Here is a 567435-nt window from a genome sequence, read left to right as displayed (position 1 = left end):
GGGGGGGGCACAGTGTGGAGGGGGGCATAAGGGCAGGACTCTTGTCATATTTAGATTTGTCTTTGTACCTTGAGGTGATGCTCTGATTACTTTACATAAGGCTTGCTTTATTTTTAATGGATTTGGGGATATGGTTGCCCCTGAGATCTGTGAAATGGGTACAAGTAGGGTCAGCGTCTCTGTCCACACACGGAGAGTGGGCATAATGTGGAACAAGTGCCCTGGAGCAGTGTACAGCTGTACAGAGGGCAAAATCAAAGCCATCCACAGAACAGCCTTCCCTCCACGCACAGCTCTCACTCCTCATCCTCCAGTTCAAACCCTGCCCCCTCCAGAAAGAACACAAAGTTGGGCGATAGCTAGAGAAACTAGCGATTAAGAGAACTACGTTTGAGGAATCTCCTGCATCTTACCTTTTCCTATTGTTAATCCTTCTCTGATCATTTTCTCCTTACAAAAACAAAACCAAGCAAACTTAAAAATCATTTGTCAGCCTCTCACTGGTGTCCCAAGTATCCATTTTACTTTCCTTTTTACTTTCTATTAAACTTATTAGAAAATCTCAATTTCAGGGTATTGCCTGACTGTGATTCGACCCCATGGTATCTCCTGTGCTTTACTAGGGACTCAAACTCCTTTAAAGAAGCTAGGTTTTCCTGTAGGTAAACTCCAGTAGGTAAAGAATGAAGGAAACAAGTCTTTCTATTTGTTTTATCTCCTTCAGAGAAAGCAGAAACAGGGCTGTCAGCATAATTGCAATCATCATTATAGGCATGGGAGAAAATCTATCATGGGTAAGAGATTGAGGGCACTGTTAGGAAATTGAAGAAACTTATTTAACAGGTCACACATTTTCATGATTTTTATTGTCATATTAAATACAGTAAGTGCTTAACCCTGTTTTGAATTATTTATTTATATTTCTATTTTGACTGGTTATTTGGTTTTTCTATATTGAAATGACAGCTAATATGCATTGAATTTTTAGTGTATGCTAAGCATTGTGCCAAGTACTCTTAAAATGAGTCTCATTTAATCCTATAGTAAACCTGTAGTAAACAGAATTATTACAATTCCTATTTTATAATTGAGGAAACTTAAGTAAATTTTTTCATTCTTAAATCACTTGCCCAAGATCCCAAAGGAATAATGGGAGAGTCAAACAGAGTTGTTCACAGCCGCTAGGATTGGCTAGATTTCTGTAAGCCTCATAAGAAGAACCACATGTCTTTTGAACAAGATTATAATCATTAAAATCAGCCTGAGATCAAACACATAGGAGGTGATCAGTAATAATTTACAAAATAAACCAATGTATAAACAAGTTAAAATCTCCCCGAACTATAATGAAATAGACAAATCAAATAATGAATTGTGCCATTATTTCACTTTGTTTTAATAACACACTCTCTTTGTTCTTTTCAAATTATAATAATGATGTTTTCCCCATGCTCTGCTATTACCTTTATACTCCTTAAGTGTTCAATTGTATGAACCCATATAAACCCCCAAAAATGTTTTTGAAAAATTTTTAAGAAAACAGAAACTCTTGTAAGGACAGTACTTTGAATGGTACAATTTATGTAATAGCTTAAATTCAGGATGGATACTTATTGCTCATATATCATTTTAAATCTTTCATAAGTTTAAGTTATCTGATATTCCATGTAAACTAGATTGATTGAACAGGAAAATGTACGTTATTGTAGTTTTTAAAAAACTTGCACTTGGGTCCAGAAAAAAAAAATCCTTATCTTCAAAAGCCCCATGTTTCTCAAGTACAAACGATGTGTCTGTCTGTCTGTCTGTCTGTCTATCTATCTATCTATCTATCTATCTGAGTACGTATAAACGCTGATAGGACTTTGTGCTCTGTGGACCGTTAATAAGTTCTGTGCTCTTGGACTAGTCATTCCATTTATTGAGTGACTGGCACATATACGGTGTCATTCTGTTTGCTGCTACTACTCCTGTAGACTCAGTTCAGTCATATGCTTGGTTTCAAAACCCAGTCACTAATTGAGAAAATTCATTAATCTCCCTAAACCTCACTTTCCCTACCGCTACAGTGAGACACTATGTGCCAGGTACTTTGCTAAACATTTCAAAAGTATTATCTCACTTACCCACCCACCCTGAAAAAAAGTTATACATGTATAAAAGGTATGTATTATTATTGTCTCCGATTTGCAGATGAGGAAAGTAAGATTTAGGGATGATAAGTAACTCAGTTTAGTTAAGCTGCTAATAATGTGTGATTCTAAGCCACAGCTGTCCAGGTATCAAGTCACTGCTATCAAATACTATCCCACATTGCCAGAGATCTAGATTGAGAGATTTCCAACAGTCTTTCTAGTTCTAAATTTTGATTATTCTACTTATTCTGAATTCTTAAGTGGTCACTATATTTCTATACAATTCTTACCTGCCACAGCTAAGAAAGAAGCACCTGTGCAATCTGTGATGTGGCTTACCTTTCCCATGCAACCATATCTTATTCTTTTCTCCTTATCAGTTCCACCCTCTAAATGGTAATTTTTCATCTATAGGCCTCACCACTAAATACTTGTATTGACTTTAATGTAGGAAATACGGCAAAATTCATTACAATTTGTATTCATTTCCTTTTGGCACTACAGTTCTTCTCGGAGCATTTCCATAAAATGTTGGTCAACCCATTAGTTTGCCTAGAATTATACCCAAAGTGCTATCATCTGAATATTTGTGTCTCCCTCAGAATTCAAATAGTGGAATCTTAACCCCCAAAGATGATAGTATTAGAAGCTCAGGTGTTTGGGAGGTATTTTGAGAATGGGATTAGTGCCTTTATAAAAGAAGAGGCTCCAAAGAGATTCTTTGCCTCTTCCACCATGTGAGGACACAGCAAGAAGTATATCTTCTGGTATCATCTAGACCAGAAAGCAGGTCTTCACTAGACACTGAATCTGCTGATGCCTTGATCTTGAACTTCCACTCTCCAGAATTGTGGGAAATAAGTTTCTGCTCTTTATCAGCCACCCACTCTGTGGTATTTTTTTGTGGCAGCCCAAACAGACTGAAACACAGTTGTCTTTAAGAGGAGTTCCTAATGAAGAAAGAATATATGTTCCAGGGCTAAAAAAAAATCGTTATTGGGTAATAGCTTTTCAGAAAACAAAATTTAAAAGTATGTCTCACATCTAACACTTAGTTGTAGTTCAACTAAAACTTTGGATCAGATAGAAAACATTTTTAAATAAGTGAAGCAGAATCATAAAGTAAGATAAAAGCAGACATGATGCCACACTTGCTTCAAAAATTCTTCAGGACGGGGTAAAATCGCCCTGTTAAAACCTTGCCGTGTGCTGTCAGTGTGGTAGCACAAGCCACTTGTGGCTATGTAAATACAAACTTAAGTAAAATTAAAACCAAACATTCAAAGTTGCACTAGCCATGTTTCAAACACTTAACAGTAAAATGTATGTGGCTAGTGGCTCACATGGTGGACAGTGCAGGTATAGAATATTTTCATCACTGCTGGAAGTTCTGTTAGATAATGTTGATCTAGTCTAAGGTGATTGGCATAAATATTTTTTAAATGTGATCAGAGGCTCAAGTAGAGAGAGAGAGCAAGACGGTGACTGCTAAAGACGTAAGAAAAAGAGGCTACTAAAAATCTGTACATTGGTGACATTTACTCTCAAATCCCCCCACTTTCTTTCTATTAGTATTTTACATAGCCTGAACAAGGGTAACAGGACCCCAATTACTTTGGCCCTTGAACATAAAGTAACTGACAGAAGACAACTCATTGTTTAGAGGGTATTTCAGGCACACACGACAGACACAAGCACCAAGAAGTTCGTCATGAGGAAAAGTTTTCTCAATAGATTTTTTTTTTAACAAAACACCTGTCTACTAAGAAGTGTGATGCAGTCCATACATTCAAGTATAAGGTCTCTGGAAGTGTAGCAAGCCCTTGTCTATAACATTTTTTTAAAAAGACCTAATTGAAAACAACTAGCAGGACTTTAGAATACATTATAGATGTAAAGTTGTTTTAAAAAGTAATTCAACATTGATTAACCACTAAAAAGAGTAATGTTAACTCAGTCAAATCATGGAGTCAACCTTCACCCCTGACTTTGCCACACTCCCAGGAAATTGCAGAATTTCTGGTGAGATCACAAGGCAACATCCAGGTAAAAGACAGTAACAGTTAAAGGACGTCTTCGCAAGCTAGGAATTGTCACGTGTGTAAAAGAGCAGGGTTATTTTTTCTCTAGAAATGTACCATATAAACTTAAGGAGAAATCATTTTCCTTCATGCAGTTCATTAGTGTCTATAAAGCAATAGCATAGTGCATTAAAAAAAAATCTTTTAAAACCGAAAGGACGGTCATGACTAGAGCTGTTCCTTGCCTTTGGGGAGTAAAGAGAAGATAGGCATTGAGAACAGGAAATCTGAGCTAAAACAACTCTGTGATGCTGCATTTTCAGTTTTCTTTCCTGAGCCACAAGGGGCCATTCTCTCAATCCAGGGGGCCTAGTTAACTAACACGCATCACCTTGCACTTAGAGGCCAGCTTTTATGTATTTACAGGTGTTGGCTGCTTTGTTAAATCTGGAGTGCCCCAAACTTATAAAGCCTAAGCATTCCACACCTGGTAAGTTGGACACTGGCATATTAGTAAAATGTATGAATTTGGGGAATCCACGTCTTTTCTCTGAGTTTAGAATCCAAGGATGATAAAATCATTAGTGTAAGAAAACTGAAATATTCGCAGTAAGGTGCTTTTCAAAGCGCCTGTTTAATCCATTTACATCTTAAAAGCTACGTAATAAAATTGAGGTTTCCCTTTTATTATATGTACATGTTGTATGTTTATTGTGGTCTTGGGGATATCTGAGGGCAACTCCGTTTACCAGATGGCACTCAGTGCCAGGAATTACCTTTCAAACTTGAGAGAAAAAGGCTTCCCCTGGTGGAGCGCTGCTTTTGTGTGGTTGTGTATGTGTGTGGGGTGGTGCGGGGTGGTGGTATTTGTGTCCTTATAATGTGCTGTGCTGTACACGGCTCATCTGGTCTATGGGCCCTTCTTCTGGATTCCTTAAAGAGCTCTTTAACTAATGCTATGACAGCACATCCCCATATAATGTAGTAACCTTGGTAACCTTTTTTAATGACTGAAGTTGTATCTAGTTTGTTCATGAGGCAATATGGGTCAGGTTGGTCAAGAAGTGTGCCCTCGAGCTCCTGCTCCGGGGACCTGGGATGCCCTACTCTCAGGGGTGGCTGAGTCCCGGCCGGCTTCCCGCCCCTCTCAGGTTGGGGAGTGTTGGCACTCACTGGCCCCTTGGAGACTTTATAGAGCCGTGGGACCTCAGAAACATCTCTTTTCCCTGACCATGTGGTGCTGAATCTGAGGACGCAGATTCATGGTTCCTGAAACTGTCTATATTCATCAATTGTTTAATCTTGCTAAATTTATATACTTTTACAATTCATAATAATGTTAGGGGGAAATAGCAAAATTGTGTAAAATGCCAAGCTAAAGGACAGATTAAGTTTGCTGCTGAATGTTTTAATCTAACCTTGAATGGAGAAAATAACTCTGGAAGGAGCCAATTGTTGTCGCCCTGAAACTCTAAAGCAGAATTTTACCTCATACACTGAACAGGTGGTAACATGTAGCAGAACACCCACAATGGAGAAGAGCAGATTGCAGCTATCTTAAACGTTTATGGTTTATTATTTTTATGAATGAGAGGTTACAACCTCCTATTTTAAAAGTAAATTTTTTTAGCCATTCTATTACCCCTAAATCAATATATTGATCCTAACATTTCTTATGTTTAAAGATGTACTAATATTTTTACTAGTTTTTTTTTTCTTTCTTTCTCTCTTTTTGCTCAGAAACAACTTCCTAACTCTCCAAAGTGCTATTTCAAATTATGGTTATTTTGCAACAGCCAATTTTATTTATCAGAAGAAAACATTATGTCTTGCTTAATTTGTAATTCAGGATTTCTGTACAATATATAGTTTTAATCCCTATGAATTAACATTTCTTGTTATGCATTTATTTAATTCTTTCTTAATGTATGCAAAGAGTGCAAAGTCAAGACCAACTAGGTCATGTCCTAATTATACCACTTACTAATTGGGAGAACCCAGACAAATTAATTCACTTAACTCATTGGCAAAGTGATTATAATAAGGGTTGTAATAATTATTTATAATTATATGTATTTTATACTTATTTGTCATAGTCATGGTTAGAGGACAGTCATACAAAGCACATGGGATATATGTAGGAGTGCAGTATAGTTTTAGGTATTATTGTCTTTGTTGGTACTGAAACATTTAAGATGCTCTTTGTCATTTAATATCTCAAACAGAAAATACCTGAATTAAAATGCAGAGTAAAGATATGCTCTTGGTAGATGATATTAGGGAACCCCCTAGTATTTAACAGTTATTTAATTCAAAGTGTCTATTAATATTTTGCAATAAATTTTAAGTGGTACTAAAATATGAATTTAAGTTTTTCATACACATCCATGTGTATTAACTAATCTAGGGAAACTGAAAAAAAAACACAGAGTTCCATATTATAAAATAATGTAACTGAAAGTTAAGTATAAGTAAAATAATTTGTTAATTTTAAATGTAAACAGTTTTGGACATCCTCAACTTTGCATTGACATCTTGCTTGGATAGATGTCATTAAAGTAATTTTCTTGAGCTTCCTTAAAGGAAATACAGCATCAAAGAACTAACAGTATGTGTGTTCTGTTTCACTAAATCAGTGAAAAAGATACTAAAACCAGCATGCTGTATCCAAAGTATTCTTATTGACACCATTTCTCAATGCTGCAAGATTAACTGCTTTTTTCCTATGTTCAAGTAATTCAAGCTACCCACTCATTGTATATTCAAGTCTATAGAGCAAATGATTGAATAGACATTGTCCACCTTCCCAGTTAGAGCCTACAGCAGTGTGTAGAATATCTTAGTCACTACCAGGATCTATTTAGACTCCACATAGGGCTGTATGAATTTTCACCTTAGATATACAAAATGTGTGATGTTTGTCTTCAAACAGCATGACAAAATAGTAATAAATTCACCATTTACCTTTATGCACACGGGCACCCATATGCACAGACACACATAACAGTACGTGAATAAATCTGTTGGTCAAAACTACCATAAACTCCTCTAAGGAAAGTCAGTTTACCATTTACTAGACCACTAGATTTTTAAGTGACCCCAGAGTCTGACCATTTACAAAAAAAGAAATTTAATGTGAAAGCAAAGTTTTACTTTTGTAGAACTCTCCAATGTCCCATATTATCTGATACAAATCTTTAGACACTTATTTAAGACAAAACCCAAGATCTATGTCCACTGATGCTCTGTTGAGGTTAATTTCACCTCTAATAAATATCATCTTAATAATACATGATTTGTAATAGTAAAACTTAGGAAATATTTATGTGCATCAACATTAGAATTTACTTTTGGTAATTTAACAACATCTAATGATATAAGCACATACTTTTAATAATCCCTAAATTAATATAATTGAATCTTTTGACATGAAATCTTTTGCCTTCAAATAATTAGATACTTCTTTAGCCATAGCCAGGCCCTATATTTATATACAAGTGCTTTCTATTTGCAGAAGCTGAAACATACTTTCCTTATATCTTTAATATATTGCTTTATGTATCTTCCTATTCATTCATTGATTCAAAACGTTTATGGAGCAGTCTGCTAGATGCTAAAGATACCATGGTGATTTTATATGTTGTAGTAGGCAGAAGAGTTGCTCTCAAAAATGTTTGTTTCCTCATCCCTCAATCCAATGAAAATACATAGCAAAAGGGACATTGCATATGTGATTAAGTTTTAAGGATTATCCTGGGTTATCAAAGTAGACCCTGTCTCATGACCAGCTCTTTCAAAAAGAGACACCCATGATGACTGATGAAGGGTCAGGGAAATGCAAATTGCTGACTTTGAAGGTAAAGGAAAGGGGACACAAGCTAAGGAATGAGGGCAGTGTCTTGAAGCTGAAAAAGGCAAGGAAACAGATTCGTAGAGCCTCCAGAAGGAACACTGCCCTGCTGTCATCTTGATTTTAACCTGGTGAAACCCATGTCAAACTTTTGACCTACACTAACAAAGATAATAAATGTGTATTGTTTAAGCCACCAATTGTAATTGGTTACAACAGTAAAAACCAATACATATGTGTATGTCTTACCTCCCTGAGGAGTTTGTAAACTCTTTAAAGGTAGGAGTTAAGCCTTACATTTCCTTATCTTTCCAAATTAGGTTTGAGACGGTAATTTGGAAAGATACTTTCACTTAGTAAGTATTCATTTAGTAAGGATTTAAGAAATCTTGATTTAGTGATATAATAAGAAAGGTAAAGAAAAAAAAAAAGAAAAGAAACATTTGTACTGACTAGTCTGTGAGGGCAATCTTAAACTCATAGTGGTTTCTGCCTTGCCCTGTGCGACAATGCGGTAACTGCTGTCTGAGAGAACGATTTTGCAACGTGCTGTTTATTCAAGTAATCAGGAGAAAGCACAGAAATCACACTTGACGTTGCAGGAAGATTAGCAAACAATAGTGCTGTTTTGAAAGACAGAGATCTGTATCTTTGAAAGGGGAAGTTGCAAAACTGTCTTTTCCTTTATCTGTTCAGATTCCTAAGGAAGGAGGATTTTACAGCTAGTGTTATCCTTGTTGGAGACTCTTGTGTGTGTCTGGCATTCCTCCAGTCTAAGTTTATCTGATACGCTAAGATTTCCCGGAGCCTCCTCTGGGAAGTAAATCCAAAGTTCTTGTGCAGAATGTAACTGAAAAATTGATGTAGCAGTGCAAAGAAAAAGGCAAATAATTTATTTAAAAGGCGCAGAAAAATAGTTATAGGAATTATACAAAGTCTGTCAAACGCAGATGGGTTTTGCTAAAAATCCTGGCTACATCCTCTAGGACCTGTGGGTGTAAAGTGGGTAATCGTGAGTATTTTTATCCCCCCCCCAACCTCATTGGCCCATTTACTGTTTCTTGGATGACTGGTATTTACACATCTTATTACAAACATAAATCATACGGTAAAACCTACTCCAATTCTTGCACCTGCTAGGAAATGACATTAATAATCTTTGAGTGCCCAATGTACTAATAGATATGAGGTCATACAAAGGAATAGGAGACATGATCCCCATCCAAAGGACAAATTATCTTCTACCAATAAGCCTAACAATGATAACCTGAGAGCACCACTAGTGATAAATTACATTATGTCATGAATTTTTATATTTAATTTTATGTTTCCATTCTTTGTATTATATATAATACAATTTCCTGTGATTTTTAAACTGTTGAGTAAGCAAGTAGAACTGGGTTTATTCTCTTCCTTTCTTCCTAACCTGTCCTAGTTTTTGGATGATGATGGCTTGTCAGTGATATTCATCCATTTCCAGTTTCTGCATCCTTATTATTTTCACTATATTTTCTAATTTAAAAATAACTAGAAATACTACTTTCATTAATGTAAGAAATGTGCATGGGAAATCACCAGGTTATCTCTCTCATTATTTTGCAGTAAATAATTTAAATGCATTAACTCCAGATCAATAATAATAATAGACATTTATTGGCATGCTATTCAAAACACATACCATATTTCATACTTTTAAAATATTTTTTAAATCATCACAACAGAAATATTATCTCCCATCTTGAAGATGAAGTTCTGAGTTTTATGGCTAGTATATAGCAAATACAGGATTGATACCCAAACATTCTGCTGCTGAAGCCTGCACTACTAGCCCCTCTCAGAAAAAGGGGGGCATAGTAAATACTGCACAGTAGTATAAGGACAAAGGAGACAGGGTTTCCTCTAATTTGAACTTGATTTAAAAGTGGAAAAGGGAGAAATCTGTCCATTAATAATGTAACTGATGTCTCCATCTGATAGGTGGCAGTGTGGATTAGTTACTTTTCTTAATCATTACTCACGACTGCCCCATCCCTGTGTACATTTATTAGCTTCCGATTTTTTCTGAACCCTACTAGTGGTTATAAGTTTCTCGGATATTGAAATAAAATATTAATTCCAAAACCCTATTTACCCATTGCTCCAAGTGACACTTTCAATTCCTAATCATTCATCCTCTCTTATTTCTTCAAAGAAAAGAAATCCACCATCATTTTTAGGTAACTCTCTCTGTTGTTGAGTATTTGTACTGTTGGACAGTTCTCCTTTATATTGATCTGAAGTCTATCACGTTATCCCTTTCATGTATTTGGTCCTGACTCTGCCTCCTGGAGCCAAAGGATGTTAAGACTACTGCCATTCAAACACATAAAGATGTATAATGCTTCTTTAAGTGGTGCATCTCTTTCCAGTGCTTTCACACAATTACTTCAGCTTTTACTTAAGTTCATATCACCAAGTCCAGAGGTGAAGGGAACACCGTAAACATGATCCAGTTCATACAGTGAAACTCAGATTAACTTTATTCATGAGTTCTTAAAAACTAAAGAGATGTCAATTGGATTTAATTCTTATAATGCAGAATCTGCCACCTATTGACAGTCTATTTTATGTCCAGAACTGGGAAAGAATTTTATGTAACACTGTATCGTTTAATCCTCATAACAACCCACCAAGATGTGTGCTATGAGGACCGAAGCATACCGTTTCTATCCATATGCAAACTTTCCTTGTCCACGTTTTCTTCACGGTGGTCTCTCAGTGCCCACTTGGTATCCCTTCTTTAAGCAGCTTGTGAATATCCACATACTTCGTGGATATTTAGGAACAGTAGAATATAAAATGAACATAAATATATTTTATAGCAGTATTAAAACAATGTAGTAAAACTATTCCCACATAATAAATCCTCATAAATGCAGTAATTTTATAGTGTTATTTTCCCATGTAATCCATTCTTTAACTCATACTTATAAGGTCATATCAGCTCATATATTTACATATGATTTGATTATGTAATATTTACAGATAAATCTTTGGTCACAGAATTTTTATATTTTTTAAAATTGAAATCCACCATAATTAGGAAAAATGCATATCATTTAGCAAAAGTTGTTTGGAACATAAAAATAAAAACTATACAAAAAGTATCCATAAATCACAAAGAAAAGCCTTTGAAATATTTAGTTACATTTAAAACTAAAAATCTTGTTTTTTAACTGAAATTAAATTTAATTATGATACCATTAGGATCAAGAATAACTGTCCAATAATGTGTTTTAAATTAACCAAATGACACTTTACACTCTTTCACATCTACTCCAGGAACCCCTGATCTTCATAGTTCACAAAAATATAAACAGGCTTGTCAGACCTCACTAAATTTATTAAGGTTTGGCAGAATGCCTGCAGGAGAAAAAAATCCTATTTCAGAATAAAGTATAAAATGAGTAAGAAAAATAACCTCTTGAAAGTCAAGCAGCCGAGCAAAGCAGGTTGCAACTAACTGGTGAAATAATGAGTTCCTTTGGTATTTATCTGTCATACGCTTACATTCCTTTTTTTTTTTTTTTTTTTTTTTTTTTTTTGCTTCTTTCGAAACAAAGTTCTAAAACAGATTTATTGCAGCCTGAGTTATGGTCATTCTGGCAGATGTAATCAAAATCTTAGAGAAGTAAATGTGTCATGAAAATGAGGGAGAAAGATGAAGATAGGCATATTAAGTAGATAATCCTGTCATATACGCTGATTCCTTACATTTGTTTTCATCTATATCTTGAATGTATACAGAATTTGGTAAATTGCCCCTGTATTAGTGGACTTCGGGCATAGAACATTAGACTGGATATTTCAAAATAAACAATAAAACAATGGATAAGAAGTCTTTCATAATATTTATAGAAATAAATTTTAAAATTCTTAATTTTGTATTAATAAATTAAGAAAATATTAATGAAAAATGAATGCACATGTATAAACATACATTCACTTATTCAAAATGCATACAGAGAGATTACTCTTTGCTTTTGTTTACAAAGATTTTGATAACTATTCAGTAAGGATTTCTGGAAGTGTAAGATTTTTCAAAGTCAAATCCATTTGAAAATTTAATGAGTCAAGAATGGAAAAATATTTAAGAATGAAAAATAATTTTAATGGGGTAAAAATTCCCCAGGGCCTTACTAATGTGATACATTATCTGTATTCATAATGAACCTAATTTTCTGCTCCTATGGTTAAAAATGTGTATAGGATCTAATCATGTAAATAGAGAGTATGAATTTTCTGGATGGATCTGTAACTTAAAGTGATTGTTGTTGATGACAGAAAGGAAAATGACTTCTTAAAAAGACATAACTGTTTTAAATTCTTTATTTTACTTTAATTCCTGAAATAAAAACAAAGAGAAGTCAATTTTTTTAACCTCTCATTGAATATATAACAACAAAGACATTCAAGATAAAAATAGTCAAAACTCAAACAAATTTGGAGACTAAACTATTAAGTACACAGTTACCCTACCCCATGAGTTACAGACTGAGTATAAATTTCACTAAAATAAAATTTAAGTGGTAATAATTAAAATGTAATTTTAATTTTCTGCCAAGAGAAATATTGTTTTCATTCTTGCTAATCTTTTCCAGCTATTGAACTACCAGTAATGTTACATTCCAAATAGGGCCACTGATTTCAGAGGAAAATGATAATATGTAACAGGCCAAATAATGTGTTTTGAGATAGAGAAGGATAATTCCACCTAATTGTTCAGATGTAGCATGTAGTATTATATTTTTGGATTGTTATTATATATTTATTATACTATATAAATATGATTCAAAAAGCACATGCAAATTTGTATGTGAAACATCACCAAAGAAACATTTCAGGAATGTTTGGGGCCGAAAGCAAAAATACTGTAAATTTTTAACATATTACTTAACTTTGAATAGGGCTGAAAAACTCAAAGTAGAGTTAATAAGTTATCTAAGTAGGTCCCACCTGTTTTTTATTATCTCTGAACTTAATCAGTAAATACAATTAATGTTTTATCCTATATCCCAAATGTTCACTACAACACGTTTCTCACTTGGGTTCCATGACGTTATAGTATCATACTCTTACTATGTTTTCTTTTTCACTCCATCAGTTTTGTCCCACACACCATATCTTTGGCTGCTATGCAGTGTTTAGTCCTTCATTCTGTTCTTATTCCTAAACGTCTTCTCTTAGAAAACTGCTTTATTGTCATGGCATAACTCTTTAATGACAAGTAATATACATCAGTAAAATAGGAAACCTCAATATTTAACTCAGAGATTGACATACATTTCGTTTCAGCTGTCTACATATAGTCTTTCTTTCTTTGCCTTTTTTTTTTTCTTATAAAAATTTACTGACTGCCAACTGTCTGCCAATAATAGTTCTAGGCTCTGTAGATACAATGGTGAACAAGATAAGCAAAGATCCCTGGCCACCTGGAAATGATACTTTAGTGGGAAAAGACAGCAAACAAGTAAATAATGACCAAGAGTATTTCAGACAATAATAACTGCTAGGAGAACATAAAACACGGTGATGTGTAAGAGCGGTAGGGCAGGTAGGAATGGAAAATTTAGACTGATCTAGGGAAGGCTGAGTGGGAGAGGCGACAAGAGAATTAAGACCAGAGTATGAAAAGGAAATAGTTCTGGAAAATCTGGGACAGGGAATTCCAGGCAGAGGGAACAGCAGGTATAATTTTAAAGCTGTAGTTCCAGAATAGGCCTGTCACCAGGCCTACCCTCTCAATTATCTTAATTACCTTCTGGTCATTTCAATAAATATTTGTCTATCAACTCCAAGTCAGTTTAACAAACCACCACATTAACTTCTTCTGTAAACTTGCTAGCCCTTTTACCTTTAAAGTTTTTGGTAATCAGGTTCAGAATCCTGAATTAGCTGACACTCATGTCCTTTCTTTTCAGGAAGCATCAGCCAATATTCTTTTGCCATGCTCTCCTGTCCGCTTCTTACTTCCCTGGATATGTCAGCCTAGACTAGTTTCCTGACTTACTTGAAGCAGAATTTCTCATCTGTAAGATAGAGATAGTAATTATGTACTCATCTAGAAGAATTAACCTGGGTTTTGGAAAGAGGCAAACAAATTTAAAATGTGAGTCACCACTTATTAGCTATGGCCTCAGAAATGGGACAACTTACTTTAATCTCAGTTTCTTCATTTTATGAAAAGAAAATTCACAAAATAAAAATGGTATACTTACTTCACAAAAATTTTGTAGAGAGTTAAGATAAGTTATCACACCAGAAAACCTGAAAAATATTTAATAAGGGTTAAGTAACGTTGTCCCTTTTGAGTATGGAACTGACAGAATTAATTTAGAAACTACCGAGGAAAATATTTTGTCTTTTTTTTTTTTTTTTGCTTTTTTTCTCTTATCTTCCCAATGTCACCAACTGATTCAAATCCACAACTCTCCCTACTAAAATTTTTCTCTAATCTTTGGCTGCTAAATGAAAAATTCAGAGTTCTTCTGCTTTCAGCTCTCTCATCAAGTAAATGGAAATTAGGACTTTGGGATATGCAGCCTGTAGATGTTGTCTAGAATTGGTTATAGGAGTCAGAAACTGTCATTGAAAACAGCGTTTTAGCAGTTCAAGTATCATTTGATTCTTGCTCCACCAGAAATAGTCCCTTGGGAATGAAGGCCTGAGCCCAGTGCAAGGTAGAAGGAGGATTCTAATCCCCATCAGGAGAAATTTCTCCATTAAACTGTGGTCTCTTGTAGGTAAAGCCAGATCTCATTCAACTCAGTATCACTAGTGCCTAGCCCAGTTCCTAGAACATGGTAGGTACTTAATCAAATGTGTTTATTTTCAAGTGATCTGATACAGTCTTGAGTAAGTTTTCAAATAGGAGGATATAGTACTGAATCTGAAGTTCATCACACTTCTCCTGATTGAGTTTCTAAGGATACGGAGTTTCACATGGGGAAATCTGTGACCTCTGGCACCGTGTGGTTTGAGGGACTGGTTGTTCCAAAAGGATTGCAATCACTGAGCTGATTGGGAAGGGAGTCCTTGCCTAGTCCTACAAACCCCACACCACCCCTCAAGATCAGGAGCCTGCCAGCTTCCTCTGCAGAGTTTGCCAAGAGACCGACTATAATATCATGGAGCAGATCGTAGTCCTCAAAGATCAAGAGAGAATCTTCTTTTCAAGCTATCATTCTCTGCACTGGGAGGTCCAGCAAAGAGGATCTTTTGCTGTGGTTGCTTTATTTGTTTTTGGTTTTGCTTTGTTTTGTTTTTGCTTTTTTTTTTTTAACCAAGTTCAAGGCCAGAGAAGTGTATCGCCCATAAAGTAACCCCAGAACCTCATGCCAGAGGAATTTCTGACAAAATGAACGGTTTCAAATGCAACAGCCTGCTACCAAGTTCCCAGCTTGCGATCTCCCTGGAATCTGCAGTTTCAGATTAACCCTCAGGAAAAAGCCCCTCATTCTGATGCTTCTGTCATCCTAATTGTCTGCTCCAATCCTAGGGACCCTCCAGGCTGAATAAGCTAATTTGGACAACTAGATGTGTGGTCATACTTAAAAGCCATTTTGTTCTGTTTCTTCCAAATATACCTTTTAAAGAATGTAAGGAAAAAGAAGCAAAGTCTCTTTAAATACCCAAATTCAAAACACAGAAGAAGGAACACAGGACGTTTCACTGAGTAACTGAAGTGATTACATGCAAAGCACTTGCCCGTAATCAAGGAGTTTCAAAGGAGGTTAGAGGGTGATTGACAGTGTGGGCCACCCTTTAAACTACATCCTGATTGGAGGAAATAATTACAGGCAGGGAGAAAGAAACTCCCAGTACATTTCTTTATTTTCAGATCTAATCTGGGGGAAGAAGGACAATAATGGGAAATAAAATTTTGAAAGTTTAGCAATCTTATTCTTGGGGAACAAGAAAGCAGGAGTCTCTGCTGTTACCTACTATAGGTTTCCTTTCGGTTTTCTTTTTCTTTTTTCTTTTTTTAAATTTATTTACTGAACAGCTATTATGCTCCAGATTGTAAGAAAGATGAAAGGATATGATGCCATGGAAGCCATTCATGTGAACTGTAAATCTAGAAAAGATATAAATTGTCACTGTGGGTATTAACTTTTCAAGAAAAAGGATTTAGGGCAAAGAGACAAGCTGTGAGGCCAGATTAAGCTTGCTGTCTGTCTGCCAGAATGTACATCCATATACACATATGTGCAGATAAATGCAGAGCTGTTCAGTTGAAGCAGGCATGGGGCCACTGGACTCCAAGAATCGGAGAGTCCAGGAGGGCACTCGAAAGCCGCTGGGCTAGAAGAAAGTGTTCATGCATCTCTCTCTACTGTGGGTACTTCAGCCCCTCAGAAGGGGCCAGGGTGTTTTCTTGATGTCTTTGAAATGCTTCCTCCTTTTTTCCTCTGACTTGTTCTTCCATTCCAATGCTTCTACCTTCAATTCTCAATTTTCTTCTTTTCTTCTTATTTTTTTTTCTAAAAATGTAAAAGCCTGACCATCTTCCCTGAAGATTTATATTTTGATTTCCCCTGCTTGTCTGTGATAACTACTGAAAATACAGACTCACATTTCTATTTTGATTTTCCCTGCTTGTCTGTGATAACTACTAAAAATACAGAATTTAATTGTATAATTTTTGTTTATTACTTACTCATTGCATGATTTTCTCATAAATCCCAAGAAGCTCATAAGATGATTATCTACATCTTTTAAGAAACTAATCACGAGTGCCCATTCTTTGGAGTCAGTTTTAGAAGACTAGAATCCTGGCTCTACCACTTAGTTGCCATGGCCTGTAAGCAAGCTACTTAACATCTCTATGCTTCATTCTATTCTTCTATAAAATGGTAGTAATACTAGTATTTACCTTTAATGGTTGTTTTAAGTGTGAAATAAAATAATAAATGTACAATGTTTAGCACAGTGACTGGCATATATTAAATACTCAATACAGCCACTACCATTATTATTATCAGTATTATAATTATTTCCCAGGAAAATAATACTGAATGGAATTCTGTTGAATAAAAATTAGAATAGGTCTATGTTCCACATTCTTTCCCAAAGAGAAAAATGGAAACTTTTCAGAATGTCACCCATTCACAAGAATGCATTGCTGCAGCCAAATGGGAGGGAACTAGAAAATCCTGAATGGAACTGGCTAAGCAGAAAGTATATTAGACTGAACAGTGAGCCAGGAATGTAGGGAAATAAGGCACTAATGAAAAGAACATTGGCTTTGAAATCCCTGGTCACCCATGGTCAAGTTGGATGAGCAGAAGGTGATGCAATCCAGCTGCCTTTCCCGCCATGGCTCCTTCCTTGTTGCAAGCATTTTCTTATGATAGACCTAATATCAACACTATTTCATCCTGCCTTTAGCTGTTCTGTTCTGTTTTATGAATAAAGTATTGTCCAAGGTCCTAGGGGATTTTGTAAAGTATTTATAGGTGGCAGAATTTAATTGGTCTAGAAACAAATGTATAACTTGAATGCTTTCAGAGACATACACAACCAACTACTCTCAGTGTAGGAACCGGACCACCAGTTCTGCTGTGTGCTTTATTACTGTAGTCCAGTGAACCAGGAAATGCTAAGCAAAACCTTATCTCCTACCAAGCAGGAAACATTATGACATTTACAAAATGTCATAAATAACATACAATTGATGTGTCTTAAAAGGACTTCTCCTTTTAATCATGTTTAAGTAAATTTTTAAATCTTGTACATTTTTCTAATTTGGTTGACATTCTTACAGAAACCTTGTTAGCTAAATATGTTGGCTATTGGTCTAACATCATCTTATGCATTAAAAAAAGTGACTTTATTAGTAACTGAAATGTTAACTATTTCATCCCATATGTGACATGCGAGATAAAAGCAAATTATTAAACCCTCTTTTAAAGGAAATAAGCTGTATAAATAGTTTGCACCATTGAATGCATTTGCAGGCACAAAAGTAAGTAAATTTCCCCAGGGTCAATATATAGTGTGCAGTATTGCAGGCAGAATAGAAGAGAGAAAACTTTTAATTCTTCAGTTATTCTCCCGTTTTTTAGAAGCCAAAGAATCATAGGACAGAGTTAAGCCACTCATTTAACATATGTTTATTGGACCCCTTCTATGGTCCTAAACAGTTGTAATCCTCTAGTATGCAAAAAAATTATATATATTTTATTATATATATCTATATGTGTGTATATATATGCAAGTATGAGCTATGTGATATGGCATGCATATGCATATGTGTGTATACATGTATGCATATATACACACATATGTATATGTCAGCCAGCAACTACAGAGCTCTTTTTATGTGCTAGAAATTGCTCAAAGCATTTTTCCCATGTAATATTTCACACAACCAATGAAATACATATTACCTCCCATTTTGTAGATGAGTAAACTGTGACACAGAGATGTTAAATAGTGTTCTAAAGTCATACTATTAGTGGCTATAAATCTAGATATTGCCCATCCATAAAAGATGGATGAACAGAATTGAAACTGTGAAAAGAACTTTTAACCATGAAAAGAATAATAGAATGCTGCCTTTGTTTTCGCGATGTTCTTAGCTGTTTGATGGCAGAAATTTCCTTTCTTCTGAATTTGAACAATTGGAGTTAACGTTCCAGAGAAACATTTTAATCACTGCTGATAAAGCTGATTTCTCCCCAGTCCGTAAATCACTCTTGCATTGTTGGTATATATTAGGGAGAAGTCTTGATCGTAAAACTTAGCGTTTATATAGTTTATTAAAGATTATTTTTTTAGAGTCATAACATTCCAAAAAATGAACTTCAGGAAAAGATTCTTCAGCTTAGGTTTATTTTATTTTTTTTCACTACACCAAATTACTTTCCAAGTAGCAAGGCCAATGTTATTTTGTCGATTTAAGAGATTAGGAAACTATAGTGTAAAGAGAGCAAGGAACTTGCCACATCGCATTGCATTGGGCTAAGATGAGACTAAAAGCCGAGTCTTGTCATTCCTACTCCAGTTTTTCGACCACTTCATGCTGCCTCCCTACATGAAATAGTGCGTGATATTCTAGAAACGAATTCTAATGAACCACCGGGTTTCCACAGTGGTAGACGATGTTGCCGTCCTACCCAGTGTGCACCCTTCCTGTGCACCCATCCACTGTGTGATTTCACTTTCAACATCCAACCCTTGTGACTCTTCTTCTGCAGATGACTGCAAGGACTTGGGGATGTTTTTCGCTGGAACGGTAAGCAGTCCTGAAGAGTCCCAAACTCCTTCGCCTGGGGGAACAATCCCGAGGCACATCCCAGACTTCAGAGTCCATCTGCAGCATCGGGCAGATGCCACTCTCTGCAAGGCTTTTGCCTGAGCTGCTCTTTGTTTGGCTAATTCTCCTTCCCTGTCCTGCTTCTCCCTTTTTTTTTTTTTTTTCTTCACTCTCTCTGGAGTGCCTCCTTAATAAATCACTCATACCTGTATTCTTGTCTCAGAATCTGCCTCTGTGGAACTTATCTGAGACAGATGGTTTTGTTTATTATTATTAACACATGATTATTGTCATAAGAATTAAATTTTTGTTTCCTGTATAATCCTCATTAGCTACAGTACTTTATGTCACATCCCTACCTCTTCCGGAGACCTAGATTTGAGTTGACACCTACTGAGCACCATCTATGTAGATATTTTGAAAGTCCTCCTAATGTCCAAACAAGACTGCATTATCTTCTCCACCCACCCTAACTGCCTCCCCTTCTTATCTCTGTTAGTGGGAATTTCTTAAGGAAGAAACAGCCATCATTTTAACTTTTTATTCTTTTTTTACTTTCTTCTCTTGAATCAGTCCCCAATACCTACCTGTTTATGCATTTTTTTCAAATAATCTTTATTACTTTTCTTTTCTTTACTACTTAGTTTACATTCTCATCATTTCTTTCATATACTTCTCTAATAATGTTCTGCATTTCTCCATTGTCTCCATTATCTATCCTCAAATTTATCCTACACCAGAATAGTCTCAAAAGATGATCTTGTTATTTCTTTGCCTGAGGAATTGTTGTGAATGTTGATATTTTAGCTTTAGTAGGTAAAACCTGATTGGGTTCAGGCCACAAGCTCTGATCAGCCTTCAGTGTCAGTTCCTTTTTCAAAGTCTTTGTGGGGATATTTGTATCAACTCCATGTGTGTATCACTCAGTGGCCGGTCTGGGATCTAGATGGTGGTCTCTCTGTTAATTCAGTTCTCGTAAGTCTAGTCTGCTATTAGATCTGTGTGTGCACAGCTTGGTGGGGAACCCAACCCAGCTCTAATCAAAATATCCAGTTTCATTTCATGGCAAATTTCTCCACCCAGAGAAATGACAGCAGAACTACTGGCAAGCTTTATAAATGTACCTTGTGCTTTACCCAGAAGTGTCCAGGGAGTGTCCCCTCTGCCTGGAACATACTTTCCCCAGTTTCCTACCTCGTGCTCATTCTGCATCATCCTGTCTTACAACCCAGCACCTGCACTGCATTATCTTCTCTGTTTTTACCGACAGCAGCTCTTCCCCCCTCATTTGTACAACGAGCTGGTTACCATACTTGTCACATGGCTCTCTCACTATAGGCTCTTAGCTCCTTGATGGCGAGGACATTATTAATCAGTCGTGTATTGTCAGTTGGAAGCACATACTAGATTAACACAACATTTTCAAAATAAAAAACAAATGCGAAGTGTTTTGGAAATAAAGAAGAGTATATTTTTGTAGGTTTTCTGCTAATTCTGAGGTGTAGATCTGTAGAACTGCTGAGTTACTGTCTCGAATTCAGAAGTTTGTTCAACCCACATCTCAATTCCAGGAAGCCTAATGTGTGTGTGATTCATCCACAATCTGCTTGGACACAGTATTTTGAGTTTTATCTCCTTGTCTGCAAATTGGGATAATTATTGTCTGTGTCACTGATAATATGTGAAACAAACAACAACAACAGAAACTCAGGGCATTAATCAACTTTTACAAATTCAGATATTACTATTTCACTAAGGACCAACAGCAAGAGAAGCAATAACCATTGAGAGAGTGCCCACTGGAAGGCCGTTCTTAGGAGGAAAGATGTGCCAATTATATTTGAACAAACCCATTCTTTTTTGGGAAAGCTTTAAGTCCACATTTCAGTGAACAGTGCTGATCCGCTTAAAATGTTAACGAAGGTGCCATATGGTACTCTTTCAAAGGAGGAGAAGGAATACTTATACTTGCAGAACCTTTAGTGGCAAATAATTGTATCAGATGAAATCATTCAAGATATTCTGTTAGGTGACAAACAGAGTTACTGTAGATTTGGCTGTTTCTAGAGTTATTGTAAACAATTCTGGATTAAATATCTCATCTTCTGAAACAGTAATTTTTATATTAAGAAACATAGTTAAGTATTGTAGATTATGTGTTCTGAAATGTGATTTACGTCTAAGAGAATATCATTTGCTTCCAAATATTCTGTGGCTTCGTATAAGTCTTTCATTCCATATAAGATAGAGATAGATGTATAAAGTGATCTATAAATATTGATTGCAAGTATATGTATGCTTTGCTAAATCAAAAATCATGAGAATCTTTAAAATTTCCAGATTTAAATGCTAACATTTTAACCATGCCTATGAAATTCATTCTAGAACCTCTGCTTCTGATTTTTAAAAGTTTTAAAATATATGTATTAAGAAATAGATAGATACTTTAATAAAATTCCCCAATTGATCTTGATCACCGTAAATAATATTTTAAGGAACTTTATTTCTTTATTTCATAAAAATGCAAATATTTTCAAGTTAATTGTATAATGCACATTGTTCAGTGAAGCACATGAGATAGTACAAATGATAAGAAATTTAAATTACTCTCAATGGAAATATAGATGTAGATTAGAAAATAGTCAAATCTCAGTAGGAAATATGTTTACCTTAAAATGTAGTGTGTATATTTCTCTATGTTTGGGAAAAATATGTGGTAGTTTTTTACGTCATTGTGTTATAGCCTTATGTTGAAAAGTTTAATTGCATAATGGCTAAAAAGAATCTTTGTATGGAATTTTAAATCCATTAAAACAGTGCTGGTTAGAAAATCTCCACCACCAGCACCAATACATGAAATCCAAATGTAAATAAAGATCAAAGGCTTTGCACAGCTGGCGACGGTGGCCATTCAGTTCACACCAGGCCTCATTGAGCAGTTAACAAAGTCATGTTTAATAGCTATGCTGAGTGTCAGTGTCACCGTGAAAGGAGAGTATAGTTGGAGATCAGGAACCAAAAATGGAAAAGGGGTTATAAGTGAAGCTGAAAGTTATCAGCAAAATCCCCAGGAAAACCTTACCTGTAGAGAAGCAAAATGATTTGGGCTTTAAAGTTTACTTCATCTTTATTAAGCAGATTTATTTTGTACACGTTTGTTCTAAACTGTTTCTTGAATTAGTAAACATTTTTATTTTGAAACAAAACTACGGGACACTACCAAGTAACCTCAAGTAAAATTTGACACACTGTACATCATCAATTCCTCTCTGTAAATCAGGCATGCAAATTCCAAGTCACGTCCCAGGAATCAAGAGTGAATTATGTCTTGCTTATATGAGGTTGCTTTACACACAGAGTCTTCATTCATGGAATCATTTCAAAGATGGTGATGAATATGAATTGAATTCTTCTACAATGAGATTATTATGTTGATCAAAAATGGGTGGATCCCACAATTTGAGACATAGACCACCCCCCTACCCCTTCTCTTTGTAATGCCCTTTAAATAATACATCTGGTGTTTGTTCTCCTAGTCTGAAAATAACTAGTAGACCACCAGTAATTTAAATTGTACCCTGTTCCAAGGATATTTGACATGTGGTCCCTTTGGAAGAACTAATGCAAAAAACTGGCTCTAACCCTGGAAATAAGGTTACCATAGATTCACAGAAGGTTGCAATTAACTAATATCAAGAAGGTTAACCTGCAAATTTCTCTTTCAAATACATACTAATCTCATTTGTAAACCATTTTATGCAGTTGCAGAGAATTAAATAATAAGGGCTATAATGCTTAATTTCGAATTTTAATTCTTTTCTCTGAAAAGAAAAATAAGAAGGAAATGTCACATTAACTTAATAGTTACCAGTCTACCAAAGAACACACACACAGTGAATTTATTCAATGCCTAAAGTTTATAGATAGAACTCTCTCTCTCTCTCTCTCTCTCTCTCTCTCTCTCTCTCTCTCTCTCTCTCTCGAAGAGAGACTGGAAGAGAGAGAGAGAGAAGAGGAGAGGAGAGGAATTTCTTCTGAAGATCGTGGTATCTGTCTTATTTGTATTTAAACTTGTTTAAAGGAGATAAATATACCTTTATAGTTTAAGGTGTTTCTCCATCATTCCTCATCACTGTGATTCCCTAGTGAGGTGGGGGGAAAAAAAGAATAGACTCATTAGAATATTAAAGCATGAAGAGTTAGAAATTATGTAATTTCACCACTGCACTCCATTGTTTAGGATCCTGAAGCCCAGATGACTGAATGACTTGCTGCAGTGTGCACAGCCAGTTACTGCCAAACATGAGCTAGAAATCTGTTGTCCTGATTCAAAGTCCAGAACACTTTTTTACAATTCCATTGTGTCTCTCATAAAATATTCTGCATATATCTCTGTAATTGATAAAATGTGGGCATACTTAACTAGAAGGTAAAATAGAAGCATATAAAATTTGGTGACAAATTTAAATAAATTCTTGTATAGAAATTTTCCATTTTAGAATTTTTTTAATGGAAATGGGGCAACAAGTGAGTTTTCTGATAAAAGGAAGCAATCTATGCATTTGATTTTTTTTTAAATAAAAGAGTCTGTTCATGAACCATTTAAGACTTACCTATAGCATAAAGAATTATTTTAGTTTCATGTTGACTATTTGGAGCAAAGTACATAAACTGAAATAGGGAGGAACATATTACTGTGTGTCCTGTGAATTATGATGCTTTCCATCCATGCATAAGATCAGTAGAAATCCCTGGGATATTTTCTTTTGTACCTCTGTTATTTAAGAAAGCATGTTACAGAACCATACAATAAGCAAAAAAAAAAAAAAGCAAAATAAAATAAAAATTTAAATGGACATAGAATATTAATTTATATGACAATAAAATGAATTTGTCTACAAAGTAATAGAACTAACCGTATAATCATCCCAAGGGTAAGGAACTTACTGATCATTTTAGTCATGTCCATTTTCCCTGTAGCCCTGCAGCATCCTCTCCCCAGTGACCACCCTCTTTGTCATACCCTCCAGTTCTCTCTTTCCATGGTTCATCTGTCTTGTGGTAAAGTGGATCATTCATTTAATTCCCCCATGTAAATGGTAAATACTGAAACATAACTCAAACAGCACTAAGTCATAAAACTAAATAGTGTTGCACTAAAATCATTCTTGGTTGTTTTTTTACAACATATTCAAAATAAACAAAACTGAACAAATTTGACCCTAAAAGTGAGAACAATTTGGCTGAAGTGCAGATCTTCAACATGGGGAAGGAAATGAGTATTTGAAGGGCTTGAAACAATGTCACTGGTAATAAAGTTAATAATCCTCATAAATAAACTCAGTAATATCCCCACTTGAGATTTTTGCAGAGTAAAATAGAGAAAGTAAACATTATTTTACAAAGTGAAAGTATTGGAAAATGTTACTTTTTGATCATGAAATTCTGACATATTCTTGACAAAATTTTACTCCTGGATATTTGATCTTGAAAAGTATCACAAATCAGGAAAGATATCAAATACAAGTAAAAACAATATTCAGTAACTCCACCATATATGATCAAATTAATTAAAAAATAGGTCTAGGCTACTTTTATTGTTGGTACAAAGTCACCATAATGGGAATATATCAAATTTTATCTTGAGTTTCCCTTCAAAAACTGTAAAGAAGGTCTTCTAGAAGATGAAGTGATAAAGTAGATATGATACCATAGAGATTATCAGTGTGACTCACTTCAGTTTCCTGAACCACACTTTTCTCATCTGAAAAATATGGGAAAGTAATAAATGTCTTGCAGAGTTGTGTTGAGTTTCACAAATAACTTGTGTAAAGTGCCTGGTGCAGAAGAAGAGTTTAATAAATGATAGCTCGTGTTACTGATGTGACTGGAGGACGCAGGCTCAGCAAAGCATGGGAGAAACTTCAGACAGAGGAAAGGAATAGAAAACGCCAGTTTTGCTAGGTTTGGCTCTATTAAACATCATCTTGGCAGGAGCACATAATGTGTACAATGCAGCATTTTTTATGCAGGTGCAAATGTATGATTTATGCACTTATAAATAAATCTGGCTTTACACATAGTTGACTATGTAAAATGGGGCTTTTTTTTCCAGGGAACTTGTGATCATGGTATTCATGTAAAAAAGAACATGAAATTATTGAGAACTTGTAACAATAGGAATTGTAGAAATGATGATGTCAGGAAAAGCTTGAAATAGTTGACAATTATTTTTTAAATGCCATTATACCCAAGCCCAGCGTCATGGTTTACTTTTTAGAAAGTAATAGCAAGAAGAAGTTTAAAAGTAAATCATAAGCAACTGTCCATAAAGATCTATATGGAGGAGATCCTTAAATAAGAAGTAGAATGTCAATTACTCACTTGCTATCTGTGGCACTATAGACAAAACACAGAACATGTTGTTTTATTAACAATACTCTAGATCAGTGTGTCATTGGATTTTTATTATTTTACTGTATTCTATTTATTTTAAATGTTTCTTTGTTTAGTCATGAAATCCCTGCTTCAAAAGATAGCTTATTCATATGCCTGCTATTTAAGACAGGTACAACTCCACCTTCTCTGACTGAAGCAGCAATGGTACCCTGGCATTCTTCCAGCTTCCAGAGCAGCCTATGTACCCTTGTCCCAACTATCCTACCATCTTAGAGCACCACAGAACCCAGTGTGAAACAATGTTTTCAGGAATCTTTTGACAGTAAAAAATGTTTGGTCCAACAGTTAATTAAGAACAAGCACTACACTTTCCTTAAGAATATATCTGCACGTTTTTGAAGTGCAGAACAATTACCTCTTCCATTTATTTATAAAAATATTTGACATGAGTCATCCACAGTTCTCCTAAAAAGACATATGGTGTGAAGTGAACAACAGTGTGTTTGGAGCAACAGAAATCTAGTTGGGTTCCATTTGCGTCCATTTTCAACCTTGGTGACCTTAGCCAAATCTAACTTCTCTGAGCCTCTGTGTCTTCGAATATCTAACATGCACCATGATCTCTACTTATCTCAAAGGATTGTTGTGAGCTTCCAATAAGGTAGGTACGTTTAAGTGCTTATAATATTTGTAACATTCACATTCTGTACTATAACGCTAATTTCCATAGGTTTAGGTTATGAATTTTTGTTCAATAATCACAATGCTGATTTACTTTTCACTTTTAACTCTTTGAAAATAGCTACTTTTTTCATAAAAATACAAATGTATAGAGTCATCATTAAATATTAGAAAATTTTACACGTGTAGTAATAAATCTATATTTATGTTTCAGTTACTAATAGAGTTCAGCATATGAAACACACAAGAATCTTTCACTTCAAGAGAAGTAAATATTCAGATATGAAAAAGAAATCTGAATAGCATAGCCTGTTTCTTTCACTGGCTCTGATTTGTCAATTAGAGTTCATAGGAACCCAATTACTTATCATATAGAAGCTCAAAAATGTCAAAAATGACATGGAGGTATTCACCTTTTTGGCTTTCCAAAGGCCAACACTGAAGCCAAGGCCAATTAGCAGACTTGGGCCAGATGTAAAGGCTGCAGGAGAACTTTGGTGCATCTTTTCACGTATTTAAACTTCATGAGTTGTTTCATGTTTTCTATTTGTTCTTTTCTTTGTTTTGTCTTATTCTTGGATTGCGGAAGTTTCTCTGAGAGTAACCCGTAAAGATTTATTCAAAGTTGCTTTTGTTTCCTAAACATGGAGAGCCTGCTTCGTGGGTATGCAGTTAGTTGTGCAGTCTTGCAGGGCCCTGTGCGTAGAAGGTCTTTCTTGGCTTCACGCTCTGCTCTAGCCTTCTTGAAATCTTTAATAACTTTTGAACAAGGGGACTCAGCTTTTCCCTGGGTCCCCTAAATTTGTGTTCCTGGTCCTAAGTCCACTTTTTCTTCTTGGGTCAACTTCATTCTTCTCATTGATTGCCTTTTTCTATTCCTTTTCTGCAACTGTAGTCATCTGTGGTTGCTTATGCATTTTTTTTTTAAGGTGAGGCGATTAAAAGTGCTCTTGGTATGCCTTTGTATGTGGGAAGGACTTGGCCTTTAAATGCTCAAGCAAGGAGCCTTCCTCTTCCTGCAGGGACTTAAAGCATGTTCTTGGGATATTCAATTTCTCCACAGAACAAATTTCTAATTAAATGTAATACTGATCCAATCACCTTTCAAGTTAGGATCACTCCAGGGTACAGACTGCTCTTTATCCTCCCCACATGTAGCAAACTACATCTATATAAAATATTTTCCTAGAAAAATGTATTTTCTATGATGACAGATAATTTTATCATCAAATACCTAACAAGTGATTCATTTTATGAGTTAAGCAATAGAAAATATTAAGAGTGATTTAATGGAAGAAATACTGTTTAAATAGCTCAAGGAAAGCCATTTTGTAGGTAAGGTGGTTCAGGCATAGAAAATATTGAGGGAATTGAGATAAGATTCTTTACTGTTTATTGTGGACATGAGAAAATGTTAACCCCTGTGTGTTCACACACATACCTATGTGGGTACTTCATCCTGCATATTTTTAACCATAGGAAGAACTGATGCATTGAGGAGAGGTGGGAATGTGCAGAAAAGGCTGGGAATGCTGAGAAAGGTTAGTAAAATGGAGTCTCATTTTAATCTCTTACTCTTACCCATTTCATATTCAAGGTATTAATTTTTAGTATTGTAAAATTTGAAAAATACCACAGAAGTGCAATTTTCAAGTAGTCAGTAATTTTTCTCAAAGGGTACTCAGAATAATAGAAATTCCCCTCAACATGTGGCAGAAATACAATTTAAATATGTAGCAAAATAATCTATAATTTTGTATTCTTATTTATGTCATATATTATTTCATGGTATATAAAATCTATTACATATTATATTAGGAAATCGTTTCATGTAAAAGTCGTATTTCTTTGTTTAACCTCTCAGTACACATTTCCCTAATTAAATGACAAAATGCTAAAGTAAAATGAGAGATCTTACCATAAAACTGTTGCCACTTAAATGGCTTTATTGTGCAGTGAACCTTCCCGAATCATTTACAGACAGACTTGTGGGCAGCTCATAGTCTGTGCAGGTATGTGTATATATATATATACCTGAAAGGAGGAGGTAAAGAAGATTCAATTATTATCAAATTCTACCAGGAATCTTAAGCTTCACAAAGTTAAAAAAAAAATCACTCTTTTTATGAAACTAAGAATACAGAGCAGTGACAGAAATTGGGATATAATAGAAGGATATTTCTTCAATTTCTTGTCTTTTCCACTCAAATAATTTGATTATCATTGTCTTGGAGAAAATAGTAAAAGACATTGAAGATTTGATTGTATAAAAGTTCAATAAGTTAATAGCTTTCTCTATTACTGGCTCTAATTCTGAGCTAGAAATGTCCCACAACCATTAGAGTGTCTGCTTGTTCTTTGTGAGTAAAAATGTATTTTAAAAATGACACCTCAAACTATTTTCATCTAGGAAATGGGACTGGCAGAGGATTTGGGCATCAGTGACAAAGAATTTTTTCCTTTAAATTGGGGAATATCTGAATTTTTGTAAAGTTATTGGCATCATATTTCTTACTATTTTGTTGTGTAAAATATATAAATAGTGAAAAAATCCAAGTACTCTAGATTAGATAGATACATTTATCAAAACATACAGCAAAAGCAATTTTAAACTCTCTACTGTAAAAAACCTTTTTTTTCTAAAATGATATTGACCTTCATCTACAACTTCCATTATTCAGCCTTATTTTGGTATGAATATACTAAAGGTTTTTATAAAAATAATATATTTAACATGTATTTTCAGAATATATTGGGTTGAACACTCAGTGTATTCAAGGAGCTCTGATTTGGCATTTGTTTTCGTGAGAAGCAGCTGTATGAAGGTAGTGTCTGCATTGTCTTTAAAACAGCTATTGAAGGTGTCTGTAGGGATTAAGAACATGAGCCCTAAACTCAAGTTTGACTCCTAGTGCCATCCCTGGCCATCTGGGTATCTTCGGCCACTTCTTTTTTAGAATTACAATTATAAATCAGTGTCATCTTCACAGGGGGATTATGAGGATGAACAAATGTAAAGCACTTCCAGCAGCGCCTGGCAGAAGATAAGCCCTGACTGAACGTCAGGCGAGGTGCTGCCGCCGCCACTGCACTGGCCAGTGATCCATTTGGACTGACTGACCAGCATCCCATTCCCCTCTTCTAAGAGAACACTGATTTCTTGTTGGGGAAGTGCCATCCCCTGCTTGGTGTCCTCTTGGGAGGACTGTAAAGCCAGATGCCTCCTTTCCCACTAAGAAAGCTAGCGAGGAGCCCGAAGACGCCATCCGTGGAGCCCTGCTCACACGCCCTGAACGGCAGCTGTATGGGCTTGTGTCACCAAGCTCAGCCAGCCACTCTCCCATGTGCTGTATCTTGAGACTTTTCAGATATAAAGCTGCTTTTTGAAATATCTGATAGGATTTTGCGTTTTCAGAGGGTGTCTCTGTATATCTCTCCTTCCCTGAAGGCGATAGGTTCCTCCTTCTCCCTTCTCCTTACTCCTGCGGTCTGGCCTGGAGGTAGGGGTGAGGAGGAGCAAAGGCTGAGATTCTCACTCAAAGTGTTTCATTTTACCCTGAAAAATTCTGTCTCTGGGTGCAAGGATCTGAAGTCTTACCAGATTATTAAATTTCACTCTTATTTCAGTTCAATATTCCCTCTCCTCTCAAAATAATTTGCTTGAGCATGTTTACCTTGACCTGAAAGGGGCTACTAGCCACTGGCACAGTGGGGAGCTGTGGGGTTGACAGGATGGCAAGAGAAGGAAAGCAGTTCCAGACCTCAAGTGGCTGCCTCAAGTAGATACTTGTTATGGAGGCCAGGGCGATGGAGCAGGTGGCCTCATGCATTAGAGTGATAGTGCCTGGGAGCAACTGTCAAACTCTGTCTGCTACTGAGACATGAGTCACCTTGTTCTAGTAACAGACACAGAGTCAGCAGGAAAGTGGGACTGACTGAAATGCTGTTGCCTGCGAGAGGCTGTCAGCCCATTCCAGCTGTTGAGCCACTAAAAACCTTACTTCCTCTTGGGTACAGGCCTGGTTTTTTCAACCATCCCTTTGATTCTAGGAACTCCCTCTTATCTTTTCACCAAATTTCCTCAAGTTACACAGAGGTGATTTCTGCTTTTTGAAACAGAAAACTCACTGAATCAGTGCTGTACAGTGTCACTCATGAGATAAACTCCTGAAATTAGTGCTAGAAGAAAATTTGTTTTCCTGGCATTCTACTATGCTTCTCATGAGATAATTTATTCTTTTCCTCTTTTTGCTTAGCTGCTAGGAAGTTTAGGGCAAGAAACAGTTTATGACTACAGTAGCTGTCTTTAAGCTAGGATTTGGGGGAAAATATAATGCCTGCTTTTTCTGCTATTAGTGCCTCTTTACTTTATTTTTAAGTATTTTACCGTATTTTAATTTTTAACAAAGATGTGACTTGTGTTCCAAGTTGCTCCCGTTATGTTTAAAAGGAGCAATAAATACAAACCAGAACTTAAAAAGAAGTAACCAAATCGAAAAGAGATGGTGTATTTTTATTTCATTAGGTAAAAGTACTTAATTTAAATTATTTAACTATTAAAGTACTGCCTCATTTTCCTCTACTCTGCTACTCACCTATAAATATCCCCAAAGAATCAACTACAGAGACATAAATTTTTATTCAACGTAATAAGTTAGTCTTTAAGTTTATTTTCGTAGATTTCTTTTAAATCTGTTCTTTGTGTATATATATAGGTATGAAACTTTAGTGTCAATAAGCCAGAGTGTCATGAAAACTTGCACGATTCTTTTTTCCTCTGATATTTAATGTCATTGGACCCTTTTCTTTATATTTAAAGTCTTCAGTGGCACTCACTAATGATTAATGACCCACTGGCTCGTGCTGCCTTATAACATGAAAGTCACCGAAATGCCTTTTCCCCAGAGAGCAATTATGCTATGGAACAATATCCCCTACCTGGTGCACTGAAGTCCCAAAGGCTGGCTGTTAAACTTGCAGTTGTAATTCGTGAAAAAGTCCAGAAAGCCAAGGTTTGAACTGCTGGGGATTTTATGCACAGTTTCGTTTTACTTGAACCACTTGTTTCTTTTCTACCTTTCCTTACAAAGATTTTGAGTAAGTAGCAGGAACGGCAAAGACTTGAACTAGGTGTTTTCCTATTGAAGTCCACGGATACCTAACTGGGAGTTATGTATCTTCCAGCATTTTGGTTTGTGACATTATACTGCTGACATGAAAATAATGCAGATATTCAGGCCAAGTGTATGTGTACAGATGCTCACCTATTTTGATGTTTCAATAGGGTAAGACAGGTAAGACAATTAGAAAAGGATGCAGCTCAGGCATCAGAGTTACATTTTGAAATAGTAAGAATGTCAGTATATAATTACGCATGTAAATCTCTGGTCCATGAAGTAAAGGATGCTTCTTATTCTTCCCTTTTCAGCAGAATATTCAGAATAATTGGCTCAGGATAAGTATGTAAATAAAGCCAAAATTATTAGACTTGTAAAAGCTAAAGAAGTCACTAACTTCCTTGAGATATTTGATAGTGAGGAATACCTTGCCAACTTTTCCTATCTGCTTATAAAAAATAATAATGCATGTTTATTGAATCAAACAATTAGAAAAATTTCACTTTTATGTGACTTCAACTGTTTTGATGCTATGAAAAGTGCAAATAATCTTAGTTCTACACAATAAATATTTGTAGTTTCTTTGGTAAAACAAACACAGCATATCCGTTACAGCACAGTGAAGGACCAGAGCATATGATACTGCTGAGAACCATGTGAATTCAGAAAATGGAGACATCATTATGAACTTCCTTAATCATAGAAGGTGGAAGACAATGATTTTGAGCTGAGCCCCCAAGTACCATTACAGTGTGAATAAAAAGAAGGGAGGAAGAGAAAAGTATTCAGAACAGAGTTTTGAAGCAGAAATAAGGTGAGTTTTTGTAGGAGAGTGGATGGAAAGTGGCTTCCCTTGAGCTGAGAGTCAAGGTTAGACTGTCCTAGAAAACAGACTCAGCTTAGAAAGACTCAGAATCCCAGAAGTGTTTGGACCGGCTAGTGGCTGTGAATTTTGATGGGCCACTGATCTGAGGCCAGAGTGGCAGATGATGGAGTGTAGGCAAGGGAGTCATCCCGAAGCCTCTTTTAGTAATTTAAGTCCGAGGTGATGAAAGTCCCGGGTAGTGATGTAGCTGTGGGAGTGCAGCAGGGGAGGCAAAGATGAAGGGATGATAACTCTTAGGGACAGATTGTAATTAGATGATGAAGGAGCAGAATGAGTAAAAGATGACTCCAACATTTCTAGTCTCATTCAGATAGCTAGAAGAATAATAGTATCTGTGAGAGATATGATGCAGTTAGTACATGATAAATTGAATGTAGGAGCAAGACAGTACAGTGGCAACACCCTACAAGTAGTTGGAAATATGAGTCAGGAGAACTGCTGAAAGATCTGATATGTATCTCTTGAGATATAAGTATTTATGTATCTTTCGAGATACGCATATTTCTATGACACTATGACACGTGGGTGCATGCCATAGAAAGTAGTAAACAGGAGACTGGGAAACCTAATTTCAATTTTGATATAAGTAAAACTGAAATGCCATATTAAGAAATAATAATTTATTCAGACTTAATATCTGATGACCCAAATACGCACCCCAGCCACTGTGCACATCAGTCTCCTTATCTGTAAGCTAGAGATAATAACCTTGATCTGCACAACTCAGAAGGAAACATCTAAACTTTTTCATCCTAATTATGCTTTCATTTTTTAAATCTCTGGTTAGTCAGTTAGCCATTAAATAAAAATATTTTTCTGTATTTGAATGTTGTTATTATCTGTTAGTAATCTAGAGATATATGTAAGATGTAAACTATATTGCAATTTCTGACTACTTTGCACATCTGCATTTGTTACTTGTTGACAGCTTCCTCAACTAGCCAGCCAAGGGGCTTACCCTCTGGGTTAGAGTAAAGTACATTACTTACCTTACCCAATGGATAAGGGTCATGGTCCAACTGGTGTCTAACAAGTCTACTGCAACCCACCACATCTGCCTGACGCCCTCTCCCCCTGCTTGTCCTCTTTTCAAGGCGCACGGGGAGCAGTGGAACGTGGCTGTATGGACAGCTGAGGGAGGAGGGGAGAGCACTCTGAAGAGTGCTCTGTTCCCCGGACACCATCAGGCTATTAGCAACCAGAGTCGTCCTACTGCAGGAGAGAGGAAGTGGAAAGGAAAGAGAAGGAAGAAGCAGAGTAAAGCTGAAGAGAATAAATCATAGGGAAAGTAGGGAACAGAGTGAAGTCCTTTGCAATCACCAGCGTGTGTTCTAGAGCTCCTTTTCCTTTATCACTTTACTACCTCACTCCTGTATCTCAGCCCCTAACCTCCGATAACTTGAATTCTGCTGTGTCTCCTCCATCCTCTCTCTGGAGTCCCTGCTTTTCAGAATCGTTAGGTCCAGAGTATTGAAGACAGTGCCACTAGTCCGGAGTAGGGGTCCATCCTGTTTATCATCATCTGTCAACATCTGGCGGGATGTAAAGGGGGGAACAGTAAGAAGCAGTGTTTTCTGCCTTTGCATTTTTGTGCCATCAAAATAGTGACCTTCTTGACCTCGAAGGTCACTGTTACAAAAGAAATCGATGTCACTGAAAATGTAAAGATGTTGTTGTCCCTTTTCTTTCCTCTCACTACACATAGTGCATTTTCAAAGATTTTAGTGAAAAATAATTCAGTACTAGAAATAGTAAAGATTTACAACGTACACATTACATTTACGTCTCTTTTCTTTCACTGCATATTAATGCATTTGGGCACTGAGTTTGTTTTCCCCAGAGAAATTATAAACTGTATCTTATTCAACTAAAGTATAAGTAAATATGTTAATAATGGAGCAACATGATATATATAGTTTTCCATTTTAAGAAATTCTGCCTCAATTTTGCTAAACCTATGACCTTCCTCTGTGCATTTCCAATCAATGAAATGTACAATTGTATGTTTATTCTTCTGAAAATTAGTAATATTTTTCTCTATTCATTCACATTCTGAGGGAAGGAGTTGTGTTTTGTTCTGTGATTCCTATCATAAAGATATTGTGCAAACTGTTTGCAAACATCCTGCTATGTTCCCTGGCACCAGCAGCCTTGAACAGAAAAGATTAGATTTACTCTATTCTGGAGTCTGGCACATAGAATTCTTTTTGTAAAGTATTTATTAATTTCAGAGGCTTGGTCTTTACCATGTTTGAAGATAACCTGGAAAGTATATAAACAATGGAATAAGGCAGAGTTGGTCAATTTTATGTCAGCTTGGCTTCCAGGGCAAGTCATTTCAGTTCCCTTTGCCTCATCTGTGAAACAGGACTAGTAAGGACTGTCTCGCCAGGTTGTTAGGAGCCATCAATGAGGCAGCCTGTGCGAAGACAACACATGAGCCAGTGAAACTGTTAAGTACCCCCTCCATGCTCGACATTGGCCTTGGAACAGGAGATTAAGGGCGTGAGTATGTGTGCACACAACACACACACTCCCCTCCCCACTCTTTCCCTCTTAGGGCCGAAAGATAGTGTGACACTGTTCTGACAAGCCTCTATTTTCTTCTAATGAATCCGCAGTTTATAAATACAAACTGGGTGCACACTAACTAACACAAATTGCAATAGAGTTGTTATTTTTCAATTTGGACCTTGGCTACGTTACTCTATAATCACAGTTTTAACTGTGGACGCTCGAGACAGTGCAAGGGGAACAAGGTTTACTCTCCACCTGGATGGCACAGCTGGGAAGAGGCATGGTCTCAGTCTCCCATCAGCTGGTTTATAACAGTCTCCACTCAGGTCTCACTTAGGAGAGTGCAGAGCCAAGGGAAAGTCATTCTTTTGGGACATTTCCCAAAACATATTAAACTGGACGTTAGAGCAAGTTTTAAAGGGAAAAGAAACCTTAGAAGCCCATCGTGAATGTATCTTTGCTGTGCTGCTTCGGGAGTATTGGCAGCCTGCCCGTAGGCACCTTACATGCTCATGAGAGAGCATCCTTAGACTTTTTAGAAATAGGTTCATCTGTTACTGGAATGGGAGAGTACAGATGTGACACTAGATCCCCTTCAGAGATAAGCACCGGGTTGGGGAAGTTTAGCTTCATCTGTGGTCACACCAGAAATACCAAAGTTAATTTAGGGAACTTAGCAAGGGTGTCCGGCAGAAATATATTTACAATGGTATAATCTGTACATTTTGATACTTTGTGGAGTTGGTTTTGCCATGCTGAAAATAGTCTGGTTTTAATTAAACACCAGAGCAGTGGTCCTTTACAGACGAAAAGAGAAGCAAGTGATACTGTCTTCAGAAGAAACCTTAGTCTCCTGGGGATTCAGGGATGAAGATGTACTACGCGCCTCGATTCCAGTGGTCAGTGCAAGACTCTGAACCAAGCCCGCCGGTCTGTGCAGTCATGTGGTCCAGCGGAGCTTTGTGCTGACAGCATGGGAATGGCTTGCTGAGGAAGCAGTTTTATTTTTAAGTATTATTTAATGGTCTTGAGTTTGTTATTGAAAAAGAAAAAGAAGCAAATGAGAAGAAGAATTCCTCTTTTTTTCCCCTAAGTAAGGCAATACAGATCTGGAGGCTCTGACCAGATGACCAAGACCTGAAGCAGCAAACTTAACCCCATGGAATGAAGTTCCACTTCTGAGCTGGCTGCTTCTGCACCATACAAAGGCTGCTGTAGGGACCAAGGGAAGACAGCAAATTCTGCGTTATCCATCCAGGAGCCCTCGTGTCTGCAATCCCTGTGCGATACTTCGTGAAGGGTGTCAGTCTGATGAATGGTCAGCCCAGGAGGCTCTAACATTCAGTGACTACTAGCAGCACCGACTAATAGTGCAACGTGTGCGTAGAATACAAACTGGTGATTGCCGGGGGCGGGGTGGGAAGGGGCATACTGGGAGTTCAACATTTGTAGATGCTGACAGGCATATGCAGAATAGATACACAAGATTATACTGTATAGCACAGGGAAATGTATGCAAGATCTTGTGGTAGCGCACAGTGAAAAAGAATGCAGCAATGAATACATGTGTGTTCACGTATAACTGAAAAATTGTGCTCTACACTGGAAATTGACAAAACATTGTACACTGACTGTAACTCAATTTAAAAAATACAAAAAATAAAATAAAAGTACAACATGTGTATGTAAACAGAGGATATGGCCAGCACTGCTGATCTTTGAAAAGAAGGCAGCGATGATGAGACCGGCTTCTGCTAGCTATGTGACTTTCTGAGAGACTTCACAATTTGACAGTTCCTTAAGGGAGTTATCTAATCTCCATCATTGAGAAGTGTAGAAACTTTATTTAGTCAATACTCCAGAAGTTGTCTAAAGCAAATATATTAATCTGGTTCACAGTAAACTCTGAATAAGCGGGGATGACAGTGATCAATTTCCAGCAGGAAATGCAGTTGTATTGGAAATTGAAAACGTGACCCGTGTGACCAGCTGGTTGTCTTTCTTTCTGAGACTACCATGGGAATCTAAGGCAAAACCTGAAGTGATAAGCACAAAATCGGAGCTGAGAGTATTACTCATATCACGTAAATTAGGCTGTATATCTGGATCATAAGCTCAGGAGCTTGCTAAAAATATAGATTACTTAGTCATACTCTGGAGATTATGAGGGGCATGGGACTTGTACCTCAAAAGCGCCTCAGCCAATTCTGTTGGCACTACTCTGCATGTGGGAATGACGGAGAAATCATCCAATGTGTGCCGGAATCGCTCTAGGACAATGAAATGTGTTGACCTCTACATCAAACATACCCCAGCCTCCTGACTAAACAGTTCATATCCTTATCTCCTGTCCCCTGGACACAGGTAAGTGAACACTGCCAGTGAAGTTCCTTCTCAAAATATCTATGGCTGATTAACTGCGTTTTTAACCAACACCTTCTTTGTTTACGTACATTGTTACCTTCATTTGATTTTGTTATAACCTAGAGTCTGTTCTATTTCCCCAAAGGTGACTTCTCAAATAATACGTATATTCATGAGCACCAGTTTATTATATACAAGACCTAATGCACAGGTAACATATGTTTTGTCATTGAACTTTCACAATTGCCCTGATAACTTATTCCTATTTTACTGAGAAAGAAATGAATTTCAGCGAAGATAACCGATTTGCCCAAAATAAAACTAGTAAAAAAAATGGTGAAACTGAAAATCAAACATATGTGGGGTTCATTTAAATCCCAGTTCCATAACCACTAGGTGTATTGCCTTGTACATTGGCTTTAGTACTTCAGCTCACAAAGGGCATAGTTAATTCCACCCACTATGGTGTAGTCTCTCACTGTTTTCTTTCTCTTCCTGTATTGCCTACCTAGAGGCATGAGATACCTGATTGTCTAACAATGCATTTGCCTGGTGCAGACAGGATTCTGGAATTTTATTTGCTTATTTATTCTGTCAGTTTCTTCATTCTGCTCATAGGCTCATTGAGAAAATATTTCGGTTATATTAACAAGTGCACATTATTTAATAGAATATTGGGGAAATGTCTAATATGAGGGGAGAGCTTTTAAATAATTTGCTTTTAGAATGGAGGTTAAATAATAATGTTTTTTACTAGAAGAATATAGACTTACATATAATGGAATAGGAAATGACTAGTAATGAATATTGAAGAAAATATGTTTGCAGTTAACCACAGGGGTCTTTAAAAACAATATAAATTTCTTAATCTTGAAAATCAAGGGTACGGGCTAACTCCCTCCTCATTTTCGTTCCTTCTCCTCCTCATCCATGGTGGTAAGATAAGACTAGAGCAAGGGATGTCTTTAGTAAGAGGAGGACAATACTAGCGAAGGCAAAGTTTATTTAGCTTTTGTGACTCTCCAGTGGGAAATATATGAAATATTTAAAATCTCTTCCATCAGTGAAAAGTAAGGCACTTCCACCTGCCTTCAGGAAGCATAGCCTAGAGTCTCTATTATTTAAAACCAGTTCTCCTTAGTCATGAACTAGCGGACTTGACAGAGGATTGCAAAAATTTGAGAAGATGACGGGGAGAAGAGAGGAGACAGTATGAGACTGTAGTCATAAGACTGTGGAACAATGGGAAAATTGTAAGTGGCTAAAAATCAACTCAATAGGACAAGGAAATAAGTGTTTGGCACCATTGGACAGCCTCTGGACTTCACTGGTATTCTGTGTCACCTAACATGATTGTTTTCTTTCGAGCAAAAGAATTGTACCTACCTGTCCTGCTGGATGATGAAGATATAATGGAAAGATTAGCATATGGTATTCGTATTTTCTTCTAGTAACTTGTCCAGCAATGAAGGTAATGTCGCTAAATTTTAAATTCTGCCATTCACCTTTGGCTTATAAGCAAAAAGCAAAAAAAGCATCAAATTGGTAAATGCCTAAAAGGGAAAAACGTTTCATTCTTCCTCCTCCCTAATTTCACACTTTATTCTTCTTCCCAATTTGATTTGAGAATTGTCCAACTAAAAGTTAATGCAATTCACTCAGCAAACTTTTATTGATTGACTACTATGCTCTGGTGATCAATCTGCCTGTGAATTAAAGCTTTACCACTTGATGAGTTCATAACAAATAATTTCCCAGGCTGTTTAATGTCTCAATACTGTTACTCAAGGATCCTCTTCTTGCTATCATGTCTTACTACGTTGGTAGAAAATTAAACATCTTTATATTTTGAAACTCAGGCCAAAGGTCATCTACTCTCTTAAGCCTCCCTTGACCCTTCCCATCCCTATAGAATACTGGACACCAATTCCTTTGTGTTCTGATTAAGCTCTTCTCTATTTCTGTAATAATACCCATGTTATAGAATATATCTTTAAAAATATTCATAATGTACATCATATTTTAGTTTCCTAGCTATTTTTCAGAAAGTTATGTATCCCCATTTTAGTCTGCATGGTTCAGTCTGAACTGACTTCACCTTCCTGCTTTTAAGATAAACACATGAGCCAATCATAATGTTAAATTCCTCTGGCCACAGTGAATGACCGAGGAAGAGCAAATGACCCAAGTGATAAAAGTCAGATTTTACTTTAAAATTGCTATTGACACTTGAAAAGAAAGGGTCTCTTTTCTAAGCCTGCAATTGCTAAGTGTCATGTAAATTTTTGGGTCATAGTTGCCACCATTTATTGGAAGCATGCCTGACAGTGAAGTTATTAAAAAGTAAAGAACAATCAAGAAATCAAGAGGAAGAGTGTGAATAGTGAAGTATTATTTAAGCGCCTGATTTAGCTTTGGCTGAAGCCATTTATACCCCCTGGATATTCCAGCTATTCTTGCTAATGGACATTACTTTCAGCTAGTTTAGGCTGAGTTTTCATCATTTGCAATCAGAAGAGTCTGAATTATTACATCATGTCTGTGTCTGTCTCTACACTGCTGTAGAAATTGCCTCTTCTATGACAGGACTTGGAGCAAAGTGGGTACTCTGTTTACTGACTAAAAAAACAAATGAATGAATGAAAATAAATAAATAAGTGAAGTATAGCCAAGGAAGACTAGGAAAAATACGTCTTGCTGTCGTCCCAGAACGCCAGCAATTTGGTGACATTCTACGAAAGAAACAAACAGACTAAAAATTCCCCAGTGAAAATTAATTAGTTTCAAATGATTGTACTGCTAGGTCATAGAGGTTTATGGATCCTAAAAAAATCCTTAAGGTGGCTTACATGGATTGGATGGGTTTAGTAAGTATCTTAGGGTAATCAAGTGCTTTATTTACTTCTTAACACCAAATGATATCCTCCAGGTCCTAAAGTTATTTTAAATGGCACATGAGATGGCGTCTCTGTCATTCCCCTTGGGATTGAGTTTCATGGTCTAATCAGACTCACCATTAACAATCTTCCCTGGACAGGAATGGAGCTAATATAGTGTGATGAGAGAGTGTTGGCCGGTGGCTCAACCAGCTCTGCAAGTCTGCACATGTGGATTCTATTTTCAAACCTATGATTGATTTACTTTCTGACTATGGCAAACCACTCCATTCTCCCATATGATGCTTATCAACAAATGGTGTCTGCTCAACTCATTTATTGAGAAAATATAACCGTGCTTCAAAAATTGGAAATTATTTCCCATAAACAATTTTTGCTTTTTTACCATAGTGCTGTTCTACATATGTGATTTACTACCTGATCAAAATGAAGTTACTTTGGGACAGTGATTTAAAATTTTGGAAATTCGTGATTCCTCTTAATAAAAATATTGACCTCTTTTGATAATTTGATATTTCTCTTTATCTCAATTCGTAGGTTACTTATAATCTCTACTGTAAAAAATACCTTTTGAAGGTGCATTGTTTTTAAATGTTCTGCAGTTGGTTCCCTACCGATTATAAACTACACAGACAGGGAGGGATGAGTATTGAAACATACTTGATGATTTGACTCATTGACTTTTGAATTTGATGCAGTAACCATCAGTTTCATATATTCATATACAATGATGTGTGTGTGTGTGTGTCTGTGCATGTGTGTAATCTCCAAATGCAAACCACTAGATGGAAGGAGTACTCACTTGGGATTCATTTTTCTTTTAGTGTTATACAAATTTAACCTAGCTTGTGATGGAAAGAAATGGCATGGGCTGTGAAAAATAAGTAGAGCCTCTGAACTGCTGCTGTACCTTAGAGTCAAGAGCTAGGATAGATGACTTTAAGGGATATTTTAGAATTGATTTTGTTATTTGAAAACTGATATTGGACAATAGGAGAAATTATATGACATTGTCATACATAAATTTTCTTTAAAAAATTGATGTTTGTATATAGATTTATGGTCAGATTTCTGCTGACACACTTGTCTCCGTGTTATAGAACACACTAAATAAGATCAATGTTATCTGTGTCTTCAAGGATTGAAAAAGAAAAGTTACCTGGGACATTTTCTAAGCCAGACACTGGAAAGAGTATTAACTTCTGTGACAGTTTGCTTCCATGGCTAGTGGTTTATTCAGTGTTTTTCTCTTTTCTAGGATCACTCTGTTGTTATTTTGGTTTTTTAGTTGTTTATGTACTTTAGTTTTTATGGTAGGAAATCTTCCTTGTCTTCTAGGTTTTTGCATTTATTTACTTGTACTTTTGCAAAATAGGGGACTAAAAGTTGTTTAAGTTAATTCAGTGTCTTTGCCTAGTTACTCTTTTCCTATGCTTGTGTAATTATGTTTTCTCATTTCATTTCTTTATTTAAAATTATTCTATCTAAACAAATTGGCTCTTTAATTTTTTTTTGCTATTTGTTGATTCATTTATTATAACTTGGAATTCTATTTGTACCCATGATTATTCTTTTCTTAGGTTTATTTTGTGGATTTTTTTCTATCTTGCTATATTACATGCTTGATTTAATCTTTTGTGTAATTTTATATCAAATTAAGTAGCACTAAGTATAACACTGAATTTTTTATCTCAGCTTAAGTTTAAGCTCCATTTTATATGTTTTACATGTGGCAGTTTTATTTTGGGTATTTTATATCTATTCTAAGTATTAAATATGTTTACACATACATACATTTTAAACTTTGTCTACCTGATTTTTCTGGGAAGATAAGATTTTTTTAGTCAGCCTCATATTTCTACTATTTCTATAGATTTATCTTTGAAAGTTTGCCACTCTTATCAATGTACAGTTGACCCTTGAACAATGCAGGTGTTAGGGGAACCAACCGTCTGAAAAGCCGAAAATCTGTGAATAAGTTAGTTGGCGCTCCGTATCCACTGTCCCACAGCCACCGATTCAGCCAACTGCAGATTGTGTAGTACTGTAGTGTTCACTATTGAACAAAAATGCATGAATAAGTGGACCTGTGCAATTCAAACCCGTGTTGTCAAGGATCAACTGTATTTGATGATTTACTGCTTGCTCCATAATGAGTCGGTTTCTGATTCAGGAACAGTAAGAAAATTTTCTAGAAGTTTAGTGTTAATTTAGTACCCAGTGTAAATCATCTTTTCTCTAACTACTTTTCTATGTCTTTTTTCTGCCAGTGTTTTAGTTTTTAGATATGCATGTTTATTCTTTCATAGTAGTCACTTATTTGTTAATTCTGTAATGATACGGTTTTGATTCTCAATGTGTCTCCTTGGTTCCACAGTCTGTAATTTATATCACTCTGTTGTTTCATTATCTCATCCTTTATTTGTTTGTTGTTTCATTGATGTCATCTTTCTTATCATTTCTTCTAGATTTGAAAGTATTATTTTAAGGAAAATGTTTTCTGTATTGTGTAAATTCCAAAAAAGAGGGTTTTTAAGCCCGTATTGAATTTTTTGTTCTAAAATCGTGGTGGTGGCAGGGGGAGGCTACAGCTCTAGTGGTAGACTTCATGCTTAATATGCAGGAGGTCCTGGGCTCGATCCCCAGTACCTCCTCTAAAAATAAATAAAACCTAATTACTTACCCCTTCGCCAAAATAAAATAATTAAACAATACAGTAAATAAAATCATGGTAGCATTTTTTTCCATAGTTGTCGGGGTTTTCTTTTCATCTTTCTCATATGTAATATAGGTGGTTGTGTCTGAGTATTTTCCCCAGATACAGTTTGTATGAGTTTCGCATGATTCTTTTACTCTCTTATCTGAATTCTTTAGGTGTTCACTGCAGACTGTCATGAACTGTGAGGGCCAGTTATGGCTGGTTTATGTTCTGTCTGTATTTTTGTGGCTCTTTTTTTAGATAAGAAGCATGAGTTTGTCAGTAAAGGCTGTGTGTTGACATGACTGGTGGATTTGGTCTCTTCTGATCTTTTTTTATTAAAGGTTTTATACCTCCTAGTTACAGGTCTCACCTAATCCAGTAGGAGATACATTTGAATTTAATATCAAAGTCAAATCATGAAGGCTTCATCTCTCATGGAGTCACTCAGAGGGGTTGAGTTCCATGACTTTGCCAGCCTTTCTCCAGCAGCTCTCTGCCTCCTCTCTTAGCCAGAGAAGAGAAAACTGGACAAATTTTGTAGAGGTCAAACAGAGCTTTCTGTAAGTTCCTTTCCTTGGAAACTTACACAACCTCAGAGGTTCTGTGTAAGTCACTTTCTCTTGGGGGTTTCTCTCTGGGCAAGTCCATCTTTATTGATGTTGTCTCCCTGCCCTTCTATGTGCAGGAAGACAAACTTACTCCTTTTCAGTAAATAAGTCTTATGATGATAATGATGACATTTGCCTTTTTCTTATTTTAGCTGTCTGTCCACAGATAAAATTAATTACTCTGGAAATGAGGGTTGCCAATTATTTAACCTGTAGTAATCCCATTTTCCACAGCTCAATCAAAATTCTGGGAGGTAGGTAAAAACTTCTGAAACAAAAGTGCTTCATATCTGCAATGACCAATCCACCAGAATACCCATTTTCTTCTGCAAATATTTGTTTTACTGTTCTTAGTTCCATAATGATGATGGATATGTAAGTCATAAAAATTTTTAAGTTTTTTAAATTTTAAATTTTCTATAGGCTGTGATTTCTGCAAGGCTAAAAACAAGGCTATTTCTTTAGCTTTGCCACACTAATTTGTCCTGGTCAAGCCAAAATATCATTTTAGTTCATGTGGTATTTAATTGTGAACAGCAATGGCTGGAGAATTTTAAGGGTCAGTAGGTCCAGATGTTTGGTCATTAGTCACCACCATATACCCCACCTTCAATATAATAAATATGGATAAAATAAGGAAACACTTCAGCCGTCAACAAGATTAGTGTTCAAGACTAATAGGAGCCTGATTTCTGCTTTTTAACTTTGGTAACATTTAACCCTTTGAGGGCAGAGGATTTCACTTGAAGTAAATCTCTCCTCACACACTCTGCTCTTATTTACTGAAGTTTATATACCTTCATTAATGGCACGTCTATTCACCAAAGAAGTGCAGGCACGCTTTTAAGTATTTTAATACCTAACATCACACTTCATATCTTTTTCTTAACAACATATTGGAATGTTTAAGAAGGTGGTTTTGTTGGACAGTCAGGTAATTGTCTAATAGAGTGACCTATGTCTGTGGCTATGAGCAGCCTATTTAAAAGAATGTATTGGATATATTGGGCTGATCTGACTCCCCCAAACAATAATGATTCTTTCTAAACCTTCTTTGTATCTTTACCTCTCTTTTTTTTTTTGTATTTGTATAGAATGAAAAGCAAATATCTGAAATCTTTTACCTCTAACAGAGTATTTCTCACCTGCTGCAATGGAAGTAAAAATGTGCAACCATAAAGTGCAGGCCTTGGAATCCAGCTACAATGGAAGCCATTTTTGTAGGTTCCTCTGCAGAAAAATGGGATTAACAAAACTAACCAGGTAAGAGTTCTTGTTAGGATTTAATTTTACCTAAGTAGGCATTCGATTAATGTTAATTTTTTTTGCCTAGATTTTGTACAATATTCTGACTCATATGTGTGTTTGCAAATCAAGTATCTACTTTAAAAAGTGGATGAAATTATTGACTACGAAGTGCAAAATATGCAGTACTTTCTTTTGCTGATATTCTGCTGTTATTTTGGCATTATTTAGTGCCTATAATGTCTGTTGTTTTACATCTAGCCCTTTTATGAAAATTCTTAAATGTTGTATTGTTGGATTAGATATCATCTTGATTCCATATTCGGGGAACTTTTTCTTCTTGTCAAAGCAGTCCTCATTTTGTACTGTTAATAAGTTGATTAAAATCTAGTTTAATATTGAAAAATTCTTAATTAAAAAGAATACAAAGGAAAATATATATATTTGGCTAATTGATTCAGTTTATTAGGATGTATTTTTAATAAAGACAAGATGACAATCATGACCCCTTTGAGCATAAATTATTTTTGCTCCATTTCATTGCTCCAGAACCCTACGGCTGGTTCTGTTAAAATCATAGCTTGCCTCCTCCAGGCCTTTGAATTCCTCCTTGACCTGTCATACGAGCCAGGTGGCAATGATCCAGGTAGAAATAATTGTTCAACTGAAGGCAAGCAGTAGGAAAACAAAGGATCTCCCAGTCCAACCAAGAAGTGGCAGTCCACTGGTTAAATCCCAGAGCAGACTCAGAAATCCTTCCTCTTTTTACAACTTGTATAATTTTCTTCTGTTTCTTCCTCTCCCTACTCTTGCTTCCTCTTCTCTCTCTCTTTGTATAATTTATTGTTTCCTCAGCTCCATGGCACAATGCATTTTTATGAGAAGAAAAAAGCAAGCAATGTATTTCTATGTCAATTTTATTATCATAAAAATGCAAAGTTTTATAACCATCTATATAATAATTAGCTGCATTGTTCATTTTCTATTGAAAAATTTCTCAGTCAGCTTTTGATTTTATTTAAATACTGAACGAAACTGTTGTCTGTTTACTTACCCATAGCCATTATTTTTCAAGACCGTATCTCAATCAAAACATGTAAAATGGTTACATTTAGTATGTGTGTGTAACATGTACATGGATAAGTGTATGTTGTTCATACCAGTGTATACGTATATGTATATGATCATGCAAATTAATATCCATTTGTATTCATTTGCTTCTATTAAATCTAGAAATAAACTTTCCAATGCTTACATGTACCCGTATTGAATCTGGGAGCGTTGTCACAATTTATGTTATACACTGCTATGAGGCTAAGGAGAAAATCCCCAATTTATTTTTCAGATGTTGAGTGAACTTTATAGATCTGTTTCTCCATCCACTCCTGTAACCCGTTTAGTTAAATTAGTACAGCTGTTTGAAAAATCAGATTCAAAGTCTTGAAATAGTTCCTTGGTCTTAGAAGAGATGCCTCAGGAGACTTTCCAGTAGAAAAGTACTGGATTAGCACAGCCTGTTTTCCTACTACATTCTTTGAAGAGAACTGACTGCCCCCAAATAAGGAGGATAACTTATTTATTAAGACATGTATGGAATTTAAAGAGAGGGCACACTTTCACCACACCAGTATGAAGGAGACCAGAATAGGTTGTTTAAGAAACAACTTCCTACCATTTCAGTGAACAGTAGGAGCTCAAATAAACAACTTAAAATGTGGCAGGCTTCTGTTAATGAAATGGATGCTTGCAAAATGAGAAGAGCGTTTAATGGTGAAGAAAATTCATGTATCAGCTTAGTAAAGCTATCACTCCAGGCACAATTCTATACTGAAGATACTTGACAGACGATAGCAATCTTGAGTGCACACACTGTGATCTGGTTTTATTGGAACACACACATCAGTAAGAGCCACATTTATTGATTAGGCAGAAATGAGGCTTCATGAGACCTGAGACAGAATCTGCAACCCCTCAAGAGAAGAATGGGTTTAGCCAAGAATGCAGCACCTGCTGCTTTTCGCCAAGTGAGATTGAAGGATTTCTTTTTTCTTTTAACTCTGAACTAAGAAAGTAGACTTTGGATAATACTTCAGAATTAGAAAACACAACTCCAAGATGAAAGGTAAAGGTCTGTCACAAATTATAGAGCTGACTCACGAAAAATAAGTAGGAAATATAAACAAAGCACAAAAGATTTCATTGCACTCCTCCAGTTGTGTGAGGGGAGAAATGTGTCTGAGTATAAACTTGGGTTTTGGGCTACAAAGCTCTTCCTGTTTGCCAAAGGAATTTTCCATAATGAAACAATAGCTTTTGTATACTGGGTTCTAGCTTCTGACTGACTTAATTTAAGCAGGCACTGGTTGTGCCAAGGGTGTTTTTTCAAATAATGAGACACCTTCCCATGCAGTGAAGATCAGAAATCCCCAAACAACAACCTGTATATGCATTTTTACTCTACTGGTGTAATAACAAAATACACAGTTTAATACATGTGGGGCAAAAATGCATCCAGTTATGACTTGTTAAGCATATCTAATTTTTTTTGTTTTTACAAAGCTGTACCAAAGAGAAGAATTTTATCTAAAGCAACAAAAGGCTAGACAACAAAATAACTATATATGATAAAGGTAAAAAGAAAACAAATTATAAAGTAAAGGAGAAGAGACACAATATTTGTTGAGTATTTAATAAGGGCCAGTTGACTTCTGATTTCTGACCCAACATGTAAAGAACCGGGAAGTCATCACTCCCATTCAGACGTGAGAAATGCTGAACAAATTGATTATCAAGAAATCTTCTTAGCTACATCAGAGAATTGAGGTCACAGGTTTAATTGCTTCCCTGAAAACTAGAAAGACAGACAGGCAGATATAGAGAATCACTACTTACCTAAAGTGGAAGCACAGAAGCAGAACTCTGCAATGGAGCCAGCATCAGTAGAAAGACTTTAAATTGTAATTAATGAGTTGCTGGAGGCAAGTGAGAGTGGAAAACTCAGAGGTGGCCCATTCTTGTTGGGAGGGGCAAATTTTCAAGAGTTTTACTTCCATTTGCTTTATCAGATTCTATGAAAGTGTGAGAAAATTACATCAGTATTCCAGCAGGGGGAGGAAAAAAGTAATCCTTCTGATACATTTTCAGAGCTCTCTGTTCCTGGCCTCAGAGAAACCATTTTACAAAAAGCTACCCGATTAAGGGTTTTACCAGACAGAGCGTATCCAATCTGGAAAAGGGGAATATCCAGCTCAAGCCTCCTCTAGCCTTTGACACTGGGGAAGGGAAATACGCAACTCAGACTACTGGAAAAAATGAGACCTAATCATGGTACTAGAGATCACTTTCCCTCTCCTACACCTTATCACCATATGAGTCTATTTCCTGTATAATAACAAGAGTATAACTAAAAGAACGTCAAATCTCAGACCCTACTAAGGAGTCTCTAGGAAAGCCCAAAATCACAAGAGAGGCAAAAGCATGGAACTCTAAACAAATGTTAGCCTCTGAAACTATAGCTACAGTGAACATACATAAGGATTAAACCCTGGACAGAAAGATATAAAACCTCACGCTAAAGGTCTATCCACATCATTCCTTTTACCTATAGTCATGCCTGGATTTCAACAAGATAATTGTAAGGCCTGGGAAAGAGAAAAAAATACACACCGAGAGGCAAAGTAAGCATCAGAACCAAAGCCAGATACAGCAGAGATTTTGAAATTATCACAGTAGCAATTGAAAGTAACCATGATTAATATGCTAAGGGTTCTACTGCAAAAAGTGGACAACATGCAAGTCTGGATAGATAATGTAGCCAGAGATAAAAATGCTAAGAAAGAAAAGGAAATGGTAGTAATCAAAAGACTGTAACAGAAATGAAGAATGCCTTTGATGAGCTCATCAGTAGACTCGATGCAGCTGTGGAAAGAATCAGTGAGCTTGAAGACATGTCAACATAAACCTACAAAACCGACATGCAAAGAAAAAATAAAGAAAAAAAGATTGAACAGAATATCCAATAACTGAAAGATGATTACAAAAGGGGTAACATATGTAATGAAAGTATCCAAAGAAGAGAGGAAAAAGTAGAAGAAATTTTTGAAAAAGTAGTAGCTGAGAATTTTCTAAAATTAATGACAGATTACCAAATCACAGAGATAAGATGGTCAGAAAACACTAAGCAAGGTAAATGCCAAAAATTCTATACCTAAGCTCATCTTATTCAAATTTAAAAAAATTAAAGACCAAGAGTAAATCTTGAAAGAAGCCAAAGAGTAAGAAAACTACATTAACTACAGAGAAACAAGGATAAGAATTCCATTGGACTTTTCAGAAACAGAGAAATTATGCAAGCAAGGAGAGAGAATGGAGTGAAATATTTAAGGTGTTAGGAGGAGAAAAATGGGAACTTAAAATTCTGTATCTAACAAAATTATTCTTCAGAGTAAAGGAGAGTACTTTGGTGATTATGATGTGTCAATGTAGGCTCACCAATGGTAACAAATGTGCCACCCTGGTGGGAGATGCTGATAATTGGGGAGAAGGGTAGGCATGTGTGGGGACAGGGGGTATTTGGGAAATCTGTATCATTGCTTCAGTTTTGCTGTGAACCTAAAACTGCTTTTAAAAATTGTCTTTTAAAAAACTGCATTTTTAAATTTTAAAAAAGTGAAGCAGAAATACTTTCTCAAAACAGATAAAAATTCAGCAAATTTGTTACCAGTAGATTTGCCTTGCAGGAAATACTGAAAGATGTTCTTCAAAGAGAAGGCAAAGTATGCAGATCACAAACTCAAATCTACATGAAGAAAGGAAGAGTATTAGAGAAGGAGTAACTGAAGGTAAAACAAAATATTTTATTTTTCTATTCCTAATTGATCTAATAGGACAATTTGTTCACGTAATAACAACAGTGCATTTGGTGATTACAACTTGTGGATAAGTGCAATGAATGACAGCCATGGTGTAAGGGAAGGGAGGAAGGAAACGGGAGTGCTCTAAGCACTTGTATTCCCCATTAAGCAATGTAGTATTATGTGCATGTGAATTTGGATTAGTTGTAAATGTATGTCACAAACTCTAAGGCAGATGTGGGCCAGTCAATTTATAGGATGTAACTCCCATAGTTTTCAACCCTGTAGCAAGTACTTATGTTCTATTACAGATGTGAAAGCTAAGCATAGTTGAGGAAAACAATTTTTTTGTAGATGAGGAAAACTAATGCTCATAGAAATTAGTTAAATCACATAAGAAGACTCAGAATTTTAACCCATTTCCACCAAATTTCTAGCAAATTTCATGATGCTTCTTGTTTGTGAGCCATCTTGAAAAGATCAAGGAGGAAACTCGTAAGTAAATGAGCAAAAAGCAAAGGAAAAAGGAAAAAAAGATAATCATTTTTTTCAAAAATGATGGAAGTAGCAAATCTGTTTGCCACATCTACGTTAAATGAAGGTAATTGATGGAGAATACGTTTCCACAGAAGCCCAGCTCTTTGCATTCCTGGGATAGTACTGTTATCAACCAACTTAAAGGTATACGTTGTCAAAAGATGGAAAACTGATGTCCTCCAGTGTCCTGAAGGGGCATCCAAATCTTACCTCCCAACCCAATTCGAAGGTTCATTCATTCCTTCAGTAAATGTTTATCCACCAAGTACAGCATGCCCTGAAGGAGCAGATGCTCTGGTATTTCTGTGACAAAGCAGCTCTAATCATTAGAAAGTCTGTAATTACATTGTACTAAAAGCTGTCCTCGTTAGTCCTAACTCTGCTTTGCAAATAAAAGCCAGTACATTCCCCACGCGGTAATCTTGGACATACTTGAAGTATGTCTCATGACTTGTCTGGACTAAACATTCCTATACTCATCCTTTGTGGGTAGGAAAGTCACGACTTGCATTTTTCTAGATTGGGGGCCCAATGTTTGCAGAATATTTTTCTTGGCCCATACATAGTTTTAAAACAGCAATTGCCAAGATGAAAAATCAGAAGACATCTCATAATAATAAGTGTATCTCACGTTTTGCTAAATATTTGAAGGTCCCGAGATCAAAGGCCCCTGGAAAGTGGGCCCTTAACCAGGTCGTGCGCTACCCGATCCACCCCCCCACCATCTGCTCGTATTGCCTGAGGGAGCCCCCATGGTAGTTGCCGTGTAACATCTTGCTCTTTCTATCTCTTTGTTTCTCTCTTTCTCCCTGCTCTCTTCTTCCCTCCTCCTTCCCTCCTGGTGTCCTTCCGTCCTGCATGCCATTCTTCTTTCCTTCTTTCAGTTCGGAGTCGGCCTCACTTCTTTACAGTCCATGTCTGGTACCGCAAGCAATTAAAGGTATTCCTAAACTGTATGTCACTACCCCTCACAAAACTTTACATGCAGAACTAAGCACAATACAGCACTGTTTATACCACTCTCTTTGATCATGACGCCATCCTCCTACAGAAAGATAACAACCGCATTACATCCTTAGGTGTCCAAAATAAGCTTACGCTGAATTCATAGTCATGTAAAATTCTCCAGGCTGAAGCACCACTCTCTACGCAGCTGAAATTCCTGGAGAACCACTTGCAGACTCGGCACTTCTTTACATCGTAGAGGGATACTTAGAGCTCCAGCTAACTGTGAGAGTAAACATAAGTCATCCCTGCAGTGACCTGTAGCTGTGTTCTGATAACTCAGCTTTTACCTTCTCCTCACTTGAATCTGTATTCTGATGACTGGGCCGCTGCTTATTTACCTGTGTTGAAGCTCCTGCGAGGAGCCCTGCCATTTTAGAACGTGTGCCTGGTCCCTAAACCCCAGCACAGCACCAACTTTGACAAATGGTAAGTTGCCTGGATCTCAAAATGAATGATTTCCCTGTTACCCTAGCATCCTCATTTGTCAGACTTCCTGTTCTACCTGCTGAGTTGCTATACCAGGCTCTGCATAGGCTCTGGTCCTGTCAGTGTCAACGCTATGAGCAGACAGGACCAGATCCAGGTCCCAGGTACTGCTAGTGATGTACATGATCTGCTAAGTAAATCATACCTACTTTTATCTTTCTAAATGTAAATAGTAGTTAAGTGAGTCTGTGGTATAACGGTTTGACCTTTTTAGTCTTAATTAATAACAATCTTTACCAGCAGTATAATGAATAAGTATAGAAATTTTTTTACATTAACATATAGTTACAGTCCGAAAATATTCACAGAGGGCCTGTACTGTGTCCATGTTTTCCAACTGTTCTTTCCTTTCAGTTATCATCAACCTCCGTGTTCCTTGCTTTAGCAATAAACTGTAAGTTATAGTTCAAGTTTCTAGGTATAGAACTTTATAAATATCCCTACTCCATTTACCTACTTAGATACAGCCTTTCGCTTTGTTTTAAAACATTTTTCAACCTTAAGTCACACAATATATTACATGTGCTTTCTAGTTTTAAAGGTTGTGGAAAAATGTTAACTATCCCCTTCTTATCTACAAAGTAACTAAAGCAAACTACGAACAGGCCAAATACAGAAATCTGCAGCTCCTTTCTATAGCTAATTCTCTGAGTTAACCTACTTCTTATTTTACTATGTCATTAGGCCTTGAGGTTTAGCCTTTTTTCTTCAACATAAACATTGCTGTTTTTAGTAGGTGGAGAATATTCAATAAATAAATATGGATTCTGGCATTTCAAATTCATAGGTGAAATATTTCTCACCAGTAAAATACAAACATTCCAAGCAGAACTGATAGGTATCCGCTATAAGAGATATAAGTAAATACTTGTGTGTAGAATGTACGGAACTGGGGCTTATTCAAAGTGAGGTTCAAAAAAAAAAAGCAGACTCGTCAGTCGGTGATGGGTGTGAGGTGTGATGGAGTGATGGAGTACCGCAGCTAATAGAGGATGGGACTTAGGAAGAGACAAGGCAGTAAACTATATTGTAGATGTGTGGTGGGTCAGGGTCCCATTGGATATGCAGGCAGAGATGTGTAAAACACAGATAGACATATTAATCCAGAAGTCCAGAAGGTCTACACAGGAGAAAAAGATCTGGAATTCATTAGTAAACAGGCATGGTGTGAAACCATAAGAAATAATGAGCTTGTTCAAGAAAAACAGGAAGATCAGAAGGGGAAAGTGCAGAGGCAGGAACACTGGGGGACATCACAGGACTTGGTTAAATTGTAACATTAAGTACCCCACGAGATAAATATTATCCTGAAAAATTGGATAGCCTGCCCAAAGGTCCATACTACTCCACATAAGGCACCGAGTCCAAATGGTTTTATAGGGAAGTTTCGCAAATATTAAACTTTTCCAAAGCATACACCAGTGGATTTCAACCGGGAAGAATTTTTTGTTTGCCAGGGGACATTCATCAATGTCTGGAGAGATTTTTGATTCACAAGTAGAAAAAGGTGGTGGTGGTAATGGGGAGGGTGGTCTTTTGGCCCCTAGTAGGAATAGGCCAGCATGCTGCTAAACATCCTGTAATGCACAGGACAGCCCCCACAGCAAAAAACTATTGGCCCCAAATGTCAAGAATGCCAAAGTTGAGAAATTCTGGCATAGAAGGAAAACTTGTAAAGCAAACAAACGAAAAGCTTGTTCTTAATTTACACTTGAAGGCAAATGAAATTCTAATACTAAAAACTATTAAAGATTGCTATGATAAACTTATGAATAAAGCATACTTACAATTGTTCATGCAGATATGCCAATAAAATATGAGCAAGTCTAATGTTATTAAAGTAATACACCATGACAGAGAAGGTGTTATTTCAAGCGTGCATGAATGATTCAACAAAAGCAAATCTGAGAATGTCTAATATGAAAGATAATGTAGAAAATCTGCATCTCAACGTATCCTAAACAGTGTTCATAAATTCAGTATCCAATCCTAATTGAAAATTGTAATCATAGCCAAGTGAAGCAATCTTTCTTAACATGATAAAAGAAACATATTAAAATTTAAAAAATCATCCTGAACAGTGAACTGCTAGAGGTATTTCTATTAGAATTAAGAAGAAGAATAGTGTGACAATCATCACTGTTGGGTTATACTCTATAATATAGTAAGACAAGAAAAGAACTGATAATATAAATTTTAGAATGAAAGGGACATAATCATTATCTACCTATATTTTTATGCTTAGAGAATTCAAGAAAAAAGAAAAATATTTAAATTACTGAAAGAATATAGAAAATTTTATTAAAAGCAAAATAAAACTAATAATAATAGTGTTTAATACCAGAAATGATGAGCTAATTATTGAGTTAAAATCATCATTCTACTGACTTTAATAATAATGATAATAAGTTTTAAATAGAGGTTATCTTTTGTTTTTTGGCTACCCACTGTCTCTTCGTCCTCTTTTATAGAGCAACCTCCTAGTTGTGTGGTGGGGTGCTGGAGATGTCCGTTACACGCTGCTGTCTGGATCCCCAGAGCTACTCTGGCTGTCTCTTCTTTCTGAACCCATTTTTCTGTTTTTGAAGGGATACCCTATTAAGGTTCAATGGATTTGAAATTGTTTGTTAAAGTAGTTTTATTGCCTTCAACTAAAGAACTAAAAAATTGACCTATGGATGACCAAAAGAAAAGTTTAATCACAAAAGCAAAAGAACACATGACCAATTAGTCTTACATTGTTCCTGGATGGAGAGACCCAATCAGTAAAGATGTAAGTTTTCTCCCAAAATAACGATTATAATTCTGTGCAATCACAATTCCATTATCGGTGTGACCCTTAAGTAATTAATACCACATTTTACTTGAAAAAGAAATGCAAGAAAATAGGCTAATTTTTGCAAGTATAGTGCAGTGGATCTTCCCATCAGATAATAAAAACAGAACAAATAAGCTCTGTTTATTGTAGGAAGGAACAAGCATAAACACATACATAAACAGACATAAAAGAAATTCTAGCAATAATTTCACATATGATAAAATTCTAATTGAAACCTAGTAAAAATTATTCATACAAGTTATACCCTCCCCCCATATTACACACACACACACACACACACACCAATTGATTAAAAGTTTATATTTAACCTGTAGAATTATAAAAATTTAACGAAAATTTAGGAGAATATTTTCATCAGCTTGTTGTAGACAGGGTCTATGTTTGGAAAAAAGAAACCTTGGCCAAACATCAGAAAGGAAAGAACAGATATATTTGTTCACATAAAATATAAAACCAAAAGTCCCTACACAGTAAAAGTCACCAGAAACAAAGTATAAAAACACATTTGACAAGTGAGAACATATTTTACCTCATGAGTAATCCAAGAATTGTGATTTTTAACAACAATCAAATTGGGAATGATTGAAAGACCTAGTAAGAAGGGGATTCCAAACACTGTGAATGGAGATCAATACATTCCTGAAGGGCAATTTGGCAAAAAGATTTTAAATTCTCAGTGAACAGCAATTTCTACTCAGCAAATTTACTTCTAGGAATATATTAAAAGGAAATAGTTTGACAAGTACAAAAAGCAGCTGTATGTTTGGTTTCTTGAACATAATAGTAATAATTTGGAAACAAACTAAATGACCATCAGTGATGGATTATCCATGAGAACAAAGTATAGTACAACCATGCAGGAAAATGTTTATGATACAGTCATTAAATAGTCTGACCTATGACTATCAGTAATAAACAGATGGTCACTAGACATCAAGTAAAATAAAGCAGATTGTGTATTCAGATAGTCTCTATGGAGTATAATCCCAAATTATTAAAGCAAAGTCTGAAAGAATATACATCAAATTATTAGAGTCACTACTGGGGGATAGAAAATTAAAATTTTTACCTTTTTTTTACTTCATACATTTTTGTACTGCTAGAATTTTTCACACAGGTTAAATATTACTTTTATAATTGTACCACAGTAATATCTGTTCAATTTTGAAGGAAAAGTTGGATCAGAAAATAAAAATCATATATTTGGACCAATAATTTCACTTATTATAGTTGATTCCAAAAAAAAAACTCAAAATAAGAAAAATCTACAGAACTATTTTATTGGATCATGATTTATAATTGTAAAATAGTAAAACCAGCAAATATGTACAACAATAAGAGAACAGGCCATTTGATATAATATTTTATATCCGTTAAAATGTAATTATGAAGATTTATGGGAACTTGACACAACATATTTGACAGAAACAAGTGAAAAAGCAGAATATAAATTTTAAGTGTTTAGGGAACATCTGACTGTGTGCATATGGATGACAGATTTAAATGGGATTTACTAAATTTGATGGGATTCTTCTTAGCATGTTCATATGTTTAAATTTTAACCTCTTGGTAACATTATTTAATTTTATTTCATGAAAATACTTTAAAAAAATGAGGCATCCTTTGTTTCGGTCCATAAAGTCTCGTTGGCTGTTTGGTGAGCTCCTAGGAGGCAAGCAAGTCGTCTGACCTATGGGTCTTCACTGCCATTTCATAACCCAGTTTCTGATTGTTTATTTGTGTATTTACTGGCTTATAGTCTTTTAAAGCTTAATCATACATTAATAAGTTCTCTTTTTTTCCCATTTTCTTCACTGAATTCTGAACAACATGAGGGCAATAACCACAGTGTTCACTTACATTCTTTTCTAGTAAAATTATTATAATAGTTCCACATTTACACCGAAGTCATAATAATCTCTCAGAAAATGAAAACTGCCCAGATAAGAGGAACATATTTATAAAAAGAGAGGGGTCAGGAAACACAACACATATACAGTCCTTTATTAGATACTAGGCACTGTTGCACACATTTTACAAACAGTAACTCCTTCAGTCCTTATAATGAGCCTATGAAGTAGATACTGGTGATAAACTATTTTATGGATGAGAAAAGCTGAATTATAAAAAGTTAAGGAGTAGATAAACGCTAGATATGTACCCAGGTGGTCTGGGTGGAATGGCTCCAGACTGCCATTCTTTACCAGTGGTGTTATCTAATATGGCTCCTTGGTATTGTTATTAAACAAGTGTATCAATTAATATTAGGTGATATATACATCAAGTAATCCATTTAAAGAAAACTGTAGAATATATGCATATATATTGAACATAGGGCTGAAATTTTAGGGGGATTTTTGAGGATTTCATGTACTTTCAGGAGTTAGTCTCAGAGAACCCATTAAAATCTACCCGAACTGCATTTTCAGCTTAATTAGTGAAGAGTTCTCTCTGAGAAACTATGAGATAACATTCCTTTTCTCTAATTCCAAAGTGTCATTTAAAATTAAGAAATGAAATTACAGATATTTAACTTACACAGAATCTAGACTATTGGAGAAGTTCATCTGTCTCCATTGCTTTATTGAGAGAGACCAAGTAAGGAAGTGCAGCAATTGTAAAATATGGTTGGTCACGTTTCCATCTTAATGGAATGCTGGCAGTGGAGCAGGAATTTCCATTGTATAGAAAGGAGCAGCCTCTGATTCTAGTTAAGTCAATCAACCGAAAGATTTTGGTCAAAAATGTTGTAAACTCATATGCAATGCAGTGCTAAAAGTATTTGCAGGGTGACGAAATGATTATTTTTAACATGTCGGGTCTTCCACATAGTAATAAATGTGTTCTTCACTTATACTTCCTATGGTCTTGGTAAATTGTGAACCTCACAGATTAACGTTTCACCTACCATCAATGCAATACAAAGTCAAGCTATTAAGCTATGTAAACTTCACAAATGATTAAATTGTACACTTTAGAGAGAATGCTTTACAAACGCCATCATAAATTCATAGTACTTTCAGTACTTTTTTCCTCCACTTCAAATGGGCTACTGATGGCTATAGATGGGATAGTCCTATCTAGTCCAATGTTATTTTACTGTTTTGGTACATTTGACAATAAGGAATGTATCTTTTCAGCAGACTTAGCAATGGTACCTTGAGACATTAGCAATCAACAAAAGCGAAATACTTAAAATTTTCATACCTCTTTTAGGTCAATCAAAAGGACAGTAATGCTCTACTGTTTTGTGATACATGGCATTTTTTTTTCTTATTCTGAAGTGCCTTATGTCCTTTACAGACTGAATCTTACTCCTCAGAAAGACTGAGTGTAAAACAAGATAGTATATGTAAAAGCACTATAGTGAGTATAAACTAAGCAAGGTATTCTTCATCATTCTTACGTCTTAATTTTCATGTCTTTTTAAAATTATATTACACATCTCTCTCCCTTTCCTTCAGCCTAAATAGCCAGCTTTCCTCCTATCATGCACATAGGGCAGAGTCCCCACTAGTCAGTAATCAGTGAAGCCATTCAGTGTCTGTGAGGTATGGTCAGGAAACTTGCCTCATTAAAATCAAAATTTTAATTAACAAGTTTAAACAGTGGGAAAAGATGAGCTGTCAACTCACCAGACTGTCATTTTAAAACTCCAGCATTTCTATTTAAAGCACTTGTGTTTTGAGACATCCTTTTTGGTCTTTAAATTCTTATCTCCACCCCCTCAAACAGAAACTAGGTAGAATCACAGTAGGAAACATCAGGTGAAATAAAACCTGTGAACTTTGGAATCAGACAGAACGGGGTCCCCATCCTTATTTTGTTATTTCACGTCTGTGGTTTTACCACTGAATTACGTAATCTCTCTCAACATCAGCGTCCACAGCTGTCAAGTGAGCACAGTAGTGAAGCCTCTAACGTTGTTAGTTGTTCTAAAGCTTCATACACAGCCTGTGGCGTTTAGTAAACTCTCTATGTGTGATATTTAGTGTATTTTCTTCTCTCTATACCAGTTTGAAAAGAAGTCAACTCCTCTTTGGAGAAACAGTCTTCTTTAATGGTACCTATACGATAGGGAATATAAACTCTTTGCCTCGCTGTCTTTAACAGTGGTGACCAAAGTATGTGTAAACCAAATGTTCTAAAAAGTTCAGAATGATACAGTGTTAGTTTGAAAATTAGATGTATCTTACAGACTAATTTGGATTCTTGGTGTGTAGCTTCCTCTTTCATTCTGCTTGCAGCCCAGATGATAACTGAAAAGAGATATATGAAATGTTTACAGCTTATTTTATCCTCTTGTGTTCTTCATTAACTTACTGTGGGTGTTGTTCTTTTAAAAGGCCAAGGTTCATGGTTCTGTTTTTTAATTGCAATTCACTCTTTCCTACTTCTTCCAGGAGCTTCAGCTTTATCATTGCTGTGAGATTTACAGCGCTTCCTTCCATCGTCAGCTTGCTAATAGGCAGTGGTTGAACTCCCCAGAGTCTAAACTAGGAAATATGAGCAGTACGTAATTGCTATAGCTGGAATCGCATTCCACTTCAGAAGCTTCTTAACAGCATTCTCAGATGTGTGAATATCCATTAGCGACCCAAGGGGATTACGCCCTGGCACCGAGTTTACCTTTATGAGGGGCCTGGATGATGAGACCTTCTCTGCCAAAAGCAGAAGGTGAGGAAAGGCAGGGGGCTCAAAGGCTGATGAATTCAAAAGGAAAATGTGTGGGAAAAGACCATGCTTTTAAAAGACAGGAATTCAAAAAGAAAACTATAAAATTTGGCCTTGGGGGTTCGTAAGTTTACTATTTATATTGAGTAAATAGCTAACAATTATCAAAACATCCAAGGGCAATAAGGCTAAGAAACATGACTTGGTCTTCCTGTGTCTGTTTATGTGGATGGTAATTGACAGTAAGCAACACTGAACTTTCACTTCCTGTTCCCTGTATCTAGGACAGACAATGCTGGGAGGATGAGTCAGTTGCTCCAGCAGCAGTTGCCCTTTGAGGAGAAAGCTTCCTGATTTCCCCATGTCTCTGTTTAAACATTGCTGCCCTTCCTGCCCACCCCCAACAGCTCTTCAGCTTCTCTTTCTGTAGCACCCCTAACTGCTGTCCCCTAGATGTTACAGCAGTCAGAAAGGCTCCACAGTTCTTAGATCAAAGGAGTAGTTTTACATGGACGTGCCCATTTTGCAGAAGGGGTTCATGAGTTTTCTTGCATAAACAATGTCTGCATTATCACATTTGTGCAATTACTTTGAAAGTCTACCATGTGTTCATGTAATATGTACAGTGAGAGGATAAGCAAAGAGAAATTCTAGAGTTAAATTTATGATTTCAACTCATAGTAGCAAAGTGAGGGAAGAGTTCATTCAAAATATCAGAATCTGGAAAGTATCTAGCCACATTGAACAGTCTTTCACAACTCCTTGTAGAAATCTTTGCTTCTAGTAATAAATAAATATTAGTGCAAATAAATATAAAATTTAATAACATTGTTTAAGATTGTAAGTTTTGAATACGTGTATGAATAAATGAGTGAATGAATATAAGTGTCATTTAATTAGAATTAGAAATTTCCTAGCCGGAAAACCATGGCTTGTATGGTTCAAGAGCAGATGGGTATTCAGATTTCATCCATTAGAGTATGTTTCCCAACTCTGGCTACACATTAGAATCACCTAGGGAGCTTTAAAAAAAAAATGCTGCCTGAGACCCCACCTCCTGAAATGCTGATTTAATTGGTCTGTGGTGGGCCTAAGCATGGGTATTTGTTGAAAGCTCCCCAGAGGATTCTCATATGCAGCCATACTACATTACAACCTTGTAGGCAGGTCTTAGAATGACTTGCAGGTTATAGGAATGAACATCTCTCACTGATGTATTTAGGGGGAGGGAATTTTGAAAGAGTTAGAGAGGGAAGGATGTGAAGGAGGAAGAGAGAGGGAGGGCGGAAGGGAGAGAGAGAGACAGAAAGAAAGAGAGAAAGGGGGAAGAAGGAGAGAGGGAACAAAGTAATTTCTGGTTAGTCTACATAAACATTGAGTTTTTACTGCATATCTGTTAAATATTGACACTGTAATAGTGAATATAAACAGACTTGTGTGGAGCCTATAGTCTATTGAGAGGAAACAGACATTAATCAAATAAAACAGAAATGTCTACGAAATTCTAACTGACAAAAGCCATGAAACAAAACAAAACAAAACAAAACAAAACAAAAAACCGCATAGTGCTATAGGAAAGAAGTTCTTCTGTACTCTTTGGGAGGCAGGGGTTTCCCAGTGAAGTGATTATGAACCGAGACCCTATTTATAGAAAGAGATGAGGGAGTGAAGTGATACAAGACAGAGAGGACTGCATGTACAAAGGCCCTGAGCCTCCAGGGACTGTTTATTGAAAGGAAGCCAGTAAGATTCCCGATAGAGACCAAGGAGAAGATTGGTTTGATGTGTGCCTGGACGAGAGTCAGTTCATGCTGGCTGGCCCTGTAATGCTGGTTCAGGAGACACTTTTGATTATTAACCTGAAAATAAAGGAAGTCAGTGAAGGATTTTAAGAAGAAGTAAAGTATTATCAGACTTAGGTTTGTAATGACAATCCAGTGAGGGAAATGTATTGGAAGGAGATAAGAGTGGAGAAGGGAGATTAACTAGCAGGTCAGTCCAGGTAAGAAGCGATAGAAGTTTGGCTTAAGGAAATAGTTCAGATGGAGACAAGCAGGAGGGTTTCAAAGGACATTTTAAATATGAAATGTAGTGAGCCGGTAAAATGTTGAGGAAGAGAACCATGTTTGGGAAGAAGACCATGAATGTTTTTGAGTATACTGAAGTAGCGTTACTTTTATATCATCCAAATGGAAATATCAAGCAGGTTGTGGATTTGTGAGTCCGAAGCTCAATGAAGTGGTGTTTTTTTTTTTTTTTCCTATAGAAAATACATATTTTGGAGTCATTTTCAAATTGGGCTAATGAATACCATTAGATGAAATTTCCTTTAGAGAAGGTATAAAGGGAAGTTTGAAAAGAGTCTAGGGCCTAATCTGTAAAAACATTCTGTCCAGAAGAACACTGGGAAAATGTGGCCTACATTTATTTCAGATTGTCTTTCTTTTATTTTGCTGCATTTATGCATCATAATATGAAAGTTTCCATGAAGTTGGAATCATTTTAAACTGAATATGGTCATTAATGCTTTTGCTCCCAGCTAAATGACTTCTCAAAGTCCTAGTTCATAATAATTTTTATAATATAGTCTGAGAAATATCAATCTGATGCTCAGAGGAAAGTAGATAATTCAAAAGGGAGTGAGAGGTTTCAAAACTATTATAACATCCAAAATCATATGAAAATTAATATGGATCTAATAATGATGTGCTGGTAATTATTTCACAACTGGGTCTCCAAAATTAAAGGAAAAAAAACTGGTTTGGAACAGTTGTCCATTCTACTGGTGTAAATGCTCCCATTGGGCTTCAATAATGTCAGTGAACCCAGGGTTTAAAACAGATTGACAAAGATGATCCTTGCCAGCCAGTTTGAGCTAGCTCAAGATGAAAACGTGAACTCTCAAGAGATGACCCAACTTCCATAACCTCATAGTTCTAGCAAATGGAACATCTGGAAGAGGACACAGAATGTCTCAGAAGCCTAGTGCTTTTTCTGCTCACCGTGCTAGTAACAGTGATGCAGACTAGTAGTTCTCCAGATGTGATCCTAGGTCCAGCAGCCTAAGTTGTGTGTATGAAATTGTTAAACATGCAAATTCACAGGCCGCTTCCCAGACCTACTGAACCAGAAAATCTACGACCCAGCAATGTGGGTTTTGACAAGTCCTCCAGGTGATTCTGATACATCCCAAAGTTTGAGAGCCACAGTCTTATATGATAATAATACCTTGATTTTTAAGTACTCGATGCTTTCCAAAGAATGACTATCCTGTTGCACGTTTCCCATAACCCTAAGTCTAATAACAGTAACAGTGTAAAACTGCTCTTTGGCAAAGTCAATCTGGAAGCCTTGTTAGATTCAACAAAGAGAAACGGAAAATTTAGAAATGAGCTAAGTTTCTGATTTATTGTGGTGATTGTGAACAGAGAAGAAAACAGTCCTAAGTGTAGAAGTCGTATCAACAACGTCTTGTTGGAAGTAAAGGCTAACATACAGAGAGAAGTTGAAAATGCCTGTGAGGTTTTTAGCTTGGTTACCTGGAGGAACAAGGCTTTCACACAAAAATTAATTTTAAAAAACCTGTCACAACATAGCCTGGTTTCTCCCCAGTTTGTTGCTATGGCTTTCTGTTGAGCACACTCAGAACTTTATAAATATATCTCATATTGACACTTAGCCTCCTGGTGGTAGAAAGCATGTTCAGCACCCAAGAGGTCCTGGGTTCAATCCCCTGTACCTCCTCCAAGCAGAAATCAATGAATTAACTGAATTACCTCTCCCTCATTAAAAAAAAAATGCAAACACTTAACCTCCTGAATAGTATTGTATTTTCCATCTCTCTACTGGAGGACATAGAGCTTTATTCATCCTTACGCATTGCACAGCTTGGCAGAATGTCTTCCGCATTGTAGATTACTCTAATAACTGACATAAGGCATCTATGTGAAGGAATGATTTCACAGTCTTCTCCAAACTTTACGTTGATGCCTCAGGACAACGGGAAGCAGGAGGTGAATATGAAAAAGAGCAATTGGAATCAACTTTCCTGGAGCACTCACAACCACAAACCAACCTTCAAACAAGGTACAGTCACAGCTTAGTTCAAATCAATACATTTTTAAGTGAGTATCCTTTTGATGCAGCCAGCCCCCGTTCCGTACATGTCAAGTCCCTGATTTTAGTGATTTCCCTGATTTGTGTATAGTTCCTATAGTTTTGGGGTCCTGATACTGTTAAGCCTTTCATTTTATATTCACATTGAAGTCAACCTCCATTGTAGAACATATTTGTAAACTGAAATTGTAGAATTACATATCAAAGTATATTTTATGTATTAATTCTCTAATACTCTTGCTGTCTGAAATATTTTAGCGAGATGGAAAAAAACATCTATGTTTGTATGTGTGTGTCAAGGCATGCATGAACTATTTTATGGAAAATAAAATAGAAGCTCCTAGTAAACTTTTATTACTAGTATAGAATATTATTATAGAATATAGAATGGGCATTTCTGAGTTTATGAGCAATATCTAAGTATGTTTACTATCAGCAGGAAAGGAAAAAAGGAAGAAAAAGAGAAATGTATTTGTAGATTTCGAGAAAGAAAAGTATGTTTTTGTATATATTCAGATACACGTGAAACTTTAGAAAAAAGTGGTACATTTATTTGGGTGTAATACCACTCCTTATATTTTTCTGCTCTGAAATAAAATAAATTATATGGATCTGGGTAAGAAAGAGTACAGGTACTGGAGCAAGATGCCAAGAATAGAACCTGTGCTGCCTCTGTGACCTTGGGCAATGCATTTCATGTGAATCTCAGTCTGAATAACTAGATAATAATAATACCTAATGCAAGGTGCTGTTCAGATGACTAAAATTCGGTTTCAAATGGAGAAATTAGCATAGCACCTGAATCAATATTAGCCCAAGTATCTAAAACCTGGCTAAGAATATTCTACTGGGTAAGAATTTAATTATTTGGAAGTTAATCAGATGAGGGAATTAGCATTCATTTTTAGTTGTCATAATCATGTTGTGGTTATGGTTTTGTTTAAAGAGTTATTTGTCTTGTAGAGATTTACTGAAGTAGTGAAGATGAAATAATATAATGTCTTAGATTTGCATGAAAATCAAGAGGGAAGCAGTAGAGGAAACAATTAGACATATTGTTGAAATTTGAATATATATACATGGGTTTGATTTTATTATTCCAGTCACTGTTGCATACATTTGAAAAAATTCATAGTAAAAAGTAACGGGCAAGAATAGATGAATGAATCACAATTTTGTGTGCTTTAAATCTTTTGGCTAGTCTGAAAAGCCTGGCTGTCACGTGGGCAGCTGCCTTGCTTGTGTGCCCGTGGCATCCGAGACTGCCGACATGTACAAAGTTCACTGGAAAAGGAGGAAAATGTTTGCCTGTGGAGCTCCTTCCGGAGAGCAAATACGTGCATTCCTCCTTCCTACCCATGTTTATGAATAAAGGGGATTTTTTTCCCTGCAAATGGGGTATATTATTGTATATGAATGAGGTAATTTTTCAGTAAATATGAGTAAGAACAATACCTTTTTGTGGCTCAAAGACCTAGTATCCTAGTGGATTTAGAAAACTCTGTAGAATTGGATGAGTGATATCTATATATTGAGAAGACAGCAAGGAAGAAGGCCATTTCAGTATAACGTTATATCAGAGTAATGAAAATATGCTTAGTAGGGGCCATGTGACAAATTTGCCATGACTATATAAGTGTGAACACTTTTCCGAAGTTTTGCAAATCTGCCTTAGTGGAAACGCTTTCCAAGTAATGAGATATCCTTTATGACGATCAAAGGGAAAATGCATGGATAACATTCAACTTCATGGAACCTAACCAAATCCCACATGATCGATAGAAGGCAGTTTTCAAATCATCTCAAAATAAATAAATTTATCCCAAGATTAAAAAGATACATGTATTTTCCCATTTAAATCTAATTTTGGTTATCTCCCTTATTGTTTAGGTTTTCCTTATATTTATCAGAGTAAGATTGTTCTTAACCTTAGTAAACTTTTCATGTAATTCATTTTTTTAATAGACTTTATTCTTTTAGAGCAGTTTGAGGTTCACAACAGAATTGAACAGAAAATGCAGAGTTCACACATAGCCCTCCCCACCCACACATATATACTCCCCTACCCTCAGCATCTCTCATCAGTGTGGCATTTTTGGTACAATCAATGAACCAACATGGGCACGTTATTATCAGCCAAAGTCTATAGTTTGTGTTGGGGTTCACTCTTCTTGTACATTCTATGGGTTTTGACAAATGCATAAGGACATGTAGCCACCACTATAATATTGTACAGAATTATTTCATTGCCCTAAAAATCCCTTGTGCTCTATCTATTTGTCCCTCCCTCCCTCCGCGTGCCGAAATCCCTGGAAACCATGATCTTTTTATTGTTTCTGTAGCTGTGCTTCATGTAATTCATTGTTAGGTCATTGTCATGGTGAAGGCACATGTTTGACTCTCAGTGAATTTTTACGATAAGGAAGTATTGTACTTCAAAGTCACTTTTTAAAGTGCCTTTGGTAACTGATGTGTTTTAATCAGATCTACTCTTACAAATGTCCTAAAGGAGCCTAAAATTTTTGGTTTTATCCCTTACAAATATATGACTTTCTGACAACCAGATACTGGTAAGTAAGTATAGATCCAGTGTAAACATGAGAAACTATAAATTATAGTACCTTTTAAAAAGTAGTTTAGCGCACTGCTCATTTCAAAAAGCCTGGAGCATGTTAAGCTTACTCAAAACAAAACAAAGGCCCCTGTATTGCATTTGAGTTTTATCGTCACTGATGGTGGTGTTGCTTAGTGATTAAGAACAGCAACAAAGACAAGTGTCTAATTCATGAAAACTGGAAAAAGGAAAAAACCCTTCTGTTTAACCTCAGAAGAACTTGTTCTGACCTATCATCTAATCCTCATAATCACACTATTGAAAAGGAGTCACCTTTTGTAAAAAAGGAAAAGGTTAATCTGGACAATGTTGTTTTTATAAGTAATATTACAGAGCATGTGCTTTCAGCTGAATTTATCAATACTCATGGACAGAATTCATGGTGTTTCTCTACTTAAATTACTATTTGCATACAGTTTGATTTATATGCAAAGGATGAATTGAGAAAGCACAGAGGGTCATCATTTTTTTTAACCTTACATCCTTAGTTGGTGGCAAAGAATTTAACATCCACAGATATTGTCCTCTAATCTTAAGTAATGCTAATGATGTATGAAAGGAAATAAAATATGTTCAGATTAAGTCTCCAGAAGAAAATGCTTGGAGTGTTACAGTTTGGAGATACAGTTTCTTTTGTGAAACATAGAAAAGTCCCTCCTTAGCCCACATGGAATTATTACAGGGTGTTACTCCCCGTTAGTGATAACCTTTGACTTCTGTTGTGCTGTCAAGAGGTGGGCTGAAAAAACAAGTAGTCTTAGATTGTGATACGATCGCATGCTCATTGCAGCTGGATTTAGACAGTATTAGTGTTAAGTTACATTGCATTCATCATGATGACATGAATACGAGTGATGTACTATAGGAACAGACGCCTGACCCAAGCTTTTGAACTCAGTCATTCTCCTTTGCCTAACATGCTAATCAAACCCGTGCATACTATAAATCCATCAGATGTCTCAAACTGCACTCCAAACTTTCTGTACTTTGTATTTTGGATTGTGTTTTATGTTGTATTTTCATTAAGTTATGTGTTATTTTTTTCAGTGTTTTTTTCTTTGTGTGCAAATCTCCTGATATGAATCGTTGTTTGGATTAGCCTCTGAAATCAAAGCATGCCCTTAATAGAAGGAAGAGTTGACAAAGAGAAAAATATATATCCTGTACTTGTCATATGCATAGTTTAAAGGAAATGAGATCTAAATGGCTTTACTCTGTTAGACATAAACCATCTACATTTTGGAGGATTAGCCCAAGAAATGTTTGTTTCCCACTTGGAAGAAGACAATGTTAGCACATGTACAGCAATCAACAAGTCATGCATTCTGTGTATGCCCTCTAAGAAGAAGACTTAAGAAACAGAACACAATTTCTTACTCATATTCCTTCATGTCTCTCAGATGTCACACATACACACACATGTACACACATGTTCACTGCAGACTTTCTCATTGCGTTGGCTTTTCTATACATTTTGTGCCACAAAGACATTTAGGTCCATGTGAGTCTTGAAGAAAATGTGTTATCACTGATGTGAGACAAAATGTTATTACTCTTAGCTTTTCTTTTAGAATAGGTGAAGTATTTTGTCTGAAATTTATTCAGCTCTCAATACAGAAAGAAAATATGTAATATATTCTTAATGTTTTAAAAGTCAGATTTAGGAATAGTATTTTAAGGAAGTTATGCAAAGAAATTGAACAGAAGTACCATAAGGACTGTTCAGGCCTATGATTACTAGATTACATGAGCAGACAGAAGTCTGAAGGTGTGTGTTGAGTTAACCAACTGTCATCACTGCAGCCCAAAGGATTACTGTAGTTTTGCAAAATGAGTAGCATAAGTATTTAGTTTTAGCTTCTAAGTCAATGTGACAGAGGAATATATGTAATAGATATTAACAATATGAGTATGGTTACTGGTCAGAGGTTGGCTGTCTGTCTTTTACATTTTAACTCTATAGGTTTTTCTCACCATCTCTCCAAGGTATGAATAATTTTTGTTCTGATATCTAGCGTGGATTATAAAGGCAGTAAGTATATCAAATAGTCTTTTTCATAAACTGCAGAATACCTCTCCCATCTACAACATGGGTGTTTGGTAAGCCCTTTCCTTACAGGATATATTTTTAAGTCCAAACCCAGAATGACTCTCTAGTAGAGAATGACTCTCTAGAATGATGAATTTTTTATTTGGGGGTCAAAAGATCATGAAGTACTGTGAACCAAATTGAAAATAAAGCAAGGAACCATTTTCTTGCTGTAAACATTTAAAATTGTGCTGTTGGAAGAACTCCCATTTGCTCCTTAGGTATTTTTACCAACAAAGTAATATAAGGAGTCATGTAATTCTAATGAAAATATATTATCATTATCATTTCTATGTTGTGAATTATATATGAGAATTATAGTGGGTTAAGTCATGGCAGTCAAAAAGGTATGTCTGTATCCTAACCCTGGAACCACTGAAAGTGATGTTATTTGAAATAAACTGTTTGCAGATGTTGCTAAATTAAGGATTTCAGAAGGAGACAATCGTGCATAATCAGGATGTGTCCTAAATGCAGTGACAAGTGGTGTTAGAAGAGACACACAGGGGAAAGACATACTGAGAGAGGTAGGGAAGTCAAGTGAAGACAGAATCAGATATTGGAGTTGTGCAGCCACCACAAACCAAGGAATGGCAGCCACATCCAGAAGCTGGAAGAGCCGTGGAGAGATTGTCCCCCAGAGCCTCGAAGGGAACTTGGCTCTCCTGACACCTTAATGTCAGACTTCTGGCCTCCAAAAACATGAGAATGTAAAATCTGGTGTTAGAAGCCACCCACTTAATGGTAATTTCTTTTGGCAGCTAGGAAATTAATATGGTGTCCAAGAGTATAAATTAAAGAAAACACAGCCCTCAGTTGTCAATACAGACCATAAATAGTCACAGGCACCACCAAATGCAGGAAGCCAGGTGCATAGTACGTGCTCAATAAACGTGTGTTTTAAATGGCATGTATTTTTTTCTTTTAATACCAGAATTCACATACCGTGAGAAAATGTAAAAAATGTAAGGGACAGAAGGTAAAGCAAAGATTTCATATCTTGCGTTTCTTCTGAAATTTAATTAAATGTGATGGGGAAGCAAGTTTTCAGTGGTTCTAATGTTACTGTGGCATCAACAGGAATCAAAGAACCCTAATGAGAACCTTACTCCTGTCCTTTGTGAACATACACGCTGCAATATGTGCCTGTTTCATGAAGGGGAAGTGTTACTTGAAAATGTTGGTAGTTTACTATAACCTGCTTTTGCCACAAAAGCATGAATGAAACAGCACAAGAGTTTTACACCATTTCATGTAATGTGAGATACATGCAAGGAAAACAGGTATGAAATGCTTCATATGTGTTATGAAGCACAGTAGAAGAGCAAAAGTGACCCCCTTGTCCCCATTTACTTAAGAATTAGAACAGTAGGAGTAAGATAGTTTCTACCTTTGTATTTCTTCCTGAGTTTCATGACTCTGCCCCTTCCACCCACCCCATCTGTATTAGTTTTCTTTTGCTGTCAGAAAAAAATTTAACAAACTTAATGGCTGAAAACAACAGTTATTTATCATCTCAGAATTTGAATTATCTGCCTCATGAAAAGATTTGAGACACATGAAGCTGAGCTCATTAAATGTGTCATCATGTGAATGAAAAGCTCTGTCTCTCTATGTAATTAGACCCCAAATGCTAGTTCGTAAGTCTGTATCTCAAAGTTTCTGGCCCAGCAGGCCCAGTGTATTCAGAATCAATTGAGAAATAGATGGAAGGATCAGATGGAGTTCCAAATTGTCTCTTTATTTCCAGTACAGCTAGATTAGAAAATGAAATTCAATTACCAGAACGAACTCAGATGTCATATTGTTCCTTCTGCAACTGAATTTTCCCACCCAGGCAGAAGGAACGAATGATAAACTTCAGAGCCTATCAATATAGTTTATAAGTTTACCATGGAGAAGAGAAAGAAGAAAAGAAAGCACACAGCATGTGAAAGGCAACTTAGTGATTCACACAGGAGCATGGTCTTCTAACTTATTGACTCTCTTGAACAGTGGGCAGGTTCTTGCAAGGCTCTGTCTCCTTCCCACTGCCCATCCAGACACCGGTGTGTGCACCAGTTGGTGCCCTGTCTCAGCCTTCCCCTCCTTCAACCAAATTTGCTGTCATGGCACCGTCCTCCAGCACCTCGTCCACCCCGCAGGTCCTGTCCCTCAGATCAAAGAGAACTTCAGTAGAACGTTTGGATTCTGAGAGTATGGTTGGAGACTGGAAGCCACGTTGAAATGTGGGGAAAGGGTGATGGCCATAAGTGAAGGAGCACCTTCAGAAGTTCTTGTGAAGAAGGAAGAAGATACCGAACGATTCATTAGACACAGTTGTTAATATTTGATTGATTTTGTTCCTTGACAGATGATTAGCACATTGTTCAAATAGTCACTGTAGCAATTATAATGTGTTACGTATATATTTACCTACCTATTACTCTGACTAGGCTCTGCGTATCTCAAAATAAGACATCATTCTTATTGGTGTCTCTTTCTAGTATTCAGTGTTATTGTTGGCTCTATAGATACTCAAGGAGTTTGAGAGATGAAGATGTATTATGAGCTACTGAATATTATTTTATTTAGTATTTAAAGTTAAAGAAGGAAGGAAAAAATCTTAGCTAGAGTGATTAAGAAAAGATCATGCCAGTTTTGGTAGAAATTTGCATCAAAGGAATTTGGAGGACTGACCTAGAGAATCTCTTTGATCAATGCCCAGCTGACCCAGTTCATGATCAACGTAGGTCTGATTTTGACTGACTTCTGTATTGCAGAAGCCTGATTGGGTGGAGACAAACTCTGCAGCGGAAAACACCGGAGAATCACAGTACATTGTCTGTGGTGGGGGCAATGTTAGTGATCAGGATATCAGTTCATTTGAAAACAGTATCCAGTCAGCAAGTGAAAGGACAGAGAATAGAGAGTGTATGATTCATCACTACCAGAGAAGAAGTTAGATTTTCAATCCAGGTGTGGGCTCTGACTATAGCTTTAAATCGAACAAGGAAATTGCAGTGCTGATTAGGAACTGGAATAAGCTTAGTTGTAGGGAATGACTAAGAGGGTAAGAGAATACTCTGCCTTAGTGAGTTTTCCAGTGTCCACAGTGTAATCACAGAGACTTCTGTAAATAAATGTTTCAAGATTAAATATTGTAATGCATTTTAGTATAAAGCCAGTCTCGCCCAGGAAGCTGTGCTTTTGGGTTAAATGCAGGTGTGTATAAATTTGAAAGATACTTTAAAAGATTAGAACAGAATACAATGATAAAACCTTTAGAAGAATAAAAAAGGTCTGTAACTTGCAGCAATATAATATTTAGCTCTCTCGAGAAATGGAGATAGAGAATTGTACTAATCATCCATTGCTTTATAAATCTATATTACTGTAAGAGAATTATGATCTTTTTCTAGGATTTTAGGTTGTCTTTCAACAAGGCAGGATTCAAATGAGATTATATTTGGTGGTTGGTTTTTGTGAACATAGACCATTTGTGAACTCTTACTGTCTTGCTTTCCTCTTAGTGCACAGATTTAAGGAACTGTACTGCATTTGACAATCCGTCTCTTAGGGAAACTGTAAATATAATGACATAGATATTTTATTAGCATCTCCTGGGGGTATGCCACAGCTTGATCACTCTTCTCTTCCTACGAATCCAGGAAGACTACATTTCCAGGTTCCCTTCAGATTAAGTTGGGAGCATGTGACTGACTTCTCACTCTTGAGAGATGGCCTCTTTTAGGCCATCCTCACTCTGTTCTATTTCAGTGGTCATCCTGGAGGCCATATGTTCAAGACAACAAGGATGGAGGCGCCTGGGCGTCTGAGTCAGCACTTGCTCAACCTATCAGTTTTTTATGAGGTGAGTAAGAAATACACCTTTTTTGTTAAGCCATTGAAGGTGGATGGTTATACAGTTACAAATACATGCATTAGTGAATTTAACTAATACTTCTAGCCTGAGGTTAATGTCTTCCAGTTCACTACAGTAACACCTTATTTACATGTCTTGTAACTTTTGTCCAGGTAACTTTTTTAGCTTACTTCTTTCTCTCTCTCTTTGCTTGAGACATAAAACTAACTAACAGCATGAAGAAAGAATAACTATTATGTATATTTTTATTATCATAGCTGAACTTTAAAGGAAAAGAAACTTGAAGCTTCCAGAAGAAAACTTGAGGCTTCATTTCATTCCAGATGAAGACAGAATGTAAAGGCAAATGGGAAATTCACTAGCTCATGCATCAGGAGGAAGAATTAGGCCCTAAGATAGAATCTGCATTTAGAGAGCTGGAGTTTTAATAGCCAAGAGCAAAATAAAGCATGATGTTGGATCTGAAATCGATGGAGAGTTGGAAGTAAGATTTCTAAATAAAGCTGGGAATCACAAGATTTGTCCACTCAAGACAAAGAAGAGGGTCTAGAAAACTAGCTCTCTGTGTCCCAGTGTGACAAAAAGGAAATCTTGCCTATGTCAGGGCTTTGGAAAAAAAGCCTTCCATAGGACTTAAAAATTCCAAGCTTTCACACAGCTCTGTACACATGGTACTCTTTGGTGGGAGGTGAGGATCAGGGGAAGGAAACTTACAAGTGAAACTTAGAAAACCACAGTTAGGAAACACCACCTATAAGGAAGAACCAGTAAACAAGGGGTCTGCTGAAACAGCGTTGTTAGAACCTTGGAGCACTCTGTCAGAGCAGAGAAGCCAGACAACAGTTCCTCCACCACAAGCCTGAAAAGAAAGGCTTCTCCTCATGAGTATTGAAAGACATGCATTTTTTTTTTAATTGTAGTATAGTCAGTTATAATGTGTCAACCTCTGGTGTGCGGCACCATGTCCCAGTCATGCATATATTTACATGTATTCGTTTTTATTTATGTTTCATTAAAGTTGTTATAAGATATTGTATATAGTTCCCTGTGCTATGCAGAAGAATTTTGAGTTCTTCAATACATATTTTTACATATAGTTGGCTAACATTTGCAAATCTCAAACTCCCAAATTTATCCCTACCTACTTTCCCCCAGTAACTGTAAGATCGTTTGCTATGTCTGCGAACCTGATTTTGTTTTATAGATAAGTTCATTAGGGTCCTCTTTTTTTTTTTTTTCAGATTCCACATATGAGTGATATCATATGGTATTTTTCTTTCTCTTTCTGGCGTACTTCTCTTGGAATGACAATATCTAGGTCCATCCATGTTGCTGCAAATGGCATTATTTTATTCTTTTTTAATTACTGAGTAGTATTCCATGGTATAAATATACTATAACTTCTTTTTTTTTCCAGTCATCTGTTGATGGACATTTAGGTTGCTTCCATGTCTGGTCTACTGTGTATAGTGCTGCTATGAACACTGGGATCCCTGTATCCTTTCAAAATAGAGTTCCCTCTGGATATATGGCCAGGTGTGGGAATGCTGGATCATATGGCAAGTCTAGTTTAAGTTTTTTTCAGGATCTCCATACTGTTTTCCATAACAGCTGCACCAAAGTACATTCCCACCAGCAGTGTAGGAGGGTTCCCTGTTCTCCACAGCCTCTCCAGCATTTATCATTTGTGAACTTTTGAATGATGGCCATTCTGACTGGTGTGAGGTGATACCTCATTATAGTTTTGATTTGCATTCCTCTGATAATTAGCGATATTGAGCATTTTTTTTCATGTGCCTATTGGCCATTTTTATGTCTAATAACAACACACACAAAAAAGAACTCAATCCAAAAATGAGCAGATGACCTAAACAAGCAATTCTCCAGTGAAGACATACAAATGGCCAATAGGCATATGAAAGACATCTCTTTAAAAGCCTGTATAATGATTGTCTGGTGTTTTTGGCTATTGCATTGGTTTCGTAAGAGAGCCGTAACAAGTTACCACAAACTGGCTGTCTTAAAACAACAGAAATTTATTCTCTCACAGTTTTGGAGGCTAGAAGTCCAAAATCAAGTTGTTGGCAGGGCCATGCTCCCTTGAATGGCTCTAGGGGAGATTTCTCTCTTGCCTCTTTTGGTTTCTGGAGGCTCCCAGCATTCCTAGTATTCTTTAACAGCATAACTTCAGTCTATGCCTCTGTCTGCACAGGGCTGTATTCCCTGCGTCTCCTCTGTATCTCTGTATGTCCCCAAAGTCCTCTCTCCTTATTAAGGTACTAGTTATTGGATGCAGAGCTCATGTAATCCAGCATGACCTCAGCTTAAATTGATTGTATCAGCAAAGGCCGTATTTCCAAATAAGGTCACATTGACAGGTACCTGGGATTAAAACTTTATCATGTTGTTTTGGGAGACACAATTCAACTCATGACAGATATATAAATACTGGTCATGATTCAAAGAAACAGACATTCTCGTAATGTGCTGTCAAAGATCTGGCAGCTTTTCAGGAGAAAATTTAGCAGTAAATTATCAAGAGATATAAAATGTTGATAGTCTTTGGCATAATGATTTCACCTCGATTTTGTATTCTCTATAAACAATTGGAAATATGTACAAAATTAAGTGCAAAGCAATGAAACCTTCATTTATAATGGGAAACTTTTAAATGCATATTATTTATATAGTAATAAGGCCTTTAAATTATATAGTAAGTGTAATATATAGTAAAATGCTAATGAAATTGTTTAAAGTGAAAAAAATTATGTACAATAGTTTTTTGAGGTGAGTTTTTTTGAGGTACTCATGTGGTAAAAGATGTTTTTCTAGGCACCACAGTTTTTATTTTCTTTTTATATATTTATACAGTTTTTTCAAATTTTCTCTGATGATCATACACGTGTGTTTTTTATAAATCAGGAAAAAAAATAAAATAATGTTAGTTAAAAACCCACCTATGCTGTGGTCATTCCAGCTGCAGTGACCTCTCAGTCTCCAGTTACAATAGATTGTATCTGTTCATCTGCTTTTTTGTGTTTGTTTTCCTGAATTGTAATCATGTCTTTCCTCAGGCTCTTTCGATCAATGCTATTATTGTTTTTCATATCCTACTGAAATAATAATGTACTGTGTGTGATTACAGACCTGCTGAGGTAAATAGAAAATGATTTTTTAAAACTTAGAAAAATAAGAGTGCTACGAAAATCTCTCAGTACCCATGTAGCAAGTTACACAACACTGTAAAAATATGAGAAGTTATGCTGTTTCACAAATGTGGCAGAGAACCATCAGTAAAAGAGTAGCAAAGTAGTCACAGAAAGAAAGAAAAGGATCAAGGAAAATTATAATAATCCACAAATCAGAAACTGGAGAACTGAGTGGCTAAGATACACCTGGAATTTTTGGATTATTTCAATATAACAGAGGATATCCAAACTTGTTCTCTTTGTTTCAATAAAAGGTATATGTTAACAAGCAGACACCGGAATTCAGAAATGAGCACATGCTGATAATACCTTAATGTCCAATGTGTGTTGAGTTCTGTGGAAACCTAATCAGGCCATCCACTCCATTGGTCTGTGATGTAGGAATTTACAGTCTCATCACGAATAATAATCTGGCATTTAGAAGTCTGTGGAAAAAAAATGTCAGGTTAACTCTGAAAATAAGTTATCAGAATAGTAAATAAAACAAAGTGATGAACTGAGAAGAGCGAAGTTAGACCTGAGAGCATACATTTTAAATTGAATATTGGGGGCAAGAAGAGCACCATGAGAAACTGAGGAGATGGGGAAAGCTTGAAGGGAAGAATGAGCTGTGACTCAGTCATGGGCTGCAATAATGTCTCTGACGTGAATATGTGTCTTGATGGCTTCGAAGGAGGTAAGGCTTGGTTGTTAATGAACTTGACATATCAGTAATAATGGATTACTGAAACATCTTGGATTCCATTTGACTTTCAGTCTTCCTCTGAAAATGTCATGTATGGTAAACATCTTCAGATGTGTATATATAATGTTTTAGTAAACTGAATCTGGATGTGGATATTACAGAGATATGTGATTACACTGAGGTGTACGACCTCTTAATTTGGCACATTTCTTCTCACAGTAGATTTTTTTTTACCACAAGCAATTATCAATAAGAAATTATTTCAAAGAGCATGTCATGTGGTTTTTCTTGTATCAGATTATAAAACCGTAACAAAAATGACTGTGTTGAATATTGGCCAGTATGTGGAGAAATACGCAGTGTTGTGTGCTTTTTGTAGGGTGTGCAAGTTGGTACACAGCTTCTGGAGGGAAGTTGCTATCCCTGTTGATTAGGGCCACTTCAATTAAGGAATTTTGTTTCTGGGAATTCACCCCAAGGAAATATAGGGTGATTGTTCAGCAATATATGAATAAATATGTTCATTCTTTTCTTGTGTATAAAATTTCATAATAAGGGGGGTAAAGTCCAGTATGAAAAATAAGTGCTTATTAACTGTGAAAAAGTAAATATATATAAAATAATAATAATTTAAAACTATCTATAACGAGACCACCTTACAGAAAATAACTTTTAAAATCTAGGAACAGATTTATTGATATGGGAAAGTATCTCTGGTATGTAATTTACCAAAGTGAAAATAAAAAGTAGATTTTAACTAGTGAAGATTGTTAAGAATATGTATGGTATGGCCCTGTTTTAATGTAGAGTGTGTGACACCATACATTCTCACAAGTTGTCAGTCGTTGTGTGTGAACCATCAAGTGTAAGGATATTTTTTGCTTTTTGCTTCCTTACACTGTCTAAGATTACACAGTAGCCATGTGATAGTGGATAATAGCAAAATAAAATGAGGTAGTCTTCAACTATCTGACCTACTGATTTGGATGGTCCTGTATGGTCATAAGCTTTTTAGAAATCTTAAAGCACTAGCTTTTTAGTAAGTCTTAAAACTTACCAGAGTCCAAAAAATGGACAGAGAATTGTTCTAAATTATTTTAGTATATTGTGAAAACATTTTTCATTTAATATTAGGTTGTAAAATGGTCATTATAGGTACAGTGGAGAATATGTTCAGCGTCTTCTAAGCCTTTGGAAAATGTTTGAGTACTTGAACGGTTTAATTTGTGCCTGAAATAGAGTTTCATTCAACAAATATTTATGGGGTGCCTATTACATACTAGGCACTACTCTAGGCACTGAGAGTAGCAATGAGGAAAACAGGGAAATTCCTAGTTCACGAAGCTCTCATTCTAGTAGGAGAGACAGTAAACAAATTAAGTAAGTAAACTTATATAGTTTATTAAGGATGTTATGTGCTGTGGAGAAAAATTAAGCAGGGAATCCTAAATAGGCAGTGCCAGAGGAGGGAATGTTACAAAGTTTACTAGAGAAGTCAGAGGGTCAGAGAAGGGTGCTACTGTAATCCTGTCTGCCTACTCATATTTATTTTCCACACTTCTGTTTCGTGTCCTATGCCCCAGGAAAATGTCTGCATCATCTAGGCTCTCTGGTCCTCTGGATTCTAATTGAGTTTGGAAAAAGGAAGTTACTAGTAGGAGATGTGAAAGGAGAGAACTCTGATTATTTATGTCTTCCAACTACCCACTGTGGGTCATGGCTTTGGTCCACTACCCTAGCCACGGCTACTGTTGGGCAACTTGTATGCAATGGAGACAGCTAGCAAGTTTCTCTTTTTTTATTGAAGTATAGTTGATTTACAATGTTTTGTTAGTTTCCAGTGTACAGCAAAATGATCCAGTTATATATATAGAGAGAGAGAATCTTTTTATATACTCAGTATATTTTAGAGAGGATATTGAATATAGTTCCCTGTGATATACAGTAGGACCTTGTTGTTTATCCATTTTATTTGTAGCAGTGTTTAACTGCTAATCCCAAACCAATTTATTCCTCTTCTCCCCTTTGCCATTTGGTAACAATAAGTTTGGTTTTTGTCTGTGAATCAGTTTCTGTTTTGTAAGTTCATTTGTGTCTTTTTTTTAGGATTCATATATAAGTGATATCATATGATATTGTCTTCCTCTGTCTAATTTACTTCTCTTCGTATGATAATGTCTTGATCCATCCATGTTGCTGCAAATGGGACTATTCCATTCTTTTTTATGGCTAATACTCTACTGTAGATATATATGTATGTATGTGTAATAGAAAAGAACAAATCTGACTCCATACTAGATCTGTTCCTTTGGCTTTAACCCTGTACCCTGTTTTCTAGGCTTAGCCTTGCTAGCTCTGCACTCACGTGAAGATAACAAGTTGCAGAATAGAGAATAACACTCGTTTTGTTGGAGGTTTTGCAGGAGCGCGATGAGCTGGCCCACGTGGACAGCTGCAGGAACAAAGCGTTCCTATGCTGAGAAGTTTGCAACAACCAACCACACCCCCTTCCTTTTTTTTTGTATAAAAGGAGCCTGTGTTCTGACTTGGGGAGGATGGTTCTCCAAGACGTTAGTCTGTCATCCTCTCAATCTGCCAGCTTTCCGAATAAAGTCGCTGTTCCTTGCCCCAGCACGTCGTCTCCCTATTTATTGGCCTGTCGTGAGGCAAGCAGAACGAGTTTGGACTCAGATATATGTATGTATGTGTGTGTATATATATATATGTATATATACACATGCACATACACACACACGTGTGTGTGTATATATATATACGTGTGTATATATGTGTGTGTGTATGTGTGTGTGTGTATATATATATATATATATATATATATATATATATATATATATATCTCACAACTGCTTTATCCATTCAGCTGTTGATGGACTCTTAGGTGGCTTCCGTGTGTTGACTATTGTAAACAGTGCTGATATGAACATTGGGGTGCATGTATCTTTTTGAATTAGAGTTCCCTCCAGACATATGCCCAGGAGTGGGATTGCTGAGTCATAGGGTAAGTCTGTTTTTAGTTTTTTAAGGAATCTCCATACTGTTTTCCATAATAGCTGCACAGAACTACATTCCTACCAGCAGTGTAGGAGGGTTCCCTTTTCTCCACACCCTCCCCAGCCTTTTTTATCTGTAGACTTTTTGTTGATGGTCTGTCTGGTATGAGGTGATACCTCACTGTAGTTTTGATTTGCATTTCTCTAATAATTAGTGATGTGGAGCATCTTTTCATGTGTCTGTTGGCCATCTGTATGTCTTCTTTGAAGAAATGTCTGTTAAGGACTTGTGTTCATCTTTTGATTGGGTTCTTTTTTTATATTGAGTTATATGTGCTTTTTGTATATTGTGGAAATTAATCCCTTGTGGTCACATTGTTTGCAAATATTTGGTCCCATTCTGTAGGTTGTCTTTTCATTTTATTTAAGACTGCTTTGCTGTGCAAAAGGTTGTAGAAGTGGTTAAGAGTGGGATTTTTGCATTGTTCCAGATTTTAGCTGGAAGACTTTCAGCTTTTCACCATTGAGTATTATGCTGGCTGTGGATTTGTCATAAATAGCTTTTATCATAGTGAGATATGTTCCCTCTATATCCACTGTGGTGAGTGTTTTTATCATGAATGGATGTTGAATTTTATCAGATGGTTATTCTGCATCTATTGAGATTATCACGTGTGTTTTTCTTTTCTTTTGTTCATGTGGTGAATCACACGGATTGATTTGCATATGTTAAACCATCCTTGTGACTGTGGAGAGAATCCAACGTAATTGTGATAAATGATCCTTTTTATGTGTTGTTGTATTTGGTTTGCTAATGTTTTGCTGAGAATTTTTGCATTTATATTCTTCAAAGATATTGGCTGTAATGTTCTTTTTTGGTAGTGTCTTTGTCTGTTTTTGGTATCAAGGTGATGGTGGCTTCATAGAATGACTTTGGGAGTGTTCCCTCCTCTTCAGTATTTTGGAGGAGTTTAAGAAGGATCAGTATAAGTACTTCTTGTTTGTTTGGTAGACTTACCCAGTGAAGCCAACTAGTCCTGGACTTTTTTTGGCAGGGAATTTTTTTCATTACACATTCCGTGTCACATCTATGCAAATTATTCAAATGTCTCTTAACAGTTTCCTACCTTTGTCTATGAAGCCTAGGGGTTTTAAGGGCGTCTCATCAATGATTGTTTCTGGGTGCTTTGCCATCCCCTATTGCTTCTTGTTATTTTGTTTACACCTACATAAATAGTTTCTACAGTAAACTATTGAAATATCCTTTTGATTCTGTTGACAATTTCTGTTTCTTTAGTTTTTAGCACATTTTGGCATCCTCCTCCATTAGATATGGAACCATAGCTCACGTATTTGAAAGATGCAAACTAAGAATCTCCTTCTTAGAATAAATGAGACACTGTTAATTTGTGGCCTGTGTTGGTACTAAGATTACTCAAATTATCACTCGTAGTGGCATGGGCTGGAATGCTGGTGGGGGGGAGTAAGGCATTTACAGATCTTGCAGTGGTGAAACCTTTAGTCACTATGGGAATGATGATGATTATAAAAACTGTGGGATGAACTAATTGTGTCTGGATAGCCTAAAAGCATGAAAAATGGGAGATACACTGAAAGCCGTGAATTCAGAACTCAAGGTATGGGTGGAAAGTGAAGTGGTTTTCAGGCAGTATGAAAGAATTATCTTATTGATTTGCAGAAAAGACATGGCTAAGGATTCAGCCCAAGGACTGAATGCTCAGAGTATAGAATTTCAATTCCAATTAAATAAGCAGCACCTGCAGTCTCTTCTCCTGCAAGGCAGATATAGGCCTAGTAGGAATAGTCGCTGAGATGCGGTATGGAGATGTTTGGGCAGACGGAGACAAAATGGAAAGCCATGAACATTCGAATTTTTCTCAGCGTTCCCTGGAAGAGAAAACTGTCTCTTCCCCTACTCTATTTCCTCAGTAAAGAAGTCTCCCCTCCTATAAAACCCTTTACGTAATGTCACTGATTACAAAGAGTTACAGAGTCTCTTTGTTGTCACTCACACCAATTCCTCTCGCCTCCAGGCTCATAACAACAAGATTTGTATCTCAGCATAGCCCAGATAGAAAAGTGAAAAATATGCTCCAAGGATGAGGCAGCTCAACAAAAGACCTTGCCTATCTGCATGGTTAGGAGTTTAGGAATATAGGTCGAAATTATTTACAAGAGTATAAAGAAAGAGAGGGGAAAATATGAGATTGATTTTAGGTAAACCTAGGAAAAATCACCTGGAATGAATTGAGCATGTTAGCTCAAACACTTGGGAGCAGTGTTAACAGTGGGTTGGTTCATTAACCGAATGAAAACTGAACTCAGTGGGGAAGTACTGTCTTTAAAGTTGCAATGACAACACTTCCAGCATGCCGAAGGAAAGAGTGTGAACGCCTAAGGAATGTCAGAGTGGATCTGCTTTGTGCAAGTTTGTCAGCCATCTCGTACCTTCCTGGAAAGGCCAGAAGGTGTGGTGAAAGCTCTGGGATGACCGTCTTCTGTAGGCTGCAGATAATGATGGGAGGCAGTGGATTTGAATTGAGATTTTCAAGTTTAATTTTAATAAGAAACTCCTCATCGTAGGTACAGAAACAGGCCAGAACTGTTAAAGACAATTGGCCGTAAGTATTTGAAAGAGAGCTGTTGTACTATGCCATGAATCTTTTTCTCAGTCTTCTCCAAATGGAGGGAGGAGTTGGTAGAACTCTGTACCAGAGATAAAAATACACAGACTTTCCAGAAGGTCATTAGACCTACACAGAAGCTCTTTACTGAGGCTAATCTCTGGAACCCCAAAATGTCACTAATGTCCCCAGCGTAGAGTGGAGGTTTATCAACGTACAATAATATATGGAGCCGTGATCTGAATCTGTCTCACAGTGGAACCAATGACCCATAGTGTGGTTATGTACACAGTCCAGTTATGCTTGGTATGAATGTATATACTACTTAGCAACTGGCAAGACTCCTCATGTTCATTACCTGACCGTGGAGTAAGGCTATCATGATGGAAAAATTCTAGTGGAAATCTCTATAAATGTTGCTCTCCATACAAAATAATACATGCAAGGCAACACTGTATCTATAGAAGAATTACAGAGATTAGCACTATCATTAGTGTCTCGTCAAATGCAGTTTATAATTCTTCACATCCCTGATTCGGTTGTCTCTGTAGCTATTACAAAACCAAATGTTTCTTGAATAATGACTGTATTTTCTTAAGGATGGTCAGTAGTTGGAACTAATCCCACCTGTTCTTCTTGTTTGCATCGCAGCAAATCAGGTCTTTGTACCTGATACACCGCCATTGAATGACATCATTTTTTTTTTCCAATTCCCATCAACAAAGAGGAGTAGAAGTAGTCGACTGGCACCTGGAAAAGCAGAGGGGTTTTGTTTGCTGGCTGTGACGTAGAGAAATAGGCAGGCATGTCAGATATACTGTAATAGTCTGGGATGATGTCCCTGTAATGGACCAAGGTGATTGTGGTTCCTCTGGAGTGTAACTAGGATACATAGCCGTGGGGTAAGGGAGGGAACATAGATGGCTGATTTTTTCCAGGTGTAAGCTAGTTACTACTGCCTATCTTGTTGATGGAAACTGACCTTTATAAAATGGTCAATTTCGTGGCATGTGAAATACTATGTCGGCACAGCTGTTATTTAAAAAAAAGAGTGGATACTGGGAGTTGGGACGGAATAAACACTTGTGAGTATTTGCCATTTTACCCATGAGATCTATTCTCTGACTTTTTGCCCCAACTCTGTATATGTGTTCTCTGACTTTTTGCTCCAACCTGGGCTCGCAGAGGCTTTCCTTTGTGGAGTGCATCTGTCAGACTTCCTCAGTCTGTATCCTCTATTCAAATAAAACCAACGTGAGGTCTCATCAGTCAATCATAGGATGAAAAAAGGAAGAGAAATCAGGGTATTTATTTCCCTTACTCTGAATCTGATGAAGTATAGTTTGTTAGTACCTCTGTTGATCTACAGATACAAGCTCTGTCGGGTAACTTTCCACGCAATATTACAGCTCTTATTACTCTCAAATACCAGTTTGTCTCCCAGGTGCTTTACTTCACTCTAGGGACGGTAATGGCGTTCACCTGTTGCTAAGCGCGAGCGCCTCACCCTCGCCTTGTGGTTTCCGGAAGCCTTCCCAGTAGTTGCAAATAGTCCCGGAAGGTCTCGCGAGGTTGGAGTCCTAACTGTCTTTCTGCGGGAGCTCCAGCCATCGCGGAAGGCCTGACTGGGACGCCAGGAGGTAAGAGTTGCAGAAGTATTTTAAGAGGGAGTAAACAGTATGAAAGTTCGGAAAAGAGTGCCCTATACTCAAGTAAGAGTAAACACTGAAGCCTCCAGGCAAGAGTGTGGCCATCTACTTTGCTCAGAAGCGGCAAAGAGGCAACTTTTGCTGAAGTGGAAAATGCGGCGGGGTTGGGGTGGGGGTGGCGAGCGGTGAAGAGCTGTAGGAACAGAGGTTGGAAAGAGAACAGGTTGGATGAGAACTCGTAGGAACTTGAAGGTTGTAGGAATTTGGAGTTTTACTCTGTGAAATGGGAAGCCCATGGGAGGTTCAAATGTAAAGTCAAAGTATGTGGTGGTATCACTCCGGCTGCTGTGCTGTAAGCAGAGTGTCGGGGCAAATGTGGCAGAGACAGTTGCAATAATCTTAAAGCAATTCAGGCCAGAGATGATGGTGGCTTGGATGAAGGTAGTAGCTGTGGAGGTAGTGAGAAGTAGTCATATCTCAATATATTTGAAAATAAAACCACCAATGGGTTTGAGAGAAATAAGAGAGTCACGAATGTCTGCCACGATTTTGTGTGACCGGTCGAGAGAACAGATTCGCAGTGAAGTGAAATGACCTTTGAATTGCTCAGAAGAAAAACAGAATACCCCTTTTTTATAATCAGTATACACCTTAATCCTTCTGGAGAAAGTCAGTATTTTGTTGTTCTGCTTTATCTTGCAAGATATGAAAATGTTGCTTTTCATTGACTCAGAGATGCTTTAAGTTCTGTAGTGCTTTACAATTTTCAGAAGTTTCACAGACATGATTTCGTTTAACCCCACAATAACCTTTTTTCCCCTATCCTAATAGTGCCCCTCCCGCTTCCCGTGTGCCACTGGTAACTACTAGTTCTCTGTGAGTCTGCTTCTGTTTTTGTTTTATTCACTAGTTCAGGTGGTTTTTTAATTTCACATATAAGGGGCATCATATAGTGTCTGTCTGACTTATTTTACTTAGCATAATGCCCTCCAAGTCCAACCATATTGCTGCAAATGGTAAAATATCATTTTTATGGTTCAGTAATATTCCATTGTATGTATACCACATCTTCTGTATCCATTTGTCTATTGGTGAACGCTTAGGTTGCTTGCACACCTTGGCAATTGTAAATAATGCTGCTATGAACGTTGGGGTGCATGTATCTTTATGAAGTAGTGTTTTTGGTTTTTTTGAATATACGTTACATATTGTTTGATTGTTATTTTGTTTTGTGAATACTCTCTAAATACCAAACCAGTTGAAATTTTTACAACTTTATTTTAAAGGTATACAGGAGTTTCATATGTTATTTTCATACAGCAGTGTCAGGGGATGTATAAACCAAAAATAATTCATTGATAATGGCTACTTAGTCTTTAGAATCATTCATCTTTTTCCCATGTAAATAATATATATGTATTACTAAAAATTATAGAAGAATTTCCTGAGAATGAGTAGGAACTTGAAGATCATAAAACATACTGTCAGTCAAACATTCTTTGTAAAAAAAACGTTCCAGAGAAAAATAGTATACGTGGTTAGACCACTGACGTCAAAGCAGTGATGTGTCTTAGGAGAACAGATGTAGCTTTTAAAATGTTTCATAAATTAAACACAGTGTTTTCTTAAAAGTGTTTCGGTTTGTAGTAGTTAGAATCTGATGTTTATTTCAAGGAATCTGAAGTTATTGCTGTACTGGTCCTACAAGTTGCATAAGATAAAAATGAGCAGTATCAATGAATTGTTGAGATATTCTTTAAGGCTTTATATTTTCAGATATTATTGATTTGACCCATGATTTCTCTTCTGTGTTCACCCTGCTTCTTCAGGCTGGGCTGAATAAACTTCGGTGGTAGGCTCTGAAAGAGATGGTAGGTTTTTAAGGCCTCAGTATGTTTTTCATCTTTTGCTGTTGATAAGTCTTTTTCATAGTAACTGTCAGATGGCAATACCCAAATGTTGAAATTTATCAATTATCAGTAGTTCTTTTTTCATGTCTCTCTCACTGATCTTTCTTCCTTATCTCCCCCATCCTCCCCAATTCTATCTCCTAAACTCCAAATCCCAAAAAGCAAACAGATAAACCAAAACCAAAACCAGTCTCTTTGCCCTGTCTCAGCCACACTAACTTCCCTCAACATATCCTGAATATACCACACACTCCCTCCCTTGCTTCCAGTCTTTGCACATGCTCTGCTCTCTGCCAATCTTTAACTTAAAAGTTATCTTTCAGTACGCTTTGTTAGTCCCTATGTTCCTTCTGTCATATCATAACATCCCAATGTATTAATCACTTTGTGTGTCCCCTATCAAATTGGAAGGTGCTTAAGTGTCTTTGTAATTTTTATTCCTAATGCTTAGTGGTTACCCCATCTAAAGCAAAATGGGTTTGATGCCATGAAATTTTAATGTCTTGCAGAGTGTTTATTTTATTTGAAGTCACCAAATGAAAGTTGCTAGCACAATAGAGGATGGACAAAATTAATATATTAATAATAAGAATTATTGGAGTCCCTCCACTTCACAGACCTGCTCTCCCCAAACCATAGACATCTAGTAGTCATAAAGATGATTTAAAACAAAAATCAGATTTTGTTACTTCATACATACCCTGTCAACGTTTACACAATGTAGCCCCATCTCCTACCGCTCTCAGGCCTCCTCAAGCCTCCATAGATGTCTTGCAGTTTTCTGAGTACTGGATTCTTTACTTAGGGTCTTTATATACATGGTAATTCTCTCTGCCAGAGTTATTTGCATGTCCCCCTCCCTGATTCAGGTCTTGCTCAAACAACAGTCAAATAGGACTAGCTGCCCTGGGAACCAAGTGTAAAATATCAGCTCCTGGTGCGCCATCACTCTCTTGCCTTATTGTCATCCCTGTGTTTTGTCTGAATAGCTTTTTTCAGTACCTGATACTGATTTGTATGTTTTCTGTATTTATTGACTTTCCTGATTAGAATATAAGCTCAATCGAACAGGAATTTGTATTATTAATAGCTATATTTCTAGTACCTGGACCAGGGCCTCACACTTAGTCTATGTTCGGTGAGTATTTCTGGGAGGAAGGAAGGAAGGAAGAATGGATGGATGGGTTAAAGATTTTAAGCCGTTAATTTAAAAAAGCAGTGTATTAAATGCTTTAAACCAATTGAATAGCTGACTTTGTCATACACTGAGTAAATTGAAGAAACTGTCATTGGTCTTTTAATTAATCTCAAATGACAGAGTGATTAAATGGGGATATGATGGTTATGCATGAATCTTGTAGAATCACATGTTAATATTTTGTGACTGTAGAGAAGATATACGTATAGTAGATGATAAAATTACATTAATAACTACAGACACAGGATCTTTGTTAAGTGCTTGGCTTTTTTCAATGTTCGTATTTTAACAGAGTTGTCTTTGGGATATTAATTCAATAAATGTTTTTTGAGGATTGTTCATTGCAAGGCATTGAGGACAGAGCAGGGATCCCAGCTGAGTCAAAAATATTCTGTTCCCTCAGCCATATTGATTGAAGTGTTGGCAAGTGCCGCAAATTGGCCCCTTTGAAAGGCAGAATTTTCTGAGAGGATTTTTTGTAAACAGTAGAGATAATGCCTTTTCTCTAGCTTCAGATGTGGGAGGTCGAGTATAGAGCTGCAGATGGCTGCTGTCCCCCCCGTCTAGTGGAGAAGCCCATGTATGGTTAAAGATAGTAAAGATGACTCACAGAGAGAAACAGAAACCAGTGAGACAAAGTCTTACAGGCATTTGTTGTGTGGTTTGAGCTGATCTGACTTTGGAGCTGTCTTTCCTGAAGTTTGGATGTTTATCTTGTCTTTCAGTTCTCTGTGCTACCGCAGTATATGTCCAATACATTGCTTATTATTGATTAAGCCATTGCACATGGATTTCTGTCCTGTATTAAGAGAGTTCTGACCAACATAATGATTCAGAATAGAATACTTGTTTTTAGAAAAGTAGTATATTTGAACCCTATGAAATTTTATGATGCTGTTAATGAAAGTGGGGATTAATTAGTAGTTTGAATTTCAGTAAATTTGTATATGATATAAACAAATTAAAAATAGCATATATCATAAAATATCCTGTGAGCTGGAGGCTGAGTGTTGGGTGGGAAAAGGGGAACTTTATACATTATATAGTGTAATTCTTGTTCGTTTGCAGTAGATACTCATTATGTGTATATTTTCAATAAAATAAGAAATGTGAAACTCTTTAAAAAGTAGAAAAAAGGAAGTAGGCAGTCATGAGTCTGTGTGCCAATTTAAGGCGATTCAGCCTAGATTGAGAATATTAGGTTGCATCTATACTACCAAACCATTTTAGGTGTATTTGTCAGCCAAAAATTTGTCTGTAAACTGGGAGTACAATGGAAATCTTTTTTAAAAAATATGTTTTTATTGAAGTATCATCAATTTATAATGTATCAATTTCTGGTGTACAGCAGTCATATAGGAACATACATGTATTCATTTTCATAATCTTTTTCACTTAAGGTTATGACAAGATATTGAATATAGTTCTCTGTCCTATACAGCAGAAACTGTTTTAAAATCTGTTTTTATATATAGTGGCTAAGATTTGTAAATCTCAAACTCTCAAATTTATCCCTTTCCCTCCCTTCCCCCCGGTAACCATAAATTTGGGTGTGTTTCTGTTTTGTAAATAAGTTTGTTTGTCTTTTTCTTTTCAGATTCCACATGTAAATGATATTATATGGTATTTCTTTCTCTTTCTGACTGACTTCACTTAAATTGACAGTCTCCAGGTCCATCCATGTTGCTGCAAATGGCATTATTTTATTTTTGTTTTATGGCTGAGTAGTATTCCATTGTATAGAGATACCACAACCTCTGTGTCCAGTCATCTGTCAGTGGACCTTTAGATTGCTTCCATGTCCTGGCTGTTGTAAATAGTGCTGCTATGAACATTGGGGTGCATGTATAGTTTTGAGTTAAGGTTCCCTTTGGATATATGCCCAGGAGAGGGATTGCTGAACCATATGGTAAGTGTATGTTTAGCCTTTTGAGGAATCTCCATACTGTTTTCCATGATGGCTGCACCAAACTACAGCCCCACCAGCAGTGTAGGAGGGTTCTCATTTCTGTACCCGTCTTTAGCATTTATTAATTTGTGGACTTTTGAATGATAGCCATTCTGACTGTGTGAGGTGATACCTCATTGTAGTTTTGATTTGCATTTCTCTGATAAGTAGTGATACTGAGCATTTTTTTCATGTGCCTGTTGATCATTTGTATGTCTTCCTTGGAGAATTGCTTGTTTAGGTCTTTTGCCCATTTTTAGATTGGGTTGTTTGGTTGTTTCTTATTAAGTCCTATGAGCTGCTTATATATTCTGGAGATCAAACCTTTGTTGGTTTCATTTGTGAAAATTGTCTCCCATTCCGTAGGTTGTCTTTTTGTTTTACTTATGGTTTCCTTTGCTGTGCAGAAGCTTGTAAGTTTTATTAGGTCCCATTTGTTTATTCTTGCTTTTATTTCTATTGCTTGAGTTGACTGTTTTAGGAGAACATTTTTTGAATTGTATGTCAGATAATGTTTTGCCTATGTTTTCCTCTAAGAGGTTTATTGTATCTTGTCTTATGTTTAAGTCTTTGATCCATTTTGAGTTGATTTTTGTGTATGGTGTAAGGGAGTGTTCTGGCTTCATTGCTGTACATGCTGCTGTCCAGTTTTCCAAACACCATTTGCTGAAGAGACTGTCTTTATTCCACTGTATATTCTTGCCTCCTTTGTTGAAGATGAGTTGACCGAAAGTTTGTGGGTTCATTTCTGGGCTCTCTATTCTGTTCCATTGGTCTATATGTCTGTTTTTGTACCAATACCATGCTGTCTTGATGACTGTAGCTCTATAGTAATGTCTGAAGTCTGGGAGAGTTATTCCTCCAGCCTCTTTCTTTCTCTTCAGTAATGCTTTGGCAATTGTAGGTCTTCGATAGTTCCATATAAATTTGATTATGATTTGTTCTAGTTCTGTGAAATATGTCCTGGGTAATTTAATAGGGATTGCATTAACTCTGTAGATTGCCTTGGGCAGCGTGACCATTTTAACAGTATTGATTCTTCCAATCCAAGAGCATGAGATATCTTTCCATTTTTTAAAGTCTTCTTTAATTTCCTTCATCAATGGTTTATAGTTTTCTGTGTGTAGTTCTTTCACCTCCTTGATTAGATTTATTCCTAGGTATTTTGTTACTTGGGGTGCTATTTTAAAGGGGATTGTTTCTTTACTTTCTTTTTCTGTTGATTCATCGTTAGTGTGAAGAAATACAAGTGATTTTTGAATGTTAATCTTGTAACCTGCTACCTTGCTGAATTCTTCGATCAACTCTAGTAGTTTTTGTGCGGACCTTTTAGGGTTTTCTGTATATAGTAACAGGTCGTCGGCATATAGTGACACTTACCTCTTTTTTTCCAATTTGGATCCCTTTTATTTCTCTCTCTTGCCTGATTGCTGTGGCTGGGACTTCCAAGACTATGTTGAATAGGAGTGATGATAGTGGGCATCCTTGTCCTAAATTTTAGTGGGAAGCTTTTGAGTTTTTCACCCTTGAGTACTATGCTGGCTGTAGGTCTGTCATATATAGCTTTTATTATGTTGAGATATGTTCCCTCTATACCCACTTTGGTGAGAGTTTGTATCACAAATGGGTGGTGAATGTTATCAAATGCATTTTCTGCATCTATTGAGATGATCATGTGGTTTTTGTCCTTTCTCTTGTTGATTTGATGTATTACATTGATTGATTTGCATATGTTGAACCACCCTTGTGTCCCTGGGATGAACCCCACTTGGTCATGATGTATAATCTTTTTTATGTGTTGTTAGATTCTATTTGCTAATATTTTGGTGAGGATTTTGGCATCTATGTTCATCAGTGATATTGGCCTATAGTTCTCTGTTTTGGTAGTGTCTTTGCCTGGTTTTGGTATCAGGGTGATGGTGGCTTCATAGAATGAGTTTGGGAGTATTCCCTCCTTTTCAGTCTTCTGAAAGAGTTTGAGAAGGACTGGTATGAGTTCTTCTTTGTATGTTTGGTAGAATTCCCTGGTGAAGCCGTCCAGTCCTGGACTTTTATGTATAGGGAGGTCTTATGTTGTTAATTAGATTTCATTTCTAGTGATCTGTTTGTTTTAGTGGTCAGTTTCTTCTTGATTCAGTCTTGGTGGACAGTATGTTTCCAGAAAGTTGTCCATCTCCTCTAGGTTATCTAGTTGGGTTCCATACAGTTTTTCATAGTATTCTCGTATGATATTCTGTATTTCTATTTTATTTGTTGTAATGTCTACATTTTCCTTTCTTATATTGCTAATTTGTACTCTTTTTTCTTCTTTGTGAGTGTGGCCAGAGGTTTGTCAATTTTATTTACTTTTTCAAAAAACCAGGTTTTGATTTGGTTGATTTTTCTATGGTTTTTTTTTTAATCTGTAGTTTATTTCCTCCCTAATGTTTATAATTTCCTTCCTTCTTCTGCCTTTTGGGGATTTTTGTTCTGCTTCTAGTTCATTCAGCTGGTGGGTTAAATTATGTATTTGAGATTGTTCTTCTTTTTTGAGGAAGGCCAGTATCGCTGTAAACTTCCCTCTAAGCACTGCCTTTGCTGTGTCGCGTAAATTTTGTGTGGTTGTGCTTTCATTTTTATTTGTCTCAAGGTATTTTTTAATTTCAGCTTTGATTTCCTCATTGACCCATTGGGTTTTTTTAATAGCGTATTGTTTAATCTCAAATGCTTTCCTTTTTTTCTCCTTTGTTTCTCTGTTGATTTCTAGTTTCATGGCATTGTGGTCAATGAAGATGCTTGAGATAGTTTCTATCGTCTTAAAATTGTTGAGGTTTTGTTTGTGCCCAAGTACATGATCAATCTTGGAAAATGTTCCATGTGTACTTGAAAGGAATGTATATCCTATTTTTGGGGGGTGTAATGCTCTGAAAATATCCACCAAATCTAGTTTTTCTATTGTATTAATTAATTTCTCTGTTGCCTTATTTATTTTCTGTCTGAAAGATCTGTCTAGTGATGTTAATGCAGTGTTAAAATCTCCAACTATGATTGTATTCTCATCAATGTCCCCTTTTATGTCTGTTAGTAATTGTTTTCTGTACTTAGGTGCTCCTATATTGGGTGCATATATGTTAACGAGTGTAATATCTTCATCTTGTATCACTCCTTTAATCATTATAAAATGTCCTTCTTTATCTTTCTTTATGGCCTTTGTTTTAAAGTCTATTTTGTCTGAAATCAGTACTGCAACACCTGCTTTTTTGGCTTTTACATTTGCATGGAATATCCTTTTCCACCCTTTCACTCTCAATCTATATGTGTCCTTCTCCCTAAAGTGGGTCTCTTGTATGCAGCATATTGAAGGTTCTTGCTTTATTATCCAGTCTGCCACTCTATGTCTTTTGGCTGGAGCATTTAGTCCAGTAACATTTATAGTAATTAATGATAGATGTGTGTTTATTGCCATTTTGAACTTATCTTTGCAGTTGATTTGGTATTTCCTGTGTGTTCCTTTCTTCTTCCTTTTGTAGTTTGGTAATTTTCCTTTGTATTATCATGGATTTTATGTAGTTTTTGTGACTCTGTTGTAAGTTTTTGGCTTGTGGTTACCCTTTTTTGTAAGTCTATTAGCCCATTACTATAGATGTTTTTATTAAATTGATAGTAACATGATCTCAAACCCATCCTACTGAGAACAAAAAAGTTTAAAAAGAAAGAAAAAAAATTCTATATTTTCCTGTCTCCCTCTGCCAGTCTCGTTGATTTGTATGTGTTCTTTTATAATTTCGTGCTTATTTTATTTGTAATTCATGAGTTATCACCTTTCCAGTTGTGAGTTTCTCATTTCTGTAGCCTGCTGCTTTTCTATTTAGAGTAGACCTTTCAATATTTCTTTTAGCCTGGGTTTAGTGTTGCTAAACTCTTGCAGCTTTTTGTTGTCTGTGAAATTCTTTATTTCTCCTTCTATGCTAAAGGATCACCTTGCTTGATAAAGTATCCTAGGCTGCATCTTTTTTTCATTCAGGAGTTTGAATATATCTTGCCACTGCCTTCTGGGCTGTAGTGTTTGTGTAGAGAAATCAGCTGAGAGCCTTATGGGGATTCCTTTGTAACTCACTCTTTGCTTTTCTCTTGCTACCTTTAGGATCATTTCTTTATCCTTGACTCTGACAATCTTGATTATGGTATGTCTTGGTGTTGGTCTTTTTGGGTTCTTCCTGTTTGGGACCCTCTTAGCTTTCTGTACTTGGATATCTGATTCCTTCTTTAAGTTTGGGAAGTTGTCAGTCATGATTTCTTCAAAAAACCTTTTCAATCCCCTTTGATCTTTCTTCCCCTTCTGGGACCCCTATTATGCGAAGATTGGCAGACTTTTTATTATCCCATAGGTCCCTTATGCTATTTTCATTTGGTTTTATTCGTTTATCTTGTAGCTGTTATGATTGGGTTCTTTCTATTGTCCTGTCTTCTAGGTCACTGATTCGTTCCTTTGCATTATCTAGTCTGCTTTGCACAGCCTTTAGATCCGTTCTCATCTCAGCCAATGAGTTTACCAATTCTACTTGGCTCTTCTTTATAGCTTCGATTTCATTTTTGACATATTTTATATCTCTAAACCCTATCTCTAGTTCCTTCAATACTTTGATCACTCCTTTTTTGAAATCTTGATCTAGTAGGCTATCGATGTCTATTTCATTGATCATTCTTTCAGAGGATTTCTCTTCTTTTAATTGGGAATGGTTTCTCTGCTTCTTCATCTTGCTCATATCTCTCTGGCACTTTGGCTTATAGAGTATCAGTTATCTATTGTGGTCCTTAAAGGAGTTTATTTATTTATGTGTCTAATGCCTATGTAGGAATAAAACTTGAAAAATAAAAAAAGGAGAGAGAGAGAAAGAGAATTTTAGAAGAAGGGAGAAAGAAAGGTTTGAAAACAGTGTATAATGAATAATTGAAGAGCAGGTTGAAGCAGAATAGCAGTTGGGTTGAGACGTCTCTTAAAAACCTTTAAAAAAGGAGAAAAGAGGAAAAAAATATATTTGAAACCTGTGTATAATCAATAACAGGAGATCAAAATCAAGAGAGATAAAAATGACATGACCTGGATTTTTTAAAATAATAATAATATTACTGTAAAAGAAAAAATTTTTAAGGGATTAAAACTGGGAGGATATATAATTTGAAAAGTAAAAATTAAAAAGGTAATAGAAAATACAACAGGTAAAAACAGATTAAAAAAAAAAAAGAGGAGAGGGTGTTCTCCTGGGAGACTGTGTGGTCTTAACGAGAAGTCTTTCTGTCTTCGCCCTGTTTCGTGAACTCAGCTTGCTGTTTCCAGAGGCTCTCTGTTGGCGCCCTCGTCTGTGCTGCTCCCAGTGCCTGTCCACAAGCAGATCGTGCCCCCTCCCAGCAAAGCGTTCCTGCTGGAAAGATGTGGGGACACCCGCCATCTCCTGGCGCCAGTTGCTCCGGCCTGGGTTGGCGCTCCTCAGGCGGGCCCGAGGGAGACCGCGGAACAGCCCTGCCCCTGCTCCGTGTCCAAACTGAGCTCCTTTTTGGTCCTGGCGGCGCAAACTTTGCGAGACACCAGGGCGGAAGGATCCTATTGACCCGAGCTGCAAACAAGTCACTGTCTGGCCTTTGAGGCTGCCAGGCCCCCAGGTACAGATGCAGATTTCGCCCCAATCCCCACCTGGGTGCCAAGCGCCAGAGGATGTGGCAGCCGCGCCTGAGCCCCACCTCTCCACGATGAAAACCTTCCCTGGGTTTTCAGAGATGGAGGTATGCACCGTTACCCCCAGGGCACAGCAGCGGTGCTGTTCTATGGAGGGCCCAGGTGGTTCTGCCCTGTGCACCCACTCATCCACGTTGTGCAGCACCCTGCAGTCCCCCGGGGCTGCCTCAGTGCAGGCGTCCCCATCCTCTGCTGGGCTCCGGCAGCCTGTCCCAGCCCCCAGCTCCCGGCTCAGGTTTCGAGCTGGTTGTTGCAGGGACCCTCTGTGCCCGTTTAACTTAGTTCTGTCGGTCAAGGGCTGCTCCATACAGATCCAAGCCTTGGAGGCTCCCCCTGCATCCCGCGGGCCTCTCCGTTGGAAGGGGGAGACCCAGTGAACGAGCGCGGGTCCTCATTTGCCGCTCCCTCCCCGTGGGACCAGTGCGTCACTGTTTTGCCTTTTCATCTTTCTTTTTTTCCTTTCTCCTATCAGATTTTTGGCGTCCTTGTCTTTTGAAGAGGACAATGTTCTGTCGGAGTTCCACAGGTGCTCTGGTTGGCTGAGTGGGTCCATGTATTTGAGTCTTGGTGTATCTGTGGGAGAGGGTGAGTTATGAGCGTCCTACTACTATGCCATGTTGGCGTCGTCTCAACAATTTTTTTTTTTAATTGACGTATAGTTAAGTATAATGTGTCAATTTCTGGTGTACAGTACAATGTCCCAGTCATGGGTATATATACATATATTTATTTGTGTTCATAGTCTTTTTCATTAAAGGTTATAACAAGGTACTGAATATAGTTCCCTGTGCTATACGGAAGAAATTCGGGGTTTTTTAATATACTTTTATATATAGTGGCTAACAGTTATAAATGTCAAACTCCCAAATTTATCTCTTCCCACCTCCTTTCCCCCAGTAGCCATAAGATTGTTTACTATGTCTCTGAGTCTGTTTCTGTTTTGTAGATGAGTTCATCGTGTCTTTTTTTTTTTGATTCCACATATGAGTGATATCATTGTTTTCTCTGGCTTACTTCACGTAGGATGGCAGTATCTAGGTCCATCCGTTTTGCTACAAATGGCATTATTAAAGTGTCCTATGTCAATTCTAGTAGCAATACCGTGAATTCATTATAACTACAGTAAAAATTAGCATGTATCCTAAATTCTGAGATGGTGTCTATGGTGAAATTATCAGGAACTGCACACACAAAAATTTGTTTGTGCTTTCTGAAATGGATCTGAAGTGAACTGCGCAAATTTTGCCCATACAAATTTATTAAAAGTGTATTCCAATATATGTTTTCTATATTAGGCGTCAGCATGCTTGAACAGATTGTCCAGATTTTCCAGAAATGAACTTTGCTTCCTCTAATAAATTTTAGAGGATTATTTCTACAAGAGTTTTTTGGATGCTAGGTATGAGCAAAGATACACATAGACTGTTCAGAATCCCAGTATCTTATGACAACGACACAGTAATATCTTACCTAAGGAGCATATTTGAAAAATGACTCGTATTTTATGATAATTTAAGAAAGTACAAGGTTAAGAGTGTCATCTCCTGCAAAATAATAATAGGAAAAGCAACACAATTTATATTTGTTCAAGATTTAGGTATAATAGAAATTATATAAACAAGCTAGAAGGAAATACAGTCACAGCCAATGTGCGTTCTAGCAGTTGACCGCACAGAAAGTAGAAGTATCAAAAGCCCTGGAAGTGAGCGTGGTGTAGGGCCCTGCAGTTTTGCTTCAGGGAGCTTATTATAAGTGAGTGAAGAATATATGGATATACAACTTTAGGTATAGAGATGTTCGTTACAAATAGTTTTACATTAGGAAAAATGAAAACAAAACTTTGAATTCCACTCTAACAATAGAAGAATGAGTAAAGTTTGTTATAGACATAACATAGATAGTACATTTCACCGAACTTTTAGGAGATGGGATAATGCCAGTTGTATAAGGTTAAGTGAATATGACACATTGTACAGTTCATTTGATGAAAAATAACAAAAGAATCAAATATTAATTATGATTATTTTGGAATGGTAGAATTAGGATGACTGTCCTCTTCTTTTTTTATATTGTCAGGCTTTTAAAAGGTCAGAGTTTAGTTTCGGATTTAAATCAAAATAATTATATCAAACTGAATGATAAACATAGGGCATATATAATATAAGAAAGAGTTTATATCTGGCTTCCTTCCATGTGGGTGAGGAAGAGAATCTACATTTTTGTCTTTTTTGTTCAGTTCATAGTATCTTTTTAAATCTAATCTATCTAAAAAGAGCTTACGTGTAATGAAACAAATCCAAAGAGAAACAAGTAAGAAAACTTGCAGAAAATGGCCATTAAATGAACAGTAAGAGTAGTGAGGTTTGTTCATGACAGCTGTCATTGAGGAAACTGGAATATACTGCACATATTTTTTCTTTGATTCTCACATATGATTATTTTCTAAAAATAAAGAATTCGATCATTTATGTTGCTAATAGTAGTGTACAGGAGATAGGTTTTGAATGTTTAAAAAGACATATCAGAATCTTGGGCAGGGCAATATTCCCTTTAATGGAAGTAGCAGAGAGGAACTTGCATGCTGTCTTTCTTATGAACATCTAATTGCCTTCCTAGGAAAAATGATGTTTGTTCTTCTAGCTTGAAGCAAGTTAGTATAACAGGTCACAGCACTATGATCATACAGCGAAAAGTTAAAATCTCTTCTGTGTAAAGTGTCTTCCCTTGCTCTGAATTCATTCTGCCCAATTGTATACACACTAACCAGATCTTCCATTCACAGTCTAATGACTGATTCGTGTTTATTCATTACAAACACATTGTACTGATAGTATATTTAAACCCTATGTATTTAGTTGAAGTAAAAGTGATATTGAATAAATTTAAAATTGAATTGATCACATTACATAAGTTTCTGATAAACAACATTATGATTTGACATCTGTGTTTGTTATAAAGTGATCATCACCAGAAATCTAGTTATTGTGCATCACCATACACTTGACCCCCTAAACTATTTCTAAAGAGAACTTTAAGACTAATACGTCTTTTGAAAATGTAATATATGCCGTAATGTATGATACAACATAAGTGATAGGCATAATGGAAGTTTTACCACTTAATGGACTACAGTAAAAATAGTACTACAGTAGGTTATTTCCAGGTGTGTGTGTGTGTGTGTTTCCTATTCTTATAGTAAACATGAGTTTATGCCGTTAGTATCTAATTTCCCTTAATCTGCTGACTTAAAGCAATTAAGGAATGAATGATTAATGAAATGATTAATGAAAACTATAACATCTGTAAGTGTAGGTTTAATTATGAAAGTAAGTAATGAATTATGGGGGGTGGGCTCAATAATATGGAAAAGTGAGGAAAATTAATTAGAATCAGGGATGGGAGTAAAATGAAAGAGGTGAAAGTGAGTCATCCATCCGGAAACTATTGAGATAATGCAATTGGCTTTCAGAAAGTCAAATAGAACAGGAGAAAAAAGAGCAGAGGCTGGATTCCACTTCGAACTCTAGCCCTTCCTAACAGGGTAGATGTGGGGAAAATAATGGCACCCCTTCAATGAGGAGTTACCTTCTCAGGTGCCAAGAATATTGTTTTCCTAATCATCAAAAATAGTTGAAAGAAATTATCTGTGTCTGGCATAGAGTAGGTACTTAATAAGTATTTGTTATTATTAGTGTTAAATATTTATGTAGGTTAGAATAGAATGTCTCATGTGACACATAAAGATACCAATTTCACCTGCCAAGTCAAACATGAGCAAACGTGTTTTGTACAAGTATGTTTAAAATAGGCAGTAACATTTTAAATGCTCTCTTCAGCTCTAAAAATTGCCCTGTCTTTCTTACTGAATTTTTTTGACTTAAACAGCTCTAATAACAGTATTAACAGTTGTTCTCACTTCGTTTTCTTTCCAAGTGGAGAGGAAATGATTACTGCGCTCTCTCAACTATAGATACTTCCTTTGCCTTTGGTCATTTTATAAATTCTGCATCCTCACAACTCTCATATTAGCTGTTTCTGACCATCTAGTTCGTATAGCACAGCTTAGAAATAGTAAAACATGATCAGGTACTCAGTGACCATGGAAACAACTTTCATTATAGAAAAGCCAAGATGTATTGGAAATTATGAGTGTTGCCAAACCTAGTCCCAGAGGTAGTTGTCGTATACTAGCACAAGCGTATTGAAAGAAGTGAGTGCTGCAGATTCTCATATGCATGGTCCACAGAAGCAGAAAAGTCCATATTTTATCTATAAAGCTATAGATAAGATATATATTTTCAACTGTTATCTGTAGGTTTATAGGGGGTAAAGTGTCCGTTTTGATGCCACCATTTAGTTTCACATGGTCAAAGCTGTTGACAGGAGAGCTCCCATTGTAGTGCATGTTATCCTGGTCTTGGCTTACCTATAGTCTTCCAAGTTTTCTCACTCAGACAGCAGTTTATTGGTCTTAGAGAAGTATTGGTTTTCCAGCACAAAATACAGTCACCATGGTCTCTGATAGGATAGATATGGCCATGGTGTCTCCAACCTGTTCTTGGGGGAACCTCTACTAAGCTAGCTTTATATGGCTCTTCAGATTTCTTACAAGCAGTATTTACAGTCACGTATAGTGATATTCCTCAGATGTTCCTTCCTGGTGACTCTTACTCAGTGTTCCTAGTTTTCTTGGTATGTTTGTTCATATCAACTGTTTCATAGCTTCCCTCCGATAACTATTCCACTGTCATATTTACGGGCTACCAAATCCAGCCTGAGGAAGAGGTCAGCCAGTGTGCTTCTGCAAAGTAAATCTAGGACTGTAGAGAAAGCACGGCTTATCTCATTAATATCTTCCCAGTAAATAACGTATAAGTGCTTGATCGATGAGGACATTGAGGTGCAGAAATACTAAGAAAGTAGTCCACACTTCACTCAAAAAGCAAATGTAGTGCCATGACCCACCGCCAGACCTTACTGACTTCAAAGGCACTTTTCCTCCTAATCAGCACATGCCACGAGCAACCACAGAGTCTCTCACTTTCCTGCACCTCATCCCACGTCTGGGGTGGATGTGCCTGGATCATGGCAGCCTTGCCAGCTGAGTCTGAACTGAACTTCTCAATCTTTCTCAGAAGAAATTTGCTCACGGGCACTAGCAATTGGCTAGAGTTGGCCCCCTGAAACAGAACTATTTTCTATCTCAAAGTTAGGATGCATTCTCTGTGAAATAATGTAGGTCTTTGTTCACTTATCTGCAAAATGAGAACTTTGGACTGGAACGTCTCTCAAAGTCTTTGCCACACTAAAAATTTGATGAAGATCACCAATCTGTATAAAATCAGAGAATACATAGTTGAAGAATTCCGAGGTATTTTCCACTGAATATGTATTTGAATTACAGTACGTTTAGAATAGAAAAGTAGTATTACCCATGAACTTAAATTCATTTTGCAACCTTCAAATATTTTTCCTAAGGCTGGAAATTTCTCATGCTTGATCTCAGCCCAAAGATAACTTGGTCCTGGAAAATACACACACCATATCTTTATTCATCTAGGAGTCCTATCCTGTATGTGAAGAGAAGGGAAAAAAATGAAGATGAGCCACACACAGTTGAAATATTCCATGTGTCTGGTCTTTACTAAGGCATATTCTCCTGAGAGTAACCATTTGAAATATGTTTTACAAATTGAATTTTTAATGGAATATATGTAGTATGAGGTCAGGAGAAATTCTTTGGTTGTTTCTTTGAAGTTTAATGTTTTAAAAATAATGCCAGTACAGATTTAGGAATCTTTCAAAATTACATAACTGTGGTTTAGTATTGCTTTTTAACCTGGAGGTATAATCTTTCTTCCTTTTGAAAGATAACAGCAAAGCACTGCTCTGAGAAATCTCTCCCTTTCCTACCCCCCTGGCCTTTTGGCCAAAGTTATGCTCACATCTGTCCTGAGCGGAGGAAGTCCCAGCCACCACATGCAAGTCTTTGTGCTTTCAGCCTGCAGCCCAGGAAATTGCTACCTGTGTGGGCAGATTGTCAGTGCATAACTGTGAGGTCCCGCAAAACCGAGGACTCAGCAAAAAGAAAGGAAGGCGGAGGACAGGGAGAGGGAGAGGGGAAAGGCAGAGGGAGAAAAAAAAAAAGAAAGAAAGAAAGAAAAGGAAAGAAAGAAATCTCTGCCTCGTCCACCAAAATACTGTCTTCTAGGGTTTCACAGCCAGAGTTACATACAAAGCAGAGAAGAGAGTCAGGAATGTGTCTTGCCTTGTAAGTGCAAAGAGAGCAACCAGGTAGAACACCCTTAATGACTTTTAAGACTATTGCTACAATAATACAAATAGTAATGTATTCATCAAATGAAAACTCTGTTTCAGAGTTTGCTCATTTACTCATTACATCAGCTCTGTGTACTGCAGATTATTATGTTCTGTAGATCGAGAAATTGAGGCACAAAGAAGTTGAATTAAGGGGCGAAAGTTCTGGGGCTCAAGTGGTGGTGTTGGGATTTGACTCACGGGTGTGTGATTCCCACAGACTTGGATCCTGGACGGTGCTGTCCCATCACGAGAATGGATTTGTGCAGGAGACCTGTGCATCTTTCTTAGAGCCCTCATAGCACCCCCAGATAATAGTGCGGCAATTATGTTTTAGGTCTTAGTAGGAAGAGAATATGGGGGGGTGGGATCTGCTGGTTTGAGGGCCCATTCCCTCCACAGTCTTTAGCCCTCAGACATGCTGTTTTAGGAATTCCCTATGTCATTCTCTCCTCCACAGCACGCCAAAACTCCCCCCTCTGTAACCCAAGGGGTGCCACGGGACTAAGTTAGCGTCCTGTGATCTGTCACTGTCTTACACCCAATCAGATGATTTACTGTAGTATGTGCAGGGCAATGATAGAGAATCTGGAAATTGTCTTTCTTAAGGGCCCTGCAGTGCCCAGCATTACATAGCGTCCTGGTGGGCTGTGTTCTGGGGGAATGAGAGCTACACGCAGGTGACACTTAATCACTGCCTGTCGTTAGTAGTGTTATGCCCGGAAAGCTCCCCTCCAATTTAGTATTGTGTTAGACATGATAGAAATTCTCTGAGAAATGTGAAAGCATTGTTGTTGGTGATCCAAGTTGGTATTAATATATTTAATATGTGGTCAACTTAAAGAGGCAGGATGTACAAATATGATGTTTTCCCGTTTTGGAAGTGCAGCATTAATATTTTAACTGTAGTTTAAATGTCTGAAGTCAGCAGTAAGCAGTAGCCTCAGTGGTGTGTAAGAACAAAGTTGTCCGTTTCAGTCATCTCTGAGCTCCTCGTCCTTCCTTGCCAGCACTGGAAGTGCTGCAGCAGAGGATGGTGGCGTGTCTTCCAGGGCAGTGACAGGACACTTACAGTAATGCAGTCTGAATGGGATGGCTCAGGAGCCCATCCTGCTATTAGCCTGTATGATTCTGGGATATTGTATAGTATTGCTATAGTAGGGATAAAGAAAAGCCTATAAATCTTAATTATGAGTTTCAAATTATTTAGAGTATAATTTAAACCTAAACCAATTTCCATGTGAGTGGTGGTAAATTGAATTAGGTTTGAAAAAAAAATTCTGGCTAGATTCCCTGCAGCTAATCTATATGGTTATGCCATGTGGTTGGGAACAGGAAACACCTGTCTCCCTGCGTGCTAGCACTCACTTAACATGATCCCTGGCAAAACAGTTTTTTCAGCCCCAGTCCAATTCAGCAGAGGTCATTTCAATATGGACTATTTCAACTTGTATTACAAACCATCAGCGTTTAACAATTTTCAAGCAGTTTCTGGATATGAATCATTACATAGTCACCAGAGGTTTTTAAACTATTGTCCTGAGATCCTCTGAAAGAAATCATTTGCAAATTTCAAATTCATTGGGATTTCAATACATAAAATACCTTATATTTACATTTTTATTGTCATAGGGAGACTCTATCTCACCTTGCAAAATGGAACATGTATTTCTAGTTCTTTGTTTTTAAAAAGTGTAATAAATAAAATCTATCGTAAGAGTTTCAAGTATCAGTGCAATGCATTTGCCTTAGGGCTTTTAGTTTCTTTGTCTGTTACTTTTTACAGTGGTTGAGAATAGAATCCTCATATTTAATATCCCCACTCAAGTTCTGGCTCTGAATTTTGCAATGCAAAGTTTGACAGTTACCACCAATACAGATGCTTTAGATATGTTAACAATTTCAGCTTTGGGCATCAGTATCTAGACCTCCCCCCCTCCCCCAACATTTCCCTGGCTTCATAATTGGCAGTGTGCCTAGGGTGACCAAAAAAACAATGAGTTTGGACAATTGCTTTACCATTCCCTCTGGCTGTGAGTATATTCATTGTCAAAAGAAGGGGATTAGAATAAAAAAAGACAACTTGTTTTTTCCCCAGCTTGGAAGGGTTAAGAGGCAAATGCTGATTTAAAAGTAGCAAATTGTAGAATACGTGTTATAAAGAACTCCACAGTTAGTGCAGTATTTAGTCGTCCTGGAGAACTATGTGGTTGCTTCAGAGAGCTGTTTCCCCAATGTAACCATTCATCTCTCTGTGCATTAGACAAAATTGGTTGGTATCCCCAGTAGACACTATGTAGCTCTGGCTGTGAGTTATTGTGATTCTGTGTACCTTACTCCTTAAATTATAATCTGCCATATGTCATGTTTTACAACTGGTTTGGTTAAAAAGTCAGTATGACAGTCGTCAACATGACAGCATGCATCTCAGTGGAAAGAGAAATAAATTTTAGTCATAGATCAAAATTTGGTAGCCTACCTGTGAATAGTTTATGGTCCATCAACTTGCCTTTGTATAAAGGTGAAGAACTGATTAAACCTAGATCGAGCAGTGAGGCAATAAGGTGAAAAAAGAAGACCAATCGTTGATTAGGTAGGTAGAACTGGTAATGCTGGCATGTAGCCACCCCTTTGCAACGGTTCCCAGCCCCAGCCACCCGCAACCCCCAGAACCTGGAGAAGTTTTTTTGAGGAGTCAGCTGTTCCAATAATCAGGTTGGTCCATGGAAAAAAGGGGAATTGGAGGGTGCAGCCACAAAGTGTAAAAAACAGTTGCCAGTCATGAGTTTCCTAGGCATAAAATTGTGGTTATAGATGTAGAAATAGGCAGCCGTATGTCACCTGGTTTTCAGGAATCTATGTCTCTCAATGGAGATGTCTCTCTAGACCTAGGGAATTCTCTGGCAGCTCTAAATTTATTGCAAAGTTTTAAGAAATACATTACAGTTTGGAAGTCGTATCATTACCAAGGGAACTGTAATTCAGACCAAAGGTAGCTCAGGAGAAGTAGATGGAAATATCTCAAAACTGAAATAAATTCTTAAACTACCCCATACTTTATTATTTCAACTTAGAGATTAAAACAGAAAGTAGAGGAAAATAATATAGTCCTTTTTTAAATAAAAATCAAAATGGAGGCCAGAGACGTAGCTGTTTCTCTGAGCCGGTGACCCACACCCATGGTAGGAAAACTCAAAAAAATCTATTTTCTGAAAAGCCTCCTAAGCTGTAAATGAAGTGTCCTTGCCAGGATGACTCAGCACATTGTAGCCAATCAGCAAGGACCTAAGAGACCTGCTGATGCTAACCAATGGGAATGAAGCTCTACAGCCTTCCTCTTTGATGCTCTGTAATCTATATTGTAACCTCCCTGAAACAAACTTCTCACCACTGTTGGTTTTGAAGCCTCCCTGCTCAAGAGCAGTTTGTTTCTCACCAAGTGAAGTATCCATATGAAGTGAAACTGTGAATTTTCGTTTAACACCCTGTACGTATGAAATCTTAACTTGAAGAAGGGAAAAGGGGAAAAGGAAGAAAGGAAGAGGACAGCACATTGTATAGGGCAATATGTATAAGATGAAAACAAAATTGTGACCCTGATTTGTCTCCAGTCATAGCCCAAGCAGCTGGGGCCATCTCTATAAGAGCAGAGATTTAGGGAGGTTGTTCTCCTGCTGAACAGGATCTAATTACAAGATAGTCAGGAAGACAGAGAAATAGCTTATAATTAGTATCCCTCCCAGAAGATGTTAGGAAGATGTTCTTAGGGATGTAGTGGTGTTGGGTTACCCACTTCCTAAGGAAAAAAAAAAAAAAAAACGCTGAAAAGAAGATTTGATGACAAAGATGCAATTAAAATTTCACTCCCCTGTCACCTGACTCCTGACCTCTTTTCTTTGCTTCTTCCACATCTCACCCTGAGTTCGCCGAAAGTAGAAACTCCTGTGAGAAAATAAATGTCCATGTTGATTTTCAGTTGACTAAGTGAATGTTTCTTAAGTTTTAGAAATCAATTCAAAATAGTCTGATTTTTCTTGTGGGAAAAAATAAGGCAGAACTCTTTCTCAGTGGTGATTTCTCTAAGCGAGTCTGGCAAGTTAAAATCTTAGTTACATATTATTAAAACAACGGGAAAAGATGCTTCATGTTATAATTTGATATCCAGAACAAAGTCTACCATGGCAGGAGGTTTGAGGGGCTTTGTTAAAAATAGTGAAATATTTTAATCTACTTCTTAAGACCTTTAGTAAAGGTCTTAAAAGGAAGAGACATCAAAGATACTTTACAGGCATAAAGGAAACTGTGTTTGAAAGAAACAAAGAAACAAAAACCCTTCTCGTGGATAGGTTTCCAAAATGGCGAATTCCAAGAAGAGTTCTTCAGAACTCTAATGGGGCAGTTCTCTACCACATTTTTTTTTCTCTCTACCACATTCTTAGGGTCGCATGGACAAAGGTGCAAAATTCGAGATAAAATTGGGTTGTGACAGGTAGAGATGGGAAGCATTTAGGCACCTGTGAAGTAGCACCTGCTCTGTCCTGTTTGCCCCCAAATAGTGACATTCTCACCTCCCTCCACTGCAATGTAAAATGGGATGTCGGAAATGCAACATGGGGCAGTGGGCATAGTAGATCTGCCTCACGTGTGACTTGCAGAGCTAAAAGCTGAGTTGGTTGCTTTAATTTGGGAGCAAGGTCTTTTATCAGAGGTGTTACCAGTAACATTTGCGAAATAACTGAGACACTGGAAGACACCAAGACTGGTAAACATAGTTACGTGATCCCATATAGAATATCCTAGAATCAGGAAGACTCAGGATCCCTGGTGGTTTCCATTTTCTATCTGTACTATAAGGTCTCCTAATGTACTTTGCAGAAAAATGGGGTGGTGCATAGTCCCCCATTAAATTACATAAGGTCAAGGACTATTAAGTGTCACCAAATTCAAAGGAAGGTCCACTTTCTGAACAGATGTACATCAGAGTTCCCTTAGCACAGCATTTTGGTGGATATTTTTGCCTTGGCCTTAGTAGGAGTCTCCTGAAGCCTTAATTTATTTAGGTAAGTTGCCGCTCTAGGAGGGATGAGAGACCAGCAACATGTGAATTTTCCAATGCTGGAACTAATTCTGCAGAATGCAACCGAGCGTCTGTCTATCAGTTTCCCTACAAGCAATAATCTGAAGACACCTGGGAACCCTGCAGTCTTCTTTTGAAGATAACTTCTGCTCAGACAACCGCAGAATTGAAATGTAGATTTCTTATTCATGTCTTCCCTGACAAAGACAACATCAATAAGGTATAGTTTGCCAAAGATGATGTCAGCCTTGAAGACAAAAGAAAAGAGTTGACATGATTTCAAAGAAATGTCTTAGAGAATTCTGGGTTTCCTCGACGTAAGCCACCCTTATCTGGAGAATTGGCTATGAGAATTCACTCTGTTTCTGGTTGCTAATGCATGCTTTTATGAGCATGGATTTTCTGCAGTCCGCTGTTAAATAGAAAATGGTCAGAAATAATTGCTTGTCAACAATAGCACGTGCATTGCCATGTGAAAGGCTACTCACCAACTCAAAGTATTACTCATATCCACATCTGCAGTCTTCATATTGAAAATTACTTGGAGCAGAATTAAAGTGATTTGTAAAAGTTGAACTTAGTTCCATTTTTAGAGGAAATGGTCGTAAGTGTTGCTGCAAAATTAGTCATGAAAGACACTTAATAGTTGATGTATAATGTTTTTTAGCTTTCATTGAGTGATGGAAATAAACTTAAAATATGAAACAATGCACTTTAAACTTCTGAATACCAGTGTTGATGTATATATTAGAATAAGCAGAGGTGAGTTTTACAGATTTCTTCAGTCCTACGAAGGTACATAGCTCCAGAAGAGTGAGTTACTGTATATGGTTTATTTCCTGTGTTGTTGTCTTTTTCAGTCATTGGCAATATGTACATTCTACTTGCATGTATTTAAAATTGTCTCCTTGATGATCAGTGATAAGTCTTCTGGGTTTCATGGAAAAAAAATAGTTTAGTATTTTATGAAACCTAAAATTGGAGCCCAACAGATGTCTGCTGTACTGAATGTAGTTTTCACTGTTAAATCCTGTGTATAGTCAGGTGCTATATGGTTTAATATCTGTATGATCTTTGAAGGATTATTTTTGTAGTTAGGCCACACTTGCCATTATGTTACTAAAAGTAATCAGAATATTATATGTTTAAATGCTGCAATATCTAACTGCTAGGCCTTTTCATTTTCTTGTTTTTCAATGTATATTTTCCTGTAATGAGAATGGTAAATGTTTCGGTGCCACTTTTGTATCTGAGAGAAACGTAGCATAGTTTGAAACATGGAAAATTCTAACTGCAGAGGAAAGTCTGACTTTATAACAGTGCACTTTTAAACTTCAGTGATTATATGATTTGATGTTCTCGAGAGGACATCCTTGTGTTGCTCCTGATCTTAGGGGGAAGGTACTTTGAATGTCACCAATGAGCATGATATTTGCTTTAGGTTTTTCAGAGGTACCTTCTATTGTGCAGATTTCATTGTTCAGAGGTGCCTTTTATCGTGCAAATTTCCGTCTTTTATTAATTTTCTGAGAGTTGCTATTATGAATGGTTGTTGCATATTTTTAAATGTTTTTTGCTTTACTTTGTAACTTTTGAATCAGCTTTACCCATTTTCCCCACACTCCATCCCCTGCTGTTGAGAGTCGTCAATCTGTTCTCTGTATGTATGAATTTGCTTTAAAAAAAAAAAAAAACTCATATAATGACGAGATACAGTATTTGTGTTCTCTGTCTAACGTATTTCCGTTGGCATAATGCCATCAAGTTTCATTCATATTTCATATGCCAAAATTGTCTTCTTTTTATGGTTAAATGGTATTCCATTGTCTGTATGTGTATCACATTTTCTTTGTCTAATATCCATTGATAGACACGTGCCTTGTTTCCATGTCTTGGTTATTGGAAATAATGCTGCAGGAAACATAGGCATGCAGTTGTCTTCTTGAGATAGTGATTTTGATTTCTTCAGATAAATACCCAGAAATGGAATTGAGGGATAATATGGTAGTTCTATTTGTTAATGTTTTGAGGACCCTCCAGACTTTTCCATAATCACTACCCCAATTTACATTCTTAACAGTATTGTGCCAGAGGTCCCTTTTGTCTATATCCTCCCCAGTCCTTGGTTTTTCTTGTGTTTCTGGTAATACCCAGTGGCACAATTATGAGGTGATATCTCATTTACCTGTTTGCCATTTGGATGTGTTCTCTGGAAAAATGTGTGTTCAGTTCTTCTGCCCATTTTTTAACCAAGTGTTGTTTTGGTATAAAATAATATGAGGCCTTTATATATTTTGGATATTAATCCTTTATCAGATGCCTGATCTGAAAACATGTTCTCCCATTCCATAGAGTAACTACATTTTGTTGATGATTTCCTTTACTGTACAAGCTTTTTACTTTGTTGTAGTCCTGCTTGTTTATTTTTGCTGAGTTTCGTTTGCTTCCAGTGTGAAATCCAAAAAAATCATTGCCTAGACCAATAGTAAGGAGATTAACCCCTATGTTTTCATCTTCGAGTTTTATAGTTGAGATCTTACATTCCACTTTGTAATCCATTTTGAGTTGATTTTTTGGTATAGTATAAGATAATAGTCTAGTTTTATTCTTTTGCATGTGGCTCTCCATTTTTTTGCAACACCATTTGGTGAAGAGAGTGTCCTTTCCCCATTGTATTTCCTTGCCTCCTTTCTTACAAATTAACTGACTATATATGTCTGGTTTTACTTCTGGGCTTTCTGTTCTATTCCATTGATCTGTGTGTTGGTTTTTTATGGCGATACCAGACTTTCTGAGTGCTATAGCTTTGTAGTACAGTTTGAAATCAGGAACTGTGGTGTGTCTGGCTTATTCTTTCTCTGGATTGCTTTGGTCATTTGTAATCTTTTGTGGTTCAATATAAATCAGAGGATTTTATTGCTATTTCCGTGGAAAATGTCACTGAATAAAGGTGGCAAGAGTAGGGATCCCTGTCTTGTTCCTGATCTTACATTGAGTATAAGCTGTGAGCTCATCGTGTATGTCCTTGATTATGTTGAGGTATACTCCATGTATATTCATTTTATTGTGAGTTTTTATCACAGATGGATATTGAATTTAGTCAAATGCTTTTTCTGTATCTATTGAGATGATTATGATTGTTAGCCTTCATTCCCTTAATGTTTTATATCACATTGATTGTTTGTGGGTAATAAATCATCGTTGCATGCATGGAATTAAATCTCCTTGATCATGATATATGATCTTTTTAATGTATTGTTAAATCTGATTTCTAATATTTTGCTGAAGATATTTGTATCTATGATCATTAGAGCTATGGACCTGTAATTTCCTTTTTTGTAGTGTCTGTGCCTGGTTTTGGTATCAAGGTCATGCTTGTGTTGTAAAATAAGTTTGAAAGTGTTCCTAGTCCTCCTTTGTTTTTTTTTTTTTGGAAGAGTTTGAGAAGGATGAGTATTTATTGAAAGAAATGTTTGGTAGAATTCACCCATGAAGCCATCAGATCTTGTACTCTTCCTGAGAAGATTTTTGATTACTTATGTGATTTTTTTTTTCCAAATATCTTCTGGCTGTATATTTCTTCCTGATTCAATTTTTGTTGGTTGTATGGGGTTGTAGGTATGCGTTCATTTTTTCTGGGATATCCAATTTGTTCGCGTAGAATAATGTGTAATTGTTTCTTACGTTTCTTTGTGTTTCTGAGGAAATCATTGTAATGTCTCCTCTTTCATTTCTGATTTTATTAAATCTTCTCTCCTTTTTCTTATTTAGAATCACTAAAAGGGTATCCATTTATCTGTTCAAAACCAACCCAATTTTATTGATTTCTTTTTCCTTTTTTCTTTGGTTCTGTATTTGATTTATGTCTGATGTAATGTTTATTGCCTTCCTTCTGCTAATGTTGGATTTAGTGTGTCCTTGTTATTCTAGTTTCTTGAGCTATAAAGTTGGGTTCCTTGTTAGAGATCTGTCTTGTAGTCAATGTAGGCATGTATCAGTATAAATTTCCCTCTTATTTTTGATTTTGCTGCATCCCACAAGTTTTAGTATGTGGTGGTTTTATTTTTGTCTGTCATGAGATATGTTTAAAATTTCCGTTGATGTCGTCTTTCAGCCAATGGCTCTTTAAGACTGTGTTTAATGTCCTTGTGTCTATGAATTTTCCTGTTTTCTTGCCATTACTGATTTGTAGTTTCATTCTATTATGGGTGAAGAAAATGCTTGAAAATATTGTGATATTCCTAAATTTGTTAAGACTTATATTTTGACAGAATGAGTGTTTTCTGCTGGGGAGTATTATATGTGCTTTTGGGAAAAGTGTGAACACTCTTAGGTGGAAAAATCTATTAGATCAGTTACATCAGGTAAATCTTGTGGTCTGTAGTGTTCAAGTCAGTCTGTTTTTAATTGAGGTTTTTTTTTTTTTTTTCGGTCAGGATGTTGTATCCATCGTTGTTAGTGGAGTACCAAAGTCCCCTGCTATTATTGTATTACTACCAATTTTTGCCTGCAGATCTGTCAGTGTTGGCTTCACATATGTAAGTGCTTTGATGCTCTTTTCATGTATATTTATAATTGTTATGTCTCCTTCCTATTGAATTGATCCTATAAGTATCAGTATGTAATGACCTTCTTTATTTTAAAGGCTGCTTTGTCTGATATAAGTAAAGCCACTCCTGCTTTCTTTGGATTACCATTTGTGTGTAACGTGTTTTTCCACCTCTTTACCTTCAGCTTGCATGTATCTTTAGTTCTAAAGTGAGTCTTTCATAGATGGCATATGACTGGATCTTTTTTTTTGTAAAGCAGTCAGCCACTGTATGTCTACTGGTCGGTGAGTTTAGTCCATTTAAGGTCACTATTGACCAGTGAAGAGTTAGTATTAGCACTTTGTTAATTGTTCTGTTTGTCGTGCATTTGTTTTTGTCCCACTCATCTTCTCTTACTCTGTTTCTTTGTTATTTGATAATTGTTTTGGTAGTAATTTGCTTTGTTTTTTCTCTGTGTTTTCTTTTTATCTTTTATATGTTTTCTCTTAGTGGTTCGCGTGAGGCCTAAATAAACTGTCTTGTTAGGAAGAGCTATTGTTAAGTTGGTAACTACATAACCATAATGACATTCAGTTTTACTGAACGTTATGTACGCTTGGTGTTCTTGTAGTCAGCGTGCTTCTTTTCATGTTGTGTATTCATTAACAAATTTTTGCCTGGCAACTGTTACAGTAGGGTTATATTTGTAGTAAAAAAAAAACTGTGCAGTAGTATATTGATCTGTATATGTATATTCATTTACCTGTACTTATGTGATGTGTGCTTTCATATGTTTGCGCAGTATGGTTTCATACTTTTTATTGCGGTCTGAAGAGCTCCCTGAAACATGTCTTCTAAGTCCAGTCTAGTAGTGGTGTATGTCCTCGGGTTTGGTTTGTCTGAGAAATACTCTGTTTCCCTAATTTTTTTTTTTTTAGGAATAGGAAGAAGTTTATTAGGGTACACTGTCATAGACAACAGTGGGCCACGCAGACAAGAGGTGTCTGTGTGAGCAATGAGGCAAAGGACAAGGGAAAAGTTGAATAGTTATGCTGCCATAGACAACTGCAGGCCACACAGAGGAGGTGTCTGTGTGACTGCTGAGGGCTGGTTATTGGCATCTTTTATAAGGTGCCTGATTGGCTTGTGCACAAGTCTCTTATTGGTTGTAGGTGATGTAAGAGGTTTAAGGTCCATGAAGGGCAGTGGGGTCTATGATTCTGATAAGGTAGGCATTACCTGGGGCTGTTAGTTTGTGTGGAAAAATACACCCAGCAAAGAGTGTCAGACCTGTGAGAGCTCGGGAATGGGGGTCGTTAGACTTTGAAGGATGTCAGTGGGCCCAGCATTGCCTGCTGACACGTTGGCAGTGACAAATCTTTGGAACAAGGGCGAAGGTGTCTTCCTCTGTATCTACTTCCAGCTGAACTGTAGGCGTCGCACTGTTCCTGCCTATCATGCCAAACTGTCCCAGGTTGTGGGGCCGCAACATCGCCGCAGCCTTAAAGGTGGCAGCGTAGGAAACCCCAGTGGTGTCCAAGGGCTGCATCAGAAGAGTGTTGGCTTGGTTTATGGTGGCAATCTTGGTTGGAAGAGTGTATGTGTTCCTAAGTTATTGGAGGTGAAAGAGAGACAGTCAGTTTTGTAAGAGTGGAATGCAACATAAAAGTGGGCGGATACAGAGAGAAATAGCTAGACGTAGTAGAAAGGAAGAGAAGAAATTTGAGAATGTCTGAAAAGACCGTATCCCTTTAGGTATCTAGGAAAAGGCATTTGAGAATCAGTCAGAGACCTCTTTAGGGACTAGTTTTCTGTCAGCATTGACATACCAGACATGTTGGGGATATAAGTACAGTACTCAGTAGGTGTAATCGTGAATGGGCCTCCTTGGTTGGCATGTTAATAGCCATGTGATTTCGTAAGGTAGCTTTCCCTAATGGCCAAAGTAGATGTCACCAGTAACGGTCTTAGTGCTTTTCTGGATATGAGGAGAGGCAAGAATTTGGGTTTATAAAATCGTTTCTTGAATATATGTAACTATCTGAAGGCCTGTGCGAGCAGTGTTGCCAGAGCACAGAGTGCCTCATTCCTGGTCTCTTCCCTGAGCTTTCAGGCTGCACTGAAGGTCAGTGACTGTACCTCATTCTTGTAGAGGCAGATGGAATGTGCCGTCATGATCATAAATTTGTCCATGGCTTGGAAGGCATTTCATGGCTAGGTCGTCCCACGGCGTTAGAAGTGTTCATTCCTAGGTCAGGTGAGGATCTCATTGACTGGCCACCCAATGTCCAATTACTGGAGTAGGTAGCAAGAGGTCTATTGATGACCACTTGTCTTACTAGTCTATTATGGTCCAGGAAAATACCGCCTTTTGTTGCTTCTTCCTGTATGCAGAGTTAACACTATTATAATTATAAATCTTCTATAGAGCTATAGATCTGGTTACTGTAGAGAAAAACTCATATTTCTGTCCAGGATTAGAGCAGATATGAATTGGCTAGGAGAGGGAATCCCTCCTAGTGATGTCACTAGGAGCTGGAACAGAGTAAAAATTTCCTAAAGGGCTACCAATTTGACCCTTTGAGGGGAGACAGTCCTCCAAGGTAACCCAGAAGTACTGGATATAGGTATGTTGCGGAGTGCAAACTTGTTCTGCTCGCTGCATGACAGTGCAGTAAAACGGGAGATGAAGTGTTGGGGCAAGGAAGAGCGAGTTTATTCGGAAAGCTGGCAGACCGAGAGGATGGCAGAGTAATGTCTGGGAGAACCGTTGTGCTCTGGTCAGAATACAGGCTCCTGTTATACAAAAAACAAGGAGGGGGTGTGGTTGGTTGTTGCAAACTTCTTGCTGCAGGCATTCTTTGTTCTTGCAGCTGGCGTGGGTCAGGTCGTGGTGTCCCTGTAAACTTCCAAGAAAACAAAATTATTTCTCTATTACAATTCCCCACTGTCAAGGTCCCTTCCAGAATCTTGTGGAAAAAGGGGCGATGAGCGCTCTGGCTACTTCCTGCTGAAGAGGGGTGATGGGGGGTTGATTATGGAATGGAGTTGATCGACCTTGGTCAGGGAACATTCCTGGGCATCTTTAGTCAGTAATATAATCTCTCTCTGTAGTTGCAACTATTTGATCCTGATAAAACTCCTTGGTACTTTGTTGAACTTGGAGTTTTAGGTCCAGTTCCCAATACATATCTATTAATGTTAATTTTTTTCCACTGTACCATAATGACACTAGATTCTTGTACTATTCAGTTAAATAGGATTAAACAAATGGGTTAACTTTTCCAGCTACATTTGAAATTACAATTTCAATACTTATCTTTTTTTAAAGAGTAACCCTAAGTCTTCTAAGGGTTCAGAAGACCATCGTTCCTAGGCCTCTTAGGAGTTGGGTTGTTTTCTGATTCTGATGATGATGGTTCTGCTTTAATCTGCGTGTGGATGAATCGATGGCTATATGCCAGCTAAACTGACAGAGTCGTGCGTAGTAAGTAATAACATATGTGGTCCTGTCCACCTTGCGGTCAGCTGATGCTCAGGACCTTGTTCCCTCCAGGGATTAAGCAGGATCTGGTCTCCCGGTTGGAAAGGATGTAAGGCTCCTTCTGCTGGATAGGCAGACCTGTTGCAGGCAGACTCATGAGCAGAGGTTAGTAGCGTGCCCAAAGTTCTAGCATAAGTGGCAACTTCCAGGGCTTTTAGAGCCTGTATAGATTCTCCTGCCTGGGGAGACACGGGAAACGGCCTACCGTATAGCGTTTCAAAGGGGCTAAGTGTAAGCCTGCTTCTGGGAGCCACTCTGATCCTTAGGAGAGCAATTGGCAAGGCCTCATCCCAAGGTGAGTCAGTCTCCTGACGTATTGCAGCAGTACTCCTTCTTAATGTATGATTCACTTTCTCGGTTTTTCCTGTTGATTGTGGTCCCCAGGATGAATGTAGTTTTCAGTTAATTTGCGATATTTCAGACACTTGTTGGGTTATACTGGAGACAAGCAGGCCCATTATCACTTTGAAGAGTCATAGGCAGTCCCAGTCAGGGGGTAATGGCTTTAAGCAGGGCTTTAACCGCCTCGGAGGCTTTTTGTGTCCAGGTGGGATATGCCTCCACCCATCCTGAAAAAGTGTCCACAAACACTAGCAGGTGTCTGAAGTTTCCTGTAGCTCAAGGCATTTGAGTAAAGTTTGTTTGCCAGTTGTCTCGGTGGGGCAGGTTCGTCTGTGCCTGCCGGTAGTCTTTGGGTTGTTTTTAGCACAAATCATACAGGTCCAAGTGACTCGCTGTATGGTCTTTTGTAGGTTAGGTCCCACGGTGAACTTTTGAATCCATTGTAAGGTGGCATCTCTCCCACAGTGGGTACTATGAAGTATGTGCTGCAGCAGAGCGTCCGAGTACCTCAGGGATCACGGCAGTGCCTTGTGCACTGCATTTCCAGCCAGGTGGAGTGTGATCAAGAGTGGAACCCCAGTCTTTGGGCCTCTCTGTCCTTTTCTGAGTACACCGGCTGGTATGTTGTCAGGTCAATCTGTGGGAGGAGTGGTCCTATCCTGCTTTGCTGCCCTGTTTGCAGCTTGAGTAGCTAAGTGGTTGCCTTTTATTATATGAGTTTCGCCCTTTTGGTGGCCTGGGCAGTGTATTATGGCCAGTTGTGAGGGCGTATGGACTGTGTCTAATAGTGACAGGATTTCAGAGCCATGTTTTATGTCTTTATTGTTTGAAGTGAGGAGTCCCCTTTCATTCCAGATTGCCCCGTGAGCATGCACCAGGAAAAATGCATAGCCAGAGTCCGTACATATTTACTCGCTTCCCTTCAGCGAGCAGTAGGGCCTTTGTGAGAGCAATGAAGTCTGCCTTCCGAGCTGAGCTCCCCGGGGGCAGGGCTTTTGCTTCCAGTGTCTTTAAGTGTTACTTCATACCCAGTGGATCAGCTGCTTTGGTGCACAGAGCTGCTTGCATCGGTGAACAGTTCCAAATGCAGCGCAGCCAGGGGTTGGTTCATCAATATGGTCCGCTAGAATGCACTAGCTTGATAATGTGTAGGCAGTCGTGTTCTGGGGACTGTGCAGCATCAGTCGGGAGCAATGTGGCTGGATTTAGGGCTGAAGTGAGCTGAAGTCTTACATTGGGATTATCTAAGAGAATAGCTTGGTACTTTCCCATTCTCCCAGAAGTCAGCCAGTAGCCCCCTTATTGTTCCAGTAAAGAAAGGACATGGTGGAGGACATACACAGGGGTGGGGTAAGCTTCTCAGCCTCTTGAAGCATGTCACAAGTAGCTGCTGCAGCCTGAAGGCAAGGGGGCCATCCCTTAACAGTCTGTTCTAGTTGTTTTGAGATGTAGGCAACAGGGCTAGCAATATTTCCGAGAGTTTGAATTAATACCCCGAGACGTATGCCTTGTCTGTCTTGGACATACAGTTTGAAAGGTGTTTTTTAAATCTGGTAGTCCCAAAGCAGGGGCTGAGACTGTATTTTTATAGTTTCAAAGGCTGTTTGGTATTCTGTAGTGCAAATAAGGGGCTCAAGATCATGCCCTTTTGAAGCGTCAAAGAGAGGTTTTACTATGAGCCCATAGTTTGGGATCCAAATCAGACAGAGCCCTGCGTTTCCCAGAAACCCCCTCAGTTGCCTCGGGTTTTGGGTGTACCCGAGCCTGCTATTGCCTGTTGTCGATCTGGCGAAAGATCGCCCTGTCCTTGGGGGAGGGCAAAGCCCAGATATCAAACTCGTTGTTTACATACCTGGGCCTTTGTTTTGGAGTCTTATGTCCACAATTGACCAAAGGAGTCAGGGTTCTGATGGTATTTTGTAGACATTTATCGTAGGAAGGGCTTGCTGTGAGCAAATCGTCCACATATTGGAGCAAGAGTCCTTCATCCAATATTAAATTTCTTAGGGCCTTAGTGAACATTTCCGCAAACAAAGTAGGGGAATTCTGAAATCTTTGAGGTAGGACTGTCCAAAAATATTGTCGGACTGCCTGTGTGTCTGGGTCCTGCCTTTCAAATGCGATTAGCTGCTGGGATTCTTCTGCAATGGGAATGCAGAAAAAAGCATCTTTTAAGTCCCAAACTGAGAAGCAGCCATTGTCTCCTGGGATGGATGTGAGCGGAGTGTGTGGATGGGGCCCTACAGGGTGCACGTGGTAGGACTACTTCATTGATAGCCTTAAGTGTTGTACAAAGGGATACTCTGCTGAGTTTGGCTTTTTGACTGGGAGAATAGGGGTGCTGTATGGGGACCTACAAGGTGTAATCAGTCCCAATGTCAGAAACTTCCCGAGCACTGGCTGAATTCCCTTTTAGGCCTCTTGTCTCAGAGGATGTTGTTTTAGATTAGGTGTCCCAGCATTGCCTTTTACTGAGATATATGTTGGCCATGCATTTTTGGCCCTCCCTGGGGTGCCATCAGCCCACACCTCTGGCTTTACCTTTTCATAGACCTCGGGGGGAAGGAGCTCTGTGTCCATTTCTGGGGTTTCCGTGAGTACCGTCTGCAGACTTAAAGCTGCTCCGGTGGGACCCTGATGTCAAGCTGTTCTGATGAAAAAGTTGCTTGAGCACTTGATTGACAAAGGAGATCTTGGCCCAAAAGAGGGATTGGACACTCTGGCAAATGCAGGAAGCTGTGTTTCAGGGTGAGGTCCCTTAGTTGGCATTCCAGGGGTTGTAAGAATGCACGCTTTTGTGCTTCTCCAGAAACTCCCATGACTGGGATGGATTGAGGAGCCTTCTGTGCCACCTTAGTGTTTACCACATAGTATGTTGCACCGGATCTATTAGGAGGTCAATCAGTTTGTCCCCCACTCTCAAAGTTACCCGAGGCTTCCGTGGGGAAGTTGGAATTGGGTGCCTCAAGTCTAAGGGAGTCCCTGGGCCTTTTCATTCCTTATCAAAGCAGTACTCTCTGTGTACCATATGAGAGGTTCCCATCCTTCTTTTATTATTGTCTGTCGTATTTTGTAACCAGGGGCAATCTTCTTTCAGGTGCATTTCCTCTTTGCAGTAGGTGCGTTGTTCCTTCCCCAGGGGTGCCTTATGTGTCTTCAGGTGACTCAGGTGACTTGCCTTTCAGGAATTCAACGCTGCTGCCGGAAAAGCTGTGTGCCGTTGTGCGTTTTCTCTCTTTTGTTGTTGTTCCCTGTTGTTGAACAATTTAAAAACAGCATCTACCAGTTGAGAAGGGTTCATTGCAGACGCACGAGCTAACTTCTGTAATTGTCCTCTTATATCTGGGGCGGTTTGGCCAGTGAAGTTCGTAGTCGGCATTCTCGGATTTTCAGGGGCCTCGGGGTCAGCATCAGTATAGCACTGTAAGCGAGATAAAATCTTTCTAGAAACTCTGATGGATCCTGACTGGGTTTTTGGTGTATCTCCTCAATGTTGTTTAAGCTCTTTTGCCTAGATACCCCCTTTCGAAGACTTGCCAAGATACACTTCCTGTAATGCTCTAGGAGTGGCATGTCTCCACCATTAGGATCCCAGTTAGGCTCAGCAGTAGGAACTGCCAGGTTTGTTTCTGGAGTTCCATCTGGATCCCCTAGATGAAGCTGGCGTGCTTCCTCTCTAGTTCTGTCAAGGACCATCCTCCTTTAATCCCTAGTGAGCATTCTATTCATAAGAGTGTATATGTCTGTCCAAGAGGCACAGTGAGTGACAAAGAGAGAGTTAAAAAGTTCAGTCATGCGGAGGGGGTCTTCTCTGTAAGAGGGGTTATGGTGTTTCCAGGTAAACAAATCTGAAGTTGAGAGTGGATTGTGCATGCATATCAACCCAGCTGGTTGGGGATTTGCTTTAAGGCCTCCTACAGAATATTGGCGCAAGGGAAATTGTACCGGTCTGGAAGTGGCTACCAGTGCAAATTGAGTGCCCTGTCGGGCCTTCGATGGTGATGGTGAACCAAGTCCCTGTTCCCCCGGGGGTTAACAGACTAACTTCTAATTGATTCCCAGAAAGAGGGGAAACAGGAGGCGGTGGGAGGGCTGAATTTGTTGGTGGCATGGGGGCAGTTGGAACAGCCGTTGGCACAGCCTGATCATCTGGTAGGAAAGCGGGATTGGCCTGAGGAGGGTTTAAGGTTTGAAGTAATGTGTCTTCATTCTCATCGTCTCCCCCTCTGTCTTGCAGAATGGTGTTTTCCTTTCAGGCTGCTGCACCGTAAGGCGGCCACCATCTGACTTCTTTTCCTCCTGATGTAATAGCAGAAATGCTTCTGGATATGGGGTCTCATCATTTTTCCCTGCTCTCTCAGAAAACAATTCTAACTGCCAGATTGTATAATAATTTGAGTGAGCATTCAGGGGCCATTGTTCCTCTGATCCTAGCATGTATCAGGGCTGCACACTGTTACACAAAAATAGCATCTATGTCTTAGTCACAGGCTCACAGCTACGTTTTCCCCATGTATGTAAGGCACACCCCAAAAGGCTTTCCTTAGGGACAGTGGAGTATTTCCCATATCTATAAATTTAAGAACAAAAAGACACAAAGGGGGAAAGAAAGTCCAATACCAGGAACACAAAGTATAAAATGACTGAACAGAAAACTGAAGCAAATGATCAGGGTCACAAAATGAGTGAAGTCCAACAACTATGTCCTCTTTCCACCAGGGTAGCCCAGTTAAAGTACAAAACAAATGGGCTTATTCTGGAGAAAAAGCCCCAAAGGGAGAGGAATAGAGTTCCTGGCTGTACACAGCAGACCGACCTACGCCACTATATGGAGCCCGGCGCCCCCAAATGTTGATGCCTTGCTCCAGCTGCCAAGCGCTGGGGCAGCCGGTGCTGCTTTGGCGAATTCTGAAGGGCAGATCCTCAGGACAAGTGGTCTTGGAGCTGCTAGGGCCTCACCTGAAACTTCTGCAAATGGGGCCGGTTGCCACGAGCAGCAAGGCTCTTGGCTAGCTTTGCCAACGTGGTGGCTGAGTTCAAAGTTGTTCTGCTCGCCACATGACAGGGCAATAAATTGGGAGGCGAGGTGTTGGGGCAAGGAGTAGGGGCCGTATTCCAAAAGCCGGCAGACTGAGAGGATGGCAGAGCAACGTGTTGGAGAACCATTGTGCTCTAGTGAGAATACAGGCTCCTGTTGCAGAAAAAACAAGGGTGGGGGTGTTGTTGGTTGTTGCAAACTTGTTGCTGCAGGCATTCTTTGTTCTTGCAGCCAGTGTGGGCCCGTCATGGTGTCCGTGTAAACTCCCAATGAAACAGAAGTTTTTCTGTATTATAGATAGTTGACCATAAACCTAACAATTGGATTTACCTAATTCGGTATGAAATCATGAAATGCATTCAGAGTACTAAGCTTTAGAAATAAACCTAGAGTGTTTTTGTAAGAGTTAAAGTATGCTTTGTAGCAATCCCCAGGAGCATGACAGGTTCTTGTTGTCTGTGCCTTGCCCCCGTCTCAATATTTGCATTTTAACAAGATGGCCAGAGAGGGGTTCCTGGAGACGACGAGATGGAACACTGGCATCTCAAAGGCAAGTTCCTCCTATAGTGACTGTATTGCCCTAGGATCAAAAAAGGTTTTGTGTGGTTTGGGTTGTCTTTTGTTTGTGTGTTTGTTTTAGATGGTTACAAGTCTGTGAAGGTAAGTAAGGGAGGTGTTGGAGGTGGTGGAAGGAGTGGTGGGCTGTGACCACACCCCTGGTCCTGGCACAGAATGAGCCCTGGCAGTGGCCATGTATCTGGCTTGCCTTTTGTCTGTTCTCTGTTTTCTCCTAGGTATGTTTTTGTTTTTTCAGGGTGAGAATTTTGGAAAGGTATCTAGTTTTCTTAATTGCATATATAAAAGGAACCAGTTTTGGAATTTTCAAAGAGCTTTACTTAACCAATTTTCTCTGGAGTCTAAAGAATGTTCTGAAAATACCATCTTTTTCTTAGTCATAGGCTAGTAAGTGAAATCTTTCCAGTCAGGTAGAATTGCCGCAAGAGGGCTCTGTGCTGGAACAGAACCAGCATTTCCCATTTCACAGGAGAGATCGTAAGGTTCAAAGCACACACATTCCTGACTGTCACAGAGTGACCAGTGCAAGTTCTAATCAGACAGGCCCATGTGGAACCTTATCTGAGTGTTGAGAGAGAACCAAAAAGGCTGGGACATACGGGACCTCGGACCATTTGCCCAAGCTGCGGCAAGAGATTGGGCTGCTAGATGGTGTTACAGTTCAGGGTTCCGTTAAGGGGCCAGGTCTCTTGATCTGGGAGGTGGTATTGTGGCCAGGTGGTGATGAAGAGAAATGCAAGGCAGTGTCTCTTTAGGTGTGGGGATTGAACTTGTCCCCACGTTGTAAAATGCAACCCAAAGGTGAGTCTCAGGGAATAAAGAAACAAAGAGAAGGACACCAGTGCAGAGTCTATTGCGAGGCATTTTACCCTAGAAGGAGGGAGGCTAACAGTGCAGAGCGTAATGTGGGGCATCCCCGGGAAACAAAGGCTAAACTTCTGGTGTCCTCTTAGTTGTGGTGTCCCCCAAGAAGGAAGCCAGCTTGCACAAGGATGGAAACTGGCACAAGGGGCGAAAAAGCAAAGGGAAAGTGGGGGGAACTCACCCACTGGAGACTTCTACCTGGCATGGTGACTGAAGGCAGGGGGCAGTGTTGCTGAAAGATTGGTTCCCGTCCCTCCTGAGGCAAAGTGAAACTCAGAGGCAGGGTCTTGGAGCTTAGAAGAAAAGAAATAGCTTTATTACTTTGCCAGGCAAAGGGGACCCACTGCAGGCTCGTGCCGTCAACACCCTGAACCCACCTTGGGGATGGGATGGGGTGATTATGTAGCCGTAGTTTAAACAGGAAACAATCAACAGAATCATTCTCTCATCGTAAGACTTACAGTGGTGTCTCGATGCCTCCAGGCAGCCAGTTCTGTAGAGGGTACCAGTTGTTGCTTTTTTGATCTGTCTATCTCATAAGCGCCCCAAGGTGTGGTGTTCTTGGTATTTAGCCTATTTTGTAATGTTACAGGTCCGTGACCTTTTCCCTGGAGAGCAAATCAGAAACCAAGTATGGTTATTACTTTTGATTACGGGAATAAAGCAGAAACAGTACAATTCATAGCTTTATTTTAACAGCAGGCCTGGAGCTGTGAGTAGCAATGGAGCAGTCTGGTCAGTTGACTGTTTGAAGGGCAAGCATAAGAGTAAGCAATCTGTTAGTCTGGTTGCGGGTAACCAGCAAGGCCAAGCTGGAGGTGTGATCCACAGAATGTAGAAAGCATAGAGGTGCACCACGTGGTTGGGCCCAAGAACCAAGGAGTGTCTTGAGGGCTAGAGTCAGAGCAAGGGAGAAAGAGAGGAATAGGGGGATGGAGAGAAGAGCATGTAGAAAAGAAGACACCTTTTCCGTGTGCATTCACCACTGCAGGCCGGGCCGGGGGTCATGTGTGTCTGTCAGGCTGAGTGTCAGAGGCTGCTAAGAGTAGGCCAGTCAGGGTTCCTCCTTCCTCGGCAGGACTTCAGGAAATTTCTGAACACTAGGGAGCGGCAGCAAGGTACGAGAGAGGAAAGGAAAGCAGAAGAGGGAAGTCTGCCCTGAGGATTCCGGGCTTCAGAACAGAGGTTCCGATCAAGCCAGGGGGAGACTTCTGGAGGGACAGGGAGAAAGAGAGAGTCGCCCTAAGGGCTCCGCTGCAGTCCTAGGCACGTGTGGGCCACCGAATGCTGTGTGACACCGTAGGGTGGGCCAGCAGCTCAGGCTGGTGAAAGAATTTTCCAGACGGTAAGTGTAAGAGTGGAAAGGAGTGTATTATGGTGCACTGTCATAGACAACGGCGGGCCGCACAGGCGAGGTGTCCGTGTGAGCCTCCTCCATTGGTAAAGGATAGTTTTGTGGTATATAGTGTTCTTGGCTAGCATGGGTTTGTTGGGTTGTTTTCTTTCAGTGCTTTGAATATAATATCCCACTCTATTCTGGCTTGCGAGGTTTCTGCTGAGAACATTTCGTGTAGTCTCATAGGGTTTCCTTGTTCCTTGTGTATGATGAGCTGGTTTTCTGATGATGCTTTCAGAAGTCTCTTGTCCTTGACTTTTACAATTTGATTATGAAATGTCTTGTTCAAGACTTTTTTGGGTTGTTCCTCTTTGAGAACCTTTAAGTTTCATGAATGTCTGTTTTCCTCCCAAGAGAGGGAAGTTTGCAGCCATTGTTTATTTAAATAAGCTGTCTACCTATGTGTCTGTTCTCCTTCTGGGAGTTATGTGATGTACATATCCATTCACGTGTTGGTGTGCTGTAAATTCTGTGGATTTCTTCACTCTTTTTCATTCTGGTTGTCTTTTCTGAGTGGATCATTTCAAAAGACCTCTAGTTCAGTTTGTGAATTCTGTCTTCTGCTGGATCAAACCGTCGAAGCTCTTAAAAGTGCTTTTGATGCTGTTGAAATTGCTGAGGAAGCTCTCCATTGCATTTACATGTAATTCACGGTACTCTGCAGATCCAGAGTTTGTTTGATTCTTCTATATGATTTCTACTTCTTTTTTGAACTTCTCATTTTGTTCTTGTATCACTGTGCTGATTTCATTCTCTTGTAGCTTCCATGGTTTCCCTAGAGCAATTATTTTGAATTCTTTGTCAGTTTGTGGATCTTCGTTTATTTAGGGTCAATGTCTGGAAAAGTATTGTGTGTCTTTGGTGATGTTATGTGTGTTAGATTTTCTGTAGTTTTTTTTTTTTTTAAAAATAACTTTGGACTGATGTCTGCTCATTTGAGGGAGCAAGTATATGTCGTAGACTGTATGGGTGTGCCTCAGTGGGGAAAGGCCTGCACCGGTGAGTGGATGTGATGATGCAGGATAGGTGAGGAGCAGCAGCCCTTACTGCAGGCGGTGCAGTGATAATGCTGGAATCAGGGAGGGCACAGCGGTGGAGTCTCCATGGAGCTTCATCAGTTGAGTTGAACCTTGGTGAAGACTGTAGGGGTCCTTGGGGCAAGACTATGTGTGTCCCTGATGGTAACCAGGGCTGTTGGCGTCTTTGGTAGCAAAGTCTGCTGGGAAATAAGAAGCATATTTCTTCTGGGGGGAATCGTGGAGGTGGTGTATCTTAGCAGTGAACCTGGTGCACAGCCACCAGTGTGACAGTAGCAGTGTTGGGATCTGGGGAGCGTGTGTACTTCTGGCAGCAGTGACAAGTGTGTCAGGTCTGTGCAGGTGCACCGTGTGGCTGGAGAGCTCGAGTCTAGGGCTCAGGGGCTTGCAGTGCAACTGTGGCAGCTGGCCCAGGGCGCAGGCTTACTTGCCGCCACGGCCCAGTGTCTGAGGTATCAGTATGCACTGAGTGGTACCGAGTCATGATCCGAGGCATGTCTGCAGTTGGAGGAGGAGGATGTCGGCTCCAGGGGTAGCGGTGGAGATGTAGGATGCAACCATGAAAGTGGCCCCAGAGATAGCAGGAAACAGTGAAGGCTCTGGCCCCAGGGCGTGGGATAGGCACAGCAGTGTGGAGTCCAAGGTCCGTGCATCAGCTGGAGTCAGGTTTAGTGAAGGCTGAAGGGACCCATGGTGGTGATAAGGGCTTCTGGGATCCTCTGCTCTCCTCTTCTCCCATGGAGGATGGTGACACCAAGAGAATTGCCGTGGCACGTAGCTGTGCCAGACCGGGGGATGGGGTGATGCAAGCACAATGCTTCCTCAGCTGTTCTGTGTACACGTCTTCAGTGTCTCAGCTCCAGGTGTTTCTGCACCTCCTTTATTGTACGTCAGAGCTCTCCCAGAGCTGTTTTAATTGCTGTGTAGTTATGTATTCATTATTTGGGGGGGGGTTGGGGAAAAGTATGGGGACCTGATAGTGTGCTTTCTTGCTCATGTCACCTATAAGGCGTTCCTTCTTAATTATCCGTGCTGTCCCTCTCTGACACTGAGAAACCTGTCTGCCACAATCCATTCATTACATTTGTTTATTTGTAAGTTCTTTTACCCCATACTTTCCAGGCAGACATGAGTTTCTAAGGTTAATTAGGGCATTTTCTCCCTACTTTCTCTGTAGTGCGGTTCTGTCACATTGGTAACATAGTGACCTTAAATTGTCACAGTCAGCGTTGCGTCATGGGATTCCGCCAGCATCCTGGTTGGTCCTTTTTTTTCTTTTTTTTTGTCAGAGTATAGAGTTATGTATCCAAGTCCCCTTGTGTGTCCTCCCTGTAGTTAACCTCCCACCCCACTTGAGCAACTACTAGCAACTACTAATCTGTTTTCCATCTTGATTGTATTGCTTTTTCCAGAAGGTCATATAAAGAGAGTCATTAAATGAGTAGCCTTTTCAGTCTGGCTTTTTCCACTTAGTGAAAGGCATTTAGGATTTATTCCTGTAGCATGAAATAATAGTTCATTTCTTTTTATTTCTTAATGGTATTACATTATTTGTGTCTGCATTCCTCTGTTGGGGGACAACTTGGTTGCTTGTAGTTTTACCTATTATGTTAAGGAAAACTGCTGTAAAATGGTTTTATGTGTGAATATAAGGTTTTAGATGAACTGAATGAATACCTAGAAGCATAATTTCTGGATAAAATGGTTAAGTCTATATGTAGCTTTATGAAAAGCAGCTGAACTGTGTTCTAAATTGCCTGAACCATTTTGAACTGTGTAAAGAAATGTTCCACATTCTTGCACACATTTGGTACTGTCATGTTTGGGGATTGTCATTACCTAATAGATATGTAGTGACGTCATTATTGTTTCAATTTGATTTTCCCTAATTTCAAATGATGTCGACCATCATTTGAAGTACTTACTTTTTATCAGTGTTGGTGAAGGGCTGTTCGGAACTTTTGTACATATCTTGTTCGGTTGTTTGTGTTCTTATGGTTGAATGTTGAGAATTTTTAATGTTTTTCCTGAAGCCATTTATCAGAGAGGTCATTTTGGAATAGTTGTTCACAGTCTGTGGGTTGTGTCACGTTCTTAACAATGTCTGTTGTGGAGAGATGGGAAGCATTCTGATAATGTCCAACTTACTGATATTTTGTTTGGATTTTGCTGTTGGTGTTGTCTCTAAGAAGTTGATGATGGATTTTATAGTTGCATGTCTTACATTTTGGTCAGCAATTCAAGTTTTTATAAGCTTATTTGAGCTGGGGCTTATTTTTAGTTAGAAATTTTTTTGTATATAGATGTCCAGTTTTTTCAGTGTCACTTGTTGAAAGGTGTGTTCATTAAATTGTTGTTTATTAAATTACCTTTAAGACTTTGTCAAAAATTGTTGACTCTGTTTGTGTGGATCTGTTCCTTTCTGTTTGATTTCCTCCTCTATGCATGTGTCCTTTCTCTAATGCTACACTGTCTTAGTTATTGTAGCATTGTTGTAAATCTTGAAATTGGGAAATGGGAGTTCTTCAGCTGTGTTCTTCCTTTATATATCGTTTTGCTAATCTGGTTCATTTGATTTGCAGGTGAATTTTAGAATCAGCTTGTCAGTATCTAACAAAATCTTGATGGATTCTGGATTGGGATTGTATCACATCTATTGATCAGATTGGAAAGAGCATGTTAACAATGTTGAGGTTTCGAATCCGTGAGTATGATCTCTCTCTCAAGTTGTTGAGATTTCTTTGATTTCTCTCATTGGCAATGTATAGTTTTCCATATTCATGTGATGAATGAAGTGGTTTGATTGATACCTACATAGTTCATTTTGGGGCTGTTAGTATACTTGGTATTTTTTACTTTTAATTCCAGTTATTAATTTCCATTATATCAGAATAAAAGGTATTGTAGTAAATGGACCGTGAATTTGCAATGTTGCTTAAACTCATTTATTATTTCTGGAGAAAAGGTTTATAGGTGCACTGGGATTTGCTGCATTGGAAGTCATAATATATGAATAAAGACAGTTGTATTTATTCCTTTCCAGTTTGAATGCTTTTATTTATTTTTCTTGCTGAATTGCACTAGTTAGAACTGTCATTGTGATATTGAAGGGAAGTGGTGAAAGAGGGCATCCTTGCTGTGGTACAGAAATTAGAGGGAGAACTTTCAATTTCTAAAGATTAGGTATAATATTAGCTGTAGACTTTTTATAGATACTCTTCATTAGGTTAAAGATTGTACCTTCTTTCACGGTGTTGGGGAAGTTTTCATTATTAGTGGGTGTTGCTTTTTGTCAAAATGCTTTTTCTACATCTATTGATACGGTTTCTCCTATTTAGCTTGTTAATAGGATCCAGTTCATTGGTTGCTTTTCCAATATTGAACCAGGCTTGCTTTCTGTGGATAAACCTCACTTGGGGTCATGATGTGTTACCTTTTAGGAATAGTGCAGGATTAGATTTGGTAATACTTTTAGGGATTTTGTGTCTGTATTCACAAGAGATTGATCAGTACTTTCTGTATGACATCTTTTTCTGGGTTTGACAGTGCAACGAATACATATATATATATATATATATATATATATATATATATATATATACAGTGTCATTATTATAAAGAACTGGTATTATTTGTTTTTAAATGTTTGGTAGAATCCACTGTTGAAATCATTTGGATCTGGAGTGAGTTAAAACCTGTAATTTTATTTGACTTATTGAGGTATAGTTGGTTTCCAAACACTATGATAGAAGGTACCGTCTTTAACCTGATGCAGAGTGTCTATAAAGAGAAAGATCCCAGCAACCAAGTCTATCTGGAGAGAGAGGAGGACTGCTGGAGGTGTCCTACTACCTGATTTCTGCACTGGGTGCCCTAATTTACAGTCCCAGAAACAGTGTGGATGAGATCTCCTCCCTCTTTTTCTTATGATTTTCAGCAGTATTTGGTTTTGTAGTCTTTTTGATAACGTGCATTCTGATAGGTGTGAAGTGATACTGCATTGGGGTTTTGATTTGTATTTGCCTGATGGTTAGTGATGTTGAGCATCGTATGTGCGTGTTGGCCTTTTGTATACAAAGTTTAGAATTATGTGTTCTAAGTTTGTGAAAAATGTTCTTGATATTTGATGGGGATGTTTTTAGAATCTGTAGATTTCCTTAGGTGATATGGTGATTTTAATAGTATTCTTGCAATCTATGAACACAGTATATCGTTTAATCTGTTTGTGTCTTCAGTTTCTTTCACATGCATGTAATAGTCTTTCAAGTACAGGTCTTTTAGCTCCTTAGCTAGCTTTATTTCTGCATTTCATTCTGTGGTTGGAATGGTAAATATAATTATTTTCTTTATTTGTGTTCTGATAGTTACTTGTTAGTACACAGAAATGCAACTGACTTCTGCATATTAATATTGTATCCTAAGGCTTAATCAAATTCGTTAGTGAACTCTATTAGTTTTAGGGAAGTATCTTTATTTTCTATGTTTAGTGTGGTGTCATGTGCAAACAGTGACAGTTTAATTTCTTCCTTTTATTTCTTTTTTCTTGTATGAGTGCTGTGGCTAGGAGTTCCAATAATACATTGAGGAAAAATCGTGACAGTAGGCAACGTTGTGATGTTTCTGATTGTAGAGGAAATGCTTTCAGCTTTTCACCATGGCCTATGGTGTTAGCTCTGGGATTATCATAGGTGGCAGTTATAATGTTCAAGTATGTTCCATCTGTACGAACTTTCTGTAAAGTTTTGTCATAAATGGATGGCGAATTTTGCCAAAAGGGTTTTCTGCATCTGTTGAGATGAGTGTGTAGCTTTTATTCCTCAGTGTGTTAATGTGAGTATCTAATTGATAGATTTGTGAATACTGAAGAATCCTTGCATTCCTGGGATGAATCAGACTTGATCCTGGTGTGGGATCCTGATAATGCAGTGTTGGATTGGTTTGCTCATGGTGTGTTGAGAATCTTTGCATCTGTCTTCATCAGGAATATTAGTCTGTAATTGTCATTGTCTGTGATGCATTTGTCTGGTTTTGGTATCAGGGTGATCACGGCCTCAGAGCAGGAATTCAGTAGCATTTCATCTTCTGCCATCTTTTGGAATAATGTGAGCAGGGTATGTGTTAAGTCTTGGTTAAGTGTTCAGTAGAATTCACCTGGAAAACTGTCTGGTCTTGGGCTTTTATTTGTCGGTAGTTTCTGTTTACTAGTGGTGCAGTTGCATTATTAGTAATTTGTCTGTACCCGGGTGACTGGCTGAGGGGAGCAAGATGTCTCAGAGCTGGTGTTGGACAGCTGGTAGGCAGGGCCAGGGCTCAGGGGAGCCTGGAGCTGGGGGCAGCCTGCTGGGATGAGGGCTGGATCCTGCCATGACAAGCTGTAGGACTGTGGTGGTTCTAGTATGTGTGACTGCTTGTGGGTGGGCAGGACCATGGTCCAGAGGTGTGCAAGCTGGTCCCTGCCCTCTGGGGTGTGAGGAGGGTGCCAGGGCTAGTGCCAGCTCTCTGGTGTGGTGCAGGGTCCTGGGCTCTCTGGTGGGAGAGGGCCATGTCCCACCGTGGGGAAGGGCTCAGGGTGTCCTGAGGTGGTCTGCCTGCTGGTGAGTATAGCTGTGCCCCTGCTCAGCTAGTTGTGTGGCCTGAGATTTCCGAGTAGTGAGGTCTGCAGGCTGATAGGTGGCGGTGGGTCTCAGTGCTAGAAAGCTAGAGGGAGGGTTCCAGAATGGCATCTGAGTGTGGCAGTGTCCATGTGGTAGAGTGAACTTCCAAAAATGGGCGCTGCTAGTGTCTGTGTCCTCAGGGTGAGCTCAGGGTGCCTGCTGCCTCTCCTGGAGATCCTCCACATTTAGAGAGTGGATCTGACCCAGGTTCCATTCAAATCATTGCTTCTGCTCTGGGTCCTGGAGCATGTGAGATTGTGTGTGTGCCCGTAAAGAGTAGAGCCTCTGTTTCCCACATCCCTCTAGGTCCCCGGAAAGGTAGCCCCAGTGACCCTCAAAGCCAGACATTCTGGGTCTTGTCTGTCCGATGCAGGACCCCCAGGCCAGGGAGGCCAGCGTGGTTCGCGGAACCGTGGGTCTCTGAGGAGGACCGCTGCAGTTGCAGTGATTCTTATGTGGGGGTCGTCTGCCCAGGTGGTGTGGCTGTTAAATATACCGCAGCTCTGTCTCTCCTCGTCTTGCTTTGTTTCCCTCTTTATATCCTTGTTTGTAGAAGATAATGTCTGTTATATTCCAGTGTTTCTTACTAACAGCTGCTTTGTAAATGCTTGTAGTATTGGTGGGCCTGTGGGAAGAGGTGAGCTTAGGGTCTTCCCTCTCCATTTTGGGCAGGCTGTCAAACGTACAGTGTAAACCGCAGTTTAACTTCTTCAGTTGGGTTAAAGTACAGTGCAATTTCTTCAGTAGACTGTTTGGTGTATGTGTTTCTGTGGTGAGTTTTGAGTGAGTGATGTGTGGGTAGGACAAATAATTCAGATAGGTACAATTGTCATGTTAAGACTATTGAGATAGAATAAAAGAGAACAGGTTTTATAGGTTTTATATTGCAAAATATCATAGTAAAGGATTGATGTCAATTTCATAATACAAAATAGTGATGAGAATATCCTCAGGTAAGTTTTCTCAGATTTGTTTGGGAAGTATTATTTTTTCAATTGCAGTATAGTCAGTTATAATGTCAATTTCTGATGCATAGCATAATGTGCTAAGGATATGTATATATACAGATATATTCAGTTTCACAGTCTTTTTCATTGAAGGTTATTACAAGGGATTGAAGCAATTTGGTTTTTTGTCTATTGCTGTATACAGTAGTTAATATTTGCAAATGTCAAACTCCCAAAGGTATCCCCTCCCATCCCCTCCTCCTCTGCCATAACCGTAAGATTGTTTTCTATGCCTGCAAGTCTGTGTCTGTTTTGTAAATGAGTTCATTAGTGTCTTTTTTTTTCTTTTTTGAGATTCTTTGGAGGCTAATGTAATTATACAAACTTGTTCAATTGAAATGCAAATTTGTGGAGAATATCACAATGCCTATGTGTTTGTAGAAATGAAAGTGGAAACCAGCCTTCCTCTGTAACTTTGTCCGTCTAGAATTTGTCTCCATCAGGCAGGCTCACTAGCAGCAGAACATGGTTTTAATGCGTTTATCTGAAATCTTGGTTAATTCATCAAGGGTAGTTACTTTATTTAACACGTAATTGCCATCACAGTCATTAGGTCAGCGGTTTGTTGCCTTATTACTACTGTGTTTAATTTCATAAGAGTATTATGTTAGCAGGTTACTGTTTTAGTCCCCCTCCCCTCCCACCTCTTCCTCCCCTTTCCCTTCGTTCCCTTCCTCCTTATCAGTGCAGGAGTTTGTGTCCTCCTCTTTTATGTGCATGATCCTGGGTGTGAAAGAAATTTGTAGTAAGAAAAGTGAAAAATAAGTAATTCATCCTCAGGCAGATTGTGTGTACAACTGTGGCAAAAATGTTCCGCAGGTGTGGGGAAGGAAAAAAAGCAAATTTTTCAGATGAGTTGAGTGAATGCCATTTGTAGAAGTTAGCTGAAACAATAGGCCTTTTCTGAAAGATATCGTAAGATGAACTTTAGTGATAAATTAACCATGCTGCTGAAAGGGTGTAAAATGAATGTATACAGTACAGGTGCTTTGTTAATGTAAACATTTTAAAAGTCATTTTTCAAACTGTTTCAGTGGCCTGGAGCCAAATTGTATGCTTCAGGTGAACAAAAATCTACCGTGTCTAAATGAACAGTATTCACTGGCAGTTTACTTAGAGGGAAGCAATGTGTAATGTAATGTCGCTGCCATAGGTATCAGTAATGATAGAGGTAAACTGTAAAATATAAAAAGAAACCCTTTGTGAAGAATACGCGTTGCCTCACTCCTGTGTTAAGACAAATGCAATTTGTACTCACAAGAAAGCAAAACGTTAAACTGAAATGAAGTACCACGTCACATCAGTCTGAAAACGATTACTTATGTCTCAACTATATGGATGAACATCAGAGAAAAATAATGTCAACTAGATATATGCATTCAGCAGAAAGGAAAATATATGGGGTTTTATTTTTTGACTTAAAATATTACTGTTCTAAATGTTTTTCCCCAAAGCTCGTGAATATCCCGTGTATGTAAAATAATGCAGTGAGTTATGAAACTGTGAGCTAGTCAGTGTTTGAATGAGTTAATAATGGATCTGAAAATACGGAGTCAATCCACATAGCATGCAGTATACACTTAACTCTTCACAGGCTGAAAAACTGTCAAAGTCTGAAATCAGTGTATTGTCCAATGAAGCGTGCCATAATTATTTTATACTTGCAATAAAGTTGTTAAGATCCCATAAATAGTGGCGTTATCACGGTGTTTACAGTCAATATGTAGACGAGGGACAGTGGTAACAGTTTTATTGCGGCTAAGATAAACATGCTTCGGAGTGTCAGTTACAGGTAAACAGAATGGATTCAAGCAGTATTGATTCTCTTGGAATCTACAGGAAGGGAATGTATTATTTGAGAAACTGGTGGATGAGAGAAATGAGGCTAAGGTAGGGGGTAAGCTTTGGGACGTAGAAGCGAGGCCTCCGAAAAGACTCAAACATGGAAAATGCGGGTCAGAGCAGCAGAAGGGTTCTAGTGTTATGCTGTGTTCTAGGAGAGTGTGATGTTACATCAGATTTAGAGAGAGGAATGGAGCTGGTTTACGGCATAAACGACCCCTCTGTGAAGATAACCTTGGAAGCCTAGGTTGTGTATGTGGGTTCCTAGGAACGAGGCGGAGAGGTGACGTCAGGGCCCAGGTGTCTGCCCGTGGGTTCGCTGTGACCGAGGCAGTGCTGGTCAGTGCCGTCATCCGGAGAATCATACCTGCCTGGACAGAATCCCATGTGTTTTCATAGTGTTTCGTTTTCCTTGATGTGGTTTTAGGCAAGCAAAATAGCATGGTTGAAGTCATTTTCACTTTTTGCTGTATGGAAAGTAACTATTACTACAGGGATCTTTTTCCATGTAAAGTGTATTAAGGTTTAATTTTGAGAATGAATTCGTAAGATTTCTTTTCACGTATTTTGTTTCTTAGTAGCATGTATTTTTTAAATGTAGTTTGACACATGTCCTATTAGCTTTTTCCCCGAGATAGTTAATCTTTTTACTGCTATGTTCTAATTTATTGGTTGTAGATAGGAATTGTCCTAATATTGTATATGAAGTTTGTGTCCTCCCCTGTGCTGTGTCAGCTAGTGTGTGTGAGAGTCTCTGGAGTTCCGCTGGTACCATCTCATCCGCAAATAATGACAATCTTACCTTCTCATTTCCAATGGTTTAACTCATTTATTTCGTCTTACATATGTAGTAGCATTCATGAAGACTGTTGAACTCAAGTGTCATAAGAACTTTGTTAAGTCTTTGTGCAGGTTTTTTGTGAAAGAGGTCTGTTTTAGAATGTTTTGAAATACTGAGAAACAGAATAAATGAAAGTGTGTCTGTTAGAGTGATGCCTGTGAGATGGTCCTGATGTGGAGCAGATGACTGATGTGGACACTGAGTACTGCAAGAAATGATTTGTCAACCTCAGTTTTCTGATAAAGTCACCAGATCAGAAGCTGCATCTTCCTTTTGCGTTTTCTCTTGTTTTGCCTAGCATCGTGTGGTTTGCTGTCTTTCTGATAACCAGTTTCTAATGCTGATTGAGGTCCTTAAGCTGCTGTGGCCATTGTCTGCTGCTACTGTGTGGCCTTTGTCTAGTAGTGAGGGTGAGGTGTGGTCATCTCCTCAAAGGAGCTTCCAGGTAGGTGCAGGCTTTACTGTCCTGCTTGTGTCGCTGGTCACCCAGGGTCATCGTGGAGTGATAGCTGTCCCCTCCCTTTGTGCCTTATTCCTGTTAGTGAAGCTTGGGTTCCCTGAGGGGGCTGAGCCGCAGTCCAGCAACTTGTGATGTCCTACCTCTGGAGCAAAGCTGTGAAGTAAGCATGTCACCCAGTAGTTCACAATCTTGACAGCATATTAAAATTGTCTGGGGAGCTGCGCAAAATTTATGCATGTCTGTGTTTCAGTCTTAGATGTGTGGCTTGCAATGCTAGATATCTGATTTCAGTAGTCTAGGCTGAGCACCACAGCTGCGTGGTGAGTGTGAGAACCACTGAGGGGACCTGACCGTGAAATACCGTCTGCCCCTGCTCTCTTTCTGGGTGACGTTCTTCCCACTGCATGGATGCCAGTGGGTGACTATGGCCTTAGAGTAGCCTGGGGTTGTGAATTTTCTGTGGCTGCTGTTCTCTGATTTCTCTCCCTGGTAGATGCTGTGCTGTCACCATGGCTCACCTCTCAGCCTTTCCCCGTCAGTAAACTGTTCTAGCTTTTTGTTACCTCGGCTTTAAGGAGCAAGTACAATGTACACTGTAGTCACAGGGTAGTTAGGAGCAAAGGCATTCCAGAAACCAGGTGTGCTGACCTGTAGACACCTGTTGTTTGCTTTATGCCTGAGTACCTTTAACTTAGTGCATTATTTACTTGGCCATGTTCTAGAGTGTCCCTGTCCTCCCACGTTTGGGCCTAGTGCACTCAATAAGCACAGAGTGGTGAGTATATTTTTTTTTACACATTTTTTCCCTTTGGACACATACCTCATTGTAGAACATGCTGAGAAGATCATGATTCATTATTCCGCATAGTGAATAGCAGCTGCAGTCAATTAAAGTGCGTCTGACTCATGGGCCACATGGTACAGAAGCTGGATGAAGTTTTTATTGAAGGTAGACATTGGTAATGTAATATGGAACATACATAGAGTATCGCATTTCATTCCACATGTCCTTGAGCTTAGGTGTCATAGGAAGGCGTGATCAGTTGATGGGAAAATATGATGTCTGAATGTTTCTGAAAGACATACCTGTCTCTTTCATCTAGGTCCCCAGAAGTCTATTTGAGTGTGAAATAGAAGGACCAATTATTTTTCACAGTCTAATACTTGAAAGAATCTGGAAATAAAATAACAAATGTGTGACTTAAAGCATTGTGTACTGTTGTTTCTTGTAAGAAGACTTACCTTGTTTCTCTGTGAAGGTTTTAAATTGTCATTGATACTGTGGTGTGAAGTCATTCCTAAACATGCCATTTGTGCAAATGGAGCTAGTGTAGAAGACAGGGAGATCTCAGTATATAATCTCATACTTTAAGCACTGAAAACGTACAGAGGTGTCGTGTATTTGGCCTCCAGCAAATAATAGTAAATGTTGTGGTTTTCAGTGTTGTATTATCAAATGCACGTGGACCAAAAAGGGAAAGAAGCATAAAATATTATATGCTATGTACTGGGGGTAACCATAGGAAACCGAAGTCAAATGGCATTCATTATATGTGAATGTCAGAAACATTTGTAGACTTTGAAGGTCAAAATGGAGCCTTACATCACATTCCCTGAGTGTCACATCGCATTAAGGACTGAATTGTTAATCTCTGCCAATCAGTGATGATGGTAGCTGTGTAAGTTGTGGAGAGTAAAATATTACCCACCACATGTGACTGAGCATCAGGATAGAGATCTTTGGGAAAGGGTGAGTGTAGAACAAAGGTGTCTTGGCAGCAGAAATACCTGAAGTGTAGGTTAGTGTAATTGTATTTGTTTATAATTGAAGCTGATTCTGTGTCTCCCAGAGATTCCCGTGACTGTGTGATACTGTAAGTAATGTCATCTCTGTGTCTAGGAAGGTTCGTCACACTGCAGTCACAGAATGTATTTACACACCCTGTAGTGTGTGCCTGGTGTGCAAAGGCATAGTTGTGTCTTAGTGCAAACAGATTCCTGGCATCGCCAACACAGAGAAGATTGGGGAATTTCTGAGTGTGATGCAAAATGGGGTTCGGCTTATGGAACCCGAGTGCCTGCTGAGGGTGTACAGTGAAATAGGGCAAGCAGAGGCTGTGGCTGAGCAGATAGGAAGGTAGTGTAAGCTGTACTGGGGGACGGTGGAGTTCATAGCAGCAGATGGCATGCAGCAAGGACCAGGGAGGAAGCCAGATTGACGGGAGGAGAACCGCCGAGCTCCACCTCAGGAAGAATACATCCCCTGTGAAAGAGGAGACTGTCAATTATTGCATGTGGGTCAGAGTGTTGCAGTGGAGACGGTGGCCCACATCCTAGTGCAGACGTAGGGGGCTGTCTTGGACAGACAGCAGCGCTTGCAGCAGACATAGCTCTCCTAGGGCCTGTGTGTTCCCACTCATTCCCTTTGTCAACAGGATAAGCAAGGGCAGAGTCCCAGGAGCCTACCGTTGACATTTTTAAGTATGTTAGTTACCTTGAAGTGGCCAGATAATTATTTGTACTACTGAAAACAAAACAGGATTCATGAGCTAAGAAGAAACTGTAATTAGGAAGAAGTGTGGACACTGTGCGAGGAGAGTAATTGTGTTCCGTTAGTAACCGCAGCCGTGGGAAGCATGCTGTAGACCGAGCGCAGCGGCCGGCTGTCCCGCGGGCAGGAGTGCTTGCGGCCAGGCTGAGGGTTATTGCAGTCAGCAGGTACTAGCAGCCTGTTAGAGCCAGCGAGGACTGTTGGAAGTGCTGCGCAGTGTTAGCAACCATGCAAGGCAGAAAGTAGGATTGTCTCCAGTTTAGAGTTGAAGTTACTGAAGCCCAGGGGAATAAATTGCGCAGATGGCATGGTTAGTAAACCGCAGGTCCTGACTCGAAGGTTCACGTGCGTAGCAGCTGCAGCACGTAGGTGAGCGTGACAGTGTCTCCACTGCTTCTGAGTGGTATGTTGAAGTACCTGTAGAAGCTTTAGCAGTGTCTTTCTTTGTAGGTGTGAAGTTTAATGTAAGTATGTGTAAGTGTGAACCTGTGGAAATGTACAGTGATGGGTATTTGGTGAGCTGTTTCAGTCTACAAATTGGGTGTCATGTCAAATCTGTTTCCTCCTCTCCTTCATCGTTTCTGTTTGTTTGTTGTGAATCTCCCAGTACTGGAATGACAAGGGCTGAAGTCTGGGGTACCAGTGTCCATACAGACAGGCTTGAATCTCCCCGTGTCCCCTCCAGGTCTTGGTTGGGAAGATAGGCAAAATAGGAGCAGGTTAGATTTTGCTAAGGTAAGCCAAAAGACAATGATTTTAACAGCAGTAGATTGTGGAATCTTTGTTCCACATCTCTGCACTCTGGATATAGGCTGATAAAGCAGCTAATATGTCAGACATGTTGCTGGTATGTTTGATGGAAAGAGAGTTCTAGAAAGGTAACAGTTACATGATGCTGCCTCGAAAAAGACACATATCCCTTTGTGTGACAGGTCATTGGTCATTGCTAGTTCTTTGCCGTCAGCAACGAATTTGCTTGGGAGTGAGTTTGGATTGAATGTAAATAGTGTGTGTAAGATGAGGAGAAGGGAAATGGATGTCTGAGGACAGCTCCTCCATACTTACACATCACTGAATGTCACTGCTGTTGTCTAATTCTATACTTTCGAGCAGCTCCTCACTGAGATAAGAGTTTCTCTTTGAGAACTTGCTCCTACCTCCTTTCCTTATGGCATATTCCGAGGTGAAGCTTCTCTGTCTCTTCAAGAAAATAGTTGATCTGTGTCGTTGGTCAGTGATGCTCACTCTGCAGCCCCTGTTTTTCTTGGTGTTACGCTTTTGTCTTCTGTATAATTCACTCTGTTTATTTCAGAGGAATCTTACGAAGAAGGCGGGCAAACTATATATGGTGTCAGACATCTGAATCTGAAGTCAGAATCCTTTTTTCTGTTTTCGGTGTCATAGTGTATTCTGTCATTGAGACACACAGACGTATAAGGGAAAGCATGCCAAGTAGTTTGAGATCAGCCCTTTTCATAAATCCTAAATGTGTTGCAGGTCTGTTTGTAGTAGATTTGCAGGACAAATGTAATATCAAAATTTTGATGTTACTGCTATTTTACTGCGATAAGTGGCCCTTGTTGTGAGGAAGCTTAGGATCTGTCCGGGTCGGGGGAGATCCATAACAGTGTAACGGTTTAAAATTATAAAACAAGTGTGGACTTACAGAACATGCACTGATGATTGTTACCGGTGAAATGCAAGGAAGTCTGCATAGGAGAAGTAATCTTTGGAGAGGAACTCTCATCGTCTTTTCCCAGCGTGTCCTTTACTTCTCTTTCCATATGTCAGGCTTTTTGCTCTGCTGGAAAGTTCATTGTAGCTCAGTGTGGTACAGAGTCGGTTATTTGCTCTGAATTCCAAAGAAGTGCTGCTCAATATTTAGGGTTTATTTCAAACATGACAGAAGACCTGAGATAGAAGTGTATCGTAACAGGACCTAAGCAGGAAGAAAGTATATGGGCATAACCGTGCAAAGTAACATTGTTGGTGGAAACAGTTGCTATAGCCTGTGAAAAATCTATCTCTGTGTGTGAGAAATTTGAGTCAATGAGATTGGTGCAAAAGGCAGTTCAGGAGTCAAAAGAACCATTAGACTAGATACGTGTTTGTTGCCTATATTCTATTTTCTTGGCCTACCACACGTAAGCCTTTGAGTTGAAGCTGTGTTTTTGGATTGGTCCCTATGTCTGTAGTTTCCCCGTGAAGTTTCCTGCTGACATGGACATTCACATGCGACAGTACTCTTGTAGCCTCGTATCCCATAGGCACAGGAAACTCAGTCTTGCCAGATGGACTCATTATGTCTCCTCCCATGGAGTGCTTCTCCTGATTACCATTACTTTGTGATCGTTCCACCACATGTCTGGAATCCTGGGTAAGTTTTAGATCAGTTTGCTTGCTGTTAGGGGTCTACTGATTCAGTAAGAAAGGCTGACTGAAATCTGCAGAATTCATGTTATCAGGATGTGCTCTCTTAATATCCTTCGTGTGCAACATAAAGCGGTGTTAATTATTTTGTCATGGTGCGCCTTACATCCATAGTACTTGGTTATTTGAAAAGTGGAAGTGTGTACGTTTTGATTGCCTTCTTCCAATTCCCAGCACACCCCCCAGCTTTTCTAGTAACCACAGATCTGGACTCTTTTTCTAGGAGTTTGTGTTGGAAGTATAATTGACCTCCACAGTGTATTAGTTCCTGATACACCACCGAGTGATTCCGGATTTCTACTCATTTTTAAATGATCACCACAGGAAGTCTAGTTATGATATGTCATCATGCAAAATAGAGTCATTGACTGTCATCCCAGTGCTGTACATTGCATACTCATCACTCGGTTGTTGTGCAACTGGAGCTTTGTAGTTTGTAATCTCATTTACCTATTTGTTTTGTCCCCCCAACCCCTTCTCCCCTCTTCACTATTTGTTTGTTTTTTGTGTCTGTGCGTCGGCTTCTGTTGTCTTATGTTTGTGCATTTGTTCTGTTGTTTTTAGATGACACATGTCGGTGAAATTGTGCACTCTTTGTCTTTATCTGTCCGACTTATTTTGCTTAGCATAATACCCTTTTGGTCTATCCGTGTTGTCGCAAATGGCAAGATTTCATTCGTCATGGCCGAGTGGGATTCCATTGTACATGTATACCACGTCAGTGTAACCATTCATTTTTTGATGGGCACTTATGTTCCTTCCGTTTCTGGGATATTGTAAGCAATACTGCAGGGAACATAAGGGTGCGTATATCTTTCCTAAGTGGTGGTTTTATTATCTGCACATATGTACCCAAGCATGGAATTGCTAAATCATGTATTTCCATTTTTAATTTTTTGAGGAGTCTCTATTGTGTTTTCCATAGCTGCTGCACCAATTTACATACCCGCTAATTGTCTAGTAGGAAGGTTCCCTGTTCTCCCTGTCCTCACCAACAGTTGTTGTTTGGTATCTTTTTGACAGTAGGTATTGTAGCAGATATGAGGTGATATCTCATGGTGGTCTTGAGTTGTATCATCCTGGTGATTAGTGATGTTGAAAATCTCTTCATTTGCCTGATGTTCATCTGTATAGCTGCCTTGGCAAAATGTGTATTCAGATCCTGTGCCCGTTGTTGAAAAATGTGCTAGGTCTTTAAGTGCTGAGTTGCGTGAGTTTTGGGATGTTTTGGATAGTAGCCCCTTATGAGTCATATGATTTACCAGTACCGTGTCAGAGTCAGTAGCTGATCTTTTCAGTTTGTTGATAGTTTATTTCACTTTGGAAAAGCTTTTAGGGTTGATGTAGTCTCATTTGTGTATGTTTGCTTGTATGTAGCTTGGGATAGAAGACAGATGTAGGAAAATACTATGGAGACTAATGTCAGAAAGTGTGTTGCCTATGTTTGCTTTCATAAGATTTATGATTTCAGGTCTTAGAGGTAAGTCTTCAATCCACGTTGAATTTGTTGTTGTGCATGGTATGAGAGCGTAGTTCATTGTGACTCTTTTCCAGGTAGCTGTCCAGGTTCCGCAGTCCTGTGTATTGAAGAGGCCATCTTGGCCCCATTGTGTTATTGCCTTCTTTGTCCTAGAGTAATGGTCCAGAGGAGGGTAGGTTCATTTCTGGCCTCTCTACGTTGCTCCATTAATGTATGTCTTTATTTTTGTGCCTGGACCATTAGTGTTGTGATTCCTGTGGCTGTGGCATGTAGTTTGTAATCAGGGAGTGTGGTATGTCCAGCTTTGTTCTGTGCTTTCAAAATTATTTTGGCTATTCAGGGTCTTTTGTGTTTCCAGACAAATTGTAGATGTATGTGTTATGGTCGTGTTAAAGATGCGTTAGTATTTTAATAGGAAGTGAAAGGAATGGGCAGGTAGTCTTGGGTAGTATGGGAGTGTTAAAATACTCATTCTTGGAATTCAGGAATGTGGTGTATATTTTCATGTGTGTCATGCTTAGTTTCTTTCGTTACTGTCTTATAGTGTGTGAAATAGAGGTCTGTTACCTCTGTGGTGAGTTACTCATAGGTATAGTAGTGTCTTGAATGTGATGGTAAAAGGATTGTTTTCCTAATGTCCCTGTGTTTTTAACGGTTTTTAATGTAACATGTCCATAGTATTGTAATGTGTTAAAAAGGAGCACTGGCTGAATACGGAGGACAGGAAAGTGTAGAGTTGCATGTGTGTAAAATGTAGGACATCATTTATAGTAGTGATGTAATGCAGAAGTCACAAAAATGCTTAGCAGAGTAGTATAAAATTGGATAGAGTAGCATTTGGTCAGAGTAGAGCGCATAGATGTTGAGGTTTCAGTCACCATCCGATTTGTTGAGTGGGTGCACAGTGTTGTCCAGGGCCCTTGTCATTGTAAGGTGGCGTCTATTACATCAGCAGTAATACTGTAAATAGTTGATGTATGTAAGGAAGTGAGTGAAGTGTATGTTGAAATTCTACAAATGTGCGGTAATTGTAGAGGTCACTTTTCCACAGTCTCTTATAATCTTATTTAGTGCCCTATGAGTTTTACATGTTAGGAAGTATGCAGTAAAGTTTGCATCCTTTTTCAGTTAAAATTGTAGCGTAAAGATTTTCCTGGTGCTACGTGATGTGCATCAGTATCCGTTTACCGACTGCAGAATGTCCTGGGAAGTTGTGAGGCCATTATGCATGTAGCCATTCTTCTCCTACTGTATCTGTAGGGCTTTTTTAAGTGAAGTAGAGTTGATTTACAGTGTTGTGATAGCTTTAGCTGTGCAGTGTGATGAGCCAGACGTTGTTGCAAATTAGACCCCATTGTATGTTAGAAGATCCTGTGTGTAATTCGCAGGCTATACAGTATTTTCTTGTTGCTTATCTATTTTATATAGATCTGTGTCTGTGAATCTCATAGTCGTAAGTAGTTCCTCCCCTTTCCAGTCTCTCGTTTCACAACCGCAAGTTTCTGTCTCTGTGAGTCTGTGTCTGTGTTGCACATACTGTCGTTTGTGTTTTTGTTTAGATTCCACAATAGGTGATACCATATAGCATTTGCCTGTCTGTGTCTGATTTATGTTACTGAGGATAATAATGTCTAGTTTCATCCAGATTGCTGCAAGGGCAGTATTTCATTATTGTTTATGAGTCGTGTTCCATTGCAGTTGTGTATATCTTAATCCAGTCAGCTGTTTGATAGGCAGTTGGGGTTTTTTGCATATGTTGAGTATTTTAAAATGTGCTGCTTATGAAGAGTGGGGTACGTGTGTGTTGTTGAATGAATGGTTTCCTGTTTTCTGGATAAATACTCAGGAGTGGGATTGCCGGATCATATGGTAGTTCTATGTGTAGGTCGTTTGAGGTCACTCCCTGCTGTTCGCCTCAGTGCTGCAGGTAGGTAGTTTCCCGTAAGGAGTGCGTTAGGGTTCCGTGTCTTCACAGTCTCACCCGCACTTGTTATTTGTGGTCTTCTTGATGATGGCTGTTTTGGCAGGTGCTATGTGATAGTTCATGGTGGGCTTGATTTTCATTTCTGTAATCATTAGTGATGTTGGGCAGCCTTTCATGTGCCTGTTAGCCATGTGGGTGATGTCTCTGGAGAAATGTCCCGTGTAGGGCTTGTGCCCATGTGCTAGAGTGGATAGTTTGTGGATTTGGTACTGAGCTGTATAAGCTGTTCATACATGGTGGATAGTACCCTATTGGAAGGCACATGGTTTGCAGGTATTTTCTCCAGTTCGGTAAGCTGTGTTTTCATTTTGTGTATGGTTGTATTTGCGGTGTAAAAATCTGTAACGTGTTTTAGGTGCAAATGATTTATTGTTGCTTTTATGTCTTTTGCTTTGGGAAAGTGGTCTAGAGAAGTACTGCTACAATGTATGTCAGAGAATATTTTGCGTCGGGTCTCCTCTAGGAGTTTTGCAGTGTCATCTGTTGTGTTGGAGTCTTAAGGGCAGTTTGTATGTGTTTGTGTGCCATGAGGGAGGGTCCTGACTGCCCTGATGGACATGTGGCTGTCAGGCTTTCTGCACAGCAGTTTGTGAAGAGACTGTGTTTGCTGCATTGTAGTCTTTTGTCGGCTGTGAAGATGAATTGCCTATAGGTGTGTGGGTTTATTTCTGGGCTTTGTATTCTTTTCCGTTGATGCCCATGGCTGTTTGTGTGCCAGCAGCAAACTGTTGTGATACTACTGTTCATAGGAGTGGTGCACATCTGGGAGGGTGACGCCTGCAGCTTTATTCCATTGCCTCAGAGTTGCTTTGGCAATGGTGAGTCTTCTGTGATTGCTTATAAATTTTCGGTTTGTTTGTTGTAGGTCTGTGGAAAATGTCCTGGGTAATTTCATAGGGATTGTAGGAAGTCTGTAGGTTGTCCTGGGCAGTATGGGCAGTTGAAGGGTATGGAGTGTTCCAATCCAAGAGCCGAAAAGCATGGGGGATCTTTCCATGTCTGTGAATCATCTGTACTTTCCTCTATGTTTTGAAGTTTCCCAAGTGTAAGTCTTACGGCTCCTTGGTCAGAGTGATTCCTAAGTATTGTTGTGGTATGTGCTGTGCATTGATGATATCACTTGGTTATCGTGGCAGTCCAGCAGTGTAGTTACCGTTATTGTGTTATGGATGAGGAAACTGAGGGTGGGAAGCAGTTTGTAATTTGCCAATGGTTCTGAAGGTGATACGTGGTAAATCCGAGTGTAAACAGCAGACTGCATGTATGTCTTGGCTGTATTGCCTTTCTGAAGTGCTAGGTGTATAGGTATCCGATTTAGGGATTTTTAGAGATGAGTATAATTTTGAGAGTAAAAAAGGAGGGTCATGGCAGCTAAGAGTAGGTTATTAAGAATTTCGCTATTTACAGTAAGTATTGTCAAGTGCCGCACAGTGTGACAAAGGAAAGGTCGTGTGTTTGGTGCGCCATTCAAGAGAAGCGAGTACGTGTGAAGAGAGGTCCCTCTCAATGTAGGAAGGTGGGAATGTGAGTCCAGCCTAGGCATGGTACAGTGTTCTGACGTGCATGAGAGTGGTCTGCGGTCACTGCTGAAGACATGGTGGTGGGGTCTTGAGAGTCTCAGAACCTGGTCCGATTAGGGTGAAGCGTTTTGGAAGAGAAAGCAAGCACCTGAGAAAACTCAGAGTGTGGGAAAAATTTTCATGAGTATGCCTTTTGGTGTATATTTTTAATGTATTAATTACAGTGTGTAGTCAGATGGTTGAGTGGAGGTTTATGGTGTAAAGTATTCACAGCAGAAATGGAAAAAATGCCCTGTTATTATAGTAACTGTGTTGAATATTTATTGTGATGTGTGGAACGCAGTATGTAAATACTAGGTTGAAGCTGGCACAGGTGGGTCTGGTATATGGTGACTGATTTTGTGCTTCATTGTTATAGTAGATATGACCCTGTGATATGACTGGGTAAGACAGCAAATTGTATGGGATTTCCACTTGTGGCAGAGATATCAGTGTGTGTCGGAAATGCGTGTATGAAAAAAATGGAGGCCATGTAAACGGTATTAAAATAAGTAGCATTGTTGCTGATATATCAACGTATGGAAAATTGTGTCGGAGCTTTGTGGATAACTCCGCTGTGAGATAGGAGGCATTTGAGAATCACGAAAGGCCCAAGAGGTTAAATGTGTTACGGCGTCACACCAGTTACTAGGAAGGTTCGGTGGTCGTGCGAAAATGGAGGTCAGAGATAATGTGCCGTTCAGATCAGAGAATCTGAGGCCTTGTGGAGCAGATTGCGAGAAGACACTGCCAGTAGGTGTCTGAGGTAGGAGAAAAAAATACTCTAAATCAAGGATTGTAACTCTTAGAAGTGTAGGGGCGAGTGGGCAGTGTTGCGTATGTGAGTACTGTGTGTTAAGTAGAGGTGTTCTGAGTGTGTTTGCAGGCAGAGGGAAGGAAGCTCACAGAGAGGGCAGACTGAGTATGTGTGAGGAAGGAGAAATGATCAGGCAAAGTTCGAAGGGAAGAGGTGCGGATAGGATTAAGATGATTGATAGAGGAAGTGAGCGTCTGGGGGAGTAGCAGGATCGATTAAGGAGATAATTAGGTACAGAGTGAAGCCAGATCTTCAAAAAGGCAATGTTATCCACCTTACCCTGTATAGTAGGATTGTCTTGTTAGCATGCCTTGGTCAGGAAGTAGGGGTCCCACTGTGCAGTAATCCCCGGCAGTGCTGCCTACGTAACGCAGCCCTCCCGTGTGGAGGTGTTTACTGTCTTATGGGCTCCTCAGAAGGAAAAGCAGGCCTACATTATATTGGATTCGACACAACATGGGACTCAGTACTTATCAGGGGAGCGTAGGAAGGCCCGCGGTAAGGTGGTGTCAAGGTCAGAGGGTCAGAGCAAGGTGGCTTTGTAACTGTTAATGCTGTACCTCATTGTTTAAGCTTGTGTTTGCTATGAAGACGCTCGGAGAGAGGTTTAAATATGAGACGTGAGAAAGGGTTGCAGCTTTCATGTGTTGTAGGTTCTGTCTTTCAAAGTAGGTTCCCCAGGTGGTCAGAAAACATGGAAGTGTTATTGTTTGGGTAGGGAAGAATTTTGTAACAGCCATCAGAAGTGTGGTTGAATGAGGTCCTCATTGCCTGGGTGACAGAAGCCCACGCGAGGAGGGTCAGAGTTACGCAAAGAAGTTGCAGTGACCTGTGTTTGTGGGTTGAGGTTTTTGTTGTGTAAGCACTTTCGTAATCCCAAAGTGCATGTCCATAATGTAGAATTGTCTCCCGAGCAAGGCCTGCTTTGTTGAGTAAAGAAGTAAAGAGTGTGTATGATAGAGACCGCTGCGTCTTATAACCGGATTTTAAGTAAGTACATAGTCCAGTCTGATGACTTTAAATGATAAACTTTTATTCTGAATATACTGTTTCTGCGCAAGATGTAAGAGAACATTTTCTGGGATTATAAATATTTTTATAACAGTATTATACAAATTTTTACAAAATGTTTGTATCAGGCTATTTAGTGTACACAAAAGTGTCAAGGGAACATAATAAAGGGGAAAGAAGAGCTTTTGTTCACAAGGCCACTCGGCCTTTTACGTGGATGCACATCGAGCATTTCCATAGAAGTACCCTAATGGCGGGACGGAGCAGTCACAGAGCACAGGAAAGACAGCTTTGTCAGGTCACACTGTAAGCTGGACTGGCATCTGTACAGGACAGTATCTGATTAGTCTCCGTGGAGTGTCAGTAATTTGGTGAACTATAAGTAAGGAAAGTAGAGGAAACTGTTGGTGAGGGTTGTGTTAGACTGTGGAAATCTGGGATTTTTTCAAGACATCTAGCAACCTCAGAGTTCTGCTTCAGTGGTCTGCTCTGTACAGAAACGCCCATGGGGTATTAGCAATGAGAGCAATCTGCTGTGGGGAAACAGGACAGAAGGTTGAGATAATCGTAAAATATGAGAAGGGGTGGGCCAGTGAAATAGTCATTGTCTTCTACACTGTAGGAAAGTAGTGAGAAGATGCATTGTGTTTCACTAGGTCCACCTCTGTACCGTGAGACACTGTCATGTCAACTAATACGATTCATGGAGTAGGTTAGAGTTGTAAAATAAGACACAGAATGTCAGCTTTGGGGGAGAGAAAGATGTAAAGGAGATGCAGAATACGGGAGAGCATCAAATATGCAAGTAACACTTGGGTTGCAAAGGTCACTTAAAAGGGAGACTGGCTGTGTGAACCCAGTAAGGCCAGTTTTAAAGTTAAGAAACAGAATAGTGTAGGAAAACTTAGAAATGGCAGCAACACTGTTTTCGTTTGTTCCAAGGTAGGCAATAACGCCTCAAGCAGTAGAAACATGAGAAAGGTCTTACTGAAATCGTATAGGCCCAGGACCTGAAAGTCTCTACAATCAAACCTGGCATGTCATGTTAAAAACCTGGTACAAATGTGGACCACGATTGGCGTTTGGCAGTAATGCTGGTTGTTTAAAGTAAGGAAATGTAAAGAAAGCGGTAATGCAACATTCATTCCTGTGACTTGACAGCAATGCACGAGTCACGTGGATTTTGGTTTGGTGACAAAGTGCAGTAAGCTGCTTGAGTGGAGGACAAAAGAAGTGAAAGAAGTGTGAAAGGTGTTTTGATTGATCTCGTGTCATGCTGAGTCTTTGAAAAGCAATATTTATAACAGGCTGTAGTGTAAGGTCTTGTCAACAATTGGAACTCATAGAAGAATCCTAATGTAAATTGAAGAGTTCGATGGGAACGACCTTTCAGAGAACTGTGAGGAGAGCGTGAAGCCGAGTAGTAGGCATGAGAGGAAGTTGCCGTCTGAGAGCATGGTGATAGTGTATTTAGTGCCAGGGAGGTCACTGTCATAATATGAATGTATTGTGTAACAGGAAATAAAAGGTCGCGGCAAGACTCGGGCATGTAAATAGCTTTTGACGGTGAAGGGAGCCAAACAGGGCCCTGCGAAGAGATGCCAAGTTCCACTGTGCTGAAGGCAGCAGCAGTGCAGGTGATGAAAACGTAGGTCACTGACAGCAGCCATGAGAGTAGATGCAGGAGATGTTAACGGGCACTGGAAGGTAGTCTTTTGTACGCTGGAAGGAATGCAGTTGTTTGGATGTGTGGCATTTATATAGAGAAACTCCCATGGGTAGATATTTTGATATCCCCTTCCCTGCAGTTTCGTGATGAAAATAAAATAGTCTTGCAAAAGGTAAGCGTAAGTGTTAGCTATTGAAGTAGCAAAGAAGAGGATGTAAACGTGTTTTCAGTAGAGTGAGGAGTTCCATCCTTTTGGAAATCACTGTGCTGTTTTCTGAGATGTCAATACCAGGTAGAAATGGGACTGCGAGATCACAGCAATGTGTTACAAGTGGTAACGGATGGCAATTCTGTGTGACAGTTGGCAAAGTGACTCTATTTCCCTATCCGCTCATTTTTAAAGGAAAAGTTAGTTAGGCAATTGGTTTTTTGAGGGGAGAGGCAAGAAGGTTTATGTTTATTTATGTTTTTATTGTAATGAAAGTCCTGGGGATTGAATCCAGCACCTTGTGCATATGGAAAAGTTATTTTAAATAAGGAAAGGTACAGGAACGGTGCCCAGGGTATATTGGTGGTGGAGGGAATTACAAATCCATGCAAAGGGGAAAACAAAAGGAATGCGTCTTTTAAACTATGGTGAAGAATGGATTATGTCTGTGATACAGGAAGTGGACTAAGGTGTGCTGGATCATGTGAAGAAAAGAACCAATGCATCCTACCGGTCAGAAAGCCTGCATGCTTCCAGCCTTCCGCGGAGCTAGTCACTGTGGTTAAGAGTTAGAGTCAGTGTTTTTACCGTGTCTTCAAATACGGGTTAGTCCTGAAAATGATGTTTGGATGAATCTAGTCTGGTCGCATATGACTATATAATGAAATATTAAGTGTAGTACGGTAAGCATTCGTGGTAAGGAGGCTGCATGAAAACAATTCAGATGAAGCACAATCAAATATTTATGTGCATACGGACAGAGTCCAGGTTTCCTATTTGTTCAGAGTAATTTTAAACCGTTATCAAAGTGGATGGAAGTATAGGGTCAAGTGGTGATACCGTTGAAAATGGAGGGGCAAAAGCAGCAGTAGCAGCGGGAAACGGTGGATTGTATATGCCGCAGTTCCAGCGAACGAAGAGGAAGCCTAGGATGAGTCTTCTTTGAGAACATATATGTACTCTTCCAAAAATAAATGTGTCAAATCTGAGTATGTACTTAAAATTTCTGTACACAGGTCTCTCAGGCAAAAGCAGGAGTCTGTATGAAGTCCATGAATTACCATGTCATCATTCAGCAAATCCGTCATTCACATCGCACAGTATATTCAGAGTAGTTTAACGACAGATGTAGAAGATGACTTCAGTGCGTTACACTGCAAGGGTCAGGGTCTTACACAGGAATCATGTCACGCAGGGAACCTTTCCACGGACTACAGTCTACAGTAAGAGGGACAGAAACCGAAAGGTGAAGTGGCAGCAGCGTCATGCAAAGTCCCCTTGGTTAGCCAGGGTCATGTATCGCAAGAGAAAAGGTTTCCCGTCCCCGCCACGAGCTGTTTCTGGAGCGTTGTCACATGTCAGGCCAGCACTGCAGAACGATCCGTCCTACGAACGGAAAGAACGTTAGATGGAAGGCGTTGGTAAGGGCATACATTTAAGGGGAGCTGTGTCGCAGATGGAAATGTTACCCTCAAGCACCTGTTGTGTAATAATTTCGTAGTCATTGTTTTCAAGCAACCAAGTCACTACCACTGCAAAATTCACTTGGTCAGCATTCGTGTTCCATTTTTGGCAGGGAAGCCATTCTTTGTAAGGCATTTTATTCATGGGAATTTTTTTGTAGAATAGTAGCCATGTCTCCTTTGATAGTTTACATCTATGTCAGTTCTCTCAGTGTCTGTGTGTTTTGTTTTCAGTAGTAGCTAGTCAAAGCAGGGAAGCATGTTTAACTGAAGAATAAGTGAGGGTGCAAGGAAGGTTTTTTTCACTTAGAGTTTTCTGGGAAAAGGAAAGGAACTGCAGTTGGTCAGAATGTCAGGGCAAAGTCCATAGAGTTTGTGTGATTCATACACAGCTGTCTGGGGAGCCCGTGTACATAGAATCACCAGCCAGGCAACAAGAAAGCCTCCCAGTGTCCGGTAGCGCAGGTAGAGAGTTCTGCCGTGATGGAGTTCGTGGGTGATGCGGCGCTGACTCGAGGGCAAGGGTCGACAGCCCGACGGCCGGCCAGTGGGCGCCGTCTGCGTCAGCGTCGTAGATGGATGCCATGGGAGGGGCCCAGCAAGTGTTCTGCTGGTTCCTCAGTCGACCGTATTTCCATGCAACTGAGGGCTGACGGCTTGGCAGGGTCCGGAGTGTAACATGTAGATCTGGTTGTACAAGGTCATAGCTGGCAGTGTGTGTTGCCAGAGAGAAGCCAAAGTAGTGCACACTGGACCCCGAAGATGGACCACAGGGAGGGAGTTAATCCAGAAACGCCACCGCAGTCGGTGTAGTCCTCCTGTGGGCAAGAGACGCAGAAAGGAAAACGCTGAAATAGAGTTGTTAGGATGCCTTTCCGAACTGCCCCGGTGTAGTCCACGTGGGAACTCACCGTAGGAAAAGGGTTTAATTGCAATCCCAGTAGATTGCCCTGTTGTGGGTTTTAGTGTGCAGCAGTGTTGGGTCAGGTGCTTTCCCTCGGACCATGTAAGGAATGCTTTATTAACTGTAGTTGTCGATTCCGAAGACTGTGAACTGTGTGGAGGGATACACAGAAGTGTGAAGTGGGAAACCACAACGGTCATAGTATCAGATAGTCTTACAGGTGTTTTAGAAAAGAAAAGAAGTGAAAATGGAGGTTAATAGTGTTCAGTAATTCGGAAGAATGTGTTAATTTGAGCAGGTATGGGGAAGGAGGCAAAGTTTGGGGCTGGTAAAGGAAAGCAGGTTGAGAAATGAAGTGCTCTTTGGCACAGCCCTTCCATCCAGCGTCACAGGTGAGTGTAGGCTGCTCCACATGTAGCGGCTCAACCTCATGTGGAACTGAAATGAAGTGATGAATGCAGCTGAATCACACACGGAAGGACACACTGGAAGTGGAAGTGTGGAATTAAGAGTGAAGCTAGCCAGAGAGGTATGCTGTGTGTGGAGAAGCATGAAATGGACGCTGAGAATAAGCTCAGGAGCTGCCCCACTGTCTAGTGGTGGACGGTCAGGTGCCCTGGTCAGAGACCAGTGTGAGCTGCCTTTTATTCCTGGGTCCTGTCATTTGTAACATTTTGTGCATCTGTAGAGTCCTGTGAACGTAATGCATTTAAGTGGAGAGCCCTAGTATCTAATTGGTTTCCTAGTGATTAGAATGTAGCCGTGTAAGAGTCGGCCTCCAGGGAGGAAAGTTGGTCATGTAAGTGAATGGAGGAGTAAAGGTTCGAGCCAGAATAATTGTATAAAGAAAGACTGCAGAATCTTAGGAAAGAGTGGCTGTTCTCTGCTCAGTGGGTTGAATGCAGTGCCTGCCACCAAGCGGACGAAATACGTGTTGTGAGGAATTCTAAGGCGGCGGAACTCGCTTGAAGACAAGTGTGAGGGAAAGGAATGTATTAAGGGAAATGTCCGTGTTCAGAGGTGTTTTGCTGAAATCGGAAGAGAATCCAAATGAAGGTCAATTCGTAGTCGTCTAGCTACATGAGTTTTCAGGAGCACCTGAGAACGTGGAGTAGTCTCTCCGTCCAATACTGTCTCAGTGTCTGTGTCTGATACTTGTTCCGGGTTCTGGGTTCCCCTCAAGGTTGCCTGCGTTTCATCCTCGGGGTCTCTGCTGGGGCCGTGTACGTGGGAGAGTTGTTTTCTCTGTTAGTTTCTTCTTGTTGTCTGCTTTCTCTCTGGGGGGTCCAGTCTTGTAGCTTTTAATTTCATTTGTTTGTTTGTTAGTTAGTAACTGAGAGTGGTATTCTGTTGAATGTGAGAACTGGATTGTTTTATGGTAGGTTTCCTGAAGGGTCAGTGAGTGATGAAATAGTAAGACAGGGGAAGGGTGCGTTGTGGTGATTCGAGAAAGTTACAGAGCGTGAAAGGAGTCTCCCAGCAAGCTAAGTCACCCGTGCCAAAGCGCACGTATGTATGTGTCCGCTCGGGGCAGTGCGTGAAGTCTGCTGTCGTAGAGAAGTGCAGTGTCACCGTGCGATCAGGTGCAGTCCGCACGCTGTAGGGGACCCTCTGACCTCAGTCCTGTGGCTGTGAGTGTGCAGCCTGGCACCAGCCTTTCCCTGTGCCTCCCTGCCCCTGGCAGCCAGCTCGTCTGTCTTTGAGTGTGGGGTGTTTGTTTTTTGTTTAGGATTCCCAGTGTAACTGATGCCGGCAGTATTTGTCTGTCTCTGGGCGAGTGTTTTCACTTAAGAGTATTGCCGTCAAGGTCCACGCGTGTTGTCAGAGGTGGCCGGAGGTCCTTCCTGTTCTTGGGCACAGTTGCCGGTGTAGATGTGCAGTGCAGCGTGTGTGTGCAGTGAGCCGTCAGTGACCACGCAGGTTGTGTCCGTGTCCTGGATGTGGCTGAGTAGTGGTGGGAGGAACACGGGAGTGCAGAAACGCGTCTGATAGCCTGTGTGTTCGTTTCCTCTGCGTAGCACTGCAAAAGTGGAGTTGCTGGATCACATGGCAATTGCAGTGGTAAGTGCGTGCCTGGAGGAACTGAACTGCAGTGTGGGTTCTCATAGTGGCTGTACGAGGTTTCAGTTGCAGTAGCCATGAGTCGGGAGTGCGTTGTCTCCACGTGTTTGCCAGCATTTGGTATGTCTTGTCTTACTGATTTTGCCCGTTATGAAAGGTATGAGGTGATCATCTACGGTGGATTTGATTTGTGTGTCTGTGACGAGTGGTTGAGTATCGTGGCATGTGTGCGTTGGCCGTGTGTATGTGATGTTTGTACAAATGTCTTTGGAGATCCTCTGCCCGTGGTGAAGTCAGATGGAGTGAGTGTTGGATACTGAGGAGGAGTGTCAGTTCTGTGTGCATGTTGGATACGGGCCCCGTCTGAGATGCGTGAGCAGGGAACGTTTCCTGTTCGTCTGTAGGCTGCCTCGTCACTTTGTTGGGTTCCGTAGCTGTGCGGAAGCGTTAAGTTGGATGTGGGCCGCAGGTGTTCCTTGTGGTTTGGTTGCTATTGCTTTTTATGGTGAGAAATGTGAAAAGGCATTCTCAGGACCAGTACCAAGGAGGAATCTCCCTATGTATGTGCTGAGGTGTACGGTTTCAGGTCTTCTGTTCAAGTCAGCCGTGAATGGTTAGTGGTGTTTGGTGTGTGGAGTGAGATAGCGTGTGCAGCGTCGTCCTGAGGCCTATGGCTGTTCTGGTTTCGTAGTAGCACTTACGGAGAAGACTGGCCTTTTCCCATCATGTACTGTTGGCTCGTTTGTCATAAAGTAATTTACCACGTATGCCAGGGGAGCGTCTGGACTCCCTGTATTCTGTTCCCGTGATGTGTGTGTCAGTTTCATGCCAGTGCCGTAGTGCTTTGAGGAGCGTAGGTATGTAATGTAGGGTCACATCCGGGCGTGCGGTGCGTTCCGCTGTGGGTTGGCTGAAGTGTGCCGTGGCTGTGGCGGTCAGTTGCGGTTTCACACGTAGTGCAGGATGACTGTAAGTGGGTGGAACGGGCCCTGGCACTGTTCGTGGGGAAGTCGCTGAATCGGTGGATTGCAGTCGGTGGTGTGGACATTTCAGCAGTGCAAGTGTTTTAATCTGTGAGCACTGAGTCACTTTCCATGGATGTGTGTTGTCCTCGATGTCTTGCAGTGATGTCAGTGTTCCGTGTGTAGATCTTTCACGTCCTTGGTTACGTGTATTGTTTGTTAGGTATTGCATTCATGCGGATGCCATTGCACATGTATGTCCTGTGGTAGTGTGTCTGATAGTGCGGTGTCAGTGCCGTGGCGTGCGACGCACGGCTGTATAGTGCTGTTGGATGGGAGTGTTCCTGATTGTGTTTGTTTCTGAAGTCTTGGCAGAGTGTCTTGGTGGAGTCCCCTGGGTGTTCTGTATGTCATGTAATCTGCAAATGGAGAGAACAGGCAGTCTTCCTTTCCAGTTTGGACGCGTTGTATGAATTTCTCTTGAGTGTCTGCTCGGTCTCAGACTTCCAGCCGCATGTTGAATAAAAGTGGTGAGAGTGGCCACCCTTGTCTGATTCCTGACGGTGCAGGGAAAGCTGTGAGGTGTGCCCAGTGCCTACGGCGGTAGGTAGGTAGGTGTGGGTGTGTCGTGTGTGAAGTCTATGATGCGGATGTGTGTTCCCTGTATGGAGGGTTTGCATGATGTGTGATGAATTGTGGTGAGTGGTTTTTTGGCATGTATAAGATGACGGTATGCATTGTAGCCAGTGTTTGGTGAATGTGTGTATCGTATCCGTTGACTTGTGGGTGGTGAAGCATCCTTTTGTCCCGGGGGTCCATTTCACTGGGTCCTGGTGCGTGACCCGTGTAATGTGCCGTGGAACGTGGTCTGCTGATACACTGGTGAGGATTTTACTATGTGTAGTGTGTGCATAATAAGTAAGAAAGGCTGTATTGCAGAGGTAACTGTCTGCATGTGTGTAGTGTACATGCACTGTCATAATCCCGTAAGGAACTGGAGAAGCTTGACCCTGCTGCAGGACGTGTAAGTAAGTGGCTGGTTTGAAGGAGGTGTGAAACATGCAAGTCAGGGCCCTGAGCACAGGGAAGGGAAATATGCCAAGGACGCTCACAGTTCAGGAGCACCCTGCTGCGGTTTGTCAGAACCCGGAAGCAATGTTTTGTCATTTGTTGTAATTAGGTTGAAGAGTAAGGCTGAACAGGCTGAATCAGGCTTCTCCAAGTTTTGGAAGGGTGGTGGTAGTGGAGCGCAAGCAACTCGTAGTGCACATCTGTGAGCAGTGACTCAGATGTTTGTGATGAAGTGAGCATTGTATTTGCCCAGTTCTGAAGTGGCTCTTAAAGCCTTGGAAGAGAGACACTTCTTTAGGCTCCTGTGTGAAAGCAGCACGGTGAGCAAAGAAAGGAACCCTGGCCGTTGTATCATGGGCACGTCACACCCGTTGTCGTGTAGGGGTGTGGCCTGTGTCTTACAGTGTCCTTGTGTGGCTGTGGTGGAAGGGGACGGAGGGCGGCCTAGGGAAATGTACTGGGGAGTGTTCGGTCCTCCTGTTTTTGGACAGGGGTCGGAAGGAGAGGTATTCAGTAGGCTTGGAATCTTTGGCAGAATGCAGCAGTGTAGTTGCCTGGTCATGGATGATTGGTGGGAAGTGTTTGATCAGTGATGCTTGTTAAGGATTCGGTGGTGGCGGGGGTGTTTCTAGGGTTTGTCCACGTCTCCGAGGTGGTTCAATGTTTTGCTGTAGGAAGTGTCACAGCGGTCTGCTGTGATCTGTGGTACTTCTGTGTCAACTGTAACAGCTCCTCTGTGGTTTTGGGTCTTATTTATTTGGGGTCACGGGTTTTTTCTTTGTTGGTGAGCGTCAGTAGCGGTCTTGTGTGTTGCCTGTGGTGGTAAAAAAGGAGCACCTAGATGTAGTGATCTGGTGTGCTGGTTGTCATGTGTCATGCATGGTACTGTGCTGTGATGTGTGTTTTCTGCCTTTCTCTAGCATTGGGCTGTGTGAAATCGATGAGATAGATAGATAGATAGGTATAAATGTAGCTGGTTCATCTGAGATGTTTGTGTGGTCATAATGGAGGTGGGTATGGCTGTGAAGTTGTCTTTTTCTCAGGATGACCTGTCCAGTGGTGAGAGTGGGGCAATGAGCTGCGACGGTACTGACGTGATGTTGTCTTGTCTGTCTGTCTCCCTGTGAGTCCTGTGTGTGTTGTATGTGTCTGTGTGGGTGCTGTGATGAATGCAGGTGCGCGTGTTGGATGGGGCATTTATCAGTTTGGAATGACCTGTGTGTGTTGTCATAGTGTTTGTACTGGAGTCTGCTTTGTCCGTGTGCGCGCCTGTGTGTCAGCGTTTTGTTCATTTCCATGTTCACGGAGTGTATGTGGCCATGACAGTGTGTGTGTGTCGTTAAGGCTGAAATGTAGATGGGATGTACTGGTACGTAGCATGTAGTGGTATCTTTCTTTTGTGTCAGTGGGGCTCTCTGTGCCGTGGGAATGGCAAGTGTAGTCCATAGGCTTGTGAATGAGTTACTGATGGATGGACAGACAGACAGACAGTAGGTGAGTTACTACTGGAGTTTAAAGTGTTTTCAAGTACTTTTGAAGTGTCTGTCTGTCTTTGTTCTGTGTGTTCCTGTTCTTTTCTTTGCATGTGTCGTGTGAGGACTGTCTGTGGTGGCGTGCACAGAGTCCTGTTGGTTCCCCGTGTGTGTGTGTGTGTTTGATGGAGACGGTGGCTCGGGGGCTGCTAGGTGGCCTGGGGAAAGCGGCTTGGCGTGTACAGGAGTTGGTTTTCTGTTGGGCACAGCCGAAGGTGAAATGCATGCTGAAGCTCTGCACTGTTGCTCTCCCCCTCTGTGGTTTACGGCTGTGAGGTCCTAGCTGACAGGTTTGTTTGTTTGTTTGTACTTTTGTACTCTGTACTCTGTGTGTGGTGAGTGTGGTTGGATAGATGGGTGGGTGGGTAGGTAGGTAGATAGATAGATGGATGGATAGTTTTGCTGCCTGTGTGCTTGAGCTGTCATACTGGATATAAAAGGGAGGAGTCTGCCGCCAGGACAGTAGTATGTGAGCTCATAGGAGTAGATGGAACTGTGGCAGTGAGAGGTATGCTGTTATGTTTGCCCATTAGTTGTTACTGCTATTGTGGTGTTGCCTAAAGGAGTGTCTTCAGCATTTCGTATAAGGCCAGGGAAGTAAGTAAGTAAGTGGCGCTCCGTGTTTCAGGTGTTTCCTGCCTGCAGAAGTGTGTCGTCATTCTCCTTGTGTCCTGAGGGACGGGTTTGGTGGGTATGGTCGGTGGGCAGGCCTGGGTGGCTGTCGTCTGGGAGTCATGTGAGTGTGTTGTGCAGCCTCGTGTGGGGCCGTGCAGGGCGCTGGAAGGATGCTGTGGACCCTGGAGGCTGCTGTCTGTGTAGGGCGTCGATAATGAAGTGCAGTTGCTGCTGTTGAGATTCTGTCCGTGTCTTTTGCACTGGTGGTCATGGGACTGACGTGCATGGTTGTGTGGGTCTGTGTGGTTGTTGGTGTGTCCCATGTGTATTGGGAGGGCAGGGACACGGTGTGGGAGGTGGGAGGATGGGAGCATGTGGGCGTAGTGCACGTGTGTGCCGCGCGACGAGGCGCAGCCTGGAACGGGTGGGCAGCAGTCTCATGTGTCCAAAGGCCGATGTGTGTGTGTTTGTTTGTTTGTTTTGTGGTGGGACCCTGTGCGATGTACTGTCGGAGCAAGTGTGCAGTGCCTGACGTGGTCGTTGTAAGTGCAGGAAGTGAGGTGTGGAGCTCTGGAACGTACGGCTCTTACTGCAGGAAGTGTGTGCCCGCTGCCCAGCCCGTCTGCCTCACACCCTCGGCAGTGCCCTGGTTGTCTGTCTGTCTGTGTGTCTGTGTCTGTGAGGTCGGCTCTGTTTGTTTGTTTGTTTGTTAGATGCCACAGAGAAGCGAGCTTGCAGGGAACCTGTGTGTGTGTAAGTAAGTAAGTAAGTAAGTTAGTTAGTTCTGCCCTGTGTGGGTGACTGACTGGAAGAGAGTGGAGAGGTCGCAGTGGGTAAACGGAAGGTGAACATGGTGAGGGGATACACTTATGTGTGATGATGCTGTGATCACGCAGGTAGTGGTCCTCAGAGGTTGTATGAGGAGTGTCTTTCTTTTGTGTTTGTTTGTTTAGTAGTTGGAGTGAGCAATGTGCAGTGTGCTGGCAAGCGGGAGCGTTGTGCAGCCATGTCGTCTGGGTTCAGTGGGCGGCGCGGCAGCTCTCCAGGGCCGGGTCGCTCGTTGCTGTGAGGGAGGGAGTCCCGTGGAGCCGCCTCGGCGCTGTCCGGTGCTCATCAGTGCCTTGTAAGTAAGTGCCATGTATTCTGGTTTCCTGAGCGAGTGTGGCTGTGTGGATTGCACACAGGGGGGATGTGGAGCCCGAGTGCTGTGTGTGAGGGCAGCTGCCTAGCCCCGTGCGGTCCAGGTGCGCCCACGGTGCAGCAATTCACACCGTGCTCTGTTTGTTTGTTTCCTGGTGGCCAGGTTTCGTCTGTGTGTGTGTGTGTGTGTGTAAAGTCACGTCGTGTTTGTGGTGCTTATCTGGTCGTTGGTTGAGGGACATGTCTGTCGGTTGCTTCTGTGTGCTGGCTGCTGAGAGCAGTGCTGCAATCAATCAATCATCAGTCGTCAATCAATCAATCAATCAATGTGGGCGTGCAGGAAAGTGTTCCAAATCTTGGTATGTCCTGTGAATGGGTTTTGTTGCTTTCAGTCTGTGTGTTTGCCCGTGGTTTGGAGGCGGCAGTCAGTCAGTGGCCTGGTGTTGAGCTGACAGATACTGGTTCCTGCGCCATGCAGTGTGCTGCAGGAACCTCTGTGTCTGTCAGTAGGATTTCTAAGCTGTGAGTGTGTCCTTTAGGTCTCTGAGGTCTGTGTGGTGCTGCTCTATGGTTCCTTGAGGAAGAAGTAGTCAGTCAGTCATGTAGTGTGTGCACGGCTCCCCTGAGCTGGGTGACCATGTTTGTTTGTTTGTGTATGAATGACCGCTGGTTAGGAATGGTGTTTGTTTGTTTGTTTGTTTTCTCCCTTTCAGGCAGTGTTGACTGACTGTCTTGTCTCGTTGAGGTCAGTGTGTGGAATGTGGCCTTCTCTTGTCAAGTCAAGTCAAGTCTTGGCCAGTCTTTTTTCCCTTGTCTTGCTTGTCGTTGACGCTAGGTGTTTGCTGGTTGCTGTGCAATAGGGAAAATAAACAATAGCTGCCGCCTCGCTTAGTGGAATGGAGGTTTCCGTTTTTGGTGTTTGTTTGTTTACTAGGTGAGGGGGTGGCAGCACCTGTCCGTGTGCCTATGACAGCGACCTCAGTCAGTCAGCACCTCAATGCAGGCTGATGGGAGGTTGGAGACGAGGGCAGGAGCCTTTAAAGGCAGCAGATAGATTAGATAGATAGATGATAGATTAGATAGATGAAGTAAAAAGTAAGTGAGTGCCTTTCCGGGAAGGAGTGAGAGAGAGAGATGAGATGATGGGTGCATGCGTGTCGTCCCTCTGTGCGGGGCCCTGAGGAGCCAGGTGGGTGAGAAATAATGGGTCCTGTGGTGCCGGTGAGGAGTGGCAGGCCTGCTGGGGTGTGCAGCGCTGCCGTGAAGGCTGTGGGTGTAGTGCGCCGCCCTGGAAGCTGGGATCCCGGAGGTGTGCAGAGGCTTCTCTGCAGGAGGCACCAGTACCCTGGAGTGAGTGAGTGAGTCGGAGGATGTCTGCCTGCCTGCCTGCCCCTTCTCCTGTCTGCAGGGTGAGTGGCCGGAAGGCCCTAAAAGTGTGGGGTAAGTAAGTAAGTAAGTGAAGAAGTCAAGTCGGAGGGCTGGCCTGCAGGCAGCCGCTGTGGAGAGCGGCATTTCCGTCGTCTGCTGTGTCCTCACTGAGCTGTGGGAGGCTTGGCTTGGCAGGGTGAGTGAGTGAGGAGTCTGTTCGTTGGAGTGGAGTGAGGAGTCAGTGTGTGAAGAGGTGGGTGCTTGTTTTGTTTGTGTGTTTATTTGTGTGTGTGTTTGTGTGTTTTTGGGTGTGGTTTTGTGGGCCCCGGTGGATGGCAAACCCAGTAGGCAGTCAGTCAGTGCTGAGGTCATCTTTGGGGTGAGAGAGAGAGAGGAGGAGTCTTGAAAGGTGGGTGCTTGGTGTTCAGTGCAAAGGGGTTTGTTTGTGTGTTGGTTGGTTGGTTGGTTTGTGGCTCAAGGGGGAACGTGGGCATGGTTAGTTCCCTCCGAAATGGATGGATGTTGTTGTGTGGGGTGAGTGGGTTAGTTAGGGTTATGGAGTGATGGGGCGTTGGCCCTTTTGTGTCCCGTGGGTCGGGGTTGTGCCGCTGCGTGTGTGTGTGTGTTTGTTAGGCAGTTAGTTAGTTAGTTTAGTTTAGTTAGTTAGTGACACTGTGCTGTTTGTGAAGGTCTGTCTGAGGGCAGCTGTGGCTTCCGCCGGTACTGAGCACTAACTAGGACGGCTCCCTCTGTAGGTGTTGTCTGTCGTCCGTCTGTCTGTCTGTGTGTGTGTGAATGAAAGAAAGAAAGGAAAAGATGATGATGTCAGGGTGGTGCGGACAGACAGACAGACATAGACATAGTTGTGTGAGCGTCCCTGCTGGGAGTAGTGGGTCTAGTCCAAGGGCAGGAGGCACATGGGACGTCTCCGTTTGTGTCAACTGAATGTAATCATCTGTAATGTGTCTGTCGTCTGTCGTTGTCTGTCTTGTCGGTTGGACGTGACATGTGTGTGATGAAGCTGTGCTCTGTCGTCTGTCGTTGTCTGTCTTGTCGGTTGGACGTGACATGTGTGTGATGAAGCTGTGCTCTGTCGTCTGCCGGTTGGTTCATGTGCCTTGGCATTAGTAGGGACAGAAGGCAGGTGGTAGGTGTCCTTTGTAAATGTATTTTTTATGTGTGTGTGTGTTTGTGTTTGTTTGTTTTTGTGTCTGTCGGAGGAGAAAGAAGGAAGGCGGCAGGCAGTGTCGTTGAACTTGTAGGGTGCCTGCCTGTGTGTGTGCGCGGTCCAGTGGACGAGCGGCGGGGGGAAGAGGGGAGATGATGAGGAGGCGGCATGAAGTATGAGGATGCTGGACGGCTGCACAGGGCTGTGCAGGGCGAGGGACCGCGGGCCCACCCCTCCGGGGCGCCGGCAGCACAGGGATGATTTTGCTGCCGCGCCGCCTCCTCCTCATCTCCCCTCTTCCCCCCGCCGCTCGTCCACTGGACCGCGCATCCGTCCACACTGCACTCACTCACCCATCATTTGTTTGTTTTCTCCTTTCCCTCCACTCCCTCTATCTCTGCCCTTGGCCTCTCCCACCTGCACGCCTTCACTCACTCAGGCCCCACAACAGCGACTCGCTCGCTTTCTCTCAGCGAGCAGAGCGCTCCAAACCTGCATACAAGGCTGCTGCTTCCTAGATTCCTACCTAGCCACTGCTCCTTGGGCCCTACACAACGCCTGACTGACTGACGGACGGACAGACACACACTCAGTCACTCACTGCACTTGCTTCCACACACACCACATGCCCCTGTCCCAACACACTATAGTGACGACAATACACTACACTGCCACCACTGGAGCAGCACTCGCAAACAAAAACAAAACAAAAACAAACATCCACACAGCTCTCCACACCATACTGGCTTCTTCCAACAACAACAACAACAAACACACACACCCCCCACCACTCACTCACTCACAGATCCTTGCTGCCAGTCCTCAACCTATCCATCCATCATCTACTAATCAATCAATCAGTCTATATCACCAACTATCTATCTGCCTATCTATCGATCTATCTGTCGCTCTGTCTATCCATCTACCTACATCCATCTACATCTGACTAAACAATCAATCATCTACCTATCTATCTAGCTAGCTAGCTATCAATCATCATCTCTCCATCCATGAATCATCTGTCTGCCTATCAATCAATCCACCAATCAATCATCCTTCTTTCTTTCTTTCCCTCCTTCTTACCTTACCTTACCTACCTTCCTTTACTCTCACTCACATACAACCCACAGTATACTTTACTTTACTTACTTACTTAACTTCACTTTACTTTACTTACTTTTCACTTTACTCTACTCTACTTTACTTACTTTTTACTTCCTTCCTTCTTTCTTTCTTTCTTTGACAGCCACTTGGACCCCAAAAACTTGGCTCACATGCTCTCTCTCTCACACACACCCCCCTACCTTCCTCGTGCCTTCATCCAGAGAACACACTCTCCTATGTTACAGACAGGCAGATGGCAGACGACACACAGACAGACATTTCGCTCCAACAACAAAAAACAAACACGAGACTTCTCCACATACTGCTGGAGTTCCATCACTCAATCACTCACTCACTCACTCAGAGGGCTTACTTCTTTCTTTTGCCTGTTTACTTGCTTGCTTCTTTCTTTCTTTCCTTCCTTCCCTCCCTCTGCTGGTTTGTTTGTTTCCCACTGGCGCACTACACTCTCTCTTTCTCTCTCTCTCTCTCTTTCTTTCCTTTCACTTCACTTCAGGACCCACACGACCCTCAGGCCCACGGACCTTTCTCCAGCAAACAAACACTTTCCCTTGGGCAGACCCCCCCCAAAGGTGCAGTCCATACCACAGGTGCTACTCCTCACACCTGGATTTCCCTTCCACATGCATACCTACCAACCAAACTGCACAATAACAGGAACAACAAAAACCCTGCCTACAACTCGACACTATTTATTTATTTATTTATTTACTTACTTACTTTACTTTCATTTATTTATTTCTTCACCCATGCCACAGACAGACAGACATACAAACAACAGACACACACACACGCCTGCCTGCCTGCCAGACTGACTGACTGACGACACTGACAACCTCTTCCTTCTTAAGCCCGCTTCCCCTCTGCTCCACCTCTCCCTTACACTCTCTACTTCTTTTTTTTACATCTCTCTATCTAATCTATCATCTATCTATCTCTCTATCGATTGATCTACCTACCTCTCTATCTAATCTAATCTATCTCTCTCACTCAATCAATCAATCAGTTATCACACAGTGTCTCCCGAAAACACACACCTTACTCCTCTTGAACACACATGGCTCCCCTGGCCACCTGACGACATCCATCGACAGCACAGACACACACCTGGGCCACCTGCACAGCGACCACCTCTGCACATACATACATACATATATACATACATCAATCATACATACACACACATTCACCACCACGCGCCCTGACCTGCTTTCTCTTCACAGCCGACTTCATGCAGATGAGCATTTAGAGAGAACGATTTCACTTGCAATGTCACTTCTCCTAACTAACTAACTAACTAACTTAACAACTTCTTAACTAACTAACGAAGGAGAACTATTCCTCCAGCCTCTAATTAATTAATTCAGAAAACACCACTTCTTTCTTTCTTTTCTTTTCTTTCTTTCTGTCTTTCTGTCTTACATAAGACAACAGTCTAAGAAACCCATGTCCGACCACTGCTTACCAGAGTAGAGTACGGCACCTCACCTCCAGGAAACCTGCCAGGCCTTTTCACACAACATACATACAAACATACATACATACATACATACATACATGACTCTCATGCTTTCTACACTTCTCACCACCTTCACCTTCTGCTACCAACTTGCTCCACTTCACTTCCCAACAAACACACAACAAACACACACACATTATGCACCTGATCACAGGCATCACACATCATACACACAGCTAACAAGAAGTGACTGACTGACTGACTTAATTAACTAATTAGAAATCGTGTACAAACCAAGCAAAACTGCCAAACTGCCGAACAGATACAGTGAAACCAGCTGTTTCTTTTTACCCTACCCTTCAGTGCATTCATTCACCACCTACCTTCTTTCTTTCTTACATCAACAACTACTCACATACTATACTACACTATACTATACTAACTATACTTTACTTTACTTTACTTTTTACTTTACTTTACTTTTTTTTTCTTTACTTTACTAAATAAAACGAACACATCGTCCACATTGCAATACACACACATGCACATGGGCAACTCAACTCACACACACAGCATCATCATTACTAACAAACAAACAAACAAACATCAACAACCAGTGACTGACTGACTGACTGACTATTGATTACAGACCCTGGAAAATCAACAGACTTGGGACCTAAACTAACTCACTCACTCACTCACTCAAACTGCTCGGAGTTGCTTGTTGTTGTGTGTGAATGACGACTGACTGACTGACAGCTAAAGTACAGTACAGTACAGTAAAGTAAAGTACACTGTCTGTCTGTCTCTGCTTGTTTGCTTGGTTCTTCTTCTCTCTCCTCTCTGTTTCTCTCTTCGTTTGTTTCTTAGGCCTGCACTACCCATGAAATGAAACAAACATACATACAGACAAAAAACATCCACCTACCTCCCTGCAACTACACCGTGTTACTGACAAACACACACACACACTATGCTTACCACATTATCTTCTCTTGCACTTGCACTTACTTACTTACTTACCGTTGCACACTCTCTCCTAACAAACAAACAAACAAACATTCCTCTACACAGCAACCACTGAGTGAGTGAGTGCCTTACTTTTTACTTCTTTACTTTACTTTACTTTAGTTACTTAGTTAATTACACCTTTTACTGCAGTACACATTCGGTCTGTCTGTCTTTCTTACCAAGACGTTATTATCAAAGCACACATCAGGCCCTTTTCGGTATCTGGGCTGCTTCACCATATCACAAGGATCAGGACCATCAGCTACAGACAGACAGACACTTGTTAAGGAACATGGAAGTCACGCTTCCCCCACACAGTGACTGACACACCCCAAGCCAGTGTACTCACTTCCCAAGGCAAAAAAAAAAAAAAAAAAAAAAAAAAAAAAAAAACACATCCCGAGGCCGTGACTCTCCCGTCTATCTAACACACACAACCAGTTCACATACTATCTACCTATCTATCTACCTATCTATCTATCTGATGTATCAATCAATCAATCAACCAACCAACCAACCAGATTTCCAGAACCCAGCCAGCAGCAGCACTCCCCCGAGAGACCAGGGGGCCTGTGTCACGAGAACGACCCCTCTTACCTTTACCAGGCTCAGCGTGCTCTCAGGCCCCAAGTCAGTCCACACTAACTAACTAACTAAACTAACTATTGATCTGATCTTATCTTATTTCATCTAATCTACCCATCAATCAATCAATCAATCAATCAATCATCTCCGCAATCCAAGTGGGTGAAACGTACCAATGACACAGAGAACAAGACCATGTCACTCGTACGGGCAGCAGCCTGAGGGAGGACCTCGGCGCCTCCTAGGAAGGAACACATAAGTACGTACCCATGTCTTCCTACGGACACCCCCCTGCATAAACACAGGTGATGACCGCTTTCCCTTCCAGCAACAACAAGGCTACACACCGAACAATAGGCAGCCCAGACACCCCTCTGCCCGCACTGCCCGCTCAGTCCTGGCACTGTCTGCCAGCACATTGACCATGGGACGCACTTTACCTGTTAAGCTGCGCCAACGCGACAAGAGCACCTTCACCTTCCACTTTGAGGGCTGCCTGATGGATGGATGGATGGATGGATGGATTGATTCATACTCCCTGGCAAGTCTATGCCACATTCAACTCCTCAACTCCATTTTGCACGAGGGGCTCTGCCACCTTCCAAGCCACACCACTCCCTTCTAGGCTGCACATGAGTGAGCTGACTGACGACAGAGAAGAGGGAGAGCTCCCTCCCTCGGCACGGCCTGTAAGATCCAGCCACGCACGCCCCCGGCATCACTGGCACAGGCCCAGCCCCGCTCCCCAATCGCCGGCACACCCAGGCCCAGGGCCCCTCCCAGCTGGCTCAGACCACTTCGCCAGCCACTTGCCCACCTGCATCATTTGGGCCACCGAGCCTCCCGAGGGGACACAGAAACCTCGCTCCTTCTCCCGAGGCCTGTGCAGCATCGTCCAACCTGACGTCCGAGACAAGCTTGCCGTCAGGGGGTCCACTCTACCTCTGTGAGGTGACCTCAGCCCACCTACACTCCTCTAAGGGATGAGCAGGACCGAGGTGGCAAGGTACAACGGCACAGCTTCTGGCCGCCTTTCTGGGCCACACCCCTCAGCGTCAAAGGATACAGGTCTGCTCCGCTTGTATGAGGAGCCGCGTGTCACAGGGACAGGTCCCCTTGCTCTCAACCATGATGAATATTAGGTTGGTATTCATCAGCTTCTCCACGTGAAAAATTCTGCAACACAAAATGTCTCTTTTTCAGAATCAATCAATCAATGACTGACTCAATCAATCAATGACTCAGTCAATCTATCAATCAATCATCAATCACAGACAATATGCTTGGTGAATAAACAAACACCTGCCCACGAATTTCACATATGGCACAGGAAAGAACATAGGACCTTTTAAGACAAACAAACACAGCAGCCTCATCCACACAAACAAACACTAAAATGCAATCAATCAATGAGAGTCACTCACCTCAGAGGACACAGATGCCCCCGCGTTCTTTACCACCATGGACATCTCGTCTCCTCGCTCTCACGTGCATACTACCGACATGGCAACATATCTTTTCAGTCTGCTCTTTCTTTCTTTCTTTCTTTCTTCACGGACAGTTCTCATGGCAACACAGGTACTCATGGCAACATAGGTATTATTTCGTGGTCCGCTTTCATCTTTACAACCTGTCTGTCTGTCTCCCTGACCACTGACCACGCGCCAAAGCTGCCTCCCTTTGCTGCGAAGACAGACAACCAGGCGCACACCCGTGGCTCCACACGGCCCAGAGAGGGCCACACCTGCGCCGCCTGCGCACTTCCTTTGCGCGCAGGGCCGCCGTCTGCTTTCGGCAACAAGCACGGCGAGCACAGTTCTCTGTCTCAGCCTGCTGAGCACCTGCAACGGCAGCTGGCGTGACTGAAGCACAGACCGTCTATGTCCCTGGTCACGACCACATGGGGACCACACAAAAGTGCACAGAATCGAGGGCCGCACGCTCCCTGCAGGGCTCACCCCATCTCGCGCTGCCTTCCACCTTCTCCCGCAACCGAGACAACAATGGAGACCTGTCACGGAGGGTTCATTTGTTTCCCAAAGAAAAAGAGGATACGCTCTCTTTCTGGCACTGACCCTTGGACACAACCGCACAGCGATTGATTGATTGATTGATTGATTCCCGGAACCTGCAGCCCCCCTCGGCATCTCACATGGAGCTTCACGTTACACTGCACCGCAGTCAGCCAGCGTGAAAAGCTCACACGGCTCTCCCGAGACCTCACTTAATGATTGATAACAGGCCAAAGGACGCTCAACTCTCCCTGAGGTAATTGTGACCTGTGCAACAACTCTTTCCTGAAGGCGACAGGCCGACACGCCAATCTCTACACAATACGAGCTGCTTCTCCTGACGACGTGCCAGACCTGTGCCCTCCCCGCCTTGCCTTGCACACGGAGGTCGACGGCACTCAGCCGTTCAGTCACACTGACCGGGTCTCCCAACCATTCATCCCAGCTTCTCTGCATCCCTCCCAGAAAAGATCTGCAGTTCACCCTGACGCTCCGTTTCCCCAGATCCCGAGCTGCCCACCACTCCAGTCCTTGGACTTACTCAAATCCCCTCACCTCCTCGCCTTTCCTCTGCTCTCGGACAACACAACACTTCCCCTAAAATACACTGTCCTCAGTTGCCACATACACACACACGGTCCCATGTCTGTGCCCTGTAAGCTGTGTCTTCCTGCTCAGCTCTCAGGGATCTCAGGACACAGAGAAGCCCTTTGCTCTCACAACTTCAAACACACATCTCCACCTTGCCTTTCGCCTCGCTCTCCTTACAACAAAATTAACTTCTCCATCTCTTCCAAACGATTCCTGAGATACCTGAAGGATACTCATGACTCACATTCACCAGGACAAAAGGAAGTTATTTCCTCCCAGTTCTTTCACCTTCCAGCCACACCTACGGTCAATTCCACATTCCAGGGAACACGACACATAAAACCACCTCCTACCCGAGACGATCATTTTCTTCACCTCTTTAGCAACTACATGTAAACAAATATCTATCAGTCATCTCTCTGGCTTCTAATTTAGCTTCAAAAAACAGTTTCAAACCTTACATGGAACATTCTATCCATCTCTACCTTAGATAAATCTTTCTTACACAGACAATACAATAGACTCTCCCACTGTTCTGCCTAAGACGGGGTGCACTGACCTCGATCCCATAATGAAGCACTACAGTGCACGGGAGTACAGCTTCCTGACTGGCTTCCACCTCAGCCTACTACAACAGGACCCATTTTCCTCGCCACACAGTCTAAACACAAACACAACTTCTGAGTCACACAAGAGGAGTCCAACGATGATGACGAAACAAACAACTTACCTGGAACAGTTGCCACAGTCTAATACGCCACTGAAGGATTTACTGTCATTATCGAAGAAATACTGCGTTTGCTCAGTAATGCAACTCTGCTTTGACAGAGAGGCCGTGAAGTCATCCTCTTCCATCTCAACTGTGGCGAAAACAAACACACACCACCGTCACGACGGCACCCTCTAGCCACTCTCCACAGCCCTCCCTTCTAGGGACGCACAACGACTGCAGGACAGAGGGCAGACGGGCACCTCCCATGGCTTCCTCCCCACAGTGTGAGCAGCAGCAACCCCTGAATGACTGATAGCTGCCCAACGACGACAACACAGAGGCCACTGTGACCTAGGATGCTTTCCAAAGCATTCAGACACACAGTTTTGACCAAAAGATTTAAACTTCCAAAACAGGCACATAGACGATCTCTCTCATGCACGCACGCACACACACACACACAATGACTCCTTCTGGGCATTGACTTCTACACACCCAATAAAAACATTTCCCCAGTTATAACACTACCTGAGCATAACATACCTGCCTCCAGAAGTCGTGGAAACGTCAGACTCAACAGAAACTGCTGTAGAATAGACCTAAATTTGACACATGAATACTTAATTATTGATAGCCATCTACATCTTGTCCCTTCTAAACTAACCAATACAAACCTGACTATTTTTGCATATCCACATACACACCTGTTTCATTTCCCTCCTTTTGAAAACAAACAACTGACACCTGGCAAACTATTTCCTACACTGTACAACACATTTCACATGCCTCCTTCTGTAAAACAAACCACGCAGGCAGACGTGCTTAACACCAGGTAAGGGACACATACGTGGCAAAGTGCCTACACTGCAATGAGAGCAAGGAGGACGGACAACTCTAACAGGAACAAGACTCCTCATCTCAGGGCCTAGCTTTCGTTCAGGATTTCCTCCTTACTTTACAACTCTGCAGTGTACGACAAACAAACAAAAAACACAAATGACTTCGTACCACGGGGTTGACTACTTACGATACAGACTCTCTCTATACATACATACACAATGCTGCTTTCATGACAGAATACATTACGCAGAGGACATAGGGGACATTGCTGCTCCACAGCCAATGACACTTGAGCCACATATTAGCACGGACTCCCTGGAACTGAATGTACTTGGAGGAAAAAAAAAAAAGGAGGCAGGGAGGACACTGGCGACGAGGGATACTGTGGCCAGAAAATGTGACAACAATCACATACTTCAGGAGGACTATGGGATACAGAAAACCTACATACAGTCACATATAAATCTCACCCTCACAACAGAAAGCACTATGTCTCACTGTTCTCCAGAAAATAACTGCATTCCTACTGTACACTCTTTGCTACTTTCATAACATTAAATAATCATTTACTTTCACCGGTAACAGCCTCAACGGCAAAGGACTGCTATGGGGGAATCTACCTGGAACAGAGCTTAGTCAGTACGGCGGGGCACCGCTCCCGGAGGGAGGGAGGGACGGCGGGATCCACACACAGCAGGAGAATGACTGATGCACTGAGTTAGTGGACTAACTAGAACCACACAACCACATATTTGATCTCCCAAACTTTCCACAGTACCTCAATACAAAGTTTCAACGCTGCATTTCCAGAGGTCGCAGGGCATAGGCAACAGGGGTAGGACTACTGAAAAGAAAGACTTTGATCCCTTTCGGGACCGTGATGCCTCTACATCACCACTGGCCTTTATATGACAAGTACGAAGGTACAGGGCTGAGTCCTCGGGTTGGGACTTTAATCGATGAAGACATCTACCTTGATGCCGAGGGCGATACATAGTAACTGCTCAAAAAATCTACATCCTTACTTAACATTTAAAATTCACCATAATTCAAAGAAACAAACAGAATGACAACAGTTTCAACAGGCTCACAGGAAACAGTCCCTGAAAAGGCTGAGGTTTGCATGAGTGTAACCTTGCTTTCCTGTAAACACCCACATACTGACAACAGGTGGACAGTGATCACTCGATCAGTCATTTCTCACATAAGGGAACCACTGTGAGCCATACGCAACGAATACAAGTCATTTCTGACCACTGATTTCCCTGTCACGAAATCCCTCGTTTCATCAGCCTCCTTACTGCACACCACCTTTCTATCAATCATTACCAACAAAAATACAATTTGACTTACCAGGCAGCAGCCGTGGCCCACCAGCCAATGTGTAAGATGTCTGCCACTGACGGCTATAAAACACAACAAGACAGTCATTATGCACATCTACACGACCTGTCCCTCTGAGACGCACGGCCCCGGGTCGGGGGCGGGGGGGGGGCCTCCTACTGACCACATATGCTGAGCGACGCCCTGCTCCTTGCTTCGGGGCGGCACCGGGCTCACACACTGACTGATAATCATAGGACTTGTTAAAAGCATACACGGATATATTCACCAGGTGTCTCATCAAACTTGGATCAATCTCTCCAAAAAATCTTCCAATCTAATGAAGGAAAAAAAAAGGAGATTAAGGTTCACATTTAGGCCACATATTAACACCTTCACCACTGCAATGAAAAGACATAACATGAACACACGGAAGGAAATCTGATCAGGAGCTTAAAACCAAGCTCGGCAATAAACCAGCGCTGCGCCCTCACAGAAGTCCACTGACACTCGGTGTTCCCCTGACTCATGGGCCCCACATGCCACCTGTGGAAGGGATGGACACTACACTAAGCAGTGAGTCACAACCCAAGGCCGCCTGAGGAATGCAGCAGTATCATCACAATGAGAGAAATGAGAGAACCTACGCAAAGACCCTTGGAGGCAGCGATCAGCTGCTGTGAGTCTCTGCCGCAGGGACCACCTCGAGTGGCTCCACTCCAACCCATAATCACTGTCAGTCACTTTGGAAACAGACCACTGTTGTTGAGAGACTTCTTTTCCTCTTTCAAGCACAAGCCAGACGTGCGGATTCAGAATGAAGTTTCCCGGTAAGTACTTCCACTTCGTGGACCATCCCGTGCGACCTACCTATCCTCTGTGCGGCCACTTTGACAATTTGGAGGCTGACACTTTGCTTCAAACCACCCACGTATTCACATACACACTATCAACTGATTACTGTCTGAACAATGTCTACATTTCTGGAAGATCCAAGCAACAATGCTCGCCCCCTTTTGCACTCCTCAGCCAACTGTATTACAGGTAACTGTTTGTTTCTTAGTACCAGGAAGTACATTCTAGTAACAAACACAAGGGAAAATACACTCTGAATGCTGCTCCTTATTTATGGCTTACATGACATTCAGCAATTACAGGATCAGTGTTCATAGTGGCAGTAAGGACTGTTGTACTATAGATCAGAGAAACACACTTTGGAAACCCTACTTCTTTCCTCTTTAGGTTCATACCTGGTTGGTATAATCGTCATGATTGGCCATCAAAAGAAACCCGCCATCATCCAGAATCACACAGTCCATGACCTGTTGAAACAAAACCAACAATGAACACATTTTCAGCAATGCTCTAGGAACTGTGCAGGATCGCTACTCCACCTACGTAGATGACTACAGCATTACAAACAGGAGACAGCTTTATTCATTCCATCTTCTCCAAACCCTACGTATCCTCAGCAGATTCTGAGGAAACACATTTCCGTCACTCAGATTCCTGTGAAACCTCAGCACCCCCATCCAGCCAGTGACAACGGTCACCTCAGTCTGCACCAGTCATAAAACCTGATCGGAAACCATCTGTCTGCTACTCTAAGCCCATCTCACTGATCCAGCACATTGGATACACCAAAACTATTGAATGATACACTACTAGTCTACTGTACTTTACTTTAAACATAGACTTAGGATTATGACCAAAACATTAAAAAAAAAGTCCATTTTGCCCACTGTCCATCACAGACTTTCCAAACACAGCAGCAGCACAACGGGACTCACAACTCTTTGTCTATCACAACCATAAGGTTGAATACTTTACTTTGAGATGTAAAAGCTGAAAGCAAAACAAAACATGCCACTGAGGAAACGCAGTATTTCATCCTGAAGTATAAGATTCATCCCTGCCCGACTTCACTCATGGTTACCCGTACAGGAATCAGGTTACTCCTTCTCATTGCACAGAATCACTATTAAAACCATTGTTCTCAGAGGCGGGGCCTGAGTGCTTTCTACTTTCCACATATGCAGTGAGCTTCTTAAAAGCCTCTGCTCTAAAACCAACACAGCATGCTCTCTGTAACACACATGCTACTAAAATAATACATGACTTCACATGATTACAAGTGATACAAAGATACGAAATTCCTGCTCCCTGTGGACATACACAGACACACACAGAAGGAGGGGAGGAAACCAGTGAAATACATCACTCTTATTCATTCTTGGCATAACTGATCGAAGCCCACTCCTAGAGCACCTTCACCTTTGCACAAAGTTCACATTTGCTCTCTCAACTTCTGGAAAAGAAATGGTAGGCACAGAACACAATGCAAAATCCAACCCAGGCAAGTCAAACTATAATTCCAAGTTTCAGTTGGAAGACTCCCTCACCGCTACAGACACAGGAGGAGCCAATTCAAATACGGCACAAACATGAGGGACGACTGCATCGATAACCGCGAAGCATGCTTCTGCCATAACCTCGACTCGGGTACCGAGCGACAGGTAAAGACGTACAAAAGACGCTAACACCATGGAGACTGAAGAGAATACAGTCCGTGCTGATACGGCTTTTTTACACCCTCTCATACTGCATCCGTACTTTTAAATACTCCTCTTATTACAATTACTAATTAGAAGCTAATCCCTCCACTTCCTGGCTATATTTCTTAGCACTCAGTTAACAGTTTCTGCATCATTGTTACAATTAAAGTCTCCCCAAGAGTAACACAAGGCACAGCTGCAGTTACAACTTCCATTTTTCAGAGTTTTCTTACATCACTGTTTCTTTTACAGTCACAAACGGGACCAGCGCACTGAAAGACAAAAAAATGGTTATTACCCCACTTTTTCTTTAGAATGGATTGCAACAATTTCGCTTACATCATTACCACATTACAGTCCATAATAAAAAAGGTAATAATACCTTTATGACGAATTAAAAAATGTCCACCAGTAGCATTTTATTCTAACATTTTAAAATAATCGCAATGACATATTTCTCTTTTAAGATTTATTACTTGACTACTTTAAACAAAAACCCTCCGAAAACCAGAAATTCATAGCTCTGCTTCAATACAGCAGCACCGACCATTTATTTTGCCACTGTGTAACACTGCCATGTTGAGATTAGTAACTGTAACATAAGCCTAACAAAAACCAAAATTATCTTACCGGATCCCTGATGGATGTTTTGGTGAAATTCTCTATCCAGGAATTTACGTCAATTTTAATTCCAACAACTGAAAAAAATGCACAGAAAACCGGACACATACATTTTTAAAATGTAGCAACATTTTTCGCTTATGTTTCCTCTCACATTTGAAAACTCCTGAGCTGGCAAATGCAACTTTCTTGAGACTACACAAACAGCAACACTATTCGCTCTCAGATATGCCTTGAAAAGTTGATTGCAACTCACGTTACAGGCCACAGTTTCACTTAGTACAACATAATTTTTGCTATATAATTTAGGGACTTCATTTAACAGCACTGCATTTGGGTCGAATATACTGTTCATTACAGAGATATCTTCCTTGGGGCTTCCGTAAGAAGTACTCCTGACAGCTCTCACACTATTAAACACACTTCCTTCATATGCACTTTCTTCCTTGGCTACAGCCTAGCCAATGACCTAACACAGTAAGCTGATGCAAAGACTGACACAGGAACCGAGCAGGACGCCGTGGAACCTTCCAGGGTCGTACCCGTCCCCCATATCCTCTGCTATTGCTCCCTCTGAGGTCCCCAAATAACAGTATCTCATGTACTTGCTCAATGTTTCTGCTGCGAAAAACCACCACCAAAAGGAGCACATTAACTACCTGACGATCAACGTCAATTAGCCCCTGGACCTTTCGGCGCCTAGGGGCTGATACCTTGCCGGTCCCTGCCAGAAACCTTTCTCTGCTCCAAACTCCAACATTCCACCTTCTATGGCCTCAGGGTGCCTCAGGGACTCGAAACGAACTTGCATTCGCCACCAACGGTGTCCAGAATAGACTTAGCAATATACAGTCATTCAAGCTGTGCCCCTTAAGAGGCTTCGCTACCCTGACCAGTGCTAGAGAAGTGTGGCTGAGGTGCAAATGACTGAGTACATGCAGAGGCAGGTGACGGGGTGGGAGGGCAGGCACCTAAATGAGCCACTGATACAACCACACTAACCGAGTAAATGTGCAACTGGGTCAAGGGAAGGAGGCTGGCAGACACTAAGTGAGACACTGAATGTACACAGCGAAACTGCTTTGAGGCAGAACCACCCCCACAAGCAGAGAGGCCATTTTACCCATGTTTCCAGTCTGCCCTCCCTAATCTGCTCTCTTTTACCATTCCCACAGTACTGCATTACACACTCCTTTCTCCACCTCTGCTCTGTCTGCTCACTCCAGCCCACCTCTAATTCCCATGGATCCTCAGTTACATGAGTTTCTCTGTGTGCTGCATTGCCTTTCCTTTGCCAAACAGCTCATTTTCAACACACTTCATTGTAACATTTAAAAACCAAAAAAGATCCCTACTGAATTCTTTTCTACTGATACACAGCATAGGTATGCCATAATACCTCTTTCCCACCAATGATGGACACTTCCCTTTCCACTTTTACTTTTTTTAGGCACACTGACATCTTTGGCCATACATACATCTGTGTATTAGAATTATTTTATAGGGCAGACTACCAGAGTGGCCTTGCCATATCAATCCAGCATTTAGGTTTTCGACATACAATACTAAGCTCACTCCATACACGTGTGTCAACAGTGGATACACATACACACTTCTTTGCAAATTGCTCGATTCTACATTAGTACTACTGTTTACTTTATCCCCAGTCTCATAGGTAACAAACTGTATTTCTTTGCATTTTCCAGTTTAGAATGTCTTTGACTTCTCTTTGGCTGAACCTTTCTGATGCCCTTCCTGATAAGCACTGTCAGCATATAATATAAACATTCGGTCACATTTCATTTGGGATGTGACTGTGCACAATACATATGCTTACCTGCAGGTTTGAGAAGTTTGCCTTGGATGTATATTTCTACAGCTTTGCTTACCATGATTCCTGATTCATAAGCGCCAGGTCCGCTTCCTAGAGAAAACAGACAACAGACCTATATAGATCACCACAACACCATTACATTTCTTCCCCTACCTACAGGTGCATAGAGTTCTACTTCAATATTCCAGCATAGCTCTGTAATCAAGGACTGTGTGCTCTCCTGCTCCCTTCTACTCCTTTATATGCCCGGCTGATTGGACTGTCCATGAATTGGTTCTCATTAATTGACTTTGGCATGAAAATGACTCACCTTAGCTGCATGTACTTGCCCAATAAAAAGGGTGCACGCCAGATCCCTGCTTCACGACATGTGCTACAATACTGGGGAGGCTACTGACGTGAAGTGGAAAGAGTGAGTTTCCTTTTACAACACTGCCTTTCCATCTCACCAGATATATGTCCCTGGACAAAACTGAAATTCTCTGACCTTCAGGTTCCCCATTTATGAAAATTATGATAAGTAAGACCAACCCCCAGAGAGGCTGAAGAATTAACTCAGAAAGTTTTGGGGAAAGAGCTCAATAGACTACTTAAACATTTAGACCGTTATGATTTTTCATAAACAGTATGTCCCTAACACTGACTGAAGGAGGGTAAACTGACTACTTTTCAAAAAACTCAGGACACAGTCTTAGACATATTTGCGGCTTGTGGAGTGCGGCCTTCTCTCCAGGTGCTTCTATGCACTACACGAGCCCGCAGACAGCCTGCCTCCACCGGACTGGATGGCCACTTCCTGCGTATGCATCTTCCCTCCTCCACTGAATGGGCGCTTCTGCCTTTCCGATGTCACGTGTATGGAATATGACTAATACTGAGTATCCTGAGCAATCACATACCTCACATTGCTTTCGTGGATGGCAGGTAATAGCAATAATTCATTCAAAAAACAGTCATTCAGATGGCTGAATTCTACAGTGGCACTTACTGTTAAAGTAGGGAGCAGTGAACACATAGTTATCATTATCTAAACTCCTCTTATAGAAGCTGTCCTCATATGTTTCCGGGTTCTCCTGCCAATTTTCTCCAGCCCTAGGGAGGAAACGGCTCATCATTTTCATGTTTTACTCTACGTGCTACCATACTTTTCCCTTCGTGCACATCACTGAACTTTACTGATACGTCTGCATCTCAGGTATGTCTAAAGAGCTCATACTAACGGATGGTGTAAATGACACGCGTGACTAAGTAGCAGATCGCCATACAATGAAACTCAGGATTGGAAAACGCGACTCCTGGCTTTACCCTGCCGTTTACTAGCCAGGTCATTATGAACAAGTCAGTTGACAAGTCAGGTAATATTGGTAAGCCTACACAGCCCACTACATGGGCTCTTCTGAAAGTAACCACCATTGAAAAACCAGTGAACACAATGCTGGGCCATGCAAATATCGCCAAAAGACAGTAACCACTATGTTTCTTTAACCAGGCGAGATTATGCTGGCAAAGACAAAAACCTCTTAAAATCTCTTACATTGTGTAATATGTATGACAAGCAAACACACCAACAGAAAAAACACTGAAGATTCACATAATCCCATTTTTGAAAGAAATGCAGTATTTTAAGAATGTAAGCACCTTCAACCCACTCCAATTTAATCTACTAACAATGCTCACTTTCTCTGAGGCGCAGCTTCCTGGCACAGCAACGTACATATCCTTGCAGTAGTCTGTTGTAATATGCTACTTTTTACAGACATTACTAGAACTTACTCTTTAGGATAAACTCTGGTAATCCCACCATCAGTCACAACAAACCGCGCCTTCACACCCTTGCTGGAACAGAAGACAGAAGGAGGAAACTTTCATTCACTTTACACTCTGTTAACGTATCACTTTAAGCTGTTGGCTATACAAACAGAAATAGAGTGAGTTCCTAGCATAAAGGAAGTCAACGGACATATGTCCATAGATGCAAACTATGTCTTAAAAGGTAAAATATTTCAGAAATAGTTACAGGGAGGATGCTTAAGGAAGATATTTCAGAGAAAACAGCAGTATGGTTGCATTTTGAGGCTCCAATAGGAGGTAAAAGAGACGACAGACCCAGCAGGAAGCCGTCCCGTGCAAGCGGAGTCCGTGTGCGGAGAGCTAGTGGAGAGAGCGTGCGTGGTGTAACAGAGCATAAGGCACGGGGTGATCCACAACAGGCAGGCAAGTCCCACGTATCGGCTTCTTCCGAATGGTCAGCCCACGGATGCTCCAGAAATCCACGCTGGGGAGCCTGCACCCCCTTGGTCCTGAACTTAGAACGTCATTTTAAACCTGACACTCCGGCCAGGTACGAGTTACATGGACAACAGACTGGCGGCTGCGTGCAGAGGGGTGATTTGCACTAAAGGCAGAAAAACCAGCTGCTGTGATTCCTGACAAGTGAAAACTCAGGACCTTGAGGAGGGAGATGAAAACAATTGGGGCCAAAAAACTTTCACCACTTGCTGACGGACTGGAAGTCGGGCGGAGAAGAGACTGCAAATGAGAACCACAGTCAGATTCCTCAGTCTCTCGCCTGTATGGGAGGCAGGGCTCCTAGCAGGCTGGGTGACCTACGTGACCTTTCACTAGAAACCCTACTTTACCACAAGCACCCCTTTGCTCATTCACACCGCACTCTAGACGTATGTGTTAGGCTCAGTCATGGCACATGTGAATCCGGACACACCCACCACTGAGGACTCAATCAGTCAACAACTGGAAGATGCCTTTTTTTGAGGAACTGTTATTACAGATGATCAACTGAAAATTTAACAGACCTACTTTCCAAACACTTCCCAGAATAAAGCTAAGCTGAAAGACGGAATGTTTCTTTTCTCTTAGTAAGAACAAATACTTACATGTTTTTCTGCTTACTCCAATAATTTTGCACAAGTTCATTTGTAAAGCCAGCATCCAGCAAGACTCTGTTAATCAAATCCGTGTTGCCTGCCACAAGAAAATGACAACCTCCATTACACCCACACTTTACCGAGGACAATCTCACCGCGTACATTCTCACTTCCAGAAGCGCTTCACGGTGAATACTGCTTCTGTGAAATACACCCTATTCATCTTCATCTTCCATAGTGTTCGTCTTGCTCACATTTTCAGGATATAGACACACTTCCCACTGGAAAACCCAATTCTACATGAGGCAACTTACTGTGCACACTTCATCAAAAAGATAAACTTGCCACATCGTCATCATTTCATAAGTAATTTTATATATACACATAAAACTATATAATATGACAGAGTTGATTCCTGCTTTCCAGACAAGGCACAGGATAACTTATCACAGACCAGCGCCACTCCAACATTGGCTTCTGGAATCCACTGCTACGGACGAGAGAGCACAGGCTTCAGGCGCCGTTTCTGGAATAACAGAAAGCTGTCCTCCTAGCCCAACGTCAAAGGTAATGGACGGAAAAGATACCGAAGACCAAGGGCCAATTAAGGTGCGTTCTTAACTTAAAAAACCTGGCTCTCTTCCCTTCCGCCTGGCTCCTCTGGTCTGAAATAACCCACAAGTACCCTCTGAGGCTTCACATTTATGTTACGCTTCCTTTCCATTCAGGTAAGAAATACATGGTCTACATGTTGTATTACTATAAGAGGTGGTGGTGGGATCGGCTGGAAAACATTTCACTTCCTTTCATTTAATCTTTCACCCAACATCAAAGAGTCATTTTAATCCACTTTTTACACTTCCTTTCCATCCGTTCTTTTACATTACATAGTGCGAGAGACAATCACTTTACCAATAGCCCATTTAGATAGTACCTCGAACATTTTAATTCCTAAGTCCTTTTGGGTAAAACAAAATAAAAGAGACCATTATTCTACTCTGTAATATAAAGCCATGCTTCACGTCATTCCATACTTTTATTGGTACTTTGATTACCCTCTAAACCTAAAATGTATCTTGGAATCTGTGCCCTGCAGCTGATTACACACACTAACTCGATTCCCATTTTACACATACACACTCTTGCTTGTTTTCACATGACTGCAAAAATCAAGGTGAACATGAAGAAGGCAGCAACTCTACAGCACACACATGTAGGAAGCGCAATACATTATTTCACACATCAGGTGTGACCTGCAACTTTACTTATAGATTAAGAACTTTTCTGAAGCAAACTTGAAAAATTTGCTGATTTGTTAGCTTTCAATCACTGATACCTACTTTTAGAGTTAGTTTTACAGATGATTGATAACATGAAGTCAGGTGTAACTGAGAGAAATCTACAGTATATAACGCTAACAGAGGAAAATATACATTCTTTTATAGCTATTAGCTCTTTCTCATAATTAAAAAATCCAGTAAGTTCTCAACCCTTTACAGTTATATAATCACTTCATCCAGTCTCCACAGATTTCTAGGGGAGGGAGAAAAAAGATAACTGACATGAAGGAAGAGACTGAGGAACGTAAATAACAGCACTGCTAAGTAGTGCCATAATGCTGAAAGTATTTTCTTTAAAACGTATTTATACTTCTCTGAGACAAGACACATCCAATTAAAGGAACAGTCAATCATCTTACTGTCTCAGATGTCTTGCAAATGCCCCTTCCTTACTCCTGGCAAATAAATGATCACACTGAAAGCTCCACTCAGACTGAGCTGACAGTGCGCAGGAAGTCCTGACAGCATGCGTGTTCATGCGTGATCAGGGCAGACTTCAGCGGCCCTTGACAGGCTTGCAGTGGCTCTTTAAAGCCACTACCTCATTCCTGTTAGAGGGACCAAGTAGTTATTTCTTCTTATGAGAGAAACACGCTTCACAGCCAGCTTTAAGACAGGATTTGCATTTTTTACAACCGAGGAACCACTGTATTTTCATACAGACCAGACAACACGGGGAGAAGGAGGACGGTGGGGGAAGGGGAAAAAAGGAAAAACAAGAGAGAGAGGACAAAAAAGTCACTTATATGTGTACTTTTTCCCTCCAAGTTAAATTTACTCAGGTAATTTCTCCCAGGCAATCGGTTTTCCTCTTATTTCCTATGTACACCGCATTTTCCCCGACAGTCCTTTTTAATACATTTCTCTCCCTTAAATTACCCTACTTAAGATTTTAAACTGTTTCAAAAACCAAGAATCATACGTCTCTATGAAGTTTCATAGTATGCACGATATGCATTTCTCTGTAAGACACATACAGTGGTTACACACCAATTACTACAATTTATCTATTCCAACTTGATGCACTTCATACAATGCGCTATCATACATACGTATTTTTAACATTTAAGTGAGATCAACATAGAATCTGAAAGAAAGATAACCCTTCAGTGATGTATCATTTCTATTTTCTTTTCATACTATCCATATTACAACTCTTTAAATACATTGGGTGATATAAGTAAACTGATAAAAATGTGTTTTCCTCTATGCAGAAAGAATAATGCCATGAAAATCTTTCAAAAGATCATTCCAAATTAAATTTCCAAAATTTGCGAGCAGCAGAGGGAACCATGTCCTACTTTCATCTAAACATCAGCAAGCATTTAATACCTGACTCAGAATATTTCATTTTACTTTATAATACAATCAAACTTCTTTAATGCAGAAAAAAAGAAGGGCCACTTGGTTACATTTCGCCACTAAAAATTCAAAACAGTAAATAACCCAGCACACCCACAAACTAGGCTGAACCCAGCTTTGACTGCTTTGGAAATAACCACAGTGAAGCGACTGTTGCAAATGACTGCGTACTTACATGATGGGTTGTTTGGAGTTTTCCTATCAATAAACTCATTAAAATTTAAAAGAAATTCGGTGTTATTCTCTGATATTTTAAGGTCATTGCAGTAATCCCTACAAAAAAAAATTTGTGACATTAGACATGAAAATCTAAACTTTAAAAATTGTACACAGTCATCACAGGAAATGAAAATACTTCTTTTCTTTTTAAATAGCTGGACGACTGCACGCTACTGACTTTCTGGTGATGTCCGTTTCCTCACCTCTGTAACAGAGCTATACTTTGACACCAAGTGCTAAGGATTATAGAATATGTATCTACGTCTGTATCTATATGTACATCTGTATATCTCAAGCATTGGACCTTTGCACAGCAGGTACTCAGTAACTGCTTCTGTTACTCCCACTATTATCACTGTATGCTGGAGTTTTGCTATGTTCATGTACAAATTAAGACTGAAACACTGAAATAATTTATTAAATATTGACAATAAACCGATACTGTTAACATTTTCATGAGAAGTTACTGTATTAAAAAACAACCCACTTTAGAAACAGCAGCATTGATTTCTCTATTCACTAATTTCTGTCACTCTTGACTTAACACAGGACAGGTGTGCCTCTACATTCCAACAACTGCACAACTCTGTTTTGGCACATTAAACACAGTAGTCATACAGATACGCAGTTGGAAAAGGGAAGAATCTTAATAGTCTTTTCAAACAATTGTATCTATTCCTTTTCTTTCCAGACTAACACACCACAGATTACTTATCTGACATTTCCTGATAGTTCTGATATGAAATCTTACACATTCCGAACTTTTTGTACTGTTATGTCAAAATCCAGTGCACCATCTTACATATACGTTGAATGAGGATTTCACCTGTCTGTGACTTTGCAATACCACACACTGGTCATTTGGAAAATATGCGTTACACAGACCTTCCGAGTGGTGACACATTTCACTGTTCAATACTGAAAATTCACCTTCCTTAAAAACATTACTGATTCCCCCACACAAGTCTACTTCTGAGAGGCTGCCTTGCTTACAGTAACAAATAGAATAATACATACACAGTACCACACAGTTACAAATATAACTTTCCTAAAACAGATTTTCTCATTGTGAACAAATACTTTCAGTTGTTTTCGTCAAAGTAAAACGCTCACTTAATTGATTTTTCAGAAAATGGCGGCCAAATACACAAGTTTCAATAATCAGTTATCTCTCATTCATTTTTCCCAGTACAATGACATTTCCTGGGAAAAAAAAGGGGGGGAGCTCCTCTTTCAGCTCTCTATTCAAACAATCACATGGGAGCTTTTTTTGAGAAACGGTCAAGTTACTCTCGTATGCAGGAAAACTTCCATTTTCTCATATGAGTCAAATGTCAATAAAACTATTACTTCTTTGCTTTTAATCAAGGATATTTTACAGTGAAACTGCCTTTTTCCCCGATGCGGGCGGCTGGCAATGAGGATTACAATGGCGACCAGTGCACTTCCGCGCCACTGCCTTGAAGCCGGATCAGGTCCCAGCTCCCCACTGCTTTTCTACTGTCACTGCAAACGGCAACATGATGAAAGAGACGAACGCCATTTACCACTGTTAGGAAAATAGCTTTGTCCTCGCGGACTCTCTGAAACACACTTTGCACAAACACTCCCTTCTCCTGCCTTTTACTACAAATTAGTAACTACTATTTATTTAGAGCTACTTTCTTATCAAGAGATTTGCCATATATTTTAAAGCTTACAACACCTCTATGAAAGAGGTATTACTGTTACCATCTTGCAAGTGAGGACACTAAGAAAGAAACGAGGGGATTTGAGTAACACAGCCAGGACAAGGAAGACCTGGGAAACAAACCCTTGCTCTATACTCTTCCTCTACACTTTCCGTTACTGTTTCCCATTAATAACAGTGATAAAAAAGACCCATGGCTGATGTCCCACCTAAATGTCTCCTCTAGCCAATTTTTCTTTTCTTTACTCCAACTTTCTATTTATCTTTTGCAACTCTTTCAAAACACGTTCAATGATTACTTTCCTAGAACACGTTTCCTATACAGACATTTTACTCTAAGGTACTGGATAGTCTTTTGAGGTTCCCCGAGCATGCCTGTACATAGTCAGTGTAGACACCTCTGTCTTACAGTGGCGAGGAAACGGATTCAAATCCCGTATTACTAAGCATCTCTAAACTGTTTCCTTATCTTTGAGAGGGAGTATTAATACTAACAGTTCTTCTGAGCGAAGACTATACTCATGCATGTAAAAGACTTAACACATGTTACCTGGACTGGGTACTCACTGGTCTGTCCTATAAGCTACAACACTTCTTCCCTTTTCTGGTATCTTCTCATTCCCTAAACACACAGGTGAACTCCAGTCCTCCAGCCCATCATACTGATACTGTCTGTGACTTAGGCCACAGACAGGGTCCACAGGCTACTCCTTACTGAAGTAAACTAAATCCATTGCCCGTGACTTGGAAAGTAGAATTGAGAAATACCTTTATCCTCTCTGGGAGTACCTGGACTTTTACTCTGCTTAATGGTGAGGCTGAGGCATCCAGTCTGCATGGTCTGTTATTTAATAACTGAGAGACATGAGTGAAGCAGTTGCCCAGAGAAAAAGACATCTCAGATGCAGGGAGAGTCTCAGCAAGAAAGCACCCCTGACATTTCCATCTCTTCTCACATCTGTGCTATGTGGATATTTTCCTTTCTGCTTCCAACTAGCTTTAGCAGTTACGTTGCTCAGTTATTTGTACTGGAAACACTGCTAGTAGCACTACAGGTCTTATTACTAGTGTGATTTCTAAGACATTCTTCAAATATCTCTAGATTCTCCACTCGCCAAATACTTATAAAACCCCTACTGAGCATCAGGCAACGGATTTGACTTGAGTATGAAATGGTAAGTCAAACTGATGCCATCATGTCTCTTCTGGAGAAAGTCAATAACATGAAATGTGCCGGTGCTCTAGTGCAGGAAATACAGCATTCCATGGTGCAGCAAGCAAGGGTGTCTAATCCAGTGATGATGGCAAAGAAATTCCCAGATGAAGGAGCTTTGAGGTTGGAGCTTGGGAGTAACTGGCGGTGTGTGCATTCACTCCAAAACAGAAAGGAAAATTAGCAGATGGAAAGGGTAAGTACAAAAAAACAATGCATTTAGGAAGTCAGACAAGTGTTCTATGGCTGGAATTAGGAGCAGAGGTTGGCAGGCTGTTGCTTACAGGCCCAGCGAGTACACGACTCAGGCTCTCTGGGCCACGAGGTCTAAGCTGCAACCACTCCACTCTGCCTCTGGAGGGAAGGCAGCCGCGGACATCAGCCAAGGTCCGCGGCCACGTGCCAGTACACCTTCCTGACTGCCACACGCAGCCACTCTCACGCTGCAGTTTGTCAGCCCCTGATCTAGAGGAGACGGGACCACAATGGAACCTGGGACTAGCGACAGAACATTTCAACGCCACAGTATACAGTACAGATTATCATGAGGACAACACTGAGCCATTGGTTAGGATTTAGCAGATGAGAAACTTGATTTTACTGAAGTTTAAAAACCTCTCCGGTGGCAGAAGGGAGACAAGAATTGGGAGGTAAGGGCACAACACGAGAGGCAGTGAGGTTTCTCAGGAGGCTGCCGGAGCAGTCAGGCTGTGAGAACGCCGTGGCTGGTACTAGGACGCAACAGAGTTTGATGATACACTTGATACTCATAAGATTCTTTCTACTTGGCAAGACCTGTGGATTGATCAGAAGTTACATGGATGTGGAAGACACCTATCAGGCTTCAAGACTGGGCATTTGGGGAGGATAATTTTCTCGTCACGGAAGCAACACAGACAGAAAAGTTCTCCAAAGAGGACACATGTTTAGGAGACACTGAAACTGAAGCACATTCATGAAAGATTCGTGTTACGTTCCACAAACATAGATGTCTCGTATTGAAATACATACATATATCTATATCTATATCTGTATCTACCTATCTAGTAGTCCCTATGTCTGGAAATATACTGTTTCATCTTATACACTAACATACAGTCTATAAACCACATTTTCTGTCTATCCTGTTACTTTCCTAATTGAGACATGTAGTCAGCTTACAGTGCTGTACTAATTTTGGGTGCACAGCATAGTGATTCACTTATACACACACACATACATATTCCTTTTCATATTCTTTTCCCTTACAGGCCATTACATGCTATTGAATATAGTTCCCTGTGCTATACAGGAGGACTCTGCTGTTTATCTGTTTTACATACAGGATTTAGTGGGGGGTGGAGGGATACATTCAGTTTGGGATCTGCAGATGTCCATTTTAACTTCTTAAATGCTACGACCATCCTGTAGATTTGGAAGCCATCACCTGAAACTGTGAGCACAGAAAAGGGGGCGTCCCTGGGATATCTGCAGCCTGGGAGTTGGAAGACCAGAGCGCCAAGGCCAGCAGCCTCATGTGAGTGATGCGCATAAGAAGGAGAGACTGAATATGCAGCCAGGGAGGGAGGAGGAAACAGACGACAGCCTGTCACCAGGTAAGACGAGGCAGAGAGCCCAAGGAGCCTGTGCTCGGCAGCGTCTCACACCCGGGAAATGCACGCGGCAGAGCTGCTCGAGGGCAGAGTCACTCACACGGCCAGGAACATGTCTGTAAGCAGCGATTTCTCCAACAGTTCTGTATACACATTCCCCATATACTCAAGATGAACCAACAATTCAGATATTCTTACACAGAAATAAACTGAAAGAGTAACTCAGACCAATTTCCATCACCCTTCTTTGAGTTCTTAGAGTCATGTAAGAAGGAAAAACTATGAGACTTAAAGACTACAAGATTCTGAATCTACTTCACTCCTTAATTTCACCTAGATTAATAGGATGTTATTCATTTGTATTATGATATGTGTCTGCTGGACATCGGAAGTCAACAACTAAGGGGAGAAACAGGAATAAAGAAACTCTCGGATTACAGAATGGAGTTTCGAATCATTACAAGACAACAGAGGCAGACATGAAGGTGTCTATCAGAGCTAGGTAAGGGGGATGACATGAGAGAGAAAACTGGGCATCAGGAAAAAATGTTAACCTTAAAACTCCCGTGAGACACTGTCACTGTATTAAAATACGTCTTCCCACAAACCTGTGTTAAGAGTCTTAAAAGACTACGACTGAAGCAGTCATTCTCTGAGGTACCCACATTCTCGTGTGTATATCTGCACAGAAGTATCTGTGTATCTACGCATATCTACCTCCGGGTGCATGTACATACACAGAGTCTGTACGTGAATACACAGTCACAAACGCAAATACACTCTTCATTTTTGTGGGATACACTGTTAGCGCCAACAAAATCACAACCGACATCTATCCTGTTCACTACATCTCCCCAGGCCAGCACATTGCTTAGCACATGGCAGCTGCTAAGTACCTGGATGACTAAATGTCAGTTTCAGTTATTGTTCCCTTTTGTCCTATGAGACGGCACGCGATAACCCACAGCAGTCTCGACCCGACCTCAGACCTAATACTGAAGGCCTGTGCATCCACATAAGCTATAAAACAGAAAGCAAAACAAAACAAGACCTACCTTGGTGCTAAGAACGTATAGCCAGATTCTTCAAAATTATCTGGCTTCAGTGTTTCTGAATCTACAAAGATAACGTTACAGGGTTAGACAAACAATCCAGAATATGCAACCAGAGATTCGATGACAAAGCATTTGGAAAAAAAAAATCCCTAATTAATAAGAAAAAAAAATAGACTTACATCCTCCGTTAAAACATATCAGGGACTATACAGTTCCCCAATACTTTCCAGTAATAAAATCAATTTCACTTTCATAAATGGACGAAATCACTTCCATCAGAGACAATGCTGTGTCTATACTTTTCCCATGTACTAACCCAACCAGAACCAAGATATTGTTTAAAAAGCGATTCACGTCCATGATACATCAGAGGGATTCATTTGAAAGATCATTATAAAAATGTTTACCAACATTATGATAAAGACAATGATGCCAATAAACCCCATGAATGCCCTTGGTGAGTTGATAACATTCTTCACACTAGTATGAATTAGTAACTGGAAGGAGCAAAACACATATTTCACTCTAAGAAAAAACTTGAAAGTGAAACCGGCTGCGTATGAAAACAAGCGTATTCTCCCCCCCTCCTTTTGCCACGACCGTCTGAGTGACCATGGAGAGGCACAGAGGGTAATACCCAGAAGGAACAGAAACATCACTGGAAATGTCAAAGTGTACTAAACAGAAAGAAATAGAGCAACAAGAAAATACTTGCCCTTCATTTTGCCCTTTTTTGCTGTGAAAATCCATCAGAAAGAGAAAGCAGGGAAACAAAAAAAAGAGGGTAAAGCAAAGGGGGTCACAAACAATATTTTATTCAATGCCTTTCTTGAATAAAAATATTGTGCACAGATCAAAGGTTTACTTATGTACAGCTGTAGTCTGGGAAAAAAAGACACATTTTTGAGGACTGGAAAGTATGTCCTGCCAATTACTACTAGAGCACCCTCTCTGCACTGTGCTTATTTCAACGGTCGATTTCAAGGGTCTATTTTGGAAAGTGGTTAATGCAAGTGCAATGCCAGTGATGCTAGCCTGGAACCAGAAGCACTTACCAATCATGACAGACCCACTAGGCCTCCCCTCATTTACCAAGTGAAGAACTAGCTCATGCAAAGGTGCTGCTTGTTAAAAGACCATCATATCTATCTAGCTAGTGAAAGTGGAACTATAAATGTATAAATTACCACAAGGGACAATGAGAACCAGGACTGCACAGAGCAAAAAAGAACTGACAGAGACACGCAAGAAACTACAGCTTATGTAAGGTCACATGTAAGAGGTATATACATATATATATATTCACTATACATATATATATTTTACCTTCTCGCAACGGAAAAAATTTAGGTTGTTAGGAATAATACAGTAATGTACAAAGGATATGATGGTCATTTTACTTCACTAAATCTAGTCACCCAAGACAAAGAATGACTTGAAATATGCACCTAGAGTTAATAATTACTCCACATTCCAACTGATGCTTTGAGAAAAGAAAAAAAAACCCACTCCATTTGAGTTATTGAAGACATTAATTTAGATTATTAGAAATTCATTGCCAAACCAAAGCCAAAGACCAGTGCAATTTACTTTATTCAAAGTCGAAGATGTGGAGCCCAATATTACTGCCAAATGTAAAAAGAAAAAAAAAAAGGAGGAGAAGAAGAAGAAAAGAAGAGAAAAGAAAAAACTTCACTAGCATAGTGCCATGAGTAGAGACTATGTGAAACATTCTGCGCCAGCTAGCAGACCCTCAAAACAACAGCAACACACAGGGCACAGCGCTGCAATGATTCTACAAGCACAAAGCGAGGCAGGGGAGGATGGTGGGGACCGCCAGTGACACTGGAGTACCTGCTCATATTCTATCTGTGTAGAATATTTCTTGTTCCTTGCATGTTTGGAATGGGTTAGAATCATCGCTGTTGATTTGGTAGTAGCACCTACTGAAAGCTATAAGCCTTGGGTATTCCAAAGTCTAGGCGGAGTCAAACCTCTGCTACTAGGAGATAACAAAGAGACCCTGCAGCCGCTTTCACAGTACTTACATCTGGCCTGAGTTATTGTCTCTTCTATTTTGGCTTTTATATAGTAAAAACTGTAGGTTGGTAATACCAAGGCCAAACTGCAATAGAAACAAGAGAAGCATAAACACAAACAAACAAACAAAAATGAAACATAACTTAAAAAGAGACACATCAAGATCATGGAAAATCCAAGTCTTCCTCGTGGGAAGCAAAAGCCCTATTACTTTGACAGGAAAATGCTTTCAGCAAATAGGGCACTTCATTCCGTCTTGCCATCCAGAGTTACCCAGTTCCTTACATTGCATAGAGTCAGAAGAGACACACGGAAAATAAGCTACTATATGCGCCCATCCATATATTAGCTGAAGAAGAAATGTCATGAGTACTACATTTGTAGAAAAGTATATTAAACTACTTTGTTGACAAAACCACAACACTAGGGGTAGGTTTACACAAAGTGAACATATCATACCACTTGGCTATCCTCTCCTGAATGAATCATATACAGTGTTATAGCGCATGCTAGCAGGTGTACACTCTTAAAACTTACACACGTAAAAAGTATTATTGTCATTACTGCCACACAATGCATACAATCATCCGAGGAATACTCTTTTGAGCAGGTAAATACCTACTACTGTAAACCTCATCTCTAGGCAAGTTCCTCAGCGTCTCTTGGAAATTCAGGTTCCCTTACAGGATGTGCTTATTCTGTTGGTTCTTGCTCAACACTGTGACTGCATTTATTTCAAGTTCATTGATTGTGGATATCCCTCACCATTTGAGAGAATGTAGTGGGGTACAACAGGAAAACCATCTTGAGCTCGATAGTTCACAAGACCCATGGGGCTACTGCAGTCTTATGGCAGATGTACCAACGGGGGAAGAGGTGCAGTGCAAATCTCAAGCCAAATTCAGAACACTGTTAGACACCAGGACTGTCAACCAAGCCTGCCAGCCAACTTTCTACGAAATAAGAAGCTGTCAGGCAGGTCACCGTACTCATCTTGAGGTTGCCAATTAATAAAACACATAATGTGTTAGAACTGTTGAAAGATGTCAGAATATTATGCAGTTTCCAACAACAACTGCATCTGTGTAATTCTGTTCCTCTCACAACAGCTGATGTGCATGTGGGGACATAATTAATTATTCCACAGCCACACTTACAGCTGCAAAGGACCTTGGAACTAATGAATGCCAAAAATGACGGTATCTCTTGATTCTCAATGCAACACTTTTCAAAAAATGTTTCATTACTGTGACCAACTGAGTTATTTCACATTCATTGAAAACCTGTAACCCAAACTTTAGCAGTGCACAGCAACTAGTGCGTCTCTCTAGCCTTCTGAGTATTTGTAAGCAGGGGCAGAAGGCCTTCTTTTAAATCACTCAAGCCTCATCTTCCCCACGCTTTTGGGATACATGTCCAAACTGCAGCCCCCTATTTTTTCCTTTACTGAACAATACAGAACAGGACAAAATATAAAATTCCAGGTCTTCCTTCTTACAAATATATGTTACCGATTCACTCTCTGAAGTGGAAAAAAGCAAGGGATTATTTGCTACAATTTCTTTCTGCAGTCACGACAGCAAACCAAGGGCATGCTTGTTACCTCCAATTCCCAAATCTGGCTCCATCATTAAGTAACTCATAGACTTTCCTTATAGGAAAAGGTCAGAGATATAAAATGTTACATAGACTCATGAAAATCTCTACATTCATTTTATAGGTAACTTCCTTTAAGTGGAGGCAGAGATTAAAATTAACATAAGCAGTGCAATTAGTCTGAAAGCAAGATGACCTTTCATGATTCACTTGCCACTTACAAAATGTTGAGCAGAATCACTGAGCATTTGAAAATTGTCTCCTACAAATCCCTCTCCAGGGAAAGTATGACATTTTTATTGCCCTATCAGCATTTACTCCTAAGAGAAACTTCAAATTAAAACCAGTAACGTTACATCATGTGGCTGCCACAATGTCACCCCGTAAGCTTGGGTTACGTCTCATGCACCATAAAAAATACTGTGGAAACCCATAAGGAACACAATACAAGTTTCACACTTGACATATCAAACATACATTTTACTGGCCTGTAAGTCTCCAGTTGTTATTAATAGCTACATGTTATTTTATTGAAAAATACAGTTACACTCAATCTACTGGTTTTATCTCTTGAGACAACAATTATTTCTTCAACCTACAGCAGCAGATAAGATCTCTACTCAACATTCTGAGCCAACGTTGCTGTCCTGTGCAGTGGCTGCTGTCTCTCTCCTTATAAAACCCACAGACCACGGCTGCTGTATTGTCTCCTAGGGATGAAAGTCTCACAACGCCAGTGGCCACCAGATGGATGGCACAGCCCCCGCAATATTTCTGTAACTCCCATAAACATGGTTAACTTAGTTACATGGAATATAACATACTTTTCCACCCCATCACTGAGACCACCAAAAATCCAACTTTTCACCAAAGAGCATTCTATTAAAATAATTACTATATTTCAAAATACATAATATCAAGTTATATCAAGGCTTAAGGAGACAGATATTACTAACTGATATTTGATACTCAGTGAAGACATCAGCTGAGAGAAAATGGACGGGCAAGAGACATGGGCTTGAGGAGAGAACACATGCTATCAAAGTGATTTATAAGCATCTTGCAGTCACGGGACTACTGACATCACCAGGCACCACTGACGTCCACTTCAGGTTAGAGGTCCTGAATTTCAGGTGATGTTACCAGTCAACGAATATTCTACTTCGATTTGTAGCCATGTGGTACAGCATGGGGCTGGTAGTAACTGACTTTCATTGGGATTGGGATTGGCTACACTGATGTTTGCCAAACCTGAGTAGGATGAAGGGAATTGACGGTGTGTGCAGGAGGGTGAACATACTAAGACCCAGGAATTCATCCTGAATAAAGAGAAGTTCAAGGACATGAAGGAGGCAAGGACAGTGAAAAGGTCCAAGGGATTGATGCGTTTCAGGTCTTAATTGAGTCAGAGGACTGTTGCAGTTGGGCTATCAGAGGGAGGAGATGGAAAGCTAAAATGTAGTGATCTTAGAATTGCACACACACATGATCAAATTCAGATTCTGATGAAGCTGCAGTCTTAGAGCAGCAAAACATGACTTTGGAGTAGGTAGCTAAGATAGCGGAACGGCAAGGTCAGTAGAGGAGAGGAGATGAAAAACACAGAGTCCACACACCAGAGGCATCCCCTGTGTCAGTGGTATGCACAGTGTGGTCCACGGACCTGGCCCACCTGCAAACCATCATCGGCTCAGGTGAGGTACAGACATTGAGAGTGAGTACTTAGAAATTCTTATAGCCATTTCATATACTACTTTAATGTCTATAGACTCTAATCAATTTTTTTTACCTTGAGTTCTCATCTCTTCTACAGTTTATTTCAGTAAACAGCATTTGCTTTATCTTATGTAAGTCTGGGTATGTCACAAACAGGCTTACAGACAGTGATCTAAGTGAACGTAGGAGAGGGTGGCGGTGAGGCAGGAACCGAAATCTCACAGGAAAGAGAGGAAGATGACTGCGAAAAGGGAGGACTGGGGGGTGCTGTGATCTGCTGATATAAGATCCAAAGATGGGGCTGTTCGCTAGGGAGGAGGAAAAGAGCATGAGTAACAAGAAGGACACAGTCACACTGGCCTCAGCTCTACGCGGATGCAGGACGCAGGACCACCGGGAAAGCTGTGACCTCAGAGGTAGTGCAAGTGAAGAAAATGCTCAGCAGCTATTGAAGAAGGGGGACTTTCCAAAAAATTACAGTATATTAGTCTGCCCAATTTTCCAATCAATTGAAGGGATCAGAATGCTTCCGAATTTCTATTCATGGGGTAACATCTCATCAGTTGAGCACTTTATATCACATTACACTACGCTGTTCTAAGTTTTATTTTTAAGTTGCTTTGAAACCTAACTGCAAGCACTGTAAATTAAACAACAATTTAAATGAGGAGGTCTGCGGCCATGATGACTACAACGTAAAGGGAATTTGTCAACACTTATTATTACGAACATCAATATACAAAATACCAAATATATGCATATCATGTAAGTTTCACTTCTACATTTTATATTCTTAGCTTTTCCCCATTTTTTACACTTAAAAAAAAAGAATCTATAAGCTTAATACATTTTAATGTTGGCAAGAATAACACTTCTATTGAATTACATTGAAAGTAGCTTATAAAATATGTAAAGACTTAATATTCATCCACTGGACAAATCTCTACTAAAAATAGGTTTAAGACACTGAACTGAATACTCTTATATAGCACACATATAAATGTAGTTTATTACCTGTAATCTGTGCCATTGACAGGAGTCCACGTGTACGTCCTGTTTCCTTTGTCAATATATCTCTAAAACGTAAGTTTGATATAGTCACTATCACTTTTTATTCTATGTGGCTTTACATAAAGAGCAGAACACTAGGATCTATTTATAAATTCAGTGGTCATTCAATGCCCCTCTTCATAAATGTCTGATCTAGTCAATTCTACAATTATTTCTTCTGTTATGGGAGTATGTGTGTGTGAAGCAAGATTTTAAGACCAAAATAATGCCCACATGACAAATTTAAGGATTTTTAAGTGCAAGATCTTAGTATTTTATGCCAAATAATTAACCTAAAAGTGGAAAAAGCAAAATTCCCTGAAGAATAAATTTTAATAATGAAATGGGACTTTGAAATATTACACGTTGCTCAGATATTTCCACAGTAGAATATCTGTTTAATAGAAACTGGTAATATCAGGAAATGAATGCAATCATTCAGTCTGGATCCAAGTCTATCCAAATGTTAATATCCAAATGTATTAGCAACTTACTCTTCTTATTAGGCCATTATTACAGTATTTATCTACCGTAAGAGACTAATTACTCAGTATCACTGAAGGTCAGACAAACAACTAAATCCACCAGGGAACATAAGCACAGAGCTGAGTAACTTCATGGATATTGAACACTCTTTCCTGTGTAGCTCCTGGACAGCAGTAAGACATGACGATTCCTTCTTCCATTTGGTGTGGCGATGTCCCACAGGCATTCTTTCACACTGTCAGTTATCTCCAGCTTCATCATCCTCGTCAGAACACTAACGTTTACTAGCACTTTCCAGGCATTGTCTCATTTAATCAACACACTGGGGTAAATGCAACGTGACTCTTCTCTACAACTGACTGATGACGACTCTTACAGAGGACTGTAAGTGGCAAGAAGGAAACTCTATGCTGCCAAGTTCCTTTTCTAACAACTACATCATGCTGCTTCTCTACATCACATATTCCCGTGGCTTTATTTCTCTGTGTGGAGTGTGTGGGAGGGAGCGCAGGAGATGCTCAGGAGGTTTTCAGACTTGGAAAATTCTTCAAATAACTAACAGATATAACATTTACCTGTTCGTTACTACTCGTAAAAAACCCTTGGCAAACTAGCATTGTTCAGCAAGTTATAAAAAATAATATCAAAACTATCACATTAGGCAAATAAATGTACCAGACAATGTTCTCTTCAATACTATTAACAGGAAAATTCTATAGGTGTATATTGGTCAAAAAGAAGACTTCATAGTAAACTGAAAGAGAGAAGTATCAAAGTGATTTGATAGAAACCAAAATTAATTGGTAAGTTGAAAAGAATATGCAGGTCAAGGAGTTCTTATTGGCCAATCGACAGGAAGACACTGGCCGAAATGCTGAGTGGTTTACATCTTTCTTCTAAAAAGTCAGGGGGTAAATAGCCTGGCTAAAAGGCTAAGTAAATAAAGTTGATGTTTTCACAAAGACTGACATTGATATATATGCCTCCCCGCCTTGCGCTCCGGTAATGTGGCCTCATGCTATTAGAATGAGGAAAGCTACGTGCTAAGGAAGCACTACATTGAGATCCCATCTCCTTCCTAGGGAGAGATCTGCTGAGGAATTCAGGAGAAACGTTACATTTAAAGTGGATGAGGGGGGAGGGTATAGCTCAAAATCCTGTGTTCAGTCCCCAGAACCAACATCAAGTAAATAAATAAATCAACCTAATGACCTCGCTCCTTAAAAAAAAAAAAAGGCTGAGATTGTAAAGGAAAAGACTTAAGTTTTACATAAAGGCTTAAATTAACCTTCCAAGCTCAAAAGCTTCTCAGTTCTATTTATTTGTCAAATATGCAAACAGATGAGGGTGTATTTACTCCACATGTAACTGATAACAGATGGACACCCTTCTCCTATTCAAGGAGTTTTCCATGTCAACATGAAACAATACAAGGGCTACACAGTGGTACCAGTAATTTATGGCGGTAGCTGTCTCACCACTGGATTTAATTTCAAATTTAAATGCAGGGCAATAGTGCATAAACAGTAAAAGAATTTAAATCAAGCCAGAAACAAGTAAACAAAGAAAAAACTAAAAACACTTTACTTAATATGTGGAACTCAACAATTAGCACATCTCCATACACAAGCCATATAAAACATATGGCTATTACATATTAACTTCAAATCTGCATGACTGAAATGGCCTCAAAGGAAACAGCACATCCTACTGTGTGCTCTTTTACTGTTAAAAAACATGGAGCCAAACTGTAATTTTCCAGAATATATTGTTAATCATACAAGAATCCATCAAGAAACCTAAAGCAACATGGCTGTGTAACAATTTCAAAGAGAGAAAAATCTCATTGAAAATATTCCTCCAGCAAAGAATGCTTTAAAAATTGTTTCCTAGAAACAGCCCTTTTTTTATGAATACAAATTATTTAACAGATTAGACAAACTAATATCAGTTATCATTATTAATATTTTTTTAAATTACAGAATAAACCCCACTTAATTCTTACCTCATCTTGAGATTTAACCAGAGTTCTGAATGTTTTCTCCCCACTTTCTCCATCTATCATTTTATTTCGGATCTAAGAGAAAATGAAACAATTCCTTTATTATTGCAGGTACTCAACTCACCTACTGAAGTGTGGGAATATTCCTTTAAAAACTGCCACATTATTGCTATTTTACATTAGTTACAAATAAGAGGAACAGCGTTAATGAAATCCATTTCAATCAATCATTAATTTGTGAAATGTAATTAATAGTGCTCGATTACTTTACAGGACTGATTAAGGGGGCACTTAGACTCAACAGAGGTTAAACAATAACTACTTAGTTAGTGGTTGAAGAATCTCAAAACCAAGCTTCTCACCATTACATGATCTACTTTATCCTGTCAGAACGCTTTACAACAAATATTCATTTACCACGTGAGACTTCCCGGCACGACGCCCCTGTCTAGGGTAATGATATCACATAGATTCTCCTGTTCTACACTGAGAGAGTAAATGTGTAAAATGTGTAAAGCAAGTACAAATTGAAACACACTGTGATGAGTTATAAAAGAAACACGGTGGCCTTTGAACACATAACAGAAGGAATCCATCTCTCTGAAACAACGCTACCAATCCCTGCTCTGGAGCACCAGAGCCTGCTTCAAATCCTGGTTCCACTACTTACTAGCTGAGTAACTGGAGATAAGCTGTTTAACCTTCTGTATCTCCAACACATCATCGGTACAACATATGTAATGATACTGACAATGATAATAATAAACCGATTTCAAAGGCGATAGGAATCCATGACTGACATGTATCATGGACTCACTAAATATTATTAATGATTATCTTTATTATCATGGAACGCCCTCTCAGAGGAAGCAGCATGCAATTTTGCCTTTGAAATAACATACAAATTTTCTGAGTGAAGACTACTAAGACAAACATGGCAGTTTCCTCAGGGTGCTCACTGGGTGGCTGGATACTTAAAACTCCCTCCAGCTTTTCTTGCAATTCTATGCCAATGTCCTCCTATGTTTCTTATTGAAATTTACAAGTTACATTTATACTGAAAGACTTAAAAATCTATCTGTGGAAGTAGAAGGAAGAAAATTAAAGTCACACCCGACTTTTTTTATTTATTCCTTTTCATATGCTCTTTTGGATAAGACAGCCCAGGATCTAGACATTTTTAAAGACAATAAAAATCATCTTTGTGTATATAGTGCCTGCCCATAGAGAACCAACACAATGAAGCTGCTCAACAGATACTTATGGACTGAATCCCAGCATCTCACCCAAGGGTATTATTGTTCAGGCCAACGGACTGCACTCACCTCCACTTTAATATCATTCTCTAATTCTGCATCGAGGAAATCCAAAGTTACTGGCTCCTGAGATTTGGGGTTCTACACAGGAAGATAATAATTAAGCACACATGGCATTATAAAATGATGCTGTACATAGATTAACATAATGGACATTTACATATGACATTCATGCCACAAAAGTTACCTACCTAAGATATATTAAAAAGCTGACTAAATAACTGTAAAAAGGTATATATTCTTTCATATACATTTTAAAATAATAATAAGTAGGCTAGAAAACTGAGATTTAAGAGCAGCAGACAAATTTTAATTAATCACCAACTGAAGGCAGTTTTGAATGCTGTGTTAGGTAGTACATTTTTAATCACGACCCACTTACACTTTTTTTCTTTAACTGGGATGTGAAAGGAGCAAAATACAGCTATATGGAGAACATATTTGACAATAAAACAAAGGCAACGTGTAACTAATACACATTCTTTACTTGTATTCCGTAAAAAGTGAGAAATTACACGAGGGACACTGTTTTAAAACTTTGCTAAGCAAAACAAACTCTTCTCAGTTTATTCTTCCTTCTTAAAATGCATACAGATGCACGTTTGCTTCATGTATCTGAATCTCAGGGATTTTGCATTATGCTTCAGTAAGTCAAATTAGGTCAACTTTACAAAATGAAACTTGTGGCCAACACTTAGAGATTTTTATAAAGACTAGCCACTGTAACTGACGTCTAACTAGACTAACAACCCGTAGCTTCACTAGACACTGTTTTCCTGCTTAAACATCTCCTACTACTGGTTCTTGCTCGTGTGTAATAAGTTAAAATTCACTATGGAACAAGCAAATTATTTATTTATATAAACACATCAAACGAAACTGTTAATCTGAGAAATTTACCTCATATGCCAATCATAAAATAAGGGCATCAAAATATCTGATAAACAAAAATACACTATTCTCTGATATCACTTACAAAATAACGTAAAATGCCACAGAATTTCAAAGTTCACTAGACTATAAAATTACACTAGCTGTCTACATTTTACAGTTGCAAAATTCCAGAAAGTGGATTTTTAATGCTTACTAAAATAAATGCCATCAAAAGATAACCAATTAGACAGAAGTAATAAATACAACTTATGCTACATTAGTGCAAAGTCAATGAAGTTTTACCAATTTCAGTCTCAGACTCTTCAAAAATATATTCAGATCATCATTATTTTAAGCACTATTGTAAGAGGGCTGATTACTCAAGTCAATACCAGTAATTAAACATGTATTACAATTAAACATATCTTACTTATCTCAAATGCTGAATGGCACAGTATATATGACATATATTGGTTTCATAATTATGACAAAAATGCCCTTGAAATTACCTGAAAATATGACTACCATGAGTTTAGATACATGGGCATTCTTAAAGGCAAATTGAAAACAATATCAACCATGCCTGGCACTTTAATTTAAAACATATTCACTGCTTATGACCTTGATATCTGGATTCCAAAGTTTCTTAAATATTGAAAATAAGTATTAGATTATTCAGTAGGTGAAAATACTGATCACTGTTAGACAGCATCTTACTGGCTCAGATGAAAATACTCTTCTGAAAAGTAACAAATTTCATAAGAAAATAAAAGCCAGTACTGACAATAATTCTAGTGCTCTCTTTAAAAAAACCACCCTGAGAAAGTCTTTATCAAAAAGACACTCTAAAGTTGACAGTATTATTCAGAATTGCTTACAGCCCCGTGAAATACATTATTTTCACACAAACAGCCTAATATCAGCATTAAAATTTTAACTCACTGCAAAACAAAGTCAAAATACTCAAAATGATAAAATAAAAGCATAAATAAGATTATTATCTTACATGCAAATGGATAATGCATAGCATGATCAGACCCAAACAGCATGCATGGAGGAGGCATTATCAGCAGCAATTGGCATATGAAGATCATGTCCCAATCCAACATAAAAAGACACAGAGAGGAAAAGGAAATCATAAAAGAAAAATGTCAATGCATAACTTGTACTTTTTAAATGGCAATCTGGCTGACCATTTCTTTGAAAGACCATCCTGGGTACAGTGGCTAAAAAATTTAAAAGCAAGACTTCTCATCAGAAAGCACCAAGAAAGGCTGGGGAACCAGAATGCACTCTCTGCACTCCTGATACTTTTGTTGCACGTACATATCTAACAATTCTCATTTGCAATATTTCAGTACCAACTGATATAATGACTAGACCATTTGTGCAACTAAAATAAAAGGCAGAATGCAATGTTTTCAACATTTAAATACAAATAATTAGCAGTTAGTAGTATCAAACATACTACATAGTTCAAAACGGTATTTTCCACATTCAGGAGTCTTGTGTGGTTGCTAGTTTGCCATTTGGAGTTTCCTTAGAAGGAAGACAAAAATAAACCATTTTTCAGGTTGTTTGCTCTTAAATTATATCACAATAGTTTACATGCAATATTGGAAAGTACTGCAAAACTAAACATTCACTAAAATGAACATGACTGCAATGAGTATAATTTGAGATGATACACAAAAAGAATCATGCAAGAGTAACATAAAACAATGCAATGAATCAAGAAAAGACATAAATATAATTTTAACCTCTACAAGAATGATAAAAGACATGAAGACTTGCAACAACATGAAATTCAGATGGATACAGAATTCTGCAGCTAGAAGGGAACTGAGGCTTCCACTGACCCACTGGCCCCGCACTGTAGAACCACCTGGGAAGCTTTAAACTATTCTGAAACCTGGGCCCCCTCCCTGGTCAAATTAAATCAGAATTTTCATGACATGCAGCTGGGGATCCATATACATATTTAATTTCCTAGGTGACTATACCATGGAGGGTAGAAAGCAATGATTGGTTCAACATTCCTGCTTTTCATAAAACGAAACTGAAGCACTATGGGGTGGAGTGACCTACTCAAGGATGTAGTGTTGCCTGGGAGTAAAACAAACTGGAATTCAGTTCCACTACTTCGTAACTTCATGATCTCTTCTTACTATACCACCTCTCCATTATAACATCATCAACTTCTTAACAGAAATGATACGCTTACATATAAAACCTCAGGTCATATTGAACTTTTTTCGAAATTCTGAAAAGCTCTTACTAAACTCTACTCAACCGTAGGAAGTAGCCGTTTATGCTGATTATTTTCATTGTACTTACAGAAATATGCATATGTAGGATAATGTTTACAGAATGCAGCAAATGAAGGGGAGATTTTATGATGAGCTTGCTGCAAAGGCAGTATTTATTTGCAATTTCGGACTTTCCAAATTAGCTAAAGGGAACTTTCTCCAACCTCTAATCCAAAGATGCACTCTTACAGATCTTGGCTTCAGTCGTGTGGCTTACAGGAACTATCACATCAGAATTCCATTTTATCCCCACCAAGAAGTTAATTTTACAGGCAGATTGTTAGGATTACATGGATTTGACACTAATCTCCAAGTATTTAATAACCAATTTATTTTCAGAAGCCATTTCTTTATGATTGCTCTGATTGTTAACATTATTACATAATAGGCCAGCAATCTTTAGTTAGCACAAGCGTACCCTCTGCCATCATTAATAACATTTTTGCTCTAGTTTGCTGAGAAATATGCTCATCTCCATCTCATGCTCTAGAAGCTCGGTATCAGGAAAAAGGTGGCATTAATCATATGCTTTTAGGAAGAGAAGCTTAATCTCAACTCTGATTGAGCAAATTTGAAGGCACCGCTAAGTTCACTCACAGTTACCTGAACATTGGGTCTCCTTTTTCTTAAATTAATTGTTGGTGCACCTACACCAATAGGCTGAAGCAACAAAGAGATGGTAATTCACCCTACTACATACCGACATAGGGAAGGGTTACAGCCTACCATCACTTTCCGTCAGGTATTCCCTTGAGTAGAAACAGGTATCATACAGTTCGCGATGAGTCAATACATAAAACAAAAGCTTAAAAATACTTTCCGTGAATAAACAAATGCAATGCTAGTAAAAATACTCAAAAATTTTTTAGCAAAATGACTAATATTTTCCTTTTATTGCTAGAAAAAAAAGTGACAAAGTAGGAAATGAGACAGATGATTTGTCTCAGACAACTTTTATGCTGATTTAAAAAACCACAAGATTTTTTAGAAGTTACATGATTTGAAACTGTAAAAAGATAAATATTATAGGAGATTGAAAAGTCTTGATCTTAAACCCTTAAAATTTATGCCTGTGTTAGTTATACCACATGTTGAATCTCTGAAACAAATGGAGAATTCAATCGTAACACTTTAGGTTTCTTTAAAATACTGACTTCTACAATGTAAACTGTGCATAATTTCCTATACAATAAATAGTTCTTAAGATTGATCAAAATGAGGTATCTAATAAAGATACTTAATCTAGTTATTTCTATGAAACAAAATGGAAGAAATCAAAAACGCATTTTGGAATGAAGGAGGCTACGTAATTTAGCATCTGTCAAAATGTGGTCATGGTGGAGACACTACACTTTGAGAAGATAAGTAATAACTATTTCCTTAGAAAATTCATATGCAAAAGGTTACATAGCTACTTTGTTTTCTGATATTCTTGGCTTTAGGACATTTGTTCTGCCTTCTATAACCTACAAAATTTTACTGAAATACTTTGAATTAAAATTACACTTTCAAGAAGAAACCACAAGACATTCAGCAAACATTGCTTGCATAACATTAGACTTTGACCTTATTAAATGATATCGGGGACTGTAGAACATAGCATTATTTTCCTTTAAGTCTATGGGTAAATCTTGGATGAAAAAATTATGATTACTCTTGTTAGTATACTACTATAACCACATTGGTCCTTTGTATTTGCCAATTTCTAAGGCAACTGTCTTACACTCTATCATCCTTTATCAGGTTCTTGTATCCATCTGCATAGCAGGCACCGTCACCCACAAAAACAAATTATAATATTTAATCTGTTAATAATGAGCATTAACAGGTATATTTATTTCATAAGCATGAGTTTCAGTAAAAAATCATACACTGATTGTTCAAACATTTTTTTTAATTTTCAGTGGTTTTCTAGAACAATATTTTAAAAGTTTTTCTATTATATACTTGCCTTTAATAATTTCCTATATATAAAACAAAGGGAAAGCTAACATAACCCTGAAGAAACTCAACTGGACTTTAATACAGATTTCTAAAGAATTTATATTTTCTTTGTAACTTTATGAATTTTACTGAATTGATTATTCCAAATAGGAACCAAATATATGCTAATACCATTCAAACAGTAATGAAATACTTTCTACATAAATATTTATTTGTACAAAATGTAGAAAAGAGGAAAACTTTTCCAAATAATTACCTCTAAATGATGGATTTATATATATATGTATACATACACATTCTACATGCATTATTCTTTTTTATTATTTTGTCTATGATGTATTTTCATTCCTTCTGGGGAAGGAGTTAAGACCTACAGTCATAAAATACCCAGCTACAAAAAGTAGGGGTCCTTTATACCCTTCAGCACATTACATTAGTATTGCTTTTAAATCACTTTACTTATGGGAATATACTTTAAAATCCACTGGACATGGACACAATAATATTGTACATTTTAAAACTCTTCAACAAACTTAAAAGAAAAAGCTGTTCTATTTTGGAAACATAGAATGATTAGTCAGTCATCAACAACTCTATTAAGAGGAACTTACCATGACATGTTTTTAAAGAGCTGTGATAGACTAATAATAATGTGAAAAAAGGCTTATACCACATTTATAACAAAATAACAACTTGAAACGTAATGCAGGGTGATCAGCAGCTACATACGACTAGCAAATATTTAGACCATGATGGATTTTATATGGACATAGCTTCCAAAGTGAAAATTGCAATACAGATACTAACTATAACCATTCAATATGTTTTTACATTCAGTCTCAATGGTTCTTAATTCTTATTTTTTTCAACAGTATTTACTGACTCAGCTTTGTGTGTCTCTGTGTATTTATGTGCACATACTTGTCTGTGTCCTAACATATCACTAACAGTAACTATCAGTGAGTGGGGAGAAGGAAATAGTGTGCATAAGTGCACATATGTTTCCCTCCAGCGTGGCATAAAGCATCCTTAATATTACCTCCAAAGTTAAACAATAACTCAAAGATACTTATAAATTACAATTATAACAGTTTATACTAATTTTCCCTCTAGATAAATAAGTTCCACCCTACCTTGAAGCAGTAATGAAAAGGGAAATGGGTTGCATGAGATGTTTACGAAAATATTTTATATCTGGGAAAACAGGCATAAAGATTAGGATTAAATGGTTCCTGTATCGAATTTTATCACCTCCATATACCCTACAGTTAACAAACTCTTCCCATTTCTGAAGCCCATCCCAATGAGTTTTACTTATTGAATTTCATGCGTATCTTTATAAGCTTGCTTGGAAATACAAAGAAAAACACTCTGGGAAATGGAAAGGAGAGAGAATTACCAGCAGAAATGGCCTATGCATAGAGGAACATTAATAACATTACCAGGTTCACACCTATCCAGGGAATCTCCTTCACGACCTTACAGCCTTAATCAAAGTACCAAATAGGATGCGTGAGACTCAGGCACAGGAGGTGATAATGGCTGCCTTTGAGATATGAATATTGGTTAGCTAAATTGGTAAGAGAAAATGAAAACTGCTTTCACACCCTTCATATATTATAAACTGTGGCCTTGTCATCTACGAACATTACAGACATAATGTTCCTTTATACACAGTGCTATATATTGAATTTCAAAATGATGACCCTATTAAGAACAGTAATCATTACTTTCACAGAACACTAATCACTCTAAACAAATTATATACATACCTTTGGCTGAAGATTTGGATGTAATAAAACATAACCATTAGGATCAATTGCAAAATAATAGCCATTGGGACACAGCTGAAAACCATAAGAAAAAAAAAAAAACTTTTAAGATTCCTGAGTGGTAATCACAAATACACACTCTTTTAAAGAAAAAAATTCTTAACTATGTATTTTAAGGCATAAAGAAGGATAACATGGTATCACTATATTCTTTACACATTCTTCTTAATATTTCATTCTTTTAATATTTACATAACTGCACATAACTTTCAAGAATAACTTAAGTGCTTTAGGGACAAGCTAAATTAGTACAGAGTTTTAAAACAGATAAAATACCAAAGGAATACATTGCATCTTACTGTAAAACGTGGTGTTAGTCTTTTAATATCTTCCAAAGACACATCAACTCCCATCACACCAAGAATCAGCTGGTTCTATAAGATAGAGAAAAGGTGGTGTATTTTATATTAAACATTTACATATTTCTGCACAATTATATAACGTTCATCCTTTTACTTAACAATGGTTGAATTCCACAGCAGCTTAAATATATGTATGACTGAGACACTTTTGGTATCAGTTTGCAATGATTCTCAGCTTTGATTATGTTCCCACAACTTGAGCATCATTATTTATCTTACAAAGTGAAATCTGGATGATTAAAGCTAAAATATAAAAGATATATGAAATTTTCAGTTTGATATTTTATATTCATTACCCCTAATATTTATTTTAATTGCTACTGTACAGGCAGCAGCTATAGGTGTGTGTTTGGGTATATGTGTGTGTATGTTGTGTGTGTGTGTATGTGACTGTAAACTGACTTTGTGGTGTCCTATGATTAAGAAATCACAAAAATGTCCATCTTATTTAGTCAGTATGAAATGAGCAAACAATGGAATTTTGCTGCTTATAATATCTGTGTATATGTAACTCTCCTGAGAAGTAAGTGACCTTACTGCTAATAAAATAGCAGAAATTCTCAAAACACTGTTTCTGGTTGCTGCTAACTTCTCAATATCAAACAATGAGTACCATAGTATTAGTTACAAATCAAAAGATCATGTGGTAAATTGCTATCATATCTCCTATGGGACACGAAGATGGAAATTATGTTAAACTTTGGAATCAAGAATTGTTGTCTTAATTGTATATATTATAAAACAAATCAGAAGTTATAAAAAACCATAATGGATTTGTCAACAGTTATTATAAGAACACTTTGAACACCATGGAGGTGTACAGAGAACCAGAAACTTTTGTCAACTATGCTGTTTTCCCATTAACCAACCCTCCTCTGAGCGCATCCCAGACTTAAGCAACACCTTAGACAGTCTATACGAGGAGTTGGAGACTTACTCTTCTATGAGTTATGGTACTTAGAATTGACATATTTAACAATGGCAATGGGCCCCCAAAAAGGAATAACCAAAGTTTTCTATGGCCACAGTATTAAAATAAGTTCAACTAATATTTATAATAAGTGAAAAAAGAATGCTTAAGTACAACACTTCATCATATCATAAACTGGAAATAAACTTCCCTCAACTCAGGAATATCAACCAAACTATAAAATGAGTACTTAGTATTAAAAAAAAAACTTAACTTCCACATTTTAAAATTCTTCCTAATGCAAGCTAAGAAATGGGAATGGAAGCCTACTTTTACATCAGAAGTATTTTTAAAAGTGAGGGAGTTAGTAAGTGCAGGATACATATTTTTCAAAATTTTCAAAAGTTTACCTTGGTAGCATCTTAATACATTAACAATATTACTGGTGCTACAGAAATCAAGACATTTTTATGAAACTCATTAGGTATTTTCCTTGAATCTTAAACAGCCGAAAAAAAATAAAGAGAACTATTCATTTAAATCGGATCCTTAAGTTACATGACAGTTAAGAAAACCACTGTTTACGAGTTAGAAGAGGAGCACTTGTATAAATGTCCCTCTATATACCTGATGCAAACATCACCATGGGTTTTTTTCCTTTAGATTTCTCTCTCTAAACTCCAGAATACCTCAGATGCATTTGAAAATGTACCCACAAAATACTGCCCATTTCTCATATAATTACTCCCAGAGTTTGACCTTCTGTTCTCATCAGGTCCCAGTTAAACAGAGTCAAGTTGAATCTTGGCTCTGGGGAACAGAGACCTTGACCTGCGTTTCCTTTTTCCCAGGTGGTTATCACATACGCAGCTGTTGCCTTTTAATTCTGTCCTCACGAGACAGTTTCATTGTATGTATTTCCTTATAGAAGTATCTTATCCACACTGAGCTTCAACGTCATACTTTATCATTATTAACTTTATCAATTAACTTTTAACCTTTAAGTTCGTCTTATTTTCATTTTGGCCCGTTATGTTGAAGACCGGAAGAGTTCCAGTAATGACAAGTCCCAGCTCCTAAAAATAGATTGGGAAAAAAGGCCCATCACAATTACTATTTCAACTCTGTCATTCTGCATTAGTCTTCAGTATCTGACAGCGCATTTTATGGTTACTTTATAAAGAGCCACAAAAATTAGTAATTAATGTTGAAAGCTTATTTTTTAAAAAATCAACAAAAGTATTTCACAAATAAGCTAGACCTAGTAGGCAGATCTTTAAGCATGGAACATCGAAAATACTCTTAGCAGAGCACTGCAAATCACTTTCAAAATCAAAGGACACTACACATTTCAGTAACCCTGCCCCTCCACTCTTTTTTTCACAGTGAGTGATAGTCCACCTAATATTAGCGGCATCCATGAGGAGAGGGTGATATTAAAATATTGTTTCAAACGATTGATTCACCCTTCTTTCTTGTAGCTTCATTCTTATTTTTTTTCCCCATGCCCTAGGCCACAGGCTTCTTGCTGAATCAAAGATGTGTAACAGAATAATGTTATAAACAGAAAAAAACATGCTATTGATATTACATTTCTGGGATATTCTAGGTAAGCACTATGATGCTCAAAAGAAGAACACTGTTCCCAAAAACTCTCCAAAATGAATAATACTTTTTGATGAAGTAAAATGATGCAGATAAGACAACTGCAAGCATCACATATGACAGTCTAGTCATGAAGCAGTTTAGTATAACAAATATGACATACTATTAATCAGCATATAAATAATTACGTATGTTACATGAATCCATGGAGAGTAGTTGGATAAACTGATTTTCAAGTCAGAGGTCGCTTTTTTATTACTGCCATCTGCAGCAATTATATTTCTTTTACTATCATTTCAGGTCAAAACAACATTTTTTACCAAAATCACTTTTTAAAATAATTTTTTTAATTACTGTTCAAAAATTTGATTTAGCTGAGAAAATATTAGTAATCTTTTTAGGAACAATGACCTCAAACCTCATGACGCCTATTCTAATTCTAAACACTGCATGGTCTCGTAAGAAAAATGTCCTATGCGGTGATTTATTATTAATGATACATGTGAGAAGCTCAAACACAATGGGAACAGAGTTAGTGCAGAAGGACCATCTTAGGCTATAAGCAGAACAAGGTATCAAATTGTTTGGGACCAAGGAAACTAAGGAAACGACTACGGTGATATACATGTTGGTTCTCTATTTAGTCCTAAGGGAGAACATGTGACCATGAAAACATCCTTAATGAATATGCAAATTAATATTCACAATGAAAAGTTTCCACCTCAATAAAGTCAGATTATAGATAATTCATATACCCAGTATCCAAGATCCCAAAATCCATGGATGCTCAAGTCCTCTCTACAAAATGGGTAGTATTTGCATGTAACCCATGCACATCCTCCTATGTACTTCAAATTATCTCTAGACTACTTATAAGACCTAATACAACGTGAAGGCTATGAAAATTATTGTAAATACAGTGTAAAACTTATATGAATAGTTGTCGGTTCCTGGCAAAGTAAAGCTTTGCTTTTTATAACTTTCCAAAAATTATTTTCCTGAATATTTTGAATCTGCAGTTGCTTGCACCTGCAGACATGGGACTCCTTGGATATGGAGGACCAACTGTATATCCACATGCAGTTTTAAAAATGGTAGCATTTAAAAAAGGTGTACATGGATGCAATAATTTTCTTTGCATCACTTTGACATTAATACCTAATGTCATAATTTGCTTCTACATATGGTAACGTGTGCCATAAAATGAGATACTAGGCTTCTAACAGACAGAATTATGGATGAACTCACTGGTGCCTAACTTTCATTTTCTTTCCTGTTCATTAAGCAGACCAAAAACCTTTACCCTATTCTTAAGAACTGAGCAAGTCTCTACAGATTTAAAAAGAGAAATAAAACAAGATATTTGATATTTATTTCCTAGAATGCAACTCTTTTCATCTTCATCTCTCTCTTTGTGTACAAAAAACCTTATTTCATCTCTCCAATAAAATGAACCCTCCAGCATACTGTCCAGTCTTGTTCTGCTCTTGTCTCCCACTATCTCCAAAAGTGATGGAGGTATCTGTCATTCTTTCCATAAAACCAGCACTTCTCCAATTTTCTTACTGCACCCTCTTTCTGCAATTTCATTACTCATCACCAACTGTACAAACCTTACCTAGACTCATATATTTAGCTAAAATAATACCATCTTTCTTTTTTTTTTTAAACCATCTTTTTAACCTGACTCTATTCCATTCCCACATATATGGGCTTCTTGTTTTTTTTTTTTTTTTTTAAATTCCAGAGCTCCTATCATCTTTCTCGTTATATTTATCACATTTTGTCTTGGGATATTTTTACTTTTTTCTTGTTAATATAACTTAATTTCACTAGTATATATTTTGATTCTGCTATGCACAGAGATTATAAACAAATACTGAGAATTAAAAGTTGGGTCACTTTTTATTCTCAAGTCAGTAAAAACACTGTTCTCTGTATTCACTGACTAGCCACTTCATGTGCCTCATTTGTTTTCTTTTTTTTTTTTTTAATTCGTTTCTGCTTGTAGAACAGCATATTTAGAACCAAAATCTTTTCCTACTGTCATCTGTGCTATCAGTAAGAACCTTAGCAACAATGCAGACATGCTGGTTAATGAACTTCTGGTCATAGGAAACACAGTAGGGCACAGTTATTGACTCGTCCTATCACACTGTCCTGTGATGGATTTGGATATGTGAAACATTTTGACCACAGCTTTGGATGACCATGTGACCTTAAATAAATATGTGATGTCAGGAAGGAACACTGCACAGTAATTTTAGTTAGGGCTTGAGGTAAGCAAGCTTCACTTTATCTTTCTTAGCATGCAAGGATGCTGCTAACAGTGCCTATTTTTCTTCTAACTTCCTGTATATGTTTGTTCTACAAGAACCAAATGATAAGTACTTCTAAATGGATTGCATTCTGCCCTTCGGGTTCATCACTGCATTCAGAAAAGGAGTATCAGCATATAATTGAACTCCAAGTAGGAAAAGGGGTTACTGAATCAGCATTTACTTTTCAGGACTTAGTATTTTAATTCTTCAGTAAAATTGTTAATATCTTCCCATCAAGTTAAGTATATGAATACATCTTAGGTATGGATAATTACTATTTATAACTTTATACGGTGTGTGTGTGTGTGTGTGTGTCTGTGTGTGTGTGTGTGTAGATTTGTGCATGGTGGGATGGGGAAGTTTAACAGCATCCCTGGTATCTGCTGATTAGATGCCAACAGCAACCCCTCCCCTTTACAGTCATGAAATCACTAATATCTACAGATATTCCCAAATGACCTGAGAGGAAAAAATCACCCTCAGCTGAGTACCGCTGCTTTACAATGTGATGGAATACCTATACTAAAGTTTCAGCTGTGCAGTGGACAACTTAACATGTTTTTGTTACTTCACACCAGATTCGATCACTTCAGTAGCCTGTTTCCATAAATATTTGGGGTTGAATTTTGAGCAAGAAATTATCTACCAAGAGGTGATTAGGTTTGGGATTGCTGTAGGGTAGGATAAGATATTTGTTTAGCTAATTGCACGTTATCTATGAGGTTTTTTGAGTCTGGTTTGAGTGACTGAGGCTACACATGCTTTTGCTAGCTGAACCCTACTTTAAAAATACTTCCTTCACAATTCTCATTCTAAATTTGCAGTAATAGGTACCAATTCATGTGAGTTTAGTATTTTTTACATAAAAATTCAAAAAGTTATCAAAATGCCCTTCAAATCTAGATTCAGGGTTTGAAATTCCACATTCTCAGCCGCAACTAGAAGATAACACTTTACATTTGTTGTTTCCTATTACACACAAGTCTAGGTTTTTATGTAAATGTCTAAATTCCAGCAAAGGAGGTTGTGATAGAAGAAATTTTGAGAAGGTTTAGCGAGAGGAAAAGAGAAATGTAACATAGAAAGAGGCAGAATTCAGTCATGTGCTTTTGTTATGAGTCTTTGGTTGAAGAGCCTCTTACCAGTGCATCCAGGTACACATTTGTCCACTGCACTTGCTTGGCTTTGTCTCCTGCTAAAACCATTGGTCTTCCCAGAACATCCAAATATTCCTATTTATAGATATATTAAACAAAGTTAAGTGGTTGAAAAGCAGGAATCCTATGTTAGAAAGTCTCCACGGAGAAAAAGTTATCTAAGTTAAAAGTGAAAAATGAAGATGGAATCTAAATTATTAAGAGAATAAGTATATAACCATTCAATTCCTACTTTGGATACTCTATAAATGGAATGTCTACATACTCAGAATCAACAATATTTGACTTATATTATTTACACAATGTATCTACTCCAGTTTTTTTCAAGTAACAAAACATTCTCTTTCTGAGCTATAGCCAACGATAAGTGAAATACATTCTTTGTGAATCGTTCTATGTTAATCTAAACTATTTAAGGCTCTGTGATTTACTGTATGGAATTGTACAAATTTGAAATAATAAAGCAATCACATACTTGTTTTCATATCCGAGACTGTTTGGCTGAAATTCAAAACTACATTTAAACATATCAAAAAATAAATGAAGTACTGTGCCAAATCTAGACATCAGACTCTAATGCAGCTGCTGTTTCATTTCAAAATTCAATGCATTCAGTACTCATTTCCACAAATGCCATGTTACTTGTGCTAGATTTAGACTTAGTCTACTTTGTAGGCCCTCAATGATGTTTGAAATTGAGTAATAATTTTAAATAGCAAATTATGAATATTTAAAAATAATATATTTGAATTAACTTAATTGTTTCAATCTACCTAGTTCTCTAAGAAGCATGTTTTCAACTGAATGACTGTAGGAAAAATCATCCCTTTGTTGTAAATTGTAATAATTATTGTTTACTTTTCTATGTTGTACTTACAACTTGCAGAAACTCATTTAACTGATTTGCAATAGAATCAAGTTCAAATTATATGATGACATTGTTACTAAACTGATTTTATTTATTTTCTATGATTTTTCTACCATCGAGAAGAAAAACATACTCATATTTCTTTAATCTGAGTTTTGACTGTCTAAAAACACTTGGAACCTTAATAAAATAAAAAATAATACATTACCATGATACTCATCATTTTATACAAAAGTAACTTTATGAATTACTTATTCATTTTCACCTGTTTTCTCCACATATTGAGCATATTTAAAGCATAAAAGAAATAGCCTGAAAAAATAATTTAAACAAATTTTAAATACCCATACCTGAGTATTGATTCTTATTGCTCCAATGGACGGAATTTCATAATAATAACCTGCAATATACATATATACAAATTTATACATACAAATATTATAATAAAATAAAGGGCCATAAAATTATTTTATGGCTTTGTAGGAAAAAAGAGCATTTTTTCACTTATTACTGAACAAACACTAAAATCTCAATACCACTGATAAATACGGAAAATGTTTGATTGCTTTATGAGAAATTTCACTACATTTCTTAGACTGTATAATTATTTTTCTACAAAGCAGTCGGAAATCTAGTATTATTACATTTTTTTTCCATTGCAGACATTACTAACAATGCACAACGATGAGTATCTAACAATAATTACTTTTATATAAAATATTTGCCTAAATGTAACTGTCGGAATAGATTCAGTTTCTTTTTACTACAATGTGTTCACAGTTCATTTTTTAAATAACACTGTTTTTTTCCTGAGTATAAAGGAAATATCGGTTCACTACACAAAATCTAACTTACCTAGGTAGCAATGTATACGACATTTAAAAAACCAATATTTTATCCACTCAGGGAAAAAATGTACATATAATGTCATACTTTTGGATATCTAAGTTCTACATAACTCAGATATTCTTTCATTCATAATCCTTCACATAAGTTACGTTTGATAAGCTCATTAGTATCATTCAATAAGATGTACCCTTTTATGAATGTACAATACTATGATTAGATGTCTGAATTTTTCTGTAACATTATTGTCAGAGTTTCCTGTATGTGTGAGTTTTCTCCATAGAAAATATCTTCAGCATCTTTTTCTTGCCTCAGATCCTATAAAAATTAGCTACAACTTCAGTATTATAAATGATATTACCTAGAACTAACAACTGGCAAATTCTTCTCCTTATAATAAAATGTGGTCAAGTAAACAGATCCGTTACCTTTATTTTCACAGGCCATCCACTGAATAGGTCCTCTGTCATAATTATGCTGACCAACTGAAAATGTGAACACACGTACCTGGTGAATTAAAAAATAGGTAACCGTTAGGCTGCATAAAACTGAATTAAGTGGCAAAGCAAAAGAGCTAAAATAAAACATAAATAAAAGCATGTTTTCAGTTAATTAATGTGACTAGAACAACTGAAGCAAGTAAATCACTCAGGAAGGCATCAGAGAGAAACCACCTAATCTACTCTAGAGACGTCAGTTACTAAACTGAAGTCAATACTTGGGTGCCCTGTACCATAGCCCAATCCTGTGGCAAGACTGTGATTAAGGTTTCATTAGTAGAAATGGCATCTTTCAGGTTGGCCCCAACTTCACCTGTCTCACCTGGTAAAAACATATTATTTATACATCTAGTCACTGCAAAAAAAAAAAAAAGGTCCTATTTCATAGGTATGAGGTATTACAAAAATATATACAGAAAGGAGGTCATTATACTTTCAGTTGCTTAGGGTAACTATACTTAATGATAGTTTCACTACTTTCACGCTAGGGAAGTATTTAGCATGCACATGTATGATTATGATGTTAGTCATATTACTTACTTTCTACAAAAGATGACTAGTAAATACAAATGAATATTTTAAGTTCCTAGGGTATTTTAAAAGAATCAAAATATTGACTATTTCTAATATACAAATATTTGAAACTTCACTGGAAATATTTTTTAATTATAGTGATTTAAACACTCATTAGAAGCCACTGAATTTAAATAATACTATAAGGGTTTGGAAGATAAATTCAATGATATCAAGAAATATTTAATAAAGTGGCTGTTTAACATATACTGATTTTTACCAGTTTAGTAATCTAAGTAAATCAATACTCTAAGCTCAACATTTTAGCTTTTTCTCAAGATAAACAAGCAGAAAAACACTTTTCCACGAATTCACATTCTGGTTTGAACTATGTTAAGAGCTTTTCCCTAATTCATGTCGATTGACTGTTTGAATTGACATTTTCTAACTGTTTCGTCTGCTCCATCTTTTGCACATGACTGCAGAACACAAATCTCAAAAGAGACTTCACATCTGTTCTCTGTTCTTTCGCTGGTCTTGGCCACACAGAGCTCACATCATAACAATCCCTGCCCCAGAATGTACACTGGGGATGCTGCTGCTTCACTTGTAAAGTTTTACGTGAATCGCCCGTAAGTCGTATGGGATTGCCTTCGTTACACACGAGGCCATTTGGTGAACACATCAGAGTTTTAATCACCTCAGATTGTCAGGACAAACGACTGGTTCTAGGTTAACAGAAACTGGTGACTCCTACCCCTCTCTCTCCTATCCATCAAAATGCAAAATGCACTTTCATTTTCTTAAAATCTTCAATTGGGTCATTGAGGGGGTTTGTCTACGTATTTCAATGTACTGTTACTGCTCACATAGTTACACTGACTCCTAAGTGGGAATATTTTTAGAAACAGGTTGGCCACCCTACTGATAATTCAAGTCAACTTCCCTACCTTAAACAATTGTCACATGAAGTCAGAGCAGGGAAAAAACCCAGATGCTCGAGAAAGCTCTTGGGATCTCCTTCATAATGAACATTTGAAAGCAAGTCTCCAACTTTCAATTTTAAGCGCTGCTTTGTCTAGTTGTTCCTCCTACCACCACAGTGTTCTAGTTAAATGTTTTCCCTAAAATACTTTTCAGCACAAAGAAATAAGTGAATAAGACTAAATGAATTACTGTAACTACATCCCTGGAAGCCAAGTATTTCTAATAACATACAGGCTACTCTTAGACACATACCATGTGATTATTTTGACTGATGTTATTCATCAAGTAGTCCAAATAAACATAACTCAGCCAAAACACATACCAGTTTAAAAGAAATGAAAAAAAAAATTGTTGCCTTATTTGTTTTACTACAAAAGTTTTGCCTGATCCCCATGGTTTGCCTACATGGAGACCTCAGAGGTTGTCTAAGTTAAGGAATTCAGATTCACAGCTGGGTGTCAAAAGTGCACATTCTGTCACAATTAATTATAATTTCATAAAATTTTAATGCACACTAGGATTTTTCCTTCTCTTTTTGCACATCTTTCATATAGGGCCTTGGCTTTTGAACATTAGGCTGCATCAACTGATTTAATTATTCCCTAACAGCAAATGTATAATTTATATCTTTCCTCACTTTCTATTTGCCTTGCCATAGATAATTTTAAAGACACTATTTTTCTAAAACTTTCCTCCCAGTGGTTATGAAAATTTTAAGAATTACAAGTTCAACCTTTCTGTACGTTCTCCAACTGCCTTCCCATTACAACAGTTACAAAATCTTTCTAATATATCTAAGATGCTTACTTTTCTCTTGGTGGATACACATACATACACGCATACACATAAAACACATGCAAGTCTATATTTAATGACTTATGGATTATTTTAGAATTTTCTGAAATGATTTCATTAGTATACATTTGGCTCAGAAAATTTATTAGAAATCAGTCAAACTTTTAAATTCTTTACATGACAGTGAAAACACTCGACATAAATCTGATTTCAATCCCAGGAGTCATATCCACGCTGAATATGGCTTCGCTTTACACATTTTAGCTAATTACAATAGTAAGGATTTTAACTTCACTGATTTTATAAGCGGGTGTGATGCACACTTCATAGTGCACATCCACAAGGAACTGGTGAAATTTGGAAGATGATTTTTGCACCTTAACTTTCCACTTGCAGTTTTGGATAGTTTGGTTTCTCCTAATCCAAACACTGTATTACTGCCACCCTGTGGAAGAGTTATTCAACTAACTGTAAAATCCCAGATGCCAAATCCACAGAGATGACTGCTAGCCTCTCATTATTCTAAAGCTTTCCACTTCTTTCAGTTCACCACTCTTGCTTAGCCATCATTAGGGGGAAAGGGGAAAGACTTCTTCAAATATGCACAACTTAGAAATTATGGTAAATTGCATTTTCAAAGATGTATATTTTTAAAGTTCTTTTCTTGTTTAGAGTTCTTGTTAGTGTATTTACAAAGTTTTACAAAAAACAAATAAAATGACATAAAATAACTCAAAATACTCGTTAGGCAGTCACACAAGCTAAATATTTCATTTAGAGTCTCCACTAAGCAAATTACTTACTTTAAATCATGCTGCCAATAAAGCAAACTCAACTTTTGTGGAGGAAAAACTCCTTTACTCATTCCTGATAGAACATTTATAATCACAGCACTACATTCATGTAACAGCTGCATACTGGAAACTTTCTGTTCTAAGGGAAATGTTCCTAGAACATGTGTTAAATGGTCCTCAACTAATCTAGGTGACTTTAGATAGGCTCATGGTTCAGACTGTTCACTTCAGTGAGGGTCCTATGTGAAACCCACACAGTCATAGACGGCTTGGAAAAATATTTTTCATAATGTTGGAGCCCAGGTCTTTAGCAGAAATAACATGGAGAGGTAGTATTGAATAAACACTGTATTGGGTTTAAACAGTTTCAAGACTGCACTACTGTATCTATTATGGTACTTTATACATAAATGGAAAATAAGTGTTTATTAAATGACAGAAAATTGAATAGCTAAATGAGTGGTCTCAACATTTTCCCAGAGACATCTAAGACAAACTTTGCTATCATCTGACACATAAGTCAGTTCATTACAAACACAGCAGAGACAAAACTAGACTCACAGTTGTCTTGCCTTTTATAACCTGAGCTGTTTCATTACACTTACATTATGCTAAATTCTTAATTGTTTTATTTTATGTTATGCAGGCTTACACAAAGGAATTGGGCAAACTTCTTCAGGCAAACTGAAGTATACTTTGTACACCTGTATCATTTATGTACTGTGTTATTCCTAGAGAATGACAACAATTCTCATACTTATTGACTCATGCTTAATTATATAAGAATATTCAGAAAAGAAATAGTACTTTGAAACCATATTTAATAAAATTAAACTTAGAACAATTAAAATCAGTCTTTACTGTCAGTTGCAAATTTACATAACTGTTTCTTCAGTTGTTTCAAAAAATCATTCTTTTCCTCTGAACAGAACACTCTAATTCCAAAAATGTGCAATTGATATGTGAAGTCTAGCCTGCCTATTCAGAGAAAAATTTACTAATAGCAAATTCTGGTTATTTAACATGCATTATTGATCTGTTACCACTGATTTACAACTTTAGCCTTCAGTTTTGGACTCCTGTTAATCTGTTTTTTATTTTGTTTTGTTTTGTTTTGTTTGTTGGAGACTAAAATACTTGTCTTCAATTAAGATTTTTCCAAAGCCACAGGGTCAACCTATTTTAAAAAACCATAGGAATTTCTTGTTTCCCAGCAGAACCCAGTTACTGGAAACTGTCACCTCAACAATTATCAGTTACCCAGAGTTCAAGTTTAATTTGCAATAGGCAAATCTCCAAAGAATAATGGAAATGAGACTATGAAGAAAGCCAATAAAACTAAAATAAAAATTTCAGCTATTGAATTATGTTAGAAAAATGATGTCAGAAATTTTATTAATTTACTATGTGTACTAAAATTTTTGGCATTAAGCCTATAAAAATATTAGACTGAACTGAGTATTTTAGGAGAAAATTCTACAGTGGTTTCCGTAATTCACAAGTGTACTAGAATCCAGAGTATTTAACCCACATCTCTAGTTTTATAGCATTATGAAATAAATAAAAGTGTCCAAATTCACCTTTCACACTTAATTCATTTCATAAAACCCAAAGATCTGAAAGGTTCTTGCAAGCCTGCAAAGATCTGATGGCTTAGTTTAATTCATCTTAGCCCCTCAAGGCTGTGAGAAGCATGTCCCTTAGCAGCAAAGCCTGGCTCTCTGACAAGAAGGAAAGATCCTGGGTGGGCAAATGATGACTGGCGTGGCTGCAAGGCTGTCCTGGAGAGAGAGACAGACGGCCAGCCAGGTGCATTCCACATGAGGTTATGAAATTGGGACTGTAGATCATTTCAATTATTGACTTTGACACTTAGTAGCGGTATGACTTTCAACAAGTTACTTAACTTCTCAAATTTTGGTTTTCTTATTTCCAAAATAGGGATGATGGTAACAATAAAAATCTTTTCCTCATACGATTATTCCAGTTGTGAATGAAGTGATACAGGAAAAGCTTTCCTATTACACGGAAAATTATAAGCACAATACACATTAGCTATGGTGATAGAGATGACCACGATGATGGTGATACAATGTCTTCTATCAGACAAACGATCGGAAATCAGTGAGGTAACATTTGCCATGAGTGGGATGTTAGCCTTTCAAGCCTCAAAAAGAACATAAAATAACTTGAAATAACACCTTCCCAGAGGAACACATTTGGCTTGCCTTATTACATTTAGCAATAAACTCTAAAGAAAGGAAACCAATATTGTCTAAATGCCATTGTGTCCACGTAAGGTATGACTGTATGGGATTTCCCAGGGTCTGACAAAGGCAAGAAGTTAATCAACGACTGTTGAAGTTGTTTAAGTAAAACACAACAACTTTACAAAAGGACACGAAAATGCAGTAGGTTTTGCCTAGATGGCCGTCAAAAGCCAAGATGGTATTTTTCTCCTCTCTCACATGTCTTGCATGTGGGTGCACAACACAGATGCAAGCTCTGGGATTACGCTGGTGTTTAACACCTTTAAGAACAATTATAATGAATCATCCTTGCATTATCAGATTATAAGGAAGCAATTTCAGGGTTGCCCTTCCATCTGCATACATTTTTAAGTACTTGATAAAGGAGAAATATGCAATGAGCACATTTTATTTCCAGGCAATTTATAGCTCTGCAAAGACTATCACCAGCAGAGAGGTCACAAAATAAACAATACACTCTTGTTTCGGGTGTTCTTCTTGGGTAATGCTAAATACTTCACTGACACTAATAATGAGAACACTCATGAAAAACCACATGTAGGACTGATAAGAGTGAATGAAGAGAAGCCATCAATGCAATCATTTTTTTGTATAAACTTGAGCCCCCTACTTACTTACAAGGTGACACATGCAAGCATAGAGCATTAATTTTACTCCACAAAAAAAACGGTTACTTTCAGTTATTTTCTTTGAGAACAAACCTTTTGAGTTTTTCTACCACTGATGAGTGTTTTATTGCTTCCCTTAGGAGCTTCTGTACTCCATGTTTATGTTTACTTACTTATGTTGGACATTATCAGTGAACAGTTAGCAACCACTGTACATCAAGCCCTTCCTAGCGTCTAAGGCTTCAGGGCTACATTTCACAACTAACACAACACTGACTTCATGGAACTTTCAATAGAGGAGAGTTCATGATAACAGATGTATAAATACACAATGAAATCAATGAAAAATGGTAATCTGGCAGAAAAAGAGCAAAGAGGAAAGATGGTGCTGAAATAGAGGATGATAAACATGGTGTGTGGGGGAAAGGGACTCTAGAAAGATGGAGCAGGGAGACCTCCCTGCAGAGCTACATGGAAGGCAGAGTTCTGAATCTGAGAAGAAGATGGCCACAGAAATAGCAGAACAGAGTGTCTTCTCTGGTAAAATGACTTAACACACAAAAAAGGCAATCCCAATTCTAAGTGGTAAAATTCTATCTAGACCTTATTTCAAGTGCATTTTCTCCACTCTATGGCTTCTGTCATGTGATATACTTTCTGCTTAATGTAATACTTAGTCTCGACTTTCATCACATTTGTTCTAGCTATTAAATTAAGGACTCTGTACAATGCATAGAAGTAATATTACTCAACCTTGAAGCAAACATACCTGATAATATTTTCCTAATTTTGGGGAAAGAATTATCAACAGTAATATTATTCGAAGAAAAACAAACATAAATAAATCTGTCAGAGAGAAGGACATATACATATATGCACATGCATGCATACAATGGGAATTTTACAGTGATAATTTATTGGCAGGGCCAATGTTACTTGCAATTAGTGTTTTCAGCTATACAGTAACTCTAGCATAAGTAATATATTTGGTTTTTATGAATGCAGGTAGACTTCCTATTCTAAAGCGAAAAAAGAAACTGTTGAAAGTACCAAAATACCTGCAATGAAACTTTTTAGAAGCAGTGCACTTCGTAAACAGTATTATACATTTTACAAGTCTGAATGCCCTTCATTATCGTATGTTTGACTAGTCCTTCCAAAGGCTTCACTGAAGGCAATGAATGATCTTCCCTACCAGCTGTTGAAAAAGCAACTGACAATTTTTACTCTTATTGTGTAAAACACACATGCAGATTCAGGCATCCGTGATTTGCTTTCGATTTCTGTAGGCTATGGACGATTTCTCTCTATTTTCAATCTGACAGAAAAATACGAGAGACTCTGCCTATCATTTTTTACAGAAGTTTAAAAGTAATGCATCTATTGTCAGAATCATACGTTTAGCTATGCATCCTTTAATTTGAAAATTATTCTGTATCTATATGTTTCTTCCCATTTGTTCTTATCATTCAGTATGCTAGTCACTTTGAAAATTTCATTTTATACATTTTGAATGCCTGTTTATCTTCAACTGGTTCTGAGCATTCAGCTCAGAATCCAAGAATGATTTTCCAGCCGGCTAGACACTCTTAAGTGACGATTGCTAACCAAGCCCTTTGCCATTCTACAGAAAATCAAATATCTTTACTTTTGCTAGGCCTGGGAATTATCTTTCAACTCTGTGTCTGGTTTTACTTTCTTTTATTCATTTGTTTGGACTCTAGTATGGAGCTCATTTTGATTTTGGCACCAGTTTTGAGGAAGTCTCGAACACACGGGTGAGCCCTAAGGAATGGCGTGGCTGCAGGTAAAGATTAGACAGTGAATGCGTGTTAATTTGGAACAGCTGTGTGAGGAGATGAACATGGACTCAGGTTTCAACTGTACCTATCTATAATCAGGTAGATTGATTCCCACGAGTAATACATTTCCAAAGAACCCAAACATTTTGTTCTAATTCTCAAACCTTTTGGCCTCATTAGCTTCTGCTGTGTATCTGCAGCCTCACTCATCAGCTCTCCGGATGTACTGTGTCACACCTACCTGGGTTGCTGTGAATGATTTCTGGTGTCATTCTGGATGAAAAATGAGTGTACATGCAGCATTCAGCAGCCACATTAATGCCAAGCAAGAGGCTTGGGGAAGAAGTAGGATTCAAATAGTTGCTTTCAGATTTTTTTCCTCTAAAAGCTCTCTAACCTTTGGGACTTTGTAATTTTCATATTTTTAAGCTACAAGTGATCTTTTTTTTTTTTACAAAGTATGCTTTAAAATACTGTCATAATCAAACAGAGAATTTTTAAGCATATGGAAAATTTGTAGCTTACTATTAAATTCCAGTTTCACACATTGGCTTTTGGAAAGATAAAGTGGCTATTGTGAAGCTCAGAGTTGATAAATTTACTATATAAGGAGTATGATTCTTGCAGGTAAACACTTGGTCTGTCATACACATTTTTAGATGACACAGATAGCTAATGATCTTCCATACCACTGCATGTGGGCTGCAAATCTCTCAGACTGCATGGGCAACTGCAGGGTAGGGAAGTCTGAATGAGGTGGGAAGTTAGAAACGGTTTGACAATTCATCCAAAACCATTTGAAGCCATACTTAAAGATTTGAAGCCATATTTAAAGAAAAAAACCTTTCTTGCACGTATACACACTATTTTTAGTAGGTACATATATACACTATCTGCACACATATGGCCTTGGCATAAACAACAAACTACGTAAATATTGTCTTGACAAAATACAAATACACTAAAAAATAAGTGAATTTAAAGTGATTGCCTGCTGTCATCTATTTTCACTGTTAGTAGACACAGAACATGAAAATACCAAGAGACAACTTTTGTGTTTGTTCGACAAAGTTTTCCCACATTAGAAAATTCGGGAAGCCGTTGAACTTGGAAGCAGAGTGCATATGAAATGCGATACAGCAATGGTTCCAGAAATAAAATTCCTACTTGTCCAATTCAGAAATTTGTGATCTGTATTTCTCTCAATCCCTCCTCTTTTAAGGATTTGCATCAATAATCCTTTCTCTGCTTTGCATCTATCAATTTTCTCTGTCTTGTATCCCTTTACCAACCTACAATATAGAATAATGACTCAGCTCTCCCATTTTTTAAAAAACAAAATAGACATGCACGTGTATATGTGCACAACTTGATCCAGAGTTATCTTTTTTCCCCTAATATTCCTTAGCATACTTGCAAAGATTTAAAAAACATTACTTTATATTCAGATTTCTACTTCCTTATCCCTCCATCACTTCTCAACACCTTTTGCAATTTACTCATATCACTTTACACAGGAGAGCTAAGCCCAAGTTACACAAACAGTCCCTCGTTTCTGGAGATACAATGGACAGAAGGAATATCCATTTATAAATATATGTGTATATATCTGTGTACATATGTACATCTATAGATCAGAGTATGTATCACAGAACTTTGCTATAGCCACTGACATTAGAAACACAGAAAAAATATAGTATTTAATTCCAAAAACATCTTAAATTTCCTTACACAACCGTAACATTTATTTTAACATCATAGACAGTAAGCACCATCTCCCTAATTTTCACAGTTGCTTTGGCACTTTCAGAAAATCTACGTCCTTGGAAGAGTGTGTCGTCTAAGCACAGCAGCTTTACTAGGCAAACAGCAGGACTGCTCAGTAAGACTAGATTCATCAATTTTGTAACAATGAACATGATATGAATCATTTATTACGTGGTTTCACATGTCACAAAATACCTTTGTTTAAAAAGTTGACTTTCTATAAAAGGTGAAAGGGATGAGAAGCAGTGTCTCAAAATGACAATATTTAGCTTGGACATTTTCAGGATGTATACATAGAAAAATGGCTTTAAACTAGTAAATCCTTCATTTATTCAGTCAACTGAACAATTTGTGAAAACACAGGGTAGAATACAATTGCTTTCCTTATGACATAAGATGTCTTCTATTTAAAAAACAGGAAAAAAATAAATTTATGACATGCCTCAACACATGTTATTGTGTTAATTCTGTATCCTATGTAGGATTGTATAGGTTCCAAGTATTTTATTAATAAATTAGTCATAAGGTACTTATGAATCTCATAAAAAATATTTAATATCTTTAGTTCAGCCATGGGCTTATATTCCATAATCTTCATGACTTTCTAATCAGCACAACAGTGTTTGAATCCAAAAATGTCCTCCCTTACCACCTGAGCCACTATCTCTTTAAAAACTACCTACATTAGGATTAAATTTAAAATATTATAAAAATTACACTCACTTTTTTGTCTTTGTTGTATTTGGCAAATATCTCCTGAGCTCTCTCTTCTCCTCCGTCCGTGAACAACATGATAATCTTATTGCAGTTGGCTCTGGAAACGTTATACTGTATTAAAAAAAAAAAAAGTATATCATTCACAGTAAGAGCAGGGGGTACATAAGCAGTATGGAAAGAGCACACACAGGCTGCAAGTAATGACCAGAGTATCTGCTCAGTAAGTATATTCTAAGAACCAGTTCCTGGATCAAGCCAGACCTACCTCTGCCACACACACAGGGGCTCTGCCTCATCTGCAACATCCACAGGTCTCCCTTCTTTCGGGTCTTTGATCCAGTATCACTCTCTCTACGAGGACTTTCCTGACAATTATGTTTTAAATTACAATCTCTCCTCGCAGATTGTATTTTGCTTCCCACCATTTCACCCTCATGTATGTGTAGCATATATTTTATCTGTTTTTTTTAATTACTGGCTTCCCCCAATAGAAGGTAATTGCCTTTAAGGCATAAAGTTTTGCCTTTTTGTTCAGGGTGGTTTCCTTGCCTTCATGAGTATCTCAGTGGTTGATTATTAAATGGGTTTTAAATTAATTAATGGCTATGATGTCAATTTAAGCCCAAATAATTTATACCAGAAACAAAGTAATATTAACAAAAATGTGCACACTGTCACATGTATTTTCAGTCCATTTACAAACATCTGTTCCTCTCTTCCCTCCTTCTACATTCTGCATTTATTCACTTTACATTCCTGAAATTGCAATGTTGATCCCTAACACCCAGCACTCTTTCATACCTTTTTAAATGTCAACAGCTATTTCCAGAATATTCTCCTATCTGTTCTCAACCTGCCACACATATACTCATACTGAATGACTCCATTCCCATGGTAAATCCTCTCTCAAACTTTAAGGTCCCAAAAGAGTTGGACTTAGGAAAATAAGATTAGCATCAAAGGGCCACTAAAATGCATAATTAATTTAGAAAGCTGAACTTCTTTGAGGTTTGAAATTATACTCTCAGTCTTTCTATTGTTATAAACTGTGTCTGATGCTGACGGAGCGGAGCCAGCAGCGCCGGGATGGTGCTGCTGGAGAGTGAGCAGTTCCTGACGGAGCTGACCAGGCTGTTCCAGAAATGCCGGTTGTCGGGCAGCGTGTTCATCAACTTGAAGAAGTATGATGGTCGGACTAAACCCATTCCAAGGAAAGGTTCTGTGGAGGGCTTTGAGCCCTCAGACAACAAGTGTCTGTTAAGAGCTACTGATGGGAAGAAGAAGATCAGCACCGTGGTGAGCTCCAAAGAAGTGAATAAGTTTCAGATGGCTTATTCAAAACTACTGAGAGCTAACATGGATGGGCTGAAGAAGAGGGACAGAAAGAGCAAGAGCAAGAAGAGCAAAGCAGCACAGTGAAGGGACCCAGACTTCCTGCTTTCACCAACTAACCACTTAAATGCTGTTCTTTTGGTTTTACTTTTGGCCACAAAGCTGGGTTTCTGATACCCATATAATAACTTGTCACGTGAGATTAGGGTCATCTTTGGATGGAAGAAGAGCTGCAGTGTTTACACAGTAGTTGTAAGAAACCAGTCTATTTTAGAGCTGGCTAAGTGGTCTGTGTTGCATGGTTGTATATTCTTGGATTATAGTTTAAAGTCTCTGTAGCCACCTATGAAGAGCACTATATCATTAAACCTGTATTTATCAGCACTGACCATCTTTTATTCCTTTTCCCTCCCCATAAAGTTTGTGGCAATAGTTACTAATTCTGGAATGATGTAATTACGAAGAGGCTCTAAGCCCTATCTCATGGGTTACTAGAATTGAAACCTGACAATTTTATAAAAAGTTGTGTTGTTTCATGGATATTTTCCTTAACTAGCTGTCTAATTGTATCATCATAGTTCCCTTAGAAAATTTGAATGAGTTCTCATAGCCAAATGAGTTTCCTTAACTAAACTTAAAATAAGCTTATGACAAAATCAAGAATAAAGATTCCAAGTTGTTAACAATAAAAAAAAAACTGTGTCTGTAAAAGTGTTGAGAATAAAAGATCACATTAATTTATGAATGTTCAGCTTCTTTGAAAATGTCATCACTCTAGTTCAGTGATATTCAAAGGAGATACCATGTGAGGCTACTCTGCACTTTTAACCCTCTAATTGTCCCATTAAAGAAAGTAAGAAAAAATATCTGAAATTCTAATAAATATTTTTCAGCCATTCAAAATATTATCAATTCAACATCAAACCAATATAAAAATCATTGACATAAAAACTATTTTTTTCTTTCATAGTAAGTACTAAAATTTTGGTGCGTCCTTCCAACACAATTCAGTTGAGACGAGGCACCTTTCAAGTGCTCCATACCCACATGGAATTATGATCATGGTTACCATACTCAGCAGCACAGCCCTGCCTGGCCTTTAAATAACTAATATATTCTTAAAAATCATTAATTCACCTGTAGTGTTTAAACTTATTGAAGGTTTCTATTCTCACTTCTCAAAGAAGATAAGTATCATTTCCTGTTGTAAAAGTTAATGAGGACAACATTTTGCTTTAGTGCCGGAAAGATCCTGTTTCACATAACCTTACCCCATTGACTAGGCCATTAGACTTCTGGCAGTTAAAACTTTTAACCAAGCATTGTGAAAACTCAAACACTGACTAACACAATGTTTACCACATTCAAGCACTCTTATCTTTGACGATAATTATCTCAAAATTTGACCATAAAAAAGCTACATATTTTACCCTCAAAATACTTCTGTGAAAGGTGCTGAAATCCCTTAACTAAAATTAATTTCTCTGACGACGCCTCTTCTATGTGCATACGTAAAATGGGTGAGCTAATGTACCCACAGGACTGCTTCAAGGTGACAGAGTACAGCCTTCACAACAGGACTTGGCTTCATTGTCTGAAGGAGTGGAGGTATTGTTATTATTATCACTAAATGCAAATACCAAAGCAAGTCAGCACGCTGGGTCATGTCGATCCTTTGCAGGATACCGACAGAAGGAAGAATACAGAAATGTTTTGTTTTCGACATCATTTTCCCTTGAAGTCGATGTCTCAGGACTTGGGGTACAGTGGAATATATCATAGCTAATTTTCAATGGGTTTGCAACTATCTAAAGCATCAAAAAGTCACAACCATTATACAGAACTGACTTGTAAGGAATTAAGCAAAGGAAAGTGCTTGCTTATGTCAATACAACACAATGAGTAGGGGTGCTAATTTACTTTAACATGGTATTTCACAACGCACTTTGTTATGTACCCCCATGTGGCCAGTCATAGCATAGCGTCTATCATACATGCACTCAATAACACTGCTTTTTGAAAAACTCATGTCAATATATTTGGCAATACTTCATGAAACACTAACTGACGACTATTTCAGATCTTAACGTCTAATTCTACTGACACCTGCTTCAGTGATGTTGTGAGGGTAAACCTTGGAAGGACATACAAAAAGCAAGGACTGGCACCGTGTAATAGGAGAAGACTAGAAGCGTTTGAAAGAGATAAGAAAACATGCTTCAACTCAATAAGGCAACCCCTGGCATGTGGGAAAATTATTTTAAAAGGAGGAATTGCAACACAAAAGGGACGTGTGGAAAGCATATGAGATTTACTACAGGAATAACTGAGAACGTATTAACAATCATTTACAACTTGGGTAAAAGCAGTAGGAGAGGCTAATAGGGGTTAAATCATATTTTATCAGCAACTAGTAATGAGTCTGGGACTTAACATGGCCCCGCTAGTGTGACTGTTTCTGAAATAGTACATTAGGCTTGAAATCCTTCATCATTTCACAATTGACACTTGAATGGGAGGCGATCAGTGAGGCCAATTAACAATACTACGAAAAATAATTACAATTAGCCAAGATCTAAAAAATTTGATTATTAACTCAAGAGAAAAATATTTATTATTTAAAAAACAAAACCCTCACATTCCTTTACCACAAAAAGCATATACCTTACTCTCATGATCAATGACAGACTCTGTGGACATTCCTTCCACAACCCTAGTGAGGAAACCAAGGTAGAGAGGGGCTAGGTCCGTACATTCAACCATGGCAGTAATACTGCTTCATGCGAGATACAAAACTGAATGATAGTGTCTGCTGTCAAATAGTTCAAAGTGACACAACACAGGCAGCATGGCCATCTGGAAGAACTAGTCCACAGCGTGAGACATGTTTTACTGTGGAGGCGAAGGAGGGGTGCGCAGCAGGTGTGCCAGGCTCTAGCAGCCTAACTAGAGACATCGATGGGTGATTCACTCAAGGGCATCTTAACTGCGGAAGGAATTCCTGCTCTGGGATTTATCTTTTGGACCACCTTGCTGGTTCACCATTTGGACCCTTCTGTACACTTAGGAACAACCTGAAGACTCAAACTAGGTAGTTAAAACTAAAATATCTCCACAAACCATTTGATGATTGAAAGTACAAGTTTCCAAGTAACATGGTATTAATTGAGGTAAGAAAAAAGAAATGATATTCTAATTGTGCCAGCTAATTTTCCAGTGCTTATTCCAATTTAAATTAAACAATTCCCTTACAAATATGTCTTTTAAACATAGTTGGACTTAAAAAAAAGGTGGGAAAAAAGATGTACAAGAAAATCTACATTTTGTATACCTTTTAAGTTTTGGATTTAAAAATAGAAATAATTCAAAGATTTCTACTGCCTGGACACATCTGCTTTCTAAATGGATACAAACAGCACTGTTATCTAACCCTGGAGAGCAGTAACTACCATGATATTGAAATTCAGATACTACAATTCATTAACAAAAGACAAAAGGGGACGGTATTGATACTTACATTAAGCAGCTGTTCAAAAGCAAAACTAAAGCCCTTCTTATAATCTGTGATTCCTTTTGCTGTAATATTATTCACCGCATCTTTCAGCACTTTCTTATTTCTTACATTTGCTTGGACAAGGTGCTGAAAACAGCTTACGTCCTGGGCATTGCTGTTAAACTGCAACAGATAAAAAGGTAAATACATAAGTCAACATTACAATCAATCCTGTAATTTTCACTGAATTTGCATTATACTTCTCCATCCCGTTGCAACATTTTCTCTTTCAAAAAGAAAAGTGATTAGATTGGAAACAAAAATGCACTAAACATCAAACAGTAATTGCCACCTAAGCCCCGAATTCCTACTGTCACCCTAGGCCTGTCACTCACCTTCCCAAACTACCTTGGTTTAACTGATTATAAACTCGGGATTTGAGGTATGTGAGGTCCCTTCCAGCTCTCAAATTTTATGAGTACTTTGATTATATAAAAAAAAAAACCCTCAACAATGAAATATATGCAGAATCCAGAAGTGTTATGTCACCTGCACTGAACAGAGGGAGAAACTGAGCATTTTACTTGCCTCGCATAAGGAAAAGTTACAGTGAGGAAATAGTACAATGAACTATGGGAAACAGAGGTTTAGTGAATTTGAAATTTGATGGTAGTCTCTCCTCGGGGTTAAACAGGAAAGCAGCCTGAGGGAATCAAGAACAACCAGTGGCCTTTTAGGGAAGTCACTCTAGAGCTTATGCACAGAACACAGCACAACCAGGGAGGCAGGGACAGGGCTGGCGGGTCCCTGCAGAGAGTCCTTATGCAAGTGATAAGGGCCTGAACAACAACAGAGGCCGTAGGAGGAGAAAACAAACTCCAGCAACACGTGCCCCAAACTGAAAATTCAAGAGTGATCACTAGAGTAATTTCAGCCACCGTATAAAAAATATTCACACAGTTCATGGGGTATGTCCCATAAGATAAGAACTGGAGTACTGCGCTAGCATCAGGGTGCTCACAGGAGAGGGACCAGCCTACCATGTAGGAACTCTGCTATCTGTACAAGTCCCTTAGTCCCTGGGGGCCTGGACTGTCACACCTGCAAAACCAGACAAATAATGGAAACATACTTCCTAAAAGGTAAGTGGCTGGCCAGACAAAATGCTGAAGATAGTCTCAGATCAAAAACATGTAATTAAACATCTTAACAGAGGAATCACAAGACAAAATATAAATTTTATATAAGTGATTACATAATCTTATAAATATAATGCATCATGCATATTCTCTGAAGATCCCTGAAGCCTAATTATAGGGTGCACTGTACGATTCATCATTCACTAAGCCAGTACTTACCAGCAGACTGCTGTATGTCTAGAGTTGTGGCAGGTGACAGCTCCGTAAATCACGCACACACGCACATATGTAAGCCCTTCTATGGTGTTTACTATGTGTTGCATTTATTATTTACAAATATCAATCATTTCCTCTTTGAAAATGGCCTACAACCAAGTATTACTATTATCCATGAGAAACCTTAAGCATAGCTAATGACTTGCCACAGTCACAAGTACAATAAGAATTCAGACCCACGCTGCAGCAGGAGTCTGGGGTTTTACCTATTCCCACACTGCCTCTTGATACAGTACAATCAACCATGACTAGTTCTGCAGAGCAATCTAACACTAATCTCTCTGGGGAATGGGTTCTACTTTGGACTGTGAGCAACTGGGGGAAAACTCCCCAAAGAAATGGCAGTTCCTGAGATTCCAGAGAAATGCTTCATAAAAGATTATTTCAGGCAAACGGAACAACACGTGAAAAGGCCCTGATGTGACAAAAAGCTCTGTCACACACGAGGACTAACGAAGTGAAATGAGTTCAGGCAGGGAGACCAGGGCTCCAAAGGAAGCACTGAAGAATGAGGACCTTACCCTCTGTCAGATGGCCAGTCACAAACAGTTTAAGGCCAAATGCAGAATAATTTCACCTGAAACTTTCAGAGACGCCTGAGCTGCTGTTTGGGAAATGGATTTAAGGTGAACGAAATTTAAAGGATGGAAAATAATCAGAAGGCCATTGCAGTAACCTAGCTGAACATACAAAGTGGCTTTGCTATTCACGAAGATGGTCAGGAAAGAGGAGCTCAAGACCCATCTGGGTCGTGGTGGTGGACTGGGTGGGGCTGAGGAAGAGTGGGGCCTTGACTGGCGGCCGGCTTTCTGACGGGGGCATCTGGAGGCCAGAGGACGGAAGGAGAGACGGGTCGGGGGCCCCAGAGCAACAGAAGAGAAGCAGAGTCTGAGTGAGGGAGACATTTCAGTGTATGTGAGCTATGCAGATGGACATGTCAGGAAATCATAACTTACAAATTGAGAGGCTCAAAAGAAGTCTTGATCACAGATTTAAAAAAATGGAAAGCTTCAGCACACAGCTATGGCTTAAAACTATGTGAGTACAAGTGATGCAGAGGAGGCGTCCCTGAGAAAACTGAGCAGGAGTAAGTTCCCACGGAGGCAGGAAGGAAATCAGGAGACAGGACTGCTTTGAATGATGAAAGACTAGAACAGTCTCAAGAAGAACACATTGCAGTTTAGAGGCAGTAAAGATGAGAATGTACAATGCCCACTGAACTCACCCACATTTACATGTGCAGCACCTGGACCGGGGGGTGGAACTGGCTGAACAGCAAGGGGCGTGCTGAGCTGTGCAGGGGCGCGTCTCAGAGCGCCTGGGCGGGAGGCCGGGAAGGAAAAGGGTGGGTCCTGCAGGTGTGGACTGGGGTCAAGGAAAAGGCTTCTTTAAAGTGAAGGGTCACTAATGTAAGAGAGCTGCTATTGAGAGAGAAGGAAGACAAAGATGCAGAAAACAGAAAAGAGGTGAAAACCAAAATTCTTGTGAAGATGAGGAAGGACAGGATACAGATGGCCGGGAGAGGAACGACCCATTAGGAAACCATATATCGACTGCACTGTTCTAGGAAAGCAGAGTAGGGGTGAGTTCAGGTGCTGGGGGCACAGAGATGCGGTGTGGGAAGAGGAGGTGACCGGCTGTGGCTTTTGTCTCCAATGGACAATGAAGCAAGTCATCAGGATAAAGCAGGATGGGGTGGGACATTTGGAGAGAGTATAGATAAAACAGGAAGGAAAATGTCCTACAGACAGAAGAGTTCTTTCTCATTTTCACTTTGAACACTACTTTGGGGTACATCATAGATATAAGACCAACACTCCAATGTATTTGTTTTCGGTTCTCAATATATTCAGACATTGAAAATTTACCATCTTCAGATCCAAATCCCACTGACTTTTTGCCCCATTATTTGATAAATCTGACACCATCTTACTGTACACATGCCGTTTTGAAAGCAAAAGAATGTGAGAATTTCTGAGTTAGAAAATAAAACAATAAAATAAAAATAAAAAATAGTCTGCTAATACATTAATAGTAACATGTCTAACCTTAAAGAACTATTTAAAACAGTTACAGGAAATGCTATTATGTGATTTGTTAAATCCTGAATCTTGATAAAATTACAAGTCATGCAGAAAATGAACACTGAATAATGCAATTGCCCTGGGTCTTTCCATTGCCCTAACCTGCTTCTAACACAGAAAAGTGAAGCATCTCATTTAAGTCACTTGAACACAAACTAATTAAATGTAAATTCAACTCATTAAATACAAATTCACTGATGTGTAACAGAAATCCTACAATTATACTCATAATAAAACTCATAAATAATGCAGACAAGGTGTAAGTCCCTATAGCAAATCTTATTCTCCTCAGAAATGGATGAGAAATTTGAAAAGTCCCAACTTAGATAAGTATACATTTCACAGACAACTTAAACTCACTTGCTTTTAGACTAGAAAAAAAAAGCAGTTTTACTTTCATGAACTGAAATTGTAGTCTTTGGTGACATGTGCCCAGATTTTAATTTATAAACCACATATTTAATACCTAAACCACATAGACAGTAAAAATTTTAGGGCAAAAGTTTAATAATAATGTAGCATTATAAAGCTTTGAAACACTATATGGTGACTGAAAATAGATTTAAGGAGTTCTGCCTTTGTCATGTATTAAGAAAATACTCCTTATGGTTACCAGGGGAAAGGGGGTGGGAAGGGGTAAGTTGGGAGTTCGAAATTTGCAGATACTAACCACTATATGTAAAACAGATAAACAAGTTTTCCCTGTATAGCACAGAGAAATATATGCAGTATCTTGCAGTAGCTTATGGTGAAAACAAATATGAAAATGAATATATGTATATCGGTGTATGACATTATGCTGTACACCAGAAATTGACAAAACACTGTAAACTAACTATACTTCAATAAAAAAAAGGTAATTAAGGCCCTTAAAAAATACTCATTTTAAAACGTATACTTACTTGACCCTACAGAGCCACATATCCAAAGTAGTATAACATTCCTTGCCTCCTCTCCTGATCCCAGAGAATTCAATCAAGTAGGTCCTCTATCGCAAGCGCTGAGACAACCCTCTGTCAGCATGCTGCGATGGGAAGGCATGTGGGTTAACCTGAGGACGGATGTGTATCTCCGCCCCAGCATTTGGACATTCTTTTCGTTTTCTCCTTCCACATACACTGCTCCCTGTGCCTACAACACTTCTCTCCTTCACCTGATTGTCCCGATTACCTCAGCATTCACTCCTGATAATAGGCTTTCATGATCTTCCCTGCCAGGATCAAATCATCCTTTTAAAATATCTCAGAGTTCTAGATATACCTTTTCTATGGAATTCATCACTGTCTTACTTTAATATTTCTCTGTATGGTATCTTTATAGACTCTTCGACTGGATTAGATGACATGGTCAAAGAATGGTCATCCCACCACTGTATCCTCAGTTCTTGACATGTAATAGGTATGTATATAATTTATATACAATAAATAAAAAAATTCCTTATTGAATGGATATACAGAGTTTAATAAAATTAGAAGACAGTGCACGAATGTTAGTCAATAATCAAGCTATAGACGTCTAAGTGCAGGAACTATTTTAGTTTTGCAATCCCTTGTTAAACTTGTACATTTATAAATACAACTATCCTGTCCAAATAAACACTATTAAAATATTCAAATGAAGATGCATATAGAACACCTAGCCTAGAGTCTGGTACATGGTAAATTTTAAATCAATTGCAACTCAATCCTTTAAAATATTATTTTAGTACAAACATTAGTATACTCTACAGTGAAATAAGAAAGGATTCCTAGATTCATGAGAAAGATTTATATACACAGTATCAGATTTAGTGAGCTTTAAATAAACTTTATTAGTGGGATGATACAAGTGTCTCTCAAATATTCATTCAGTCCTTGAAACGGTCTCTGAGATAACCATGGATACTAAATTTCACTGCTTCCAATGAACGTTCCTATACACATCACAGTCAAGTACACATATCAGATTAAAAGACACTTTAGGGCCAAAACCAATTGTTAATTTCTCAAATGAAATAATTTCAACTCTTGGTTTTGTAAAGGCAATGTCTTTTTTTGTTCTCATGTCCTCTGCTGAATAAGAAATCATTCCACAAAGTACTTGTGAGAGAGGGGCCTCTGCTGCTCACTGGGTTAGGCTGCGATACAAAGGATGAAATGCCGGCATTGCCTTGATACATGCGAGTCAAAGAAGCATCAGGTTCCTGGAAAGTAACCTTGTCTAGGAATGGCACCTAAAGCACACCTTCATGGGGCACAAAGGCTCCCCCCGGAAAAGGTTGGAGGCCTCAGGTAGTTTTTCTCTTAAAACATTAAGAATTAAAGGCAAAAATGAACCCAAAGGTGATATTCTTCTACTTGGAAATGCAGAGAAAAGATGGCCCATAATCTTTGACCACTAAGCAAGCCTTTAAATTTCCACCCTTTCACCTCATCCACGTATTTCAATCTCTTCAATGTTTGCTGTGAAAAAGAAATATAGTGTAAAACTGCAGGCTCAAACTGTGTAGATGATCAGCAAAAGCAACTCAAATTCAGACTGGCCTGCTTTGGAATATAGTTATTTTTTTAACTTACAAAATATAAATGAACTACTTTATATAAGTAACTATTGGAAAAATTTATATAACAAATTTATATCATGTAAAATAATTTAAATAGATTATCTAAGTTAAATACACTTCATACAAGTTTGCATTTCAGGCAGCACAGTTAACAAATTATAGTATCAGAAGCTATCCACATTTTGGACAGCAGGTGGCGATGTAGGAAAAATAAAAGGAAAGTGAAGAACAGAGGCAGTGATCTTAAAAATCTTGGTTGTTTTATTCCCATTAAAATACTTATCATTTATTTTGATTTTCCCATTTCCCACAGGAAATTTGGAAACTAGGAAATATTATAAAGAAACAAAATGGTTATCCTAAAATCCAGAGGAAACACCTAATAGATTTGTCCACATGCATATGTACATACTCTTAGTAAAGAATGATTTTAAAGTTCTTCTGCCAAATTACCTGCCAGATATTTTGGACCACTTTAAAATATATGTGTAAGGGTCTCACTTTACTCCCATAAACAAACATCTTCATTTGCTAAACTGTAATTTAAAAGAATACTTCAATATTCAATAATTGTTTGAGTTCCCTTGATGGCTAATGAAGTAAAACTTATTCTCATATATTTTCATATAAACTGATCAATTTTAGGTCTTATCTTTCCAGTTTGTTGCTTCCATTCTAGGCTGTGTCTGAGCAGAGCAAGGGAAACTGTGGGCAACCGAATAAGCAGCTCAACTGAGACAGATCTTTGTCTGCAGACAGCATGAGCCAAGAACTTGCACGGGCCCCCCCTTACTTCTGTACCCCCCACCTCTGGGGCAAGGGTCTCATAATGGGGAGAGTTAAACACACACTTAAAGAGAACAAAACCAGCTGGGGCCTGACCCTCAGGGGTTCTGTTTCAGCAACCTGGGACCAGACACTGTCCCCCAGTGTTGGCCCCACTGAGCAGAGGGGAACCTTTGCCTCACCCAGCTCCAGCTTTAGCCCCTTCATGTCCAGCCCCACCTCCGCCAAGGTGATAGCTCCAGCACATCCTGAGGGAAGACGTTACTTGTGTCCATGTCAAATCCAGCTTTCCCACTGGGCACACGCAGTCTGTACAGGGGCACTCCCACGTAAGAACACACATTCTACACTGCAACAGGTACCTGTTTCACCTAATTTTACAGAGGCAGAGAAATTTAAGCAAAATTAACAGGTAGAGGAACTGTTCTCAATTGAAAGAGCAAAAGAAAATCCCCCCAAAACAATGAAACAGAAACAATTTGTCAGATAAATAATACAGAACACTTGTAATAAAAATAACTGCATTAAGGAAAAGAAGACTACAGAGAAAATTTTAACAAGGAACTAGAAAATACTAAAAAGACCCCAAAAGGAATAAAGAATTCAATAACTTAAATACAAAACATGCTATAAAGAATGAGAAGCAAACTAGGGGATGCAGAATAACTCATAGTGATCTGGAAGGTAGAATAATGGAAATCACCCAATCAGAAGAGCAACAAATAAAGAAAGAAACGAAAAAAAAAAAAAAACCAGTTTAAGTGATCTCTGAGATAACATTTAGTACCCCAACATTTTCATAATGCGGATCTCAAAAGAAGAGAGAAAGAAGGGCATTGAAAATGTATTTGAAGAAATTAAGGCTGAAAACTACCCAAACCTGAAGAAAGAAATGGATATCCAGGTACAGGAAGCACAGAAGGTCGCAAACAAGATGAACTCAAATGGACCCACACAGAGACATATAACATAAATGGCAAAAACTAATGATAAAGAGAATTGTACAGGCAGCAAGAGAAATACAAGTGTCACATATAAGGGAATCCCCATAAGGTTTTCAGTTGATTTCTCTGCAGAACCTTTGCAGATCAGAAAAGAGTGATATGATATATTCAAAGTGCTGAAAGGGAAAAACCTGCATCCTAGGATACCCTACCCAACAAGATTATCACTTAGAATCCAAGGATACAGAAGGTGTCAGACAAGCAAAAACTAAAATTGTCCATCAACACTAATCCTACCCTAAAAAAACAGTTAAATGGTCTTTGCTAAGTGTAAAAGAAGTAAGAATCTATAAGAAAGGGAAAACGCCACTAGGAAAGGCAAATATATAGTTAGCAACTATAACTAAAATAAACAGGTAAGGGATAACAATGAAGATGTAAAATATGACATCAAAAACACAAAATGTCAGGGAGGGAAGTAAAAATGTTCATCTTTCAGAATGTGTTTGAACTTAAATGACTATCAGTTTAAAACAATTAGATTCAATTAGAGGTTGACATATATGAACCCCCTGGTGACCACAAATCAAAACCCAGAAATAGACACAAAAAAATAAAAATAAAAAGGAAGTAACATAAGCATACCACTAAAGAAAATCATCAAACCACAAGGGAAGAAACAAAAACAATTAACAGAGAAGAACTACAAAAACCACCAGAAAACAATTACTTAAATGGTAATAAATACATACCTATTAACAACTACTTTAAATGTAGGGACTAAATAAGGGACTAAAAGCTCCAAACGAAAGATACAGAGTGATTGATTGGATTGAAAAAAAAAAAGACCCTTCTATATGCTACGCACAAGAGGTTCATTTCAGATCTAAAGAAACACACAACCTGAAAGTAAGTGGATAAAAAAAGATACTTCATGCAAATGAAAATAACAAAAAAGCAAGGATACTGTTACTCCTATCAGACTGAATAGTCTTGAAAACAAAGACAATAACAAAAGACAGGCATTATATAAAGACAAAAGGATCAAAAGCAGAAGCAGGTAATACACTTGCTAACATATATGCACCCAATACAGGAGCACTCAAATATAGAAAGCAAATACTAATAGACATAAAGGGAGAAGTTGACAATAATACAATAATAGTACGGAACTTTAACATCCCACTTACATAAATGGACAGATCATCCAGACAGAAAGTCAATAAGGCAACAGTGGTCTTAAATGACACAACAGACCAGTTTGACTGACTAGATTATCTAGAGAGCATTACATCCAAAAACAGCAGGGTACATATTCTATTCAAGTGCAAATGGATGGTCTCTAGGATTGATCACACGCTAAGACACAAAACAAATCTCAACAGATTCAAGAAAACAGAAATTGTATCAAGCATTTTTTCCAACTACAACTGTATGAAATTAGAAATCATTTATAGAAAGAAAAATGGTAAAGAACAAACACGTAGAGACTGAACAACATGCTATTATAAAACCAACTGGTTAATGAAGAAATCAAAGAGGAAATCAGAAAACAACTTGAGACAAACATGGAAACACAACATTCCAAATTCTATGGGATACAGCAAAAGTAGTTTTAAGAGGGAAGTTCATAGCAAGCGACCTTCCTTCAGAAACAAGAAAAATCTCATATAAGCAACCTAAATACCACCTTAAAGAATTAGAAAAAGAAAAACAAAGGCCAAAGTAAGTGGAAGGGAGAAAATAATAAAGATTAGAGAGGAAATAAATAAAATAGAGATAAGAAACAATAGAAAAGATCAGTGAAACCAAAAGGTAGTTTTTTGAAAAGATAAACAAAGTGGATAAACTTTTAGCCAAGCTCATCCAGACTATACAAGAAAGGACCCAAATAAACAAAGTAAGAAATAAAGGAGGAGAAATAACAACTAATAACACAAAGAAAAAAATCATAAAAGAATACTATGGACAGATACACACCAACAAATTGGACAACCTAGAAGAAATTGACAAATTTCTACAAATATATTAAGGCTCTAAAACAGAACTAGGGAAATACAGACAATCTGAACAGATTGATCACCAGCAGTGAGATTGAATTTGTAAAAGATAAACAAACCAAAAACAAACAAACAAAAAAATCACAACTCCCAGCAAACAGAAGTCCCAGGCTAGATGGGTGCACAGGAGAATTCTATCAAAAATATAAAGAACATGTTTAATAACTAGTACCTATTGTTCTCAAACTATTGTAAAACCTGAAGGACGGAACCTTCCCAAATTTATTCTACAAGACCTCCATTACTGATTTAAAAAAAAAAGACACTATAAAAATGAAAATTACAGGCCAATTATCTTTGATGTATATAATGCAAAATCCTCAACAAAGTATTAGCAAACCAAACCCAGCAATAAACAGGATCATACACCACACTTAAGTTGGATTTACTCCTCACAAGAATGGTTCAACAAACTCAAATCAATGTGATACATCACATTAACAAAACGAAAGACAAAAACCACATGCTCATCTCGAAAGACACAGAAAAAGCTTCTGACAAAATTCAACATCAATGCATGATAAAAACTCCCATCAAACTGAGTACAGAGAACATTTCTCAACATAATAAAGGCCATTTATGACAAACCCACAGTCAACATAATATTCCATGGTGGGAATGTAAATTGGTATAGCAACTATGGAAAACAACACAGAAGTTCCTAAAAAAACTAAAAATAGAACTACGATATGACTCAGCAATTCCATTCCTGGGTATATATTCAGAAAACATAAAAAGACTAATTCAAATTGATATATATACCCCAATGTTCATAGCGGCACTATTTACAATAGTCAAGTATGTATGGGACTGGGAGATACATACTACAATATATAGAACAGATAAGCAACAGGGACATTTTGTACAGCACAGGGAATTGTAGCCATTATCTCATAACAACTTTTATTGGAGTATAATCTGTAAAAATGCTGAATCACTCTGCTGTATACCTCACACTGGTATCTTCTAAATTAACTATATTTCAATAAAAATAAACAAAATAAAGTAAAATAAAACAAAATGTAGGTCCTACATATATTATTAAGTGTACTGCTAGGTGATTCATGGCATTTGCTAATGTTATAAATGTGATTTCAGTTTCTATTATTAATCCTTGTCCAGGGAAAACCAGAATGTGTGGTCACCCTCCCGTAATTAGAGATGTCACGATTATCTTTGCTAACAGCACTCTGGGATTTGAACACGCCTGTCCTCAAATTGATGCTGCTGTCCACCAATTTCGGCTGCTGGTTTGTGGTTTCCTTAGGCCACAGAAAAGAATTTAATACAGAATTTATCATTTTTAAATTCCATTTAGGAAAACCAGGTCTGATCCAGGCCCTGCATCTAATAAGTACCCACTGCCACAACTGATTCAATTATCTCCCCGGAGCCTTAGGTTCCTCCTTTCTGAAATGAAAGGCTTTGCTACATTACATGCAAAGTCCTTCAAATTCTAAAATCGTATCTTTTAGATCTGTTACTTTTGACTACTATGGACAGAATTACATAAATGAGTAAGAATAATAAATTTTGTATATATCCAAAGAAAATGGCAACAATAAAAAGGGAAAATATTGATAACATTATTAAGATAAACTGTTTCCCTATTAATTATAAATCACTGCCAGTGAAAACTTTATAAAACATTTTAATTTTTAAACAAATATTCCAATTAACTTGAATCATGACATGCCCAAAATTTAGTCTGTGGACTTTTGTCAAAATGTTGAACGAATTTCTGAGTAAGTCCCAAGTATTTCTAATATAGTCTACTTACATTTTGGTACAGAAAACTTCTAAATCTAATTATAGGCATTTAGAAGAATTTCAGACAAATAAGTGTGTGTGACTTTTGCTTCAGAAGTAATTTGTATTTAGCTTCCTCACTCATCTCTAGTTGATATTCATATTTTCTCAACCATCTTTTAATCAACCAGTGTGCACTCTTGATCCCAGAGCACTTACCCAACTAGAAACATGGGTAGCATTCTCTTCATCATTCTTGAGATACAATAATCATTTCAGTATTATTCCTATTACAAATAGTGTCTCATAACCTTGTGGAAATTTGACTGCCAGCTCTCAAAGGTGAAACTGCATTACATAAACAAATGAACACGTACTCTTTGATCACTCCCTCTTCACTGCACTATGATCCAGAGATGACCAACATGTTTAATATTTTCATTTTACATGAAGTTGGTTACTTGGAACAACCTCCTTAGTTGGAAAAATAATATTTACAGTGATGGATGGATTTGCCAAAAGAACACAAAGAGAATGAAGTACTTATCTAATCTGTCTGCAGCATAGAGATACTGTAATACTGATATGTGTGAGTATGATTCAGGTCACTTAAAACACAGATATTTTATCACTGATTAAAATCCATTATAAAGTTCTGACAGCTATGTAGTGCCTTGTTTCCCAGCAAACTTCATTGCTGTCTTAGTTTAAGAAACTGCCACAGCCACTCCAATCTTCAGCAACCACCACCCTGATCAGTCAACTGTCAGCATCAAGGCAAGACCCTCTGCAAGCGTACAGATTAAGACTCACTGAACGCTCAGATGATTAGCATTTTTTTAGCAATAAAGTATTTTTCACTTACAGTATGACATTGGTTTTTTTGAAAAATAATACAATCATAACAATACAATAGCATTATTGCTATTGCACTTTAATAAACCACAGTATCGTGTAAATATAACTTTTACATGTACTAGGAAACTAAAAAATTCATGCAACGTGCTTTATTGAGGTGCCTGGAACTGAACCCGCAGTATCTCTGAGGTATGGCTGAACTCTGAAAAACTGTCCCTAATAAGTGCTAATACTCATTTGTGCTTACTGGGCATGAAGTCTTTTCCCAGTCCTTCTAGCCGTAGCAAATAAGTCAATAAATTTTACATTTTTAAAAACTATAGTAAAATTCAAAATACAGGAATCTCTCTGCCTTACCTTAAGAATTACTTTGCTATTTCTAGAACTGCAAACGCAATTAATTTCTAATTATCAAAAACTATCTTTAGTGCAGCATGTAATTAATGGAAAAAAATATTTATCATACTTGTCAACACTTTCTTATAAACTCTCCTTATACTTGCAAAGCAATTACATTATCTCCCAGCAATCTATCTCTCTTCTTAAAAAAGAAATAACCTTGATTAAGTAATAACTTGCTCTGTTACTAAAATTCCTAAATTTGTCCTTCATTTCAGAGTCTTTCCTTCAGTCTTCAGTTTTTTATGTGTCTTTTAAATGAAGACAGTTCTAAGAAGCACCCCCTTTTTTTTGTTTTTGCCTTAACAGTACCTTTTTAAAAATCAAAGTATACTTGATTAACCATGTTGTGTTACTTTCAGTATACAGCATAGTGATTCAGTTTTCTCCTTAAAAAAAAAAAGCACATATGAGAGAGAGAACTTTGGTTCTTAAAATAACCTTAATTCTACTCCTTCTGTTTGTTTTTTTTTATACCTCTCTCCAAAAAATGAATGGCTACAAAATAATATATTCATGAACTTCTACAGTACTAGTTATTCTACACATTACCCAGATCTTAAAATCTAAGTCAGTGATAAGTCTGATCAGTCATTACATGCTCCACTCAGATACCTGTTGGACTTCGTTAAATGTACCTCCCTAATGTACCCCGATTTACTCACTACTTAATAATTACCAGGGAGACCTGCTCAGTGCAGACTCTGGCTCCTCAGGTCTGGGGTGGAGCCTGAGATGCTGTGTTTGGAACCAGCTGTAGGAGCTGCTCACACTGCTTGGCCACAGGCCTTAACGTCAGAAGCAAGGGCATAAACTACAATACTCTTCTTTGTTGACACAAATGAGATATGAATCAACATAGAAGTTCTCCTGAAATCTAGATGGATGACTACTTTATAAGATATGAAATGAAATTACTCTCCTACATTTGTCACAAAACTGTATTGGTGTGTATAGAATATCTTTTATTTTACGTGAACTCTGGTAAAAAGGACCTATTTTGCAAAGGTGGAGAAATCACTTTTCAATTTAAATTGCACCACCACTTACAAATGAGCTCATTATCATATGCAGAGTAGGAAAGTTTCTAAGCTAAGAAAACCATGCTCTTTTCTTGGAACACATTAGAGATATTTTACAAAGAAAACTGAAATTTAAAGCACACAGGAAAAGAAACAATCCAAATCACGTCTTTCTGGAATATATAGTGTGATTCGATATTTAAACAAACCCCCACTGACGTTAGTTCGCATTGAACTGTCCAGCCAAGAACCGGGAAGTGTCTGAGATGTTATTCTATGTGCAAGCTAAAAAGCAATTCTCCTACAGTTTCATAGATACTGGCAGAAACATACAAGTCCTCTGGGTCAGAGAGAAAAGGTCACTTATTACTCACAGCAATACCAATAGCAGTAGCAATAGCCAGATACCACCTTTGCTTACACCAAAAACTCAGTTCCCAAAGAGGGACGGGAAGATGGCCAGGGGTCATCTGCACAGGCAGTATGTGTGTTTCAGGCACACATCCCCAGATGAGGACGCCCCTGATCTTATATAGGAGCTGCTGGCAGCTGGCCCATCCTCCCCTCCAGGGAGAGACAAAATCTTTACCCTGCATTGTAAATCTCTTCTGGGGAGGGAGAGATCTCCATCTTTACTTATCCTGCAATGTACAAAGATCCAAGCAAATTGGCTCTTAAGGCTCAGATTTAAAAAACCATGACCAATTCGTGAACTGTCCCCTAACAGTTGGTACAAAAGTGATGGAAGACGATAAAACAACAATAATAGCCATAATAATGATAATAAATCAGCACTTTACATGTGTTATTTCATTTGGTGCTCAGCAACATACTGGCAAGTTATTTATGATTCTGTCCACTTCAAAGAGGAAGAAACATATTTATAAGCCGTAAGTAACCTGTACAAGCTCTCGTAACTTGTAGTTTCAAAGAGTGTGTGTTACCCCTATGCACATCTACAAGCACATCTAAGAGGCAGGATTCTCTGAGAAGAGTAGGAAGGAAGGCACTTAATCAGAGGTGAGTCTTAACTAATGTCACTACATCATTTCATCATGATCATCCCTTCCCAGCCTCCTGTATGGCTATGGGTCCTTACTCCTCATTCTGCACTTGGATTTAGGGATTGTCACTTCTAGAACTGCTGTTTAGGGACCACAATTGTGGAAATGAGTAGTTAAAAAAAATTTTTTTTAAGTTATCTCCTAAAACCAACAGTGAAGATACAAGGAATTATATTTTGATTTTTCCTTTCTGATGACTAGTCAAAGATAGCATTTTATAATGACCACAAATTAGGAAAGCTTCCCATAAAACAACTGACTAAAAACTCATTAACAAACTCATAACATGTATATCTAATTCTTAAAGAAAAAGATATGTCATTTCATTCAAACACATGACCCAGATCTTCTTCAGTTGTGAGATTTTCACATATTGTCCATAATCAGCATACATTTTCCTTTCATCCTCCACTGGCTTGCAGAATTTTCCTCCTAAAATGTCAAACTTCCTCACTTTCACAAATAAATTCAATTCTTGGTGTCAACATGTGACATTCTGCCTGTAAATCAGAACATGCTGTGACTGAGGTGCTGCTCTTACCATCTACCACTCTTATCAAAGCGTATAACTGGATTACTGGGGAAAAGGCGACATTATCCCTGCATTTAAGCTTTGCCTCACAGCGAGTTTTCTTTCTGCAACAAAGAACAGCCCAGGAGACAACGGAAACACTAGGAAATAGTACAGCATTTGTTCTGACATCTTATACATGATTGACGAATAAACATTACCGTCCTTACAAAAAAGAAAGAAACTTAGATACATAAATATAAAAGTGAGAAAAGTGTTCCTAGAGATTGCACCATAACTCTGGATGACAGACATGATCTTAGGTATGAGGATGCAGAAGAATGCTTGAGGGCTTTGGGGGAAGATTACTGTCAGAGTTAATTACAGAATCACTACCAGGATTCCTCAGTGCTTTATTACTGTCTCCTCAAGTTACAAAAGCTAAAAGTTAAACTGTTTCTTTCCTAGACTTTCAAGCAGCAGTTTCAGAGAGAAAATAGAAAAAAAAATATATATATATATACGTGCACATGTATGTGCATATCCACACACACAAACTCCAGAAGATTATAACCATATTAGAAGGATTTTTTCTTTCTTAGAATCTCTGTATCATTAAATTGTTATGCTTCTATTTAATGAGAAAGGCCTGTTAGAGACAAAAATATAATTTTACTTTTCATTTACCAAAATGTTACACACGAATCAATTCTCTTTAAATGTATCGCTTTCAGGCATTTTATACACCTAAATAAAGCAAGGTAACTAATAATAAAAGGGTAAAAATTAGTTGATGTAGTTGACATTAAATATTATATAAATGTAAATAACAATGTATGAAGTTTGATAGGAGCAAAAGACAGATGATAAAGGAAGTAAATTAATTTATAAAAAGAAGATATACTACCTAGGCAAAACTTACAATCCAGATGTAACGTGTAAGTGTTTATTTTCAATTGTAAGAATTATCCAATTCATATTCACTTCACTTTCTCAAGCCAAAATACAGCAAATGCCTTAAAAGAATTCCTCCAACAAAACATAAATACCATTCTTCTTCGAAAATAATAAATTTAGATTTAAAAAGAATTTCTCTTTGCTTTCATAACATTATCATATTTTATCTTAGAATTTCTAAGAATTAGAATATTTTGGACTTATATTTAAATATATCAGATTTTACATAAAATTAGTAAACTTACATTTTCCTTCAGGATGCAGCTATGTAACTTTGTGGATAAATCTAGACTAATAAAGGAAGATGTCTATTCTCCAATCCTGGCTTCTCACTTAGAAAAAGTCACTGATCTTTCTGTTTCTCTACCTATAAAATTTAGGACAGTAGTATTATCTACCTCATAAGGTTGTTGTGAAGATTAAATGAGTTACTATGGAAAACATACAGAATGGTTCCTGCCACATGATCAATGTTTAAAAACTTAACTCTAGTAATCCCCACTGATGCAATTAAACTGAAGATTCATACACAAATTACATAAACAGTGAACACATGTCTACTCTATATCTTTGTATTGATTTCCTCAAGGACAAAAGTATGTCTGGCAGAATATGATCCTTTAAAATCATTTAGTGACTTTTCAATCATGTAAATGTACTAATGATTTGTCTCCAATAATAAAATTAAACAAAATATATATTTAATAATAAAATCAGAGTATAGTTGATGAAAATATCTCCTTCAGTAAATAAGGACCATAAACCACTAAAATTAAGTAAATTAAAGTCACTAACTTTAACTGAACAAGTCAATATACTAGGAACTGAGACCAGCAATAAATTTCTCTGGGAGTAGGGTGGGACATCACTATGACTTCAACTTTCAAATATCTTCCTGCAATATTTACCTTACAATTTGCATGAATTGTCTATCTTTTATATCACTCTTATTTCTGAATATGTAACTGAGATACTTTCATAATTTTTAACTTGAGACATTGAGATACATTTACTTCCAGATCCAATGCACCCCTAGTTCATTCTACAAGCAACATATTCCACTTACCTAAATGGTTTCAGCTCACATATTCAAGCTATATCAAATCAGGACGTTGCAGCACGGATTTACAAAGAGCTGAAAACGCCTCAATAAAGTCTCTTATCAATTAACCTGATTCATAGAAATTGCAAGGAAATACTTTGCAACTGTGTTTAAGAAGTTGGTTAACAGTTTTCTTCAAAGAAATATACATTTAACAACCATAATATACTAGGGAAAAGCAAAGGTCTTTAAAACTTGTCAGGCATTAAGAATCTCAATGTGAACCCCATCTAAGTTCTCTGCTTTAACAAGGAAAGAATCATTAGTTGCTGACTAAATGTTGAAAGCGTAAAATCCATTCAAAGTCATCTCTACTGCTTAGTCAGAAAATCTTTTAAAACATATTTTTATTAGCACTGTTCAGTTTTCCATATTTCCATACATGTCAGGCCAAATTTTACCGCCCAAGATGTCTGGGTGCCCTCTGCTCGTGCACATGGTGGCCTGGGAAAACTAGGGAATCAATGTCCCTTGGGAACAGTCATTAACTTTAAAATACTCCAGCACACTGTCCCCTTGGAAAGAATAATTCTGATTCACGCAGTCTATACTGGTTCTCAGAACTGCCCAGAGGATTAAGCTCTACTCATTAAGAGTGGTAATTTGTTTGAAAATCCACTGTTTATTAGTTCTCTTCTTTTTTTTAATTTTACTTCTCACATCTCTCTAAATCTTTCCTAGGATTACTTTCAAGCCATTTGTACTTGAATCCTTGTCTCATGAACTATTTCAGGGGAAAGCTAAAGTAAGTTGATACAAGCAGAGGTCTTAAGAAACACATTCTCAGGATGGGATTCCAGAATCAAATCATTTACCAGCCATGTGGCAACAAAGATTCCACTGGTAACTGGCAGTGTATCAGTGACAACTGGAGTAAAGAAAAAAAAAAAACCCTCAGAGGCTACAGTATCATAAATTCTAAGATTTTTCATTTTCAGTAACTAGAACATAATACAGAATAAAGGGGAGGCACCTAGCATTTGAAAAATATGGTAAATATAGTAACTGTAAGGACTTGGAGTAGGTTAGTTGATGTTAAAATCACTGAAAAGAGTGACAACCTCAGGTCAGCGAACTATCAACTAAGGACACAGTGTGAAAGCCAGAAGACTTACGCAGCAGTCAGTAAAGAGATCCTATCTCTTAACCTGAGAAGGTCAACGTGTGTTAGAAACAGGCACAGAATTGGCTCTTGAAAGTCATGTAGTTATAAAGGAGTATGCATTCACAGCCGTGACAGATTCCTATGCAATAGTCAGGGGACTGACAGTCAAAGGATGGGACCTCAAGAGTCGAATGGGGACATCTGGGTGGATGCGACTGACAACACTACACTTCCAGATTCCCCTATACCCTCTGGATAGACAGAAGTAACCTCTTCCCCTTAGAAGGTAATAGTTTCTCCATTACTAGAGACCATAACAGACGATGCTTGCTATCCTCAAGATACGACCTCATCTCCCCTCAAGGCTCTAGGCAGTAACAGATCAGGTCTCAACATGGCCCACGTGGAAAAAAAGTCTCTGAATATAAGAACATTCAACAAAAGAGATGCAAGATCTGTCTAATATGAACCAGGAGACACTAGGAGAACATGCGAGGCAATGGATATTGATGGACCTTGAGGCAAAAAAATACGTGGTCATCAGTTCTGGTTGACAAGCAATGATACCCAGTCCCTCTGTCTATTTTTTCCCAGAGGGTGCACTTCCAGTAAAGGGAGCAAAGTGTCCCTAGGCCAGCTGCTCTAACTTCTTCCTCCCATGTGGTTTGACAGACAGATTCATTCTCCTCGGCTCAACACAAAACGACTTCACCATAAATCATTCTTCCCTCACTTTCATCTCTGTGAATACAACCACTTCAAACGTGAAATGATAACCACTGGTAAACACCTGTGAAATTTTCTGCCGAAGTTCTATGAATTAAAATGAGACATGGTAACATTCATTCTGTCCCTTTTTATTTGCTTCAGAGTTCAATGTTCTCTAGCTAAGAGCAGGAAGGTCTAAAATGGTTCCCGGAAACAACACTTTTAAGAAGACGCATTCAAATATCTATTTGTTCTCATGTTAATAAAAAAAATACTTTAAAAACATAATACATTATGGATAGATGTTCAGTGTGAAAAATGAACATTTTAATGAACAAAAAATTGTCATATCATTATATTACCAAGTCATTATTTACTGGCTGTTATGATAATGCCATCAATGGGTATAGGGGTCTGTGTCAACTGTTCAAGAGAATATATATACTGATTTTCCTTCATGCTCATTACGACTTCATTCATGGGTAAGATCTCAGAAAGGACCTTGGTATGGAGCACAGGAGTAATGAGATAGAATAGCCTCAGTAAGATAGTCTTGTAATAGAACCAGAAACATCTCAGCCTGTCTATGACAAAGCACTTTCAAGTATTTAACACCAGAGGGAGATAGAAACTGCAAATTTAACTCAGCAAAAATGCAGTCATCATATACTTACTGACGCTACATTCACAAAATCGTCATCTGAGAGGGTTTCCAGCATTTCAGAGACAGATGTTCGGATCAGTTTAAGTGTCAATCCACTAACACTTCCACTCCTAAAAAAAAAAAAAGAAAAAGAAAAAAAAGGGTCCATGCATGTTAATGATCACGTATATAGTGAACATCAGATACCCTAAGGAAACGCATTTTGTGCACTGGCTGTAAATCATTTCTATACTATTCAAATAATAATTTTGCCTTTAAAAAAATCAGTATTAGAAACAGTCATATTTTTTGATAGCAACTACAAAATTAGTTTTATAATTTTATAATTTTAAAATTACAAGAAATCTTGTCTTTCTTTCCTACTAGCATCAGAATGCATTTACTTCTAACTACAATGATGAAAAGTACATGTCAAGTGACAGTTTTAAAAAACTATGGCTACTCGGCATATTCACTTAATCAGGAAATGTGAGCTGAACACCAGCTCTGTCAGCCCAGTCAGGAGTGAGGGCCAAGGAGGTTAACAGATACAGTCATTGCCCCAGGGAGCCCACTGTTTGACTTGATTAGGCCAGTAATTATGAAGCAGCATAACAGTTGTGATAATAGATAAATTTGTGGACAAACTGACTTGTTCTGTATCCCAAAGTAGATATTCTCTGGGGTTTAGTGTTCTTTTTTTTTTCTGTCTCTACGTATTCTATGATCCAGAACAACCTCATCTCTTCATGGGTCTCATCTCTAGGTAATTAAGTCCCACTTTTACTTCTCTAGCTCCCAACTTTGCCCCAGCTTTACACTCCTAGCAGCCTGTTAAACCACTGCAGGCTCAATGTCCAAAATGACAGATCAGTCTCAAACATATTTTTCCTTCCTACATATGTCCTTGGTATTAGCACACTAGATCTCAGTCATTCCATTTCCTTCTCCCTCTCAACTGCCCACCCATTCAGACAATCTCCCTTCTTCAGCCCACTGTACAGTGCCCCCAAAGCAGCAGCCTTCTTTCCATCCTCTCTCCCCTCTGGCTCAGGTCTTCAGTACCTCAAGACCCTGAGCTAGGGAAACACTCATGCCATCCATCCAAGCCCCTTCTCCTCCCCATGCTAACAGGTGAGAATTTCGGCAACATACCTTGACCCAACACTATTAACAGCTCACAGTGACCTACAAAATAGCCAACAATCTTAACAGCCTGGCATTCAAAACCTTTTGTAATCTTTTCTCTCTCTCCTTCTACCTCCTTGATATAGTTCCCCCAAAGGTTCTCACCTCTGCCACTTTGCTTCTGTCAATTCAACCACCTGAAATTCCACTCTCCTTCCTCTCCCTTCCTGTGCCTGCCTTGCTAAATCAGGTATAAGGATTCAATTCCAGTAGTATCTCCTTAATGAAGTCTTTCCTGACGCTTTAAATCGAAGTACACCCTCTCCCCTATGGACTCCTTTAGTGCTGTGCCCTATTTCCTATCTATCACCTTCTACAATTATTGTAGTTCATGAATGTGGTTTAATTTCACTACATATTTGAATCATCTTTGAGATCAAGGATCACGTCTTAATCATCTTTATATTATCACACTATACATAGAAAACCTTCAATACATTTCTGTTAGAATAATTTTTAATATTGACATTTCAACTTCATATATGTTTTTAATCTTGGAATCTGCACGTGGGATCCCAAATATTTTAATATGATAAATTATTTCTGAAAATTAGCATACATCCAATAGGATCATAACTTATTGCTTTACCATTTAGGTTTATACTTAAGATGAACATCAAGGATTAGCATATATACAAACTCTACGATAATTTAATTATAACCAGATGCAGTTTAAATGCATTTTAACAAACAAAATGAGAATTAATATTTAAGTTACATGTGTCGAATTCACTTATCTCCTCTTTCTCAGGCTAGGACATAAATTTAAAGTTTTTGCTTCAAGTCATAATGGAGAAATTCTCAAAGGCTGACATAAACTAAATCCTGTGATAGAGATTCAGTTGTCCACCAAATGGATTCTGTTTCTTCACTATGGCATTTCCTTTCAGGGAAAATAACTTAAGCATTTTGTAACTCAAGTTTTTAACTATTGGTATTTCTCTTAAAAACTAAATCTCCATAGCAGGATACATTCGTTTCCATGTCCTATAATTTCATCTTCAGTGTTATTATAGAAGATTACACACACACACACACACACAGAGAGAGATCTAACTTGAAGCCATGTGACAAACAAAATAAACAGTAATAAAAACTCATGAATTTTTTCTTATATATCAGCATTTCCCTTGACAAAGTCCCAGGATTTACATTACTTATTTAATATTTGTCTATTTTCTGGTCAAATTCCTAAAACATATTTAAATAATTAATGACTACATGCCAAGTAAACAATTCTACTTCTTTGGTAGCAAGAACTGATTAGTTTTAGCGCCGTGGATTTTAATATTGTTTAAAATATAAAGACAAAAACTGTAAGCAAATTAGTAATTTCTGAGAAAGCCCAAACTTTAAAACCATGCCATAATTTTCAGTCCTGACATAGACTCCCCTCATTTTCACTGAGAGAATTTTCATTTGTTTTGTGACTGTCTTAAGTTGATTTCTTTGTCTGGATATAAAAGTCATCATAATTATTCTTGGTCTTTCTTCTTCCAACCTATTTCTTAGTCCCAACCTATTACTGATATCTAAAACCCTCCCCATATTCTCAGTACATAAAAATATATAGTATTTAGCTACTCACACATCAACCAGAATAAGCATGTCTTTAGGAGATGCAGCTCCTTGAATGTACCTGAAACAAATAACATATGAACAGTTTTTCTCCTGCAAAATACCAAACACTGATATTTACTCAATTGCTATTTACTTGTCGCTGAAATATTTCCAAGCAAGGCCCTACTTCCACTCTATCTGGGTAGACAACATGCTTTTATTCACAATTCTGTAACATCAACTTTAAAAAGCTATATTTAATATGACAAATGTCAGAGGCATAATATCTAAAGTATGCTTTACAGATATTTCTGAAAAAGGAGTAAGAAATGTGTTTTTAATAATAGGAACAAAAGAAATTGACTTCTGGAAGACCATTTCCCTTAAAAAAAAGTTATCCTAAACTCCATTTTGCTGACCACAGGTTGTAAGACTCACTCTAAGGAATACTACTAAAAACAAACAATAAGATTATGTCATATATTTAAATGCAAAAAAAAAATCCCACAAAAGTAGATCAGTGGTCTAGGAGTGTGAAAAACTGGCATCAACAGAAAATAAATACAAAGGAACAATAAAGTACTTAAAAACAGAACGATATATAATGTTCTTTTCAAGACTTTCAAGTAGTGACTCTTAAGCTTTATAGTATCTAAAAATCACCTGGAGAGCCAGCTCAAAATGCTGATTCCCACAGCCACCCCCAGCACTACAGACTGAGACTCTCTGTATGTGAAAAGAGAGTCTAGGAGACTTTTATTTAGATAGTCCAGCCACTGTAGAGATAAACTTAACTGCAGGTGAATAATCCCAAAAGCCCATGTCGCCTGGTCACAGACTGATGGGGAACTGGCGGCCTGCCTCCCCCAACAGGCCTGCATCTGAACTCGACGTTCTATTTATTGCCCATGACTCCAAATCTTCCAGCTTCTCACAAGCCTGCCAGATGACTTGCCAGTAAGTTTTCAGACAACATCTAGCGTAACTACTCAGGACTACATGGTCCTGGAACAGAGTTCAGAACTTGTACTCCAGTTTGTTTCCCTATAAGAAGGTAAAAAAGGCAGGGTGGCTGGGACATTCCAATGGAAGACAAATCTAGTTCATGTCTTCTATCTTGATAAAGGGTCCTGGCATGCCTCTCCACGGGGAGCTGAGAGGACAGGGCACTGTCTGTCTCTTCTGCTTGGCACCTAGTTTCTAAGTTTCTACCAAAACAACTGGCTCCTGACCCCAAATCATGTGATGTCATAGTCTTTGCATCCACTCAATAACCCATGGCTCCAAAGCCACTGACTTTGAGAAATATTAACAAGGATAATATATTTTACTAATATCCGGTACTATTACACATGGTCGGTGTTCATGTAAATTGTTACTGGGATGTTTAACAAGACATTTTAAAAGCCTTAAATACATTTCTTTGTATCAACCATTATGCAATTCTATGTCTTAGAATTTGTCTGAACCCTAGCAAAAAGTAAGAAATAATCTAAATATCCAGTAACCGGGGATTTTTAAAGTAAGTTACCATACAGTCATTCTTTACAATGATGTTAAATGTTTTACGAAAAAGTACTCAAGGTTACTGATATGAAAGAGTAGGTGACAAAGCAGTATACTGTATAACATGTGAACTCATTAAAAAAGATAAACCTATATACTAAATACATTAAAAAATCAATTAAAACACATGAGTTTAATAATTCTTTATGAGTGAGTAGAATTATGAGTTCTTCGGTATTTTTCCATTTATGTGTTAGGAGAATGAGCTGCTTTAGTAGTGAGGAACAAATACCCTTTCTTTCTGGAAAAATAAAACCCAAGCTGTGTGACTACAACTAGGGGCAGCTCTTTCCTTGGGGCCAGTTCTCATTAGTTCACTGCCAGAGGCAAAGTGCCGTCCACTCTATCTAGATGCTTTGTGAGAGCCCTACCCCAAGCAAACTGGGAGCCTTTCAACAGAAATCCCCACCAGCCAAAAAAGATTCAGAGATGACATTGACTGTAAAACTGAAAACAGTCCATTTGAAATGCATTTTACAAATCATTTCAACAATATTCATTATCGCTGCCCACTGAACCCATCACCTTCATTTAGCTTTAATTGTTTTTAAAAGTATAAAAAATTCAAATGTATAATAGAGAAAAACCCCCACCAGAGCTCTTTAAATAATTAGAAAATATTCATCTTACAATGGAAAGATTCCCTCCAACTTTTAACAACAAGTAAAACCTCACTTTGTCCTTTTCATCTTTTCATGACCACCCCAACATTCTTACCAGGGTCTCCTGCGTACATCATACAGGTCAATCTTGTTCGGAGTTCTGCTGTTATCAACCCATGGAGAAGCTTAAAAGAGAGAGACAGAGAGGGAGAGAAAGCAAGAGAGACATTAAATTTAAAAGAGAGAAATAAAATCAAAGTCTTCCAGACATTAGCTAGGAAATTTTTTTTTTTAATCACAAACCACCACAGACATATTCCACTTATCCAGAGCAATGATAAAATGGGAGATCCTACTTTTCTGCCTTTAATCTTTTCCTTTTTTAAAATGGAAAACAATTCTGCAGTACAGAAGAAAGCTGCATAAGTCAGTATTTTAAAAAATTATTTCAGAAATAACTTGCAGACATAGGCATTTTCCAGGTGCCAAATAATACGTTTTACCAGGTGTCCGGAGGTTGTACCTTTTCTTTCTCCTTTACCAACAGAAAAATTGACCATAAAAGAAAATTTATTTGCCACTAATGGAAACTGCACTTTCAATTTTTCGCTCCTTCTATTTTCAGTCAATGCTATACTATCTTGGTCTATAAAATGATTGTTGTTTTTCTTGGACTGTTATCACATAATAGCATGATTTTTAACTTGATTATTCACACATTTGATAATGGCCAATCCATTTGAAATTGTAATTTAAAAGTTAAAGTATAATTAACTGCACAAAAATCTGTTTTCATTATATTTATTTGAATGATCTGAAATAATTCAAGTCAAGATTCCAGAATCTTCTGTTAGTTTCAGAGCCTTTATCATTTTTCAGTAATGAGGAAAAGTCTAACTGCATTGCTTTTTAAAGGCAATTAATTTACACTTATTCTCATTAAATCTATGCTTACTTTAATTAAAATCCTTCACGAAGCTTTACACACACACACACACACACACCTGTCAGACACAGCGGAGAACGATAAATGCTGATGAAATGGATGATAATCTTATGCTCAAGTCCTCCTCTCCTTGAACCTGTGTAGACATACGACTCTTGGCAAAATTCCTAATATTAATTTATATGACTTACACCCTCCAATTTATTTTGGCATTTGCTTTATTGAGAAATGATGCTTAACCGTGTAGAACCTTTTTGAGGATCATGTTTACTAACCAATTTAAGATCATTTGGCCAATTAGGACATGTCAAAAATATACACTACTGAGCCTGTCCCTGACTGTGAAATTTCTTTCTTATTACTGGCTATAATATAAAACGATTTATTCATTTTAAATGACTAATCAGACTTCTGAGAAACAGTTAAGTTTAAATATAGCACTCCCTCAACAACCACTTAAAGATACAGTCATTACAAGTGAAATAGCAAATTTACTTTAATTCTTTCAATTTGCATTTGCAGAAACCCAGAGCCAGTGAGCTAAATATGACATTTTTCCCCTTTTCTGTGGTAGCATTGGAATTAAGCAATATGCATGCAGGTTGACGTGTCAGCTCACTTTCAACTATTAATTAACTCAAGTTAGGGTCTTTAGAGTAACTAAAAATGTAAACAAATCATACCCTTCTTTCAGCACAATGTTGTTCTGGTTGTGTATTTATTGCCTCTCAGCTTCAAATTCACCCTTTTATCTTCATCTATGAAAAATGGCTCTGGGTCCTTTAAATGTTTTTCCTTTACCTACTAGCACAATTCTAAGCTTTGTCAGCGGATGATGACAGACACTGAATGAGAAGAGGGCTCTGCCTCTGGGCCTGATTGGTCTGCTCAGAGGCTCTGGCAGCACATGTGGCTGTCCTGGTGTAGGGCTCCTGTGGTGCGTGAATTTTTTCCAGAGCTCATGGGTGGCTTCTCCCCACCAAGGCTCCTGCGGCCTTCTCAGGTTCTCCAGCACCTAGTGGACAGCAGCACCCCTAAGGCAGTCTTCTGGTGGAATACCTCTGATGAGATACCTAGAGCCCTTTACAGGGTGAGCTTTCAGCAAATCCTTCCCGTGTGACACTAGAGTGCCTTCTCTGCCAACTGGCGGGCTGTGACTACGTCCTCTATAAGGAGATCTGGATCTCAATCCAGGGGCACTGAGGGACTGGTAAGTCTCTCCCTTGGGCTACCTACTTCTGTCCTAGGGGTGGCAGTTATGAAACATTAAACAACGTAATATTTTTTCTGGCATTTCTATATTACTTAGTTTTTTATACTTCTAGCCAATCCCTCATTACTCTAATTCCTGCTATTCTTAACAATTCTTTATTAGAAAAATGAACTTTCCCTATTCAAAACATTGTGTTCCCTTTCCCAACTGGACTCAGACTGATACCATTGTTTTGCTGCTTGAGAAGTGAGATTAGTTACCACTGTCAATACAACAGAGGCCTCCGTGAGTTGACAGTGGTCAACCAATGAATTTCAAAAATGGTTTAACAAAACTGGAATCTGAAAGTCACATTTAAATTAGATTTTGGAATTATTTGCAGAGCACATTTACCTAGGATTTCTGTTATCACTACAATTACTAACTGAAATTAACTGTGGTATGTATTACTATGTTCCATAACATTTATTTCTTTAAGACAGAACAAAAGGGCCATAATTTACAGCATGAGCCAAACCATTCTATTTTAATATAGTTTATCATCTCAGATGGTTTATATTTAAAAATACTAATGTCATCTTAGAAGTTGACTGAGATATTTACTATTAGGAAACATTCCTTGGTTACATTAAATTAAGATATTTATATTATGTTAAAATTAAATAATAGACTTTCTTCTGCAATATTACTAATTAGTTTCTCATAAAATCCCATTGTGGCACGTATGTGGCACATTATTTATATAGGCTCAGAAATATGGAAGGTCAAATGGTAAAAAGGATAATAACCATACAGTGCAATTCCCTGAAGTGATCAGTTTCCTTATGAGGTACAGTGAAAGCTACATGAAAGGAAATCAGAGCTTCCACAATCCCTGCAAAAAGTGAAATGATGCTCACTTCAGATGTCCCTTTTGCTTTTCAATGAGATTTAGGAATGATAAGAGAAAGGAGTGGAAATGACAGCCTATAATGTGAACATCCCACTTCCAAATGCCATCATTCATGGTGATCATGATCACTTTCGTTTTTTTCCTGATTCAAAAAAAAAAAAAAACAGTGGGTGTATCTTTGACTACATCTATTGGATGGGTGACATTTCTAATTCATGTGACATTTGGGATGTGCTAGGTCAGTTACTAATTACTGATTTTAAAGAGGTATGGACCCATACATTAATTCAGATTACTGCAATATTCTTGAGAAAATATGCAGACTGTAGGGCCATTTCTAGTTCACATGGTCTAAAAATAATACAGTATCAGTTTTCTTAAAATTTCTGCTAGGAAATAAAGTACAAAATGATGAATTGAGGGCTGAGTCTCTTGATACAAAGACTATTTCTAATGACATCTGATTGCATTTCCAATTAACAGCTTAAAATGCATTTTTCTAATTCTAAAAGACTTCACATGTTTAGTCTCATAGGAAGATTAAAAAAAAGTAAATTTCATATACTCAAAAATGCTTATAAAAGCCAAGCCTGGTTCTATTGTCCAGATCTAATTGATGTTATGTGAATTATTTTTGTAATCTCAGTCATCTCCTATGGCGTATTAGTCATGGTTCTGAACTGCAAGCCAAGATAATGAATTTGGATTTTTTTTAAGCCAACATTAATTCAATAAATGTGTACTGCAAAGCTCCCAAAATTTCCAGGAATCTGATCTGAGTGTTGCTGCCCAACACTACCATCCTAGCATGATTTCTACACAGACCCTAATTTGTGTCACAGCTCCCCCATCAAGGGCCAGGTAAGTCTCATCAACCGAGTGAGGACTATGTATCCATACCAAGGTGCCAGTACATCTAGAAGCAAGTACCCATCCTCTTCAGATTTTGAGGTAGTAAATGGGTTCTGCTCCCCAGCAAAGCTTTCAACCTGGCAAATACCCTAAATATGAACAGAGATTCTATATTAGCTATGGTAAAACAAAATGACTTAATGAGCAATCTCAGATTGTCTTTTTCTGCAGAGTAACGTGTATTTCTCTCTCATGTAACAGACTTAAGTTAGGTATTACCTGTCACAGGGGCATAAATCCAGCTCCAAACAGGTATTCAGAGACCTACAGCTGGAGCAGCTTTTGCATCCTTCAACAGTTGGTTTCTAAGGTCACCTAGGGCATTGACATGCATCTGCTAGAGGGAGGGAAGTTCCCAGGGGAAGGAACAACCAAGTTATAACAATCGCAAGTTTGAAGTGACACATACTACTTTCACTCACAACCTACCGGTAAGAACTAGTCGCATGGCTCTACACAGGTGCAAAAATGGTCCCTGGCTAGGCAGTCATGCCCAAAAGCAAGATGTCAGCTTGGAATGCAAGGACAGAACTTTGGTGGTGAGCCAGCAGCCTCTGCCACAGGTACAGACAGACAATGAAGAAATGAGCAATAGCCACTACCATTATAACATCAAATTTTCTATTCTCAGCAACGTCTTCAAGTCACTCACCTTTACAATGAGTGAGATGAGAATGGGCTAAATTCAGAATCCAGTAAATACAGAAGATGTTAGACTTAAGAGTGATCTCTAGACTAAATCTTAGGGCTGAGGTCGCTAGAACAAAAAGACTAGAAGCCAACTAAGTTGTCATCAATGTTGTTTGTACTACCGAAGAAAGCACAAGCCTAGTCTATGGGAATCTTACAATTGTTTAGAACTGTAGAGCAATTTTCAAGCTCTGAACCTGTATTAAAAACACAAGATATGAAAGCTGTTTAACTCCAAGTATGCCCCTTCACATGGGCTGGAAAGGGTTACAGACAACACTACCAGGAGCAGTCAGATAGGCTAATCAAGAAATTTACTTAACGTGGGAGGAAGAGGTCTTTGTATTTTCTTGTCTGACAGACTGTGATCTATGACATGGACCAAGGATTGCTTTGTATTTTTATCTTTTTCCAAATAGGGGTTTTATCCTCATTCAGAGTATACCACCATTGCATATTAGGTTTCTGAGCAGTCATGGGAATAGGGCAAAGAAAGGAACTGATACTCTGCTATATTATAAGTACCTAAATTATGGAAAGTCATGTCCATGTGATGGAAAGAACTGCATGTGAACCGGAGATCCTGAACTTTGAGCTGGAGGTACAAACTTGTTGGGATTTCGGATCATCTCCTACGGAAAGGAGGTAAGTGTGTCCTATGTGCGGGAAAAAGTGTGTGCACAGATATTTGCACTCCCAGAGGAGCAGACTGTGACAGGGCTTCAATACACACTTCTGATCTTCCTTCTACTAATAGTTCCCCTCAAGTTTCAGTTGACTGCCCACAAGAAAACTATACTTCTCGGTCTCTCTTGTCATGGTGGGCTAATGTGATAAAAGTTCAGGCAATAGCAAGCGAGCAGAAGTGATATATGTACATTTGGGGGTCTTGTTTCTTGCCTTTCACTGTTTTTCCCCTTTTCTTTTGGCCTCAGCCGTGGATGTAGTGGTGTTGATTCAATTTTGATCCTACAGATAAGGACAACAACCTAAAAATGGCAGACAGACAGAACCCTCAGTCACTGGAAACCTCATGGACCAGACTTACCCCAACCAACAGATTTACCTATTAGGCAGGACTTTTACCAGAGAAAAATATTTATAGTCTCTATTATGTTAGCCAGTGCTTAAGTAATTGAATCAATATTCTGATATAGGTCAGAACTTTTCCCAGTGACACAGATCTGACTCAAGTTTTAAAGCTTGGAGAATGTATAAGAGGCAAAAGCTCCATAGAATGTTTGAAATCTGCTTCACTAATTTTTCTTACATTCTTTTATATTCTTAAGAGAATATTATTTTGGCCCTAGGAAATTGCTTATTGCTATATAATATGTATATTGCTAGAATCTAGGCAGTTATGTTCTCTATCTTATCTTTCATGTATCAATGCTGAATTTGGGGGTAGATAAATGTTTCTGAAAAGTAACTGGTCCCAAATCAACAATCATTCCCAGATCAAGTTTTCAAATGCTGAATGACCGAAGCTTTATGTTACAGAACCACTTGTGGGACTCACAGGCTGAAGATAAGACTAGAAGACAGTCATCCCAACTGTGTAAATGCTAATAAGAGCCTATTCCTTTGTCTCTTCCTTAACATTTTCTTCTCTGATTGGAAACAGCCTAGTGAAGAATTTAGGAGATTACGTTTCGGAGCTAGTCTACCTAGATTTTCACTGGATAAATTACTTAACCATTTCCAGTAAAATGGGGGTAACGGTTCCCACTTCCAAGAGTTACAGCTAAAATTCAATAATTTATACACATAACACAGCACCAGAGTTGGCATATAATAAGACTCCATATGTGGATATTGGAAAACAGTATCATTGCGTCACTGGCATTACTTATTAGAGGTTGCAGATTTTTTCAAATAATAATTATAAGATGGGCTTAGATTTCAACTACTCAAAAGCATATTCTTATGACTAGGGCTTGGAACATCATACCATTTTCCCATTCTGCCCTCTCCCCATGATACAGGCTCGTGTTACACAGCCAACAAAACTTCCTGGCAATCTAAACACTGACTTCACAAGGCTACCCCAGAAACCCCATGGAGAACACTGGCAGAGGTAAGAGGGTAGGACGGGAAAGGTGTATAGCAGGCACACAGCTAAATGTCACTCTCCGTTTCCTGGTGTTTTCCATCTGTTTTTCCTTTGGTTTCATTTTATTTAGAAACCGAATTCTCTGAAGTTCTACTGTGATACTTGTTTTCAGCTCTAGTATGATCCTGACTTGCTTATCTAGCTTCATTTAGCAAAATACCTATTCTTCACTCTATGCAAAGTGCTGTTAGGTGCTATCGGGTGCACGCACATGCACACACACACACATAAATTTATATGTAGTCAACTTTATCTGCAGTTACTTATATTGCCATGCTTTTTGAAACAGACCATATGCAAATAAACTCTGAAGGAAGATAAAATTTGGTAACTGTTGTAATATAGACAAAAATCAAGTTCTCTGAGAGAACAAAATAAAGAAAGATTGCTTATGGGAAAGCTTTCACATGAAAGGCAGTGTCTGTATTCTATCTTGAATGATGGATAAGATGCACATGACCAGAAATGGGGCTCTGGGATTAAAGCATAAGGAGATATGAAAAAAGGGGAGCAGGTTGAAGAAAAAAGAATGAAATAAAAGTTTAAAAAGTTCAAAAAAGGCAATTTGGGGTAGATGGCAAAGGTTTAACTGTACAGGAAGAAGTGAAGTTCACGATATAGGTTGTGTTAGAGTCTCTGGATGGTCTGAAGGCCACAGTAAGTGAGCCAGATGAAACTAAATGAACAATTACAGACTTTAATTTTACTAGCAGTGATCATCTAAGTTGTGCTCCAGATAACTTTTTAATAAGTTTAACAGATGCTTCTTTAAAAAAATTTTAGAGGCCTGTTAATGTGTTTATATTTTTTTTTCCTTCATCTACCTTTGGGCTCCTCCAGAGCAAAATACTCTCTTACTGCAGTCTGAACCCTTAGGGTACGCCCCCATCCTTGGTTCCTTCAGAAACAGCAGTTTTGCTTGTTCTTATCAGTTTTCCTCCTTCCAACTCACACTTGACTATATTGACATAATTGGTCAATTTCTCTTTAGATTTTTAGAGTTGATGTCCAAATGATATTACTGCACTGGCTTGACAGTGCCTTTGATATCTTCACTGTAATGTATCCAGGACACTTCTCTAATTTATTGATAAATAAGCACTGGAAACTCACATACAGATACACAGTATTAGAGCCAAGGATAAATTACCACAGTTTAAAAAATTAAAGCACTTATTACAAAGTGATTTGCTGGTAATTCTGCATATGTTAGATAGCTCACGTAAAACACCTCCATGTAATGTGAAGGGACACTTGTCTGTCAGCAGGAGTAGCAGGTAACATGCACAAGTGTGGTTAAGTGGAATAATCAATAAAGCAAATAGTACACAAAGACTTAATCATTTAGATGGTCCACATGTAGTTACTTTCTGTGACTCAGAAATAAACCTAAACACCAAGTTTCATGAAGTAACAGATGAGGAACATTGATTGGAAAATAAGTTCAAGTATGTGCTACATAGAGAAAAATTTAGCAATAAAACAAAGAAAAAGGAACAGAATGAGAAGTACATTTTAGAAGTTAAAAAGAGCTAAAGCTTTTTAACCATACTTATTCATGTATTTGATATACAGTGTTATCCCCTGTCAAATTATGATTAACTTTCATTTTCATATTAGCATCCTACTTAACTGCTCTCACTTGTCAGCAATAAAAGAAATCATTTAATCACTTTAAGCATGACTGGATCATAACTTTAACAGGATCAAATTAACAACTATTGCAACCCTTGTATACGAAGAACAACAGATTCAGGTATGAGACGAGGTTATGCAAAAGGCAAAAAAAATGAGGCTACATAATTACCTCTGTAAATCGGAATCATTTGAGAATTTCAGAATAATATATTATTCTGTAGACACATCCGATGTGTCCCCCAGGCAACACAACTGATTGATGGTACATAGAAAAGCCAGTCATGTAATTCAGAATATAGAGCTTGTGTCTGGGTATAAACAGAACTACTTTGCACTCTCCTGTCAATACGTCAAATGTTATTGTTCTAAATCAATCTCATCCCTTTAGTCCCCCAATAAAAATACTTGTGATATTTTCTTTCAGTAAACATTCTCATATTCACTCAAATTAAATATTATAGTGGTCTTCAGTTATACCCTAGGCCTGCAGCTAAATTTATGTATTTATTTTTATACTTTCCTCATTTTATCTTTTTAAATTGAGCCATAATTCAGATATAACATTGCATAAGTTTAAGACATCGATTTGATACAATTATATGAGGGTGAAGTGAAATAAGCCAGAGAGAGAAAGAAGACAAATACTGTATGTTATCACTTACATATACAATCTAAAAACACCAAACTCGCAGAAACAGAGAGAATGGTGATTACTGGAGGCTGGAGAAATAGGGAGATGTTAGTCAAAGGGTACAAACTTCCAGTTAGAAGACAAATGAGTTCTGAGTATCTAATGTACAGCATTATATACAGTGAATAGTGATTATTGTTAATAATACTATATTATATACTTGAAAGTTGCCAAGAGAGTAGATCTTAAATGTTCTTACCACAAAAAAGAAATGGTAATTACCTCTAGTGACAAGTGTTAGCTAGCACTATGTTGTAATCATTTTGCAATATGTATCAGTTAGGTTTTTTTTTAAGTTTCTAATATTCTCATTTTTATATCCAAAGATTCTTCTTTTTCAATTCCTATTTGTGCCATGTTCAGATATTTAAAATTCCACATCTGATCATTATAATAGCATATCTTCTGGTCAAGGTTTCCTATGTGTTTCTCCTTCCAATCAAAATAAACACTGCTTTAACCAAAGTATTTCACTGTCCCCTAAAATGTGTATTTTCCAGCACATTGAATCCCAGACAAATCATATGACATTCAAGGCCACATAACCCACCACTAATAAACCTTGCGATTTGTTATCACTCTTCCTCTGTAACAACCTATTACATTAATGATGCTCACTAGCCTCCAGTAGCACTTGTTCACCTCCCCGTTTTTTTGCTTTATGCCTTTCTTGCCCCTAAAGAGGTTTTGCCTTTTCTACTTCATTGACTTGATTTTCAATCCAGTTTGTAAACCTCTCCCATGACTCTGGTGTATAATGACCCTGACTTTTTAAAAACTGTAGCAAATCCTATGACTACAGTCTGTCTAATTCCCTTGGCATTTAATTATTTAGTGATTTGTATTGTAATTTAAATTTCAAGATATATAAATTTTTGACTCCCTAATCTGGTTAAAATTTGCTGCAGAGCAGAAATAACTTGCTATTTTAAAGTACAGATCTGCACAGAGGGTAACCACAGCAGAGCTGTGTTTGTCCCCCAGTGTCTCTTCTTCTAGTCTTAATACAGATCCTGCTAGTTAGCTGTGTACGTGGCACCTTGAAGGTCACTGTGACCACAAGACCACTAAACTCTGGCCAATGCTGCATAAGTTTCAGGAAAGGCTTTGTAAGACTTCTAGAAAGTGACTTTAAAAAGGGAGGAATACCATTCTTCGTCCCTTAAGAAAAAACACAAGTAACAGTGGTAGACATTCAGGCTGACGACATACTCAGAGGATTACAGAGAAATAAAATAGAAGTGTGAACCCCTTTCATGTGACACTACCTTATCAGCCCTCGTCTCTGCTAATTTTTTGTTTCAGTGAGAAACAAACCTCTATAGTGTTGAAATCACCATTGTTTCAGATTCTCTGGTAGCAAATATTATTCTTAACAAGGCACTGGATTTTAATAATTATTAACATAAAAAAGCAACAAAGTAATCACTTCAATTTAAATTTAAAGTGTATTTATACAGCGATCACACCCATGTAATTAATCATATTTACAGTTAAACTTGGCATCCACTCACCAATATCAAAGTTTAAAAAAAAGGCATTTTTAAAGACAACTGATCTCTGAAAGCAGTTCTTTCATAATTAACAAAAATGTGGAGGCTGCACTGCTATCCCATTTTCTTCAAAGTGACCAGAACCTATCAAATGCTCCCTTTATAAATAATCAAAAAAGGATTCTTTGGACTACTCTGCCATCGCTATTTGATGTTGAAAACATTTTTGACGTATTTTTCAAGAAGAGTTAAGCAGCTCTAGAACAACTGGCTATTAGCGTAGCAAAAATGTACTTTGCGTGCACGTTCTTTTGCATTTTACTCTAGCAAAATCCTACCAGATACAAGAAGGAAAGGCCTCCCTATGGTATATTTAACACTAATTCAACATATACTAGCTTCCTTTATTGTAAACCCCTGTTTTTGAAATGTACAAATGAAGGAGGATGAAGAAAGAACATATGATTAATAAGACATTAAGAAAATGTCTTAAAGAAATGAAGCAGAGTTTTAGTTTCTGATTTTTTGAGGGGGGTAAATGCAGCTAATTATCTAAAAAGAATAAGTGCTGCTTACACTGGCATTTTGACGAGCCACTAAATCCTAATTACAATCCCAATTACTGCAGTAATTGGTACAATTTTCAGAGACAATAATAGATTAAATGTGTAGTCTGTACCTATAGTTTTTTATGGTGCATAAAAATTCACTAAGTTGATAGCTCGTGAAAGCAGATTTAATAGCATTAAGGTTAATTTATATGATTCAATTAAGGGCTTCTAAAGGAAAGCACTCATAAATTAAACTGATTTTCCAGTCAGTACATATTCACAGAAGATGCCAGCAGACATAGGTTCCAGCTTCAGCCCTGCCGGGAAAGGAGGGCTGCAAAAGTCCCTCTAGTCGTCTTACAAAACAGACTGCAGACTCAGCAAATGCGAAAGGTCCACATGCCCAAGCAGATAAAGACAGTGTCTGCCCTGGAAGTCACCTTCTTTGATCATCCCAAGTTACTGGTGAAGACATAGGTTCAGAGACATAACATGACTTAGACAAAGTACACATCTCTGCTGATGGCAATTGTAGTATGAATCAAGGACTCTTCTTCCTTCAGTATCATGTCTCTTTTTTAATCACACAGCCTTCCTACCTTCTCAGTTGGAAAGGAGTGAAGAAGAAGAAGAAGGGAGAGATGGGGGAGGAGGAGGAAATGTAGAAGGAGGAAGAAGGAGAGAAAAAGGGCATCTGGCAATCATTTTTATAGCTCATTTCCACACAGATTAACGAAGCTAGAAAACAGACAATTTATTGATATTCAGTCTAAGGACAGATGTTAGAGTTCAAATCCCCACCAATTACCAAACTGATATTCAGAATCAGGTCTCCAGAGGTGCCTTTAATATTATGCCCATTCTAGAAACCTCTAGAACCCTCCTTATTTGGAGGCAGTAGTGTCTCCCTGCAGTTTAAATAACCTAATAAAGGGAAATCACGATGGTGGCTACCCATCACTGACTTTCTCCTACACATCTTAGCAGATAATAAGTAGATTTAATTATTTTCTCCTCTTAACAATTTGACAACCATTTTATCCTCCTTCTTTCTCAGCTCAAGTTGGAGCATTTTTCGAAGGTTACCACTGGATCAAGTGATGGCAAGTGGGACTGATACCCTGGACACCAGGTTGAACACTTGCTTAACCCACTCACACCACGTAGACATGCTCTAAGGAGCCTCTTAACACTGAACAGGAATATTTTTTAGCCTTGGTAAGTCAGTGGATTCTCTTTCTACTAGACACTTCATTAACAATGACGTGGCACAATTTTTTTTAAAAAGGTAGTTTACCACAATTAAAAAAGGAAAACTACAAAATTCTACATTTGGATGAATGTATGAAACAGACTGATCCTTACAATGCTGTGAAGTAATAGGGAAGTTGATTTCCCACAGTTTCTCATCAACTCAGAGCCTGAGAGAACAAGTTGACAGACTGAGCAAAAAGAAATACAGAACACCAGCTAAATTTGATTATTGATTAAAAAACAAATACTTTTTTACTGTAAATATTTCCTAAATAGCACATACTTAGATTAAGAAATTCTTCATTAACTGAAATTGAAATTTAACTCACATCCTTTACTTTATCTGGCCACCCTACAGAGAAGTAACTTAAGTCATAGTCTAAAACCTCCATCTTCTGGCCACCTCAACCATGTGGTGTTACTGCTAGATATTATTATTTAGTCATCTGTTTAGAACTTCTTCCACGTTCCTATTTCAGCTCCCTTATCAACTGATTTTAACCTCAATTATATTCTTTAATTTCTCACACGAAGAGAAATCTGGATTTAGACAAAATTAATCTAGTTGATACTCTTGTAAAAATGCCTACTGCTTCATACTTTCGAAGTACTTTTCATTACATAATTTCACTGATCACAACAACTCTCAGGGGATAAACTGAGAAGTTAGTGTTTCTATTTTTCAGCTTTGAAGACTAACATTCAGAAAATTTAGAAGAACCACTAAGTTTCTCACAGCTAGTAGGGAGATCACTACCTGAAATCCAAATATTGTTATGTGTAAATTCAGTTAAGAAACAGTAACATCTATTCTATTTCCACTCATAATTAAGATAACTAACAAATTTTAAAGGCTATTTTCACCTTTGCTTTAACAGACAATAATCAGGGATGAGCTGTTTTACATAATTTTGGCCTGTATCAAAATGGTAAGGCTAAAATGAGAGAGGAAAGTATGGCTTACTGAGAAATTTTTTTAATCACTTCATTTAAAAAAGTTTTTAAACTTGAAAAAAGTGTGAAATGTGTTGAAAGCATGTCTTAGCATAAAGAGAAATATAGTGGTCCACTTTTAAATTATAATATTATCATAGTGTCTTTGCTAAAGAGACTTGGTTCTATAATAGCATTATTCTCATAAAAAACAACTCATTCAGCCTTAAAAAAGAAGAAAATCCTGCTCTTTGTGACATGAGGGCTGAATCTGGAGGATATTGTGTTAAGTCAAATAAGCTGACACAAAAGAGCCAGTACTATATGACACCACCAACACGAGAAATCTAAAACAGTCAAACTTAAAGAAGCAGAGTAGAATGGTGGCAGGCCGGGGAAAGTGGGAAATGGGGAAGCACTGCTCAAAGGGTACAAAGTTTCAGTTACACAAAATGAGTATGTTCTAGAGATCTTCTGTAGCATAGAGCCTACAGGTAACAATACTACACACTTAAAATTTTGCTAGGAGGCCGTGTTGGGCTGCACTCCGCATGCTTGCAAGCTTGTACTTGCTCACCCTCAAGACTGAAGGAAGTGCCCGGAGTCAGTGAGAGAGACATCAATGGTTCAATGGACAGGAGGATCTTACACGTCTGAAGCAAGGTTCTGGAGCAACAGCCTACCATGTGGGTCAGAGGGTGTGCAGGACATGGTGGCAGTCTTCGCTATGGGAGGTGGTTTAAAGTGATTTTGGTAGCTACAGAGCCATGTAAGGAGGAATACACTTTCTTTACAAAAGTAGGGTGATAACCACCTTTTTCTTACCATGCAGGAGAAGGTAGCAGTGTTATAAAGAAACACTAAACACTGTCCTTACAATTTTATTCAATACCTATTGAATCACGAGGCACTCACCTGGGTAATAGCGGGCCAGGCCTGTGGCACTGCCAAACACCTGCCATAACAACGAAGGATCTTCCTCTCGATTTTTCTTGAAAACTTCATCTAAGGCACTTGTCCAGTTGAGTTCATTTAACACAATTGTTGCTACCAAAAAGAACCCCAGAAAAATCAATTAATTCAAATTTATAATTAATATTTGAACCTGTCTTCATTTATCTGCAAAATAATATTATACATTTTCATTGCTTTACCTATAAAACCATTCTAATTCAGTGGTGATCCAAAAGTTTAGACATGGAATCATGTCTCCAAACAAATGTTTATACGATGGTGGCCTCACTGCCATTCTGGGCTGGGTGATTCTGGGTGTGGGAGCTGTTCTGTGCTTTATACACATGTAACAGCATCTCTGGCTTCTACCCACTAGATGCCAGGACCATCCGCCCAGAGGTGGCAAGCAAAACTAGCCCAAGACATTGTCACATAATCCTGGGGGGCGGGGGGCAAGACTGCTTCCTGTCGAGAAACACTGTGATAGATAAGACAAGAAACAGCAGAGCTCTCCCGGCTGCGAAGGAGCAGGAGGCACCCCTCCCACCGAGGCAGCTCTGAAGAAATCTACAGGACACCTCAGGACACAGTCTGTTCACTTCCTCCCACACTACTGATGGTTCTCTGTGATTTACTAACACAGTTAGGTCTGATACCTAAATTAAAAAAAAAAAGTAGATGTTTGTCACTAGCACAGTCTATTAACTGTTTACACAATAAAAAAGTATACATTTTGATAAAGACAGTCTAGACAGTGTGGGGGGTAATTTCAATTAACGCCTTTGTTTGGGTCTTTCCCCCTCCTAGAATGTCTAACAATAAAAATGGCTGTAAATCTGTCAAAAAAAAAAAAAAAAAGCTCATTCAGAGGCTTGACAATATCAGTATTAGAAATCAGAATTAATCAATATCATATTATTACCTTTATGAACAATAATTGTCACTTTTTCTAGTTGGTTCAACTAAATGCTAATAATAAAGGGCAGGTCATTGATTTCAAAACCTACTTATAATGACTGACTGACCTTGAATAGATATCACAAACATACGCTATTCATTACAGTGAAAGAGGAACAATTCTAATGTGGGATATAACAAGGGCTGAAATAGAATGCAATTTAATTGATAATGATGGGTCTCCATGATCATAGCATCCTATGTCTAACGTACTAAACATTTAACTGACTTAGAATATTATTTTCCCTTTACACAAAAAAGATGACAAGGTAATCTCATCTTTTTTGGAGGGGTCTTTATATGTAAAATGTATACAATGCTCCCAGCACATTAGCAGATTGGGACACTCTGCATTTGAGAATCTATGACCAAGGCAAAGCAATGGACGTGAGCTTGGAAGAGCAACTGGAGGTGCTGCTTCACTTTTTCTACTCTTTTTTGTGACCACAGCAAGTAAAAGAAACAAATGCAATCTCAATTAAATCATGCACAAGATCTTTTAAAGGTAAAAGAAAACACAGCTTCTATCAAGAAGGATGCACAGCATATGTGTTTATATTTTAAAGTTTCTTATTTACCAAAAAATGAAAACAAGTATATATGCTGTGAAATTGTTCTGGGACCAGAATCCTACTGCATTTCTCATTATTGAAAACAAACAAGATTTCCATCTCTATGGATGCGATTACTTTCAAAAAGATCAGTTGTGTGTGTGAATATTCATGAACTGGGTCAGATCCATAGTGCACCTGAGATACTAGTGAATTCAAATTCAAAAGCATGATCCAGTGAACACTGAGTGGCCAGTCATATGAAAATTTATATTCACATAGATAACCTGAACTGATACTCACTACTCATGAATATTTATTTTACTATGCAAAACAACATAGAAAAAGAGGGATGTCTTACTCTTCTTTACACATTCATGAATTTTATAGTAATATACTACTCAACAAATAATCATGTTTATTTATGCTCCAGATAGTTAGAATAGATTGGGGATTAATGAAGTCTATCTCTTCAATTTCCTTGACTCTAATTCACATTAAGCAACAACTGATATCTAATTATTTTTAATAGAGATATACTTGTTTCAGGGCTGCTAACTTTTCCCTTAGTTTTATTTGACAACAACCGCTACTTATCAGGCTCTGATACACTGATCATGAATTACACTTTTGTGTACTCAGGGAAAAAGTCAAGCTCTGAAATCTTATCATCATGGCGATACGTTTTGAAATTGCAATTTATACATTAAGAAATTCTTTTCCAGATAAGACACAGCAAAATGTTTTTCTCAAAACTTGTTCATCTGCAAATGAGCAAAGTATTTAAAGAATCTGCAGAACAGACACTTGAAGTGATTTTACATTTCACTCAGAAGGAAAGAAACGTGTTGTATACCTACCATATGAGCAAGGTTTATAAATTTGATGATTGTGTGTATCAAGGAGTGAGGATAAAGATACTTCCATTTGTCAGTATGTTTATAAAGACTATGAGTGCAATCATTATTCTAACAGCCACAATTTTTATTTAAATGTCCAGACCAAGAAATCCAAATTCAAAGGCTCTGTCACAGGAGTGCAAAATTAGTGTCCCTCTTTAGAGAAGAGTTTGACTGTTAGATAGATTTGTCTATCTAAATGCACAGTCTTTAATCTAACAATTCTACTTCAAGGGATATATACTATGGATAGCAGAGATCTCCAGTCCTGAAGCAGAGAATTTTACACCAAGAGTCAATTAGGCTGTTCAAATTTTTGACAATAGTAAAACTAGAAAGTAAAATAAACTGCTGCACTAGGAAATAATTTTTCTCAAATTATATTGAAAGCAGCCAAAAATGTAAAAGAACACATGTAAAACATCAAAGCAAACCACTACGAATATGATTTTAGACCCCTCTTGGCGTTTTGGCTATATTTTTTTGTTTCACATTATAAATTACATCTGATTAATGAACATATATTATTTTCATATCCTACAATAAGCAGATGTTTATCTTCTTAACCTTGTAAAAAATAAACAGCTTATCCAGAATTACTAAGGTGTCAAGCATTTCTCCACTTCTGTTATTAGCATAGCTCAGGAAAAATAACACTGAAATAACTAGGTCATTTGCAGATAATGGCATAAAAAACAAATGCAGAATACAGATCATGCTAAAACAAGTTTATGTCATTTCCTGAAACTACCTTCTTCCCCTACTACTTTCACTATATTTACACACACAATTTTTCTTCTGTCTTATTTAAATTTGTAAGTAGAGTTTATTTAGGAAGACGTTTTTAATTAACTGTTCTAGCTACAACTGGGTAAGAAGCCAGGTGCGCTAGCGAAGTTAATAGTTACGAGGAGCTCTTTGGCTTTTTTATTACAAAGAGTTTCTGTGGTTAGGCTGGTGCCTCTCTCTGGCTCTACCAAGTATTTTTAGTCCCTCCACTTTTCCCAACACCATGGTACTTAAAATAAAATGAAAGGTACAAAATGTGATCCCCTTCCATAATGGAACAAATAAGACCAGTTCCTCAGAAAATTATTTTCGGCAACTACTACTCTGGATTATGAAACTGTATTGCTTATCTGCATAACCTGTGGCACTCTGACTCACTAAAGCTCAAAGGTTATAGGTAAGTTTCCACTTGTCATGGTACATGACGAAGACTTTTAAAATTCAACTGTTTTTCTACAAAGCACAATCCTTATATGAAGGTCCAGAGCAAGAATTCAAAATTCAAAAGACTTTTATTTAATTGCAGACACATTGGTATAAACTAGTAGCCAAATACTGTTTCATATAATTCCAGAATAAATTATCTTTTTACAAGCACTCAAGATATTTCTTGGCCCCTGATAAAACCCTACCTTTCATTTGGACAGATATACTCAAGAACATGGACAATAGCTCTGACTGCTTCTCCATAAATTGTTTGGCAGTATTTTAAATTATACTGTATTTTATTTTCTCAATTATATATTGCCTATGTATTGCATTGTTTAATATACTGTATTCACCCGTCTCCTTCTTCTCTCCTACCTCTTAAAAATAGTAATGTTTTACATTCACACAAAATTCTAATTTCTTGCTTGCATGGAGACTAGAAGTACACGTGTGGCTTATATTCCTTTCACTGTACAAGACTAACAGGTCATGGATGATCTAGCCTTGAACCTACCGCCAGCTATTCAGGAACTTAGCTAAATGTCTTACAGCTTCTTTAAGAGTATGATTAGTCCTCACTTTCTGCTGACTTTTAAGGAATGAAGATTTTTATCTTTGTTAGAAAATCAGAGTTTGTGAAAAAAATTCCTTCCTAGTAGCCAAGGCTAAGCCTACTAAATGCAGTGACTGCTGGGACAGCAAACCTTGACTTGGGGCCTCTGTTCTCAACGGTATGACAGGATATCACTGGTAATTGATTCAGAACGCCAAGCCTACGTCTCTACTCTTCTCATGCTGAGTTTTCAAAAACATGGCCTTGGCATTCAACAATTCTCTTTTAGAGGATTCTTTTGTTCAATCTGGCTTCTCAAGGGAAGAAAGAAAAATCTAATTTGTAACAGCACAAAAGAAGCATCTTACATTTGCTGCTAATTCTTCTAAAATACACTTCTCTCTGTATCTCACTTATGACTTGGAAACAATTGTTGACAAGTTCAGAATCCAATTTTCTCCTGTAAATTTCAGCCCGGGATGTGTCGCGCTATTGCTCCCTTTTAAGTTCGAATACATTTTATTAATTTATTCAGGGTTGCAGGCCTCACCATGCATTGAAGGCACTATATAACTATTTGAAAAACCTTAAGGTTATTTATGATGTCAACTACAGATTTGAAATGAAGTGGAAATATGCTAGAAAAAAGAAGAAAAACATACTTCTTATGACTTACTTAAAATGTAAAATAACTTTGCTAAGATTGCATCAAAAGTATATTTTTTAAAACATAAAATAGTTTCAACATGTCTTTAATAATATCTGTACATACTAAAGCTATGTAAGGCACTGAAGGCTGGAAACTATTTTAAACAATACTAAATATGATACAATAATTAAAACAAAAGAACTGTGCAAAATGTTTACTACACTATTTCCTTTTAATAACACCATTCTATTATCATAGCCTTGCACTGAGATAAAATTAGCATATATTATTAAACTATTGCCATTGATAATAACAATATAGTCAGTGAAATTTATTAATGACTTACTGTGTGCCAGCAGGTATGTAAACCATTTTCTATGCATTACCTCATTTAACTAGAAATGACACTTTGAGTGAGATACTACTATTCCTTTAGATGATAAAAATAAAACCTAGAAAGGGCACGCAATTTGCCAAAAACCATATAGTGAGAATTGCAGAGACATCACTGAAGTTAAGTTAGAGTCCAAGATTCTTACTGTTATGAGCTATTTATCTCTTAGCTTTTGTTACATGCGTAGCTCTGATTTTGAATTTTAAATCTGAAAAAATAAAAAAATCACCTATGCCTTTGTAACAGTGTTTCTCAACTGAGAGAGCTGTTCCTTCCCAGGGGACAGTCAGCAGGATCTAGAGACATCGTTGATTGCCATGACTGGTGGAAGGCTATTGGCCTCCAGTAGGTAGAGGCCAGAAACCCTCTAAATACCCTTCAAGGCACAGGACAGCGTCCAAAACAAACAATCACCCGGCTCAAAATATCAACAGTGCCCAGGTTTAGAAACTTTGTTCAAATACAACTATAAATACAAGACAATTAATCCACTTTTAATATAAAAGCAACATTCCCAATGAATACTGTCAACAAAAAGCCACAATGAAACTTCTCCAAACTGAAACTTGATAGATTTTTAAAATATTATTACTTCATATTAAATTATGTCAGTATTTCAGGCTACATTTTGACACCCTTTGGGTTGAGCAAATTTGCCTTTTAGATTTTAGTCCAAGAAATTATAACACATTATTCTCATACCTGAAAAAGTAAGGATTTCAACACTACTTTTTAGCGCCATTAAGTGTTACCTCTCCCCACCTCCTGCTTTTTGACATTCATAGAATATTAGAGTTTTCCTTTTTTTTAAATGATTCAACACTATGTGATTCTAAACTACATTTTATCTTTATAGTAAATGTTCATTTTAACCCACAGTATATAGGGTAGTCATTAAGCCGATGAGCTGAGCCACATGTCACTAATTTTATTCATCAACCTTAATCTCTAAAAACAAAAATGCTAATAAGAAACCCACTGATCCAATTAAGTGCACAGACAAAAAGAATCTACTTTAAGGGCTAGACAGTGTGCATAAATATTAAAATGAACGAATCTTTTCAGTGGAATTGGTTACAGGAATCTCATCTAATCCCAGTGTAAATGAAAGATTAATAAGGTACAGGGAGGCGGGAAGACCAAATTTAATCTCTCTGATCACGTCTCAGACACCAGCATGCACCTCCCACTGTGGACGGGAGGACAGAAGGCTCCAGGGCACGCGTGGCCCCTGATGAAGAGACGAGCCTCATGCCTCCCGTTAATTCTGCACAAATATTAAGAGGCCCTTGTCCTTGTCAATCCTCTAACCTCCCGTATTAGTGAGATTTCTGGTCTTACTCCCAATGTCTTTAGTTTTCCATAGATTGAGCACCTGGCTAATACCCAGAACACAGCTGCTCTGCTAAATGAAATCTGCACATTGTGGAACGCAGAGAAGGAGCTCAGGAGAAACCACTTCATTATTAAAGAAAATAAGAACAATGCAAGGGGAATCGGAGACACCAGGATCCAATGTCATGTTTATTAACTGAAGGATTTTTAATGTCACTTTCAATAAAATAGTAATTACTTGTACGGTTGTTCCTGCAGGGATCAGAGGGTTTTGCATAAGAAATGTCATAAGATGAGGAGGCAAGAGAAAAAGTCTGTTTCATCTTCCAAGCATTCTGAGTTTTCTCTGTTCCTAATATTACAAAAAGTAAATAAACAAATGAATGATTAGTAACCGGCAGCCAGGAGACTCACTGGCACAACCTGCTACTTAAAACTAACCATTTCATGTCTTATACTTCTGTTGTTCTCTCATCTAAAAAAATAAACACGCTAAAGATGCTAGACGGGGTTCATGTGAATGTCAAATAAGCTTTATGAATAAAAGGACATCAGTGAACATGATTTTGTCACAGCCCTTTCCTTAGCTGGATTAAAACCCTGTAAGATGCACATCTCCTTTAGATGTCTTACATAGAAAACACCTTCGTTTTATATCCTGGCACATTATTTTAATTTTCTCAGTTATCTTCTTTTACTTGAACAATGACATATGTCTTTCCTATGCAGCAATTAGAATATAATTCTATTTGTTTTTCAATGAAACTACATTCCTTATGTCCAGCCCCTAATTGATTAAAAACCTCTCGCATCATGAGGTACTCTTCATTGGAATCACACAGTTGAAATACTGTAATTTAAAATTTGGGGAACTTTGTAAAATTTGTAAATATAGAGCAGGAACTTTACAGTAATTACTTGAAGAAGACAATACAATTTCTTCTATTGATACTACTTCAGAAAGTTATTTCCATCATAAATGTGACTATCTGTACTTAAAATTATAAAAAGACAAATTGTTCAGCGTCAATTTCTATACATTAGAGCAATACTTCAATAAACTCAGAGCCTGTTAAATTCTGAACAAATGAAAAATAGCCAAAAATGCCCTGGATGGTTCTTAATTGAAACTTTAAAAAGGAAAATAAAATACATGAGTTTAAAAAAGAAATCAGAAGCTATGAGAACACAGAAATGAAGTTGAAAGCCATGTAAGAATGAATATGCAGTTAAGACCAAATTTAAAGGACTCCAAATTCTTGGCGTTTTTTTTTTTAATGACTACTTATCTTGCTGCTGATGCCTTTTCCTTTAAATAATTGGCATTTAAGAATTCAGTATGTGTATGTATGCAGTATGAGCAGAGACAATTCTCACTTACTGCTCTCCCACTCAAAAGCTGAGTGTCTCTGTACCAGAAGTACCCGTTTGGCCTTTGGAAAGCGTTTTACCTTCTCTAAACCTCATTTGCCTTGCCTGCACAAGGGGGTTAATAAGAGTACCTGCCTCACAGACCTGTGTTGAAGATTATTCCTTAGAACACTGTTTGTCATTTAGTAATTGTACAGTAAATATTACCTGCCCCATCATTATCATTATTTTTTTTATTTACCTCTTAATACTCAGCATTTAAAAGATTTTCAAAAAATATCTTGATGGAGCAGTTCTGATCGAGCTGCTAAAATGAGTGATGAAAACCTAGTATCCTCTCTTTTCCTCAAGGAACCCGGCTCTTATCTCTAACCTAAATGTCTGACAACACTACTGAATTTTCTTCTTATAAATCTCATGAAGAAAATAGTATGTTAATGCTTTCAAGCCATCTACATTGTTACAAGAGAATGCAAAAATGAAAAAGAAACTTACAATAGCATTTACTGTACTGCATAATTTTAGTGGAGATAATTTTTACTATGGAATATTCCCAGTGCTCTTGAAATCAAACCACACCACTGACTGCTGCCATGAATACAGCAGAGACACACTAAAATTCTGGGAGAAGACATGAAATTATGTAAGACCTAATATACACACCAGACACAGCACAGGCAAAGGCACGTGCACACATAGAATCATGCACACGCAGTTCTGTCAAAGCAGAGAGGAGACTCTGGCTGAGAATTACAGACCAAATTAGTTGTGGGAAATCTCTGGCCTTTGCTCTGAGACTGCCTAACTGCATTGGGGATTTAGCGTCTACATATAAATCCGGGCTGCTGAATTCACAAAGAAGGATCACAAAGTATGGGAGCTGACTAATGAGACACTGCTGAAGAAGGATAACAAGGCGCCCAGGGGCGAAGGCGATACTGTCAATGAGGCACACACTGCTTAGTACTTAAGGGTTTGTCAACTAGTTTCAGTACAAAGAGCTGCCTGGTGATTTTAAGATGGAAAGATCAGACGCACTGAACACAGCACACACTAGATGGCTGTAATCAAGAAGAGTGATTGCTGGGTTTAAACACCATGCACTGCTTCAGGGTGAAACTAAATAAAACATAAATCTCAGAAACCGAATCACAGATTCTTACTTACAGAGTCATGTTACATAAAGGTACAGATGAAATCTAATACCGTTTCTCAGACGACGTGAGGTTAATACCCGTACATCTCTAGTTGCACATGAACTCAGTACTGCACAGCTGTACAACACTGGGCAAACTATACAGTTATAGAGGGTTCTAGTTTTTCAGGTAGAGGATGGAGAAAACAGAACCAATGATATCGAGGGTTGTTCTAAAAATTACAATATAATGCTACAACTTCATGCATAATAGTCATTTTGTGAACAGTAATGACTAACATTCTTAGTTACTCAAAATTTCAGTAAAAAGAGTAAATATATTAATTATGATTCTTATGTGTTGGGTCATCTTTTTTAGGTTGGAGGTGATTTTCAGTAGAAGGTCAAACATTTTCAGTTCTTTAATCAACCTTCGCTGGGCTATCTAAGCAGGTACAAATGATCCTAAAACACTGTTCCCTCCTCTCAGCCAAAAGTGACAGGTCAATGGTGGCTATCATCTGAACTGCAGGCACTGAATCAGCCTGGTCCTCCTTCTAGCTTCACTTCAAGTTCTGTGATAGATCAACCCTTTCTAATGCAGATGCTTTGAAGAGCCTGGTAGATACACCGAGGCCTAGTTTTTAGGAAGTCCTTTAACTCAACGAATAATTCTGTGAAGCTTTCCATTACGTATTTCCCAATTTGTGTGCTTTATTTCCTCATCACCTGATTTCTGTCATGTAGTCATCGAATACATATTTACTGAGCACCTATTATGTGCCAGGCACTGTTCTAAGCTCTAGAGTAGCAGTCGGCAAACATTTTCTTAAAGAGCCCGACGGGAAATATTTTAGATCTATGGTCTCTGTCACAACTACTCACTTCGCTGCTGGAGGACGAAAGCCGTAGGCAACATATAAACAGATGGATGTGACTGTGTCCCACTAAAACTTTATTTACAAAAAGGGGCGGGCCATAGTTTGCAGACTCCTCCAGAGCTGCAGGGCCATCAAGACAGGACTTCTAATATCCTACTGGAGAAGACACACAATAAATAGAGTAATAATAAGAATATATTAGAGCACCGTAGGTGCTCTTTAAAGAATTAAAGCTGAGGGTGCCACAGAGACTGACTAGGTGGTTACTTTAGATTGGGCTGTCAGGAATGTTCTCTCTGAAGAAATGTATTTTAAGCTGAAATCGGAAAGACAAAGAACTCCCCATGGAAAGACACACATAAAGCATTTTATTAAGATAATAGAAACTAATGAGTAACTGCATGGGCATCAGTAGAGTGGCTTCTGCACCTAGTGTGGTATTTCAAAGATACAATCTCACGGTTTTCCTGCAACACCAAAATATCTAAATAGAAATATATGGCACAAAAGGAATATTGTGCCCAATTAAAAATGGCTTGGGTCTTTTTACTAATAAATAGATGGAATTCTAGAGACGTGAAGGTCTAATTCCAGTACTATACTCAATCATTCAAAGCACAGTAATAACCCTTGACTAGGCTCTTGGAAATGAAATCAAATAAATTGTGATCATTCTTATCAACTTACTCTAAATTGAATGGAGAAAGAGATAAATCAGAGCATCTTACATCAAAATTTTTATTTGTATTGCAGACCCTTTTAACAACAGTACTGCCTATCACAAGCTAAGTAAATGTTCTGAGAGTCAGGGGAACAGGTGGTAGTCAAAGAGGACTTCCTGGAGGAGGTGGTACACACAGTTTTAAAGAAGAGTGGAGAAGCAGTAGGAGAGTTGGGTGATTGATTCAGTGACACAGGGGAGAAAAAAAGGCATACGGCATTTCAGGAGCTTGCCGTTTTTCAAAACGAGTGAATACAAGAGAAACATGGAACACGGCAGCAAGGATAAGATTAGAGACGTGCTGTTATGATGATCCAGAAGTACTAAACCACAAAATCATTTCATTCTGAGAACTGACAGAGCCATATACCCTAAAGTATGAAATAATCCTATATGTTCTTGAGACTTCACTCACAAGCCAGCATGGAAGAGGACAGAAAATAGACTGGAAACCAACCAGATGTGAAGGGGGAAGACAAGACAGAAAGCTAGTACGGTCTGGCTGGTGAGGAACAACAATAGTCTGAACTGAAAATGCAGTGGTGGACATGGGGAGCGGAAGCAGATTAAAAAGATGTAGGGAGCAAAGCATCTACAGACCTGGTGAAAGATGATGGGAAGGGGAAAAGAGGAGCCCTGGTTTTCTGGCTTGGACTTGGATAATATTGTTAATAAAGATATGAACAGTGGAGGAGGGACACACTATAAGACATCACTGTCATAATGTGAGGCGCCTGTGAGATATCCATTAAACAAGCCTATTCCAAAGGGCAATTAGAAAAATGAACCTGCAACTTAGCCATGAATCTGTACAGAAGAATCAGATTTGGAAGTCCCTGTTACAGTGACAGTTGGAACTATCTGACTGAGTGATGCTAACAGTTATTGGCATCAGTAAACGCCACAGATCTTCAATACTAAAGAGGCTTTACTTATGGACAGAGGTTGCCAAAAGGAAATAACATGGATCTAATGTAAACAAGAACACCTTTTCCCATGAAAAGTAATCAGCGCAAACTATGCTTTAATAGGTATCTTCTGTTTTCATTTAATAAAGACAGCAAAATGTGTCTTTCGAATATAATTTTTACATCTGCATTAAAATAAATGCACTGAATACAAATTCAGTGTATCTATGCCTAACTCATAGTCCATCAAGAAGAGATAGTATGAAAAGATATTGAAACCAATAAAAACCTATTATCTTCTAATGCACTGTTTTGAATTTTGCCTTTTAAAAGTAGTTACTGACTTAAATCAAGTACCCAGGGATACAATGCTTGAAACTCTCATATGTAGAGCACTTTACCTAATGCTTGCTGTGCACTTGGAGAATAAGCAATTTCCCTTCTGCCTTGGTTAGAATGAGGTAATCTATTGTGCCTTAACACTCACACACAGCCTCAGGAGACGGAAGCTCAATGATTACACGGTCTTTTAAGACCATAAAGCTCTACCACAGGAATCGTATATGTATTAAAAAGACACTTCAAATTGCCAAACATGCTCTTCTTACCATCACTGTGTGACTCTCTTCTGCACTTCACTTGCACCTTTGACTTTCAGAAATGATTTAAACCTGCATCAGTAACTCTGACTGCACAAATGCCAACCACTCCCATTCATCACAAGGCAAGAGTGACAAGATTTAATTACTTAGAAACATCTCAGGTATTTATTCCTCAAAAGGAAACATCAATTGACCTTTTTGGTAAAATGTAGTATCAGAAAGTAACAAACAGATGAAGATTTTATAAATCTTCTATTTCATAAACCAGAAAATTAGGCCCATGTTAAGAGGGAATAAAGTCAATTTAATTTTGAACACACAGTTACCATTCTTTGAAAAAACATCCACAGTTTATTGAAATGAATTTTACTGTTCTTCCCCAAATGTATCTTCTTTGGTATTAATCTTATTCAATTTGAAACAAGCCTTTACTTTCTTGTCACTTTGTGTTCCATATCAAACTGATAGAAGCCAGGCTCTTCCACATTATTTGTCAGTTTTTCTGGCCTTTCAAATAAATTTGAAGCAAAGCTTTTTCACTTCTTTTTCTACTGAAATTCTTTCACATTTATTCTACTGAAGTATCAGTCTTCCTTTTTCTTGCCTTTTCATCTATTCTTAAATGTGACATCTCAAATATTTTTTGTTTAAAACCAAAAGCCTGTGTATTTTATTATTTAACAATTTTTGTAGTTTTTCCTATTCTTTAAAATTACATACCCTTGAACAAGGTAGCAATACCTTCTTAAGACAAGAAAGTAGGGCTGTGTGTGGTCAGTCACTATGGGCACCAGATCGTATTACTGAATTCTCTATTTAAAGTGCTATATGATTATTATATGCATAATCAGTAACACAGAATTAATTTATTTAAAAACATTCAGTTATAACAGCTCTTTGAGACACTGCCAAAATTTCCCAAAATAACTTCTGTGAGGATGGACAGACAACTTCATATGCCTTTGGAAACTGCAAGAATAAGACTGAGAGTGAATTTAACATTTCTTTGTAATATTCTGAGGCTTCTCCTGAATGTACATTTATTTCCTTGCTTCCAAAAGTGTACCTAGTGATATTTTCTACTCTTGGAACTCATCTTACTAATCATTTCATAGGAAATTTACTTTAAAAAAAATCATTTAAAAATTTCACCTTACTGTCTAGAATTTAGCATCTCTTATTAAAGTTGATAAATCCTTCACAGGTATCAGGTTTTTTTTTTGAGCATATAAGATATGTTCATTAAAATGAAAACTTGTCTGAAACTCAATAACAGTGTTCATTATGTCCATTTCTACACAATTCCTTTCTTCCATTAGCTCAGAATAAGTTGACATTTAAGCTAGCAACATCAAAATATTGACTCTGGAAATATACCTTTTTCCTATCAAGCTATTTTTACCTGAAATCTGAGTCAATCAACAGCCTGCTGGAAAGAGCTCTCTACTTGAATAATATACAAATATGAAATGTGTACATATGTGCATTTACACAAAGTAAAGTGGGGATTAAGCAGAGATTTGTAATGGTATTCTAAATATTTGAATTTTTCAGAAAATTCCAAAGGTGCTTTTTTCTAACAAGTGTTTTTATTTTGGATCGAGACTGATGTCCTTAAACTTTTTACTTCTTTTCTGGCAAATGCTTTAACTTCACTTTCTAAGAAAAGCCCCTAATTATAAATTTTGAAATATATAAAATTTATAATTTTTGATATGTATAAATTATAGTCAAGACCACTGGTTTGTGAATAACTCTTTGAAGTAAAACAGAATTAAACTATTTGGCACTGTTTTACACTGAAATCTAGACCTCACTAATTATACTAAACAAAAATGTAGATGCAGACAAATAAATGTGTAAATGTAATATTCCTTTATAAACTCCTAACATGAAGGATTCTTATACATAAAAGATTACATAAATAGCTGACATTTGCAGAAACTATACTCTAACCCAACATGAAAATCTAAGGGAGAAAACAACTATGTACATGCATGACTGTACACTACCAAAAGAATTTGAAGTTGGAAATTAAGAATGTCTTGGTCAGAGCAGAATTATTCACTTTCACAGAAGCAAAATCTCCTGTACCTTTAGTACTATGGAAGGTCTGAACCAGGTGTGGTCAAAATCTTGGGGGGGAGGGGGCAGATGATGGGTCACAGCTTCTATATTATTTACCCAGAAATTCAACAAATGAACACCAGTAAAACGTCAAGTGAGAGCCTGAACTCCTAAGACAAACGAAAATCTAACAGTTCCAAAATAAAACTTCTGAACAATGCGCCTTATTGTTTAATTGAAAATCAGAAGACATATAATACTATTTGACTGAAAACCTATAATTTTTTAAACTTTCGTTAAAATTTTAAGTTTCATTGTAAGAATTAATGGAAAGTATTTAAATTAAGGTGACTATACCAATGCCATAATTACAGTAATATTATTATATGGCTCCCTGTAATGCAAAAATATATAAATTATCAATAAAATATATATTAAACATATAATACAATCTTTATAGCCTAGTAACCTAGGTTACATTCACATCTCTTCATTTGAATGTGTACTGTAGCCTACTGATTACAGAATCCATGTCAGGTCAATTATATTCCCTCATAAATTATAAGCAGTATAATTTTGTCAGTGGGAAGGTAGTTAACATAAATTGTGGATAACAGTTCACTTGTGAGTTTTATATAACAAACTAATAAGCTGGTGATGGTATCATTTCAGTATGTAAAATGTATGTATTTTCTTAAGACTGATTTGACTGTTGTCTTGGAAATGAGCAAAATGTACTTTCAAAATCGTTAAGAGTCTAAAATCAATCTATCATCCAATCTCCTAAGAGAGTAAACAGTAATTTTTCATTTTCCCTAAATTGTTATACTTTTTAAAATTTGGATTAAGGAGAAAAAGAATGAAAGATTGAGAATAAGAGAAAGAAAGTGACATTTATTTTGCAGCTCTAGGTACATCTGTTTGATAAGGGCTTTAAGACTTGGCAAAAACTCTTAAAATTTACTTTGGAAATGGAACTTTCAGACCAAAATTTTTTTTAAAAAACACTCTGGGAAAGAATCCTGAGAAACAGAATAAATCAGATTAACCATTTTTAAATAGAACGATGATCCAAAGGTAAGATGAACAATGATATTTTAGAACAATCAGTCAGGTAGAACTATTAGAATATATTTGTTGCGTGAGTAAAGGTGTATGTATACTTATATACATATTCTATGTATGCATATACATATGATTTCAGCACGTTAAACCCAGGGATGTAGAATGACGGAGACTCCTTCCGTCTGGGTCTAGCCACCTGATTGTGGGACAGGAAGAGAATTCCAGAGAGTCTAATTCTGACAAATTAAATCTATCAGCTTGAAAGTCACAAATATCACTTCTACCATAACCTATTGGGTAGAACTAGGCATGTATCACCCCCCCACACACACACCCTGTTACAGGTGAGAAAAGATGTGTGTCTAAAAGAGAGACTCAGACAGAGTTGAGCATTGCAGTCTGTACTAAGCCTTGTCATACAGCACAACACCCTGAGTAAAATGTACTGGTGGAATGATTATTTTAATTTCATTAACAATATAACCTATAAATTAGACAACAATGGCTTCTCATTTAATAATAATTTATGTAAAAGAACAAAAGAGGAGTAACCTAAAAAAAGACAGAAAGTCAGGAATACTTTGGAATGATCAGTGGAACAAGTTTCCCTGAAGAAGACTGTTCTAAATGGAGCAGAAGTCTGGTTTTCATCATGAGAGGAAAAAATGTTGGCCACATATTGAAATTCTTGAATGTAGAAAGAAAAATATTGAAATATTGTGATTATGCTGCTATGTGATATAGAGCCCTAACAGCTCTATATTTCTTGTACATAACTCTTTGTACATAATTCTTAATGTCTACTATATATAATTAATATTATATATAGTCTGTTACAATACTATACAATATCAAAATACACATGAGTTCCAATTACTCAACAGCCTCACACCATATACAAAAATAAACATTCTCTGACATAAATTGTAGCAATGTTTTCCTAGGTCAGTCTCCCAAGGCAATAGAAATAAAAGCAAAGATAAACAAATGGGACCTAATTAAACATACAAGCTTTTACATAGCAAAGGAAACCATAAACAAAACAAAAAGACAACCTACAGGCTGGGAGAAAGTATTTGCAAATGATGTAACTGACAAAGGCTTCATTTCCAAAGTATACTAACAGCTCATACAACTCAATAACACAGACACAAACAACCCAATCAAAAACTGGAAAGACCTAAATAGACAATTCTCCAAAGAAGACATACAGATAGCCAATAGGCATGTGAAAAAATGTTCAATATCGCTAATGATCAGAAAAATGCAAATCAAAACTACAAAGAGGTATCACCTCACACTAATAAGAATGGCTATCATTAAAAAGTCCACAAATAATAAATGCTAGAGAAGGTCTGGAGAAAAAGGGAACCCTCCTACACTGCTGGTGGGAATGTAATTTGATGCAGCCACTATGGAGAATCCTTAAAAAACTAAAAACAGACTTCCCACATGATTCAGCAATCTCACACCGGAGCATATATCCAAAGAAAACTCTAATTAGAAAAGATACATGCACCACAGTGCTCACAGCAGCCACTACTTACAATAGCCAAGACATGAAAGCAACCTAAATGTCCATTAACTGATGATTGGATAAAGAAGTAGTATATACATACATACACATACACACACACAATGGAATACTACTCAGCCATACAAAAGAATGGAATAATGCCATTTGCAGCAACATAGATGGACCTAAAGATTATCTTATTAAGTGAAGTAAGGCATACAAAGACATATATGATATCACTTATATGTGGAATCTAAAAAAATGATAGAAATGAACTTATTTACAAAATGGAAACAGACTCACAGACGTAGAAAACAAACCTATGGTTACCAAAGGGGAAAGTAGGGGAGGGATAAATTAGGAGTTTGAGATTAACAGATACAAACCACTATATATAAAATAGATAAACAACAAGATCCTACTGTATAGCACAGAGAACTATATTCAATATCTGGTAATAACACAATGAAAAAGAACATAAAAAAGAATACACACATACATAATATGTGTGTGTGTGTGTGTATCTGAATCACTGTGCTATATACACCAGAAACTAACACCACACAGTAAATCAAATACACTTCAATAAAATAAAACAAGTTGTGCTGTAAGTGAAATATAGACAGATATGATCACTGACTTTACTGAAACTAAAATAAATGAAAAGCATTCTGTCTTAAAATGATTATACACATAACACTTACATCATCTTTAGAATTATATATGGTCATCATTCAATTACATCAACTGCACACTTAAGGGAAGCTTCTTTTTCTCAAACAGTCTTAGAAATCTTGATTTTGAATTATTTTTTAAATTGATGACAAATATTTTGGCCTTTTCACGAATTGTTTTATTTTTGAAATAGTTATATAACTCCTTTAGAATTAAGTGTGATTAAAAAGTCTAGATGTTTTATTATTTACTCTTTTTTAACATATGGTAATTATTTAATTTTTTTCCTAGACTAGAACACTGTTATTGAAGGTAATTCCAAAAGGAGCTGTCAGGTCAAAATACCAAAAATAACTATTAAATATATATAAAACTACTGAATAAACCATGTTCACATTTAGAAGGAAAAAGGAAAACATTTTTCTGTTAAAAGGACATTTTTTAAAAATTGACACTATAGAAACTTCAAATCATAAATGACAAAATATCGGGGATAATTGACTTTTTCCATTAATCTTGCTATTAGAAATGGGAAAATATCAGGTACATATACTGAAAAACAATTGGAATCAGTTTTTCTCATCTTTTATTTGTGTCTCCCCATTCCCCCCCCTCCCCAGGTTTGAGGCAGAGCTGATAACTGAAGAGGATCAAAGAATTATATTATCCTGGAATGAGGATGTTCTTCTATGGGCCAAAAGAGCCCTGTGATTTACAAAATATGAAGACTAAGTAGAGAAGCCACTTGAAGTATAAGAGAGACCATCCTCATGCAGGCCAAGTTTCTTCAAAAATAAAGCCTTCCACTGACTATTTGTGTATCTCTCCTGGGGACATAGGCTCTGTAATTATTGCTGATGTATTTTTGTATGATGGGTGGTGATTACCAAGAAAGCAAAAAAATAACAACTGCTCTTCATAGCCCTGGAAGGGCAGTAAGAGGCCATTTCCTCGTCATGTTCCAGTCTGGGTGAATTTAAGACAATGAAGGGCCCCACTGTCCACGGGAGCCCACGGTGAACTTTCGCATAGTTTCTGGTTACTATCATTTGCAAGAAACGAGTAAAAACAAAATTAATTTTTATGTAAGACTGAAACAATGAGCAAGCCCTGCAGTATTTTTTAAAGTGTCATGTATTATTCATTAGTTTAAAATTACAGATGACTTGATTTGCTCAAATTACAAAAAATACTGATTTAATTCCATCTCAACACAACCGTAACTTACAGCCCCCTACTTTAAAGTCAGATCTCTGCATCTTGACACAAAATAGTTTTGAAATCTTTAGCTCATCTAAAATCTTTCTCTTTTTAATAATTGGATGTTGGAAATATCTTTTAAATGCCTCTTTATCTCTGGGGAGAGATCTGAGTGAGATTTTATCCATGAAGCAAAATGCCAGATGATTAAAAAATCCTCATCTCAAATTCCAGACCTCTATTTTCTCTCCAGTTGTCAATCCCTTTTTAATTTGCTGTGAACAGTACTGTCGTTCTGTTTTGGAAGCTATTCTAATTTAAGATTTCATTATCTCTCTTCTTCAACCTTTGAATGGCCTGTCACTTGCTATACCCATCATAAAAAGCTAGCCAAGTACACTTCTGCTTTCCAGCTATCAATTTATAGAGGCACTGAATTGTGCACACTTCTGTTTTCATGTCTTCCGTCTATGTTCCCTCTTTAGTTTCTTTTTAAAACCAAAGAAACAATGAATGTTTCTTGGTATTCCCCTCTAAACAATTTTTAAAAAGTATAGCAATAACTGGACCTTTGTCAAATCCCTGAATATTCTGGTTCAGTAACAGCCTAAAAATTGACAGAATATTGTTTCACAACTCTTAATAAAACATGAAAAATAGAAATTAAGAAAGTTTAATAATCATACTAAACAATATTTGATTCCTCTTAACAAAGAACACTGAGAAACAAATTTCAGCTTTGAGAAGTTATGGAAAGACCTATGATATTCCTTCGTGGTTATATATATATACTAGTCAGAGCGTTGGGATTTAGGTTACCTACAAATGGGCATCACCCTTATTAGATGAGAAACATACAATACCAAGACTAAACATATATGTTGACACAGATTCTTTACAAACCTTTCTAAGAACTCTTGACTCACTGAACATCCTTCATGGGACTCCTAAAACAAAAAAACTGTCCATTGGCTATTTCTTACATATTTGGCCAAATATGAAACAATATGGGATACATTTTGCAATGAAATACAGTGTGAGACATACAATAAAACATTACAAATCACATGACATGTGATGCCCAAATTCTGGCTGACTTGGTAGCATCTGCTAAGGCTGACATGAAGCATAAAGCATGTCACCATTCTCCTATGGTACTTTACACGCTCTGAGGAAGTAAATCCAAAATGCCATCCAGGGCCATGCAGGCCACTAGCAGAAGCCTTCAAATAGTCTAGAGACCTGTGTCTGCTGGGTCAAAGGAACTATAGATGACACAAGCCCAGTACAAAATCTCTAAATGACCTGTTAAATCTCTCCCCAAGAGAAAGAGTTAGTTTAAATTATCTGCAAGACTCATCAATCTACCCAGCCCTACCAAAGCCACCCAGCCAGGTACCGACCATTCTCTTCCCTCTCTTCCCCTCAGCACTTCTACCTGGTGCGGACGAAACACTCACAGCAGCTTGGAAGTGCCCCAGACCCTTTGCCTTTTCTCCACCGCAGGCTTCCGTTAGCCCTAATGTTGGGCAGTGGGTGAGAGTTAACATTAACTCAAATTCAGACTTTGACTATTACATGGGAACACACATTTTAATTTCTGAACTGAGAATATTTTTTAACAGACTTATTATCCAGCCATTCACTAAAAAAGTTTGAGTCTAACGAAATAAGTTTAGATCTTTACAATAAACTAAATGTCACGCTTCAATGAGGTGATTCACAGAGATAAAAAAGTGAGTTGTAAATTTTATCAAAAGTATTGAGCCCAGCTGCCTATAATATAAAAATTCCTAGAAAAAATTATGCGAGTTAAGTGAAATATATACCTGTAGTATGCTACTGTTACATACTCATAGAAATATGGAAAATATTGGGTAAAACAACTTAAATTTTATTTATTCCTAGCATAATTTCTCTGAGCTTTTAAAGGTTAATGATACTATGAATCTCCAAAGAGGGAGCTATAAAATACATTTTCCAAGTCTACTTGGCCAGCAAACCATTGCCCCACCTAAGAATCCTGGTAACATTTACTGCCTATAGCACAACTGACAACATGTGGCATGTTCTAATGAGCAGTTGTGAATAACGTGGCAGCTGATATGGAAGATGGATACAACCATCACAATAGATGTGTATACAGAAGAGCTGAGTGGATCTTGCAGTAGTAGTAACCTCAAGAGCTAACTTACAACTTTATTTTCAATGTGATCTATGGGTTTTTATAATCCTAAATATTACTGCAGGTTAAAATACCCCTCAGATTTCAAATAAGGGACTGGGATGCTGCACAAACTCAGCCAAGAGAGAATATTCTGAAAGTATCATCACTTTGTAACATGCACAGGACAATATTATCTGCCCAGACTAGTAAGAAACAACTTGTCAGCGTGACTCCAGCAACATCTTGGACGCAGGACATCATGCTCAAATGACTGGAGAATAATCAGTCAGGTTGTTAGAATATTCTTCTGCCTTCTCTTAAAAATAACAAAACAAAACCACATTTCAGCACCTAAAAATTTCAGCTCTACACCTGCCGAGAATACATACCCACTAACCTAGGGAACCATAACTTAGGGAATGTTCCAGGAAAACAATCAATCTAATTATTATCACTATACATGCCTAGAATTGTAAATTAACTGTCTTTCTACTTCAAGTCTATTTATCTACTGAGATTGGTGAGCACTGATTGATTTCCACAGCACAACCATTTAAAGAAGTACAGAAATTAAGATTCTGAGTTAAAATGCAAAAAAGGGCCTTGCAAACTGAAATTTAAACAGCCAAATATTTCTAAACCATAAATTTCACTACAAAGTGTGAAATATCCAACTTACCTTTTTCATAGCTCGTTTTATATTTATTCTTTTAAACATGAGTTTAAGCCTCTAACAGTTTTCCTCTGGAAACAAATTTGTATCTTAGCCAGCTCAGGCTGCTGTAACAAAACACCACAGACTAGGTATTTTCTCACAGTTCTAGAGGCTGGGAAGGCCAAGATAAAGGCATCTGCCAACTGGTTCCTGGTGAGAGGTCTCTTTCTGGCTTGTTGACAGCTGCGTTCCTGCTGTGTCCTCACGTGGCCTTTTGTGTGTGTGTGTGTGTGTGTGTGTGTGTACATTTCTAAAACCACAGATCCTACCCTATTAGGGGCCTACCCTAATGACCTCATTCAACCTTAATTGCCTCCTAAAAGCCCTATTCAAATACAGTCAGTCACATTGAGGGTTAGGGCTCTAACGTGAATCTGTGAGGGGCACAATTCACTCCCATAGCAATTTACAAAATCCATAAAACTGTTACTTCGAATTGGTCTGTTATTTTATACTTCTAAGTGAATTAAAGGACGAGTATTTACGAGATCAGAAAAATACAGGTTTACCTGTAGTCAACGTTTTCCTACGAGAAAACAAACACTATATTGCTATCTATGAAATGAATATATCACAGAAACATCATTAGAGAAGAGTAATAAAGGAAGGTACAAACTTTCCCTCAGAAGTGGAATCCCTTCTCTTTGTCTCATACTGATTAAACACGATCAAATCACCATATCCTCAAACTGTGTACCCCAGGCTTGTCCTCAGTGTCTTCTCATGATGTTCATTCACTGTTCTCCTAATGAGGAGTAATGCTAATTAGTCAAGCTAATCCTTTTTTTTTTTTTTTTGAACAAAGGATGATCATCTTGTTACAGAATCAACTCAACTTCTTAAGAGTGTCCTTTCTTAGCCCTTCATTACATTTCTGGTTTCATGATTTAGAATCAAGGCTTTGTAATTTAAACAGCATTTTAAAAGAAGAAAAGCTACTTTGTTAGTATTAGAACCATGATAACATTTTTAAAAAAGTCACTTTTTTAGTCATTAAACACACAACTCTACAGCATGAAATCCAGAATTGCAAGAATTTTTTTTGGTAAATTATCTGGTTAAATAAAAATTGACATATAACTTCAGAATGCACTAAGCTAAAACTATTTTCCACTATTGTATCCTGATCAAATTCATATTTTCTTTTTTTTTAATTGGGGTTGTGCATCCTGGCCCCCCAAAATTCAGAGTGGGCAGGGGGCCCAAGCCCCAGCCACGTTCTCTGTGGGCTGGAGTGGGACCCAAATTCAGATTTGTGATAAATACCAGTGAAGAAAACAAATGCCGGGAACAAAATATCAACAGGTTGGAAGTGGTGGGGATTTTCCACCTCTCCCAAATCATCAGAGTACATTTTTTGTTGTTGTTAGCAGTATTTTAACAAGATTTTAATTTTAAAAAGGGTGTAAAAATGTTATTTTGTTTCTTTAATGCTATGCTGTATGAGATGATGGGTATTCACTAAACCTACTGTGGCAATTATTTCATGATGTATGTGAGGTCAAACCATTACAGTGTGCACCTTAAGTTATACAGTGCTGGACGTCTCAATAAAATCGGGGAAAATGGGTGCAAGACTTAACTGAATGCTTACCGTGCATAAGTAGGTAGAAAATATAAAGACATTATGAAACATCTAAAATACTCAATTATTAAGTCAGTTATTTCGTTGTCATGCATTATCTTTTCATTGCTGCTTCACTTGGCAAATATTATTAATTTTTAATAATTATTCCTAGTGAGATTAGTCTATGGTTTCCTTTTTTTTTCCTTCTTTTTTGTGTTCCACCTATCTTTCTTGTACAGGAAGTTTTTTGAGTTATAAGCTTTACCTATTTTTATGTGTTCTAATAAAATCTTTTAAAACTTGAAAATAATTTATTTGAAAGTTTTATAGAAATTGAGTCACCATGAAGTATTATCTTAGCCCCCAAATTTGAATACGTCTCCAATTTATTCTATGATTAATGACCTATCACTGAGTCAAGTTGATTATTTATATTTTATAGTAAACCATCCATTCTTCCTATACATTGTAACACTTTATTTTCAAATTGTATAGAGTGCTATTTTATCATTTTAACCCCTACTTTATGGGGAGTTATACTTCTTACTTGTAATATTGTTCTCTCTCGTTTTTCTAACAGCCTTGACCATTTTTAAGGCTTGTGATTTTATTACTAAAGGATACTTTAAACACATTTTTCTATTTTGAAGTTTTTAAATCTGCATATTCATCAAAGTTCAATTAAACATAATCATTAAATTCAGGCTATTCTGGTAAAGGTGAAAACGCTACAATATACTTTTTGAGAGACCGAACATGCAGAAAATCAGGGTAATTTCTAAAGGAGTTTGTTACCATCCCCTCAAACTGCTGCACTTCTCATAGTGTCCTGGAGACAGCAATGGAATCCAGTGCAGAAAAAGAAACATATGACATTAAAGCTGGGAAAAACATCAGCAGTAAACTACCCCAACACACTATCAATATTCTACACAACAGATAAAACATTATTTAAAAGATAATCCTAGAGTTGACAAAGCTGGAGTAGGAAAGGCAGAAACTCACTGAAGGTCTAATCTAGATTGGTACTAACTTGCAAGATCAATGAAATTTATCAATAGCTTTGACCTTCTAATACCAGTTCTTGTATTTTATCATAAGGAAATAATGAGAAATGCAGAGATCTATTTATTCACCATGGTAAAACGGTAATGATCTAAATGCAAATCAGTTATGAAGCATATACTAAAATATTTTGAGAAAAGATTAAATATATGATAAAGCTTCCTGGTAAGTTAAAAGGTTAAGTATAGGGGGAGGATATAGCTCAAAGTGGTAGCACACATACTTAGCATGCATGAGGTCCTAGGTTCAATCCCCAGTACTTCCTCTAAAAAAAAAAAAGTAAATAAGTAAGTAACCTTAATTACCTCCCTTCCCATCTCAAAAAACAAAACCTTAAAAATAAAAGGTTAAGTATAAACTTAGTAGTGTATCAGTACTAGTGTATTGGTTCAGTTTACCATATATTTACTACTAGTATATTTAATGAAAACACACACAGTGTGTACATTATATATAATACAGCATCAGCATTGGTATAATTTTACAGTTTTTCCTTTATACTAGTTTGTATTTCATAAAATTATTATATGTTTCCCTTTATAGTGAGAAAAATAAGCATTTTAATGTTACATTTAAGTCAAAAGCAATTTTAAACATCATAAGATATTCAGCAGGAAAACATATGCTATTTCAATCAAGATTCTGGTAAGGGGAACAATCCAATTAACATTTTTCTTTCAGAGAAATAGAGCATGGCATTAATTCAAGATTATCTGTTTTGAACAAGAAAATAACAGCCAAAACATTAGTATGCACATATGTCTACATCAGTACTTTACAAAGTTCAAAACCTGCCCGTATTGAGATATGAATCCCAAACCAGAAGTCTGTCACAGGAAATATGCCAGGCAGCTCCCCAAAAGGAAAAGCAATGTGCACCAATGTGTAAGCAATGCGTACCAATTATGTAAATGGGAAAAATTAAGAAATTTCTCTGTATACCTTCCCACCATTTTCCTCCAGAATTTCTGTTATCAGTTCCTAACTTGTATCACTGAATGATCAGGAGGAAACTAACTTGCATCGAATCTATTTAACCTGAAAAAAAATTTACAGTTATGGACAATGACATAAAGGATATTTTGATATTCTACCAAACTGTAGTTTGAATGAATTCACTACTATTTTAAAGATCTCAGTAATTTTACTTTAGCTCTCTGGCTCTCAGTAATAAGTGCTTTTTTATACAGTTTATTTATGAGGATTAAATTTGTATGTCACACTACTTTCAGATCGTTAACTGAACAGAATTTCTCGATCATATAAAGTCCTTAATAATAAATATAAAATTAGAAGGAAGAGTGCAGACCTCAAAAACATAGTAGATTTACACATTTTAATAGGGATCCTTCCCTGGGCTACACCCTCAATTCAAGGCCCCACCATCCCTCCTCTATTCTTGCCTTTTATGTCTGTTCTCAACCAAGTATCCAGTATCTACTTTTTTATGAAGGTAAGGTAGATTATGTAATTCCGCATCCAAAAATCATCTCATAGCACTCCATCTGTTACAAACTTCATGTTTGTGTCTTCCTAAAATTCCTATGCTGAAGCTGTAATCCCAATGTGATAGTACAGAAGTGGGGCTTTTGAGAGGTGATTAGGTACTGGTAAGGTCATGAGGGTAGAGCCTCCAGAACAGGATTAGTGTCCTCACTTCATGATCAGATTGCTGTCCCAATAAAATGGGAAAATGCATCAGATATCACTCATATGTGTGTGTGTGTACAACCAGGAGGTCCTGTGACCACACAGCAAGATGGCGGCCATCAGCAAATCAGGAAGAGATCTCACTCAGAAATTCAAATCTGCCAGCACCTTAATCTTGGACTTCCCAGGGTCCACAACTGTAACAATAAATATTTGTTGTTTAAGCCACCCTGTCTATGGTACTTTGTTACAGCAGCCCAAATGACTAAGTCTCAAAATAAAAATCAGAGTTTTTGCACTTTATCCACAAGGCTGTGCACAACAAGGCCTCTGCTGCTTTACCTGCTCCCTCACCCCTCGAAATGTTTTCACTGGGACTATAATTTTTTGAAAAAATACAAATGATAAAACTGAGAGCACACATACCACTTCTGAATAACGTCTTTTGTCTAAGAAATGGTTGTTTTCAACTGTCTTTGTAATTATCAGAGTTGTGGAGTCAAAAATGCCTGATTTCTACTGAGCATTCGAATTAAGAGTATTAGCTTTCCTTATCTGTCAAACAGATAATACACGCCTTGTTACTTAGTGGAACAATAAAATGAAGCAAGTTTTTTTTTAAAACAGCAAATATAAACTACTACCACTCTCTAATTAAATAGTAGCCATAACTTGGAACAGATTATTTGCTAAAATTTAAGAAGATTATGAGGACTATCACACAATCATCAGCAAAGCCCGACCAGCTTTTCCCTCGATAATTTTTGCACTGACTTCATTGGAGGTATAGTACCTATATTTTTAGACACAACAAATGAACACCAGAGGGGCAAGATAGGAGTATGGAATTAAGAGATACAAATCACTATGTATCAAATACATAAGCCTCAAGGATATACTGTACCACACAGGGAATACAGTCAATATTTTATAACTATAAAGAAGTATAACCTTTAAAAATTGTGAATCACTATATTGTACACCTGAAACATACAATATTGTACATCTATACCTCAATAATAAAAAAATTTCAAGATAAATGACAACACAGTATTAGTGATTATACTTAGTTCAATTTATAAAAAGTAAGTATTTTTGTAAAAGTATATGAGACTTCCAAGGATAATAATACAACCCATGAAAATTCTTTTTTTTATCAAACTGAATGTATCTCTGTGATAAAAGTATGTTCATTTTTTAATTTCTAACAAAGATATAATAAATTGTCTTGCTTACAGTACAAGGTAAGTAACAGGTATCCTGAAAGTTAAGCAAGTTGGGGTTCCTTATAATTTTCTCTTATTACTGTATAGTCTTTTGTAACTATAATAAATCTATAAATAAATAGCATAAGTTTCTAATGTTAAATGACTATTCTATGAAGACAGTCCCGATACTCGAATCTAAAGTGATTAACAAATTAATACTGTTCTGTGACTAAAACAGATTAAGTCAGAATATTCAGTCCCTTTTTCTGAGCTCTATGAGTTTTTTTTTGTTTTAATAGCTTTAAACAGATACATTAGATCTGAAAATTAACCTCGATCTGGGTGTCCTCTAAAATAAAAGTACTAGTGAAATTCTCTAAACTAAAAACATTAAGATAGGATTTAATTAAATGTACTATTTGAAAGTTTAAATACATCATGGAGCAAAAATAATCGTATCTGAATTCAAGGGACTTTCAAAAGTAATCACCTTTTAATAAAAAATTAGAACATGAGCTGTCTTATGAGAATGCAGAGACACACACTGTCTTTAAGTGAAAGAAGAGGCTGTTTCCTTCAGTTAAGCCTTCAATCAAAGTGTTTTCCCATTTATTAAATTCAGAAACCTAGAACGATCCTGTACATCTGATATGTTCTGATGAACTGCATGAAAAATACCAGTAATTATTAAATTTTCAAGACCTTGTTGACATTTCTGATTTTATTCCCTTGTCATTTACTCAAACAGCCTACAACACCGGATATGAATTTTAAAGCAGCGCAGGCCAGGCAAGGCCAGAGTCTTACTGATGAGATTTCAGCAAAGAAGAAGCCAATATTAAGTAAGACAAATGGGACTAAATAAATAATCCAAAGACAGAGCTTCTTTTCCTTTTTTAAAAAAAAAAATGCCATATACCAAACTATCTTATGACTTCTGAAAACATCTATTTCAATATTTTATCTTACTGATTTTCAGAGTAATCAAAGTAATACATTTTTTCTCTGAGACTATTAAAAATCACCCTCTGTAAGTATTTATAAGGACTTTATTCTAAAATAGAAAAAAAATTCAAAATTCTTCTGTAGGATACTAAAAAAAAAAAGGTATGTGTACTATGTGACAATCTTTAAAAAGAAATGCTTGGATTAACTTTAAGTGTCATATTTTATATCTGTTTCAGCATTAAAAAAAAAAGAGCAAAAGAAATAAGAAAATGAAGATGCTCATGCAGAGTAAGTATCTTACTTCTGTGGACATCCTGGCTCCCAAGCAATATAACTGAGTCAAAATTAACTCAAAAGTACAATATCAGGAATTTTATCTATTGCAGTGGTTAAAAGTGTAAAATTTGGAATTAGATTTCATCTGAAATTTGAGCCCATTTCTTACCAATAATGTGGCATTGAAGATTCTACTTCAGGGTCCCCTCCAAAATTATCTAATGAAGTTATAGTAAATAAGTGAGATATTATAATTTACTAGACTAGTGAATTAGGTTCTAATTATTTTACGTTCTAATCAATCAGGGAAACTGTATTTTTCATTGAAAAATTAAGCAAAGTCATTTTCTTTGTCTGTAACCTACTCCTGAAAATATAACTTCCTCCTCTATTTTCAGCCTTTTAACAGTTCAATAATAACAAAAAAGACCTCTCTACTGTAAGTCAGAGGAAGGGGGAAGCAAACTGAAAAGCAATATGAAAATTACCACTTGAGTTAATTCATTAGTTAGTGTCTGCATTTAAAAACATACTTTATAAGAATATGTCCCAAACTGTTCATCATGATTAACATCAGGAGGTGTTTTTAGAGACTTTCATTTTCTATGTTAAATATGCATGCAATACTAACATTTCTGCTACTGTGGTGTATGGCCTTTAGAATAAGAAAGAAATTTGTTTCTAAAATGTGTGAGGTTGTTGGGGCCCTGGGCAGGCCACCCCCAAAATATACCTCAATGGTATATTAGACTATTCTGAACTACAACCAATGGAAAATAAATGATAATAAACAAAAAAAAACAACCATGTTGGTCCTCTTTCCCCCTAGAAGTGGGAACTCAGTCTCCCATGTGAAGGTGTTCTCCCTATTCAAGGAGTATAAAAAGCATCTTCATTCAGAGTTAGGGAATTCAAGGCTAAGCAAGCTGTACAAACAAACTTTCTTATTTCATTAGTCTGCAACCCCAGCACAAGCCTATCTGTTTTGTTACATCTTCTCAAATTATTGTCTCTTTGTCTAAAAATTATAAATGGCCTGCTTTGGACACTTCTGGGGTCCCATTTTTATGAGACTTACATGCATATACTTTTTTTTTTAGACTGATCTAATCTTTCTTATGTCTTAGACCAGCCAAAAAGAACTCAAGAAGGATTGGGGGGAAATTCCTCCTTCCTTACAAAGCTCTGACATCCTTCATTGAAAATTTAACAGAAAGCTTGAGGATTTTTGGATAATCACATTGGCAACAAACCAGAAACACAACCATAAAAGCTTCCTAACAAATTTAAAACACTCAAGCTGGCCTCAAGTTTGTTCAGCATAGCAATACAGGTAACAGTGATATAATATCCACAGAGTATTGACTGAAGAATGTTCTGACTCATAACTTCTGTATCAAGTCAGTTTGTTCTTCTAATGTAAATTCAAAAGAAAGACATTTTGAAAGTAGTACGATTATTATCACATAGATATATCTAACAAACAATAAGTAATAAAAATTTTTTAAAGAAATAAAGTAGATGAAATACTATTTTTTAACAAGTGAAAAACACAACCATGCAGCTCAGTATTATCTGATTAGCTGTTATAGTTACAAATTTTAATTGCAAGCATCAAAAATAATTATTAAAAAAAGAACACAACAAAGTAAAACACACACACACAACCAAAATTCCAGGTAATTCCTGAAAGAATTTGGAATTAATAGGGTGAGTTGTAAGAGTTCAAATTTATGTTTAATTCTTATGTAACATCAGAAACTACTTACATACACCCCTTTTGTTTCCATTAAATATAGAGAAAAATTGTATGTTTAATGTCTTTAAAGATAGTATGAAAACAACACATAAAATATTAAAAAGAGGAAACAAAAGGAATCAATAAAATAATTTGATGAAATTTGTTATGAACCAAATCAGACATGTACTTAAAAATTCCCTTTTATACAACCAATAATCTCACAGTGAATCTAAAAAATAAAAGCTTACATTAGTACTTGTATTTACACACAAAGGTGTGACTAAACAAACTTTAACTATAGTTAATAATCACAGCAAACATTTATATAGTGCTTACTACAGGCCTGGCATCATTATGCAGATTCAAATATATTAACTTACTTCACCCTCAAATGACATTTTGGGTTAGTAACCTTAATCCCATTTTACAGCTAAGAAAAATGCTTGCCCGGAAAGTTACTGGATTTGCCCAAGGACATATTGCTAACATTTAGATTTGAAATTTAAGTCAGCCTGGCTGAATCCAGAGCCCAGGCAGTTCTGGATATACTCTGGATACCCAACACACACTACAACCTTCCTAATTAAAGGGACTATAAGAAACATACCTTTTGAAATCTCAGGTGGTTCTTTCTCCTCACGTTTACTTATGTGAAAGGAAGGGTACAAAGGGGAAAGGTGGCAACAAGAACGGGTTAGAGAATGGTTAACGTCCAAGACCAGAGCTGTGACTGAGCAAAGACCCTGCTTTCCGGGTCACAGCTGTCCTCATAGATGATGAGGCTGTCCTAAGGCGAATTCCCAGTTACAATCGTCAGGCTCTGCCCTTATGAATACACACGCTGTCTCTGAGGAACAGCACTGGCACAAGCTTCCTCCTCTCCATCTCCCTGAACAACCTGTTCCTCTCTCTTCCTCACAGTGAAGTCTTCTCAATCAACTCTGTTTCTGTTTCTTTAGGCCTATTCTTTATTCCTTCCCCCAACACTTTTCATCTCGAGTCCGCAATATACTAAGAGGGAGGTATCTTCTACTTACATCCTAGGGTAGGGAAGAGATACACACAGAGTGGTAAGAACTGGAGAGTCTACAATGTGCATGTTTCTTCCTTTACCAGTTCATGTGTTTGTGGAAGAATATTTATATGTATGAGTACTAACACTACATAGTTTTGATTTTTAAAAATATATCTATTACGTCTTAAGGTATTCATATCAATTGCAAAGGCAGAATTATTTGCTAAACCCTACAGTAGAAGGACATCTCCATGGATACAGGCTCTCCTGCAAAGATTTCTATGAGCAACATATCGCTTATGAAAATCAATTTCTTCTTTTACAAAAATCAGAGTTTACCACAGACCCTTAAATGACCTATAAACAAAAAAGTATCACATTTGTTCCCTTTTTTTTTAAATATGAAATATATAAGTTGGAGTAGAACATGGTATTCCAAGAGTTGTTCACATTCTTTTACTTACAGCCCTCATAGATGTCGGTGGGAATATGGACTGCTGCATGCTGATACGATATTTGTCGTCCAAAATTAGCATCTTCAATGAAAACAGGTTTTATCCTCTGGCTGCCTGGCTCACTGTCATTTTTTTCAGACTACACAGAAGAGAGACAATAAACAGAACATTACAGGTTACGTTAATACAGATATTCTTACATTCACTTCTTCATTTGCTATAAGCATATTCTTCAAAAAAAATAGATCGAAAAGAATATTTTAAAATACACTACCATGATGACATCAGACACACAAATTTCCATTTCTGCTGTTAGCAATCAAATTGTATCTTCATGACGTCACTCACATTATAACCTAACTTCTCTCCTAACTGCCTCAATGTTGGAGTCACTCAGGATCATCTTGAGAGGACCAGACCTTTCCCACACTCATTACTTATTAAATTGCACATTTCAATGATAAGAGTAAGTGCCTTTAAATACAACTGAATTAAAAGTTTCTCCTTGAAATAAATTTCACTCTTTAAGTTTACATAATTCTTGGTTTGATAACTAAGGGTACACATGAGCACAAAAAATAGCCAGTGAAGGATTATTCTATGTCGTATTTCCTCGATTTTTACATGTTATAAATTTTTATTTTAAAAAAGAAAGTACAAATACCAGGAAAGAAAAGATCTATTGTAACTCTAAGTACAACTGAATCCTAACTTCAACCAATTTGTCTCCTGAGGTAGGAGCAAAGATCCAATCAATAACAATTCAAGAAAATCCCACAAGAGTTTAAGGTTGGAGATTAATTTTCTACCTATTTGAACTATGCTTTAGATACTAAATTACCTTAACAAGAAACTAAGAATCTCCTCATTTATCCAAAATGGATCTCTGTAACAGTTGTTTTGGCTACATTAAACTTTTTTTCAGTTCAAATATGGTTATTTTAACTCTTTCCTAACTAAACATTTTTGAATTCAATTCAGACCTTCATTATCAAATCCTTCATTTTAAAGACTGATATTTTCCATATTCTCAAGGTGTAAGAATAAAACAAAACTGAAGCCTCAAAACAAAACTGAAAAAAAAACCAGCCCATAAAATTTGACTACTTTCACAGCACAATGCAGTAATGCAAGTAATAAGCAATAGAAAAGACTTAAGTAGACAACCAGAAAATTTCCTCAGAAAGCTGGTAGACTGCAGCAACACAGGTCTACAAAAAGTGATAAGTGCCCAACTTACTAGATGACTTACTTGAAAATTTCTATAGCCAGATAACCCAATGGTATCCCAAGACATTTTAACACCTATATACACACATAGAGAGAGACAGTGAGTGTGTGTGTGTGTGTGCGCGTCCGTGTGTCCCCAGGAAACCGCAACACTAGAAAGATCAACACACAAATATTAGTTACAGGGATTTTTTTAATCAATGACTTCTAAAGCTGTAAATCCAACCCATCATTAGGTAATAACATCAATTTAATAGGTCAAGACCAAATTATTTTTCAAATAAAACAGTGTTGAAAGAAAATATGAAAATACAGTCGCTATAATAAGGGGAAGGACTATACTTGCAAGTGTGGTTTAGTTAGATGCAACTGCGTGTGTGTGTGCCCATATGGGTAATGTGTGATTGGATTGTAAAGTTTGGTATCAATAAAAATAGTTGAAGACAGACCACTATTTTTAATCCATGTGAAAGCCACAAAGATATAATTGCTCTCCCATTAACAAACTGAAAATACAAAAAAAAAGGAAACAGTAGTATTGAAAGCCAAAACTTTCGCAAAATCCCTATATGCAGGAATCACTAATTCGTTCTTTTCTAAAATGGAGGTTGTGTGCACCACGAAGGTTAAGAAAAGAAACACAGAAGATGACAAGGAAGAGACACCATCGAGCAAAAGAACACTTAACCTAACACATCTGCCATGTTTCCAATTGTCAGTAAAGAGAAGAATAAAAATGGTAAGTAGGATTCAGTCTTGGATACAATCATGAATTTTAATATATTTTAAAATTCATCCTCTATTCTATGGGTGTCTATTCCTGAACACAACTGACTTGAATAAGAGAAGGGAACTTTAAAACAGACTATTTTCATTAATAATATGAATGTAAAGAGGGTTCCAACTAATGAAAGATGTCATTATTCTCAGCTGCAAAACACTCTGAATGTGTGAAACACCTCAATATTTATTTTAAAGCAAAGGCTTCTCAAAGTGTGGTCCCTGGAGAAGCAGTACCAGCAACCACTGAAACTTCAGAATGCAAATTCTCAGGCCCTACCTCAAACCTAGTGAATCACAAACACCTGGGGAGAAGCTGAGCAATCCAGTAATTCAACAGAGCCTCCAGGTGATTCTGATACATAATAAAACTAGAAGTCCACTGTTTAAAAATACCAATGTTTAGATATACATGAAAAATAAGGATTATTAATAAGCATATTAATGGATGTCTAAATTTTTCTATCCATTGTAGGGTAGAAACATCGTTTTACTACTGAATAATACATGCCTGCACATGGTAATATGGCCAGTAATATCCGTCAAAGAATGTTTCAAAAGGCAATAGTCCCTTTTCCTTAAAATTCTTATTTTTTATTGAAGTGTAATTGATTTACAATGTTAGCTTCAGGTGTACAGCAAAGCAATAAAAAAGAAAAAGGCAATAGTCCCTAAATAAAAAGACAATAGTCCATCAAGATATTCTACGGGTTATTAACTCCAACCTGAAATAACTTGGGGAAATGCCGAATGTTGTATTCTTTTATCAAGAGAATAACAAACCACATTGGTACATGAAAAGCTCTGTGCTACAGTTTACAAAAGAAAACCGTGTTGAACCCAGCGTCCTCAAGTTTCTGTGACCCTGAATTTTTTTTTCCATTTAATATCTATTAGAAAGAACATACTTACAAAAAACTGTGGAAAGACATAGTGGAAAGTAAACATGTCAGGAGATTTGGTTCTACTCTGCTGCAGTAAATAACATCTCAGAATCGGGCCATCCTGTTCCTTGGGCTTCAGTTTTCTGACGTAAAATAAATGATGTTGGGCTACAGCTGTGGTCCTTATACCCTGAGGCATATCAGAATCACCTGCGGAGCCTGCTACCCCACCAATGAAGAAGCACATCACAATGCAGAGGACATCTTCTGAAACAATCTCTCAGTTGACTCTAATATCCTCTCCTACATTAAATAAAGAATACTCCAAAGGATCTATAAAGTCATTTTCAGTTATGAAGAAATTATAGATCCATTTATATAATTTTAGAAAATAATCACATTATTTTTTGTAAGCATATCTTTTCCAGAAATTCTATTTATATCTATCTCTAGCAAAATTTAGATATATGAAATGTAGAAGGATTAGATGATAGATAACAGTGAATTATACATACAAATTAGGTAGGAATAGTAGATATGTGCAGATATTTCATTCATTCACTCACTCAAGAAATATTTATTGGAGTGGAGAGAGGATTTAATGATCTTAACATTTATAAAAATGCCATTTAAATCTTGAAACAAATTAAATGTCCAACAATAGTAAAATGGTCACAACAATTATGACAAAAATAATTTTATACTGTTATTAAGTAATATAAGAGTGATTACATTTGGAATGAACATATACGTTGTATTTCTTTTAAAATGGTTTTAAGTTTAAAAATAGACTTTAAGCACAAAGAAAAGAAAAACAGCCTGTATTTTCAGAGGAAAGAGAAGTAAAGAGAAACGAAGGGATGAGTACATAGCAAACATCAGCACTGTCGCTGGTTTAGTAGTTATAATGGGATTCATCTTTGCCCTTTCTTCTTTCCAACATAACACAATGATCATGTGTTATACTTGCAACTAAAGATATTAATTTTTAAAAAAATCTTTTCTAGAGCTCTATGAAACATTATATGATTATCTTACTAAGGTGAAAGTTGCTTATATTTTTTCTGAGTCCTCTCACATTTACAAATTCTAAGTTTTAAATGTATTTTAATACAGATTCCTGCACTATCAAATCACTATATCAAGGGCTTTTCAGAATTTGAAATAATATACTTCTCAACTTGTATAATCGTGTATCAGGACTAGTTTTGTTTTTTTTTTTTTAAAGACACAAAGGAAACAGATCCATTCTTTAATTAGGTTCTCTGTAGTAAGTTTAGAACACCAATTTGTGAGGATAAATTCCATTTGTGAGAGCAAACACAGAGCGGAGGTAGCCCTGGAGCTGAGGGACAGCTTTGATTCTTCGCAGAATTTGTGAGTCCACAGCTTTCTGATCAGCCTTGCGCTGCTCTGTAATCTCGTATTTCTCTTTCTCTGTGTCGAAGATCTCGCCTTCCTGGTGTCTCGGCTTACGCAGCTTCTTCTTTTTGAAGTAAGTATCAGTGAGATGTTCTGGGATTTTTACACCACTGATGTCAATTTTGGTGGAGGTGGCAATAACAAATTTCTGGTGTGTTCTACGCAGAGGAACTCGATTGAGGGACAGAGGTCCAGTCACAAGAAGCAAACCACTGCTCAGCTGCTTTAGGAAAATGACCCTCTTGCCTCTGTGACACCCAGTGAGGATGATGAGAATGGTCCCCGGAGTGATGCTGGCACGCAGTTTCCTCACGTGCTTACTGAAGGGTTTCTTGCCATGGCTCAACAGCTTTCGAGGCACATCTTCAGTAGGATATATCTAGGCATTTTGCGAAGCTTGACCACTCGGGTACCACCATTCTTGTCACCACCAACTGGTTTTGTGACAGTAGCAAGAACCCTCACCTTCTTTTTCTTTTCAACCTTGGATTTAGCTGCTGAATACTTCCTCTTGTACAAGGCCTTTCTGGAATACATAGCCGATCGGGAATATCGGCCAATTCCTCTGACCAGGACAGGGTTGCGGCTGCAATGGGGCCTCCCCTTCTTTACCTTCTTTACCTTCTTAGCCCTTTTAACCTTGCTGCCAGCATCAGCCTTCTTGGCTTCAGGTTTTTTCTCCTTGGTGTCTGGCTTCTCTGTTTTTTCACCCGCCATCTTGCAAGATGGGAAAGCTATCAGGACTAGTTTTAATGTGCAGTTGCTAAATACATTAAGAAAAAAGAATATTGCTGCTCCTCATGGTCCCCACTTTATTATAATCTCCATAAATTGAAATAACTTCATAAAAATACCAGAATTTCTAAATGCAACTCACTTATTTCCTTAAACTTATGAAATTTTTGTTCCTAGTATAATCATAAACCATGTCTTCACCTTTCTTATTACGGCATTAAATAGTATAATTAAAATGATAATAATATTAATAGTAATAATACTAATAATACTAATAAAAATACTAGCTTAATAATACTAATATAAACATTAGTCCCAAAGGAATTGACTGAGAAAAGGAATGCGGAGAAAAGCTACTTAACATACATTGTTAATTATGTTAATTAAAAATTTCAAATAAATTCTCCCCCTGGAATTAAGTTTTCCTTGTTACCCAGATCACATGCAAGAAAAAAATAAGTTAGCATGTCTCTTTCCAACATTTTTCACCCAAAACTTCTCTTCGGAATTCTCCAGACTACCCACTATAAATGTGTACAGAGCAGGTTGATTCTAAAATGCGTGCAGATGCATTTGGTAAAACACATAAGGGAGACATGAGAAGCAAGTTTCTCCGAATATTCATCTCAATATACTTTCAGTTATTACATAATAGATTAGATCACTCAGAGACAGAGGTCCAAGCCAATGCTGGCTAGGTCATTCAATTTTACAAGTAGTACATATTAGCAAACTTAATTTGGAAAGTCACAGTAATAAGTCTCTGACAGACACAAATGACTTTTGCATATATATTTATCTCAAATGAAACTCTTAGAATTCATATTTATAATAAAACATTTGTTTTTGATATTGCATTATCCTTTTCATGATATTAAAACCTACTTTTTTAGTAACAGCAAAATGTTAAGAAATTAATAAAAGTTTATATATTTCCCCTAAATTTTAATAGCAAAACTAGCTTAATCACTTCACACAACTCAGACACAATGTGCTCATCAAGAAACTTTGTTCACAATCACATTATGGCTAGGTTTACCTCTCCCTGCACTCTATTTTTTATATCCCAGAAAACTGTGAGAAAATTAGTTGGTAGTAAGAGCTGAGACCCTGTATGGAAGCACCACAATTGGGATCCTTTCTCATTAGTGACGGAGTTAAGTGGGCAAGTTCTCGTGTAATGAACCAAATTCGTCAATAACAAGAGACCAGTCTTGTGTACAATTCTTCACTATGAATCTGTGGATATTTTAAATCTTCCACCTCTAAATACATCTTTTTCTGAGTCTGAAATAAATTAAATCAAAAAGTGACAGTGATCACTGCAATACCTTTTTGATTACATTAAATTTTAAAAGCAAAAATAGGCATTCCTCAAAATGTTTGAGGTTGCTGATAAGAATTACACTAATAACACTGTAATAAGTTGGAATACAGAATCTGAAAACATCCTCAAAATAAAGCTGGTGAATTTTTAGTTTACATGCTGCATGAGTGTATGTGCATCATCGATCCCAGGACACGGCACACAGCGAGCACAAGAGCACAGTGGCAATTCAGTTAAGTGTGATGACAAGGGCTGGGAGCTGGGTTGAACTCCACGAGTAGTGTGAAATTTCCAACTCACCGGCATTAGAAAGGGACTTCATACTCTAAAATATATATATATATGTATGTATATATGTATATATATTTTTTTGTATAAATATGCAACTTAAATTTTGGGAAGAGGCTAATAGCATATTTTCTCTACTAAAGGCTTGAGAATTACTTCTTCCATATGAAAAGCACCATCTGATTTCAGATGGTCTAGAAGTTCAATACAGCACTCCCCGCTGGAAGCCATATACTAAGAAGTACTATTATATTATAAAATGAAAATGTTTACATGAGGCCAATCTATTTCTAAAAATATTAAAAGTAAACTTTTAATATGAAGATTATGATAGACAAATATATCTTTCAACATATTGTCAGGGCATAGAGGGTTAAAAAAAAAAACTTTGCAAGGTAGAAGATCAATTATCTTCCCTTGATATCTGAAGCAAAGACTGACTAACACCTTACAAGTCATGTACAGTCAAAAAGCCTGGACTCCAGGACTCCAAGATCCCACCATATTTACAAGGAAATGAAAACCTCTCTACGGCCCAGAAGATTCTGAATGATCTATTTCCAGCCTGACTCCTCGTCCAGCTCTCCTGCCCTGCTCTCCCTCACTTGTCCTGTTGCTGCCACACTGGCCTGTTTCCTGCTCCTTACACACATCATACTTTGCCTGGCTTAACATCCTCATGCTTGCTGTTCTCTGCTGGGTATGCTTTCCCTGGTCTCCTTTCATAGAAAAGGTCATTCTTCAAATCTCACATGAAAAATACTCTCTTTGAGAGCCCCTCATCTAAATCATCCCCCACAGAATCTTGAAGAAATGACACCTCATTTACGACCTTCAGAGAGACGTAGACATTACTGATTTTATGGAAGTTCACACTAAGGTTTGTCAAACATTTACTATACTGTTTATCGTGCAAAATTTAAGTCATTCCTGTGGTTAAACACACTAACATCCTTAGGATATACCTTAATATGGATAGAATTTAAGTATATACATGGCAGGACATTCCTTTCCAGATAAAGACTAACAGCTTTGTGTAAAATGTCAAAGGACAGGATAATGTAACTGCTTTGTTGCAGTCCTCTTTTGTTTCAATTATGTCTTGCATAGTGTGCCAACTTCACTTTGGAAGCAATTATTTTACTATATTTTATTCTCAGATACCTTTTAAAAATTGCCATTGTAAATGCAACAATGCTTACCTAATGTTCAGAATTCTCTGAGAATCAGAAATTTGACATTGACAGTTTGGTATTCTAAACAGTGTTTGAGGACTTACAGATGCGTAAAAAAGTTACCTAACTTTTTAATTGCCCGACGTCTGCAGTCTCACTCCACTAAAATAAAGTCACCTTGACAGCAAGCGACCTCACTGACATCGATCAGCTGTAGCCCTTGCACCTAGCAAATGGCTTAGAACTGTACTGGCTTGCCATATTTGTACTTTATTTATTGAGTGAGTAAGTATACTTGAGTTGAGTGAATATACTTGAATTCATGTCTCCTAGTCCCCGAATACATATTTCTTCTCTTTCACAATGAAGCAAGGACAAACAGTGGAAGCAGTGTGGTAATGGACAGCCCAGCCTCAGTCAGGAATCCAGCTTTTCATTCTCATTCTAACTCTACGTCTCTTTGCTAGGGCTCCAAAGATTTTCTTTTTTTGTTTTTAAAGAAACAGAGGGGAACAATATCACTAAGGTTACTTAGAGCTCTGAAAATTCTAATTCTGAAATCTACTAACTTTAACTTAAAGCAAATTGTTGTCAAGGTTTTTTTTTTAATGCCAAATGACTGCAAGAACATGCAACATGGAATAACTGTAAATGATGGAAGGCTGCTATAAAGAAGCATTTACCAAAGGAGTCTCTTGGAATCCAACCCCTGTCCCCCTGAGAATGTACATTTTAATGTATAGCCATACACTCATAGCACAGAGCTATAGATATCAATCAAACACTTTGGAAGTGAACACGGATTAGAATATTAGTCAGGCTTTTTGCCTCAATCATAGGTTTTATTCTTTTAGTTACTTCCTTCAAGTGATAATCAAGACCATGTTTTTGATAAGAACTCAAAAATGAATATACCATGTGTCAGTGGTCTCCAAAAGAATTCACTGGAAGTGTGGAAGGAAACATTAGAATTTAGAGTTTCATCCATTTCTAGCAAGTGACATTAGAAAAAAAAAGTTCACTAATATTTATTATATGGAGTGGCACGAGCACCCCCTCTCCCCTGGCCTTACGAACTGTGTGTGAGCTGGTCGCAGGTCATCTGTCCCACTCCAGGTACCAGAAGGAGAAATGGAAACCCCTCACACTGATGATGGGTGGAGAGCAACCTCAGTTACACAGGCAACTTCAATGTACTCTTCTACACTTCAGATGTAAATTTACTCAGTATATTCTCGGATTGAAGCTACTTCATCCTTGCCAGTAGCTTCAAAAGATTTCTGAAACTAATGACTGGAGTTGAAATTCTAGTAATGGAAGTTGCACTGAACAAAAAGAAAAGGGCAAAGATGATGCTTCTCTTCCCAGAACTAGCTCTTTTTCAACCTCATTACGAGGCAGGAAACTGATTTGACTAGTTCAATTACAAAGTTGGTCAAAAAAGTTAGTATTATCAAAAGACTATTATAAAAGTTGACTTATATTTACTATATTGACAACAATGCCCTGTGTTCACATTGCCTGCTGAGATATTTCCAGTGGTACTATGATATCATCATAATTAAAGACATTTAATAACTAAGTATGTAGAAAACACTTTATACAATTTTTCTGGTGATTTTTACTGTCATATGCCACTTAAACCAATACTCTGTAAAACTTCACTTATCTTAAAAACTTGGAAGTCTCTTTGGAGGTTTCTTAGCATATTAGTTCTATAGTACACATATAGAATTTACAAGTTAATATTGTTATATGGGGAAGTACATTTTTAAACTGATATATATGTGCAGGCAAAACAAAAGTTGAAGATATCATTCAAAACAATCCAGTCCCCATACCTCTTTTTGCCCTATGTTGTATTTAGGGTGAGTTTATAACGCTCACAAAATGCCAGTGAATTTTCCCAACTTAATGAATATTCATTGAGTTCTAAATAAATACACCATACACTACTTCTGGAAAGAAAGAACTGGATGTGGAATCTAACAGAGATTTATGCATGCCACTACTCAAAAATACCTGAAAATCAGTCTTTTAACAATCTTTACAAAATGAGCATGTGCCCAAGTATATGAAGCATTACAAAAATATCAAAATACACTCAAAATTTTTGGAAGAAGGCCCAAAAAACATAAAGCACTATTCCTAGAAGAAAGTGAATCTAATCCAATCTCTTCTTATTAATTTTAATAGGTTTTTTCCCCCAATGAATTCTAATATGGCTATATTCACACGAGGGTACATACATTAATTTTAAGGTATCCGTGGTAAATATCACCGGGAATAATGGATGAGATTAGTGAAGATTTATGATTTGAAGTGTAACGATCTTTTTAATCATAGAGATTTTATTTTACCTACTGCAAGTCACTGCAAACTAACAACTGTCAAGGATGAAGCTGGTTGGATAAATACAAGCCACATACATCAAAATTAAATATGGACAGAATGATGGATAGGCATAATAAATTAAAATTTTAAATCAAAACCATCTTCAAAACTGTTAACCTTGAGTCTTGATTTATAACAGCTCCATCACAGGGCCCTCTCCTGTCCCCAGTGGGTATAGGCATAGGCAGGGCAGCACTGCACAGGGACACACCTGCTGTGGATCGCACAGTCTGCACCACATTCAATTCCCAGCACTACCAAAAGTCACGTGTGTGACAGCAGACAAGTCACTTAAGCTAAGTTTTACTTGTCTTTTCTGGAAATTATTAAAACAACAGTATGTGCCACAAAGGATGTGTGTGAACTTTAAATGGTATCACTATCTATAAAGCATTTACCTCCTAGTGTAGAATAAGCACATACATGTTCATTATTATTATAATCCAGTCCAAACATATAGCATTAAAAATATTTCAACCATGTATTTTAGATGCACACACAAAAAGGCACCACCAATTAAACCAGTTACTACACAGAAGCGATTATGTTCTATCTCTATGCCACCCCCTATTTCAGGATTCAACAAGTCATCAGCAGAGCCTGAAATGAAGGCTGCATGCTATTAGACAGTTAAAACATAAAAGTTAGAAAAGAAACCAAGACTCTGATTCTTTCTTTAATAATTAGAACAGATTTGATTGCTGTTTGGTAAGAATCCCTATTAGTTCATTCTAGAAGCAGACTGATTTTTTTCTATGAAATAAAATAAAACCATGAATAATTTGGCTTTTAAAGATACTTAGATAGGACATTATGTTGGATTTAATGTTAATGTAGACAAGACTGCTAAGAAAATAAATAGCAACATAAATATGCAAGGGAATTCAGCAGACTGGCCAAACGTCCCAGACAGGTTAAATTTTTAACATGGTCGATAAAATAAAATGTAGCAAATAAATCAACTCAATTTATCGATCCGGGAATTCTGGGTTGAATTTATTTCACTTGGATTTCAGTCCGAAACATAGATCTTAGAGTTAGGTTAATAAGGGTTGGTAATGATCTGGTTTCTTTCTGCTTGCTTTGGGAATTAAGAAAATAGTGCTGCTTGCTGGCATGACTCAAGCCTTCCGAGGAATCTGCTTCAATAAATCTTTACGGAACTTAAGGATTTACTGGGACAGATGCCTCTAAATATCTAACCAAGAACCTAAATAAATTTCAAAACTAAGAAGAACTTGAATGTGGAATTTCATAATAACTGTTGCATTATTAGATTTTTTTCTATTTTATTTTGACATTTAATTATCTTTTCAAATCTGGATATATAAAACCTACATTGATTTCAAGACAAATGTCTGCATTACACTCACATTTATTTCTAACTGTTTTTTGAAGATTTTACTGATTTTTATTTTGTTATGCATTTTCCTTTAGTTTTTCACACAAATGTAAGGGTATTAGTAATAATACAATGAAAAAGAGCTCAAGCTAGAGTACTCTTTAATTACTGTTGATGCTTCCACACATACAAATGTGCTCCATGTGGAGCCAAAAACCACTTCAAATCAACCTTAAATGTATTGTAATCATATTAATACTTATTGTTACATAATTATAGTCACTAACATTTCTGGCCTGCCTCCTCTGAGGGAATGTTCTAAATGCTTTACATGTATTAACTACTTAAATTTTCACAGCAACTGTATGAGGTAGGTATCACTATCACCTTTATTTTACTGACCAAAAGAGTGAAAAGCAGAAGTTACATGACTCTGCCAGTATCGCATAGCTAGAAAATCGCAGAGCTGGGATCCAAATCCAGGCAGTGGAACTTCACAGTATAATGTCTTAATTATCACACTACCACCTCTTCCATATGACAATGCACACAGTAATTACATATATAAGTCTTGTTATTAATTAGGGGAAAAATCGAGTTTCATACAGAAGTATTTAGGCACGAAATGTCATTTCTCTAATTTATCTTTAAATACTTGAGCAAATAATGATAAAACAATTATGGAGACTCATTTTACTGTTCTCTTTTTTGTATATTTAAAATACATTTCCTGATAAAAAGCCAAAAATGAATCTTACGTTGAAACATCATACCATTAATGCTGTACTTTCTCTAGAAATGAAATTCAACAACTTATTTATTCGAACTAAATGTAGAATTAGACATTAGACATAAAACTTCAGTTTGATGGAGTAATACAATAAGATTGACTTCATGTTTCACAGAGATTCACAAGAACTTAGCTTATCTGATCTCTCCAGACTTGGAACCAAAACTCTTGATCCTTATATTACTTGTACTAATTGCAAACAAATATTCCAACTCTGCTACTTATTCCCAACTTGATTCACTTTTAGACCTAGGGGGAACCACCTTGTCTGTCCGACTTTCCTCTTACTCCTCATGACTGTTTCAGGGGCTAATGAGAGGAAGGTGCAGATGAGGGAAGATGAGGACACAAGGTCCACTGGCACTTCCATCTTCTGCAGGCTGCCCCGTTCCATGAACAAAAGGAAACAGACGTCGGTGTTAATAATGAACTCAAATACAGTCCATAGTCAAAGCCAGTCCCGCCATTCCCCTCTTAATTTTGTTTCCACCCAATCTTGAAACAGAACAAACATTTTCATTTTCACCACGCGTAAAAAGAGTTTCCTGTTTATTTGCAAAGATAGCACCACCTCAGAAAGTGAACAAATCTTCACAAATGCTATGTAAGTAACAGGGATGCTGAAATACAAACATCTGCCCAAACTAGCAAACATTATCTCAACAATTACTCTAAATCATTAAAGAGAGAAACTGACTAAGACTGTTACCTCAAGATGCTAAAAAAATTAAGAGAAGACTATCCCTGCATAGAAATACTATAGTGTAAGGTATTAATTATACCATGAAAGCCACAAATGTGTGACAAGTTATTTAGAGCACCCAGAGGAAGGAAATACCATTCGCTACCTAGAAAAAAAAACAAGAGGAGGTAGTATTTGAGTTAGTTTTTAAAGAATACTTAGCAATATGACTGCAAAAATTGTAGGCTGTCATAGTCAGGTAATTAGATGCGAGACTACGTTAATTAACATTAACGAGCACAAGGGATGAGAATGATTGTCATGAATTTTTCAGGATGGCTATGTACATTATACCCTCCCTGAGAATAGTGGCCTATCAAGTACTTTAGCCCCATGTGACTTGCATTTTTAAGTTTCAAGGCAAAAATTTGTTTAAATGAGTATAGTCATAATTTTTAAAACATATTACATAACCTAAGGGACAATAATTTTACCGTTATATTCAGCCACCTCTTCAGCTAAATCTGGCTGTCACTAAGTATTCATTTTTATACCCAGAAGGTGAATAGAAATAGCACTGATCTAAGTAGAGTAGCACAGATACTATAAAATGCCCCTGAGGAACTGTCTTATATCAAAGTCCTTGAAAAACTTACAGCCTGACCGCTCCGCACAAACTGACTAATTCAGATGTAGCTAATAGAAAGTTACACTGCAAAGAAATAACTGATCGCCTTTAAATGCTTGTTTTACCTTTAAGTGAGGCCATGTATCATCATTATAATGAACAAAATCAATAGATTACGCTTGAATATACCATTCTTTATATTCAAATCATTCTTTATATTCAAATTCTCACCCTTGCTCTTTCCTTCCCTTAAATGTTGGTGTGCTGAGGATTCTATCCTGTACAATCTTAAGGCATTTTTATTTTTATTTTTTATGTGTGTAGATGTGTGAAGCAGGCAGAGTAGGACAATAAAGAGCAGAGGAATTGTGGTGAGCTGGAGAATGTGTCACATCCAAAGGCCATCAATTTCACTCTGTTTTTGTGTCAGCACACCACAATAAACCTGTAGCTGAATCTGGCCCTTTCTATTTATACGGTATCGCCCTTGCTGGGGAAATTTCAGCCCTTTGTTTTCAAAGTCTACTCATAAGTTAAACATAAAACTATTCTAGGCCTCAGGGAACTTATACTTCAGGGAAGGACCCAAGGAAATAACTATAAAGACTTGGGGAGGAGGTGGAAGTGCCACCAAGAAGAAGAAAATGCCATTTCATTACAAAATCATATTGGCTTAGGAAAGAATTAGTCAAGTTCCTTAGAATTATGAATACAATATTCAGGAATATTTATCTATTGATAATGTACAATATTATGAAAGCTATATAAAAATTTAGAAGCACAAAATAAGGGACCATCTCGATAGCATTCAAAAAACTATTTGAGAACAATATCTAAACTCAGATGACTGTCAGGCAATGGAAAGAAAATGACTGATGTAAGAGAATTGGGAAATAGAGAAATAACCAATACTCCATTAGGCATAGGCCTACGAAAACAAAATAATCTCCTACTAATGCAGAACTGGAGAAAAAGTTAAAAATGATACCCACAGGCTCAGTACTTACAACCTGTTAGCTTCCCTCAGTCGGCATTAACATCTAAAACAAAATATGTATTTAGTGCTCAGATATTCACATCCCCTTTCAAACATGAGGATAAATTTATTAATTGATTAATATTATTTCAATATTTAGTGCTCCAATTAGTTCCCTTTTGTTCATTAGACATTAGATGCTGGTGTAAAAGATGATAAACTCACATTATATAATCTCCAATCACCAATTTTTAGTAATGGATATGGCTTTGTGGAATCTGAGCAATGAAAATACACAACTATATTGGCACACAAAAAAGTACAGCAAAGAACAGTGATAGTAAGCCAATTCAAATCAAAACAAGATGGCATTTGATATATGAAATATCAAGTACTACATGTATAAAGTTGGACTACAGTAACCACTTAAATCCAGCTCTATATTGCAAAACTTTTGGTAAGGATGAATACATTTTACAACCCTTAACACTTCATCTCATAAGCAACATTTTTCAAAAAAAGGTGTAAACAGTAAAAATCCTAAAGTGAATATCAAAGTGCAACACTGACTTACATTTCTTAACTTTATTTCACTCTAAGGTGGTAAATATTTCTATTGCAGAAGAAAATTTCTTCGTAGTGATCAAAACACATGCATTGAGGATGACTGAAAAAAATACTCAGTACAGCACGTAATTTTATAATCATTTTAGTATAAAAGAGAATTTTTTTCCTCACTTCTAAGTTTAAAAATTTGGCTATATTTAATTGATAGAAGTCACTCATTTGAGTGGGTAGAGTTTGGGCATTCACTTTAACGTGTCAAAAAGAGCAAACTGAAGATCCCTGCAGAAATTGCTAATTCACTCTCAACAAGTACTCTTCCTAGTCTCATCTCAGTAACGGAATACCGTATTTTACTTGGATGCATGCCTACCCAGGGGGAAAGAAAGTTATATTCCACATTTTCTTACATCTAGGCAAGACTAGTCACTAAGCTGTGGACAATGGGTGCAGACAGAAGTGATGTGTGCAATTTCCAGAACATGCTCTTAAAGGCACTGAGTATGTCCTTCAGTGCCATCTGCCTCCTTCCTGATGTCTAGAATGGGAAATTCACTGTGGGCACTGGAGCATCCCTCTTGGACCACACATGCAAAGGGTATACTGAAGAGAGCAAAAAACAGGACAGGAGGACCCTGGGGCCTGGATGACTGAGAGTTGCCATATTAGGCCTTGTACATAGAATGTTACATGGGAGACAAATAACCTTTTGTCTTGTTTTAGTGCTTTTACTTTAGGTCTCTCTGTGACAGCCCAATCAATATACTAATCATAAAACATGGTTCATTTTTATTCAACATCTAAGGGTTTACAAGAGCAATGGTATTAGTACATCTAAAGCACTTTGAATTTTTCCAATAAAAAGTTTTCACAGTGTAAATGTATTATCTTACAGTTCTTTGCAGATTCTCAAAACTTTTACAAGAATCAGACCAACTCCAGCAAACTTGAGTGCGTTAGCAGATTCCAAGAATATGCAGAGTTAAAACAAAATATGTGAATCACCTAGTCACCTGTAGCGTGTCTTAGACAAGAGAAAAATAGTTTGAACTTAATAGGTTTTAATGCCCTGTGGGCGACGACAATTTTAGGGCTGAACTGGAGCATGAATCCAACTAAATCTGCTAGGTCAGCTTGTTTGTAAAGCCAATCACCCTAGTATAACTAAGTTTACCCTGAAATTTAATATAAAACTTTTAATACTCACATCGAGATCATCCTTAGCATTATAGTAGACAACTTCGTTGCTCTATAAAAAAAAAGAAAAGACAAATGCTTTATTGATTTGATTAAAAACATAAAAATATACTGGATCAAACGCTGAATACATTTTATTCATATTTTAAATAATAAACCCCTCATAGTATTCCTTTTACAATATATTCCACAAAGATCCATCAAGATTAGTCAATATTTTCTAAGAACATATTAAAACACTATATCAGTGATAGCCAAAAAGCACACCGTGCATTGAGGGAAAATACCTCAGTACAACTTTGAGAACAATTTCTCAAGAAAAAAATCTAAAACTTCATAATGCAAATAAGTTTTACATATACACACACACACACACCCCAAACCCACATACACCCCCCTACACCATGAAATGACAAATATGATAATTCAAGAAAAATGTGTAAGTGGCTTGTTAATACTTTGCTGAAACCATGACTTCTAAAAAATATATATTGAGTGTTGAAATTATCCTTGAAAGGTCTATCTGCATGATACCAGCAGTAATTCCTTGATGAGATTCAGATAAAGGATTAAGAGTGTGAATTTAGATAGCAAAAAATACCAGCTAATCCAACACTCTAATGTTCTCATATTCTACCCAAGTGGCAAATAATTGTCAGCTCTTTAAGAATAAACGTGTGCTGAGATTTCTGCTAGCCATCAATGCTGTTGAAATATGACATAAATATAAACTATGGACACCACTGTGTTATAGAGGGGAAATGAGAAAGAACAAATAAAACAACTGTCAATGAATTTTAAACTCCTATTCTTTTTGTCTACCAGGCTGGTTCCATGCAGTATGAAAACAATCTACTTATACTGATTTCTTTTTCCTTTCTTCTCGTCCTGAACTGATCGAAGATATGCATAGTCCATCTTCTAGATACCTTTAGTAGTAACTTGAGCACTAGGCAGAAGTGTACTTCTCTGTGTTTCTTAAACATTTACAGACATGGACTTTTATTAAAAGGAAACAATTTACAAAAATTTTTTAAAAGTATTTGGGAAAAACAGACTAAATTAGTGCTGATTAAAGTATGTTTCAAAGAAAATCACTAGTTCTTCAAGATATAATAGATGCTATATAGGCAAAAGTAATCTATGGTTGTGATTTCAGAATAAACAATACATTTTAAAACTGTCTCTGAACAGTAGGACTTGACATGGCCTTAGTGTATGAGCGTACATTATAAATCCTCAAGAGAAAAATGAGATCTTGTTTTGTTTCCAAGACTTCTTGCCACTGATTCTACCTTCCTTTTTTGATTTGAGAAACATAATGTGATAATGAAGATCTATAAAACAGAGGTCTCTCTGAAGATCACATAACCAAACCAAAACCTACATAGATAAATACAAGACCATATGATTCATAATATTGAGTGAAACCCTTGAGTTTCAGTTTCTCATTTAGAATCATTAGAACTGTTTAAATTACTATTTAATTGATTTTTTTTTAAAAAAAGAACTATGTAGCTAGACAATTTCCACATACATAAAATTCTAATTCCTGAAACATTACTTACAGCATTAGTTTTGGAACAAATTAAATTACAAAATCAGAACTTATCACATACACAAAGCAAGAGACTCTTCTGAATTCTCCTGAGACCCAAATCCAATTACTAGTTTATTGATCCCCCATGGAACCCTGTTAATTTATACTTAGGAGACAATTTTCAATTTAGAAGGTGGATTCCACCAAAAGCTAAAACATTGAAAAAGTTTACCTTCATTTAAATATTATGTCTGCCAACTGAGTGCTTATATTTACAGAATGGAAACATGTGAAAAACAAGGTGAAACTACATTAAATTTCAAGCGGTTCAGCAGCATCATTTTCAAATTCATTCAATACCTAGATACAAATACTGCTGTGCCAACAGAGACACAAAATAAGTTAAACGTATCTACCCTTATCCTTTAGGTAAAATAACACACACAGATCAACTACATAAAACAACTTATGTGGGATTACACTTGGTCCATGGTGCTAGATCTAATGGACTAAACTGATTAGTCGACTTTTTTCTTATGTGCAACATATTTACAAATAAACATTAACAAATAAAGATAATTTATTAAACCTAAGATGAAGAGTATCATATACAACATCAGAAGAGGGTAAAGTATGATAAAGAAACGTTAGTTTTAACTAAGTATTTTGATTGTATTAAGATACACTGTCCTTCCACTCAAAATAAAAGTTAAAATGGAGATCTCAGGTTATTTTAGAATTTCCAAATTTTTTTCCTTTGTTACATTATATATGAAACCCTATTACTTGCGTCTTCTTTTAGAAGCTCTACATTCCTTCTAAAACTGTTATTAAAAATGTGTATTGCTAGGCTTATTTAAGTTTTATGCCTTTACACAAAATTTTCTGCACTTTAGAAGACACGTAATTCCTCAAACTGGCTTTTTTTTTAAGAAGCTAATTGAAAAAAAATACATTGGTCATAAAATAATATCACATGCTAAATGTTGATACTCATTTTATATTCTTGCTTTTAAAAAAGCTCTTTCTTTACACAATGTGCATTTCTTACATGGTCAAAATATAAATGCAAAGGAAAACAAAAGTGTAACTCTTTATAGAAAAACAGCATAACTAGGAAGCACATAATCAAATACGTGTGCTTAGATAGGTTGTCATGTTCTACTAAGAGAACACAGACCTTCGTGGTATGTGAAACTGATTATATCCACTGTCTTAAAACAAAATTCCTTCTCCAATCAATGTGACGTTGCTTTTGGCTCAGAAGCTTTTTTTCAACCTCACTTTGCAGTGACAGCACGCACATTTCATTATTCCCTTTTTTTACCCAACAAAAAAGCTCAAATGATCAATTTTAGTAAAGATAAATCTCTGTAGGGCATCAGGATTGGGGAAGGTGTAACTGTGCATTTAATCTGTCAACCCAGTCCACATACATGGCAGTGTGACACTAAAATAAATGGCAAATACTCACAGAACATTTAATTTGTATAATCATATAAAAATATTTTTGTTCATCATCGTTTCTTAGGGAAAATTGCAGTGATTTGCTTTACTGTGGCTTCTGTTTATATAGTTTCAGAATTACTTGGTTCAGAAATAATTTTAAACGTAAGCTTGAGACAAATAATTTGGTGGTCATAATTCTTTCCTATCATATTCCCTTATAAGCCATCTTCTCTGCTTTATACAAATATATATTAGCCCTGCTATAATTTATTCAGATGTGTGCAGCTATGTTAAACGAAAGCAGTCTGAAATAAAATCACTCATATCACTGAGTCATCAACATACACCAGAAACAATCTTAAGAGGACTGGGTTAAAGGACAATTCTCAGGAGTAAAGGACAACTGACACTGAATTAGCTCAACTTCCATGTTCCATGTTTTTATAGGGATGAATTTTGGTTAAAATTAACTCTGTGCTAAAAGAAAATTATGAGAGGAAATTGTATAAAAGCAACTCGATGGTCTGAAGGGGCAGAGTTAGAGAAGAGGCAAAAGTACCAGCTGAATTCCTTCTCCTCATCCCACCTAGACTTTGTCCAGGGAGATTTTGAGGTCTCACAACCAACAGAGGGAGCCACACCCCATTCATTCAACAGTACTCTGGGACCTCACTCTGGGCCAAGTTTTGGAGAAACAAAGATGAGGACAATCTACACTCTGACCTAAGAGGCAAGTTCTTGTCCTCCTGATTCCCACGTTGACAAGGTGTTGGGCAGCTGGATCAGTTGTTTCAACCCGCTAAAACTGAAGAGTATCTTAATATCCTTGACTGGTATGACCACATAAACCAAAATGTTCTCAGGTTTCAAAATAGGTGAGAGTTACGAATTTCAGATATTTGACATATTCCTCTGTTGATCAATTCAAGCATATGTATTTGCAAGTGTGTGTGTGTCTTTCTGAATCATTTATCTGCCGTATCACTCAAAATTCCCTCAGTCCCTTCTCTAGAAATTACACAGTTCTATCAGTATTATTGAAGACTTCAAAACTATACACATAAACTAATTATCACAGGCACAGGCACAGATTAGAGAATCGAGTCCTCTTGCTTCCCTTTTATCCTTCTGGCTAAACATTTTAATGCAAATTATTAAACAAAACCATCTTGGAAGGTATTTCACACCAAACACAGAGGTTTTCAGTGCATTACGAGTAGTGTGATAGGACGAAGCTAGCAATACCCTCAAACTAGATTCAGAGATTAGTTGAACCTTTAGAGTGCTATTTTTCACAATTTAAGCACCACCAGATGACAAGAACAAATTGTTTCATTTCTGATTTTTAACCAAGTAGTTTAGTTATTTATTATCTCCTGGAAATAAATTTACCCAAATGGTTCACGCTAATATAATACCGCCCTTTACTGAAATTTAAACCATCCTGCACCAAGTTGAGAGATAAATGACTTTAGTTTCCCAGTGTCTACTGGGAGTCAAAAATTAAATCTGGACAAAATAGAGCATTCCATCTTAAAAATGTATATTGTGAGTGACAGTCCCTTGAATGCCACTTTCCTATAAACGTGGCCTCTGATGAATAGTTTATGTTAAAAATCTGAAGCTGAAGAACAAAGCTTCAACATGGGAGTAGGATGTTGCCAAGGAGAAGATTTAAATATTGGAACTGAAAATGAGGTTTTCAGAGCCAGTATCTGAAATATGTGATACATTCAAAATTCAAATATATCTTAACTTCCTGTCTGATTTACTAATTCTTTTTTCTTGGTTACACACTTACTCTGCATCTGATCGACAGTCTGATGATTCTGGGGCAACTCTATTGTCTGCTGAAGTCACTTTTTAAAAAAGTCTGATTCTTAGTGTCATTTTATCGCTCTTTATTTCCAAATATGAAGTCAATAGGATGAACATTAAGGATACTCTTTGTTATAAACAAATTGTGTGAATGATGCCCGCCAACCAATATCCACAGTTTAGCTCAAATCCTTTAACTCAAATACTGGGATTCATATATTGTTGTAACAATTTGACCTGGTAACCATACACCCCACTGATACTGATTGTGCTTAAGTCAACCACAGTACCTGAGATGAGATAATCAGCAGCACTGACTGTGTGAATGAAACAACTTAAGAAAGTGTTGAGGGGAGAGCAGGGTGTGTGGTTGTCTGTACATCCATGTGTGTGTTGGGGAGAGGTGTTAATGGGTGAATGTAAGAGAGTGTTTCTAAAGACAGCTAAAAGTAAGCAGAGGAATAAAGACAGCAGTCCTTGAAAAAAGGTATTTTTTATGCTGTTATATCTGTTTGGAGTTTGAAATGCATGAAAACATTGTTTATGAAGATAAAAAGTCTGAAAAGTAAAGACAGGCACAGGTCCATTTAGAGATCAGTGTTGTCAGATTACTGGTCTGAAAGAAGGTGATAAACCTGCATTGATATTATGTGACAAGAGGTAGTAAAGAAGACAACTGATGTGAAGTGTTTAGTGTAGGTCTACATGTGTCCTCTATAATATTATCAGCCATTACTTTATATAACGAAGAATAAAAATCAGGAATATCCATAGAATTTTTCTATTAGCTTTATCTGGTACATATATATGAATTAAAATAAAATACTTATAATTTTATTTTCTTAGATCAGGTAGTATGCTGAGTCTATTTATTTAAAGTCCTTTCTGCAAAGATGCTAAGTAGCCGAGTATAGAAGGAATGGAATTACTAGCTGCTATCATTTTTAATCTGACAAATTAAATGAGGTAATTTATAAGAAAGTCTAGTACAAACGATAATTAAGTGTTGCTTCTATATGCAACTTGTCCATTAAATTCCCATTAAATGTTTTGCTAGGTTCCAAACTTCTTTGTGATTCTAAGCACTCTCTGTCCAATCCCCTATCTCCTTCACACATCCATCCTCATTCACTCCTGCCTGGAAAAACTCCAACTCTGTTAAAGACCCAAAATTTGCTTGTCCATATCAACACGCAAACTGTGAAATCTTGCTGGAGAAAAGTACACAAGCAGCCTCATGAAGAGTTAAGTCTGTGGTTGTCATGTTTTAAAAACAACAGTAAACCTGTGGATTTGCTTTGTTTGGTCTTTTTTTTTTTTTTAATTCAGAAACTCCAGTATCTTTGGGAAACTTTCTTCCAATCACATGATTCTGATGGCTGGCAAATCATACCACTCTATTTTTCTGACCACAGACATTTACAGGTGCCTAAATCTATCCAATGATAGCGTCTCATTTCCCTATTCCTTTTTCAGAAGTATACCATTTTCCATGACTGGTTATGGTTACAAATGCTGTGCTGCTTAAAGTCTCAATCCTGATATGTCAGAGGCTACACCTATCTACTGGCTTCTTAATTACAGAATCAATAAATTTTTTTCCTTAAGTATGTTAGAATGAGGTTTCTAACTCCTACAACTGATAGTACTAACACAAATACCATACTCCCTACAATGTATTTTTCCATTCTACTTTCCTGTTACTAACAGTCAACAGTACTTGCTTGAACTTTTATTTCTGTTGGAGGCATTACGAGACTATAACTCTTCTAGAACGAATTCTCCTGTGCCCTGGATGTTAGCCCTTCCTGCGTCTTCCTTCATCCCCTTTCTTTCCTGTGTGTCCAATCTTCTTTTTTTTTTTTCTAATTGAAGTATAGTCAGTTACAATGTGTCAATTTCCATGTACAGCATAATGTCCTAGTCATGCATATACATACATATATTTGTTTTCATATTCTTTTTCATTACAGGTTATTATAAGATATTGAATACAGTTCCCTGTGCTATACAAAAGAAATTCATCTTTTATCTATTTTTATACATAGCGGTTAACATTTTCAATCTCAAACTCCCAAATTTATCCCTTTCCACCTGCTTTCCTCTGCTAACCATAAGATTGTTTACTATGTTTGTGAGTCTGTTCATGTTTTGTAGATAAGCTAACTAGCGTCTTCCATCTTTTCTTCAACCACATTCAGTGGTTTGCAAAAAGATTTATGAGATAAAAATCCAGATGTGTTATGGCATGAAACTTTTTTTTTGGTCTTAAATTTAAAATTCTAGCAGAAGATTAAAACCAAAAATCAAAGGAGCCAAGAGATGAAAATTTTCTTAGCTCATACATAAAGAAAAAAACATTTTAATATTTTTTAATACTTCTCTAATGAACTAAAAGTCAAAACCCTCCTAGGGTCAAGTTAATCTTTCGTGAGTAGTATATCAGCAACTAATTACTATTTTAGAAATTCTTTTATCAATTTCTTTACTCACTAGCCATTAGAAATGAGTTACATAATACAACATGGAATAATTATATAAAACTTGATTATATGCTTGAATATCACAGTTCCAATCAAAATGATGAAAGTGTAATAATAGTATTGCTAAGATGCTGCTCAATGATTATAATGGAAATATACAAATAATCTATTCCTTCTCTGAACTCTCAGCATTCATTCAGAAGTATAAATATACCTTGAGCTTTGTACACAGTACCAAGCTCTGTGCTAGAAACCTAAATACATATGCTTTCTTGAGAACCTGATTGTTAAAATTACACCAGTGAGTAGGATATTATCAATCTCAATTGTATGTTCAAAGCAAAACAGTATTTAAACCGAGTTTAACAGAGGTCCTCTTAACCCTGAGCAAGTACGTATTCCTTCCAAGTACTGCCGTTATGTATGTTAGAATGAGGTTTCTAACTCCTACAACTGATAGTACTAACACAAATACCATACTCCCTACAATGTATTTTTCCACTCTACTTCCCTGTTACTAACAGTCAATAGTACTTGCTTGAACTTTTATAGATCAGTGAGTTCCTTATATACTTAATGTTCACCTAATAATAAGGAGAATGTCTAATTATCTCTGAGACATTCATTTATCTTATCTGTTCTTTTACCTCTGCCTTATCAGTTGTTTTAAAATGTGAATTTAATTTTGGCCTTTTTTTTTTAAAGCTTGCCTCTGTTACTTTTAGTAAACACTATTTTACATTTATTCATCAGGTAACTGTCATTATATATTTGTTAAATAGTTTTTTTTTTACTGTTGTCATTATGGTACTTGAAAATTGAAGTATTAGTAAGTATCTGGTCCACCACATTAACCAATCAAGAAGTAAAACTATCTAAGAGAAATGGTCACAGCAAAAGAGAATAAATCCAACCTTTACTATGTATAATGACCTAATTACACAAGTGATTAGGTACTCCAGTCCCAAGCTTTATGTACTATGAAGCTGGCGACACAATTGGAGCTCTCATCCTAGATGAAAGAAACATTTGTAATATTCACCAAAGGAAATGTTCATTACTTCTTCACAAAAGAAGCAATTTTTTCCCAAAAAGGAGAGAAAATTAAATTCTTTTGATTTGAGTAGAGACATGGTTCTATTATGTATATATTCAATGCTAGTGTTTGGAATGAATGAACTACCAATGAATGGACAGATAAATGGAAAAATGACTATCATAAGCATATAAGGAACTATTAGAAATTCTAGAGTAAAAATAACCAAAAAACACACAAATAAACCTGTATGCACGTGTGCACACACACATATACAAAATGCATTGGAGTAGAGAAAAAGTATATAGCTTTAATAAAGCTCCAAATAAGTTACAACATTGACCACTTTCACTCTTATAAGAAATCAAGGAGGAATTCCAAGTGGACTGTGATTTCAGAGTTCCATGTTCTTGAACTTCAGAGATCAATTCCTATTAAACATTAAGAGCTACAGCAATTGATTTCATCTGATAAACTTTAATAAGAATCTGCCTATAAGCTTTTTCAGTGTTCTAAAGGATATTGATAAATGTATTATTTAAACTGTAGGATAAAAGCCTAAGTAGAACATAAAAAGATAAATACACTATTTTCTTCCACTAAATCTCCCAGGAACCTCAGTCCAGAGTTGAGCAAACTCTGAGGAACTTGCTTTAATCTGTGACTGGGATAAAATCAACTAAAACATTAACATTTAATCCATCAAAATAATCCACTTTCTATGCTTCTTCCTATTGACTTAGACAACTCACAGATTTTTTGACTCATGATCCAAGTTAACAGTACTTGATCATAACAATATATGATTTCCTAGCAAAAGAATTGTGTTAATTTTTCCATAGGTAATATTAGCACTGCCTTTCCAAATTAATCATTATCAACTTCAGAAAATTATCATACTAAAGTAAAATATATGGAGTTATACTATGGCCAATGAATTACTGAGTATAAAATAATCTAGCTAAAATCAGACCTTCAAAGAAGATTAAATTGGTCACCGCTACATCAGTTTAATTCATCTTCCATTGGGTTTGAGGAGCTATGTAGGATGGGGAAGAAGGAGGAGAAGAGACATTTATTATGTGTCCTTTAGGGGACAGGCATTTTCATACATTGTGTCATTTAACCTTTACAAAATTCTTTGGATACACAATAGGTATGATCTTTTTGAAAATAATAAATTGATAAAAATCTAATTAACCTTGCATCACAGTATCACATTGCTTGTTGGATTTCACACCCATCTCTCCCCTCCACCCCAACTCCCCACTATTTTCAGACATTGAAAATTCTGGCTAATACAAATACATCATTGTTTAGCCTGGATATTGTATTAGCTTTAAGTCTCTCTGAGGCAACATTCTCAAAAGCCAGGAGGCTTGTTAAAGTAGAAAGGAGATTTATAAACTTCAAAAATGGATAACTTTATGCAGAAAGACAAAACTAGGAAGTCTCAACAATGAGCCATTCTTAGAAAGAACTAGGGATGTGGAATAAGGGATGTTCCTTCCCATTAGAAGGATTGACGAGAACTTCCCCAGTTGGGCTGGAAAGCAAAAAAAAATCTCAAGGAGAGAGCTAAGAGTGAAATATATAGGACCTGATTTCTCTTATAGGTACAAAACAAAATGGGAAAGAGAAGACGTCTTTGGGAGAAATACCAGAGTGGAGCAGAATGTGTTGCCCGCCCCATTTGGCACTCTGGAGTAAACTCCTTCCACACCCAAATTACAGCCAGGAAGCTTTCCTTGCTGTAGAAAACTTTCCTAGTTTCTCTACCTCAAGTCAACGTCAGGTATCCCTGTTAACATCTTCCATAGCAACTTCTGGTATTTTCCTCCTCTACAAACCAGGGAGAACAACACTGGTGACTTTACTGGTTTGTTCCATGAAATTAAAGAGTGAAAGCCTGCTCCAGAGATGAGCTACAACCACTTCCTAAGTCATTACACTTACCAACCATATTCTGTTCACATGTCTGAGCCCTGCGAGGGGAGAGACAAAGTCTCCATCCTCTTTGTATTCAACGTGTTAGGTTGTCAGTGATGACTGAGCAAACCTGCCCTCCTCACCAGGCTGCTGTATGATCTGCTTAATTACTTTTAACCTCTACAGAAAAGGTCTTTAAGGACAGGTTTCTAGCACTGTCTTAGATTTGGTTCCCCAGAAGCAGACACTAAGAATATAACTTACTGGGAAGATAATCCTAGAAAATATCAATAGGAGAGTGGAGAAGTGAGATATGGAGCTGAAGAAATTCAATACAAGGTGTGTCTTTTAAAAAAAAAAAAAGTAGCTGGGCAACCAAGTTCCTCTAGGAACTGCTGATGGATTCTAGAATATGGCTCAACACTGCTACATCCAAAGGGTGAGAAGACTGGGGTAGTATTCCCCACACCAGTCATCGCTGGCTGAAGGCATTCAGTTCCGCAGGTTCCTGCCACCACAGAAAGCCCTCAAGCAAAGACCTGCAGACACCTAGAATATGAAGCTACACGAGTGTGTGTATGTGCTGAGATGTGAGAAGGGAACCAACATCTACAACAGGCACACAGTGAGCGTTTTGGAAATATATACTGAGCACGCGACTTAAACAAATGACTTTAAGCACTGACTACTGGGACTTTCTCACGCACTGGTTCTTCACCTGTTAAGTGTTGAATTACTTGACATCTGTGGTCTCCAGAATCTTTCCACCTCTATATTTTGATGTTTGCACTCAGCAACTGTCTTTCTTTAGGTAACACAGAAGGACCTAGGAGCTGTGTGTTCATCTGTGTTTGTCAGTCTTTGATAAAGTTTGCTTCTCTTCTCCTGTGAGCACTCAACAGAACTCAAAAGACACATCTTTCAGTTCTGAAAAACAAAGGCAAAGCTTCTTCTCCACCCCCTCGACTAGAAACATCTCTGACATTTCTGCAGAAACATGTAAAAGTGTAAGAAGAATTTCCACATCATTATTTTTCTTCATGTTTTAAAAGGTCAACTCAAAGTATATTTACTTGTCTGAAAAATAATAACTGTGTTTCTGAGGGTGGACATGTTAAGACAGAAACATCCACAAACTAACTTAAATCAACCCTTTTACTCCTACTACACAGAGTTTGGCAATCTCTCCATTACTGCAGAAATGAACAGCAGTTCTAGGCCAACTGCGGCTACCTTTCATTAATATAATGGAACGCCATTCACTTGTATTTAACTGGAGCAGAAATCACAGTTTTGTTTTGTTTTTTTTTCCGGAGGGGACAGACTGTAATTTAAATATGAACCACCTCTCTGTAAAAATCACTTTGCTAACAGCACAAAGATAGGAAAGTTACTGCAGGAGAAATAAATGGAATCACTTTTGACACTTTAGAAGCATTCCATTCCATCTGAATAATACATAATTGCTTTGGAAACAAACAAAAAAATTCCTAGTAGCCCATACTTCATTAGCCTAGTTTTAGTAACTACACTTAATTAAGTCATATTTCAAACAGCTTTTTAAATTTGAACTATTCACTGATTCAGATATAACTTGTCTCTAATTAAAACATTCATTATTGTTACTGTTCATTTATGAAAGCCACAATACAAAAGATTCTCAAGTAATCCAAAAGACTCTCAACATAGTCCTAGTTAAGTTGTATAATGTATTTCATTTGTTGTCCAAAATTTTTAAAAAGAGGGACACGGAAAGGGAATTCTGTGAACTATTGCTTCATTTTTTTCGAGACATACTTTTATAAATTAAACATTTTAATTTTCAGAATGTATCATTTTTTTAGAAAATGTAATCTTTCTTCTTGAAAGTAGTAAATGAAGAACTCTGCGTTTTTCAAAACATTATAAACAAAGTTGTACCAAGCATAGGATGCATGATACAACACAAATGCACTCCATAACAAGTTAAAAGGCCTGAGTTTTATTCCATAGTCCAATTCTTAGTCTGTGGCAGTAAATAAATGAATCTACCCAAAGTTGTTTTGTCTTCCCAATTATCAGATGGGCAAAGAACTCCAACTTCAAAGGGCTGAAGTGATAATTTAATACTGCAACTTATCTGAAAGGACCTTGAAAATTTAAGAATATATATATAATATTATTGTCTGGCATTCAAATTAGTTGAAGACTATTTTGTACAATTATAATCAAGGCCATTACTTAAGTACCCAAAGTATATTTGTTTCAGTGATGTCATTATACAAATACAGTAAAATCAGAGAAGATTGAACTATCAAATAAAAATTTCCTAAAATTAAAAAAAGGCATTCATCTTGGCTTAGTGTAAATAATAAAATTTAGATGGTTTTAAACAAAGGAATTGAAGGAAAAGATAGATTGATCAGCTAAAGATTTGCCTAAATGAAATTACTTCAATCACAAGAGGCTGAGGCTGGTGTCACTTCAGTGGAGAGCAAAAATACTGCAGAAAAGCCAAGCCAATTACAGAGTTGTCTACATTTCAAACTGTGCTTCGGATGTGTTACTGAACAAAGGAACACATCAACATACTCATCTTTTGATCAGATTGACTTCTCTCCTCCTGCTTAAGAAACTCAGTATGAAAATTACTTTTCATTCAAAGAAGCAAGAAATTTCAAAGTCAATATCCAGGTGAGAAGTAGGAAGGGAATATATTAGCAGCCAATTAACCTTTACAGACACAATTTCCTCCCTAACAAAATTAGAAGGCTGTGTTTTTCCCTCCAATCTGTTGTATATTTTGGCCACTTTCGTGGATTATCTGTTTAGTAAAAACAACAGCTCTAGAAACACCCAAGAGAAACAAGGAAGCTGAAAGTAGATCAAGTGAAATTATCCTCTATATTTTACATTTTAAAGGTAAATTTTTCCAACTATATATCAACAGAGCACAAGATAAACCTAAAACTGATTAATCAAGCTCATAAATATTACTATGCATAATGGAGTTTCCATTTACCATCAAAAAAATGATACAAAAGTTACAGCTATATGATTGAACCTATATTGTTTAGAAATTGCTTGGAGATTGTACAAAAAAAAAAGAAATCAAATCTTAATAAGCAGAGAAAATTGAGGAAAGTTTGAGCTACGAATTTGAGCCTCATGTTAGTATTTAAAATATAACATTTCCTGGTAAAACATCAATTAAATTTGAATTTCAGATAATGATTTTTTTTTTTTTTTGGTAAAAGTACGTTCCAAACTCATATAAAAGAGATATGTGTTGTTTATCTGAAATTCAGTATAACTGGGCATGCTGTATTTTTATGTGCTAAATCTGGCACATAATTTGTAAGATTCTAATACAGCGTTTAAGTACATTTTATACTGTTTCCAACAATTTAAAAATTAAATACTTTTGCAGGAATTTGGGGGAGGAGGAGGCTGCTGTATCACTGAACACTAGCTTTGAAATGAAATTTCAAACAATGATCTCAAAGGCATGACATCCAAATTACAAACTGCCTCAGGCTTTAGAAAACTTAACTGCCCAGAAAGGCCAAGGGATATTTGTTTTGCAAAGTTGGAACAAATCTTTAATCACATGCACTGTATGCTTCAATATTCTCAATTTTACATATATAATTATCTAGCATTGCTCATTTAACTTAATTCTTATTTTGACATTCTCTAAGACATCATCAAAATGGTTGCATAGCAGCAGTTTGTTGACTTTTGATGGTTTGAGAAAGATGGTGGTCCTCTCTGTGTTCGCCCAGTAGATATCCATGACCTGACCAGCCGGGTAGTTACACACTTACATTCACACTATATAGTTTATGTGATCCATCTAAACTCCCACAGTAGGTCAAATGGTCTAACTTTCCCAGATGGTGGACATTCCCTACGTCAATAGAGACACAAAAGGCTTACACCTTGGCAGAACTTACAAACCAGGTGTTTTAAGTGACACTAAGTAATGTACATCTTGTTGCTACCAGCTATTTGCTAGAGATCCTTGGGAGCCTCGCTTCCTGAGGAATTCATACAAAGGACTCAGGACCATCTACCATAAAAATTCTGGATGCATAATTTCTAAACTAAAGGCATACTGGTATAAACAAAACAAAGTAAGATGCAAAGAACTAAGTAATAAATTACATATCATTAAGAAAATAAATATAAATTTATTTAAAGATTGTATTTCCTGTTAAGTCAGTCAGAAGATTAAGTCCAATTTCTATAAGCATAATTGTGCAATCACACAGGTGAAAGTTGCTCATTTTACCATTTTTCATTAGTCTTCATTTAAATGTCTCTTGAACTTGTAGTAGTATCTAAAAATGACAGATTATATAAAAGAGTATAATAGACCGCTGACTCTGCATACAAATTTATCTGTGGCAAAATATCACTTTCACAAATTTCAATGCCTTAAAACTTTTAACCACAGGTTTTGTTACCAACCAGGGTTCTTGAACTCAACCAACAGAAATTGGTAAGAGGTCAGATGAAAAATTCAGGCACGGCTTTACTGGGACTGGTGCTGCAGCGGGAGGGGGTGAAAACAACAGGTGTCCCCTTGCTCGCTCCCTGAGGTGGGGGGCAGGAGGGGCTGGGGCGAGCTGGTCCCTTAAATGGGGTGAGGGTAGGAGAGGTCGGGTTGGAGGGGTGGCTTAGATGGTCTGTCCACCCATTTGGTGGTCTGTGTGCAGGGGTCGTGCACAATACCCTGCTTCTGCTTCTGACACCTCAGAAGTGGCAGTTGTGTTTTTGGTCTTTTTAAATTTTTTGCCCCGCCCCCAACTGTGCATGCATGCAGCTATTTTTAGTCCTTTACAGTTTCTTTGTATCTGCTGCTTGAGGAGACATTTGTCCAGGTGTAAGGACTGCAGCCAGGGTCCCAGGTCCCAGGTCCCAGCTTATGCAAGCACTGCAGCCAAGGGTCCCAGGTTCGGGCCCGTCTCACTTTCATTGATGTTTGTATGAGCACTTATAGATGTTTAATTAACCAGTCACTGATTTGTATCTGGATTTTGTGTAGGGCTATCAAGAAAGTTGTATTTGCAATGCTCTGATGGAGATTCTTCTGAATTCCTCTCTCCACCCACCAACTGCCATTAAGTATCATTGTTTTAAGACATACGATTCCATTCTTAGAGCAAATTACAAAACACCTATTGAACAGGCCAGTTAAAATAAATAATTCAGCAACAATAATTTTTTAAAAACTTAGGAGGAAAGGATATAGAGCCTATAATCCTCTTATTAAGCATTCAATTTAACCACAAATTTCTTGACAGACTGGGAGAAAGCAAGCAACATCATTCTCCTTGTCTGATGAAAAGGATAAATGAAATTCTGCCTTGAGTCTGTAATCAAAGCCTGGCAGACATTGGAAAACAGAATGGGCGTAAGTCTTCAGAGGTGTTTTCTGAGCAAACAAAGATTCTTCAAATAGTCAATCACTCTCTGTCTCTCGTTTCCATATATAAGAAGTACTATATATTTACATACACAAAGAGCAGACAATAATCTAATATCATTCTTTTAAGACTTTCTTTTTTATATTGGCCAGCACAAAACTTTACATGAAATATTTTTCTTAAGAAATGTGTAAGAATCTAAGATTATAAGCACTCATTTCTCGTCCCAGTAGAAGAAAGAACAACACAGTACATTAAACATACATGCTTGCTTGCATAAATATTGCAAAGACCTGTACTGAATTTAAGGAGGTATAAAGATGATTCAAAAAAAGAAATGCCATTGATCTTTGTAGAGCTATCTTTTGTAGAACAGAGTTTAAATAACAATAATGATGATAATGTTGAATTCATTTACTCATAACTTAGTATGGAAACCTATACCATTTCATGTAACGCTCATCTCAAATATTAAATATATGTATATTATAATTTACAGATGAGGAAACAGGTTCAGAAGGTAAGCCAACTTCTCTAAGTTACTTAGTGAGTAGAAAAATAGAATTGGAATGTTGTCTATCTAATACCAAAGACTCCTGTATTTTCCTCTTGAGTAAATCAATGTCCTTCTTTCATTTACTAATTCACACTAGTATTCTATATATTTATAGTATGCTACTGTATGTTAATACTTGTATTTACATATATATGTTTAATTGTGGATGATTAATAAATATAATGATAAACCAAATTAGCATCTGTAGTATGGGAATACTAAATCCTAATCTCTCAATTTCTGAAGGGTTTTTTTTTTTGGTTTTGTTTTGTTTTGTTTTTTTACCATTAGCAAAAGGAAATCAGCTCAACAAAGCTAGAATTTCCTCTAAATTGGTCTCTATGCTTCTCCAAATCTCCCTGGATGATTACTGCCAGCAAGTCCAAGTATAATGCAGATGACATGAAGGGTAAAATAACAGTCAAAGGGTGAAAGGGTACAGAAAATAAGGTTTCAGCAGCATGAAGACAGCATGTAACAAACGACTGTTTTCATTACCATATATTTCACTAGAGGGCAGCATAAACAGCCAGCTAAAAGTTAAGGAGAAGCACAAGCACAAAAGCAAAATGCTACCTTTGGATAGAAATATACTAAGAGTGGCATACTTGCTTATTACTGTCAGTATTTACATAGTAATACATTTTTTACCTTCTCATCTAACTCTGAGAAGATTTCAATTTACTTAAAAAAAAAACAGGTTTAGAAATACATGTGAAGTTTTACATCATTACAGACTTGGTGCTAATATGTAAGGTTTAAAATATTAAATGATGCCAAGGGTCATCACAAAATACCTATTGGCATGATTTAAAAAAAGGATTTTACATAAAACACGTTGGCACCCTGTGCAGTCAACTGAATTGCCTACACACTTCTGCTTTCCTTCAATAAATCTGGCTTTTAAAGAGAGTGACAATCAACACAATAATGTCTGTTTAATTACCTGTTTCATTGCCTTCTCTTTACTTTTGGTTCCTATTTACTTTTGCTATCAGGTATCCTCGCAGGAAATGGTTTGTAACCAAACTGCCCTGCACAAATAAAGCTGCAGGGAAGCGTAAGAGCAGTTAAACTCACGCCATACATCAGGTTTTAACAAGGGAAGAGCTCAGAAATCAATCGGCAAGCAACTCAGACATCAGGTCTCCCAATTTTTCTGTGCAATCGATTTACGCTCTATATTCCCAAGTTATATATTGTTACCCTACTTTTTTTAAAAAGAAAAAACAAAATATATCTCTTCATTTACATTAACTATACCTCTTAAAAAGTATAACTGAGAAAGAACTATAGTATACTAGTAAATAAACTTATTTTTCTCCCCCAAAAAGAGATTTGTCATCTACAAAACAGAAACAGACTCGCAGATACAGTAAGCAATCTTAGGGTTACTGGGGGAAAAGGAGTGGGAAGGGATAAATTTGGGAGTTTGATATTTGGAAATTTTAACTACTATGTAAAAAAATAGATAAAAAGCAGATTTTTTCTGTGTAGCACAGAGAACTATATTCAGTATCTTTGTAATAATCTTTAATAAAAAAGAATATGAAGATGAATATATGTATACATATGTATAACTGGGACATTATGCTATATACCAGAAATTGATACACTGTAACTGACTACACTTCAATTTTAAAAAAAAGATTGGTGTACAGAATCTCACGTAACAGACAATGGCCAAACTATTCTTCACTACTAATCACTTATATTTTTCTTTCTTTCTTTGTTCTTTTGTAATGGGACTGAAAGGGGAACTGAAATGGAAAGCTAAGTAAATTTCACTTTTTCATGAAAATATGCTTGGACTTTTTCTCTGTAAGCATATTATCTGTTGTGAAAGTTGTTTAAATGTTAGTTTCCACATTATCAAATAGCGTTAACATGATTAAATAGGCTTCCTCTCAAACCACATAATAGATGTTTATACCTTTTGAAATCAAAGTATTTGATGAATTTTATTTGCTCAACAGCAACCTTGAATTTTACATCTCTTGAAGAACTTGAAAGCTGTTGAAAGATACGGCTCCTTGGCACTCAGGCACAGCTATGAATTATAGTACAAGTGCCCATCTTCACTGTAAATTCACAAAGCTTTCAACATGGCCAGGCAGCGCTTTTGTACAGAGACCTTGGCTTTTCTTGTCATTGCTGTATTTTTCTGTGCGTCATATGGCGTGACTCAAGACAATTCATAATCATCAATGAGATACCCTTCATGTTTGAGAGTACTAAGAAAGGCAACAGCAGAAAAGTAAGCCATACAAAGCCCCCAAGGCCAGAGAATCCAGTGTTCTAAAGTTTCATAATGTTCTCTTGGAGCTTATTCTATGTTCATTCAGATAAGAAAATAGAGTTTGATGAAAATGGCATGCAATGTGAATACTCATTTGTGAACTAAAATTATTCTTGTTTACCATCATTCTCCCTTGCTACCACAAACTGGTAAATGATTATAAATCACAACTCAGAATTAAAAGCCTGCAAGATAGAAGGAACTTTTGAGATTAAAATGTAGGTTATCAAATTAATAACTTTATGAATCAGAATTTCAGAGAAAACTCTGTAAAAACTATAGACATTGCTAGGAAGGCTCAGGATTAACATCTATATTAAAATAACAGAAACAGTGATGGTCTCTGTCAGGTAGTTTCATTTCCCTTCCAGTCAAAGAGGTGGGCTTAAGTCATCGTCAATAAAGTATCTGGTCATTTTCACTCTGCACAAAAATGATGCAAAAAGAATTTAGCAACCATCAAGCATATATTTTAGATTTATTACACTTTATATTCTGTAATCTAGTCTCTCCCGAGCGTAATGAATGTTCTTTATCTAAAAATCAAAAACGCTCAGAACATAAAAAGACATAAACAAACAAAACATAAAAAATACTAAAGATTTTGAAATAAAAGAGTGGAACTATAAAACTTACTATATTTTACAGATTTTAAGCTTTAAGGTAATGAGATTCCAATACTGATACAATTTAAAAGCTTAAAACTGTTGTGCTGAAAATATATATATAGATGCATATTGCTCAAAGCAAGAATACAATTTGTCAAAATGGGTATTTTGATTCTGTACTGCCTTCCTTATTTAACACTTCATAGTTGTTTCTGCAACCTTTAAAAACATGTTTCAAAACAGACAACATATTTGCAAGCATAACTGATCTCAATGAAATGTATTGATAGTGTCTCTGCAGAAGGAATACAAGTCAAGTTTTTAAAGAAAACTAAATTGCATTGCTAAGACAATTTCACTTATCTTAAATGCTTTAATCCACTTGTCAAAGACCTGTGTGAAGGCTTCCATGAATAATTTTCATAAAGTGTCAAAATAACTGTTCTATTAGTACCAATATTATTCCCTTTTTATTCTTGAAGAAACTATGGTTTAGAGATTAGCTAAAAATCTCACAACAGGAAATAACCAAAGCGAACTCTCTCTAGCACCTTGGTTAGCACTTGTACTTATTAGAGTACGCCACTTCTAAATAGAATGGGTTTTGACTTGCTTCATGGTTCAAAAAATAATCTCAGGCTGAATATCAGACAACAAAATAGCCCATGCAATGGAGTCAGAAGCACAGTATAAGCTGAGAATCAACACTTCTTATGTCCTAATGGTAACTTTAGGGTATTTGTTTTAGAATATTTTCTGCTTTCTTTATCTTTGTACTGGTTTACATTATACTTTCTTTTCTTCATTTTCTAAGAATTTAAAAATAGAATTTATAATACCCAGCTGCTATGATGGGGATAATGAATACACATTTTCAGGAACATTTATAATGGATATTCCCTATTTTGCCTTTGAAAATACAATTAATACTACTATTATCTATAGTTTTCTATTTTTTACCAAATAAATTCTAGCTGTAAACATAAAAAGGTATAAATCCCAGTAAGAAAGAGAACTAGTAATCATCATATACTGCTACAAGAAAAGCCATGCCATAATTGTTTTTACCATAAGTTTTGCAGACCTCTTTTTTTTAATTTTTAAAAAAAATTTATACAATCTTAAAGGTTACTTTCCACTTATAGTTATTACAAAATATTGGCTGTTTTCCTCACTTTGTATAATAGAATCTTGAGCCTATCTCATACCCAATATTTTGTGCCTCCTACTCCCACTCTGCAGCTGGTAACCCCAATTTGTTTTCTGCATCTGGGAGTCTCCTTCTTTTTTGTTATATTCACTAGTTTGTTGTATTTCATACCGACTTCTTGAACATTAAGAACTGACTGGAAAGGTGCAAAGGAAAGAGTATATTTTGGAAGATAGCAGAGACTACTCTACCTTAGTGAGACTATGCTTACTGTAACAGTCCAACTGGCAGAAGCCCTGCACTGTTTTGGGATTCTCTTTTATTTTATTTTTTTTAACTTTCCCTCATCGTCTTCAATCAAGTCATTAGTTTCTCCACAGACTCAGGAACCTGTGCATAGTCATTTTTTGAAAAGGGAAGGAAGAAAGGAAAACTAATACATGAAACCCTAAATAAAAGAAAGAATTGAGACCCAGGGTTCTTCAGAGTGTCAGAGAAATTATAGACCTATTCTTTAAAATAGAGGGTGGAGGGAGACAGCCAGGAAAAAAATAAAAGATGAGGGAGTTCAAAAGATTAGATTATAAACCAATAAAAATTGGCATAGATGCTGCCATAACAGAGAGAAAACTGGGAAATGGAAAAAAAAGATTATTTAGAGAACAAAGCCACATGAGAACAAGAAAAGCATGGATGAATATGAGAAGACCATCATTCCAGACAGGATTCAGAAAATCATGCCAAATGAAATGTAAATGAATAAAGATGTTTTTAAAATAGACTATAATAGAGAAGATACCAGTTATGGAAAACAGAAATGGAGGTCCAATTTACACTATATAATATTTTGAAAAAGCATGAAAGAAAACTATACAGAAAATTCAAAACTATGTTGAAGGTAAACATCTCATCTCTGAAATGAAATTAAAACTTTAATATGAAGACATTAAACAATCAACAGTAAGATATATTATCCCTAGTGCAACCTCAAGAATGAAGAATGTATATTATGGAATCAGTTAAAAAAAAATCTACTCAATTCAGGATGAGTAACAGAAGCCAGAATGAGATGGCTTCAGACTTTTTTTGGCCAGTATTAATGATGGAAGACACTGAAACAAGGTTCCAAAATTTTGAGGGGAAAAAAATGCATACTTAGCCAAGGTTTTCTTCAAATCCAAAATGGAATGCCCAGATATTCTCAATCACACAAAAATTCAGGTATTAGACCATCTCCCAGCTCTTTTTGATCAAACTGCTTCACAATAAAATCCATTCAATCAAATTATGAATTTAAAAAAAAAAAAGAAAGAAAGAAGGTCAGTAATAGAGGAGCTATCATAGAAGTTCTGCTGGTAGCATTTAATTCATCAAAATACAGAACGAGGATTAAACACTGTGGAAACTGTGGTTATAGATAAGTTAAATCTGAATGTAAAAGCAATAACTTAACAATATTTGGAGATGTATGAAGAAAATGAGAGAAAACACAAACATGTTAATTTACTCAAAATAGAACACGTTCTGATTACCAGTTTGTATATTCTTTATGTAATACTGCATCTATAAAAATGTTTGTGTATGTCATGAAAAAAATACATGAAAAAAATGATAAACAGGTAAACTGAACATCATGATGCTCACTACATGTAAAAAAGGAATATACGGAGTTGTAGAGATTAGCAGAGATTTTAATTTTTCTTCCATAATTATCTTTATCACATGATTTTTAAATTAATGACACAGAAATATTTTTATAAAAACAAGGTAATATTCTTTCAAAAGGAAAGTGACTGAGCAATCAAGATTATTTCTATTATTGTTATTTTGGTATTAACTGAACCCAATTAGATTGTTTTTGAGCCTCTGATTACTTTCAACTTTCTTTTCTATATGAACTCTATTAACCATTCAAATCCTTATATTCCAAGCTTTAGAACTGCATTTAGCCTCATCATTTATTTTCATATCTAATAAGCCCTCCAGTTAGTGTTTTGTCAAGCTCTCTTTGGTTTTAACACACATGAGAGACAGATCCTATTCCAATCCGTTGCACTTGCTGGCTCCACAAGGGTTCTCCATGTCTTGACCTCACCCCAAGAGGATGTCACTGAGAACCTTGTGGGGAAAATGTAGTGAGAGTTCTTTGGGGGGGTAGGGGGGGCTTCGGGGTGATTCTTATAAGAACCCCCAGGAGAACTGCCTACAGTGGTGAAACATTATAACTAAAGCAGTTTTTGCAATGTGATAATTTTATAAATTTTGGAATCCAAATAATCTAGTTAATATATAGTATCTATCCCATGGTACGTAATACTGCAATTCCTGGTAACTGACTTTCTACCACATTCAGCAGTTACAAGCTGTCTTGACTACTGTCTTCTTCACACCATAATATGTCTTCCAACAAAGCAGAAGCAGGCATCTTGCAATTGCTATTTTACAACTGAACTCCTATAAAACTTCACACTTTGTACCATTACTTTGAGCCAAAATTAACGTTTTGCTTTTTTTTTTTTTAATCTAGCTGTTACTTGTACAGCCTAGATTTTACTGCTGCTGCTACTTAGGCATGTTTCTCAAAGGCGGTTTGAGAAAAGCAGCACATTGTTTTCTAAATTCAGGCTTGTGTTACTTAAACTACTCTGATATTTGGCTGACTTGTTGGTTTAAAATTTTTTTACAACTTGTTCATCTTATTTGGTCCCCAAAATGTGTCAAAAGGACATGCAAAGTTACATTTTCCACTATCTTATAAAATTGTGTATTGATTTCAAAAAAAAAGGTCTCATGCTCATCTATTGAATTGACAGTCTAAAATCTTATTTAACTAGGTGTATGTTGGACCATGACGATTCTGTAAAACAAATTTGTGGATTCCCTGGGACTACAGAGTGGACTACCTGATTCATAATTTGGTTAATAATTTCAAGATTATTCTGCTTGTGGGATGTCAGTGGTTTGGACAAAGATAGTGGTAGTAAAGATGAAGAGAAATGAATGACAGATTGCATGACATATCTGGAGTTGTCACTAACAAAATTTACACATGGATTATATGAGGGGTTATGGCAGAGGGAGAAAGCTGGGCTAAATGAACCAGCAGAAGTGATCTCATTTGTGATGAGGAAATTAACAGATGATCAGGATACTGGGGGAGGAAGTAACAGAAGCAGTGGTCCATCTGGGCAGGTTAGTGCCATGTTAGTGAGACAGCTAAAAGGAAGTAGTAAGTGGTTAAATGAACTTAGAGTTCAGAAGAGAGATTTGAGTAGAATTATATTTGAATTCAATGAAATGGATGAGGTGCCCAGAGAGAAAGTATGGACATTAAGGACAAGAGGGCTAAGACTGTGCCCTAAATTTAGACAACATTAGAGCTACAGTAAAAAAAGAAATACTAAAATGAAAATTGAGAAGGAATGAACAGTGAGGAAATAGGAAAACTAGGAAAGTGGAGTTTCCTGAAAACTAACAGAAGAAACTTGTGTTTGAAGAAAGGGGAAATACTAAGTGGTACATTAAAATAACGGGAAAAGACCAAGCATAAATATAAAGAGAAAATGTCCCCCATTAAACTTGATAACCTGAGGGTAAATGTGACTATTAAGAACAATTTCACCATGAATGAAATCGGCAGTCAGATTGGACTGGACTGACCACAGGGCGAAGGTGAAAATGAAGACATGGTATAGGTCTACATCTTTTTTGAGGTTTGCAGAATAAGACAGCAAAGAAACACTTCAAAGTTAAAAGGTGCAATAGATTTTTTCTAATGATATAAGATACGGGAGCAAATTTATATACTGATGAGAAAGTAAAAAGTAAAAACCAAATGTTGACTAATTAGAGAGAGAATACTATGAGGAATAAATCCATTGACAGACTGGCTTGGAAGGTTAGAAGAGGACAAAAGGCATGAACTTTAAAGAAGTAGGAGGTTTTGCATGAATGGGAGAGTTGGTTTTTTTGGTTGCAATCTCCACACTCTTAGCATTATCTAGACCCTTGTTTCAGCAGTTTTCCTGTATTCTGGACACATAATACCCCTCCACTGAGACTACTATACTAAGCCCTCAGTCCTTATGGACAGCTGTCCTAGGTGGCTTCCAAAGTCAAAATGTACCCTAAGAGTGACTGAACCCCATGACCCACATTCAGTGCTTGCTTCTCATACTCTGCTTCTTTATTCTAAAGCTCCAAATCTCACTGTAGTGTCAACCCTTTAGGAGGAACCCTCTCGAGGCTGACCTTCAATTCCTGAAACATTCTCTTACCCCTAGCATATGAGCAAAGCCATTAACGTATCTATAACTCCACTAAATTGAAATTACTCCAGAATCTAATGTTATTTTCAAGATAAAAATTATCTCTGGGAGTAGAGTTATTGCCCCAGGGCTCAGTCCTGAAGGATCTACAGTAAATGGAAATATGTATTGGTCTCTGTACTCCCTGAAGATCTCCTTAGATACAACTGAGTTGCGTTTTGTTTTGTTTTTCAAATTCTAGAAAGGTCTATCAGGGCTGTTTTAGGCACTGAAAATCAGAATTTCATACAAACATTAAGGCAAACATCAATAAGAACAAAAAACTTAATTTTTTTAGTCTCATGCTGAGTGCTTGTCACTTCTGAATGTAGTCATTCTTTATGAATGCAGTCTTAATACATAAATTCAATGTAAGGGAAACGGATTTAAGTCAATTCAATAAGCATCCATCTAGTGCCTAGTATGCGCAGTGCATATTTTCCTTCTTAAGAAGGTATAAATAACTGCACTTAATCATTAAAAACCAGTATGTCAATTTCTCCAAAGAAATAAATCTAGACAGTGATACTGCCTCTTCTATTAAAATCATCATTTTTAAGACCCTCCAAAGTGCTAAGCATATTCCCATAAACTATCTCATTTAATTTCACTTTTTGGAGATATGAATGCATGTGGCAATAGAGGTCTTCCAGGCTGAGCTGGAACTATGACAACACAGGCTAAAAGTTCAAAAATTATCAGAAATCTGTTGTCATGCATTCATTTGCTGAAGGTCAATTGACTGTATACCAAAAAAGTGGGGGAAAAAAAAAAGCAAGCGTTCACAGGGACACTGATGAGATGAAAATAAGACAAGAAAAAAAGTCTCCTCAAAGATTCCTAAGGAAAGGTATTTCTGCCCTTTTTGAGAGAAAATTAAATAAATGATGAATGAGCTGTTTTCTTCAGGAACTTTCTGACACAAGGAATATGAGAACTAGCTTCTGAGTCTGGTGATTAAAAACACCTAGGGTTGTTATTTTTTGTTAATGGGTTGTATGGGCTCCTTATATATTTTGGAGATTAACCCCTCATTAGAGATTGTACAGTTTGAAAATATTCTTTCCCATTCTTAGGTTAGACTTTACTCTGCTGACTGTTCCTTTGTTGTGCAGAAGCTTTCTAGTTTTGTGTAGTCCCACTTGTTTTTTTTTGTTTTTAGTGCCTATGCTTTTCCTGTCATATCCATAAAATCACTGCCAAGAACAATGTCATGAAACCCTTCTTTTGTGTTTTAGTCTAGTAGTTGTACAGTTTCAGGTTTTACCTGTAAGTCTTTAATCCATCAGACAACCAACAAGTGTTGGTGAGGATGTGGAGAAATTGGAACCCTTGCACACTATCGGTGAGAATCCAAAATAGTGCGGCAGCTACACAAAACAGTATGAAAGTTCCTCAAAAAAATCAAAAACAGAACTACCATAGAATCCAGGAATCCCACTCCTGGATGTATATCCAAGAGAACTGAAATCAGGATCTGGAAGAAATACTAACAATCCCATTTTCACTGTGCCCTTATTCACAATAGCTAAAATGTAGAAAAGACCTACAATCCACTGACAGATGAATGGATGAAGAAACTGTGGTATATACATACAACATGATATTATTCAGCCTCTAACTATTGGAAAATTCTACAATACAACAACATGGATGGACCTCGAGGACACTACGCTAAGTGAAATAAGCCAGATGCAGAAAGACAGGAACTGCACCATTTTACTTATATGAGGTTTCTCAAATAGTCAGCCGAGTAAAATCCAGGACTGGAATGGTGATTACCAGGGGCTGGGGAGGAGGAAGACAACTAAGACAACTAAAATTCAACTAAGCAAGATAAATGGCTCTAAAGACCTACAGGTACAACATTGTACCTGTAGTCATCAATAACGTATAGTTACTTACACGATGTTAAGAGAGGAGGCCTCATGTTGTATTCTTATCACAATACATTTTTTTAAAGAAAAGTAAGTTTGGTATTTTGTTCCCAGTGGATTTTTGTCTGGACTTTGACTTTTTAAAATAGTACATTAAAAAATTGTTTATCTAGGTTTCAGAAATTCTCCATGGTTGGGAAGAGGGTGACCCACCCTATTTTTACACACAGAGGACACTATGACTCCAGTCAAAAGCTCTGCAGTTTGGGATGCACCAGCTGACAGCATCCTGAGCAGAATGACACTCTTTCATTGGAGCACTGATAGCAAACTGAGCACCACAGTTATGGGAGCTGGCAGATGCTCACTGGACTGAGAGAACAGCCATCCAGCGACATGTATCAACCTGAGACATACCCTGAGGTATCTAGAAAATACCTTCCTTAGTAGAGAGATAAAGTGAGCACAGAGACAATTATTGAGCATCTTACAAAAATAATTATGCTGGTGGATACTACAGAATTAAGAGTTTTTAGATATAAACTCCTAAAAATGAGTAAATAAAGCAGGCCAAACTGGCCAGTGTTTTTTCAAAAAAAAAAAAAAGAGTTCTCAGATAAAGAAATTGGTGTTTAAATGACTGTTGTTTTTCTAAAATTGCATCGCACATTAGTGGCAAAGCCAAAATTTGAAGTAAATTAGCATAACTCCAAGCCTAGTGTTCTATAACTATGCCACAGCTGTGGGCCAATATATTCAGGCATTAAAAAAGTGCAGTTTAAACAAAATTTTTTTATTATCTCTCCAATAAAAGTGACAAAAAATGTTCAGAGTAAAGATAGATATCTCAATACTACAAGTAATTATTTTTAATTAAAAATTATATATAAGTTACTTTCCACTATGCCCTGTATCAGACTACAGTTTGCTTAGTAATACATTAGCCATAGCTCTTATCTCCAGGAAGTTTAAATTTAAGTGCTGAAAAAAAATTGGACAAAGGAAAATTATACAGAGAGTGTGTATTGAATATGAATACATACTGGGCATTAGAGGACCACAGAAAACAGACAACAAACCCAAATGTTGGTAGATCAAAGCCAAAAGGAAACTGGGGAGAGATGGGAAAGATTTCCAGGCAGACATTATCAGAAAGTCTGAAGATGAAGAAAAGAATACTGTCTTAGGGAAATGTCACAAAGTTTACCACTTGGGACTGAGAATTTCAGGGGAAGGGCAGTAGCTATTGGGGAAATGTTGCGATAGGAAAATGAAGGAAGGATAAGATGGGGCCAGACCATGAAGGGGCTGATATATCATTTATGAGAAATGGAAAGTAAATAAAGAGTTTTAAGTAAGGAAATGAAATAGACAAAAAAGTTCATAGAGCAAATCTACTCATTATATGTAAATCACAGTGATTTTGTAATGTTTACATGTTTTCCTTCATCTTTTTATTCCTTTTGTAGTTGAGAAATTAATACAGTAAACCCTCACCTTAATGCAAATAAGCAGTGTCCAAAAATTTTAATAAAATGCAGCTCCAGTCAGAGAGAGGTTACTGAAACAACGAAGTTCAAAAGCCCTCTTGTGACAACTACGATTTGATACCTGCTGGTGGGAATAATTAACTCTAACTGATACATCAATGAGAATGATTCCGAGTGTTCTTCATGGCTACAGTCTTTAGAACATTCGCAGCAATTCTAGAAATCTCCCAGTAATTTAGCAATGTTTTCATCATCTCAGTCCTAGGAAACTGAGGCACCAAGACTAGTCTGGAAAAATATAAACAGCTCTATCCACCTCCCTATTTTCCAAGTCAGAGATAACCTGTCCTTTCCAACTTCCTCCTACCTTCCCGAGATGGGGACAAAAAAGAAAGAAATTTACTGAGCTCCAATTAGACCTAAATTTGCATTCTCCCAGGATATACTATCATGATGTCTTACTTGAGAGAGTTCTACTGTATTATCATGTACTCTCATGGGACCTTGGCATTCAATGAAGTAACAGTGAGATTAGGAAGAACATTATCACATGTTAAACATTATTAAAAATGAAACTAAGATTATTGGTGAGGTAATTAATGGATAAACATTATGCATCTGCTTTTTTTCAATTTAAGAGACAAAGGATAGGGGTAATCGCCTAGGATAACTAATAATTTAAAGTCCTTGGTTATTATGTTCTACTCTGCTGTCTTATAATGCTCTTACTATGGACGTTTATATGTATGCATAAACAAGGAGAGTAAGGCACCATAAATTTGCCTGACTCTCGTAAATTGTTTTCCCAGAATTTGGGGGTAAATCAATTTTGCATTGTGGCTCCTTTCCATTCATCTTGATGGTGAGGAGAAACTGACAAGACCCTTAAAAAAAAGCAGTAGTAAAAAACTGATTGTTTCTCTACATAGAAGTGTTCCAAAAATACACTGAAATATGTAAGCTCTTGATTTCGAAAGGGTAATTCAACCAAGGGTAGAAACTAAGAAAAATTAAATCCAGAATAAACGAAAACCATTTTGGTAATCTATTAAATTCATTCATTCATTCAATAAGACAGAATGCTACTCCCCTACTTTTATTCCTAAAAAGTCAGCCCTTTTGCATTCAGGACTTGCAGAATTATAATTCAGAATAGTGTTTCTCTTTATATACTGTAACCAAAATAAATACAGTATGACTTCACAGTTAACATATTCACAATTATTTGTTCTGAAATCAACAGAGGTGATGCTATTTCATGAAATGAATAAGATAAATGAAATAATTAAAATACACAATGCCAGTGCCTATTAATTTAACTCATATAAATACAAAATTTTAAATACCACAACTTTTAAAGCAACACTTCAAAATATGATTTCAGTAAGGTAATTTTTAAAAATGCAAATATATAATTAAAGCTAAATTAGGGGAAGGAAATTAGCCTGATTAACATTCAATATCATTCAACTTCACCAGAAAAATTCACACCATCTAATTTAGTTTCTCTGTGACGCTGAAGCTAAAAAAGGCTCCTCAAATGTTTTATTTACTGGCCAATTTCTAGATGTCTGGACTCAGCCTTCGCAGTAACAAGCTGATGCTAATAAGCCATACATAAAGATCCCACTTATTAAAATACAAATTAGGCACCCCTTATGTTTATACATGTGTAAGTACAATTAATACTGCAGGCTTAGTTGGAAATGAAATTGCTTTCGTTAACCAACCATTGCAATGCAATCAAATGAGATTTCAAAAGCAATTGGAAAAGATCTGTTCAGAAGAAATAACAGCAATTATTTCATGCGGAACAATTAGTTTTCCAAGCTTCTTTTTCCTTCTCCCACCTGCCCCAATAAAATAATTTGTCCATCATAAGTGACACGAAATGTCCCCTTTCATGCCAGTAAGGGTAAATTGCAGGCAGAACTGAAAGGCAGCTGGTAGGCAGAGCTTATTTACAAATATTGGTTTGAACTTGTAAATGCGTGACGGAGTAAATCTTAATCCATTTAGAGTGTATGCCCTTTGTTCCCTCAATTGTACATTCAATTGGGAATTGAGCGGAGCTGAGGGAGAGAGTGAATTACAGCAGCCCTTTCTTGTTGGCAACATTTTACTGCTTTGCCTTTTGTTCTTGTTGTTCCTGAATTTCTCTACATTACACAGTACAGAATGTTAATCAACATTTTGCCTAAGTAATGTTAGTGAAACTTCCCTACTTATACTTGAAGGAAGAATCAGAATATTGTATTTCTTTTTGAAATGGTAATGTACCTTTTAGGAAATTACTTCTGCCTTCTAAATCACCTTAGTGTTAAATTATTAAAGGATGGCATTAAAGAACTATTGCACTGATGCAGTTAAATCCCTTAAAAGATGAAAGGCTTATAAAGTTTAACAGAAGGATCTTTTAGAAGATGGTAGCATTTAACTTTAAATTACACATTTTAAAATGTTTGGTTAAGATATTGGTAACATTTGCAATTGTTTTGTGTGTGTTCACAAAATAAAGGGAAATTTAAGGCTGATGATTTCTAATTGCCAATCACGCATGACTTTGATTTTGATTTGTATTACAGTCTTGAAGAATTTATTTAACCTTACTAACTATAAATGAAGTACCACCTAGGTTATCAGGGAAAAGAAAGGAAATGGCAGAGAGGGTCTTTTATTTTTGCACTATTTACTTATTTGCATCTGAAGGCAATCTTCATTCAGGTTCTGTTCTTCAAATGTATAAACTCACCACTATCTCAACAGTCTATCGCCTGTGGTATTTCAAAGGGAAGAGCCACTGTCAAGACTTTACGTATGATTGACATGGTAAGATATGGAAAATATCAATTCTCAGGGTGTAGACTGTGACAGATAAGTGTCCTGTGACCATCAATTATAGTCCTTCAAGAAGGGTACTAAGGCAATAAATTGACAGGCCTCTACCGTGCCGTAATTTGTTTTCCCTTTAACAGTTTCTTTTAATGTCAATCAATATGCTCACAGGCACTAAATAAATTGTGAGGTAATCTAGGGGGAAATTAAGAACAGAATTTTGTCAGGAATATTCCTACACGGCGAAAACTATTTGCTAAGAACTCCTAACATTTACTGGGTAAACCATTTATTTTCTATTTAACCACGTAAGATTTAGTAATGGTTTTTGTGTCATTGTGGAGCTGATTTGTCCTCATGCATAACTTCTAGCAGTACCTCTATTTGGATATAGGAACAGAGAGGACAGATAAAAGAAGCTAAATTTCAAGGTAAATTTTTATAGATCTTGACATCTGACAAATATCAATACAGCTTAAAATTGTTGGTGCATCATAAGTTAATTGCTTTTCTTTCTCAGCAACACATACATGATAAAGTGCCTTACAACTGATGATGGTCTGGATTCAATAAAATATAGTAATGGCTATCACGCACTGAAAGTTTGTGTGTCACCTACAGTGGTCACCCAATTCTTCTATACAGAAAAATAAATCCTTGCCAAAATGTTGTTAGTGTTAATCAGTCAATATATCTGGGAAAGAAAACTTTATATACTACATTCCTACTTGTAAAGTTATTTTTAAAACACTATTTCTCCCTATAAAACTGAAAGAGACAAATAACTAACAAATGACTATGAGAAATATTACCAAATTCCTTTAATGCAAAGAAAAGCTGTTTTAAACAGCAATAGAATCTACATATTACACAGTCTGATTTGGATGAACTTAATAATGTTTGGATTCTCAGAATTACTCATGATTTAAACTAAAACAGCACCAATTTACTGTACCAATAGCAGGCAGAATACAAGGTCTAGCTACACATCTGTTATGCCTTTACACTGCTTTTACTATGTCAACTCTAAGATGGGGAGGAATAGTAAATTCCATCTATTATTAATTAATCAAAAGGATATTTATTTGGATAAATTACTTTGGCTGTGTTTTGTCTATTCAAGACCAAAAAATGCAAGTTACCTTTTCTTTCATCTCTAAGCAACGAACTGCATTGTAAAATCTTCACTGGATGAGCTTAAAATTCGTCCTCTATACTCAAAAAAATCGTGTTTTTAACTTAATCACTGACTTTTTCTTTATACATTATGGATGAAAAATTGATCTTCCTTAACTTATCTATAACAATCAATTGTGGACGAAGCAAGTACCTACATGATATCAACAACTCAAGCAACAGGATCAATTCCATGAAAGACTCAAAACTCACAGTAAACATATAGAGTCTCACCTTAGTAAACTAAGAGTTTAAGAAATACGTATTTGTGGCAAAAATAGTGAAAAAAAAAAAGTACCAGAATCATCAAGCATGAAAGACTAAGTGTTACCATATATTATAAGTGGATGAAGTACCATTTACTGTATTTTCCTTTGATATACCATATAATCACACAAACACACAGTGAAAGTGCTAACTCCTAAATCTTAGTTTAGTGTTCTTTTGAAGCACAACTTTCTTACCCTCAAATTTGAGATTTCTTTCTGCAAAACATTCAAAGACAATGGAACAGTATAATTAAACTGTCACTCATACTCTAATTCTATTTCAAATGGGGGGAGGGGGCTTAAAATCCCACAAATGAGTTGTGTGGAATTTTTCTTTGTTCAGTAACTAAAGAGATTTTCACTATAAATGAAACAATTCAAATATGTAATAGAAGTATTTTAACTGATTTTAGGGTCAGACTTCATTATACACCCTGGCTGTAAGAAGACAGACAGCAGATAGACCAACAGACAGACAGACAAATAGATGAAGGAAGGACGGAAGTCAAAAAAGAATTTCTGCAATTTGTATAATTAAGCTCAATGACTTTTGGAGCACAAAGTTTATCAAAAGTTACTCTCAGCTGACATTTCTAAAAGCAGGCCAGAGCAGATGAAATATTACTTCTAGCTAAAATAGAGCAAGTGAAATTTCAAAAGGTTTATTACATCTAACTTTAACCACATTGCTCACTATCAAGACAGTAACAATACACATGTCACTTCTTACAAAATGCCACTTGTTTTTCACCTAGTATATTCATCACATCTACAAAGATTACTCAAATATTAGAATTTAATGTTATTTCCCTGTAATTAGTTTTATAACTCCCTTTGAGTATGGGAGAATATTTCAAGGGACTTTTTTTTATTTCAAAAAAGATGGAACATAAGCAAGAACCATTTTGACTAATTATCCCTGATTACCCAAAAGCAACTTTTTTTTAAAGCAAAAAAGCATACCTAGCTGTTTTTGTTCCATAACTGTCCATAATTTTTAAAATATTTTAATCAATCATAATATCTCAAACACAAAACATCAGTATACTTAAATCAAGTAGTTAAAAGGGGTCCTTACTGCAAAATCCTCCCTCCACTGATGGGCTGCTTGAACTTTCTCTGCTTCCAAAGCCAGGCGCTGGAAAGGAAATAAGAAATCTCAGAATTCAAATGACCACATGAATATATAATTGTTATACAGTGCTTGGGTTTTCAAATCAATTATGAGGACATAAAGTAATAGAAGAGATTCCTTATTTGTGATTCATAAGTTCTAAATCATTTAGTAATAATAATTTGCTAAAGTTGATGTTATGTACTTATTTTTCAGTAACATAAGTAGCATACAATTCTCGAATACCATTAAGTTTACTGCCTCTGCCATCATTGGCAATAGTGTTCACTGAGTGCTTTATATCAGTCACAAACATTTCATTTTTTAGAAAACAAGGTTTGATCACAACAGTATATTAATCTTGGCAGAATCTTGCTTTTAATAAATACCTTTATACCGTATATTTCTATGTAAATGGAAAGGAAACTGACGTTGAGAGATGAATAAATATGTGCTAAATGCTATATAGTCACCTGCTTAATAGCATTTTTAGGTTTCTTACCAAAAGCCACAAAAAAGTAATAATATTCTCCTTGCTGAAGTGCATCCTTAACAGTTTGTTCAGATACCTGTGAGGAGCAAACTGTCACAATCCACACATCTGAAAGTGGCTTTATTTCCCCTGTACTCTTGTGGGCTAAAGTACTTAGAGAATTCTAGCCTTATTTCCCTTTACACTCTGAAAAGGTTTAGGTTTAGTTGGAAATAAAATGTCTATGTCAGTCTGCCAATCCCTTTTGGTAGATAATTTTTTTTTCTCTAGTAAGCTTTTAGATTCTTTTTTCTTTGCATTTCCCAATGTTACTGTCATTATTCTCCATGTGCGAAGCTTTCACAAGGAACATTGCAATAACATTTAGCAATTAAGAACACAGATCCAAAACCAGACTGCCTGGGTTTAAATACCAACCCTGCTGTATACTACCTATGCAAACTTGGGAAGAGTTAAATCTCTTCCCCTGATGAGATTGCTCATGGGAATAATGTCAAAATCGGCCTCATGGACTGATGAAAGGATTAAATTAGTTACTATATATAAAGCGCTTAGTACACTACCTGGCAGACAGTAAGCAAATATGCCACTACGTCACTCTGAAGGACAGTTACGATTCCATTTCTACTCTGTGTCCCTTTGATTGTGAAGTTCATCTGCCCTCGGCCCCCTACACTGCTGGAAGACGGGCAAAATAGGCCAAGTATAACAGTAAATATAATAAAATGGATATATTAAACTCATTTATTAAGAGAAAGAAATGATCAGGTTAGGTTTTAGGAAAGTATAAATCTCATAGTGGTTTGTTGGTTCATCTTTTTGACCTTTCACGATGAACTACAGTGTGAGCCCTCACTGTGGACATCTAGAACGCACTGGGTAATGGAAATGTCCACTGAGAGTAGTTTTTATTTACATTAGTGTATTGGCTTCTACTCCCTCTTATTTAACATTATAATCCACTCATTTTTCTAAACTCTGACATAGGTATTACCAACGGCTACAAAACACTGCCCAATGGAAATCTCAAGTTAAGAATCTCTAAGCTGAAGTAATTTAAAAGAAAAATTCTCCAGTGTGCTTGAATGACAATGGTTATGTTTGTGGTTTGTCAGCTACTAGACACAAATATAATACAAGAGAAGCTAGTAAATGTTAGAAATTGTCCCAGAGAGAGTTACCAAAAGATGGTTCTCTATCCCTACAAAGCTAAAACCTAAACAGGGAAAAAAAAAAAAAAACCAAGGGGAAAGTGTATACATTTTAGTAATATTCCATCACAGTACTTTTGGAAACTCGAATTCTGTGTGAAAATGTTACAAACAAGTGAAAAAATGGCAAACAAAATGGAAACAAAAACAATTTCTTTGTAGGAAAACAAAAAAAGAAAAGAATGAGAAAATAAACACAAAGGCATATTCTTGACAAAATTCAGAATGTCCCCCTTCATTTTTAATAGGTCACAGAAGAACAGTTAAATGTTCATATGTAAGCATTTTGTGACTTTAAACAAAACATTGGATAAAATATAAATACATTAAATGAGTTTTTAAATGAAGAAATACTAGAACTCGAAAATGCCTTAAAGAGGGATATTAGGATCTTTCCTTGCATGACACACAGAAGGAGGCTGCCCATCCTCCAATGCAGAAAACACTGGGAGACAGTCACCCACAGGGCCATGCATGGTTTTCAAGGCAACAGCTCTGTCTACCATGCTCTTTTCTACTCTGGAAAGCAGGGGAATGTACAACTTAAAAGATCTGACTCCGAATCACATGCCTTATAATGTGAACATAATCCATGTTTAATTAGCCATAGTGATAGTAATCATTCCAATTAATTATTTCTAAGAAAACAAAAACTAAAGAAGGATAAACAATAGCCACAAACTGTAAGACAATTCTCTTAGCAGTAGAGTCCAAATCAGTTTTATTTCTAGTATACATATGTTTGAAGAAGCCACTAATTTCATGAAGTAAATGCCATTTATTGCAAGAATCTGAAATAGTTTTAGAAACTTAAAAGATCTCTAGTTACGTATCTTAAAAAAGTATATTTTAAAAGGTTGGTTTCGAGCTGGACTGTTGCTAAATTTTATATCCCTAGCTTACATAAAGATGAAAATACACTATTATATTCGTTTTTCATGAAGAAACTAATAAAATATTTTTTAATCTAGCAAATTTCATGATCAAGCAAAACACAGACCTTTAGATACTTGGCCTATCTGAAGGACAGACAGGAAGAGCCGCTGATGGTGTTCTTTCTTGCAGCAGAAGATCAGCTAGCCTTGACTTGTAGAAAACTGACATGTTTTCTGGACACTTCAAGCCCCTCATTAACTTCTTTTGTAATCAAGTGACATTTTATTTTCAAAGCCAATGATCTACCATTAAATGCCACGGACAAACTGTGTTAAGATGGATAAACTTCCTATCTAGTAAAATGTGAATATTTGCTCAGTAGAGCATTCCTGTTTGATAGTTGGCTATGTAAGTCTACTCTGTAACAATGAGTTATTTCAAAAAAGAAAATGTACCTCTTCTCATTTAATTTATAGTACAGTTTAATATAGTATCAAACATTAAAACCAGACCAAGCACCAGACAGAAACAGAAAACCTAGCTTACCATAAATACGTATTAGAGACAACTGAAACTTAATTCTGCTCACAGTAAAATAAGCCAGAAAGGGTCATTAAATGGCTTTATTATAAATGAAACAGCACATGCATATATGAAAGTCCTTTGGGTATGGAATGATAAGTACGTATACAATGTCACAGAAGTATTAATAGTATATATATCCCTACCTACTTATTTTTGAACATTTAAAATAAAAAATTATTTTAAAAACCTTTTTAAGGACTCACAAGTTTAACAAAAGACTTGAATCTAAGCCTTCTGACTCCAAAGCTTATTCTCATTCTACAAGAGCAATCTTTAGTCCCCATTAAACCCAACAAAAGTGTTAACATCACATAAAAATATATGAAGACATAGTTGTATCAAAATCTAAAATCCTGCTAGAAAACTATTTCAGGTTAGTGGAAAATTTCCCAGCAAATTTTTAGAATTTGCTAAAGACTAAAAACAAAAACAGCACTAAAAAACCCATGTCATTTTGGAAACTATCTTCACAAAAGTCTTGCCCTCAACTCCTGAGAGAATGTTGCTAATCAAAGAAAAAGCTTTTGATATGCAAGACAAAAAAAAAGAGAGAATGGAAGAGGTTTTATCAGATCACAGAAAGATCAGCTCCCTTGAAGCCCTATTTATTCTCAACCTTCACCTTTTCCTCATATCTTTCTCTTCCACTAGCATTGCATTCTGTCAAGTGATATGAAAGTTTAATAAAAGCAGTATACTTGTACAGTTTATAAAAAGAAATAATTCAATCACCCTCCTTAACAATACCTAAATATATTTTTCCTTGGGAATAGAGTATTTTCCAAACCTGTAAATAATTTGCTTTCTAGACTGTAAGTTAAATGTAGATGAAAAATAAAGAAAGCTCTCTGAAATATTTAATTAAAAGAATTTTCTTTTGACAGCTTTGAAAGGAAATCTTCGGGGATCATATGACAGTTCAGTTAGACTCCAATAATGCTGATACTCATGTTAATAACATCAAGAATTGAAGTATCATTCAAAGAAACATCTCTAATTCAAAACAATCTCTTTGGCTAGTATGTAACAATATTTTCCTTTCTAATAAGGAGGTAATAGTTATCCACAATAGACTAATCAGTAAAATATGCATGTGTTATGCGGTTAATGTTCAAATAGTAAACATCGAATAAGGACGAACAAATTGTATTACTGTATTATGCCTCTGTGAACAAGGTTTCCCCATCTCCATCTAATGTTCTTAACAAATCAAAAGAATGAGGATAATCATTTGAATGGTCTAACAATATCTAATATTGAAAACAGCAAACAAGTGAACGAAGAGACTTCTTTGTTCTGAAGAGAAGTATATAGGTACCATCAGTAACTTTGAAGCTATAGTTAAAATAAGCATATATTTTTTAATGAGACAGATGTGATTTCCAATTCTGGTGCTGTTTTTCACTAACTATGTGATTTTAGGCAATGGACTTAACATTTTTCAGCATTTAACAATGATATCTACTTCGTATGTTTTCCATTGGTATGCTAAATATCTAGCATATTATAAACTCAATACAGTTTTACTTCCATTTGAATCATACAAGCATAACTACATAGGACAGAATATGTTACAACTATAAACACCGATGACCACTTCGATATGCACATATGTGAATGTAATGAATGAAAACATCTTATTGGTCCCTAAATTTTCACTGTGTTTTGCTTAACAGAAAAACTCTTATCTGTGGAACTACAGGGTGGGCCAAAAGTGAATGCAATTTAATATAGTAGTCAATAAAATGAGTTCAATTTTATTTCATTTTATTTTTACTACAAATATAGTGAGAAAGCAAAGCAGATCACTATGCTCTGCTTTCTCACCTTATTCCTGAGATACATTAAAAAAAAATGAGATGTGACAATTCTTTTGCATTTTTTAGGCTGATAAGAAGTTTAAAGACCTCAACAGAAAAGGTAATACCATAACTCCATGAGTATTTAGTACAATATTCCACTCAAAAGGTAAAAATACTTTTCTTTCTAACAACTTTCACCAAATGAGAAGTAATGCAAAATGTTTATAAAACAACGTATAAGCAATATTTATTTATATTCATACAACTATATATGCCCAATAGAATTCTACCAAAGCCTTCCAGCAAATTGTTATATACTAGTGAACAAGGATTTTAGCATGAAAATCACCTGTAGAGAAATTGCTTTATACTTTCTAAATCTCCCTGCTATACTATATTGTTTAAAATGTTTTTATAAAGGAGCATTGTTGATACTCTTAAAAAGATCTACTGGCTAAGGAAGCCAGGCTGGAAATTGGGATTTAAGGTTAAAAAGTTACGAAATTTGAATAGGTAACGAGGATGAGTTAACTGTGGTATATTTCAACACTTTAAAATGCTGATCACTAGGTAAATACACATCCTGACTGGGAAGGAAAGTATCTCCAGGTTAAAAGGTACAGTGTGCATTTCCTTTTATTCAATAAACGTTTACTAAGCACTTGGTATATGGAAGTGTTTAGGGAATAAAAATATAGGACATAGTTCCTGCTTCTAATGGGACCTTCTGCATATCCATATAACATACACTCACACACTAAACACCATGTGGTCAGTGTTTGACAAATGCTTCCTTAATGGTTACATTACACATGCTTTGTTAGTTTTACTTTATTTACAGTGGAATCTATGACATGGCAAATTAATTTTTTTAAGTACTGCTTTTATCAGGAATAGATATGTCCCCAAAATAAAGAACAGGAAGGATTCTAAGAAGAATGAGTACTGCTGGTCAATTACAAGTTTTAGCCATAGGTCTTGTTATTTGTTTGCTTTGAAAGGAGACTGAAAATACTGAAAATTATAGAAACAAACAGTCTGGAATCTTATCACCCAGATTTCATCTTTATCTTTTATGAAAATTTGCTTTACAACTTTTAATATGAAAAATATTACAAATAACCTTGAAGTTCACCTTGTTCATCCCTCCACCCATTTCCCTACCCACAGTAATCACTATAATGAATTGGTCTGTATCCTTTGGCATTGCGTGGCATGAATTTTTAAAAACTATATAAACATCAACAACCACATGGAAATTATTTGAATTCTCGAAAAGAGCAACATTCAAAACTCCCTTTTCAAAAAGAGTGATTCTGAATTACTGGACAGATGTTTTGTTTTCAACACATTATTTCATCAATAGAGATGGGGATTTTGATTTTGCAACACTCTTGTTTCCATGTCTCTGCATCTTATTATACAATGTACTTGTATATACTCAAGTAATATATAGAGTATGTGTAATTCTAGCTTGATTTAGAAGCTAAGTCAGTTACTGAGTAACATTTTGCAAGTTTTTTCCAGCAAGTACTAAACTGGCCAAAAAGTTCTGGTTTTGAAATCATTAAAATTTTACTCTCTTAAAAAAAAAGTGATGCTTTAGATTGGACAAGAGAATTCATTAATGCCAATGAGTCTGGAGAAATGGTTTGCTGATGGTTTTGGAAAATAAAGATAATGCCGGGAGCAAGGAAGAACACTCAGGGAAACAAAGCTGAAACCCTTTCCAAGCCCTTTTATTCAGCACAAAAATTCTATGAATTTACTGCATCCTTATCGTCAGAATATAGAACAGTCCTTTTCTGTAAACACAGTCCTACCTATTCCATCTCTCCATCAAGAGACCATCATTCTGTCTTCACATCATTACTTAAACAGTTTGAAAGATGCTAAATCAACACTCCAGCAATGCAACTTATCTGAATCATGATGATACCCTCTCACTATGGTTCTACGGCTTAGTAAGCCCACTGTTACAAAGATGACTTAACATTGTTTTTATGTTTTACTTATGCTTGCCTAAAATATACTTTTGCAGACTTTCTGCTTTTGTTTAATGACATGAAACGTGAGTGCATAATTATAATCATTATCTTTTTTTTTCAAATTCATTTTCTTTTTTCTAGCAGGGCATTCATTCCAAATTGATTTCAAGACACATACACAAAAATGTGGGTTTTTTTTTTTAATAAAATCCAATTTTAATTTAGAAAAATATATCCCAAAGACTTGGGGAATTCTACCAAACCCAATAAAATAGCTCAGCATCAGTTCATCTACTTGAGTTTCGGGGGGGGGGTTGCCTTCTTAACCATTGTTTTTTAAGAGAAATAGAACAGGCTACATAATGTATAACTTTTACTATATATTTTGATTAAAATTATTATAGACGGACCAAGTAGAAGTAAAGTATGTAGCCTTGTTATGTTTTTCTATTTAAATGTTTCAACATTTCTATAAATACTGGAATCGTGACATAAGTAGAGAATGATCAAAATTAATAGCAAAACATCAATTTTTGATTTTATTAAGCAAATCATGTATAAATCTTACACTGTATAAGTTACAATGTAAAGTTAGAGATTAATTCTTTTTGAGAGACTACCATTTTCCTACAACCGACTTCATTCCAGGTTACATGAAATAAAAATTTTATAACACAGACACTATTTTTCTTTCTAGTATAAGATTGAAGAGCGTATAATATATGTAAAACATAATAAATAAAAATTTCTGACATCAAGCCAGCCATCATTTATCCTTCTACTTGTGGCCCAGGGAAAATTAAATCTTTTGGAACATGGATTCTGGATCATGTTGTATAGATTTCAGCCTGAATCTGCCATGTTCGGGAAATGCTTTTGAAATTAACCACAAAGCTTCAAGGCTAATATTCAGAGATGTTATTAGCTCCAAATAAACTGTCAGACGTTTGGAATACATAAGCCAGGGTAAAGGGGATGTCATCTGGTAAGAACAGCAAAACTCCTTTAAACAGTAGTGAAAGTAAATAGTACACAACTGGCAATTATCGCTATCTTTTTTTGGCTCTGCAACAAACAAATAAAATAAAGATTATTCAACTGAATATAATTTCCACATCAGCTATCCACTTTGACACCTGGAAAGAATCATCAGATGAGCTTGTTCAAAACACCTGGGCCACATATAAACCCACTCAATCCCACCACCAGCCAAAGATTCTGATTCTATACTTGGTGTCATTCCCAGAAATCTACAGGTTTAATACAGCACACTTTTTCCATCAACTAAATCTTGAAAATACTCCTCTAGAGGGTAACATGTTAGCCCTATTAGACATATGGATTAAATTACTCTTTAAGAAACACTGTTCTGAACAGAAGCATGGTATGACAGAGGCAGACAAAAAAACCCACTGCTTTTCACTAGGTCCCTACCCTTACACTATTCTGACTCCCACCTCTGTACTCAACTCTTTCTTTTTTTCTCTCTCCAACCCTTTCCCTCTCTTCTTTTCTCTCTCCTCTCTCTTTTTCTCTCTTTCACTTTCAATAACACACTAAATCTGAGTTCATTAGGCACAGAAGGCAGTTCTTTCATTTCTGTACACATCCAATATCTCACACAATGTGTGGCAGAGAGGAGACAATGAATTACTGTGTGTGGAAATGTAGAAATAATCATTTCCAACTATTGTTAGGATTTTATCTCAGTTGTACTAAGATTTATAGCTAGGTTCACTGCATTATCATCATTCATTATCCTGATACCTTGAAAGGCCCCCAAAATTGTCTTCCCACACAACCAGCATATTCCTAGATCAATACCTCACTACATAATTCTTAAAAATTACTGGATTAATTTATCACCACCTGATCTTTAAAAATTAGTCGAATTTGGCTGTGAGTGTGGTAGGGACCCAGGCTAATCTATGAAATTCCACTCTGGGTTTCTACAACTAATCGATAGGCAGTTGCCTTCTTCTTTACATGTTGAATACCAGTGCAGATTCAGAAACCCAAGCAACCATATCCACAATGGCCACCCAGGTCCATTTTGGATGCCTGGATCCTCCATTTTGATTTTCAAATGATCTTCAATATGTCACCAGTGTTCACTCTGAATTAATCCTACTTCCAATCACCGCACTGGGAGACAATTCTCCGTGGGTCTCTCATATTTCCACATATCATGTGAACAAAGGAAGGGACAGTCTCTGCTCTGCATTACCTTTTGAAAAATGTTTGTACAGCAGACAGTCTAGAAAGACAGAGAGTGTCTCCCTGCAATGCAAAGGATAGATTTAATTTGTTGCCCAGGAAACTAAAATTAGTCCTGTGAGGCAAAAGTCAGGCAGGCTTGTAGGTAGGCTCCTTTCAAAAGACTGGGGTTTCCCAAGCTCAGGGTTCCCCAGCTGTGACACAAGCTCATAGAAAAGGCACTATCCACCTGGGCTTCTCAGCTTTGCCCTCACTTGACTAGATGGTCAGGAGTTACTGATGCAAACATGAAGCCAAAGCTGCCTGCTGTGCTGGAAGTCATCAAGTCTGCTGTCATCTTAATCTTTGAAATGGTGGTTGGCTAGCTTGTTAGCTTTCGAGAGGGGTAAAATATCCAACCCCTTACATTTCTTCACTCATCACATCTGGTTGAGTCACGTCCATAAAAACATTCACTGGTCCATCTCCATATCTTCAAACTCTCAGCATCATGTAACCGATGTCATTTTTATTTTGTCTTCAGTTCTTTATTGAGCACGTATTTTGCACCCTGCTTAAGAGTCTCAGTGTCTCTAGAACAGTGCTGCTCAAAGTGTGCCCAGACCAGCAGGGGCAGCATTACCAGGGAAGTAACTAGATACCTGAATTCTTAGATGTCACCCAAGACCTACTGAATCAGAAGCTCTGGGCAGTGGGGGTGGCACTATCAAACTGTATTTTAACAAGACCTTCCAGTGAACTAAAATTTGAGAACCACTGCACTAAAATAAAAATTCATTGCATTGTTCAAGCAGAAGTTTATATAATCTTAACAGCAAGCTCTTACAGCCACGGGAAATAAAACAACAAACTATTCGTTCTAACGTCCTTCTTTTGAAAAATAAACCTGGTAAGTCAGATGTATTAGAGGTGAACAGGTGAGGCAGCAGTCCCTGACTGGACTGGTATCAATTCTGAAGTTTACTCATAATTTAGTCTTATTTCCCTGATTATTATAGATTATGAGCTTTGTCTCTGGGACAACTAACTTAAATTTCAAAACAGTAAAATAAAAAAGGAGAAAGATATTTGTCTTTTTGAAAAAAGACGTAAAATAACTGAGTAATGTTACAGAACACTACTAAGTACGTATCAAGAACTGCAGAAAAGTTGTTGCATCCTCAATAAAAAACACAGAAAAATAAATGGCATTAATAAATTTTGTAACTGTCTATATGATCATAATTTTTCTTCTTTGAAATATATTATTGAAATATACTGCCTTAATCTGCTTTGATTTATATATAGTCTTTATAGTTCTCTCCCTCCTCCATCCCTTCCTTCCTTTCTTCCTTGGATGCAGGATACTAAGTGAACTAAACTTGCACAGTTCTTATGAGTCCACTACTCACAATTTGCAGGGAGTTTTATAAGCTTCGGGGTTTCATTTTGTTTTTCATATGCTGATTGGCAAATAAAGCATAAAGCACAAAAGTTTATGCAAGTAAGGAGAAATTAATTACCTATGAGAAAGTGATCAAATTTTGTAGGGATCTGGGAATATGAAAGTGAGGTACAGAACCACTTTAAAAGGGAAAAAGACGTGGAAAAATCACTTTTTACTGTCAGCTTCGCATTAGCCTCTGCCTTCCCATAAATCTAGGAATGGAAAGTTAATGTGAGTTTCATTAGTCTACGTAAATAGCAAAACTACTATTTATTTGAATAGGATGCAAATTGATATAATTAATCAAAAGATGTAGTATAATAAATGAGAAGTACCTTTGAAATTATTTTGGTACTTTATTTCTATCTTTTTTTATTTTTAAGAAGGAACTTCAGATGAATCTAAAAGCTTTAACTCTCTTCAAAGATCATAACTAGAGGCAAGAATAAAAATAAATAATCTGACTCAAGAACATATTTATAACTTCTCTTTAGTTTCATAGATGCATACTTACAAATTTATATATGTAGTGATAAACTGAAAATAAGTGAAAAAAAAAGATTATCAGGAAGGGCAGATTAAAAAATCTATCAAATTTATTTTGATATCCTATACTGGAAACTAAAAAGGTTTACCTTCTCAGTAAAGAATCATTTCTTTTCACATATGATTTATCTTTCAGCACATTATAATCCCAAAGTGTTTAATCACCATACTTCCCTTGTCGTAATTCAAGAGTTTTAAAACAGCCTGAATTATTAACCTTCCAAACCAACTCACAGACAAACATCGAATACCCGCCACAGCCCAAACTGCTCTTTGAACAGATAAGGCAGCTTGCTACCCGTAAATTTCAAGTACTAGACATTATACGTAGTGTTCCCTCAACTATTCTGAATATAGTTCTGAAGTTAGTTTCTATTTTTAGTTAAAATTTTGCGCAGAACTTATTCAAGAATTCAGGAAACCATAAAAGACACTGACTTTGAAAACATGGGAGAAAGTACTTAATTTCTCTACCCTTCTGTTTCTGCACCCATAAAACAGAGATGACAGTACCCGTTTCACAGAACTATTCAGTGATTAAATGAGATTTTTGCAAAACAAACATAGCAGTGACATCTTTGTCAACATTAGCTGTTAGGAATTAAAAAAGGGAAACAGGAGTTCTTCCATTTTATTGAAGGTATAATCAATAGGTATGTATCACAATGGTCTAAATAAACTGCAGTGCATCCAAGATCCTGTCAGATAATAGTGGCTTCAGTCACCTTTCATTCTTTTAATTTTACAATCATGATTTGCCATCTCCAGCTCTCCTCCTCCAAGCACCCTCTGTTCCCTTATTATATCAAAGGAGATTTGTTTCCTTTACCTCAGGCTACTCTTTGACTGGCTGTAAACTATTTATCATTCCTGCCATGTTACCTTAATTTCTTTTTACTTTTAAATAATTTACCTTGGAGTTTAATTAACTCTCACAGGCTGTCAATTTGGTGAGTGGGTTGTTGGCTAAATTTGATCCTAGACACTAGGCAACTTTTCTGTTTTGCTAATGTTGCTATGGAAATACTCCTTTTATTTTCTGTTTTTGTTAATACATTGGGGGTGAATGTATCACATTCTGTGGTAGATAAAAGTGTGTATCATGTGCTCCTCCCCAATTTGTATAATTTTTCCTCTAAGGATTTGGAAAACCACTGTGATGTGTAAATCAGTCAATCGAATTTGCAAAATATGCAATTTACCAGGTTTTTTAAATATTAGAAACAGTATCCACTACTATTCTGGGAAAAAAAAAATGCCATTCCTGTCCCTCCCCTTTTCTAGATGTTTCTTAAATTACTGTAAAATATTCAGTATTTTTTTTTAGATTTTACTTTCAACTTAGGTAATATTATTTCTTCTCATTCTCAAGTTCCTATAATTTCAGTTAAAAAGCTTCCAGTAACTGATACTATCAAAATTCTCTTAATAACACTGACATTATTATCCTATAACTTTCTGTTCCTATTTCTTAGATATAGACTTCTAAGAAGTGACAAAATTTTAAAGCCATGGCTCTCAAGCAGAAGTTCAAGGTTTCCTTTTTTAAGATCATAATTGTATATTCATTACACTGTGCAATGTTATTAAGAATAATGATGGTTAAAATGTGTGTAGCTCTTTACAATTTATGAAATTTCCACATGGCATCTCAGTTGACCATCATAATAAGATAAAAAATAACAATAAGGACTAATACCTTCTTAATACTTACCCTTTGCCAAGCACACAACAGGAATTATTCCACCCAACTTTTCTACAAACTTAGTAGATACACATTTTACAGAGGAGTAAATGAATTTCAGAGAGCCAGTAATGTAGGGTAACAAATTCTCTAAAGTCTGTTTACTCATTTGGGAGTTAATAGTATTATCTGCTGTGTTTGTAGGATGCAGTAATTTCTATAAAGTGCTTAGCAAAGAGAAAATGGTAGGAGCTGGAACTGGAATAAGGCTATCTATTCCAGAGCCCCTGACTCAACCTACCTTTTGAAAGAAGTCATATAACTTGCTCTTGACTTCACATAAGTAAAAGACCAACTAGGAACAAGAAGTAATTTCTTCTCATTCCATCTTCATTAGAGAGGACATGTATCAGATATGTATCAAACAACCACTGAAGCACCTGAAAAGAGTCTCCCTCAGCATTTGATTTCTGGTTCATTTTCTAGATTAGGAGCATTCTTTTATAGCTGATTATTTTTCTGTCCCCACCCCAGCACACTCCACTGCTTTGCCATTGCATTCATAGGCTATGACAATAGCCCAAATGAAATAAAGTTGTGTGGCTAAAAATTAGATAAGTGTTAACCCACTCTGATAACTCAAAAGCAGCAACGTCAATAAAAATGAGTATCAACAATGAAACAAATGATTAGATCAAAACAAACAAATAAATAACAAATGCATTGTGGAGGTAAGTTTTCCTCCTCAGAAGCTCCATTACCTCTATCTTTCAAGAGAGATCCATGGTATATAATAATTAAAAAGGCAAGTGGAGGGAAAGAATGGTGCTTAGTTTAGACACACAGACTATATTCACTCTGTCAACGTTTGAAAAGGCAAACAAAATGTTCCCGCAGAGATTTATTTACCTAAGGTATCTCGGAGCTTTCAGTATACCTCTAATTGTCTTTATCCCTGTCCCCAAAGACTCTTCAAAGAAAATACTAAAAATTATTTCACCAAAATCTCTAAGAGATTTTGCAAAAGCACAAGGTAGTGCAACTCTGCTGTGTGTTACAGAGCAGAACAAACTGAAGTGAAGGGTGTTGGGTATTTCCCGTAATTGGCATTACCAGGGCATGAACAACCCCTGACAGAGACACGAGGCTAATGTCAGATGCAGAGACAGTCTCAAAGAAATGTGTTTGGGTAAATATGCTTTTGGAAGTTTACTATACTCCCTTTTTAAGTCCAAGTTGGGGAGCATGTTAAAGCAAAGGGAATAGAATGGAAGATTCTAGAAAGGTGATCTAATAGCAATTGTAATAGCTAAAGAGTATATATCCACATACGATAATATGATGCAGCCAAGAAAGATGCATGATGGCTTCAGACACAGATCTGAATTCCAACTGTGGCTCTTCCACTTACTACGTACAATCTCTAAATCACAGTTTCTTCCCTGATAAAAAGGAGACAATGATCTCAAATATCCTCACAGGTATACGGTGAAGATTTAATGTCACAACACACATAAATCATCTAAGATTTAATCAGATCGCAGAAGTTCTCTTTTCCTCCATAACGCTTGATCCACTTGTAAGATCACAAATGATAATAAATGACTTTATAAAACACATGGATCTAAACCTCACAAATATCTAGCTTTAAATAAATACCAGTAATATAAAACTTGGCTTATTAAAAAAATTATTTGGTGAATAGTGAAAAAAATGCCTATTTTCAACTGAATGCATATGAAATCTATGTTTTTAAAGGTTGAAGGAAAGTACCATAATAATCCATAAAATGATTAGGTTTCCAAAGGATTACTCATCAGAAAGTAAAAACTGGATAGAAAATTTTTAAATTGGAAGCTTTTAAAATCACAAACCTAGAAATGATCTATTTCTGACATAATGAAAGCAGAAATAAGGACAACATATAATAGTATTTACTATGCCAGCGTTACCTGTAGATGAGAGTCATTTCAATTACAACATCAGAAAAGGTCCAAAGACCATCTACACATAAATGGGTAAATATAGCAAGAAAAAAAGATAGTCAAGACTTCTGAGGAAACTGCTGATTGCCATCAACAAAGTTAAGTGATTTAATTAACTGGAACAACCAATATGCGCTTGTGATCCAAGACTTTCTATCTGTAGACCTTGATTTTAGAAGCTATGCAGAATGCTGTGATACCTGAGAGCTAAACTTCATGCTCAGATCATAGTACATCAATCTACCTGGAGAAAGATCACTAAGAGAAAAGAAATACAGAACAGACCAAAAGTATACTAAGAAAATATTAACTTCAATTAAATGTAAGAAGTCGGAAGCCAAACAGGAGCCTAGAGGACAGGAAGAAAATGGTACCAGGAGGTGAGAGAGTGAAAACAAAATAATACAGCAGTCATATATAAGGCGTATTTTAATTGTTTGGTTTGTTGAATGTCAAATGATTTGATATAGCATGAATGTGTCTAAGAAAATATGGCAATATGTTGCTGAAAAGCGTCACTGTAAGAAATTGGTACAATGTCTACCTTCTAAATAACGAGTAAAGGAAATTAGGCTTTTTAAGAATCCACCAGTTTTAACACTACAAGACTGTTTAATCCATAAGTAGAGTATTCATGGGATTATTTAATGGGTAAAGCAGAGTAATACAGACTTACAACTGGGACTCCAGAAAGACGTAGCAGGCTGCACGTGTCCTTAATTTTTCCCTGCTTGGGCAATAATGCTCCAAAGTTTCTCTATCCGAGATTTACTCATTTGGCCTAAACGTGTACTACCTCTTCTAAAAATGCTCTTAGACCATAATATCCCCAGGGGATAGTCACCGTAAGTTTTCCTAAGATGGAATTATTGTAAATTCATTTACTATATTGTTTTTAGATGTAAGGCAAACAGGATACCAGAAAATGGGAAATTTCACAAGGGTTTAAAAGCAAAGTAGGACAAAAGGATTGAGGTGCCACCTGATTGTGTCATGTAGAATAGTCAATCTGGAAGAGAAATTAACGAGTGCAGAGCTCGGGTTTTACAAAAAGGACACGGGAGGGAGAAGAACTCACATAGGAAACGTTTCATGCATGGAGTTGGTACTGAGCTAGCTGCCGAAAATACATAGATGAAAAGAATGTAATAACCTTTAATGAAAAAGAATATGAAAACGAATACATTATGCATATGCATGACTGGGACATTGTGCTGTACAACAGATATTGACACAATGGAAATGACTGTATTTCAAGTAAAACAAAGAAAGCAGTAGCTGCATTACGGCTACTTAAAGGATTAGACGTGATTTTGCTTTACAAAGATTTTAAACTATTTTTCTAAAATCATGAATGAATTAAAAGTTTACATTAAATAAATGGAATGATGGGAGCCACACACTTTACTACAAATATATTTCAAAAATAAGCAACTGAAAATGAATTTGTTCACAATTATTAGCTAATCCTGCCTTGTTCTGAAAAAAAAATTCTGTTATAGAATTTGCAAACAGTGTAGTGTCCAATCAGGAGAAACTGCCATTTTTTGACTCTTCATCAAGTGATTTTTAAGGATCAGAGAAACAAAATTTTATAACTGACGGTAACAAACTTAGAAGCCAAAAGGATACTGTTATTCATAACCACAGAAATAATTATCTCCACAGCAAGATTGTACAGCTCTTGTTCTATGCACGGAAAATTCAGTTTATCAATTAGTTTTTCTTCATCCTGAACATGAGCCAGTGTTCAACCGCTACATATCCATAATTGTATTCTCTTCGAATTGTTTTAAATAAAAAAAAATTTGTTCTATGGCACAAAGGAGATTAATTACTAAAAGACAACAGAAATCCTTTGCTATCAATCAAAGAAGCAGAAAAGCATGGCCACCTAATGAGGATTCAGCTTCATTAATTTCCTCCAATCTCATTTGTAACATAAAAGACCACCATATATTCAATTCCCAGAAAGATAAATTTAATCAACCCAATAGCGTGTAGATTTGTTTATACTACCCTTACTCATAATTACCTAACTGCAATCTCATGCTCTCTTCAAACTGTAATAACATCTTATTAAATATTCTCTGATAGTGCTTTGGACTATTTTCAATTGAATAAAGGAATCCTCCAATATCCTTAAAGCCATCACCATTTCCTCTTGGCATTATGAAAAAAAATCAAGTCATAAAAGCCTATGCTATTAAAGATTGAAAGGGGTTTTTGAGGTCATTGTGCCCATCCCTCTCACAAAAGGATGACAAAACAGATTCAATAAAGGACCTGTTTGGGCACTGAAAAGTCAGTAATTGCATCCCAAAAGTACTGTTGTTAAAAAGGAAGGTATGCTAGTGAATGGTATCACAAAATCACAAAATCGGTTCTTTCACATTTACAGGTAAACAATTCACATTTAATAAGTATACAGTTAATCAGGGCAATAATAAATAGTATGCTTATAAAGAAGATGGTTTTATGTATAATTTGAATATATCTTTTATCTACAAAGAGTTCCTTTTCTTTTTTTCATCCCGATTTCCGTATGATTCCCTTAATGTACAAATATTTACTAAGGATTTATAAAGAGAAAATCTAAGAACTAAAGGGTCAAAATGTCATTAAATTAATTTGCTTCAACTAGAAAATATGTACTTACATATTTATTTATTGTATATTTTATACTTTCTAGGATATATTTGCCATCTATTCAATGTAAGGATTCTAGCAAACCTATCTATTTCAGTATCTTTATAATTTATTTCCAGTCTGGGAAATAATTTTTCAAAAGCTATTAGTTTAAAAGATTTTTGCAATATTAGCTTTCTGATAAAAGCTTTGAGAGCTTCCCAAAGCAATCTGGATTCACTGAGCTGCTTTTCAGAAAAAAAAAAAAAAAGGTGTTTAATTAGGTTGTCTCACACTTCTCCAAATCTGAAAACCTAATCACCACCTTCAAACTCAAGGAACATAAGCAAGGTGCTTTGAATATTATCCTGTGCAAAACCTTTGGTTTTTCTTTCCACTCATTTCCACCTCCCAGCCAGGAAACTTTTGACTTTAGAAGTATTCCGTATTTTTTAAAATCAAAGAAAAAGTTTTTTTAAAAAAATCGAACAAAGCATGAATAAACTCAACTAATTTCCTTCTTCTCCTGTTAAGAGGGCATACACGTGCGCATGGGTATGTGTATACGTGTGCATGTGTGTGGGATAATCTTCAAACATAAATGGGCATTTAAAACCAGTAAATCAGAAGACAGGAACAAAGAAAAGTAAAGAAAATGGAAAAAAACTGAATCATGGTATTAATGGATATATTTCAAAGGAACAGGCTGCAATAAATAGGCTTAGTCAGATATGCTTTCCTCTTAATTAGAGCTCACATTCATCTTAGAAACTCAAAGAAAGATTATCACTACTTAATGAGAGTTGAAGTCCCACATTCCAAAAAACCTCACCACTTACTACAAGGAACTTCTTAAAGTCTATTTCATGCATGTAAAAAAGTGTTTGAATCTTCTCTGTCCCTCTTCATTTTGCTGAGATATATGTACATATCTTTAAGCACCAACATACAGTTCTTGACCTCAAGAATTTTATAATTTCATATACAGAAACAGAAAAGGAAAAAGAAACTTTTTAATTAGGATGACTAATGGAGTATCCTAAAGTCACTTAATAAACAATGGAACTCCAAACAAGAAAGAAGGGGAACATGACATTTAATTACTTAGTGCTAAGCACCAGCACTGTACTAGGTAATTTTACAAAAATCTTGTCAACAGGTATTATAATCACTGTATTCAAGGTGCAAGAACAGGCCCAAGATCACCTAGTATAATTAAAACAGGAAATACATATGCATCTTATTTGATAGCAACTGAAATGAATCTCTAACAATGGAGAAAAAAATGAATCTATAACAATGGGTGCTGTGTCTCTCACAGAAAAGAGAGACTGACAAAGAGTTGATGTGAACTTCTGTATCTGAGTGGGATATAGGAACTGCAGAGGAAGAAGCAGGAATAGTAATGCAAGCTGGTACCACAGAAACTTAGTCCTACAAATCATGAATTCTTCCTAAGCAGACTAAATCCTATGAAATAGAAGTCCATTTGGTTCTTCTGTGCTTCTAGCTGGATTTATATATACAAGTTTGGGAATCAAGTAAAGAAAAATAGAATTACTCTGTATAAGGTAAAGTGAAGTAGTAATTTTGAGCCAATTCTGGAGGGTCTGAGGAAGGGAAGATGACACTTTCAGGTGGTACGTATAAATAAAACAAATGGAATGAGAAACAAGGGACAATTCCTCATTTTTAGATAGTCAAAACATTCATAAATAATTAGGAAGCTTAATTTTCAATTCAGGGTTACTTCTGTGGCAGAGAATGAAATCCCTATTCTGACCGTCCCCCAGAAATCTTCATTATGACATACATCATCGCTTTGGAAACTCAAGAAAATGTGTTGAGCTTCCAACAAGGAATGTAAGAAAAAGACCACAACAGTGGAGGCAGAAGTGGAACACAAAAATGGCCTTGTTATTTTTAAACACAGAATCTTGAGGAAGGGCTTTTGAGGGCAACAGTAACCATTCAGTTTGAGATTTTGAGGTGTATGTGGAATCTAGGTAGAAACTTCAGTGTTTTGGGGTGGGGCACTAGAGCTTAAAAACACAGAAATACTGACTTGATACTCGTATGTGAAAATGTTAAATGTGATCATAGAAAGAAAACAAAGAGAATGGCAAGGAGAGTTAGAGTCCATCTTTGAGAATTGTCCATTTGTTCGGTACAAGGATCAACAGAACCAGTAAAGAAAATAGAAGGTAAGCGTCCAACATGCTTTAGAGTTGGTTCCAAACTGTACAGGTCCTGAGCTGAAATAATGGCCGTATCATTACGGAACATCTCCCTGTGGCAGAGGCCAACTGCCTGGTAGATTTTCCTGTGTCTTCTATTCGATACTCTCCATTTGTCTCTGTATTTTCTACATTGATTTTCAAATGCTAAGAATGTGAGCAACCATTCCTTTTTTTAAAATTTATTGCAACGTCTAAATTAAATACTGCACACACTCACACACACAAACACACACCATACATTCTGCCTCTGTATCTTTGAGATTGGTTCCAGAAAGTACTGTTCTCCTCTACAATGGCATCTAAAATCCTGACCTACATAAAAAATATTAGTTGATTAATATTTTAGTTACAATTTCCTTGATACAAAAAGTTATTTTAGCAAGGTCATCTTTGAATCATCAGTTAAACTGGAACTATAACCACCAGTTCTAATTCCTAATCCCTTTTGTCTGATGCTTTTTTCTGCCAAACTGTATTGGTGAGTGATGTGCTAATCTCAAAGGGTATACAAAGATCTATCCTGAAGCTTTACAGTTAGATTTGAATAGAGAACTGCTTTTTACCTGGGCTCTAACCCCTTACAATCCAAAATATTGAACAAGGACAAACAGGTGAAAGACATGTTTGAATACTATTAATGGTAGACCCAGCTGGAAATTCCTCTGAAGTAACTTCAAACAATACACATTTACACATTATCGACTTTTTTCGATGACTAACGGCCATATGACAATAGAAAATTAATCTCTTCTACCATGTGTGTCCAAAATAGACCTGGGCAAACTGACAAATATCTGGGATAATTTAGCAGTTTTTGGAATTAACAATAATTGCTTTCATGGTAGTTTGCCAAGTTTTTTGAGATGTGTGGGTTTGTGGGGGTATTTTTAAGCCTAAGAAGACTGAGCACAGACAAACGCAGTCTGATTTCTATAGTACAGGGAATCTATGCAAAACACGTATTATACGTGGCCATGCCATAATCTATGGAACTGCATACAACATTGAAATGAAATGAGTATTTTAAAAGTTAATGCACTGAATTTCATAGCTAGTGCTTTCTAAATCATTTTGGCAATGTTTTGGAAACCTTGTAGAATGCTTGAGTTTTTATCCTCTCCTCAACTCCATCCAGAATTCAGCAGTTGAAGAGTATGTGTTATTGAAAACAAATGTATTTGGCATGCTAGCTAGATATGATCCTTGATCTATTTAACTTTATCTTTGATTAGCTGCTTTATAAGCTGAAAATTCATTTGGTGTTCCTAAATGAAATCCAAGAATGTATACATTTATAATTGTTTTCAAAATACTCCTTTTATTCATTATGTATGTTTTATCAGCCTCATTTTATGAATTTTTTGAAACAGTCAAATCTGTGTAACTAAGTGCTTTCAGAGTGGACTGGACTCTCACTATAACAATCTTGGTATCAAAATTATAAGACTACATTGTTGTTTTGTTGGCAAGTCCCCTTAAACAAGAAATTTTGTGTCGTTTTTTTTTAATATTCTTTTTTTAAAACTTTCTTTTATTGATTTATAATCATTTTACAATGTTGTGTCTGTGTCGATTTAATTTCTAAAACCAACCCACCTTAGTAGAGTAGGATTTCAAAGCAGCTGCTAAAAGTCTACTGTGTCTCCCTACAAGTGGGTACCAGTCACCAGCAGAGTCTATCTGCAGTGTTCTCCCACAAGCTGCTCGGAGGACCTGGGTCTCAGTTACCATAAGCAACCTCCAGCTGGAGTAGCCTCCTGAAGTGGTTCTGGTCATCACGAGACAGCACAGGAGCTCATGTGATTTCCTCAACTTTGCCCTTCAAATTGACAAACTTAATCACACTTTCTGCCAAAATAACAAATAACAAGTAAACTCACTTCCTCCAGTTCATAAGGATTAGGAAAATACATCCCTACTGGCTATGCTGAAACAGCAAAACGTGGACACTTTCTTTCCTTAATGATTTGTATGCACGGATGTGTATGCATATGGAAATATCACACAAGAGTTGAGGGATTCACATGGTGGACCTCACACCCATTTTTTTCTTAAATCTTTTTTTTTTAGTGAATTATAGCTAGTAAGCTAAAGTCAAAGCAGAAACATCAGAAATCTTAATGAGAAGAGAGAGTAGACAAAACCACATGATATTTTTATTTGCTGTAGATTACAGTATATGTTAATAAAAAGTAATTCTATAAACATGTCCAGATCAGACTTGGGGAAAGGGCATCAATAACAATGTTTGACAAAGGTCAGATCAGGGCAGAGACAGAGGATAAAGAGAATACTATTAACTGTGAGAAAGGACTGAATAACCTATAATTAGAAAGGACACTTGAGTGTATTCTGGAATGAGAAAAGAGACTGTGAAAAATCCTTCACAGATAGAGGGTGAGCAGGCTTGTATTTTCACATCTGCACAGCACAAGGAGAAAGTGAGAGAGAATGGAGGGAGGAGGGGAGCACATGCCTGCAAGGACTTCCAAGTAGTCACATGAAGGTAACATTTTGAATTTTACTCTCAAATCCTTTACAGGAAATGTTTTTTTCCTGCAATTCAAAATATTTTCAATTAGTGAACAATACTTAATGTATTTTTTTGGATTTACACTGTATCTTAATTCAAAAATGCCATTAACAATTTCCATTTACAAAAAGAAAAGACACTGCAATTAGTGCCAAGGACGCAGAAGTAAGAGTCCCTGCACTGAAGAATTACACAGGAGAGAGACAAGACCACTTTCAGGTTGATGACTGATTGGATGTAAGTGTAGTGTGTCATAAAAACATAAAAGGGAACATGTAATATAAAATGGGGTGGCTGTGACATCAGGGGAAGGTCTACTCAGAAGGTGATTCCTGAACTGTGTCTTCAGATCAAATAGGAGTTAATCAAGTAAGAAAGATGATGAAAAGTGTTCACTGTGCTCTCAAAAGGCACACAGTTTGAGATCGGAGGGTTGGTGGTGAAAGACAAGGCTAAATAAATAGGGAACAAACATTTAAAGATTTTTGCCTGCTATCAGAATTGGATTTTTTTTAAAGGTCTGTAGAACACTACAGTGCAAGTAACTGCCTTTCTCCCTTGCAATGTCAAATCTCCTTTCCCTCAACCAGAATGTTATTCCCTCCAGATTTCATAATTTCAGATCTTGAAAACAAAACAAAAACCCAAATCACCTCTGGTCTAATAAAATCTCTGCCAGATTGAACACTGTACCCTGCTGTCCTGATTCAGGCTGGAAAATCTTACAGAATAATAGGTACTACTTACATACCAGGCTCTGTGACTACCCTCCCACACTTACTGTAACCTTTAATAGCTGGCTCAGGGGAGGAACAAGAAATGATGGCAGAAAGGGTCTCCCTTGACTGCAGAGAGTTATAATTTGCTGTGGGTGGGTTTGAAGGAATTCTTCAGTGCTAAATCTGTTTCCCAGGAAACCTTAGTAGTTCTACAGAAATTCCCTCTCTCACTGTGGTCACATAGGAATGGGGATTACTTCCCCAACCAGCCTGCGAGCCTCTCTATCCAGTGGAGATTCTGGTAACTGAAGCCAGACATCTTGACTCCCACCAAGCATACTCATGAATTCTTATTACCTAACTCAAGGTAGGAGCTTAGCTAAAGCTACAACTAGATTTTAGAACCACTATTTTTCAAATCCTGCATTCATGGTCTAATAACTCTCTTTAGAACAGGGATATTTGGCACTCATAATCCTTAGCTTTGAGGCCTAGCCAAAACTTCCAGACAGGAACAGTCTCATGTTAACAACCAGCTTAATATGCTATAAGGATTAGAATTTATCATAATGGCAATGCCACTAAAGAATTCTATGACGGATGACTGGAAACACAGACAGGACAGACATACCTGAGGTAGGGATTGCTGTTGCAAACTTAGTTCACTAGTATAATAGGAAGAACATGATGGGATCCCAGATTACACCAGGGGCATTAGCACTGGTGATGTGGAAAAGATTCAATAGCAAGGAGGTAGAGTTGTGATGAATGGGGCCTAAGAGATACTGCTGTTACTGGGTTTTTTGGTTTGTTTTTTATGGTTCATGAGTTGGTCTGTTTCTAAATACATGTTTGCTTTAAAGAAAGAACAAGAGAAAACTGGAATAGTTGGGGGAAGGGAGCAAAGTCCTTAAACATGGGGAAAGACATCCAAATAAGGAGAGAAGATTGTTAAGACTTGAGCAAAGTAGAGTCCCATTTCTGAGGCAGAAATAAAGAAGATGGATGAAGATGGAGACAGATGAGAATAGGCTGGGCAAAGAAACTGAGGACACTTCCACCCAATACCCTAGATTTTATTTCTGAATGAACAGAGGCCAGATGCTTTCAAAGAACGAGGGTCCAGTACAGTGAGAGAAAAGTAGTACAGGTGTGAAATAATGCTTTCTTGGGGAGAATTGAGTGACAGCATTATCTAGGGATAAATAAATAGATTGTATAAACCTCAACCTTTTTTTTTTTTACAAAAGATCTTTGTCTTAATGAATTAAAAAAATCAAAGTACTAAACAAAACTAGTCAATGAAAAATTATGGCTAGTTTAAGCATTTAACTATCACATAAATGACTTGATTATTATAACACAAATAATAAAAGATTACTTCATTAGAGATTAAAAATTATATGCAGATAAATTTTTGTTAAAGATTATTTAAAACGTTTTTACAGCGGCAGGATACAGTAATGGGTATTGTTCAAAGAAAAAAAAATCTAAAACTTAAGGGTAATTTATGAGGTGAACAGAATAAGGATATTTTTCATTTCACCCTATCGATAGTCCTTTGAATAACACAGCTGATGTTTGGGTGCTTCAGAATACATTTTTAAAACTAACTGAATTTAACTATTCAAGAATATTAGAAATATTTTAAATCACGTATGTGTTATAATTCTGTAAATCATAAACCACAATATAAATGTATGGCATTCTACTGCAAACATGAGAACAGCCAGGCATATAATTTTCTAATATATGAGGCAGAACAGTGAACTACAAGTAGTCCTTTTACTGCGGGGTAAAAATTACTTTTAATGCACCGTGATATGTTACAAGCACTTAAGAAACCTAAAGGCTTTGTTAAACCTGGTCATTCTTCACAAATTCTGCTGTTTTATGCACAGACATGACACAAACAAGTAAGAAGGCACTTTTCAGAAGAATTAAACATTCAACCACAATTACCTTTAACACATTTGCATGAACATAAGATCTCCAAGAAAAAAATTAAGCTACATCTTTTATCCTTCTGATATCTTTAACAATCATCTAATATGCCACCATGGGATTCTAACTTGGCCTTGTCACCCTAATGTCAGTGATAGCTTTTAAAATTCTCTCTCTATATATACATACACACATATATATATATGATGTATCACATACATCATATATATTAAAGGAAAAGGATATCTATCACATTTTTTCCACAATGAAAACTGTTTATTTCATGTCACGGTCTGTACTGAAGGCCAGGTGTAAAGAGAGGAATCCTGGTTCCTGTCCTCAATGGGCTCATTGTCCTCTGGGCACCCCATTCATTTCTATATCCCTAGCACAAAACAGCAACAATAAATGGGTAACATTTGAGCAAACTGACCACTGCGCTAATCAGCACTTTCTAGGCATAATCTTACTTGATTAGCAGAAGCACCTTACCAGTAGATACCATGAAGTCCCCCATTTTACAATGAGGAAACCAAGGCACAGAGAGGTTAATTACCTAGAAAAGTAGCAGGACAAGAGGCGTATGTCAGTGGGATGCGAGAATACTCTAGCCAATCCTGGCTCAGCTACAAATGCTCAGTGTGAACCAAGGCAAGTCCTTCCCCCTCTCTGGGCCTCAGTAGTCCTACCTGCAAAACAGGTGCATGGAGCTCTGTGGAGCTACAAGGCTCTAAGATGCTGCTTCCCAAATGTTGCTGCATATTAGAAATGCTGACGAGCTTCCAAATATCTTAATACCACAGCTGCACTCAGACCAGTTAAATCACAATGTCTAGGGATGGGAGCCAGGCATCCATGTTTATCCAGCACTTACAATGGGCCTGGGGTGATTTCTCATTTGGGAGGAAAATGGGGGAAAAAAGCTCGTCCCTTCTTCCTATATTCAAACCAATCAAAGAGCTGAAACTGACCATTTGTAAACAGCATATACCCTTGCCCTCTGGATTGCCATCAAGGAAAGAAAACAGATTATGGAGAACAAATCTAATAAAACCCAAATACTCTACTCCTTTAATACTATGTTGCTCTGGTGAAAGTTGGAGTTTTCACCTTTTATTTAAAACTGAGTCACAATTTTTGTAGGTTCAAATTACCAATAGATATATATACCCAATCCATTATGGAAATTCGGGTTTGTGAGGAGTTTCACTTAAATGCTTCAAACTGGGGTGATGATCATTTCTCATTTCTTGACGTTTACAATGAAGGGTTTGGATTTCCCTTGCCTCTGTCTTAACAGAAAAGCCAATATGCAGACATCTTCCCTCCCAAACATTCTGTGTCCCTTGATAACAACTTGTTCAAAGAGTAACGTGTTTACATATTTTTATTATTTGCACTGATCTATTCTGCTTTCCCTGATCTGTATTTACTTATTAATTATTTACATGAATGAACTGAATAAATATTGTCACATGTGTTTTGTCTCTGAGTATAGCCTTGATATACAGTGTTATAAAGGTTCACAGCAAGAGCATGAAACAAAACTTTTAGAAAAATTAATGAAAACAAGATGTCTTATTAGGTTATGTTATGATAACTAATGTTAACTACTACTGTAATTTGTTTTATCATAAAAGACTATGAGTCTGGGGGCTCTGGAACATGTAAAAATGCTTGAAAATAATTCACCCCCAAAACTTTTACTCAATAATAAATTATGCTAACTTTGTGAGAAGGTTTTATACGAGACAAAAATTCTAATTACTTCTGAACACTTCATCTTTCACCCTAGTTACATCATGAGAGAGATATTAGAACTGATTAACATTTTTTTCAGTCAGGAAAAACCTGAATTCTGAGTTTTCCTCTTTGGCAATTTCTTACGAAGTTTCACATATTCTTACTCTATGATCCAGCAATTCCACTCCTAAACATGTAACTCTCCTCAACACACCCACAAAATAAAAACACATAAACATATTTATAAACACAGAAGAAGTTGCACTACAGTTCTATTTGTAATGGCAAGAAAAAAATCAGAAACAACATAACTGTAGATCAATAGATTAAACTGTGGTATATTGGTAAGAAATGACTACCACACAAATCAACACATAAATGAATCTTATGCAGCGTTATAGTCTATGAAGGTACACAGACACAAAAAGAATATATACTGCATTTCAGGTCATGCAACACAAGAATGAGCAAAACAGGGCAGAAATCAGAATGATATCTGCCTGGGGTCAGAGACAAACTGAGTATAATTATTCTTAAATAGGGGAAAATACCTAAAACATACATGTGTGCAGACATGCAATAGACAGCTATGTGCATATACATGTGTGCATACACACATACCTGTGCATAGCTATTACAAAGACAATGCAGCAGAAGATGGTACAGAAGTTATTAATTTCTATTTAATGCTACTTTCTTATAAATCGAAATGAGATAAAGAAGTTATGGTATATTTACACAATGGAATACTACTCAGCCATAAAAAAGAATAAAATAATGTCATTTGCAGCAACATGGATGGACCTGGAGAATGTCATTCTAAGTGAAGTAAACCAGAAAGAGAAAGAAAAACACCAATATGATATCAGTTATATGTGAAATCTAAAAAAATAAAGACAAACAAACTTATTTACAAAACAAAAACAGACTCGCAGACACAGAAAAACAAACCTATGGTTACTGAGGAGGAAGGGCGTGGGAAGGGATAAGTTGGGAGTTCGAGATTTGCAGTTACTAACTACTATATATAAAATAGATAAACAACAAGTTAATACTGTATAGCACAGGGAACTATATTCAATATCTTGTAGTAACTTATAATGAAAGAGAATATGAAAACGAATAAGTATGTTCCTATATGAATGAAGCATTGTGCCGTACACCAGAAACTGACAGAACATTGTAAACTGACTATACTTCAATAAAAATATAAATGAAAAAAAAAAATCCAATGGAATGTATATTATACAATGGTTAGTGAGAAGAAAGGTATAAATATTTATATCTACCATATACATAAATATAAAATATTGATATAAATATTTATAAAATATTCATATATTCATGAATCCTAATATTATCTAGGATATACCTTTGGGTGTTAAAATATTTAGATCTTTTGCTTTTTATTCTAAAATCTTCCATATCATTTTATTTTCCTTTTAATAGTAAGCTTTTTTTAAATTAAAAAAGGATATTTCTATCTTGAAAAAGAATAAACACAACAGCTGAGTTTAACCTCATTTCTACATTCTTCCTGATAAAGAACATGACTTATACAATTTTGCATGGTTTTGAATTTGAACCATGGTACTCTATAACTTTTTTTATTTTGCTCTTACATATAAATTTCTAACACTAATTTCTGGGCAGTTTGTTCTCTACGTACAACTGCAATAATAATTAGGATAGCATGGCTGCATCTTTCCACTTGGAAGAGGACAGAGATAAAATAAGGGAATAAAGCCATGTATATATACTTATACATATATATTATATTTATATATATAAATTCTTTCTCTCTCTCTAAATATATATATATATATATATTCTTTTTAAGAAATGCCAACTAAAGTTTCTGTCAGAAACAATTACAACCCAAATATTCTATATCACTAGAAGAATGTAAATAGTCATAATCAATTTTATATTATATACCATTTGAAATAATAGATTTCCCTAAAAATAGACTTTTGAAAACAGATCTACACAAATACAAATTCAACCCATATAATGTACCATTTTGATGTAGAGTTTTAAAACTTTACTAAAGAACTCAGCTAATTAAAAATTAAAGAAAAATGTAAGCACTCAGAATGTGCTTCAAAATGGAAGCTTCCTATTAATGTCTAAAAGCCAATTTGTTTCTGAGATATATGATACTTCTATCAATTCTGACCTTATATATGTATTCAGTGAAATATTACATGAATGTGAATTTCACGTGTTTTTTCACAATTATTAACTAAATCCCAATCTATTGTTTCCAAAAGCATATTTACAAGCTCAGTGTGAGTCAGTTAACTCCACATAAGCTATACACCTTTTAATCATAGGCAGATGAATACATTATATATATATTACTCAAAAACTATGCTATTGCATAGCAAAACAGTGTCAAAAATTTACCAATTTTCTTATTACATTTCTTTGAATGAGGAAGGGAGAAGAGATCAGTCTACAATAACCATAAAATTAAATGCTGATTTTACTTCATTTCAGTAACTCTTAACAAGTAACAGCCCTGTATATTTTATTTCCTAATTTGTGAAATGGTAACAATACTACCACTATTAACAACCATAAACCAAATCAGGTATTTTGGGAATAAAATAATTATTAGCACCCTTGAAATCAAAGATAAAATATATGCAAAAAAAAGGTGCAAATTTAATTGCAGAAAGAACAATTTCTGCTGTTTCTTCAGGGAAAGCCTGAGGCTTAGTACATTTCTCTGTCTCTCAATAGCAGGAGCTAACCAGTGCATTTAATCATACAGCGTAATTGCAGGATACCACATTCAAAGGAGGGTAAAAATTATTGTTCTAATAGTAATATTACTAACTTGGAAGAATAACAGGTAAATAGAGTCTGTGAAAACATACAGAAAGATGTAGATATGTCTTTATGTGTAGGTGTTGTAGCTGAAAGCTGAAACAGGAATGAGGAATAACAAACCAAAACAGTTTATTATTTCACTAGTTCTATGTATAGTATTGTTTACAGAATAACATTTTAACCACATGATGTTAGACTTATTTATAAAACAAATGAAAACAAATAGATGCACTGAGTGGAATTTAAACATACATATAAAATTATAAGAACCTCCTTTCCTGGAATGTCTGGTGACTGTAAATGTTTCTCAGCAGAGGCATTAAAGGATTTTTAGGTAGTAAAAGTCCTGGTTGTGTGGAACTATCCTTGGCCACACTCACTAAACACCAGCCACTGTTACTATGACAACCAGAACACCCTCACACAATTTCAAAATCTCTCTTGGTTGGAAGGGAGAGGGTAACGAGAGGGGTATTATATCAGTCCCTGATTGATTACGATCTAAGGGCTCAAAACGGAGCAGACAGAATTCAGTAAACCAAATCCTAGCCTCTCAGTGATCTTTGGCAAATGATCGCTCTCTGTGTGCCTCAGTTTATTCTTCTGTGATGTGGGTTTAATCAGAGTTACTGTCAAGTCTCACACGAATCACTGTATGGACCAAATGAGACAGTGACAATGAAAAAGCTCTGCCTAACGTCAGTGTCACCCAAAATTACAACATTTGGTTTCACTGAACAATTATCCTATGCTGTACTTTTCATGGTTAATTAAGAAAGGTTTGAAGAAAAAAGAAAGCATGTATTACTGGTATTACTGCCTAATTGGAATGCAACTGCACTAATTTGAAGGCTCTGATTTATTTTTTAGTTATCCAAGCCAGAAGCAATTCTACCCCTGACCTCGTGTTACAGCCTTAATGAGTCTCCAGTTACCTGCTTGTAGCTCTGTTGGCAAAAGAAAAGAAACTGGTACGTAGTAGGAATTTAATAACCTCTTTGAGGTTTGTTCTGAAAAATCCACCTTTTTTTAACTAATAACAACAACATGCCCATTTTAACTTACTTCTCTGGATTCGATAAATTACAGACTATTCCAGTCCATGTGTTTGTTTTCTCCAGTGTTTTTACAAATATAGACACCCCCCCAAAAAAACAGACAAACAAAAAACAAAACAAAAACACACACACACACACACACGGTTTATTACCAGAGAGGAAAACAAGTGTATATATAAGTACAAAATCCTCTTTTTCTGTCATTACTGAAGAAAATCCTTGGCTTCATAAGAAGCTTCTAAAGCAGTCTAACTTTTAATGGCAAACAGCAACATGTCACATTCTAACTTGCTGGGAACCCATGCCACATACCTTAAGGGCAAGAAAAGGTGGCTGTCACTTTATAGAAAGAATGGTGCTTCCATAAAACAGTGACAGAATTCACAGCCTAAGTGTGATAAAGCAATTACTAAAAACTGACTCAATTTCAGATTCGTCCTGTAAAATTGCTTCTTGCTTTTTAAATGTTTAATAAATAAAATGCATTATCCATATGTATATATATAATATATATGAAGCATACTACCTAGCTTCTGTGACATAGGTTGAATTTTCTAGTATTAGTAACTTGATATCCTTAATAATTTATCACAAAGCAATGGAATTTACATTTAAAATATTATAGGCTAATTGTTCAATCTACCAAACTTAACTTTTTTGCTATTTTGGTATCACATGGGATATATACAAATAGCTCAAATACAAAACTATAATCACATTAACACATCCATACGTAACCTCTCCTGTGTTTTTTAGTAAAAAACACTTTTTCAAAAAAATCTAATCACTTAAAATGAGTGGTCAATTCACTCAGATTTGAAATCTATTAGTTATATACCTCCTCTCAAATTGGTTTCAAGCGTTATTTTAAAAATATTATTGAAAATGATTTTGAAATTTTGAAATCATTTTCAAGCATTTAATCAGAATTTTCACCACTCATTATTATCCAATTTTATCAGCTTATATTTATCCAAGAAAAGTCCAATTTGTACACAAAAATAATTTCCAGTACTTTCTTTATAATGTAATTTCCCATATTTTTAATCAATGAAGCAACTGCAGATTCAGACCCCCCCCCACACACACACACAGTTTTAAAGAAAATCCCACAGAACACATTTTAACCAAAGATATCTGGGGAAAATTAAACTGGGCAATAGGGACCATTCACAGATTCTTGGTACACTAGCATAAGTTCCCTGTCACCACTTTTCATTTGTGAAAGCTGTCATAAATCTACATCCACTGATCCACTTGCATTTGACATAGGGGTTGAAAGATTATTTATCGAAGGGATTTCTGTCAGACTGGGATTAAGACGTCCTAAAAATTCCCAAGTGGCCAATTCATCACAACACAATTTAGGGAGCCACAATAGACCTTGGTAGCAAAGTGGAAGTGAGTGATAGGTGAACCAAAGCTCCTAGCTTGATCTAAAGAAAGCCGACAACATATACCAATGGTGTCAATCAAACTGCCTCTAAGCGGCCTCATGAATATGAAATAGGGAACAAACAGATTGGTTTTTCTTTTCTTGTTCCCAACAGTTATAAAAAGATATTCCAACGCTAATGAGCTCAATTCTGTGTATATGCCAGCAAAGTTCTATCTCTAATTTTTTCTTACAGTCAAAGAAACAAAAACAGGCATTATTTCTGAAATAATTGGGGTTGTGAAATGGTTTACTGTTGCCAAATGGCTCCCTATATAGTCCATGCCACATTTCTACACTGTGTGAACCAAATAAATTTTGCCTCTTTGTTTCTAAAAATTAACAAATTAAGGTCTATTTCTGGTACTTTTGGACCAACGTTTACAACACAATCTAAAAACATCCTCAATGTAAGTGTGAATCTTAAATCATCATGTTGACCTGGAACTTATAAATGCTGCAAACCATAAAGCAGAACTCTTTGAAATCAGTATCATTAAGTTGGAATAAATTCAAATTTTTTACAGATGCAAAGGTAAATAAAATGATTACTAAGAACCGTGTCTATAGAACAGCATGCATTATACAAGTATCTGTTGTACAAACGAATTGAAGAGGTATTAATTAGTTCATTGTTTTGTTTATTAAGATTGGTTCAAAACAGGTCCCTTTAAAATTATGCTGAATTTGCAACAATTTGAAGCTTTAATTCTTATTTGATTTAAGTATTTCACATCTATTGATTGCCTTAGAGAGAGATATTTTTGCCGATGTTAAACTAACATCTATAAAATCTGGATTGCTGATTCTGATGAGTCATAGTTAGCAGATTTTTAAAAAATGTAATATTATCCTGTGTTCTCAATCTATGGCACCCTAGATTTAAAAAGTCTCTGTGAAGTTAATATTTGTCTGATATTACTCTGATCATCGATCACGTTAGTTGACTCTAACATCCACTGTAGTAGTAGTCACTTATTTCCTTGCACTATGTCTTTGCCTGTAGGCTTGGTCTCCTCGATGGGACTGGGAGCTTCTTAGAGCAGAGACTAATCCCTCAACAGTGCGAGGCACATACAGGTGTTCTATATGTAATTATTAACTTGAAAAACAAATAGTTATTTAACTGATGTTCAACATGGAACTTTTTTCGCCTTTCTGTCCCAACTTTCCTGAAATTTCTCAGTCTTGGATGAGTATAATGTCCTATCTTTTCTGCAACTACACCTCGTCAAAAATTGGTATATGTTATGGTACATGTTCGCATCCCTCCAAAATTCATGTTGAAATCCTAACCTCCAACATAAGGTATTAGGAGGTGGGGCCTTTGGGAGGTTATTGGGTCTTAAGGGTGGAGTCCTAGGAATGGCATTATTGCTCTTATAAAAAGGGACCCTAGAGAGCTCTCTCTCGCGCGCGCTCTCTCTCTCTCTCTCTCTCTCTCTCTCTCTCTCTCTCATTTTTAACCATGTGAGGAAAAAAAAGTACTCAGCAGTTGGCAACCCAGAAGACAGATCTCACCAGAACCCTCCAAAGCTGGTACCATGACCTCAGACTTCCAGCCTCCAGAACTGTGAAACATAAACTTCTGCTGTTTATCAGCCACCCAGTCTATGATATTGTGTTCTAGTTACCAAAACGAAGGACAGTACACTAATGATAGTCAACCAGATTCACACTAACATTTGCCTTTTAATTTATTAACATTTGCTATAACCCTCTCCTCTTCTCCCACATCAGAGGGAGAATTCTCAAGATTCACCTCTCTTTCCCTGTGCTCAGAAACCTCCCTGTGACTATTTTCTCAGTCTACCTAGCTACAGGCCTTTTCTCCTGAGCATATGGATACCCTCATGGCTACTCTAACTTAAAAAAAAAAATCTGTGTGCTTTCCCATCTGATTATGGAAGTAGCGATGGTGATCTCCAGCCTTGTGAGAGTTAAATTACTTAATGTTTGTCATACACTAAGCACTGAATAAATAGATGTTATCACTGGTATTAGGTACTAATAATGTTAATAGCATCACATGAGGCATGTGGTCAAACAATGCATACCTATCCTCTCACAGAATTATAATTAAAGAAATGAAATATAGTCAAAGTAATGACAATGCTTCACACAGGTTTCCTTTTCTCCATAAATACAGAGTTATATTACCAAAATATTGGATAAGAAAAGCCTCAGAATCAGGGTAGGATGGAATTCACTTTCTCAGTTACATGCCTCTTACAAACAATTATTTCCACACTCTGGAAGGAAAACTGACATATCAGTATCTTTGTGTATGTGGCCTTGTCTGTTTATGAAAGTGTTCTCCAAATTATGATGTATAAGTGTCAGCAAGTTTTTTTTTACATTTTTTATTGATTCATAATCATTTTACAGTGTTGTGTCAAATTCCAGTGTTCAGCACAATTTTTCAGTCATTCATGGTAAAAAAAAAAAAAAGCCTACAGCACCCGGTATTCCCAGGCGGTCTCCCATCCAAGTACTAACCAGGCCCGACCCTGCTTAGCTTCCGAGATCAGACGAGATCGGGCGCGTTCAGGGTGGTATGGCCGTAGACGTCAGCAAGTTTTATTACAATTATTCTTACTATTAAAAATCTGATCATAAATCTTCATTATTCTTTGGTATGCCAAAAATAATTTCAGCATTATGAACTTAATTTTCCTTGGGGATCTCTGAGCTATGTTTTACACGATTTCGTATTTTTTGTGATAAACTGATACAGAATTGGCAACCATCTGAAGTATTATACAATCAAGCCAATGAATTTCTTATCCTCAAAGAGTCGGTAAGCTTCTCTGTAACACAGTCAGTGGCGTGGAGGCAAGTAATTACATGGTCAAATCAAAGGAATGATGAAAATTCATAAGCACTGAGGGTGTATTTGTAAAACTCCTAAAATCCAGGCCAGTAACAGTGAAGATATGCATCAGAATCAGTCTCAGACACAAAAAGAGACAATATTTTACAGTAATGGAGATTACTGAATGATTGTTGTTGTCGATTTTCAAAGAAGTTGTGATAACCACTTGTGTAAATATTTATGTACAGATTGAGGAAAAGGTGATACTTGGTAGAACTAGGAAGTTTTGTTGGTGCAAAGAGTATTATGTTAAGACAATGACTGTTGTTATTACCTAAACTTTAGATATTTACCAATTTATTTCAAACAGATAAATTTCAATCCTTTTAAAGAGATGTGCAAAGCAATTTAGGAGACTCTCTGCCTCCATATACCCACATTAGTGCAAAAAGTTACGAATTATGAAGTAGGAATGAAACTCCCTAGTGTCGTTCCAGTCAGAGCCTTGTTCTGGGGACTTTTTGGCTGAACTTCTGTCTTTAAACAGACAAAGCTAAACTAACCTTCCTTGATATTCCTGTTTAAAAAAAAATTGCAATCTGAGTCACTTTCTCTTCAGTTTTCTATACAAAAGGAACCAACCTCTAGAAAGAATTAAAAGTGAGGAAAATATGCCTTTTAACCTCCCATTATGGAAAGCAGACAAATTTGGTCAGTTGGGATGGCTGGAGATTATTTTTCTACCTCAAAACTGTCATTCAAGCTACTTCAAGACTCTGGTTTTTTCTCTTTATCAACATTCTCTTTCTTTTGGGAAACATCAGAAAGAAATATCACTTTAAATCAACATCCCAATGAACAATTAATTTAAAAGAAACCTTAATAGAAAGCAATAAGACATATATTAGAACCATAGCAGCATGCAGGAGATCTTATAATTTTGCTAAATACATCAAGAATCTGAGCCTCAACACTTCTAATTCACATTCCATGAAAAGAAATACTAGTTCCTCAGAATGATTTTGCAAAAAACAACATTATATAATAAATAAGGTCTAATGTAATTCATGTGTGATCTCTTTTATAACTATTTGAAAAATTTCTCCTGTTAAACCTTTTCATTTATTTAGTATGTTCTGATATATGAAGCATTTAAAATAATTATAACTGATTAATATTCCTTTAAAATCCAATGCCATAATTTTTAATCACATTATATTTTTTCTTCACCATGAGTTCTTTACTGACAAAGAGATTTTGACATAAAAATCATTTTCTTAAAGCCCTAAAATTCAAACTTTGCTTCGCCTAAAAATGTTTTCATGATTAATCTTACTAAAATTTCTGCATCTGTTTCTTACAATCAGATTTATTCTGAAAAGTTATGAAAAATTCTGTGTAAAATAAGCATGTCATATAACCTAATTTAATCAAACATTAAAAAATACAGCTTGATTGTGTCTTTGATTAAAATTAACTAGTCAAAAACCATTTTGCATCAAACTGAGATTCTTTTTCAGCTTATTACTTTTTCACTTTACCACAGATTGGCCATCTAATTATGAAACTATGGCTCTTCATTCTTTCGTATGTACTGTCCTCAACATTAAGAGGTACTACACTGTGACCTTCAAATAATACCTCTTCAAATAAGATCTCCTTATCCTATAGACTTACATGTACTTCACATACCCTTAATCACACCACACATGGCCACTTGAAAACAGGCAAGAACACTTTTAAAAGAATTTCAAATAAATGCTGTAGCTGAAATAACTTTTTACAAACAGTCTAGGACAAATTTGAGGAAATGTTCCCGAGCCTGGGATGATCCAAAAGAAAGGTTAAAAGGACACCAGAAGTGAGAGTCTGCCAGAGCAGAGATCAGCAACCTGTTTTCTTGTCTTGATCACAGGCACGTCCTTACAAAGCACTGCTGTATTGAATTTGTTCTAGAATATTTTAAAAGAAATGGATAGTTTCTCTTTTGTCCTTCCACTCTCCTAACACTCATACCTCTTTTTGTTTCCAAATATTACTTAGACTATTTAAATTTCTCACCACACAAAGCCAATTTTTCTAGACAGAGTAGTAATCATAGAATATGAAGGAGTTTATCAAAATCAATTTAGTTTGCTACATATTCATGAGACATTGCACTGTAAATATTCTCAACTTTCCATTTCCAAAAATTAAACTGCTGATTTATTCTTCCTTCTATGAAGTATTCTGGAGCCTAAACATCACCATAATAAGATGGTTTTCTCCTAAGAATGGCTTTAGTCTATCAAGTATTTCAGTTACCCAAAGACCAGATTTCTAGCAAATTCATGTAACTAGAGCACAATGAATCCAAAAGAAAAGAACAAAAGGAAATGATGTCCCAAATATCAAAGAAACTTCCATAAACAGGCCAAGTAAAAAACTAGGAAATACTTATTTGATGAACAACAACAAAAAGTAGCTATAAACTTAAAACGTCTCAATCTTCAAATTGGCTATAAACCTAAATGAATATCATTAGAAGTCTGATGGCTAAAATATTTTTAAAAAAAAAGACAAAAAGACAGGAAAGAAAAAAGGGAGGAGGGAGGGAGGAAGAAAAATAAACCCAGGGGATACACCAACTATTGTATTTTCTACAAAGATGATGTTGGAGACATTTTAAATGACATTCTATGGTATCTTTTTTATGCCAAACCAGTGAGAAATATCTTATGGTCACCTGCTTTATGAAGCACCGTTTCCTGTCTCTCCATAATGCCCTTCACCATCTCCATTGAGAACAGAAGCTCAGTATCTCATTCCTACCGCCTGTCTGACTGGCCTAGCTTGTGAGTGATATTGTGTGTTAATTTGCTCCTCTCAACGGCCTTTTTGCCTGAACCCTTTAAACAATATACTTTGAATTAATTGCAAGTCACACACAGAAGGTGACAGTATCCTGAAACTGTAAGATCTAAAATAAAAAGCTAATCAGAACACATAGAAATCAAGGTTTGTATTTCATGTTACACTGCTGTCTGTCACATCCTGGCTTTTGGGGTTTTTTGTTTTCTTTTGTTTTAATATCAGGAAAAGGAGTATATCTTTGATATAAAGCAATTTCATAGCCAGGTTCAAACAAATCAGATACATTTCCAAAGTCAACTAAAAATTTATTTTAAAAAATTAAACAGAGACAGGAAATTTCTTTTCAGGTATAAACAGAATTGCAATAGTTTTCACGGCAGCTATTATATCATTGCCATAAGCAAGATCTTCCATCAGTCACGGTGAAGTTTCACATACACTAAGTAATATTTTCATTATGATAACAATCATATGTTCATCTCATTAATTTCAGATAAAAGCAAAAATAAATGTAAGGTTATTAAAATGCAGAAGTTTCAGGGGCAAAAATATCACTCATCTTTCATTCTGAAGAAATTTCCAGTTCTTTCTTCATCATTATTGATGTCATCATCAACACCAATATAGATAGCATGCATTAAGATTTTTTTTTAATGTGGGAGATATTATGCCAGAGCTTCACCAAAACCAGATTATTTAATTCTCAGATAAACCCTTTCAGATCGGTACTATTTTTTCCCCATTTAAGATATAAGAAAACTGATGTTTAAGGAAGCTCACTGACTTTTGAAGTTCAGACAACTAATAAATATTCATCCTAAAATAGACAAAGTTTTCCTCTAGACCTAGAATTATTAAGCCTGCGAACAGCAAAGTCATCAGTGAGGCTTTATTCCAAATTGTTTTCTACTTGACAGTATTTCCTGTTAAAAATAATGAAATGACTCCCTACAATAAGCCAGGAGTGTTGGAATTTTTTACATCATACATTTGTAGACTTTTCTAGTTACAAATTTATTAACCATCAGGAAAGGAAAGACCAAAGAAGAGTCGTCCAACTTCTGATACTGATGAAAATATCATTTTCTTTATATCAACACATGTGCACCTCAATTTCCTATGTATACTGCCTTTTGTTAGAATGTGATGTATTTCTCTCAAAAAATCTTAAGCAGTCTAAGTGGTTTATGTATGCCATGAGCCAATTAAAATTATTAACAGTTACATGTTTTGAATTGCCTTTTTTTTTTTTAACATTTCTAAATCATCAGAGTAAGAAACTGGCCTACAGTGGTGAGCATGTAGCCAGGGAAGCCAAGTTTTGCCTAGATGGTCTTTATGGGTCCTCCACTGCAGGACAGCTTTTCCCTTCAGTGGTGCTACAATTAATGGTAAATTGTAAATGTTCATCAAAAAGATATTTTAAAAATTTACTCACTTGTAAAATGACAATGGTATAACCTATAGAACTATTAATTGTGTGAATTATTTACCTACTCAATATTTAAATAAAAAATATAAAGGATTCGAGATTGATGAAGTCTTATGAGAGAATGACATATACCATTTATAGTAATATAGATAAAAATACTGTAGGTGAAATACTTGTGATTTAGTAAGAATTTGACACTTTTATTACTGAGAATCATTTTAATAGTGCATATTTCATAAAAATTATTTTATAGCTTTTTTAAAACTTGGAAAACAACCCAATTGATTTTATACGTAATTATTTTTTCAATTTTTGTGTCATTTAAGTGAAGGTATGGTCTTTTCCATTTGTACAATTTTATGTTTCCAGAGGTATAAGAAACTCATAAGCTTTGAGCTAAGCATTATTTTTGCTGTTACTATGTGATTTTTAATATCTAACAATTAAAAAACGACTATCAGTTGTATTTATTTTTAAACAGAGAATTACAGTCAATAGTCTAGTTGACATTATGTTTTAATATTTTGGGAATATTTTCAAAGGAAAGTTATTTTCTTTGAATAAAAAGATCTACTTTTATAGTTTTCCCACTATAAATTTTTACAAACAAGAAAACTGTTAGAAAAGTTGACAAAGTAACTTTAACTCCAGTCATGCTTAAATAAAAACTACAAACTTGATCCTAAAATTCCAAATACATTTTAGTTCTAAAAAATACCCAACTAATTTCTCATCTATGCTTTATGATTTAATTTTATCTTATTCTGATGACATCATTAAAATATCAATATAAAAGGTACCCACCAAAGAGTAGAACGTCCATGCAAAATACTGTAGACGTAGAAAAAAATCTACAATGTTGCCAATGGATTTTCACATGTAGAATCTTTATGAAATGATAATTTCCCCTTTTCATGATACAAAGGTTATTTTAGGTTTGTCAATTGGTTTCTTCTCTAAAAACAGTAAGCAGGGCTTTTGAGAACAGCAGAAGTCACAGTAATTAATAAAAGGTTTCTATAAGCATTTCAGTTTGTGCCCCTATAACAAATTACCATGGACTGGGTGGTTTAAATAACAGATACTTAAAGTCTGGAAGGTGGAAGTCACAACAAAGAATCAGTCTCATGATGTATTTACACTCTTACAAATCACTGAGGGCGCCAAAAAGGTTCTGTGTATGTGGGTTGTATCTGTTAATATTTGCTGTATGAGCAGTTAAACTCAGAACTTTAAAATTATTATCTATTGATTATTTTCCTAAAAATAATAACCCTCCCATTACATGATTAAATGATATATTTTAATGAAAAATAACTAGATTATTTTTTAAAAATGAGAAGAGTGGCAAAGATACGCAGTTTGAAAACACAGGAATACTTTAGTGCCCTTTATAGGTAATTGTGGATAATCCTTTGTGATACTACACTACAACTCAACAAGGAGAAGTTTCTTACAGTTTCTTAAAGGTTAGTGCAATATAAAATCTGAAACCCCATCAATGAACATTCCCTTTCCTGTTACATTAAAACCTATTATTGGTATGTTTTGCACATGGAGTGTATTTTTGACCCATGCCTAATTCATAACTTCCAGACCGTCTCAAAGGGCTCTGGAGACTCCCAGATGACCTGAGACCACACTCTGAGAATCACTGATTTTTGAGGGTTTAATACAGATAACCCCTAAAACACTTCTGCATTATACACAGATCCAATAAATATCATACTTCAGGTTTGCGTATTACACATTAACACTCATTCCTAACAGTTTTTCTACGACAGGTTCTCAAGATTCCTCCCAGAGCTATGACATGGCCTTGGATTTCCAACCTCACGGTGAAGCAACTAACTGTTGTTCAATCACCTCAGTGTTAAAAAAAAAAAATAAGTATTAGATTACTACCAACGCTGACAGCACATCAACATGGCCTCCAGATAAGTTACAGGCTATTCTCTATAATGGTGCCTTTAAAGTAAACACCATGATTTTGATACAAAGAAAAACTCCTGTAATCTAAAAAGCTGAGTAGTTTTGGATAATGAAAGAAAGGCCTGCCAGCTATAATAAAAATAAAAATGAGGTTCCTTTTACTCTGTCTATAACACCAAAGCTTTTTACTAGTAAATGAAGAGCCCCTCATCCAAACCAGGATCCATTTCTTTAGGTGCTGGTAATAGAATATTATTATAAAACGAGCAAAATTAATAAAGGAGGGGAAGGGGATGGGATTGCTGGTCCCAGAACGGAAAGCAGCAACCCAAAGATGCAGTTCAAACTGAAAGCAACAGAAAATGGAAGGGCCAAGGCAGGTTGTTACTATACGTCTGAGGTTTTGGATTGTGATCCTCAGCCACGAATGAGGAACTTCTTAGAAAGAACCTCTAAGAGAATAATGACCAGAAGCTAATCTTTCATGGTCAGTTCAGATTCGGGTGACCAGAGAAAACTATTCAAGACTACAGATATGTTACACTCATTCCTGTGACTGCAGTCCTATATACCTGTGACTACAGTTACACGGTTTTCTGTACTGAAGAACGAAGATTTTTATTCCATGAATCAAGTGAACTTTTCAGTTGTGTCCAGTGGTAACAAAAGAGATGAAGGATCACAAATACTTTCTCCACTCTGAAGACTTCCCTGCCATCCTCAAGAAACATACCTGCTTACTGCTTCCTACTTTCTAACAGAACATTTTATCTCCTCCTTTAATACGGGCTATTATCATTTATTAGACAGGCTAGGCTCTTGAAGGCAGGTATCATATCTTACTCATTTTTTTAATCTCAAGTTTCTAATACAGTACCTGCCACAGACTGGGCACTAAACGATTATAATGATTATTTATTTAACAAATAAATATCCCATTAAAAGTTTTTCAGGATTTTTTATTGTTCCTAGTTTTCCGTAGTTGTTGTTTTGTATTTTGCTTCCACTGCTTCATCTTAAAATGCTAAATTACTATTCAGCTTGTTCTAAAGTAAAAGTTTTCTTACTTTGAATGCATTGGAGGTTTAAACATTAGAAACTCCAAAACCAGGGTGGGTGAGTATAGCTCAATGGTAGGGCACGTGTTGGGCACGCATAAAGTCTCCGGCTCAATCCCCAGTACCTCCACTAAAAACATAAATAAATTAAAAAATTAAAACTCCAAAACCTCCTATACAACGTCCTCCATTCTCTTTAATCTGTAGGAATTACAATCTTTTCCTCTAAGGTATTTACTAGGGTTGAAACTATCTATGGTATATGTGAAAAGAAAAGTTTACTTAGCAGGGCAATGTAATTAATGTGCAGTACTTATAACTTTTGCTTTCTCACTTCTGATGTATGACCTGGTGGGCAAATCATCTCTCTGAATGGTAGTGACACTCCCCTTGTAGGGCTATCATGTGTATTACACACTATGTGTAAAGCATCCCATACATGGTTGGTACTTACATTATTAGCCATTGTTTTTTAACACCTTCAGCACTATCCAGCTAGTGCAAAACACCATCATTTCTAACTTAAAGCACTGCAATTGCTCCTATTTGATCTTCCTGCTTCCATATACATGTTCCCATTCTCCACACACAGCTACAGTGATCCTTCTGACAATGTAACTCAAGATATGTCAGTTTCCTCCTCAGAATCATCCAATGACTTCCCTTCTTTCCACCTGTTATGGGAGGTCTGACATAACACCCTCTCCCACTCCCACCACCACCACCAATCCCATCTCCCATGGTGACATTCTGACCACTGTCTCACCGACCGCCTGTGGCTCCTTGGACATGCAGGGCACACTCCGGCCTTGGAGCCTCGCTGCATCTAAACACCCACTGCCTGGAAGGATCCACTCTTTCCTTCACTTCCCTTACTTGACTTGAATTCCCTCATCACCCACCCACCCAGCAACCTCCCTCAGCCCCACTCCAGTCACTCTGTTTCATTCACTGCTATATGCTCAGGATCTGGAGCAGGGCCTGTTACATGGTGGTCCCTCAAAAATATTTGCTATATCAACAAATACATATTTTAAAATCCGAGGTCTAAAATTATGGAGAAACATTTTTCATTACTTTAAATTAAAAAATAAGACTAGCTAGTCTTCACTGAGTGCTTATTTACATAAGGCATGAACTCATTTGGTCCTCACACAAAATGGATATTACAGGAATAACCATGCCCTTATTTGGCAGATGAGAAAACTGAGGTTCGGCCCAGTTATGTAACTTGGCCTGACGTAACACAGTGAATGACAGAATCTGGTTTTTAACTCAGGTATTCTGGGTGCAGAGTCTACCTGAATCAACAAACTAATTTCCAAGAACTTCACAACAGAAAGATTCTAGTCTGCTCATAACATTCGGTTTCTTGTAGGGTTCATAAAATCATTTTGATCTACTGTTACTATGTGTCAAATGATTTGTTATGATTCAAAGAGCATTTTTTCCTGTCATGTCGGGAAGGGGCAGAAATAAGACAGGACCTATTTCTCAGTCAGCCCACTCTTGAGAGTTCATAGAGGTCTGAGGAGATGTAGCTCCCTGCCTTCACAGAAACTGTGTGAACTGTTCCTGTTCATCAATCATGTCGTGGCTGTGTATTCGTCTCCAGGCCACATCTCTCGCCACATGGCATCTGGGTCTTCCCCTCAGCAGAGCTAAAATGTGCAGTGACAGACGAAATTTCTGCTCCTATTTGGATGTGAAATTCAAACCTAAGTTGGAATGTCTCACTGTTAGCAAACAAACTTGGATCGCTAATGACACACAACATTTACACTTGATTTGACTGTCCCAGTAAAAATACAGTCGCTATTTGATAATCATGACAAAATGTTAATCCACAGGATTATATAAAAATTGTTCTCTTTCTCTCTTAACTTTGTGTTTCCTCATTTGTACATTAATTTTTGTCTACGTGACCTTGTTATTTTGCTGAGAAAATTGGTCAAATGTGGAAAATAAATGGACAGAAATAATGCAAGGAGTAATCAGAATGATGACCAGAAGTATGTATAGAATGTAGAACACATTCCACAGGTTCTGCCAATTATGGAATTATATCACTATGGATACAGCTAGAAAATAAGGAAGGAATTACTAATATAAGAACAAGGCTTTTTTTTTCCCCTCTAAAGAAGGTAGCTGAGTAGCTTACATACTCTTCACTTTAATAAACTCATTATAAAATTAATCTAATGGCTTAGATTTCTCTTCCAACTCAAAGTTCACTAAAGAATGGTGCTGGCTGTGAGATTCATGAACCACCTACCAGAATGAGATTCATCAGTCTCTAGAAACTGTCCACAGAATTTTGTGTAGGCACTTGTATACCAATTTTTCTGGGAAAAGTTCCATACCTAAACACCAATTTTTCAAGGGAATTCATAACCTAACAGAGGTTGAGAAAAAGACTACTCAATATAATTGTGAAAATAGGTGCTATTTGTTATTTGTATATTTTACACATGCACACACACACACACACACACGTACATACACATGGATGATAAAACTCTTATAAGACATGCAACCAAGCTTTTCCTTTGGGGATAAAGCCATTCTACATAAAGAAATGTCTACCCATCCTCTAACAGGGGACAGTTTTTAATGGCTGATTTATTAACATGTTGAGTGACAGAAGTACTATTTCTGATTCTTATTTTCTTTCAACATAAGGCTATTTCTAAAACAGCTAGTAATGACGCATTTAATTGAGTACCAATGCATATTTAACATGGCTCTCCATGTAAATGTAGACTTGGAGTAGGACGAAGGTCTACAGAGAAACCGAACACTATGATGATCATAGTTTACTTATCATTCAAAATAAAACCAACGCCCAAATGTAAAATACATGTTAGGACACCAAATATAATTCTACTTTAATATTGTTTTAATACCACATATAAAATTATATTTTAAAAATTGTGCCCTAGGTAGTAGTTTAGTTGGTTTACTAGGTAGTCAGTCCTTAGATCCTTTGCAAAGCAAAGGTGAGTAACTGTCCATTTATGGCCAAGTAACCTTCTTACACTGAAGATTCACCGTTTCTCACTGATTCACAGAAGTACTAACAGCTCAAAATGCAGTCACCAACAGGACCACAGCTGACTCTGCTGCTCTTCAGCCACCATTGACTGAGGGCTGCCTCACACTCTGCTTAGCATTTCACACGTATTTGCTCACTTGTCCTCACAACCGCCCTTCAAGAAAGAGACTGAATTGCATTTTAGATGAGGTAAGGAATTATTATGTAGACCTCCTTTCTGGGACAAAGGTTTTTCCTACTACCCATTCTTTTTGGAGAAAGGGAAGAACATATTGAACTTCTCAGGCAGGTGTGCAGGCTCTGAGTCACTCTGTCATTCTGCTAGCATCTTGGCTCTTTAGAGGGATCGATTAAAAAGCAATTGAGCTTCAGGACCAATGGAGCAGGCTTCCTGAGTACAGATGAGGAAGGAGCCCATTCAATCATCCATCATGTTAGAAATCAGAACAGACCCATAGGCCAAAAAAGCAATTAACATCCAAAGGAAAAAGAAATATGGGATTCAGAGGTTTAATCCTATCATGTTAAATCCAGTAAGTATCTTAACTGGCTGTTATTTTGCACCTCTCAATTAACCCCCAAAATGTATGTTTCTATATACCTTATTATATACAGGGTATTTTCAACAGTCCTAAATGAACAATCAGTTGAGCCAGAAGCAGTGCCCAGTTTAACTCGTAACATAAAAACAACTGTTTAAGGAGGCCCTCCCCTTGCATTATATCCAATAAATAAAATATTACAATTTTTATATGCACAAGGACAGGATCAATCAGAGAAAGCCATCTACGCTCCCCAAACCAATCACATAAGATGCCCCACTTCTCACCTGTCCACCTCAGCTTCCCATGCCAGCAATTTCAATCAAAGCACACCTGAAATATTCCTTTTTTTTTTTTTTAACTGTAATGCTCCTTACCTCTGAGTCTCTGCCAAATACAAGTCATGGTGGCTGCTATAGAAAGCTCTGAATAGACAGCATGCCTTTTCTACGTGGTGAGGTCTTTCTCTACTTCTTGAGTTTGGTGGAATGCTGGGAGCACAGCTCCAGCCCCTGTTGCACTTTTCCATCTATTCACTCACTTTAACTGTGAATTCTTAAACTCTGTGTAAAAGTATCACAAACAGGCAGAAAAGTACCTAATTCATAAGCATAAGACTAGGTGAATTTTCAAACTAAACACACCTGTGTAATCACCAAAGGGAAAACCCTCCATGTGACTAGTAGTCCCAAATACCCTTTTGTGCTCCCCTCCAGGCACAACGGTCTCCCCTAAAAGGGTGACCTCAATGCTAACTGCTAATCCCACAGTGCAGTTCAGCCTGCTTTATACTTTACTGATATGGAATCAAAGAGGAGTATCTACATGTAGTGTCCAGCTTCCTCTACTCAACGTTATGTTTCAGTTTTGTCCTTCCTATTGCTTGTTTTCACTGCCATTTGATAGTCCAGTGTAATAAAGGTACCACAATTTATCTCTCCATTTTTCTAGTGATGAACACTTCGGGTGCTTCTAGTTTGGTGCTATTAAAAACACTGCTGCTATGAACATTCCAATGCATGTCTTTTGACAACTTACGTATTTCTACTAGGAATGCATCTAAGAGTGGAACTGCAGGATCATAGTGAATACATATGTTCCATTTTGATAGATATAAAAATTAGTCTTAAACTTTTAAAAAAGAAATGGAAACCATATATTGGTGCTCAATTAAAACTAAAGGAAGAAATTTAGGGTCCAAATAGGTACAACCCAAATCTTGTATTCTCTATCAGGCTAATGGTATTTTAAAAGACTGCTTTAAACTTTTCTTTCTTTAAAAAACAAAAAAAGAAGAAAGAAACACTGCAGATACGATGCCAGTTTTACTTCTAGAAATATACAGACTAGATTTTGTGAAATGTAATTTACATCCACTGGAAATACATATATATATCTGAAAAAAGCCAGTATAATAAAAGCACCCTTGGTTTCCTCTTCATGTAGTATAAAAATAAGCTACTTGCATTTTAGGGAGACTTAAAATTAAGCAGGACAAACTTCTCTCTTATATAAGCTGCTTGAGGTAGGGACCCAGTCAAATTCATCTTTATATTCCTACATCTGTACCCTTGGTACATAGAAAGCTCTGGCTAAATGCTTGTGGAATAAATGAATCCTCAAAAAGCCATGTCAGCAAATGTTTCCCTTGAAATGTTCCTTTAATGAGGTGGTAGGACACTTGGTAAAATTAATTCAGTCTGGCTTCCCAGCCTTGCTTTTGTTGTTTGTGCTTCTGGCCCTAGAGCACAGGGCTGAGACCCTGCAGACAGGCATGCCCCTCCACGGGAGGCTGGAAAGAACTTGAACCAAAAGAGGAAGAAAAGTCAATGTTTACGTTTTACCCACGCTAGTTACACAGACTGCTCATCTATGCATTCGTGTAAGTACCCTCCAACCCTAAGGCTAGATGGAGGGCGATTCTGCTTCATGTGACTGTAGCTAGAGTCACACACAGAGGTGATCAGAACACAGGGAAGCCAACCAACCCGGAAGCTTCCATTCATAATCGTTGCCACATTAGCTGTAAATAATTTACATTGACGTTTTACATTTTCTAGGAGATGGTTAGGTCAAACTTCAGTGATTCATTTTCAAGAGAATCAAATACAGACGGAACTCCATAGTAAAGCACCTCGATTTTGTAAGCTTTTAATATACTGCCACTAAAATATCACACTGTGAGGTAAATAGAGATCAGTTTGCCAGAAAAAATGTCACTGGTCTAATTAAGAAGCAAATGCTCTGAAGTTTATGAGGTACTCTCCTTCACCTCGCCCTGCCCAAGGGGAGAGAACAAAAACAGTAACACTGAAGGAACGTTATCATCCCAAATTCCCCTACTTAAGCTCAACAGATGATTGCATTTTTCTTCATTATACTGAAGTCTTTGCTCAACGGTACCACTGTAACAAATAATGGCAATCACAGTGTGCATACACTTTAAAAATTTTACTTTACTCCATTACATAGTGTCTATGTTGACAAGCACTTCATAGTGTTTTTAAATCATGGAATACTCTACCTACTGGATAAGCTAAAATACCAAATATGCTATTATTTTGTGATATTTACATTACAGACAATTTTTTTTTTACTATTCTATGTTTGTGGCTTTGTAGCCTTTTTTCTACTTTATCAATTATTTTTTGAGATCATATACCTAGCAACAGGAATATGAAGCCAAAAAGAATGCATATATTTATTGTTTCCAAAGTAATGTTGTTCGTATTATTACACATTTAAATAGTCACAATATTAAAATTTAAAACTAAGTAACACCTCAAATTAGGATGCCACCCTCATCTGGCCCATATTCACATCAACCTTGATACCTGTCATCTAAAACATAAAGATTTTTCATCTGGCTAATGCTTTCATAATATGATACATATTTCAAAGTAAAAAAACTTCTTTGTGTTGCCAGCAAGTCAGAAAATCCATCCATTTCCAACAGTAGATGGAGGTAAGAACACCATGAGGGAAAAAGAATAAACAGACTTTTATGGAAAACATGTCCTGTGCCCTACCTTATGCTACAGATTTTCTCATGTGTCATCTAATTAAAGGCTGCAAGGCATATAGTAAATGCTCTCATTTTTACAAAATTCAAGGTAAACCACATTCCATGTTGTCTCTACTACAACATCCCAAATACATAAGAAAAAAATTAATAAAATAATACAGATGCTTCAGGACTGCTTTCAAGCACAAGCGTTGAAACATTTAAAATCAGGTAGATAATTTCTTACAACATGGGAGCAGTTAACTGGTCATTTAGAAGACAGCTTCTTCTTTCCTGACTTTGAGCTAATTATTAAAAAGAAACACTAAAAGTAAATAAATAAATATAAAGAAACACTTTATAAAATTTATTTTAGATGAAAGAATTAATTCTAAAGCATCTTAGAGTAACTTTGGCATAAAAGTACAATCCAGAAAACAGTTTGTCCTTGACATATCAGTATTTTGTAACATGAACATTTGTATAATTTTCTTCAGGTGATCACAAAGTATTTTCCCTTTTTAAAGTTCGTTTATTGTTGAAAACAGTATACATCCAGAAAAGTGTATAAATCATAATGATCACAACAAGGTAAAAGTATACCTGTGATGCAGTCACGTGAACACAAAATTACTAGCATCTCAGAAATGTCCCTCGTGCTCTAACTTCTAACACCAGAGATTAGTTTTGCCCTCACAGATACTTTTTAATCTAGCAAAGCTCTGATAAATTCTTTGTGACCTTTATTGAAGTATTCATTTAATTTCTGCTAGCTTTCCCATTTCTTCACTGAAAACAGAAGTTTATCCCATGAGATCAAGTACAGTGGACCTGATGAAACTAGTAATATCAAACTGGCACTGATTGGGGTAGCATTTGAAAGTCTACTGTGGGCACACACCATATATTACAAGATATATTTTTCCTTTCCACTCTTACAACCACATCAAAACCACTAAAACAACTCACAGATAGTAGTTACATTTGCATAACATGATTTATTCCTGCTTAGTTCACTACCATCTGTTTTTACATTTTAAGTAGAAATATTTATACATAAAACAATCTTATATAATTTCTTCACATTCTATTTTAGAGAGCATTTGGCCCAAATCTGAATTATTTTTTTCTATGTATATAAAGTCATTTCCAAAAGATAGAACACAATTTCTCCATGTCAGTATTTTCTTTCAGTATAAATAATTTAAAGTGTTATTACACTATAAATAAGAACAACTCTTTGTTCCTTTTATAATAAATTATTAGTTGAAATGTGCCTGAAGATATCTTTATATACCTCCTGACATCAACCTCTTTGACTCTTACCTAGAACATAAAACATACACTGAACATAGGAGAAAAAATTCCACAAACTTACTTTCATTAATGTTTATTTTCTCAGAAATGTTTCAAAATGCTTTTCCTAATCAAAAGTAAAGTAGAATTATATGATGAACTAGATAATTATTTTAACTAACATGTTAGGAATTAATTACCAAAAGCATATACACAATATATGCTGTTTCACATCCTACTATGTTATTAGGTTTTATGGATTAAATAATATATAGTTAACAGATTCAGCATTATATGTGACATACTTTTTAATCTACCTTACTAATACATCTAAACTAAAATGTACAGAAGGTGGAGTAAGGAATGTAATTATTCAGATATTTTATTCACATAAGCCAGAAGGAACATTTATCTATTTATATAAAAAATTAGTTATTTGACCATACGTTTATTAAAAATCTACTTAATCAACTGATGTCTTTATTATCCGTCAAATTATTTTATAATTTTTGACGCTACAGCCTTAGAATTTAAGAGTAAGCTTTTTAAGAAAAAGACAGCTATTCTCCTATCTTGAGAATTTTACATTATTTCACCACAAGGGGGCCATAACTATCTTTGGATTTTTTTAGACAACCACTAGGAGAGAAAACTGAAAATGGAATCAATCAATAAACGAAAATTTAGTAGTTCACATAACAAAATGTTTGTTAACATGAAACCCTGATTTTTGAAAGTGAAATGAATACGAATGACCTTGGTTCGTCTCATACACACTATGTGTCTGAAGACAAAAACTTTTTCCTACTTCCCTCTCCAAAACAGGCATATCTCTGTGCCTCTGGACTCATAATAAACTTTGAGTTTAAAAAGAGTATTAAATATGACGGTTTATGCAAATCACTAATACAGCTGTTACTATTCAAGTGCTGCAACTTATCACTGGGCAAGTATTAATCTCTACCCAATATCGAACCCAGTGACCAGAGGTGAAAGTTGAGAATGAGTAAAATTGCTAAAACATGCTCACCAGGCTAAATAAACAAGGTAAAAGATGAAAGTCATGTCTGACAAAGGGATGCTTTAATTCTGTTCTTCTTCCTCTTAATTAAAATTACTCACAAAACAGATGGATGGGTAAGCTATATAAAGCAACTAAACATTTTGCTCCAACATTCTCCGTGGTGCAATCGGCCAAATCAACTCCTTCTTTCTCCAGATAAAAATGTTATAATGCTTGTTTCCCAAAAGAAACATTCAAAACCAGTGCTCATGTCAAGTGGAACTATACCAATTATCCTTCAATCCTTTAGTTAGTGCCTTAGGAAACGTTACCCAGCACACTGACCAAAGGCAAACAGATTTTATTTGAGAGGAGGGGAAGCTTCTTCAAGAGTCCTGGCAACATTATGAGTTCACTATTTCCAGTGATCATTTAATTGCCCATAACTCATTCCAGCCTCACACATCACTTTAAATTCTGCTATAACAGAGAGGTGAAGTGGTGTTGATGACGATGATGATAATAATAATAGCTAGAGTAACTAAAGATTAATCATAAGAATACTGATAAAAGAGTTACTGATGACTCTTCTAGTTTTATCCTGTATATTCATTCTCATGATTTTATAATGTATGGATTTTCCTTATTTTTCTAGATTTTGCCTAAGATGCCAAGGAACTCTGACTGCCTAATTACCCTGGTGGCTGGAGTTTCAACTTTAGAGCAGTCAAGTCATGACAAGCCAATGGGCCACAGTTAAGGAGACAAGAGTGGCGTGGGTGTATTCCTAAAATGCCACTGTATGTGAGGCTCAGTGATGTCTCTGTACTGAACAGTGGGTATTTCCTGATTCAGTCCCCTCATCTCTCTGATGGAAACATACTCACCACCTGCCCTACTGATAACTGACTGTGTGTTAGGAACTGTGTAAGAACATTCCATGAATGAACCCCACTAACCTTCCCAATAACCTATGTGAAAGGCTAAGAAGGGAACAGAAATAAACAGTCTAACACTGACAACACTCTCAGGGGTGTAGCACTGTTCTAACAAAAAGACACCTATTTCTTAAGAAAAATCAAGATTTGAGAAGAAAAATGCAGCACAGAGGACAGAAAAAGCCTCTCTAGAAACTGCTAACAAGTTACTAGATAAATCGCAAATTTATGGAACGTGAAAACCAACTTCCTACGTAGGACAGTTATTTTTCTAAGCAAATGTTCAGGGGCTTTGAATCCATTCCAAAGCATAGACTCAACTCCCCTCAAATGGAAAACAGAGACAGTGTGATTCCAAGAGCCAATCTGCGTTAAAAACAGTGGTGATCAATAGTGAACTTGGTATCTGTATGTCAAACAGTAGGTGCTCCAGGCATGCATAACTAATACGCAGTCTTTCCGACTTGTTTTTCAAAAGACCTTCAACAAGTTGCACTTGACATTCACAAAAGAGCACATTCTCTGCGATAATGCTATTTCTCTCTTTAGTTTTAAATTAAATGTGACATTCATAATTTAATCTCTACACTAACCAATTATACACCAGAAAAATTGACTCCCAGTAAGCCATTTTCTTCATTGATGTACCTTAAATGAGGGCTTCAGATAAAGCTATTAGAAGCCTCTGTCTCTCTTTTTAGTAGTGTTTCTTACACTGGGCTTTTAAGGAAAACATCCAACTTGATATAACAAAAACAGAAGTAAAACGTTAGTATTTTAAAGTTCTATTTGACTCTTATGTTCTTAACGGTATTTCCTCAATTGTAACAGTTTCATGACAGTTTTATGAAAGTAAATTAAACTAACTTACTCCCCACTCCAGGTGATTTCTATTTTTAATTTTAAAATTTTATTATGAAGAGTGAAGTAAAAAATGGATAATCCAATTAGTTAGAACTTGTGAAAGGAAATCTGTTTCCCCAGCAATGGTCGAATTCCCTTACATTTTCAACTGAGTATTTTAATACAATTATCAATGAAAATGTTCTTTATTTTAATAGGTCCACCTAAATCATATACTAGCAGCTGTAAAAACAAAACTTATCACACCAATTCTATAACACTGTGCTTATAATGCACATATTTTAATGTCTTTCTCTAGTAGCTCAGTACTTACTTATCCAACACTTTTAACAAATTATGTAAAAAGTCAGAACCAGAAAAAGTGTTCTCAATCCTAAAAACAAGATTTTCAAGTACCTTCCTACTCTTAATAAAACTCCAAATACTAACAATAATCCCTTCCCTTTCTATTTTAAAAATTGTGGGGTAATGTCAGGAACTAATAAAAAGAAAATCTAATAACCAGAACGTCAAAAACTAGCTCAGTGAATAATTACTGAACATAAGATATCAGAGTTGTAGGTGTTACTGGCAAAGCCTCAGACATAAACACAAACACAGAGATGTATCTTTCTGTCTTTTTACGGTTTTTTTTTTCTATTTCTTGTTTTTTTTTTCTATTGGGATTATCATGTATGAATATGTTGTGTCAAACCTTACTCATTTAAGTAAGTACTTTTAATTTTACAACCAAATCATGAAAAATTATTAGTCTCACTTTAACATTTTGATCTTCTAATGGAATTCTTTTCTGCATCGAAAGCAACTGGTCCAATTGGTTGCTTACTAGGAAACTGGAGATGTAAATTTAAAAAATAAGGAAATATGAAGCACACTTGGGATGACGTAAGCATTACTCACTACAACTGTTACTCACAGGTGTTTACAGTTACATAGTAATATTTTTCATACACTGTCTCCTACATAATCTGAGTTCATCCCCTCAATCATACTATATTTTAGATAAAGTAGGTACCATCTTCTTTTGTGGGTAAGGAAACTGAAATCACACAACAAAATCATACTGGAGACAAGAAGATGATTCAGAGTTGTCTGTCTTCAAGTCCAGTTTTCAACCACTACCTAACATCTTTTTTTAATAGAACTTTACATTTTCTTCTGTTCCTTACTAGTAAGTAGACTTATGATAAACTTTTGAATTAAGTTCTGATTTATGACACTTCAATTTACCTAAATTCAATCTCAAAAAGAGCAGAAAAATGACGCCACACCAGTCCTCATTCCCACACACCTACTGGAGCTATTAATCAGTCACATCAGTGATGGTCATAAGCAGATCAGGTCTTCCTTCTCTTCCGGTTTTAATGAGATATAACTGACATACAGCACTGTATCACTTTATAGTGGACAGCATAATGATTTGACTTAAATACACCATGAAATGATGACCACAGTAAGTTTGGTGAACATCCATCATTTCACATAGACATAAAATTAAAGAAATAGAAAAAATAAAATTTTTTCATGATGAGAACTCTTTTAACAGCAGTCTTAATTTTATTTATCATGCTGTACACTACACATCCCTAGTAGTTATTCATCTTGTAAATGGTAGTTTGCACCTTTTGACTGCCTCCATCCAATTCCCTCCCTCGACCCCACGCCTCTGGTAACCATAAATATGATTTGGAAAAAGATTTTTTTTAATTTTTGCCAACTTTTTTTATAATCAAAATATTGTGGAGTCTTCCCCATAATAGCTCTTAATGTTTATGGATTAGGAAAGTAAATAACAAGCAAACCTGCTAGAAAATCAGTAACTAATTGAAATGACTTTCATTTTTATTTATTATTCATCTGGGATGAACATGAGGTACCTCTAAGGGTCCAAAGCCCACACGCACATAGTACTTTCATACATTTTTATTTTTCCTATAGCCTGGCTTTTATAACCTGCTTATCATTACGAATATGACATGCAATTTTTAGAAATCCATTAGATATAAACCAATGAGGCTCTATACTAAGGTTAATCTAATTGAAAAAATACACTGAAGGCAAATTGAGGAAAGGTCTTCAGTAAGTTCAACAAAGCTAAAGACCATCTCTAATAACCTCAGGGAGGGGGACTCTGAATCATTTTTACACTTGTCTGCCAGAAAATGCCTATGGAAAGACCATGCCAAGGTCTCTTTATATTCTCAGATCCCAACCCAGAGCGCAGAAAATTATAGGTACTTGAAAAATTCAGTTGAACAAATAACCTGCCAATAGTCAACAAAGAGCCAGCAGCCATGGGTCCTTAACAGTGAAAGCTCTTGCTAATAAGAAGTCTTCTGGCCTCTGTCCTTAGCCCTTTCCAGTTTGCACTCCTCGAATCAATATTTTTAAAAACCAATATAATCCACTAAAAGTCCCTGTAGAGCTATGTGTCATTATCAAGAAAAATTTCCAAATTCTTTAACATGACATTCTGTGTTCCTACCAAAAGAACAGAAGAAAAAGTAATTTCTCTCTACTATGGAGTTTCCCAGGATCTCGAGTGTAACTGTAACAGCCAAAGTCAATACAGACCATATGCTTATACACCCATTTGCCAGAAGAGTCTCTGAGTTCTTTAAGAGGAGCAAGCTTGATTTAAACATGTGTGTATCTTCAGGTCGATCACTATGCCTGCCACATGAAAGACATTCATTAAGTGTTTGCCGAACAGGAAGCTGTCATTGTTTAAATATCACACATGCAGTTAACTCTGATGGATCTGTCTTTGCAACAGACTGGACGCTGCTTAAGGACAAACATGGCAATTGAATTCATTCATCTTATTTTTCTCAAAACTTATTACACTATCTGACACAAAATAGATGTGCAACAAATCTTTGCTGAATGGAAAAAAAAATCACTGAGTAGATGCATGATGTATTAGCATAGGGATGTTTTGAGATAAATAAAATATTACTAAGTAATATATTCTTAGGAGGCTCCTTATAATATGTTAGTAGCCAATACAGTCAACTGTTAAAAAGGAAATCACAACCCACAATAGAATTTTCGTTAAATCCATCTCTACTTCTTCATTTCTTTAATTTCTTTAAGAGCAACAGAATATTAATTTAGCAGTAGTATTGTGTCCAGAAAATAAAAGACACTGAAGAGCATGCACTAGAAGAAACTTAGATCTTACTGCCTCCAAGTTCAGCGACTTTGCCAAACGAAGCTATACGTGAGCCAAACATGATTAAAATTAAGAGCCTGTTCTTCAAAAAAAGATCAAGCTCATATAAAGACACCATAAGAGAACTAAAATTATAGCTCCACTCAATCAGGATTCAAGGGACTAACACTTTAAAAATATTTAGTAGGTCCCATCCCCTAAAAACACAACAAGCAAACAAACAAAAAACCAATGCTGGAGTAATGCCTTCCTTGTATCCCCCAAGTTTCTCCTCATTAGTAACTGGAGCAGTAGCAGCTAAGAATAGTTGTGTCATCTGGTATATTTCTCCTAGTAAACTGATTTTCCTCGTTAAGGCACATTTATGTGGCTACAAAGCTTTTCACACACACACATACACACACACAAAGACAAAAAAGATAAATATATCAAAACCTATACTGTTCAAGTCAGTGCCAGAGTTTTCCCTAGGGTAGAAGTAGTCTAAATTTGCCTCTTTTAAAATTATAATATACTAAAAGCTAATTGCATTTTCCTGCCTACGATGACTTTGTCCAGGGCAGGAAGGCTGTTGGAATTATTTAGCCTATCCACAAGGTCTCCTTGAACTTGTCTATGCACTTATGATGTGTATACTCAAACATACACACAGACACACACCACGACCAGGGACCAGTTTTCAATTTCTTTACATATTTACAAGATCTCACCCACACTGCTCGAGATCTTTCTATGGTCCGCAGCAAAAAGATAAAAGGCATTAAGTATAAAGAAGCAAAAACTAATGTAGATGTGGCTTGTTTAGCTAAGAATCAGCATATTAAAAATGAAGACAGTACTGAGCAATGGACACAACCTACAATTTCAAACTGTGTGGAGTGTACGGAATAAGAAAAGGCTGCCCAACTAGGGAGTCATACAGATTCGGGTTTAAATCATATCCCTGGCACTCACCCACCAGTAGTATCACTTAGACAAATTAATGAATGTCTGTGAAACTGTTTCCTTCTCTATAAAACTAGAATAAATAACATTGTTGACACTGTAAGTTTACTGTGGTTTTTAAATCAAACAGAATCTCTAAAACAGCAAGTTCTCAATATATATTTTATCCCTTCACCTTCTTCCATCTCCTAATTTATTATAAACTTTAAGAGGATTTAAATTTCATTCCTGATCTAATAATCCCATTTATATATTTTGGACCTAAATCTCTAACTGAGTTTACAAAAATATTAGCCTTTCATGAGACCATGAAACATACAATGAGCTGTAAAGTTCAGAGGCAAGGCAGTGTTTATGCATGAAAGAATTCTCAAAAACACTATTATATTTTTCATTTTCTTTTGTTTTATATATCAATTTATTCATCAATTAATTTATTGACTTATCCTATTAAAGACTTAAAGTACTCCTCCTTAAATTTTACCTAAAAGGCACATTTAAGGTTTTGCTTAAACGATGTCTTAAAGTGTAGTTATGGAATTATTTAAAGATTAGAGCTGAATTAAGAGCACACAAACCTAAGGATCTAAACCAGTCCTTACATCTTTAATTTGGTTGCACGCTCTCAGTATTATAATTCTCCCAGCTGTAAAGCAGTAGGACAGATATAACTCAAATGTCTACTGAAAATAATTTTTCAGATTTTCTCAGTAGTTAATAACCTAATTATGAAACAGACACCTTTACAAGTTTTATTAACAGTTTAGAGTCATAGATAGTTACCTGTTAAAAATAAAAACTACGTTTTTGTATTTCAAGATTTAACCTGAACGCTTTTGTCTATATTTTGCTCTCAACGCTATGAAGTGGCTTCAGAGAGAACCATGCTTATCTAGACTATAATTTGCATTAACTCAGGGACTTGCACAGCTCAAGGGAACTGCTTTCAGACCTGCTTAAGGCCAGACAGCTGAAGAAAAGCCAATACCCCACAACGAAATTTCAAACATCCTGGGAATACTCCCTTCATCTCTGTGGGATCAATTTGGGAACTCATGACAAAAGGGGTCCTAAGAGATCTACTTATACCATCACCACCTCATCTTTCAGATCTTATTCTCTTAATCATTCTAGAATGTTTGGAGAGAGAGACAGATGGGGAGAAAATATGTATGTGTGTGTCTGTGTGCCCACGAACACGCACACATACCATAAGCATGAATGGGAGGGAGAGGCTGGGAGATGAGGTTAGAAGCAGTAACACTGGGACCGAGCACACACAGGTAGAAATAATTTCCATGTTCAGTACTACGATGGCTATATCAACAGTATGAACTTACACACAGTGGCAAGCTTCCAGAAGGAAAAAAATAAGATAAATAAATATAATGCCAAGCTATTAGCAAAAGTATATCCTATTATCTTTAATTCCTCCAGAAGTAAAACTGCCTCACTATTCATTCACAGTATTGGTCTATTGAAAGCCTCAGTACAGGAAAAAAATAGAATGTCCTGGGCTGTAAGGGCAAAATTCTGATGGTCCCTCTTCACGTGCATTAAATCATTCAAATGTAAAGTCTAAAATCATTCTCCAAAAACTTTTCTCAACTGCTTCATCTTCATAACGAGGTTGTCATCAAAGTTTGCTATGAGGTTTGAATAAGAAAAGAAGAGGGGAAATGTCTCATATAGTGCATGACCTAGGGATTAATTGGGGATTAATTAACACTATGTGAATCTAAATATCCTTGAAGTAACAATAAATGAATTTAACTGCCAAGAATAAGAAATAATATCATAGAGTAGCACATAATACACTAGACTAAAATACAACAGGTTTTAATTACCTAACTTCTCTGAGACATTACTTCAGTAGACAATATTCTAAGATACAAAACTAAACAAATTTAAAACACAGCTAACAGTGGACATGGCCGCCATGAGTAAATCTCATAATGTTAGAATAAACACTTTATTTGCTCAGATTCAAATTTGCTATGACTATTTCACTTCTCTGTTAGACAAAATTTTCTTTGTGGATTTTAGCTAATTTATATCCACTTGTAGTAAGATTTACTTTGTAGCATTTTCTGAAACAAAGTCCATTTTTCATCCTCGTACACTAACTGGCATTAAGTCTTTTATAGTAGCAATCGCTGAAAGAATATTCTTCTGTCAAATGCACAAGATGATTCAGCAAATCAAGTAACATGAAAGAGATTTTCATTACATAAAATACAAAATTTTCCTTTGCCAAATGAACTCAGTGCACTTATTTTTTTCTTCACTTTTTTGTTTTGTATTATACACATCCACACATTCCAAATCAATTTTATGAGCCAGGCTCATCCTGAATTTATTGAAGAAAAAACATACTTTCACAAAAGCAAGGATTAAGTCTGCCTTAAAATCATACTTAGTGGCACAGTTAGGAAATAGTTCATTGTACTATGAAAGTCAATCTTGTTTTAAAACCACACATCAAACTTTCCAGAAAAATTCTGCAGCACTGAAAAGTTGTTTATTTAACTCTGGATAGTTAGGATATCAAAATATTTTGATAAATGTTAAATAGATGTTCGTGCTTCCAATATCTAAATTCTATATCAAAACATTTTAAACTGTGCTGTTCTAATCTTTTATATTATAATGAAAGCAAAGTCTTTAAATATGGTACGCAAAAATAAACTGTTTAGCTCTTTTTTTACTTCAAGCCTTCCCCACCTCTCACTCCACTCTCTACCATCCCACCTTCCACAAGCACCATTAGAGTGTAAGTTTTATTTATAATACATTTTTTCAAAGAAGAGAAGAATCCTGGCTGATTTTAGTTACAGATCACTGACAGTTCAATTCTACAGTAGATTTCATGCCTTGTAAACATTTTTTAAAGACAGTTTGACATATAATTGGTTCATCTTTTCCTGAAATAGGGAAACGAAATTCACAATTAGAGTAGACTGGCTATCCAAATATTTCCTTGTTATTGTCAGTTACTATTATTATCAAATTATTATTAAAATAACCAACTGTTACTGAATACATGCTATCTGCCAAGCAAGTGGTGTATTACATACACTCTCTCTTTTAATCCCCAGAAAAATCCCAGGAACAAGGTGTCATGATCCCTGTTCAGAGGGGAGAAGGCTGAGGTACCGGGAAGCCACGTCTCTTATGCACTTTCTCACCACACACCACATGGGTACAGCCAGAAGAAAACCCACGTAGCAGGGCTCGATATCCCAAAACCCTAATCTTTATTTTATATAGCCCCAATGGTAAAATCACAGAATAATACACAGTTTGGCTCTAGCTTTCAAGTTTTTAAAAGTATGATTTGTGGTTCTTATATTTAAATGTCAAAAATTCCCATTTTCAAAGGTGACTAGAAATCTCATACTGGCTTCATAAGGGGAATAAAGACAAAAGACTTTTAAGAAGTTCCTAGGCTAAGCTCACTGTTCTTTCAACAGAATAATTAAGCAGTATAAAGCCTTTCATATTTCACCTTGATTTGTATCCTTCAATGAGAGGGAAAAGAGTTTTCATTCATTAATTAATGTGCACATTAATGAGATAATTTGTGGGTTTTATTAGTTTTTCAAAGGCACTGAGCTCCTCAAGAGAAAACATTTCATGGAAACAAAGTGCCATTTTTACCTCAATGGATAAATACTTCATAAGTATATTCATTTATTAGGATTTTAATCAGCTTTAAGTTCATATCCTTCATGACACTAAGGGAGGAGGTATCCAAACTGACACACAAATCCTTTTATCAAAGAGGTTTCTAAAATCCCATTAAGACAAAAGGAAGAAAGGGAACTTGAGGAAAAAAGAATCTAAAATAACTAGTAATCATAATTGCATTTTAAAATGGCCTTTACAGACATTTTCCTATATGCAAATTAGAAGTTTAGGTTTATTTTTAGTTTTCTACAGTAGACCTCCAGCCCATACCTATGTTAAACTGAATCAAATAATAGCCAAAGTGATGTGCTTAAAGCTCATGTGGAGAGAAAACAACATGGCCAAACGCCTTCATATCAGTTGAAACAAAAGGAAAAGGAAATTAAACAAGAAAAAATAGCAAGAAATAAAACACAAAATGATTATGACTGGAGGAAGTTAATGGCCAGAAAACAAGCTCACGTGAAGGAAAATTATTCTCAATAAGAATAAAGTTCATTACTTAGGAATTCTTGATGTGGTGCCCTCTTTCAAATTTGCTCCATCGATAATATACTTCAATTTTTTCTTATGTATCACTACATCTTTCATCTTATTTGATTTTCACAAGTTCACTGTGAGCACTTTTCATGTTTCCCTGTATGGTACAAGAGTAGCTTACTCTTACACAATGTCACATGTGCAAATAAGTGGCAGAGGCAGGACAAGTCACGGTCACTTTTCTAATTAAATGTTTTTGTAGTTCACTGAGTTCAATAAGGCGTGTGTGTGTTAAAACTGAGGTCTGATTATTGTCATTATGCACCTACTACTTTATGTACGATTTCTCTGGATTTTTCCCTACAAAGTTTACTTAGGAGAAAATTTGGTCGACAATCTTGAGGCAAAAATACACAGCTTAATTTCATTCAGTGCTTGAGGAACATCATGGGAACTGGAAACTAAATGAAGGTAAGTAAAATGCAACGCAAGGCCATAGAAAATATTTATGTACAAACATAATTTCTACCTGCATATGGATAACACATAATTCTTAAATTAGATGAATTGCTAAGCTAAAGGAGATGGAGCAATATTTCTTAACTAGTTTAAAAGTTGTGAAAGTTGTGACTCCCTACATCATAAATGCAGACCACAAATGTTTCACAAATTTCATCTTCAGTAAGGTGCATATATTGACATCTTGATAAAGTATACCCTAGAGGTCTGCGTTTAAAAGTAGCTAACAGTTCTAGACACTAAGGCCTTTTAAAAATCAGTTTCCAAAATCCTTTCCTAACAGTCCCAACTGTCCAACTTTAACACATACAAGCACATTACTAGTACTATTTTAAATGTGTGATTTTAACTATATTTCACTTCTATGGACAATGGCAATGTACTTTCCATCAACATCACAGGAATTACACATGGGAAAAAAACCCTTTGATCATTATTGATTCTCACACTTGGGAAAAGTATAATAAAACTGAAAATGCAGCACTGGCTCAGAGCTGCTTTTCTAACAAGGCTTAAAGCATCCTCCAGTAAGTCCACTTAAACTGAGGGAGCAGCATGGATATGAACAAGAACTATAATGTGTTAGTGACCTGGACAGTGAGTCCATGGCAAACCTTAGGCTGGCCATGAAACATCAATGTTTCATACTATCAGTGATTACTGTCTGACTCAAATCACCACCTCCACAGCTGAGGCAAAATTCTCTGAATCCTCCTGAGCTTACAGCCTGCTCAGCTCTGCACTCATGTCTAATTTGTTTTTATCTTGAATAAACCCCTAGATAATTCTCTACCCATGCAAGTCTCCACTACACAACTGAACTCTTCGTTTTGGTGTTTTCCCAAGATGGAAGAAAACTCATAATGGAATAACTAAACACTAGGTTCACTGGGTAAAACTGGTGAGGATATTCATTTTATAAATAAAATGGAACATCAAATTTTACAAGAAAGCCAAGCATTCTTGCACATTCAGCAAATCAAATGGTGCAAATTCTTCATCCAGCTACACACATAAAACATATACACACACACACACACACATGGGGTTTAGAAAACCCCCTAGTTTTGTAAAGCTCACTTTAAAGAAAATGTTGTCAAGTCTCCACTTTCATGTAGGAGAGATTGACAACACTAAAGAAAATACATGTTCATTGTTAGTTATAACAATTCTGATAACTTCGCCTTCTGGCACAGCACAGGCTGTAGATTCATATTTAAGATCCTTTCTATGATAGCCTACAGTTGATAAGCATGTTACTGACTGCAATATATGTGTTCTCTCTATGTGCATATATAAATTTGTGGTCTCACATCACTAAAGGTCAGGTGTTATCATGTTTGTGTGGACCGGTTCCTCTGCATTCAGGGCAAATCCCTTCCGGCTATCACAGTAGTAATATCCTTTCAGAATCCTAAGCTTCTGCATCCAAGAACTCTGATCAATCATTATGCTTTTCAAAAACACCAAATAACATTTGCTTATTTAATAAGTGCCTCATGCTCATTGTAGAAAAAACTAGAAACTGCTAATATGCAAAATAATCAAATACTCTACAGCCTAATATCATAAAGTGTATCTTACACCTATACACTTTCATATTATATGCATATGTAGAGATATTAACATATACATTTAATTTATAAATATTTTATCACAATAAAAATATACTGGTTTAACATGTTCTTGCTCATATGACGGCAGAATGTGAATATATTTGCAGGTCAATAAAGTATGGGGTATCATAATTAATGATTATGATTTTAATTAACCAATCTGCTATTATTTGATAACAAAACATCTAAGAAACATAGAGCTTTTTCTGCACTGCAAGGGAAGCATTTTATTTTAAAAACTACTTTGTGAGTATTGTTGAGACAAAGTATCTTCTTTATTTAAGCTTTGTACAGGGTGTGTGTCTATGTGTGTGTGTGCCTGAGTGAGTGTGAATGAGTGTGTGTGTGAGTGAGTGTGAATGTGTGTGGGTGTGTGTGCGCGCGCATGTGCATGGTAGGTGGAATGCTGGTTGGGGAGGAGGGCCGAGAGGGACTTTATTCTTTGCTAAGCTGACAAAATGGTTGCACTATCTGTACAAGCTTCTCCAACTGTCAGTTGCCTTCTAAAAGTGTTTTAAACATATTTTGAGCAATATTCAGACAGATTCGCTCTTTATGGAAAGGGCCATCCATCTTTGGCTGATGACACAGATACACGGGGCTGGGGGAGAGTGATGGACTCTGGGGCCCTTTTGGTTTCATTCTTAGTTCTGTATGTCCATTCTGTATGTCCACTGAACATTTTAGGACTGCCAACCGTAATAGCTCGCTTTCTCCTCCTCTGTGTCGCTTAGGGATTTGGAGTGTAGAACTAGAACATCTCACTAACTAATTTGGAATTAAACCACATCAATCTTTTCCAAGCCAATCTGAACATGTAACAAAGTCGAAGTGGGAGGGCCAAACTCTCCTCCCAGGGCCAGCGAGCTCCGCCCTGAATCACACGTGGTCCCAGACCTGTCAGACTCGCTGGTGCTCTGTCAGGGAAACATGGCTGCTGCTTGGTTTGATAGCACCAGGTCTGCAAACCATTTTTAAAAAAATACTGACTATAAATAAAGACTCCATGATCATTTCATCTGCTCTGTAAAATTTCCATAGGATAAATTAAACTGGCGACGTTTTAATATTATAAATTCATTATTCAGTAATCCTGAAATTTATAAACAGGTAAATATTGTACAAATAAAAATCTTAGCTCTATAAAGTTAAAAGAGAGAGACAAAGTCCTAAACTCTTCAAATATAAGCTTCAATATCTGATAAGAAGAATCCTAATGATTCCTATTTCAGAGAAATGAAGCCAGGATGTAACACAAATGTGCAAAAACGCCCAGATATTAAGAATGGGCACTAAGCAACTTACACTGCAGTGAAGCTCACACCTTTAATACACAGAGCTGGCTGAACAGAAGTCTGTCCGAAGATACTACACAGGCCTATTTTAGATTCCACGCTGCCATAGGTCATGACTGTGTATTAATAGTAACAACCACAATAAATGACAACGATAAAGCACTCCATGCATAACATATGATGCCCACTCAGCAGTCAGGCATTGACTTCGACTGCTTTTCCCTAAATTGTTGGCAACTTTCCATGCAGCCATACACACCTCCCATGAGAGTTCTCTTCCCTAACGGCCCTCCATGTAAAAGACTGATAACTGGGGATGGGACACTTCTGGTGACTTGAGAAGAGAAGGGAGCTCCTTGGCCCATACATGAATGAAACCCAGGTATGATCCTATTTGAGTTGTGCTGTTTATTTTCCCAAGCACTTTGCTCTCACAATTATTTAGAATAGGACTTTGATAATTATGAAAAGGTAAAATTAGAATCCATGTTTCCTTATTCACAGGCTAACATTTCAAATAACCAAGTGATTTGTTTTCCAAGAACTGAAAGCAACATTGTGAACCCAAGTCAGTAATATCTTTCTTGAACCTGAAGTCATTTGAAACATGATTTTTTTCAGTTTCATATTGTGGGCAGAATATCAGAATATAGCTACATCTCAATTACAAAAAGACAGCACTGATACAGTCTATTAAAATTCTGCTAGGGCACTATCAGGAAGAAGGAACAGTTCTTTGGACACAATAATGAAAAACTAAATCTATCCTAAAGATGCTACACTAAGAGAGAGGCCAAAAATCTCTTACTTAAAATTCAACAAAGGGGCTTACTGCTTTCCAAGGTGGGGAAACAGAGAGGGAACACCATAATCAGTAGATGCAACAGGGGTAAGTAAAAGATACTAAGAAATACTTCAAAGAGACAATGTCTTAGTCCATTCTGGCTGCTACCACAAAACTGGGTGGCTTATCAACGACAAACCTTTATTTCTCACAGTTCTGGAGGATAAGTCCAAGATCATGGCACCTGGCAGAGTCTGTGTCTGGTGAGGGCCCTCTGGGGTCATCTTTTCATTGTAATGTCACACAGTAGAAGGGGCGGGAGAGTTCTCAGGCCTCTTTTGTAAGGGCATTAATCCCATCCATGAGGGCTCCACCCTCATGACCTTGTCACCTCTTTATCCCCTCTCCTAATACCATCATATTAGACATCAGTTTTCAACATATGAATTTTGCGGGACACACAAACATTCAGACTATAGCAGACAGTTTCCCCAGAGTTACATCTCAAAGAAAAAAAATGATCGAAAGGCACTCAAGGAGCATGATTAAACAACAGATTTTAGGCAAAGGGACTTGAAGGAAAAAGGCTTTGATAGAAATGACAGTATGAGACAATCTGGAAATTCTTTACTGGATCATGCGACTGGGGTAAAGAGTTCAGCAGGAAAGAGCCTGGAATGAGGCTGAAAAAGTTGTGCAAGAACCAGATCCTGAAAGACTAATTATGCCATGTTAAAGAAAGACAAGACACGACCTTGGCTCTGATCTCCTCCCTATGTTTGTGTTAATTTTAACACTTCGTCTTCAGCTTTGCCAACCTCATGGTTGCAAAATGGCTGGAAATTGCTGAAATCGTCCTTATTTTTATCCAATAGGAGAGTAAGGGTCATATTCTTACAACTATCAAACAATATTAGAATACTCTATAATCAAGCACAGATCTTAACGTTGATTGACAAAGGCAGAACGTATCTCCAATCCTGAACTGAGTTGGCTTAAAACAATTAAAATCCATTACTAAGTAGTGGGTTCTGGGCCTGGGATCTGTCTTATCCAAACCTTATGACTGGTACAGTGGGAGAACTTTGAGAAGGAGGAAATGAGAAATGAGTGGCAAGTAGGCAACTAGCAAAAACAGTCTCTACACCTCCCTCTGTAGTTTTAAAGAAGTTTGATATAATCATCAGGGAAATGCAAATCAAAAAACACAATAAGATACTAACACCAGTCAGAATGACTATCAAAGATAACAAATATTGGCAAGGATGTGGAGAAAAGGGGATCTCTTGTACACTGTTGGTGAGAACATAAATTGGTGCAGACAACTGTAGAAAACTGTATGGAGGGTTCTCAAAAAACTAAAAACACACAGAGAAAAAAATGTGACAATGAGTGTGTATATGTCCATGAATGACTGAAAAATTGTGCTGAACACTGGAATTTGACACAACACTGTAAAATGATTATGAATCAATAAAAAATGTAAAAAAAACAAACAAACAAAAAAAACTAAAAACAAAACTACCTTATGACCAGCAGTACCACTCCTGGATATTTAATAAATAAATAAATAAATAAATAGCATTAATTAGAAAAGATACATGCACCTCAATGTTCATAGCAGCATTATTTACAATTGCCAAGATAAAGAAGCATCCAATCAACAGATGAATGGGTGAAGGAGATGTGATATAAACACACACACACACACACACACACACACACACACACAATGGAATACTACTCAGCCACAAAGAAAGAATGGAAGTTTGCCATTTGTAGCAACATGGTTGTACTTGGAGTACATTATGCCAAGTGTAATAAGCTAAAGGCAGACATATACTCTATGATATCACTTATATGTGGAATCTAAAAAAATACAACAAACTAGTAAGTACAGGGGAAAAAAAGGCAGTCTCACAGATACAGAGAATAAACAAGTGGTTACCACTGGGGAGAGGCATTATAGGGGTGGGGGAGTGGGAAGTACAAACTACTGGGTGTAAGATAGGCACAAGGATATATCATACAACACAGGGAACACAGCCACTATTTTGTAATAACTATAAATGGAAAGTAACCTTTAAAATTGTATACTTTTTAATTAAAAAAATAAATAAAGGAGCTTGTTAATATTATACGGAGAGAGAGAAACAAAGGACAGAGCTGGCCCTATATAAATGAGTTTACCTGGTGGGAGAGTATTTTCTTAAACACCATATGAATAATAACTTGTCATTTCCTAATGATATATCCTGGAGATTATTCTCCTTTTTACTTCACCATGTAACTTGGGATATACAAGGCAATTCTCAGCGACCCACCATAAGTAGCATCAATTATATTCCCTCGGACGGTGACCACTGCTACAAAAGGAATCTAAGCTGCAATTTTTCTCACTTAAGCAATTACTTTACATGTAACGGATCTCAAATTTTAACGAATAGCAGTTTCTAACACACCATAATATAGTAAGAAATTTTACTTTAATTTTACATTTAGCTTTCTGCTTTCAGTATACGGTACTCTTCTAAGAAATTAAATATTGGCTCTTTTAAGTGTTCTTTTCTTCTTACAAACATTTATGGTTTACTGGTCATTTCATATATCTGTCATCGGAAATTTTACTTTCCATCACTATCAGCTTTTCCAAAGGGTATGAGCAATCAAAAATCACTTAAATATTTTACCACAAGAGTATCTCAGTACCCAATTTGTATACTTTTTAATAATCTTTCTCCAGATATCTTCAAATGTTATGAGTCAGTTTTACATATTTATCCATGTATTTAAATAAAAGAAGCCAAGAGTAGTAAAAAGTCATAAGAAACACTAGTCAGCCCACGTCTATCTGCATTTAATATTTTTCATTAAAGCAAGGATGTCATAAAGAATGTTGCTCTCTTATACTCTCCCGTACCTCCCATTTCTCAATGCCAAGATGTAATAAGAAGTTACCGAACAACATTAAAGCCAGAAACACCACCTGCTTCAGCCATCTGCATAACTGCTTTTTAAGGGCTCATAGAATGGTCAGTATACCAGCACCTAAAATAGGCTGCTACTGTGATATCCAAAAACAGAGATTTTTAAGTCTTGCACTAAGAACAATATTTTTAGGGTACTGGAAATTGTATCTTGATAGGAGTCAGTGTTACACTGCAATAAGTATCAGTCAAAATCCACTGAGTTTCACATCAGATTTGTGCATTTCATTGTATAGAAATTGTATCTCAAATTAAACACATAAATACACACATATATGAAATACTTCCCCAAAGTACAATGTATTATCACAGTGATGTTGCAACTGCATCCTTATAAAGCACTCACTCACTCCATTAGTTATCCCCATGAAGAGGTATGAGTGTGAAAGGACTGAGCTGTAATGTACTTCTCCATTTCTTCTCTCGGATGTGTAAGTGATTTGATGCTGCTAGCCCTCTGTTCTTTTTATTTTCAGAACTATACATTAAAAACATTTTTTCTAGCTTTTTGTCTGCCATACATTAGATTCATTAAAATAACTTTCAAGTTAATTAGGAAATGTCAAGTAGTCCAACAGCGGTGACACAGCTCGGAGGGAGCAGGAGATGGGATGCAAATCTGGATGCCAAATGCCTAGTTTCCTAAGGAGGACCTTTAACACTTTCTGTCTATGTTTTGTTCCTCTACCACTGCACTATACCCTCCCCGCCAACTTTTGTCAACATTTTTAATCAGTCACAGAACTGCAGAGAACATGCATGATAAACAGTCTAGTGAATCATCACTTCATTTCTATGACTCATGTACTTTTCATTACCTGACTTTCAGTCCTTAAAAATACAAGTATATCAAATTATTTATTATATCTCATGTATTAGACATCACAATAATGACTGTTTTCCAAATACATTCTACCCTATTCTTATTTTTACTCTAAAATGAGAATGTGAAAAGGCTTTGGGATAGGCAAAATAAAGATATCGCATTCTGTAATTCTGATAAACTTCCTTCCTTTGCAGTAGTAACAATAGTTAACATTTGTCTGAGAATTGATGATATGCCAAGCATTTTGCTAACTGCTTTAGGCAGTCCTTGCAGTTATGCTCCGAGCTAGTTATTCCCACCACACTCATTTCCCAACCAAGTAAATAAAGCTCAGAGAGGTTAAGTAACTTGCTTGTTAGTAAGAGCTGGTAAGCAGTGGAGCCAGCATCTGAACACTGGCAGGGCTGGCTGCTTGGCCTTATCACAACTACATTAGCCCTACTCCCTCTCTTAATTAAACATGGATTTACTCGTTCATCAAATATATATTTACTGCAAGCCCTCTGTACTCATCAATGGAGCTACAGACTTTCTGGAATCAAACTTACAAAATAGGAAACATTATGGCGCAAGAAAACATCACTGCAGTGCGTTAAGATCTGAGCTGTTTAAGCAAAAGAAGAAACACGTAACCCTGAGGCAAACTGCAGCAGGTGGAGAGAATGAGCTGAGCGACAGATCAGGGAAACTAACATCTAGAAAGGTTTTGTGGAGAAACCCACTTCTAAGGATGAGAAGTTAACCTGTTGAAGAATCAAATGAAGGGTGTCCAAAAGTCAGGACACAGCGTGTAGACACTCAGGGAAATGGAAGTGCGGGCAGCTCTAGAGACTTGGAGAAAGGAAGGCTGGGAAGGAGGGGCACTGCTGGAATGTAGGCTGCGTGTGATGTTCAAAATATGTGGAATTACATCCTAAACGGGAAGAGAAGGGAGCATAGAATTTGGGGTAGAGAAATGAAATGGTAAGTTTTGAAACTGAAAAAGATGGCTGGCAGGAATGTGGAAATGAACTGAATCAAAGGGCAGTGAGAATCGAAAGCAAGAGGACAGTGAGAAAGAGAGCTAAGAAAGGATAAAGGCGGGAGTGATGGCTGTGGCAAGACTTTTTAAATTTGCTTTAAAGGGGGGATCCGTAAAGAGAGAAATGAACTCTAAATGTGGTATCATATATTTTGCATATAATAAATACCCAAGAACATTAGTCAAGGACATAATGATAAAAATTATTGGCTCTGGAAGATGATTTCACTTTATAAGGAAATCTGAAAGATATTGATAAATGTTTTAACACACAAGAAAGACAACCAAAAATAATCTGCTAAGACATAAAATATCGACATAAAAAATAAATGTACATTAATGCTGTTAATGGCATTTCATATTAAATCCTTCCCTGGTATTTTTCATTTAATAAATTCCATGATCCCATATAATGTGTTTTTATCATATGACTTTTTATACTAGAAATAAAATATACTTACTGTTCGTTTTCCAGACACTTGCAAAGTTTTAGAGTAAATTCTCTGAAGCTACTGAACCTTGAATTTAGTCTGTTTCCATATGGCAAAGAAACATGAGGTCAAAATATTTTTTTAAGTGGCAGTTTTTTGGGAAAGAAATGCTTTTCTTCCCTGACAACTCAATTTGCTGAGCAGCTTCATCCTCCCTTGATCTGTGCATGGAGAGTGTTTCTATTCTGACTTAAAAACGAAACATCAAAAAATGATGCCACCAACCGATTATTCATCTAATCCTCATTTTAATTTACAAATAAGGAAACACAAATTTTATTTTTGCTTTGCTACATACTAAATAGGGGGGTACTGAAAAAGCGAATTATATACCATTAAGGGCTCAAAAAGATCACATTCTCTCTCCTCTCACCTTATTCCAACTTGGCAATTCAATTTGGTGAGTTCTTATTCTGTCCTTCCAAAAATGAATATAAACAAACATTCAACATAAATCCCTTGGCTACCCTGTGTTTTCCTGAAATGTGCTTAATAGGGAAGAAAAAAGTCACGTAATATGTATATAATTGTGGAAAAATAAGCTATGAATGATTGCTTGTTTTCTTATATATTTTATTGGTTCACTTTTCTTTAAATTTCCATTTGTTTCACTCTATTACTTTTGTTTTTAATTCTTCATGTACCTTTTGGGTAAACTCCTAGTGGTCAGAGGAAGGACTATGCTTAAGACTGAGCAGTAAAGCAGCATTTATGCCTCTTCACTGTGTGGTCTCTCTCTGCACAAGCAAGCAATCGTTTTCTGAGTTAGCAATATATGGTCAGTCCTATGTTTTGAAACAGTAATTATCAGCAATATGACGTTTTATGTAACATTGCTGATATATATATAATGTTGTGTTATTGTTCATTTCTTTGCTAACAAAGTCTACAGGCTCAGGTTGTGAGAAAAACTGGCCTCAAAAGACCTCATAGACTACAGAGTTAATTACCTTGTTTAAGTTTACCAGATTCCAGAGTCCGGCTTTCAGCTTTAGAGACTTAGAATCCTGGTTTCATCAGTGCCCTGGAAGTGGATCCATCTCTCAGGCACGGATGTAAAACTTATCTGGGTTTGATTGCATTTAGGAAAAATCCGAACCCACTGATCAACAAGGTTATATTTAGCCTTATCTATCCCTACTTCTGCAGCTTCATCTTCTCCCATTTAGCCTTCTTTATATACTGAAACTCCAGCCTACTCACATTTGATATTCTCTGCTTGGAAAACTGTTCTCTCACTTGCTAAATAAATGCTCTGAGCCTTTAGTTCTTTTCAGCTGTCACTTACAGACTCTACCCTGGCAAACTACTCCTTTCCTTCCCTCCACAATCATTCTGTGTCATATCATCATGTTCATTTTCTTTATTGTGTTGTTCTCAGTGTGAATGTATCTTGTCTGTCTCACTATGGAATACAAGCTTTTTGAGGACAAGCAACATGCCTGTTTGTTCACTGACTTATTCCAAGTACAAAATACAGCTGACCCCATTAGCAGACTCCTGATTAACATTTCATGAAGGGAAGAATTAACTCAGTTCACAAGATTGTGGTATAACACAAAACTGTCAATTTTATAAGAAATATCACATTCCAGATTACTATAGTTGGCATAACCCCTACATTAATCTTCCTGTGGGCAAACTACTTAAAAAGGCAAGTGATAAACAGCTTTTAATTATGAGATCAGAATAACAGGCCTTAGATGCATCGAATAACTCACAGGAATGCTTAAAACAGATTCATGCATCTAAGGACAATTTCTCCAATGGTACCTAAATGTCAGTGACCAATGGCTAAATGTCTCCTTCTAGAGATAATGCTCGACTGGTCACTGAAAAGGTTTTCTCTATGATCTTCTTTCTTTATTTGAATTACTACTGACAAGCTAACTGCCTAACTAACTTAGTAAGTTAGTTCACTAAGTTAGTACTTCCATTTTTTAAATAAGTGAATGCATTCAATTCTTGAAGCATTCTGGATTACTAAGACTCCGGCTTCAGCCTTCCAATGAGTACGTATGCCTGTGTCTATCAATTAATGTTTGACTACTGAAGTTTGCTCTTCTTTCCCAGTTGTGGGATGCTTCCACTCTAGCCTTCAAGTACTGACAAGAATATATAAAAGTACACATTCATTCTTCTCTTGTATAATTCACTGTATGCGTTTTCCAATATATTTTGCTAAGAATCACATTACGTTTGGCCATAGGGTAATCCTGATTATCTAGAGCATGTAATCATTGTATGCATTTATGGATACAGGAAAATAAAGACATATACTGGTATTTTACACATGAACACTGAAAAAAGAAAAAAGATTAGTGGTACAGAATTATGAGAACTGCAAGGCAAGGTAAGGTACATTTGAATCTTTCAAAGTGAGTCTGTTGTCCTATTTAGAGAAGCTTAGTTACAATAGAGAATGAAGACCTTAACCAAGCCACCCATTGAAAGATATTATGATAATATTATGTTGACAAAAGAAAAGCACAGAGAACTGAAGTAATCTGAATCTCTTAAGTTATTTAAAATCTGAAACAAAAAATATTAAATAAGATCTATCTCATAAAAGAGTATCTGACTGGCTTAGTACATGCTCTTATTATTCTACCATCACTGGAAATATATACATATCACAAGTTCCAAAAATTTACAAACCTTACCCACAACATGTGCTCAGAATTCATTAGAAATGATATCAACACTGAAGGTGGTAGCAACAAATCCAACTTGAATTATTACAACTTGGAAATATTTTGTTAGCATTTCCCAATACTGACCAGATGATACTACACTGTCTTTGAAATTTGTATTTAAGTTTGTAATGCTTTCATTACAAAGCAATATAAAGCTTCTGTGAGTTTCAGTCAAGGAAACAGTTCACTCTTTCCTCCTTTAATGCCATTCATATGCTATCTTACATAAGACCTTTCAGCTGAGCAAAGCAGCTCCAGTCAGCTCTGCTCCTCGAAGGGCCTGGCATGGAATATGAGACAGGATTCTGGACCCAAGCCCACAGCTGTCTATATTTTACCACCAATCATATATATTACCCCTATCTTGACACTGAAAACACACACTCAGTGCCAGTCATCTATTTTCAGGGAAAACGCATATGCATCTTGGGATAATTTCCATTTACAAATGGCAACTTGATCCACTGAATTAAATTGCATTCTTTGTTTTGATTCAAAGCCAGTGTAGTGATGCCTAAAATCTAAATACAGGCACTGAATTACAACAATGATATCACAATAAAGAAATGAAGGAATTAATGAGAGCAAAAATTCTACACTCCTGGACTATATAAATCCTAAACTGTGCAGTCAGAATAGAATAACATAAACATGTCCTTCCTCCTTTTTATGTCATTATATCCTCTCTTTTATGAAATTAAGTTGGTGAGACATAGTAACTGTTAGTAATTTAGACTAATTCTTACATTTAAAAGAATATACTGGTCTGTGAAATCTGAAAGGCTGGAAAACCCTGGTAAAAGTCTGGCTGTAAAGTAAAGGTGAGAAGAAACATATTAGCTAAAGGGAACCAAGAGTTCAAGAATATCTGTTTTGTTTGCAGATTTCTGTTACAAAGCTGGAAGAGATTAGAGCACGCATAGACTTAGAAGCTTTGAGCCAGGAGCCAGGAGCCAGGAAAACGGAAGATGGAAAGTAAAATAGGAACATAGATTGTTGGTGGAGGGAGACTCTAATACTAGAAGAGATGGGAGGCACACGTTTTTTAAAGGTAACACCATTAGCTTCTAGCAGAGGAAAGGACATGTTTCTGGGACTGGAGGGAAAGAGGTACAAGTGGAGATACATAAAGATTGAAGATAATAAGGCTGAACGAAGGAGGAATCCTGCCCTTCACTCTTACAACTCAAGTAAATCAAATACTCTCCATTCTAAAGAGTATATGCACACAATGACTTCCCCCCTCTCCTTTTCCTTCAGAGACTGCAGTCCTGCAGTCATATTTTCACTTACTCCTTACTCCTCCTCCCTATGGAGAAGGAGGAAAAATAATGCTTCTGTGAGTTTTATCAAAGGAAATCGTTCTTTAGTCAATCTGAAAACATTTAAGACTACCCAGTACAATGAGTAACAAAGGTTGTCAAAGGACAAAAATTCCTTAAGGAAATTCTCCTTTTGAGTATTCCCAGCAGACCCACAATTTGAGCCCCCCTCCATCCCAGCCTTATGTAAACTTTGCCAAGTCAGTAGGTGTTATAGAACTAAGGCTCCCAATTCATAACCACTCCTGCTCTGACAATGAATTTCTCATTTAAAACCTGGAGGTGTCACTTGAAACAGTTTCAGATGACAAGATAAAACATAACACCAAAAAAGCTCCTCTGAAGGTATTTAAATATTAATCACACCCCTGTCTTCCAAACATGGTGTTCTCTTTTCACTCAATAATCGTTCATCTGAACTAACAAAGGAACACATAAGCCAACACTTTTAAAAGTGTTTTCTGCTTATTAGAAGAAATATATAATTACTTAAGAAAATAAAATCCCCTAATTCCTAAACAAACACCAGGATAGGTATGATTAGATAGGTAAATGCTGATGATGCAGATATAAATATAGACAGGCATGGACGGATGGATGGATGGATGGACAGACAGATGGACACAGAGAGAGAGAGACAGATACACTTTGTGTATTGTAGGTTCTTTAGGGACTAAGTATCATCTTCTAACCAAGAAAGGACCACTACGTCTGACCCTCAACCCAAATCGTTTAGATGGTGATAAGGTTAAAATACAAAAAGTAGTTTTCAAATTTTTATTTTAAATTGTAGAAATGTCACTCTCAGTATCCTTTCACACGTACATATATAACATTCAGGTCACATTCGTTGTTTGGATTATCTGTAAGCAATCTAAAACTTTAACGTGAATCTCTTTGTAGTACTTCTGTGATATATATTAGAGTTATTTAGGCCATGAGCCTAAATCTGAATGTGAATTATTCAGTCAATAAGCCAAACTAAAGGCCTCTTCTGCTGCTTACTAGCACCGCCTCCAAGTCTTGTAAACTAGGGTATCAATGTCCCCCCCCCCATATAAATGAGAAGTCAGGGAATGAAATGGCAGAACATCCTACACATTTTGAGGTTTCAAGGATTCTCTGGAGACAGACAGACAGACAGACATATGTACATAGATAGATAGATAGATAGATAGATAGATAGATAGATAGATGGAGAGATATATCTAAATACATATACATTCTGATTGTCAGACAGCTAACAAATATAATTTGAATAAATATTTAGAGAGTTTTTGGACTCTTCACAAGAGAAGAAATAAAACTAGTCCTTTCCCATAAAAGTCTATTGGAAGATAACATAGTTGGTACCAGAACATCTCTGAGAACCATTGAGCTGGTAACATTATTCCCAAGAGAGAACAATTTCTAGAGGCATGTTGTTTAGTTGGACTGGCAATGAAGGGTGAAAAGATAATCAGAACTCTTTAAGAACTTCTTAAGTACATACTACTTTCAGTCCTAAATGCTGAAGGAGTTACAAAGTAAGTAGAAAGACATAATCATAACTATCCAGCAACACTGATACTGGATGGCTAAAGAACTGAAATATGAGGCTTGGCTGGGTTCACATGTTCATGCAGGTGCGGAGTGAGAACCAGGGCCCTTCATCAGGGCCTTTCTCTACATATACTGTGGTGGTTAAGAGCCTAGACTCTGGAGTCCTATTGCTGGGGTTTGACTATTTGACTCAACCACTTATTAGCTTTGTGACCTTGAGCTACTTTCTTAAATTTTCTCTACTCTGTTTTTCAGTCTATAGAGAAAAGAAAAAAATAGAGAGAGACAAAGACAGACAGACACAGATACACACAGAGATAATATTCAAATTATATTACACACACATATATATGTAGGATGTCACTTGAATGTATCTGAAATACTAAACAGACTTAAATAGGTTTCCAAAACATAGGACCTTACTGTGTCTTTTATATATTCAAGGGCTTAGTGAGTCTATGAGAAAAGAGATACATTATAAAGTGTGTACAAAATATACTGGACCATGGCCCTCTTTTTATAGAACATCTCTCTGAACCTGAGTGCTACAGAACACACTTTGGCAAACCCTGCACGGCATCGTACCTTTCCTCAGCAGCGTGTGTGGCCCTAAGAACTTCATTACCTGTAGATCTCTCAGATTACTCTCTCTTTTTTGTTTTTTTCTCACATGACCGAGTGCGATAGAAGCCAACCTCAAGTGCGTATCGGTGCCATGGCATTCTAACAAGCCTTCCCTTAAGCTGATTATATCTCCTTTCAGGTACTAGTCAATGAGGGGTTAAGAACTGATGAGAAGGAACACTGTCTACTAAGCACTCCTGCTATCACATCATAAATGCAGTCACTCTACCTATAGATAAGGAGAATATTCTACTTAATCATTTCTAATCAAATATAAGCCATCTTACAGAGATTGTAAGAACCATATAAGGAGGAGAGGATGCTACAAATAGACCCATTTTCATTTTAAGTGTAAACATTGAGGTAAATGATTTCTTTTTTTGATGTTGGTAAAGCCTGATGTGTTACTGGTACTTCTCCTTCAATGACCTTAGCATTCGAAGTGTTAAAATGGATTAAACTCTTTTTGTGAATGACTTATTTGGAGGTAATGTCAATCTTGAATACTGATGAGGAAGCCGGCCAACCTGCCCTTTCTTCTGAAAATGACAATGCATGTGATGTTTCCAAGTTGACAAAGAACAGAAAGTAGTAAGTTTTCATCATCATTATTGTTGCTGTGCTGTTATTATTTTATCATGTAATACCCACTGCCCTTCAAGCAAAAATCTGCTGAAGGAGGTTCAAAGTCCCACATGAAAGAGAACACAAGAAGCAGGAGAGATGTGTTACTCTCTTACAAATACACATCAACATGCCAGGGAAAGCATCATGCTTTGGTCATCTGGCTGCAGCCAAAGAAGGAGACCTTTAACCTAAACTTAAATGAGTAAATTTGGATGGCTTTATTTTTTAAACACTGCTGCCAGCTTCAAAAAACACTCAGTCTGGTATATTTCCTTAAAAAAAAAAAAAAAAAGATTGCCCCCATCCACAGAATTAACTCTGAAATTAGAAATGAATATAACTAAAAAATATTAGAGAAAAGTGATTATTTCAAGAAAGCATTAATACATTCTGCTTTGAGGTCTTAAAGGAGACACATTAAAAATGAAAATAAACCTATGAATATATTTAATATTTTTCAGTTTTAGTGCTATTAGACCTATTATCAATCGCTGTTGGCCATTTCTCATGAAGAGGAAGAGAAAAACCAGAAAGCTAACATATGTTTGACTTTCCTCTAAACCGTATGAATAAATCTACATGGGTATAGTAAGCAATACAGAGACTTGCTTCAATCTCTGTGCAAAATGAAACATATCACAATACAGTTTTTCCCCCAAGACTAGGATAAAGCCACAAAGAAACACATCATATGAGAATTCTTTTCCCCTCTGTTCATTTGGACAATATTCTAGTTTAACGTTATTATGTAGGCTCTCACTGTTTTCAAAAATTGCATTAGGCCCATAAACTCATTCTAATTGGCAGATTTTAAAAAATGATGTTTATGTTTACAGATCCTAATGCTTTTCAGAAAACAGACACCCATTTCCATTTCTTTGCTTCTCAACACATCATGCTGGTGACAGATGTTTCTGAGCTGTTTCAATGTCCCTGTCCAAATATAAAATGCGCACTTAATGATACCCGTGTGTGTATTTATAGCTCCATTCGTATTTTTATATATCTACAAAAAAACTATTCCCCTTGGTAATTATATTTCTATTCAGTATTAATGAATTATTGGCCGATAAACATTTTTTATGTATATATGCACATACAAAAGATGTTTCTGCATATTATGATGAGTACAGATACACTTATGTTTGCTTCAACGCAAACAGCTAAAATGTTTTATTTTTTTCCTTTGAAAAGCTTCAACCTCATATGCTTGTTTTCAAGGCATATAATATCATTTATTGTGAAAGAGTAAAAGAAATGCAGCTTAGTGTCAGCTCCGCCGGCTTTGACTAATCTGCAAGCCACCCACTTTAATGGCTCTTCATAAATAATTTAAATTTTAATTATGCTGCCAGCCTCTGACCTGAAGAGAAATGAAGAAAGAAAAAGAAAAGAATAGACAAGGGAAAGCATATCAGCCAAATCAAATTTTGCCTCAGTAAATGACTTAGTGTCTCAAAGCTCCACTTTTTCACTCAAGATGCACCTGCTTCCCCATCTAAGATTTTTGAAAATAAAATTAGTGTCATCCAAGATACACCACTGATTATGAAGCCATTCACTCTATAAAGAGGCATTCTTCCCCTTATTTTAAAGAGCTTTATCTCTCTGTATCTTTGACATAAATATACTTTCAGAGATGAAAATATACACCCTATTATAGCAGCCCCTCCCAGCTAGGGACCTCCTCCATTTCCAATTTCAGTCTCTATCTTCTCTCCTGAAAGACCAGTAAGGTTCATCCTATTATCAGGCAAGTTCCTATCACTGCAGTGACACATCTGATCTCTGTTTTATTAAAAAAGGGACACATAAGTCTTCCTCCAAACCCAGGCCTTATAAGTGATTGTTAGAGGGAGCGCTGCCAAATTAATGGCTGGCTGAATAGACTTAGGAAAATCTAACCGCATCTGTCGTGTGGAAAGCTGGCCAAGGTAGATCTGACAGGCGATACGTGGCTGAATGATCTCCTCCCATCTAAAAACATCTTTTAATTGCATCAGGTCTCTCAATACACAGTTGAGCATCTGCTCATTAGAAGCAAAGCGCCATTTCTCAAATTGAAATGCTAAATTTCACTGTATAATTTTTTTTTCTAAATGCTGCCCTACAGTTTTCCTAAAGCAATGCAAACCCAGTCATATTTAATCTAAGATCTCTGGGGCCAGACCTAACCCATGCATATTAATGATTTTTTTCATTATTTGATGTCTGTACAGTTTTTGTCCCTGTATTTAACAATGAACACATTTGGATTTCGTTGAAGAAATCCTCAAGTCCCATTTGTAACAGGTCCTTTTGGCTTATTTTGAGGATGTACAGATACACATCCAGAAGTTTATGTAATCTGCTCTGGGTTCCTTTTCTTCGCTGAGTATCTGACTTGTACTGCAAGCCCTTATGAAAGATTTGGAAAATCTCTTGGGCTCTGTGTAAGAGTGCAATGTAGCTGTCTCAAGGATAAATTTATCTTAAAACTGTATCTTATTCTTCAACCATCTGCCATTATTTGTAGTCCATTTTCCATTATCTTATACATTAATTTTTTTATTTTTCAATCATTCTCTTCATTTTCCTTCTCCCTTATCCAGAATTTGATTCTGAGAAGTGAGCAGCAATACAAAATCTTGTAACTTTATTTTTGGTTAGCTATTTTTAGTAGTTCTAGCTCTGTCTATAAGATGATAACACAGTTATAGATAGAAATACATTCCATCTCATTAAATCATCTATTTGATCTACAAGATGGCATATTTACTTGTGTGCATGCACCTAATGCATTGTTTGTTTGTTTTTTATAAAATTATATAGAGACAGTCTTACAGAAGCCATTCAGTTACCTTGAAAAAAAGCCACAAAAGCATTTCTATTCAATAAACCAATATGGAAAATGAAAGAGAAATTGCCTGGCCTTTAGACAATAGTGAGGTACATCTCCTCTGTCTATCTGAAATCCAGGTTTTGATTTACAATTTCTAAGTGTAGGGTGCTACTGGTTATCAGCGGACCAATTCCTCCAGAGGTCACTGCTGTTAAAATAAAATAAAGCTTGTGCTTCCACTGATTTAAATACATATATGCTTCTCCAAATACTCTTAAGTTAGTCTAGAAGAATGTATTATGAAAATCGTTCTGAATTTACTATCATTCTCCCATAAAATAAATTATAACAGCTGTAGAAATCAACTCATAAGTAGTGTCTTAACGAAATCCCAACTACAGCAGGTCAGGGCTTGAAAGCATTCCATCACTGTCTACTGGCAGAAAAAGTCTTTGACTAGTTCTTAACAGAAATTGTGTTTGACATTTTTCCTTGCCTACGTAAACTGTAAGAGCTATATTACTATAAAAAATAAATCCAGGAAATATTTGATTTTTTCTATATTTAAATTTCAGTCATAGGGCAAAATGGCTGAAATACATTTTCATCTACCAAACTCATCAGCTAGAAGCTTCCAATGAACATATACAGTATTTAGCTCCCTTAAAATTAACAAATTGAGATTCAAATAGATTCAAGGCAAATACCAAAAGCTCCAAAAGGTCCCTATCAAAAATATTTATTTTTTACTAAAAATGTATTTTGGAAGAAAGGGTGTACCAATATTTTGATATGCAATTCTCTTGGAAGAGAATAAGCACTTTCATATGTTATTGGTGAGTGTGTGTGTGTGTGTATATATATGTAATAACTTTTCTTATAATTCCTTATTTTTCTTTGGATTGTTAATCTTTTGCTTATTGATATGTAGGAAGTCTGACATTTTGATATAGATACTCATGATTCAGTCCATAATAAGGGTCACGATTATTCACCACCCAGCACCGAATGATACTGCATCCAAATCAAGAAAACAGCTCAAAATAATTTGTTTGCTAACAATTCATCTTAAGACATTCAATTATAGCACCTAAACATACAACACAGTATTACTGTAATATTATTAGTACTTGTCTGTTTCTCCCAATAGCCCAAGAGGTCCTTGACTACAGATACTACATATGTTCTTGGCATAACTATCACCTCACACTTTTCTTCATAGACAACAGTAATACATGATTTCCCAAAAATGAATTAAAGAAACTAAAGCTTTTAAAGCTAACCTCTTCAGAATAGGTGTTAAAATTTATTAAATGATTTTGCTACATCTATTCATTGAATTATATAGTTTCTCAACTATATTTATTGATTTTGGAATGTTATACCAATCTTCCAATTCTGGAATGAAAAAAAGAAAAAAAGAAAAAGAAAGAGAAGTAAAGGGAAAAAAAGAAAAAAGAAAAAGCTAACCTCTTTAAACCTGTAGACTCTACAAGCTGCCTATCTGGAAAACAAAAATCAATAAATTAATCAGTAAATTATTTTACTACTTTTAATGAATGAAGTCACTTAAATATTTTACATAGGCAAAGGGATAATCTATTTGGGGCATAAAGTTTGGTTTTTAACTTTTTTTTGGTTTTAGTAAAATACACAGAGTATGGAAATGTTAAAATTGATCAAAGGAAAGACAGTACTATAATTGCACCAAAGTTCAAATTTGTCTTTTAAAAAAGAAATTCCATACTACATGGTTAAGATTTAATGTTTCAGATATTCTCTATAAAGACTCAGTAAGTAATTTATCCGAAAACAGGCATAAAATATCACAGGTGTGAAATTAACTTTGAAAAGTTCTTTTATAAAAATAGATGAATCAGCCAATGAACCTCATATGGAAAGAACCTGAGGTGTACTGTTGGGGGTTCCCTTAATCACAAAAATGCACAGTTGTAATCCAGCTAGTTATTAATTCTCCTTCCAATCACACAAGGTCCACTCTGACTTCTCTCTCACCCCATTATTCAACCAAAACCAGAAATATTCAAAAAGAAGAGTTAATTGCTAGAGTTAGGTGGACCTCATTTAGACAAAAAGTTGAGAAACTGGTTTAGTCACATGGGGCAAGATGTCTTGTATAGTGATTAAAAGGATGGAAAGTTAAGATGAGCTTTAGAGAAAATGGGAATAAAAAGAGAACTGGAGAGACACCTGAGATGAAAAATAAAAGGATAAAATTAAGAAGAGTGAACAGAACACCATGACAAGGAATCTTTCTAAGACAACAAATCTGAAGAGTCTGCTAAATAGCTTAAGACAAGAAAAAGACAAGAAGAGGGTGTTAGGAAGCTCCCAATCTGTAAGAGAGGGTGATGAGAGGAAATTGAAAAGACAGTGGTTCCTCAGGGCCAGAATCAGAGCACAAGAGGAAATAGCATGGGAAATCACCAGGAAGTGTAAACATCCTGAGAAAGAAAGTGGACACCCTGCTTGCACACTCTTCCTTAATAAACAAGACCAGTATCCACTGGATTATCAGAAACCTAAATATCTCCTTTTCTCTCAGTGTTCACATTTAGCGACTAAGCATGACCTAAATGTTCTCCTCTTTCATCTCTCACCTCTCTATTTGCATGAGAATTGTTTCCTTTCAAGCTCTCTGCACTTTCCAGGACTCCTGCAGCAGGCTTTTTTCACTGGTCTTTCCCAGTCTGATTTTGAAACCCTCTAGCCTGTACCCTGCTAAAGCTGCCAATGTGAATTTACAATGATACAATTCTTACCCTCCTTCTTTACTAGTTTTAATAGCCATGGTTATTACATCGTTGTTCTGCCTCTCTGGTTTCCATACCTTGAATTACAGACCCATCATTTGGCTTCAGCTAATTAAGCCCTTAAGTTGTTCTCTCTTCAGCTATTTCTAAACTTCCCTATCATTTTTTATTTTTTTAGACTTTATTCCCCTATGTTTAGGCTTGTTTGAGTTAAGAGCTATCCTCCCCTGCCCCAATGCCTGAGGTAACCACTATTCTGACTTTGGTTACCACAGATTCGTTTTGCCTCTTCTTGAATTTCACATATATTGAATCATACAGTATGCAGTCTTTTCTGCCTGGCTTCTTGGGCTCTTAACTGTACCTGTGAGATTCGTAACTGTTGTTGTGTGTAGCAGTACTGTACTCTTTTTATTGCTGTGCAACACTCCAATGTATGAATAGGCTATAGTTTATCCAATCTTTTGTTGAAGGGCATTTGAGTTGTTTTCAGGTAAGAACTATCGTGAAGAATTCAACATGACTTTTGGTAGACATATGCACTCATTTCTCTTGGGTATGTTTTAAGAAATGCTAGGTCATAGGGTTAGATACTAGCAAAGGATTTTCCACAGAGATTGCTATAAAATTGGGTATCCCCACATCCAATGTATTTACATTCCAAGAGCTCAATATCCTAGCCAACAACTGTCACTGTCTTTTAAAATTTTTGGCAATTCTGGTGAATTCGAAAACACAGACATTCTTAACATTTCCATTATTAAGCTCCTTTTAACTACTTCTTTAGGTCTCCTGGTTAAACTTATTTCATTATGGCCTGTGTCTCATTACTCTAATATCCACAATTTCAAGCTCAACTGTATTTTCTTCATAATCACCGTTCTTGAACTGTATTTCTTATTTAACTACAAACTCCTTCCCTTGCTGCACTGGATGACATGTTAATTTCGTAACTCCTGTGAGACTGGCTCTATTCTCCACTCCCATCCTATAAGTATAGTGTTTTAACTACAGATTCAGCCCTCTGCTCTTGCTTTTTCATGTCAACTGTCACCAAAATGAAACTACATATCCACTCCCATCCTTTCTCTCAGAAGTGTAAATCCTCTAACTCCACTGACTGTTAACCAGCTATGGCTAGAAAGTCTACCATCACCTCAAATTCATCATATAGAAAAGGAAAGCCACTGCAGTCTCTAAAACCAAGCTTCCTTTCGAGGGTTTCCCCTTACTACTCAAAATACCATTATTTGCCCAGTTATTCAATCTCCAAATCCTGAGTCATTTATTTCTACTCGTTTCTACCCATCTGCAGGAAATTAATGAATTATCTTGATCTTTTCCCAAATGTTATTTCCATTCTTTATCCCATAAAGTATACTTATTCCCTTACTACGGGAACTTTTTATTATAATTTTATGTATCTTCTACCATCCATAAATTAACTCATTCCAGTTGGCCAAATTTCACACATGCTTGCTAATTTTCAATTTGCTGAATTTGGTCCTCCGACTATCACCACTAACACCACGACCAGCAAAGCAATAAGTAATACTACAACTAATCTATGAATAAAGTTCATTTTATTATCCTTATTTGGAAGTTGAGAGAAACTGAGCTTTAGAAAGGCAGTTTATTAGGAGATAAAAAGTCTTCAAGAATAAGATAAACTGCTAGACCAGGAAAGCAGTTAATTACAGTATAAAACTCAAATAATCATTTTCTTCTTCCCTGAATCTATTTTAACCTATTTGAAATAAATAATAGTTACAATCCTAGAAGCAGATGATGGACTAACAATCCAAACAGTACATACACACACAATTATAAATTTACAGAAGTCAAAATTCACTTAAGCAGATGTCCGAAAGGATTAATTTATAGACAAAATTTATGAAAGAATTTTTCCCTTAATATAATCCCTAAGAATCAGGTATTCTATAAAATATAAACATAACCTAAGCTGTAGCATCCCAAATTTAAAAAAAAGAACAAAACAATTTTGACAGCCAAGAATTGGTATATCTGATAAACATATAAAACAGCCCTTACTGAGTAACTATAGATAGGAAAGCGGTGGCATTAGTTGTCCAACAGTAATAATAACTGGTCTAATATGGTCAATGCCCTCCCCATCAATACGCCAGTCAGAAAGTGATAAAAAAAAAAAAACAACTAGTGAGCTGCTTTAAAATATGTGTACAAATTCTTTGATACTCCTTTTAAGTGGTGACTTCTGACTTAGTGACCCACTTCAGAAAAACAACATCAAGTAGAAGTGACAGTGCATAACTTAAGAGGTGAGGTCATAATAAGTATCACGAATTCTTCCTCATGTTCTCGTGCATGGTTCACAGTGGGAGAAGTTACCTCCCATCGTCAAGCAGTATATATGAGAAGCCCATACCTAGAGCAAGGAGCTCATCTGCCAACAGTCATACAAGCAATGCATCTTGAAAGCAAATCTTCAGTGACAGTCAAGCCTTCAGAAGACCATAATAACCACACAAGAGACACTGAGAATTACCCAGAAAGGCCACACCTGAGTCCCTGACCCATGGAAACTACGAGACAGCAAGTCTTTGTTGTCTTAAGCCACTATGTTTTGGGGTAATTTATTCTGTAGCAGTGGATAACTAACACAACCATGTAATACACAAACTTAACTTCATGTCCTAAAGAAAACCACAAATAAGTAAAATGAGATAGCATTTGCTATCTATCAACTTAGATACTTCAAAAATGATAATATCCAGTGTTCCAGAGAAAGCAAACATGAAGACACTCTCAAATACTGCTTACAGTCTCAGACAGAGAATTTGGCAAGCTCTGTTCACATTTTTTTAAAACAATAACATACCTTTTGGTATGATTCCACCTTAGGAATTTATGCTAAGGAAACAGACACTTTGTACGTATATTTATATACATAAATGTTTATGGGATTGATATATATAGCACTAAAAAAGTGAGGTTCTACTAAATTAGCCAAAGATACTGGTATATCCATATGATGGTGCCATTAAAACATATTTTCAACATTTTATATATTATTGTTATTTTATATATTTAATTGTATGTTTCACATATTCTTCAACATTATTTTTATTATTTTTTTGGTGACACAAACATTCCCAATACATTAAGTGCAAATAACTGATTTTAAATGTGTGAAGAGTATAATTCCAATTTAATAAAAAGTTCCATGTGTGTGCATGTGTGTTTACACATGTCTGTACTTGCATACATGTGCATGTGGGTACATAAGGACAGAAAGAATAGAAGTAAAAGTACTACAATGTTAATAATATTTACTGCTGAGAATAGAAGAGTATATTTTATTTCCCTCTTCTACTTATCAATTTCTTAACAATGAGAAAGCAATTTTTCTAATGAAGAAAATATCAGTCATTGTCAACCACTGTGAAACACCTGAAACTAACACAGCATTGCAAATCAACCTTTCTTCAATAAAATAAATAAATAAAATAATTATGTCCCTTTGGTTACTAATCTTCAGAGTACTTTCCACTATACAAAAATGTCTTATTTTCTTGTTTATAGTATACCTCTCTTAACTTATGAAATATAAAATTAGACCAGAAAAGTTGCCCATCTTCATAATTGCTGTACCCCTAGTACCTAGAAAAATACCTGTCAAATACAGTGATTCAAGAAACGTTTTCAGAATTCATGAGGGCTACAATGAACGCGTTGGTTGATAGTGTTAAACACCACCTATTCTTGACCCCATCTTCCTTCTGGGCTTATAGGGACTGCATGTCCTAACTTTTCCTCCTTCATTTCTAATGAGTACTGTTTCCTCATTCACTGAAACCAGGCATTGCTGGGTTATCCTTACTGAAGCACGACAAAGGGTCAAGCAAAGTGGAGACCACCAGACCTATACGGTTAAAGTGTTTGGGCTCCAGTGAATGCAATACACTTCCACACTCAAGAAGCACTAGAATTCAGGCTCCGTGAGGGATGCAATGAGTTTCTGTTTGTTGCTTCTAGCCCCCAAATCAATGCCTGATACAAATTAGGCACTCAATAAATCAGCAAAAATCGCTGAATACACATATTTACGAATGATTGAATGAGGGATAGCCAATATATTTTGTTCCCCGCAACCATAAAAATGACATTAACTTAAGGGAATGGAAAAAATAAGCCCAATGTAATTCTCTGCAAGGACACACATGCTGTGACCTAAAGTGGTGGCAATAAAAGTAAACCGAATGAAAACCACTTGCTCATGAACCAATTCACACAAGCATTAAGTAAGTCAGATATGAGCTATATACAGCGGCACAGTGCAAGCTTTCTCCATCAAGCAGCCAGCTCTCTGGTGCTGCCAGTTAAGTTCCAGTGTAAATTTATTACTTCAATTAAACATCAAAATTTACTTAGGACCAACAGCAAGATCCTTGGCTCTGTTACGCAGTTCTCAGAAAAGAAATGGAAATAACACCAAATTTGAACTGTTTTCCCAAGTAATCAAAATTTCAATCACACCCCTCCCCACACACCTTCAAGAATATTTCTTTAAATTCCAGTCCATATCACAGCACATACCCAGCCATGTGTGCTCATTATTTAACACTTCCTTTTTAACTTCCCTGATCTTCCTGAAGAGACAGCACAGCTGTCCCCCCAAGTTAAGTCAGCACCCCCTGTTAGGTTGCCCTCTGATTCCATCAGCCCCAAAGCAGCTCTCTCATTATCTCTGGCAGGGGCCATTCTAGAGAGCCCATGGTTTGTGTACGCTTTCCGTACGCTCTCCAGCGGGACAAACATCATCTAGCTGGCTTTACGCTGTCATTTCCACTGAAAGCCTGTAATTACCTTCCACAAGCAACACTTCATCCTGCCAGGCTGATTAAAGGCAATATATACTGGAAGGCAAAGAGCAATGGTGCTCAGGCGATGTATCTTGTAAGCAATAGTGCAGCGGCTTGCACACAGTAAGCACTAAATAACTGTTTGAGAAGATATTATATTTGCCCTTTGACAGACAGTATAATTACTGATTTTCTGCTGAAACATAATAGGTTCTTAAAGAGCAAATTGAGCAGACCATAATGGGCTTTTGAACTGTCACTTATTAAATATATTCCACCATAAAGGAGCTGCTATTCTAGGGTCTCCACTCACATGATCTCATTTACATCTGTACCAATTAAATCATTGTTTGACTGTTCTCATTTCCTGACAGGCAAACCAGTCAAACAAGCAGTTTTACTTTCTCATGTTCTTTTACTGAGTTGAGTCTATTTCACCCTGGCTATTAGAGTCATCAGGTAAACCTGAAATGTCGTATTACTTCGACAGAGGAGGGTTTAGACGTACTTAACAGCAGTTAGCTAAACTTTATAGACATTTGTCTCAGTTCCGACTTCTTTGTTTTTGACTTTCTCTGTTTAGGGAATTGCTCAAGATATAAATTATGTTGGAGGGGCAGTGGCCACATCAAGTGGAGAAATCAAAAGCTTGTTTGGCCTGTGTTCTTTGCCTCTGAGACTTGGCCAATCCCTTTGAGTTGGCCAGTCAGATGGAGCTGTTCCAGAGTTTGAATGAGAAGCTAGTGACCCAGAGAAGCAGGGACAGCTACAGAGCCAGCATGGCTGGAGCAGCAACATCAGTCCAGGTGCCCATGGTACTGCTGATGGTAGCAGTGTAAGCCATGATGCCTGTGTTTACGGGCGGTGGCCAACGTGTCCTCCTCAGCCTGGCTCTGTATGCAATTTTCTTAATTCTGTGAATGATCTGATATGCTCTTTCAATAACTATGTCTGCTGCTGAAGTCAGCTTGTTATTCTGTTATTTGGAACTTTAAATTACTCCTAGGACAACTTCCAAGTAATGGATACTTTGATAGATTATACACTGACCTCTTTATTTTTGGGGGGTTAATCAACTCATGTTGACCATTTAGAGCTGCTCCAAAGTACTACTACCTAAGAGCAAATGGCTTTATTGCACAGCATTTTCATATTTATCTGTATAGCAGCGTCAGAAGAATTCTGTATTTGAATTTTTAATTGCATTTTGTCCCTTTTTATCTTACATGCTGATTGTAGATTGGAAAAGTAAAATCGCTGATACTGGGGACAGAGGCCCTAATATGACTGCATTAATAGAGTTGGGACAGTGATAGAAATTTAACCTAACAAAACTGACCAATCTCTAATCTCAACTGCAGATATATCATATACAGAAGTGTTAGTGTGTGTCCTTATACACACATACATACAAAATATGTTCTGTTTCGTCTGAATAGGCATTCAAAATTTAAATTAACAATGACACTGGAGAGAATACACGACATAAGACTTAAAAGGTAAGTATATATAAGACACTTCTGTGTGTCCAAAGAACATACGAGCTGGTCCCCAGTAATTCTGGCAATCTAGGCAAAACTGCCTGACTTCCCTTCCAGCTCTTGGCACTCTTTAAACCTCCTACCTGCCACCCATCCCACCATTGCTATTCAGAGAAGCTCTGTAGAAAAATCAGCTCCAAAGTTTTCTTCCGTTATCATGAAAATCTCATTTTGTGGGCCAATTACATGATCTCAGAATTGGGAGGGAAAGAAAAGAGGTTCTTGTTATTAAAGTGATTCCCTCATGACAAAGGTTTACCTGTTCCAGGGAGTACATGCATGCATTTTTAAAAAGGAACAATAAAGCTGAACTGAGTATGTTCTGGATAAATATGAGTACAGGGCCCTTCCTACTCCTCTTTTCTATTCCAGGCTGCAATCAGCCCATTTCCAGCAAAACACAGATTGCCAATGAACAGCCACTTTTGAAAAGTTGGCAAACCAAACTAAAGGAAAATGCATACTTTGTAGACGAACAGCTTACATACAGAATCTAATTATTAACCAGTCTTCCCTTCTTAGAAATCTAAATAACTGGCCAATAATATACCCTCTAAGAAGTCCCCTCAGAAAATACACAGTGATAAAGACCTCTTCTCCAAGTTTATTTTTATCTGAATGTAGGTAAATCTGTATGAGATTGAACCTAAACAAATTGCTTAAATTTAACACCTTAAATAATCTCCTCCTACAGTTGCTGTCTTCTTAGGCGGCAGGGTTCCCATAACCTACTGTTCTTATAATACCTCTTTTAAAAATTGATCTGTCATTAGAATCTGGAAAAAATTAGGTTTCCTTGAACAAATTATTATTATATAAAATGCTTAGTATCTGTACCTTGAAGCTTTATATTTCCAAAAAAAAAACTAGTATGTTACTATTAGGTTATAGTGTATGACAAGAATATATTTGGTCTGGATAATTTTTATGTGATCTGGTCTCTGTTCACAGCTTCAATAATCAAAAGTAAAATGTACTTGAATATCTGTAAAAATACAAAAGACTTAATAGCCGCACCATTTTTCATGTCTTCATTTTTGAGCAATATGAAAAAAGTCACAGTGATTAAAAAAGCAAAACATAATGCCTCACATTCATTTATTAAAATCAAACTAAATCCTTGAATTAGAAAAAGGCAGGAACTAAATAAAGGTATATTGGCTTAAAATACAAATAATGTAATTTATGTTGAATCATAAGTGAAAATAGATGTTACTTGTAATGGTATTTTTGATTGTTAGGTTTGGCTAGTTTCTATTTCAGGACATTCAACATTTAGAAACTATGTGTATGTGTGTGCGTGCACACTTGAAATGTGCACACATCTCATAAAGACATGTTTCAGGGACTAAAATACTGAGAAATTATAATTTTCAGAATCCCAGAGACAGAAGATCCCAGAGAAACAAAACTCAAAGCTCACATAACTAATAAGGGAATTCTGAGACTTTTTTTTTGCTCATGTTAATATCTTCCAAGATAAACTCTGATCTGTACCATCTCAATACATCCCAAAGAGTGCGCAGGCCTGTCACCCTACTCTCAAGGTCTACAGTTTTCTCTCAAGAGCTTAGAGAACTAGACTAGCTCTGGAAGTAACTAATGATCTTCATCATTAACCAAAATTCAGATAGTGCTTTTTTCCCCCACTTTTTAATTCAGAATTCAATTTAGGATCACACAGTTTTAGCATTTTAGAGCTAGAAGGAGCCTTTTATGTTACTCCTCATACCTTTTTCTACAGAGAAACAACTTATGTGAATCAGGTCAAACCACAAGTAAACAGAAGAGCTAAGACAAGAATGTATTAGTTCTTGATCTGGAATCCAGTTCAGTGCTATTTTCAAGACACCAAGTATATCAACCCAGTAAAATGGGTTTCTTTAATCTGCAAATAAATCAAATTGACCTCATCAGTAAGGGATTTACCAGACTGTGGAACAGGGGAGTCAAGATGTAAGGTGGGAGGTGATGTTCACGGACCGAGCATGGCCAGCAGCAGCATCATCAAGCATTCAAGGGTCCTGCCACTACCCCAAGGCTCCTCTCTTGTTCTTAGGAGAGATGAGTTCCAGATCAGCGAGGAGGAGAGGTTTCTTTTACATATAACTACTGAAGAAGGGACTTGAGCTTTGCACTGCGGGTATCACCCCTAAACCAATGCTTCTAAACAATGAAAGGCCACATGTTGAGGCCTGGGTTGTTGTAAGTACCCAGGAGACATAGTGCCATATAAGCAACAGTTCAGTGCCATCCAAACCAAACGAATGTTACACAAAGGAGTGGGGTCTACTGGTTGTTAAAGAGATAGTCATGATGTCTACAATATAACAGAGAACTTAACTTTTCACAGCAATAGTTACCTAATTGTCATCTTTTAGTGAGTATTCTCATTTATAATGAGTTGAGTTTTACAAAGATTACTAAGTAACGTGATCCCAAAAAGTTTTCCATCCTTTAAAATATGTACTGTATATAAAATTCAAAGAGTTGTGACTTGGCTTTCACTTTATTCACACATCCCTACAAAGAAAGTAGAGATAATTTAAAAAATGTAAGTAATAGTGGGCATTTCATAGAGATATTTTGTTTTCATATTAGATTTATGTCAATATGACTCCAAGTATCAAATATACCTATATATTTAACTATAAAACTTAACTGACTGGCTAAAATAATTTATAAATTCAAAATGTTCATTTAAAACTCCATAATTCAATTTAAAAATGGCATTTCCCCTTATGAATGTAAACTCACACCTCCTGAAATAACTTATGGAGATTTTCCTCTTGTGATAGCAATCTCTAAAATCTTTCATAATATTGTAAATATCAAGAAAACCAGGCAAATAAGCTCCATACACCAAAGCTAAAACTAATCTGTTATCACAATTATGTTTAGATCCACTGAATGATCGTGGGAAGCTATTAAAATTTCTGAACCAAAAAAAAAAAAAATCCAAAACACAGCACCCCCCCCGCCCCCCTACCAAGTTCCAGAGAGTAAGTGAGACTTGAGATTGAAGCATCCTGACCCATGGGCAACCCCAAATGTTTGGGGCAAAGAAGTCAGTGGGATTCCTGAGGAAAATTCTTAGTACGAGAAGGGCATGTCTGATTGATTAGCCCAAGTGACTATCCCATATTCTTACATTTACAACTATTTCTGATACTGCCAATGAGTTTTTAAGAACCATTATTCCATTTTACCAAAGAAAATGCAGTATGAACAAAATTGGAAAACAGGAGAAAACTCACAACAGGTCATCTATAAGGATATCCAAATCAGTGAAATGGATTCCAAGGTAAGAACACATCTCAGGTTATTTCTAATTTTTTTCCTTTAGTTCAAATCTATACTGTTTATGTGTATGGTGAGGCAGGGGGGAAAACTCAGGTACATCATGCACCTTCTTGCCATACATTACACATTTAAATCTTGCAATTCAACCAATATAAAAATGAAACTGAGTAAAACTGTCAACATTTTGGCAATGATGACTGTACTGTCAGAATTCTTCAAGTATCTTTAACTTTATAACAGACCCTTGACTTAAACATCTGAATCAAAAGATGGATTTTTGTTTCCCACACTTCTTAAAAAGTAGTGCAGAAAACTTGCTCCTATAATTGTGTTTTCACCACATTAGACCTTCCCTGAAGAGTAGTAATCTACCTGCTACCATAAAAAAATTCAAATTAAAACAATTTCACTGGAGAAAATAAATGAATAGTCTATCAGTCTTTTCCAGTCTGTACTTCAGAATTCAACCTGACCTCCCCTCAAGTTATTTACTGTTTTATGATTCAGTTTCAATGCTACCTGCCCCAAAGTTTCCTTCTAACAGTAGAAGAACAGTGTTTACTATATACCAGATGAAGACAAGGTAAATAAAAAAGAAAAGCCAGGAAGGATCCAGTACCTAAACAGCTTATGATTTTGTAGAAGTTTAAATTTATAAAGGGAGAACAGACATTTATTCAAGTACTATAAGACAGGATAAAATGTCATTGATGCTGGCAGACTTGCTAACAAGCAACAGATCTGAAGATTAAGACATTCAGAAAGACTTTCAAGAGAGCAGTATCTGTAAACATGAGAACCAAGATCACAAGGAATTAGGAGCTGAAATATGTTTTAAGGGAATAAGATTATGAAAAAATTCTGATAAAATTAATAACTCTCATGAAGAATATTCATTTTTAAATAAAATATGGTTATACATGGACTTTCAGATATTAAATTGTACAATAAAGGAAAAATAACATTAATGCATGTTACTAATACAATAATGTACACATAGGTTAATGGAACAGAACTCAAACTGTAGACACAGAAGTGTTATTTCCAAATAGAAGGTTTATGATAAACTCTTGAATGCACGGATGTGATCCTAGAATCATTAGTTAAATATTCAGAAAGGAAAAGAAAAACTACGGTGTGTACTTCACTGTGTTTGCCAAAACCATTCAAATAGATGAAGAGGCTAATGTGGAGACATGAAGGGAAAAAAAATACTACAAAAACAATGAAAGAGTGAATTAATTAGAAGAAAAAAAGGTAGTTCAAGTTAGAGAAGTTCTTTCTAAGCAAAATACTGACAATAGACTTAGTCTTTTTTGTATAGTTTCTAACTACACTAATTAAAAGCTGAAAGACAAGGGCAAGTTGGAATCAATATGAGCATCGTGACCGTCTATCCATAGCTCTCCAAGCGCGGGGCCCATTCAGGCTAATGGAGGCACTATGCCCTCTATGCTCACAAAGACAGACACTCAGCAAGTGAATTTTAAAGGAGTTATAAAGGACAAAATCATAATATATAGAAGTTCATATACATCAGTAACAAAAAACAAACCCATGAAACCAAATTTTGCAAAAGGTCTAAATAGGAAATTTACTAAAAAAATGAAAAGTAACAAAAAAATACAAATACATACAATTATTCAACCAACCTGGTGAACAAAATAAATGGGTAGTAGAGTGGGGGTTTTTTTAATTGAAAATCAGAGGGAAAAAATGTAAAGGAATATATATACAGTATGAAATAAGGTTCAGAAAAGTAGTACGTCTAAACAAGCACGCTGGAGGCCAATTTAGGAATGCGCACCAAAGCCTTGAGCCATTCATTTACAGAATGTTCTAGAAAAATTTACAATATTTTAAATATTTTAGAAGAATCCTAAACTTTCACAATACAACTAGTATAACCTTACGGAAACAGATAAAGCTTATACCTTCAAGTGTATTTACGGCAGTGTTCTTAAAAATAAAATAAGAAAGAATGCTGATACAGTAAGTAAACCATATTATGTCAATTTGGCATTATCTTGGCACATATCTTTAAGATCTATAGTGATCTTAAATATTCCAGAAAAATATTAAATTCTTACAATATAATTACAGTTGATCCTTGAACAACATGAGTTTGTACTATACAGGCCCACTTGCACGCAGATTTTTTTCAGTAAACACTATAGTACTGAACGATCTGCAGCTGGCTGAATCCACAGATGTGGAACCAGGAATACAGAAACCCAAACTACGGGGACTTGAGCATCCTCGGATTTTGTTATCGGGCAGGTCCTGGAACCAACCTCCTGCGGACACTGAGGGATGACTGAATTTATAAGTGAAAAAAGCAAATTGCAAAATAGTACATACAGCATGACATAAATTCAAGCACATACATGTACGTATCCTCTCCTTTACCCTCTCCTCCTCTCTCTCCACTCCCCGAAACCTTGGGTCTAGTTTTGGCTCCAACTTAAACTCTATCTTCATCTCTCTCTCTCATCTTCATCTCTAACTCTCCCACATATGTATTCTCTCCTGCCCCCTTCCAGCAATATGCACAACGAGAAGAAATATACCAAAACATTTACAGTAAGTTATCTTTAGGTGGGGAAATAGCAGGTTGTTTTTATGTTTTTCCTTCTACTGCAATTTCCCAAATTGTTTATGTAAAGAAGAAAGGGAAAAATAAAGGTATTTTTAAAGTGAGTTAAGTAGGGATGATGATACCTGGAAGTCAAAAAAAAAAAAGAAAAAAAAAGGTAAGACTGTAGTTTGCATTACTCAAGAGCTGAATGCCTGTATTTGAGCATATTAGAAGATTACACGAAGGACTTAATGCATGAGGGAGAAGAGACACATATAGCAAGTCTGCAGGAAGGGCAATTACAGTTGCTGTAGATTATTTCACAAATGTAAAACATTAAATATATGCTAAGGACTGTTACTACTAAAGCTACCAGCAGTCTAGTCATCTGGACCAGCTCTAAGAACCCCGAGACTAGAAGGTCTCTATTCCTCTATTAGAGAAAAGACTCAAGGGACTGAACCAATAAGTAAACACTTGGGCAAACTCTATAAACAAACCTAAATTTATAAAATAAAATCAAAGTTTTCCTAGTCTTCTGTTCTACCAGGAGCTGTAGTAGGAGAAAGTACAAGGTGGATTACCATGACAGTGAGTCTGACAGGGAGCAGTGGCAGCATCAGAGCTATGTATATGGAGAAACTCTTTCAGAAGCTCAGCTGACACATAAAAAGCCACTGGAATTTGTCCAGGTATTCGCTATTTTCTCTCTCATTATGAGGGTTAATATAGCTCCAAGTTGTCTGGGTTGCCTCTGTAACATACATTAGACCCAGAGAGGTCCAGCCCTTCATTCAGTTGACTGCGGGAAGCTGCATGTATCAGACTTATCAGACTGTTATGTAAATGAGCCAAAGATGACCCCTGTATATTGGTTCCTAGGTTGCTTTATATCTCCTCAGCAGACTTTCTGTAAGCTCAAAAGCCCACTAGCACCAAACTCAAAATTTGCACAGCCAGCTGTTTTGAAAATAACCCAGATAAATAGATATGGAGCCATTTAGCACCAGCCACCTTTGCATACCCCTCAAAATCCCACCCACCTGCTAGCAACAGACAAGCCTTGGGCCACGAAGATCCTAAGACATCAACCCTGCCATCATTCAGCTCTCTGACCCAGACTCTCTGCAGCACTGTCAAGTGACACCACCTAGATACACCAAGCCCTTCTCTGAGGCCCCTTCCTCCAGGAGTTCCTCTGCCCACCTCCCCTTCTGGACGGTAGGCTCTGTGCCGTAAGCTTCTGGACAGGCATATGCTGTGAGGGATTTCCCCTCTCATGCAACCCTGTCCAAGCATCACCCGATAAAGCCTGTAGTATGTTACTGCCTCCCAAGGTCATATGTTTTTCCTTTGATCAGGTTCCAAGTCCTTCGAGCCCTCTGCACAGCCCAGTCCTGGATAATCCTAGCCAGGGAACCTTCTGCAGACTGCCTAGTGTCACGGCATGTAGTAACTACTCTTGAAGTAGTTATTTCTTTATTTACTTTTAATATAAGGGAGTTTGAATATTTGTTAACTCTCCAGTTCTTTGAAGAGCCAAGCAACTGTCATAAGAAATCACAGTTCCAGGTAGGGGGTGATAAGAAGGTCTCAGACACAGGCCTATAGATACATCATGACAGCTTTGGTTGGATCCACTGTGTTAAGTGGACCATGTAACATTCTGTTAAAATGGAATCCTTTGTAAGACAGGAAAATTGAGTGGTGTATATATAAGCACACTGAATGACAGACAAAATCAGGACTGCCCCAGGCAACCTGGAACATAAAGGTACCCTAAATATTTTGGCAATCATGTATTGAAGAATTTGGGATGGGAGCCCACAGGACTCTCTGTGGAGAATATGGGTTACGAAGAATCTCTAACTATGATAACATAGTTAGGAGTATGTATTTGAATGAATAATTAATTCTATTATTTATAGATCAAAGATGAAAATTCCACAGTTCCACTAAATTACTCCTGAGGAGATGGGAGCATTTTCACAGGTTATCCAATAGCAATATTTGTTGCTCTCCTGTTCTCTGATCTTTTCACCTTTCTTCCTTCCATGCCCCTTGTACCACATCATTGCTTCCACCATTTTGCCTACTTTTCCTCTTTTTTGTTTCTCTCCCATGTCTCCCTATATGGAATTTTTGTGCCTGTCAACAGTGTCCCTGGATATTACTTGTCATCCAGTAGGTCTAGTCAATCAGAGAGCAACATGAAGCTCCCTGGAGGAAGTGGATTCCGATGACTGAGAAATGCCACTTTGTGGGGCAGGCTGAATGGCATCTCCCAGAAGTCTCTGCTCTTCCTGTGTCATCTATGCCTCTGGCTGTGCTGTTCCTCTGCTTCCCGACTCTGCCGCCCCCCACACTCCTCAACTTCTCCTTACACTTCAGAGAAAGAAATGGATTCACAACCACTCAGAGAAATTTCCATCCTCAATTTTTTACATACACATGCACACAGAGTCTATTCAAAAGAATTTAAAAAAAACTTCACTGAAATGGATACAAGGTTCAATCTCGTTTCAAAAAAGATACTCAAGTATCCTATAGCTTTTTGCAATCTAAGATAACAAAATACGTTACACAAACATCCCATATTGATTTTCTCAAAGTCTTAAATTTTCTAGTTTTGCTCTTTTCTCCAGGTTTCCGTACTTCCATATTCTGAGTCACTGATTCTGATTATTGATGGAGCACAGCATGGTTGGAGGCAAGGCAGATTAGATCATGTCTCAATACCTCATCTGGCCTTAAAAAGCTTTATTTAGATGGTTCTGATAAGAAAGGAAGAAGGAAAAAAGAAAAATGTTTTATTTAAAAAAATTTTCCTAGGTTTTTAACTTCCTTAGCCAAGTTACTTTGCCTCATCACCTACTTAAGTGTGTGTGTGTGTGTGTGCGCGTAAGTTTCCATTTATAAAGATGAAATGGACTCCGTGGGCTGCTCGGAAAATATCTGACTTACCTAGAGTTTCAAAAGCACAGCAGGTCCAGGGCATGGAAAAGGCAGGCAGACACTCTGCCTCCTGCACCATTTAACAAGCACACACAGATAAAGAGAGTAATTTGTTCTTGTTTTAATCATCAGTGGGTCTAATTTACAGTTCATTTACAATTTATTATCACTGTCTTTTGAACATGCATTTTTTAATAACGTATGTCTTTAACCCAGGGCCCTGACAATTAGCACCAATATATTTTCTTTTGTTTTGTCATGGATTTCCAGAAGGTAGCTTCAAGACCAACTATCTGGTTACTGACGTGAAAATCAATTACCAATGGGAAGTCTAGCCTGAACTTTTTTAACTTCTCTTTTTGTACACTAGGTCTCTTGCTTATTTCTAAAAACCAATTTTGTACTAATTTAATGATACTACTAGGCAGGCAAGCTAGGATGTACAGTCAGTGGCCCCAAGAATGGATGTTATACTGGGTCGGAACATTCTAGAGAAATAACCATACTAAACTATTACATCTCCTCCCAGCCACATTCCAATTGCACAGTTGTATTTGTTTTCAGTTTTCTTCCTCATACACAGCATCTGTCCTATATGCTTCACTGCACTCACTTTTCAGTGGAAAAAAAAAAAAACTTGCAGCTGAGAAAGAAAATGAATATCAAATGCAGAACTCCCAGGAGTGCTGACCCAAATTCTCAAACGATAACATTAAAATGCACTTTCTACTTTCAGATCTGGGATATCATAATATGCCTCCTTAATGATTCAAATGTCATGTATTTTGCCAACCTATTTTTGACAGACCTTTTAAAAACGACGCAGACAATTAAAACAATGAGAAAACAAAGTATAAACTATCTAATGGCATTAATTTATAGGAGTAAAGCTCTGAGAGTCACAAGGACTAAAACAAAACTTGTTTATATTCTTACTTTTACCTTGGTTAGAGCCTTTCACACTGTTACGCTCTTCTTGGCTCATAGGTGGAGCACAGCACTGGGGGCTGGGGGCCTGCTAACGGTATCTGCCTGCTGCATGAAACGTTACGAATGCCTGAGGTACAGTCTTTCCCAGTGTTATATACAGAGGTCTTCAAGTGCCACAGAGTACACATGCATGCAGTTGTCCTCTTGACATTAATTCCAGCATTTGAATTATTTGTTGTTCAATATTTCTTTTAAAAAGATGTTTTTTCCTGGCTCCCTTTGGTCCCATCCCTGACCTCCAAGTTATCCTAAGAATTGTTTTAAGGGAATTGAGGGGAGGGAGGGCTGTTCTGGCAGTTACGAGGGAAGGAGCATTTATATCAAAAGCTGGCTTCTTTGGCCTCCTTATCTACTTTATCTAATAAACATGTACACCTGAGTGCTTTGCTTCTTTATTAAGTCACTGAATTGATATGCTTTGTTGAGTAGTCTAGGCAGATTAAAAATTATTCCTACTTAAATATTGGTACTTCACAAATACACACTTGTCTCTTACAGACACTAGTTTAATATTCCATATCTGTAAGGAATCTGATGCTAATTGAGCAAGCTTTCTTCCGGTATTAATTTTAATTATTTAGAGCAGCATGAAGCTCTTCGTAATTTCCCACCTGACAACTGGGACCCAAAACAGCTGCCTATGGTTTTATGCCTCTGTGAACACACTGGATATCAGAGAATCAATAAGCTCAGGCATGCATTCTCTGTGTGTTCCACTGAGGTTATGAAAATGAACCCTTTTGGAGGAGTTCAGAGGGGTTCTCTCTGCAGCTGAGAATGATGTCCATGCCACTGTGCAAAGTATGATGACAGTCAGAGGTCTCAAAGGAGCTGCAGGAAGAGAGACTCCCTGCTGAAAAGAACACAGCCCAGGGTTAAATAATAAATCACAGCCATGCAGCCAGCCTGCAACAGACACTACCTATCAAAAGGGCACCATGACCACATAGTGCAAATATTTAGTTTCACACAGTTGTGTATCTCAATGGGCTCCAAGTGAAATACTTATCTATTTGTCCTTTCTAAAGGAAAGGATGTACGCAATTTGTTTACGAGGACTGGAGAGCTGAAATGATATTATCTTAATTTACCCAATACAAAAAAGTACAATGAAATCAAGTTATATATCCCCATATTTAAATATACCCCCTAGCATGACTGTAAGAATCAAAGGCTCAACTTGTAAATAATTTAGCACAAACATCTTTTGGCACTTCAGTTTTCTTCTTCTTTTGCAAAAGAACAAAAGGCTTCCTGTACGAACACACAGTATTATATTTGCTCTCAGATATGCCAATTCAAAATACAATGAACCAGATGAATTATTCATTTTGAGGTTGCAACTGTTTGTGGATAGAAGTGTGTAGAGGCCCAGAATAAAAAGGTAAGTAAAAATGAGAATAGAAATGGACACAAAGAAAAGGGGCACTCCATTCCAAAATAACCAGCTACGTATTTTAGAACTTTGAAGTATGATAAATGAAAGGATTTCTGTTAAAAAATTAAACATTGTTCTCAGTGAGTAAAGACATAAGAGGGGGAAAGAACCATTTTTTAACCTATCAGAACTGAAATACACTTCAATGATCCTGAATCTCTCTTATATACTTGGCACTACTGGCTCTGAAAGCCTGGCCGTTTCTGAGAAGATGCTAACATTTTCTGCCTTTCTACCAATGTGGTTTAAAAGGGAGAGGACTAATCTTTATAAACCGTTAGTAGCTAGTAGAGTGTCTGGCATGTATCAATGATCAGTAAATATCATTGAATGAACAACTTTATCACTGACAGCAGGGATGGTGACATACTATGTACATACATACTATGTATGCCTTTCCCAAGACCACTGTTCTCCATTAAAAATGTTTTGCCTCATCTTCCTCTTAACTCTTTTTTGTTTACTGAAAGGATATCTTGTATCACTGTTGAGACTTCTGAACTTTAACCTGTAAGCACTGTAGAACAAATTGAAGCAGAAAGGGACTAGGGGTGACAGAATATCATTTCAGAAGTTTTTGCTACATTCCACGGCTAAGATAGCATCTGTAGAAGGAAGACTAAAGAATAGAGGCCAGCAAACACAGGAAGAAACAAAAGCAGGACTCAAATATTAACATGCTGAGGCACAGGAGGAGGAATGATAAATTGTTGCTATGTCAATCTTATGAAATGCAAAAATACAGACTTCCAGAAGAAAGCAGATGTATCTTTCAGCAGTATTATACTAGGTAAAACTAGGCAAGAAAAGATGCAAGAGTCCAAGCTAAATTTGAGAGGCAATACATAATTTTATAGAAGCAATACAAATGCAGTATATTTATTTCCAATTAGGAACAGCATACAATATTCTACTGTTAATCAAATTTTATTTTCCTCAAATAATACATATGCTTCATTTAAAAGCAAATCAGTATTACAAATCTTAAAAGGGAAAGAGAGAATGATTTTTAAAAACACTGACACACCCTTCCCCACTCCCAGTAAACATAATTTCATAATGTAATATAAACACTACTGATAGCTAACCCATGCAGTCCACCAGGATAACACTGCCTTTCTTTTATAACTTTTTGATGTCCCTGGAGTTATATATTCCCAGGCTGTCTAAAGGACAAGTCAAACCTTCCAACAGGGTCAACACAATGAACAATGTAACTGCTTCATGTTTTCTTTGGAGATCTCACTCTGGATCCCTCCATCACCCAGAACATGTTTAGACTGATTAACTCCTGGCCTGCCACTGTGCTGACATTCAGGTCATTATCTTCACTTTCGTATTTTCAATTCCTTGTTTTTTTAGAAATATATTATACAGTGTCCTACTGTAAGCACTTTTTTAGTTTTTTTGTACTTTTTGTTCTTCTAAGCACTAAACTCTGTCTTCCAGCACTGAACTCCTGTTAGCATTCCTTAGTCTGACATTAACTTCTCTTATATAATCTTTAGCCTCATGGATTTTAGCCTCTTTTTTCCTTAAGATTTAAATGGAATTTTGGGAGAAAGCAGAGTTAAGCATGCTTGTTTAAAACACTACACTTAATCATAACTCCAGTAAACTTCTAAATTATTTTAACAGTAACATAAGCTGGGGAGGTTATATTTTGATATGGTTAAATATGCCAGTATATTTACTTCTTACTATTAGAAAGTACTTAAAATTGATAATAACTGTTTATTATACAAAATTCAAAGTTTTTTATTTGACGTGCAAGTCAGTTATAAGAGGGAACCATGATTTTAAAAAATTTTAACTTGATACCAGGCCCCTTTATCACAGGTCTTTTTCTCTGGAATCTAGGAATTCAGAGTTACTCACACTTGAAATTTCTACATTGTGGCAAGACTCATCATCTGCTTTTATTGTAACTGAATTTTTTGCTGCAAAAAAGAGATGACTTTCTGTACGTTGTGATGAGTTGTTTTATTCTTAGGAGAGAAATATGTTTAAAAATAAAAAGACTGATTAAATGTTAATAGTAACTTGTATCATTAACCATCTCTTAATATTAAAAACCTACTTCAGAAGTCATAGAATCCATCATGCTTAAAGTAATTAAAGAGCAATCCCTTGTAACAAAAGAGATGATTACCCAGATTTAGATCCCTGAAGCCCAACCGTGTACAACAAAATTTAAACTAGCAACCTCATAAGTATCAATACTGCCTTTCTGAAATTTCATAAGGGGATTATACTATTAAATTGAAGAGCTGTTCTATTTTTCTACCTACACTTGATATTGTTAAAATAGTTTCGTTTTTACAAGCCTATACACTTAATAAAATCTAAATATTACCAAAACAAAGAAAAATTAGTCTAAAACTATTAACGGAAGAAAACAAGTACACAGAGACCTATGGTTATTGATCTTTTTCTCGTGCTGAAATGAACAGGTTACAGAGAGAAAACTTGCCATCTAATTATCAGCTGCACAAAACCTTTCAGGAAAGGAAAGGAAATATGAGACACCATATTGGGGGGAAGGACGCAGGTATTTCTAACACTCTATTTCACCTATTTCTTCAAATACCGTATTAAAAGGGAAAAAAAAGCTCTGAAACTTGTAAGTTAATGCAAAACATTTCTCGTGATAGTAAAATAACAAATTATCAGAGGAGGAAAGATTCATTCAATTCAATCTCATTAGCAAGAGCACCGGGGCCACCCACTCCTAAGCACGTCCAGGAAAAAAAAACAGTTCTCTCTCAAGTGTGCTCTGACTCAGACACTGTACTTGGAGGGACAGTTTCAAAATTTAGTAGGACACACGGTTTAGTGATTTACAGTGTATGCACATAAATGAGTCACTATTGTGATAACACAGGACAACTTTGTGACAGCATCAAAGAATAAAGGATAAGGGGGAAATGTGAGGGTACTAGGTTTAACCTGTAAATATTGAGTCAGAGAAGCTGTTTCTGTAAGTGACCCCTTTAAAATGGGGTTAATATCTCAGAGCATTTGTGATTTCTGAATCAGCCTGCTCATTCTGTCAAGTTCAAATATCGCAGCCTTAAGAGCCATTGCTGTTACAGTGGATGAGGCTTTGAGCCACCACAGTAAATTAGTCAAAAAAACACATAATTAGAAACCCTGGAGTAGCAGGGAGGACTCTGATGAATTCAGACAAATTTAGACCTAAAAGACCTGACAGCACATTTAATTTTTCAAGTTATCTACTGTTTTACAATGTAGTGATAGCATTCCCTGATCCTATCCCACCCCCACCAAGGTAATCCTTCTCCTCTGCATAACCACTATGTGTGCAGCCTCTCCTTTGTATAACCACAGTGTGTCTTTATGTTTTCCTAATTAATTGTACATGAATATGAATATGAAGTCTTGCATCTCCAACATCTATATACTTGGATAATGATATATTCAATAAATAAGACTCTAACACTAGATGTTAAAAAGATTTGTGCATGTAATGGGAGACTAACTATATATCTACACAGATCCTTTTCATTTTTCAGTATCTAGGACCCTGTTTCTTCACTTAAAAGATCGTATTAAATACATTACTCCATTCAGTAGTGTAACAAGAGTCTTGATAGTAGATACATGACATACGTGTCTCCTGACAAGCCAATATTGAATAAGGACACTTACCTTCTTGGGGGAGGGCAAGGTTGAAAGACAACCTACCACTGGTTTTCCATACGTCACTTCATCTAAAAAGAAGTGTATTTCTTCTAAATCTTATTGTAAAAGCAGTAATAGAAATAATGCACAGAATTTGGTACTAGTAAACCTCAAGCAAGGTCAGCACTGATTTTCAAAAGAGGTTAAAATGAAGAGAAGTTTCACTATAATTACAGAATATGGAGGATCCCCATTAAAAACAACAAATTTCTAGGATGTAGTAGCTACATTTATTCCTGAGAGTCCCTTGAGCCTTTTTCATCTAGCTATGGTCTTCACCAGTATGTGTCTTAACTGCATTGCTCAACTCATTCTATACAACATAACCGCTGAGGAACATATTATATTTAAGGTTCTGGAGGACAGAACGAAGAATTTTACTATATAACAGAAAAAGTAATGAGCAGCCTTAAAAATAAGTATGTATTCATTCACCTTCATAAACAACTCTATTACCAAATGAGACCAACCATAATTTTCAGTTACTCTTATAGTATGGATATATCAGAAGAAGAATTTATTGCCAAGGGGTAGTTTTAATTAGAATCAAGTAGGGTAAAACTCAGGTTTTAATAATAAAAAAAAATTCCTCATTAAATACATTGAAAGAAAATTATTATGAAATGTATGACTAATTAGAAAATGTTATTCAAAAAAACTTTTCAGTTCAACACAGAAATGTTTGCAGTCATTAAAAAAACATAAATTTCTATTAGAACTATGAAACAATTTAGTGTAACTTTTTAAAGTGCTTTAGGATTTAAGCAATGGCTCTAAAGATCTGTATCACATAAATATTTTCCATAAACTGGGAATCCAAGGGAATTTTAGACATTTCCATAGACTACCCATCTTTTTATTACTGAATTTACTAAAAAATAGTATCGGCAAAAAGGACTATAACTGTAATTGCAACTAAAAGACACATTATGTTACAGAGTCACATTATGAAGACCTCTGAGATTCCATTATCTTCCTTTCTTATATGCTTATGTATTTCAGGAGTTGCCATAGCCCAGGTTTTCCATTCTTTTCTATAATACTGTTAACATCTGAATGACAGTATCTTCTACTTTATCTAAAATTGGAGACTAAAACTCATAATTAGTTCCCTTTCTTCATTTTCAAGCTCATATTTATAGCTCAATCACATTATGGAATTTATTTAAAACAAAGAATCCTACAAGTTTCTTTTACAGTGATGCAAGTTAAAGCAGGCACAAATAAATTAATAAGTAAAAATTAGGGTAAATGCAAAATGACCTGCTGAACTGGAGGGAAAAAAAGATCTCAACTTGTCATACAGACGTACTATTAACATTAGAGATGTCATAAAATAAAAGTTGATCTTACGTCAAACTATTCTCGGCAGTTTTTTTTTTTTCAAAAAAAAATGGTATGCAGACATAGTCAATAATGAAGGAAAAATGCAGGAGGTGTGATGCTATCTTAGGGAAATGATGTAACATCACTTTTAAGATCATCAGTTGTTATCAGTTTCAAATGACTCTACCACTAACTAATACTATAATTTTGAAAAACATATTTATCTGAGGTTCAGCTAACTCCTCTCTAAAATGATAATTACAAAGACTGAGGCAACGCATTTGAAAAATTTTGCAAGTCTGGTGCATGCACATACATGCACACAAAATATGCTGCCAAACATTTTAAGTAAATATTTTTAAAGTACATATTCGCATTTTACTTTTAACTTTTAAAGTAAATAAGTGTACAGAAATAATCAAATAATATATGCCAAAAATACAAATCATTGTTGTCTTTGAATAACAGGGTTGAATGCATTTCCCATTCTCATATTCCTTATACCAAATGTGTAATTCTATAAGGCAAAAGTATTACTTTAAAATAATATATACTAAACAATAAATACAACTATATTATGTCAATAATTTCTATCAATTATTTAAATATATTTTAAGGCAAAGTAGTATACATTATTCTTGACTATTCTTATTTATATCCAATGCATCTATAAAACACACATGCTTTCTAAAGAATCAGATGAATAAATAATGTTTAAGCCACTACATTTTCTACCTTAAACAATTTTGGTTTCTTTTATATCTGAATCTCAAAGTATCAAAGGTTGCCAAGGCAGACAAGTAAGCACTTTGGTTTGCCTCATTTTATTTTACTTTCTATTTGTTATATCTGCCATCTTAGCTTACTTAAAAATTGAAGGAAAAAAAGTCCTATTTGTCTTCATTAATTTTTCACAGACACTAAAGGAACTGTACTTGTGTTCAAAATGCTAAAAGCATTTCTTCTTCCAGTCAGCTATATATGCTGGTCATTAAAAAAGGGGAGAAAGCCAGAGAACAGTGTTTTCATCCAATTCTTCCCAACACCAGGATAATGAGACTTCTGGCAAAAACTACATTCATAGTTATTCCTGTAGTCAGCATACCAAAAAAATGTAACGAATACCAACCTGTCGGAAACATTGCAAGAAGATACAATATAGGCAATCTTATAGCTCTTGAGAGAAATACTCTGCTCAAACCTCTGCATGTCACCTCTTCCTTTAAAAAGTATTAGAGCCTTACTTAATTTACATGGCTCATATTTAGATAAGGAGTAAATATTCACTTCTTTTAATTTGTGACTTTAAACAGCGAGCATTCTCTCCCGACTCAAAAAATGTCCAATCACCCTAACAGCAGTAATAATGATATTTTAATATGGTACAGAAAGGCATGAGATAACCTTAGCCATCGTTATACCGGGATAATGTGATGATTCACAGCAAATATGACTAATGTTAACAATGGCTTCATCACCCACTGTTTCACCCTTCCACTTCAACTTCTGCTGTAGAAGAAAAGGACAAATAGCTTTGTTTCTCCAGCTCTAGATTTTAAGCATACTACCTTCTTATATAATATAGTTAGGCTGGATAATCAATAAGGAAGGAAAGACAGCTAAAGTAAGTCCACAAACAAATCTGAATAAACATTTTAATCTTCCTACAGGAAATGTTGTCACAGATATTGAAAGTAACAGAAACTGTCAGATTTGAATTTTCCCCATATTTACCTAAAGGTAATTTTCAAAGCAATGCTTTCTTATTGATTAACGACATGCTAAGAATTTTGTATAACTTACAACTAGATAATATATACTAAAACAGATATATTTACAGTTGAAAAATAAGATAGATTTAAGGTTTGTTTAAGAAAAAGTCCAAATGTTTACTTTCTTAGTATTTTTCACATTATTTGGAATTAAAAATAATTTAAAATAATAAACATGAACCATTTTGCCATTTAATGAATAGATTTTTACTTGGTGGGGGAGATTCTGGGAGCATAATAACCTTCCCTCTGCTCCCATCTCCAGGCTTCTTCTGAATTAATGAATCAACCTATCTGCCTCTGCTGACTCAATCAACTACTAGAAATTCTGGAGCCCAGGATCCATTAAGATTTGCATTCATTTGCTAGGGCTACCATCACGAAGTACCACAGACGGGGGGGTGGCTTAAATAATAGAAATTAATTTCCTCACAATTCTGGATGTTAGAAGTTCAGGTTCTTACTGTCTGGAGGGTTGGTTTCTTCTGAAGCCTCTCCCCTTGCCTTACAGATGGCCATCTTTCCTCTGTGTCTTCACATGGTCTTCCCTCTGTACTTCTCTGAGCCCTAATCCCCTTTTCTTATAAGGGTACCACTCCTACCGGATGAAGGCCCACCCTAATGACCTCATTTTAACTTAATTACTACCTTTTTAAAGACCAAGTACAGCCACATTCTGAGGAAGCGGGGCTTAGGTCTCCAGCAGATGAATTTGGTGAGGGACATAATTCAGCCTGTAACAAGATCCAAGAGGAAAACTATCTACAAGACTTCCTTCTCCAATGGCATAAAACATTCACTAGAACTTACATAGAAACCAAGGATGGAGACTGAAAGGAGGAAGATCCAGGAAGAGTTAGCATCTAGTATCTATGTTGCCTACCCGCAACCGCAAGGCAGAGACAGTCCTGGCTAAGGGTCTTTAACCACAAAAAAGTCAAAAAGGATGATTTCAGCAAACTGTTCTCTGTGTGTTTTGGGGAAGTGGGAAAGGAGAGTCATGGAGCACTTTGGGGAAATATCAGTGAATATGATATGACTGCACTTTCTACTGATCTAGCAACTCTTCTGTATGTTTGGTTCAATTTAAAAAATAATTTTAAAATAGTTTCAATCTTTTAAAAAATTTCAAGAAGGAACTAAGTAAGTAGGATGAGTTTTCTTTGCTGTTGAGGCTCAGAATGTACAGAGAGACTAGACAGAGAACTGGCAAAAAGCTCTGGTACAACATGGGCCCAAAGAATCGTTTGCCTTTCAACCTCTGTGAGATTCATGCATTAAGTGCATTTCAATAAGCAGATCATAGCCCCTGAAGGGATAGAAAAAATTTAAGTCCAGAGAGAAGACCAAGTAGGATGATCAGAACATACTTTAGTGAATCAGAACACATAAAGGAAATAGATGAACTCATCAACAACAACAACAATTAAATGAATGCAAGGGGGAAGAATAAAATAAAATTATGAGTTTCCATGAATAAAAAATGAAGCAGATGAATTAAAGGAGAGGTTTTCCTTGTGGATATCTGATCTATCAGCCTCAAAGTTTAAATATACATTTTACTTGATGAATAATAATATTGCTGTGTTTTAAAATCCATTTAATAAGTCTTAAAAAGAACCACTAAGAGTTACTGAAGGAAATGGATAATGAATAAGGTAATTTTAATTATTTTATACAGTAACAAACAACTTAATCTGACCATTTAAGTTAACTATTTTAAGCATATTTAACACACTGTTCTCATCATCTATAGGGCAGAACTGTTCCTCAACTTGTGTCCCTCAGTGAGCACTGCTCGTTTGTATTTGAGTATATGTCCTTGACAACTCAATTATTTCCTTTCAATACTAATTGTCTTTAAAAACATTAATCAGACTATTTCTTCTCTGATTAACGCTGGAAAAAATTAACATCAAAAGTCCTCAGCCTTGCTGGTTCTAACTCCAATTCTTTTTTTCCCCCACCTTCAACTTCTCATAAAGAGAAAAATCCAGTTTCTTAAAAGGTTGTTCCTAACATGCCCATAAGTTATGTTGGGTAACTTAATGAGAACCTCTTTGATGAGAACTAAATATAACAGAATGATTTCTTACAACCAGGAAAAAAAAAAAAAAACTAAAGCAACTGAATCAGGATCTAATATATAAAATCAAAATATCTAATCCGGTAACACCTGAAAAGGTAACATCACAAAGGGACTCGTAAGAGGATATATCAACGTTAATACACCAATGTCATCAGGGCACACTGGGTAGACCTCAGTCTTCCACTGGTCAATGTCAGCTAATTGCTATCCAATTTTTAAACATTAGCCTTACCACACATACGATTCCGCCTTTATCTAACCTCCCAAGAGTCTTTTGGAGCTCACTGTTTCTTAAGATGAATACATTATTTTCCTTCTGAAATACTGTCACTAAATGGAGAAGTGGGAAATTACTATTGTCACACAAACACAACAAAAATGTACACTGCCAGCTCCCTTTGTAATGGACGCCTACTTATGTGGCAGTAAAACACTGGCAGATCACAGGGATAATTCCCCTGTGCATGTGCGGCTGAGAGGAAAAGTACGCCCTGCCTTGACAGGAACTGCCTTTAAGTCTTTAAACTGTCCTCCTTCCAATATTTATTCACGGTGTCGTCTATGCAGCTGAGAAATGCTATTTCAAATCAGTGAGCCTGTCTGAACCCCTCCAGAGGGGCTGAGGACCTTTGCAGTAACTCAGACTCGTGACTTTTCTTAAGATAGGCATTAGGTGTCACTTGCTGCTCCTTAATACGCTGATTTAGCATCCAACAGGGATGAGGCAACTGGTGTGAAATGTCAGCTAAGGACTAGACACTACCATTTAGTAAAGAGAAATTTGATCACGGAATTGCAGCAACAGTCAGTAAGCAGCCCTGGATTTTCTGGTCAGATGACTGGCAACATTTGGCATCACTGAAATTAACGAGAGCCATCCTCCTCCAAAGTCCTAAAAGATAACATCACTTTCAAATTATAAAGCTCCAGTAAACAATTATCTGAGGGCAAAGAAATGACAGTAACTGCATGAAATGTCTATAAATTTGGGGAAGAATGGAAATTCTAGGAGCTTTGATAAGTTCTTTGTATTTCACTAGATAAACTCAGCTGGTCTCCATGTTTTACTTTCCTATTCCCACGAAGCCTCTCTCCCTCTCTAATGGAGTTAGTGGTTCTGTCCTTTAACTTATGATCTGTCCTGCATTTCTCACAACTTTATTTTAAGAAAGGCTGACTGCCACATGCAGGATCCCATTTGGATGTATCTGGAGTCTTGGAAGCTTGACTACCCTGTTCTCCTACAAACAGACTTTGAGAGCATGTTTGGAGGTCCTAGCAGGAGAGTGCAGCTACTCTTGAAACCTTGACCAATGAAAGGTCTGCCTCGCTCAGGGAAGGTCATCCTCTTCCACCCAGTGTGCAGCTTCAGGAGAGACAGACATGGAGCCATGACAGAGGAGAGGACACTACCCAGCCCACCAGATCAGCCAAAACAACCTTGGCAATCACTGGGGTGACAGATGTCGCAGCCAGATTGCCCCTCATATCCAGTTTCTCGCTTTTTCTAATTGAAAGTTGGTTAATTTAAGAACACCTTGGGTTTAGAAATGCAAATAATCCACTTGGCTCTGCATCTTAGCCTTTAACCAATGCTTAGGAGCTAGTCGAATTGAGAAGCACAGTATAAAAAAAACAGTTGTTGTTTTCACTGGTTCCAGTACGAGTGAATGTCTGCATGGTATTTAAGCTCAAGTTTAGAAATAAGAACCCTTCTAATTAATTTTGATCTACAGACCACGACTGTATATGCTATACTGTGTAGACCACAGTTTCCCTAAAACACTCCCTGAATACACTCACTTACTGGTATAAAAGCCCTCACACAGTGCGTGGCTTGTAGACAGATACTCTAAAATAAGCTGGTTTTCAGATACAAGCCCAAGTAATTACATTGAGCTTAATTAACACTTTGAGGTTTATGATCTCTGTCTCCATTAGCAGACAAGCAAACATTTTTGTGTAAATACTTAACGCCTGACAAATCACAGTCAGGCTAGAGAATGGGAGGACTAGGTCCTCTCTCTGTTCCCTCCATTCCTTCCTTATACTCTTTCAGTCCCTGTCTCCTTTTGCATACACTGAAATTAAAATTAAAACAAGCTATCATTACCACTTCTTGGCACAGCACATCTTATATAAAATAAAACATGATAATAAATAATCTTATTGTGAAACAAAAATAGCAACCTGGAATTACATGACCTTGGATAATACATTTAAAACTTTTTAATTCTCTACTTCCTCACCTAATCACATTATAGGTTAATAATGAGAAGAAGGTGGAAAGGAGAAGGAGGAAGAGGAGGAAAAAGCGAAAGAGATAGAGGAGAAGCAGCAGGGGAAAAGAAGAGAAAAGAAGTTATTAAACAGAATAATACATGTAAAATACTCAGCAGAGAGACTGGCACATAGTAAATGCAAGGCAGAGAGAGGAGAAGTGCTATGATAAAACCTGGGAATCAAATCGATCTGGGTTCAAATCCTCGGGCAAAATAGCCCTGTAAAATAGTAGTAATAACATACCAAGTAGAAGTATGCCATAAGGATTAAGGAAGTAAATGCAAATAAAGTCCTTAGCACAGTGCCTAGGATATCTTAAGTGCTTAATAAACTGTTAGTACTATTATCCTTCTATATAAGGTGCAATGTAAGAGATTTGTTATTAAAAAAAATTAGTATTTAAACTAAAGATGTCATCACTCTCTGAGAAAATATAAGAATCAATTTCTGTTCAAAGGATTTAATTAGAGTCAAAATACAGTTAGAAATAAAGGCATCATAAATTACATACTCAACTCATCTATTTTAATCTCTCAAGTTTAAAAATGCTGATTTAAGAGGGGAAAATTGATGTATACAAAGTCATTTAATGAAAATCAACACTCTGCAAGAGTCAAACTCACTACTGTGAAGTAATGGGAAGCAAAAATTACTGAAATTCACATTTTAAAGAAATACCCCAAGTACATAAATATTATGCTGGATGATTTACTTAATTATTTTCCTTTTTAAGAGGTCATATTATGTTGTTATGCTGGGGAAAAAAATAGCACAGGCAGTGATATATAGGGCAGTAAATTCTCTGAAAACCCTCTTGGAGAAAAGGAGTCATTATTATTTACTACTGAACTTTTAAGTTGGCTGACCTAGAATTTCTGACAAAAGACAGTGTAAATAATCAGAGGTGATTGGACTGTCAGGCAACAACAGACCAACATTTCTAGGAGTAGCTATAATTGGGGAGTAATGAGTCCTGGGACTAAATGAATAAATTAACCAGAGAAAGGGTAGACAGTCTCTTGTAACCACTGCCTTGGCTGTCAAGATGTAAGTTGGTTTTTGCTCGTAACTAGGCCTGGATGGTGGCAGGTGCCCCAGAATACAAGGTCTCACTCCCCCACAGTGCAACGTGCCTGCATGCCGCCTGTGGCTGAGATGATACACTCAAGGCAGAGCATATGAGCTGGTGTGTGTGATCAGGAACTGCAACTCTGAGGCCGAATTTTTTTTTTTAAATCTGGAAGACAGATGTTTGCCCCAGCCAGCCTGTTAATTCGGAACTGATTATGTTGCCAACAACAAAGGCACCAATTTGTAGAGAACAGTATGAGTTTTTGACATTATTATTATAATTAAAAATACATCTATCATTTAAAATTAAGTCCTGTGTACAGAACCGTATTTAACTTATTACACTGAGCCAAATGCAAACTGGTCACTTCTACCTAAGTCTATCAGAAGCCCTGCTATATAAAAACAAATACAGAAAAGAGAGAGAGGAAATTAATAGAAAGATTAAAGATTTCTATTTCCTTATATGAAAAATATAAATAATGCCCCATATGCTTTTTGACTCAATCATTCCATTTATATGATTTAATTCTAATAAAGTCATCAAAAGTTTTCCCATATATAAAGGTGCGCTATAAACAATATTGTCTGTATAAAAAATATAGAAACAAACCAAGTGTCTATCAATAGGAGACTGGTTAAATAAATAATATATTCATATATACAAAGCCTTTAGAAAGAATTACATATTAATATCCAGTGACACAAAAATTTCCATGAAATGTTGATAAGTAACACACACACACACACACACACACAAAATGGTCCTAAAAGGTAGTCACCAGACTGTAAAAGGTAGTTCTTCTCTGGATGGTGAACTCTTAGGGCATTTTTTGTTTTCAATTTATACTGTCTATTATATTGCTTAAATTACTTACAACAGGATACATTTGTGTATTTAGCAACATAAGGATAAAATATATCAGAATCCTCTAACATTTGCATCATCTAACGTACAACCCATAAAGAATAAACCAGTTCTCACTGCACCTGGATCACATGCAAATAAAAATGACTGACGTGCAGCTGTACTGTGCTTTATCAGTGTACTTTTTTATAAAAGCACCACCTTTGATTCTGGCCTCTATGTTGTGAGAAAGTTGGAGAATAAGTATTTGATAATTTCTAGGACACAGACAAGAAAAAGTAATAGAAACTATGTCTATATAGGGAAGTTAAAGAGATTTGGGTTCATTAGGTTACAGAGCTACAGCATACTGTCAAAAAGCACAGGCTTTAGAAGAGTCTGGGAGATCTGGGTTCAAAATCTCTTCTACCTGAAATGGCTCAACTTTGTTACGTAACACCCCTGATCTTCAGACACATCCTACAATATACGAACCTCATACAGTTGTTCTGAAGACTGAATTTGACCCTATCTATCACAGTTTCTTTATTTCAAATATTTCAACCATGATTAACTAATTCTTAAGTATCCCTGATGTTTACAAAATTTACTCTGACAGTTCTTAATCCAAGATGGATTCGACAGTCCTTTCATTCCACTACCATTCACACTGTGCCACACCTTGTTAGAGAAAGCTGATTTCATCATGCACACAATCATACTGAAAGAATGGGATCCTATATAAAAAGTCAAAGAAAGCAATGTTTTCCTTTCTCTCCTCTGCTTCTTCAAAATCAATTTTCTCTAGACTTTCTACCTTAAAACTCACATTAAACCTTGAAAAGGTCTTGACACAGACACCGGCTGGCTGGAGACATATTTTAATTAAGAGTACCACAATTCCGCACAGAGAGACAATGACCCAGTTGAAAACTAACATCTCTCATTTCCCCTTGCAGCCAAGGATTACCCAGTGAGATGAACACAGAAGTACCAGAACAGGACTTCCGGATATCTCTGGAACTACCAACCTCCAGGTTTCTGGTGTGAGAAAATAAATGTGCAATCTGTGTAAACTAGTTTAGTTGGCATGTGTATTAATCTCATTTGAACACAACTTCAAGCATTACAGGTTCCAAAACCTTTCCATTCCTCTTTGTATTTACAATTTTTATTTTGTATATAAATTTTATTTACCTCGGAACAGTCTCAGTTAATCAAATAAAACACTGAATCTGCGTTATAAGCAAAAACTCTAAGCTTAATCTGAAAGTCATTTATAATGCCATTACCAGCACGGTGCTGCCCTAGGCTGAGAATCTTCGGGAGTTTGAGTGTGACACATTTCTATTTCCACTCTCTGAGCTTTTCCTCCTGATCCCACCTTGACTCCACTTATGAGTGCGCATGTGATTTCAGCAGTAGCACTGAGTAAACTGGCACTGGAAGGCCCTTTCCCAGTGGTAATCCCATGTTGGTACTCTCTGGGATTGGTGGACGTTCAACACCAATTTGCTCCCCCCACCCCCCCGAGGCGATTTCCTGCCTTGTTTGGAGACATCCAAGACACCCAGCTGCAATGTCACACTTCTAACTGTCACTTACACCACTACCCCTCAGTTCCCAACTGACAGCTCCCCTCTTCCTGCTGAACTGGCTTTGCTCTGGCAGGAAGCCCCATTGGATCCAGTCCCAGACCAGCTCCATCCCATAAGGCTGATCTCTGCTCTAACTGGTACTTAAGCTCACGCCCAGTAAAGCCACCTTTCATTGCTCTGCCACCAGGCATCTCGAGCCTCAGCATTTCACTTCCAGCATCCACAAGCATGTAATATATCCAACCCTAATCAATAAAAGTAATCTCAACTTTGCAAAACAAAGGGTGGATTACCTAGTCCCTTTATCACTCAGACTCAAAGGAACTATATCCGCAATCAGAATAAGCCTCTTGAAGACATTTACACTAAGAGTCAAGAAAAGGGTAAGCACACTTTTCTCCTGGGAAAAGAGAAATAGCATAAAATTCCACAATTTTCCCAAAGTAAATTTTTCTTGTTCTCTTCAACATGCATAAGTTTATACCCTCAAGGTAGATTGTGTACTACTGGCCAACACACCCACACACAATTTGCAGACAGCTCTTTTAACCTCATTTGTAGAATAGGAAGGTGTTTTTTATCTTCTGTTTTTTCTCAATGTTAAGAAGGCTCCTGATTTTACCCATCAATCACTTCAGTTACCCACAATAGACTCTTCACTTTTTCTTACTTTGCTCCCCCAAGCTTCACCACAGTCCTCTAGACTCTCATGGCCCCTTCATTGTTTACATAAATATAGACTTCTACTTTACTAAGAGAAAAGCGGTCAACCAGTGTGAAGGACACACCATTTTTTCAAAGATAAATTGTATGACTATGATCTTCTCTGTATCTGTGCCTTCTAGAATCAAACTTCAACATTCATATTTTTCTCATTTTCAAATTTCAGATTCCTTCCCTTCTGCCTAAAACATGCATATATGTCCTCCATTCGCAAAAAATCAACAAAAAAGAAAAACTAAGTCTTTAGCAGTATTCCATACTTCTCTTTCACTGCCCTATCAAATTTCATAAAAATGCCTACACATTTGTCGCCAATTTCTCTTTAACACTAAAGTCTTCACTCAGTTCCAATACATTCTACTGAATCTGTCCCCACAAAAAAGTAAACCATGGCTAATACACAAACACAAGACAGTTTAAATTCTTCAAGTCTCTGCAGAATTTCACTTTATTTCCCTGGATCTCTTCATCATTTCTTTGGACCTAATTTTCAGAGATTTCTTTCTATGTTTCTGAATTAAACTCTATAGAGATGAAGGCCAGGAATCCACATTTTTAGCAATTTCTATAGGCACTGCTAACAAACAAATAAAATGTATAGAACTACCAGAAATGAGAGTTGAAGAAATGTAAGAAAACAATTCGATTAAACTATCTAGTGTCAGGAGAAAAAAAAACCCTACTTTAATAGTTATTTGCAAACATCTGTCATCTTCTTCTTTTCATTAACTAACCATAAGCCAAACATCAAGGTTGATTAAGAGATGGGGCATATTACAGTATTTAAAGCTTCATAAGAGACAGAAGTTTTAATTAAAGTTACCAGGACAACCAGAGGGAGACATGATATACCATAACTGAAAAAATGCCACTAGAAAAATCTATTTATGATAACCCTGATCCTACTTCCTTCAAGCAAAATATCCAGAGACCTTCATGTACTCAGTAAATCTCCCTGGCTGGGCTGTGTGGTGAATAATGAGCCCTGGTTTCATTTACCTCCGTTGTTCAGGAGGCACCACTGGATGCTGGACTACTCTACTGAAAAGCTTTCTCCCACAAATTGTTCATTAACACTTGCAGATTTTTCAGCCTAGTTCAGGCTAAAATAAATGTTAATAACAATGTTAAATGATTGTTTCCTTTTTGCTTCCAAACACTGATTTGAGACTTCTTAAGTATAATTCAACACTGTTAATAGGATAATCATACTGAGGCAGTTTCTGAGACACAGATTTAGCAAGTGTCAGAAAAAGTCATTTACAGATATATCTTTGAAATTAAATGGTTGAAATTACCAGTGTAGGCTTAAACAGAAAAAAAAAGGGGGGGGGGAGTTTAGTTCAGCACATGCTTAGCATGCACAAGGTCGTAGGTTCAATCCCCAGTACCTCTATTTTAAAATAATGGATTAAGAAAGAGAAGTCCTAAAATTGAATTCTACCATGACCTCATGTTACCCTATACAATCTCAACAAGAACCCTGGTCCTCTCTGAATTTCCTCAGTTGTAAAACAATAGTAAACAGGTTTTTACTTCATAGGCTGTCTGGAAGAACCTAATGTATGTAAATCATCAGTCTCATAACACATTTTTATATCCTCACAAAAAATAAGACAAAACCAAATAAACAACTATTTGAGGGCAAAATTCTGTTTTGCTATCAAAGGCAGGCTTTTAGGGCAAAAGCAACAAATTTTTTTTGGTAACAATTGTTCTTCCAGCTTTTCCTAAGGCTGGTTGATGGCACAGGTCAAAGACCATGGCACAAAATGAATGTGAACAGAAAGTCAAAATAAGTGGTGAAACTGAAAAAGAAAATATTGCTTTAAGTAGTTTAGAGCTACACATATAACAAACATGAGTTAAGTGTAAAGGAATAAGTTGTGTTTTAGTTTTTAATCACCAGGCTATAAAAGATATAATTAAAAACTTAATGTCCAAATACATAAAGTCTGTGCACATGCATGCACAAAAAATTACTGCAGATATTGAAAAGTAATAATTGTACCAAAACAAAACTCTAGTTCATCTCCGTTAAAGGGAAAAAAAGGTGAATTATCAAACAAACTATTGTATAATTTCTTCAGATATGCGAGAAAAAAAAGTTGTTTACTTCTCTTTGATAGATTTTACATCTATACTTCCAAAGGTGCCTTAGGTTGATAACCTTCATGCTAAATAATAATAGAGGTTTTAAGTTTTTCACCTTCAAATAAAAATGAAACTTTTTGCAATACTTCGTATTTTATTTCATTGAATCATTTTTTAAAAATAATTAATTGATACAGGATTGACAAATTCACAGCCTTCCAGAATATTGTATCAAATGACACATCCAATTTTTAATGAGTCAGAATGAGCGGTAGTTTAGAGCACACTACTCAGCCCTAACTTTTTCCCCAATTATAATTAGATACTTCTTCAGGCCAAAGGACGTATCTGTGTAACCGATAAGAATGAGAACTTAAAAGTCGGATACACCTAAATTTAAATCCTCTTACATTCTTATTACTCAAAGTATAGTCTTTGTACCAGAACCATCACCTATTAGAAATGTAGTATCTGTAGCCAGATCGACTGAATAAAAATCTGCATTGTAACAAGAGCCAGGGGTGAACTACATACATGCACATTGAAGTTTGAGAAACACTGTCACATACTGCTTGTTAAACACATTTCCTTGGGCAAGTTAAAGGAATCCTCAGAGACCTAGTTTCCCCACTGAAAAATGAGACTCAAAATGGTGTCCGGAGCACAGTAACACACTGAGACAGAATCAGATAATGCTACTTGAAAAATACTTAATAAAGTCTAACTGGTATTAAATTTTATCATCTACCTCAAATTGGTATAGTCAAGATATTTTCCAATATATGTATTTATGGGATTACACTGGTACCCCACCTCGATAAATAAAAGCTCCTTTAGTCCTGAAGCTTTCCTGAGTATAAACCTACAACAAGACTGAAGTAAATTAATGATGCCACTTGCGTTATTTACAATACAATGTGGCACCTGTTTTTTAATTGGCCTCAAAATATTTGTTTTAAATGATTTTTTTTATTTTCGTGGAATCAAAAAAGTTAAAGAATTTAGTTCGAAAACAAACATGAATCTTTCTCCCTGACATAAAAGCTAACTAACTAAATTTAATTTGTTACTGCGTTTTCTATATCCTGCCATCGTGTGCTTAAGATAGTCACTGAGCCCACAGGACTCAAATAATGCACCAAGTGTCTAAACCATCAATTCCAAATGATCAAAAAGAAAATCTTATTAGGCTCCCATTTTTACCTAGTTAGGGCAAGATGCATCCTACTTCATTTTATGACCTTTTCCAAAGGACTCTCATGTCCAGATGACCTACTTCCTGTATCTGGAGAAAAAAATGTAAGCTGATAAAAATCAGTATAAATGGAATCACTTTCAGCTGTCATTAAGCGAATGTTAATTACTTAGGTAGAAAGTATCTAAGTTTTATTAGATACTTCTTTGAAAACATATTTACATGTATAAATGATGCTTTAAAATGGTATACACATACCCAAAAATGAAAGGAAAAATGCTTTGAATCTTCCAGTCATGAACATTTATCTTATCGTGGATTACTCATTTTTGTATTTCTTAAAAATTAAACACTTCAACTTGTGGCAATATGACATACTAAATATCCCAAAGTACCCTTCTTTTACATTAGAACAAGATTCTGAGTATTTTAAGAAACATAAAAACGCGTAAGTGCCAAAAGCCCAAGGAAAATTCCTGAGTGTCAAGATATATTATAAAATATAGTAAGCTAAAAATCGAAACCGTCAGTGATAAGTAAACAAGGAATTCAGAGTTATGCGGGAACAAACAATCGTAATGATGCTGAGATTTGTAGAATAAGAGGAGCTAAACTTAGGATCCAGCATTATATCTAACAAAAGATCAAGAAGAACTTTATGAAGAAAATCTAAGGCTGTATTAAATGGCATTAAAAACTATAAGTGGAGAGAATATCATGTTTATAAATAGAAAAACATCATCATGATACCAATTCTTCCAAGTTTGGTCTGAGTCAATGCAATACCAATCAAAATCCCACTAAAGATTATCTTTGATAATAGCACGCTGAATCAAAAATCTAGATAAAAGGTGAAGATTCAAGAATATTCAAGATCCCTTTGAAGAAGAATATGGTGAGGAAGGCATTGGGGGAAGGCAAACTACTGCCCCAAGAAATACAGATTAGAAAAAAAATTTGGATTACAACTTAAAACTCTATCCTGATATTTAAGTCTGCAGTTGCAGCTAGGTCTGAAACACATGGAATCTCTTACAGTAAAATATGTAAAAAATATTTATAACCTCAGGGTAAGAAAGGATTTCTTAAACAAAGCGTACACACCAAAATGCTACTAATTTTTAAAGCCAACTCTGCATTAAAATTAAGAACTTATTTTATCAAAATATACCATAAAGATAATGAAAAGACAAGTCACAAACTGGAAAAAGATGTTTGCACCACCCAGAAGTTAAATGAATTACCATCAAGAATATATAACCTACAAATCAATTTAAAAAATTAAAATGGACAAAAGATATGAACTGCTATGTCACTGAAGAGAAAACAAGAATGGTGAACGAATGTAAAACAAGAAGAATGTCCACCACATCAGTAATAAGCAGAGGGTACCATCTGGCACCTATTTGATTGCCTATAATTAAGAAGTCTGACATTGCCACATATTGGATAGAATATGGACCAGCGGGGACTCAAATATTGCCAGCAGAGGTCTAAATTGATACAACGATTTTGCAAAACAGTTGTCATACTTATGTAAAGCTGCCTTTGTGAATACCCTACAGTCCAGTAATTCTACTATCCTGTATGGACCCTATAGGTAGTCTTGCACATGTGTAACAGGAGGCTTGTTCAAGAAAATGCAGCAACACTACTCACAGTAGCACCCATCTGGAAACAACTGAAATAATAATTTACCAACAGAGAATGAATGAATGAATGAATGAATGAATGAATGAAGGTGTAGCCCCATAAAATAATATTTTACTGGGAATAAAAAGAGGTAAAGCCGAGTATAAACATCCAGGTAAACCATCAAACCTAATGTTGATGGAAGAAAGCAAGTGGTTGATCACTACATACAGTATAATTGGCCACCTCTAGCAAGGAGGCAGGGTGATGAGACCAAACTAGGTACTACAAAGGCAGCTTTAAGGATATGGGCAATATTTGTGGGTTTTATACCATATGATCAACTTAAATGTGATTATTACATAGCACAACTTACATATGTATAAAAAGATGTATGTACCAATTAAATATACTATTCCTTTGCATTAATTACCCTAATATAAAAAATAAACTAATAATCAGAAATAAGCTACCTCATTATTTGGGGTTGATAATGAAACCATGATCTCATCTTTTATGAACCTATTAGAAGAACACAGTTTCTAAGGTAAAGAAAGCACACTAAGGAAAACCTCAGAATAGAGCATGAAAGGTAATAAATAAGTAATGGAAAATAATAAACTGAGTAGACACAACTTAAACTCACCACAAGGGCTTTAGATCTGTTGCTCAGAAGTTTCTCAATATCCCTGGCTGCAATTTCCACCAGCTGGCGTGCATTATTTGGTTCTACGGTATACAAATCTTGGTATTTCTCATAAATCTGTATGAAGAGAAAATAAAGTTAATAAGAATAACTACATAATTGGCTCTTAAGTTGACATTAGAATGTATTTAAAACCATAAACAATTGAATAGAAAGACAAATCCTTTCTTCTTCTTGATCCTTTTGGAGTTTAGATGTGTCATATAATATATATGTTAATTCGCTGCAAGACTGCAAGCTTGCCAAAACAGTATGTCATGTTAATAAGCTGTAAAACACTGCAAACCACAATGGTTTGTGCATGCAATTTTGTAACTTGAAGTTGCACTGCCCCCTCAACCTCAAAAGCTGGTATTAACTGCCATCAGCATTTTCAAGAAACAGGGAAGCCATTCTAGAAAACAGGAGAATTTAAGCATGGGAGGTCGAATCTGGAATATGTGTGCAGCGAAGAAAGGCAGGAAGAATGAGATACTCTACTGAGGGAAAGTTGTACTTTTTCCCTCGCTACAGTCACTGCGGCTACAGCATATGCTGCTAATAAGCCTTATGATCAGAAAAAGAGAGAGACAGAGAATGAAGCCCCTCCCCTGCTAAGGTTCATCCCCGTAACACAGGAGCTTCATTTCACAGTCAGAGAAGATGAAGGTCTCTGAGGTCTGCACTAAAGTTTGATTAAAGCTGTAATAGTATAAATCTTTTTATTATGAAATTAAATTTTTTTTAAGTCACTGACTGAAACTGTACTGAAAGTAAGCTAGACAGCAGAAGGAAAACCACATTTCTGGCTCACATCCATGTTTATGGAAGGATTTCCCCAGAGTGGCATAAGATGCACCTGGTTTACAGAGCGTGCACAATCCTGGCAGGAGAGAAAGAATTAAAGAAAGGAGGAGGAAGCAAAAAAAAAAAAACAATCACCATGTTTGTGGCTGGAGGGCTGAGCTGAGAAGGAAATCCCTTAAGCATCCAACAGATGGGCTGCACACGCATGACTAAACCATCTTTGAAAGCCAGGGACTGGCAGGTTTTTGTCGTCTTATGAAAAGTGAATCCAGGCACAAGCAGGAACCAGCTCAACCCTGCTTTTTTCTGGCCCAATTCCAGCATTCTGCGTTACTACCAACAGGTTCCACAGCCTGGTCCCAGCTGAGCACGTATGCTACTGGTGAACCCTAGTTTCTAAGGATATAGACACATAGGCTAATATTTACTTTTAAAAAGAGTGTGTTGCTTTTACATGAAGTTATACATTTTTAAGTGACTAAAAGTAGAAATATTTAATTGATAAATTAAAGTTAATAATTTAATTAATAAACTAATTAATAGTTCTTAAAGATTTAAATCAAACTTTTACTGCTAAAATTATTTCTCTCTTTCAAACTATGAGGTTTTCCTCACACTTGTTTGAATTTTGACCTTTTAGGTTTTCATTCCAACTATTCAAGAAACAGTAAAGTTAGGCATGTAAAGTCCCCATATTTAGTTGATTAAGGATTCCTGCATGCCACTGGATTACTTATGCTTTTTTACTGATGGGCAGATTTCTTAGTCCTACTTCTAAAACCCCAGGTTATCTATGAAGAATTCCCTCCAACCCAAAGCTGCTCATTTCAGCTTAAGATGACATTCAGGAACATGAACTCCTGAACAGATTAATTCACCTGGCAGACAGAAAGATAAACAACAGTACTTCAATTGATCCAGGATATTTGGATCTTTGCAGTAAAACCATTACAGCTAATGGGTATGAAAAGCAGTTGTGCTTTGTACCATTAATATCTTGTTCATTTCTATATGAAGTCTAACCTCCTTCCTGTGGTAGAGGGACTAGAATATAATTGAGAGTTGGTAAAGACGGTTCAGGATGTATAATCTCTACTTCACTTGATGTACTACAGATAACAGCATTTATTAAGTCATCATCTACGTATGCCAAACACATTATAGGTGGTTTAAAGAATGAATGAACTATAAATCAGAAAAAAACAATTTAAATCAATTATACACATATTTTCTCAAATAGATACAGAATATTCTCCCAAATTCTGTTTATAGGGTAATTTTTAAATGCTTAGAAAATAAAGATTTAGGTTGCAAATAAACTTTAATAAAGTCAAGGAAGCTTAAGTTTAGAGCCCCAAAGTAAATTTCTTGCTGTACATTTTTATGTAGAAAACCATGTTTAAAGTGTCTTCTTTGTAATAAAAATGAATTAGAACCATTTAACTGCCCCATGAAAAGAATTAGCTCTTGCTTCAGGTTTCAAACAACGCCATATTCTTTTTTGTTGCATGAGATATTCTGAAGGCTCTCAAAAAGTCTCTCGGTATATGTTTAGTAAACAATTTTCAGAGTAGAAAGTTTCACATGGATTTTTAAGATTATATAGTCTCATAATTTATATATATTTATAATCCTTTTCATCACTAAAATAAACCACATTTCTGAAATATTTAACATGTTAACACATAAATATTTTAAACAGAGCATTAAGTATCTTTCCTTTTCCTTTATAAAAATTATCTGCTTTATCATTTTACACATTAACTTTCCTGAAATAAAAACAGCATGGTCAAAATAATATGAATTTTTCGCACGAGAGAGTTTCATTCAAATCACATGTCAACTCCTGCCATGTGATCTGACACTTGCTTCTATTTCTCTTAGTAGAAAGAATGTAGCATATAAAGAGAAGTCAAGATCAGATATTTTTCTTCCTGACTGATACACTAATACACTTAAATTTTTGCATGGTTCAAATCTTCTCACTTGACATAAGTTTTGACAAAAAGAATACTTGTTTCCTGTACATTCCTTCTTTCCCACAATTTTAATTCACTGGCTTTAATTCTCTTTCACTACTAAATTCACAGACCAAGTTTTGCTATGATGACAACAGAGGCTATGGTTTCACTACCTTTTTCACTGGAAACTTCCTTCTAAGTCTTTTCGCTCTAATTAACTCCATGTTCCAAGATGATTTTCAGAATAATACATTTAAAAAATAACTTCAAATGTAATATCTAAAAAGTGACACCACTCACTGATACAATCACTTAATAACATACCTAAAGAAATGTTTCAGAAATGATAATACTTAGTATTATGCCATGAAATAATACCAGCACCCCAGAGAGGTTTATTAAAAGCTAAATACGCTCCCAAGTTTTGGAAGACCTGGAAGATTATACCAGCAATCATGTTTAGATAGCTACTCTATACCACTCTGAGGTGTTTCGAGTTCATCGTTTACTCACGTTAAGGAATCTAAAAATTACATTCCATTAACCATTGTATTAGTGAGAACAGTGGGTTTCAGGCTTTGGAGTATCAAGTGGAAGGAGTTTGAGTCCTATTTCACATCATTCAGGTTTTCACCCATCCAGAGTTGAGGGACCCTTAAACAGGCTGAAGAGATTGGCCAAGTTCTTAGTGATAATCACATTCAATATCCATGTCAAAAGAACAGAACAGAGTAGACATCAAGTATCTTGTCATTTAAGTTTCCCCTTACATCCCACTGCCAAGAAGCAAAGTCAAAAGAAAAGAAAAAAAAAACAGAGACTATTGAAAGGGATTTGGAACTGTGAACTTATTGAATACATAATTGACCACAAGATGCTGTTTTAAACTGAAAGAGACTAACCTTGAAATGCTGAGACTAATTTTTTCCCCTCTTGGGAGAGAGAACGGCAGCTCATGGTAAGTTAAGTTCCCTAAAGAGAAACAGTCAAATTTCGGCATATACTAAGTCTTAAATACGTCAATTTTGACAGCCCCTCCCCTCAATACTTGTACATTTACTGCCCTCCAATGAATTTGTCCTAGACAAGCCATCAAGATCTCTGCCATGCCCCCAGCCATCTTCCTGACGGGAAGTTTCCCCTTTGACAGTCCCTGATGAAGGAGCCCTGGGAGTTTCCTCACAAATGGGTGGCAACATTCTAAATTAAGAGTTTGCTCTTGTTTCTGCCTATTTGCATCAGAACATATCAGACCTAGAAGCAACTAATTTCTGAATCAATGACCTGTGAGAAGCCAGGTACAAAAGATCTATATAAACAAAGGTAATACACTGGACAATCAGATTCTCTCACCATCAGGTGACAGCTGGACAGATCAAGGGCAGAAGCAGCAGCAGAAGTGAGAAGACTAGAGGAAAACAGTCTTCAGATACTGAGAGATGTAAGTGGTAGGGAGAACAAAGACCTTCTGAAGACACCCTAACCTCCAGACCCTGTTACTTTCCTGTCACATGGCAAAGGGGAATTAAGTTTGCATGTGAAGTTTTGCTAACCAGCTGCACTTACAGATTATCCTGTATTGTGCTAGTGAGTCCAATGTAATCACAAAGATCCTTAAAAATGGAAGAGGAAAATGTACTAGTGCAAGAGAAAACCAGAGAGATGGCAGCATGAGAAGAAACTGGCCCATGTTGCTGGCTTTGAAGAGGGAGGGAAGGGTCCGTGAGCCACGGGAAAGACTTCTGATGTACAGCATTGTAACATAACAAATGTAGGAAGCCAATAAATTGATAGTAATTTGTCACACTAACAACAGAAAACTAATACAATGAGTTAGCTGTGAAGAGCTCTCAGCTGAGAGGCAACAATAATAATCGGCCTCTGGGGCTCCCTTGGCTCTTGACAGCCCTTCCCCTGACCAGACGATCTTCTAAGGACCTCGAACTCTTGCTGAAACCCAGGCTCTTCCTGAGTTCCCTTATATGGGAACTTATATGTGTTACAGTTATTTGTTTTTTATGGGTAGTTCTACAATCAACTCCCCAAGTGATTCACTCTTCCAAAAAATAAAAATGCTAAGAAAGCACTTTTGTAAGTTGTGATGAACATTATTTATAATTACCACTCCTCATGTTCATTGCATTAGTCACTAGATTCATTTTATTGAAATGAAAAATTAGCTCTATTGTGAGAAATGTACAATTTCCATTATACTTTATAAAATAATGAAATTATCTCAGGATTCCCATTATAACCATCATAACTGTGTAGGATGCTGAAAAGAAATTCTAGACAGAAGAGCTAAAAGAATAGATAGCACACATGGCATAAAAATATATATGAATTGGGTGAATAGATAAAATTCTACCTTATAAGAATGATAGGTGAGATCAAAAGAAGACGTTGTAATATGCCTCTTATCAGCATTCTAATTTCACTATCTTCACTGGCTAAATTCATGTACCTTCAATACTAATGCAGACAGGAAAAGAGATTCACTATCCCCTCAACTGCTTTAGACATTCACAAAATCAATTTCATTTCCTTTTAGTTGAATTTTGCAATGTGGGATGATTTGGTTATGCTTTTTTTCTTAAGTGTTCCGTGGGCTTTTGAACTACTTGTTTCCTAGCAACTGAGATTGTCTCGTTTCTAAAAGATATATTAATACAAAAGTATGATGCCATTTTCTTTCTTGGTTGCTGTCAAAGATCAAAGTTCCCTTAAGATATTGTACAATGATTCAAAAGTATAATAAAGTCCACTTTATTTATCATAAATCTTATCATCATTTAAGCTAGCCAACATGGAAATGTTGAGATATGTGAAGAGTCCTTCATCTAAGGTAAAGAATAACTAGTGACACTAAATCTGAATTGATGTTGGAATATACTTTACCAACAACGAAGAAAATAAAAACAAAATCTAACTTCCTCCTCTGAAAATTAGCTGAATACTATTTGCATTCTTTTTTATTGAAATAGTCAGTTTACAATGTTGTATCATTTCTGGTGTACAGCATACTTCAGTCATACATGTACATATACATATATTTATCTTCATATTCTCTTTCATTATAGGTTACCACAAGGTATTGGATATAGTTCCCTGTGCTGTACAGACGAAATCTATTTTTTAATCTATTTCATACGTACTATTTAATATTTGCAAATCTCGAACAACCAATTTATCTCTTCCTATTCTCCTTCCCTGAGTAACCATACATTTGTTTACTATATCTGTGAGTCTGTTTCTGTTTTGCAGGTAACTTCATTAGTGCCTTCTTTTTTCCTTCTTCTTCTTTTTTTTTTTTTTTTTGATTCCACATATGAGTGATATCATATGGTATTTTTCTTTCTCTTTCTGGCTTACTTCACTCAGAATGATGATCTCCAGGTCTATTCAAGCTGCTGCCAAGTGGCATTGCTCTATTTCTTTTTATGGCTGAGTAGTATTCCATTAGTTATGTATCTCACAACTTCTTTATCCAATCATCTGTTGAAGGACTTTCCACATCTTGGCTATTGTATACAATGCTGCTGTGAACACCGGGGTGCATGTATCTTTTTGAATTAGAGTTCCCTCTGGATATATGCCCAGGATTGGGACTGCTGGATCATATGGTAGATCTACTTTTAGTTTTTTGAGGAATCTCCATACTGTTTTCCATAATGGCTGCACCACACTACATTCCCTCCAACAGAGTAGGAAGGTTCCCTTTCCTCCACACCCTCTCCAGCATTTATTGTTTGTGGACTTTTTAATGATGGCCATTCTGACTGGTGTGAGGTGATACTTCACTGTAGTTTTGGTTTGCATTTCTCTGCTAATTAATAATTCATTACTGAATTAAAAATGAATTTTGCCATAACAAAATACACAGTATTTGTTAATTAACACATAAGCCCTTCAAACTCCCCTTCTCTTCTTTGATTAAAAAAGCAAATACTGCAATCTCTTAAACAAAAGTCAAGCTTTTAAAATGCATTAGTTCTCTCTAGTATATTGTCAGTTGTGTCAGCTAATACACTTCAGGAAAAAAAAATGCCAATACCAACTGCTAAAATATATTAATCCAATGTAGTTTGCATAAATTTATGAAGACATAAGCACTCATCTCATAAGATGAATGACATTATACTAGTATCATTTAAAGACTCACATTTGATTGTCTACATCTTCATTTTAAGTAAATTACAGCCCTTTTTTTTTTCTTTCCCCTTTAACCTAGCTTTGTGATATAAAATAGTACCTTCAAAATGTTTATGGCTTCAGATTTCTATTTTGTTACCATTACACATATGCAAACATCACCTAACATATAAGTATCACATTTATTATGTATTTATTTCCCTTAACCACATTTTTAGTGTTAAGAGGACAGAGATTTTTGCCTGTTTTGTTCACTGGTACAGTCCAGCACATAATATAGCGCCTGACATACAGCAGACACATGGCAGGGACACAGGAAATACTGATGACTTGAATTAGTGACTGGACAATGGTATCAGTACTGTGTCAGGCTTTGCTAGCAGTGTGAACGCTAACTTTAACAAGGTCTTCTCTGTATTTTAAAATCATTATCTATTTTGAAACTTAGAAAGCATGCAATTACATAATGAAATATAAATACCACACCTAAATGATAATTAGATTCTAATATAGAATAAATACACAAAATAAGGTAATGGTCAATATGAGGAAAAATACTAGAGTTCCAATGAAGAGGTACAGACAAGTGTGCTGTCAGAATTCAGGGCAAAGTAAATCACATGTATATGACAGTCAAAGAGATGGTAAAAGATGGTATTATATCACAACATTGTAAACTGACTATACTTCAATTAAAAAAAAAGTGTGTGTGTGTGTATATATATATATATAAATATATATAAATATATATATATATAAAGATGGTATTATAGCCACACTTTTGAGGAAATGTTCATTAATAAGGGAAAAAAAAGAAATCTGTGTGATAGGAATTACTCAAAGACTGAAAGGACACTATTATGGAGAGCCATAAAATTCAAGGTATTGGTTTATATTTTACTATATAGTCAACTTCAAGCTATTTTAGATTTGACTCCTAGTTCAGAACTTCTAGTGCCTATTACAGCCATTAGTAAGAATTCAAAATATAACCTAGGCTGACTTACTGTGAACATGATCTGTATATACACACAGGTAATTAAATACATATACACACACACATATATATACACATAAACAATTTCTCAGATTTATAATACATACTTTTCCAGTGATAAGTACATCAAACAGGCATTCTAACATCAAACACAAGAGTCTGATAATATTTTCCCTACTCCTTCTATTCATTTGGTTTGATATGATATAGCTTCCTGGCTGGGACACTCTCATGTTTCAAATGGGACATTATCTTGAAGAATATTTAGGAAGAATGAAGTCAGAATTGGTGAATCTTCCACAGCATATAATGCTACTTGTCCTACTGCCTATTAACAAGAATTTGATTTAAAAAAAAAAGCATAAATACAAAACAGAAATAGACTCACAGACATAGAATATAAACTTGTGGTTGCCAAGGGGGCGGGGGGTGGGAAGAGAGAGACTGGGATTTCAAAATTGTAGAATAGATAAACAAGATTATACTGTATAGCACAGGGAAATATATACAAAATCTTATGGTAGCTCACAGAGAAAAAAATGTGACAATGAATATATATATATGTTCATGTATAAGTGAAAAATTGTGCTGTACACTGGAATTTGACACAACATTGTAAAATGATTATAAATCAATAAAAAAATGTTTAAAAAAAAACAAGAATTTGATGCTGACACTTTGGAGCAATATATTAAAATCTAAGAAGGAACAGAACAAATGACAACCATAAACATGCCGGCTCACTTTCTCCATACTATACATAGGAACAGGTGAGTATATTAACTAGAAACACAAGTGAAATACCAGGGGTCATTCCTGAAATAGAGAAACTAAACTCTAACAAAGACTCAGGTAAGCATGAAAAAGATTCGCATCAGGAATTCTTCAGTTTCTGGGTTGGAGACATTTCACACATGTCAAGTTTTAAATTTATCTTTAAGAACACTTAAAATTAAAACAAGAGAAATATTAAAATATGTATAAGAAGCTACCTTCTTGTTTTTGTTGCTTGTTTTTTAATTCTAGAGATATTAAACTATCCTCTTTCCCTCTGCATATCTGGAGCTGCATGTGAAACGTGTATATATTTTGACCAGAAAATTCATATGCGATTAAAAGTAGAAGAGATCACACTAGATTCTATTAAGATGAAATTAAAAAATAATTAACCACAGGCTAAGTGAGCTGCTTGTTTAATGTCCCTAACCCCAAACGACCTAAATTAATTTCATTGCCAACATAAGAATTTTAAAAAGCTGCAGAGTTTAATTCGCCCTTAACCATCATACCTTATTAACAAATGGCTTTACTAGAGCAGGACTGCTAGCTATCCATGCTGATGTCCAACTTTTACAACTTTATATCCCTTTAAAGAATTTCTTATTCTTGCCTCAAATTCTTCAGTCTTTCGAGAGCAGTTTCTCACCCTCAGAACTAGTGACATTTCTACCAAGTAATTCTCGGCTGGGGGGCGACGTCCTGTGCACTAGAGGATGCTCGGCAGCACCTCAGCCTCTGCACACTAGAGGCCAGTAGCACTCACCCCCTGGCCTCCAGTGTGACAATCACAAGTGCTTCCACGTACTGACAGAAGTCTCCTGGGGGACAAGATTGCCCCTGGCTAATTTCCTCACACGCTAGAGTGTAAACCACTGCTCTAGATATAAAGACATTAATGATGTCTTCGGGAAAAAAAATAACAATAATGAGCTCTAGGTTGCATACTGAAAGCGTGCAGCAGCGATGGTAGTCTTTTAAGCCATTCATCTTCGTCCCAGAGAAGAAGCCAACAGACTTGGCTACTGGTGAGTTTCTGGCTTCCCTCTCCTTTGTGCAGCTCACAGACAAGAAAAGAGCACAGCCACTATAAGTCACCCTCTCTGTCATTAGTATTACCAAACCATCAGATTGCATTTGGAGAAACAATAACTAATGATTTATCCCTCAAGTACTAGCATAACAAAGTGTTAATCGATTGATAATGGAACAGATTTGTAAGGTAAGAAAGAAAAATTAATCATATTTTACTATTAATGTCTGTGAAACAGTTAGTACTTCACTTAAAAAAAATCTCTTCAAAAAATATTGAAAGTCACCATAAGATCAGAAATCCCCTTGGAATTGACTCTGTATCTTTGAAAATGACTATAACTAACTACTGTCTTTAAAGAAAAAAAAGAAAGCTTCTTTAAAATCTCTAGTAGGTGGGATAAAGGGAGTCCAGTCTCTACTGACAGTAACTTCTGTATTCAAATAGATTTCCTTCTACTTAGAGGAAAAAAGTGTTTTCCCCCTAAAATAATGATAATCTCCAGCGGCCTACATAACCATGGTAACTGATTTAGTTATGCCACTTCAACATCGAGGGAATAAGGCAACTATATATAAAACCAGAAAATAGGAAATAAAAATAAATAGCTTTATTTGAAAAGTAATTATATTACCTTTAGAAGATAGTTATATTACTTTTATAAAGTAATATAAATATGAAGCTACATTTTCAAATGTAATAAGCATTTAACTTTTTCATGGCATCTATGAGTGCTTTCACATTTCATTTATACTTCCTTTTACCCCTGAAACATTTCTGTAAGGAAGAGGGTTACTATATATCTCACTCGACAAACAGGTAAAGGGAAATCTAATACCATCCAGCTATTTAACAACACTCCAGAGAGAAGAAGGAAAGATCTTCCACCCTGTTGTTGCCTCTGCATCTTGCTGATTCCCACGTCAGAATCTCCAATGATTAATTATGATCTGCTTTAGAGTATCTTCTTCTGTAAACAGATTAATATATTACACTCTCCACCACCTAGAAACTGAATATTCTGTTTACACAAGATGACGTGACCACAATGCCCGAGTAGAAGCATCAGTCTGTTAATCCCATGAGTTACTAATGAGAAGAAATTCTCCACTTAACACGCTTATGTAAATACTAACTGACTTAAGAGTTCTGAATGCTCAATATTTAGACACATTTCGTATTTACATCTCTGAGAGCATAATGAAATATGAAAGTATTGATTTCAATGTAACTTTAACTTAGGAAATTCTACTAAGTGAATCAAAAGCCAGGAAATTCTACGATGATACCTTGGCAGAATGATGCTACTTCACAAATAAACCTCCAGGAAAAATTAATCAGTAAGTTTCTTAAAGATATTTGCACATTCTAGCCTAACATGTTAGAAATCCAGACAGAATCTACTTTTCAGAAAGCCTTCAAATAACATGGTGCCACACATCATTTCAACTCTCTTACATAACCAGAGGGATACAATAGTCTCTGTTAACAAAAAAAAAAAAATTGGATTTCCCTAACATCCTTCATTGTCAGAAGACACAACAGGTTAGAACTGAAAGATAAAGGGAAGTATGGAGCCACTTGGGTGAAGATTTCAAAATGCATACATCGTTAACACTAGTGGAACAGTCATGGCAACTTACATGGACAGAGGATGAGTCTGCAAGGCTTAAAAAGCATCAACTAAAGCTGGAAGAAAGACCAGACATTATATGCTGAGGAGAGAGGCACAGGGAAGAAAATGTAGGGGAGAAGCCTGGAATTCGTGTAATGTCCAAAGGTGGCAAGTGTCTGTGCCTCCGGCTATGCAGAACAGAAGAGACGGAGCAAGTCAGGACTTTACTGTCCCTGGGCCCCAGGGCTAGGACTAGGTTGAGCCCACCGAGGCACCAGGGGCAGGAGATGTCCACTAACCCTGAGGATCCTGCAAGTTTATGACTCTCAGAATGAATGTTCCTCCTTCAATTCTTCCCCCTCAGTACATCATTTGCCTCACCTCAGACATGCTAGTCCCCTGTTCCCTACTCGTCCCCAGCCAGGAAAAAGAGATCTATTTGGAATGAGGAGAAATGCTACCTCTTTCAAAATACAGCTTTGATACTTGCTTCCTAACACCAAGTAAGTTCAGCTGAGGGATCAAAGAGTTACCTAAGACTTAAATAACCAAGTATAAATGATAACTATCAATCCCCTCCTTTTGTAGTACAAAGGGGGCTATGAAAAAGTCTTAGATTCCTAAAGAGAAAGGGAGACGTGTGAAGAAAATAGTGCACAAAGGAGAACCAAAACTCCCGGGGGATTCTAATTTGCTTCCACTGTTGTGGTTTGCGTTCCGCAGGGAAGGCTAGCCAAGAGTGGCTAATGAGGATGTCTGACATATCTGCAGCATTCTGTTTCCTTAGCTTTTTGCAGACTCAGAAATATATTTTTTTCAGAAAAATCCAAACTGCTTCTATTCATCACTTTATTTTCAGAAACCTTTTACAGACAGCAAATTCTTACCATTATAGAACTCATTAATTCAGAGTATTTGATAATTTAAATATCGGTTGAAATTTAGGTATAACTTTATCATGAAATATTTTATCAATGTATTAGATGCTAGTTAATGTTCTATGAACTTAACTTTACTTCCAAGAATAAGACCACTTTAACTTCTAAAATGTCATCTATTTATTATATATATAGATATATAATTTATAGATATATAATTTATTAATATATGATCAGCTTCTCCATTTGCCAGCATGACAGCTAAAAAAAGTGTGTGTGTTTGTGTTGAAAAGTAATAAAATCTCTTCACTGTACTGAAAGAAATTGGAGAAGACATAAACAAATGGAAAGACATCCTGTGTTCATGGATTAGGAGAATTAATACTGTTAACATGGCCATACTACTCAAAGGCATAATCCCCATCAAAATAACAAAGGCATTCTTTACACAAGTAGGAGAAACAATTCCAAAATTTGTATGGAACCACAAAAGACCTCAAATAGTCAAATTAATTCTGAGAACAAAAAACAAAACTGGAGGTACTGTATTTTCTGATTTCAAACTATACTACAAAGCCATAGTAATAAAAATAGTATGATACTTGCACAAAAATAAACATATAGACCAAAAGAACAGGATAGAGAACGCAGAATTAAATCCTGCCATGTACAATCAACTAATGTACAAAAGACAGACCAGAACATCTAAGGGGGAAAGGAAAATTTCTTCAACAAAAAGTTCTGGGAAAACTGGAAAAACACATGCCAAACAGTGAAAATGGACCCCCATCTCACATCTCTCACAAGAATTAACTTGAAATGGATAAAAGATTTACATGTAGGACCTGATACCATAAAACTCCTAGAAGAAAGTATATGGAAGAAGCTCATTGATACTGGTCTTGGCAATGATTTTTTGAGCATACTGCCAAAAGCAAAAACCACAAAAACAAAAATCAACAAATTGGACCACATCAAACTCAAAAACTTCTGCATAGCAAAAAAAAAAAAAAAGGGAAAGAAAAGGAAAGAAAACTAAAAAGTCTATAGAACAGGAGAAAAATTTGCAAACCATATATCAGATGTGGGGTTATATGCAAAATATATTTTTAAAAACTAGCAAAACTAAATAACAACAACAATAATCCAATGAAAAAAATGGGCAGAGAATAAGATAGAAATTTTTCCCAAGAGGACATCAAAACAAGTAACAGGCATATGAGAAGATGCTCAACATCACTAGCCATCAGGGAAATGCAAATAAAAATCACAATGAAGTATCATTTCATACTTGTTAGAATGGCTATCATCAAGTAAATAAGAGACAACAAGGGCTGGCACATATTGGCGAAAAGAGAACACTTATACACCATCGGTGGGAATGTAAATTAGTCCAACCATAATGGAAAACAACATAGAGATTCCTCAAAAAATTGAAAATAGGTCTACCATACAATCCAGCAGTTCCACTTCTGGGATATACCCAAAGGAAAGAAAACAGGAATTTGATGAGCTATTATGTACCCCCATGTTTACTGTAGCATTATTCACAACAGTCAAGAAATGAAAACAACCAAAATGCGCATCAACAAATGAATGAATTAAAAAAATCTGGTATATACACAATAAAATATTATTCAGTCATGAGAAAGGAAGATATCTTGCCATTCAACAACATGGATGGCCTTTTCATGAAGATGGCACCGAAAGCGAAGAAGGAAGCCTCTGCCCCTCCCAAAGCCGAAGCCAAAGCAAAGGATTTGAAGGCCAAGAAAGCAGTGCTGAAAGGCATCCATAGCCACGAAAAAAAGATCTGGACGTCACCCAGTTTGTGACGGCCCAAAACACTGCGGCTCAGAAGGCAGCCCAAATATCCTCGGAAGAGCGCCCCTATGAGAAACAAGCTTGACCACTATGCCATCATCAAGTTCCCCTTGACCACCAAGTCAGCTATGAAGAAGATTGAAGACAACAACATACTAGTGTTCACTGTGGATGTCAAGGCCAACAAGCACCAGATCAAACGGGCTGTGAAGAAGCTCTATGACATTGATGTGGCTAAAGTCAATACCCTGATCAGGCCTGATGGAGAGAAGAAGGCATATGTATGACTGGCTCCTGATTATGATGCTTTGGATGTTACCAACAAAATTGGAATCATCTAAACTCAGTCCAGCTGGCTAATTCTAAATATAAAAATTTTCACTACTAAAAAAAAAAAAAAACTAACATGGATGGACCTTGAGCACATTATATTAAGCAAGATATGCCAGACCAAGAAAGGTAGGTACTGAACAAATACAACTTTTATATGTGAAATTTTAAAATACCAAACATTTAAAAAAAACAAACACAGCAACACCAACAGAGTAAAACAGTGGTTATCAGGGCATGAAGAGTGGCAGGATAAGATTAATAGTGTTTAAACAAGTACTAAAATAGCAACAGGGGTTTAATGTACAGTTTATTGAACACTGACAAGAATACTGCACTGTAAGTATGCAATGTGGTAAGTATCATTACAACGGCAACCATATTGAAAACATAAATGTATCAAACACAATGTATACCTTAAATTTATATGTTACATGTCAAATTTACCCAATAAAAAATACATAAAATGTCTTCAAAATACTCTGTAATTCAAATTGTTTAAAAATTCATGTTTACTGTATGTATGTACATGTATGACTGAAACATTATGCTGTACAGCAGAAACTGACAACATTGTCAACTGACTATACTTCCATAAAAAACAATGCAAAAAAATTCGTAAGTTTCAAAATCAAGGGGTCTTTTTATTTTTTCATGACCTACAATTTTATTCTTCATTATGTTTATATACACCTTCTATTTTGTGTGAACATATCTTTAGTACATTTTTAGATTCAGCTCTTCAAATAACACCTATCAGTGGAAGACTACTAGTTGTGCTCCACTCTTTGTTCTGCCCTCTTCTACTGTGACAGAGTAGGCACATGGACTACTCAGCTCAAGACCCATTTCTCTGACTCCTTTCCAGTAAGATGTGGCCATGACAATAAGTTCTGACCACTGGAACAGGAGCAAATGTCTTACTCTTATAGTGACTAGGTATCTGCTCCCCTAGTCTCTCTCCCTTTTCAAGATGGCTGGGAAATAAAGCAAGTGGAAGGATCACATTGGATCCAGAAAGGAAGCCATAAACTGAGGGAAGCAGAGCCACCCTGCTGACTGACTCTAGACTGCTCACCTCTAGACTGTCATATGAGAGGGAAACACATGTAGATCTTATCCCTCTGTTACAATGGTTTAGCCTGTACCTCCAACTAATATAATACTGTACCCTCAATTAATACAACAAATGAATACATTTGTTGAGCTCTGACTATGGGTCAATAAATATTTTATATGGATTATGTTAACTCTCTCAACTCCACGAGGTTAAACATCTTGGTCAGATCCCAAGGCTATCAACTAGAAGACCACTAGATACAACAGTCTTAAAGATTTTTTAAAAGGATAAGCTATAATATTCCATAAAAGATAGTAAATGTATTTTATTCAGTTGAGAGACCATGAAGACAAGATCAGGGAAAACTTACTTTATGTAATATTCTTAGCAATACTTTCAATAGATACATACACAAAACTGTTTCTGTGTATACCAACAATAACGGAAAGTTTCAAATTCTGTATGTAAATTTACATCTTAGAATTTCATTCTATCTTTTTCTTTTTTAAAGTACCTCAAACGGAAATGTTCATGAGTGGATACCTGGGGGCAAAGCTCTGCCTTCTTGTAATTTATATCTAATTAGAAAAAGAACAGAAGCATAACCTGATGTAGTAATGGTGTACCTAATTGGGTACCTGCTCACATTCTCAAAATACAAGTGCCAATATGAAAAGGTAAAATATTAATATACATTCTAAAGCATAACAAGATTCTTTTCATTATTGGAATTACATCCCATTTGGTGGTTGTATAGCCTAGAACAAAAATTCAACCTTGCAAACAATTTCTTCTTGCATGTTGAAGATGATGTTCACTTCAAAAGGTTGTCCTGAAGATTATTAAGATAATGGATAAAGTAAAGGGCTTACTTAGGTCAGTGCTTGAAATAATTTATACAGAACAAAAAAAGGAGTCCTTCAGTTGTATTTAAAAGGTCCTGATATATTAAGTATTATACTAAGAAAAAGTATAATATATTATCTCTTTCTCCTAATTCTATTTTTTTCCTTTCCTCAATTACTTAAATCTACTTTGTGGATGATCATATGCAATTGATGGACATATATATTCTTCCAGTATATGATTAGAAAAGGAAAAATCCAATAAAAGATATCTTAAAACTTGAATACAACAGGGATAGTAGTATTCTGTAAATCTATTCGCTTTTTTTTAAAGTTTTTTTGGGGGAGTGGTAATTAGGTTCTTTAATTACTTTATTTTAAGTTTTACTGAAGTGTAGTTGACTTACAATATTAGTTTCAGGTGTACAGCAAAGTTATTTCAGTTACACATGTATGTACATACATATTTTTTCCTTTCAGATTTTCTATTATATGTTAATATAAGAAACTGAATATAGTTCCCTGTGCTTTATAGTAGTTCCCTTTGTTTATCTATTTTATAGATAGTAATGTATCTGTTAATCCCCAATCCATAATTTATCCCTATATATGTTAATAAATTTAAAATTTATAATATAAATTCAATTTGTATTTATAAATTTGTTTCATATTATATTGACATATATACATATTATAAACGTATTATTACTTTTTTAATGGAGGTACTGGGGGATTGAACCCAGGAACTCGTGCATGCTAAGCACGCGCTCTTATCGCTGAGCTATACACTCCCTTCCCATTCACTCCTGATCTTTAACACAAGTTAGACAGGTAACCCAGGCGAACTATCATTTTTAAAGTTAAAGTGTTGGATTTATTCAGTAATATTTATCAATCTTCCCTAGGCTAATATTTTATAATGCCATAAAGTAGTTTTCATACAACTGCAAAGATGTCCTGTTTAAGCTATGTTCCCTCTTTGCAGCTAAGCCTTTCAGTAAAAAGCAAGTTGGGCCCTGTGATGGCAGTAAAACCAATCACATTCAATAATTCAGAAAGAACTATCGTTTTTTAAATATTGAATTTCAACCCAGAAACCTGCTATATTCCTGTATTTATTCAACTTTCTGTCCTTATCATGTGTCTAACACCCCTAGGCTCAGCACAAAGTTCACTCTCAACTCTGGTCTCCTTCAGCTAGTCTGTGCTTTAAGTTCCTGTGGACAAAAAGAAATGCACTCCTTTGCCCCCATCATGGACCTGTTCTCTGGGCAAAAGGAAAAAGTCATACAGAATCATATATCTATGTCAAGACCCTCTTTGTGTGCCCTAATACTTCAAATCTTTTTCCAGTAGTAAATTCTGCTCTCTTTCCCTCCTTTGTTACATAACATATAATTCTTTTATTTGTATTTTTTCTGTCACTGTAATAGGCACATGTCTCATAAAAAGAACACTGTGGGGATGTTCTTACATCCTGTCCATTCTATTTTGTTATTCTAATTTAGACAAGGCTATTTCCTCATTCTTCAATATTTGCTCTCTTCTTAGTAATCTATACTTCATACAGCATAATGGAAATCAGGTGAGACTTTTTTTTCCCCCCTTAAGGATCCACTGGAAAAAGCAGATTTGGCAAGAGAGGGTTTACATATTAACACCGAAAGTAAAAAAAGAGGTCAGCCAAAAAAGTGGTTTTTGAGGCTGGAGAAACACTAGAGGAGTGAAAGAGAGCTCCCAAGAGCAGTTTATTTTTCATCTCCATCTGTCAATAAAGAGAGTCATATAACTTTTAACCAGAATGTGTCAATTCTCACTTCTTTTTTTCTCATTCCATCACTTTTATAGAGGCTTGCTTATTATCCTACATACTTTCATATTCTCATTTCTCTCCCCACAGGAATCACTACAGATTCCAAACATCCGCTTACAGTAGCTATCCAGCACCTCTGCACCTTCAGCACTGGAGATTTTGATTTCTAGAGTGTCAATTCTCTGTTGAGAGGGACGGTGTCTCTGACAACCCTTGGCAGCCTGCACAGTGCCTGGGATGTACTATGTGCCCAAGAAGAGTTCATTAGAATTAAATTTGCTCATTGTCATTCACAAAGAACACTTTCCATTTCAAAACATATTCCTTATGTCATCTCACAGATATTTGAGTTTTTTCAACATACTCTTGTTTGAAATCTACAATTGTTTTTTAAAGAGATTCTGAAATAATATTTGGAAGTATTTGCTTAGTAAGGTTTCTTCATGAATTCCTATTAATACATAAAGTAACCATTCTAGTTTCTCCCAGAAATATTCACATATAAATATTCACGTAATATTCATGTATCACACATGAAACCACTTTTATATCATTCCACCTCATTGATCCACGTTTTTGGAAAATAAAAGGTCTCACTGCATCACTAGGAATACAAGATGAAGGTACTTTCAAACTGTTACATTACTTACATTGAAATGGAAATAGTGAGACTGACTCTAAAGAAATGTTTAATTTTTTAAAAATCTTACAGAAACTATACATGTAAATGCTCTTACCCAAAGAAAATAATCGATTTAAGATGCTACAGAAATATGTATACGCTGCTATCATTTCCAAAAATCATTTTACAGTGATGTTCACAGTCATTTCATAAATCATAAGAAAAACCATCTTTTATAGTGTCTCCTTTTCTCTTGCAAAAGTCTGCATTACCCATCTCAGTGATTCACTCCACTCTTCTAGACATGGCTGTAAACCATTTTCAAAAATAACATCTACCCTCAGAGAATGAAGATATGTCCCCACAGAGCATATTCAAAAGAATCCATCACAGGGCTTAAAGTCACCACTATGTAAGAGATTCTAATACACTATGAAGAATGGAAATAGGACATCCCAATTTGAATTTTAGGGACGACTACACATCACATGAATTTACCTAAGGGAGGGCTGTATAGAAATTGTAAAATGTGCTGCGAACGCCTCATTACTTGCCAGGGATGGCATTTCTTTTCATAATAACTAGCAGTACCAAGGATTTCTCAGTACTCTACTATCAGATTCACATGAAAAATTACTTCCTATTATAATACAGAAATACAGTTTCCGAGAAGAGAGAACTGCATTCAAATTACAGAAATGACCAGTAAGTTTGGGGGAACTTTACTCACATCGACAAGCTGATTGACACCACTTGCTGTTTTTGCCAGGGTAACAAGGTCTTCTTGCATCTTATCCACCCATGACTTGATACTGCAGAAATCAGAGAGAACGTTCAATCAGATCTCAGGTAAAGTGAAGCCACAGATTGACATTCTACATCCACGCTGCAGGTAATTCATGAAATTACCTTTAAATCTTTCTCCTCCCTCCCAGCTCCTACTACGTCCACCCTGCCCCCTAATCCCACTTTTAAATTACAAAACCAGTTAACCTGTTGGGATGCTGAAATATTCCCAAATCAAAGAGAGAAAAGTGGCAAATCAGCATTAACATTTGCTTAATTTTAATAAAAATTCCATTAAAAACAAGTTACTAAATAGAATATTCTAAACTCAACTTCATCCTTTAGCTTACAAACCTTAATACAATACTAAGAGTGTGCTAAATGTAGAATATTTGAAAAAAGCAAGAAAATGAGACATATTTTAAAATTTCTTATAATTCCAACAGCCAAGGATAACGACTCTTAATACCTTGATGTATTTGCTTCTACTCTTTAAAATGCTTTCACATTGTTGAACACATAGCATGTAAAATTCACGTATCTTGTTATCCCTTGGTCACATGATACTCTTCCATGTCATTACAAATATTTTACAAACACTGTATTTTAATGGCCACTTAATATTATTACATTATCTTTACATTCCATAATATACTTGATCATCCTTTTTTAAAAGACAGCTAGAATAACTCCTAAAAATTTCACTGCAACAAATACTTTGTATATAAAGCTTAAAAGTATTTCATTTCCTTAGCTAGACTCTTAGATTTGCAATTACTGGATCAAGGCTTAAGTTTTAAAGAAATGGTTTTAAGCATTAAAATTATGATTGAAGGATCCAGTTCAAATCCTTTCCTTGTACACTTGAGCCTTAAACAATGTAGGGGGTTAGAAGCACCAATCCCAAGGCAGTTGAAAACCTGCAATTAACTTTACAGGCAGCCCTCCGTATCCATGATTCGGCATCCACAGATTCAACCAACAGCGGGATTGTGTAGTACTGTGTATTTATTGAAAAAAAAAAAATACACTCTAAGTGGACCCACAAAGTTCAAACCGATGTTGTTCAAGGGGCAACTGTATATACTTTAAAGCAATGGAGATCTTAAAATACAAGCTACAGATGTCAGGACATTTTAGAAAGTCCTAAACTGATGGTCTTACTTTTCCTGACATTAGACATCACCAAAAACCACACGATTTTCCCTATTCTAACAAATTAAATATAATATGAAATCTCTTCAGATATTTCATTTATTCATCCTCATGTTGCAAAAAGACAAAGTGTATATTCTTTTCTGTTCATGAAAATATAAGAAAACACTAGTAAGAATGACAGGAAATTATTCTTATTTGATTTTGAACTTCTCTCTACATATATATGGTAGGTGTGTCCATCTGTTACTTATTTATCCTATTCTTTGGATTTTATTAGTACTAAATGTTTTCCCTCCTTTAAAGAACACCTTCAAAAGTAGAGCAGAAAAGTGCAGTTTTGAAAATGAACTTTGTATTTCCTAAGTGCTTTGATCATGGGGATCTAACCACATTTGTTTTCTCTTTTGCCAAGAATTTCAATAGTCCTACAAGGTCATCAACTTTTTTCAGATAAATTTAACAGTATTAAAAATTACACTTGGAAAAAGTATAACATGGAAAAGGAATTTAAACAAGATATTTACAGAAAAACAAAAAAGATTAATGAGCTGATGAACTAAAGAGGAAAAAGGAAAACTGAAAAGCAGTCATAAAAAAGGATGAAAATCGGTCATAAAAAATGCCTTAGGTGGAAACACAGAGGCTTAAGTTACACGTGAAACCAACTAGGTAATTAATGAAATACATAAAAGCTAGGGGTCCTTTCACACAAATTAAAATAAGGAAGAATATTTATTGAATCATGCTGTATGAGTATCAAGAAACAAAAAATAAATTGGAAAAGGATATAAAGTTTAGAGAAATTTATAGAGCCATTAAAATAAACGATGCACACCACATTGTTCCAACATATTTTGTGCTATTTATGATCTGGTGCACATATGTGAAAAATATTATAAATACCAACTAACATTCTTGTTACTCTATTAGATACATAGAATGGCACTCCATTTTTATGTTAAGAACAAAAAATTACAGTAGGGAACCAGTAGGAGGAAAAAAAACATGGACACCATTTTCTAATTCAGAGGAGACTATTCATTTCTCCAAGCAGTTACTGAACAAGTACTAAAACCCAGAGAAGATGAATCATCTCTTCTTCTCAAACATAATTCCCAACACTAACAAATAGCAAGAAGTATTACACATGTCTTTAGCAGGGAAAGTGAGAGACAAAGACTATATATGAAAAAAAAAAACTTAACTCATGCTTGAATTCTGATTTATGCTAAACTGATCCAAAACGTGCATTCTAACTTGACACCTGAGTGTACTGTCACTGCCAGTGTTCATTGAGGAGAACCTGTTTTGGCCGAAAAGTAACTCAGGGCCTGTCCAGTCTTCTTTGCCCCACTGACAAGCTATCAAGAGCACTTTAAAGGAGCAAGGATGATTTTTCATAGATATGAGGTATTACCTGGTTCTCCTAAAATACATAAGCACTTTGCCTATGTATTCATCCAGTCTAAATCAAACTGAGAATTAGAAGATTATAATGGCTAGGAAATAAGTGAAGATCTGTTAATGACGAAAGTGAGCAACTACACAAGGGAAAACATTCACATGGGCAAATTCTCCATCAGTCCTTCTCTTTCTAGGTAAACTGTCAAGCACATATGTATAATCACTAAGCACTACTTTATTAAATGTCTCCAGAAGATACTACAGTATTTTGGGGAAAGTTACAGAAGGTATCACCTTTCCAGGTAATAAGAAACTAAGCTAGCACTCCTTGAGGAAGAATTCGTCATTTGCTCTTTGTTAGCCTGTTCATCAACAATGAGCACCTGCTGGAAAAGATACCAAAAGCTGGAGAGGCAGAGGAAAACAAGAATAAGGTAGTTTAGGGGAGGAAAGAGACTCTTTTCTTTCTAGTCTTCTAAATTCTTGGCTGATAACTCTGTAACCAAAGACAGTATTATAAATGAAAAGCATTCAAATTTATTTCATACAGGTTTTAGATAACACAGGAGCCTTCATAAGCAAATGAAGACTCCAAAAAATGGTTAAACTTGAGTGTGTTTATGCTAGGTTTGATTCAGAGGAGAAAGAGATAACCAGACGAAGAGTGTGAGGTGAGTGCAGTAAACTAGGGAAAACTTACAGCCTGTTCATTCAGACTCCTCCTTCTGGCCCTTGTCTTCAGAGATAAGGATGCTCCTCTCTTCTGAGTGCAGGGAGGGTAACTCTCACATGACGGGATGGTCAGAAAGTCCTTCCTACATATGTCACTTCTCAATCTCCTTCAGCTTAAAATATTCAAGAGGCCATGCTATCATATTTTGGGGTAGCAGGGCCTGAATCCTATCAGTAGAATCTGTCACTTAAAGTGAGTCACTTTAAGTTTGTTAGATAGCTGCGTGGAGAGACAGATAGAGGAGGCTTTCTGGACTAGCAGCTACTTAAAGTGAGATTTGAAAAACAACTGGAATTTGACAAAAGTGAGAAGGGAAGGAAATAACGATGAAGGCAGAGGGACTGCAAAACATGGCACAGTCAGCAACTGCAAGCAGTATGAATGGCCGGAGTCCAAGGCTGGTTCAATCAATGCTACGGGATGGGGGCAGGAATGGTCGGGAAGAAAGTCAGGCAGATAGATGGGCCAGATCAGGGTCTTAAATAGCCTTCTGAAGCATTTAGATTATACTCTCAAAATAATGGAGAGATAATGGAAGATGTGAAGTTAGCAAGTAGCCAAATCATTTCACTGTCTATGAACATGATAAAATAACTTCTCTAACAGCCGAGGGGATGGTGGCTTAGAGGGAGAGCAGAAAGAGAAGGGAAAGCCTAGGTAAGAGCTAAGAAATGAAGAGGTTCAAACTAGCTCAACAGCAGTGAGAGAAGAGAGGGAAACAAAAGGAAGGCCAAGTAAAAGAAACCAGCTCAACAAAATTCTGAGGAATGGACAAGATTTCATGTGTTACTGGATATTAAAAGTGAATGGGAGAAAGGCTTTGCAGATGATTTTTGGAGCTCCTCAGCTAGACAATTATAGGATATTTTGTTATAGAAAGTACAAGAAGAACAATGTAGAGGGACATTAATGAGTTTGTTTTTATTGCTTCAGTTAGAGATGTTTTTGAGAATGTACAGAAATCCAGTAGGCAACTGAACAGACCTAGATTTGAAGCTCTCAGAAGAGAACTTTCTATAGCATTTAAAGATTTGGTCTTCACAAAGGACAAAGGTAAATCAATGCATGATTCCCAAAGGAGAGCTGAGAGAGAGGCATTTAAAGAAGAGACAGAGGAACTGAGTAGTGGCAAGAGAGAAGGGAATCCAAGAACAATGGTATCACAAAAGCTAGAAAAAGGCAGTTTCTAGAGAGTCACTAAATAAGGTGAGAGACATTTGTCTTATATGGGAGGAGAGTGAGAGAACACTGTGGAAGCCAGAAAAGAAATGGAGAACAACGAGGTAGTATGCCTTCTTGTTTTATAATCAGAGACACAGGCATGGGTCCATGCACACAGAGAAAGACAAGGAGAGAAGGAGACAGTGAAGATTCAGGACACAACATGTCACTTATTGACAGAACAAGGTCTTTGAAAAGTCTCTAGATTCATTAGGCTTTTCCTTGCTCATCCCTACATTCCAAACAGTATGGGGTGGAGGATGAGTGAAGAAACAAGAACACTGGAGAAACCTAATGCTAGAGAAGGTTACTTCTTCCGTGGAGATTGAAGGGAAAATGTAAAATGTTTTAGGCAGATGGAAATAACTACAACAAGTAGATCAAAAACTTGAGACAGTTCTACTTACTGGTGTCTCTCTCTCTCTCTCTCTTTTTTTTTTTTTTTTTTTTTTTGGTAATAAAGGAGACAAAGCCATCTGTTCAGAGGTAGGCAGAAGATATTAAGGTAGGATAGTTGAAAAGAAAGTTGGAGATTTCAATAGAACAATGGCCTGAGAGTATTTAAGGACAAGTCCTACACAGGAGGTCATCAGTTTTCACTGGTACTAATCAGCATGACTTGAATTTCACCACCAGTTCTAGGCTAAAGAGGGCAAGATGGGAGAAAGAAGGCATTCAGATGAATATGGGGCAGATAACAGCAGGTGGGAAAGGAGGATGAGGAAAAATGAATTGAAGCACCTGAAAATTTTAAGATCTCTACTAATGCTAAATAACAAAGACTGCCCCAAATATTCATTAAGCATTATTCTATTTATATACAATGCTTATTTTCTAAACACTTTTCTTATGGAACCAAAAATCCTATTACAGCATTTCTAGGAAAATGTGAAAATACTGCCTTGCCAAATTTCAAATTTCTCATCATTTTGGGGGTTTTTAGCCTAACTATCTCATAAAAGAATATGCTGGATGACTAACTGAAGAAAGGGGCCTGAATACATCCCACTTTTAAATCAGTGGAAACAACGTAAAATTTTTAAAAGGAAAAATTTCTCAAACCACTGAAATAAGATGGATTGCTCTCAGAAAGTTTAAGTTTGTTTGAAAATCCTTCTCTTATAAATAAATATATATTACAATATCTGACCAACTCAAAAAAGTTGAATGCATGTATATCTGGTTCTATAGATACAACAGAACTTGACTAATAAGAATACTGCTTTATGAGAAGACACACTGGATTTTCCAAACTTGTGATGTCAAGAACCCACTTACTCTGCTGTTAGAAATGTAACCACCTGGCTTCCAGCATCAAGTGGTAACAGAGGTTTCAATGTTACAAAGACAGGACTGGAGCATGATAAAGAGTCAGGAGAGTGCCAATGCACCATATTTGAAAAAGAAACAGTAAGAAGCTCCAGAGACTGGGTATGTAGCCAATGTACACATGCAACAGAACTATTTCTTACCCCTCTGCTACCCTGGTCTCCCAATTTTCTACGGCCTTTTGAACTTTCTACTACCCTGGGTTTTTTTAAGGTCCTATAAACCTATAAAGTAAAAATCTTACAAATCTTACATTGTTACTTACATAATTCCTAAAGCTGAGCTCCAGTTCTACCTTAACTACCATTTGCTAGATCACTCCGTTTTGATTTTCCATCATTCTTTTTCAAAATATCTGTAAAACTGAACTCAGTATCTTCCCATCCCATACTACCAACTCTCTCGTGTTCCTTTCCTTCTTGGCAAACCATCTCCAAGTCGTTCAGGTCCATTTCATCCATTTCTTCCTCATATCCCTCCTTCAATTCTCTGTAAAATTACAGTGGCTCAGTGTTTTCCCCAATACATACCTGAGAGCTAGATACACTGAGACCTTATTTTATGACAAACTTCATGTCAAAGTATTTAACATGCATCCTCTCATTTAATCATCATAAAAACTAGTGTTCACTTTTCACAGATGAGAAGACTTAAAGTTTAGAGAAGTCAAACGCCCCAGCCTTCTAGCTTCTGATTTTCTAAGACATTTTACTTCTACCATCCTCACACATTTCCATATGTGTTGACTGTCCTTTTCCACATTCGGCTTTTGCTCTACATCTTCTTGAAATTCATCCTCCACCCGCACTGTGAATAAATTTCACAAATACTCTAATATCACCTTTCACAAGTTTCCGAATTAAAAATAGTCCACTTCTAGCTACCAAACTCCAAAGCACTTTCATTGTGCTTTGTGCTTATTTTCCTATACACTTCCATGATTCTATGGGCATACTTTCATTTTCATTTATCACCGAATCCTCAATGTTTTTACTACAGTGCCTTGTATAATGGTAGGTACACAGATATTTACTGAATAGAAAAACTTACTGAAATGAAACGCGCTATTATTTTTTAAAAAGCACAATTATCTTTCATGCATTTGGAATACGTGGTTTATTCACTAAATCCCCTCTTCCCTCCAAAATCGACATCACAAAAAAATGAACTGCTGACAGACAGTAAATAGCACCCACTTTTCAACAAGGGAAAGAATTTTAAAATGGGACTTCATACTTTAAAGAAATCATTAAATCTCTAGCATGCATACCTTATAAGCCTAAATTTTTCAAGTGGATATTGAATTTCATAGGAAGAAGTTTAGTCTTCTAATCCTTCTCTACTCCTACAATAACTCATTAAAGTCAAACAGCAGTGTGTTTCCAACTGTTAGATGATGCCTGCAGACAGTGTAATTGGGAGAATTCCCTGTGAGAGCTATAAAAACTGAAACAAATGTCTCATTGATTAATTGAGATAATCTTTTATATTCTTTACTTCACTTTATTGCACAGAAACAGCCCAAATTCGAAAGGCAAACATAAAATACTTGAATTTTCACTAACTTTGAGAGAAAAATACTCGCCATGCAATTAATAATGTTCCTTTTGAAGTTAGATCTGCCTGCAATACAGCTTTCAAAAGACTACTGCGTAGTTCAGGAAACTGTTTAAAAAAAGAAAGGAAAATGGTAATCCATTTCATTTCGCATGCATTTGGGGAACATCAAATTCAGAACAGCACAAATTACACCCTGTTTAATCTATTGTAAAGTACAGCAGTTGAGTACAAAGTGTCAATTCTGCATAGTTATCTATTTAATTGTTTTAAATGCTACAGAGAGAATTTGCCTTTTAACTGGTTGGAATAATGGAGCTAAAGTGATGGCTAAAAATTGTTATAATAGGTCCTACAAATACTGACTGTCCTTCCTGCCTGTATCTGATGTAGCAAGTCCTCTGGAAAAAAAGCAGAATATGTGTGAACTTAGTGCTATTAGTTAAGAGACAGTATTAAAACAGACATCTTTTCTCCACACCCATCTTGAATTATCCCACTAGCAATTGTAATAGCGACTAGAGCAAAAAAGGAATAAGAGATACACAGAAAAGAAATAGAATGTCTTATTTCTACTGAATGAAATGTGTGTATAGGGAAACTGTATCATGACCTAATGTAAAGTGTGAATGATGACTTCCTGATCATCTGAAAAGTAGGTATATGATGATTCTGCAGGACTTAAGTAGTATTCTTCAAACATTCTACCATAATCTAGATTATTCTTGGTAAAAAAATAAAGTCATTTATTTCTAATTCTTAAAGCTTCTAATAAATGACTATAGTAGAAATTAAATAGAATCAGTAAAACCACTTTTTATTAAAAAAAAAAAGTGGAAGAAGAGAGCTGCTGCAGCATGAGATTTAGACAAGGAGGAACAGGGGAGCGAGAAGTCACTATCCTTTGAGTCCTGGTCCTAAGGCAATTCTGTCTGTGCCACTTTTTTAAGAAACAATTTTATTTTTAACCCAAAGAAATAAGACACACAGTTATGCCCTGTGGACCTGGGAAAAAGCAAAAATACCACAAGATCTAACAATCTGACCATTTCAATTGTGTTGATATATAAATAGCTTATTCATAAATTTGAAGTAATAAGATCATATATTTCAAAACTGTTCCACTTGCTAAAAATATCTCACCAATGTCAAACTGCTCCTATGTTTCTTATATAATAAACCACCCACAGTGTTCTTATAGTTGGGTAAAAATAACGTAAGTAAGCCGAAGATTTAGATAACCCAGACACACTATTTTGCTAAATATGCACTTCTTGTAACATGTATAACTGTATCATGAACTACTTTGTGTGTGTGTGTTTGAAGGAACACTTGGTATCTACAGAGTCTAAAATTGCTTGTGAGTTGGGTGTCATGCCAGGAATGTTGGTTCCTGAAATTGTTCTCAATTTAAACCATTTTCAATAACACAGCTGCTTTGTTTTTAGAAAGCTGTTTAGACTTGTGAAATGCTTTAGTACTCCATTTTTGTCTAGAGTCAGTCCTGAAAGAAATGCAGAAAGGCATGTGATCGACTTAATCAGGGTAGAAAGGTAACGCAATTGAGAGTAAGAAGAAAGATTTTATCACTAAAATCTGATATGTAAGCTTTTCGTGTTCCTCTGCCTTCAATTTCTCTCTGCTTTTTGCCCCGTCTTGTTTGTGTGTCTGTGTGTGCGTTTAATTCGCTTTACAAATATACAGACTCATAATTCTCAAAGACCAAAGATTCTTCATGAGATCTACCTTCCCCACCATCTTGCATTGATTTCTGTTTTATCCCAGCATTTTTTCATTGTTTCTTTATTTAGTGAATATTTTTTTGCCTCAGCTGCAGCAATGTGCTTCCAGCTTCCAAGACAACAAACGAGCAATATACTTAAAGGCTGTTATTAATGCAGTTCCATAGAGTAGCTGGAGGGGGGAAGGTTCTCATACCAGGGATCTACTCCCTTGAGGCCTGGAGAGCTTTGTTTTTCATCCTTCCACATCCATTAGTTACCACCTCCAGCACAGTCCCTCTAGCCTGGTGCCAAAGTAGGTGTCCCACGTGGCCACACAATCTGCTGCTGGTGTTTCTAAGAACCAAATGAGCAGAATTTCTAATTGCATATTACCAAACCTCCATTCATTCTATTGCAGATCTTCTCTTTCACTGTTTGGCTATTTTTTCTCAGCCACTGTAGATTATTCACAAAATTTACTTTCGCCTACTTCAAGTATGTAAATATTATTTAATGTCATGATAAACTTTTCATTTCCTTCTCTGAATTATTAACTGCACATTCGTAATACTTCCAGTACTGCAGAATACTCCAACGTTTATTATGTTTGGATACTGACCCAAATGGCCAATCCACTTACCTACATTGATCAGTATCCCCAGTCAAGCCAATTTAAATGTTTCACAAACCTATCGGTTTTGTCATGTTATTTAATCATGTTTGTCACTAGCCTAAAATGACCTCTCTTCAGGCTCTTCAGCATCTGAAAATCATCCTTCACGTCAGTACTTCAGGTCCTTCTTCTGGGCAAATCCTCAAATCCTCAGAAATTTTTCTTTTCTCTAAGTTCGTAACATAGATAAAGCCTGCCCTACAAAATGTCACACATATTGATATACTGTCTTATGCTAGGATTATTTTTCTCCAACAATACTTCCTTTCCCTCAGTGGATGGGCCAGAGCTTCTAGTTCTCTGTTCTGAGACTACCTAGTGCAGCTCTGAACATACAGGAGATGTTTAACAGATAACAGACAACCCCTCGTGCGCACCTCCTTGCCAACAGAGGTTCTAAACACACTACGTGAACAAAATTCTAATTCTCACAAAAATTCTGTGAGGCAGATACTATTATGAATCCCATGTGACAGACAAGGAAATTGAGGAATAAAGAAGTGAAGTTACTTGCCCAAGATCACAGAGCTAGTAAGTGGCAGAGCTGAGCAGTCTGTCCTTAGAAGTTGGCAGAGCATACCCTCTTAATAAATGCTAAGAGATGTGGTGATGTGAAACACAGCTTGGTCCTCATCATAAACCACGCGATAATCATCTCCAATTCTCCTCTCATCCTAACTTACAAATGTCTTGTGTTTTCTACTTTATAGACTGTCATAGGCCTGGGTTCTAAATCTGTTCCATTCACGTAAATTGAGAAAATTTCAATTACCGAAGTCTTATTTTTACATAGCAAGAGAAAAATTATAGTTAGAAAATAAGGATTTAAATATTGTAATCAAGAAAACCCACATATTTTCTTCCTTAAAAAAAAGCTTGTGGAAATACTCACATGATTACTTAAATTCTACAATTTTTCAAGTTAAATATATTAAGTTTTCTTCCACATTACCAAATAAACAAGCACTAGTTGTTTTATTTACAAAACCATACATTTTGCAGCTTTCATTAACACACCACGGCATCCTCAGTATTAGGATCACAGCCTTTGACTTTCATATTATGCATAACATGCACAAGATTTTGCTCTACTGACATAGAGCAGCAGGTTAGATGTAGAGTCAGCCCTGACGTGTTCTTAAATATAAAATATTCTAGAAGCAACATTAAATCCTTCAACTATGAATCAGAAATATGACTCAGCTGGCCTTCACTGTTTTCATAATGTAGGTTCAGATACACAAAGGCAAGAATATAAAAGTCTAGGCTGTATCGACTTGCATGGTGCTCCTTAAAGAGAGCTCACAGTATAATCTGATAGCTATTCTGGGACAGAGTTTATTTATCAATCAAAAAACTGTCAATGCAAATTGATTCGCTTGCAAATCAGAAAAACAGTAACTCTTCCTAAGGAACATCAGAAAGGAACATCTTCAGAAGAGCCAATCTCTAACCTTTTTATTTCTTTAGTATTAAGCACAGGCTTCTAGAAAAATAGGAATGAAGCCTTCAAATATGAAATGGTAAATATCTTCCCAGCTCAAAAAACACATTACAATTTAATTACTTTCAACCTTTTTGTTCCCACAGACACATGGTTTACTTTGACCCTCTGTTCACTGTCCTGTGCTCCCCTCTGATGGTCGGAGCAACACTGAGGGTTCCAAGCAGAAGACTGCTTCTTGGGTAGGAATTATAGCCAGCTCTGTTTCCTGACCTGTTCCAAAGAAACATAAAACTACTTTCTTTTCCCCCAGTCAAGTTGTCTTTTCTCCATTAACACAGTGATATTGATGAGAACTGTATTTAAAAATGAATTTATGCTTAATGGCAAAAAAATTATAATTTTTCACACTATCAAATAACTCCTTGCAAATACTGTGAACTACTGGTGAAAGCCTTATATAAATGTCGAAGTAATACAGGAAAAGAAAGCATTGTCAATTTCTGGGTCACAATTTCAAACGTTTTTATTTAACTTAACTTTACAGATTATGTCATATTTGCTCATGTTAAAATAATAATATTACAAAATTATGACCTCTGATGCATTATATGTGGAAAAATAGGTTGAAATCTAGGCAATTAAACAGAAAAATATCAGGGAGAAAAATTTAACAGTTTATGTAACTATATCCAACTGAAGCTTCTATGTCATGCACTTAGTAAATTTAAAAAACGCTGTAAAGCATGATTCTCGTGTATACAGTTACTGAGAAGCCCATTTGCAATAAAAACTAAAAACATTTTTCTAGTTAAAATAAACCTTTAATCTCAGACAATTGGCTATTACTGACAAAAAATTAAAAGTCACAAAATCTTAGGTATATTTTTCTTTATCATGAAGCAAATGACAAGCTGGCTACTGGATTTTAAACTATTAAATATGAAATAAACAGTTTAAAATATAATGATGGTTCTCCTCATAGAAAGTCTCATTTATGATGATATTTATATCTTCCACATTTGAAATAACCTGCAATTAGAAGGAAAGATTTAGAAATGGATCTCAGTCAGTCATTTTGGAAACAGGTAGAAAGCATGTCACAAGCCCTCGTGAAAAGAGGGTGGTATTTTGGCTCAAGAGGGCCACCGTAGGACGGCATGCCCATGAAACTCATCATCTTTATGAAATATGAAGAAATCAGGAAGCAGCCGGCAGCATGAATTAAACATCAACATCCCGAATGAACTGTTGCAGGCTTCTAATTTTTTTTTTTCATTAACAGTCATTCTGTCACTGTTCCTCGTGCTCCATTTACACACAGCACATGTCAATGTGGATTTCAACAAGCAGTTTTAAAACAGACCACCCTGCATTGAAAAGTGAAAGTCTAAAGATTTCTGAAGCCCGATCTGTGAATCATACGTGACTCAGCAGCCTCACAACAGGCCTGATATCCTGTGTATTTTCCCTCAAAATGTTCCTTCTAGAAAAGAGGGGCTGAAGGGACTCTCTTATCACTATTCTGAAAACACAAAGGAATTTGAGTGCAGGCACTCCATTAGAATTCACACTACAGTTCTAAGTCACTGCAGTAATAGAAAAAGAAAAATAATAAAAAGTCCATTGCCACATCACTTGCTATCTGGAGAACTGTCTTTTCAACTATCCACAGTGTATTTCCCTCAAGTTTCTGATTATTCTCTCATACCTCTTGATCACATTAGGGAAAGAGAAGCATCACAGACATTTACATCACCTCTGAACATCTTGCAATGGAATCTAACTGAAGTTATTTATCCAGTTAATGACAATAACAAACATTATTTCAGTTCTAGAAACTGCAGAAGAAGAATCCACCTCAGGCTTGCAGTCTAGTTTCCTATTTAGTGGAAGCTTTCCATATACATTACCCATAAAAAAGCATGTCAGTTCTCCCAAATACTTCCTGAGGTAAATGTTCATTATCTTACTAACAACCTTTTTGTTTTGGGGCAAAATTGTTAGAAAGTTCTTCTGGTGCAAAAGAAACTATGCTCTGGTTACCTTATATATTATTAGGCAACCATCTAAAATAAAAGCTACCTTTTATATGCATTTCTATATTGTTTAATTTTTAACGATTATTATCACTTTGGAATTTATAAGTAAAATGATAAAATTTCAGGAAAAAATTAAATATTTCTTCAAACATCCAATTCTTAATTGGATGCAAAAGAGCAATGGATGCAGCTAACTTAGTTCTGACCACCTGATTGCCCTATTTTTATTTGTTTGGCTTTACACTTAGACAAACAAAATGAAAAGGATAAATAACAATATATTTATGTAAAAGGCAAAATAAGAAACTCTATCTTCTCCCTGCTGTGAATAAAAAGGAACAATCGGCAAATAAGGGCAAAACAGGTGATAATGACTAGTAAACATCCCATTTAAGTTTAATAGAAATATTTTTTCTGGCCAAATGGTTAGTTCTAGAACCTGCATTTTGGGGTTCAAGAGAGGACTGGGTCTGGCTTCAGCCAGGTCCTTTGGACTATGGATCAAAGCAGATCCAACAGCCAGTGTCCAAAAGGAAAACTGGAGCCAAGAACCAAAGAAGGAGCCCACAGATATAACGGCTCAAAGACTCTGGGCAGAAACAGACAGGGCTCTGGGGAGAGAATGGCAACTGGAGACAAGGATACAGCAAAAGCCAAAACAGAACCTAACTGTGGATCAAAGGAGTAGCCCAAGAATGCCATAACGTGGTTAAGAACCTATCTATAGAGTTCTTGTGTTCTTGTCCACCTGTGGCTCCAAAGGGAGCTGCTGAAAGCCCCAACTGGGCCATAAGAGGGATGGCCATGAAGTTTTAAAGTTTAAAGACCTCTACTCTGTGTAAAATATCTTACTGAAAGATTCCAAAGTACATCATGCAAAATGCCACTACAATGGAAAGTTAATTTGGTTTCCTTATTGCTTTTAGACAACTGAAGTTTTAGAAGTAAATATATTTATCTTTGTATTAACACCAGGACTCAAATTAGAACCTCATTCTTGACTCTCTCAATCAGATTCTTCCTGCTGGATTATTCAGACAGTCCATGGATATCACTTTGGATACATTCAAGAATAGTATATGGAAGAACCTTCCATCTAAAGCAAACCCCTCTGTCAGGACTGTGGTAAAGGTGGTCTCATTTCCAATCCAGCTGGTCTTATTCTCTATGTTCACTCTGCTGATTACAGAGTGGGGTTTGTGGAATGAATAGGTGGCAACAGAATTAATGGAAGAGACTCCACTGTGCCCACCACAGTATCGCTGTTCATTAGGAGTGCACAGAGCTGGGAAGCCCAGGGGAAATAACATGTTCCTGATTAACCAATTCTCCCTGAATTTATAACACAGCCAACTGTCAGTAGATCAGATTAAATGAAGGGAAATGAAACTGAAAGAATTGAAAGAGATTCAGCAGACCCAAAGGAAAACAAAGAAATCAAGGAAAGGAATGAGAAGAGGGACACATAAAAGTTGGGAGGAGTAGGAAGGAGAGTATAGAAAGAGATTTTTTAAATGCACATTTTTAAAAATGAATGTAGAGTTTCTCTTAAAAAGATGAAATTTACTTTTGTCCATCTCAAAAATTTTAGTTTATCACCAAAAACTTTACACAATGCACTACTTACTATTGCTCAAATCATCATTACAACTTTAAAGGCACGCATTTAATAGTCCTATGGAATATCTGTTTCTTTTGCTCTATATCACATGGAATTGTGAAGTCAAATCTCTTTTAAGACTGTTTTTACTTATATGAATTTTCTGTTTCTATTCAATTTTTGGTTAGGAAAAGTAATGTTCATTTATCTTTACAGTTCAAGTATACATCTTTTCAGTGTGGACCAGGGATTTGAATGGCATTGATTTTTGCTGTGTAGATCAATGACAGATCAATAAATAAATGGTGATTTGTTTATAGCAGTCATTAGGTTGACTTCCTGCAGACCAATGGAGATCATAACTGTGCATCTCCACATTTCAGCTACTCTTGCATTTCAACATTTCCATGGAAGACACAACTTTATTTCATTGCACTAGATACTGAAGTGCCATAGCATATGCTACTTCTAATATCTTAGGCCATCTTTCACATTCTCTTCAGGAGTTCTACGTGGCTAACAAGGAGAGGTTTAAAGGAGGGCTGCAGTCATGTTGTTTGATTTGCATGACTATCCATGTTACTTTTTCTCTTTTTTAAAATTAAAAACTCTCTTAATAGAAAAAGATAACATTTGCAAAGTCAACCATAATGATAGAAGACAGTAATTTTATACATTTATAGTGCCATTTTCCTTTTCTTCTTTTTTCTTTTTTCTTTTTTTAATTGAAGTGGATTTACAATGCTGCATTACTTTCTGGCGTACGGCATAGTGGTTCATTCATACATACAGATACACTTTATTTTCTACAGAACATAGTGGACAGCACAAGAATTAGGTAGTGAAGCTACTATAGGGAAAAGGTCTTGCTTGTTCTCTATAATCTTAGCTAGAGATTTTACTCCCTAATACTTCAGCTAATGAATTGGAGAATGTTTAGCATTCAGACGCTCAAAAGGGAAAATGAACCTCAATGGCAAATAACTTCTGAGCCAAACTTCGTCCTAGACCACTCACTGCTACCAGAGATATAGGAGATTTAGATCTTGAACTCGCTACTCTATAGGATTCGACACCATCATTAAATAGCATGATCTTGCCTACTGTTTATTCTACCTACCATGTTTTCCTTCCATGTTTTCTCACTTCCTTAAAGCCCAGATCAAATGTCACCACCTCACAGACACATTCTTGACCACACTAGCTAAACTCATTTCTTTGTCCTGCCTCCTGTCCTTCACATCACGCCGTAATTGTTTCTTCAGGACACCCACAACCTTGAAACTATGATACTTGTCTATTTACTTGTTTTCAGCCTGCTTCCTCTAGTAGAATGTAATCAACACAAGAGAAGATCTTTATCATCTGAAATCAAAAGCACTTAGCTTTGCACTGGGATAAAATAGTTGCCCAATTAAGTATTAACCTAATTTTTAAAAAATGAACAACCTTTTGTGGGAAAGCAAAGAAAACAGTCAAACTGGGATATCCACATTTCTCCACAAGGCATGATAAACAAGGCCTCAATTGAAAAGGCATGGTCTTCAATCTAGTAACTTCTCTTTTCCTCTAAATGAAATAGAGAAGAATAGGTAAACATAATCTTGGCTGACAGAGACCGTAACGTTCCTATTAAAGCTATGTGGAAAAAAAATTACACTTCAAATGTCTTGAGGTTTTGTACAAAATGTCCATAAAATTATGGCAAGTCATTTTTGAATGAGAAAAATAAAAGGATGGTTGTTTCCTTCTAGCAAGAATTAGACAATCCAACAGGCATGAAGCCACACCGCATCAGTAACCACAACAGAATCAGAGAGTAACAATTTCCGGGCACTGTCCAACCCACCAGCTGTGATCCAGCACTGCACACCTGATTACGGGCCCGGCAACATAGACCTTGACTGCTTTGATCAGGGGAATATTTCTTATCAGGTGCAGAAACTTCAGCCCCATAGATCATAGAGGTATTTCTTTATGAAGCTGAAGTGTTGACTCACTATAGTAAATGTTTAGACTCCTCAGAGAAAGGCAGGTACACAAATTGTCTGAAAATACTCAGAGGTTCCTACTTAACATTGTATGGTTTTGCCAACTGCTCAAATTACTTTCAAAAGCTCATTACATTCTATGAAGTGGGAAAGTAATGACACCATAGCTGATTTCTCATTGGCAGTCAAAAGCAGCATCTGAAATTAAAGTGGACACTGAATATCTCTATTTCTGCATTTGTAGACTTTAAACAAATCAATGTACCATGTTACTTTGTTTTAAATTGTTCAAGACTATTAATTCCAAGGAATGCATTATTTTACATATTTTACATGTTTTAATCTAGCCTCATTTTCCTAGGTACTTGTTAAGGAACAACAACAACAAATTGAAGCCCTAAGCGTTTGTTACTTGTAATAACTAGAGCCTAATATTTCACACCTATTCTGCAATTTCCTGGTACATCACAGTAAGTTACATTTTAATGTTCTAGACGACCTTCCATAAACTGGTACATCCTATAGTTCCAATTCTACCTTCTATCAATATTTTCTCTTGCTGTACGTAACAATGATCCTTACTTCACTCTCACTGCAGAAAAACGTAAGTTCATCTTAACATCATTTTACATAAAAATTCAGAAATCTAAAATAATTTGAGTATAGCAGTCATGTTACTCACAACATCACGTGCTCTTCTTTTTCCTCATGTACAAACGCTTTACACTGTAGTTTCTCTGCTGGAAATATCTCTTCCTTGAAATCTTTCTCCTAGAAGTCCAGGCATCATTTAAAGGCCAAATTCAAAATCTTAGCTCTCAGTAAATCTCTCCAGGATAGTGTACCATTTATGTACAATATCAAAAGAGTAATTATTTGTGAAGCTCTCCATTAAACTTTTAGCTTGATGGCAACAATAACAGTGACTAGCGCTTGACACACAGTAGAAATTCATTAAATGTTTAATGAATTAATGTTACTTCTAGCACATGAATAACTCCTTGCTATCCCTTTCTCCTTTCCATTTTCACTGTCACTGCTTTTAGAGACTTTCCCCTCTAGTGCATGGACCATTGCAGTAGCATGCTAACTCGTCAACCTGACTCTACATTCCTCTGCCTTCAGTACGTGTAATTCCAAGTTATTACACTGGAATAACTGTGCCTTTTATACGGAGCCCCACTGAAAAATCACTTGTTCTATTCAAAATTTTAAAAATAACTTTCATTATAATGAAATTCTGTAAGATGCTTAAGGTGCAATTTCATAATAAGGCTACAGGCCTAAAATGCTGTACAACTGTTTGTCATTTTCATGCCTTTGTTAAAATCCCCCTCAGTAATTTTTCTATGTTTAACATTTTATTATTAGAAAAAGAAAATGAAATTAACTGATCTTCAATTTTATATATTGAACAAATTAGTAAGATGAGAGGCCAAAAAACAGTGATTATTTCAATTGTATATTATCATTAATATATATTTTTGTATAATACAAAAAGGATGCTCAGTTACAGCATTAACTTACATATAACTTCTGCTCCAAGATAATCTCAAAAATAAAAATACAGCAAATAAATATTAACACAAAAATGAACTATATACATTTAGATAAGTACCCTCATTGTGGCATTTCCAAAATTACTGGGTAATTTTAGCACACTCATTCCTCAAAAATTTTGTCCAGCCTTCTGGAAATTAATGTCATGTTCCTCACTGTGTTTAAGACATGCACAAATTAGTTCTCTAAGTAGTAACTTACAGAATTGATTAATACAAAGAAAAGAGAAATAAATTCAGTAAGGCAAAATCTCATTCTGTATAAAATTATGGCAATATATAACAGGAAGCAGATTTTACTTTCTAATCTTACCTAAAATATATTTGATTTTAGAATACAGTTTATAAAGAAGCATCCTGAGCACAAAACCGTAAATACTGGTAAAACTCTATGTGGGGGAGGTCTTGCAAAGAACCTACAACAGATGATTAAGTATGACCCCGTCTAGGAGAGAATGGCTTAAAGCTTCCTTTACACATTCTTATATTTTACTATCTTAAGGTATAGTTAGAAAAAAAAAAGATTACTAATATGAACAAGAATAATACCAAATGGAGAAGTGAATAGACTTTAGAAATGCCAGATTGTTACTAGACTGCCTTAACTCACATAAATTTTTTGCTTTTGGCAAGAAGCTTCAAACTGAAGTTTCTACAATCAACAACTCTTTACTCATTTTTGAATACCATATTAACATTCTTCTCCTTTGTTATGGAAAGCCACACAATCCACAAAAAAACACTCCAAACGCTTATAGATTAGGTGATTAAACAAGATCAGTCTTTTACTGAAGCAAACCTCGACTATGATGATTCATTTTTAAGAACTTAATCATCTGTGCTGTCAATTCCCTATTTTAATTGTTATAGGATCTCATACATAATGCACAATTTTATTAAAACACATCATAGTTCCTTGTGACATAGCATGAGTTGTCAAGCAAAACGTAATCTTTGGCCTCAACTCATCCATTTACATCAATAAAAAATGAAAATTACACCTATGAGCTAGTTAATAAGCTTTAAACTGGGCACAGCTAATGGGAAGAATACTTAGCTCCTTAGACATTTTCCATTGTATCACAAATCTTTTCTGATTCTGTTTTCAAGAACTGGATTCACAAATACTCACTGTTACTCACTGACTAAGCCTACGCATTGGTCTATCTATATTCTAGAAAGAGGTTTAGCATGATCATATCGTTTAAAAACAATATGCAATTGGTGTTTCATTTGCTCATATCTAGATACACCTAGAAAAAAGCAAGCTATACTTTTAAACAATACAGCCTCAATTTTATTTAAGGCGGTATTTTCTAACAAAAACCCTCCAAGAGAAAAGAAGGCTATTTAACAAAAACTATTACCCACGGGAAGCTCTCCTTCTGTTGCCAGCTAAAGGTTGACAAGGGTCACTCCACACGAAACTGGACATGAGTGACATTCAAGGCAAACCAGTTCTAATACACACAGCTCACTTCCTGGGGAACATTACACTTCTCCAAGACAGTGTAAATGTTTTAAGGTCAGAAGAACACAATGCCTGTCAAAGTGTTCTGTGTATGTTAAAAAGACAGGTAATTTAGGAAGAGTCTCTGACATTTAAAAAGGAATCATGCTTTCACGGTCTCCCTCTCCTCCAGCTTGACACCTAATTAAGCACCAATACAAAACAATATAATTGAACAGATGTACTAGTCATTAACAGGAATTACCCATTCTCCTATCAAATCAGAACGCACAGAGAGGGCTCTATCTGTAATAGGTTGACTTAATTGCCTGAGAATTCCCCAGAGAAATACACAAATGGATCAAGACATCTCAGATGCGCACACACACACACACACACACACCCCGCCCCACAGAAAAACGCAAGACACTCCTCCTAAGCTTTGATCCATGATTTTGTCACTGTTACATCCATCTTCACAAATGAGAATGTATGGTGGCTGTAATCAGTACTAGAAGATCAAATAAACAGACAGAAAAATAAATAAAGCTAAACGAATGGTAACAGAATTCAGATTCAGCAACAACTTACTACAAATTTCTTATATAGCAATGCTTTTCATAAAATAGTTTTTTTAATTTAGTAAAAACAGAGCACACTAAACAGAAACCCCCCCAAAAAATCAAAAAACATACACACAGAAGATAGAAGAATCATCACTTGTGTCAATTTACTGTGAAATATTTGTTTCATCACAAGAACCTGATTCACAATGACTGCAGTTGCATGGTTTGTTGATTAAATCTACCAACGGCCATCATCAGGGGAGCTCAGAAGTTCTGAAATATGCCAAGCAATTCTCACATCATTATGCAAGGCAGAGAATCCGGAAAGTTAACACAATCATGTTTTCCTGCCCTTTTGATTAACAGCCCCATGGGAGATGTATAGTATCTGCTGACCAAAGTAACTCCCTTTATCCTTACACAAATCTCTCTTAACAACAGCATTTATAAAGTACAAAATAAGGCATTTCCATAACAGGTTATGTATGTAGCTGGATTTTAGAATTTAGAAGACAGACTCCAGTCTTCTAATCCTCAAAAAGCTATGGGCATTAAATTGACACACTATAAGAGATTCATTCCCAAGAATATCATATTGGATCTGAATTTCTGGGGCTAACTCAAATGAAAAACTAACATTCCCAACTGGGGTCAGAGACCTAGAAAAGTAAAACAAGGAGCAGAAATGATGTAGGAGCACAACTTTCAAACTGAATGCTCCTACACACAAACAGAACATTTTAAGTTTGCCACTATTGTATCTGCCCTACCCTGTGACCCATAAAGAGGTCTGTAGAATACGGAAAAGCCTCGCCCAGCACCCTATCACCCTAAGTCGTATTTCAGACCGCTAGAGAATACAAAGGCACTTATTTCAAAAATGGTTTGCATTTTAGATTCTAGGGATGAGACTATCGGGGTTGTTTCTGGGCATTTTCAGTGACATAGAGATTTCCAAGCCACATCATAAAATCTCCCCTGTCAGAACCACAAGTGACCAGATCAAATTCCAGTCATACTGGTGACAGCTGTGTGGAGGTGTGGCGACGTGAGGTCCTATGCTCTGCTCAAGCCCCCTCCCCTACAAATCATTCTCAGTTGTCCCAGCTCCGTGGCACCTCCCCGCCTCTTCTGGAAGCACGTATCATCTGCATCACTTACTTATTCATCCACTTATCAGAGGAATGATAATGAACTGCTTTCAACACTTCTCACAGTTCTTTATTTGTTATTTTTCAGTTTAGAGTTTATTATAGCGTTAAAAGCTTTCTGTGTGTACTTTCTCCTCCACAAAGATTTTTGTGGGCAGGGTACATGCACGTGTGTATTTGGCACAGTGCTTAGTAAACAGACTCAATGCCCCCCAAATATTATTGATTTCATTGCAGACTGTCTTAATTGCCAGCAGCCCCAAACAGCGTGTCTGTGAGGTCTCTAGGGTGAAAATCAGTTACTGGTGATCGCCTCAGGCTTTCCTGGCTCCAGGAGCAAGCTTAATGACTGAAAACACATTGGCTGCCCGTCAGTGGAACAAGACCACGTGTCTCTGCATTTCTGTGTCAGCCAGAGCTGAGGGTACAGAAAACAGGCATCACAAAGGAGATCCGCATGGCACTGGTACCCTACCGCCTGTGAAATGTAGGAAACCTGTGTTTCTTTTCTCTCAAAAAAAAAAAAAAAAAAAAAAAAAAGTCTGGTTTTGTCCAATTCACTAGCTTGGAGGTTGATGAGAAATGTAGTTGGATCCCAAACATTACTGAATTTAGCTTTAAATTCTTTAAAAGATATTTTTAAATGACTTGGAGCTTTTAATGGATATTTTCCCATCTTGCTGTACGTCTTAAGCAGCTCAATAAATACCTGTCATTCACACACTAGAAATGAAACAAGCTTTAACACACAAAGCACCACTCTTACAATTCACCCTATTGTTCTCATAAATATAAAACCACTGGGAACCTGACATGGACAGTGTAACACTCACTAAATTCAGTAGATGTTTACTTGCCTTACTGCCTTATTACAAGGCTAATGTTCTCTTCAAAAAGAAACAATCAAGAGGTAAAATATAATCTTTGACTAGAAACCGGATAAAGCTGTCAGTTGGTAAACAACAGATATTCAAAAACAGCAGGTTGCTTAATTCAGTAATATAAGAAATGGTTAAACTCTTCTCAGCTGAGATGAGCAGTTCCACACTTCTTTTTCTGAACATATACCTCTGTATCTAATTTAGAAGAATTTATAGACCCTTACGTCTACATACACATGGAATTTCCAGATAGTACCTAGCCTGATTAAAATTTCCCTTGTGACTAGCCTTCTCAGGCACTGATAAGTATAACGTTTTGGCTTTCAACAGCGTTTACCTCACTGTTGATAAAGGTAGGCTAAACTGAGTAACAGCAGACTTATACTTTTAAGAAAATCTCAGGCAATGAAGGAAAACAGAAACAAAACCAACACAACTTAGAAGAAAATGCTGAACAATGAAATGAAGGGTTATTAATTCTCTGCCACTTGAAGATTGTTTTCCAGCCTTTGGCACGCTGAGATAATTAAGTACACATGACACTGTATTACATGCACTGCTTGCCTACTTAAAAACAGTTCTCCAATACAAGTATTATTCATTGAAGCTCCTTGTACATCATGTTAAAGTCACAAAAAAATTGCCCCATTTCCACTGGAAACTAATCTATTACTCAAATTCTGTCAAGGAAATTCTAGATTGGGCAAAACTGCCAGGCTCCATTCCTAATAAAAATGTATTCTTATTTATTGGGGTCATAGAGTCAGCTTTAAAAACCTAACATCTCTCCTCTTGCCAAAATCTAACATTCCAGTTACTGATTACAGCTTCAAGAGTTGCTTTGGAAGACATTAGATTCTCTTTTCCATTTAGATCAGGATTGTTATATTAGGTCAGCGCAGTTGTGGCCGTCTGTCAGATTCAGCTCTTCACGTCTTGGGCTTGTCTTGGTCCATATTTTATCTACAGAGCCAGTATGCCTATACCAGGAAGTTTAGGAAGTTTGGGGAAAATTGTCAAGAACACAGGCAGAAAAATCCAATGAAGATTGTAAGCGAGGGGATATTTTTGCTTTCTCTCCGTTGCCTTAAACATTTGCTTCCATCTGTCTGGCCTGGGGCTCACCCTCCTCTGCTTGCCCTTCCTAAAAGAACGACTTCATAATCTTATTGCTTCATACTTGAAATATTGACTATCCAGTGAATACAAATAACCAGGAATCACTGTGGCTTAAAGGGCAAGGAGTCTTGAAGAGGAAAGATCTCTCTTCTCTTGCACATCCTGCTCTTTGCCACATGACTGACCTCAGACTGTATCATTCATGTTCTCGTTCTCTTTCCAGTTCCAAGAACTCAGATGGAGAAAAAAGCACAAGCCCTTTTGTGGACCTGGCTTTCTCCTTCTGTCTTGCTTTAGCTCTCACTGTTTCCACAAGGACTTGAGCATATGCTGGGCTCAAATTTTGAGATTCACAAGAAATTATTTACAGCTAAGCCATTAGCTCCAAACACTGCATGAGCCCTATCAATCACTTGTTGAGCACCTAGGATAGCACTTTCTTCCTCTGAATTACGTGCATATATAAACAACTTTTCTAAAAACTCCAAAAATGAGAGCAGTGTTTGGCAGGAATTCATGCATTTCTAGATACTTCTATGTAGCACTATCGAATAAAACCAAAATGCTTGGTTCTAACCCCCAACAAGATAAAATCTGAATTCCACCTGTTAGGAAATAGGACTGACCTTTTTTACCCTCTACCATGAAATACTATGACCACAACTACTAAGAAGGCTTGTCAACCAGGATCCATGTAAGAGTAAAGAAATCATTAAGACATGTGGTTGACATTAAAAACAAAATCAGAAATCTAATGTTATCTAACTCAGACCTTCTTCCAAACATACGTAATCTAAATTGATTAAACTGTGATTTGATGTTCTTACTGGGGAGTTCAAAGTTCCAACGAGTAGAGATTCCCTGTCATGTACTGCCTGTGAGATCCTAGAAAGGACACATAGTCCTGAATTTTAATTTTTCTCACATGTATGATGGCACTGTTTACCAGTACCTTCCTTAGGGCTGCTGTGAGGATTAAACAGAATAACAGATTAGGATTTAAGAGCATATAGCATACAAGTGCTCAATAAACAGCCATTACTGTAATTGCATTAAACATTATGAGTAATGGCAAGCTCGGCTTCTGGTGAGTACATTTTAAATTGACAGAGGGAACTTCTTTAAGTTGAACCATACTCTACCTATCTATGATTTTCACTCACTAGCCCTAAATTTCTGATGTTTTCATAATATGCCTACTTCTGTCATGAACTCTCTGGGCTTGCTAAAAATACCAAATTACTAATTTGTATTCTTCCTAGATTACGATTTCTTGATACTTTAGCATCCTCGTCTCCTTGAAAATTGTCTAATTTTTCAATGAATTTACCAAATAAAATTCTGACCCTGAGACCTGAAGCCAGCATTCAAGTTGTCATCTCACCAGGGTAGAGCTCTGGGTCTCAGTAGGGATGGTATATTTTGCGTATAGTCAACAGGCTACTGCTACTGCTGCTGTGGCTGGTGTGTGCGTGTGTGTGTGCGTTAAACTCAGGAGATGTACCTAAGCTAGTTTTCTCCACTCTGTACTAGACATTGTAAACTTAAACTAAGAATTTTTATTTTCCTTGTTATACTGTATTTTTTTAATGAGTGAGGGAAGAGATTGGAAAAAGTGGAACATTTTTTTAGTGACCTATACCAGTTAATTTTTATTCAGTTTCTCAAATGTTTTTCTCCAGCCACTTGCATTCTAATAAATTAGATGCTTTTAGGAAGTACACATTTGCTGGTCCAGCCCCACGCCTGCTGAATAATGAATTTCAGAGCATGGGTCAAAAGAATCCATGGAAACGTAATTCCCAAAACAGCTCTTCTCATAAAGTTATTAAATATTTACCTCTCCCTTGAAAAATATTTCCAGACAACCTGGATAAATGCTAGAAATGTAGTATTTTTTACCATTTAAAATTTGCAAAGCACTTTAACACTCTTCCATGATTACCTTCATAACAATTGCATGAACTGATTTTATAAAAAATAACCACGGTTATGTAATTTATTTAGATTTATCTGAATTTCTATGAAAATACCATTTAGTAAAACATGTGTATATGTGGTTATCAAGTATCTGTATTGTCCTCAGACATGTTAAAATGTTACTGACTACTCATAAAATTGCCAAAAGTTCAGACCTAATACATCCATTGAATCATTCATTACCTCTTTAAAAATATACAAGTAATATATGGTATGGAAAGTTATAAGATGAAGATTAAGCATTTCCTCTTATTCCATGCTCAGTTTTATTCCATGGAAGTACAATTATTTTTTCCAGTTTCTCTCTGTATTTTTTGTTTTGGTCATGTTTGGAACTTGAAATAGTCTGTTTTCACCTCCGTTTCTTGATTCTTCGGCTGTGAGGAGTACCTACTCACTCCTGTGAAATATATGGAAATTAACTCATGTGTGACTTTCCTCTCTTCCCCCGTATATCCATATGTTTTTTTCTCTCCTTCTTCCAACTTTTGCTAGTTATAATTTTACTTTTAACTTTTCCATTATTTTAATTTCAACAATTAAATAATACCTTAAGAGTCTTTTGGACTATCCATAAGCTTTAGGCAATATTACTTACTCCTTAAGTATGCAAAGTAAAGAAATTAGTACCCTGCCACATCCCTCCACTGCCTCCCCCCCTATTCATAACCCAGATTCTCTGCACTACAGCATTACTTTTAAACTGTCAGGATTTACTATATTTACATTCTGTTCTCTAATTTTAACTGTCCTCCACTACCTTACCAGAGAAACAGAAAGTCTGGCATTAAAGCATGGTTCATTTCAAATCTCAATTTTTCTCACCTCCAGAGAAGATGGTAACATTCAAATAGAAAAATCAGTTTTATGGCTGATTAGAAAGGTATAAGAAAGTCGAATGAGACAACAACAACTGAAACTTGCGCTTTCAGATCATTCATAATATCTACTTTGAGTCAATACTTTCTTTATATCAGAGCTCGTACATGGAGAAAAATACCCCATGATTGTTGGTTGTTTCAAGAATAAGTTTGAGGAACTGATCATTCAATTTTTCCTGCGTTGGGGCAATCCAGAAATATTACATAAAGAAAGCCCACTCTAACTATAGACACTTTCTTAGAACACATCTTCATAGAAATGAGTGGCAGGTGGGAGGGAAAGGTAATCGTTTAATAAGCATTGCGGTAAGATGATTTCAGTTTTCCCAATGCTTCATCACCTACCAACCACTCTTTCACTGTTAATGTATATACATATGTCCCTAATGAACAACCAAAATTCTCAAGACTCCAGGGTCCTGTGGAGAATACTGAGAATATATTCTCAATTTATTTGTGATTGCCTTTAGCATTAGCCTTATAAACAGAAAAGTATTTATGGGAGATAATTTAAAAGGTACTACTCTGGAGTCTAGCTTTTATTTGTGGATTAAAGCTCTGTTCTTGAACACATTATCTTAAAACCCTATAAAATTACTTTTACTAAGTTTGGCATTACAATTAGACTGTCAGCTGTAATGGAAAGAAGTTTACAAAATTCAGTATTTCAGTTATTAATTCTTCAACAACTCATGTACTGGAAACACAGAGGACAACTTTCTTTCAGACCTAAGTTCCAGTAAAAATACATGAGCTCCCCTATGGAATTAATACATTATACCCATATATAAATTATTAAATCAGTTTATTTCCCTTCTTACTTTGGCCTCTAGAAAACTCAGGAAAGAAACTTGCAGGTCAGTTCTGTAAAACCATGTAATAGCCTGTGCTCTGCGTATCTGCATTCAAACCATCCTAGCCTCTTATTCATATTTACCCTAGTCCTGTCTTCAAATTTATATTATATTCATATTGTATTATTTTATAGTCTTCTATTTTTATAAGTAAATACAATAATACTAATATAAACAGTTTTTTCCTAATGGACTTACTTTGCCCATATCCCCAGAGACTATTTTTAAAAACCATACATCAGGGAGAGACATAAACTACTGTGAAGAATGCACCCTCAGTAAAGATATTTTGAACCCAAAGCAATAGCAATGAAGCCTGAATGGAAGCTCGTTCTCTAAGTGCAGAGTTCTAGTGAGAATGCAGACATACATGATGAATAACTTCAAATAGGAATTCACTGACATTGAAAGAAATTTTCTGATGGCCAGAGTTTTGTCTATCACCTCTAAAATGCACTTGAATTAAAGTGAGAGGGAAAGAGAAGCAACCTGTCCTTCCAGGGCCCCTCATCCTGGAGCCCAGCTCCATCAAGTGGGTGATTTAGACCCTGAAGTGGTTTTTTGTTTGCTTTGTCCGAAGTCATCCCCAGATTAGTCGGTGAGGTGCTGGCACATGTTTCCCAGTAGTGATCCTGGGTTATCCCATTCACTTCTGACCTGCACCTGCTCTTTTCAAGTGTCGCACCAAAAGTGACTGGGGCCTCCCCAGGGGCGTGCCGGCCCATTCACAGAGACCATTCAGAGAACCAGGAGGGGAGGGACGGTGGGCGGGATGGTGGCCCTCCAGAGAAGAAAGGAAAGTGACCCCTTAAATCAGAAAATGACCTTCTACTTGTCATTGGTTGTCTAAGTAATGTAAGGGGCCCACCTCCTCCATAATACGCTTTGTGATACCGTGAATGTTACATGGCCTAAAACGGGGCTTCTGAAAAGATGAGATGAATTATTGGTATTTAAGGCTAATCAAGTGACATGTTGAGATATACAGAAAGAGGATAAAACCTGTTACATAATTGGTGTTCATAAATATTTACCATGTTGGTTTTAAAAACAAAAGGGTAAGTACATTCAGAGACATTTCCGCATAAACACATAGAATGGAATCAAAGTGTGTACAGATGATTTAGGTCTCTCTCTAGCCAAGCTTTAGGATTTGATCATTTAACTGCTTCTACTGAAAAAGGTATCATGATTTCTTCTAAATCACCAGTTCCAGAGTGGCAGAAGACTCACTGATATTTTATCTAGTAACCTAACTGTTAGTAGAAGTAATAAAGTGACCCACTAGGGATATTTACACATTTGTCACTAGGAATACAGTCTTGATCAGAAAATACATCATAATTCATGTTGGATATTTTTCTCCACTAGATGAGTTTACAGAACTTGTGCTTCAGTTTCTTTTACTGAGATTTTTGGGCCACTGATCTATTTCCAAAGGGAAGAATCAGCCCTGAGGCTAGACTACTCCATCCCAATGATGCTTATAGACAAGACAACCAGTTGGACCATCGCCACCCTAAACTAAAAACTACTTGCCATTCAATTATTCACATTCATCCATTGTTTGCAAGAGAAAGCACGAGGGAGATACGGCGCAGCAAATATGCAGACCAAGAAGGAAGGAAGAGAATTTTTAATAGTTATGAGGGAAAGGATCATCACAGAAGAACGATGATATTTGAAACAAGGGATAAAGACACTGTCCTCAGAAATTCTAATAAAAATAGCACCCCTGGTCTTCATACATACATGCTAAAATAAATTAGCAGCAAATATGTATGAAAAGTTCAAAGAAATGCTGAGGCAGCTGAGGCTTTTGGTGTAGAAACAAGCACAGTATTTACACTGCTTTCTGTTTTTTACCTTAACTCCACTCTCCCAGCACGCATCATTTTTACATATTTGAAAAACCAAGCGTTTTTTTTTTTTTAAACTAAACAAGGCAAAAGCAGCTTCTAGGGGAAAAAAATTTTTAACTCTATATGAAATGTATACCCACCACGCATAGCCAAGTGAGTACTGAAAATATGAAATGGTAAAATATATACAAAAACGAATTCCTTTTCAGTTACAGTGTACACTTAAATCTCTCATTTATCAAGTTTCAACTGACAAAAACCCTAGAAATTAATGCAGCAATTGAAGAAGACATGGATTGTTGTTTGTGTTTCATTTCAGTGGTATGGACTAAACTGCGTGCCCCCAAAAACTAGTATGTTGAAGCCCCAATCCTGAATGTGACTGTATTTGGAAACGGGACCTTTGGGAAATAATTAAGGTTAGATGAGGTCAGGAGGCTAGGGTCTTTATGATGGGATTATAGGAAGAGAGAGATGTTCCCTCTTTGCCATGTGAAGACAGCAAAACACTGGCAGTGTGCAAAAAGGAAAAGGGTTCTCACCGGGAACCGAATCTACTGGCACCTTGATCTTGACTTTCTCAACCTGTAGAATTGTAAGAATAAAAAAATCTGTTGTTTAAGTCACCCCATTCGTGTTATTTTGTTATAGCAGACCAAACAGACTAATACAATTAGTTGTAAAATAGTTTGAAATGATAAAAAAAAAAAGATCACTGAGAGTCCAATGAGAAAAAAAAAATGAAAGAAAAAATACTTTTACCCTAGAAAGAAGTTTCATTTTACAATATGAAATAAACACACTGCATTAAAATGCTCAAGGTAAAAGAAATTTAAAGCTTATTTGTCTGCCATGTATAAACATGGCAGAAATACCTGGCTGGAGGAGGAAGAGATATTTTTCATGTAATTTGAAATGAGCCAAAGTTAGGGCAGAAACCAACATTAAGTATATTTCACAGCTGAAAATAGCAAAGATGGAGTTGTTTTTAACTGAATGTTGATGCAAGACACAAGGGGAAACGGGGCCTCATGTAAGACTCAATTAATGCATGTAGATGGAGCATAAATCACATTAATGTATCAAAATGCTCCTGCAACCTTAGCCCCTCCTGAAATACTGGGCCCAATGCAAACTTCCCTCCTCTGTCTGCGTTAGTTAATAGCTTCTTCCTCGTTTCAACATCTACGAAACTTCACTAGCTCACGAGACCACAAATCTGAGAACTGCCCACCTTCCCTCTGGAGAGCAAGCTCCCTGAGGAACAGAATCACATTTTGCTCACCTTATGCTTTGCTGTCCTTTCCTTTCCAGCCCTGCTACCCTTGCCCAAAGAGCTGGAGAGTGAGTCTTTACTCCCAGTGCTGGAATAAGAAGATAGTTCATAATCCCAAACTGGATTGGACCATAACTTACCAAGGAAGGAATAATTAGATCTCTAGAGAAAGGGACTTTTTCAAACACATCTCTTCTGCCTCCCACAGCTCCATCCTCCACTCAAAGTGCCTACATGGGTCTCCCACTGATGCTCATGCTGAAGAAATGAGCAAGAAAGCCTGGTGTTGAAATATACTTGAAATAGTTCTATTTAAATTTTAACTTACATAATTGGACATGTGGCTTAAATGAGCTTTACAAACTGGGCTGGGAACCTAGTGTTTTTATGGTAAAATATATTGTTCATGTTCCAAAGAATGTACTTACAAACACTACAGTAAGATACCACCTATGCTGGATATGCTTTTTGAGATTTCATTTAACTTTTTTTAATTATATAACATTAACTACAATCCTAGGGTTAATATGTAGGTTTAGAGTTGTAAACACATTTGGAAATAACTGAACTAGGATTTTTTTCAGGTAATTTCAAAATATTTTTGGTTTATGGTATTACTATGCATTCTTGGAATCTTTTGCTAAGTTCCCAAGAGACCACCAGCTACCATGAAGCAAACAGCAGTTTCTGCCTTTTCAAATGACAATAACCACTACAATCAGCACATTCAGCAAAGGGTGAAAAAAAATCTGCTCAAGTACCGAATACCCATCTGACTTAATCAAGCAGTTCCCAATTCTTATTCTGTGCTTTATTCTCCTGTGGAAACTTTTATATCAAATGCAACTATACATCATTAGAAAGTGCAAAATATATAAGACAATAGCTTAGAGATACATTTGCACATGAGATTGTGGGAAGAAATTAGCTCTTATTTCAAATTACATTTTAACAAAACAATCATAACCTTCTAAAGCCAAGGGAGTGTCCATTAAGAACCAGCACTTAGAAATATATACACAGGTATGAAAAATGAAGTAAAAATAGTCCAACATCTATTCAAAGATTCTATATTGCAGAAGTACCAAATCCACTGGTAATTGTTTCATTGTAAAATTATCTTATTATAATTTGGATGTTAAGAATGACTTTAAAATTATTATATTTAAGGCAACCTCTACACACACACATACACACTTAATGTATACAACATAAAGTGGCAGCAATTTAAAGATTTACCATGTGGCTGAAGAATAGTGTGACAGTTTAATTATTAATTACTGCACTAACGATACCTCTTTGAAAAAAATATATTGTTTGCAATAGCCATATGTCCTTTATAAATAATTAAGTGCCCTTACTATGATGATGACTGGTGAAGTAATCCATAGTGACCCCTTCCTCAGGCTCTTTTTTAAATAAACAACTATTAAGAAATAATACTAATGAAGAGCAAAATATTTGGGAAATACCTCTTGGAAATAAGTGTAGCATTCTCATCCTTCAAATTTTAAACCATTCTTTGCTGCTATTCCAATCCCTCCCCACCTAAAAGGGAATTTTCTTGCACATTATTCTCCATGTGAAACTGAAGATCAAGGTTGGATCAGTGAAGATAAAATTTGAGTCAAAAACATACATTTTTAGCAGTATTGCTAGCTTCTTCTGCACTACCACATTTAATAATTTCTTCAAATTCACAGATTTTTTTCTCAACCTTGGAAGTGCAAAAGATGGCAAATTTTATTTATGAAGTTATAATGTATTGACATGATGATCCAACAATGAAAATTACCAGGAAATATGAGGTTTCACATTGTAAAAAAAAAACCCTTAATTCTCTGTGGTACTGAGATGAGCAGAAGGAAAAACTGGAATCAAAAACTGGCTTTCCTACAGTATTTCAGACATTTCCCATTTCAGAACACCTGAGAATACAGCAGTGATAGTTTTGTTCTTAGATGCAAGTAAGAAAGAGCGAAGGAAATTAAAATATATTAGAAGAGCGTAAACTGTTCAGGCTCCCAGTGAAGGTTCCTTAATTCAAATTCATATCAGAGCTCACCTCTCCAACACTAAATCTGACTTTCCACTGTCAGGGTTATCTTCTTTTTATAGGAAAACAGAAGTACTGACTTTCTACTTACAAATTCACTGTTAGTCTATGAATTAACTAATGTTCTAAAAATTTCACTATACTTGACAATCAAAGAAGTGGGCCACAGTTGTGTTTTGTGTTGGCTTACTTTACCAGTGGCTCAGTGGAGGTGTGACTAGCTGGAGAACAGACAGATGAGAAAATCAATTCCAGATCTTCTAACCACCAGTATTCTGCTCTGAACACAAGAGTCACAAGACCGTGCACAGAAATTCACGTTAGCTGTTCATTTTGCAAAGTATTTTCCATTTCACACACACTACACGAAGGTCAGGGGCTGTCTGCCGTTGGCAGCTCTAGGGTATGTGAGAGAACAAGCAGCAGGGCGCCATCTAAGCAGCAGAGAGCGGTCATGCAAAATTCAGGGGCATCAAAGTTGGCCAAACTTGAGGCCCACTTGTTTCTCAAGAGTGCTATTTCCTTCTAAGGAAAAAAAAAAAGAAAAAGACTTGCTTGAAATTAGGGTGGGGCCCTGTAGGGTGTTCACCTTTGGCTGACAAGGTGAGACCACAACAATTTACTCTAAAAGCAGGATGTTCAGGGTCTCACCTAAAGTCTGATATTCTAAATTTTGCTTTCTAGGAAAAAAAGTGAAAAGAAACTGGACAATTGAAGAAAAAAATTAAGGTAAATCAGACAACAAGGATGGAGATGATTTCTAAATCCCTAGACGCTGTTCTTTTACTCAAAGTTATCACATTGGCTATCCATTCTACCCCCAAACATTCTAGCACACAGCAGAGATTAATAACATCTAAACGCTCACACTGGTGGTACTTCACAAAAAACTGAATTCCAGATTTCATTTATATGTTACATATGCTCTGATTTTTAAGACTTACTGGGTTCTTTACTCCAGCTCCATTCTTAAAAATGCATTATACGAATAAAGCCACATGTAGGCAAACAACACTATAAGCTGTTATTTCTACTAGAATGATCTCTCAATCTCCCTGCCCCAGCAGCCTTCTCATAAGAAAGCTGGCGCACTTAGCTAATGCCTGAATTTGCTGCCTCATTCTCACTTAAAATGTGACTAAAGAAACTCGCAGCCTCAGTTTCCTCACCTTTAAAATTCAGGTAGCAATACCTAATTGACTGGGTTGTTGGGAGAATTATATAAACTACTCTGTAAAAACAGTAAGCAGGTAAGTGGAATATAGCTCACATGCTACTTTGTGTTAAGTTTAAAAACATGTACCTGCAACAGGGGAGAAGACAATTAGAGCTGTCAGGACTCTCTGGGACCTTCAGGGGTTAAGATACAATTAGCAAAGTGAGGATGAAATAGCATTCCAGAAATCTGCAAAGCTTTACAGAAAGAGCAATATGGGTGTGGCTCACTTGAACGGCAATTAGTGGAACACTTTCCTTTACGCAGAGTCAGTAACAGTATCTGTACGAAGAAGACTGGAGAAAGTAGTTCCTCTCTTTGGGTCCTGACCTGCCTCTAACAGAAGATAACTGACCCTTATCTGTGTGCTAACCTTTCTATTTCCTTGGCGTCAAAGAAAAGCCCACTGGGAAAGCTGAGAATTCTCCCCGCTCTCAGGTAATTGTGCAAACCTGGAGTTGAAACAGAGTTGAAGCTTGATCAACTCTTTGGGCAGTCCTTAAAACAGATCTTAAGGACAACATCATCAACAAGAAATAGCCAACTAGCAAGAAATAATAGCAGAGATGCAAAATACCACTTCTAGAAAAGTGATCTGTTGAGCAATTACTGTGCACGTGTAAACTTCCAGAGACCTTAGGAAGTCCAGCCCCATCTTCTTTGCTTTGAGGTGTTTAAAGTGAGTTATGGGCCAGCAGGTCCCTTGCATGCTCGTCAATAATATGTACAAAACTATGTATCCAGTGTAGATATTGTTTTATTACTGAAGGTGTTAAGACATCTAAAAGTGAAAAAAACTGTTTCATGTACATCATAGAAATTATTTAGAAAATAGTGGGGTTTTTCTCCCATTTACAAGCAGCTTCTTTGAGATGTAATTCATTTACCATACAATTTTCCACTAAAAATGTACCATTCGATGTTTTTTTAGTCAAATCACAGCACTATGCAGCCATTACTACTGTATAATTTAGAACATACCTGTACCCTCTGAGAGAACCCATTAGCCCATTAGTGGTCAATTCCCATTTCTTCCACCTGTCCCCTCCTTAAGCCCTGAGCAGTTATAATCTGTTTCTGTCTCTATTAACTTGCCTATTCTGAAAAACGTCATACAAATGGTATCACAATACGGAGTCTTTTGTGACTAGCTCCTTTCACTTAACATCGTGTTACCAAGGTTCATCCTCTCTCTCCTTTCATATTTTTAAACATTTTTTTGTAAACTGAATGTAGGAATTTACATTCATCCCAATCTAATTTCCTCTTTTTAGTTATGGTTTATGTTCCAACCTATCAAAAACAATTTTAACTTTCAACACTTCCTTCAAATACTTATTCCTTTACTAATGACTTGTCCTGTGGCAGCATGGTCACTGGTGGGGAGGAAAAAAATTTCCAGTAATTACCACATATACAGCACTTCATGCTAACTAGGGGTTAATTCATTTATAAGTATCATTATTTATATATAATTTTATAAGGTAATAGTATCTCCATCTAATGCTCCAACTAATACTTCAACCAGGTAGGTAACTTGCCTGTGTTCACACAGCCAGGATGCTGCAGGACTGGCGTTCAAATTCAGGTCTTTCTGGCTCTGAAGCCCACATTTTAAATCAGTAGAGTCCATGATCTCTCATGACACTCCTTAGCTCCCAATAATATCTCAAAGCATTACAATGTACCATTCTCTACACATATATTACTACATGTCAGTATAGTCCTCTGAAAAAACACAATGAAGTAAATATTGTGATGTCCAATGTACAGTAAAAGAAACAAGTTCGTAAGGTTTAGGGATTCTGTCCAAATTTACCAACTAGTGAGTGATACAGCTGGTGTCTGCATCTAAGTATACCTAGAAAAGAAGTGTTCTTTTTCATGATGTAGTAACTCCACTGACTTAAGGGTGGTTTCAGTTAAGGTCAACGCTATCTTGATATTCACCTGTTTTTTTCCCCATGAAGAAACACAAAAGAACCTTTGGCTTCTTTCCTCCTCCTTCCAAGGTACATAGTGCAGAAAAGCACAGGGGAAAAAAAGCCAAAAACTCTGCCAAAAAGCTATACTTCTAAGCAAGACAACTGGCCCATTAACAAATGTCTCCATCAATATCTTACCATTTGCTGTTTGCACTGCACTTGTCAATATTGAGCATCACTCACGGTTCATATGACCATACAAAAATCTCAGAAAGCAGAGTACCAAGGTGAAAAGAAAAGCTGATTCAAAGATGGTTTTAGAATCTGACAACACATTCACCACCACACAAGCATATAATTAGATGGAAACAAGTTACGTCCTCTGCATGCTTTATGTGTCAAGAACAAATCCCTCAATTTCTAACAGTAGATCGAACAGGACTGGCAAATTATACAGTATAATCCCCACTTCTGTCGACACACCTGAAGTTCTGCTCACTCATCTAATTCGGAAGCCTCAGAATATCCAAACTAATCTGTTTAAATTCAAAATACACCAAAATTACCCATGTCATAAGGATTACTGATACTATGGCATATCAAGTTAGGATACAGCACAAAAATATTACATTTGGCCTTTAAACACCTTAAATATTTTCATACAATAGATTTTTTTTGTTAAGTTTTGTTCCCTTGCACAGATTCAAACCAAAGAGAAGGCAGGAACTGTTTGCAGAGGTAAAGCTGGTGGTCCCATATGGTGGGATTTAAAAGGGAACTGGAAAGGTTAATCTCCTTCCCACCTGTAATTAGTCATTCCTTGTTTTATATAAACTTTTCTCCCTTTCCTGAAATGTTCTTTAATTTTAAAATACACCTGTGAGGGAATGACATGTTAAATCACTATCAGCTGAGAATGAGTGAATTTATTATGATTGAGAAAACAGATAAAACAACATACATAAACACTAAGTGCCTCAGAGAAAAAAGAAAATCGTTGACTTCTGTCCCATGTCATTGTAAAACTTCTAATTATATATGTTTCCCCTTGGATTTAAACATTCAGGTGCCTCTGTAAGTCATTAGGAAACAGCAAAGATAATAAATTTATCATCCTTCAGCTTGAAACATAATGTTCCCCCTTCCCTAGTAATATTCTATGAGTGATACCAATTTGATTGTATTATCAACAATTTCCAAGAATTTTGTATATATGAAGTAAGAAGTAAGCAGTCTTTCAGCTCATCCTGAAAGATTCAAATATAATAAAATGACTACAAAGAAAAAAAAAAAGGCAGTAACACTTGAATTACCTTGAAACAGCATCTACATGTAAAATTTTTACCTATATACGAATATGTACTATTTTCATGAAGTAATGGAAATGAAGATCATCTTCCAATAGGGAAATACTGAATTCCTACACAAAGAACAATACCATGTATGTTCCTGAATGTACGGAACGTATAAACCATGCTGAAAGCTACACAGATGTGTACAAGTTCTGCCAACGGCTCCAGTAACAGTACTGTATCTATATGAACAAAAATACTGACAAGAAGAGGTGTTAATAAGATAAACATTTAAATTAGAAAACGAAATTAAAAATAAATATTAATTCCTTGGGTATTTTATTTCAATGTAATAAGCAAACAAAAGCAACGTACTTTCCGCCTATTCTTAAATTATTTTAACACAACAGAAACCAAGACTTGAAAAAAAATTTCTAACACGTAAAATTCACTTAGAATACCTGGCAGTGACTGATCCATCCTGGGCATAAAACTACCAGATGCTACAGTGAACTGATACTAAAGCTCTCATTTGTGTCTGATATAAAGCAGATCAAGAAAAATAATTGTAAAGAAATATTCATTCTTCATAGTATAAAATATAAAATCAAATAAACTTATAAAATAACTAGACATTTGACTTACTCATATATACGCATATATGTGTAATTTATATGCAATATCTTATTTACAGATAATTATCTAAACGCCCCTAATGCAACACCAATGGGAAAATGGCAGAAACAACTTCACTGAAGTAGGAATTGGAAAGCAACAAAAACTTAGAGCAGTATGTGGGAAAAAATACTTGCTAAAGGTAAAAGATAAAATAAAAACATCTTCTGAGCCTTTCTTTGGGATGTGCCACGTGACAATGCCCAGGACAGTGCTAAAAGAGATCTGATGCTTCCTCTCAGATAATACAGAAGAAAAGGTAATTAAACAAAGTAAAATAAATAAAGAATACTCAGTACATCAATAAAGGCAAGTACAAATGGAACGGGAGCCAGAGGAGGGTCTAACTCTGGGGTGAAATGGAAGGTGAGAGGAAACAAAGTGGGCTCTAGACGGACACAGTTCTGGATACATCTACCTGAATTTAAGTCAGAATTTAGTGCTTTTATCATTCACACCTTCACTCTTCTTTATAAATCTTAAATAGCTTACAAGAAAAATGACAAGAAAGAAAATAAGAAAGAAAAAAAGAGGAAGAGAGAAAGAAGGAAAAAATAGTGAGGGAGGAGAGAAAGGGAGGAAGAAAGGGAGGGAGGATGAAAAAAATTAGAAAATACAAGGGAAGAAGGAAGGAAGGAAAAACAAAACTAAATTTCCCATATTGAAATCTATCATAATAGAGTGTCAGGCTATCAATAATCACTGTCGAATGCCAGCTAGTTTGTCTCACAGACACCCTGAGAACAGTGATAAAGGACCATTAGCTACCTGTATAAGGTACATTTGGGGCAGTTTTTAGGGGCTTGCTTGGTGGTTTGCTGGCTGTTTGGTTTGTGTTTTCCTAGAATCTCTTCTATTTAAAAAAGATTTCTCAAAAAACATAACCAACATTTCAGGCTTTTATTAACATTTAGTGTATTATACAACTTTCTAAGTCCTTATAATATTGTACTACACCTGTGACCTTCCAAATTAGCTGTACATTTAGCAGAGAAAAATTACACATGTAGTCATTACATTTAATGAGCTAGAGCTACTGTATACAAAAGCATGAAGAGGAGAAATGATAAGGAAAAGAAAAACCGAGCCATGACACCAGTTCTTTAAGTTACTAGCCTCAAATACATGCTAAACCCAACCATCAGAAGTAAGAGAACCGAAGGCTGATTATCGATCAAAGGAGAAAAAAAGTGATAAAGTAGAACAGAAAGAGCTAAGAGGTTCAAGGCCACCTCAAACCTTCATCAGTCAGAACATATGTAAAGTCACTGCCTTCCTCTCACTGTTTGACTACACAGAATCAACCACCAATACTAACATACTTGACCAGAGCCCTTCCCCAAAACAGCAGCTCTCTTACTTAGAACCGTCTACAGATTCTTCTCTTTTAAACCTTTCACCTTCAGCCACAATAACAGACACTAATAATGAATGACAATGAAAAGTGGGAGCACCAATAGGAGACGAAACTCCTATTTGACAAAAATTAAGGTAAATGATCTACTTTCAAAGCAACCTATGTGCAGATAATACACTCATTCTTTTGAAGACTTATTTTTATAATATTTATTCAATGTCCATTACATGTAGGGTACTCCTGTAGACATTTGGGATTCTGGACAAAAAAAGACAAAAAAAATACAACTCTGATAGACTGTACAATCTCGCTAGTAAACTGAGTTACAAAAAACTTAAAAAAGAGATATTCACCAGGCACCGCATATGGAGTAAGTGACAAACACAATGTCAAGCAATCTGATACCAGGACCCATTCCCTTGTACCATGCACTTTGCTGCTATGGAGGTAAGCACATGCTTGCCAGAGTTCAGGCATGGCTTCTGCTTTTCACAGTTTAGATTTTCCCACTTAATAGTATATTAGTAGTAATTCAATGTAATATTTATTAAAAAAAAAAAACCTCTAAGCACAAAACTCATAAAAGTATGCAAAGCAAAAATGTTGATTCTAAAAGTGTTTAAGGAACTAAACTGAATATTATGCTGTTCACTGATATGAACAGTTGTCTACAATTAATAGTTTATTTGAGTATAATTAACAGCCTAAAGGAAGTTAGAATAGTCTGCATATCTATACTTATAATACAACACTTAAGATTATGGTCAATCTTAGGTAGCATAAGTGTATTTTCTCAGCCTACAAAAACACTGTGTATCAGAAAAATATGGTTATGAGAGGCTAGCAGAAGACTCACTTAACTACTCTGAGTCTCCATCAATGTATATAAAAAAGTGAAATGAGCATAAGACACATTTCCAATATCTGTTTGATAGGCTTAAGTGAGATAAGATGCTATGCAAACTAAAGAATGCAGTGTTCTTTGTCATTTTCTCTACACAAAAATCACAGAATTATTTGTACTTCCTAATATATTTGATCACTTTGGTAATTATTAGTTAAAATTTGCCTGTGTACAATTCAAAATAAAAACACTCTGCTCTTGATTCCTTAACGCAAACTCAGAAGTTTTACTAACCGTTATTTCTGAGCTAATATTATCTTATGAACTGCCATACTATTCCTTTACTCTCCAAGTTTTTCTTTCCCACTTTCAAGTTTTATGTAATTTTTAAGCAATGCAGAGTTCCACATATAAACATGTAAATCCCATAATCTAGGTCTTTAAAGATGTAGATGAATATTTGGATAGTCTTTAATCAGCTAGCATTTCTTTAATCTTAATGTTAGCATTTCTAAGGGTTAATTCACCACTTTGTGGCTACAGAATATACAATCCTGCCCTGGGGATTCCTAGCACTCACTACTTCTCTACTTCGAGTAACTATGCCTCAATTTGTAGTATTGCCCTTCATTTCTGTTCATTATCTACACCCTTTTATGGGAAGCTCACTATTTTTCTGAAGATTGGTTTTCCTGGTAGCTATCCTGCTACTTTCTGTATCCAAATAACAAACAAAATATAACTATGCTGACACCAAGACCTAAACTACTACTCAAAATATTAAAATGTGTGGTCCACAGATGGCAATAGACATGAAAAAAATCAAATACTTCTAGGAGATAAAAGTTTGATACTACCTAATGTTACAAAGTAAGATTCCTTCTGATCGTGTACTCCCTAGCTGAAAACAGTATCTGACAAAACTCCAAACCAGAGATTAAAACCCACTTACATATTTCTGATTTCTGATGCTTTTTAAATTCTCACAATGAGTGCTTTAAGTTTTCTCCCTATTTCCCAATGTTTCAGAAAAGCTGCATGTCCCTCCTTCCCCTCCCTCATTCCACACAGGTTACCAAATTCATTAGGTCTTGGTACCAGAATCCCAACAGAAGAAGCATTCATTCACTAACTCATTTTCCCCCAAAGTTTCCTAGTTTTGTTTTTGTTTCTGTTTATCATCAGGACTTGGTATCTCCAACTAACGAGCTTCCTGTCCTCACATGCATTACCTATACAACTATATTTTAATTAAAAATTTAACTGATATATAAGAATGTTTTTATTTTAATATATTTGTATTTTAGTATTCTCGTAACTTTATTCCTGTGGCATTCTCTTGATCTTCTATTTCCTCATGTTCTAAATATATTTATAGACTTTATATATTTGTGTTTATGGTAATATTTTTAGATTGTAAGTGATTATTCTTAACAACAATATTCATTTTGCCTAGAAATGAGCTTTGCAAAATGCAGGTGTTTGTCCCAATAGAGTCCACAAACTAGTGGAGAAACACAAGGGCAAATCAGAGATAACAACATAATGCCATAAAAGCATTTGTACAAAGAGCAATATTAGTATAGATGGTGGCAACTAATTTCTTCTGATGGCCAAATTTATTGAACTTATTTTGCCATGTCAGAGAATATGCTAAGCCCATATAAACTCATTTAAACATCAGCGCCATGTTCTCTGAGAGGAGCTTCTATAGATGAGACATAGAGAGGTTAAAAGACTTAACCAAAGTAACACAGTAGGGGAGTCAAGATGCACAGTGCTTATAAGACTTTAAACGAGGTCTTGAAAAATGAAATGTTTTTATGAGGTGATAAAAGAGGATAAGAGCAAGCTAGGTGGTGGGAATAAAATGACTAACAGCCAAGAATCATGAGTATGTGAAGGGGGTGGGGAGAGACCCCAGGGGGACAGGATGGACAGGTGGAGAGAGAAGCCAAGGACAAAGCCTCATAAAGACACTACCCCCGACTGCTTTTTTACCTATATATCTACAAGTGGAATCATTCCTTAACATTACATCTACAGGAAACTCGGGTTACACTACGACCACCAACGTACAAGAAAGGACTCCAAAGCCCGAGAGCCCCGGTCCTATTACAGGACAGCATGACGCACTGGTAGTGAGGGAGAAAGAACACTGGGCTGTGAGGGAGGGACCACGACCTGTTCATGGTTTTTATTGAAGCAAATCAGTTTATTTATCACTCCTCTAGTTTACCCGTCTTTGCCACAGCACAAACATTATTCCAGGCACAGAAGCTTATTTTAATAATACATTTAAGTCACATAGTTTGTGTGTATTTTAATTCTATATTATGTATTCTGTGGTGAACTACTATTAAATATATGTATGTGCACACATGTATGTGTCACATTCACACTACTAAACCCAGAGACGCAAATACTGCTACTTGACACAATCAATAAAATAAATAACATTTTAGAATTGCTCCAATCACTTTAGACTGAGGTTTCATGACAAAATCACTGTAGTTTCTCTCTCTGCTGCTTTCCTTCTACCCTCCCTCTCTTCCTCACTCCCCCTTCGGCCCTCCCTTCCTTCCATCTTTCCTTCTGTCTTTTCTTCCTGCTTTTATTCATCCTTTTTGTTCTTTCATTCTTTGTTTGAATGATAAGCTGGCTTTATTTTAATATTGGAACAGAGAACCCTCTACCAATTAAGCCACTAATTCAAATGTAACCAACACAGTCAGTCACCAAAATCTTGCTGGACTGTGATTATTATGAAATGGAGCAAAGTTTTCAGTCTCATAAAAGTCACAGTCGACACTAAAAGGCACTCTTGTTTCCACTCCATTCTATTTACCTCTGTTGTGATTTAACAAAGTTCCATGTTTTAAATAGCCAGGCCTCCCTTCTCACTTTTTTTGTTTGTTTTATATCCTCCAGCTCAGAAAAGACAGAAAAACCTGAAACAAGGCACTTGGGAGTTATCATTACAATTCCAATCACGTTCTCTGAATTAAATGCACCTAAAACCATCATTGAGAACCTTCTACATTTAGGTCACCAACTCATATCCTTCCAATTCCCCAGGTTTATAACCTCACTCACTGATTTATTCGGCCAAGTCTTTTTTTTTTTTTTGCAACTAACATATGCCAGCTATTGTGTTAGGCATTAGAAATCAACAATAAAGAAGACATTTATTCATTCATTCATTCAATGTCTACCTCTCTTAGGGGATGGGGACACAGCAGTGAATAAAAAGGCAAAATTCTCTGTCCTAGTGGAACATATATTTTAACGGGAGGATAGAAAATGTAAGAACAAGTAAATTACATTATGTAGATAATATAAGTACACTTTTAGGTGCTGGAGAAAAATAAAGGTGGCAAGTGGGATAGGAAGTGCCAGGGTAGGGTTTAGAAACGGGCACAGGGATTAGTTTCTGTCTTCAAAAAACTCAGCAGAGAAAAACAAAAAGCTTTGTTTTATTTTTAATTTCCTAAAAAGTTTCTTTAAAAATGTATGGCAATACAGTGTGATAAATGCTATTAGTTATGAACAAAATACAGGTTTTATAACAGAGGGAGTGATGAACAAATCACAGCAGGAAGCAATCAGCTGGATTATGAAAGACAAGGTGACATTCACAAAGAGGCAGGACAGGGAAAAGGAACAGCACATGCAGTCACAGAGGCAGCATTTAGACAACAACTATGATTTTCAGTATAACAGCAATCATCACTTAATGCAGAGCCTATCACCTTCCAGACACTCACACATTATCTCTCACAACATTATTTGGATATTATATTTGTGTAACACTGTTAACCATCACAACATATTTATGGCTCTATTAATATTACGCACATGTTTTCAATGATGAATTAAGTCCAGAATGAAGATCTTTCTCTTAAAACATGTTGAGGCCAGAGAGTCTGAAGTTTATCCCGTCAGCAATGCAATACACTGATTTTTTTTTAAATAAAGGGGCAAGATAAGAAGTTTGTGTAAGATATCAGACTACAATGTGGAAGACAGATTGTTGTGGTTGAGAGACAATGTTAACACAATTGTTAAGACAATGTTAAATTATTATTTTTAATAACAAAATGCTATACTTCAGTTAAGAGATGGACAAGGCTTGATCTAGACAAGTATCAGTGCGGACAGAAAACAGGGTAAGGAAAAGACATGGTAGCCAAATGATTCTGGGTGGGAGTAAAATGGAATAGCATTAAAAAGGGAGGTACTGAGGTGATTCCAAATTTTCCAACTTAAAACACTTAGAAGTTGATACTACTAGCAAGCAGAAAAGGAAGAGGAGGTTTGGGATGAGAAAGAATGGGATGGAAAGTGCTCCAATATTGAACTTGCTAAACATATCTCGGTGATGCTGAAGTCAAGCTATCCAGATGATGACCAGACTGCCTGGAGGAGGTCCTAAAGTCAACATAATTGAGAATCATTAACAAATGTATCTTTTATCAGTTAGAGTGTTTCTGGTACCAAGAGAAAAAAATTCAAACTGCTTACACAATGAATGGAATTATTTTTGGCTCACTTGTTAAAATCTCTAAAGGTAATATGGACTTAAGTTCTCTTTCTCTGTAATTGTTTTCACACTGCCTTCTTCCTTAAACCATATTATCATGGTTTCACTTAGGGTAGCAAAATATGGAGCAATCTTTCACTTTACAAAACTCTCATGTAATCCATTAGAGAAGTATTTTCTCCCCCATTTACTGAAAATTAGTGTTAGACATCATTCTAAACCAACTGGGGTGTTGTTCCCACCACCATGAGGGATGGAATTGCATTGTCTAGCATGGAATTAGGGCTCACCCAAACTATGTGGATGCTACATAGCAAGGGAAAACTGGAATGAATGCTGAAGAAGCAATCCCAGTGTCCTGACTGATTCCCTTCCAAGGCTGACAATGGTTATTATTATTCCATGACCCTGAAGAGAATTTTTTTTAATCACATCGAAGAAAAAAAAATATTTATCTATGATTTATAGACATTTTAAGATTGATTAACACTTCCAGCATCACCCAAGTCCAACCATAGTCCCTTGCCAGATGTAGTGACAAATGGAAATACTCAAGTATATGAAAAAATATATTAACACTGTATATACTGATTATTTTCTGTAAGTGTGAAGGGGTAAAATCTAGCAGAGTTAGCTGAGAATTCACTTTCTTCTCCCTTTCTCTACTGTCCACCCTCAACCCCTACAGCCAAAGGAGGACACAAGAGCACCCAGATGAAAGAGTCAAATTCTTGGATGAGAGTTCTAAATAAGTTATTGAAACTCTGGCTAAAAGAGAGACATGAAAGTGGCTGACGGAGGCCAGTGACCTGAAGGAACCTCAGGGTTGCAAGAAGGAGGAAGGACACAGAGTGACATGTGCAGGAACACGCCTATCTATGGATCTGCAGTTGGGACAGAGACCAAAACAGACTAGCTTCATTTCAAAGGATGCTAGAAGAAACCTTCCTTTTCAAAGACTAGAAACTATCGCGATCCTCCTCAGATCTTAAACTGCCACCCCTGGTTCAAATGAATTAGGGAACAATCTGCAAATTGATTGTGGGTCGCTGCAAGTAATTAGCTTAAGGTTTCCCCTATCATTCTTAAGGCTCAAATTTAAAATACTGTTCAATTCTAGGGGAATAAATTCAGTTCTATTTCCTGCATACTTGCTTCTGTATGCATCACGGAATACTCACTTAAAGCCAAACTTCAGTTCTACACTTGGCATCACGAGGAAAACTTTTCAAACGAACTCATTACTTCACACCCTCAGTCAGTACTACTAATTTTACACTCAGGAAAGAAAACCATGAGACTGTGTGCCTGATGTCTCACGTAGTTTCCCTGTGGAGTCAAAAGAAATTTGCTAGATCAGTGAAGTCCAGAGACAGCAGTGATTTGCCAAATATGGTCCATCCGAGCACTGAGAACTTAGGGTTAGGTTTCAGCATTTGTTGCTGTCACTCAAATACTAAATCTATATTTACTTGGGGCAGTGAGAGGAGATTTAAATAGAAGAATCCAAAGCATCCAAGATACTTTCCTTTCCTGACTTAGCTAATTTTGAGAACTGCTCTCACTGAGCTGGAGTGTCTCAAAACTGGTTCAATAAAATTCTATTGGTATTAGAATAAATTTTGTTGAGGTATAATGGAGAATGAGCAAAAAATAGTGATTTTCTCTTTAGCATTTTTATAATTATTTGATTAGTCATTTCATGTCACTGTTCTCGGGGATGCTGAACATAAAATAAGGTCAATGTTGAAATACAGCAAGTGCTCCCAATTTAAAAGTGAGGATATATGTCTAATTAGGATAACAGTAACATAAAAATAATAGACCATTACTACACATTACTTTTAAATGTATTTATTGGGGGGGCAATTAGGTTTATTTATTATTTTTGGGGGGGAGATACTGAGGATATAGAACCCAGGACCTTGTGCATGCTAAGCATGTGCTCTATCACTTGAGTTACACCTTCTCCCCCTTAAATGTACTTATGTACTAAAATTTAGCATAAGTGTCTTAAAAAAGCATAAAATTAATGCTTAAAATCAAAATGTAAATTAAGATATGTATTTCATAAGTGAAATTTATGTGAACATAATCGTATTTCTAAAGCTGGCGAAATTATTTATAAGTAAAAGCATTGCAACATCTCGACCACCCCCCCAAAAAAACAAACCAAAAAAAAATGTGGTTAAAACGACAGGATCTGGTCAGTAGGAGAATAAAGGGCAAAGTCTAGGAATTCATCCTGTGTCTGAATGGCCAGAGCAATGCTGTCTGTGGAATTCCAAAGGGGATTCCAAGGAACATGGCCCAGCATGCATCATACAGTGCAAATTATCAAGTCTGAACAGTTGGAACCACTTTTCAAGTGTGGGGATTATAGTTTGAATGGTGTTTGTTGGAAGACACTCCCCAATCCACCATCACAGAGCATCACATTCTCAACCATCCTCAATTCTTCCCACCTTTGGGTTATACTTTGGATTCTTGTGCTTTACGTAAAAGGAAAACAAGGATGCTGATAATGAGGGAGGCAATGGCTATGTATGGGCAGGAGGTATAGGGGAAATCTCTGTACTACCTTTCTCTCAATTTTGCTCTGAACATAAAACTGCTCTAAAGAATAGTCTTTAAAAAATTCTTATTTTGAAGAAAAGCTGGCTCAAGAATCATAGCTTCGGTGCTCACTGCACTGCTTTTTTCCTGTAAATCCTTATCTATTTTAATCTTGGAAGCTTTTTTTGTCTCACTACTTTGTTATTTTTAGACTTTACAATTTTTTTTAACTTAGACATAATTAGTTAAAAAAAAACTCTTTCAGTTATTATAATGAATTAATGGTTATGTTTGAGTAATTCCAAATGATGGGTCCATATATATAAAAAATGAGTGTTATCAAATATTCTATTCACTACCCCTCTAAAAATATTATAAACAGCCCAATGAGGCAAGTGTGATAATGGTGAAAGTCTTCCACCCAGATGAAGAATGTGATTGGCACAGATGGAAAACTGCAGCACAGCTTAATTTAATACCTCCTGCCCATCGTCCTCAACTCTTTGTTCAAGAGTTTTCTGAGGGATCTGCCTACCACCCTAAGCAGTGTTAGCACAAAGAACACACACACAGGGTGTGTGAGCTTACTTCGCTAGAGATAATGAAAATATATTAGAAATTCATAGAGGCATTGGGAAGTGAATTTGACATCCATGTTCATGTAACTTTACTTGGGTTAGAGTTTTTCATATCACTAGATAAGTAAAATAAAAATGCCTCATATTTCTGTACCTCCATAAAATATGTATTTCCTGTAGCCCTCAAATATTGGAAAATTACTGCTGTTTTAATATACTTAACTAAATTTTTCTTGATTATCTGCACACTGGCCACAGAAAAGATTAAGACCAAGGTCTGCTAGCATTTTTTTTTCTTTTTATTATTTAACTGAACTATAGTTGATTTACACTGCTATGTTGGTTTCAGGAGTTAGAATTTTTGAAAGAGGATTTCTTTTAACAAAAAATAAATGAGCTGCATATATCCAAACATATTCTATTAATAACAGCATTGACATACAGTTGAAAACCAGCACTAATTACTGTGAAAATGATAGTTTTTGTGTATGTACTATAGAAAATGTGTGGTGACCATCAGGTTTTGAGTAGCTCCTCTACTCTGCTCAATTCAAACACAGAATTAGGTCAGAGCTTGTACCAAGAAAGATCAGGAAGAGGGTTTAATGTGTGTAAGGTCAGTTTCACTGTGCTCTGGATATAATATTGACACAACTGTAGATAGTTTTTCTTCAAAAATTATCAGCCATTGAGAAAGACAGTTCAAAAAACACATTCAAATTCAGCGGATCATTAGATCTTTGTCACAAAAAGTATTATATAATTCAATGCATAATTAGTTTTTCTCTTGCTTTATATGATCCTGCTTATCATAACCATAATGTGAATTCTCTGTATGCTATAAAGAAACACGCAAGCAGTGGTATCTTTCATAGCCCAACGTATCAAGCATTTCATGGACTGTTATGCAACATAAGAGGAACTTATTTCCATAACGAAAGTAAAAATTAGTAGTATCTAGAACACTATAATGTCACAGCATGCTATATATTAATTCATGGTGACAGAACTCTTCCTAAGAAGTTTGTAACAAAACATAAAGGTTCAAAGACCACAGACAAAAAGTAGATGGTAGGGAAACATCTGAAATGTTCACTCCTTCTCCTTCATGTGAGTAGATGGGAAATCTTAAAATGTCACCTAAACCAATGCTCCCCCCAATGATTGTACTTTTCTCATATTTATCATACAACCAAATTCTACCCACTCTGTCTTTCTGTTATTTCTTCTTTCCATTCTTCCATTTCTTCACACCCTTGAGCTGAGACCATCTGGATCACTATAAAAGCCTTGGTGATTCCTATATAGCTTTCTTTGCTTGGAACCCATCATTGCTGCAACTGGGCATACAAAAATACCAACAAGGACTCATGTATCCAACAGGCTGGTTCAATAATAAAATATATAAAGGGCAGAGGCTGTGTCTTATTTCTCTTTATCTCCAAGGTGTGTAGAACAGTGTACCACACAAAGAAAGCACTAGATGAAAAGCATTCTTCAATGCAACTCTACTCCCAGGGACCAAATACTGCTGTATCAAACACAAGATGTAGTCAATAAATCATTTCTGAAATAGCACTGAACTAATATAACTTATACATCTTCGCCAGATTAGCCTTCTAATACCTAAAACTACGCCCCCCTCAAAAATTTTCAGTGGCTTCCCACTTCCATCACAATGCAATTCATTCAAGGCATTCCACAACCCAGCCTCTACCTTGTACCCTTCTTTTATCTCTTTTCATGATTCCTTTATATAAGGCAACACAGTAGCGTGGAAAGGGCACTACTTTAGATATCAGAATGGTTACTGGACTGTGTTTGAATCTTGACTTGGTAACTTACTAAATTACTAACTTATTAACAACTTAATATTATAAACTCTTTTTACTGAATAAAAGTAAAATATGGCACAAGTTGTAAATATAAGATAATAATCAAAATGCACTTAGCAGATAGGGCAAACAGAAGAACTGTATTAACTCTGTTACTATTGTAATAACGTTCCCTTTTCAAATTGTATGTCCTTATCCTTTGTTTAGTATGTTCCTCCAGCTAATCTGAGACAGTGAAATTCAATCTGTTATACTTGCACTAAATCCCATTCATTCTGTAAGGTCAGCTCAAAAGGTACCCTGTCTTAGATAAACATCATATTCAAGTACCAAGCAGTTGTAAACACAAGAATTCTTGGCTAAGGGTGGTCCCAAGATAATGTGATTCAATGAGAAAGAATTACCTATGGTGGGAAAACCAGGTTGGTCTAAGTTAGTGATCTGATCCCAGAACTTTTAAGCCACCAACAAAGGTTCACTCTCAGTCTCTGACACTTAAAAACAAAAAAGCTGTGATGGAGAGGGCTGCAAATCAACAATCTGGTAAACTTTACAAGTCTCATACGCTCTATGAACTCTCCATGACACTACGAGCCCAGAGTTGTTACTCCTTCTGCATTCAATACATCACTGTTGTACATTGCTGTGAAGCACAGAAAGCTTTGGAATGTTAATTACTTCTTAAGTTCTGAGTTCCCCAGATCATAAGTCCTTCAGTACAAATAAAATGCCAGATCCTTTAGTCTTTCCATCAATGTCTTCTACATAGTAGATATTCAACAAATATTTGATTAACTATCATGTGTAGATTATCAGCTAATAAAAGCCTTGTGACTTTTTCAATTAATGCTGGTACATTTTTAAATATGTTATTTTCTGCAAATCATGAAAGCCAAATATAACTGGATATACACAATTCTGAATGGATCTTATACAGCACTTTAAAAGATGGTGGTTCTTCTAACAGTTCTTAATACGAGAAACCGACATATGAAGTGAAGCATGTACCCAAGATGATGTAGATACTGGCAAAAGCAAAACTAATTGCTGTTGAGTTTCTAAGTCAGTGGTTCTCAACTCTGGCTACATAATAAAATCATCTGGGGAGATCTTTTTAAAAAAACCAATGCCAAGCCAATTTTTGTATTCTCCAGGGTAGGACCTGAGCACTGGTAATTTCTGAAAACTTCCCAGGTGACTGAAATATGTGTCTGTGCTTAAAATCACTGACTCTCCAAACTCCAATCTACATGAACTGCTGATAGTTCCTGAGAAAGTCACCGTCTCAGATCTCTTCTACACACTATTGTTTCCTGGGTTTTAAATATTTAAGTATTTGAAACTCATCTTATTTACTCAATATTTTTCTATCACTCCTGCACCGCTCTCTATCCAGCACCCTTTCATTCTGACTATGTTAGGCCTTAAGAAAAAAGTCATCTATGATAACAGTCAGTAGAAAAATTACCTCTCTTTTGAGCTCAGTGGGTGAAGAAGCAAGCCACATCAGGGTGGCTGACGACAGGTGACTGGCTTGCAATACTTACGAAGTCTCTCACACCTGTCAAGGGAGGCAAAAGACTGCAAGAGAGAGGGCGAGTCTGACGGAGCAGGCGCATAAGGGCCAACAACGCTCCAACTGCTGTTGGCAGAGCTCTAAAAATAAAACTACAAAAGCACTGGGAAGGCAGAATGAATTCTTAACACTTGTTCTCTTCTATTTTAGTCTGTTATGGAGCAGGTGACCTCAGTACCAAGCGATGAGTCTTTTAACTTTCTGGATTCCTCACTCTCAGAAATGATCCTCAGTTAGGTTGTCATGACTGAATTCATTCCAACTGTTTCAAATTCATAATCATAAAGAGAATCTTTTTTTTTATCTTTCAAGACTGCTCTCTCATTTGATTACACTCTAAAATAAGCTTCTTTGATATTCATTTGCCTATTTTACTTTGAAGATTTCTTTCATATGTATTATTATAGGGAAAAATGTTTATTCCATTAATATTTTATGTATTCTTAGGACTCACGTCTAAGAAGCAAGAGTTACAAGAGTCATTAACGTATGTGGAGAAGCAGCAGTTTAAATGTCCTGTTTAAAAATCACTGGTCTAGAGAAAGAACCTAGAGATTAACTAATAACATATTTAATGACCCAAATAAGGTCAGCCTTATTTTAAATGCTATTTTAAATGTTTGGTCCAGGGCAGTTCTGTATGAGAAGGTAGTAAAATGTTGAGGCTGAGAACAAGTTTGGAATCAGACAGGTAAGAGTTGTATCCCTGACCCAGTTACTACCTATGTGGTCTGGAACAGGTTATTCAACTGCTCAAGACCTCAGTTGTTTCTTCTTCATTTATAAAAGAGGACAATAATGTCTATCCTGTTTTATAGAGTTGAGGTCAGCATTAAATAAGACGATACAAGTAGAACACTAGCATACCGCCTGGCCCCTCAATAAATACCAATTACGGTTACTGCAAACCATAAATTAGTGTTCAAGGAGCAACTGATGATCAAACCATCCACAAGCAGTATTATTTAAAATGCTGTTGAATTTTTAAATAGGCACACACTACTTACATCTAAGAATCCAAAGTCTCAAAGCCTTTTTTCTAGACCGGCTTGCCTCTTCCTGTGTCTGTGGCATAGAGTGCAGAGGAGCTAAGAAAATATCGTGGGTAGAAGTAAACTTTGTTGAGGAACTTTTGCATTTCAGTATTTTTCTCACAACAGGCATGTAAAGATGTCTACATTTGATGAAAAGTTGAAATTATTTCATAGAAATCGAGAGTGCCTCAAGATGTAAAACTCCTTACCTCAAGCCAAAACTAAAACTAAACACACACACATACACCCCATTATCAGTATCTGCAGATCCCACAAAAATCCTGATTGATGGTTAATCATTCTCACTTTACCCGAACTTCAAACAATGTAACTCAGTTACCACCCACCAAGGTGTCACTGGACACATGAGAAGTCATTTTAAAAAGTAAACAGATCAAAAGTCTGGCCTCATCTCACAGGCATCACCTCTGGGCTCTTGATCAGTCCTCCCAGAGACTGTTCAGGGCTTCAATTACACATGTGTATTTGCGTTTGAAGTTACCTGTGCCTGCAACTGTTTATGCTATTTCCTCTGGTTTGGTTCTCAAAGACAATAGAAACTAGTTGTTAATCTAGTGAGTACTACTTCTATTGTTTGAAATACATACTAATTTGCTACTCACCCTACTTTTTAGACCAGAAATTATTGATTCTTGGTATAAATGCAGAAAATTATGCAGAAACCTATGTTAAAAAGAATACTTGAAATTCTTAAGGTCTATTTAGAGTAAACATTACACATCTCCCTTGAGATTATCAAAACACTGTGGTAAATTTAGGATTAACGGAAACATTTCCCAAGTTGTTGCAGATGTAAAATGATGAGGGAAAAAAAGCTCTAAGATGCTTATAAACTACTTAATTATTAAGTTTGCTAAAAGTAACGTATTGAGTTTGCTAAATTATTTTATCTATAATCACTGTATCTAAAAATTAAAGAAATATTCCTCTTTGAATTAGTTTGCGTAACTCTTTGCTTCTGTTATACAAACTTAACAGATCTACACAGACTACATTAGTATTCCCTGGATAACTTCTGAGTAGTTCTTAATGGAATATTTCTTAATCACTGTTTTTTGACCAAGGAACCACTTTTCTATCTGTACAAAAGGAACATTGTATTGACTTATTAATTTTCCCTCTATAATATCTAACATTTACCCAAAAGAAAATGGGGGCATCAGCAAGTTTATTTCTATTCACGCCCTGATTTCTCAGCCAGAGAAGCAATGTGTCTGCACTTTCAGGCTTGGGCTGACTTTTTCAGACATTTTCCCATCTCTGCCCAGCTGCACGTGGCTTATCCTTATAACCAATACCTCCCTGAGGGGCCCCAAAACAGTGGCTCACACTGGGTTTGGCTCTAAAGACCTTTATTCCTTAGAAAAACAAATGGAGCTTCCTCTATTGTTGCATACCTTGCAAAAAAAAAGCTGAGGGTTTTTTAAATTATAATCAAAACATTTGTTAACCCAAAATAGTCTAGAAAAATTGATAAAAATGAAGTTTTAAGATAGATGTAAATGCTCAATAAGTATTAAATATTGTTACATCCAATATATTATCTAAAGTATCATCTTGTTCTATGGACTTTGTTTCTTCAGGCACTAACATACTGCCTAGTCCATGATTGGCAATGCTTAAATCTTTTTTTAATATAATTAATTAGTATATATATATTATATATACATATATACCTATATATTATGAGGATACACATACACTTGAGATATATGTATGTGCATCTATAGATACAATGTATGTTTATAAATATACATTGAATTATTTTTACTAATGAGGATATATTACCATGAATAACATTTATAACTTACATTAATCCATCTGCCAGAATTTTAACCAATGAAATACTAGAATAATAAACCGAGAAATAATTGTATCACAGTCACAATTTTAAAATCATAGCATACAAATGCTGGTGTCTAAATGAGATGGTGTCTAAACTGCATTTCAAATATAAGATGAGTGCAGAAAAAGCAAGGTTCTGACACAGAGCCCCACTACCGACCTTAATGAGGGGTTTAATGATACTCAAATCCACTGCACAGCCTTAGTGGGGAAAATGAACAGTCCAACACCATATGCCGATATTGTGCTCAATAGTTTCCGAAACATTCACATATACATCATCACATTTGAACGGCACAACAGAGGGCTCGGTAAGACGGCATGTATAATGTTGAGAAAGTGGAGAGTGAAGGTGTCAAGCACTGTACCCACTGGCCCCTGGCTAGCACAACAGATGAAGTGAAAACTGACCCTACATACATATTATAAAGCTGGTTAATGGAAACATCAAACAAACCAAGAAAACTAAACAAACAGTGGGAAGACCTACTAAATCTAACTCTAAACAATGAAATATCAAGTATAATTTGTGGGAAACAAGAGTAGCAATGAGTGTTAAAAGCACATATCAAACATCTATTCAGGGAGGTGAGGGTGCCAACAGTGTCAAGTCCTGAAAGACAATACACAGAGTATTGATTCAACCTACAAATGATTTTGATCCATTCTAGAGAGGGGTATGTGTCCAGAATGTTTATAGTAAAAATGTTTTCTTCAAGAAGGTGAATACAGAACCAGCACTGACAGCTCAAAGTGAGCCTCGCCTCTGATTCTACAAGACGGTACACCCTGACGGTGCACACCTCTGTGAAACTCCGTGCTTAATGCCCTGCCTCTAGCTATCCAGCCATAGTTATAATCACAACATTAACATTCTAAAAACGTACAATACACATTAACAAATTCATACTCTTCTAACTTAAAATACCCCAAAGTAGAAGGTACCATTACTACATTATCTTATTTTACAAGAAAAAAGAAAAGCTTTCCAAACTGGCTTTTTTTTTTTTTTCTCCATCTGTAAAATCTGTAAAAGCCTAAGGGTTCTCTTTATTTCTTGGGAAGTCTGTCTGGCAAGAATCATTCTATTCATCCATTACATATTTTTCCAAACCTGGAATAAACCCATTGGTGTTGTGCCAGAGAGAAGTACAGACAAAGTAATACCAGATAAAATTCTCTCTTTGTAAGAGGCTAGAAGAACGCCCTACCCTACACATGAAGTCTAGGACATGTATGAAACCATCTAGAATTTTTACTCCTAAGACCTCAAAGACAAGCTATGTTACATAAATCTTTTTTCCAATCAGGTAGGTTACACCCAAGTCTTACCCACTGCATAGGCTGTGGAGGAATATGTGACATTAGTCTTTGAATATTTTTCTTTAGCTTAAACGTACTGCACTTAATCTCCAGAAAAATGGGCTTATAAGTTCAACCTAAATTTTTTATAAGAGAAAAAAATATCCAGAAGAAAAGCAAGATAGCAGATTCAGTGTGTGCACAGGGCCAGTAATGTGTACATACTACACATACCCCATAAAGGATCGTTGGATGTATAACCATACGAAGCATTTCTAACTGAATGTTCAAAGGAACTATTTTTAATGACATCTCATTTAAAGTGAAACTACTGTAATAATTCTGGTATCTGACAACAGTATGATCCACTAGGTCCTGAATGACTGGATGCGACATCATGACCACCCCACCAAAGCAGCTCAGACATGGTGTATGTGCTAGTGTGCTGGGGCCTCCTTAACAAAATCCCACAACTGGGTAGCTCAGAACAACGGAAGTGGATTGTCTCAGTTCTGTAGGCTAGAAGTCCAACACTGAGGTATCGGCATGGCCGTACTTCCTCTGGAGGCACGAGGGAAGATATGTTCCAGGCCTCTCTCCTAGTTTCTGGTAGGTCCTTGGCTTGTGACAGCACAGTTCCCATCTTCATGTGACGCTGTCACCATGTGAGTGTCAGGGTCCAAATTTTCCCTTTTTATATGGACATTTGTTATATTGGATCATGGCCCACGCTACTCTAGTATCACCTAACTCCAATTAATTACATCTACAAAGACGCCCATTTTCAAATAAGGTCATATTCTGAGGGAAGGAGGGTTAGAACTTCAACATATCAATTTTGGGGGAATACAAGTCAACCTTTAACAGTGTCCCATGCAGGGACTCAAAAGCTGTGTCACAAGTAATGCATATATTAGAACTGGTCTTCACACTAATCGTCTGCCTAACCTGGTAATTTACAGCTGTTTAAAAAGTTTAAACTGCTACCATGGAATATATTAAAAATACTCCATTCTTCAATGCATTTAAAGGAAAGAGTATATCCAGGATATGAAGAAGCTAGATCAATTATTTCTCAGTCATTGTGTTTTTTGGCATTAATATATCTATAATCCACACATATGTATAGAAGTTTATAAATATTTCCAGTATATGTTACATAGACACATTAGTGATGTATCATCTAAATTTCATAAAGATGACACTATACATTAGAATACATGGTAAGGCATTCTGGTGACACAGTCTGAGCACAGAGGACCATATAATTTATTATCTGAACCTAGACACTTCTGAGAGTGAAAGGGCATCAGTAACAATTAGGCTGGGTTCCAGGCAGAAACAAAAAGGGTCCTGATCAAACCCAACATAAAGATAAATGAAGCAAAGAGCTGAGCTGTAATAAACTACTGGGAGGTATAGGACACTTTTCATCGTATTTGTCTGTAGAAGAGAAAAGGATAGACAGTGATTATTCTGCTCATGTATGAATACTGAATACCTAAAAGGGAGAAATTATATGGAAATGGACTAGATTTTGCATAGCATGAGCATGCAATATATTCATATTCTGTTAATAAATGCTATGCATGAGAAAAGTATCAGAGGGTGGACAATATGAAAAGGAGATACTAATCACATAAAAATAGATCTTTCTAGCTTCTCCTAAATTGATCAGAGTAGAACAGACCTGAAATACAGAAGTCCCATTTAAGCCTAATCAACTAAAGAGAGAAACCATTGTAAGAAGCAGAGAAATTACTTCTTGATTGAACAAAAGAAAAAGAGTACCTTGGGCCAGAGATTCTGAGTTTCTATTTTCCGTCCTCGAACAGCATTCCGTCCTAACCAGGGTAGACAGCGATCCCTGAGATCACCACTTCTCATTGAACCACTTTGTGTTGTTGTTCTTTTAAGTGCACTGTCCTAAACAAACAAACAGCATGTAGCTGTTCTCCATTTATAGAAAAAAAAAAAAAAGCAGATGAGCAGAAACACCTGGTATTCTTTTCATACTCATCAAGATACTTGTGGTGTGTTGTCAGTTCAGACCAGCTGTATAAAATTTCAGTTCCACGTAAGACAGGACACTATATAAACGCACCTACAAATAAAGCTCAGTAGTACCCTGACTTTGTCCCAATACTGCTCTTATTGTTTTGAGGTCTCTGCAAATGGTTCACCTGTGAAAAAAAATAGAGCAATTTTCAACAAAGAAAAGTCTTCATTTGTTTACCATGCAGCTTTCCTAGGAGAAACAACTACCCTTAGCGAGAGTGTGTGTCCGTGTTAATTACAGTTTGCCCACAGGCCACCCTGGCCACCATCCAGCATTTCTGGTATCTACAAAGCATTTCATGCAGTGAGCTCAAGGACACGAGAAATTGTCTCATTTCCGCTCCAGACCCAACAGGAAAGAGCAGACACCAGTATGTTTCTGCTAAAGACACATTTTACTGCAAAATTTTCCTTCAGGAAATTCAGAGATCTCCAGGAACAGGACAATTTTACCCCCTGTACATTTGACTGTATGTTAAATACTTACACTTCCTGCTTCACCAAGCACTAAATTTAACAGCTTAATTTAGAAAATATTTTGAACTAGCTAATTTACCTCTTTTTTAATAGCATACTTATTATCAGGGATTAATGAACAAAACTTACTGATGTGACAAAACGTTAGCGCAATGCAAATACCACGTGAGTATTGTGGGAGTGAACCAGATATAGACATCACTGGCAACAGAAACACCTATCATGGGCCAATATATTGTGCAGATTCCACTCCAACAGTGGTTCTCAACCAGAAGTGACTATGCACCCCAGTAGACATCAATGTCTAGAGGCATTTTTTTTTTTTACTGTCATGACTTGGGGAGGCGTTGCTGCTGGCCTCTAATGGGTAAAGACTGAGGATGATGCTAAGCATCCTACAGTGCACAGAACAGACCCCAATCACAAAGAAGCATCTGGTCCACAATGCCAACAATGCCAAGCTTGAGAAACACAGCCTTAGACTGCGTGGGAAAATCAGTGCTTTTCTTTTATAAATTTCATATGATAATACTCATTTTTCGTAGGTGCATTTTTATAGACTTTAATAGTTATTTTCAGTCAAGTTTCTCTGATTTGATTTTTCTAGCTTGTCAAAATTATAATTATGAATTGTTACCAAATGCTAAAAAATTATTACAAAATGCCAAAAAATACAACAAAAATAAAATAAAATAATCTAGCCTTTATCATGCTGTGTCTGAATTTAGGGGATATCACGACTGGTAAGAAATACAAATGAGTCAAAACTGAACTGCATATATTAACTGAGGATTCCAAAAACCTCTTAATTCCCAGTTTTTGCCCCATAACCAACTTGTGATTTTGTTTTCTTTATAAGATAAAACTGCTTTTAACCCACATCATGAAGGTCAGAAACAGAACTACTCTGAAAGATAAAAGGATGAGGAAAGTATTCATCCTAAACGAATATGAAGAGGAAATCTACTTCTCTCTCTCAAAAAAGAATGCTAGAATATCTTTTCTGTGAAAAACTTTAAGGAATAATTGCTTTAACTGCTTTGAGGTCCTTGTTTCCTTATTTTAAACAATTCTGCAGACTACATGCCTTTGAACATCTATTTTTTTTATGCAAAGCAGATTTTCAAACTTCAATTTAGAATGACATAAAATAGAAAAGTCAGAACAGAAAAAAAGTATCAGTCCACACTTTCCTCTAACGTTGGTGGTATCACTTAATTCTGGAAGTCTATAACTCAGTTACCCCTTACACTTCTTCAAGTGCATGGCCTTCAAAACATCTTTACCTTTTTATCCTAATGGTCTTTCCCTCTTAACCTACCACACTGGTATTCAGTGGCCCCATTTTATAAAATAGCATTCTTCCTTTAGTATTATAAATTACAGCATACATCCAGAGAAGTTCTCTACTGGCTCTGCTCAGCTTCTTACCTATCACCACTTTATTATGTGCCACTGCTAACTATCTAACATTACAACTTTTTTAGAATGGTATCAGGAGTTCTAAGGGATAGTATCTGAAGTTAGACAGAAAACCCCAAGAAGTCATTCTCTCAAAACTTCTTCCAGGACTTTATAGCAAGACACTGGTGAGCAAATTTTCAGAAGCAGTTAGCCCAGATGTTCTTCTTCTGACACAGCGGTTGGCAGTTGCAGTCACAAGTCAAAACAGAACTACAGAAAAATCGTCTTTAACAATACGGTCTGCATTTATACAGTCTATACACTCAGGATTTATCTGTGCTAATAAGCTCCCTTTAAAACAACGTCTCTAGAAAGATCCTATTTATCCAATGGTTTAGGAAAAAAAGAGACGCTTTGAAATCTTTTAAATGGGGAGAAGTCTCAAATCGCGGATGGAGCATAAAGTCAAGGAAGAGCTTGTGTACACCCTGTTCTGACAGGAAAGGAGTAAATACAGAGGCAAAGAGATGGGAAAGAGAGATAGATGGACACAAAGCCACATGTTAACACAGTTAGTGACTGTCTCTTCCACCACTAAATATGACACCCATGTCACTTCCAAGGATGCTCACCTGAAGGTAGGACTGGCTCAGATTTAATCAGATCACATCTGCATATGTCTGCCTTAATTTATAATCTAATTAAAAATTGAGGATTGTCAGGAAAGAGAATAACTCAGACTTTCATCAGGGCCATCTAAAAAAGAATCATCTCACAGATAATTTGGAGACAATACCTTGCTCTCATAAAAATTCCATGATGTAGCAAAAGTTTTGGTTGCCTTGTTCATATATAGTCTTTACTCCTGTTTTCCATTCCCATTGTTCCATGTAGCTCTAAGAAAGAGGCCTAACTAACCCCTACCCAAAGCTGCTCATAAAGCAGATAACACTTTATTTTCAGATGTGGCATTTATAAGGCAATGAATGACATCTGGTTCTAAATTCTCATGCATACTTTTGGCCAAATTGCAAATAAATTACAATATCCATGTATAGGGGTCATCTCACCAAGATATTTTAAATGATATGCACATAAAATGTAATAATAATTAACATTTTATTGCAATAATTAACTATAACGGTTACCAAAGTGTTGGACAATTTCCATTGGTAAAATTTTAGCTGGTTTCTTAGAATCATGACCTTTGTAATGTGCTGAATTATACACTCTCTTTCTTGAAGAAATCTTTCATGAAACTACACAGAAACAGCTGTAATTTTTACTACGTAAGATCTGTGAAGTTACACGACAATTTGTCAATAAGGTATCTTTTGTGAACTTATCCTAAAAATCACTTAGAACTGATAGCTGCTCTAGGAAGTTTAAAAAGAGTTTGTCTAGAGGAGTTAATAGTGGAATTGTTCTTAACCTGACATCCTAACCATTAGCTGGAAGATGCAGCATCTTTATAAAAAGACCCAGTTCAATTCGATTAGTTTTAAGTGACCCACTAAAAAACAGTAAGAACCTTTCAAGAGATTAGTATTAAAACACACAACGCTGATTTTTTTAGGAAACTAGTTTGTCTCAACAGCCTGGAAAAACTCTATAAAAGTCCTTGAGACAACTGTTTAGGAATGAGTGTATAGAAACAGCTATAACTCAGAAGGACTGCATAGAAAAGACATAAAATAAAGAGCAGATCATCTTGTTGTGCCAGTCCATTGATCAAACCTAATATGCCTCAGTTTTGTTACATAAAATCCTACATGCAACTTAAGAATATCTCTAGCAATGGACTGTCAGAAAAATCTCTAGGTGAACCAATAGACAACAGAAATATTCTTTGTCAAAAAAAAAAAAATCAAGTTTTTTCCATACAGTTCAAAGCACACAGACGCCAAAGCAGAAAGTGAACTCTACAAAATGAAAAAGTTCTGCAATTCTCAGTATTACTAGCTGAACATATGAACCAATATAAATGACACACTTATTAAATTAAATTTAAAAAAACTTTTAATTTTCTTTACCAAGGATCAGATTGTTTGATTCTAGATGTGTTTCAATACAGTGAGAATGTTTACACGTTTACACTTTGGCAGATACTCTGAGATCTGAGATACTGGTGGCGATCTGTATATAGCCTCAGTCTCAAAGACCAAGCACACTTTTACAGATAGTTTTTTTAAAAAAACAAAATGAAAAAAAAATTTTTAAATCTCAACCTGCCCCAGGAATGTGTTAAGATGTTTTCATCTTGATTCTGGGACATAAGATCTTTGTGGAGTAACAATTTTGTATCCATCTGTTTCCTGAATATATCCAAATAATCCCAGAATCCATCAAAAGGGAATAGCTACCTTCCACATGAGCCCTGACTTACTGAAGCAGTCCTGAAAAGAGCGTGCAGTCCTTATCTTTATTGCAGTACCAAAATATTTGCTCTGCCAACAGCAAATGTTTGGACTCATTGCAAATAGTAAATGTTCTAAAGAGAATACATTAAAAGTCAAATAAATTTGCTTGTGAAGAATATAAAATTCTGGTAAGGAACTAAGGCATGCAACAATCAGAAATAGGCAGTTTCTTTCAAGCCAAATTATGATTATTTTGAGGAAAAAGGCCATAACTATCTAACAGCCAAAATAAAAGATAAGCATTAAAGTGGGGCATATCATTTAAAAAATTATTTAATGTGAAAAACTTCAATTTTAGGTTTTTTACCATGTCACTTGAAACCAAAAACAGTCACTTAGTTACTTCAAATAGCCAAGTTAATTAAACTACAGTTACTCAGATTGCGCTCTGCAAATCCAGTTCATGGATAGGACAGAAATAGAGGGTGCTTAGATACTTTTGTAACAGTTTGAAAACAGTAATGTTATGACTACTGAATCTAATCATTTAAAAACAAAGGTTCCTATCTTTTTAAATTCCATTTTTCAACTGATTTTCACTGTATTCAACCAAAGTAAGTATCTGCAATGAATATGAAATTTAGAAAAAAATAAATAAACCCTGTTCCTTTGGCACAGTTGGTGTGGAAAGCACTGAATAAGAGAGACAATTATTCTGGTCAGAATCCCCTGGTGTTAGCAAATCAATTAGTGCTAGAGGTATAACAAGACAAATCCTGAACAAATAAGACAATCAGCATTACTTCCATAATGAAATGAGTAGGTATGCACGGTGCAGAGCAAGGGAGCACCTGTATCCAGGATAGGAGGGGGTCCTTCTTTAAGGTAAACTTACTAAGTACCCAGTCTCAGGTATGGTTAAGAAACATCTCATGATAATACTTTCTTTGAAAAGCAGAAGTCATAGCTATTTACCTAAATCTAGTCACCGCAGAAGAGAAATCATACATGGATGCTTTCAGTTACATATGAACATTTCTGCATTAATACTTAATAATTAGGGCATTAGTTAAGAGGATGTGAACATCCCATATAGATATGCACAAACAAAAACTGATGCTGATTAGGATTTTACAGAAGTGCCTAGTTTACATAGGTAGGGAAATGCATAGAATTTCAGGAGAGACCTAAGATTTCATAATGTATAAACCTTAATTTGAAAGTAACTTAATCTTTTACATTTCAAAAGAATTGTCCTATAATTTTTCTACACAGTTATTAACAACAGTTGTACATATTGGCTTAAACCACAGTACAGAGAATTCTTTTCTTTGCAGAGGGTGAAAAGTTCAGCTAACTAATTATGAAAACACTAATAATGAGTAGTTCATGGGCTACTGGAATTTACTTTCCCTACAGGATGGGTCAGAACCAATGTGGCAAAGCACAGTTTGCCTGAGACAAAAATGACAGGTCATCTGACTGGTTTGCAGCATTTCCAAAGCTTGTGAACAGCTGAAATCAAAAGGAATGAGTGTTCCCATTTTCTAGATTTTTATGATGGCTGTCTAATCATAAAACCATAGGAGGAAGAATTCTAAGGTTCCCATGTATCATCCACTCTCATGGAGCAAGGGGGGACCCATGATCACAAAACGATTTCACTCCCATGACTGTTACATTATAGGGCAAAGGGAAGGGATTGTGTAAGATGCCAAATCACTTGATTCTGAGTGAATCAAAAGAAAGATTATCATGATAGTCTAACTTAATTAGTTGAAAATCCTTAAAAGGCAGACTAAGCCCCCTGCTTTTTTTTTTAATGAAGGTACTGGGGATTGAACCCAGGACCTGAGCTATACCCCACACCCCCTCCACTGCCCCAAGTCCCCTTCTCTGAATAGACAGAGCTCCCTGCTGGCCTTGAAGAAATAAACTGTCAGGTTGTGAGAAGACCTTTGAGAGGACCATGTGGAAAGGAAGGAAGTGCATGGTCTCTAAGAGCTGAGAACAAACAGGAAGGGGGAGATAGTCCTACAACCACAAGGACGTGCCAACAACCACAAAAGCTTGAAAGAGGAGGATACAGTAGCCTGGAAAAGAAATGCAGAACAGTCCCCACCTTACTGCAGCCTTATGAGACCTTGAGCAAAGGAGCTGGCGCAGCCATGGCTGGATTTGTCACCATAGAAACCATGAGAAAAGGAATGTCCGTCGCTTTAAACCACTAAGTTTGTGATACTATATTACACAGCATAGAAAACACCAAAGTAAAATAAATAAATGAATCTAGATTACTGAATTCTAAACAAGGGATTCATTTTATCCCTCAATCTTCATATAAAACACCTGTATGAAGGTTCTTCAGGCTTGTTTTCATTCACTGTACTTTCAACCAGTGGTCATGGTCAGTCTTCAATCTCTTTTGTATAATCTGATTCACATCTCTCCTGCATAAATACTGAGGATTTAACTGGTTTTCTAACTTCTCTCATTGAGGAATTTCCTTACTAGGAGAACAGCTAATTAATCAAGCACTGGGAAAGGCCACATTTTATCTGATTCTGCACACACAACCATGTTATACACAGTAACACAATTACTGCTGATATTTTAAAGTTATCATTTTCAGGCAGTTTGTAACAATTACTAGAAATACAGTCATGTGAGAACATCTAGGGTTTCTTTCACAAAAGCAAAACCTCACATGACAATAGGTCACTAATGTTATTCCTCTGCACACAAGAATGTAAGGTCATTACACTTATATACTTTGGTTGACACTCTGAGATCTGAGATACTGGTGGAGATTTGTATATAGCCTGACTTCATTATGTATTTCTTTATTTCTTAATGAGCCCTTCAATCAGATAAATGAGTCTGGAATATGTATTTTATATATATATATATATATATGTATATATATATCTGAATATATAGTTATTTATATACATATAAATAACTTAATCACTGTGCTGTACACAAGAAGCTTACACACTATAAATCAACTACAATTAAAAATATACATACACACACACATATATATACATATATATATACACATACACGTGTATATATATGTGTGTGTGTGTGTATATATATATAAAGGAGTCTAGTACCATCCTGTGCTTTAGTGCAACTGGGGATAGCCCAGAGTGTTAAAAAGGGAGGAAAACATCAAACTTTACCATTTTCGCTTTCAGAAAGATTACAAGAGAGAAAACGAAAACATAGGGGCTGGAGGCGAGACCTCTTCAGAAGCATCCTCACAGACAGTGGAGCACTCAGGTATGAAGAAAGATTTAGTTTATATTCAACAGACCCATGAGTCCAAGTATGTGACAACTAAGACCAAGTTTTTAGGAAATGATTGGGTGGTGAGCAATTATAGAAGTTGCTAAAGCCAGGAATTCTTCCTCACAAGATGTCACCGACATAGGTCCCAAATCTAGGGAGTGGTGGAGACAAACAGGAAGCCAAGTCACCTGACTCCACTCAATTCTCCTGCTTCTAATCAAATTAAATTCATCCAGTGCTTTCTATGTTCATCCTTCACAAGAATTAACATTCTTAATCACACAACAACCTTATGAAGTTTGAGCAATCAGAGAGTTAACTTGTTCAAGTTACCCAGCTAATAACTGGTAGAGCTGACCTTTGAATGTACACTACTAGCAAACCAGGCAAATTCCAAGAGAGAATTAAGCCCTAATGTTCAAACGCACCCAGAATTAACTTCTTCTCTATGCCTCTAGACTGGTACTAGAGCGATTTTTGAGACAACTGAAAAATAGTCCCTCAAATCATTATCTATTCTGGGGTTCAGATGAAGAAACCTGGTTAGAAAGGCAGCAACCACACCATAAATGATAGCTGTTAGCATGTAACCAACATCTGGTAATTATACATGGTGTATACATATACATGTAAATATATAGACACTCATGTGTGTGTGTGTGTGTGTGTGTACATATACAGATAGAGATTATGTGTTTCCTTGCAATTGAGGTGGGGTTACTGAGGAAGCAGAAAAACGAAATTGAAAATCAGATTCAGAGCAGTCTATTGACCTCGGATCCTAGATCCCTGTGTATATTATAAAAGCAGAATCGCAGGGGCCAATCTACTTCACTTATGAAAAAACAGAAGGGGGAGGGCCAAATCCAAAGCTTGCAACCCTCAAACCGCCCCTCTGTCACGGTCATTTACACCCAGAGACTCAGCTGGCTTTTAGACACCACACAGACAGGTTGTGTCACATCGGATAATTTAAGGAGATGAATGACCTCATCTAATTATCATGCATGGTTTGCTCTGTGATGAGTTGCCATTCCCCTATGTTTATTTATTACCACTGAATATTAATATAAATTTTCAACAATTACTCACCAGCAGACCTTAACACCATGCATGTATCAACCCCCTGGGAACTGAGCTCCACGTGCACAATAAAATTTCACCTCATGAAAATTAATTCTGGGTTCTACATTTACATCGACAGGAAAATCAGGTGTTCTGAAAGACGACCAAGCATCCTGCATGTTTAATTTAGAGCAATCTGCACACCCACCCATGGTGCCCACCCTCCTGGGGCTTCACATAGCCCCTCTATCTCTCCTCACATTTTCTCAGATGCAAATTCAAGTCAAGTCTAATATAATGTCATGGCAAAGGGCTGGTATTTTTACAGTGACAGACATCACAAGAATTTTACACATTCCTTTCCGTGGCAAATGTCAAAATGACTGCCATAAAAGAGCAGGTTCCCGGCACTTGAAAACTTGCCGTTTGATGCTTATCATCAGGTTGTGCCCACGAGTTGTGGTATTAACGTATCGCTTCATCTCATACATCTCTTCCACCCTAGAATCAATTAAAAGGATGCAACAGAAATTTCATTTCAGTGCTTGATTTCTACCAACAAGAGAAGAGTGTTCGTGAAAGGTTAGTCTCCATTTATACTGTAAGGTAAGGGGAGGGATTAAATGAGTATAACCGATCATCATTTGGATGAGTCAACGAAAATTGGCCTTTTCCAGTACACCCTTGGCAGATTTTCTCCTGACTTCTGTGTTGGTTGCTAAAAAGGCAACTGGTATCGATTTTATTATTCTCTTTGCCCAATTTGTAGGGCAGTCTGGAATCACTGCTATAAACATCATGGATAGACAGACCGCTTTGTTTACTTTCAAAGATTCTGTCTTGAAGCTGAAAACCCACATCTCTGTTTGACAATGAGAGGTTATCAGCGGCAAAGTTACGACTTTTAAAAATAGACTCAACCTCCTGTGGCTCAGTTCTCACACAACAGGTGCTGGCCGAAATGCCAAGACGAAGCACATCAAATCCTCTGTGGTTCTGCTTTCTTCGTGGTCCCTTTTAGGATACAGGGTGCGTCCTTCACCCAGAGATGGACACTTCACTCACTCTAGTCCACTGCATCTCCTTTCTTTTCCTCTTTGTGATTAAAAGCTACACAAGAGTTAGGAAGAGACACTATTAAGATCTGCTAAGCACTCCTTTCCCCATTCCTGTCAGGTTTTTCTCATGGCCCAAATGATGTATCAGCACAATAATCTAGCTCACTAATCCTTAGTCATCAATTCATGATCTCTTGAAGGCAGAAAAATCACACATGGTACAAACAATAGAGCCAAGCCGTTAAGCAGTCCTTCAAAGTTCCTCACACGTCCTCTCATTTGATCCCCATAAGACAATACCGTGATTGAGGACTAGCTCAATATTCCCTTTGTTCTGCAGATGGAGAAATTGGGATTTAGTGTTAATTCAACTCTACACTGACTCCTCTTCTCCCTCGGACTCACCGCTGGAATATGCAGCTGGCCACAAGAACGGGAAGGGTGAGATAACAAATGCTACGACATCAAGGCTCCTACCACAGAAGGGCAGCAAACACTCATGTTAGGGGACTTACATGAGGGTGGGACAGATTCAAACACATGCAGGGTGTTAATTCACAGTGCCTGGCATACAGGAGCTCAAAAAATGTCAGAAAGCAGTATTATAATAAGTGAAATATAGCTATGAGTAATGATTAGTGTCCAGACATTCTGCAGGTAGAAACATCAAAATTAGCTCAAACTGTGAACACCTATGGAAGAGTAAAAAGAGCAAAGTCACAAAATGGAAATAAATAGCCCACGCTAACTCTCTTCATCTCTTGTTACAAACCACAAGGGTGGTTTTTCCACACTGCACCAGTACCAATGAGATGAAGATTAATTCTTAGCTCTGCCGGCATTTGCGTGCCTAACCATTCATTCAGTCATCTTGGAGGGTCAGGGAATTGCTGTGATGGCAGCTGCCCATGATATTCAGGAGATCCAAAGTGCCTCTATACACACTGAATGACCATGGACATGCTTTGCAAGAATATTCTGTCAGTGGTTTGTTATTTTATCAAATTCATTACTATTTTTTTTTCACAAGGATCTGTTTCAATTCAAATTCTGCCCTCTGCTAAAGATTGGAATATGGGGTGGGGGAAGCACCAAGAGAACAGGGCCATAAACGATTCCTATCTGCCCAAAAATTAGTAAGTGAATTAATACTAAATTGCCAAAAAGCAAGAGCTATTTGCTCTTTGTTTCCTTTTCCTCGATACTTCTGTAACACCTTTCTTAACACCATGGGGTGCAGAGTTCCTTCAACCCACCATGGTGCAATTTCAAAATGCACATACAGTTATTAAATCTAATAACATTTCACAAAACTGTGTGCATCTTCAAGATGATAATCTCTACTTAAAAAATAAGTCAAAGAAAAATAAAGACAAAAGAGAATCAAATGTTGCTGTGTCCACAGGGAATAGAGTGATATACTAGAGTCTTGTTACTATCAAGTAAAGAAAACCTCTAGTCTGTACATTTCAAAAACTGAACATTACTAACGTGCATTTATTACATTTCTGAATCACATCATTCCTTCTTGAGAACAGAATATGTAATTTGGAACATTACTCCAAAAACATTTCCAGTAAATTAAAAGTGTACCTATCCTATACTCCCACCATCTGCTTTAATTCTCAAGGCTGTTTCATATTTCAAAAGTTGCTTTGTAAGACATTGTTTTTCGTCCTGATCCCTTCCTCATCTGCCTGTATCAGAACACTCAGCCATCAATTATGGCCTCTCTCATCTCTTTCATCTCTCTGCCATTTGGTCTTCTCTCTCTGATATGCTCAAATCTCCCCCGTGGTAACACTTATTTAGTTGTCTCTACAGCCTTCCCCCAACCCCCAGGAGCTTTTTTTCTAAGAATTTCCTCCTCCTCTATCTATGGTACTAGCAACTGCTCTGCTGCAATGCAATACCTCCTAGTCAGATGGGACCAGGGTGTGAGAAGTGACCCAAGCTCAGGCAACCAAAATTCTTTTTGGTCACAACTGAATTGTCTCCAGATGGCCATCTGGCCCATATTCAGACTAGAAAGACTTCTTTAGGAGGCTATGTTTTGGACTAGGATTTTAGTCTCACACTGAATCAAAGCTTCAGTGGGGAAAATGTAAACCTTGACAGCCATTTAAGAACATGAGCACCAGGAAGCAGATAGTCAGTTTGCAAGGACAGAGAAGAATGAGGAATCAAAGAAAACCAGAGGCTGGAGCAGAAGATCCTGGTAACAGCTCCACCCCTCTCAGCAGCTGTCAGTACATCTTTCACCTTGACTCCCATGACTGATGACGTAGCTCCACTAGCAGTGAAAAATATTTCCCGTTTTGGTTCAAGACAGTCCTACGATTTTCAACTACCTGCAATCCTAAATGGCCTAGTAACTTGATTCTTTACATAAGACAAAACAACACCAAATCCCTTCCACTGTCTTCCTCTGAACTTTCTCTCTCCCTTTCCTCATATCACCAAGATCCTTTTGAAAGAACAACCTGCATTTGCTGCCTTCATATTCCCACCTGCCACAAGCTCCTCAAGGCACTGAAACCACGCTTGCATCCCACACATTCTACTAAAACTGCTCTCGCAACAGCAACGGCATGGTAACTTCCTTAAAGGGCTCATCTTGTGTGACCTCCCTGCAAATGCAACTGTAATTCAAAACTCTTCTTTTGAAACTCATAATGCTTATATTAACAGATACTAAATAGATACTTGCTAAAGGAATGGATGGATCTGTTCTCTGGCTTCAAAGACACTGAATGTGACTCCAAATCCTCTTCAGATATGTATTTCTAATGGCCTAATGGCCATCTACAGACACTGCAAACTCAAAATTGTCCATCAGTGAGCACAATATCTTCACCCCACCAACTTGCTATTCCTCCTGTGTTCTCTAGTCTAGGAAGTTCAATGTAACATGATGCACCTGTTAAAGAGCTTAGTCATCTCCACTTCTCTCTTCCTGATTCCCTAAATCCCATAACCAATAGCCCCTGAAAATTCACTTCTACATTTTGCTTCATCCCTGCTTTGCTTTCCCACTGCAACTATTCTTTTTACAACTTGGGCATCTCTCACTCTGGGAATGCGGCAATGGTCTACTAACAGCTCTCACTGTCTCTGCTTCAAATGCTGGTCCTTTTTAATCCACCTTCCACATACTATGATTCAAAACTTTACTTTTAAACTTACAAATCTTAGGGTTAAAGCCAAATTTGTTCGAGTATGCAGAGCTGGGCTACCACAAATATCCAAGTGTTGTGCACACTGCCCAACTCCCCTTGGGGTCGTGTAGAAGATAGCTCTGATATAAGTATTGTGTAACCTCGACTCAAACTCACGATCCAGTCCTACCAACATCTCTTCCCACCCAGGAGTCCTATGCCTAACATGAAACAGCCTGTGCGTTTTTCTTCACCATGCTATGTGTCTCTCCTTGGTCTTGCTTTGTCAGATTCCACTGCTTCACATCAGCCTGGAGCTGTGAATGTCTTCCTCGGGGGACTCTCTTCCTCAATCTGGATTCTCAGCATGCAGTTCAATGCACTACATAATTTGTACTGAATAATAATAATTGCATTCATCACTGAATTAAATTACATTTGATGTTAAAAATCTTTGAAGTAGGAGAGTTTAAAAGAGACAGCATAATTTAAAACTATTTTTAAAATGTAAGACAGTCTATGTACTTAGAGGTCTAACGAGTCAGGTGTACTATCCAGAAGCCTAGAACCTGCAAGTTATTTCATTTCTTATAATATAACGGAAGAAGTTTACTAACAGAATTTCTTTCTGGATTATTAGCATTTGACCTTTTAATAAAGTGCTATACTAATATTACTTACCCAACGAACCATTTTCCTCGGGTTTTATTAAAAAAAAAAAAAAAGACAGCTTAATTGCTTCTATTTTTTGAGACCTAGACACTTCTATTGTCTTTGGTTTCTAAGGTGAATTTCCATATATGAATATTTAGGTCTCTAAAAACAAATATGTAAACAGCATGTCCAGGATAACCAAGCTCCCATGGGAAGTGGGAAAGAAGGAAATAACCAACTGCCACTTTTAGCATCTTTTATGTAATTTCAAACCTCGTAAATCCGCAGGCTCCTCTGTCTACCCTAGAGACACACACATCATTCCTCACAGCATCTTCACAATGCCTCTTGATCAGTTCGTTAAAACAGATTTTCCTAGTGTGCCTAAGCCCATTTATTTCACTGCGCTGTTCTTCCTTTAACCCCCAAAATAACACATCATTAATGTCTAACCATCCCTTTATATAGCTTGAGAGTACGTATCTTAGAAACCAATTTTACTTGCTCTCTTCCGTTTTCCCCGATTAACCGCGCAGTATAATTGTGGGCAAATGTCAAAAGAAACAACTGTCCAGACCTTTTGACAATTTCAGTAAATGTGTTGATTACATATTACAGACTTATCTAAGCATCAAAATCCCTCAACAACCATCCTAGAGAGAGAAATATCGAGGAGTAAGAGCAAGTCCCCTGAAAAAGCGAGTGAAGATTCAAGTGAGAAAGCTCAAAATTGATTTCTGCTCACAGGGAACCTGAGGGGGAAAAAAAAAAAACTTTTCCCTCATTTGATTTGATATTATGTACAAATAACAATAAATTGTGACTAATAGTAAGTGTGTGTGTATGTGTGTGTGTGTGTGTGGAAGAAAGAGCAAGAAAGAGAAGAATCAGCAATTAATTATTTGAATAAAAGAATACAGGAATTATGTTTCATAATTTGCCAGGAGACTACCATAATAAATTTTTAATTACTCAAGGAAAAGAACTTCAGATAAACAGTACCATTATCCCCAAACCTGAATGTAAAATTTTAAATGGGCAGCACCATTATATTCCACTGTCATCATTCTAGCTAAAGTTATTCTTCCATTTATGATACAGAATTTAAAATGTATCCTACTTTTTTTTAATCCAGCAGAAGCATATGGTTAAAAAAAAATCAGCAGAAGCAAATGTTAAAATAACATTTAGCCAGAAATATTCTACATTCATATTCAAAGAGAACTTTAAATATTGCTTCATGTATAACAGCCTGATTCTGAATTACTGAAATTAACTGTAAAAGTGTGCCTGTTTGTTGAGGTCACAATGTCAATCTTTTCCTTGTTTATAATCTTGTTGGAATCTGTATAAATGGCAAATTTTAAAGGAGCAATGGAATTCAATTCCCACAAGTTGTATAACGCCTGTAAGAAAGAGAAATCTCGAAGTTTGTTTTACAAAATTTTAAAATCTGTGCACATTTATTCTTCATTTCTAAAACATGTCACACCAAATGTTTAATACTTACAAATTTCAAAGTATCCCATATCTAAATGGCAGAAGTAACACTGCTTACTATATACAAAGACCTTTTAATAAATGTCCAACACTTCAAGGGCAATACTCTCTTCCTCATATTTGTCTTGTTTAAAAGATGACAAACCTACCTTTGATATCCTATTTCTTCTGTTACTCATCAATTATGTTAATAACTTATCTTATTTGACAAATTACTCTTAAATGTTGGTGTTATAAAAATATTCTGGACTGAATCCCTATAAATAGGTATGGAATGGCAGAGACTTTAAAGCATGCACACTGTTAAAAAAAACTTACCTTACTGAGGTCATTCTACCCTGTCTAACCACCTGGAGTTTTGTTTTTTTTAAATACATGTGTGTGTACACACATACAGACAGACACAGAGGCAGAGATAGAAAGCTATGGACAGAGAGACACATACAATATTATCTATTTAATACAATACCACAATACGATCAACCTGACAAATTATCTAATTATGCAACGTTAATATATTTTGGACCCTCAAGGAAAGGTGGTAAACACAGTATTCTTCACAAAGTGCTACCATTTTTATTTCAATTGACATTGAGGTCAATCACCTTTTTCCTTCAACTCTGTAAACAGTATGACACAATCTTTTCCATATTTTGTACACACAAAACATGAACCATGTGTAAGGTACATGGCTGGCCATCCCAGCACAGTTCCAAGTCTACTGGAAAAAAATGTGCCAAAGGCCTGGGAACAGTTGTGGTACTAGGTGTCGACAGTCCATGAAAAGAAGGACTGGCTGCCACAGTGTGACAGTGCCTGCTGCACAATGTAAGCCTTACATAAATGTGGAATAGATGTAATAGAATACAGGTCATTCCCCATCGTAAGCAGCTTACATGCTTTTTAAAATACTAGCACAGATAGCTCCTTTATTACAAATGATGGAAGGCTGTCACTTAAAGAACAATAAAATGTAACTCTGTAGAAATACTGCAACAAATTCTGATTCTTTTCCCCAAATTTCTAAGTATATTCATGTTAGAGTTGATTCTAACCATCCATCTAAGACACTGAAGAAAATAAACCAACTGGGCAAAATGCCTAAAATATATTTCATTTTAACCATGTAAATCTCCACTTCAAGGTTATAAACAGTTTAAAGACAGTCTGTGAATTCAGAACAAATTACTTTCTTGGATATTTTCATTTATATTAAAAAATAAAGAGAACAGAAATTTCTGTGTATGTGTTATATATAACGATACTCTAGAGAAAAATTAATTAAGTAATATAGTTTGTTACGGGCACAATTTTTGTATTATTTTTTAAGATCCTAAATATGTTATTTCTTATGAACATATACTTCTAAACATAAACAGTAAATCTGAGTACATAATTTGCATGTGTTACTTTTTTCTGCAAAAACTTACCATGTATAAACTCAAAAAGGAAGAGCATTTTATGATAGTATTTTTATCAAAGTTGGCAAAATATTGGAAAGGTGTCTACCCAGCAAGGTTTCCTTGAAGAAAGAGCGGTAATGTTTTTATCTATGTTCAAAATGAACTTCCTATAGTTTATCTGATTTTACATGTATTTATTAAATTAAATTTGTGAAAGCCATAGGAAAAAAATAGAAGTACATTCTATTTCCTTTTATAAACTATAGTAAGCTTAGATTCTTATAGCTTTTCAAATTTTTTTTTAGATTATATCCATTTCAGTCTGCCTAATGCTCACTCAGATGCCAATCCAAACAACTACACATATACTCATATACAAACATTAATAAATGCAATATCATGTTACTACTCTTCAGGAAAAATGTATCTACTGTTGCATTTTTATAAATACTTACTTAAAATATGCAACAGTAGATATAAACCTGTGGAATAATAAATGTTGTCATGTTAAGCTGATGAGAACAAATCCAAGACCTGAGAAAGGGACTTATTAATGTTCACTGTTTTCAGGGTTTAGTTTACATTTAATACTTTATTTCATATTTTATCATAAGGCACATTTCCTTCTGTATGTATTATGTGAATAGAAACTGCTAAGCCCAGATGAGAATAATTATATCACTTCTAATACATGAAAAAGATATCCACTCCAATGTTAGGGCATAGATATATTTATTTTCTATAGCCTTTAAATATAAATGTGTCTAATAATAGAAAAAAAAAGATTTATATCCTAATTAGTTAAAACAAAAGTACTATTCTCTTACGAGATGCTATGTTTATTTCCTGTAGTTTACTAATATATTTATCCCATTATGTAATTTATATTAAAATCCCCATATACCAATGGGCTCTCAGCCAATTATTCTAGACTGACTGGCATTTTGATGTGACTGAGATAAAAGTTTAACAAGAACAGCAGTTATAACTACATGCTTTTTTAAAAACTGAATTTGTAAATAGATTCTAAAATTAGGAGGGACAGATTTAAATTAACATTACAATACTGGCTACCATACATATTATCCTGAGTTTTAAAATAGACGTGCCTTCACGTATGTGCCAAGAAATTATTTCTAGAACAAGCGATAACTCCCTTTTAGAAAACTACAATTTAAACCATCAACATAACATATGCATACTTTAACATTAAAATGATGTATTTTCCACTTACATACAAAGCAACATGCATTAGGTGGTTGCTATCATATGGCATATTTATGTTTCACACATTATTGAAACAATCATTTCCCAAAGAAAAACCTAACCTTGCAAAAGAATTTTATCAAAATTTCTTCCTTTGTCCGAAAAAAAAAAAAAAACCACCAGTTATTTTAGTGTTAACTCTTACAGTTTAACTACTATGTTAAACCAGAAAAAATTAAAGAAAATATTTAGAATGATATATTATTTATTTTATTATAATACTTAAGCCCTTAATATGATTGTAAACACTCTAAACAAACAAAAAATTTAGTACGACTAATTCTAATTCAGGTCCCATTCCAATGAGTGCATAATGAATTTTATACTGTATTAGTGACATATACTTTCTCATCTGATGATAAAAACTTCTTATATTACTTTTCCTGGGAAAAATAAAATGATCAAATACTAAAGAGAATTTACTAATTATTTTCTCAGAAATGTACATATAGAAGTAAAATAATTTACCTTTAGTGATGTTATAATCTTTGTACTGAGTTTTATGAACCTGGAATTTTTCCAAAATACTTGAGATTTATCCTGATGAATACTCCATATGAATTCTTTTCTTGAAAGAAAAAGCAAATGGCACTGCATCTTGGTAAAATTAACGCTGCATTTTTTTTAATTTCATAAAGTTTATTCAGAAATTGAAGATGAAATACAAATGTCAACTATCATTTCTCTCCTCTGAAGATGGAGTTACTAACTTTTCAAATAATTAAAGATGCAGAAGCCTTACAAAAATATTGGTATTTCCTATAAGAGACTGACTAAGCCCTACAAAATCTAGTAGTAATCTCTTTTTTACAAAATAACTGTTTCGTATTATTCAAAAATACCTTAAATTTTCATTGTTAAAAACAAATTTCAAGTCCTTTCAAAGAAAAGAAATCGTGGCTTCCTAATTCCTATTTTTGCCCACTATTTATTTTCTTTAGCTTTAGAGAATTTCTGATCATGAAAATTGAGCTATTTTAATTTTAGGAAAGCATTTATTGCAGATGTCTTTCTGAGAATTAAGGATTTTTACCATTAATATTTTACCATGGTCTGTTCAGAAATAAAAGATTGTATTTTGTTTTATCTTAAGAAGTCATAGTTTTCCCCAATGGTGTGATGATACATTCCCTCCAAAGGATAGAAATATTGATAAATTGGCAGTTAAAAATAACACTCTGAAAATGTGTAAACCAGACACGTTGACTCTTTTTTAAAGAGCTACTTCTTTGACACAAAATGCAAGCGACTCACTTGAGTTCTTGCTTTAGAGGCCATGCTACAAAAAGCCTAAAAAAATTAAGTGTAATTTCTTAATAAGAGAGAATAAATTTGAAGCATCTTTAGTATAATTCTTTTTTTTTTTTTCATGTTTCAATACATCTGCTTGGAACATCCTGCCAATTAAAGGAAGATCTACAGATGGCATTTACTCTTTTCCTTCATAACAAAAAGGATCTGTAATTGTTTTTATGGAAGATTATCTAAAAAGGAACATGACTATAAATCAATGACAAAAAATATCAGACACTCCCCTTCTCCGGGTTAGAATGTGCTTCCTTTGGATTCTTGCACTGACATCTAAGGTAATAAATACTTTAAGCTGGATCTTAAATAATAGCTGCAGGGTTTCAATTGGTAAAGACTGGTAGTTAGTACCCACCAAAAACTCCTGTATTCTGCACTCAGCCAACAAAGGACAGCAAATAATTCCCAACAGCAAAAATACGGGAAGGCTACCTTGGGCTTTGTTTTTGTTATGTAAAATGCATTAAAAGTGACTCATCCACTTACAATTACCTACTCTTAGCAGCTTTAAAGTAGCTTCAAGAACCAAAATAAATGCTTTCCCAGAATGCCTGATAGGCTATTCAGTGCATTTAAAAATATGTATACATTTTTATGTGCCACTGACTTTGATTCTTTTTTCCAGCCTGAGAGAATTATTATTTTCATTCCCTTCCTGCCGTGTGATTCCATAGCTACCTTTAAATACTCTATTTCCAGAACAGCAGCGAGGTTTTTTAAAGTTATTTTAGAAATGTTAAAAATGAGAGAAAATTACAGGAGATTCTGGAAACGCTCGGTCCCTCCGCCAAAGGACAAGTTCTATTCATTCTAAGAACAGGAACCGCGTGTCTGCCGGCACTCAGATGTTTCTAATAGAGGGTGAGTGCGGTAGAATGGCAGAGTCCCAACACCTGCGAGCCCCTGGGGTAGACAGCAGCTAGGTGCGAGGAGCGAGCACTCTTCTACCAGAAAGGCTGTCGAGAGCGCCCAGTAATTTGGGATCTAAACGAGTTTGGATACTAGAGCAATTAGAGAGCATCCCAGAGGCCAAATGCGGGAGAAGTCCCCGTTACCTCGGCAAGCCTGCAATTACCGATTTGCAAAATACCGAACCCAAACACAACTTTTTATTGAACTGGGTTTGATGAGAGCGGGTATATAGCTCGAAACTTTTTCCTACAGTACAGCTTAACTCCGTGAGTCCAAGGAATCCTTTCAGAGATGGGCTGAGGAGCCAGGAGACGTCGGTGGACGTTTCTCGGGACAGCCCGGCCCCGCCGAGGCTCCCGAGACGCCGGTTCCGTGCGCATTCCGGCAGCGAGCCGCGCGCACCTCGCGCTCGGCCTCTCCACATCCAAGCCCGGCTCGCTCCCCACCCCCACGGGCAGAAAAGCCCCGCAACTCGGGAACCGAACCGGCGCCCAGCTTCCACGGCACCTCCCGGGCCGCACTCCCCGCCCTGCCGGCCCGGCCCCGCGACTTACGTGACGGCCGAAGGGAACGGCTCCTCCGACGAGGGGCCGATCAGCAAAGATTGGAAAAGTGTCAGAGTCAAGGCCAGCAGGCAGCCAGCAGCCATCTTCGCGATCGAAGATCAATCTCGCCTCCCACCCCAGCCGGGGGAAGAACCGGTGCTGGAAACCACGGGAGGAGAAGGAGCACGGTCCGTGCGGACCGCGAACGTCTGCGGGCTGGAGCGCCTGGGGCCGGGGCGTGGGTCAGCGAAGGGGGCGACAGGGGCGAAGCCCGACGCAGGGGTAGGGGCGGCGGCTGGCGGACCCACTAACGCGCGTCGGCTGCTCCGCGCCGAGGCTGCCTTGCCTCCGCCGCCATCAAGGGCGACTTTGGAAGCAGACCTGGGCGAGCCCGCGGGCGCTCGCGCGCTCTCGCTCTCTCTCCGTTTCCTCCCTGATTTATTCCCCCGATTGCTGTGGAGAAGGCGGGGGCGGGGGCGGAGGAAGGGTGACGGCACTGGGGAGGGGGTGGGGGTGGCTGCAGGAATAGGGGAACGGCAGGCGGAGAGACTTGTGGCGGAAAGAGGCTCCGTCTGGCTTCTCCGGGCAAGTCAGAGGGAGGTGGCTGGGGGTGGGCAGCGGGAGGGCTGGGCCTCAGAGCAGTCGGGCGGAGACGGGCCCGAGCAGCCCTCCATACAAGGCAGAGGAACTCCCAAAGTCGGCGCCGGCTGGCTCCTGCCGCCCGGCGTGCGGAGGGGGAGCGGAGCCGGCCCCGCGGGGCTCCCGGGGGACAGCCAGCCGCCCAGCGGGTATCCACAGGCTGCAGAAGCTCCAGCCGAGCACTTGGCTTGCGTCTTGGGGGCTATTTTTGCACCGGCAGGCAGCATTCCCCCCAGCCTTTCCCCAAGCGTAGAATCCACTGCCTGCCTAGGAATCGTGGAGAAGTGATTTGACAACGAGTGTAGGAGGGGTTTGTATTTGCATTTTAAAGCACCACTTTTGACTCACTACCAGGTGGCACCATTTATTTGCCCGGGAGTGCCTGAGGCTAGAGCCTCCAGGGTGGCAGAGTGCCAAAGGTGGCGGCAGCCCCACGCCCAAGTACCTCACCTGGCGAAGACCGAGCCTCAGGGTCCGGGCTGAGGACCCGACGCTGTAAAACCCTAGTCTTGCTGTGCAGTAGGACAGGGGTGGAGGGGCGACTCTACATCCAGGGAGCACAGTGCCACGAGAAAGGCTCTGTAACATCCTAGTGAGACTACCTCCAAAAGGTCCCAAACGCCCTGGTCTGGCCAGTGGACTACCCTCCCTTGACAAGGTTGCTGCAGGATGAGTTCACTTTGTGTGATGGCATGAAAAGAGTAAGCAGCAGGAACAAGTGGCAATTGCGAAATGTGCCTGAAATACGGAGGAGGAATTAAGGGAAGAGGAGAGAGCTAGGAAGCAGCAATGCGGACCGGTTTTCACCTCCACCTCCAGGAGAAGCAGTGACAGGAGTGCTCGGGCCGTCTGGTAGGAAAAATAGAAGGGTCTTGGATTAGGCCTCTCCCGACCACACCAGCCTCCTCAGGAAGGAGCTGATGCACCAGGTGGAAAGGTTTCCTTAAAAACACCTTAAATTCGTATGCCCCCCTCCCCAGTAGTTTATTAGAGCACTTTTCGCACCATTACTGATGAAAAAAGAAAAAAAAAGACCATACTGCATGTGTAAAAGCTGTAATTAGGAGGAGACCATCAGATTTTTAATTAGCCCTTCTTTAGTTTCAGGAGGAGCTTATGAAAGAGAAAGGCCTTTATTAATTCGGAATTGATTTTCCATCTCATAAAGGCAACCTTCCCAAACAAGGAAGACTGATAATACTAACTAGCAAAATTTTTTAAAGGTTATGTGATTTCCAGTTCTTGGCCCAGTGATGTTTCCTTCCTCCTTACCTTGTGTGTGTGCCTCATTTGTTTTCTTTAAATTCTCTACATCTCTATCTTGCTCTTTGTTTCTTTCTTCTTACTCTGAGTGGCCTCACAAAAGGCACCCTACCATGACTTGACTTAGTTTGTTTTCTGCTTAGCAGAGAGTGTGGCAGCAAGAGCCAGCAAATGAGAGAATAAGTGGGATGCAATAGGATTAAGAACTAGAGCTCAGAAGGATAATTTATATAACTGAAGATAGCCTTCCACTCCAAAATTAGATCTAAATAGTTAAGTCCATCTTTTCCCCCCCAATTTTAAATGATTCAAAAACAGATTTTCTTCCCTAGCATGGGGATTAAGAATGGCAGAATTAGATGCCCATTACTGTCTGTGTGATATGTTGGTATCATAATAGGCACACTGCATCAAACTATGATATATTCTGTCAATTATTTCAATGACTTCGGACTCCTACTAAGGTACACCACTTCCAATTTTGTATCTTTAAGAGAAAGAGCTTAAGGAATACAAGAATGTAATAAAGTTCTAGAGAAGGTAAGTCAGTCTTCATTATTAACTTGGTTGGCCTTTGAGCCAAATCTCAATTTCTTTGGATCACTCTGATGAAGCACTGTGTTCTCTAATATCTGAAGCTGTAGAACAAAGATATTGCTTCTACAATTCTTTCTGAAAGGGTTGGTTGTCAACTGTAAGCCTAAATCATTGCTTAATGCTCTGTTGTGATGTTTGCTGTTAATTGCTTTTTATCAACCCAAACGTTTTTAATGAGGATATTCAAAATGTGGCTTTTGTTTCTTATGTGTGAAAGTTAAAATAAACCAAGACCATTTTCACAACATAGCATTATGTGACTACTGGATTAACCATAGCCTTCTATAATGCACTGTTTCAGCTTGGTTCTGTTACTCTGGAAAATTCCATGAAAATCAGATCATATCCCATTAATCTGAATAAAATTTTAAGGCACCAAAATTTGCCATTCAAGACAAAATGTTTATAAATCATAAGGATCGATGGTAAAATTTGAATTATCGGCTATAAGTGAGCAAGAAGAAATCAGTATCTACTATTCATTTAATAGGAAATGTTCTAATAAGAAAGAAGAGTGAAGAGTTGCAGATGTTTGTATTTAGTCATTTCTAAAAAAATTTTTAAAGATTTATTTTATGCAGAACACTGACTTAAGACACATTTATGATTTATAACTTTTGGCTAACTATCAATTGCTATTATCCGTAAATGTTTAATTTATTCACATACATTTCATTTTTAA

The 567435-nt window shown here is 36.9% G+C and overlaps 3 protein-coding genes, 3 long non-coding RNA genes, 1 other non-coding gene and 1 pseudogene across 13 annotated transcripts; 4 read left to right on the top strand and 4 right to left on the bottom strand.

Moving 5' to 3' along the window:
• Positions 1 to 22413: 22413 nt before the first annotated feature.
• On the bottom strand, positions 22414 to 33434 carry LOC140697582 (uncharacterized). Its single transcript, XR_012074733.1, has 4 exons — positions 33383 to 33434; positions 28304 to 28419; positions 23400 to 23447; positions 22414 to 22717 (listed from the first exon to the last, which is right to left on the bottom strand). It is a non-coding gene; the product is annotated as an uncharacterized lncRNA (long non-coding RNA).
• Positions 33435 to 82907: 49473 nt separating this feature from the next.
• Positions 82908 to 179217, top strand: LOC140697443 (uncharacterized). Of its 2 annotated transcripts, XR_012074543.1 has the most exons (5): positions 82908 to 82991; positions 94242 to 94354; positions 125073 to 125194; positions 176267 to 176449; positions 178917 to 179217. It is a non-coding gene; the product is annotated as an uncharacterized lncRNA (long non-coding RNA). The 2 variants fall into 2 exon arrangements; XR_012074544.1 differs by lacking the exon at positions 125073 to 125194.
• CACNA2D1 (calcium voltage-gated channel auxiliary subunit alpha2delta 1) lies at positions 144125 to 564719 on the bottom strand. Of its 5 annotated transcripts, none has more exons than XM_072965120.1 (38): positions 564264 to 564719; positions 486624 to 486705; positions 467141 to 467257; positions 345497 to 345556; positions 312196 to 312237; positions 295781 to 295910; positions 264229 to 264360; positions 250103 to 250172; positions 247848 to 247898; positions 245103 to 245202; positions 225147 to 225305; positions 220304 to 220408; positions 209973 to 210051; positions 209049 to 209098; positions 207816 to 207905; positions 203746 to 203823; positions 201775 to 201849; positions 201416 to 201490; positions 194527 to 194598; positions 193205 to 193276; positions 190678 to 190739; positions 186360 to 186436; positions 184312 to 184372; positions 178718 to 178815; positions 175850 to 175937; positions 174729 to 174791; positions 173944 to 174047; positions 172959 to 173045; positions 171131 to 171198; positions 170734 to 170772; positions 169196 to 169267; positions 168130 to 168282; positions 167976 to 168028; positions 166326 to 166381; positions 165801 to 165930; positions 163534 to 163643; positions 162062 to 162144; positions 144125 to 148284 (listed from the first exon to the last, which is right to left on the bottom strand). In XM_072965120.1, the coding sequence occupies exons 1-38, from the start codon at positions 564356 to 564358 to the stop codon at positions 148168 to 148170; spliced, it is 3255 nt and encodes a 1084-aa protein (XP_072821221.1). In that variant the 5' UTR covers positions 564359 to 564719; the 3' UTR covers positions 144125 to 148167. The 5 variants fall into 5 exon arrangements, with proteins under 5 accessions (XP_072821221.1, XP_072821222.1, XP_072821223.1 ...); XM_072965121.1 differs by having other exon boundaries at positions 194527 to 194583; XM_072965122.1 differs by lacking the exon at positions 174729 to 174791.
• LOC102528645 (signal recognition particle 14 kDa protein-like) lies at positions 221351 to 222013 on the top strand. The gene has a single exon (XM_015245646.3). It carries the CDS (start codon positions 221384 to 221386, stop codon positions 221714 to 221716), a length of 333 nt encoding a protein of 110 aa, XP_015101132.1. The 5' UTR covers positions 221351 to 221383; the 3' UTR covers positions 221717 to 222013.
• LOC102529173 (large ribosomal subunit protein eL6-like) lies at positions 299904 to 300806 on the bottom strand. Its single transcript, XM_015245644.3, is given in 2 exon segments — positions 299904 to 300462; positions 300465 to 300806. Coding segments are annotated over 2 exon segments (861 nt in total). The 5' UTR covers positions 300805 to 300806; the 3' UTR covers positions 299904 to 299941.
• On the top strand, positions 364849 to 383278 carry LOC140697580 (uncharacterized). 2 transcript variants are annotated; one of them, XR_012074732.1, is made up of 3 exons: positions 364849 to 365177; positions 375861 to 375961; positions 383003 to 383278. It is a non-coding gene; the product is annotated as an uncharacterized lncRNA (long non-coding RNA). The 2 variants fall into 2 exon arrangements; XR_012074731.1 differs by having other exon boundaries at positions 375842 to 375961.
• Positions 379934 to 380052, bottom strand: LOC116281361 (5S ribosomal RNA). The gene has a single exon (XR_004190810.1). It is a non-coding gene; the product is annotated as a 5S ribosomal RNA (ribosomal RNA).
• Positions 481091 to 481577, top strand: LOC102529435 (large ribosomal subunit protein uL23 pseudogene; annotated as a pseudogene).
• Positions 564720 to 567435: the final 2716 nt, after the last annotated feature.

Source organism: Vicugna pacos, chromosome 7, assembly GCF_048564905.1.
Source record: "Vicugna pacos chromosome 7, VicPac4, whole genome shotgun sequence".
In the NCBI taxonomy this organism is placed as follows: Eukaryota; Metazoa; Chordata; class Mammalia; order Artiodactyla; family Camelidae; genus Vicugna; species Vicugna pacos.
This window is presented reverse-complemented; position numbering and strand designations above follow the sequence as displayed.

Coding starts and splice junctions, on each gene's coding strand:
- CACNA2D1 (XM_072965120.1), bottom strand. CDS start 564,358: ATGGCTGCTGGCTGCCTGCTGGCCTTGACTCTGACACTTTTCCAATCT. Junction 225,306..245,102: donor ATTTTGTGAATGTAGCGTCA/GTAAGTATATGA, acceptor TATCTGTTGCAG/TTTAACAGCAATGCCCAGGA. Junction 168,029..168,129: donor GGCGTCGCTCAGCATATGTG/GTCAGTAGGAGG, acceptor TGTGTTTTATAG/CCGTCAGTGGCAGACATCTT.
- LOC102528645 (XM_015245646.3), top strand. CDS start 221,384: ATGGTGCTGCTGGAGAGTGAGCAGTTCCTGACGGAGCTGACCAGGCTG.